Genomic DNA, 576,716 nt, shown 5'->3' with positions numbered 1-576,716 from the left:
AAGTCCCTCTCTGCTCTAGAGTGCAGTGCACCATCAAGAGAGCGATCAGCGCCCAGCATAGCAGGCATGTTAGATACAGAAGGAGTGGAGACTAGCCAACAGCTCACCAGGTCCCTCACCTCGCTCCCAGAAGGTTTGCAGAGAATAAAAGAAGTCTTTCTCTGCTCTACAGTGCAGCGCACCATCAAGAGAGTGCTCAGCACCCAGCATAGCAGGCATGTTAGATACAGAAGGAGAACGGACTAGCCAATAGTGCAGCAGGTCCCTCACCTCGCTCACAGAAGGCTTGCAGAGTATAAAAGAAGTCCCTCTCTGCTCTAGAATGCCTCTCTGCTCTAGAGTGCAGCGCACCATCAAGAGAGCGTTCAGCGCCCAGTATAGCAGGCATGTTAGATACAGAAGGAGAAGGGACTAGGGACCAGCGCACCAGGTCCCTTACCTCGCTCCCAGAAGGCTTGCAAAGTATAAAAGAAGTCCCTCTCTGCTCTTGAGTGCAGCGCACCATCAAGAGATCACTCAGCACCCAGCATAGCAGGCATCTTAGATACAGAAGGAGAAGGGACTAGCCACCAGTGCACCAGTTCCCTTACTGCGCTCCCAGAAGGCTGCAGATTATAAAAGAAGACCCTCTCTGCTGTAGAGTGCAGCGCACCATCAAGAGAGGGCTCAGCACCTAGCATAGCAGGCATGTTAGCTACAGAAGGAGAAGGGACTAGCCACCAGTGCACCAGGTCCCTCACTTCACTCCCAGAAGGCTTGCAGATTATTAAAGAAGTCCCTCTCTGCTCTAGAGTGCAGCACACCATGAAGAGATCGCTCAGCGCCCAGCATAGCATGCATATTAGATACAGAAGGTGAGGGGACTAGCCAACAGCGCACCAGGTCCCTCACCTCGCTCCCAGAAGGCTTGCAGAGAATAAAAGAAGTCCCTCTCTGCTCTAGAGTGCAGCGCACCATCAAGAGAGCGCTCAGCGCCGAGCATAGCAGGCATGTTAGATACAGAAGGAGAAGGGACTAGCCAACAGCGCACCAGATCCCTCAACTCACTCCCAAAAGGATTGCAGAGTATAAAACAAGTCCCTCTCTGCTCTAGAATGCAGCGCACCATCAGGAGAGCGCTCAGCACTCAGCATAGCAGGCATATTAGATACAGAAGGAGAGAGGACTAGCCAACAGCACACCAGGTCCCTCACCTCGCTCCCAGAAGGCTTGCAGAGTATAAAATAAGTCCCTCTCTGCTCTACAGTGCAGCTCACCATCAAGAGAGTGCTCAGCACCCAGCATAGCAGGTATGTTAGATACAGAAGGAGAAAGAACTAGCCAACAGCGCAACAGATCCCTCTGCTCACTCCTTAGAGGCTTGCAGAGTATAAAAGAAGTCCCTCTCTTCTCTAGGGTGCAGGGCACAATCAAGAGAGCGCTCAGCACTAAGCGCCCAGCATAGCAGGCATGTTAGATACAGAAGGAGAAGGGACTAGCCAACAGCGCACCAGGTCCCTCACCGCTCTCCCAGAAGGCTTGCAGAGTATAAAACAAGTCCCTCTCTGCTCTAGAGTGCAGCACACCATCAAGAGAGTGCTCAGCACCCAGCATAGCAGGCATGTTAGATACAGAAGGAGAAGGGACTAGCCAATAGTGCAGCAGGTCCCTCACCTCGCTCCCAGAAGGCTTGCAGAGTATAAAAGAAGTCCCTCTCTGCTCTAGAATGCCTCTCTGATCTAGAGTGCAGCACACCATCAAGAGAGCGTTCAGCCCCAATATAGCAGGCATGTTAGATACAGAAGGAGAAGGGACTAGCCACCAGCGCACCAGGTCCCTTACCTCGCTCCCAGAAGGCTTGCAGAGTGTAAAACAAGCCCATCTCTGCTATAGAGTGCAGCGCACCATCAGGAGAGCGTTCAGCGCACAGCATAGCAGGCATGTTAGATACAGAACGAGAAGGGACTAGCCCCCAGCGCACCAGTTCCCTCACCTCGCTCCCAGAAGGCTTGCAGATTAGAAAAGAAGACCCTCTCTGCTCTAGAGTTCAGGCCACCATCAAGAGAGGGCTCAGCACCTAGCATAGCAGGCATGTTAGATACAGAAGGAGATGGGACTAGCCAACAGCGCACCAGATCCCTCAACTCACTCCCAAAAGGATTGCAGAGTATAAAACAAGTCCCTCTCTGCTCTAGAATGCAGCGCACCATCAGGAGAGCGCTCAGCACCCAGCATAGCAGGCAAATTAGATACAGAAGGAGAGAGCACTAGCCAACAGCGCACCAGGTCCCTCACCTCGCTACCAGACGGCTTGCAGAGTATAAAAGAAGTCCTTCTCTGCTCTAGAGTGCAGTGCACCATCAAGAGAGCGCTCAGTGCCCAGCATAGCAGGCATGTTAGATACAGAAGGAGCGGAGACTAGCCAACAGCTCACCAGGTCCCTCACCTCACTCCCAGAAGGTTTGCAGAGAATAAAAGAAGTCTCTCTATGCTCTACAGTGCAGCGCACCATCAAGAGAGTGCTCAGTACCCAGCATAGCAGGCATGTTAGATACAGAAGGAGAAGGGACAAGCCAATAGTGCAGCAGGTCCCTCACCTCGCTCCCAGAAGGCTTGCAAAGTATAAAAGAAGTCCCTCTCTGCTCTAGAATGCCTCTCTGCTCTAGAGTGCAGCGCACCATCAAGAGAGTGTTCAGCGCCCAGCATAGCAGGCATGTTAGATACAGAAGGAGAAGGGACTAGCCACCAGCGCACCAGGTCCCTTACCTCGCTCCCAGAAGGCTTGCAGAGTATAAAACAAGTCCCTCACTGCTCTGGAGTGCAGCGCACCATCAGGAGAGCGTTCAGCGCACAGCATAGCAGGCATGTTATATACAGGAGAAGGGACTAGCCACCAGCGCACCAGGTTCTTCACCTCGCTACCACCAGGCTTGCAGAGTATAAAAGAAGCCCCTCTCTGCTCTCGAGGGCAGCGCACCATCAAGAGAGCGCTCAGCACCCAGCATAGCAGGCATGTTAGATACAGAAGGAGAAGGGACTAGCCACCAGCACACCAGTTCCCGCACCTCGCTCCCAGAAGGCTTGCAGATTATGAAAGAAGACCCTCTCTGTTCTCGAGTGCAGCGCACCATCAAGAGAGCACTCAGCACCCAGCATAGCAGGAATGTTAGATACAGAAGGAGAAGGGACTAGCCAATAGTGCAGCAGGTCCCTCACCTCACTCCCAGAAGGCTTGCAGATTATAAAAGAAGTCCCTCTCTTCTCTAGGGTGCAGCACGCCATCAAGAGAGCGCTCAGCACTAAGCGCTCAGCATAGCCGGCATGTTAGATTCAGAAGGAGAAGGGACTAGCCAACAGCGCACCAGGTCCCTCACCGCTCTCCCAGAAGGCTTGCAGAGTATAAAACAAGTCCCTCTCTGCTCTAGAGGGCAGCGCACCATCAAGAGAGTGCTCAGCACCCAGCATAGCAAGCATGTTAGATACAGAAGGAGAAGGGACTAGCCAATAGTGCAGCAGGTCCCTCACCTCGCTCCCAGAAGGCTTGCAGAGTATAAAAGAAGTCCCTCTCTGCTCTAGAATGCCGCTCTGCTCTAGAGTGCAGCGCACCATCAAGAGAGCGTTCAGCGCCCAGTATAACAGGCATGTTAGATACAGAAGGAGAAGGGACTAGCCACCAGCGCACCAGGTCCCTCACCTCGCTCCCAGAAGGCTTGCAGAGTATAAAACAAGTCCGTCTCTGCTCTAGAGTGTAGCACACCATCAGGAGAGCGTTCAGCGCACAGCATAGCAGGCATGTTATATACAGAAGGAGAAGGGACTAGCGACCAGTGCACCTTGTTCTTCACCTCGCTACCAGCAGGCTTGCAGAGTATAAAAGAAGCCCCTCTCTGCTCTCGAGTGCAGTGCACCATCAAGAGAGCACTCAGCACCCAGCATAGCAGGCATGTTAGATACAGAAGGAGTAGGGACTAGCCACCAGCACACCAGTTCCCTCACCTCGCTCCCAGAAGGCTTGCAGATTATAAAAGAAGAACCTCTCTGCTCTAGAGTGCAGGCCAGCATCAAGAGAGGGCTCAGCACCTAGCATAGCAGGCATGTTAGATACAGAAGGAGCGTAGACTAGCCAATAGCTCACCAGGTCCCTCACCTCGCTCCCAGAAGGTTTGCAGAGAATAACAGAAGTCCCTCTCTGCTCTACAGTGCAACGCACCATCAAGAGAGCGCTCAGCACCCAGCATAGCAGGTATGTTAGATACAGAAGGAGAAAGAACTAGCCAACAGCTCAACAGATCCCTCTGCTCACTCCCAAAAGGCTTGCAGAGTATAAAAGAAGTCCCTCTCTTCTCTAGGGTGCAGCGCGCCATCAAGAGAGCGCTCAGCACTAAGCGCCCAGCATAGCCGGCATGTTAGATACAGAAGGAGAAGGGACTAGCCAACAGCGCACCAGGTCCCTCACCGCTCTCCCAGAAGGCTTGCAGAGTATAAAACAAGTCCCTCTCTGCTCTAGAGTGCAGCACACCATCAAGAGAGTGCTCAGCACCCAGCATAGCAGGCATGTTAGATACAGAAGGAGAAGGGACTAGCCAATAGTGCAGCAGGTCCCTCACCTCGCTCCCAGAAGGCTTGCAGAGTATAAAAGAAGTCCCTCTCTGCTCTAGAATGCCTCTCTGATCTAGAGTGCAGCACACCATCAAGAGAGCGTTCAGCGCCCAATATAGCAGGCATGTTAGATACAGAAGGAGAAGGGACTAGCCACCAGTGCACCAGGTCCCTTACCTCGCTCCCAGAAGGCTTGCAGAGTGTAAAACAAGTCCATCTCTGCTATAGAGTGCAGCGCACCATCAGGAGAGTGTTCAGCGCACAGCATAGCAGGCATGTTAGATACAGAACGAGAAGGGACTAGCCCCCAGCGCACCAGTTCCCTCACCTCGCTCCCAGAAGGCTTGCAGATTATAAAAGAAGACCCTCTCTGCTCTAGAGTTCAGGCCACCATCAAGAGAGGGCTCAGCACCTAGCATAGCAGGCATGTTAGATACAGAAGGAGATGGGACTAGCCAACAGCGCACCAGATCCCTCAACTCACTCCCAAAAGGATTGCAGAGTATAAAACAAGTCCCTCTCTGCTCTAGAATGCAGCGCACCATCAGGAGAGCGCTCAGCACCCAGCATAGCAGGCAAATTAGATACAGAAGGAGAGAGCACTAGCCAACAGCGCACCAGGTCCCTCACCTCGCTACCAGACGGCTTGCAGAGTATAAAAGAAGTCCTTCTCTGCTCTAGAGTGCAGTGCACCATCAAGAGAGCGCTCAGTGCCCAGCATAGCAGGCATGTTAGATACAGAAGGAGCGGAGACTAGCCAACAGCTCACCAGGTCCCTCACCTCACTCCCAGAAGGTTTGCAGAGAATAAAAGAAGTCCCTCTATGCTCTACAGTGCAGCGCACCATCAAGAGAGTGCTCAGCACCCAGCATAGCAGGCATGTTAGATACAGAAGGAGAAGGGACAAGCCAATAGTGCAGCAGGTCCCTCACCTCGCTCCCAGAAGGCTTGCAAAGTATAAAAGAAGTCCCTCTCTGCTCTAGAATGCCTCTCTGCTCTAGAGTGCAGCGCACCATCAAGAGAGTGTTCAGCGCCCAGCATAGCAGGCATGTTAGATACAGAAGGAGAAGGGACTAGCCACCAGCGCACCAGGTCCCTTACCTCGCTCCCAGAAGGCTTGCAGAGTATAAAACAAGTCCCACTCTGCTCTGGAGTGCAGCGCACCATCAGGAGAGCGTTCAGCGCACAGCATAGCAGGCATGTTATATACAGGAGAAGGGACTAGCCACCAGCGCACCAGGTTCTTCACCTCGCTACCACCAGGCTTGCAGAGTATAAAAGAAGCCCCTCTCTGCTCTCGAGGGCAGCGCACCATCAAGAGAGCGCTCAGCACCCAGCATAGCAGGCATGTTAGATACAGAAGGAGAAGGGACTAGCCACCAGCACACCAGTTCCCGCACCTCGCTCCCAGAAGGCTTGCAGATTATGAAAGAAGACCCTCTCTGTTCTCGAGTGCAGCGCACCATCAAGAGAGCACTCAGCACCCAGCATAGCAGGAATGTTAGATACAGAAGGAGAAGGGACTAGCCAATAGTGCAGCAGGTCCCTCACCTCACTCCCAGAAGGCTTGCAGATTATAAAAGAAGTCCCTCTCTTCTCTAGGGTGCAGCACGCCATCAAGAGAGCGCTCAGCACTAAGTGCTCAGCATAGCCGGCATGCTAGATTCAGAAGGAGAAGGGACTAGCCAACAGCGCACCAGGTCCCTCACCGCTCTCCCAGAAGGCTTGCAGAGTATAAAACAAGTCCCTCTCTGCTCTAGAGGGCAGCGCACCATCAAGAGAGTGCTCAGCACCCAGCATAGCAAGCATGTTAGATACAGAAGAAGGGACTAGCCAATAGTGCAGCAGGTCCCTCACCTCGCTCCCAGAAGGCTTGCAGAGTATAAAAGAAGTCCCTCTCTGCTCTAGAATGCCGCTCTGCTCTAGAGTGCAGCGCACCATCAGGAGAGCGTTCAGCGCCCAGTATAACAGGCATGTTAGATACAGAAGGAGAAGGGACTAGCCACCAGCGCACCAGGTCCCTCACCTCGCTCCCAGAAGGCTTGCAGAGTATAAAACAAGTCCCTCTCTGCTCTAGAGTGTAGCACACTATCAGGAGAGCGTTCAGCGCACAGCATAGCAGGCATGTTATATACAGAAGGAGAAGGGACTAGCGACCAGTGCACCTTGTTCTTCACCTCGCTACCAGCAGGCTTGCAGAGTATAAAAGAAGCCCCTCTCTGCTCTCGAGTGCAGCGCACCATCAAGAGAGCACTCAGCACCCAGCATAGCAGGCATGTTAGATACAGAAGGAGTAGGGACTAGCCACCAGCACACCAGTTCCCTCACCTCGCTCCCAGAAGGCTTGCAGATTATAAAAGAAGAACCTCTCTGCTCTAGAGTGCAGGCCAGCATCAAGAGAGGGCTCAGCACCTAGCATAGCAGGCATGTTAGATACAGAAGGAGCGGAGACTAGCCAACAGCTCACCAGGTCCCTCACCTCGCTCCCAGAAGGTTTGCAGAGAAAAAAAGAAATCCCTCTCTGCTCTACAGTGCAGCGCACCATCAAGAGAGCGCTCAGCACCCAGCATAGCAGGTATGTTAGATACAGAAGGAGAAAGAACTAGCCAACAGCTCAACAGATCCCTCTGCTCACTCCCAAAAGGCTTGCAGAGTATAAAAGAAGTCCCTCTCTTCTCTAGGGTGCAGCGCACCATCAAGAGAGCGCTCAGCACTAAGCGCCAAGCATAGCCGGCATGTTAGATACAGGAGAAGGGACTAGCCAACAGCGCACCAGGTCCCTCACCGCTCTCCCAGAAGGCTTGCAGAGTATAAAACAAGTCCCTCTCTGCTCTAGAGTGCAGCGCACCATCAAGAGAGTGCTCAGCACCCAGCATAGCAGGCATGTTAGATACAGAAGGAGAAGGGACTAGCCAATAGTGCAGCAGGTCCCTCACCTCGCTCCCAGAAGGCTTGCAGAGTATAAAAGAAGTCCCTCTCTGCTCTAGAATGCCTCTCTGCTCTAGAGTGCAGCGCACCATCAAGAGAGCGTTCAGCGCCCAGTATAGCAGGCGTGCTAGATACAGAAGGAGAAGGGACTAGCCAACAGCGCACCAGGTCCCTTACCTCGCTCCCAGAAGGCTTGCAGAGGATAAAACAAGTCCCTCTCTGCTCAAGAGTGCAGCGCACCATCATGAGAGCGTTCAGCGTACAGCATAGCAGGCATGTTATATACAGAAGGAGAAGGGACTAGCCATCAGCGCACCAGGTTCTTCACATCGCTACCAGCAGGCTTGCAGAGTATAAAAGAAGCCCCTCTCTGCTCTCGAGTGCAGCGCACCATCAAGAGAGCACTCAGCACCCAGCATAGCAGGCATGTTAGATACAGAAGGAGTAGGGACTAGCCACCAGCACACCAGTTCCCTCACCTCGCTCCCAGAAGGCTTGCAGATTATAAAAGAAGAACCTCTCTGCTCTAGAGTGCAGGCCAGCATCAAGAGAGGGCTCAGCACCTAGCATAGCAGGCATGTTAGATACAGAAGGAGATGGGACTAGCCAACAGAGCACTAGGTCCCTCCCCGCTCTCCCAGAAGGCTTGCAGAGTATAAAACAAGTCCCTCTCTGCTCTAGAGTGCAGCACACCATCAAGAGAGTGCTCAGCACCCAGCATAGCAGGCATGTTAGATACAGAAGGAGAAGGGACTAGCCAATAGTGCAGCAGGTCCCTTACCTCGCTCCCAGAAGGCTTGCAGAGTATAAAAGAAGTCCCTCTCTGCTCTAGAATGCCTCTCTGATCTAGAGTGCAGCGCACCATCAAGAGAGCGCTCAGTGCCCAGTATAGCAGGCATGTTAGATACAGAAGGAGAAGGGACTAGCCACCAGCGTACCAGGTCCCTTACCTCGCTCCCAGAAGGCTTGCAGAGTGTTAAACAAGTCCCTCTCTGCTCTAGAGTGCAGCGCAACATCAGGAGAGCGTTCAGCGCACAGCATAGCAGGCATGTTAGATACAGAACGAGAAGGGACTAGCCTCCAGCGCACCAGTTCCCTCACCTCGCTCCCAGAAGGCTTGCAGATTATAAAAGAAGACCCTCTCTGCTCTAGAGTGCAGGCTACCATCAAGAGAGGGCTCAGCACCTACCATAGGAGGCATGTTAGATACAGAAGGAGATGGGACTAGCCAACAGCACACCAGATCCCTCAACTCACTCCCAAAAGGATTGCAGAGTATAGATCAAGTCCCTCTCTGCTCTAGAATGCAGCGCACCATCAGGAGAGCGCTCAGCACCCAGCATAGCAGGCAAATTAGATACAGAAGGAGAGAGCACTAGCCAACAGCGCACCAGGTCCCTCACCTCGCTTCCAGAAGGCTTGCAGAGTATAAAAGAAGTCCCTCTCTGCTCTAGAGTGCAGTGCACCATCAAGAGAGCGATCAGCGCCCAGCATAGCAGGCATGTTAGATACAGAAGGAGTGGAGACTAGCCAACAGCTCACCAGGTCCCTCACCTCGCTCCCAGAAGGTTTGCAGAGAATAAAAGAAGTCTTTCTCTGCTCTAGAGTGCAGCGCACCATCAAGAAAGGGCTCAGCACCTAGCATAGCAGGCATGTTAAATACAGAAGGAGCAGAGACTAGCCAACAGCTCACCAGGTCCCTCACCTCGCTCCCAGAAGGTTTGCAGAGAATAAAAGAAGTCCCTCTCTGCTCTAGAATGCAGCGCACCATCAGGAGAGCGCTCAGCACCCAGCATAGCAGGCAAATTAGATACAGAAGGAGAGAGCACTAGCCAACAGCGCACCAGGTCCCTCACCTCGCTACCAGACGGCTTGCAGAGTATAAGAAGTCCTTCTCTGCTCTAGAGTGCAGTGCACCATCAAGAGAGCGCTCAGTGCCCAGCATAGCAGGCATGTTAGATACAGAAGGAGCGGAGACTAGCCAACAGCTCACCAGGTCCCTCACCTCACTCCCAGAAGGTTTGCAGAGAATAAAAGAAGTCCCTCTATGCTCTACAGTGCAGCGCACCATCAAGAGAGTGCTCAGCACCCAGCATAGCAGGCATGTTAGATACAGAAGGAGAAGGGACAAGCCAATAGTGCAGCAGGTCCCTCACCTCGCTCCCAGAAGGCTTGCAAAGTATAAAAGAAGTCCCTCTCTGCTCTAGAATGCCTCTCTGCTCTAGAGTGCAGCGCACCATCAAGAGAGTGTTCAGCGCCCAGCATAGCAGGCATGTTAGATACAGAAGGAGAAGGGACTAGCCACCAGCGCACCAGGTCCCTTACCTCGCTCCCAGAAGGCTTGCAGAGTATAAAACAAGTCCCACTCTGCTCTGGAGTGCAGCGCACCATCAGGAGAGCGTTCAGCGCACAGCATAGCAGGCATGTTATATACAGGAGAAGGGACTAGCCACCAGCGCACCAGGTTCTTCACCTCGCTACCACCAGGCTTGCAGAGTATAAAAGAAGCCCCTCTCTGCTCTCGAGGGCAGCGCACCATCAAGAGAGCGCTCAGCACCCAGCATAGCAGGCATGTTAGATACAGAAGGAGAAGGGACTAGCCACCAGCACACCAGTTCCCGCACCTCGCTCCCAGAAGGCTTGCAGATTATGAAAGAAGACCCTCTCTGTTCTCGAGTGCAGCGCACCATCAAGAGAGCACTCAGCACCCAGCATAGCAGGAATGTTAGATACAGAAGGAGAAGGGACTAGCCAATAGTGCAGCAGGTCCCTCACCTCACTCCCAGAAGGCTTGCAGATTATAAAAGAAGTCCCTCTCTTCTCTAGGGTGCAGCACGCCATCAAGAGAGCGCTCAGCACTAAGCGCTCAGCATAGCCGGCATGCTAGATTCAGAAGGAGAAGGGACTAGCCAACAGCGCACCAGGTCCCTCACCGCTCTCCCAGAAGGCTTGCAGAGTATAAAACAAGTCCCTCTCTGCTCTAGAGGGCAGCGCACCATCAAGAGAGTGCTCAGCACCCAGCATAGCAAGCATGTTAGATACAGAAGGAGAAGGGACTAGCCAATAGTGCAGCAGGTCCCTCACCTCGCTCCCAGAAGGCTTGCAGAGTATAAAAGAAGTCCCTCTCTGCTCTAGAATGCCGCTCTGCTCTAGAGTGCAGCGCACCATCAGGAGAGCGTTCAGCGCCCAGTATAACAGGCATGTTAGATACAGAAGGAGAAGGGACTAGCCACCAGCGCACCAGGTCCCTCACCTCGCTCCCAGAAGGCTTGCAGAGTATAAAACAAGTCCCTCTCTGCTCTAGAGTGTAGCACACTATCAGGAGAGCGTTCAGCGCACAGCATAGCAGGCATGTTATATACAGAAGGAGAAGGGACTAGCGACCAGTGCACCTTGTTCTTCACCTCGCTACCAGCAGGCTTGCAGAGTATAAAAGAAGCCCCTCTCTGCTCTCGAGTGCAGCGCACCATCAAGAGAGCACTCAGCACCCAGCATAGCAGGCATGTTAGATACAGAAGGAGTAGGGACTAGCCACCAGCACACCAGTTCCCTCACCTCGCTCCCAGAAGGCTTGCAGATTATAAAAGAAGAACCTCTCTGCTCTAGAGTGCAGGCCAGCATCAAGAGAGGGCTCAGCACCTAGCATAGCAGGCATGTTAGATACAGAAGGAGCGGAGACTAGCCAACAGCTCACCAGGTCCCTCACCTCGCTCCCAGAAGGTTTGCAGAGAAAAAAAGAAATCCCTCTCTGCTCTACAGTGCAGCGCACCATCAAGAGAGCGCTCAGCACCCAGCATAGCAGGTATGTTAGATACAGAAGGAGAAAGAACTAGCCAACAGCTCAACAGATCCCTCTGCTCACTCCCAAAAGGCTTGCAGAGTATAAAAGAAGTCCCTCTCTTCTCTAGGGTGCAGCGCGCCATCAAGAGAGCGCTCAGCACTAAGCGCCAAGCATAGCCGGCATGTTAGATACAGGAGAAGGGACTAGCCAACAGCGCACCAGGTCCCTCACCGCTCTCCCAGAAGGCTTGCAGAGTATAAAACAAGTCCCTCTCTGCTCTAGAGTGCAGCGCACCATCAAGAGAGTGCTCAGCACCCAGCATAGCAGGCATGTTAGATACAGAAGAAGAAGGGACTAGCCAATAGTGCAGCAGGTCCCTCACCTCGCTCCCAGAAGGCTTGCAGAGTATAAAAGAAGTCCCTCTCTGCTCTAGAATGCCTCTCTGCTCTAGAGTGCAGCGCACCATCAAGAGAGCGTTCAGCGCCCAGTATAGCAGGCGTGTTAGATACAGAAGGAGAAGGGACTAGCCAACAGCGCACCAGGTCCCTTACCTCGCTCCCAGAAGGCTTGCAGAGGATAAAACAAGTCCCTCTCTGCTCAAGAGTGCAGCGCACCATCATGAGAGCGTTCAGCGTACAGCATAGCAGGCATGTTATATACAGAAGGAGAAGGGACTAGCCATCAGCGCACCAGGTTCTTCACATCGCTACCAGCAGGCTTGCAGAGTATAAAAGAAGCCCCTCTCTGCTCTCGAGTGCAGCGCACCATCAAGAGAGCACTCAGCACCCAGCATAGCAGGCATGTTAGATACAGAAGGAGTAGGGACTAGCCACCAGCACACCAGTTCCCTCACCTCGCTCCCAGAAGGCTTGCAGATTATAAAAGAAGAACCTCTCTGCTCTAGAGTGCAGGCCAGCATCAAGAGAGGGCTCAGCACCTAGCATAGCAGGCATGTTAGATACAGAAGGAGATGGGACTAGCCAACAGAGCACTAGGTCCCTCCCCGCTCTCCCAGAAGGCTTGCAGAGTATAAAACAAGTCCCTCTCTGCTCTAGAGTGCAGCACACCATCAAGAGAGTGCTCAGCACCCAGCATAGCAGGCATGTTAGATACAGAAGGAGAAGGGACTAGCCAATAGTGCAGCAGGTCCCTTACCTCGCTCCCAGAAGGCTTGCAGAGTATAAAAGAAGTCCCTCTCTGCTCTAGAATGCCTCTCTGATCTAGAGTGCAGCGCACCATCAAGAGAGCGCTCAGTGCCCAGTATAGCAGGCATGTTAGATACAGAAGGAGAAGGGACTAGCCACCAGCGTACCAGGTCCCTTACCTCGCTCCCAGAAGGCTTGCAGAGTGTTAAACAAGTCCCTCTCTGCTCTAGAGTGCAGCGCAACATCAGGAGAGCGTTCAGCGCACAGCATAGCAGGCATGTTAGATACAGAACGAGAAGGGACTAGCCTCCAGCGCACCAGTTCCCTCACCTCGCTCCCAGAAGGCTTGCAGATTATAAAAGAAGACCCTCTCTGCTCTAGAGTGCAGGCTACCATCAAGAGAGGGCTCAGCACCTACCATAGGAGGCATGTTAGATACAGAAGGAGATGGGACTAGCCAACAGCACACCAGATCCCTCAACTCACTCCCAAAAGGATTGCAGAGTATAGATCAAGTCCCTCTCTGCTCTAGAATGCAGCGCACCATCAGGAGAGCGCTCAGCACCCAGCATAGCAGGCAAATTAGATACAGAAGGAGAGAGCACTAGCCAACAGCGCACCAGGTCCCTCACCTCGCTTCCAGAAGGCTTGCAGAGTATAAAAGAAGTCCCTCTCTGCTCTAGAGTGCAGTGCACCATCAAGAGAGCGATCAGCGCCCAGCATAGCAGGCATGTTAGATACAGAAGGAGTGGAGACTAGCCAACAGCTCACCAGGTCCCTCACCTCGCTCTCAGAAGGTTTGCAGAGAATAAAAGAAGTCTTTCTCTGCTCTAGAGTGCAGCGCACCATCAAGAAAGGGCTCAGCACCTAGCATAGCAGGCATGTTAAATACAGAAGGAGCAGAGACTAGCCAACAGCTCACCAGGTCCCTCACCTCGCTCCCAGAAGGTTTGCAGAGAATAAAAGAAGTCCCTCTCTGCTCTACAGTGCAGCGCACCATCAAGAGAGCGCTCAGAACCCAGCATAGCAGATATGTTAGATAAAGAAGGAGAAATAACTAGCCAACAGCGCAACAGATCCCTCTGCTCACTCCCAAAAGGCTTGCAGAGTATAAAAGAAGTCCCTCTCTTCTCTAGGGTGCAGCGCGCCATCAAGAGCGCGCTCAGCACTAAGCGCTCAGCATAGCCGGCATGTTAGATTCAGAAGGAGAAGGGACTAGCCAACAGCACACCAGGTCCCTCACCGCTCTCCCAGAAGGCTTGCAGAGTATAAAACAAGTCCCTCTCTGCTCTGGAGTGCAGCGCACCATCAAGAGAGTGCTCAGCGCCCAGCATAGCAGGCATGTTAGATACAGAAGGAGAAGGGACTAGCCAATAGAGCAGCAGGTCCCTCACCTCGCTCCCAGAAGGCTTGCAGAGTATAAAAGAAGTCCCTCTCTGCTCTAAAATGCCTCTCTGCTCTAGAGTGCAGCGCACCATCAAGAGAGCGTTCAGCGCCCAGTATAGCAGGCATGTTAGATACAGAAGGAGAAGGGACTAGCCACCAGCGCACCAGGTCCCTTACCTCGCTCCCAGAAGGCTTGCAGAGTATAAAACAAGTCCCTCTCTGCTCTAGAGTGTAGCGCACCATCAGGAGAGCATTCAGCGCACAGCATAGCAGGCATGTTATATACAGAAGGAGAAGGGGCTAGCCACCAGTGCACCAGGTTCTTCACCTCGCTACCAGCAGGCTTGCAGAGTATAAAAGAAGCCCCTCTCTGCTCTTGAGTGCAGCGCACCATCAAGAGAGCACTCAGCACCCAGCATAGCAGGCAAATTAGATACAGAAGGAGAGAGCACTAGCCAACAGCGCACCAGGTTCCTCACCTCGCTCCCAGAAGGTTTGCAGAGAATAAAAGAAGTCCCACTCTGCTCTACAGTGCAGCGCACCATCAAGAGAGCGCTCAGCACCCAGCATAGCAGGTATGTTAGATACAGAAGGAGAAAAAACTAGCCAACAGCGCAACAGATCCCTCTGCTCACTCCCAAAAGGCTTGCAGAGTATAAAAGAAGTCCCTCTCTTCTCTAGGGTGCAGCACGCCATCAAGAGAGCGCTCAGCACTAAGCGCCCAGCATAGCCGGCATGTAAGACACAGAAGGAGAAGGGACTAGCCAACAGCGCACCAGGTCCCTCACCGCTCTCCCAGAAGGCTTGCAGAGTATAAAACAAGTCCCTCTCTGCTCTAGAGTGCAGCGCACCATCAAGAGAGTGCTCAGCACCCAGCATAGCAGGCATGTTAGATACAGAAGGAGAAGGGACTAGCCAATAGTGCAGCAGGTCCCTCACCTCGCTCCCAGAAGGCTTGCAGAGTATAAAAGAAGTCCCTCTCTGCTCTGGAATGCCTCTCTGCTCTAGAGTGCAGCGCACCATCAAGAGAGCGTTCGGCGCCCAGTATAGCAGGCATGTTAGATACAGAAGGAGAAGGGACTAGCCACCAGCGCACCAGGTCCCTTACCTCGCTGCCAGAAGGCTTGCAGAGTATAAAACAAGTCCCTCTCTGCTCTAGAGTGCAGCGCACCATCAGGAGAGCGTTCAGCACACCGCATAGCAGGCATGTTATATACAGAAGGAGAAGGGACTAGCCACCAGCGCACCAGGCTCTTCACCTCGCTACCAGCAGGCTTGTATAGTATAAAAGAAGCCCCTCTCTGCTCTCGAGTGCAGCGCACCATCAAGAGAGCACTCAGCACCCAGCATAGCAGGCATGTTAGATACAGAAGGAGAAGGGACTAGCCACCAGCACACCAGTTCCCTCACCTCGCTCCCAGAAGGCTTGCAGATTATAAAAGAAGACCCTCTCTGCTCTAGAGTGCAGGCCACCATCAAGAGAGGGCTCAGCACCTAGCATAGCAGGCATGTTAGATACAGAAGGAGATGGGACTAGCCATCAGTGCACCAGATCCCTCAACTCACTCCCAAAAGGATCACAGAATATAAAACAAGTCCCTCTCTGCTCTAGAATTCAGCGCACCATCAGGAGAGTGCTCAGCACCCAGCATAGCAGGCATGTTAGATACAGAACGAGAAGGGACTAGCCTCCAGCGCACCAGTTCCCTCACCTCGCTCCCAGAAGGCTTGCAGATTATAAAAGAAGACCCTCTCTGCTCTAGAGTGCAGGCTACCATCAAGAGAGGGCTCAGCACCTACCATAGGAGGCATGTTAGATACAGAAGGAGATGGGACTAGCCAACAGCACACCAGATCCCTCAACTCACTCCCAAAAGGATTGCAGAGTATAGATCAAGTCCCTCTCTGCTCTAGAATGCAGCGCACCATCAGGAGAGCGCTCAGCACCCAGCATAGCAGGCAAATTAGATACAGAAGGAGAGAGCACTAGCCAACAGCGCACCAGGTCCCTCACCTCGCTTCCAGAAGGCTTGCAGAGTATAAAAGAAGTCCCTCTCTGCTCTAGAGTGCAGTGCACCATCAAGAGAGCGATCAGCGCCCAGCATAGCAGGCATGTTAGATACAGAAGGAGTGGAGACTAGCCAACAGCTCACCAGGTCCCTCACCTCGCTCCCAGAAGGTTTGCAGAGAATAAAAGAAGTCTTTCTCTGCTCTAGAGTGCAGCGCACCATCAAGAAAGGGCTCAGCACCTAGCATAGCAGGCATGTTAAATACAGAAGGAGCAGAGACTAGCCAACAGCTCACCAGGTCCCTCACCTCGCTCCCAGAAGGTTTGCAGAGAATAAAAGAAGTCCCTCTCTGCTCTACAGTGCAGCGCACCATCAAGAGAGCGCTCAGAACCCAGCATAGCAGATATGTTAGATAAAGAAGGAGAAATAACTAGCCAACAGCGCAACAGATCCCTCTGCTCACTCCCAAAAGGCTTGCAGAGTATAAAAGAAGTCCCTCTCTTCTCTAGGGTGCAGCGCGCCATCAAGAGCGCGCTCAGCACTAAGCGCTCAGCATAGCCGGCATGTTAGATTCAGAAGGAGAAGGGACTAGCCAACAGCACACCAGGTCCCTCACCGCTCTCCCAGAAGGCTTGCAGAGTATAAAACAAGTCCCTCTCTGCTCTGGAGTGCAGCGCACCATCAAGAGAGTGCTCAGCACCCAGCATAGCAGGCATGTTAGATACAGAAGGAGAAGGGACTAGCCAATAGAGCAGCAGGTCCCTCACCTCGCTCCCAGAAGGCTTGCAGAGTATAAAAGAAGTCCCTCTCTGCTCTAAAATGCCTCTCTGCTCTAGAGTGCAGCGCACCATCAAGAGAGCGTTCAGCGCCCAGTATAGCAGGCATGTTAGATACAGAAGGAGAAGGGACTAGCCACCAGCGCACCAGGTCCCTTACCTCGCTCCCAGAAGGCTTGCAGAGTATAAAACAAGTCCCTCTCTGCTCTAGAGTGTAGCGCACCATCAGGAGAGCATTCAGCGCACAGCATAGCAGGCATGTTATATACAGAAGGAGAAGGGGCTAGCCACCAGTGCACCAGGTTCTTCACCTCGCTACCAGCAGGCTTGCAGAGTATAAAAGAAGCCCCTCTCTGCTCTTGAGTGCAGCGCACCATCAAGAGAGCACTCAGCACCCAGCATAGCAGGCAAATTAGATACAGAAGGAGAGAGCACTAGCCAACAGCGCACCAGGTTCCTCACCTCGCTCCCAGAAGGTTTGCAGAGAATAAAAGAAGTCCCACTCTGCTCTACAGTGCAGCGCACCATCAAGAGAGCACTCAGCACCCAGCATAGCAGGTATGTTAGATACAGAAGGAGAAAAAACTAGCCAACAGCGCAACAGATCCCTCTGCTCACTCCCAAAAGGCTTGCAGAGTATAAAAGAAGTCCCTCTCTTCTCTAGGGTGCAGCACGCCATCAAGAGAGCGCTCAGCACTAAGCGCCCAGCATAGCCGGCATGTAAGACACAGAAGGAGAAGGGACTAGCCAACAGCGCACCAGGTCCCTCACCGCTCTCCCAGAAGGCTTGCAGAGTATAAAACAAGTCCCTCTCTGCTCTAGAGTGCAGCGCACCATCAAGAGAGTGCTCAGCACCCAGCATAGCAGGCATGTTAGATACAGAAGGAGAAGGGACTAGCCAATAGTGCAGCAGGTCCCTCACCTCGCTCCCAGAAGGCTTGCAGAGTATAAAAGAAGTCCCTCTCTGCTCTGGAATGCCTCTCTGCTCTAGAGTGCAGCGCACCATCAAGAGAGCGTTCGGCACCCAGTATAGCAGGCATGTTAGATACAGAAGGAGAAGGGACTAGCCACCAGCGCACCAGGTCCCTTACCTCGCTGCCAGAAGGCTTGCAGAGTATAAAACAAGTCCCTCTCTGCTCTAGAGTGCAGCGCACCATCAGGAGAGCGTTCAGCACACCGCATAGCAGGCATGTTATATACAGAAGGAGAAGGGACTAGCCACCAGCGCACCAGGCTCTTCACCTCGCTACCAGCAGGCTTGTATAGTATAAAAGAAGCCCCTCTCTGCTCTCGAGTGCAGCGCACCATCAAGAGAGCACTCAGCACCCAGCATAGCAGGCATGTTAGATACAGAAGGAGAAGGGACTAGCCACCAGCGCACCAGTTCCCTCACCTCGCTCCCAGAAGGCTTGCAGATTATAAAAGAAGACCCTCTCTGCTCTAGAGTGCAGGCCACCATCAAGAGAGGGCTCAGCACCTAGCATAGCAGGCATGTTAGATACAGAAGGAGATGGGACTAGCCATCAGTGCACCAGATCCCTCAACTCACTCCCAAAAGGATCGCAGAATATAAAACAAGTCCCTCTCTGCTCTAGAATTCAGCGCACCATCAGGAGAGTGCTCAGGACCCAGCATAGCAGGCATGTTAGATACAGAAGGAGAAGGGACTAGCCAATAGTGCAGCAGGTCCCTCACCTCGCTCCCAGAAGGCTTGCAGAGTATAAAAGAAGTCCCTCTCTGCTCTAGAATGCCTCTCTGCTCTAGAGTGCAGCGCACCATCAAGAGAGCGTTCAGCGCCCAGTATAGCAGGCATGTTAGATACAGAAGGAGAAGGGACTAGCCACCAGCGCACCAGGTCCCTTACCTCGCTCCCAGAAGGCTTGCAGAGTATAAAACAAGTCCCTCTCTGCTCTAGAGTGCAGCGCACCATCAGGAGAGCACTCAGCACCCAGCATAGCAGGCATGTTAGATACAGAAGGAGAAGGGACTAGCCACCAGCGCACCAGTTCCCTCACCTCGCTCCCAGAAGGCTTGCAGATTATGAAAGAAGACCCTCTCTGCTCTAGAGTGCATCGCACCATCAAGAGAGGGCTCAGCACCTAGTATAGCAGGCATGTTAGATACAGAAGGAGAAGGGACTAGCCACCAGCGCACCAGGTCCCTTACCTCGCTCCCAGAAGGCTTGCAGAGTATAAAACAAGTCCCTCTCTGCTCTAGAGTGCAGCGCACCATCAGGAGAGCGTTCAGCACACAGCATAGCAGGCATGTTATATACAGAAGGAGAAGGGACTAGCCACCAGCGCACCAGGTTCTTCACCTCGCTACCAGCAGGCTTGCAGAGTATAAAAGAAGCCCCTCTCTGCTCTCGAGTGCAGCGCACCATCAAGAGAGCACTCAGCACCCAGCATAGCAGGCATGTTAGATACAGAAGGAGAAGGGACTAGCCACCAGCGCACCAGTTCCCTCACCTCGCTCCCAGAAGGCTTGCAGATTATGAAAGAAGACCCTCTCTCCTCTCGAGTGCAGCGCACCATCAAGAGAGCACTCAGCACCCAGCATAGCAGGCATGTTAGATACAGAAGGAGAAGGGACTAGCCACCAGCACGCCAGTTCCCTCACCTCGCTCCCAGAAGGCTTGCAGATTATAAAAGAAGACCCTCTCTGCTCTAGAGTGCAGGCCACCATCAAGAGAGGGCTCAGCACCTAGCATAGCAGGCATATTAGATACAGAAGGAGAGGGGACTAGCCAACAGCGCACCAGAACCCTCAACTCACTCCCAAAAGGATTGCAGAGTATAAAAGAAGCCCCTCTAAGCACTAAGCGCCCAGCATTGCAGGCATGTTAGATACAGAAGGAGAAGGGACTAGCCAAAAGCGCACCAGGTCCCTCACTGCTCTCCCAGAAGGCTTGCAGAGTATAAAACAAGTCCCTCTCTGCTCTAGAGTGCAGCGCACCATCAAGAGAGTGCTCAGCACCCAGCATAGCAGGCATGTTAGATACAGAAGGAGAAGGGACTAGCCAATAGTGCAGCAGGTCCCTCACCTCGCTCCCAGAAGGCTTGCAGAGTATCAAAGAAGTCCCTCTCTGCTCTAGAATGCCTCTCTGCTCTAGAGTGCAGCGCACCATCAAGAGAGTGTTCAGCGCCCACCATAGCAGGCATGTTAGATACAGAAGGGCAAGGGACTAGCCACCAGCACACCAGTTCCCTCACCTCGCTCCCAGAAGGCTTGCAGATTATGAAAGAAGACCCTCTCTCCTCTCGAGTGCAGCGCACCATCAAGAGAGCACTCAGCACCCAGCATAGCAGGCATGTTAGATACAGAAGGAGAAGGGACTAGCCACCAGCACACCAGTTCCCTCACCTCACTCCCAGAAGGCTTGCAGATTATAAAAGAAGACCCTCTCTGCTCTAGAATGCAGCACACCATCAAGAGAGTGTTCAGCGCCCAGCATAGCAGGCATGTTAGATACAGAAGGAGAAGGGACTAGCCTCCAGCACACCAGGTCGCTTACCTCGCTCCCAGAAGGCTTGCAGAGTATAAAACAAGTCCCTCTCTGCTCTAGAGTGCAGCGCACCATCAGGAGAGCGTTCTGCGCACAGCATAGTAGGCACGTTATATACAGAAGGAGAAGGGGCTAGCCACCAGCGCACCAGGTTCCTCACCTCGCTACCAGAAGGCTTGCATAGTATAAAAGAAGTCCCTCTCTGCTCTCAAGTGCAGCCCACCATCAAGAGAGCACTCAGCACCCAGCATAGCAGGCATGTTAGATACAGAAGGAGAGTGGACAAGCCAACAGTGCACAAGGTCCCTCACCTCGCTCCCAAAGGCTTGCAGAGAATAAAGGAACTTCCTCTCTGCTCTACAGTGCAGCGCACCATCAAGAGAGCGCTCAGCACCCAGCATAGCAGGTATGTTAGATACAGAAGGAGAAGGGACTAGCCAACAGCGAAACAGATCCCTCTGCTCAGTCCCAAAAGGCTTGTAGAGTATAAAAGAAGTCCCTCTCTGCTCTAGAGTGCAGCACACCATCAAGAGAGTGCTTAGCGCCCAGCATAGCAGGCATATTAGATACAGAAGGAGAGGGGACTAGCCAACAGCGCACCAGATCCCTCAACTCACTCCCAAAAGGATTGCAAAGTATAAAACAAGTCCCTCTCTGCTCTAGAATGCAGCGCACCTTCATGAGAGCGCTCAGCACCCAGCATAGCAGGCATATTAGATACAGAAGGAGATGGGACTAGCCACCAGCACACCAGGTCCCTCACCTCGCTGCCAGAAGGCTTGCAGAGTATAATAGAAGTCCCTCTCTGCTCTAGAGTGCAGCGCACCATGAAGAGAGCGCTCAGCACCCAGCATAGCAGGCATGTTAGATACAAAAGGAGAAGGGACTGGCTAACAGAACAGCAGATCTCTCCGCTCACTCCCAGAAGGCTTGCAGAGTATAAAATAAGTCCCTCTCTGCTCTAGAATGCAGCGCACCATCATGAGAGCGCTCAGCACCCAGCATAGCAGGCATATTAGATACAGAAGGAGATGGGACTAGCCACCAGCACACCAGGTCCCTCACCTCGCTGCCAGAAGGCCTGCAGAGTATAAAAGAAGTCCCTCTCTGCTCTAGAGTGCAGCGCACCATCAAGAGAGTGCTCAGCACCCAGCATAGCAGGCATGGTAGATACAGAAGGAGAGGAGACTAGCCAACAGCGCATCAGGTCCCTCACCTCACTCCCAGAAGGCTTGCAGAGATTAAAAGAAGTCCCTCTCTGCTCTAGAGTGCAGCGCACCATCAAGAGAGTGCTCAGCACCCAGCATAGCAGGCATGGTAGATACAGAAGGAGAGGAGACTAGCCAACAGCGCATCAGGTCCCTCACCTCACTCCCAGAAGGCTTGCAGAGAATAAAAGAAGTCCCTCTCTGCTCTAGAGTGCAGCGCACCATCAAGAGAGTGCTCAGCACCCAGCATAGCAGGCATGGTAGATACAGAAGGAGAGGAGACTAGCCAACAGCACATCAGGTCCCTCACCTCACTCCCAGAAGGCTTGCAGAGAATAAAAGAAGTCCCTCTCTGCTCTAGAGTGCAGCGCACCATGAAGAGAGTGCTCAGCACCCAGCATAGCAGGCATGTTAGATACAAAAGGAGAAGGGACTGGCTAACAGAACAGCAGATCTCTCCGCTCACTCCCAGAAGGCTTGCAGAGTATAAAAGAAGTCCCTCTCTGCTCTAGAATGCAGCGCACCATCATGAGAGCGCTCAGCACCCAGCATAGCAGGCATATTAGATACAGAAGGAGATGGGACTAGCCACCAGCACACCAGGTCCCTCACCTCGCTGCCAGAAGGCCTGCAGAGTATAAAAGAAGTCCCTCTCTGCTCTAGAGTGCAGCGCACCATCAAGAGAGTGCTCAGCACCCAGCATAGCAGGCATGGTAGATACAGAAGGAGAGGGGACTAGCCAACAGCGCATCAGGTCCCTCACCTCACTCCCAGAAGGCTTGCAGAGAATAAAAGAAGTCCCTCTCTGCTCTAGAGTGCAGCGCACCATCAAGAGAGTGCTCAGCACCCAGCATAGCAGGCATGGTAGATACAGAAGGAGAGGAGACTAGCCAACAGCGCATCAGGTCCCTCACCTCACTCCCAGAAGGCTTGCAGAGATTAAAAGAAGTCCCTCTCTGCTCTAGAGTGCAGCGCACCATCAAGAGAGTGCTCAGCACCCAGCATAGCAGGCATGGTAGATACAGAAGGAGAGGAGACTAGCCAACAGCGCATCAGGTCCCTCACCTCACTCCCAGAAGGCTTGCAGAGAATAAAAGAAGTCCCTCTCTGCTCTAGAGTGCAGCGCACCATCAAGAGAGTGCTCAGCACCCAGCATAGCAGGCATGGTAGATACAGAAGGAGAGGAGACTAGCCAACAGCACATCAGGTCCCTCACCTCACTCCCAGAAGGCTTGCAGAGAATAAAAGAAGTCCCTCTCTGCTCTAGAGTGCAGCGCACCATGAAGAGAGTGCTCAGCACCCAGCATAGCAGGCATGTTAGATACAAAAGGAGAAGGGACTGGCTAACAGAACAGCAGATCTCTCCGCTCACTCCCAGAAGGCTTGCAGAGTATAAAAGAAGTCCCTCTCTGCTCTAGAATGCAGCGCACCATCATGAGAGCGCTCAGCACCCAGCATAGCAGGCATATTAGATACAGAAGGAGATGGGACTAGCCACCAGCACACCAGGTCCCTCACCTCGCTGCCAGAAGGCCTGCAGAGTATAAAAGAAGTCCCTCTCTGCTCTAGAGTGCAGCGCACCATCAAGAGAGTGCTCAGCACCCAGCATAGCAGGCATGGTAGATACAGAAGGAGAGGGGACTAGCCAACAGCGCATCAGGTCCCTCACCTCACTCCCAGAAGGCTTGCAGAGAATAAAAGAAGTCCCTCTCTGCTCTAGAGTGCAGCGCACCATCAAGAGAGTGCTCAGCACCCAGCATAGCAGGCATGGTAGATACAGAAGGAGAGGAGACTAGCCAACAGCGCATCAGGTCCCTCACCTCACTCCCAGAAGGCTTGCAGAGAATAAAAGAAGTCCCTCTCTGCTCTAGAGTGCAGCGCACCATCAAGAGAGTGCTCAGCACCCAGCATAGCAGGCATGGTAGATACAGAAGGAGAGGAGACTAGCCAACAGCGCATCAGGTCCCTCACCTCACTCCCAGAAGGCTTGCAGAGAATAAAAGAAGTCCCTCTCTGCTCTAGAGTGCAGCGCACCATCAAGAGAGTGCTCAGCACCCAGCATAGCAGGCATGGTAGATACAGAAGGAGAGGAGACTAGCCAACAGCGCATCAGGTCCCTCACCTCACTCCCAGAAGGCTTGCAGAGAATAAAAGAAGTCCCTCTCTGCTCTAGAGTGCAGCGCACCATCAAGAGAGTGCTCAGCACCCAGCATAGCAGGCATGGTAGATACAGAAGGAGAGGAGACTAGCCAACAGCGCATCAGGTCCCTCACCGCACTCCCAGAAGGCTTGCAGAGAATAAAAGAAGTCCCTCTCTGCTCTAGAGTGCAGCGCACCATCAAGAGAGTGCTCAGCACCCAGCATAGCAGGCATGGTAGATACAGAAGGAGAGGAGACTAGCCAACAGCGCATCAGGTCCCTCACCTCACTCCCAGAAGGCTTGCAGAGAATAAAAGAAGTCCCTCTCTGCTCTAGAGTGCAGCGCACCATCAAGAGAGTGCTCAGCACCCAGCATAGCAGGCATGGTAGATACAGAAGGAGAGGAGACTAGCCAACAGCGCATCAGGTCCCTCACCTCACTCCCAGAAGGCTTGCAGAGAATAAAAGAAGTCCCTCTCTGCTCTAGAGTGCAGCGCACCATGAAGAGAGTGCTCAGCACCCAGCATAGCAGGCATGTTAGATACAAAAGGAGAAGGGACTGGCTAACAGAACAGCAGATCTCTCCGCTCACTCCCAGAAGGCTTGCAGAGTATAAAAGAAGTCCCTCTCTGCTCTAGAATGCAGCGCACCATCATGAGAGCGCTCAGCACCCAGCATAGCAGGCATATTAGATACAGAAGGAGATGGGACTAGCCACCAGCACACCAGGTCCCTCACCTCGCTGCCAGAAGGCCTGCAGAGTATAAAAGAAGTCCCTCTCTGCTCTAGAGTGCAGCGCACCATCAAGAGAGTGCTCAGCACCCAGCATAGCAGGCATGGTAGATACAGAAGGAGAGGAGACTAGCCAACAGCGCATCAGGTCCCTCACCTCACTCCCAGAAGGCTTGCAGAGAATAAAAGAAGTCCCTCTCTGCTCTAGAGTGCAGCGCACCATCAAGAGAGTGCTCAGCACCCAGCATAGCAGGCATGGTAGATACAGAAGGAGAGGAGACTAGCCAACAGCGCATCAGGTCCCTCACCTCACTCCCAGAAGGCTTGCAGAGAATAAAAGAAGTCCCTCTCTGCTCTAGAGTGCAGCGCACCATCAAGAGAGTGCTCAGCACCCAGCATAGCAGGCATGGTAGATACAGAAGGAGAGGAGACTAGCCAACAGCGCATCAGGTCCCTCACCGCACTCCCAGAAGGCTTGCAGAGAATAAAAGAAGTCCCTCTCTGCTCTAGAGTGCAGCGCACCATCAAGAGAGTGCTCAGCACCCAGCATAGCAGGCATGGTAGATACAGAAGGAGAGGAGACTAGCCAACAGCGCATCAGGTCCCTCACCTCACTCCCAGAAGGCTTGCAGAGAATAAAAGAAGTCCCTCTCTGCTCTAGAGTGCAGCGCACCATCAAGAGAGTGCTCAGCACCCAGCATAGCAGGCATGGTAGATACAGAAGGAGAGGAGACTAGCCAACAGCGCATCAGGTCCCTCACCTCACTCCCAGAAGGCTTGCAGAGAATAAAAGAAGTCCCTCTCTGCTCTAGAGTGCAGCGCACCATGAAGAGAGTGCTCAGCACCCAGCATAGCAGGCATGTTAGATACAAAAGGAGAAGGGACTGGCTAACAGAACAGCAGATCTCTCCGCTCACTCCCAGAAGGCTTGCAGAGTATAAAAGAAGTCCCTCTCTGCTCTAGAATGCAGCGCACCATCATGAGAGCGCTCAGCACCCAGCATAGCAGGCATATTAGATACAGAAGGAGATGGGACTAGCCACCAGCACACCAGGTCCCTCACCTCGCTGCCAGAAGGCCTGCAGAGTATAAAAGAAGTCCCTCTCTGCTCTAGAGTGCAGCGCACCATCAAGAGAGTGCTCAGCACCCAGCATAGCAGGCATGGTAGATACAGAAGGAGAGGAGACTAGCCAACAGCGCATCAGGTCCCTCACCTCACTCCCAGAAGGCTTGCAGAGAATAAAAGAAGTCCCTCTCTGCTCTAGAGTGCAGCGCACCATCAAGAGAGTGCTCAGCACCCAGCATAGCAGGCATGGTAGATACAGAAGGAGAGGAGACTAGCCAACAGCGCATCAGGTCCCTCACCTCACTCCCAGAAGGCTTGCAGAGAATAAAAGAAGTCCCTCTCTGCTCTAGAGTGCAGCGCACCATCAAGAGAGTGCTCAGCACCCAGCATAGCAGGCATGGTAGATACAGAAGGAGAGGAGACTAGCCAACAGCGCATCAGGTCCCTCACCTCACTCCCAGAAGGCTTGCAGAGAATAAAAGAAGTCCCTCTCTGCTCTAGAGTGCAGCGCACCATCAAGAGAGTGCTCAGCACCCAGCATAGCAGGCATGGTAGATACAGAAGGAGAGGAGACTAGCCAACAGCGCATCAGGTCCCTCACCTCACTCCCAGAAGGCTTGCAGAGAATAAAAGAAGTCCCTCTCTGCTCTAGAGTGCAGCGCACCATCAAGAGAGTGCTCAGCACCCAGCATAGCAGGCATGGTAGATACAGAAGGAGAGGAGACTAGCCAACAGCGCATCAGGTCCCTCACCTCACTCCCAGAAGGCTTGCAGAGAATAAAAGAAGTCCCTCTCTGCTCTAGAGTGCAGCGCACCATCAAGAGAGTGCTCAGCACCCAGCATAGCAGGCATGGTAGATACAGAAGGAGAGGAGACTAGCCAACAGCGCATCAGGTCCCTCACCTCACTCCCAGAAGGCTTGCAGAGAATAAAAGAAGTCCCTCTCTGCTCTAGAGTGTAGCACACTATCAGGAGAGCGTTCAGCGCACAGCATAGCAGGCATGTTATATACAGAAGGAGAAGGGACTAGCGACCAGTGCACCTTGTTCTTCACCTCGCTACCAGCAGGCTTGCAGAGTATAAAAGAAGCCCCTCTCTGCTCTCGAGTGCAGCGCACCATCAAGAGAGCACTCAGCACCCAGCATAGCAGGCATGTTAGATACAGAAGGAGTAGGGACTAGCCACCAGCACACCAGTTCCCTCACCTCGCTCCCAGAAGGCTTGCAGATTATAAAAGAAGAACCTCTCTGCTCTAGAGTGCAGGCCAGCATCAAGAGAGGGCTCAGCACCTAGCATAGCAGGCATGTTAGATACAGAAGGAGCGGAGACTAGCCAACAGCTCACCAGGTCCCTCACCTCGCTCCCAGAAGGTTTGCAGAGAATAAAAGAAGTCCCTCTCTGCTCTACAGTGCAGCGCACCATCAAGAGAGCGCTCAGCACCCAGCATAGCAGGTATGTTAGATACAGAAGGAGAAAGAACTAGCCAACAGCTCAACAGATCCCTCTGCTCACTCCCAAAAGGCTTGCAGAGTATAAAAGAAGTCCCTCTCTTCTCTAGGGTGCAGCGCGCCATCAAGAGAGCGCTCAGCACTAAGCGCCAAGCATAGCCGGCATGTTAGATACAGGAGAAGGGACTAGCCAACAGCGCACCAGGTCCCTCACCGCTCTCCCAGAAGGCTTGCAGAGTATAAAACAAGTCCCTCTCTGCTCTAGAGTGCAGCGCACCATCAAGAGAGTGCTCAGCACCCAGCATAGCAGGCATGTTAGATACAGAAGAAGAAGGGACTAGCCAATAGTGCAGCAGGTCCCTCACCTCGCTCCCAGAAGGCTTGCAGAGTATAAAAGAAGTCCCTCTCTGCTCTAGAATGCCTCTCTGCTCTAGAGTGCAGCGCACCATCAAGAGAGCGTTCAGCGCCCAGTATAGCAGGCGTGTTAGATACAGAAGGAGAAGGGACTAGCCAACAGCGCACCAGGTCCCTTACCTCGCTCCCAGAAGGCTTGCAGAGGATAAAACAAGTCCCTCTCTGCTCAAGAGTGCAGCGCACCATCATGAGAGCGTTCAGCGTACAGCATAGCAGGCATGTTATATACAGAAGGAGAAGGGACTAGCCATCAGCGCACCAGGTTCTTCACATCGCTACCAGCAGGCTTGCAGAGTATAAAAGAAGCCCCTCTCTGCTCTCGAGTGCAGCGCACCATCAAGAGAGCACTCAGCACCCAGCATAGCAGGCATGTTAGATACAGAAGGAGTAGGGACTAGCCACCAGCACACCAGTTCCCTCACCTCGCTCCCAGAAGGCTTGCAGATTATAAAAGAAGAACCTCTCTGCTCTAGAGTGCAGGCCAGCATCAAGAGAGGGCTCAGCACCTAGCATAGCAGGCATGTTAGATACAGAAGGAGATGGGACTAGCCAAGAGAGCACTAGGTCCCTCCCCGCTCTCCCAGAAGGCTTGCAGAGTATAAAACAAGTCCCTCTCTGCTCTAGAGTGCAGCACACCATCAAGAGAGTGCTGAGCACCCAGCATAGCAGGCATGTTAGATACAGAAGGAGAAGGGACTAGCCAATAGTGCAGCAGGTCCCTTACCTCGCTCCCAGAAGGCTTGCAGAGTATAAAAGAAGTCCCTCTCTGCTCTAGAATGCCTCTCTGATCTAGAGTGCAGCGCACCATCAAGAGAGCGCTCAGTGCCCAGTATAGCAGGCATGTTAGATACAGAAGGAGAAGGGACTAGCCACCAGCGTACCAGGTCCCTTACCTCGCTCCCAGAAGGCTTGCAGAGTGTTAAACAAGTCCCTCTCTGCTCTAGAGTGCAGCGCAACATCAGGAGAGCGTTCAGCGCACAGCATAGCAGGCATGTTAGATACAGAACGAGAAGGGACTAGCCTCCAGCGCACCAGTTCCCTCACCTCGCTCCCAGAAGGCTTGCAGATTATAAAAGAAGACCCTCTCTGCTCTAGAGTGCAGGCTACCATCAAGAGAGGGCTCAGCACCTACCATAGGAGGCATGTTAGATACAGAAGGAGATGGGACTAGCCAACAGCACACCAGATCCCTCAACTCACTCCCAAAAGGATTGCAGAGTATAGATCAAGTCCCTCTCTGCTCTAGAATGCAGCGCACCATCAGGAGAGCGCTCAGCACCCAGCATAGCAGGCAAATTAGATACAGAAGGAGAGAGCACTAGCCAACAGCGCACCAGGTCCCTCACCTCGCTTCCAGAAGGCTTGCAGAGTATAAAAGAAGTCCCTCTCTGCTCTAGAGTGCAGTGCACCATCAAGAGAGCGATCAGCGCCCAGCATAGCAGGCATGTTAGATACAGAAGGAGTGGAGACTAGCCAACAGCTCACCAGGTCCCTCACCTCGCTCCCAGAAGGTTTGCAGAGAATAAAAGAAGTCTTTCTCTGCTCTAGAGTGCTGCGCACCATCAAGAAAGGGCTCAGCACCTAGCATAGCAGGCATGTTAAATACAGAAGGAGCAGAGACTAGCCAACAGCTCACCAGGTCCCTCACCTCGCTCCCAGAAGGTTTGCAGAGAATAAAAGAAGTCCCTCTCTGCTCTACAGTGCAGCGCACCATCAAGAGAGCGCTCAGAACCCAGCATAGCAGATATGTTAGATAAAGAAGGAGAAATAACTAGCCAACAGCGCAACAGATCCCTCTGCTCACTCCCAAAAGGCTTGCAGAGTATAAAAGAAGTCCCTCTCTTCTCTAGGGTGCAGCGGGCCATCAAGAGCGCGCTCAGCACTAAGCGCTCAGCATAGCCGGCATGTTAGATTCAGAAGGAGAAGGGACTAGCCAACAGCACACCAGGTCCCTCACCGCTCTCCCAGAAGGCTTGCAGAGTATAAAACAAGTCCCTCTCTGCTCTGGAGTGCAGCGCACCATCAAGAGAGTGCTCAGCACCCAGCATAGCAGGCATGTTAGATACAGAAGGAGAAGGGACTAGCCAATAGAGCAGCAGGTCCCTCACCTCGCTCCCAGAAGGCTTGCAGAGTATAAAAGAAGTCCCTCTCTGCTCTAAAATGCCTCTCTGCTCTAGAGTGCAGCGCACCATCAAGAGAGCGTTCAGCGCCCAGTATAGCAGGCATGTTAGATACAGAAGGAGAAGGGACTAGCCACCAGCGCACCAGGTCCCTTACCTCGCTCCCAGAAGGCTTGCAGAGTATAAAACAAGTCCCTCTCTGCTCTAGAGTGTAGCGCACCATCAGGAGAGCATTCAGCGCACAGCATAGCAGGCATGTTATATACAGAAGGAGAAGGGGCTAGCCACCAGTGCACCAGGTTCTTCACCTCGCTACCAGCAGGCTTGCAGAGTATAAAAGAAGCCCCTCTCTGCTCTTGAGTGCAGCGCACCATCAAGAGAGCACTCAGCACCCAGCATAGCAGGCAAATTAGATACAGAAGGAGAGAGCACTAGCCAACAGCGCACCAGGTTCCTCACCTCGCTCCCAGAAGGTTTGCAGAGAATAAAAGAAGTCCCACTCTGCTCTACAGTGCAGCGCACCATCAAGAGAGCGCTCAGCACCCAGCATAGCAGGTATGTTAGATACAGAAGGAGAAAAAACTAGCCAACAGCGCAACAGATCCCTCTGCTCACTCCCAAAAGGCTTGCAGAGTATAAAAGAAGTCCCTCTCTTCTCTAGGGTGCAGCACGCCATCAAGAGAGCGCTCAGCACTAAGCGCCCAGCATAGCCGGCATGTAAGACACAGAAGGAGAAGGGACTAGCCAACAGCGCACCAGGTCCCTCACCGCTCTCCCAGAAGGCTTGCAGAGTATAAAACAAGTCCCTCTCTGCTCTAGAGTGCAGCGCACCATCAAGAGAGTGCTCAGCACCCAGCATAGCAGGCATGTTAGATACAGAAGGAGAAGGGACTAGCCAAAAGTGCAGCAGGTCCCTCACCTCGCTCCCAGAAGGCTTGCAGAGTATAAAAGAAGTCCCTCTCTGCTCTGGAATGCCTCTCTGCTCTAGAGTGCAGCGCACCATCAAGAGAGCGTTCGGCGCCCAGTATAGCAGGCATGTTAGATACAGAAGGAGAAGGGACTAGCCACCAGCGCACCAGGTCCCTTACCTCGCTGCCAGAAGGCTTGCAGAGTATAAAACAAGTCCCTCTCTGCTCTAGAGTGCAGCGCACCATCAGGAGAGCGTTCAGCACACAGCATAGCAGGCATGTTATATACAGAAGGAGAAGGGACTAGCCACCAGCGCACCAGGCTCTTCACCTCGCTACCAGCAGGCTTGTATAGTATAAAAGAAGCCCCTCTCTGCTCTCGAGTGCAGCGCACCATCAAGAGAGCACTCAGCACCCAGCATAGCAGGCATGTTAGATACAGAAGGAGAAGGGACTAGCCACCAGCGCACCAGTTCCCTCACCTCGCTCCCAGAAGGTTTGCAGATTATAAAAGAAGACCCTCTCTGCTCTAGAGTGCAGGCCACCATCAAGAGAGGGCTCAGCACCTAGCATAGCAGGCATGTTAGATACAGAAGGAGATGGGACTAGCCATCAGTGCACCAGATCCCTCAACTCACTCCCAAAAGGATCGCAGAATATAAAACAAGTCCCTCTCTGCTCTAGAATTCAGCGCACCATCAGGAGAGTGCTCAGCACCCAGCATAGCAGGCATGTTAGATACAGAAGGAGAAGGGACTAGCCAATAGTGCAGCAGGTCCCTCACCTCTCTCCCAGAAGGCTTGCAGAGTATAAAAGAAGTCCCTCTCTGCTCTAGAATGCCTCTCTGCTCTAGAGTGCAGCGCACCATCAAGAGAGCGTTCAGCGCCCAGTATAGCAGGCATGTTAGATACAGAAGGAGAAGGGACTAGCCACCAGCGCACCAGGTCCCTTACCTCGCTCCCAGAAGGCTTGCAGAGTATAAAACAAGTCCCTCTCTGCTCTAGAGTGCAGCGCACCATCAGGAGAGCACTCAGCACCCAGCATAGCAGGCATGTTAGATACAGAAGGAGAAGGGACTAGCCACCAGCGCACCAGTTCCCTCACCTCGCTCCCAGAAGGCTTGCAGATTATGAAAGAAGACCCTCTCTGCTCTAGAGTGCATCGCACCATCAAGAGAGGGCTCAGCACCTAGTATAGCAGGCATGTTAGATACAGAAGGAGAAGGGACTAGCCACCAGCGCACCAGGTCCCTTACCTCGCTCCCAGAAGGCTTGCAGAGTATAAAACAAGTCCCTCTCTGCTCTAGAGTGCAGCGCACCATCAGGAGAGCGTTCAGCACACAGCATAGCAGGCATGTTATATACAGAAGGAGAAGGGACTAGCCACCAGCGCACCAGGTTCTTCACCTCGCTACCAGCAGGCTTGCAGAGTATAAAAGAAGCCCCTCTCTGCTCTCGAGTGCAGCGCACCATCAAGAGAGCACTCAGCACCCAGCATAGCAGGCATGTTAGATACAGAAGGAGAAGGGACTAGCCACCAGCGCACCAGTTCCCTCACCTCGCTCCCAGAAGGCTTGCAGATTATGAAAGAAGACCCTCTCTCCTCTCGAGTGCAGCGCACCATCAAGAGAGCACTCAGCACCCAGCATCGCAGGCATGTTAGATACAGAAGGAGAAGGGACTAGCCACCAGCACGCCAGTTCCCTCACCTCGCTCCCAGAAGGCTTGCAGATTATAAAAGAAGACCCTCTCTGCTCTAGAGTGCAGGCCATCATCAAGAGAGGGCTCAGCACCTAGCATAGCAGGCATATTAGATACAGAAGGAGAGGGGACTAGCCAACAGCGCACCAGAACCCTCAACTCACTCCCAAAAGGATTGCAGAGTATAAAAGAAGCCCCTCTCTGCTCTCGAGTGCAGCGCACCATCAAGAGAGCACTCGGCACCCAGCATAGCAGGCATGTTAGATACAGAAGGAGAAGGGACTAGCCACCAGCGCACCAGTTCCCTCACCTCGCTCCCAGAAGGCTTGCAGATTATGAAAGAAGACCCTCTCTCCTCTCGAGTGCAGCGCACCATCAAGAGAGCACTCAGCACCCAGCATAGCAGGCATGTTAGATACAGAAGGAGAAGGGACTAGCCACCAGCACACCAGTTCCCTCACCTCGCTCCCAGAAGGCTTGCAGATTATAAAAGAAGACCCTCTCTGCTCTAGAGTGCAGGCCACCATCAAGAGAGGGCTCAGCACCTAGCATAGCAGGCATATTAGATACAGAAGGAGAGAGGACTAGCCAACAGCACACCAGGTCCCTCACCTCGCTCCCAGAAAGCTTGCAGAGTATAAAAGAAGTCCCTCTCTGCGTTACAGTGCAGCGCACCATCAAGAGAGCACTCAGCACCCAGCATAGCAGGTATGTTAGATACAGAAGGAGAAAGAGCTTGCCAACAGGGCAACAGATCCCTCTCCTCACTCCCAAAAGGCTTGCAGAGTATAAAAGAAGTCCCTCTCTTCTCTAGGGTGCAGCGCACCATCAAGAGAGCGCTCAGCACTAAGCGCCCAGCATTGCAGGCATGTTAGATACAGAAGGAGAAGGGACTAGCCAAAAGCGCACCAGGTCCCTCACTGCTCTCCCAGAAGGCTTGCAGAGTATAAAACAAGTCCCTCTCTGCTCTAGAGTGCAGCGCACCATCAAGAGAGTGCTCAGCACCCAGCATAGCAGGCATGTTAGATACAGAAGGAGAAGGGACTAGCCAATAGTGCAGCAGGTCCCTCACCTCGCTCCCAGAAGGCTTGCAGAGTATCAAAGAAGTCCCTCTCTGCTCTAGAATGCCTCTCTGCTCTAGAGTGCAGCGCACCATCAAGAGAGTGTTCAGCGCCCACCATAGCAGGCATGTTAGATACAGAAGGAGAAGGGACTAGCCTCCAGCACACCAGGTAGCTTACCTCGCTCCCAGAAGGCTTGCAGAGTATAAAACAAGTCCCTCTCTGCTCTAGAGTGCAGCGTACCATCAGGAGAGCGTTCTGCGCACAGCATAGCAGGCACGTTATATACAGAAGGAGAAGGGGCTAGCCACCAGCGCACCAGGTTCCTCACCTCGCTACCAGAAGGCTTGCATAGTATAAAAGAAGCCCCTCTCTGCTCTCGAGTGCAGCGCACCATCAAGAGAGCACTCAGCACCCAGCATAGCAGGCATGTTAGATACAGAAGGGGAAGGGACTAGCCACCAGCGCACCAGTTCCCTCACCTCGCTCCCAGAAGGCTTGCAGATTATGAAAGAAGACCCTCTCTCCTCTCGAGTGCAGCGCACCATCAAGAGAGCACTCAGCACCCAGCATAGCAGGCATGTTAGATACAGAAGGAGAAGGGACTAGCCACCAGCACACCAGTTCCCTCACCTCACTCCCAGAAGGCTTGCAGATTATAAAAGAAGACCCTCTCTGCTCTAGAATGCAGCACACCATCAAGAGAGTGTTCAGCGCCCAGCATAGCAGGCATGTTAGATACAGAAGGAGAAGGGACTAGCCTCCAGCACACCAGGTCGCTTACCTCGCTCCCAGAAGGCTTGCAGAGTATAAAACAAGTCCCTCTCTGCTCTAGAGTGCAGCGCACCATCAGGAGAGCGTTCTGCGCACAGCATAGTAGGCACGTTATATACAGAAGGAGAAGGGGCTAGCCACCAGCGCACCAGGTTCCTCACCTCGCTACCAGAAGGCTTGCATAGTATAAAAGAAGTCCCTCTCTGCTCTCAAGTGCAGCCCACCATCAAGAGAGCACTCAGCACCCAGCATAGCAGGCATGTTAGATACAGAAGGAGAGTGGACAAGCCAACAGTGCACAAGGTCCCTCACCTCGCTCCCAAAGGCTTGCAGAGAATAAAGGAACTTCCTCTCTGCTCTACAGTGCAGCGCACCATCAAGAGAGCGCTCAGCACCCAGCATAGCAGGTATGTTAGATACAGAAGGAGAAGGGACTAGCCAACAGCGAAACAGATCCCTCTGCTCACTCCCAAAAGGCTTGTAGAGTATAAAAGAAGTCCCTCTCTGCTCTAGAGTGCAGCACACCATCAAGAGAGTGCTTAGCGCCCAGCATAGCAGGCATATTAGATACAGAAGGAGAGGGGACTAGCCAACAGCGCACCAGATCCCTCAACTCACTCCCAAAAGGATTCCAAAGTATAAAACAAGTCCCTCTCTGCTCTAGAATGCAGCGCACCTTCATGAGAGCGCTCAGCACCCAGCATAGCAGGCATATTAGATACAGAAGGAGATGGGACTAGCCACCAGCACACCAGGTCCCTCACCTCGCTGCCAGAAGGCTTGCAGAGTATAATAGAAGTCCCTCTCTGCTCTAGAGTGCAGCGCACCATGAAGAGAGCGCTCAGCACCCAGCATAGCAGGCATGTTAGATACAAAAGGAGAAGGGACTGGCTAACAGAACAGCAGATCTCTCCGCTCACTCCCAGAAGGCTTGCAGAGTATAAAAGAAGTCCCTCTCTGCTCTAGAATGCAGCGCACCATCATGAGAGCGCTCAGCACCCAGCATAGCAGGCATATTAGATACAGAAGGAGATGGGACTAGCCACCAGCACACCAGGTCCCTCACCTCGCTGCCAGAAAGCCTGCAGAGTATAAAAGAAGTCCCTCTCTGCTCTAGAGTGCAGCGCACCATCAAGAGAGTGCTCAGCACCCAGCATAGCAGGCATGGTAGATACAGAAGGAGAGGAGACTAGCCAACAGCGCATCAGGTCCCTCACCTCACTCCCAGAAGGCTTGCAGAGAATAAAAGAAGTCCCTCTCTGCTCTAGAGTGCAGCGCACCATCAAGAGAGTGCTCAGCACCCAGCATAGCAGGCATGGTAGATACAGAAGGAGAGGAGACTAGCCAACAGCGCATCAGGTCCCTCACCTCACTCCCAGAAGGCTTGCAGAGAATAAAAGAAGTCCCTCTCTGCTCTAGAGTGCAGCGCACCATCAAGAGAGTGCTCAGCACCGAGCATAGCAGGCATGGTAGATACAGAAGGAGAGGAGACTAGCCAACAGCGCATCAGGTCCCTCACCTCACTCCCAGAAGGCTTGCAGAGAATAAAAGAAGTCCCTCTCTGCTCTAGAGTGCAGCGCACCATGAAGAGAGTGCTCAGCACCCAGCATAGCAGGCATGTTAGATACAAAAGGAGAAGGGACTGGCTAACAGAACAGCAGATCTCTCCGCTCACTCCCAGAAGGCTTGCAGAGTATAAAAGAAGTCCCTCTCTGCTCTAGAATGCAGCGCACCATCATGAGAGCGCTCAGCACCCAGCATAGCAGGCATATTAGATACAGAAGGAGATGGGACTAGCCACCAGCACACCAGGTCCCTCACCTCGCTGCCAGAAGGCCTGCAGAGTATAAAAGAAGTCCCTCTCTGCTCTAGAGTGCAGCGCACCATCAAGAGAGTGCTCAGCACCCAGCATAGCAGGCATGGTAGATACAGAAGGAGAGGAGACTAGCCAACAGCACATCAGGTCCCTCACCTCACTCCCAGAAGGCTTGCAGAGAATAAAAGAAGTCCCTCTCTGCTCTAGAGTGCAGCGCACCATCAAGAGAGTGCTCAGCACCCAGCATAGCAGGCATGGTAGATACAGAAGGAGAGGAGACTAGCCAACAGCGCATCAGGTCCCTCACCTCACTCCCAAAAGGCTTGCAGAGAATAAAAGAAGTCCCTCTCTGCTCTAGAGTGCAGCGCACCATCAAGAGAGTGCTCAGCACCCAGCATAGCAGGCATGGTAGATACAGAAGGAGAGGAGACTAGCCAACAGCGCATCAGGTCCCTCACCTCACTCCCAGAAGGTTTGCAGAGAATAAAAGAAGTCCCTCTCTGCTCTAGAGTGCAGCGCACCATCAAGAGAGTGCTCAGCACCCAGCATAGCAGGCATGGTAGATACAGAAGGAGAGGAGACTAGCCAACAGCGCATCAGGTCCCTCACCTCACTCCCAGAAGGCTTGCAGAGAATAAAAGAAGTCCCTCTCTGCTCTAGAGTGCAGCGCACCATCAAGAGAGTGCTCAGCACCCAGCATAGCAGGCATGGTAGATACAGAAGGAGAGGAGACTAGCCAACAGCGCATCAGGTCCCTCACCTCACTCCCAGAAGGCTTGCAGAGAATAAAAGAAGTCCCTCTCTGCTCTAGAGTGCAGCGCACCATCAAGAGAGTGCTCAGCACCCAGCATAGCAGGCATGGTAGATACAGAAGGAGAGGAGACTAGCCAACAGCGCATAAGGTCCCTCACCTCACTCCCAGAAGGCTTGCAGAGAATAAAAGAAGTCCCTCTCTGCTCTAGAGTGCAGCGCACCATCAAGAGAGTGCTCAGCACCCAGCATAGCAGGCATGGTAGATACAGAAGGAGAGGAGACTAGCCAACAGCGCATCAGGTCCCTCACCTCACTCCCAGAAGGCTTGCAGAGAATAAAAGAAGTCCCTCTCTGCTCTAGAGTGCAGCGCACCATGAAGAGAGTGCTCAGCACCCAGCATAGCAGGCATGTTAGATACAAAAGGAGAAGGGACTGGCTAACAGAACAGCAGATCTCTCCGCTCACTCCCAGAAGGCTTGCAGAGTATAAAAGAAGTCCCTCTCTGCTCTAGAATGCAGCGCACCATCATGAGAGCGCTCAGCACCCAGCATAGCAGGCATATTAGATACAGAAGGAGATGGGACTAGCCACCAGCACACCAGGTCCCTCACCTCGCTTCCAGAAGGCCTGCAGAGTATAAAAGAAGTCCCTCTCTGCTCTAGAGTGCAGCGCACCATCAAGAGAGTGCTCAGCACCCAGCATAGCAGGCATGGTAGATACAGAAGGAGAGGAGACTAGCCAACAGCGCATCAGGTCCCTCACCTCACTCCCAGAAGGCTTGCAGAGAATAAAAGAAGTCCCTCTCTGCTCTAGAGTGCAGCGCACCATCAAGAGAGTGCTCAGCACCCAGCATAGCAGGCATGGTAGATACAGAAGGAGAGGAGACTAGCCAACAGCGCATCAGGTCCCTCACCTCACTCCCAGAAGGCTTGCAGAGAATAAAAGAAGTCCCTCTCTGCTCTAGAGTGCAGCGCACCATCAAGAGAGTGCTCAGCACCCAGCATAGCAGGCATGGTAGATACAGAAGGAGAGGAGACTAGCCAACAGCGCATCAGGTCCCTCACCTCACTCCCAGAAGGCTTGCAGAGAATAAAAGAAGTCCCTCTCTGCTCTAGAGTGCAGCGCACCATGAAGAGAGTGCTCAGCACCCAGCATAGCAGGCATGTTAGATACAAAAGGAGAAGGGACTGGCTAACAGAACAGCAGATCTCTCCGCTCACTCCCAGAAGGCTTGCAGAGTATAAAAGAAGTCCCTCTCTGCTCTAGAATGCAGCGCACCATCATGAGAGCGCTCAGCACCCAGCATAGCAGGCATATTAGATACAGAAGGAGATGGGACTAGCCACCAGCACACCAGGTCCCTCACCTCGCTGCCAGAAGGCCTGCAGAGTATAAAAGAAGTCCCTCTCTGCTCTAGAGTGCAGCGCACCATCAAGAGAGTGCTCAGCACCCAGCATAGCAGGCATGGTAGATACAGAAGGAGAGGAGACTAGCCAACAGCGCATCAGGTCCCTCACCTCACTCCCAGAAGGCTTGCAGAGAATAAAAGAAGTCCCTCTCTGCTCTAGAGTGCAGCGCACCATCAAGAGAGTGCTCAGCACCCAGCATAGCAGGCATGGTAGATACAGAAGGAGAGGAGACTAGCCAACAGCGCATCAGGTCCCTCACCTCACTCCCAGAAGGCTTGCAGAGAATAAAAGAAGTCCCTCTCTGCTCTAGAGTGCAGCGCACCATCAAGAGAGTGCTCAGCACCCAGCATAGCAGGCATGGTAGATACAGAAGGAGAGGAGACTAGCCAACAGCGCATCAGGTCCCTCACCTCACTCCCAGAAGGCTTGCAGAGAATAAAAGAAGTCCCTCTCTGCTCTAGAGTGCAGCGCACCATCAAGAGAGTGCTCAGCACCCAGCATAGCAGGCATGGTAGATACAGAAGGAGAGGAGACTAGCCAACAGCGCATCAGGTCCCTCACCTCACTCCCAGAAGGCTTGCAGAGAATAAAAGAAGTCCCTCTCTGCTCTAGAGTGCAGCGCACCATCAAGAGAGTGCTCAGCACCCAGCATAGCAGGCATGGTAGATACAGAAGGAGAGGAGACTAGCCAACAGCGCATCAGGTCCCTCACCTCACTCCCAGAAGGCTTGCAGAGAATAAAAGAAGTCCCTCTCTGCTCTAGAGTGCAGCGCACCATCAAGAGAGTGCTCAGCACCCAGCATAGCAGGCATGGTAGATACAGAAGGAGAGGAGACTAGCCAACAGCGCATCAGGTCCCTCACCTCACTCCCAGAAGGCTTGCAGAGAATAAAAGAAGTCCCTCTCTGCTCTAGAGTGCAGCGCACCATCAAGAGAGTGCTCAGCACCCAGCATAGCAGGCATGGTAGATACAGAAGGAGAGGAGACTAGCCAACAGCGCATCAGGTCCCTCACCTCACTCCCAGAAGGCTTGCAGAGAATAAAAGAAGTCCCTCTCTGCTCTAGAGTGCAGCGCACCATGAAGAGAGTGCTCAGCACCCAGCATAGCAGGCATGTTAGATACAAAAGGAGAAGGGACTGGCTAACAGAACAGCAGATCTCTCCGCTCACTCCCAGAAGGCTTGCAGAGTATAAAAGAAGTCCCTCTCTGCTCTAGAATGCAGCGCACCATCATGAGAGCGCTCAGCACCCAGCATAGCAGGCATATTAGATACAGAAGGAGATGGGACTAGCCACCAGCACACCAGGTCCCTCACCTCGCTGCCAGAAGGCCTGCAGAGTATAAAAGAAGTCCCTCTCTGCTCTAGAGTGCAGCGCACCATCAAGAGAGTGCTCAGCACCCAGCATAGCAGGCATGGTAGATACAGAAGGAGAGGAGACTAGCCAACAGCGCATCAGGTCCCTCACCTCACTCCCAGAAGGCTTGCAGAGAATAAAAGAAGTCCCTCTCTGCTCTAGAGTGCAGCGCACCATCAAGAGAGTGCTCAGCACCCAGCATAGCAGGCATGGTAGATACAGAAGGAGAGGAGACTAGCCAACAGCGCATCAGGTCCCTCACCTCACTCCCAGAAGGCTTGCAGAGAATAAAAGAAGTCCCTCTCTGCTCTAGAGTGCAGCGCACCATCAAGAGACTGCTCAGCACCCAGCATAGCAGGCATGGTAGATACAGAAGGAGAGGAGACTAGCCAACAGCGCATCAGGTCCCTCACCTCACTCCCAGAAGGCTTGCAGAGAATAAAAGAAGTCCCTCTCTGCTCTAGAGTGCAGCGCACCATCAAGAGAGTGCTCAGCACCCAGCATAGCAGGCATGGTAGATACAGAAGGAGAGGAGACTAGCCAACAGCGCATCAGGTCCCTCACCTCACTCCCAGAAGGCTTGCAGAGAGTAAAAGAAGTCCCTCTCTGCTCTAGAGTGCAGCGCACCATCAAGAGAGTGCTCAGCACCCAGCATAGCAGGCATGGTAGATACAGAAGGAGAGGAGACTAGCCAACAGCGCATCAGGTCCCTCACCTCACTCCCAGAAGGCTTGCAGAGAATAAAAGAAGTCCCTCTCTGCTCTAGAGTGCAGCGCACCATCAGGAGAGCGTTCTGTGCACAGCATAGCAGGCATGTTAGATACAGAAGGAGAGGAGACTAGCCAACAGCGCATCAGGTCTCTCACCTCACTCCCAGAAGGCTTGCAGAGAATAAAAGAAGTCCCTCTCTGCTCTAGAGTGCAGCGCACCATCAAGAGAGTGCTCAGCACCCAGCATAGCAGGCATGGTAGATACAGAAGGAGAGGAGACTAGCCAACAGCGCATCAGGTCCCTCACCTCACTCCCAGAAGGCTTGCAGAGAATAAAAGAAGTCCCTCTCTGCTCTAGAGTGCAGCGCACCATCAAGAGAGTGCTCAGCACCCAGCATAGCAGGCATGGTAGATACAGAAGGAGAGGAGACTAGCCAACAGCGCATCAGGTCCCTCACCTCACTCCCAGAAGGCTTGCAGAGAATAAAAGAAGTCCCTCTCTGCTCTAGAGTGCAGCGCACCATCAGGAGAGCGTTCTGTGCACAGCATAGCAGGCATGTTAGATACATAAGGAGAACAAATATATTGTTCCTCCGCTAATTTGCAAGCGCATTTCATCAAATGCACAACCTCAGCCTCGACATTTTTCCTTTTTTTGCATGCAAAACTAATAATGTTACCCCTCAATAAAGCTTTCAAAGAATCCCAGACAATGGATAACCTTTCAGCAGAGCCCAATTTCTCCTGGAAAATATAGAGATCTCAAAATCAAATTTCTTCTTTTTTTATTATTATTTATTGTGCAATAGCCAACAATTGACTTTTAACACATTCACAACAATACAAAAGGTAAATAGAAAAAATAATAAAATAAAATTCTTCAAGCAATTTACAAAATCCACATCAATAAAATCTTCATCTTAAAAGAAAAATGGAATAACAGACAGAACACAAACTAGAAAACAAAGGCAGACTGTTCTCTCAGAGAAATCAATCAATCTGTAGATCCAAGTTTCACAGAAGAGAGTTCTCCCCTATAAAAAGCAAGTTAATTACACAGAATCCATTAAGGACCCTCCATAACAGATTTGGCCAGAGTGACCCTAGTTACTAGCATCTTAGTCCATACGTAGGCGAGACTGGATCACCAATTAGATTAATTTCTCCTAGAGCTCTAACAAGTTCCCTGGAAAGAGCAGATTCATGGTAGGAGGATAGTCTCCCCCAAAAAGCATCAGAATCAAACCAAGATAACTGATGGACAAACCTGCTAAATATTCTGACCCTCATATTCCAAGTACCCTGACAATAGATGCTTTAAGGAATGTAAGACCTTGATTGAGCATTTATCACAATAAGGGTCAGTGTTTCCTTCTCTATCTCTAGAGGCCAGAATCTCTTGGGTAGGAAGTAAATTTAGGCAAAATCTAAGAAGAGATCATCCAAAACTCAGATCGGGTGATATTTTTAGATAAGCGGGAACAAAGGAAAGAGGCTTATCGACCATAGAGAATGAGGCAGATCTTTTCGTTCTCTTCATACTGTCAATCGTATCAATCCAGTCTCTTTGTTTCAATTTTCGTTTTACTCTGTCTGGATTTTGGAGCAATAAGGTCGAATCACAATTCGCTCTCTCTTAGATTTCCAGGCATCTTTGCTTGAAATTAGCCAAAAATTGATTTTTACCTTGATTTAATTCACCTGCAATTTCCTTAAAAAGTGAATTTTTAGGAGCATCTAAAACTGATCTATATAGGGTTAGCCACTTCCATTGAATCCATGATCTAAGAGACAGCAGGCCCAATTCATACTGAAGAGAGACTATTGGAACGCACTCCGGGAGTCCCAGGGTATGTTTCCATAACCTGGCTTCCCAGGAATCCCACTCAAGGTCCATTGCTAAGATGTTATAGTCAAGACCAAACAGAAGAATCGGGATAACTTTCCCTATATAGAATTTCACCAGGGGGAGAATAGAAAATTTGCAAAACTGGGATTTGATTTTTCTCATTTGTGCTCCCAATTTTACAACTTTCAGATCCAACAGGCGCACCAAGATGCCTTTCGTTGGAAAGGAGCTGATTGAAGCTCCCAAGTACGTTAACTCCGAGACTACCTCAATTGGAAGTTGACCCAGGGTCCAGACATACTGCTTAATTATCTTTTTCAGATGTTTAAATCTAATTATCTTGGACTTAAGTGGACTAATAATGAGGTTATTATTTCGGGTATAGTTTTCTAAGGCAAGCAAGAGACGCTGGAGTCCTACTTGGGAATGATCAAGAACTACAACATCATCCACGTATGCCAACCAATTAATTTTTGTTTTTCCTAGTAGCAGAGAAATTAGACCTATTCCCTTCATTGCCAAATCTGCCATAAACAAGATAAACAAAAGGGGAGCTAGAATACAGCCTTGGCGGACCCCTCTCACACCAATCAGATTTGTCAAAAGGCCTGATCTACCAAGCCTCACCTGCATGGCATTGTTGTGATGTAGTTCTCTCAGTGTTGACAGGAGACTAGGAGGCAGACCCCACTCATCTAATTTTTTCCAAAGAAGATCCCTGTCTATCGTATCAAAGGCTTGGGAGAGGTCTAACCAAGCACCAAAAAGTGGTGAGCCCCCTCCTTGGACAGACGGGGAAATCAGGGTACTCAAGACCAGTCCATTTAGAGAAGTAGATAAACCCTTCCTAAAACTCGATTGTTGTCATGGGATGGCACCCCTTTTTTTTGCCCATGATTCCAATTCCCCTAAGATGAGCCCTGTAAAAATGTTACTGTCTGCGTAGAGAAGGGAAATTGGACGATAGTTGGCAGCTAGCAATCTATCCCCCTTTTTATAGATTGGTATAATTAGGGAATTTTTCCATGAGTCCGGGAAGCTCTTCTGGTAAATTATATTATCAAAGAGTTTCTTTAGGATCTCAGCCCATAGGGAGCGGTCCTTTGTAAGGATTGAGTTACTCAGTCCATTCGGTCCCCCCGCTCTGGAAGTTGATGATTTCCTTATCAACATTTCCAGATCCATGGCTGTAAAGTCAAGGGACCACTTAATCAATTTATTGCTCTCCCCAGTTATGAGGTGAGTCATAAAGATTGGCAAAATGCTCACACCAAGCTTGTTCTTGAATAATGACATCCATTTTTTTACTCCTGTTTACCTCGCCTCCCCATACCGTTGTCCAAAAAATGTCTTGAATTTCCCCTCGAGAGAGCAGATAGCATTCTTTCTCCATCTTGTTGCCATATAAGGTACCTATGAGCCCTGTACCAATTTCTATAGTTGTTCTTAAGAATTCTCATAACCTCCTTAAATTGAACCAAATCTATACAGGAACTCTTTAGCTTTGTTCTTTGCTGCCTAATCTCCTTCTTCCTTTTCACAATTTCAGCATTAGGAGTATGCTTGTGAATCCTATGAGGTCTCTGCAAGTTGGAGTTGACAGGAGCCAAATTAGAAAGAAGCGAGAAAAATCATCCGGATTACAGAGGTTTGACAGTTGTTGATCTGATGATTGATTGACCCAGCCCCGCAATTCAGAATTCAGATCACCCACCCCAACCATGAAACCTCCTAACAACATTTCATACTCTATTCATTGCAAGGGCCTGCACACAGAATAGTACCTCCCAAACCCCTTCAGACAATAAAAGTGCTCTCAGGATTTGATGGTCATCTATATTCCCTTCCCCCACTTGAAAACTTGAGCAAGACTCAAAAATACATTGCGAGGCAAAGAGATAATCGATGGTCGAGAAAGCAGAACCTCTGTTCCATGACGGGGCACTGGGGATGTCCCCCCTTACATTACCATTAATCATTTCGAGGCCACATTCATGCATAAAGTCTGTCCAGATCTTCCTATTTGAGGTCTTCTGGTGGATTTTTCCTGAAATAGGGTCGGTTGTGGAGACCCAATATCGCCAGCAATAATAAGGTCATCTGAAGGATATTGCTGCAAACAATCTACCAAAGCATTCGAGAGATTAAGCAGAAAATCTGGGAGAGGGATAGCATTGGGGTTCCAGTAAACATTCCCCTTGATAACCCCTCTCCTCTTCACTCTTACCACAAGGATGCCATCTCCATTATTCCAAACAATCTTTGAATTCTCGAAAATCTCATTGCTACATGCCACAAGCAAACCCCCAATAGGCCTACCCCCTTCTGACCCTCGAGCCAGTTGCTGAAATAAAATTGCTTCATGAAGTCTGCTTCCGACAACAAATATGTGTTACACCCCACGGCCCCCCATTGACATATCCACTGCCAACACCACCTAAGCATGATCTGAAAGCTCAACACAGCCTACACTAACATCACACACATCATTGCAAAGGACCCTACTAACCAAGACAAAATCAATACAAGAAGTAGTCCCAGGAAGAAGCGTATGGAAGGTATCCTGCCTGCTCTTCTGATTCAGGTGTCACCAGACATCGTGCAGGTCCCACATACGCATAAAGCTCTGGCCTCAGCGAAAGAATGAGAAAACTCAGGCTTCTCCAAATTCTCATCCAATATAGACTTATAATCCCCCCCAGTAACAAAATCCGCCTCACCCATGTTTGTCAAGGTACCCGCCAGCTGTTTGAAAACATCAGCCGGTGCCACATTTGGGACATGAACATTTAAAAGAATGAAACACCTATTCTCAACCTGCAATTTAACAACACTATGGGCCTCATTACGACCCTGGCGGTAATCGCCCGTCATTACCGCCATGGCGTAATGAGCGTTTACGCCGTGGGACGATGGCGTAAAGAGCGCCACATTACGACCCATCGCGCACGAGCATTACGCCATGGCGGTAATGCAATTAACGCCATGGCGGAAAAGGCCCCTACCGGCATCGTTAAGCGAGCAAGGTGCACTTACGCCACCGTAAGTAGCGGCCACCGTAAGTAGCGGCCACCGTAATTAGCGGCGGCCGTAAAAAGTCGAACCGGAAATAGCGTCATCGCGCCGGAACGGGAAACAGCCCGTCGGCCATCTTGAAAAACACAATCCATCGCCATCCTACCAAACAACACCAGACCCAACCCTGACACCTGTCCCAACCAATCACCCACCCTACCAAGTACCCGAAAATGCCTAAATGTGTGAAAAAGGCATGTGACCGCCAGCGCCAGGAGAGATTCAGCCGGGAGGAACTCTGCATGCTTGCGGAGACCCTGCAAGACAACGCAGGTGTCGTTTTCTCCCCGGACATGACCAGGACAGCGATCGGGAAAAAGAAGGCCATCTGGGCCCTGGTGGCTGAGCGCGCCAGCGCGGTGGGGACCGTACCCCGCACCCCACAGCAGTGCAGGAAGCGCTGGGATGACCTACGCATACGGGTCAGAGCCGTCATCTCAGCAAACCGCAACCTTGCCCTGGGTACCGGTGGAGGGTCGGAATCCCCCCTGAAACTCCAACCGTGGGAGGAGATCTGTGCAACCACGATTGGCATGGAGTCCATTGAAGGCGTCGGAGGGATGGAAAGGGGAGCTCCGACATCAGGCGATGAAGGTAGGTGCCTCAAACAAGACATGCCATAGTCACAGCAGTCCAATCATGTGTAGCACAAAGTTGCCCTAGAGTGTAAATGCAACACATATCAACACTGCCCATAGCCACATGCGAGCACCACCCTGCATACACTGCTGGCACCCGCATACCTGCATCCACATTCCACACTAAAAGGAGACAACCTGCATGGCACTGCCTGAAATCTTCCTCATCCACTGACCACAATAATGTCAAACATTTCATTCCAAAGTCCGCAGACCCATCAATAACGCCCTCCCTCCTTTGCTCCACCACAGGCACAGATTCACACCCAGAGGACCAGGACACCCCTGCGCCAAAGAGGGCCAAGAAGGCCATCAACAACGTCCCTGCACCCTCAACCTCAGCTGCAGTGAGGCAGACCCCACAACAAGCAGGTCCCACTGCAGGCATACCGGAGGTCCCACCGGCAAGCACCCCTGTCGGCAGCAGGCCAGCAGCAGCTGCTCCATCTCCACCGACATTGCCTGCCACAGGAGGCAGGGGGGTCAGCGGCCAGCAGCAACATCGGGGAGACAGCTGCAACAGCTGCATGTTCAGACTCGGACATGGAGCACGAGGTCAGAAGCCCCACTGACCTGCTACATTCCCCCTGTTTCTCAGATGCCAGCCCCCATGAGGGTCACTCACAGGGGCACACAGAGGTAGAGGAGTGGCCATACACCCCATGCCCTGTCCACACTCCACAGGAGGGGAGCAGCCCCTCCATCACTCCACCAGCACTGGCCATGGGCCAGCACGGCCAGCAGTCCCTCCAGGACATCACTCAACGGCAGCATCAACTGTCCGCAATGCTGGATGAGCATGCCGCGGAATGTGTGGGGGCTAGGTCTAGCATTGAACAGGCCACAGAGACCCTAAGGGCCGAAGTGGCGCAGAGCACTGCCACCCTGAGGGATGCCATGCAGGCCATGTCCAGGGACATCTGTGCAGAACTTGCGGCCTTGCGTCGTGCGGTCACTGGCCTCACCCACACACAACAGGACGTGCATGCACAGGGGCAGCCAGGGACATCCTCCACTGCCAGTTCTGCGCAGAGCAGCCCGTGCGACTTTCCTGTCGTAACCTGCGCTCCACAGCCAGGGGTGCCCCGGGGGCCGGGAGAGGGGGCTTGTGACGGCCTGTGGCCACTGTCACAGGCATCTGTTGACACCTGCATGGGGTGTGTTGGGGTGTGCAGGGGGGAGGTGGGAGGGGGTGTGTTGGGGTGTGCAGGGGGGAGGTGGGAGGGGGTGTGTTGGGGTGTGCAGGGGGGAGGTGGGAGGGGGTGTGTTGGGGTGTGCAGGGGGGAGGTGGGAGGGGGTGTGTTGGGGTGTGCAGGGGGGAGGTGGGAGGGGGTGTGTTGGGGTGTGCAGGGGGGAGGTGGGAGGGGGTGTGACACGACAGTTCATAGTTTCAATACACTTTTTTCTTTCCAAAAAAGAAATGTGTGGACATTTTCATTGCATATGTGTGCTTTATTGGTGTACAGTCCACAGTGTGCATGTCCCAGGGACACACAGTGCCCCAAGTGCAGTCTCCATGCGATAAACACCAGCCGTGTGTGCTAGAAGCAGTGGTCGATGATACTTTGGCGCATGGCACGCCCCTCCTGTACTTCGCCTCCTCCATGGGGTGCCGCCCCATCTGCACCCTCCTCATCCTCATCGTCAGGTGGTTGCAGTTCTGCGTCAGGGGGCAGGGGCACATTCCGTCTGACGCACATATTGTGTAGCATGACACATGCCATGACGATCTTTGCCACCTTCTCATGGCCATACAGGAGTGCCCCACCAGACCTGCTGAGGCTTCGGAACCGTGCCTTCAAGAGGCCGAATGTCTGCTCTATGACCACACGAGTACGTGTATGTGCACGGTTGAAGTCCTCCTCGTGCTGGTTCTGCGGGTTCCGGACTGGTGTGAGGAGCCACCTCTTCAGGGGATAGGCTGCATCACCTGTATGTAGGCGAGAATGTATGTGTCAGTCATGTTGTCTGATCAGGAACATGATGTTCCACCATGGCTCGCATCCAACTGTTACTTTGGCTCACTTCTACATGCACTAATTGATTCACACAATGCAACCAGTATGTGCTCATGGCTCCCATGGCCTGTTTTGCATGCCATCACCCAATGTATGCAGAGGGGTTGTGTGCATTGTGAGTGCCCTTTCTCTGTCTCCGTTCCCTGTGTTACTCACAGCCAGGTGGAGTATGCATCATCCCCCCCTTTCTGCCAGGTGGAGTATGCATCATCCCCCCCCCCTTTCTGCCAGGTGTAGTATGCATCATCCCCCCCCTTTCTGCCAGGTGGAGTATGCATCACCCCCCCCCCCCCTTTCTGCCAGGTGGAGTATGCATCATCCCCCCCCTTTCTGCCAGGTGTAGTATGCATCACCCCCCCTTTCTGCCAGGTGGAGTATGCATCATCCCCCCCCTTTCTGCCAGGTGGAGTATGCATCACCCCCCCCCCCCTGGTACGTCATTCACCTGCCCACTTCCATGACATTGCATTCACCGAGTAGCCAGGATCTTGGCCCTGCATGTCGCTCCATGTAGCGTGGTATTGTGGAGTTCCTCAGGACCATGGAATCATGGGTTGATCCGGGGAATCGGGCACAACAATGTGTGATGATCTTGTTGGAGTCACAGACCATTTGCACGTTGATTGAGTGGAACTGTTTCCGGTTGCGGTACGGTACCTCCATGGCACGTGGAACCACCAATTCCACATGGGTGCAGTCGATGGCACCAATGCAACCGGGTATGCTGGCTAGTGCATGGAAACCCACTTTGGTGTTTGCAATCTCCTGGGCAGTCCGTGGTAATGAGATGTGGTCGTCTGTGTGCTTGAGGAGGGCATCGAGCACTTGGATGAGTGTTCGTGAGAATAATGGTTGTGAGATGCCATGCAGGTGCCCCACTGTGTGCTGGTAGGTGCCTGTGGCCAGGAAGTGGAGTACGGCCACTACCTTCAGTAGGGGGGGATGGCGGTTGGACTTTCTATCATGCTGACGATGTCGTTGTGTGTCATGTCTACGATGGCGGTGATGGTGTCCCGGTCCAAACGGTACAGGGTGTGGATCTGCTCAGCAGTGAGGTTGAATGGATTGGCTCTGATGCGTGGGATTGGGGGCTGCCTGCGTGGTGGCACTGGCTGTGCTGGTGGGGCTTGCTGGGCCTGCCTTGCCCTCCTTCTCCTCCTGCGTCTCCTCTGTGCTGCATGTTGTTGTTGTTGCTGTTGTAGCACATGCATTGCTATCAGGTCCTCCAGCCCCAACATTGCTAGTCGTATTGGTATCATTGTGGAGTGTGACTGGGTGTGGGAAGGGGTGGGGTGTGCTCTTTTTGTACTCCCCTGAGTCTGTATTGCCTTCACCTGTGCTGTTTCTGTGCACCTGTGGCAGCTGCATTCACTTAACATGGCCCTTTACGGTTGGTTCGCGATGGCGTTATTTGCACCATGGCGGTAAGGTACTTAACGGCCTGGGTGATGGCGTTAGGTGCATGTCCGCTTGGGTCGGCATTTGCGTACCTTTCCGCCATGGCACTAAGTACGGTGTGGGCGGTCGCGTGCGCGCACCCTTAGCGCAGTTAGCGGCAGCGTTAACTACGATGCCGCTATTGGCTTCGTAGTTAACGGTCACGGGTCATGATCGGACCTGGTGGAAAACGATGGCGGTAACCATTTACCGCCATCGTTTTTCACTTAGCGCCAGGGTCGTAATGAGGCCCTATATCTGCCACCATCATCAAGTTCTGCCCTCTACACGGTGAACTTTTTTAAGCAGAATGCCCCTCCCCTTGAATTGCTGGCTAACTTGCTGGAGAATTCTCTTAAAAATACCTTATTCAAAATATAATCCGCCCTCTCATAGTGTACACGCGTCTCCTGATGCAAAACAATATCAGGCTTTTTCTTACTCAGAAGCTAAGTATTGTCCTCCTCTTAACTGACTTATTCCCACCCTTTGCATCCCAGCTTAAACAATTGGAGCAGTTGGGCACCAGGCTAAACACAGAGCCCCTTCCCCTATTTCAAGTACACAAACAATGGCCAACATGGATACCCAGGCCATACTAACACCCAGCAAAGCACCAGTCCACTGCAAGCCGAATACTCAGAGCATTCAGGCAAACAACAACCCCCAAATAAACAAGAAAAAGGGAAGAAATAAACAAGCAACAAAAAACAAAAGTAGGAACAAACAAAGGAAGAAAGAAAAGGAGGCACAGCTGGTCAAAAACCGGAACCATAGCCAAAGAGTAATCGATAGCTGCCCCATCTCTACACCAGGTATGACAAAGACGTGAACCCACACACAAGCAGTCCAATAAACCCCTAAACAGCACCCATAAATATCCCAACATTCCTCAGGCTGCCCACATGCCCTTGGTAAGTAGTCTGAGTGTGCACAGCCAGGCCTGAAGACTCACCACAGGCCAGGCCGCCCAGAAGCCCTTGATAAGCAGTCTGAGTGTTCACAGCCAGGCCTGAAGACACACCACAGGCCAGGCTGCCCACACACCCTTGGTAAGTAGTCTGATAGGCAGAATCATATGCAGTACCCTTTAGGAACACCACACACAATTAAGACTGAAAGTGACAATACACATTTCTTTAAGTGCTTTTTGGTGTTGTCCCTACAGATGTGAATCCGTCCCAGTTTGTTGGTGTTGAGGGTGAGGCCAATTGTCTTTGCCTAAAATCTGTTCATCTTTCATTGCAATCAGGATGTGGCTTAGTTGGTATTGAACCCTTCCACGGGAAGAGGATTGAGGATGCATTCTCCTAGCAGTCAGAGAGTAGCTCTTGTATCCCTTCGTAGAGTGGATGATGTATTACTTTGGTAAAGATAGATGTGGATTCAAGTCGTCTGGCTCATCTTTTATTCATAGAATCAGGATGACCATCATTAAAGTTACATGATTTCTCAGGTGCAGTCGCCTCCAGTCATTCAATGGAGTTCAGTCTGTCAGGGAAGTGGCAGCTCCTTGGGCAGTAGGATATCTTTCCAGAATTCCAGCGCGTTATAAGGTTCACCTGGACATGAGGGGGAATGCAAGGTTGGATCTGCTCTCCTGAGAGTGGGTTATCCACAGTAATGGGGATGGTGGAGTAGATTATCCGCTTTCATGGGAGTGATTTATCCACATTGATGGGGATGGTGGAATACATTATCCACTCACCTGGGAGTGGTTTATCCACAGTGATAGGGATAGTGGAATCCATTATCTGCTCTCCTGGGAGTGGTTTGTCATGGTGGAGTACATTATCTGCTCTCCTGGGGGTGATTTCTCCTCAGTGATGAGGATGATGGAGTACATTATCCGCTCACTTGGGAGTGATTTATCCGCAGTGATGAGGATGGTGGAGTACATTATCCACTCACTTGGGAGTAGTTTATCTACAGTGATGGGGATGGTGGAATTCATTATCTGCTCTCCTGGGAGTGGTTTATCGACAGTGATGGGGATGGTGGAGTACATTATCCGCTCTCCTGGGAGTGATTTATCTGCAGTGATGAGGATGGTGGAGTACATTATCCACTCACCTGCGAGTGGTTTATCCACAGTGATAGGGATAGTGGAATCCATTATCTGCTCTCCTGGGAGTTGTTTATCCACATTGATGGGGATGGTTGAGTACATTTTCTGCTCTTCTGGGAGTGATTTATCCCCATTGATGGGGATGGTGGAGTACATTATCCGATCTCCTGTGAGTGATTTATCCGCAGTGATGAGGATGGTGGGGTACATTATCCGCTCACCTGAGAGTGATTTGTCTGCAGTGATGGGGATGGTGAAATCCATTCTCTGCTCTCCTGGGAGTGGTTTATCCACAGTGATGAGGATGGTGGAGTAAATTATCCACTCTCCTGGGTGTGGTTTATCCACAGTGATGGAGATGGTGGACTACATTATCTGCTCTCCTGGGAGTGATTTATCCGCAGTGATGAGGATGGTGGAGTACATTAATCACTCACCTGGGAGTGGTTTATCCACAGTTATGGGGATGGTCGAATTCATTATCCGCTCTCCTGGGAGTGGTTTATCCACAGTGATGGGGATGGTGGAGTACATTATCCACTGTCGAGTGTATGGTTTATCCACAGTGATGGAGATGGTGGAGTACATTATCCACCCTCCTGGTGTGATTTATCCGTAGTGATGGGGATGGTGGAATCTATTTCCCAATCTCCTGAGAGTGGTTTATACGCACTTATGGGGTTGGTGGAATCCATTTTCTGCTCTCATGGGAGTGGTTTATCCACAGTGTTGAGGATGGTGGAGTACATGTTCCACTCTCCTGGGAGAGATTTATCCATAGTGATGGGGATGGTGGAGTACATTATCCACTCTAATGGGAGTGGTTTATCCACAGTTATGGGGCTGGTGGGATCCATTATCCACTCTACTCAGAGTGGTTAATCCACAGTGATAGGGATGGTGGAATCCACTATCTGCTCTCCTGGGTGTGGTTTATCCACAGTGATGGGGATGGTGGAGTACATTATCTGCTCTCCTGGAAGTGGTTTATTCACTTTGACGTGGATGGTGAAGTACATTTTCCGCTCTCCTGGGAGTGATTTATCCACAGTGATGAGGATGGTGGAGTACATTATCCGCTTGCCTGGGAATGATTTGTCTGCAGCGATGGGGATGGTGGAATCCATTATCCGCTCTCATGGGAGTGGTTTATCCACAGTGATGGGGATCGTGGAGTACATTAATCACTCACCTGGGAGTGGTTTATCCACAGTTATGGGGATGGTCGAATTAATTATCCGCTCTCCTGGGAGTGGTTTATCCACAGTGATGGGGATGGTGGAGTACATTATCCACTGTCCAGTGTATGGTTTATCCACAGTGATGGAGATGGTGGAGTACATTATCCACCCTCCTGGTGTGATTTATCCGTAGTGATGGGGATGGTGGAATCTATTTCCCACTCTCCTGGGAGTGGTTTATACGCACTTATGGGGTTGGTGGAATCCATTTTCTGCTCTCCTGGGAGTGGTTTATCCACAGTGTTGAGGATGGTGGAGTACATGTTCCACTCTCCTGGGAGAGATTTATCCATAGTGATGGGGATGGTGGAGTACATTATCCACTCTCCTGGGAGTGGTTTATCCACAGTTATGGGGCTGGTGGGATCCATTATCCGCTCTACTCAGAGTGGTTAATCCACAGTGATAGGGATGGTGGAATCCACTATCTGCTCTCCTGGGTGTGGTTTATCCACAGTGATGGGGATGGTGGAGTACATTATCTGCTCTTCTGGGAGTGGTTTATTCACTTTGATGTGGATGGTGAAGTACATTTTCCGCTCTCCTGGGAGTGATTTATCCCCATTGATGGGGATGGTGGTGTACATTATCCGCTCTCCTGGGAGTGATTTATCCACAGTGATGAGGATGGTGGAGTACATTATCCGCTTGCCTGGGAATGATTTGTCTGCAGCGATGGGGATGGTGGAATCCATTATCCGCTCTCATGGGAGTGGTTTATCCACAGTGATGGGGATCGTGGAGGACATTATCCACTCTCCTGGGTGTGGCTTATCCACAGTGATAGAGATGGCGGAATACATTATCCGCTCTCCTGGGAGTGATTTATCCACATTGATGAAGATGGTGGAGTACATTATCCGCTTACCTGGGAGTGATTTGTCTGCAGTGATGGGGATGGTGGAATCCATCATCCGCTCTCCTGGGAGTGGTTTATCCACAGTGATGGGGATGGTGGAGTACATTATCTACTCTCATGGGAGTGGTTTATCCACAGTGATGGGGATGGTGCAGTACAATATCCGCTCTCCTGGGAGTGATTTATCCGCAGTGATGAGGATGGTGGAGTACATTATCCATTCACCTGGGAGTGGTTTATCCACAGTGATGGGGATGGTGGAATTCATTATCCACTCTCCTGGGAGTGGTTTATCCACAGTGATGGAGATGGTGGAATCCATTATCCGCTCTACTCAGAGTCATTAATCCATAGTAATAGGGATGATGGAATCCATCATCTGCTCTCCTGGGAGAGGTTTATCCACAGTGATGGGGATAGTGGAGTACATTATCTGCTCTCCTGGGAGTGGTGTATACACGGAGTGGTTTATACACAGTGATGGAGATGGTGGAGTACATTATCCGCTCTCCTGGTGTAATTTATCCACAGTGATGGGGATGGTGGAATCCATTATCCACTCTCATGGGAGTGGTTTACCACAGTGATGAGGATGGTGTAGTACATGTTCCACTCTCCTGGGAATGATTTATCCATAGTGAAGGGGATTGTGGAGTAAATTAGCTACTCTCATGGGGGTGGTTTATCCACAGTGATGGGGATGGTGGAGTACATTATCTGCTCTTCTGGGAGTGGTTTATCCACATTGTTGGGGATGGTAGAGTACATTTTCCGCTCTCCTGGGAGTGATTTATCCACAGTGTTGAGGATGGTGAAGTACATTATCCGCTTACCTGGGAGTGATTTGTCTGCAGTGATGGGGATGGTGGAATCCATTATCCGCTCACCTGGGAGTGGTTTATCCACAGTTATGGAGATGGTGGAGTACATTATCCGCTCTCCTGGGAGTGATTTATCCGCAGTGATGAGGATGGTGGAATACATTATCCATTCGCCTGGGAGTGGTTTATCCACAGTGATGGGGATGGTGGACTACATTATCCGCTTACCTGGGAGTGATTTGTCTGCAGTGATGGGGATGGTCCAATTCATTATCCGCTCTCCTGGGAGTGGTTTATCCACAGTGATGGAGATGGTGGAGTACATTATCCACCCTCCTGGCATGATTTATCCGCATTGATGGGGATGGTGGAATCCATTTTCCTCTCTCCTGGGAGTGATTTATCCATAGTGATGGGGATGGTGGAGTACATTAGACACTCTCCTGTGAGTGGTTTATCCACAGTGATGGGGCTGGTGGGATAATTATCCGCTCTACTCAGAGGGGTTAATCCACAGTGATAGGGATGGTGGAATCCACTATCTGCTTTCCTGGGAGTGGTTTATCCACAGTGATGGGGATGGTGGAGTACATTATCCACTTACCTGGGAGTGATTTGTCTGCAGTGATAGGGATGGTGGAATCCATTATCCGCTCTCCTGGGAGTGGTGTATCCACAGTGATGAGGATGGTGGATTACATTATCCGCACTCCTGGGAGTGGTTTATCCACAGTGACGGGGACGGTGGAATTCATTATCCACTCTCCTGGTAGTGGTTTATCCACAGGGATGGAGATGGTGGAGTACATTATCCGCTCTCCTGGAGTGATTTATCCGTAGTGATGCGGATCGTGGAATCCATTATCTACTCTCATGGGAGTGGTTTATCCACAGTGCTAAGAAGGGTGGAGTGTGTGTTCCACTTTCCTAGGAGTGATTTATCCACAGTGATGGGGCTGGTGGAATCCATTATCCGCTCTACTCAGAGTGATTAATCCACAGTAATAGGGATGGTGGAATCCATCATCTGCTCTCTTGGGAGAGGTTTATCCACAGTGATGGGGATAGTGGAATTCATTATCTGCTCTCCTGGGAGAGTTTAATCCACAGTGATGGAGATGGTGGAGTACATTACCCACTCTCCTGGAGTGATTGATCCACAGTGATGGGGATGGTGGAATCCATTATCCTCTCTCAGGGGTGTGGTTTACCACAGTGATGAGGATGGTGGAGTACATGTTCCACTCTCCTGGGAGTGATTTATCAATAGTGAAGGGGATTGTGGAGTACATTATCTACTCTCATGGGAGTGGTTTATCCACAGTGATGGGGATGGTGCAGAACATTATCTGCTTTCCTGGGAGTGGTTTGTCCACATTGTTGGGGATGGTGTAGTACATTTTCTGCTCTCCTGGGAGTGATTTATCCACAGTGATGACGATGGTGGAGTACGTTATCTGCTTACCTGGGAGTGATATGTCTGCAGTGATGGGGATGGTGCAATCCATTATCCGCTGTCCTAGGAGTGATTTATCCACAGTGATGGGGATGGTGGAATCCATTATCTGCTCTCATGGGAGTGGTTTACCACAGTGATGAGGATGGTGGAGTACATGTTCCACTCTCCTGGGAGTGATTTATCCATAGTGAAGGAAATGGTGGAGTACATTATCTACTCTCATGAGAGTGGTTTATCCACAGTGATGGGGATGGTGGAGTACATTATCTGCTCTCCTCGGAGTGGTTTATCCACATTGATGGGGATGAGGGAGTACATTTTCCACTCTCCTGGGAGTGATTTATCCACAGTGATGAGGATGGTGGAGTACATTATCCGCTTACCTGGGAGTGATTTGTCTGCAGTGATGGGGATGGTGGAATCCGTTATCTGCTCTCTTGGGAGAGGTTTATCCACAGTGATGGGGATGGTGGAGTACATTATCCACTCTCCTGAGTGTGGTTTATCTGCAGTGATGAGGATGGTGGAGTCCATTATCCACTCACCTGGGAGTGGTTTATCCACAGTGATGGGGATGGTGGAGTACATTATCCACTCTCCTGAGTGTGGTTTATCCGCAGTGATGAGGATGGTGGAGTCCATTATCCACTCACCTGGGAGTGGTTAATCCACAGTACTAGGGATGGTGGAATTCATCATCTGCTCTACTGGGAGAGGTTTATTCACAGTGATGGGGATAGTGGAGTACATTATCTGCTCTCCTGGGAGTGGTTTATACACATTGATGGAGATGGTGGAGTACATTATCCGCTCTCCTGGAGTGATTTATCCACAGTGATGGGGATGGTGGAATCCATTATCTGCTCTCTTGGGAGTGGTTTACCACAGTGATGAGGATGGTGGAGTACATGTTTCACTCTCCTGGGAGTGATTTATCCATAGTGAAGGGGATTGTGGAGTACGTTATCTACTCTCATGAGAGTGGTTTATCCACAGTTATGGAGATGGTGGAGTACATTAGCTGCTCTCCTGGGAGTGGTTTGCCCACATTGTTGGGGATGGTGGAGTACATTTTCTGCTCTCCTGGGAGTGATTTATCCACAGTGATAAGGATAGTGGAGTACATTATCCACTTACCTGGGAGGAATTTGTCTGCAGTGATGGGGATGGTGGAATCCATTATCCGCCCTCCTGGGAGTGGTTTATCCACAGTGATTGATATGGTGGAGTACATTATCTGCGTTCCTGGGAGTGATTTATCTGCAGTGATGAGGATGGTGGACTACATTATCCACTCACCTGGGAGTGGTTTATCCACAGTGATGGAGATGGTGGACTACATTATCCGCTTTACTGGAAGTGATTTATCCGCATTGATGAGGATGGTGGAGTACCTTATCCACTCACCTGGGAATGGTTTATCCACAGTGATGGGAATGGTCGTATTCAGTATCCGCTCTCCTGGGATTGATTTATCCACAGTGATGGGGATGGTGGAGTACATTATCCACTGTCCAGCGTGTGGTATATCCACAGTGATGGGGCTGGTGGAATCCATTATCCGCTCTACTCAGAGTGGTTAATCCACAGTAATAGGGATGGTGGAATCCATCATCTGCTCTCTTGGGAGAGGTTTATCCACAGTGATGGGGATAGTGGAATTCATTATCTGCTCTCCTGGGAGAGTTTAATCCACAGTGATGGAGATGGTGGAGTACATTATCCACTCTCCTGGAGTGATTTATCCACAGTGATGGGGATTGTGGAATCCATTATCCTCTCTCAGGGGTGTGGTTTACCACAGTGATGAGAATGGTGGAGTACATTTTCCACTCTCCTGGGAGTGATTTATCCATAGTGAAGGGGATTGTGGAGTACATTATCTAGTCTCATGGGAGTGGTTTATCCACAATGATGGGGATGGTGGAGAACATTATCTGCTCTCCTGGGAGTGGTTTATCCACATTGTTGGGGATGGTGTAGTACATTTTCTGATCTCCTGGGAATGATTTATCCACAGTGATGAGGATGGTGGAGTACGTTATCTGATTACCTGGGAGTGATATGTCTGCAGTGATGGGGATGGTGCAATCCATTATCCGCTGTCCTAGGAGTGGTTTATCCACAGTGATGGAGATGGTGGAGTAAATTATCCGCTCTCCTGGAGTGATTTATCCACAGTGATGGGGATGGTGGAATCCATTATCTGCTCTCATGGGAGTGGTTTACCACAGTGATGAGGATGGTGGAGTACATGTTCCACTCTCCTGGGAGTGATTTATCCATAGTGAAGGAAATGGTGGAGTACATTATCTACTCTCATGGGAGTGGTTTATCCACAGTGATGGGGTTGGTGGAGTACATTATCTGGTCTCCTCGGAGTGGTTTATCCATATTGATGGGGATGGTGGAGTACATTTTCCACTCTCCTGGGAGTGATTTATCCACAGTGATGAGGATGGTGGAGTACATTATCCGCTTACCTGGGAGTGATTTGTCTGCAGTGATGGGGATTGTGGAATCCATTATCTGCTCTCTTGGGAGGGGTTTATCCACAGTGATGGGGATGGTGGAGTACATTATCCACTCTCCTGAGTGTGGTTTATCCGCAGTGATGAGGATGGTGGAGTCCATTATCCACTCACCTGGGAGTGGTGCATCCACAGTGATGGGGATGGTGGAATTCATTATCCACTCTCCTGGGAGTGGTTTATCCACAGTGATGGGGATGGTGGAATTCATTATCCACTCTCCTGGGAGTGGTTTATCCACAGTGATGGAGATGAGGAGTACATTATCCGTTCTCCTCAAGTGATTTATCTGCAGTGATGGAGATGGTGGAATCCATTACCTGCTCTCATGGGAGTGGTTTATCCACAGTGCTAAGGATGGTGGAGTACGTGTTCCACTCTCCAGAGTGGTTAATCCACAGTAATAGGGATGGTGGAATTCATCATCTGCTCTACTGGGAGAGGTTTATCCACAGTGATGGGGATAGTGGAGTACATTATCTGCTCTCCTGGGAGTGGTTTATACACAGTGATGGAGATGGTGGAGTACATTATCCGCTCTCCTGGAGTGATTTATCCACAGTGATGGGGATGGTGGAATCCATGATCTGCTCTCTTGGGAGTGGTTTACCAGTGATGAGGATGGTGGAGTACATGTTTCACTCTCCTGGGAGTGATTTATCCATAGTGAAGGGGATTGTGGAGTACGTTATCTACTCTCATGAGAGTGCTTTATCCACAGTGATGGAGATGGTGGAGTACATTAGCTGCTCTCCTGGGAGTGGTTTGTCCACATTGTTGGGGATGGTGGAGTACATTTTCTGCTCTCCTGGGAGTGATTTATCCACAGTGATGAGGATAGTGGAGTACATTATCCACTTACCTGGGAGGAATTTGTCTGCAGTGATGGGGATGGTGGAATCCATTATCCGCTCTCCTGGAAGTGATTTATCCGCAGTGATGAGGATGGTGGAGTACCTTATCCACTCACCTGGGAGTGGTTTATCCACAGTGATGGGAATGGTCGTATTCAGTATCCGCTCTCCTGAGAGTGATTTATCCACAGTGATGGGGATGGTGGGTTCATTATCCACTGTCCAGCGTGTGGTATATCCACAGTGATGGAGATGGTGGAGTACATTATCCACCCTCCTGGCGTGATTTATCTGCAGTGATGGGGATGGTGGAATCTATTTTCCGCTCTCCTGGGAGTGGTTTATACGCAGTGATGGGGTTTGTCGAATCCATTTTCTGCTCTTCTGGGAGTGGCTTATCCACAATGGCGAGGATGGTGGAGTACATGTTCCACTCTCCTGGGAGTGATTTATCCATAATGATGGGGCTGGTGGAATCCATTATCTGCTCTACTCAGAGTGGTTAATCCACAGTAATAGGTATGGTGGAATCCATTATCTGCTCTCCTGGGAGTGGTTTATCCACAGTGATGGGGATAGTGGAGTACATTATCTGCTCTCCTGGGAGTGGTTTATCCACAGTGATGGGGATGGTGGAATCCATTATCTGCTCTCCTGGGAATGGTTTATCCACAGTGATGAGTATGGTGGTGTACATTATCTGCTCCCCTGGGAGTGGTTGATCCACAGTGATGGGGATGGTGGAGTACATTATCTGCTCTCCTGGGAGTGGTTTATCCACAGTGATGGGGATGGTGGAGTACATTATCTGCTCTCCTGGGAGTGGTTTATCCACAGTGATGGGGATGGTGGAGTACATTATTTGCTCTCCTGGCAGTGGTTTATCCATAGTGATGGGGATGGTGGAATCCATTATCTGCTCTTATGGGAGTGGTTTATCCACAGTGCTAAGGATGGTGGAGTACGTGTTCCACTCTCCAGAGTGGTTAATCCACAGTAATAGGGATGGTGGAATTCATCATCTGCTCTACTGGGAGAGGTCTATCCACAGTGATGGGGATAGTGGAGTACATTATCTGCTCTTCTGGGAGTGGTTTATACACAGTGATGGAGATGGTGGAGTACATTATCCGCTCTCCTGGAGTGATTTATCCACAGTGATGGGGATGGTGGAATCCATTATCTGCTCTCTTGGGAGTGGTTTACCACAGTGATGAGGATGGTGGAGTACATGTTTCACTCTCCTGGGAGTGATTAATCCATAGTGAAGGGGATTGTGGAGTACGTTATCTACTCTCATGAGAGTGGTTTATCCACAGTGATGGAGATGGTGGAGTACATTAGCTGCTCTCCTGGGAGTGATTTATCCACAGTGATGAGGATAGTGGAGTACATTATCCACTTACCTGGGAGGAATTTGTCTGCAGTGATGGGGATGGTGGAATCCATTATCCGCTCTCCTGGAAGTGATTTATCCGCAGTGATGAGGATGGTGGAGTACCTTATCCACTCACCTGGGAGTGGTTTATCCACAGTGATGGGAATGGTCGTATTCAGTATCCGCTCTCCTGAGAGTGATTTATCCACAGTGATGGGGATGGTGGGTTCATTATCCACTGTCCAGCGTGTGGTATATCCACAGTGATGGAGATGGTGGAGTACATTATCCACCCTCCTGGCGTGATTTATCTGCAGTGATGGGGATGGTGGAATCTATTTTCCGCTCTCCTGGGAGTGGTTTATACGCAGTGATGGGGTTTGTCGAATCCATTTTCTGCTCTTCTGGGAGTGGTTTATCCACAATGGCGAGGATGGTGGAGTACATGTTCCACTCTCCTGGGAGTGATTTATCCATAATGATGGGGCTGGTGGAATCCATTATCTGCTCTACTCAGAGTGGTTAATCCACAGTAATAGGTATGGTGGAATCCATTATCTGCTCTCCTGGAAGTGGTTTATCCACAGTGATGGGGATAGTGGAGTACATTATCTGCTCTCCTGGGAGTGGTTTATCCACAGTGATGGGGATGGTGGAATCCATTATCTGCTCTCCTGGGAATGGTTTATCCACAGTGATGAGTATGGTGGTGTACATTATCTGCTCCCCTGGGAGTGGTTGATCCACAGTGATGGGGATGGTGGAGTACATTATCTGCTCTCCTGGGAGTGGTTTATCCACAGAGATGGGGATGGTGGAGTACATTATCTGCTCTCCTGGGAGTTGTTTATCCACAGTGATGGGGATGGTGGAGTACATTACTTGCTCTCCTGGCAGTGGTTTATCCACAGTGATGGGGATGGTGGAATCCATTATCTGCTCTTATGGGAGTGGTTTATCCACAGTGCTAAGGATGGTGGAGTACGTGTTCCACTCTCCAGAGTGGTTAATCCACAGTAATAGGGATGGTGGAATTCATCATCTGCTCTACTGGGAGAGGTCTATCCACAGTGATGGGGATAGTGGAGTACATTATCTGCTCTTCTGGGAGTGGTTTATACACAGTGATGGAGATGGTGGAGTACATTATCCGCTCTCCTGGAGTGATTTATCCACAGTGATGGGGATGGTGGAATCCATTATCTGCTCTCTTGGGAGTGGTTTACCACAGTGATGAGGATGGTGGAGTACATGTTTCACTCTCCTGGGAGTGATTAATCCATAGTGAAGGGGATTGTGGAGTACGTTATCTACTCTCATGAGAGTGGTTTATCCACAGTGATGGAGATGGTGGAGTACATTAGCTGCTCTCCTGGGAGTGATTTATCCACAGTGATGAGGATAGTGGAGTACATTATCCACTTACCTGGGAGGAATTTGTCTGCAGTGATGGGGATGGTGGAATCCATTATCCGCTCTCCTGGGAGTGGTTTATCCACAGTGATATATATGGTGGAGTACATTATCTGCTCTCCTGGGAGTGATTTATCTGCAGTGATGAGGATGGTGGACTACATTATCCACTCACCTGGGAGTGGTTTATCCACAGTGATGGGAATGGTCGTATTCAGTATCCGCTCTCCTGGGAGTGATTTATCCACAGTGATGGGGATGGTGGGTACATTATCCACTGTCCAGCGTGTGGTATATCCACAGTGATGGGGATGGTGGAATCTATTTTCCGCTCTCCTGGGAGTGGTTTATACGCAGTGATGGGGTTGGTCGAATCCATTTTCTGCTCTCCTGGGAGTGGTTTATCCACAGTGGTGAGGATGGTGGAGTACATGTTCCACTCTCCTGGGAGTGATTTATCCATAATGATGGGGCTGGTGGAATCCATTATCTGCTCTCCTGGGAGTGGTTTATCCACAGTGATGGGGATAGTGGACTACATTATCTGCTCTCCTGGGAGTGGTTTATCCACAGTGATGGGATGGTGGAATCCATTATCTGCTCTCCTGGGAATGGTTTATCCACAGTGATGAGTATGGTGGTGTACATTATCTGCTCCCCTGGGAGTGGTTTATGCACAGTTATGGGGATGGTGGAGTACATTATCTGCTCTCCTGGGAGTGGTTTATCCACAGTGATGGGGATGGTGGAGTACATTATCTGCTCTCCTGGGAGTGGTTTATCCACAGTGATGGAGATGGTGGAGTACATTATTTGCTCTCCTGGCAGTGGTTTATCCACAGTGATGGGGATGGTGGAATCCTTTATCTGCTGCTCTTGTGGGAATATTTTATCCACAGTGATGAGGATGGTGGACTACATTGTCCGCTCTCCTGGGAGTGATTTATCCACAGTGATGAGGATGGTGGAGTACCTTATCCACTCACCTGGAAGTGGTTTATCCACAGTGATGGGGATGGTTGAATTCATTATCTGCTCTCCTGGAGTGATTTATCCACAGTGAAGGAGATGGTGGAGTACATTATCCACTCTCCTGGCATGATTTATCAGCAGTGATGGGGATGGTCGAATCCATTTTCCGCTCTCCTGGGAGTGGTTTATCCACAGTGGTGAGGATGGTGGAGTACATGTTCCACTCTCCTGGGAGTGATTTATCCATAGTGATGGAGATGGTGGAGTACATTATCCACCCTCCTGGCGTGATTTATCTGCAGTGATGGGGATGGTGGAATCTATTTTCCGCTCTCCTGGGAGTGGTTTATACGCAGTGATGGGGTTTGTCGAATCCATTTTCTGCTCTTCTGGGAGTGGCTTATCCACAATGGCGAGGATGGTGGAGTACATGTTCCACTCTCCTGGGAGTGATTTATCCATAATGATGGGGCTGGTGGAATCCATTATCTGCTCTACTCAGAGTGGTTAATCCACAGTAATAGGTATGGTGGAATCCATTATCTGCTCTCCTGGGAGTGGTTTATCCACAGTGATGGGGATAGTGGAGTACATTATCTGCTCTCCTGGGAGTGGTTTATCCACAGTGATGGGGATGGTGGAATCCATTATCTGCTCTCCTGGGAATGGTTTATCCACAGTGATGAGTATGGTGGTGTACATTATCTGCTCCCCTGGGAGTGGTTGATCCACAGTGATGGGGATGGTGGAGTACATTATCTGCTCTCCTGGGAGTGGTTTATCCACAGTGATGGGGATGGTGGAGTACATTATCTGCTCTCCTGGGAGTGGTTTATCCACAGTGATGGGGATGGTGGAGTACATTATTTGCTCTCCTGGCAGTGGTTTATCCATAGTGATGGGGATGGTGGAATCCATTATCTGCTCTTATGGGAGTGGTTTATCCACAGTGCTAAGGATGGTGGAGTACGTGTTCCACTCTCCAGAGTGGTTAATCCACAGTAATAGGGATGGTGGAATTCATCATCTGCTCTACTGGGAGAGGTCTATCCACAGTGATGGGGATAGTGGAGTACATTATCTGCTCTTCTGGGAGTGGTTTATACACAGTGATGGAGATGGTGGAGTACATTATCCGCTCTCCTGGAGTGATTTATCCACAGTGATGGGGATGGTGGAATCCATTATCTGCTCTCTTGGGAGTGGTTTACCACAGTGATGAGGATGGTGGAGTACATGTTTCACTCTCCTGGGAGTGATTAATCCATAGTGAAGGGGATTGTGGAGTACGTTATCTACTCTCATGAGAGTGGTTTATCCACAGTGATGGAGATGGTGGAGTACATTAGCTGCTCTCCTGGGAGTGATTTATCCACAGTGATGAGGATAGTGGAGTACATTATCCACTTACCTGGGAGGAATTTGTCTGCAGTGATGGGGATGGTGGAATCCATTATCCGCTCTCCTGGAAGTGATTTATCCGCAGTGATGAGGATGGTGGAGTACCTTATCCACTCACCTGGGAGTGGTTTATCCACAGTGATGGGAATGGTCGTATTCAGTATCCGCTCTCCTGAGAGTGATTTATCCACAGTGATGGGGATGGTGGGTTCATTATCCACTGTCCAGCGTGTGGTATATCCACAGTGATGGAGATGGTGGAGTACATTATCCACCCTCCTGGCGTGATTTATCTGCAGTGATGGGGATGGTGGAATCTATTTTCCGCTCTCCTGGGAGTGGTTTATACGCAGTGATGGGGTTTGTCGAATCCATTTTCTGCTCTTCTGGGAGTGGTTTATCCACAATGGCGAGGATGGTGGAGTACATGTTCCACTCTCCTGGGAGTGATTTATCCATAATGATGGGGCTGGTGGAATCCATTATCTGCTCTACTCAGAGTGGTTAATCCACAGTAATAGGTATGGTGGAATCCATTATCTGCTCTCCTGGAAGTGGTTTATCCACAGTGATGGGGATAGTGGAGTACATTATCTGCTCTCCTGGGAGTGGTTTATCCACAGTGATGGGGATGGTGGAATCCATTATCTGCTCTCCTGGGAATGGTTTATCCACAGTGATGAGTATGGTGGTGTACATTATCTGCTCCCCTGGGAGTGGTTGATCCACAGTGATGGGGATGGTGGAGTACATTATCTGCTCTCCTGGGAGTGGTTTATCCACAGAGATGGGGATGGTGGAGTACATTATCTGCTCTCCTGGGAGTTGTTTATCCACAGTGATGGGGATGGTGGAGTACATTACTTGCTCTCCTGGCAGTGGTTTATCCACAGTGATGGGGATGGTGGAATCCATTATCTGCTCTTATGGGAGTGGTTTATCCACAGTGCTAAGGATGGTGGAGTACGTGTTCCACTCTCCAGAGTGGTTAATCCACAGTAATAGGGATGGTGGAATTCATCATCTGCTCTACTGGGAGAGGTCTATCCACAGTGATGGGGATAGTGGAGTACATTATCTGATCTTCTGGGAGTGGTTTATACACAGTGATGGAGATGGTGGAGTACATTATCCGCTCTCCTGGAGTGATTTATCCACAGTGATGGGGATGGTGGAATCCATTATCTGCTCTCTTGGGAGTGGTTTACCACAGTGATGAGGATGGTGGAGTACATGTTTCACTCTCCTGGGAGTGATTAATCCATAGTGAAGGGGATTGTGGAGTACGTTATCTACTCTCATGAGAGTGGTTTATCCACAGTGATGGAGATGGTGGAGTACATTAGCTGCTCTCCTGGGAGTGATTTATCCACAGTGATGAGGATAGTGGAGTACATTATCCACTTACCTGGGAGGAATTTGTCTGCAGTGATGGGGATGGTGGAATCCATTATCCGCTCTCCTGGGAGTGGTTTATCCACAGTGATATATATGGTGGAGTACATTATATGCTCTCCTGGGAGTGATTTATCTGCAGTGATGAGGATGGTGGACTACATTATCCACTCACCTGGGAGTGGTTTATCCACAGTGATGGGAATGGTCGTATTCAGTATCCGCTCTCCTGGGAGTGATTTATCCACAGTGATGGGGATGGTGGGTACATTATCCACTGTCCAGCGTGTGGTATATCCACAGTGATGGGGATGGTGGAATCTATTTTCCGCTCTCCTGGGAGTGGTTTATACGCAGTGATGGGGTTGGTCGAATCCATTTTCTGCTCTCCTGGGAGTGGTTTATCCACAGTGGTGAGGATGGTGGAGTACATGTTCCACTCTCCTGGGAGTGATTTATCCATAATGATGGGGCTGGTGGAATCCATTATCTGCTCTCCTGGGAGTGGTTTATCCACAGTGATGGGGATAGTGGACTACATTATCTGCTCTCCTGGGAGTGGTTTATCCACAGTGATGGGATGGTGGAATCCATTATCTGCTCTCCTGGGAATGGTTTATCCACAGTGATGAGTATGGTGGTGTACATTATCTGCTCCCCTGGGAGTGGTTTATCCACAGTTATGGGGATGGTGGAGTACATTATCTGCTCTCCTGGGAGTGGTTTATCCACAGTGATGGGGATGGTGGAGTACATTATCTGCTCTCCTGGGAGTGGTTTATCCACAGTGATGGAGATGGTGGAGTACATTATTTGCTCTCCTGGCAGTGGTTTATCCACAGTGATGGGGATGGTGGAATCCTTTATCTGCTGCTCTTGTGGGAATATTTTATCCACAGTGATGAGGATGGTGGACTACATTATCCGCTCTCCTGGGAGTGATTTATCCACAGTGATGAGGATGGTGGAGTACCTTATCCACTCACCTGGAAGTGGTTTATCCACAGTGATGGGGATGGTTGAATTCATTATCTGCTCTCCTGGAGTGATTTATCCACAGTGAAGGAGATGGTGGAGTACATTATCCACTCTCCTGGCATGATTTATCAGCAGTGATGGGGATGGTCGAATCCATTTTCCGCTCTCCTGGGAGTGGTTTATCCACAGTGGTGAGGATGGTGGAGTACATGTTCCACTCTCCTGGGAGTGATTTATCCATAGTGATGGGGATGGTGGAGTACATTATACACTCTCCTGGGAGTGGTTTATCCACAGTGATGGGGCTGGTGGGATCCATTATCCACTCTACTTAGAGTGGTTAATCCACAGTAATAGTTATGGTGGAATCCATTATCTGCTCTCCTGGGAGTGGTTTATCCACAGTGATGGGGATAGTGGAGTACATTATCTGCTCTCCTGGGAGTGGTTTATCCACAGTGATGGGGATGGTGGAATACATTATCTGCTCTCCTGGGAGTGGTTTATCCACAGTGATGGGGATGGTGGAGTACATTATCTGCTCTCCTGGGAGTGGTTTATCCACCGTGATGGGGATGGTGGAATCCATTATCTGCTCTTGTGGGAATGTTTTTTCCACAGTGATGAGAATGGTGGAGTACAGTCTATTAACAGGTTTAATGCATTAAGAAGATAAGGTGTTTTTGTAGTTCATGTGTGTTCTGTGTCCAATGCACCATTTTTTTTCACGTATGTGTTTATGTGCATATTAGGAAGGTGACGAGGGTTGGCCACTTGGGGTAGTGGAAATATTAAATAATCCTCCTTACCCTATTGGTCTTTCTTTGTGAATGTCATTGCTTCCTCTCCAGACGACACAGGGTTGGCACCTTGAGGAGGTCTTTGATATGCTTACAGGTAGAAGTGACATGCCATGCACATTCTGGTGCAATGCAGGACAGCGTAGAGAGAGGGTGGGGGCACTTAGCTAAAGAAGCCTTGCATATGGTCTGGATGGTGGAGGGAAACCTCAGGTTTGTGTAGGAAAGGCGATGAGGGGGGCACGAGAGTAACAATTATTACAATTCATAATGTAGGCTTTCACCTCTGCCATCTCCCCGCATCCATGGCTCTGAGTCTGCTCTTTAAGTTCCCCAAAAAAGAAAACAATGTTCATATGTATGTACTTCTTCCAGATCGTAATCCATTAGCATGTTTAATACATAGAATACATGTTAATCAACACTTCAGTTGTTTTAATCATTTGTTCTTGTGATGAAGTCGCATTAAGATGATCACCTCCAGAGATTTGGGGTCTCTAGGACCCAGTGAGTACTACAAGTGTCATGATGTGCTACCTGAAGGAGTTTTCAATGGGAGCACAGGGAACACAGGGAGGATTTAGGAGGTCACACTTAGCATACAGCAAATGCAGGGTTCACCCAGGTTGGTTTATGTTGGGATAGATAGCCAAAGGAACTGACGGAGCAGAAGGTTGGCTGTAAGCACAATAGACATAGAGAAACAGGAAAGGCAAGCAAATATACTGGGTAATAAGGATTGATCAGACTATGGGGTGAGCTGCAATACAAGAGTTCTACACTGGCACGCTGCAAATGGGTACAGAGCTGAAGCACAAGAGTGGACTAATTTGCAAACAAGGTGGAGAAAACTGAGTGAATTAGAAATAAACAAGTACAGAAGAGAGAAAACAGTGAAACGTACACACTGAAAACAGAGGCTAAAGACAGGACAAGTATTGACTCATAGGACAGATAGGAATGCCAGTAGAGAAGACTCACCAGCCAAGAATCAGAACAGATATCACCAACCAGTAAAGGAACAGGCACTGCCTACTCAGCGAAAACCTGGAATTAGAAGGAACGCAGAGCACTAAAAGAAGACACACACGTCTGGGGACTGCTAGCTAGAGGAGAAGCAAGAAGGGAAGAACCAGGAAAGCTCAATGAACAATGTCACAGATGGAGAGTTCAAGGGTAAGAGCAAGAAGGAAAGAACCAGGAAAGCTCAACGCACAATGTCACAGATGAAGAGTTCAAGGATAAGAGCAAGAAGGGAAGAACCAGGAAAGCTCAATGCACAATGTCACAGATGAAGAGCAAGAAGGGAAGAACCAGGAAAGCTCAACGCACAATGTCACAGATGGAGAGTTCAAGGATAAGAGCAAGAAGGGAAGAACCAGGAACCTCAATGCACAATGTCACAGATGGAGAGTTCAAGGAAACGAGCAAGAAGGGAAGAACCAGGAAAGCTCAATGCACAATGTCACAGATGGAGAGTTCAGGGATAAGAGCAAGAAGGGAAGAACTAGGAAAGCTAAATGCACAATGTCACAGATGGAGAGTTCAAGGATAAGAGCAAGAAGGGAAGAACCAGGAAAGCTCAATGCAAAATGTCACAGATGAAGAGTTGAAGGATAAGAGCAAGAAGGGAAGAAGCAGGACAGCTAAATGCACAATGTCACAGATGGAGATGTCAAGGATAAGAGCAAAAAGGGAAGAACCAGGAAATCTCAATGCACAATGTCACAGATGAAGAGCAAGAAGGGAAGAACCAGGAAAGCTCAATGCACAATGTCACAGATGGAGAGTTCAAGGATAAGAGCAAGAAGGGAAGAGCCAGGAAAGCTCAATGCACAATGTCACAGATGGAGAGTTCAAGGATAAGAGCAAGAAGGGAAGAACCAGGAAAGCTAAATGCACAATGTCACAGATGGAGAGTTAAAAGATAGGAGCAAGAAGGGAAGAACCAGGAAAGCTAAACGCACAATGTCACAGATGAAGAGTTCAAGATAAGAGCAAGAAGGGAAGAACCAGGAAATCTCAATGCACAATGTCACAGATGGAGAGTTCAAGGATAAGAGCAAAAAGGGAGGAACCAGGAAAGCTCAATGCACAATGTCACAGATGGAGAGTTCAAGGATAAGAGCAAGAAGGGAAGAACCAGGAAAGCTCAATGCACAATGTCACAGATGGAGAGTTCAAGGATAAGAGCAAGAAGGGAAGAACCAGGAAAGCTCAATGCAAAATGTCACAGATGAAGAGTTCAAGGATAAGAGCAAGAAGGGAAGAAGCAGGACAGCTAAATGCACAATGTCACAGATGGAGGTGTCAAGGATAAGAGCAAAAAGGGAAGAACCAGGAAAGCTCAATGCACAATGTCACAGATGAAGAGCAAGAAGGGAAGAACCAGGAAAGCTCAATGCACAATGTCACAGATAGAGAGTTCAAGGATAAGAGCAAGAAGGGAAGAACCATGAAAGCTAAATGCACAATGTCACAGATGGAGAGTTCAAGGATAAGAGCAAGAAGGGAAGAACCATGAAAGCTAAATGCACAATGTCACAGATGGAGAGTTAAAAGATAAGAGCAAGAAGGGAAGAACCAGGAAAGCTAAACGCACAATGTCACAGATGAAGAGTTCAAGGATAAGAGCAAGAAGGGAAGAACCAGGAAACCTCAATGCACAATGTCACAGAGGGAGAGTTAAAGGATAAGAACAAGAAGGGAAGAACCAGGAAAGCTCAATGCACAATGTCACAGATGGAGAGTTCAAGGATAAGAGCAAGAAGGGAAGAACTAGGAAACCTCAATGCACAATGTCACAGATGGAGAGTTAAAGGATAAGAGCAAGAAGGGAAGAACCAGGAAAGCTCAATGCACAATGTCACAGATGGAGAGTTCAAGGATAAGAGCAAGAAGGGAAGAACCAGGAAAGCCCAATGCACAATGTCACAGATGGAGAGTTCAAGGATAAGAGCAAGAAGGGAAGAACCAGGAAACCTCAATGCACAATGTCACAGATGGAGAGTTAAAAGATAAGAGCAAGAAGGGAAGAAGCAGGACAGCTAAATGCACAATGTCACAGATGGAGATGTCAAGGATAAGAGCAAAAAGGGAAGAACCAGGAAAGCTCAATGCACACTGTCACAGATGAAGAGCAAGAAGGGAAGAACCAGGAAAGCTCAATGCACAATGTCACAGATAGAGAGTTCAAGGATAAGAGCAAGAAGGGAAGAACCAGGAAAGCACATGTCACAGATGGAGAGTTCAAGGATAAGAGCAAGAAGGGAAGAACCATGAAAGCTAAATGCACAATGTCACAGATGGAGAGTTAAAAGATAAGAGCAAGAAGGGAAGAACCAGGAAAGCTAAACGCACAATGTCACAGATGAAGAGTTCAAGGATAAGAGCAAGAAGGGAAGAACCAGGAAACCTCAATGCACAATGTCACAGATGGAGAGTTAAAGGATAAGAGCAAGAAGGGAAGAACCAGGAAAGCTCAATGCACAATGTCACAGATGGCGAGTTCAAGGATAAGAGCAAGAAGGGAAGAACCAGGAAAGCTCAATGCACAATGTCACAGATGAAGAGTTCAAGGATAAGAGCAAAAAGGGAAGAACCAGGAAAGCTCAATGCACAATGTCACAGATGAAGAGCAAGAAGGGAAGAACCAGGAAAGCTCAATGCACAATGTCACAGATGGAGAGTTCAAGGTTAAGAGCAAGAAGGGAAGAACCAGGAAAGCCCAATGCACAATGTCACAGATGGAGAGTTCAAGGATAAGAGCAAGAAGGGAAGAACCAGTAAAGCTCAATGCACAATGTCACAGATGGAGAGTTAAAAGATAAGAGCAAGAAGGGAAGAACCAGAAAAGCTAAACGCACAATGTCACAGATGAAGAGTTCAAGGATAAGAGCAAAAAGGAAAGAACCAGGAAAGCTCAATGCACAATGTCACAGATGAAGAGCAAGAAGGGAAGAACCAGGAAAGATCAATGCACAATGTCACAGATGGAGAGTTCAAGGCTAAGAGCAAGAAGGGAAGAACCAGGAAAGCTCAATGCACAATGTCACAGATGGAGAGTTCAAGGATAAGAGCAAGAAGGGAAGAACCAGGAAAGCTAAATTCACAATGTCACAGATAGAGAGTTAAAAGATAAGAGCAAGAAGGGAAGAACCAGGAAAACTGAAACGCACAATGTCACAGATGAAGAGTTCAAGGATAAGAGCAAGAAGGGAAGAAGCAGGACAGCTAAATGCACAATGTCACAGATGGAGATGTCAAGGATAAGAGCAAAAAGGGAGGAACCAGGAAAGCTCAATGCACAATGTCACAGATGGAGAGTTCAAGGATAAGAGCAAGAAGGGAAGAACCAGGAAAGCTCAATGCACAATGTCACAGATGGAGAGTTCAAGGATAAGAGCAAGAAGGGAAGAACCAGGAAAGCTCAATGCAAAATGTCACAGATGAAGAGTTCAAGGATAAGAGCAAGAAGGGAAGAAGCAGGACAGCTAAATGCACAATGTCACAGATGGAGATGTCAAGTATAAGAGCAAGAAGGGAAGAACCAGGAAAGCTCAATGCACAATGTCACAGATGGAGAGTTCAAGGATAAGAGCAAGAAGGGAAGAAACAGGAAAGCCCAATGCACAATGTCACAGATGGAGAGTTCAAGGATAAGAGCAAGAAGGGAAGAACCAGGAAACCTCAATGCACAATGTCACAGATGGAGAGTTAAAAGATAAGAGCAAGAAGGGAAGAAGCAGGACAGCTAAATGCACAATGTCACAGATGGAGATGTCAAGGATAAGAGCAAAAAGGGAAGAACCAGGAAAGCTCAATGCACACTGTCACAGATGAAGAGCAAGAAGGGAAGAACCAGGAAAGCTCAATGCACAATGTCACAGATAGAGAGTTCAAGGATAAGAGCAAGAAGGGAAGAACCAGGAAAGCACATGTCACAGATGGAGAGTTCAAGGATAAGAGCAAGAAGGGAAGAACCATGAAAGCTAAATGCACAATGTCACAGATGGAGAGTTAAAAGATAAGAGCAAGAAGGGAAGAACCAGGAAAGCTAAACGCACAATGTCACAGATGAAGAGTTCAAGGATAAGAGCAAGAAGGGAAGAACCAGGAAACCTCAATGCACAATGTCACAGATGGAGAGTTAAAGGATAAGAGCAAGAAGGGAAGAACCAGGAAAGCTCAATGCACAATGTCACAGATGGCGAGTTCAAGGATAAGAGCAAGAAGGGAAGAACCAGGAAAGCTCAATGCACAATGTCACAGATGAAGAGTTCAAGGATAAGAGCAAGAAGGGAAGAACCAGGAAAGCTAAATGCACAATGTCACAGATGGAGAGTTAAAAGATAGGAGCAAGAAGGGAAGAACCAGGAAAGCTAAACGCACAATGTCACAGATGAAGAGTTCAAGATAAGAGCAAGAAGGGAAGAACCAGGAAATCTCAATGCACAATGTCACAGATGGAGAGTTCAAGGATAAGAGCAAAAAGGGAGGAACCAGGAAAGCTCAATGCACAATGTCACAGATGGAGAGTTCAAGGATAAGAGCAAGAAGGGAAGAACCAGGAAAGCTCAATGCACAATGTCACAGATGGAGAGTTCAAGGATAAGAGCAAGAAGGGAAGAACCAGGAAAGCTCAATGCAAAATGTCACAGATGAAGAGTTCAAGGATAAGAGCAAGAAGGGAAGAAGCAGGACAGCTAAATGCACAATGTCACAGATGGAGGTGTCAAGGATAAGAGCAAAAAGGGAAGAACCAGGAAAGCTCAATGCACAATGTCACAGATGAAGAGCAAGAAGGGAAGAACCAGGAAAGCTCAATGCACAATGTCACAGATAGAGAGTTCAAGGATAAGAGCAAGAAGGGAAGAACCATGAAAGCTAAATGCACAATGTCACAGATGGAGAGTTCAAGGATAAGAGCAAGAAGGGAAGAACCATGAAAGCTAAATGCACAATGTCACAGATGGAGAGTTAAAAGATAAGAGCAAGAAGGGAAGAACCAGGAAAGCTAAACGCACAATGTCACAGATGAAGAGTTCAAGGATAAGAGCAAGAAGGGAAGAACCAGGAAACCTCAATGCACAATGTCACAGATGGAGAGTTAAAGGATAAGAGCAAGAAGGGAAGAACCAGGAAAGCTCAATGCACAATGTCACAGATGGAGAGTTCAAGGATAAGAGCAAGAAGGGAAGAACTAGGAAACCTCAATGCACAATGTCACAGATGGAGAGTTAAAGGATAAGAGCAAGAAGGGAAGAACCAGGAAAGCTCAATGCACAATGTCACAGATGGAGAGTTCAAGGATAAGAGCAAGAAGGGAAGAACCAGGAAAGCCCAATGCACAATGTCACAGATGGAGAGTTCAAGGATAAGAGCAAGAAGGGAAGAACCAGGAAACCTCAATGCACAATGTCACAGATGGAGAGTTAAAAGATAAGAGCAAGAAGGGAAGAAGCAGGACAGCTAAATGCACAATGTCACAGATGGAGATGTCAAGGATAAGAGCAAAAAGGGAAGAACCAGGAAAGCTCAATGCACACTGTCACAGATGAAGAGCAAGAAGGGAAGAACCAGGAAAGCTCAATGCACAATGTCACAGATAGAGAGTTCAAGGATAAGAGCAAGAAGGGAAGAACCAGGAAAGCACATGTCACAGATGGAGAGTTCAAGGATAAGAGCAAGAAGGGAAGAACCATGAAAGCTAAATGCACAATGTCACAGATGGAGAGTTAAAAGATAAGAGCAAGAAGGGAAGAACCAGGAAAGCTAAACGCACAATGTCACAGATGAAGAGTTCAAGGATAAGAGCAAGAAGGGAAGAACCAGGAAACCTCAATGCACAATGTCACAGATGGAGAGTTAAAGGATAAGAGCAAGAAGGGAAGAACCAGGAAAGCTCAATGCACAATGTCACAGATGGCGAGTTCAAGGATAAGAGCAAGAAGGGAAGAACCAGGAAAGCTCAATGCACAATGTCACAGATGAAGAGTTCAAGGATAAGAGCAAAAAGGGAAGAACCAGGAAAGCTCAATGCACAATGTCACAGATGAAGAGCAAGAAGGGAAGAACCAGGAAAGCTCAATGCACAATGTCACAGATGGAGAGTTCAAGGTTAAGAGCAAGAAGGGAAGAACCAGGAAAGCCCAATGCACAATGTCACAGATGGAGAGTTCAAGGATAAGAGCAAGAAGGGAAGAACCAGTAAAGCTCAATGCACAATGTCACAGATGGAGAGTTAAAAGATAAGAGCAAGAAGGGAAGAACCAGAAAAGCTAAACGCACAATGTCACAGATGAAGAGTTCAAGGATAAGAGCAAAAAGGAAAGAACCAGGAAAGCTCAATGCACAATGTCACAGATGAAGAGCAAGAATGGAAGAACCAGGAAAGCTCAATGCACAATGTCACAGATGGAGAGTTCAAGGCTAAGAGCAAGAAGGGAAGAACCAGGAAAGCTCAATGCACAATGTCACAGATGGAGAGTTCAAGGATAAGAGCAAGAAGGGAAGAACCAGGAAAGCTAAATTCACAATGTCACAGATAGAGAGTTAAAAGATAAGAGCAAGAAGGGAAGAACCAGGAAAACTGAAACGCACAATGTCACAGATGAAGAGTTCAAGGATAAGAGCAAGAAGGGAAGAAGCAGGACAGCTAAATGCACAATGTCACAGATGGAGATGTCAAGGATAAGAGCAAAAAGGGAGGAACCAGGAAAGCTCAATGCACAATGTCACAGATGGAGAGTTCAAGGATAAGAGCAAGAAGGGAAGAACCAGGAAAGCTCAATGCACAATGTCACAGATGGAGAGTTCAAGGATAAGAGCAAGAAGGGAAGAACCAGGAAAGCTCAATGCAAAATGTCACAGATGAAGAGTTCAAGGATAAGAGCAAGAAGGGAAGAAGCAGGACAGCTAAATGCACAATGTCACAGATGGAGATGTCAAGTATAAGAGCAAAAAGGGAAGAACCAGGAAAGCTCAATGCACAATGTCACAGATGAAGAGCAAGAAGGGAAGAACCAGGAAAGCTCAATGCACAATGTCACAGATGGAGAGTTCAAGGATAAGAGCAAGAAGGGAAGAACCAGGAAAGCTCAATGCAAAATGTCACAGATGAAGAGTTCAAGGATAAGAGCAAGAAGGGAAGAAGCAGGACAGCTAAATGCACAATGTCACAGATGGAGATGTCAAGTATAAGAGCAAAAAGGGAAGAACCAGGAAAGCTCAATGCACAATGTCACAGATGAAGAGCAAGAAGGGAAGAACCAGGAAAGCTCAATGCACAATGTCACAGATAGAGAGTTCAAGGATAAGAGCAAGAAGGGAAGAACCATGAAAGCTAAATGCACAATGTCACAGATGGAGAGTTCAAGGATAAGAGCAAGAAGGGAAGAACCATGAAAGCTAAATGCACAATGTCACAGATGGAGAGTTAAAAGATAAGAGCAAGAAGGGAAGAACCAGGAAAGCTAAACGCACAATGTCACAGATGAAGAGTTCAAGGATAAGAGCAAGAAGGGAAGAACCAGGAAACCTCAATGCACAATGTCACAGATGGAGAGTTAAAGGATAAGAACAAGAAGGGAAGAACCAGGAAAGCTCAATGCACAATGTCACAGAAGGAGAGTTCAAGGATAAGAGCAAGAAGGGAAGAACCAGGAAACCTCAATGCACAATGTCACAGATGGAGAGTTAAAGGATAAGAGCAAGAAGGGAAGAACCAGGAAAGCTCAATGCACAATGTCACAGATGGAGAGTTCAAGGATAAGAGCAAGAAGGGAAGAAACAGGAAAGCCCAATGCACAATGTCACAGATGGAGAGTTCAAGGATAAGAGCAAGAAGGGAAGAACCAGGAAACCTCAATGCACAATGTCACAGATGGAGAGTTAAAAGATAAGAGCAAGAAGGGAAGAAGCAGGACAGCTAAATGCACAATGTCACAGATGGAGATGTCAAGGATAAGAGCAAAAAGGGAAGAACCAGGAAAGCTCAATGCACACTGTCACAGATGAAGAGCAAGAAGGGAAGAACCAGGAAAGCTCAATGCACAATGTCACAGATAGAGAGTTCAAGGATAAGGGCAAGAAGGGAAGAACCAGGAAAGCACATGTCACAGATGGAGAGTTCAAGGATAAGAGCAAGAAGGGAAGAACCATGAAAGCTAAATGCACAATGTCACAGATGGAGAGTTAAAAGATAAGAGCAAGAAGGGAAGAACCAGGAAAGCTAAACGCACAATGTCACAGATGAAGAGTTCAAGGATAAGAGCAAGAAGGGAAGAACCAGGAAACCTCAATGCACAATGTCACAGATGGAGAGTTAAAGGATAAGAGCAAGAAGGGAAGAACCAGGAAAGCTCAATGCACAATGTCACAGATGGCGAGTTCAAGGATAAGAGCAAGAAGGGAAGAACCAGGAAAGCTCAATGCACAATGTCACAGATGAAGAGTTCAAGGATAAGAGCAAAAAGGGAAGAACCAGGAAAGCTCAATGCACAATGTCACAGATGAAGAGCAAGAAGAGAAGAACCAGGAAAGCTCAATGCACAATGTCACAGATGGAGAGTTCAAGGATAAGAGCAAAAAGGGAAGAACCAGGAAAGCCCAATGCACAATGTCACAGATGGAGAGTTCAAGGATAAGAGCAAGAAGGGAAGAACCAGTAAAGCTCAATGCACAATGTCACAGATGGAGAGTTAAAAGATAAGAGCAAGAAGGGAAGAACCAGGAAAGCTAAACGCACAATGTCACAGATGAAGAGTTCAAGGATAAGAGCAAAAAGGAAAGAACCAGGAAAGCTCAATGCACAATGTCACAGATGAAGAGCAAGAAGGGAAGAACCAGGAAAGCTCAATGCACAATGTCACAGATGGAGAGTTCAAGGATAAGAGCAAGAAGGGAAGAACCAGGAAAGCTCAATGCACAATGTCACAGATGGAGAGTTCAAGGATAAGAGCAAGAAGGGAAGAACCAGGAAAGCTAAATTCACAATGTCACAGATAGAGAGTTAAAAGATAAGAGCAAGAAGGGAAGAACCAGGAAAGCTAAATGCACAATGTCACAGATGAAGAGTTCAAGGATAAGAGCAAGAAGGGAAGAAGCAGGACAGCTAAATGCACAATGTCACAGATGGAGATGTCAAGGATAAGAGCAAAAAGGGAGGAACCAGGAAAGCTCAATGCACAATGTCACAGATGGAGAGTTCAAGGATAAGAGCAAGAAGGGAAGAACCAGGAAAGCTCAATGCACAATGTCACAGATGGAGAGTTCAAGGATAAGAGCAAGAAGGGAAGAACCAGGAAAGCTCAATGCAAAATGTCACAGATGAAGAGTTCAAGGATAAGAGCAAGAAGGGAAGAAGCAGGACAGCTAAATGCACAATGTCACAGATGGAGATGTCAAGGATAAGAGCAAAAAGGGAAGAACCAGGAAAGCTCAATGCACAATGTCACAGATGAAGAGCAAGAAGGGAAGAACCAGGAAAGCTCAATGCACAATGTCACAGATAGAGAGTTCAAGGATAAGAGCAAGAAGGGAAGAACCAGGAAAGCACATGTCACGGATGGAGAGTTCAAGGATAAGAGCAAGAAGGGAAGAACCATGAAAGCTAAATGCACAATGTCACAGATGGAGAGTTAAAAGATAAGAGCAAGAAGGGAAGAACCAGGAAAGCTAAACGCACAATGTCATAGATGAAGAGTTCAAGGATAAGAGCAAGAAGGGAAGAACCAGGAAACCTCAATGCACAATGTCACAGATGGAGAGTTAAAGGATAAGAGCAAGAAGGGAAGAACCAGGAAAGCTCAATGCACAATGTCACAGATCGAGAGTTCAAGGATAAGAGCAAGAAGGGAAGAACCAGGAAAGCTCAATGCACAATGTCACAGATGAAGAGCAAGAAGGGAAGAACCAGGAAAGCTCAATGCACAATGTCACAGATGGAGAGTTCAAGGATAAGAGCAAGAAGGGAAGAACCAGGAAAGCCCAATGCACAATGTCACAGATGAAGAGTTCAAGGATAAGAGCAAGAAGGGAAGAACCAGGAAACCTCAATGCACAATGTCACAGATGGAGAGTTAAAGGATAAGAACAAGAAGGGAAGAACCAGGAAAGCTCAATGCACAATGTCACAGATGGAGAGTTCAAGGATAAGAGCAAGAAGGGAAGAACCAGGAAACCTCAATGCACAATGTCACAGATGGAGAGTTAAAGGATAAGAGCAAGAAGGGAAGAACCAGGAAAGCTCAATGCACAATGTCACAGATGGAGAGTTCAAGGATAAGAGCAAGAAGGGAAGAACCAGGAAAGCCCAATGCACAATGTCACAGATGGAGAGTTCAAGGATAAGAGCAAGAAGGGAAGAACCAGGAAACCTCAATGCACAATGTCACAGATGGAGAGTTAAAAGATAAGAGCAAGAAGGGAAGAAGCAGGACAGCTAAATGCACAATGTCACAGATGGAGATGTCAAGGATAAGAGCAAAAAGGGAAGAACCAGGAAAGCTCAATGCACACTGTCACAGATGAAGAGCAAGAAGGGAAGAACCAGGAAAGCTCAATGCACAATGTCACAGATAGAGAGTTCAAGGATAAGAGCAAAAAGGGAAGAACCAGGAAAGCTAAATGCACAATGTCACAGATGGAGAGTTAAAAGATAAGAGCAAGAAGGGAAGAACCAGGAAAGCTAAACGCACAATGTCACAGATGAAGAGTTCAAGGATAAGAGCAAGAAGGGAAGAACCAGGAAACCTCAATGCACAATGTCACAGATGGAGAGTTAAAGGATAAGAGCAAGAAGGGAAGATACCAGGAAAGCTCAATGCACAATGTCACAGATGGCGAGTTCAAGGATAAGAGCAAGAAGGGAAGAACCAGGAAAGCTCAATGCACAATGTCACAGATGGAGAGTTCAAGGATAAGAGCAAGAAGGGAAGAACCAGGAAAGCTCAATGCAAAATGTCACAGATGAAGAGTTCAAGGATAAGAGCAAGAAGGGAAGAACCAGGACAGCTAAATGCACAATGTCACAGATGGAGAGTTCAAGGATAAGAGCAAGAAGGGAAGAACCAGGAAAGCTCAATGCACAATGTCACAGATGAAGAGTTCAAGGATAAGAGCAAAAAGGGAAGAACCAGGAAAGCTCAATGCACAATGTCACAGATGAAGAGCAAGAAGGGAAGAACCAGGAAAGCTCAATGCACAATGTCACAGATGGAGAGTTCAAGGATAAGAGCAAGAAGGGAAGAACCAGGAAAGCCCAATGCACAATGCCACAGATGGAGAGTTCAAGGATAAGAGCAAGAAGGGAAGAACCAGTAAAGCTTAATGCACAATGTCACAGATGGAGAGTTAAAAGATAAGAGCAAGAAGGGAAGAACCAGGAAAGCTAAACGCACAATGTCACAGATGAAGAGTTCAAGGATAAGAGCAAAAAGGAAAGAACCAGGAAAGCTCAATGCACAATGTCACAGATGAAGAGCAAGAAGGGAAGAACCAGGAAAGCTCAATGCACAATGTCACAGATGGAGAGTTCAAGGATAAGAGCAAGAAGGGAAGAACCAGGAAAGCTCAATGCACAATATCACAGATGGAGAGTTCAAGGATAAGAGCAAGAAGGGAAGAACCAGGAAAGCTCAATGCACAATGTCACAGATGAAGAGCAAGAAGGGAAGAACCAGGAAAGCTCAATGCACAATGTCACAGATGGAGAGTTCAAGGATAAGAGCCAGAAGGGAAGAACCAGGAAAGCCCAATGCACAATGTCACAGATGGAGAGTTCAAGGATAAGAGCAAGAAGGGAAGAACCAGTAAAGCTCAATGCACAATGTCACAGATGGAGAGTTAAAAGATAAGAGCAAGAAGGGAAGAACCAGGAAAGCTAAACGCACAATGTCACAGATGAAGAGTTCAAGGATAAGAGCAAAAAGGAAAGAACCAGGAAAGCTCAATGCACAATGTCACAGATGAAGAGCAAGAAGAGAAGAACCAGGAAAGCTCAATGCACAATGTCACAGATGGAGAGTTCAAGGATAAGAGCAAGAAGGGAAGAACCAGGAAAGCTCAATGCACAATGTCACAGATGGAGAGTTCAAGGATAAGAGCAAGAAGGGAAGAACCAGGAAAGCTAAATTCACAATGTCACAGATAGAGAGTTAAAAGATAAGAGCAAGAAGGGAAGAACCAGGAAAGCTAAATGCACAATGTCACAGATGAAGAGTTCAAGGATAAGAGCAAGAAGGGAAGAAGCAGGACAGCTAAATGCACAATGTCACAGATGGAGATGTCAAGGATAAGAGCAAAAAGGGAGGAACCAGGAAAGCTCAATGCACAATGTCACAGATGGAGAGTTCAAGGATAAGAGCAAGAAGGGAAGAACCAGGAAAGCTCAATGCACAATGTCACAGATGGAGAGTTCAAGGATAAGAGCAAGAAGGGAAGAACCAGGAAAGCTCAATGCAAAATGTCACAGATGAAGAGTTCAAGGATAAGAGCAAGAAGGGAAGAAGCAGGACAGCTAAATGCACAATGTCACAGATGGAGATGTCAAGGATAAGAGCAAAAAGGGAAGAACCAGGAAAGCTCAATGCACAATGTCACAGATGAAGAGCAAGAAGGGAAGAACCAGGAAAGCTCAATGCACAATGTCACAGATAGAGAGTTCAAGGATAAGAGCAAGAAGGGAAGAACCAGGAAAGCACATGTCACGGATGGAGAGTTCAAGGATAAGAGCAAGAAGGGAAGAACCATGAAAGCTAAATGCACAATGTCACAGATGGAGAGTTAAAAGATAAGAGCAAGAAGGGAAGAACCAGGAAAGCTAAACGCACAATGTCATAGATGAAGAGTTCAAGGATAAGAGCAAGAAGGGAAGAACCAGGAAACCTCAATGCACAATGTCACAGATGGAGAGTTAAAGGATAAGAGCAAGAAGGGAAGAACCAGGAAAGCTCAATGCACAATGTCACAGATCGAGAGTTCAAGGATAAGAGCAAGAAGGGAAGAACCAGGAAAGCTCAATGCACAATGTCACAGATGAAGAGTTCAAGGATAAGAGCAAAAAGGGAAGAACCAGGAAAGCTCAATGCACAATGTCACAGATGAAGAGCAAGAAGGGAAGAACCAGGAAAGCTCAATGCACAATGTCACAGATGGAGAGTTCAAGGATAAGAGCAAGAAGGGAAGAACCAGGAAAGCCCAATGCACAATGTCACAGATGGAGAGTTCAAGGATAAGAGCAAGAAGGGAAGAACCAGTAAAGCTTAATGCACAATGTCACAGATGGAGAGTTAAAAGATAAGAGCAAGAAGGGAAGTACCAGGAAAGCTAAACCCACAATGTCACAGATGAAGAGTTCAAGGATAAGAGCAAGAAGGGAAGAACCAGGAAAGCTCAATGCACAATGTCACAGATGGAGAGTTCAAGGATAAGAGCAAGAAGGGAAGAACCAGGAAAGCTCAATGCACAATGTCACAGATGGAGAGTTCAAGGATAAGAGCAAGAAGGGAAGAACCAGGAAAGCTCAATGCACAATGTCACAGATGAAGAGTTCAAGGATAAGAGCAAAAAGGGAAGAACCAGGAAAGCTCAATGCACAATGTCACAGATGAAGAGCAAGAAGGGAAGAACCAGGAAAGCTCAATGCACAATGTCACAGATGGAGAGTTCAAGGATAAGAGCAAGAAGGGAAGAACCAGGAAAGCCCAATGCACAATGCCACAGATGGAGAGTTCAAGGATAAGAGCAAGAAGGGAAGAACCAGTAAAGCTTAATGCACAATGTCACAGATGGAGAGTTAAAAGATAAGAGCAAGAAGGGAAGAACCAGGAAAGCTAAACGCACAATGTCACAGATGAAGAGTTCAAGGATAAGAGCAAAAAGGAAAGAACCAGGAAAGCTCAATGCACAATGTCACAGATGAAGAGCAAGAAGGGAAGAACCAGGAAAGCTCAATGCACAATGTCACAGATGGAGAGTTCAAGGATAAGAGCAAGAAGGGAAGAACCAGGAAAGCTCAATGCACAATATCACAGATGGAGAGTTCAAGGATAAGAGCAAGAAGGGAAGAACCAGGAAAGCTCAATGCACAATGTCACAGATGAAGAGCAAGAAGGGAAGAACCAGGAAAGCTCAATGCACAATGTCACAGATGGAGAGTTCAAGGATAAGAGCCAGAAGGGAAGAACCAGGAAAGCCCAATGCACAATGTCACAGATGGAGAGTTCAAGGATAAGAGCAAGAAGGGAAGAACCAGTAAAGCTCAATGCACAATGTCACAGATGGAGAGTTAAAAGATAAGAGCAAGAAGGGAAGAACCAGGAAAGCTAAACGCACAATGTCACAGATGAAGAGTTCAAGGATAAGAGCAAAAAGGAAAGAACCAGGAAAGCTCAATGCACAATGTCACAGATGAAGAGCAAGAAGAGAAGAACCAGGAAAGCTCAATGCACAATGTCACAGATGGAGAGTTCAAGGATAAGAGCAAGAAGGGAAGAACCAGGAAAGCTCAATGCACAATGTCACAGATGGAGAGTTCAAGGATAAGAGCAAGAAGGGAAGAACCAGGAAAGCTAAATTCACAATGTCACAGATAGAGAGTTAAAAGATAAGAGCAAGAAGGGAAGAACCAGGAAAGCTAAATGCACAATGTCACAGATGAAGAGTTCAAGGATAAGAGCAAGAAGGGAAGAAGCAGGACAGCTAAATGCACAATGTCACAGATGGAGATGTCAAGGATAAGAGCAAAAAGGGAGGAACCAGGAAAGCTCAATGCACAATGTTACAGATGGAGAGTTCAAGGATAAGAGCAAGAAGGGAAGAACCAGGAAAGCTCAATGCACAATGTCACAGATGGAGAGTTCAAGGATAAGAGCAAGAAGGGAAGAACCAGGAAAGCTCAATGCAAAATGTCACAGATGAAGAGTTCAAGGATAAGAGCAAGAAGGGAAGAAGCAGGACAGCTAAATGCACAATGTCACAGATGGAGATGTCAAGGATAAGAGCAAAAAGGGAAGAACCAGGAAAGCTCAATGCACAATGTCACAGATGAAGAGCAAGAAGGGAAGAACCAGGAAAGCTCAATGCACAATGTCACAGATAGAGAGTTCAAGGATAAGAGCAAGAAGGGAAGAACCAGGAAAGCACATGTCACGGATGGAGAGTTCAAGGATAAGAGCAAGAAGGGAAGAACCATGAAAGCTAAATGCACAATGTCACAGATGGAGAGTTAAAAGATAAGAGCAAGAAGGGAAGAACCAGGAAAGCTAAACGCACAATGTCATAGATGAAGAGTTCAAGGATAAGAGCAAGAAGGGAAGAACCAGGAAACCTCAATGCACAATGTCACAGATGGAGAGTTAAAGGATAAGAGCAAGAAGGGAAGAACCAGGAAAGCTCAATGCACAATGTCACAGATCGAGAGTTCAAGGATAAGAGCAAGAAGGGAAGAACCAGGAAAGCTCAATGCACAATGTCACAGATGAAGAGTTCAAGGATAAGAGCAAAAAGGGAAGAACCAGGAAAGCTCAATGCACAATGTCACAGATGAAGAGCAAGAAGGGAAGAACCAGGAAAGCTCAATGCACAATGTCACAGATGGAGAGTTCAAGGATAAGAGCAAGAAGGGAAGAACCAGGAAAGCCCAATGCACAATGTCACAGATGGAGAGTTCAAGGATAAGAGCAAGAAGGGAAGAACCAGTAAAGCTTAATGCACAATGTCACAGATGGAGAGTTAAAAGATAAGAGCAAGAAGGGAAGTACCAGGAAAGCTAAACCCACAATATCACAGATGAAGAGTTCAAGGATAAGAGCAAAAAGGAAAGAACCAGGAAAGCTCAATGCACAATGTCACAGATGAAGAGCAAGAAGGGAAGAACCAGGAAAGCTCAATGCACAATGTCACAGATGGAGAGTTCAAGGATAAGAGCAAGAAGGGAAGAACCAGGAAAGCTCAATGCACAATGTCACAGATGGAGAGTTCAAGGATAAGAGCAAGAAGGGAAGAACCAGGAAAGCTAAATTCACAATGTCACAGATAGAGAGTTAAAAGATAAGAGCAAGAAGGGAAGAACCAGGAAAGCTAAACGCACAATGTCACAGATGAAGAGTTCAAGGAAAAGAGCAAGAAGGGAAGAACCAGGAAAGCTCAACGCACAATGTCACAGATGGAGAGTTCAAGGATAAGAGGAAGAAGGGAAGAACCAGGAAAGCTGAACGCACCATGACACAGATGGAGAGTTCAAGCATACGAGCAAGAAGGGAAGAACCAGGAAAGCTCAACACACCATGACATAGATGGAGAGTTCAAGGATAAGAGCAGGAAGGGAAGAACCAGGAAAGCTCAACGCACAATGTCACAGATGAAGAGTTCAAGGATAAGAGCAAGAAGGGAAGAACCAGGAAAGCTCATTGCACAATGTCACAGATGGAGATTTCAAGGGTAAGATCAAGAAGGGAAGAAACGGAAGGTCACAGCACAATGTCACAGATGGAGAGTTCAAGGACAAGAGCAAGAAGGGAAGAACCAGGAAAGCTAAACACACCATGACACAGATGAAGAGTTCAAGGATAAGAGCAAGAAGGGAAGAACCAGGAAATCTCAATGCACAATGTCACATATGGAGAGTTCAAGGATAAGAGCAAGAAGGGAAGAACCAGGAAAGCTAAACACACAATGGGCCTCATTACACGGTAGGCGCTAAAAAATGTGATTTACCGTCATGGCGCCATTAGCGTGTCCGCCATCGTAGGAGACCGCTAATAGCGTCACATTACGAGTTAGCGGACACGCGCATAGGGCCATGACGGTAAATGACCCCACCGCCATGGCGGAAAAGCACCTTACCGGCTCCGACCAAAGTGCTGATAGCACCTCCGCCCTCATGCTGCACGCTATTAGCGGCCACCGCTGTTAGCGGTCACTGCTATTAGCGGTCACTGCTATTAGCGGTCACCGTAAAACACAGGAACCGGAAATAGCGTCATCGCACCGGAACGGGAAAGAGCCCGGCGGCCATCTTTAAAAACACAATCCATTGCCATCCCCTGCACTCAGGACCTGCAGCAACACCACGACTGGCAAAACCACATCCCAGAAGAACAAACAATGCCCAAGGCCCTAAAGAAAGCCGATGCGCGCCAGCGCAAAGAACGCTTCTCAAACGAGGAATTGAAAATGCTGGCAGACACCCTGGCTGCAAATGCAGAGGTAGTGTTCGCTAGCGACATGCGGCGCCCGGCACTCCTGAGAAAAAAGGAAATCTGGGCTGAGGTGGCGCAGAAAGTCAGTGCGGTGGGCTCCACCCCCCGCACCGTAAAGGACGTGCGCAAGCGGTGGGATGATCTGCGCCTCCGTGTACGCAGCATTTTATCGGCCAACAGGAATCTGGCCATGGGCACAGGAGGCGGAGGTGGATCCCCGATGAAGATGCAGGAGTGGGAGGAGACATGTGCCAGCACCATTGGCATAGAATCCATCGAGGGAGTGGGCCAAATGGAGTGTGGTGTGGCAACAACGTCAGACGGAGGTGAGTGACCACGCAAGACACAGCAATGCCAAGCATGAGTCCCTCCCCTAAATGTGAATTGGGAATCAGCTAATGGATGGGGTCATCACACACACATGTACACAACCCTGCATATATGCCCTGCACATCCCCACACAACCACATGCATGCAGCACCTCACACACGTGTCACCCTGACACATGTCCGGATGACCCACCCATCTGGCCAACAACCTGCAGGCCCAAAGTAGATGTCCAAATCCAAAGAACTGCAGCAACAACAACATATGCATGATGCACGTTGACCCATCACTGATGTTATCCCTGTCTTGCTCCCCCACAGGGTCACAATCTGACAGTGAGGAGCTGGACGCTGCAACGCAGGCCCCACCACCCAAAAAGCAGGCCAAGGGAAAGGATGCAGGCACCAGGCCCAGTACATCGAGGGGCACTGGGATATCTGGAGTGGCCCAGCGTACAAAAGCCACCCACGCAACGACCACACCAAGGGTCGAAATGCCATCCGACACTGTGGCAGCACCCCCACCACCCACCCCCACCACTCAGGAGCCAGTGCCAGAAGGCACGCCGTCCGCAGCCAATAGCTCCGTTGGGGAAGCAGCAGCCACGGCACCTATGAGTGATGTGGACGACCCATGTCCGACACCGGAAGGGCAGTGTACACCCAGCCCCCAGCTGTCCCCACTCCACAGCCCATGCAACACATCCAATGGCAACATCCATGAGGTGCATGCCGGAGATGCAATGGATGGGTCATTCAGTCCCGTGGCGAGCTCACCTGATGTCGGCCACATGCAGCAAGCTGCGCCGAGGAGTAACAGGGGCAGGGCCGCAGACGACACCATGAGCCTGATACGCCAGCGCCAGGAGGAGCTCAATGCCCTGGTTGCCCGGCAAGTGAGCGAGGCTGCCTCGACCAGGGAGGAGATCCGGGTGTTGTCAAGGGACATGAAAGCTGCCATGGACAGCAACACGACGCGCCTATGTGAGGAGATGGCCGCTGTGAGGCAGGTCCTAACGCGCATTGCTGAGGCGATGGAGAGCATGCGTCACTCACAGGGAGCAGATCAACCAGCCACGCCCTCGTCTACTAGCTCCGACCAGACAACCATCCTGCGCAGGTCCAGCCGGTCCTTGCGGCGGTCAGACTCACAACCCCCCAATGGTGGTAGTGGAGGAGGGAAGTAGGGCCAGCCTGTCCCTGTTGACACTTGGGAACTAATGCAGCACTGATGTGCACACCATGTTTGGTGGAGTTGTGGGGGAAGGGGGGTGAGGGTGTTTGTGGGAGTTGTGGGGGGAGGGGGGTGAGGGTGTTTGGGGGAGTTGTGGGGGGAGGGGGTGAGGGTGTTTGTGGGAGTTGTGGGGGGAGGGGGGTGAGGGTGTTTGGGGGAGTTGTGGGGGGAGGGGGGTGAGGGTGTTTGGGGGAGTTGTGGGGGGAGGGGGGTGAGGGTGTTTGGGGGAGTTGTGGGGGGAGGGGGGTGAGGGTGTTTTGGGTGGAGGGTACATGCACGTTTGAATGTCATAATGCTCAATACAGACGTAATGGCATGGATAATCACATGACTGGACATTGATAATTGTGTATGTGTGTTTTATTGTTGAAGGGTGCACTGTGATTATGTCCTCCATACACCCCGTGCCCTGAGCTGAACACCAATTGCACCCTCCAAATCCATGTGCATCAGAAACAATGGTCTATCAGGTGCTGCCGCACAGCACGTCCCTCATGGGCATCGCCACCTGCATGACCTGCAGCCCCCTCTCCTCCATCCTCATCCCCGTCATCATCCTCAGACGGTGGTCGCAGTTCTATGTCAGGGGGCATTGGCACATTCCGTCTGATACACATATTGTGAAGCATGACACATGCCATGGTGATCTTGGCCACCTTCTCATGCCCGTACAGGAGTGCCCCGCCCGACCTGCTGAGGCACCGGAAGCGTTCCTTCAATAGGCCGAATGTCTGCTCGATCACCACGCGGGTACGGGTGTGTGCATGATTGTAGTCCTCTTCGTGCCTGTTCTGTGGGTTCCGCACAGGGGTAAGGAGCCACCTCTTCAGGGGATAACCTGCATCACCTGCATGGGTGCAACAATGGGTATGTGTAAGTGTCTACATAATGTGGAGCGTGCACATGTCACACAAACAAACATTGCATATTCAACGACATCCACTGATCCAAGCACGCATGGCAATCAGGGTAACTGCAATGTGGGAAGGTGAGGTGGTCCTTGCAAGTGGACATGCACCATGCATGCATACAGCAGGGATTGCCATGTCCCGCCAGAGTTTAAGTGATTTGTGTTTCCTGGCCCTGGCAACGTTAGTGCCACACTGCTAGTACACTGCCATTCCTTAGTTGATGTCCCCATGCTGTTTGATGGCAATTCTGTGGTGGGGTACGGGTGTGCCTCACCACAATGGCTACAGGGGATCCATTTGTATGCACTCATGTGCGCGGACCATTTCTGATGTAGTTCAGCGTACATTTCAGTTGTGATTTTGATATGCATGTTGCTGATTTGTGTAATGGGGGAATGGTGTGTTGTGCGGTGTGCATGTTGTTTGGAATGGCCTGTTTGGCGTAATGGATTGATATGTTTGCCGTGGCACTCACTTCCGGCATGTGGTTTTGTCTCTGGTCCATTGTGGGCTGCCTCACTGTACAGTGATGCAAATATGTATGTCCATTCTTCTCATGACACAAGTTCACGCCCAGTTGGAGTATGCATCTCCCCCCCCCCATTCACGCCCAGTTGGAGTATGCATCTCCCCCCCCCCCATTCACGCCCAGTTGGAGTATGCATCTCCCCCCCCCATTCACGCCCAGTTGGAGTATGCATCTCCCCCCCCACTCACAATCCACATCACACTGACATGTGGTCGGCCTGCTACTCACCAAGTAGCCACGAACGTTGTCCAGCATGTCGCTCCATGTATCGTGGTATTGTCGAGTTCCGCAGGACCATTGCATCATGGGTTGAACCGGGATATCGGGCACAGCAATGTGTGATGATCTTATTGGAGTCACATACCATTTGGACGTTGATGGAGTGGTATTGCTTTCTGTTACGGTACACTACCTCATTGGCATGTGGGACCACCAGTTCTACATGGGTACAGTCGATGGCCCCAATGCAACTTGGGATGCCTGCCAGTGTATGGAAGCCTACTTTGGTGTTGGAGATCTCCTGGGCAGTCCGTGGCATGTATATGTGTTGACTTGTGTGCTGCAGGAGGGCATCGAGCACCTGGTTCAGTGTGCGTGAGAATACTGGTTGTGATATGCCATGCATCTGACCTACCGTATGCTGGTAGGTGCCTGTGGCCAAGAAGTGGAGCACTGTTACTACCTTCAGTAGAGGGGGGATGGCAGTACGGATGTCAATGAGACTCACAATGTCGTTGTATATCATGTCTACTATGGTGGTGATGGTATCCCAGTCCAGACGGTACAGGGTGTGTATCTGCTCAGGGGTTAGGTTGACTGGACTGGCTCTGATCCTGGGAATTGGTGGCTGCCTCTGTGGTATCACTAGGTGCACTGGTGGTGCTTGCTGCGCCTGTCTTGCCCTCCTCCTCCTCCTCCTGCGTCTCCTCTGTGCTGCCTGTTGTTGTAGCTGCTGCACAGCAATCATGTCCTCTAGCCCATGTAATGCTGCTAGTATTGCATCCATCTTGGTGTGGGAATGGGTGTGGGGAGGGGTGTGGTGTGCTCTTTTGTGCTGCCAGTCTCCATTGCCTCCACCTGTGCTGATTTTGTCCACCTGTGGCAGGTTGGAACTCTGCTGTGCTCTTTTAACGTGTGGTTCGCGATGCCGGTATTAGCGCCTTGCCGGTAAGGGTTCTTTGGGTCTAGTACATGCCGGTATTGCCATGTACGCATGGCTCGTGATGCCGTGATATTAGCGCTATGCCGCTATTTCCGGTCTGAGGGGCCGCGCGCTCACGGACTTGCCGCTAATAGTGCCACCGTACTTTGCGGTGCCGCTAATAGCGGTATGTCCGGGTCGTGATTGGGGTGGGGATTTACCGATATCGGTAATCCCTTACCGGTAACGGTATGTCCCTACCGCCTACCGTGTAATGAGGCCCAATGTCACAGATGGAGAGTTCAAGGGTAGTTGTTTGATTTGTAGTCAAGGGTCTCTCTACTGACAACCCCTCTTCATCTAAACTAAGGATGGGCAGTCCCTCCCTAACCCCAGACTTCCCTTGATCCGTGTCTCTAGAGATCGGTAAAGCCTTTTATCTAATAACTGTCTGACTTATTGGGATAGCGTTGTTTATGTTTTGGGGTGTGCTGGATGCTCTTTTTTCTTATCGGGGGGCCTGTGTCATGAGGGTAAATTGACAGTAAATATATATAAAGGACTCAGGCTACCCCTCCCTTCTGACACTGATAGATGATATGGTCCCAGGATTGAACCGTTAGTATTTTGCTGCCTATAATGGTATATCATATATTTACATGCATGTCACACAAGTTTTGAAAAAAACCCACTGTGAAGGGGTTAGTATTTTTTGTGACTTAGTACAGCAATAATGTCCATACGCCTATCTAGTCGACACCTATAGTTTTTCAAGCACGAACAAGTATTCACTAGAACGTCTGTAGTTGGTGTTCTGGTGCTTTCCTCAGGACTGTTGGAGGATGAGGGTGGGGATGTGCTGTAATCCTCTACACTGTTGCTCTGGTAGTGAGTCTAAAGTAGGCGAAAAATAAAAATAGTGTTAAAACGTGGTGTATCTATGTGGCCGTTTTTAAGAAGCTGGGAGTGTGTGGCAGAATCGTACCTATCTCAAGTCGTTTCTGTGCCTTGGATCTACGTTATTTTCTTCCTTGGTCCGCCTTCAACGCGGTGTGTAGGGCACTAAGGTCACCTCTGATGTAGTGGACGCCAGATCTCTCTAGTCTGTAAAAGATGGTACCACTGGCCGGTCAGCTTTGGTTGCATTGCTGCTGCATTATATTATTTTCTTTCATTTCACCTGTGCGCGTGAATGGTGCTAGGATTTGTGCCCGGGAGGTGCGAGGGGAACTAATCCGGGTGGTGGTCTGCCCGTGGCTGACTGTGCACTGTGTGCTCCGCGTCCCGTGTGCTACGAGTCATCTAGAGGGGCTCTGAGTGGTCCGTAATCTGTGACTCTATTGTTTTCAACAATTCCAAATAATCATTGTGCTATAAGCGGTGGGCGCACCAGAAGAGGACCCACATTTGGCTGTTTCGCTTACCTGTGTGGGCACGAGGGGCTGCAGGAGCTGTGCTGCCGAGGGGACGTGTAGCTGTCTGCGCGCATGTGCAGAGTCAGAGACACTATTTGTCCACTAGAGATGAATGGTTGTTTAGGTCACATCGGTCACTACGCAACCGCGGCTCGTGATCTGGTTGGTAGGGGCGACGTGGCCGCTTTTGATAGGCGGTTCCGCTGGGCGTGTACATTTCTGCGCTGTTTTGTGCAGGATCCGGAGACCTAATTGTAATTTTGTTCTGATCACGGACAACATATGCCCTGATATGTGTGTACGCCTCACAACGAGTGTGTCAATCTGTCATGGATATTATTATGTGACGAATTTTGTGGAGCAGACACGGGTACGTTGCACCCTACGGGTCTAGTATACTCTTATCCGTGCACTAATCACTCTAGATGGCCATCTAGAATGTCGTTGAACGGTCCTTCCTTGCTGCATATGGTGCATTGGCAAGTTGAACAGTGTTCAACAAATGATGCTCATCTGAGGGTGCATTTGTGGATGAAGCCCTATTTGTCTTGACAGATCTTTACAGTGAACCAAACAAAAGACATTTGTGTAGCACATAAAAATGAATAAATAAAATAGACACGCAGGTCTATATTGCAATTTCGGGCCAGTCATGTTTGCATATTCGTTGTGAGAGAAAATCTGTTATGGCATATATCACCAAGTTAACATATTAGCACCGTTTAACTAATAGTTGGCTCATGTATCCCTTATGTTACATGCTGTAAACCTATAGTTATCCCACCTAGAGATTCCTATGTGTGACCCCGGGGTGGTCCCTTGATGGTTAGGAGAGAGCTGCCTATTGTGTAGGCTGGCTATGTGGCTGGTCTCGGTGGGTGGGTGTGGTATGATGTTCGGTATGTTCGAAGAAAATGTTCCACTCGATGGAAACATTGAGTCCATTCTTGACTTTGTCCTGCCGATGGATCCATTTCTGTTCTAATTTCCTTAGATCTAGATCGCGGTCTCCTCCTCTTGCTGTAGCGCTGACTGTTTGGATAATGAACCATCGGAAGTCTGTATGCTTGTGTTTTAGCTTCACAAAATGTGCTACCATGGGTTTGTCCACTATTGAGTTTTTTAGGCACGATCTATGTTCGCAAATGCGCTGTCTGATCTCCCGTTTGCTTTTGCCTATGTACAGTAGGATGCACGGGAGTTTGATGGCATAAATACTCCATTTGGTGAGGCAGTTGGTGAAGGTTTTGTGTTTCCAAAGTGTCCCGTTGAGTGCGACTTCTTTTTGGTCCTGAGTCAGGCTGCATACCGAACATCTCCCGCATTTATAGTGTCCAAAAACCAGTGGAAGGTGGCATAGATTGGTTTGGTTATCGCTTTGGTTTTTGATGATGGGGTATGTGTGGACTAGTCGGTCTCTGAGGTTTTCACTCCTCTTGAAGGCGAACCTTGGTTTTTCTGCTGAGACCGAATCTGTATTCAGAACGATCCAGTTTTTTTAAAATGACTTTTCTGATATCATTGCTGACTCGTGTGAAAGTGGTCACGCATGTCATTTTCTCTCTGTGTTCTTCTCTTTGCTATTTTGTACGGCAGTTTTCTCTGTTAGTATGTCGTGCCGTCCTGCGTCCTTTGTGGATTATGGGTGGTGGGTAACCTCTGGCCTTCAGGCGGGTCTCCAGATGTTTACTATGTGTGTCATATTCAGGTAGTGTCGTGCAATTTCTCCTTATTCTCAGGAATTGGGCGAAAGGGAGATTTTCTCTGAGTGCTTGTGGATGAAAGCTCTTAAAGTTCAACAGTGCGTTCTTATCAGTTGGTTTGTGATATGGAGTTGTAGCTATGGTGCCCTGGTCTGTGATCTGGACGTCTAAGTCCAGAAAGGGGATGTGGGTGTTGTCGTGATGCATCGTAAATTGGATGCAGGAATCTAGACTGTTGAGCCATTTGTGGAATTCCTGGAGTATGGTGGATGTTCCTCTCTATATTGTGAAAATATAATCTATATATCGACCCACCCAATGAGTTGGGTCACTGTAGATGAATGTAGTTTCAAGATTGTCCATATGTAAGTTTGCCATGTCGGGTGCAAAAGTAGATCCCATGCTGGTCCCTCGTATCTGTTGGTAATATTGCCCTTGGATGAATGATGTAGGGGTGGACTGATCTGTTCTTTTGTCCAAGTAGTTTTTTAGTAAGTCTATACATTTTTTTGTGGGATGCTTGTGTATAAAGCTTCCACATCGAAAGTCACCAGAATATCATTCGGTTGAGGTATGATGTTGTCGAGGTGGTGGATCATTGCTGTGGTATCTTGGATGTGTGACTTCATTTGTTTCATGCTGGGGTGGACAAACATGTCCGTATATATGGACAGGGGTTCTAGGAGAGAGCTTATGGCTGATACTATAGGTCTTCCTGGAGGTGTAGTCTCATTTTTATGTATCTTAGGGATGCAGTAAAAGGCTGGCGTCACCGGGTGTTCTTTTATGAGGAAAGATTTTTCATCCTCATCTATCCATCCTGGGGTGGCTGCATATGCCATCAAACTTTATATCTCTTCTGCCACGCGTGTTGTTGGGTTGTAGTCTAGTTTTTTGTAGAAGCGTGGGTCTCCCAGTTGTTTTTGTACTTCTGCTTCGTATAGTTCTTTTCCCCACAGGACTATTCCTACTCCCTTGTCGGCTGGTTTCAATAGGAATTCGTCATGATTTTCCAGATTCCACAGGGTCGTTCTTTCTTGTCTTGACAGATTATCTCTGTAATGGTTCTTGGTTTTAAAAATGGAATCCATTTCTCTTAGGATTTTATTTTCGAATAATAAGATTTCTGGATAGACCATGGATGTCAGGTGGATTTTGGTTTTAGTCCAGTAGTGGTCGGGTCTGTTTCTTTTTCTTTGGTCGAGTTTCAGAAGAAGTAGCGGAGATGTATAGTCCTGAAGAACTTTCTAAGTTCTACTTCTGTAGAAAAGCGGTCTGCCTTGTTTATAGGTACGAATCTAAGTCCCTTGCTCAGTATGCTGATGTCTTCCGGTGTTAAGTTGTAGCTGCTGAGATTGAAAATTGGAATGACCAGGTTTGTTGGGGGTGTGGTGTCCACTGTCGTGTTCGCATCCCGTGATATCCCTGTTGGCGGGACCTGCCTTGTTTGCCCCATCCTTGAAAAAACTGTCCTCTTGGTTGACCTCTTCCTGTTGTTGTTGAGCCGCTGCTTGTAGAGCTGGAATCACTACCGTAGGAGGAGTTTGAGAATGTGACATATTTCTTTTGAAATTTTTGTTGATTATGGGCGCCTCCTCTGTTGGTGTTGTTGATGTTTTGTTGTTGGTAGAAGCCAGGAACTAAGTAGGGTTATGTTTTTCTTCTTTTTAGTTTTGGATATCTTTTTTTAGTTTCCAAATTTTCTTGTCCAAGGTGAGGTCTTTAAATTTCCTGATTTCTTCTTCTATTTTCTCTAATTGGCTCTTTATGTCTGGTATGACTGATTCCGTGTTGATTTTTCCCTCCAAGGTTCTTCTGCTTATTTTTTTGGCTTCTTCTTCCGCTGTTTCGATTATTAGAATGACCCAATCTCTTGAACATTTATTTCCTACTCTGCTGAATTTGGTCTGGAATTTGGGGTTATCAAGAAAGACTTGTGGTATATTTTTTACTTGTAACCCTTCGGTGATAACTCCTGCCTTTAGATATTCTAGCATTAACATCCCATGTGATTCTGTGCATACTATTTTTTTCTTTTTTTTTGTAATAGAGTATCTGTCTCTGTTGTGGAGGAGATTTTGACCTCTGCCGCCGTGGGTGACGTTTGCCCGAAAAGTGACAGTTTTTCTAGAAATTTGCGATAAAGATCATCTGAGAATGATAGAATGTTTACATTCTCCATGAGTGGAATTGAGTGGATTAACACCCACCAACCATACGGTTGTCCTAAAGCTATGTGTATGTTTTGGGGTGAGCTGGACCTTGTTTTTTGTTATCAGGGGCCTGTGTCATTAGGGTAAATTGACAGCACATATATAAAAAGGACTCAGGCTACCCCTCCCTTCTGACACTGAGAGATGATATGGTCCCAGGATTGAACCGTTAGTTTTTTGCTGCCTATGTGACTTGGAGTACAGCAATAATGTCCATACGCCTATCTAGTCGACACCTATAGTGTTTCAAGCACAAACAAGTATTCACTAGAACTTCTGTAGTTGGTGTTCTGGTGCTTTCCTCAGGACTGTTGGAGGGTGAGGGTGGGGGATGTGCTGTAATCCTCTACACTGTTGCTCTGGTAGTGAGTCTAAAGTAGACGAAAAATAAAAATAGTGTTAAAACGTGGTGTATCTATGTGGACGTCAGATGAGCATCATTTGTTGAACACTGTTCAACTTGCCAATGCACCATATGCAGCAAGGAAGGACTGTTCAACGATATTATTCTAGATGGCCATCTAGAGTGATTAGTGCACAGATTGGAGTAGACTAGGCTCATTGGGTGCAACGCACCCGTGTCTGCTCCACAAAATTCGTCACATAGTAATATCCATGACAGATTGACACACTCGTTGTGAGGCGTACACACATATCAGGGCATATGTTGTCCGTGATCAGAACAAAATTACAATTAGGTCTCCGGATCCTGCACAAAACAGCGCGGAAATGTACACGCCCAGCGGAACCGCCTATCAAAAGCGGCCACGTCGCCCCTACCAACCAGATCACGAGCCGCGGTTGCGTAGTGACCGATGTGACCTAAACAACCATTCATCTACAGAGGACAAATAGTGTCTCTGCCTCTGCACATGCGCGCAGACAGCTACACGTCCCCTCGGCAGCACAGCTCCTGCAGCCCCTCGTGCCCACACAGGTAAGCGAAACAGCCAAATGTGGGTCCTCCTCTGGTGCGCCCACCACTTATAGCACAATGATTGTTTGGAATCGTTGAAAACAATAGAGTCACAGATTACGGACCACTCAGAGCCCCTCTAGATGACTCGTAGCACACGGGACGCGGAGCACACAGTGCACAGTCAGCCACGGGCAGACCACCACCCGGATTAGTTCCCCTCGCACCTCCCGGGCACAAATCCTAGCACCATTCACGCGCACAGGTGAAATGAAAGAAAATAATATAATGCAGCAGCAATGCAACCAAAGCTGACCGGCCAGTGGTACCATCTTTTACAGACTAGAGAGATCTGGCGTCCACTACATCAGAGGTGACCTTAGTGCCCTACACACCGCGTTGAAGGCGGACCAAGGAAGAAAATAACGTAGATCCAAGGCACAGAAACGACTTGAGATAGGTACGATTCTGCCACACACTCCCAGCTTCTTAAAAACGGCCACATAGATACACCACGTTTTAACACTATTTTTATTTTTCGCCTACTTTAGACTCACTACCAGAGCAACAGTGTAGAGGATTACAGCACATCCCCCACCCTCATCCTCCAACAGTCCTGAGGAAAGCACCAGAACACCAACTACAGACGTTCTAGTGAATACTTGTTCGTGCTTGAAAAACTATAGGTGTCGACTAGATAGGCGTATGGACATTATTGCTGTACTAAGTCACAAAAAATACTAACCCCTTCACAGTGGTTTTTTTTCAAAACTTGTGTGACATGCATGTAAATATATGATATACCATTATAGGCAGCAAAATACTAACGGTTCAATCCTGGGACCATATCACCTATCAGTGTCAGAAGGGAGGGGTAGCCTGAGTCCTTTATATATATGTTATTGGGATTGCCTAAAGCATATGCCTTATATCTCTAACTCCCTAGGTGGTGGCGGACCTAGAGATCCCAGAGATTGTTTGTAATGTCAGGCGCCTTTCAGATACACTGGCCCCCACACCCTCCTATTCCTTGCCCTATGTCTTCTTGTCTCTCGGCTTATGCCCCTTCTTCTCTGCACCCTCTTCATCTATCTAGACTCTCCTTTCTTTCCCTTGAACATCCTACTCTCTCCCTCCTCTACCCTCTCATAGTACTTCCTACTATCATGCTCCACCTAACTACTTCTCTCTCCTTCCAACACGCCTACCACCACCCCTCTACTACTACTCCCCTCCGCACTCTTCTACTACTCTCCACTCCACACTACTACTCCCCACTCCACACTACTACTCCCCGCTCCACACTTCTACTACCTCTCGCTCCACACTGCTACTACCACTCTCTCCACAGAACTACTACACTTCTCTGCACACTTTATTTCCCAGCCGCTATCCTTTCACCCTTTCACTCACCTTATCATGCACTTCCTACTCCATCCGTCTCGCCCTTTTCACAAACACTCACAACAAAGTACCACCTTCTCTCACCAACCTTGCACACTATTTCCACAACTGTCCTCCACGCTCTTCGTCACCGTCCTTCCTCTACCTGGTCTCTTAATCCTCCTCCTTCTCCTTCTTTGGCCTCAATCAGATAACTCCCACCTTCTTGCTTCCTGCCCTCCCTTGTATTCTGACCCTCCCCTTCCTTTGCTACCTCCCTCACCTGGCTTCCTGGGCCCCCTGGGATGTGTTCCATGTCAGTAAAAGCATACATGGGGGTTTAAACCTTACCCCTTTATCAGGCGTGGGTCTGCTTGGTTTTAATAATGGCAGGCCGCTATAGCAACACACACTTTTAGTGTCACAGGTCATGTGAGGACTCCCTAGCATACACAGGATGCTGGATTCATAATCGGAGCACTCTGTGGCCCGGTAGTAGGTAACCGCTCAGTCCTTGTGGATGTCTGCATTGCTCTGTGGTACGCAGCGCTACACGCTCTGCTATTGGCTGTGGTCCTTGGTGCCACTCTGATCATGTAGGTAGTTTAGTTGCCGGTCCGGTTGCTGAGGTTTTCCGCACCTGGGGGTCTCTTGTTATTTCTCTCCTGTTCAGGATGGCTGCTCCTTTTTTCCCCCAGGGCCTTCTATGACTTGGCATTTTGAAAAGGACATCCTGGTCTCCAACCCAGGCCTCCCTATCGCTGACACCTACACTAGTGCCTCCTCCAAGGAAACTCTCACCGACATCTTCTTTTTCGTGCCTTCACCTGACCTATGGACCCTTCATACGGTCTCTGCGCTCTCTCCTTTCTCCTCTTCTCCCATTAATGGTGGCACCCGTTGGGATGTCCTCTTGGCCTCCTTCCACTCCTCTAAGGCCATCGTTAATGTCTACTCTAATGGGACCGTCTTGGTCCAAGGCCCTCAGGACAACCTTCACCTCTTTGATAGACGCTTCCCACGCCTCATCAACTTCCTTTCCTCTCCTGCTGCACCCCTCCTCTGTCCTCGGCTACCTTGCCTTCCCCCTCCCTCCCTGCCCCCGTTCGTGCTCCTTCTTTACCTCCGCAGGGCGTACCTCTGATCTGTACCCCTCCCCGGAAGTCCTTCAAGGATGGCAACCTTCTCCACATTGTCACCCTTAACTCTCGCTCTGCCATCAAACATTCCTCTGATATCTGACGCCTTCTTGAGGAACTGGACCTTGATGTCCTCGGTCTCACTGAGACATGGTAGACGGCCAGCTCTGTTGAAAGGGGCCCCTAGGGGTCCCTCGCGATCTGGAAACAAGGCAATAACCATACACGAAAAGATGCGCCGGACACGAGGTTCAAATTCCCAATGCTAGGGTTTATTGCAAGCAAAAATAGTCCCAATTGGCCAACTGTGGTCTCACGCCCCGTGGCGTGAGTTTCCTAGACCTCGAGGGACGCAAGAGAGCGAGTTACGTACATCAGTTACATATATACAAAATGCATATCATACAATCAGCTATGTCATGTTTAACACCCTCCTTTATTAAGTTTCTTTGAACTCGGGATGACGATGGACATTTCCGATGGGTATGACAATTATGACACTTTCGATGTCTATTCTAGTAACAATGTGCAATTAGAAAGTGCAGAGGCATCTTCTAGTTGTTGAACAGAACACGGTGGTTCTGTTCTTTGAAGCAAGCTGCACACGGAGGAAGAGCCACATTCCAAGCTTTGCTATCTATGAGGTACTATTCGTGTCCTGCTCTAAAGGGTTTTGCGAAGGGGGCCATATGAAGAGCATAATTCAAGCCTTTAGCTGCTTTATTCTAACATATTCTACCACAGTACGAGACTGGCTGGCAGCTGTGAAGTGATTAAATGCCCTGCAGCTCTCCCTCAAGGCTACAGAGAGGGAGCGTGGGCATTCCTTTCTGGGCTACTCATGAGGAATTTCAACAAAATCCTCAGTCCCGCGACCTTGCCCTTTCATATTCAGACAACAATGTTAACAGTTGAGCAGAGTAAGCAGAATCCGCAAGAATTGCAAGCTGCAAAGCAGTTTTTAGACAAAAAGCAATGAGCAATGGTTAACAAGGAAAATGGCGATTCTTGCTACATTTAAAATGGGCGCTTGTTGGTCAAGCATAGCAGTTTATATTTCTATAATTCGGTGCATAAGACGGTTGGCCTACGGCCATCAAGTTACGCCTGTCATTCAAATTAAAGGTATTCACTTTTCCAGATTGACAAACCCTCCTTTTGGCCGTATGCCAAACGTCTTATTCATTCATTGTATCCTCCTCTGATGAGGATAAGTCTGGGGTATCTATGTCTGAACCTTTCATGTTATCATAAGCATCATCTTCATCATTAATGTCTATAGCCATAAATTGTTTTATTGTTTTTGTTTCATCAGTGTCTCTGTTATTCCGGCCATGCGTTTGTTTTCCTCTCGACACCATGTGCATACATCCCTTAGTACATCCATCAGTTATTTCAGTGCAAACTATTGGTAAGCATTGTATGCAACAGCAACAGGTCATGAATATACCAAGCACCACCATTAGTATTGAAATTAATTCCATCCCCAGGATCGCAACAGTCCCCACAACCAGGATCCTATCCCCCAACCCCCTTCTTCAGTAGAGAGTGTGGAACTTAGGACATGCAATTTCCAGATTGCTTTAAATATCGTAGGGGAGTAATCGTCTATATACACACAGCATGCAGTTTTTACGAGTTTGCAAACTCCTCCACGATCAACTAATATTATATCGAGAGCCATCCTGTTTTGTAGTGCCATTAGTCTTATTACTTTTTCTTCTAACGTCATATTCAATAAAATATCCGTTGTTGAATCTATTGTATTTTTTAATATTCTAGACAGTTTTCTTATATTGTAGTAATTTTCTATTTGGGCCAAGAATGGTATAAATGATTTGGCTATATCTATTGCTATCATTCCATCCTCGCTACTCCTTTGAGTTCTACCTTTTGTTCGTCTGGCTACTTCTGCTGTCTCCAAGAGGAACACTCCTGGAAACAGTAGACCTAGGTAGCATGTACCTCCCCAGTTCCTAGGTAACCATGGATATGCTTTTTCCCCACATATAAAGTAAACAGGGTCCCCTACGTACACGGGTTCTATTTCGTGCTTTAAAACCACTGTGTTCAGGCAGTTGCTAAACGTTCCTACTTTATAGGAACCCTTTTTCTGTAAACATAGGGGAGCAGTTTCGGGGCTGTGATCCACTGTATAGGCAGGGGGCACAGCATCTTTATTCCATTCATCCCTCATTCGAAATGTCTTTACTGATGTTTCTTCTGCTGGCGGGGTCGGTCTATTCTGCCTATGTAATCTATCTAGTCTTGTTGTCTTTCGTGTATTCTTCCTCATGGGATCTGGTGAGAACACGCAAGCTTTGTTGAATATGGAACAACCCACAGGTCTCATGATCACTTCCTCAAATTCATTCATATTGGTCTCATCTAGCTGACCCGTATTACTCTTGTTCCATTTCCCAAAGAACATTGCACTCAACGATACTTCACATGAATAAACCAATGGTAACGGTTGTACATACCAGCCTATCCCTTTCCCACCGTGCTGTGGTAAATGGGCACAAACCCAGCAATCTTTTTTCTTTAAAACCGCATGGGTCATGTTCATGATGAGCAACAATGTATTGTTGCCATATCCTTCTCTATGTCTTTCTTCCATTGGGGACAAAGTACCAGTGATTACATGAACCGGGCTTTCAGTAGCTGCTTTTGGCAAAAGTGTTTCTAATAGGTGCGCGGACTCCAGGAACCACAGTGTAATAGCTGTTATTGTTGGTACTACCATACTTAAGAAACACAGGACCAATGTCCAAATCAGTACCTTATTCCTTTTACCATGCTTTTTCCCTAAATTAACAGTCTCTATATCTATCATCTTTTCAGCAGGGGTGCAGGAGGAGGCTGAAATCGGTCTTGATTTGTTCTTCATCGTCCTTCTTCTTGCTGGCAAAGTTCGTCGCAAATGTCTCTCGTTCTTGATGCCAGAAAAGTTCAACGAAAATGTCACAGTTCAATTCTGCCAGCCCTTTCACAGCCTAGATCACCTATCCACTCCGACCAAGATTAGTTGTTCTTTCTCCCACTGCTCAGACGATTTCTAAACAGTTCTTTATTGATAGAGTACTATGTGCATCCAGCTTGTCCCGCTCTGGCTTAGGACACATGTACTCTATCAGCCTTAGTACTTATGTGCATCCAGCTTGTCCCACTCTGGCTTAGGACACATGTACTCTGTCAGCCTTAGTACTATGTGCATCCAGCTTGTCCCGCTCTGGCTTAGGACACATGTACTCTATCAGCCTTAGTACTTATGTGCGTCCAGCTTGTCCTGCTCGGGCTCCTGACAAATGTACTTTTTATAAGCGCACCGAGGAGCCATGAGTCTTGAATTGTCCGACTTGCACAACTCTCACACTTCTCTCCTCTACGCCCCTGGCTCCTACTCCGTCCGTGAGTGGAACCAAAGGCAAAAGAAAAGCACCAAAGATCTGTGGATTACTTTGCCTGTCGAGGCCGCAAATTATACCGTTTCACTCCTGGTATTGTATGATCCGTGAATAGTGCCGTTGCACTTCCAGTATCAGGCTCAGTGTCAGCCTGCGGCACAATGATGGGTAGCGATGAGCGCCGTGGCAATGATGTAGTTTCTTTCTTTGGCTTTGGTGCGTTTGCAGAAACTGGTGGGCGCCAAAGGGGCACACGCGTTGTTTCTGCTCGTGTTTGCAATGCAGGTTTTGTGTCGCTCGGCAGTGATGTTGTTTCTGCTGAGCAACGTTGGGGCACTTTTCGCCCTTTCCCCTTACTGGCAGCCTCCTCAGGCTCTGTTTCGAGTTTCACTTCTCGCTCAGGCTTTGTTTCAAGTTTCACTTCTCGCTCAGGCTGATGCTGTGGCAATGGATTGGCAACAGTTTCTTTCGTTTCCGAGACCGTCTCCTTTCTCCAGTCGTCGGAAGTTGTCAGCAGTTCTGGGAATCTTTTGGCATGTGTCGCATGGATCCATGCCTTGCGTCCCTCCACTCGAATGGCCGTTTGCGTCACCAAAAGTACTTGGTAAAGGGCCGCGCCACCTGGGTGCTAATGCTGTCTTCCGCTCAAAGTTCTTTATCAAGACCCAGCTTCCAGGCTTCAGCGAGTGCCCCGGTCCGGTGTATCGCACTGGTAACACCTCCTGCACCTGCTGATTAATTAAACGCAACTTCTGCATTAAAAGGCCACAATACGTGCTTAACATAGGATGCTCGACCTCACATAATCTTTTGGACTGCGGTGTGCACCATACATTTGCCGGTCTCCCCATTATAATTTCATAGGGGGTGAGCCCAGTTTTAGCCTGCACAGACGTGCGCATGCACAATAGCGCTAGGGGTAATGCATCCACCCAACTCAACTTGCTCCCAGCACAGATTTTAGCTATCTTTGACTTTAAGATACCGTTATGTCTCTCAACAAGCCCGGCAGAACTGGGATGCCTGGAACTGTGGAATCGTTTCTCTATCTGCAGATCTGCACAGATCTGTAGTACTACTGCACCCACAAAGTGTGGGCCGCTGTCTGACCACAGGACACGGGGCAACCCAAACTGGGAGAAATACTCTTTCAACATTACTTTTGCCTTTGACATGGCAGTGCAGTCTTTTAAAGGATATGCCTCCACCCACTTGCTAAATGCACAAATCAACACTAACACATATTTGTAGTTCTGGCACCTTTCCATTTCTATGAAATCAAAATGGATCACCTCAAATGGCATAGAGGGTGGGCCAAAACTACCTACTGGAGTCACGGTTCCCTTCCCTACATTGTGTTGTAGGCACGTAATACAATTCTGCACTAGCCTTTCTGCATTCTTTTTTATGTGCTCATTTTTCCATACTGTGGATAAATGCTGTACCATCTTCTTCGCGCAAATGTGGGTAGGGCCATGCGCCATTGTAACCATTGCGGTTACGTAACAATTTGGCAACATCCAGTTCTTTGTTTCCTTGTCCACCCAACATCCTTCCAAATCTAACTCAGCAGAGCCCTCAGCCCACCCCTGAATCTCTTTGGTCATGGCCTCAGCCTGCATTTCTTTGACTGTGGCAACTCCATTCTCTATCATACAAGGTACTTCCTCAGTCTGTACTGTCATCATTTTATTTCCCGAATCTGTGGCTGTTTGCTTCGCAATCCTGTCTGCAAATGCGTTTCCCTCTCCCACTTTACATGTTACTTTTTTATGCGCCTTGCATTTCACCATAGCTAAGCGCTTTGGAAACATGAGTGCAGACAACAATCGCACAATCAAAGGCCCATGCTGAATCCTGGCCCCATGTGATGTCAAGAAACCCCTCTCAGCCCAGAGTCGGCCAAAGTTATGAACCACGCCAAAGGCGTACTGGCTGTCAGTATTAATATTCACGTTCAAATTCTCAGAGAGTTCACAGGCTCGGGTCAGTGCTATTTTTTCTGCGGCTTGTGCCGAATTGTAGGGGATCCTTCTGGTTTCTACAACTCTCTTTAGGGTAGTAATTGCATATGCGGCCGTTGATGTGCCATCAGGTAATTTAAAACAAGAGCTGTCACAAAACAACTCTCCATCTGGCTCTTTCTATGGGATGTCGCTCAAGTCAACTCTTCCCTTCGTTTCTTCTTCAGTGACCATTAAACAATCATGGGGTGGTGATTCGTTGTCACCAATTTATGCTAAGGGCAGTGGCATTAATTCTGCAGGATTCAATGCGCTACACCTCATAATTTGGATGCGGGGTGCAAACAAGATGAGCTCATATCTTGTTAGTCTAGCAGAGGTGAGGTGTTGCGTCTGTGTTCTATTTAATTGAACGTCTATAGCATGTGGCACCATCAGAATTAAAGTGTGCCCCAATACATTCCTTCCGTTTGTTTCACTGACGCAGCAGCCGCTGCGACGGATCGCAAACATCGCATGGTAGTGCGCGCGCTACAGGGTCCAGCACAGAAGAATAATAGCCGCACGGCCTATTTCTTCCACCTTGTTCCTGTGTCAAAACCGCCAATGCACATCCTTCACTCTCACTCACAAATAGTCTAAAGATCTTTTTATAGTTAGGAGTGCTTAAAACTGGCGCAGTACACAATGCAGCTTTCAATTGCTCAAACGCTTTCTGACATTCCTCATCCCACTGCAAAGGCATCTCTGCATCCTTTTTAGTCAATTTTATCATCGGCTTCACAATCAATGCAAAATTAATGATCCACTGCCGACAATAAGAGGCCATGCCTATTACAGCCCTCACTCCTTTTTGAGTTTTTGGAATAGGCATACTAGAAATACTTTCTATGCGTTCTGGTGTTAATCTTCTCCCTTCTTTCGAAAGTAGGTAACCCAAATAAGACACCTCCTTCTGATTATACTGGAATTTCTTCAAACTTGCCTTGTGACCATGGGTCGCTAGGTGTGTCAATAGTAATCGAGTACTTTCTTTTCAGATCTCTTTTGTGTCAGCAGCTAGTAACAAGTCATCTATGTACTGCAAGAGTACGCAACCTTCGGGTAATTCTAGCATGTCTAGCTGCTCTTTTAGCGCTCTGCTGTAAATGCTCGGGCTTTCTGTGTATCCTTGTGGAATGCGTGTGAATGTGAATGATCGACCTCCTAGAGTGAACGCGAACAAATATCTACTGCTTTTATCCACTGGGATGCTAAAGAACGCGTTCTTCAAATCAACTACACTAAAGTATTCTGCAGTGGCCGGTATCATTGTCAGTATTGTTGTGACATCTGGGACCAAAGGGAATTGTGGGTCTACCACTTTGTTCAATGCACGCAGATCAATTATGAAATTATATGGTACTTCATTGCCTCCTTTCTTGTAAACTGGAAGAATCGGGCTGTTGCACGTGCTACCTGCAATTTCTTCAACCACCCCCAATCTCACCAGGTCAGTAACAATACTTTTTAATCCCTTCTCACCTTCAACAGAAATTTTATACTGGGGAATTGGTGGTAATGTAACACCTTCTTTCAAAGTTATTTTTGCTGGCTCTATTTTCAAGCATCCTACATCGTTATCATGCATTGCCCACAGACAGGTTGGTACTCTACTTAGCTCTTCTAGTAATGCTTTTGACATAAATTCCGTCACCGGTGCATCGTGAGGCCACATCGTGAGGAACACCCCATCTGCCGTACAATGTATAATTGCCCCCAATTTTCTCAACAAATTTAATCCTAGCAAGTTCTCCCCACAATTTTCTGTCAGAAGAAATGGACATTGTTCCGTAAATGGTCCTATTGTAATTGGGACAGCTTCGGACATGGGGTTAATTACTGGTGTACCTGCTTACCCTACAGAAACATTCTTTTGCCCCGACAGTGGGATCTCCGGAACCAAGTGGTTGTCTATCGAACACTTCTGCGCTGCTGTATCTACAAGGAAACGGTGCTCCTTATTCCCAACTCTCATTTCTACGTAGGGTCCTCTCTGATTCACGGGAATAGACACTGGTTCCGACCCCTGCCGTGGGCTGTCCTATTGCGAAAATAACACATCGTCCGATGTGTAGTCATCGCTGCTACTATAATAAGTGTTTGTCTGTGTATCAAAAATATTCCCATTTCCCCCTCGGTGTCCTCCACTCTGATCATTTCTCTGTTGGCCTTGCGCCCGCCCTGATTTTGGTTCGGAACACTTTGGTTCAATGCCTGGTTCTGTTGCGCTTGGTTTTGACCATAGGATTGGTTTTGAGTACCTCCATTGGTATATCCCTGCTGCTGCTGCATGCTATTTCTGCTTGGGCCATTTGGCCCCGGATGTCCTCTATGAGGCCTTCTCTGGCCAAACCCACCTCTATTCTGTAGATGCGGGCATTGCGCTCGCCAGTGTCCTTCCTCCTTACAGTACGCACATTGATTTACTCCCAATGACACCCCGTGCATATTATTCAAATTTCCCCTGCCTTGTGCATTTCCTCTACCTCTATTGTATCCAATGACCTGCTGCAGTAACACTCCTACTATCGTTTGCATCGCTTCTTTTCTCATCTCCAATGGGTACCCATTACATATCTCACTTACTTCCTTTACTGACGTTCTTTTGTTCGACATCCATCGCATTGTTTCCCCCACCCATGCCTGCAATCTTTGTTTATCACCTATTTGTCCCGGTACCGGCAAATGCTTTGCACCACCTGAAAAAACTCTCGGCCACGATTTTTGCATATACAACCTCAACGCCTCCTTCCTACCTTTCTTAATACACTCACTACTCTATTCAGGTGTAGCAAACATTTCAGCATATCTATCTTCCATTTCATTTTTCAGTTCAATGAGTTTGTACACATGTTTTCTTACATCCTCATCTCTTTGCTCACTGCATGCTAACTTATTCAAATCTAACAATCGCTGTGGCGGTAAATTTCCAAGTATCTTTTTCCATTCTCCCACCAAAATTTCCCCCATGCATTCCAACACTACCTGTCTCTCGTTGCTTCTTCGGTACCCATACAATGAGGCAAATGCTGCCGTCCCATAGTTTCCTTCTATGTACCTTTCTGCCTCTCGCTGTAATTCAATCTTTCTTTCTTTGCTGATCGCGCTTCGAGTTACCCGTCCAAATCCTGTTCCTTCAGCCCCGCCTCTCGCCTCCCCGGTCTCAATTTCGACTTCGGGAGGGGCGGATGGTGCTGAATCTGTCTTTGGAGCGGGAGGTGCGGATGGGACAAGTGACACAGGTGGCATCTGTGAAGGGCCTTCCTGGGTGCTGGGAAATTGTGCGTCTGCGGTCTGCGCTTGTGGGAGGGCTCGAGCTGTGGGTGGGGCTTGGGTTAATGCTTGCGTGAGGGGAAGTGCTTAGGCTACGGGAGGGGGTATGAGAGCTACTGGTTGGGCCTGAGCAGTCACTACTGGCGTGTTTGGTTTCGATCCTGGTTTTGGGCCTCGACCCGTATTAGTTAACACATGTTCCATTAATTCGTCTGCTATGTGTAGTTCCCGCTGCGGGTATACTCCTTCTATGTTCATTTGCTCACGTCTCCCTTCCCGTCTTAGACTTGCCGTCCACTCCTCCTCCTCCTTTTCTTCTGCTACGTCAAGCTTCGATTTGTGCTTATGCGCATGCTTCTCTCTACTCCTAAGTCGGAGCATTGCTTCCCTCCTCCAATCTTTGACAGTCTCAAAAGCTGCGGGTCGCGCTTTTTTTTCTAATCAGCACCCTTTCTAGGTTATCTATCCTCGCAATCTCAAAACTACCATTAATCGGCCACTGATGGTCCTGTTGCTTTCTAGTTTGCCTATGCCAAATTTCACAAAATATTATCGCACCCACACCATATTTTGCATACATGTCATAAGCCGGCGTTCCCCCAGGCGGTGCACTTTGGCCATATTCCAAGGACTGTCTACTGCAGCTGAAAAGCCCCGCTAAAGTGGACAGTAGTCCAGGCATATTTTTAACCGTCCCCTTTGGTTAGCTAACCTTTACCTGGACGTTTGAATTTGCAAAATCAACACTACCAAAAATCAGGTTTTTGTTTGAATCGGGGAATGGCTCACCTGATAAAACAAGTCGCCTGTCCTAACGCAACCTCTCCCAACATCGTGTCTGCGCTTCTCTGGCTTCTGCTTCGTCTCGGGACCCTCGCCTCCTTTGCCCTCTGGCCCGGTACGTCGATCAGGGATCAGATGTGTGCAGATCTGCGAAGGAATCTCTCCTCACTTCTACAGGGCGCCCCATACACCTCTTGATCCCAGCTCGATCGTCCCGTCCTCGCCGTTCTTCCACCTTTACTCCGTTACAGCGTATACGATGGGACAAGTGGTGGAGGGTCCCTATTCGGGTGCCATCTTGAAAGGGGCCCCTAGGGGTCCCTCGTGATATGGAAACAAGGCAATAACCATACACGAAAAGATGCGCCAGACACGAGGTTCGAATTCCCAATGCTAGGGTTTATTGCAAGCAAAAATAGTCCCAATTGGCCAACTGTGGTCTCACCCCCGCAACGTGAGTTTCCTAGACCTCGAGGGACGCAAGAGAGCGAGTTACGTACATCAGTTACATATATACAAAATGCATATCATACAATCAGCTATGTCATGTTTAACACCCTCCTTTATTAAGTTTCTTTGAACTCGGGATGACAATGGACATTTCCGATGGGTATGACAACTATGACACTTTCGATGTCTATTCTAGTAACAATGTGCAATTAGAAAGTGCGGAGGCATCTTCTAGTTGTTGAACAGAACACGGTGGTTCTGTTCTTTGAAGCAAGCTGCACACGGGGGAAGAGCCACATTCCAAGCTTTGCTATCTATGAGGTACTATTTGTGTCCTTGGAGCCGACATGCTCTAAAGGGATTTGCGAAGGGGGGCCATATGAAGAGCATAATTCAAGCCTTTAGCTGCTTTATTCTAACATATTCTACCACAGTACGAGACTGGCTGGCAGCTGTGAAATGATTAAATGCCCTGCAGCTCTCCCTCAAGGCTACAGAGAGGGAGCGTGGGCATTCCTTTCTGGGCTGCTCATGAGGAGTTTCAACGAACTCCTCAGTCCCGCGACCTTGCCCTTTCATATTCAGACAACAATGTTAACAGTTGAGCAGAGTAAGCAGAATCCGCAAGAATTGCAAGCTGCAAATCAGTTTTAGACAGAAAGCAATGAGCAATGGTTAACAAGCAATATGGCCATTCTTGCTACGTATAAAATGGCCGCTTGTTGGTCAAGCATAGGAGTCTGATTTTCTATAATTCGGTGCATAAAACGGTTGGCCTACGGCCATCAAGTTACGTCTGTCATTCAAATGAAGGGTATTCACTTTTCCAGATTGACACTGTCACCAGCTTTGACACACTCCTACCTGACGGCTACAATATCCTCTCCATGCCCAGGCCCAACCGTGCTGGTGGGGGTGTTGCCCTTATCTTCCCTGAGTGGATTCCTGCCACTGTCACTTCTACGCAGACCTACTCCTCTTTTGAATGCCTTGTCTGCTGACTCTCTCTCTCTCCTAGCCATTCCCTTACTGTGGCTACTATCTATCGGCCACCCGGTCAAATTTCCTCCTTCTTCTCTGAGTGGGCGGACCTCTCCTCCTCACTCTTGTCCTCAACCACTCAACTCCTCTTTCTTGTAGACTTCAACATCCACCTGGATGCCTCCTGTCCCACCTCTGGACACTTGTCCGACCTGTGCGACTCTCTCTCACTCTCTATTCTCCCGTCTGGGCCGACTCATTCTGCAGGGCACACTCTTGATGCTCTGATCTCTTATGACCTTCCCCTCTCTGTCCCTCTCTCCACTCCTCTCTCCTGGACTGATCACTTTCTCCTATCCTCCCACCTCACCCTCCCTACCCCTCAGGCAAAGCCACCTTCATCACTGCCACCCTCCTTCTCGGTCATACGACCCATGAAGCGCGTGTCAGTTGAGGCTTTCGCCGCCACCTTCTCATCCCCCCGTCCCCCTTCGGCTGACTCCCACCCTAACACAGCCCTCTCCACTCTGCTATATCTGATACTCTTGATATCCTTGCCCCTGTCATGAGAATCCGCCTGAAGCCCAAAGCCAAATGTAACTCCTGGTATGACTCGGATCTCGTCACCCTAAAACGCAAGTGCAGGGTGCCAGAGAGGAAATGGCGTGCTTCATGTTCATCCTCTGACAAACTGGCCTGCCGCCTGCTCCAAAGGCAATACCGGCTCTCCGTTCTCACCAAGAAGAGAGCCCTTATCCAAGCCCGCATCTCTGTGGCATCTAACAACTCAGCTGAACTCTTTAAAATCTGCAAGGAACTGGCCAACCCTGCTGCTGTCTCTACCTCTCCTGTCCCCTCCCAGGCCCTCTGCACGGCACTGGCTTCTCACTTCATTTAAAAAACTCAGGACATCCTGTCCTCACTTGCCTCCTATCAAGGCCCTCCCTCTATTCCCTGCTCTTCCTCTGGCCCTTCTGCAGCCACGCCTCCTCCCTCATTCTCTGCCTTTCCACTTTTCTCTGATGACGAGGTTTCTAGACAAGTCCGATCTATGAAAGTCTCGTCAAAACAGGTTCACCCCTGTTCCTCCAAAACTGTCAAGGACCACATCGACTCCCTGGCTCCTGCCCTGGCTGACTTCTGCAATCACTCCTTCGCCTCTGGAGTCTTCCCATCCCCCTTAAGCACTCCCTTGTGCACCCTCTTCTTAAGAAACCCTCTTTCAACCCCTCCTGCCCGGCTAAATATCGCCTAATCTCCATCACTCCCTTTCTGGGCAAGCTCCTGGAGAAACTGGCCATCTCCCAGCTTAATCTCCATGCTGAATCTGTTGGTTGTCTTCATGACCATCAGTCTGGCTTCAGAGCTGCCAGAAGCACGGAAACTGCTTTCCTGAACATCCATGAAGACCTGCTCTCCAACCTTGACTCTAACAGTCTGTGTGTTCTCATTTTGCTTGATCTCTCCTCTGCCTTTGATACTGTCAACCATGTCATCCTGCTCAACCGTCTCCGTGATAACCTGGGTATCACTGGTCAGGCCCTGGCGTGGCTTACTTCTTTCCTCTCTGACCGACCCTCCCAGGTCCAACTGGGGTCCTTTCTCTCTGACATCTTTTCCTCTACCTGTGGTGTCCCCCAGGGATCTAACCTCTCTCCCTGGCTGTTCAACCAATATCTGGCACTCCTTGCCCACCGCATCGTCGCTCTCTGCCCCAACTTTCAGTGCTATGAGGATGATACCCAGCTCATTTTCAGGCTACCCTCGGCCTCCTCTTCTCCTTCCCTCATCTCTGACTGTCTTTCTGCTATCCAGGAATGGTGTGCCACCAATGACCTCTGCCTTAATGCCAGTAAGACTGAGATTCTACTCATCGGCACACCCACTCCCTCCTTCCCTGCAGCTCTTTGGCCGGCGTCTCTTGGAGCTCTTCCTGCTCCTACCTGCAGGCAAAAAACCTTGGGGTCATCTTCGACTCCACACTCTCTTTCTCTCCTCACATTTCGGACGTCTCTAAGAAGTCTCACTACCAGCTACACCTCCTCAGAGGCATCCTTCCTTTCCTCTCCTTCCCCTAGAAGCTCAGTGTCTCTAGAGCCTCTATCTAAATCTGCCTGCCTCTACTCTCCGCCCTTTGCAACTCATCCAGAACAGGACAGCAAGACTTCTCCTTGGTCTCAAGCCCAGGGACCGTATCTCTCCAGGACGAAAATCTCTGCACTGGCTCCCAGTGGGTGCGAGGATTAAGTTCAAAACCCTCTGCATTGTCCCCAAGGCCTTTTGGGGTAAGGGGCCAAAATACCTTCAACTCTGTCTCCCTAAATATCTTCCTACTCGAGCTCTTCGCTCATCTGCCTCCAACTCCCTCAGGGTCAGCCGCTTCTCCAAGCAACGAGTTGGGGGTAGATCTCTCTCCGCGGCAGGGGCCTCCCTCTGGAACAGCCTTCCTGCCTCCCCGAAACTTGAGGAGAATCATCTCTGGTTCCAGAAGCACCTCAAAACCTTCCTCGTTGCTTTTGCTTTCTCTCCCCCTCTCCCCTGCTAAATTCCTGACTGAAACTGCACTGAATCTGTGACTGGGCCACTCTCACCGATCTCGGTTCCTGGCCCAGCCACTCTCCCCCTTGCACTGCCTCCCTGGCAACCTCTGCACTGCGGGACTGTCTCTGTATCCCTACAGCCCCTCTCCCCCAGCACTTGTCTGCACTTACCTTGCACTTGCACCAGCTGGCCCTTATTATTTATCCTGTTTATTCTACTGCCCCTGTACTGCACTTTCCCTTCTCCCTTTCCCCTTGCACTTTCCCTTCCCCTCTACCCATGCACTTGCGCAATCTGAATGACACCTGGCCTAGTAAGATCGTTGTCTGTCTTCCCTTTGTGCCCCCCTCCCTGCCTCGTCGCGCCTTGAAACACTTGTGTATAGGCGCGTTACAAATGCCATATCATAACATATCATATCAAACACATTGTGTCCTTAGGTCAAATTGAGACAAATAATGAAAGATTGACACAGAACAGATAAAATGTGCTACGGTTATTTCAAGTAATACCGCAACCAGAAAAAATAAGATCCAGAGACATTCATTTAATAACATTTGTGGATGATGACTTTCTTGACAAAGTTGAGATCGAGGTGCGTGAGAAGCAAACACTGAACTCAATCTTACTGGCACAGCCTTACTTCCAGCGTCCAGGATTTCGCTGTGTGGAAGCTAAATTAAGCCCCATGAAAGACCTAGAGAATAAACAGCCGAGTAATCGACAACCTAAGGAGGGATCCGCCGAGATGACGACGAATGAAGATCTAGAGAGATGCTCAATATCATCCTATGAAGAACTCCACGAATCAGCAGTAATTGATCAAAGTAACTGGTGTAAACCAAAGTTGGCAAGAGCCAGTTTTACTAAACACTACATATGGAGAGATATGGATGATACTATAGAAACAAGGTCAACGAAGAAGCGAAACTACTCGTAGCCATCAACCACCCCAAGAACAAGAGAGTGGCACATTTCCTCATGGAATACTAGAGGACATAGGCATCAGACTCGCCAACCCAATTCTGAACTTGTGAAATCCCATATTATCTGTCTCCAGGAAACATGGATAGTTTCCCAACCTATATGTGAAGGTTATATAACTCTTCTGAATCCTGCCATCCAACAAACACAAGGAAGACCAGCATTGGGCTTGCTGACGATGGTCAAAATTGATTCAAACTGGAGTATACTTGATATGATATGATATGGTATTTGTAACGCGCCTATACACAAGTGTTTCAAGGCGCGACGAGGCAGGGAGGGAGGGAAACAAGGGGAAGACAGACAAACGATCCTACTAGGCCAGGTGTCATTCAGATCGGGCAAGTGCAGAGGTAAGGGGAAAAGGAGAAAGTGCAGGGGGGGAGGTGGGGGGGAGGTGCAGTACACGGTAAGTAGCGTAATAAAATAATAAATAATAAATAAAAGGGCCAGCTGGTGGCAAGTGCGAGGTAAGTGCAGAGCAAGTGCTAGGAAGGGGGCTGTAGGGATACAGTGCCAGTCCCACAGTGCAGGGGGAGCCAGGGAGGCAGTGCAAGTGGAGAGTGGCTGGGCCCTGGTCCGAGGTCGCTGAGAGTGGCCAAGATGCAGGTTTAGTGCAGAATTTCAGTGGGGAGTTAAGCAGGTTTACCACCAATAATCCGAATTCATGGGTCCAGTACACTATAATACAAGGCCCCGTTGCTGAATCAGAGAACTAAGCGAGACAGAAGGGAAATCAACCTAAAAACTTTCTAGGAGTGCTAAATTTGTATTGGAACCCCATAGCTATAAATGATGCAACTTTCATTGACTGTGTTTTTAATATTATCAACGAAGCTAGCGTGAAATATCGCAACATTGAATTCATAATCTGTTGTGATCTGAACATGCATCTTTATGATAAGAAGGGCTGCATACTAGAACAAGACAATTTGACCAAAAGAGCAAGAAGCTGGACCAGAGAAATTGCAATGCGTAACCTCACTTTAACAGGTAAAAGTAAAAATGAGAACAACAAAATGATAGCGACGTGGAAGCGGGGCCCATCCCAAGCAATAATTGACTACATATATGTATCGTCAGGTATACTGAAGATGTTAAAAAAAACTGAAACAATCAAAACAGAAGAAAGTGACCATCAGAAAATGATACATGGTCAGGATTTGGGCTCCCAAAAGATAAACACCTAATGCATGAAGTGGAAGTAAACACAGCGATGAATAGACTGCCTCAAACCAAACCAAACTCATAACCTGGTCAACTGGTTTCACCAGACAGATAAACAAGGAATTGACAAACTTAACTACGAATGGCTTCTTTGCCCATTCCAAAAGAAAACCAATGCAAAAGAAAGGACCAATACATTACACAAACATCAATACAATATACAAATGCTGGAAAAAAAGAAACAACTAAGGAAGACCATACGTAATCTGTTGAAAACAGAGAATGAGGATCGTTTCAGACTAATAAAACAAGAAAAACAACGCCATAAGAACTGGTGCAAAATGATTAAACTTTCGATCCTATAAGCTGATGCAGAAGCTATACTGGACATTTTAAAGAATAAAAATACAAGACAGCTATGGAGTCTACTAAATCCTACAAAAAGGCACAAGAATCCCTAATCGCAAACATGGTAGAATCAAAATGAATAGAACATTTCACTTTCCGATATAAAAAGAGGAATCTGATCACTGCTGACATGACACAGAAGGCACTAAATAAGAAATGGAATATAATTTGGGATCAATGGGAAATCCTAAAGACAATAAACAACTTAAACATGTTGCGAGCACCTGGCCCAGATGGATTGTCCAACGCAATCATCAGGCAAATTCCTGAATTATGGGGAAAGATTGCAACACACCTATCTTCTCTAATTTCAGAACTGAATCAGATACCGAACTCGTGGAGGACAGCCATTCTCATCCCGATATACAAGCAGGGAGCTCAGAAAGATCTGATAAATTATAGACTTATTGCCCTGCTCGACCAGCTGAGAACATTTTTTGCCATGAACCTGCTAAATAAACTGACTGCTTGGGCGGAAACCCACGGAAGATTTGCGGAGAGACAAATAGGGTCTATTCGGAAAGTGGGAACTAATCTGAACCTGCTTCTGCTAAATGTGGTTAAACATGAAGCCATAAGGACAAAAACATCAGTCCTCACCGCATTTGTCGATTTACACCTTGCTTTCGACAAAGTAAACAGGCAACTATTATGGAAAAATCGGAGGGGTGGGAATGTCCAAGAGAGATCATGGAACCCATAAAGCTGCTATATTCCAACACGAAGATAAAAGTCAGGATGACGAAAGAGGGTATCCTTACAGCGGCCATAGAAATGTGGAACGGTCTTAAACAAGGCTGCCCCTTAGCAGCCACTCAATTTAATATGTTTACTTCTGATATAGAAGAAGAAAGGAACTCAGTCTAAACCCACCTAGACTCAACTCTGTTTCCCTCTCCATGATGATGTATGAAGATGACATTGTTCTGCTAGACAAAATGCCTAGTGGGTTACAACAAAATTTGACAATGCTGGAACTTTATATGAGAAGAAAACGAACTAAAAGTCAATACAGCGAAAACCAAAATAATGTCACTCGCGAAAGTACGAACCAAAAAAGCAACTTGATTAAATCTAACCCTAGAAAGGAAAGTCTTGACAACTGTTACCACATTTAAATATCTAGGAGTTCTAGTAAATCAATCGAAATCTGAAACAGAGTGGATCGAACACTTAATTACAAAAGCACAATCATTGGCACGACAAGGTAAATATTTATATTCAAAATTTGGTCAATATTCCTATAAACCTATAGTCACCTTCTACAAACAGAAAGTAACACTGAGCATGACATATGGAAGTGAAGCCATGATAAACCTCCCTATGACCATTTGGCAAAAACTGTTCTGGAGGAAGATTTTAAGCCTGTCAGCATCTTTCCCTATGCCAATAATTAGGTTTGAAGTAGTGACCCAATCCATGACTTCGATAGTGGTGTGGAAACAAATAGACCTATATCGAAAAGTGCTGAATGACGAGGTAATTCCAAAAATTGAAATTGTAAGGAAAAAAACAGAATGCAATGTTTACCACAACATTAGAGAAATGGAAATCCGAAATGGAAAAAAAAACTAAAAAATGAAGAAATATCATATGAAATGCTGCTCACTTGGCCACAGCATGCTAAAAGTAAGATACAACTTTACGATTGGATGAAGACGTCGACGGAAAAATCAAAGTACTACTGAAATCTGCAATGTGATCTGGAGATAAGACGTCTAAACCAGCTTCCATCATATCTCCTACTATTCCCTGACTCTAAGATCGGAGACATGTAACTCAGACTACGTCTTAACATTCTTCCGACAAGAGCTAGACTAGCAAAAACGAAACAAATTCAACTTTCCTTACAGCATTGTAGGTTCTGCAACAGGACTGAATGTATGGAAACCCTGTACCACATTATCATGGAATGCACAGCATTGGCTGCCAAAAGTTCACTCTTTGGAGATTACTTCAAGATTGCTACAATACAAATGGAGGCACAAGAGAGATGGAATCAGATCCTCTTAGGAAACAACAAAAATCTTATATTTACTATAATTCAGTTCTGGACTTATTTAGTGAAAGAACATGATGAACAAAGAGAATGAATTGGCTCCCTTGTAAAAATGCAAGATAGGTGAATGCATCATCGTTGAGAACTCTGTAAAGAAACTAATGTGTAAAAATGTAATGAAAAGTGTATTAATTAAACTATATCATTTTAATAAAAAAAGATGTTTTTTCTCCAGATGGAAAGTAAATAATGTGTTTATTGTCGAAACTGCTGGAGACAGGAATACAAAGGAGATGAAGCATAATGCGGGCCTCCGTCTTGACATAGAATTGAAGATCTCTTGAGAAGGTGGATCTCAAACCAGAGCCTAGAACTAATATTACAACTATTCACCTTAGAACAATTCACCAACTCTCTTCCTCCCTACTTCTGGTAAGACAGTTATATGACCCGACTTTAGCGAAAGCCATAAGAACAGCAGCAGTGTACCACTCCCAAATATCTTATAGACTTTCAGGCGAAGAGACCTTTTCCACATCCACCAACCCTAAAGCATGAAAGGAAGCCTGTGAGTTCAAAAAGCAAGATCACCCAAGCACTTTATTTAAAAGAGAGGGAACTCTCTCTTTCCATGGAACCCACTTAATCTGAATTGCCCCTGGACCAATGAAACAATACCAGGAAATGCTCAGGCTATGGTTGGTGGCTGTTTCCTATGAAGGAAAAGTGGACATCTGTCTTGGTTCTGCCCATACAACAATAGAGAAAAAGCTATGGATTTAAATGGAAGCGTAATGGGGATGCCATAGAAAAGAACATCTAATGACGGCCCAAGACTGTAAAGGGTTATACAACCCCCCTATTCAAATAAATCTGGTTCCCTCCACATCCCTGTTAGATTCAGGCAACAGACAAACAGGGGCCAAAATCCAGCTATTGGAGCCCACCAAATTGCCAGTTGGGAATGGACTGAGAACTACCTGTGTGCATGGAGACACCAAGTTCTTTACCAGAGCATACATCCAACTTGAGACATTCAACAACTCTGCGTCTTTTAAACGAGTCATACAGCCAGCCCTCCTAGATGCTTTGATAATAGGAACCGATTTTTAAACCCTAAGCAAGCCTCTTGTGTGAAAATGAAGCCTACGCCCTTTGATCCATAGGAAAAGTAATGGAGGGCCCGAAAAAATAGCTAAGGGAAATGTGGCAAGTCCTATATTGTGGGAGAGCCGAGTTCTAGGGGCTTAGGGTGGTTCAGACGCTATCCAAAGTACCCTGAAGAGGGTCACAGTAGAAGTACTCCCTGAAACCATTCCCCCATCAACCCTCCATGAACTGGGTTCCAAGCCCTCGTTTAGTTCAACCCAAGGAACCCACCGTATATTTCCATGTCCTAAAAGTTAATAAAATCTTATAACATTTCATCAAAAATACAGCAGAATATTCCTTAATTCATCCGTGGGCCAAAGGAAAGTTAAAATCTTTCTATTTTCCGCAAAAAAAACAGAAGAAAGCATACAACACCAGAATCCATTTCACCGAATTTCCCCACATGAGCCCGAGCCAGAACATGTCAGTCAATAGCGCTGCACCCAAGTAGCGCAGCCGCGGTTTCCAGAACCCAGGGCGGGCCAGGATAATGTGTTTGAGGGTTTCTACTGTAGTGGTCTTACACAATCTGCAGTTGGTGTTTGTTACTGACTTGCCCCACTTTAACCTCCTTTCCAAAGTCGCAAATTGATTCAAGCGAAAGCGCAAGTATACGCCCCAAATCTTTGGACGGGAAAATAGGCACATATACATCAGGCACTCCCCTCGCTTCCTTCTAAACCTTGAATATTCCCCGTAAAGAGAAACATTTCCCAGTAGATCAGAGGTTTCCGACCAAACAGCTGTAAATCATTTTCGCTTTACAACCCCAGGCACCGCCCCAACTCCTCAGAAGAGGACCCGATTTGACTGACTATCTCGCACATAGTTGTCTTGAACTGGGTCAGAGTAGAAGCTGATTGTGTTGAAGCCCTTGTGTATAGGTGCGTTATAAATACCATATCATATCATATATCATATCACACCCAATGGTTGGTACGAAGGGTTGTTCGGGGGATTTAGCATTTTGGTGTATTCGGCCAGCTTTCTCCGTAAGGCTCTGGCCGCCAGAAAAATGAGTCCCAACTTGTGCCTGACGACCGCATTGGGCACAGAGTTGCTCATGCTCAGAGCTCTCTTTCAGCCAATCCCCTGGAGGGTATTGAGTGGTGCCCCCAGATTGAAGGGGACTATAGCAAGGCTGTTTAAAAATACAGGCTCAATGTTCTACAGGTAGAACCTGATCAGGGGTACCAGGGAATAGCCACATAGTTATGAGTATATTCACTTCATTTTGGCCAATAAGGTAGTGAAACCCTCTCTAGAAAGGGTTATCCAAGCCCCCCTAGAGAGGTTATTAGCAAGGCTAAATCCCAGATACCTCATTGATGATACTCTTTCCAAAGGCTGGTCTCCCACCTTCTAGCTGTACGTTTTAGGACATTTCTTGGTGGAAAAGATGACGGCCTTGGATTTTTGCCCGTTCATTTTTGTAGCAAAGTGATAAAATAAGGTCAATTTCCTATAGAGGCCGATTGGAGTCTTATCAAAAAGGATGATATCATCGGCAAAGGCCAACCAGTTTAGAATTAGTTTGCCCATCTTTACCGGATTTGTGTTTCCTGCCTCCCACAGGACCGCTATATGCGAAACTTAAAGGTTGAAGAGGGTTGGCGCAACCACTCAGCCCTGCCAATGTCCCACAAAGGTAAGGACTAGGGCAGAAAATGCCCCCTCCCTCATCAAGCTGACCCTTAAAGATGATTCCCTGTGCACCACTCCCAAAATCTGTCCGATTTTGAGTGGAACCTTCCACTCCAGGAGCTTACTCCAAAGGGTCTCTCGACTGACCACGTCGAAGGCACTGGACATGTCTATGGAGAGCATATAGACAGGGCCCACCACACCCTTGTTTACAGCTGCAGAGAGATGTGAGATGATTGTGCCGTTTAGACAGGTCCCATTCACAAGCAACATCTTGCCTGGTTGGCTGCTAGATGGGCTTGTCTTCTGCAGTGGGTGATCGTAGCGTTGGAACAGGCTTCGATTCATTTCTTAGTGGCCACGTATTGTGATGTAAATAGAGGAACTGATCGAAGGGATCGCAAATCCTTTCTCTTGAGGCCCCTCAATCTCATGCCTTAAGCAGAATAATTTCTATGCATGACATCAAAGTCCTTTTTACATCCTCTGTTCAGTCCTCTAACAGAACAGTCAACCAGCCATCTCAGCAACCTCAAAGCGGCTTCATCAAACAGCCAGGGACTACTTAGAGCAAGGGCACTACCAGTTCCAGAATGCTCGCACAAGCTCCCTGTCTCTTGCAGAAGGACATATCTTCCATAGCACTGTTAAAACCACACACTGTCTGAAGGCACCCTTACCTACAGCCTAGGTGCCCCACTTACTTGGTGAAGGCCGGACAAAACCTTCCCTCAGAAGCAAATGTCCACTTTGCCGTCTCTGCATGCTATAGTACCATTCTGTATGCTTCCAAGATGGAGGCTATGCTGCATCACTGTAATATAATACTTTGACAAGAATTGTTGAATCCTTCTGGTGCAGATTAGGGTCAGCCCAGGGACCGAAGGATTTATAAGATTGGGTTTTCAGACTTTTCTGTTGCCACCAATTGGAGTTATTTTGTAGCGAGGGTGTCTGGAAAAAAGACATGGGGCCTCATTATAACCCTGGCGGTAGCCATGCCGGTGAAACCGGCACGGCTGCCACCGGAGTTGCATCCGGGCCCGGCACCCACGAATGGGCAATTACCGGGTCATGCCGAGTTCGGAGGACCCGGTAATTGCCCTTTTGCGGGTGCCGCTACCGGTAGATCCCCATTCCCATTTGAACCCCATAGGGCTCAATGGGAATGGGGAGCTTGGATGCACCTGCACCGTCAATCACGGTACCGGTGCACCCGACGAGCTGTTCTCACGGGTGCCGCACGGCTGACAGGCGCCCGCGAGCACAGATCATAGTATGGCGGCACGGTAGCAATGGTGCTGGTAGCTTACTGGCACCGTTGTTACCGTACCGCCACACTTATAGTGAGGCTCATGTACTTGTCAAGTTAGACGGTCCCTCACTTATGATGAAGGGGTTCAGGGGCACCAATTTCCCTTCACCCTATTGGCTAGCCTACTAGTGCTCACTTTATTCTAGCAATCCCCTTATAGTTCTAGTTGAACCCCTATGCAATATGCATTATCCTAATCCAAATCATGATTACAATTATGATAAAACATTTTGAACATGTTCCTTTTGGGGGTATCACTTTGTCAGACCACATATGCAATGCTACTCTGTCACCACCAGTAGAATGTGCAGAGTGTGGGTATTGAAGGTGATGGCTTTGTCTAGGGGGAGGACAAAGTAGAGAGGAACAACATGGAGCAGTAGCTGAGTTTGCTGAGCATGCGGTTGAAAATTTGAATTTTCATAGAGTGGTATATAAGAAGCTGATGAATTTTCTGAAAATTGAGACGGTTAATAGGATCAGCATCAGTGGCCATAGTGAAGAAGTGTTGCAGCGAGAGGTCACTATCAATAAGGATCCCAGGTTTGTAAGCCTTGGCTGAGGGAGCAGGAAGTTCAAGCAGGAAGGAGATCTTAGAGCAGAGGGTAGGAATGGCACGTGAATCCAGGAGGCAAATGAAGAGCTCAACATGAGGTGGCAGAGCACCATCCAGTGACCGACTGCAGAGAGACCGTTGGTAATCCATTACGAGATGGCCAGGGTCAAGGAAAGGAGAAAAAGGATTGATCTTTAAAATTAACAAAGAGATAATAGTGCAGGTAAAAAGACGAGGTAAGTCTTCATAGGACAGTGGTATGGAGGCTGAAGAACAGAGGTTCAATGACTGATTGATGGGGGACGCCGACATGGAGAGGGTTGGGGTTCAGGGGCTTCCAGGAGATTTTAAAGCTGCAACTTTCTAAGTATAAGGCAGCACCTGTAGTGAGAGGAGGAGAGAGGAGTGGTCGACTGTGTCAAAAGCTGCAGTGAAGTGAGAATAGAAGAGGGCTTGGAGTGGTGGGCATCAGACAGACAATTGGAGAGATGCATGGGTGAAGTCTCAGTGGAGTGTTTACTACGGAATCCAGATTGAGGTGGATCTCCAAGGCCATTACCCTCAAGGTACTTAGTGATCCACTTGAGGACCTCCCTCTCAATGACCTTTGAATAATGGGGAAGGGGGAGACTGGTGATACTTCACTCTAGAGTTTAGGTCACCAGAGGGATTCTTCAAAAGGAGCAGAACAGTTGAACATTTGAAGGAAGCAGGGAAACATCCAATGCGGGGCGGGGGGGTGGCGAGAGCGAGAGAGAGAGAGAGAGAGAGAGAGAGAGAGGTTAACAGCTTAGAGAGAAGGTGGATGATTGAATCTTTGGACATTGGGATAGCAAAAGGGTCGATTGGACCGCAGGATGGGTTGGTGCTGCGAAGGATGGTTTTTATTTTGTTAGGAGAGGTAGGGGAGAAGTAGTTCACAGTAGAAGGAGGAGGGCAAGAGCTAATGGACTGTTGGAGAGTTTGGGAGTGAGAGGAGGGCAGAAAGAGTGCCACGACATTTATATATTTCGTAGGAAAGGTAGTGAGCAGAGAAGAAGGAGGTAATGGATATGGGCTTGGGAGGAATGAGCAAAGGTTGGAGGGTAGGTGAAAGTTTTCAGGTGTGAATGGGGGAAATTAGGTTTGTGTCCACTACAGAGGTGAGGGCAGCAAGTGAATTGTTGTGGGCTAGGTATAGGATGGAGGTTGGTGATGTGCACTAGCATCCTGGGTACAATATATGTCTGTTTTGAGGGTCTGAATCTCAGAGGTGATCCGGGGCTGGGCGAGGAGACAGGAAGCTTTGAATGGGCAAGCAGGATAATGTTGGTCAAAGGAAGTCAAGAGTGCATAGTGCAAGTCAGAAAAAGCATGGTCAATAAAAGAGGCAGGAATAGGGGAAGGGGACAGGAGAGAGGTCCTCACTTCATCAAGGGCAGGAGCAATAGATTCCTGATAGCATTTCATGCTGGTTATTTAAGAGGTGAGAGAAGGAGCAGAGGGTGCAGGAACCAAGTCAGAAGGAGAACCATCAACAGAGAGGTATGTGGAGGAGAATGAAGTAGCTAGAAAGACATTGGGCCTCATTACACGGATGGCGGAGAACCATGGCGCTATTAGCGCCATGGTTCATGCCGGTAAATTACCGGCACCGCCTTGGCGGAAAGGGGAATTACCGCCCCATTCCAAGGTTGGCGGGCGGTAATTCCCCCTTCCACCATTGCCCTTCCCCATTCCCATTTTTGCCCCATAGGGCTCAATGGGAATGGGGAAGGCGCTAATTACGGTACCGCAAATTGCGGTACCGTAATTAGCTCCTTGAGTCCCTTTGCGAGTTGGTTTTTAACGCCTGCAAAAAGCAGGCATTAAATTCCCCAACCCGCAAAGGGACCTCGTAGTAAGGCGGTAAGGATTTACCGGTACCAGTATTTTATCGGTACCGGTAAATCCTTACCGCCATCCGTGTAATGAGGCCCATAGGCTAGTTGTGGAGGGAGTGGTTAGATAGGAGGGAGTTAAGTTCAAGGTGGGTGGCTGTGAAGGGCCCGGGGAGGGTAAAGTTTCCTAGCATGAGAATGGGTGTGTCCATGCGACGTAACTCAAGGAGAAGGTTCAGGTCAAGGTAGAAGGAGTTGTGAGTACCAGGAGGTCAATAGAGAGCAGGAACCATTGGAGAAGTAGGAGGGAGGGCATGAATAGTGGCACATCCAAAAGACGGGGAATAATGCCCCCGACGGTTAGAATGTCAGTAGTGAGGGCTCCATTGATAAGGACCCCCACTCCACCAACCTTCCCAACAGGGCCTAGTGGGAAATGCAGGCTTCTATGAGAGCAAGAAGTGAACATTGAGAGTGATAAGAGTCAAAGTGGTCACTGATGCAGGAAGGCTTGTTGGTTCTTTCCCAAAATCCTACTCTCTAACTCCATAGGGTTAATGCATACAAAGACTTTAGCACCCCCCCCCCATGAGTAATTGAGTAATTGAGGAGCTACATATCTCCCATTGGCTCTCCATTCTGAACTGAATGCTTGAGCAATAACACCCATAAAAACTGATTTTTAGGAGCATTTGAAATATTTGAGATGACAGGATCGTTCTCAAATTCCTACCCCCTCCTTTAATACAGAAGAGACTGCATGTTCTTTTTTAGCCCTCCTCTCAGTAAAACGATATCACCAAGAGGACAATTCTGAAGTTACTTAATGCCCATTTTCAAAAACCTTGAACAACAACATAAGTGGCCTTTTCAAAGTGGAATGTTTCCTGACATACACGTTCAATTTGTATGGCGAAGTCAGTGCTAAGTCGCAGTTGTGCAGTGAACAGTGCGGGAGGGTCTTTATCTACGCTCCACAATCTGCTGCTCAAATCTACTTTGCTGACTGATACCTGCAACAGCATTGCAACATCCAAGCTGGTGAAGGCCCTTCCAGATCACGAAAGCTACTCCTTAAATAGATCATGGAGCACGGCGGCACAAGAACTCGAAGGGGATGCGGTGCAGGCAAGTGGACCCCAGATATCTATGGAATCATCTTTCAAACTAAATGTGATCTTGGCCGTGCTTGAGGTATCAAAAATGGTCACGGGTCAGCAAATTGAGGGAAGAGGTGGTCACACCCCCCCTAATCCATCGGTCCACACAGACCTCTCAGCCCATGGGAGAGACAATACCAACATTGACAGCACAACATTTTGTATTAAGCTCACTGGTGAAAGTGTTTGAAGCTTTGAAATTTGAAGAGTACCAGCACTCAGGTCTGCAGATGGAGGTCAACAAAGACTTAGAAATCAGTGAGTCCTTGTGGGTGGCGCTGAGTTCAGTGATTAATGGCCCAGTGGGAGGTGCTCTGGAGGAGTTTCGTCTTGAAACAAAAAAGAAATCTGAAAAATGGGATCTCCTACAAGGGCTTTGGGAGGGGTTGAAGGAGGGCCTTGGCCGGCTGATGAAAGGAGGCCTAAACATGATGTGATAAGTCAAGCCTGTTTAGGTAGACAAGAAGATGTGTCACAAGAGCAGCAAATTACTTTGATGGATGATTCTCCTCTATCGGCCTCAGCTCTGGAAGAATTTGTTCGCTTAGCACAGTTGGCTGACGATTTGCAGTCTGGTTCATTCGGGAAAATCTCCAGTGCTCCAAAGGAAGTCAGAGAGGAGAAGCAATGAGGTAGCAAACCAGCTAAGGTAAATGGCAAAACAAAACAACAAAAGGAAAAACCTCTTTTGGATTCTAACTTGGAGCTACAAGAATTGCCAGGGGTATCTAAGAAAACAAAACATCAAAAACTTTAAAAGATTAGAAATAGGGACACAAATGAGTTCCTTAAAAAGCTGAAGCTAGCTGAGTCGATGTCTGTTGGAAACCCGAAGTTGAAGGCTCAGAAGACCCCTCCGGCTATGGAGAAAAGAAAGCAAAAGTCAGCCTCACTTCCCTCAATTGAAAACTGCAGGACTAATAAAAGAACAGTCAGGAGTCGGACTGAGTTGCCATGTGAGCCTTTGAAGATTGCTCCAATCTTCTTATGAGGCAAACAACAGAAGGATAATCCAAAAGCATCTGGAAGCGTGGTCCCACCACCTCCCAATGTGTAACATATATCAACTACCCTTAATGGCCAGGCACAATTTCCACAAGCTACACAGTCCTTAATGGCCAGTATGCCTGCAGACATGAGGCAAACTCAGGAAGCTCAGTGTGATAGTGTGAAATGCTAGGAATCCGGAGGGTGGGCCAAGCTTGTAAATGCTGAGGTCGTGCGTGGACGTATTGCACCTCTATGCAAGCTGATTTGGGCCACTCAATACGGGCGGAATCAAAAAGACTGCAGGGACCGACCCATAAGAAATCATTGAAGGTTTACATTTCTAGAACAGATGTGACTAATCCAAGGCGCAGCCACCTGAATAGATCCACAATCTTATCAATCATGAATGAAATCCTGGACCTGCGCTTCTTTACTACAGCAGACATTGATTATATTAGATTTCCCTTTATACATTCGTCTGATGTGGTGAGGTTGGGCCTGAAGTCCAGACTGGGGGGTGATGCAGGTGGGAGAGCTGGCCTGGAATGGAGAAAGAGGAGTCTTCAAGTTTACATGGATTTGCCACAAAGTGGCATAACTGCTCTGAATGTGGCTCTGAAGCGGCGGGATGGCCAGTCCAGGTCTTTGATCCCCCCAAAAAAGTGGAATTATCCCCTGATGTGTGGTCAATGGTCCCAGAAATCGTTTCTCAAGTATTCCTCAAGTTGGGTTTGCCTGGGGAGCAGCTCTAGTCAAAGGCTCTATTGGCTTATTGATCTGGAACACAAGGGGCCATAAATCCTTAAGAGTGGAAAGTAGAGGAGCATATATTTTTAAGTCTTTTAATTTGGTTGTTCTGTAGGAAACGTGGCTTCAAGCAACGTCTGGGGTGGATGTCTACACAGTTTTCCAACAACTGGCAGTGGGTGAGGGCCTTGGCCGTCTATCCAGAGGTATTGCGCCTTGAAACACTTGTGTATAGGGGCATTATAAATGCCATATCATAACACATCAAATGTGTATTGCCTGCAGGAATTAGTGTTTTCTCACTCTGTTCTTCTGTCTAATGAGGAGTTCGCTATCTTGGCTGTTAGGGTCAATTCCATAATTGAAAAGGTTAATTTAAAATGGATTGTTGTAAACATCTACTGGAACCCCATGACGGCTGATCTTTAGAGCTTCCATCGATCTCTGTCCAACCTATTCCTTCTATGGTTGGAGCAATTCCCAGATTATGGGTGACTTTAATGCACAGTGTCTAAAGTCCTTCGCACCAGGGGCACTGAATCTCAAATTACCATCGAGCAATGGGGACATGTGGAAGAATTTCCTTCTGGGCTGGGACCTCTGGATGGCCAATGGTTCCATTGAGGGGCATTCCCCCTCTGCGCTAACCTGGCAAAGGGAGACCAGCTTTTCAACAATATCTGTTTTTGTCCAGGCCTTTGTTTAGGAGTTGTTCTAACTTTATTATTACAGATGGGTCTCTCAGTGATCATGCTATTCTGGAAGCAGTTTTCAGGATCAAATCATAGGGGGTGGCCCATCAATGTGGAGAATCTGACTGTGAACATGGGGGGAATAGAGCCTCGAGATTTAAGAACAATGGTTGGGTCTTGACAGATTGACGAGGAATTGCCAACCCCATGCATTCATGGATTTCCCTGGGATATTTATCCCCAGATAAGTCGGCCTTGCTTGTACAGGTGAAACATCCTCATCAATTTGATACACAAACCTGGGAGAACAAAAGAGAGATGAGACGAGCAATTAGAAAGTCTAAGCATGGGGGAGGGGCTCCACGAAAAGTGATTAGTGGGATTAAAGCCATAAAAAATACCTATCGGAATTGGTTCAGATGTTATCGGATACATCGATCGCAACTAGAAGGGGAAACTATGCTGAGGGACATCTGGCAAAATAATTCCCAGAGTTTCTGGTCTATAGTTGAATCCTTTGATAAGCTGGATAACACTGAGCAGGATGGTATTATTCAAGGACATGTGTGGGTCGCGCATTTCTGTGGGCTCTATGATTCTGTCCCATCAGCGAGTTGACCATCGAGAACGATATAAAGTGGTCCCTGCTCTATTGGGAAGAGGAAATAAAAGGTCTAATGACTACATCTTCCTCTTCCAGAGCCCCGGGACCCAATGGCCTGAGCAATACGATACGTAAGGCAGACACTTGGCCAGATTCAGACACTTGGGCAGATTCAGACACTTGGGCAGATTCAGACACTTGGGCCCGGGTGCTGGCTGCCCTATTTAAAGGCATTATAGACTCTAAGCAAATCCCGGGCATCTGGAAGAGGGCGATTGTAATTCCTATCTTTAAGAAAGGGCATCGAACAGACCCCACAAAGTATCGTCCTATATTGTTACTAGACGCTGATGGGAACATTTTTGCGGGGTTAGTCCTTTCCTTAGAGAGCTAGAATCCTGGGCTGATTCCTAGGGGATTATCTCTAGACACCAAACAAGATTTAGGGGAGGGATATCAACATCTCTAAATGGCCTCGTCCTAAATACTGTTAGCAGTGAAGCAAAGTCCAGGGGCAGGCAACCCTTGTTTGGGGCATGGATTGACCTGTCCCAGGCATTTGATACCATCAATTGCGACTGCCTCTGGGTGAAGCAGAGAGAGTGGGGCCTGCCAGAAAACTTACTGGCAATTCTGATTGAATTACATAAAAACACTGACATGCAGGTCAGACTTGATGGATCTGGGCTCCTCTCCAAACCGATAGTAATAACTAGGGATGTTCGGCAGGACTGTCTATTAGCTCCTTTTTTGTTTAACTTGTTCTTGGCCAACCTGGTGAAATGGTTACTGGACTCGGAATTGACCAGCCCGAAACTAGGTACAATTACTGGCCTATGCCGATGACATTGTGGGTGTCCAGTTAAAATGTCGAATCCATAATGTCAAATGACAAAAATGTAGAAGTAAATTGGCTGAAATTTTATTTCTTAGAATATGTCATTTTTTAATTTACATGTTTTTTTTGCTTTCGTGCATTAAAAAAAGGGTTAAAAAAAGGTGTTTTGGAGGGGAACCCCTCATTCCGAACAGAAAATAAAAAAAAGTCTCAAAATGTTTTTGTTCTGCCATTTTCTTTCGACATTTTGACTTTCCACATTATGTTATTCAAAATGATCACTATAAACCAACATTGTGTTATTGGACAGGACCCCTATTGGACTGCAGAGGCTGCTTGCAGCGTTTCAGACATATGCTGAGGTGAATAGTTTGACGACCAACCCGGATAAATCAAGAATTTTGGTTTTAAAACATCAGTGGAAGGCAAATAAGACCTTTAACTGGTGTTTGGATAACCAAAAAATCTCATTGGTGAAAGAGATTACCTACCTGGGTTCTGTGGTTAGAGCTTATGCAAATAAGGGGTTGGTTACAGCCAGTCTAAGCTCAAAGATATTGCAGTCAGGATCCCAGATGAAAAGAATCTTAAGTAAATGCTGTAAATGTACTATGTCTCCACTGATCAAATATTACATTGGTAAGATTGTTCCAGCCTTGAAATATGGTCTAGAAACTAACCCCCAATCATACAACATCGATTGGGAGAAGCTGGAGGGTAATTTCTGGTGGCATGTGTTTCCATAGCAAGCCTGAGGTATGAGTTAGGTCTGAAGTCATTAAGGGCTTGCCTTGAATGGAGTTGGATTTCTCAATACAGGTTGATCCTGATCCCCCCTCCTAGCTCCTTATATGAAGATCTTTTAGTAACACTGAGGGGCTCATCCAATCAATAACTGAATAATTTGAAAAATACCTGCGTTAACATCTTAGCTGAAGCAGAATGCATGAAAGCTACCCTGATTCAAAACCCAGACAAGGCGGAAGAGCCCATGAAAAGAATGGACTGGACTAAAACAATTGCACAAATAAGAAAATCCAGGTTCTCTGCCTTTTTAACACTGACTAATAAATAGACGTCTACGATGCCCACATACTTGACTAAATTTCCAGATCCAGTCATTCGAGCAGATAATCTTTTACCATCTTTGGAAATTAAGCATAATAGACACTCTGCAGGGACACCATTATTTGAGCTGTCAAAACTGTGGCGTTTTAGTTATTCAGACCCTGAGGCATCAGCTGATTGACTGTCCCGAGACCTTGGGGATGAGGATTCCAAGACTGGCTAGATTTGCTCCTCGGAGCTGGTAGTTGTAAACTGACTGTTTTTGGAACAGATTGGCCTTGGACAATGAAGTCTTTTTAATGGCCAAAGTAGTAAAACTTCTGAGGGAGTGTAATCTATTGACACCACCTGATCAATAATGAGTAATTTTGCTGCATGATATGTGATAGTCTTTCTTTACTCATAATGAACTGATTGGAGGTGCTTTTTGTATTTACTGATCCTGTGTACACTTATTTTATTTGGTTTATTTCTTTCTTTTTTTCTTTTTTTGGTTGCATTGCTTGTATTGTTTCCTTTTAAATGGAAAAATGGATAACAGTGTGAAAATGTCTAAACATTGAAGATTGTGTTCGTTTTTTTGGGTATATGTGCCGTCTGGTTGTGGTTATTTTCTCTCTTTCTTAACTTTATGACGTTTTGTCAAAAGGCAAATTGTAATCAAGTTTGTTTTGACTATATCACAATAAAAAAAATAAAAAGAAATAAAATGGTCTGGGCTGAACAAAAGTGGAGTTATCAAATTGCTTTTCATATGTTACAATGTGCATACATTGATATCAGTCAAATATATTTTAAAAAGTAGTCCTTCTAGGGAGTACAGTCAGATCTTTGTTTTTTCTCTTGAAGAAGACATGAGAATTCCCTACTCTTGAAATAACATGACATTTTTTGAACTTTTAAGCTGGAATGCATTCTTAAAAACACAGGTTATATGTCATCTGTTTCTTTGAAGATAATAATGATTCATTTTCCTGGCACCCCTCAATCTGAAGACCTTATCGTGTGTAGAATGCCTGCTTCCTCAAACTTCAAGGATGGAAATAAAATGCTCACAATCTGGCAGTGTGAAATATACCATTATCTTCCCATCTCATAATGTGCCAGACTCTAAACATTGCAACTTTGGAATGATTTGTCACTTGAGGAGATCAGGCTAGATTCTTATCAATTATGTGGCCATATTTTGGAATTAATTAACTCCACTAGAACCCACGCACACCCTCCTGCTCACTGCAAGTAACTCAGTGTGCGTGGGTTCTAGTGGAGTTACTTGCAGTGAGTAGGAGGGTGTGCACAGGTTCTAGTGGAGTTACTTGCAGTGAGTAGGAGGGTGTACATGGGTTCTAGTGGAGTTACTTGCAGTGAGTAGGAGGGTGTGCCTGGGTTCCAGTGTAGTTACTTGCAGTGAATCAGAGGGTGTGTGTGGGTTCTAGTGGAGTTACCTGCAGTGAGTAGGGAGTAGGAGGGTGTACATGGGTTCCAGTGTAGTTACTTGCAGTGAGTAGGAGGGTGTCCAGGGGTTCCAGTGTAGTTACTTGCAGTGAGTAGGAGGGTGCGCGTGGGTTCCAGTGGAGTTACTTGCATTGCGTAGGAGGGTGTACATGGGTTCTAGTGGATTTACTTGCATTGAGTAGGAGGGTGTACATGGGTTCTAGTGGAGTTACTTGCAGTGAGTAGGAGGGTGTACATGGGTTCTAGTGGAGTTACTTGCAATGAGTAGGAGGGTGTGCCTGGGTTCTAGTGGAGTTACTTGCAGTGAGTAGGAGGGTGTGCGTGGGTTCCAGTGGAGTTACTTGCAGTGAGTAGGAGGGTGTACATGGGTTCTAGTGGAGTTACTTGCAGTGAGTAGGAGGGTGTACATGGGTTCTAGTGGAGTTACTTGCAGTGAGTAGGAGGGTGTGCGTGGGTTCCAGTGGAGTTACTTGCAGTGAGTAGGAGGGTGTGTGTGGGTTCCAGTGGAGTTACTTGCATTGAGTAGGAGGGTATACATGGGTTCTAGTGGAGTTACTTGCATTGAGTAGGAGGGTGTGCGTGGTTTCCAGTGGAGTTACTTGCAGTGAGTAGGAGGGTGTGCGTGGGTTCCAGTGGAGTTACTTGCATTGAGTAGGAGGGTATACATGGGTTCTAGTGGAGTTACTTGCAGTGAGTAGGAGGGTGTGCATGGGTCCCAGTGTAGTTACTTTCAGTGAGTAGGAGGGTGTACATGGGTTCTAGTGGAGTTACTTGCAGTGAGTAGGAGGATGTGCCTGGGTTCTAGTGGAGTTACTTGCAGTGAGTAGGAGGGTGTACATGGGTTCTAGTGGAGTTACTTGCAGTGAGTAGGAGGGTGTACATGGGTTCCAGTGTAGTTACTTGCATTGAGTTAGGAGGCTTTTTGTGGAGCTTTTGCCACAAGTGCCAATTCATCTCATACAAAGTCGCTGTTTAATTACATGGGGAGGTGGCTGAGGGTGGGAGAGACAGAGAAGTGGTGAGTTCTCCCAAGCTGCCTCAGACTTGCGCAGCCTTGGATCCATACATGGCATTTAAATACTGAAGCGCTTCTCTGTGGTTGCAAGCCTCCGCCTGCCTGACTGCATGTCTACGGTGGGTAAAAGTCTCAAAAACATGCAATCTAGCGCTGGTGTTGTTCTGTTGTCACCCTTTCTGCTCACCCCTGCCGGCACAGTCATTCTGCGAGGCACTACCTTACACCTGTGTGCCCGCACATTGATGGGGTAGGCGGGCGGTATGCTGTGCAGCGGGCACCCCATTCTAGCTTCAGACCGAAGCATAGGAATAGACTCTGCAGCGCGGAGAGATGACACAAACATTCTGGAATCTGTGTGAAAAAACGCAGTTCCATATGAAAATCCACACACGACCTGTGCAAATATTTCCATTTGGCAGTCTAAGCAAAGTGGAAAAAAATCACAGAAACACAGACTGTAAAAAGATGCTAAATCGTTTCACAAGGCCAAGCATGTTTACGTTTTCATGCTGAAAAATGCTCTGCCCTCCAGCAGCAATAAGCAAAATCTCCCAGTAGGCGGCTTTTGCTTGAGTGCTGCCACGGGAGCAGAGCATGAACTCTCACACATGAAACTGGGTAAACTTACAAAATGGCTGCATCCAAGTGCTTGGAAATGAAGGCTTTAAAAGTAATTTAAAAAATGTTTTCCATGGGAACTTTTTTTTAAACCAATGCCAATATATCTTTTTTATTATGGCCACCATTTTTAAAGCATAATATTTTTGACCGAAATACCCCTTTAACTAATGGCTTGGCCAGACTTTCATTAGTTACATTTAACAGAAAACTCCTTTCTTAAAAGGTGAACTCTGGGTATGTAAACAATGCTATACTTTTCAATGCATGTATTGCATTAATAGCCGCTCAAACCAAGACACTTTTCCCAAGGGACAAAACAGATGCTGAAATTCAGCCGGGCATACATTGCTTGCTTGTTTATTGTGAAAGAACACTTGGATTCCACGGAAGAAGCTTCTTGCTGCTTGAAGGATGCTGTACATTCATGATCCATGAAATAAAAGACACATTAAGATTAGCCACTGCAGAGATAACAATAGAGACATACAGCTATAGCGAGAGAGAGAGAATGGACAAAAACAGATCAAGTCCAGAAGCATGAAGGGCCAACGGAGAACGGCAATCACCTCACAACTCCTTGTCCACATTGAACTTAGCACACAATGCATGAGTTCCTTCAGAAGTAATATCCCTGATAGGATAGACACACCAAACCTTGGAGGAGGAGACTCCAGGCATAAGGCAATCACTGTTCCCTACTCCCCATAAGAGCCCCAAATATATTTATTTGTTAAAATCCCAAAGCATTCTTGAGTCATTGCGGAGAGCTGACCAGTTAGTCCTTGGTCAGGTGTTGTTGAAGCAGCCATGTTTTGCGAGATTTGTGAAATTGGAGAATTGTGGGGGCATTCTAAGCTGACACCGGTATTGGGTTCCAGAGGGTGGGTGCGTATCGAGAGAAGGATTGTTTGTGGGTCCTCTCTTTGCTGGTCCTCTTTTTGTAGTAGAAAACTGATGTTTTAAGAAAATGAACAAACTAAGGAGGGTGTACATGCAAGTAACTCCACTAGAACCCACGTAAACACCCTCTGACTCACTGCAAGTAACTACACTGGAACCCATGTACACCCTCCTACTCACTGCAAGTAACTCCACTGGAACCCATGTACACCCTCCTACTCACTGCAAGTAACTCCACTGGAACCCATGTACACCCTCCTACTCACTGCAAGTAACTCCACTGGAACCCATGTACACCCTCCTACTCACTGAAAAAACATACAGGAACCCACATACACCCTTCTACTCACTGCAGGCACAGACTGGAAGCCACATACACTCTCCTACTCACTGCAAGTAACTCCACTAGAACCTAGGCACACCCTCCTACTCACTGCAAGTAACTCCACTAGAACCCACGCACACCCTCTGACTCACTGCAAGTAACTACACTGGATCCCATGTACACCCTCCTACTCACTGCAAGTAACTCCACTAGAACCCACGCACACCCTCCTACTCACTGCAAGTAACTCCACTAGAACGCACGCAGACCCTCTGACTCTCTGCAAGTAACTACACTGGAACCCATGTACACCCTCTGCCTCATTCCAAGTAAGTACACTGGAACCCATGTACACCCTCCTACTCACTGCAAAAACATACAGGAACCCACATACACCCTTCTACTCACTGGAGGCACAGACTGGAAGCCACATACACTCTCCCACTCACTGCAAGTAACTCCACTAGAACCCACGCACACCCTCTGACTCACTGCAAGTAACTACACTGGAACCCAGGCACACCCTCCTACTCACTGCAAAAACATGCAGGAACCCACATACACCCTTCTACTCACTGCAAGTAACTACACTGGAACCCAGGCACACCCTGTGACTCACTGCAAGTAACTTCACTGGAACCCTTGACTCACTGCAAGTAACTACACTGGAACCCAGCCACACCCTTCGACTAACTGCAAGTAACTACACTGGAACCCAGGCACACCCTGTGACTCACTGCAAGTAACTATACTGGAACCCAGGCACACCCTTCGACTCACTGCAAGTAACTACACTGGAACCCATGTACACCCTCCTACTCAATGCAAGTAACTCCACTAGAACCCAAGCACACCCTCCTACTCACTGCAAGTAACTCCACTAGAACCCATGTACACCCTCCTACTCACTGCAAGTAACTCCACTAGAACCCATGCACACCCTCTGACTCACTGCAAGTAACTCCACTAGAACCCATGCACACCCTCTGACTCACTGCAAGTAACTCCACTAGAACCCATGTACACCCTCCTACTCACTGCAAAAACATACAGGAACCCACATACACCCTTCTACTCACTGCAAGCAACTACACTGGAACCCAGACACACCCTGTGACTCACTGCAAGTAACTACACTGCAACCCAGACACACCCTGTGACTCACTGCAAGTAACTATACTGGAACCCAGGCACACCCTTCGACTCACTGCAAGTAACTACACTGGAACCCATGTACACCCTCCTACTCAATGCAAGTAACTCCACTAGAACCCAAGCACACCCTCCTACTCACTGCAAGTAACTCCACTAGAACCCATGTACACCCTCCTACTCACTGCAAGTAACTCCACTAGAACCCATGTACACCCTCCTACTCACTGCAAGTAACTCCACTAGAACCCATCTACACCCTCCTACTCAATGCAAGTAACTCCACTGGAACCCAAACACACCCTCCTACTCACTGCAAGTAACTCCACTAGAACCCACATACACCCTCCTACTCACTGCAAGTAACTCCACTGGAACCCAGGCACACCCTCCTACACACTGCAAGTAACTCCACTCGAACCCATGTACACCCTCCTAGTCACTGCAAGTAACTCCACTAGAACCCATGTACACCCTCCGCCTCACTCAAGTAACTCCACTAGAACCCAGGCACACCCTCCTACTCACTGCAAGTAACTCCACTAGAACCCATGTACACCCTCCTACTCACTGCAAGTGACTCCACTAGAACCCATGTACACCCTCCTACTCACTGCAAGTAACTCCACTAGAACCCATGTACACCCTCCTACTCAATGCAAGTAACTCCACTGGAACCCACACACACCCTCCTACTCACTGCAAGTAACTCCACTAGAACCCATGTACACCCTCCTACTCACTGCAAGTAACTCCACTAGAACCCATGTACACCCTCCTACTCAATGCAAGTAACTCCACTGGAACCCACGCACACCCTCCTACTCACTGCAAGTAACTCCACTGGAACCCACGCACACCCTCCTACTCACTGCAAGTAACTCCACTAGAACCCATGTACAACCTCCTATTCACTGCAAGTAACTCCACTGGAACCCACGCACACCCTCCTACTCACTGCAAGTAACTCCACTTGAACCCATGTACACCCTCCTAATCACTGCAAGTAACTCCACTAGAACCCATGTACACCCTCCTACTCACTGCAAGTAACTACACTGGAACCCATGTACACCCTCCTACTCACTGTAAGTAACTACACTGGAACCCATGTGCACCCTTCGACTCACTGCAAGTAACTCCACTAGAACCCATGCACACCCTCTGACTCACTGCAAAAACGTACAGGAACCCACATACACCCTTCTACTCACTGCAAGTAACTACACTGGAACCCAGACACACCCTGTGACTCACTGCAAGTAACTACACTGCAACCCAGACACACCCTGTGACTCACTGCAAGTAACTATACTGGAACCCAGGCACACCCTCCGCCTCACTCAAGTAACTCCACTAGAACTCAGGCACACCCTCCTACTCACTGCAAGTAACTCCACTAGAACCCATGTACACCCTCCTACTCACTGCAAGTAACTCCACTAGAACCCATGTACACCCTCCTAATCACTGCAAGTAACTCCACTAGAACCCATGTACACCCTCCTACTCACTGCAAGTAACTACACTGGAACCCATGTACACCCTTCGACTCACTGCAAGTAACTCCACTAGAACCCATGCACACCCTCTGACTCACTGCAAGTAACTCCACTAGAACCCATGTACACCCTCCTACTCACTGCAAAAACATACAGGAACCCACATACACCCTTCTACTCACTGCAAGTAACTACACTGGAACCCAGACACACCCTGTGACTCACTGCAAGTAACTACACTGCAACCCAGACACACCCTGTGACTCACTGCAAGTAACTACACTGGAACCCATGTGCACCCTCCTACTCACTGCAAGTAACTCCACTTGAACCCAGGCACACCCTGTGACTCACTGCAAGTACCTACACTGGAACCCAGGCATACCCTCCTACTCACTGCAAAAACATACAGGAACCCACATACACCCTTCTACTCACTGCAAGTAACTACACTGGAACCCAGGCACACCTTCCTACTCACTGCAAAAACATACAGGAACCCACATACACCCTTCTACTCACTGCAAGTAACTACACTGCAACCCAGGCACAGCCTGTGACTCACTGCAAGTAACTACACTGGAACCCAGGCACACCCTTCGACTCACTGCAAGTAACTACACTGGAACCCAGGCACACCCTCTGACTCACTGCAAGTAACTACACTGGAACCCATGTGCACCCTCCTACTCACTGCAAGTAACTCCACTTGAACCCAGGCATACCCTCCTACTCACTGCAAAAACATACAGGAACCCACATACACCCTTCTACTCACTGCAAGTAACTACACTGGAACCCAGGCACACCCTCCTACTCACTGCAAAAACATACAGGAACCCACATACACCCTTCTACTCACTGCAAGTAACAACACTGGAACCCAGGCACACCCTCCTACTCACTGCAAAAACATACAGGAACCCACATACACCCTTCGACTCACTGCAAGTAACTACACTGCAACCCAGGCACACCCTGTGACTCACTGCAAGTAACTACACTGGAACCCAGGCACACCCTTCGACTCACTGCAAGTAACTACACTGGAACCCAGGCACACCCTCTGACTCACTGCAAGTAACTACACTGGAACCCATGTGCACCCTCCTACTCACTGCAAGTAACTACACTTGAACCCAGGCAAACCCTCCTACTCACTGCAAAAACATACAGGAACCCACATACACCCTTCTACTCACTGCAAGTAACTACACTGGAACCCAGGCACACCCTGTGACTCACTGCAAGTAACTTCACTGGAACCCTTGACTCACTGCAAGTAACTACACTGGAACCCAGCCACACCCTTCGACTAACTGCAAGTAACTACACTGGAACCCAGGCACACCCTGTGACTCACTGCAAGTAACTACACTGGAACCCAGGCACACCATCCTACTCACTGCAAAAACATCCAGGAACCGACATACACCCTTCTACTCACTGCAGGTAACTACACTGGAACCCAGGCACACCCTCCTACTCACTGCAAAAACATACAGGAACCCACATACACCCTTCTACTCACTGCAAGTAACTACACTGGAACCCAGGCACACCCTCCTACTCACTGCAAAAACATACAGGAACCCACATACACCCTTCTACTCACTGCAAGTAACTACACTGCAACCCAGGCACACCCTGTGACTCACTGCAAGTAACTACACTGGAACCCAGGCACACCCTTCGACTCACTGCAAGTAACTACACTGGAACCCAGGCACACCCTCTGACTCACTGCAAGTAACTACACTGGAACCCATGTGCACCCTCCTACTCACTGCAAGTAAGTCCACCAGAACCCATGCACACCCTCTGACTCACTGAAAGTAACTCCACTAGAACCCATGTACACCCTCCTACTCACTGCAAAAACATACAGGAACCCACATACACCCTTCTACTCACTGCAAGTAACTACACTGGAACCCAGACACACCCTGTGACTCACTGCAGGTAACTACACTGGAACCCAGGCACACCCTTCAACTCACTGCAAGTAACTACACTGGAACCCTGGCACACCCTCTGACTCACTGCAAGTAACTACACTGGAACCCAGGCACACCCTTCAACACACTGCAAGTAACTACACAGGAACCCAGGCACACCATTCGACTCACTGCAAGTAACTACACTGGAACCCAGGCACACCCTCTGACTCACTGCAAGTAACTACACTGGAACCCAGGCACACCCTCCTACTCACTGCAAAAACATACAGGAACCCACATACACCCTTCTACTCACTGCAAGTAACTACACTGGAACTCAGGCACACCCTGTGACTCAATGCAACTAACTACACTGGAATCCATGCACACCCTCCTACTCACTGCAAAAACATACAGGAACCCACATACACCCTTCTACTCACTGCAAGTAACTACACTGCAACCCAGGCACACCCTGTGACTCACTGCAAGTAACTACACTGGAACCCAGGAACACCCTTCGACTCACTGCAAGTAACTACACTGGAACGCAGGTACACCCTCTGACTCACTGCAAGTAACTACACTGGAACCCAGGCACACCCTTCGACTCACTGCAAGTAACTACACTGGAACCCAGGCACACCCCTCTACTCACTGCAAGTAACTACACTAGAACCCATGCAAACCTTCTCACTCACTGCAAGTAACTCCACTAGAACCCATGTACACCCTCCATCTCACTGCAAAAACATACAGGAACCCACATACACCCTTCTACTCACTGCAAGTAACTACACTGGAACCCAGGCACACCCTGTGACTCACTCCAAGTAACTACACTGCAACCCAGGCACACCCTCTGACTCACTGCAAGTAACTACACTAGAACCCATTCACACCCTCTGACTCACTGCAAGTAACTCCACTAGAACCCATGTACATCCTCCTACTCACTGCAAAAACATACAGGAACCCACATACACCCTTCTACTCACTGCAAGTAACTACACTGGAACCCAGGCACACCCTGTGACTCACTGCAAGAAACTACACTGCAACCCAGGCACACCCTTCGACTCACTGAAAGTAACTACACTGGAACCCAGGCACACCCTGCGACTCACTGCAAGTAACTACACCACTGGAACCCAGGCACACCCTTCGACTCACTGAAAGTAACTACACTGGAACACATGTACACCCTCCGCCTCACTGCCAGTAGCTACACTGGAACACATGTACAACCTCCACCTCACTGCAAGTAACTACACTGGAACCCAGGCACACCCTTCAACTCACTTCAAGTAACTCCACTGGAACCCAGGCACACCCTGCGACTCACTGCAAGTAACTACACCACTGGAACCCAGGCACACCCTTCGACTCACTGAAAGTAACTACACTGGAACACATGTACACCCTCCGCCTCACTGCCAGTAGCTACACTGGAACACATGTACAACCTCCACCTCACTGCAAGTAACTACACTGGAACCCAGGCACACCCTTCAACTCACTGCAAGTAACTCCACTGGAACCCAGGCACACCCTCTGACTCACTGCAAGTAACTCCACTGGAACACAGGCACACCCTTCAACTGACTGTACGTAACTCCACTGGAACCCAGGCACACCCTCTGACTCACTGCAAGTAACTACACTGGAACCCAGGCACACCCAGTGACTCACTCAAGTAACTACACTGGAACCCAGGCACACCCTTCGACTCACTGCAAGTAACTCCACTGGAACCCAGGCACACCCTTCAACTCACTGCAAGTAACTCCACTGGAACCCACGCACACCCTCTGACTCACTGCAAGTAACTCCACTGGAACACAGGCACACCCTCTGACTCACTGCAAGTAACTCCACTGGAATCCACGCACACCCTCTGACTCACTGCAAGTATCTCCACTGGAACCCACGCACACCCTCTGACTCACTGCAAGTAACTACACCACTGGAACCCAGGCACACCCTTCGACTCACTGAAAGTAACTACACTGGAACACATGTACACCCTCCGCCTCACTGCCAGTAGCTACACTGGAACACATGTACAACCTCCACCTCACTGCAAGTAACTACACTGGAACCCAGGCACACCCTTCAACTCACTGCAAGTAACTCCACTGGAACCCAGGCACACCCTGCAACTCACTGCAAGTAACTACACCACTGGAACCCAGGCACACCCTTCGACTCACTGAAAGTAACTACACTGGAACACATGTACACCCTCCGCCTCACTGCCAGTAGCTACACTGGAACACATGTACAACCTCCACCTCACTGCAAGTAACTACACTGGAACCCAGGCACACCCTTCAACTCACTGCAAGTAACTCCACTGGAACCCAGGCACACCCTCTGACTCACTGCAAGGAACTCCACTGGAACACAGGCACACCCTTCAACTGACTGTACGTAACTCCACTGGAACCCAGGCACACCCTCTGACTCACTGCAAGTAACTACACTGGAACCCAGGCACACCCAGTGACTCACTCAAGTAACTACACTGGAACCCAGGCACACCCTTCGACTCACTGCAAGTAACTCCACTGGAACCCAGGCACACCCTTCAACTCACTGCAAGTAACTCCACTGGAACCCACGCACACCCTCTGACTCACTGCAAGTAACTCCACTGGAACACAGGCACACCCTCTGACTCACTGCAAGTAACTCCACTGGAATCCACGCACACCCTCTGACTCACTGCAAGTATCTCCACTGGAACCCACGCACACCCTCTGACTCACTGCAAGTAACTCCACTGGAACACAGGCACACCCTCCCTCCGGATACTCTTGCAGCTCCTTGGTCTGCTACCTAGAGGTTTCCGAACGCTTACGTCTCCCGCAGATCTCTTTGCAGCACTTTGCCAACAGCTGATGTCCACATAACGCCTTTCTAATTATTTGTGTCACTTCAGCACCTTACCCAATGCAGAAAAACTCACTTATCTGTCATGTGATCAGAGCGATGTCACCAGCTGCCTACATCCTCAAAGCAACTACTTACTTACTCCTGGTGCACACATAGCACCTTATCTACTACTGTGATCCTCACATTACCATATCATAGCCTGGAATACCCCCACCTCCAGGGGCACTTGGTGCAGTGTTACTGAGTACCCCAGTGCTGATATCCTCATAGAAGCTTACCCCCACTCCACAAAAGTCTTCATGTAGATTGCTGCTGTGTTGGTGGTCTCGCGCTACGTTACTCAACCACCTCTGGGTTTCTAGGTGCATTTCCACACTACCGGGTACTTGTTGGTAGCTTATCCTGCTCTTTCACGTCTGATTTCTTCCGCTTCACCTCCCTCATGCCTCTCATAGTATTATATGGCATCATGAAGCAAAACAGACAACAGATTCAATATTTACATAAAAAAAACTTTTATTGACTTAAATGTTAGGATGTAAAAAAGGCCTAACTTGCCCTATGCTGAGGTGCAATTTCCCAACCTAAATGAAACTAAGGATAGTCTGAGTCAAAGAGTTCAACTGAAGAATCTGTGTCCAAAACCCATACTTGCCTTCATAACTAATCTATACAATGTTTCGGGATGTCAGCAACCAAAAGAAACAGTGTCCAACATAGAGTTATGAGCTCCTTCCAGCTCACAGCTTCCTTTCAGCTCCCTGCCCTAATTAATAAGCAGTTCCAACAAAAAGTCTCAAAGATACCTCTCTTCAGTTCAGAATAATACAGTTTGTGCCAGTACTCGAGGTTCCCTTCCCCAAGTTCCAGGTAACACAGTTCCAAGCACAAAAGTACCTTGGTCTCAAGTCAATAAATGGTACAAGTCTCAGGGTTCCCTTCCCCAAGACTTAATTCCAGCAGCAAGTCTCAGGGCTCCCTTCCCCAAGACCTAATTCCAGCAGCAAGTCTCAGGGCTCCCTTCCCCAAGACTTAATTTCAGCAGCAAGTCTCAGGGCTCCCTTCCCCAAGACTTAATTCCAGCAGCAAGTCTCAGGGCTCCCTTCCCCAAGACTTAATTCCAGCACCAAAAATATCCTTTGTCTCTTTAAAGTTTGTTGTCACTCTTGTGCCTTCTTTATATGTAGAAATTGTGACTCTGTTGAAATAATCTTCAAGCTTTGTTTCAATGTTTAAAGCTCCTTTCACTTTGGGATACAGCACAATTGTTTTCACTTGTATGTTTGTTTGTTTGTTTTATTTGCTTATATAGTGCACCAAACCCAAGGGTATCTGGGCACTTTATCTTAGGATACAACAGTTGTTGCAAAGGTAGCAAAATATATACAGTCATAGATAAAGTAATTTACAGTTATATACAAGATAGGAAAGTATACAATATATACAGGGTCATGACACGGCTCAAGGGCAGACTTAGCAGAAGGCCATAGAAGGCTAACTGGAAGGTTACTCTTGAGCAAAGGGCAGAGTCAATAAGGCAGTGAGGTTATAGAGTCACAAAGGTACAGGAGGTAGTTAGTTAGTTTGATAAAACAACCAAGCTTTTATTTTGTTCCAGAATGTGAGGGATATTGAGTCGGTCCTTAATGCAGGCATAGTTTATTCCAGGACTTGGCCGCCATCACTGAAAAACCACAACTTCCAGCTTTGCTGAGTTTGAAATTAAGTATGTTGAGGCAGTGGGCATAGTTGGCTCTAGTGGACTCTTTCCTAGAGAATTTGTCTGTCAGATACTTGGGGGCAGAGTTGTTTAGGCACTTGTGGGTGATCATAAGCGTTCTGAAGGTGATCCAATCTTGGATTGGGAGCCACTTAGTGTTCTGTCGGATTTGTGAAATGTGGCAAGAGCGAGGAATGTTTAAGGCAGTTTTGAGTGCGTTGTTTTGCAAGACTTGTAACTTGAGGAGGTTCCTCTGACTAGTGCCAAGGTATAGCGTGTTACAATAGTCCAGTTTGGACAGTATGAGGGCTCTTGCGAAGGTAATACAGCTGTTTGTGAACAGGAATGATTTACAGGCGTTTATAGGTTTACCTGTGTAAGCTGCTGAGGATGAGGTGCAATGAATCTGTCTTTGTAAGGTAAGGGCGGAATCTAGATAGAAGCCTAAAGGTTTGGCTTCCTTATCAACTTTCATGAGGTTGCTGTCAATATTGAAGGTAGAGTATTTAGGGCCTAGCTTGTAAAGTCTTAACTTAGATCCAATGAGTAGAAGCTCAGTTTTATCGTCGTTGAGACATAAACCATGCTTGGCCATCCAGACCTGGATTTACTGTAGATGTCATTTAGGAGTGGGGAATCTAGTTGATAGTCGCCTGAGAGCGTGATGAGTATTTGCGCATCATCTGAGTAGTTGGTATATGATGTGCCAAGGTCATCTAGATGATCAAATAGGAGCTTCGTAAATATGTTGTAGAGAGTAGGGGAGACACATGAGCCTTGTGGGACTCCACATGTAATGGGGGAGGGAACGGCTGAAGCAGTGGGGGAGAAAACCCTCATTGATCTGCGAGAGAGGAAGGAATTGACCCAGGCTGCAGCTTTGGTTGAGAACGAGGCAGCTGAAATAAGGTGGTTAGTTAAGATATTATGATCGACTAAATCGAACGTTGCCGACAAGTCCAGTAGGAGGAGTAATGCAGGCTTTCCCCTGGACTCATCCATTTGGATGTTCAGGTCCAAGAGGGCTGTGTCAGTTCCATGTCTTGGTCTGAAACCAGATTTTCTGAGGCCTAAGAGGTTATTGGTCTCGAGATGATTTTGAATCTGGACATATGCTGCCCGTCTAGAATTTTTAAAAGAAAAGGCACTGTGGTGATTGGTCTGAAGTTAGTAGGAATATTGGGGTCAAGGTTCGGTTTTTTGATAAGGGGCATAACCCAAGCATCTTTAAGGTTTTTGGGAAACGAGCAAGAGGCAAAAGAGGAGTTTATAAAGGATGTGATAAAAGGGGCGCATTCTTTGGCCCCTTCTTTAATGATTGAAGCTGGGCAGATGTCTCCTTGGCATCTTGACGGCTTGAGAGTTTTGATGATAGACTCTACCTCTGATGTAGTGACAGGAGTAAATTCAAAAGCTTTGATTTGCTTAGGGGGCGTGGGTGCTGGCGACAAGGAATAGGCACTATATTGTCTGAGTTACCAGTTTTGGCAGTGGTCGCCAAGCTGGATCTTTTTACTTAAATTTTTGAATGAAGTAGTGCAATTTAGTTAATTAGTGTCTTTTGGAAGTTTGAACACCAAAGGGCATTCTTATTGCAGGAGTCTGCAAGGGATATGGCAGTTTCCAGTTCTTTGAGGATGTTGAACAGCTCCTTAGTACTGGATTTGGCATTGATGATTCTATTGTTATAATTTTCACTTTTAGTTTCTAAGATGGCAGTTTTGTATGCCGTGGAGGTCGTTATGAACTTGTTCTTGTTCTGTGTGGAGGTTTCTTCTTTCCAAGATGTCTCTGCGTCTCTTTTAGCTTTACGTAGAATTTTCAACTGAGAGGAGAACCATTTCTTGAGGTGCCAGTGGCTTGGCTTTCCTTAGTTTAGGGCCTTAAGTAGATTCTGATTGAAGAGGTCTACCATTTCGGGGGGTAAAGGTCGGATGCAACTGCTGATGGGGGATGGTTTTGAGTAGAGGGAGTATGCCTTCCAATGGGATTAGACAGTTATTTCAAGTTAATGCTGGTGGGGTTTGGAGATCCTGAGGTGATAGTTGCTCAGAGTCGTGGATTTCGATGGAGATAACGGTGTGATCTGACCATGCGCACAGCAAATTGGAGAGGATTTTAGTATTACAGTTGAAATCTTCTATCCAGTCTAGAATTCTGCATTTACAGTGAGTATGGTCAGAAATGCGCAGTGAGAAGCTTAGTTCTGATATCTTGTTTCAGATGTCTAGGGTCTTGGTATCGGTGTTGTCAAGTAGGCCACTATTCAAATCACCCAAAAGCAAGATTTGTGATCCAGGTTTGGTGTTTTGTGTGCGGAGGCATCTAATGTCTTCCTCAAAGGAGGATAGCTGACCCGGGCGGCAGAAATGAAGAGGCACACTTCAGGTTCCTCCTCTGACAAACTGGCCTGTCACCCAATCCAGAGACACTACATATTATCCATCTGTGCAAACAAAAGAGCTAACATTCAGGCACAAGTATCTGGCATATCCAACAACACGGCTGAACTCTTCAAAATCTGCAGGGAACTTGCCCACCCGTCTGCAGTATCTTCTGCCCCTACTTCTTCTCGGGCCCTCTGCATTGCACTTGCCACTCATTTCACTTCCAAAACCCAGGACTTACTGATCAGCTTTGTCACGCACACTCCCAACCTTTCAAACCACCCCCCCCAGCCACCCCAGATCACTCACCCTCCTCCTTCCCCCTTCTCCTCCTTCGCCCCCGTCTCTATGGCAAGAAGTCACCAGAGTAGTCAACTCGATGAAGGTCTCTTCCAAACAAGTTGTCTCTTGCTCATTCAGAACCATCAAGGATAACATTTCCTCTCTCGCCCCTGCTCTTGCCGATCTCTGAAATCACTCCTTTGCCACTGGTACTTCTCCGTCCCCCCTCAAGCACTCCCTTGTGTGTCCCTCCTTAAAAAAACCTACAGCAGATCCTTCCTGCCCGGCCAACCATCGCCCCATCTCCATCACCCCCTTCCTGCGGAAACTGCTGGAGAAGTTGACTCTCCCCCAACTTAACTCCCACACTGAGCCTGTTGATGGTCTTCACGACCACCAGTCTAGATTCTGAGCATCCAGAGGCACGGAAACCGCTCTCCTGAACATCCGTGAAGAGCTGCTTGCATCCCATGACTGCAACTCCCCAGTTGTCCTCATCCTCCTAGATCTCTCTTCTGCAGTTGACAAAGTGAACCACTCCATCCTTATTAAAAGGCTCCATGATACCCTTGGTATCTCGGAATGGGCACTGGAATGGCTTACCTCCTTCCTAACCGACAGCTTTTCAAAAGTCATACTGGGTTCCTTCTCCTCCCCTACTTCCTACTCTACCTATGGCGTTCCCCATAGCTCCATGCTTTCAACTTTGCTCTTTAACATCTACCATACTCTGCCTGCATGCCTCATTTCCTTCTTCTCCCCCAACTTGCAGTGCTATGCTGACGATGCACAACTCTTCTTCAAACTTCCTACAGATGCTCTTGCACCCTCCATCATCCCTGACTGACTCTCTGCCATCCAGACCTGGTGCACTTCTAATGATCTCTGTTCAATGTCAGCAAAACAGAGATCCTCCCTATTGGGACCCTGGAACCCTACTTCTTCCCTTCACTGTGGCCTAGTTCTATGGGCTCTCCCCCTGCTCCCTCCTCGGAAGCCAGGACTCTTAGAGTCATCTTCGACTCCTCTCTTTCCTTCCTCCCTCATACTCGGGACATTGTCAAGATATCCCACTTTCAGCTCTTCCTTCTGAAAGGAATTCTACCTTTCCTTGCCTTCCACTGAAGATTCAGTGCTCCATGGGCTCTGGTTCTCTCTAGGCTTGACTGTTGCAACAGCTTCCTCCTTAATCTACCTTCGTCCACTCTGCGACCCTTCCACCTAATCCAGCAGAGAGCAGCAAGACTTATCCTTGGCCTCAATCCCAGGGACTGCATCTATCCTGCCCTACAAAGTCTCCACTGGCTCCCGATCGCTGCGCGGATTAAATTAAAATCCCTCTGCATCACCCACAAGGCTGTCTGGGGCATGGGACCACTTTAACTGCAACTCTTTCTGACGGAATAGTCCCCCCTGTAGACACTTGCATTCCGCTGGCCAACTCCTTGCGTGTGAAGAGGTTTGCTATATAGAGAGCAGGTGGTCGATCGCTTTCCTCAGTGGGCTGCCTTCTTTGGAATAACCTCCCTCTCCCTCTTTGTCTTGAGCAGGACCTCCTTAGTTTTCGGAAAAGCCTCAAGACCTTCCTCCTCACCTCCTCCTTCACTCCCTCTCTTCCCTGCTAATCGTACAGTAGCTTGCCTGAAGTGCAGGGCCCTTATGCACCAGTGGGGCCCTGATCTCCCGCTTCTTATCATCTCAGCTGCTGTCCAGCCTCTGCACTTGCTTTGGCTCACCCTCCCCATGGGGGTTGCACTTACCCTTTCTTCATAGCACTTCACCTGCTGCCCACCATGAGCTCCACAGCACCTATCCCATACCCCTCTCCCCTCTCTACTTGCACGTTCTGAACACTCACAAGGCGTAGTAGGTTTGTCTTCCCCTCCCCAATGTCTCTTCTTATATTCTTGTATTTAATCATTTAACATTGTCAATCATCCCCTGTGCCCTCCCTGGTGCCCTGTGGGCGCTTTGAAATAGTATTTGCTTCCTGTATAAGCGCCTAACAAGTGACCAATAAACAATTTATAAGAAGAGCGAGCGCAAGGCAAGAGAATGTGAGTGTGAGGGAAGCTGTAGATTCAATGAGAGAAGGGTAGGCTGAGGGGGGCGGGGATGGGAAAGCAGCCACAGGAGGATAGCTCAGGGGCAACAGCAACACAGGTTCGATCCTTGGGTCCGTGCATAGAAACGTCTGGGTATTAAGTGCGTTAACATTAACCAATTAGAATTACAAAGCAAGAGAGAGGAAGAGGCATAGAGTAGGACGGATAGCTAGAGAGGAAGTGAGAGAGAAAGAGGGAACGAGAGACAGACACAGAGTTATAGCATTCTCCAATAAACCTGCAATGACACACTCCTCCCAGGCACCTGTAATGAAACACCCCTCCCATCCACCTGCAATGACACACTCCTCCCACCCACCTGCAATGACACACTCCTCCCACCCACCTGCAATGACACACTCCTCCCAGGCACCTGTAATGACACACTCCTCCCATCCACCTGCAATGAAACACTCCTCCCATCCACCTGCAATGAAACACTCCTCCCATCTACCTGCAATGACACACTCCTCCCAGGCACCTGTAATGAAACACCCCTCCCATCCACCTGCAAAGACACACTCCTCCCACCCACCTGCAATGGCACACTCCTCCCACCCACCTGCAATGGCACACTCCTCCCACCCACCTGCAAAGACACACTCCTCCCACCCACCTGCAATGACACACTCCTCCCAGGCACCTGTAATGAAACACCCCTCCCATCCACCTGCAATGACACACTCCTCCCACCCACCTGCAATGACACACTCCTCCCACCCACCTGCAATGACACACTCCTCCCAGGCACCTGTAATGACACACTCCTCCCATCCACCTGCATTGAAACACTCCTCCCATCCACCTGCAATGAAACACTCCTCCCACCCACCTGCAAAGACACACTCCTCCCACCCACCTGCAATGACACACTCCTCCCACCCACCTGCAATGGCACACTCCTCCCACCCACCTGCAAAGACACACTCCTCCCACCCACCTGCAATGACACACTCCTCCCAGGCACCTGTAATGAAACACCCCTCCCATCCACCTGCAATGACACACTCCTCCCACCCACCTGCAATGACACACTCCTCCCACCCACCTGCAATGACACACTCCTCCCAGGCACCTGTAATGACACACTCCTCCCATCCACCTGCAATGAAACACTCCTCCCATCCACCTGCAATGAAACACTCCTCCCACCCACCTGCAATGACACACTCCTCCCAGGCACCTGCAATGACACACTCCTCCCATCCACCTGCAATGAAACACCTCTCCCATCCACCTGCAATGAAACACTCCTCCCACCCACCTGCAATGACACACTCCTCCCACCCACCTGCAATGACACACTCCTCCCAGGCACCTGTAATGACACACTCCTCCCATCCACCTGCAATGCCACACTCCTCCCAGGCACCTGCAATGCCACACTCCTCCCAGGCACCTGTAATGACACACACCTCCCATCCACCTGCAATGCCACACTCCTCCCAGGCACCTGTAATGACACACTCCTCCCATCCACCTGCAATGCCACACTCCTCCCAGGCACCTGCAATGCCACACTCCTCCCAGGCACCTGCAATGAAACACTCCTCCCACCCACTGGAATGACAGACTCCTCACAGGCACCTGTAATGACACACTCCTCCCATCCACCTGCAATGCCACACTCCTCCCAGGCACCTGCAATGCCACACTCCTCCCAGGCACCTGTAATGACACACTCCTCCCATCCACCTGCAATGCCACACTCCTCCCAGGCACCTGCTTTGCCACACTCCTCCCATCCACCTGCAATGAAACACCTCTCCCATCCACCTGCAATGAAACACTCCTCCCACCCACCTGCAATGACACACTCCTCCCACCCACCTGCAATGACACACTCCTCCCAGGCACCTGTAATGACACACTCCTCCCATCCACCTGCAATGCCATACTCCTCCCAGGCACCTGTAATGCCACACTCCTCCCAGGCACCTGTAATGACACACACCTCCCATCCACCTGCAATGCCACACTCCTCCCAGGCACCTGTAATGACACACTCCTCCCATCCACCTGCAATGACACACTCCTCCCAGGCACCTGCAATGCCACACTCCTCCCAGGCACCTGCAATGAAACACTCCTCCCACCCACCTGCAATGACACACTCCTCACAGGCACCTGTAATGACACACTCCTCCCATCCACCTGCAATGCCACACTCCTCCCAGGCACCTGCAATGCCACACTCCTCCCAGGCACCTGTAATGACACACTCCTCCCATCCACCTGCAATGCCACACTCCTCCCAGGCACCTGCAATGCCACACTCCTCCAATCCACCTGCAATGCCACACTCCTCCCAGGCACCTGCAATGCCACACTCCTCCCAGGCACCTGCAATGACACACTCCTCCCAGGCACCTGCAATGACACACTCCTCCCACCCACCTGCAATGACACACTCCTCCCAGGCACCTGTAATGAAACACTCTTCCCAGGCACCTGCAATGACACGCATCTCCCACCCACCTGCAATGACACACTCCTCCCAGGCACCTGTAATGAAACACTCCTCCCAGGCACCTGTAATGAAACACTCCTCCCACCCACCTGCAATGACACACTCCTCCCATCCACCTGCAATGAAACACTCCTCCCACCCACCTTCAATGGCATACTCCTCCCAAGCACCTGTAATGACACACTCCTCCCATCCACCTGCAATGAAACACTCCTCCCATCCACCTGCAATGAAACACTCCTCCCACCCACCTGCAAAGACACACTCCTCCCACCCACCTGCAATGACACACTCCTCCCACCCACCTGCAATGGCACACTCCTCCCACCCACCTGCAAAGACACACTCCTCCCACCCACCTGCAATGACACACTCCTCCCAGGCACCTGTAATGAAACACACCTCCCATCCACCTGCAATGACACACTCCTCCCATCCACCTGCAATGACACACTCCTCCCACCCACCTGCAATGACACACTCCTCCCAGGCACCTGTAATGACACACTCCTCCCATCCACCTGCAATGAAACACTCCTCCCATCCACCTGCAATGAAACACTCCTCCCACCCACCTGCAATGACACACTCCTCCCAGGCACCTGCAATGACACACTCCTCCCATCCACCTGCAATGAAACACCTCTCCCATCCACCTGAAATGAAACACTCCTCCCACCCACCTGCAATGACACACTCCTCCCACCCACCTGCAATGACACACTCCTCCCAGGCACCTGTAATGACACACTCCTCCCATTCACCTGCAATGCCACACTCCTCCCAGGCACCTGCAATGCCACACTCCTCCCAGGCACCTGTAATGACACACACCTCCCATCCACCTGCAATGCCACACTCCTCCCAGGCACCTGTAATGACACACTCCTCCCATCCACCTGCAATGCCACACTCCTCCCAGGCACCTGCAATGCCACACTCCTCCCAGGCACCTGCAATGAAACACTCCTCCCACCCACTGGAATGACGCACTCCTCACAGACACCTGTAATGACACACTCCTCCATTCCACCTGCAATGCCACACTCCTCCCAGGCACCTGCAATGCCACACTCCTCCCAGGCACCTGTAATGACACACTCCTCCCATCCACCTGCAATGCCACACTCCTCCCAGGCACCTGCAATGCCACACTCCTCCCATCCACCTGCAATGAAACACCTCTCCCATCCACCTGCAATGAAACACTCCTCCCACCCACCTGCAATGACACACTCCTCCCACCCACCTGCAATGACACACTCCTCCCAGGCACCTGTAATGACACACTCCTCCCATCCACCTGCAATGCCATACTCCTCCCAGGCACCTGCAATGCCACACTCCTCCCAGGCACCTGTAATGACACACACCTCCCATCCACCTGCAATGCCACACTCCTCCCAGGCACCTGTAATGACACACTCCTCCCATCCACCTGCAATGACACACTCCTCCCAGGCACCTGCAATGCCACACTCCTCCCAGGCACCTGCAATGAAACACTCCTCCCACCCATCTGCAATGACACACTCCTCACAGGCACCTGTAATGACACACTCCTCCCATCCACCTGCAATGCCACACCCCTCCCAGGCACCTGCAATGCCACACTCCTCCCAGGCACCTGTAATGACACACTCCTCCCATCCACCTGCAATGCCACACTCCTCCCAGGCATCTGCAATGCCACACTCCTCCAATCCACCTGCAATGCCACACTCCTCCCAGGCACCTGCAATGCCACACTCCTCCCAGGCACCTGCAATGACACACTCCTCCCAGGCACCTGCAATGACACACTCCTCCCACCCACCTGCAATGACACACTCCTCCCAGGCACCTGTAATGAAACACTCTTCCCAGGCACCTGCAATGACACACATCTCCCACCCACCTGCAATGACACACTCCTCCCAGGCACCTGTAATGAAACACTCCTCCCAGGCACCTGTAATGAAACACTCCTCCCACCCACCTGCAATGACACACTCCTCCCATCCACCTGCAATGAAACACTCCTCCCACCCACCTGCAATGGCACACTCCTCCCAGGCACCTGTAATGAAACACCCCTCCCATCCACCTGCAATGAAACACCCCTCCCATCCACCTGCAATGACACACTCCTCCCATCCACCTGCAATGGCACACTCCTCCCAGGCACCTGTAATGAAACACCACTCCCAGGCACCTGTAATGAAACACCCCTCCCATCCACCTGCAATGAAACACCCCTCCCATCCACCTGCAATGACACACTCCTCCCAGGCACCTGTAATGAAACACCCCTCCCATCCACCTGCAATGACACACTCCTCCCATCCACCTGCAATGACACACTCCGTCCAGGCACCTGCAATGAAACACCCCTCCCATCCACCTGCAATGAAACACCCCTCCCATCCACCTGCAATGACACACTCCTCCCAGGCACCTGTAATGAAACACCCCTCCCATCCACCTGCAATGACACACTCCTCCCATCCACCTGCAATGACACACTCCTCCCATCCACCTGCAATGACACACTCCTCCCAGGCACCTGTAATGAAACACCCTTCCCATCCACCTGCAATGAAACACTCCTCCCATCCACCTGCAATGACACACTCCTCCCAGGCACCTGTAATGAAACACCCCTTCCATGCACCTGCAATGACACACTCCTCCCAGGCACCTGCAACGCCACACTCCTCCCAGGCACCTGCAACGAAACACTCCTCCCAGGCACCTGTAATGAAACACTCCTCACAGGCACCTGTAATGACACACTCCTCCCACCCACCTGCAATGACACACTCCTCCCAGGCACCTGTAATGAAACACTCCTCCCAGGCACCTGTAATGAAACACTCCTCCCACCCACCTGCAATGACACACTCCTCCCACCCACCTGCAATGACACACTCCTCCCAGGCACCTGTAATGAAACACCCCTCCCATGCACCTGCAATGACACACTCCTCCCAGGCACCTGCAACGCCACACTCCTCCCAGGCACCTGCAACGAAACACTCCTCCCAGGCACCTGTAATGAAACACTCCTCCCAGGCACCTGTAATGACACACTCCTCCCACCCACCTGCAATGACACACTCCTCCCAGGCACCTGTAATGAAACACTCCTCCCAGACACCTGTAATGAAACACTCCTCCCACCCACCTGCAATGACACACTCCTCCCACCCACCTGCAATGACACACTCCTCCCACCCACCTGCAATGGCACACTCCTCCCAGGCACCTGTAATGAAACACCCCTCCCATCCACCTGCAATGACACACTCCTCCCAGGCACCTGTAATGAAACTCCCCTCCCATCCACCTGCAATGACACACCCCTCCCATCCACCTGCAATGACACACTCCTCCCAGGCACCTGTAATGAAACACCCCTCCCATCCACCTGCAATGAAACACTCCTCCCATCCACTTGCAATGACACACTCCTCCCAGGCACCTGTAATGAAACACCCCTCCCATCCACCTGCAATGTCACACTCCTCCCAGGCACCTGCAATGACACACTCCTCCCAGGCACCTGTAATGAAACACCCCTCCTAACCACCTGCAATGACACACTCCTCCCACCCACCTGCAATGACACACACCTCCCAGGCACCTGTAATGAAACACTCCTCACAGGCACCTGTAATGAAACACTCCTCCCACCCACCTGCAATGACACACTCCTCCCACCCACCTGCAATGACACACTCCTCCCACCCACCTGCAATGACACACTCCTCCCACCCACCTGCAATGGCACACTCCTCCCAGGCACCTATAATGAAACACCCCTCCCATCCACCTGCAATGACACACTCCTCCCAGGCACCTGTAATGAAACACCCCTCCCATCCACCTGCAATGAAACACTCCTCCCATCCACCTGCAATGACACACTCCTCCCAGGCACCTGTAATGAAACACCCCTCCGAGCCACCTGCAATGAAACACTCCTCCCATCCACCTGCAATGACACACTCCTCCTAGGCACCTGTAATGAAACACCCTTCCTAACCACCTGCAATGACACACTCCTCCCACCCACCTGCAATGACACACTCCTCCCAGGCACCTGTAATGAAACACCCCTCCCATGCACCTGCAATGACACACTCCTCCCAGGCACCTGCAATGCCACACTCCTCCCAGGCACCTGCAATGAAACACTCCTCCCAGGCACCTGTAATGGCACACTCCTCCCACCCACCTGCAATGACACACTCCTCCCAGGCACCTGTAATGAAACACTCCTCCCAGGCACCGGTAATGAAACACTTCTCCCACCCACCTGCAATGACACACTCCTCCCATCCACCTGCAATGACACAGTCCTCCCACCCACCTGCAATGGCACACTCCTCCCAGGCACCTGTAATGAAACACCCCTCCCATCCACCAGCAATGAAACACCCCTCCTATCCACCTGCAATGACACACTCCTCCCAGGCACCTGTAATGAAACACCCCTCCCATCCACCTGCAATGACACACTCCTCCCATCCACCTGCAATGACACACTCCTCCCAGGCACCTGTAATGAAACACCCCTCCCATCCACCTGCAATGAAACACACCTCCCATCCACCTGCAATGACACACTCCTCCCAGGCACCTGTAATGAAACACCCCTCCCATCCACCTGCAATGACACACTCCTCCCAGGCACATGTAATGAAACACCCATTCTATCCACCTGCAATGAAACACTCCTCCCAGGCACCTGTAATGAAACACCCATCCTATCCACCTGCAATGACACACTCCTCCCAGGCACCTGTAATGAAACACCCCTCCCATCCACCAGCAATGAAACACTCCTCCCATCCACCTGCAATGACACACTCCTCCCAGGCACCTGTAATGAAACACCCCTCCGAACCACCTGCAATGAAACACTCCTCCCATCCAGATGCAATGACACACTCCTCCCAGGCACCTGCAATGAAACACCCTTCCTAACCACCTGCAATGACACACTCCTCCCACCCACCTGCAATGACACACTCCTCCCAGGCACCTGTAATGAAACGCCCCTCCCATGCACCTGCAATGACACACTCCTCCCAGGCACCTGCAATGCCACACTCCTCCCAGGCACCTGCAATGAAACACTCCTCCCAGGCACCTGTAATGGCACACTCCTCCCACCCACCTGCAATGACACACTCCTCCCAGGCACCTGTAATGAAACACTCCTCCCAGGCACCGGTAATGAAACACTCCTCCCACCCACCTGCAATGACACACTCCTCCCATCCACCTGCAATGACACAGTCCTCCCACCCACCTGCAATGGCACACTCCTCCCAGGCACCGGTAATGAAACACCCCTCCCATCCACCTGCAATGACACACTCCTCCCATCCACCTGCAATGACACACTCCTCCCAGGCACCTGTAATGAAACACTCCTCCCATCCACCTGCAATGAAACACACCTCCCATCCACCTGCAATGACACACTCCTCCCAGGCACCTGTAATGAAACACCCCTCCCATCCACCTGCAATGAAACACTCCTCCCATCCACTGCAATGACACACTCCTCCCAGGCACCTGTAATGAAACACCCCTCCGAACCACCTGCAATGAAACACTCCTCCCATCCAGCTGCAATGACAAACTCCTCCCAGGCACCTGTAATGAAACACCCTTCCTAACCACCTGCAATGACACACTCCTCCCACCCACCTGCAATGACACACTCCTCCCAGGCACCTGTAATGAAACACCCCTTCCATGCACCTGCAATGACACACTCCTCCCAGGCACCTGCAATGCCACACTCCTCCCAGGCACCTGCAATGAAACACTCCTCCCAGGCACCTGTAATGGCACACTCCTCCCACCCACCTGCAATGACACACTCCTCCCAGGCACCTGTAATGAAACACTCCTCCCAGGCACCGGTAATGAAACACTCCTTCCACCCACCTGAAATGACACACTCCTCCCATCCACCTGCAATGACACAGTCCTCCCACCCACCTGCAATGGCACACTCCTCCCAGGCACCTGTAATGAAACACCCCTCCCGTCCACCAGCAATGAAACACCCCTCCCATCCACCTGCAATGACACACTCCTCCCAGGCACCTGTAATGAAACACCCCTCCCATCCACCAGCAATGACACACTCCTCCCATCCACCTGCAATGACACACTCCTCCCAGGCACCTGTAATGAAACACCCCTCCCATCCACCTGCAATGAAACACACCTCCCATCCACCTGCAATGACACACTCCTCCCAGGCACCTGTAATGAAACACCCCTCCCATCCACCTGCAATGACACACTCCTCCCAGGCACATGTAATGAAACACCCATTCTATCCACCTGCAATGAAACACTCCTCCCAGGCACCTGTAATGAAACACCCACCCTATCCACCTGCAATGACACACTCCTCCCAGGCACCTGTAATGAAACACCCCTCCCATCCACCTGCAATGAAACACTCCTCCCATCCACCTGCAATGACACACTCCTCCCAGGCACCTGTAATGAAACACCCCTCCGAACCACCTGCAATGAAACACTCCTCCCATCCAGCTGCAATGACACACTCCTCCCAGGCACCTGTAATGAAACACCCTTCCTAACCACCTGCAATGACACACTCCTCCCACCCACCTGCAATGACACACTCCTCCCAGGCACCTGTAATGAAACACCCCTCCCATGCACCTCCAATGACACATTCCTCCCAGGCACCTGCAATGCCACACTCCTCCCAGGCACCTGCAATGAAACACTCCTCCCAGGCACCTGTAATGGCACACTCCTCCCACCCACCTGCAATGACACACTCCTCTCAGGCACCTGTAATGAAACACTCCTCCCAGGCACCGGTAATGAAACACTCCTCCCACCCACCTGCAATGACACACTCCTCCCATCCACCTGCAATGACACAGTCCTCCCACCCACCTGCAATGGCACACTCCTCCCAGGCACGTGTAATGAAACACCCCTCCCATCCACCAGCAATGAAACACCCCTCCTATCCACCTGCAATGACACACTCCTCCCAGGCACCTGTAATGAAACACCCCTCCCATCCACCTGCAATGACACACTCCTCCCATCCACCTGCAATGACACACTCCTCCCAGGCACCTGTAATGAAACACCCCTCCCATCCACCTGCAATGAAACACACCTCCCATCCACCTGCAATGACACACTCCTCCCAGGCACCTGTAATGAAACACCCCTCCCATCCACCTGCAATGACACACTCCTCCCAGGCACATGTAATGAAACACCCATTCTATCCACCTGCAATGAAACACTCCTCCCAGGCACCTGTAATGAAACACCCATCCTATCCACCTGCAATGACACACTCCTCCCAGGCACCTGTAATGAAACACCCCTCCCATCCACCTGCAATGAAACACTCCTCCCATCCACCTGCAATGACACACTCCTCCCAGGCACCTGTAATGAAACACCCCTCCGAACCACCTGCAATGAAACACTCCTCCCATCCAGATGCAATGACACACTCCTCCCAGGCACCTGTAATGAAACACCCTTCCTAACCACCTGCAATGACACACTCCTCCCACCCACCTGCAATGACACACTCCTCCCAGGCACCTGTAATGAAACGCCCCTCCCATGCACCTGCAATGACACACTCCTCCCAGGCACCTGCAATGCCACACTCCTCCCAGGCACCTGCAATGAAACACTCCTCCCAGGCACCTGTAATGGCACACTCCTCCCACCCACCTGCAATGACACACTCCTCCCAGGCACCTGTAATGAAACACTCCTCCCAGGCACCGGTAATGAAACACTCCTCCCACCCACCTGCAATGACACACTCCTCCCATCCACCTGCAATGACACAGTCCTCCCACCTGCAATGGCACACTCCTCCCAGGCACCCGTAATGAAACACCCCTCCCATCCACCAGCAATGAAACACCCCTCCCATCCACCTGCAATGACACACTCCTCCCATCCACCTGCAATGACACACTCCTCCCAGGCACCTGTAATGAAACACTCCTCCCATCCACCTGCAATGAAACACACCTCCCATCCACCTGCAATGACACACTCCTCCCAGGCACCTGTAATGAAACACCCCTCCCATCCACCTGCAATGAAACACTCCTCCCATCCACCTGCAATGACACACTCCTCCCAGGCACCTGTAATGAAACACCCCTCCGAACCACCTGCAATGAAACACTCCTCCCATCCAGCTGCAATGACACACTCCTCCCAGGCACCTGTAATGAAACACCCTTCCTAACCACCTGCAATGACACACTCCTCCCACCCACCTGCAATGACACACTCCTCCCAGGCGCCTGTAATGAAACACCCCTCCCATGCACCTGCAATGACACACTCCTCCCAGGCACCTGCAATGCCACACTCCTCCCAGGTACCTGCAATGAAACACTCCTCCCAGGCACCTGTAATGGCACACTCCTCCCACCCACCTGCAATGACACACTCCTCCCAGGCACCTGTAATGAAACACTCCTCCCAGGCACCGGTAATGAAACACTCCTCCCACCCACCTGCAATGACACACTCCTCCCATCCACCTGCAATGACACAGTCCTCCCACCCACCTGCAATGGCACACTCCTCCCAGGCACCTGTAATGAAACACCCCTCCCATCCACCAGCAATGAAACACCCCTCCCATCCACCTGCAATGACACACTCCTCCCAGGCACCTGTAATGAAACACCCCTCCCATCCACCTGCAATGACACACTCCTCCCATCCACCTGCAATGACACACTCCTCCCAGGCACCTGTAATGAAACACCCCTCCCATCCAGCTGCAATGAAACAGACCTCCCATCCACCTGCAATGACACACTCCTCCCAGGCACCTGTAATGAAACACCCCTCCCATCCACCTGCAATGACACACTCCTCCCAGGCACATGTAATGAAACACCCATTCTATCCACCTGCAATGAAACACTCCTCCCAGGCACCTGTAATGAAACACCCATCCTATCCACCTGCAATGACACACTCCTCCCAGGCACCTGTAATGAAACATCCCTCCCATCCACCTGCAATGAAACACTCCTCCCATCCACCTGCAATGACACACTCCTCCCAGGCACCTGTAATGAAACACCCCTCCGAACCACCTGCAATGAAACACTCCTCCCATCCAGCTGCAATGACACACTCCTCCCAGGCACCTGTAATGAAACACCCTTCCTAACCACCTGCAATGACACACTCCTCCCACCCACCTGCAATGACACACTCCTCCCAGGCACCTGTAATGAAACACCCCTCCCATGCACCTGCAATGACATATTCCTCCCAGGCACCTGCAATGCCACACTCCTCCCAGGCACCTGCAATGAAACACTCCTCCCAGGCACCTGTAATGGCACACTCCTCCCACCCACCTGCAATGACACACTCCTCTCAGGCACCTGTAATGAAACACCCCTCCCATCCACCTGTAATGAAACACCCCTCCCATCCAGCTGCAATGAAACACACCTCCCATCCACCTGCAATGACACACTCCTCCCAGGCACCTGTAATGAAACACCCCTCCCATCCACCTGCAATGACACACTCCTCCCAGGCACATGTAATGAAACACCCATTCTATCCACCTGCAATGAAACACTCCTCCCAGGCACCTGTAATGAAACACCCATCCTATCCACCTGCAATGACACACTCCTCCCAGGCACCTGTAATGAAACACCCCTCCCATCCACCTGCAATGAAACACTCCTCCCATCCACCTGCAATGACACACTCCTCCCAGGCACCTGTAATGAAACACCCCTCCGAACCACCTGCAATGAAACACTCCTCCCATCCAGCTGCAATGACACACTCCTCCCAGGCACCTGTAATGAAACACCCTTCCTAACCACCTGCAATGACACACTCCTCCCACCCACCTGCAATGACACACTCCTCCCAGGCACCTGTAATGAAACACCCCTCCCATGCACCTGCAATGACATATTCCTCCCAGGCACCTGCAATGCCACACTCCTCCCAGGCACCTGCAATGAAACACTCCTCCCAGGCACCTGTAATGGCACACTCCTCCCACCCACCTGCAATGACACACTCCTCTCAGGCACCTGTAATGAAACACCCCTCCCATCCACCTGCAATGACACACTCCTCCCATCCACCTGCAATGACACACTTCGCCCAGGCACCTGCAATGAAACACCCCTCCCATCCACCTGCAATGAAACACCCCTCCCATCCACCTGCAATGACACACTCCTCCCAGGCACCTGTAATGAAACACCCCTCCCATCCACCTGCAATGACACACTCCTCCCATCCACCTGCAATGACACACTCCTCCCAGGCACCTGTAATGAAACACCCTTCCCATCCACCTGCAATGAAACACTCCTCCCATCCACCTGCAATGACACACTCCTCCCAGGCACCTGTAATGAAACTCCCCTCCCATGCACCTGCAATGACACACTCCTCCCAGGCACCTGCAACGCCACACTCCTCCCAGGCACCTGCAACGAAACACTCCTCCTCCCACCCACCTGCAATGACACACTCCTCCCAGGCACCTGTAATGAAACACTCCTCCCAGGCACCTGTAATGAAACACTCCTCCCACCCACCTGCAATGACACACTCCTCCCACCCACCTGCAATGACACACTCCTCCCAGGCACCTGTAATGAAACACCCCTCCCATGCACCTGCAATGACACACTCCTCCCAGGCACCTGCAACGCCACACTCCTCCCAGGCACCTGCAACGAAACACTCCTCCCAGGCACCTGTAATGAAACACTCCTCCCAGGCACCTGTAATGACACACTCCTCCCACCCACCTGCAATGACACACTCCTCCCAGGCACCTGGAATGAAACACTCCTCCCAGACACCTGTAATGAAACACTCCTCCCACCCACCTGCAATGACACACTCCTCCCACCCACCTGCAATGACACACTCCTCCCACCCACCTGCAATGGCACACTCCTCCCAGGCACCTGTAATGAAACACCCCTCCCATCCACCTGCAATGACACACTCCTCCCAGGCACCTGTAATGAAACTCCCCTCCCATCCACCTGCAATGACACACCCCTCCCATCCACCTGCAATGACACACTCCTCCCAGGCACCTGTAATGAAACACCCCTCCCATCCACCTGCAATGAAACACTCCTCCCATCCACTTGCAATGACACACTCCTCCCAGGCACCTGTAATGAAACACCCCTCCCATCCACCTGCAATGTCACACTCCTCCCAGGCACCTGCAATGACACACTCCTCCCAGGCACCTGTAATGAAACACCCCTCCTAACCACCTGCAATGACACACTCCTCCCACCCACCTGCAATGACACACACCTCCCAGGCACCTGTAATGAAACACTCCTCCCAGGCACCTGTAATGAAACACTCCTCCCACCCACCTGCAATGACACACTCCTCCCACCCACCTGCAATGACACACTCCTCCCACCCACCTGCAATGACACACTCCTCCCACCCACCTGCAATGGCACACTCCTCCCAGGCACCTATAATGAAACACCCCTCCCATCCACCTGCAATGACACACTCCTCCCAGGCACCTGTAATGAAACACCCCTCCCATCCACCTGCAATGAAACACTCCTCCCATCCACCTGCAATGACACACTCCTCCCAGGCACCTGTAATGAAACACCCCTCCGAACCACCTGCAATGAAACACTCCTCCCATCCAGCTGCAATGACACACTCCTCCCAGGCACCTGTAATGAAACACCCTTCCTAACCACCTGCAATGACACACTCCTCCCACCCACCTGCAATGACACACTCCTCCCAGGCACCTGTAATGAAACACCCCTCCCATGCACCTGCAATGACACACTCCTCCCAGGCACCTGCAATGCCACACTCCTCCCAGGCACCTGCAATGAAACACTCCTCCCAGGCACCTGTAATGGCACACTCCTCCCACCCACCTGCAATGACACACTCCTCCCAGGCACCTGTAATGAAACACTCCTCCCAGGCACCGGTAATGAAACACTCCTCCCACCCACCTGCAATGACACACTCCTCCCATCCACCTGCAATGACACAGTCCTCCCACCCACCTGCAATGGCACACTCCTCCCAGGCACCTGTAATGAAACACCCCTCCCATCCACCATCAATGAAACACCCCTCCTATCCACCTGCAATGACGCACTCCTCCCAGGCACCTGTAATGAAACACCCCTCCCATCCACCTGCAATGACACATTCCTCCCATCCACCTGCAGTGACACACTCCTCCCAGGCACCTGTAATGAAACACCCCTCCCATCCACCTGCAATGAAACACACCTCCCATCCACCTGCAATGACACACTCCTCCCAGGCACCTGTAATGAAACACCCCTCCCATCCACCTGCAATGACACACTCCTCCCAGGCACATGTAATGAAACACCCATTCTATCCACCTGCAATGAAACACTCCTCCCAGGCACCTGTAATGAAACACCCATCCTATCCACCTGCAATGACACACTCATCCCAGGCACCTGTAATGAAACACCCCTCCCATCCACCTGCAATGAAACACTCCTCCCATCCACCTGCAATGACACACTCCTCCCAGGCACCTGTAATGAAACACCCCTCCGAACCACCTGCAATGAAACACTCCTCCCATCCAGATGCAATGACACACTCCTCCCAGGCACCTGTAATGAAACACCCTTCCTAACCACCTGCAATGACACACTCCTCCCACCCACCTGCAAAGACACACTCCTCCCACCCACCTGCAATGACACACTCCTCCCAGGCACCTGTAATGAAACACCCCTCCCATCCACCTGCAATGACACACTCCTCCCACCCACCTGCAATGACACACTCCTCCCACCCACCTGCAATGACACACTCCTCCCAGGCACCTGTAATGACACACTCCTCCCATCCAACTGCATTGAAACACTCCTCCCATCCACCTGCAATGAAACACTCCTCCCACCCACCTGCAAAGACACACTCCTCCCACCCACCTGCAATGACACACTCCTCCCACCCACCTGCAATGGCACACTCCTCCCACCCACCTGCAAAGACACACTCCTCCCACCCACCTGCAATGACACACTCCTCCCAGGCACCTGTAATGAAACACCCCTCCCATCCACCTGCAATGACACACTCCTCCCACCCACCTGCAATGACACACTCCTCCCACCCACCTGCAATGACACACTCCTCCCAGGCACCTGTAATGACACACTCCTCCCATCCACCTGCAATGAAACACTCCTCCCATCCACCTGCAATGAAACACTCCTCCCACCCACCTGCAATGACACACTCCTCCCAGGCACCTGCAATGACACACTCCTCCCATCCACCTGCAATGAAACACCTCTCCCATCCACCTGCAATGAAACACTCCTCCCACCCACCTGCAATGACACACTCCTCCCACCCACCTGCAATGACACACTCCTCCCAGGCACCTGTAATGACACACTCCTCCCATCCACCTGCAATGCCACACTCCTCCCAGGCACCTGCAATGCCACACTCCTCCCAGGCACCTGTAATGACACACACCTCCCATCCACCTGCAATGCCACACTCCTCCCAGGCACCTGTAATGACACACTCCTCCCATCCACCTGCAATGCCACACTCCTCCCAGGCACCTGCAATGCCACACTCCTCCCAGGCACCTGCAATGAAACACTCCTCCCACCCACTGGAATGACAGACTCCTCACAGGCACCTGTAATGACACACTCCTCCCATCCACCTGCAATGCCACACTCCTCCCAGGCACCTGCAATGCCACACTCCTCCCAGGCACCTGTAATGACACACTCCTCCCATCCACCTGCAATGCCACACTCCTCCCAGGCACCTGCTTTGCCACACTCCTCCCATCCACCTGCAATGAAACACCTCTCCCATCCACCTGCAATGAAACACTCCTCCCACCCACCTGCAATGACACACTCCTCCCACCCACCTGCAATGACACACTCCTCCCAGGCACCTGTAATGACACACTCCTCCCATCCACCTGCAATGCCATACTCCTCCCAGGCACCTGTAATGCCACACTCCTCCCAGGCACCTGTAATGACACACACCTCCCATCCACCTGCAATGCCACACTCCTCCCAGGCACCTGTAATGACACACTCCTCCCATCCACCTGCAATGACACACTCCTCCCAGGCACCTGCAATGCCACACTCCTCCCAGGCACCTGCAATGAAACACTCCTCCCACCCACCTGCAATGACACACTCCTCACAGGCACCTGTAATGACACACTCCTCCCATCCACCTGCAATGCCACACTCCTCCCAGGCACCTGCAATGCCACACTCCTCCCAGGCACCTGTAATGACACACTCCTCCCATCCACCTGCAATGCCACACTCCTCCCAGGCACCTGCAATGCCACACTCCTCCAATCCACCTGCAATGCCACACTCCTCCCAGGCACCTGCAATGCCACACTCCTCCCAGGCACCTGCAATGACACACTCCTCCCAGGCACCTGCAATGACACACTCCTCCCACCCACCTGCAATGACACACTCCTCCCAGGCACCTGTAATGAAACACTCTTCCCAGGCACCTGCAATGACACGCATCTCCCACCCACCTGCAATGACACACTCCTCCCAGGCACCTGTAATGAAACACTCCTCCCAGGCACCTGTAATGAAACACTCCTCCCACCCACCTGCAATGACACACTCCTCCCATCCACCTGCAATGAAACACTCCTCCCACCCACCTTCAATGGCATACTCCTCCCAAGCACCTGTAATGACACACTCCTCCCATCCACCTGCAATGAAACACTCCTCCCATCCACCTGCAATGAAACACTCCTCCCACCCACCTGCAAAGACACACTCCTCCCACCCACCTGCAATGACACACTCCTCCCACCCACCTGCAATGGCACACTCCTCCCACCCACCTGCAAAGACACACTCCTCCCACCCACCTGCAATGACACACTCCTCCCAGGCACCTGTAATGAAACACACCTCCCATCCACCTGCAATGACACACTCCTCCCATCCACCTGCAATGACACACTCCTCCCACCCACCTGCAATGACACACTCCTCCCAGGCACCTGTAATGACACACTCCTCCCATCCACCTGCAATGAAACACTCCTCCCATCCACCTGCAATGAAACACTCCTCCCACCCACCTGCAATGACACACTCCTCCCAGGCACCTGCAATGACACACTCCTCCCATCCACCTGCAATGAAACACCTCTCCCATCCACCTGAAATGAAACACTCCTCCCACCCACCTGCAATGACACACTCCTCCCACCCACCTGCAATGACACACTCCTCCCAGGCACCTGTAATGACACACTCCTCCCATTCACCTGCAATGCCACACTCCTCCCAGGCACCTGCAATGCCACACTCCTCCCAGGCACCTGTAATGACACACACCTCCCATCCACCTGCAATGCCACACTCCTCCCAGGCACCTGTAATGACACACTCCTCCCATCCACCTGCAATGCCACACTCCTCCCAGGCACCTGCAATGCCACACTCCTCCCAGGCACCTGCAATGAAACACTCCTCCCACCCACTGGAATGACGCACTCCTCACAGACACCTGTAATGACACACTCCTCCATTCCACCTGCAATGCCACACTCCTCCCAGGCACCTGCAATGCCACACTCCTCCCAGGCACCTGTAATGACACACTCCTCCCATCCACCTGCAATGCCACACTCCTCCCAGGCACCTGCAATGCCACACTCCTCCCATCCACCTGCAATGAAACACCTCTCCCATCCACCTGCAATGAAACACTCCTCCCACCCACCTGCAATGACACACTCCTCCCACCCACCTGCAATGACACACTCCTCCCAGGCACCTGTAATGACACACTCCTCCCATCCACCTGCAATGCCATACTCCTCCCAGGCACCTGCAATGCCACACTCCTCCCAGGCACCTGTAATGACACACACCTCCCATCCACCTGCAATGCCACACTCCTCCCAGGCACCTGTAATGACACACTCCTCCCATCCACCTGCAATGACACACTCCTCCCAGGCACCTGCAATGCCACACTCCTCCCAGGCACCTGCAATGAAACACTCCTCCCACCCATCTGCAATGACACACTCCTCACAGGCACCTGTAATGACACACTCCTCCCATCCACCTGCAATGCCACACCCCTCCCAGGCACCTGCAATGCCACACTCCTCCCAGGCACCTGTAATGACACACTCCTCCCATCCACCTGCAATGCCACACTCCTCCCAGGCATCTGCAATGCCACACTCCTCCAATCCACCTGCAATGCCACACTCCTCCCAGGCACCTGCAATGCCACACTCCTCCCAGGCACCTGCAATGACACACTCCTCCCAGGCACCTGCAATGACACACTCCTCCCACCCACCTGCAATGACACACTCCTCCCAGGCACCTGTAATGAAACACTCTTCCCAGGCACCTGCAATGACACACATCTCCCACCCACCTGCAATGACACACTCCTCCCAGGCACCTGTAATGAAACACTCCTCCCAGGCACCTGTAATGAAACACTCCTCCCACCCACCTGCAATGACACACTCCTCCCATCCACCTGCAATGAAACACTCCTCCCACCCACCTGCAATGGCACACTCCTCCCAGGCACCTGTAATGAAACACCCCTCCCATCCACCTGCAATGAAACACCCCTCCCATCCACCTGCAATGACACACTCCTCCCATCCACCTGCAATGGCACACTCCTCCCAGGCACCTGTAATGAAACACCACTCCCAGGCACCTGTAATGAAACACCCCTCCCATCCACCTGCAATGAAACACCCCTCCCATCCACCTGCAATGACACACTCCTCCCAGGCACCTGTAATGAAACACCCCTCCCATCCACCTGCAATGACACACTCCTCCCATCCACCTGCAATGACACACTCCGTCCAGGCACCTGCAATGAAACACCCCTCCCATCCACCTGCAATGAAACACCCCTCCCATCCACCTGCAATGACACACTCCTCCCAGGCACCTGTAATGAAACACCCCTCCCATCCACCTGCAATGACACACTCCTCCCATCCACCTGCAATGACACACTCCTCCCATCCACCTGCAATGACACACTCCTCCCAGGCACCTGTAATGAAACACCCTTCCCATCCACCTGCAATGAAACACTCCTCCCATCCACCTGCAATGACACACCCCTCCCAGGCACCTGTAATGAAACACCCCTTCCATGCACCTGCAATGACACACTCCTCCCAGGCACCTGCAACGCCACACTCCTCCCAGGCACCTGCAACGAAACACTCCTCCCAGGCACCTGTAATGAAACACTCCTCACAGGCACCTGTAATGACACACTCCTCCCACCCACCTGCAATGACACACTCCTCCCAGGCACCTGTAATGAAACACTCCTCCCAGGCACCTGTAATGAAACACTCCTCCCACCCACCTGCAATGACACACTCCTCCCACCCACCTGCAATGACACACTCCTCCCAGGCACCTGTAATGAAACACCCCTCCCATGCACCTGCAATGACACACTCCTCCCAGGCACCTGCAACGCCACACTCCTCCCAGGCACCTGCAACGAAACACTCCTCCCAGGCACCTGTAATGAAACACTCCTCCCAGGCACCTGTAATGACACACTCCTCCCACCCACCTGCAATGACACACTCCTCCCAGGCACCTGTAATGAAACACTCCTCCCAGACACCTGTAATGAAACACTCCTCCCACCCACCTGCAATGACACACTCCTCCCACCCACCTGCAATGACACACTCCTCCCACCCACCTGCAATGGCACACTCCTCCCAGGCACCTGTAATGAAACACCCCTCCCATCCACCTGCAATGACACACTCCTCCCAGGCACCTGTAATGAAACTCCCCTCCCATCCACCTGCAATGACACACCCCTCCCATCCACCTGCAATGACACACTCCTCCCAGGCACCTGTAATGAAACACCCCTCCCATCCACCTGCAATGAAACACTCCTCCCATCCACTTGCAATGACACACTCCTCCCAGGCACCTGTAATGAAACACCCCTCCCATCCACCTGCAATGTCACACTCCTCCCAGGCACCTGCAATGACACACTCCTCCCAGGCACCTGTAATGAAACACCCCTCCTAACCACCTGCAATGACACACTCCTCCCACCCACCTGCAATGACACACACCTCCCAGGCACCTGTAATGAAACACTCCTCACAGGCACCTGTAATGAAACACTCCTCCCACCCACCTGCAATGACACACTCCTCCCACCCACCTGCAATGACACACTCCTCCCACCCACCTGCAATGACACACTCCTCCCACCCACCTGCAATGGCACACTCCTCCCAGGCACCTATAATGAAACACCCCTCCCATCCACCTGCAATGACACACTCCTCCCAGGCACCTGTAATGAAACACCCCTCCCATCCACCTGCAATGAAACACTCCTCCCATCCACCTGCAATGACACACTCCTCCCAGGCACCTGTAATGAAACACCCCTCCGAGCCACCTGCAATGAAACACTCCTCCCATCCACCTGCAATGACACACTCCTCCTAGGCACCTGTAATGAAACACCCTTCCTAACCACCTGCAATGACACACTCCTCCCACCCACCTGCAATGACACACTCCTCCCAGGCACCTGTAATGAAACACCCCTCCCATGCACCTGCAATGACACACTCCTCCCAGGCACCTGCAATGCCACACTCCTCCCAGGCACCTGCAATGAAACACTCCTCCCAGGCACCTGTAATGGCACACTCCTCCCACCCACCTGCAATGACACACTCCTCCCAGGCACCTGTAATGAAACACTCCTCCCAGGCACCGGTAATGAAACACTTCTCCCACCCACCTGCAATGACACACTCCTCCCATCCACCTGCAATGACACAGTCCTCCCACCCACCTGCAATGGCACACTCCTCCCAGGCACCTGTAATGAAACACCCCTCCCATCCACCAGCAATGAAACACCCCTCCTATCCACCTGCAATGACACACTCCTCCCAGGCACCTGTAATGAAACACCCCTCCCATCCACCTGCAATGACACACTCCTCCCATCCACCTGCAATGACACACTCCTCCCAGGCACCTGTAATGAAACACCCCTCCCATCCACCTGCAATGAAACACACCTCCCATCCACCTGCAATGACACACTCCTCCCAGGCACCTGTAATGAAACACCCCTCCCATCCACCTGCAATGACACACTCCTCCCAGGCACATGTAATGAAACACCCATTCTATCCACCTGCAATGAAACACTCCTCCCAGGCACCTGTAATGAAACACCCATCCTATCCACCTGCAATGACACACTCCTCCCAGGCACCTGTAATGAAACACCCCTCCCATCCACCAGCAATGAAACACTCCTCCCATCCACCTGCAATGACACACTCCTCCCAGGCACCTGTAATGAAACACCCCTCCGAACCACCTGCAATGAAACACTCCTCCCATCCAGATGCAATGACACACTCCTCCCAGGCACCTGCAATGAAACACCCTTCCTAACCACCTGCAATGACACACTCCTCCCACCCACCTGCAATGACACACTCCTCCCAGGCACCTGTAATGAAACGCCCCTCCCATGCACCTGCAATGACACACTCCTCCCAGGCACCTGCAATGCCACACTCCTCCCAGGCACCTGCAATGAAACACTCCTCCCAGGCACCTGTAATGGCACACTCCTCCCACCCACCTGCAATGACACACTCCTCCCAGGCACCTGTAATGAAACACTCCTCCCAGGCACCGGTAATGAAACACTCCTCCCACCCACCTGCAATGACACACTCCTCCCATCCACCTGCAATGACACAGTCCTCCCACCCACCTGCAATGGCACACTCCTCCCAGGCACCGGTAATGAAACACCCCTCCCATCCACCTGCAATGACACACTCCTCCCATCCACCTGCAATGACACACTCCTCCCAGGCACCTGTAATGAAACACTCCTCCCATCCACCTGCAATGAAACACACCTCCCATCCACCTGCAATGACACACTCCTCCCAGGCACCTGTAATGAAACACCCCTCCCATCCACCTGCAATGAAACACTCCTCCCATCCACTGCAATGACACACTCCTCCCAGGCACCTGTAATGAAACACCCCTCCGAACCACCTGCAATGAAACACTCCTCCCATCCAGCTGCAATGACAAACTCCTCCCAGGCACCTGTAATGAAACACCCTTCCTAACCACCTGCAATGACACACTCCTCCCACCCACCTGCAATGACACACTCCTCCCAGGCACCTGTAATGAAACACCCCTTCCATGCACCTGCAATGACACACTCCTCCCAGGCACCTGCAATGCCACACTCCTCCCAGGCACCTGCAATGAAACACTCCTCCCAGGCACCTGTAATGGCACACTCCTCCCACCCACCTGCAATGACACACTCCTCCCAGGCACCTGTAATGAAACACTCCTCCCAGGCACCGGTAATGAAACACTCCTTCCACCCACCTGAAATGACACACTCCTCCCATCCACCTGCAATGACACAGTCCTCCCACCCACCTGCAATGGCACACTCCTCCCAGGCACCTGTAATGAAACACCCCTCCCATCCACCAGCAATGAAACACCCCTCCCATCCACCTGCAATGACACACTCCTCCCAGGCACCTGTAATGAAACACCCCTCCCATCCACCAGCAATGACACACTCCTCCCATCCACCTGCAATGACACACTCCTCCCAGGCACCTGTAATGAAACACCCCTCCCATCCACCTGCAATGAAACACACCTCCCATCCACCTGCAATGACACACTCCTCCCAGGCACCTGTAATGAAACACCCCTCCCATCCACCTGCAATGACACACTCCTCCCAGGCACATGTAATGAAACACCCATTCTATCCACCTGCAATGAAACACTCCTCCCAGGCACCTGTAATGAAACACCCACCCTATCCACCTGCAATGACACACTCCTCCCAGGCACCTGTAATGAAACACCCCTCCCATCCACCTGCAATGAAACACTCCTCCCATCCACCTGCAATGACACACTCCTCCCAGGCACCTGTAATGAAACACCCCTCCGAACCACCTGCAATGAAACACTCCTCCCATCCAGCTGCAATGACACACTCCTCCCAGGCACCTGTAATGAAACACCCTTCCTAACCACCTGCAATGACACACTCCTCCCACCCACCTGCAATGACACACTCCTCCCAGGCACCTGTAATGAAACACCCCTCCCATGCACCTCCAATGACACATTCCTCCCAGGCACCTGCAATGCCACACTCCTCCCAGGCACCTGCAATGAAACACTCCTCCCAGGCACCTGTAATGGCACACTCCTCCCACCCACCTGCAATGACACACTCCTCTCAGGCACCTGTAATGAAACACTCCTCCCAGGCACCGGTAATGAAACACTCCTCCCACCCACCTGCAATGACACACTCCTCCCATCCACCTGCAATGACACAGTCCTCCCACCCACCTGCAATGGCACACTCCTCCCAGGCACGTGTAATGAAACACCCCTCCCATCCACCAGCAATGAAACACCCCTCCTATCCACCTGCAATGACACACTCCTCCCAGGCACCTGTAATGAAACACCCCTCCCATCCACCTGCAATGACACACTCCTCCCATCCACCTGCAATGACACACTCCTCCCAGGCACCTGTAATGAAACACCCCTCCCATCCACCTGCAATGAAACACACCTCCCATCCACCTGCAATGACACACTCCTCCCAGGCACCTGTAATGAAACACCCCTCCCATCCACCTGCAATGACACACTCCTCCCAGGCACATGTAATGAAACACCCATTCTATCCACCTGCAATGAAACACTCCTCCCAGGCACCTGTAATGAAACACCCATCCTATCCACCTGCAATGACACACTCCTCCCAGGCACCTGTAATGAAACACCCCTCCCATCCACCTGCAATGAAACACTCCTCCCATCCACCTGCAATGACACACTCCTCCCAGGCACCTGTAATGAAACACCCCTCCGAACCACCTGCAATGAAACACTCCTCCCATCCAGATGCAATGACACACTCCTCCCAGGCACCTGTAATGAAACACCCTTCCTAACCACCTGCAATGACACACTCCTCCCACCCACCTGCAATGACACACTCCTCCCAGGCACCTGTAATGAAACGCCCCTCCCATGCACCTGCAATGACACACTCCTCCCAGGCACCTGCAATGCCACACTCCTCCCAGGCACCTGCAATGAAACACTCCTCCCAGGCACCTGTAATGGCACACTCCTCCCACCCACCTGCAATGACACACTCCTCCCAGGCACCTGTAATGAAACACTCCTCCCAGGCACCGGTAATGAAACACTCCTCCCACCCACCTGCAATGACACACTCCTCCCATCCACCTGCAATGACACAGTCCTCCCACCTGCAATGGCACACTCCTCCCAGGCACCCGTAATGAAACACCCCTCCCATCCACCAGCAATGAAACACCCCTCCCATCCACCTGCAATGACACACTCCTCCCATCCACCTGCAATGACACACTCCTCCCAGGCACCTGTAATGAAACACTCCTCCCATCCACCTGCAATGAAACACACCTCCCATCCACCTGCAATGACACACTCCTCCCAGGCACCTGTAATGAAACACCCCTCCCATCCACCTGCAATGAAACACTCCTCCCATCCACCTGCAATGACACACTCCTCCCAGGCACCTGTAATGAAACACCCCTCCGAACCACCTGCAATGAAACACTCCTCCCATCCAGCTGCAATGACACACTCCTCCCAGGCACCTGTAATGAAACACCCTTCCTAACCACCTGCAATGACACACTCCTCCCACCCACCTGCAATGACACACTCCTCCCAGGCGCCTGTAATGAAACACCCCTCCCATGCACCTGCAATGACACACTCCTCCCAGGCACCTGCAATGCCACACTCCTCCCAGGTACCTGCAATGAAACACTCCTCCCAGGCACCTGTAATGGCACACTCCTCCCACCCACCTGCAATGACACACTCCTCCCAGGCACCTGTAATGAAACACTCCTCCCAGGCACCGGTAATGAAACACTCCTCCCACCCACCTGCAATGACACACTCCTCCCATCCACCTGCAATGACACAGTCCTCCCACCCACCTGCAATGGCACACTCCTCCCAGGCACCTGTAATGAAACACCCCTCCCATCCACCAGCAATGAAACACCCCTCCCATCCACCTGCAATGACACACTCCTCCCAGGCACCTGTAATGAAACACCCCTCCCATCCACCTGCAATGACACACTCCTCCCATCCACCTGCAATGACACACTCCTCCCAGGCACCTGTAATGAAACACCCCTCCCATCCAGCTGCAATGAAACAGACCTCCCATCCACCTGCAATGACACACTCCTCCCAGGCACCTGTAATGAAACACCCCTCCCATCCACCTGCAATGACACACTCCTCCCAGGCACATGTAATGAAACACCCATTCTATCCACCTGCAATGAAACACTCCTCCCAGGCACCTGTAATGAAACACCCATCCTATCCACCTGCAATGACACACTCCTCCCAGGCACCTGTAATGAAACACCCCTCCCATCCACCTGCAATGAAACACTCCTCCCATCCACCTGCAATGACACACTCCTCCCAGGCACCTGTAATGAAACACCCCTCCGAACCACCTGCAATGAAACACTCCTCCCATCCAGCTGCAATGACACACTCCTCCCAGGCACCTGTAATGAAACACCCTTCCTAACCACCTGCAATGACACACTCCTCCCACCCACCTGCAATGACACACTCCTCCCAGGCACCTGTAATGAAACACCCCTCCCATGCACCTGCAATGACATATTCCTCCCAGGCACCTGCAATGCCACACTCCTCCCAGGCACCTGCAATGAAACACTCCTCCCAGGCACCTGTAATGGCACACTCCTCCCACCCACCTGCAATGACACACTCCTCTCAGGCACCTGTAATGAAACACCCCTCCCATCCACCTGTAATGAAACACCCCTCCCATCCAGCTGCAATGAAACACACCTCCCATCCACCTGCAATGACACACTCCTCCCAGGCACCTGTAATGAAACACCCCTCCCATCCACCTGCAATGACACACTCCTCCCAGGCACATGTAATGAAACACCCATTCTATCCACCTGCAATGAAACACTCCTCCCAGGCACCTGTAATGAAACACCCATCCTATCCACCTGCAATGACACACTCCTCCCAGGCACCTGTAATGAAACACCCCTCCCATCCACCTGCAATGAAACACTCCTCCCATCCACCTGCAATGACACACTCCTCCCAGGCACCTGTAATGAAACACCCCTCCGAACCACCTGCAATGAAACACTCCTCCCATCCAGCTGCAATGACACACTCCTCCCAGGCACCTGTAATGAAACACCCTTCCTAACCACCTGCAATGACACACTCCTCCCACCCACCTGCAATGACACACTCCTCCCAGGCACCTGTAATGAAACACCCCTCCCATGCACCTGCAATGACATATTCCTCCCAGGCACCTGCAATGCCACACTCCTCCCAGGCACCTGCAATGAAACACTCCTCCCAGGCACCTGTAATGGCACACTCCTCCCACCCACCTGCAATGACACACTCCTCTCAGGCACCTGTAATGAAACACCCCTCCCATCCACCTGCAATGACACACTCCTCCCATCCACCTGCAATGACACACTTCGCCCAGGCACCTGCAATGAAACACCCCTCCCATCCACCTGCAATGAAACACCCCTCCCATCCACCTGCAATGACACACTCCTCCCAGGCACCTGTAATGAAACACCCCTCCCATCCACCTGCAATGACACACTCCTCCCATCCACCTGCAATGACACACTCCTCCCAGGCACCTGTAATGAAACACCCTTCCCATCCACCTGCAATGAAACACTCCTCCCATCCACCTGCAATGACACACTCCTCCCAGGCACCTGTAATGAAACTCCCCTCCCATGCACCTGCAATGACACACTCCTCCCAGGCACCTGCAACGCCACACTCCTCCCAGGCACCTGCAACGAAACACTCCTCCTCCCACCCACCTGCAATGACACACTCCTCCCAGGCACCTGTAATGAAACACTCCTCCCAGGCACCTGTAATGAAACACTCCTCCCACCCACCTGCAATGACACACTCCTCCCACCCACCTGCAATGACACACTCCTCCCAGGCACCTGTAATGAAACACCCCTCCCATGCACCTGCAATGACACACTCCTCCCAGGCACCTGCAACGCCACACTCCTCCCAGGCACCTGCAACGAAACACTCCTCCCAGGCACCTGTAATGAAACACTCCTCCCAGGCACCTGTAATGACACACTCCTCCCACCCACCTGCAATGACACACTCCTCCCAGGCACCTGGAATGAAACACTCCTCCCAGACACCTGTAATGAAACACTCCTCCCACCCACCTGCAATGACACACTCCTCCCACCCACCTGCAATGACACACTCCTCCCACCCACCTGCAATGGCACACTCCTCCCAGGCACCTGTAATGAAACACCCCTCCCATCCACCTGCAATGACACACTCCTCCCAGGCACCTGTAATGAAACTCCCCTCCCATCCACCTGCAATGACACACCCCTCCCATCCACCTGCAATGACACACTCCTCCCAGGCACCTGTAATGAAACACCCCTCCCATCCACCTGCAATGAAACACTCCTCCCATCCACTTGCAATGACACACTCCTCCCAGGCACCTGTAATGAAACACCCCTCCCATCCACCTGCAATGTCACACTCCTCCCAGGCACCTGCAATGACACACTCCTCCCAGGCACCTGTAATGAAACACCCCTCCTAACCACCTGCAATGACACACTCCTCCCACCCACCTGCAATGACACACACCTCCCAGGCACCTGTAATGAAACACTCCTCCCAGGCACCTGTAATGAAACACTCCTCCCACCCACCTGCAATGACACACTCCTCCCACCCACCTGCAATGACACACTCCTCCCACCCACCTGCAATGACACACTCCTCCCACCCACCTGCAATGGCACACTCCTCCCAGGCACCTATAATGAAACACCCCTCCCATCCACCTGCAATGACACACTCCTCCCAGGCACCTGTAATGAAACACCCCTCCCATCCACCTGCAATGAAACACTCCTCCCATCCACCTGCAATGACACACTCCTCCCAGGCACCTGTAATGAAACACCCCTCCGAACCACCTGCAATGAAACACTCCTCCCATCCAGCTGCAATGACACACTCCTCCCAGGCACCTGTAATGAAACACCCTTCCTAACCACCTGCAATGACACACTCCTCCCACCCACCTGCAATGACACACTCCTCCCAGGCACCTGTAATGAAACACCCCTCCCATGCACCTGCAATGACACACTCCTCCCAGGCACCTGCAATGCCACACTCCTCCCAGGCACCTGCAATGAAACACTCCTCCCAGGCACCTGTAATGGCACACTCCTCCCACCCACCTGCAATGACACACTCCTCCCAGGCACCTGTAATGAAACACTCCTCCCAGGCACCGGTAATGAAACACTCCTCCCACCCAACTGCAATGACACACTCCTCCCATCCACCTGCAATGACACAGTCCTCCCACCCACCTGCAATGGCACACTCCTCCCAGGCACCTGTAATGAAACACCCCTCCCATCCACCATCAATGAAACACCCCTCCTATCCACCTGCAATGACGCACTCCTCCCAGGCACCTGTAATGAAACACCCCTCCCATCCACCTGCAATGACACATTCCTCCCATCCACCTGCAGTGACACACTCCTCCCAGGCACCTGTAATGAAACACCCCTCCCATCCACCTGCAATGAAACACACCTCCCATCCACCTGCAATGACACACTCCTCCCAGGCACCTGTAATGAAACACCCCTCCCATCCACCTGCAATGACACACTCCTCCCAGGCACATGTAATGAAACACCCATTCTATCCACCTGCAATGAAACACTCCTCCCAGGCACCTGTAATGAAACACCCATCCTATCCACCTGCAATGACACACTCATCCCAGGCACCTGTAATGAAACACCCCTCCCATCCACCTGCAATGAAACACTCCTCCCATCCACCTGCAATGACACACTCCTCCCAGGCACCTGTAATGAAACACCCCTCCGAACCACCTGCAATGAAACACTCCTCCCATCCAGATGCAATGACACACTCCTCCCAGGCACCTGTAATGAAACACCCTTCCTAACCACCTGCAATGACACACTCCTCCCACCCACCTGCAATGACACACTCCTCCCAGGCACCTGTAATGAAACGCCCCTCCCATGCACCTGCAATGACTCACTCCTCCCAGGCACCTGCAATGCCACACTCCTCCCAGGCACCTGCAATGAAACACTCCTCCCAGGCACCTGTAATGGCACACTCCTCCCACCCACCTGCAATGACACACTCCTCCCAGGCACCTGTAATGAAACACTCCTCCCAGGCACCGGTAATGAAACACTCCTCCCACCCACCTGCAATGACACACTCCTCCCATCCACCTGCAATGACACAGTCCTCCCACCCACCTGCAATGGCACACTCCTCCCAGGCACCCGTAATGAAACACCCCTCCCATCCACCAGCAATGAAACACCCCTCCCATCCACCTGCAATGACACACCCCTCCCATCCACCTGCAATGACACACTCCTCCCATCCACCTGCAATGACACACTCCTCCCAGGCACCTGTAATGAAACACTCCTCCCATCCACCTGCAATGAAACACACCTCCCATCCACCTGCAATGACACACTCCTCCCAGGCACCTGTAATGAAACACCCCTCCCATCCACCTGCAATGAAACACTCCTCCCATCCACCTGCAATGACACACTCCTCCCAGGCACCTGTAATGAAACACCCCTCCGAACCACCTGCAATGAAACACTCCTCCCATCCAGCTGCAATGACACACTCCTCCCAGGCACCTGTAATGAAACACCCTTCCTAACCACCTGCAATGACACACTCCTCCCACCCACCTGCAATGACACACTCCTCCCAGGCACCTGTAATGAAACACCCCTCCCATGCACCTGCAATGACACACTCCTCCCAGGCACCTGCAATGCCACACTCCTCCCAGGCACCTGCAATGAAACACTCCTCCCAGGCACCTGTAATGGCACACTCCTCCCACCCACCTGCAATGACACACTCCTCCCAGGCACCTGTAATGAAACACTCCTCCCAGGCACCGGTAATGAAACACTCCTCCCACCCACCTGCAATGACACACTCCTCCCATCCACCTGCAATGACACAGTCCTCCCACCCACCTGCAATGGCACACTCCTCCCAGGCACCTGTAATGAAACACCCCTCCCATCCACCAGCAATGAAACACCCCTCCCATCCACCTGCAATGACACACTCCTCCCAGGCACCTGTAATGAAACACCCCTCCCATCCACCTGCAATGACACACTCCTCCCATCCACCTGCAATGACACACTCCTACCAGGCACCTGTAATGAAACACCCCTCCCATCCACCTGCAATGAAACACACCTCCCATCCACCTGCAATGACACACTCCTCCCAGGCACCTGTAATGAAACACCCCTCCCATCCACCTGCAATGACACACTCCTCCCAGGCACATGTAATGAAACACCCATTCTATCCACCTGCAATGAAACACTCCTCCCAGGCACCTGTAATAAAACACCCATCCTATCCACCTGCAATGACACACTCCTCCCAGGCACCTGTAATGAAACACCCCTCCCATCCACCTGCAATGAAACACTCCTCCCATCCACCTGCAATGACACACTCCTCCCAGGCACCTGTAATGAAACACCCCTCCGAACCACCTGCAATGAAACACTCCTCCCATCCAGCTGCAATGACACACTCCTCCCAGGCCCCTGTAATGAAACACCCTTCCTAACCACCTGCAATGACACACTCCTCCCACCCACCTGCAATGACACACTCCTCCCAGGCACCTGTAATGAAACACCCCTCCCATGCACCTGCAATGACACATTCCTCCCAGGCACCTGCAATGCCACACTCCTCCCAGGCACCTGCAATGAAACACTCCTCCCAGGCACCTGTAATGGCACACTCCTCCCACCCACCTGCAATGACACACTCCTCTCAGGCACCTGTAATGAAACACTCCTCCCAGGCACCGGTAATGAAACACTCCTCTCACCCACCTGCAATGACACACTCCTCCCATCCACCTGCAATGACACAGTCCTCCCACCCACCTGCAATGGCACACTCCTCCCAGGCACCTGTAATGAAACACCCCTCCCATCCACCAGCAATGAAACACCCCTCCTATCCACCTGCAATGTCACACTCCTCCCAGGCACCTGTAATGAAACACCCCTCCCATCCACCTGCAATGACACACTCCTCCCAGGCACCTGTAATGAAACACCCCTCCCATCCACCTGCAATGAAACACACCTCCCATCCACCTGCAATGACACACTCCTCCCAGGCACCTGTAATGAAACACCCCTCCCATCCACCTGCAATGACACACTCCTCCCAGGCACATGTAATGAAACACCCATTCTATCCACCTGCAATGAAACACTCCTCCCAGGCACCTGTAATGAAACACCCATCCTATCCACCTGCAATGACACACTCCTCCCAGGCACCTGTAATGAAACACCCCTCCCATCCACCTGCAATGAAACACTCCTCCCATCCACCTGCAATGACACACTCCTCCCAGGCACCTGTAATGAAACACCCCTCCGAACCACCTGCAATGAAACACTCTTCCCATCCAGATGCAATGACACACTCCTCCCAGGCACCTGTAATGAAACACCCTTCCTAACCACCTGCAATGACACACTCCTCCCACCCACCTGCAATGACACACTCCTCCCAGGCACCTGTATTGAAACGCCCCTCCCATGCACCTGCAATGACACACTCCTCCCAGGCACCTGCAATGCCACACTCCTCCCAGGCACCTGCAATGAAACACTCCTCCCAGGCACCTGTAATGGCACACTCCTCCCACCCACCTGCAATGACACACTCCTCCCAGGCACCTGTAATGAAACACTCCTCCCAGGCACCGGTAATGAAACACTCCTCCCACCCACCTGCAATGACACACTCCTCCCATCCACCTGCAATGACACAGTCCTCCCACCCACCTGCAATGGCACACTCCTCCCAGGCACCCGTAATGAAACACCCCTCCCATCCACCAGCAATGAAACACCCCTCCCATCCACCTGCAATGACACACTCCTCCCATCCACCTGCAATGACACACTCCTCCCAGGCACCTGTAATGAAACACTCCTCCCATCCACCTGCAATGAAACACACCTCCCATCCACCTGCAATGACACACTCCTCCCAGGCACCTGTAATGAAACACCCCTCCCATCCACCTGCAATGAAACACTCCTCCCATCCACCTGCAATGACACACTCCTCCCAGGCACCTGTAATGAAACACCCCTCCGAACCACCTGCAATGAAACACTCCTCCCATCCAGCTGCAATGACACACTCCTCCCAGGCACCTGTAATGAAACACCCTTCCTAACCACCTGCAATGACACACTCCTCCCACCCACCTGCAATGACACACTCCTCCCAGGCACCTTTAATGAAACACCCCTCCCATGCACCTGCAATGACACACTCCTCCCAGGCACCTGCAATGCCACACTCCTCCCAGGCACCTGCAATGAAACACTCCTCCCAGGCACCTGTAATGGCACACTCCTCCCACCCACCTGCAATGACACACTCCTCCCAGGCACCTGTAATGAAACACTCCTCCCAGGCACCGGTAATGAAACACTCCTCCCACACACCTGCAATGACACACTCCTCCCATCCACCTGCAATGACACAGTCCTCCCACCCACCTGCAATGGCACACTCCTCCCAGGCACCTGTAATGAAACACCCCTCCCATCCACCAGCAATGAAACACCCCTCCCATCCACCTGCAATGACACACTCCTCCCAGGCACCTGTAATGAAACACCCCTCCCATCCACCTGCAATGACACACTCCTCCCATCCACCTGCAATGACACACTCCTCCCAGGCACCTGTAATGAAACACCCCTCCCATCCAGCTGCAATGAAACACACCTCCCATCCACCTGCAATGACACACTCCTCCCAGGCACCTGTAATGAAACACCCCTCCCATCCACCTGCAATGACACACTCCTCCCAGGCACATGTAATGAAACACCCATTCTATCCACCTGCAATGAAACACTCCTCCCAGGCACCTGTAATGAAACACCCATCCTATCCACCTGCAATGACACACTCCTCCCAGGCACCTGTAATGAAACACCCCTCCCATCCACCTGCAATGAAACACTCCTCCCATCCACCTGCAATGACACACTCCTCCCAGGCACCTGTAATGAAACACCCCTCCGAACCACCTGCAATGAAACACTCCTCCCATCCAGCTGCAATGACACACTCCTCCCAGGCACCTGTAATGAAACACCCTTCCTACCCACCTGCAATGACACACTCCTCCCACCCACCTGCAATGACACACTCCTCTCAGGCACCTGTAATGAAACACTCCTCCCAGGCACCGGTAATGAAACACTCCTCCCACCCACCTGCAATGACACACTCCTCCCATCCACCTGCAATGACACAGTCCTCCCACCCACCTGCAATGGCACACTCCTCCCAGGCACCTGTAATGAAACACCCCTCCCATCCACCAGCAATGAAACACCCCTCCCATCCACCTGCAATGACACACTCCTCCCAGGCACCTGTAATGAAACACCCCTCCCATCCACCTGCAATGACACCCTCCTCCCATCCACCTGCAATGACACACTCCTCCCAGGCACCTGTAATGAAACACCCCTCCCATCCACCTGCAATGAAACACACCTCCCATCCACCTGCAATGACACACTCCTCCCAGGCACCTGTAATGAAACACCCCTCCCATCCACCTGCAATGACACACTCCTCCCAGGCACATGTAATGAAACACCCATTCTATCCACCTGCAATGAAACACTCCTCCCAGGCACCTGTAATGAAACACCCATCCTATCCACCTGCAATGACACACTCCTCCCAGGCACCTGTAATGAAACACCCCTCCCATCAACCTGCAATGAAACACTCCTCCCAACCACCTGCAATGAAACACCCCTCCCAGACACCTGTAATGAAACACCCCTCCTATCCACCTGCAATGAAACACTCCTCCCATCCACCTGCAATGACACACTCCTCCCACCCACCTGCAATGACACACTCCTCCCAGGCACCTGTAATGACACACTCCTCCCAGGCACCTGCAATGAGACACTCCTCCCACTCACCTGCAATGACACACTCCTCACACCCACCTGCAATTATACACTCCTCCCACCCACCTGCAATGAAAAACTCCATCCAGGCACCTGTAATGACACACTCCTCCCAGGCACCTGTAATGAAACACTTCTCCCACCCACCCGCAATGACACACCCCTCCCAGGCACCTGTAATGAAACACCCCTCCTATCCACCTACAATGAAACACTCCTCCCATCCACCTGCAATGACACACTCCTCCCAGGCACCTGCAATGAAACACCCCTCCCATCCACCTGCAATGATACACTCCTCCCACCCCCCTGCAATGAAACACTCCATCCAGGCACCTGTAATGACACACTCCTCCCAGGCACCGGTAATGAAACACTCCTCTCACCCACCTGCAATGACACACTCCTCCCATCCACCTGCAATGACACAGTCCTCCCACCCACCTGCAATGGCACACTCCTCCCAGGCACCTGTAATGAAACACCCCTCCCATCCACCAGCAATGAAACACCCCTCCTATCCACCTGCAATGACACACTCCTCCCAGGCACCTGTAATGAAACACCCCTCCCATCCACCTGCAATGACACACTCCTCCCAGGCACCTGTAATGAAACACCCCTCCCATCCACCTGCAATGAAACACACCTCCCATCCACCTGCAATGACACACTCCTCCCAGGCACCTGTAATGAAACACCCCTCCCATCCACCTGCAATGACACACTCCTCCCAGGCAGATGTAATGAAACACCCATTCTATCCACCTGCAATGAAACACTCCTCCCAGGCACCTGTAATGAAACACCCATCCTATCCACCTGCAATGACACACTCCTCCCAGGCACCTGTAATGAAACACCCCTCCCATCCACCTGCAATGAAACACTCCTCCCATCCACCTGCAATGACACACTCCTCCCAGGCACCTGTAATGAAACACCCCTCCGAACCACCTGCAATGAAACACTCTTCCCATCCAGATGCAATGACACACTCCTCCCAGGCACCTGTAATGAAACACCCTTCCTAACCACCTGCAATGACACACTCCTCCCACCCACCTGCAATGACACACTCCTCCCAGGCACCTGTATTGAAACGCCCCTCCCATGCACCTGCAATGACACACTCCTCCCAGGCACCTGCAATGCCACACTCCTCCCAGGCACCTGCAATGAAACACTCCTCCCAGGCACCTGTAATGGCACACTCCTCCCACCCACCTGCAATGACACACTCCTCCCAGGCACCTGTAATGAAACACTCCTCCCAGGCACCGGTAATGAAACACTCCTCCCACCCACCTGCAATGACACACTCCTCCCATCCACCTGCAATGACACAGTCCTCCCACCCACCTGCAATGGCACACTCCTCCCAGGCACCCGTAATGAAACACCCCTCCCATCCACCAGCAATGAAACACCCCTCCCATCCACCTGCAATGACACACTCCTCCCATCCACCTGCAATGACACACTCCTCCCAGGCACCTGTAATGAAACACTCCTCCCATCCACCTGCAATGAAACACACCTCCCATCCACCTGCAATGACACACTCCTCCCAGGCACCTGTAATGAAACACCCCTCCCATCCACCTGCAATGAAACACTCCTCCCATCCACCTGCAATGACACACTCCTCCCAGGCACCTGTAATGAAACACCCCTCCGAACCACCTGCAATGAAACACTCCTCCCATCCAGCTGCAATGACACACTCCTCCCAGGCACCTGTAATGAAACACCCTTCCTAACCACCTGCAATGACACACTCCTCCCACCCACCTGCAATGACACACTCCTCCCAGGCACCTTTAATGAAACACCCCTCCCATGCACCTGCAATGACACACTCCTCCCAGGCACCTGCAATGCCACACTCCTCCCAGGCACCTGCAATGAAACACTCCTCCCAGGCACCTGTAATGGCACACTCCTCCCACCCACCTGCAATGACACACTCCTCCCAGGCACCTGTAATGAAACACTCCTCCCAGGCACCGGTAATGAAACACTCCTCCCACACACCTGCAATGACACACTCCTCCCATCCACCTGCAATGACACAGTCCTCCCACCCACCTGCAATGGCACACTCCTCCCAGGCACCTGTAATGAAACACCCCTCCCATCCACCAGCAATGAAACACCCCTCCCATCCACCTGCAATGACACACTCCTCCCAGGCACCTGTAATGAAACACCCCTCCCATCCACCTGCAATGACACACTCCTCCCATCCACCTGCAATGACACACTCCTCCCAGGCACCTGTAATGAAACACCCCTCCCATCCAGCTGCAATGAAACACACCTCCCATCCACCTGCAATGACACACTCCTCCCAGGCACCTGTAATGAAACACCCCTCCCATCCACCTGCAATGACACACTCCTCCCAGGCACATGTAATGAAACACCCATTCTATCCACCTGCAATGAAACACTCCTCCCAGGCACCTGTAATGAAACACCCATCCTATCCACCTGCAATGACACACTCCTCCCAGGCACCTGTAATGAAACACCCCTCCCATCCACCTGCAATGAAACAATCCTCCCATCCACCTGCAATGACACACTCCTCCCAGGCACCTGTAATGAAACACCCCTCCGAACCACCTGCAATGAAACACTCCTCCCATCCAGCTGCAATGACACACTCCTCCCAGGCACCTGTAATGAAACACCCTTCCTAACCACCTGCAATGACACACTCCTCCCACCCACCTGCAATGACACACTCCTCTCAGCCACCTGTAATGAAACACTCCTCCCAGGCACCGGTAATGAAACACTCCTCCCACCCACCTGCAATGACACACTCCTCCCATCCACCTGCAATGACACAGTCCTCCCACCCACCTGCAATGGCACACTCCTCCCAGGCACCTGTAATGAAACACCCCTCCCATCCACCAGCAATGAAACACCCCTCCCATCCACCTGCAATGACACACTCCTCCCAGGCACCTGTAATGAAACACCCCTCCCATCCACCTGCAATGACACACTCCTCCCATCCACCTGCAATGACACACTCCTCCCAGGCACCTGTAATGAAACACCCCTCCCATCCACCTGCAATGAAACACACCTCCCATCCACCTGCAATGACACACTCCTCCCAGGCACCTGTAATGAAACACCCCTCCCATCCACCTGCAATGACACACTCCTCCCAGGCACATGTAATGAAACACCCATTCTATCCACCTGCAATGAAACACTCCTCCCAGGCACCTGTAATGAAACACCCATCCTATCCACCTGCAATGACACACTCCTCCCAGGCACCTGTAATGAAACACCCCTCCCATCAACCTGCAATGAAACACTCCTCCCAACCACCTGCAATGAAACACCCCTCCCAGACACCTGTAATGAAACACCCCTCCTATCCACCTGCAATGAAACACTCCTCCCATCCACCTGCAATGACACACTCCTCCCACCCACCTGCAATGACACACTCCTCCCAGGCACCTGTAATGACACACTCCTCCCAGGCACCTGCAATGAGACACTCCTCCCACTCACCTGCAATGACACACTCCTCACACCCACCTGCAATTATACACTCCTCCCACCCACCTGCAATGAAAAACTCCATCCAGGCACCTGTAATGACACACTCCTCCCAGGCACCTGTAATGAAACACTTCTCCCACCCACCCGCAATGACACACCCCTCCCAGGCACCTGTAATGAAACACCCCTCCTATCCACCTACAATGAAACACTCCTCCCATCCACCTGCAATGACACACTCCTCCCAGGCACCTGCAATGAAACACCCCTCCCATCCACCTGCAATGATACACTCCTCCCACCCCCCTGCAATGAAACACTCCATCCAGGCACCTGTAATGACACACTCCTCCCAGGCACCTGTAATGAAACACTTCTCCCACCCACCCGCAATGACACACCCCTCCCAGGCACCTGTAATGAAACACCCCTCCTATCCACCTGCAATGAAACACTCCTCCCATCCACCTGCAATGACACACTCCTCCCAGGCACCTGTAATGAAACACTCCTCCGATCCACCTGCAATGAAACACTCCTCCCACCCACCTGCAATGACACACTCCTCCCAGGCACCTGTAATGAAACACCCCTCCCCTGCACCTGCAATGACACTCTCCTCCCAGGCACCAGCAATGACACACTCCTCCCACCCACCTGCAAAGACACACTCCTCCCAGGCACCTGTAATGACACACTCCTCCCAGGCACCTGCAATGAGACACTCCTCCCACTCACCTGCAATGACACACTCCTCCCACCCACCTGCAATGACACACTCCTCCCACCCACCTGCAATGACACCCTCCTCCCAGGCACCTGTAATGACACACTCCTCCCAGGCACCTGCAAAGAGACACTCCTCCCACTCACCTGCAATGACACACTCCTCCCACCCACCTGCAATGACACACTCCTCCCACCCACCTGCAATGGCACACTCCTCCCAGGCACCTATAATGAAACACCCCTCCCATCCACCTGCAATGACACACTCCTCCCAGGCACCTGTAATGAAACACCCCTCCCATCCACCTGCAATGAAACACTCCTCCCATCCACCTGCAATGACACACTCCTCCCAGGCACCTGTAATGAAACACCCCTCCGAACCACCTGCAATGAAACACTCCTCCCATCCAGCTGCAATGACACACTCCTCCCAGGCACCTGTAATGAAACACCCTTCCTAACCACCTGCAATGACACACTCCTCCCACCCACCTGCAATGACACACTCCTCCCAGGCACCTGTAATGAAACACCCCTCCCATGCACCTGCAATGACACACTCCTCCCAGGCACCTGCAATGCCACACTCCTCCCAGGCACCTGCAATGAAACACTCCTCCCAGGCACCTGTAATGGCACACTCCTCCCACCCACCTGCAATGACACACTCCTCCCAGGCACCTGTAATGAAACACTCCTCCCAGGCACCGGTAATGAAACACTCCTCCCACCCACCTGCAATGACACACTCCTCCCATCCACCTGCAATGACACAGTCCTCCCACCCACCTGCAATGGCACACTCCTCCCAGGCACCTGTAATGAAACACCCCTCCCATCCACCAGCAATGAAACACCCCTCCTATCCACCTGCAATGACACACTCCTCCCAGGCACCTGTAATGAAACACCCCTCCCATCCACCTGCAATGACACACTCCTCTCATCCACCTGCAATGACACACTCCTCCCAGGCACCTGTAATGAAACACCCCTCCCATCCACCTGCAATGAAACACACCTCCCATCCACCTGCAATGACACACTCCTCCCAGGCACCTGTAATGAAACACCCCTCCCATCCACCTGCAATGACACACTCCTCCCAGGCACATGTAACGAAACACCCATTCTATCCACCTGCAATGAAACACTCCTCCCAGGCACCTGTTGTCATGATCCCTGCTTCCAAGGGGTCAGGACTTGCCCCACGACCTTGGAAGCAGGCCCATGACTCTGATCCCAGGAACCAGCCAGTCCCTATAGGGCCCCTCTGGACCTTGTCCTGGCGCCAGTGGCGCCAGGCTCATGAGGGTGACTGGTCCCGGCACAGGAAGCGCCGGGCTCATATTAGATAAGAGTGCTTGGTGGACCTACCTGTAGCAGACCATGCTGCTTACTTACCAGCTAACTGGTCTCCTGATCCTTCTCTGCCTGGAACTAATTTTTCTGTCTGGGTGGAGCAAGAGCCACTCCCTGGAAGCAGAACACAGGAACTCTTCTAGAAATCTGGAACTCTTTTCTTACCAGGGTGGGGCCGTGGAAGGAGACGCCTAAGCACTACAGAAGGCTATTTAAACCACACCCGATTGGTTTCACGTGCTTCGCGTTATTCTGCATCTGCAGCAGGACGCTCACTGTGTCAGCTCCAGGAAACCTCCAGCTCCAGATCCTGTGAACACGAAATAACCTGCTGGAATCCAATCTTCAGTCTTCTTCAGTCTTCTGCAGCTCCTGCAAAACAAAGGCACAGGTTAGGCTAAAGTAAAGGCAGCAAATCTACTTACCTAATCCAACGGCAGCATCCAAGGCGCCTTTTTCTGCCTTTCTCTTCCGGCATCCGACATCTGCAAAGAGAAAGAACATCGGTCAGTAATATTCAACTACAAGTTCTGCTTACCTGTGTTACGCCTTTTCCAACTCAGCTCGCGCTGCATTCCGGCACCTGCAAGGCAAGATACATCGGTTAGTAACGCTTAGTTACAAGACTTCTTACCCGTCGCTCGCCAATCTGTTCGCGCTGCACATCAGCACCTGCAAAGACAAAAGAGACATTACGGAGCATTCTCCAGCGCTAGTGCAGTCTTTCTACTTACGTGCCATTAGAAGGATAATCTTCATCGTCACAGCATCTGAAAAAGGAAAGACATAGACTTTACAGACTTAAGACTTTTGAAGGAGAAGAGAACAATGCAAAAGGAACTTTAATACTTACAAGGCACGCTCGTGCATTAACGGCGTCTCCGCTCTCAGCAAATCCTCTGCTATCAAGAGGCAGAGCTCGCATCCAGTGAAGCAACTGGATCCAGCGCCCCTGCACAAGACGCAGGATGGAGAGCCCGGCATTTACCTATATAAGGTAAGCGCAATATCAACCCAGTTCCACGGGGAAAGAAAGGGCGAGAGGGGCTAGGAACTTTCCGAATCTTCCAAACACTAATACCTTGGTTTACCCTTGCAGACATCTCACTCTTTAGCTTAAACTGTCGGTGGGAAGGGGGCCCAGTCCGGGAGCAAAACGAACCCTGCGCCTAACACTGAAGACAGTATCCACACCAGATCAAGACCGGCGCCTCCGGGGGAACCAGGTGAGCGTTACAGAACGCGAAGCCTTACCACAAAATTCCCGCCCAGGCGCAATGGAAACCTCAGACACAGACCAGTTGGCCCAATTACTCGGGGAGTTGAGGGCGGAAGTACACGCTGCACGTCAGGAAACAAATGCCCTAAGGAGGGAGTTAGTGGTCTCCAAAGAGCGAACAGACGATTTGGCTAGACAATTGCTGCAAGCCCAAGCAGGACAAATTCCTCTACCAACCCCAAGTGGGGGCCACGCTCCTCCAGCTTCCTCGAATCCAGTACAAATCAATCTACCAGGAAATATACCTTTGGCTCCGCCCGAACGCTTTTCAGGTGATTCAAAAAGGTTTGCTGTGTTCTTCAATCAATGTCGCTTGCACTTTTTGTGCAGATCCGCCGCTTTTCCAACGGACCAGGCTAAAGTGGCCTTCGTGCTCTCTTATCTCACTGGCAGTGCCGCAGATTGGTCTGTTCCTTTAGTGTCTCAAGATGACCCCATTCTCCATAACTTCCAGGACTTTCAAGCCAGTATGGAGAAACTGTTCGCAAGGCACTATCAGGGACAGGCCTTGGCCAATGAACTTCTTTCGCTACGACAGGGCAATCAAGATCTTCTGACTTATATTGCATCATTTAACAGACTAGTGGTGGAAACCAGATGGCCGGAGGATAAGAGGATCACACTGTTTTACAGAGGTCTGCGTGGGGAATTAAAAGACGTTCTGGCTCAAGTGGTAAATCCTCCACAAGACTGTTCCGAATATATCGATCTGGTAGTGCAATTGGATCATCGACTTCAGAATCGGAAAGCCGATCGATCCAGATTTGAAACCCGACTTTTTTCAAGGCCACAAAGTTCTACGAAAGGAACTGATTCCGTGGAACCCATGCAAATAGGGGGTGTAAAAGGACCTTTAACCCAAAAGGAGAGGAAAAGGAGGGAGACTTAAGAACGTGTATAGACTACCGTGCCCTGAACCAGATTACAATTAAGAACAGGTATCCATTGCCATTGATCCCAGAACTACTTGATCAAGTCAAAAACGCCTGCATATATACTAAGTTAGACCTCAGAGGAGCCTACCATTTGGTGCGAATAAAGGAGGGCGATGAATGGAAGACGGCCTTTCGTACCAAGTATGGACTGTTCGAGTATCAAGTGATGCCCTTCGGGTTGTGTAACGCACCGGCCGCATTCCAGTTCTTTATGAATGACGTGCTCCGTGAACTCATTGATGTGTGTGTAGTTGTATACATTGACGACATTCTGGTTTATTCGTCCTCTGAGGCAGAACACTCAAAACATGTAACCGCAGTACTGGAGAGGCTCCGCAAACACAAACTTTTTGCAAAATTAGAGAAGTGCGTCTTTCATGTTACGGAGGTCGAATTTCTGGGATTTATTTTGTCACCTAACAGAGTTCACATGGACTCGAGGAAAGTAGATGCAATAATCAAGTGGCCCTCACCATCATCTGTAAAAGGGGTTCAAAGTATGTTGGGCTTCGCCAACTTCTATCGCAGGTTTATTCCAGACTTTTCTCGGGTAGTCCAACCCATTACAGCTCTCCTCAGAAAAAACAAACGTTTTGAATGGTCTACCGAGGCAGAACAAGCCTTTCAGGAGCTAAAGACTAAATTTACCTCAGCCCCGATTTTAAAACATCCCCGCCCGGAACTACCTTACATCGTCGAGACCGATGCCTCCAGCCTTGCTATGGGAGCAGTGCTTTCACAAAGAGATCCAGAAACCAACCAGTTGCACCCCGTGGCGTTTTGGTCTCGTAAATTATCAGCCCCAGAAATCAATTACACCATTACCGACAAGGAACTGTTGGCTATTAAGTCCGCCTTTAAGGCCTGGCGGCATTATCTCTTAGGAGCCCGACACACAGTCACTGTCATTACTGACCATCGTAATCTACAGTATCTTAAATCAGCCAAAGCTCAATCCTCCAGACAACTTGGCTGGGCATTATTTTTTGCCGAATTTGATTTTATAATCACCTACCGACCAGGCAATAAGAATGGTAAAGCGGATGCCCTCTCTCGAATCAGAGTAGAGGAACACATGGTTAACCCTGAGCTCGTACCTATTATTCCTGAACAAAGAATCCTGGGTTTGATCAGCATGCAATCCATTGAAGAAATTGAAAACCAGGTTAAACAACTTGTAACTCCAACGGACATACAAAAATGGCAGCTTCGGGGGGAAGACTTCACAGTAAAGAACGACTTATTATACTTCAAGGAACGACTTTATCTACCCTGTACCAGCTTACAAAATCAAGTCATCTCTTGTTATCACGACTCCTTAATGGAAGGACACCCGGGTATGGCCAAGACCTCGGAAAAGGTCAAGCGTCACTTTTGGTGGCCATCTTGGAGAAAAAACATCAGAAACTTTGTCATGTCCTGTGGAGTGTGCGCCCAGAACAAGAGTCCTAAGGAAAAACCAGCAGGCCTCTTACAACCACTTGAAATCCCACCTCATCCCTGGCATACCCTTTCCATGGACTTTATCACCGATTTACCTCCCTGTTCCGGATACAATACAATCCTGGTAATCGTAGACTTATTTTCAAAAATGGCACATTTCATCCCACTAAAGGGGTTACCGTCAGCAGCAATCCTGGCTCGAGAATTTCTTGAAAACATTGTTCGGTTGCACGGCTTTCCTTCAGTTTTAATCTCAGACAGAGGAAGTCAATTCATCTCCCACTTCTGGCGGAGTTGCTGTCGGTTAGCTCAAATTGATGTGAGGCTTTCCACCAGTCACCACCCACAAACCGATGGTCAGACCGAAAGGACCAATCAGACTTTGGAACAGTACCTACGCTGCATGCTGCAACAGACAGGAGGAACTTGGAAGGACATCCTTTGGATAGCCGAGTACGCTTACAATAACTCAGTCCACTCTGGAACCGGAAAGACCCCGTTTTTTCTTTTGTATGGTAATCATCCTTGAACCTCTAACCTGGATCCACCTCAGGATCTTGGAACACCAGCAGTTGACCACCTACATTCAACCATCACCCAAGCCTTCAAGGAAGCTACTAGCCACCTTCAAAGGGCCAAGGAACAATACAAGAAAGGGGCAGATCAACATCGAAAGGAAGCCCCTCAATACCAAATTGGAGATCAAGTCTGGTTATCTACCAAATATTTACCCCTAAAGGGACCACGCACCTTTAACCCAAGATACCTGGGACCCTACTCTGTTACTGCCATAATAAATCCAGTAGCGGTCAAGTTGGATTTACCCCCTCGCATGAAAATGCACCCAGTCTTCCATGTCTCACTACTAAAACCAGTTCAACCGGAAACCCGATTGACTAAATCTCCTGAACCTATCCTAGTTGACGGAGAACTTGAGTTTGAAATCAAAAATATCCTGGATTCCAAGATCTCCAAATCAAAACTACACTACCTGATTGACTGGAAAGGCTACGGCCCCCAAGAAAGATCTTGGGAACCTGCAGAACATGTACACGCACCCCGACTAATCAAGAAATTTCATCGGACATTTCCTAACAGACCAAGACCTCCGGAGAAGTCAACCTTGGGAGGGGCCTTGAGGGGGGGTGCTGTCATGATCCCTGCTTCCAAGGGGTCAGGACTTGCCCCACGACCTTGGAAGCAGGCCCATGACTCTGATCCCAGGAACCAGCCAGTCCCTATAGGGACCCTCTGGACCTTGTCCTGGCGCCAGTGGCGCCAGGCTCATGAGGGTGACTGGTCCCGGCACAGGAAGCGCCGGGCTCATATTAGATAAGAGTGCTTGGTGGACCTACCTGTAGCAGACCATGCTGCTTACTTACCAGCTAACTGGTCTCCTGATCCTTCTCTGCCTGGAACTACTTTTTCTGTCTGGGTGGAGCAAGAGCCACTCCCTGGAAGCAGAACACAGGAACTCTTCTAGAAATCTGGAACTCTTTTCTTACCTGGGTGGGGCCGTGGAAGGAGACGCCTAAGCACTACAGAAGGCTATTTAAACCACACCCGATTGGTTTCACGTGCTTCGCGTTATTCTGCATCTGCAGCAGGACGCTCACCGTGTCAGCTCCAGGAAACCTCCAGCTCCAGATCCTGTGAACACGAAATAACCTGCTGGAATCCAATCTTCAGTCTTCTTCAGTCTCTGCAGCTCCTGCAAAACAAAGGCACAGGTTAGGCTAAAGTAAAGGCAGCAAATCTACTTACCTAATCCAACGGCAGCATCCAAGGCGCCTTTTTCTGCCTTTCTCTTCCGGCATCCGACATCTGCAAAGAGAAAGAACATCGGTCAGTAATATTCAACTACAAGTTCTGCTTACCTGTGTTACACCTTTTCCAACTCAGCTCGCGCTGCATTCCGGCACCTGCAAGGCAAGATACATCGGTTAGTAACGCTTAGTTACAAGACTTCTTACCCGTCGCTCGCCAATCTGTTCGCGCTGCACATCAGCACCTGCAAAGACAAAAGAGACATTACGGAGCATTCTCCAGCGCTAGTGCAGTCTTTCTACTTACGTGCCATTAGAAGGATAATCTTCATCGTCACAGCATCTGAAAAAGGAAAGACATAGACTTTACAGACTTAAGACTTTTGAAGGAGAAGAGAACAATGCAAAAGGAACTTTAATACTTACAAGGCACGCTCGTGCATTAACGGCGTCTTCGCTCTCAGCAAATCCTCTGCTATCAAGAGGCAGAGCTCGCATCCAGTGAAGCAACTGGATCCAGCGCCCCTGCACAAGACGCAGGATGGAGAGCCCGGCATTTACCTATATAAGGTAAGCGCAATATCAACCCAGTTCCACGGGGAAAGAAAGGGCGAGAGGGGCTAGGAACTTTCCGAATCTTCCAAACACTAATACCTTGGTTTACCCTTGCAGACATCTCACTCTTCAGCTTAAACTGTCGGTGGGAAGGGGGCCCAGTCCGGGAGCAAAACGAACCCTGCGCCTAACACTGAAGACAGTATCCACGCCAGAACAAGACCGGCGCCTCCGGGGGAACCAGGTGAGCGTTACACCTGTAATGAAACACCCATCCTATCCACCTGCAATGACACACTCCACCCAGGCACCTGTAATGAAACACCCCTCCCATCCACCTGCAATGAAACACTCCTCCCATCCACCTGCAATGACACACTCCTCCCAGGCACCTGTAATGAAACACCCCTCCGAACCACCTGCAATGAAACACTCCTCCCATCCAGATGCAATGACACACTCCTCCCAGGCACCTGTAATGAAACACCCTTCCTAACCACCTGCAATGACACACTCCTCCCACCCACCTGCAATGACACACTCCTCCCAGGCACCTGTAATGAAACGCCCCTCCCATGCACCTGCAATGACACACTCCTCCCAGGCACCTGCAATGCCAAACTCCTCCCAGGCACCTGCAATGAAACACTCCTCCCAGGCACCTGTAATGGCACACTCCTCCCACCCACGTGCAATGACACACTCCTCCCAGGCACCTGTAATGAAACACTCCTCCCAGGCACCGGTAATGAAACACTCCTCCCACCCACCTGCAATGACACACTCCTCCCATCCACCTGCAATGACACAGTCCTCCCACCCACCTGCAATGGCACACTCCTCCCAGTCACCCGTAATGAAACACCCCTCCAATCCACCAGCAATGAAACACCCCTCCCATCCACCTGCAATGACACACTCCTCCCATCCACCTGCAATGACACACTCCTCCCAGGCACCTGTAATGAAACACTCCTCCCATCCACCTGCAATGAAACACACCTCCCATCCACCTGCAATGACACACTCCTCCCAGGCACCTGTAATGAAACACCCCTCCCATCCACCTGCAATGAAACACTCCTCCCATCCACCTGCAATGACACACTCCTCCCAGGCACCTGTAATGAAACACCCCTCCGAACCACCTGCAATGAAACACTCCTCCCATCCAGCTGCAATGACACACTCCTCCCAGGCACCTGTAATGAAACACCCTTCCTAACCACCTGCAATGACACACTCCTCCCACCCACCTGCAATGACACACTCCTCCCAGGCACCTGTAATGAAACACCCCTCCCATGCACCTGCAATGACACACTCCTCCCAGGCACCTGCAATGCCACACTCCTCCCAGGCACCTGCAATGAAACACTCCTCCCAGGCACCTGTAATGGCACACTCCTCCCACCCACCTGCAATGACACACTCCTCCCAGGCACCTGTAATGAAACACTCCTCCCAGGCACCGGTAATGAAACACTCCTCCCACCCACCTGCAATGACACACTCCTCCCATCCACCTGCAATGACACAGTCCTCCCACCCACCTGCAATGGCACACTCCTCCCAGGCACCTGTAATGAAACACCCCTCCCATCCACCAGCAATGAAACACCCCTCCCATCCACCTGCAATGACACACTCCTCCCAGGCACCTGTAATGAAACACCCCTCCCATCCACCTGCAATGACACACTCCTCCCATCCACCTGCAATGACACACTCCTCCCAGGCACCTGTCATGAAACACCCCTCCCATCCACCTGCAATGAAACACACCTCCCATCCACCTGCAATGACACACTCCTCCCAGGCACCTGTAACGAAACACCCCTCCCATCCACCTGCAATGACACACTCCTCCCAGGCACATGTAATGAAACACCCATTCTATCCACCTGCAATGAAACACTCCTCCCAGGCACCTGTAATGAAACACCCATCCTATCCACCTGCAATGACACACTCCTCCCTGGCACCTGTAATGAAACACCCCTCCCATCCACCTGCAATGAAACACTCCTCCCATCCACCTGCAATGACACACTCCTCCCAGGCACCTGTAATGAAACACCGCTCCGAACCACCTGCAATGAAACACTCCTCCCATCCAGCTGCAATGACACACTCCTCCCAGGCACCTGTAATGAAACACCCTTCCTAACCACCTGCAATGACACACTCCTCCCACCCACCTGCAATGACACACTCCTCCCAGGCACCTGTAATGAAACACCCCTCCCATGCACCTGCAATGACACATTCCTCCCAGGCACCTGCAATGAAACACTCCTCCCAGGCACCTGTAATGGCACACTCCTCCCACCCACCTGCAATGACACACTCCTCTCAGGCACCTGTAATGAAACACTCCTCCCAGGCACCGGTAATGAAACACTCCTCCCACCCACCTGCAATGACACACTCCTCCCATCCACCTGCAATGACACAGTCCTCCCACCCACCTGCAATGGCACACTCCTCCCAGGCACCTGTAATGAAACACCCCTCCCATCCACCAGCAATGAAACACCCCTCCTATCCACCTGCAATGACACACTCCTCCCAGGCACCTGTAATGAAACACCCCTCCCATCCACCTGCAATGACACACTCCTCCCAGGCACCTGTAATGAAACACCCCTCCCATCCACCTGCAATGAAACACACCTCCCATCCACCTGCAATGACACACTCCTCCCAGGCACCTGTAATGAAACACCCCTCCCATCCACCTGCAATGACAAACTCCTCCCAGGCACATGTAATGAAACACCCATTCTATCCACCTGCAATGAAACACTCCTCCCAGGCACCTGTAATGAAACACCCATCCTATCCACCTGCAATGACACACTCCTCCCAGGCACCTGTAATGAAACACCCCTCCCATCCACCTGCAATAAAACACTCCTCCCATCCACCTGCAATGACACACTCCTCCCAGGCACCTGTAATGAAACACCCCTCCGAACCACCTGCAATGAAACACTCCTCCCATCCAGATGCAATGACACACTCCTCCCAGGCACCTGTAATGAAACACCCTTCCTAACCACCTGCAATGACACACTCCTCCGACCCACCTGCAATGACACACTCCTCCCAGGCACCTGTAATGAAACGCCCCTCCCATGCACCTGCAATGACACACTCCTCCCAGGCACCTGCAATGCCACACTCCTCCCAGGCACATGCAATGAAACACTCCTCCCAGGCACCTGAAATGGCACACTCCTCCCACCCACCTGCAATGACACACTCCTCCCAGGCACCTGTAATGAAACAATCCTCCCAGGCACCGGTAATGAAACACTCCTCCCACCCACCTGCAATGACACACTCCTCCCATCCACCTGCAATGACACAGTCCTCCCACCCACCTGCAATGGCACACTCCTCCCAGGCACCCGTAATGAAACACCCCTCCCATCCACCAGCAATGAAACACCCCTCCCATCCACCTGCAATGACACACTCCTCCCATCCACCTGCAATGACACACTCCTCCCAGGCACCTGTAATGAAACACTCCTCCCATCCACCTGCAATGAAACACACCTCCCATCCACCTGCAATGACACACTCCTCCCAGGCACCTGTAATGAAACACCCCTCCCATCCACCTGCAATGAAACACTCCTCCCATCCACCTGCAATGACACACTCCTCCCAGGCACCTGTAATGAAACACCCCTCCGAACCACCTGCAATGAAACACTCCTCCCATCCAGCTGCAATGACACACTCCTCCCAGGCACCTGTAATGAAACACCCTTCCTAACCACCTGCAATGACACACTCCTCCCACCCACCTGCAATGACACACTCCTCCCAGGCACCTGTAATGAAACACCCCTCCCATGCACCTGCAATGACACACTCCTCCCAGGCACCTTCAATGCCACACTCCTCCCAGGCACCTGTAATGGCACACTCCTCCCACCCACCTGCAATGACACACTCCTCCCAGGCACCTGTAATGAAACACTCCTCCCAGGCACCGGTAATGAAACACTCCTCCCACACACCTGCAATGACACACTCCTCCCATCCACCTGCAATGACACAGTCCTCCCACCCACCTGCAATGGCATACTCCTCCCAGGCACCTGTAATGAAACACCCCTCCCATCCACCAGCAATGAAACACCCCTCCCATCCACCTGCAATGACACACTCCTCCCAGGCACCTGTAATGAAACACCCCTCCCATCCACCTGCAATGACACACTCCTCCCATCCACCTGCAATGACACACTCCTCCCAGGCACCTGTAATGAAACACCCCTCCCATCCAGCTGCAATGAAACACACCTCCCATCCACCTGCAATGACACACTCCTCCCAGGCACCTGTAATGAAACACCCCTCCCATCCACCTGCAATGACACACTCCTCCCAGGCACATGTAATGAAACACCCATTCTATCCACCTGCAATGAAACACTCCTCCCAGGCACCTGTAATGAAACACCCATCCTATCCACCTGCAATGACACACTCCTCCCAGGCACCTGTAATGAAACACCCCTCCCATCCACCTGCAATGAAACACTCCTCCCATCCACCTGCAATGACACACTCCTCCCAGGCACCTGTAATGAAACACCCCTCCGAACCACCTGCAATGAAACACTCTTCCCATCCAGCTGCAATGACACACTCCTCCCAGGCACCTGTAATGAAACACCCTTCCTAACCACCTGCAATGACACACTCCTCCCACCCACCTGCAATGACACACTCCTCTCAGGCACCTGTAATGAAACACTCCTCCCAGGCACCGGTAATGAAACACTCCTCCCACCCACCTGCAATGACACACTCCTCCCATCCACCTGCAATGACACAGTCCTCCCACCCACCTGCAATGGCACACTCCTCCCAGGCACCCGTAATGAAACACCCCTCCCATCCACCAGCAATGAAACACCCCTCCCATCCACCTGCAATGACACACTCCTCCCAGGCACCTGTAATGAAACACCCCTCCCATCCACCTGCAATGACACACTCCTCCCATCCACCTGCAATGACACACTCCTCCCAGGCACCTGTAATGAAACACCCCTCCCATCCACCTGCAATGAAACACACCTCCCATCCACCTGCAATGACACACTCCTCCCAGGCACCTGTAATGAAACACCCCTCATATCCACCTGCAATGACACACTCCTCCCAGGCACATGTAATGAAACACCCATTCTATCCACCTGCAATGAAACACTCCTCCCAGGCACCTGTAATGAAACACCCATCCTATCCACCTGCAATGACACACTCCTCCCAGGCACCTGTAATGAAACACCCCTCCCATCAACCTGCAATGAAACACTCCTCCCAACCACCTGCAATGAAACACCCCTCCCAGACACCTGTAATGAAACACCCCTCCTATCCACCTGCAATGAAACACTCCTCCCATCCACCTGCAATGACACACTCCTCCCACCCACCTGCAATGACACACTCCTCCCAGGCACCTGTAATGACACACTCCTCCCAGGCACCTGCAATGAGACACTCCTCTCACTCACCTGCAATGACACACTCCTCACACCCACCTGCAATTATACACTCCTCCCACCCACCTGCAATGAAAAACTCCATCCAGGCACCTTTAATGACACACTCCTCCCAGGCACCTGTAATGAAACACTTCTCCCACCCACCCGCAATGACACACCCCTCCCAGGCACCTGTAATGAAACACCCCTCCTATCCACCTGCAATGAAACACTCCTCCCATCCACCTGCAATGACACACTCCTCCCAGGCACCTGCAATGAAACACCCCTCCCATCCACCTGCAATGATACACTCCTCCCACCCACCTGCAATGACACACTCCATGCAGGCACCTGTAATGACACACTCCTCCCAGGCACCTGTAATGAAACACTTCTCCCACCCACCCGCAATGACACACCCCTCCCAGGCACCTGTAATGAAACACCCCTCATATCCACCGGCAATGAAACACTCCTCCCATCCACCTGCAATGACACACTCCTCCCAGGAACCTGTAATGAAACACTCCTCCGATCCACCTGCAATGAAACACTCCTCCCACCCACCTGCAATGACACACTCCTCCCAGGCACCTGTAATGAAACACCCCTCCCATGCACCTGCAATGACACTCTCCTCCCAGGCACCAGCAATGACACACTCCTCCCACCCACCTGCAAAGACACACTCCTCCCAGGCACCTGTAATGACACACTCCTCCCAGGCACCTGCAATGAGACACTCCTCACACTCACCTGCAATGACACACTTCTCCCACCCACCTGCAATGACACACTCCTCCCACCCACCTGCAATGACACCCTCCTCCCAGGCACCTGTAATGACACACTCCTCCCAGGCACCTGCAAAGAGACACTCCTCCCACTCACCTGCAATGACACACTCCTCCCACCCACCTGCAATGACACACTCCTCCCACCCACCTGCAATGAAACACTCCTCCCAGGCACCTGCAATGAAACGCTCCTCCCACTCACCTGCAATGAAACACTCCTCCAAGGCACCTGTAATGACACACTCCTCCCATCCACCTGCAATGACACACTCCTCCCACCCACCTGCAATGACACACTCCTCCCAGGAACCTGTAATGACACACTCCTCCCAGGCACCTGCAATGAGACACTCCTCCCACCCACCTGCAATGAAACACTCCTCCCAGGCACCTGCAATGAAACGCTCCTCCCACTCACCTGCAATGAAACACTCCTCCCAGGCACCTGCAATGAAACGCTCCTCCCACTCACCTGCAATGACACACTCCTCCCACCCACCTGCAATGAAACACTCCATCAATCACCTGTAATGGCACACTCCTCCCAGGCACCTGTAATGCAACACTTCTCCCACCCACCTGCAATGACACACACCTCCCAGGCACCTGTAATGAAACACCCCTCCCATCCACCTGCAATGACACACTCCTCCCATCCACCTGCAATGACACACTCCTCCCAGGCACCTGTAATGAAACACTTCTCCCACCCACCTGCAATGACACACACCTCCCAGGCACCTGTAATGAAACACCCCTCCCATCCACCTGCAATGACACACTCCTCCCATCCACCTGCAATGACACACTCCTCCCAGGCACCTGTAATGAAACACCCCTCCCATCCACCTGCAATGACACACTCCTCCCATCCACCTGCAATGACACACTCCTCCCAGGCACCTGTAATGAAACACCCCTCCCATCCACCTGCAATGAAACACCCCTCCCATCCACCTGCAATGACACACTCCTCCCAGGCACCTGTAATGAAACACCCCTCCCATGCACCTGCATTGACACACTCCTCCCAGGCACCTGCAATGACACACTCCTCCCACCCACCTGCAATGACACACTCCTCCCAGGCACCTGTAATGACACACTCCTCCCAGGGACCTGCAATGAGACACTCCTCCCACTCACCTGCAATGACACACTCCTCCCACCCACCTGCAATGACACACTCCTCCCACCCACCTGCAATGACACACTCCTCCCAGGCACCTGTAATGACACACTCCTCCCATCCGCCTGCAATGACACACTCCTCCCACCCACCTGCAATGACACACTCCTCCCACCCACCTGCAATGACACACTCCTCCCATCCACCTGCAATGACACACACCTCCCAGGCACCTGTAATGAAACACTCCTCCCATCCACCTGCAATGACACACTCCTCCCATCCACCTGCAATGACACACTCCTCCCAGGCACCTGTAATGAAACACTTCTCCCACCCACCTGCAATGAAACACTCCTCCCAGGCACCTGCAATGAAACGCTCCTCCCACTCACCTGCAATGAAACACTCCTCCCAGGCACCTGCAATGAAACGCTCCTCCCACTCACCTGCAATGACACACTCCTCCCACCCACCTGCAATGAAACACTCCATCAATCACCTGTAATGACACACTCCTCCCAGGCACCTGTAATGAAACACTTCTCCCACCCACCTGCAATGACACACACCTCCCAGGCACCTGTAATGAAACACAACTCCCATCCACCTGCAATGACACACTCCTCCCATCCACCTGCAATGACACACACCTCCCAGGCACCTGTAATGAAACACTCCTCCCATCCACCTGCAATGAGACACTCCTCCCACTCACCTGCAATGACACACTCCTCCCACCCACCTGCAATGACACACTCCTCCCACCCACCTGCAATGAAACACTCCTCCCAGGCACCTGCAATGAAACGCTCCTCCCACTCACCTGCAATGAAACACTCCTCCCAGGCACCTGCAATGAAACGCTCCTCCCACTCACCTGCAATGAAACACTCCATCAATCACCTGTAATGACACACTCCTCCCAGGCACCTGTAATGAAACACTTCTCCCACCCACCTGCAATGACACACACCTCCCAGGCACCTGTAATGAAACACCCCTCCCATCCACCTGCAATGACACACTCCTCCCATCCACCTGCAATGACACACTCCTCCCAGGCACCTGTAATGAAACACTTCTCCCACCCACCTGCAATGACACACACCTCCCAGGCACCTGTAATGAAACACCCCTCCCATCCACCTGCAATGAAACACTCCTCCCATCCACCTGCAATGACACACTCCTCCCAGGCACCTGTAATGAAACACCCCTCCCATCCACCTGCAATGGCACACTCCTCCCATCCACCTGCAATGACACACTCCTCCCAGGCACCTGTAATGAAACACCCCTCCCATCCACCTGCAATGAAACACCCCTCCTATCCACCTGCAATGACACACTCCTCCCAGGCACCTGTAATGAAACACCCCTCCCATGCACCTGCAATGACACACTCCTCCCAGGCACCTGCAATGACACACTCCTCCCACCCACCTGCAATGACACACTCCTCCCAGGCACCTGCAATGACACACTCCTCCCAGGCACCTGCAATGAGACACTCCTCCCACTCACCTGCAATGACACACTCCTCCCACCCACCTGCAATGACACACTCCTCCCACCCACCTGCAATGACACACTCCTCCCAGGCACCTGTAATGACACACTCCTCCCACCCACCTGCAATGACACACTCCTCCCACCCACCTGCAATGACACACTCCTCCCATCCACCTGCAATGACACACACCTCCCAGGCACCTGCAATGAAACACTCCTCCCATCCACCTGCAATGACACACTCCTCCCATCCACCTGCAATGAAACACTCCTCCCACCCACCTGCAATGACACACTCCTCCCACCCACCTGCAATGACACACTCCTCCCAGGCACCTGTAATGACACACTCCTCCCATCCACCTGCAATGCCATACTCCTCCCAGGCACCTGCAATGCCACACTCCTCCCAGGCACCTGTAATGACACACACCTCCCATCCACCTGCAATGCCACACTCCTCCCAGGCACCTGTAATGACACACTCCTCCCATCCACCTGCAATGACACACTCCTCTCAGGCACCTGCAATGCCACACTCCTCCCAGGCACCTGCAATGAAACACTCCTCCCACCCACCTGCAATGACACACTCCTCACAGGCACCTGTAATGACACACTCCTCCCATCCACCTGCAATGCCACACTCCTCCCAGGCACCTGCAATGCCACACTCCTCCCAGGCACCTGTAATGACACACTCCTCCCATCCACCTGCAATGCCACACTCCTCCCAGGCACCTGCAATGCCACACTCCTCCAATCCACCTGCAATGCCACACTCCTCCCAGGCACCTGCAATGCCACACTCCTCCCAGGCACCTGCAATGACACACTCCTCCCAGGCACCTGCAATGACACACTCCTCCCACCCACCTGCAATGACACACTCCTCCCAGGCACCTGTAATGAAACACTCTTCCCAGGCACCTGCAATGACACACATCTCCCACCCACCTGCAATGACACACTCCTCCCAGGCACCTGTAATGAAACACTCCTCCCAGGCACCTGTAATGAAACACTCCTCCGACCCACCTGCAATGACACACTCCTCCCATCCACCTGCAATGAAACACTCCTCCCACCCACCTGCAATGGCACACTCCTCCCAGGCACCTGTAATGAAACACCCCTCCCATCCACCTGCAATGAAACACCCCTCCCATCCACCTGCAATGACACACTCCTCCCATCCACCTGCAATGGCACACTCCTCCCAGGCACCTGTAATGAAACACCCCTCCCAGGCACCTGTAATGAAACACCCCTCCCATCCACCTGCAATGAAACACCCCTCCCATCCACCTGCAATGACACACTCCTCCCAGGCACCTGTAATGAAACACCCTCCCATCCACCTGCAATGACACACTCCTCCCATCCACCTGCAATGACACACTCCGCCCAGGCACCTGCAATGAAACACCCCTCCCATCCACCTGCAATGCAAAACCCCTCCCATCCACCTGCAATGACACACTCCTCCCAGGCACCTGTAATGAAACACCCCTCCCATCCACCTGCAATGACACACTCCTCCCATCCACCTGCAATGACACACTCCTCCCAGGCACCTGTAATGAAACACCCTTCCCATCCACCTGCAATGAAACACTCCTCCCATCCACCTGCAATGACACACTCCTCCCAGGCACCTGTAATGAAACACCCCTCCCATGCACCTGCAATGACACACTCCTCCCAGGCACCTGCAACGCCACACTCCTCCCAGGCACCTGCAACGAAACACTCCTCCCAGGCACCTGTAATGAAACACTCCTCCCAGGCACCTGTAATGACACACTCCTCCCACCCACCTGCAATGACACACTCCTCCCAGGCACCTGTAATGAAACACTCCTCCCAGGCACCTGTAATGAAACACTCCTCCCACCCACCTGCAATGACACACTCCTCCCACCCACCTGCAATGACACACTCCTCCCAGGCACCTGTAATGAAACACCCCTCCCATGCACCTGCAATGACACACTCCTCCCAGGCACCTGCAACGTCACACTCCTCCCAGGCACCTGCAACGAAACACTCCTCCCAGGCACCTGTAATGAAACACTCCTCCCAGGCACCTGTAATGACACACTCCTCCCACCCACCTGCAATGACACACTCCTCCCAGGCACCTGTAATGAAACACTCCTCCCAGACACCTGTAATGAAACACTCCTCCAACCCACCTGCAATGACACACTCCTCCCACCCACCTGCAATGACACACTCCTCCCACCCACCTGCAATGGCACACTCCTCCCAGGCACCTGTAATGAAACACCCCTCCCATCCACCTGCAATGACACACTCCTCCCAGGCACCTGTAATGAAACTCCCCTCCCATCCACCTGCAATGACACACCCCTCCCATCCACCTGCAATGACACACTCCTCCCAGGCACCTGTAATGAAACACCCCTCCCATCCACCTGCAATGAAACACTCCTCCCATCCACTTGCAATGACACACTCCTCCCAGGCACCGGTAATGAAACACCCCTCCCATCCACCTGCAATGTCACACTCCTCCCAGGCACCTGCACTGACACACTCCTCCCAGGCACCTGTAATGAAACACCCCTCCTAACCACCTGCAATGACACACTCCTCCCAACCACCTGCAATGACACACACCTCCCAGGCACCTGTAATGAAACACTCCTCCCAGGCACCTGTAATGAAACGCTCCTCCCACCCACCTGCAATGACACACTCCTCCCACCCACCTGCAATGACACACTCCTCCCACCCACCTGCAATGACACACTCCTCCCACCCACCTGCAATGGCACACTCCTCCCAGGCACCTATAATGAAACACCCCTCCCATCCACCTGCAATGACACACTCCTCCCAGGCACCTGTAATGAAACACCCCTCCCATCCACCTGCAATGAAACACTCCTCCCATCCACCTGCAATGACACACTCCTCCCAGGCACCTGTAATGAAACACCCCTCCGAACCACCTGCAATGAAACACTCCTCCCATCCAGCTGCAATGACACACTCCTCCCAGGCACCTGTAATGAAACACCCTTCCTAACCACCTGCAATGACACACTCCTCCCACCCACCTGCAATGACACACTCCTCCCAGGCACCTGTAATGAAACACCCCTCCCATGCACCTGCAATGACACACTCCTCCCAGGCACCTGCAATGCCACACTCCTCCCAGGCACCTGCAATGAAACACTCCTCCCAGGCACCTGTAATGGCACACTCCTCCCACCCACCTGCAATGACACACTCCTCCCAGGCACCGGTAATGAAACACTCCTCCCACCCACCTGCAATGACACACTCCTCCCATCCACCTGCAATGACACAGTCCTCCCACCCACCTGCAATGGCACACTCCTCCCAGGCACCTGTAATGAAACACCCCTCCCATCCACCTGCAATGAAACACCCCTGCTATCCACCTGCAATGACACACTCCTCCCAGGCACCTGTAATGAAACACCCCTCCCATCCACCTGCAATGACACACTCCTCCCATCCACCTGCAATGACACACTCCTCCCAGGCACCTGTAATGAAACACCCCTCCCATCCACCTGCAATGAAACACACCTCCCATCCACCTGCAATGACACACTCCTCCCAGGCACCTGTAATGAAACATCTCCCATCCACCTGCAATGACACACTCCTCCCAGGCACATGTAATGAAACACCCATTCTATCCACCTGCAATGAAACACTCCTCCCAGGCACCTGTAATGAAACACCCATCCTATCCACCTGCAATGACACACTCCTCCCAGGCACCTGTAATGAAACACCCCTCCCATCCACCTGCAGTGAAACACTCCTCCCATCCACCTGCAATGACACACTCCTCCCAGGCACCTGTAATGAAACACCCCTCCGAACCACCTGCAATGAAACACTCCTCCCATCCAGATGCAATGACACACTCCTCCCAGGCACCTGTAATGAAACACCCTTCCTAACCACCTGCAATGACACACTCCTCCCACCCACCTGCAATGACACACTCCTCCCAGGCACCTGTAATGAAACACTCCTCCCAGGCACCGGTAATGAAACACTCCTCCCACCCACCTGCAATGACACACTCCTCCCATCCACCTGCAATGACACAGTCCTCCCACCCACCTGCAATGGCACACTCCTCCCAGGCACCCGTAATGAAACACCCCTCCCATCCACCAGCAATGAAACACCCCTCCCATCCACCTGCAATGACACACTCCTCCCAGGCACCTGTAATGAAACACCCCTCCCATCCACCTGCAATGACACACTCCTCCCATCCACCTGCAATGACACACTCCTCCCAGGCACCTGTAATGAAACACTCCTCCCATCCACCTGCAATGAAACACACCTCCCATCCACCTGCAATGACACACTCCTCCCAGGCACCTGTAATGAAACACCCCTCCCATCCACCTGCAATGAAACACTCCTCCCATCCACCTGCAATGACACACTCCTCCCAGGCACCTGTAATGAAACACCCCTCCGAACCACCTGCAATGAAACACTCCTCCCATCCAGCTGCAATGACACACTCCTCCCAGGCACCTGTAATGAAACACCCTTCCTAACCACCTGCAATGACACACTCCTCCCACCCACCTGCAATGACACACTCCTCCCAGGCACCTGTAATGAAACACCCCTCCCATGCACCTGCACTGACACACTCCTCCCAGGCACCTGCAATGCCACACTCCTCCCAGGCACCTGCAATGAAACACTCCTCCCAGGCACCTGTAATGGCACACTCCTCCCACCCACCTGCAATGACACACTCCTCCCAGGCACCTGTAATGAAACACTCCTCCCAGGCACCGGTAATGAAACACTCCTCCCACCCACCTGCAATGACACACTCCTCCCATCCACCTGCAATGACACAGTCCTCCCACCCACCTGCAATGGCACACTCCTCCCAGGCACCTGTAATGAAACAACCCTCCCATCCACCAGCAATGAAACACCCCTCCCATCCACCTGCAATGACACACTCCTCCCAGGCACCTGTAATGAAACACCCCTCCCATCCACCTGCAATGACACACTCCTCCCATCCACCTGCAATGACACACTCCTCCCAGGCACCTGTAATGAAACACCCCTCCCATCCACCTGCAATGAAACACACCTCCCATCCACCTGCAATGACACACTCCTCCCAGGCACCTGTAATGAAACACCCCTCCCATCCACCTGCAATGACACACTCCTCCCAGGCACATGTAATGAAACACCCATTCTATCCACCTGCAATGAAACACTCCTCCCAGGCACCTGTAATGAAACACCCATCCTATCCACCTGCAATGACACACTCCTCCCAGGCACCTGTAATGAAACACCCCTCCCATCCACCTGCAATGAAACACTCCTCCCATCCACCTGCAATGACACACTCCTCCCAGGCACCTGTAATGAAACACCCCTCCGAACCACCTGCAATGAAACACTCCTCCCATCCAGCTGCAATGACACACTCCTCCCAGGCACCTGTAATGAAACACCCTTCCTAACCACCTGCAATGACACACTCCTCCCACCCACCTGCAATGACACACTCCTCCCAGGCACCTGTAATGAAACACCCCTCCCATGCACCTGCAATGACACATTCCTCCCAGGCACCTGCAATGCCACACTCCTCCCAGGCACCTGCAATGAAACACTCCTCCCAGGCACCTGTAATGGCACTCTCCTCCCACCCACCTGCAATGACACACTCCTCCCAGGCACCTGTAATGAAACACTCCTCCCAGGCACCGGTAATGAAACACTCCTCCCACCCACCTGCAATGACACACTCCTCCCATCCACCTGCAATGACACAGTCCTCCCACCCACCTGCAATGGCACACTCCTCCCAGGCACCTGTAATGAAACACCCCTCCCATCCACCAGCAATGAAACACCCCTCCCATCCACCTGCAATGACACACTCCTCCCAGGCACCTGTAATGAAACACCCCTCCCATCCACCTGCAATGACATACTCCTCCCAGGCACCTGTAATGAAACACCCCTCCCATCCACCTGCAATGACACACTCCTCCCATCCACCTGCAATGACACACTCCGCCCAGGCACCTGCAATGAAACACCCCTCCCATCCACCTGCAATGAAAAACCCCTCCCATCCACCTGCAATGACACACTCCTCCCAGGCACCTGTAATGAAACACCCCTCACATCCACCTGCAATGACACACTCCTCCCATCCACCTGCAATGACACACTCCTCCCAGGCACCTGTAATGAAACACCCTTCCCATCCACCTGCAATGAAACACTCCTCCCATCCACCTGCAATGACACACTCCTCCCAGGCACCTGTAATGAAACACCCCTCCCATGCACCTGCAATGACACACTCCTCCCAGGCAACTGCAACGCCACACTTCTCCCAGGCACCTGCAACGAAACACTCCTCCCAGGCACCTGTAATGAAACACTCCTCCCAGGCACCTGTAATGACACACTCCTCCCACCCACCTGCAATGACACACTCCTCCCAGGCACCTGTAATGAAACACTCCTCCCAGGCACCTGTAATGAAACACTCCTCCCACCCACCTGCAATGACACACTCCTCCCACCCACCTGCAATGACACACTCCTCCCAGGCACCTGTAATGAAACACCCCTCCCATGCACCTGCAATGACACACTCCTCCCAGGCACCTGCAACGTCACACTCCTCCCAGGCACCTGCAACGAAACACTCCTCCCAGGCACCTGTAATGAAACACTCCTCCCAGGCACCTGTAATGACACACTCCTCCCACCCACCTGCAATGACACACTCCTCCCAGGCACCTGTAATGAAACACTCCTCCCAGACACCTGTAATGAAACACTCCTCCAACCCACCTGCAATGACACACTCCTCCCACCCACCTGCAATGACACACTCCTCCCACCCACCTGCAATGGCAAACTCCTCCCAGGCACCTGTAATGAAACACCCCTCCCATCCACCTGCAATGACACACTCCTCCCAGGCACCTGTAATGAAACTCCCCTCCCATCCACCTGCAATGACACACCCCTCCCATCCACCTGCAATGACACACTCCTCCCAGGCACCTGTAATGAAACACCCCTCCCATCCACCTGCAATGAAACACTCCTCCCATCCACTTGCAATGACACACTCCTCCCAGGCACCTGTAATGAAACACCCCTCCCATCCACCTGCAATGTCACACTCCTCCCAGGCACCTGCACTGACACACTCCTCCCAGGCACCTGTAATGAAACACCCCTCCTAACCACCTGCAATGACACACTCCTCCCAACCACCTGCAATGACACACACCTCCCAGGCACCTGTAATGAAACACTCCTCCCAGGCACCTGTAATGAAACGCTCCTCCCACCCACCTGCAATGACACACTCCTCCCACCCACCTGCAATGACACACTCCTCCCACCCACCTGCAATGACACACTCCTCCCACCCACCTGCAATGGCACACTCCTCCCAGGCACCTATAATGAAACACCACTCCCATCCACCTGCAATGACACACTCCTCCCAGGCACCTGTAATGAAACACCCCTCCCATCCACCTGCAATGAAACACTCCTCCCATCCACCTGCAATGACACACTCCTCCCAGGCACCTGTAATGAAACACCCCTCCGAACCACCTGCAATGAAACACTCCTCCCATCCAGCTGCAATGACACACTCCTCCCAGGCACCTGTAATGAAACACCCTTCCTAACCACCTGCAATGACACACTCCTCCCACCCACCTGCAATGACACACTCCTCCCAGGCACCTGTAATGAAACACCCCTCCCATGCACCTGCAATGACACACTCCTCCCAGGCACCTGCAATGCCACACTCCTCCCAGGCACCTGCAATGAAACACTCCTCCCAGGCACCTGTAATGGCACACTCCTCCCACCCACCTGCAATGACACACTCCTCCCAGGCACCTGTAATGAAATACTCCTCCCAGGCACCGGTAATGAAACACTCCTCCCACCCACCTGCAATGACACACTCCTCCCATCCACCTGCAATGACACAGTGCTCCCACCCACCTGCAATGGCACACTCCTCCCAGGCACCTGTAATGAAACACCCCTCCCATCCACCAGCAATGAAACACCCCTGCTATCCACCTGCAATGACACACTCCTCCCAGGCACCTGTAATGAAACACCCCTCCCATCCACCTGCAATGACACACTCCTCCCATCCACCTGCAATGACACACTCCTCCCAGGCACCTGTAATGAAACACCCCTCCCATCCACCTGCAATGAAACACACCTCCCATCCACCTGCAATGACACACTCCTCCCAGGCACCTGTAATGAAACACCCCTCCCATCCACCTGCAATGACACACTCCTCCCAGGCACATGTAATGAAACACCCATTCTATCCACCTGCAATGAAACACTCCTCCTAGGCACCTGTAATGAAACACCCATCCTATCCACCTGCAATGACACACTCCTCCCAGGCACCTGTAATGAAACACCCCTCCCATCCACCTGCAGTGAAACACTCCTCCCATCCACCTGCAATGACACACTCCTCCCAGGCACCTGTAATGAAACACCCCTCCGAACCACCTGCAATGAAACACTCCTCCCATCCAGATGCAATGACACACTCCTCCCAGGCACCTGTAATGAAACACCCTTCCTAACCACCTGCAATGACACACTCCTCCCACCCACCTGCAATGACACACTCCTCCCAGGCACCTGTAATGAAACACTCCTCCCAGGCACCGGTAATGAAACACTCCTCCCACCCACCTGCAATGACACACTCCTCCCATCCACCTGCAATGACACAGTCCTCCCACCCACCTGCAATGGCACACTCCTCCCAGGCACCCGTAATGAAACACCCCTCCCATCCACCAGCAATGAAACACCCCTCCCATCCACCTGCAATGACACACTCCTCCCAGGCACCTGTAATGAAACACCCCTCCCATCCACCTGCAATGACACACTCCTCCCATCCACCTGCAATGACACACTCCTCCCAGGCACCTGTAATGAAACACTCCTCCCATCCACCTGCAATGAAACACACCTCCCATCCACCTGCAATGACACACTCCTCCCAGGCACCTGTAATGAAACACCCCTCCCATCCACCTGCAATGAAACACTCCTCCCATCCACCTGCAATGACACACTCCTCCCAGGCACCTGTAATGAAACACCCCTCCGAACCACCTGCAATGAAACACTCCTCCCATCCAGCTGCAATGACGCACTCCTCCCAGGCACCTGTAATGAAACACCCTTCCTAAACACCTGCAATGACACACTCCTCCCACCCACCTGCAATGACACACTCCTCCCAGGCACCTGTAATGAAACACCCCTCCCATGCACCTGCACTGACACACTCCTCCCAGGCACCTGCAATGCCACACTCCTCCCAGGCACCTGCAATGAAACACTCCTCCCAGGCACCTGTAATGGCACACTCCTCCCACCCACCTGCAATGACACACTCCTCCCAGGCACCTGTAATGAAACACTCCTCCCAGGCACCGGTAATAAAACACTCCTCCCAGGCACCTGTAATGAAACACCCCTCCCATCCACCTGCAATGACACACTCCTCCCATCCACCTGCAATGACACACTCCTCCCAGGCACCTGTAATGAAACACCCCTCCAATCCACCTGCAATGAAACACACCTCCCATCCACCTGCAATGACACACTCCTCCCAGGCACCTGTAATGAAACACCCCTCCCATCCACCTGCAATGACACACTCCTCCCAGGCACATGTAATGAAACACCCATTCTATCCACCTGCAATGAAACACTCCTCCCAGGCACCTGTAATGAAACACCCATCCTATCCACCTGCAATGACACACTCCTCCCAGGCACCTGTAATGAAACACCCCTCCCATCCACCTGCAATGAAACACTCCTCCCATCCACCTGCAATGACACACTCCTCCCAGGCACCTGTAATGAAACACCCCTCCAAACCACCTGCAATGAAACACTCCTCCCATCCAGCTGCAATGACACGCTCCTCCCAGGCACCTGTAATGAAACACCCTTCCTAACCACCTGCAATGACACACTCCTCCCATCCACCTGCAATGACACAGTCCTCCCACCCACCTGCAATGGCACACTCCTCCCAGGCACCTGTAATGAAACACCCCTCCCATCCACCAGCAATGAAACACCCCTCCCATCCACCTGCAATGACACACTCCTCCCAGGCACCTGTAATGAAACACCCCTCCCATCCACCTGCAATGACACACTCCTCCCATCCACCTGCAATGACACACTCCTCCCAGGCACCTGTAATGAAACACCCCTCCAATCCACCTGCAATGAAACACACCTCCCATCCACCTGCAATGACACACTCCTCCCAGGCACCTGTAATGAAACACCCCTCCCATCCACCTGCAATGACACACTCCTCCCAGGCACATGTAATGAAACACCCATTCTATCCACCTGCAATGAAACACTCCTCCCAGGCACCTGTAATGAAACACCCATCCTATCCACCTGCAATGACACACTCCTCCCAGGCACCTGTAATGAAACACCCCTCCCATCCACCTGCAATGAAACACTCCTCCCATCCACCTGCAATGACACACTCCTCCCAGGCACCTGTAATGAAACACCCCTCCAAACCACCTGCAATGAAACACTCCTCCCATCCAGCTGCAATGACACGCTCCTCCCAGGCACCTGTAATGAAACACCCTTCCTAACCACCTGCAATGACACACTCCTCCCACCCACCTGCAATGACACACTCCTCCCAGGCACCTGTAATGAAACACCCCTCCCATGCACCTGCAATGACACATTCCTCCCAGGCACCTGCAATGCCACACTCCTCCCAGGCACCTGCAATGAAACACTCCTCCCAGGCACCTGTAATGGCACACTCCTCCCACCCACCTGCAATGACACACTCCTCCCAGGCACCGGTAATGAAACACTCCTCCCACCCACCTGCAATGACACACTCCTCCCATCCACCTGCAATGACACAGTCCTCCCACCCACCTGCAATGGCACACTCCTCCCAGGCACCTGTAATGAAACACCCCTCCCATCCACCAGCAATGAAACACCCCTCCCATCCACCTGCAATGACACACTCCTCCCAGGCACCTGTAATGAAACACCCCTCCCATCCACCTGCAATGACACACTCCTCCCATCCACCTGCAATGACACACTCCTCCCAGGCACCTGTAATGAAACACCCCTCCCATCCACCTGCAATGACACACTCCTCCCAGGCACATGTAATGAAACACCATTTCTATCCACCTGCAATGAAACACTCCTCCCAGGCACCTGTAATGAAACACCCATCCTATCCACCTGCAATGACACACTCCTCCCAGGCACCTGTAATGAAACACCCCTCCCATCAACCTGCAATGAAACACTCCTCCCAACCACCTGCAATGAAACACCCCTCCCAGACACCTGTAATGAAACACCCCTCCTATCCACCTGCAATGAAACACTCCTCCCATCCACCTGCAATGACACACTCCTCCCACCCACCTGCAATGACACACTCCTCCCAGGCACCTGTAATGACACACTCCTCCCAGGCACCTGCAATGAGACACTCCTCCCACTCACCTGCAATGACACACTCCTCACACCCACCTGCAATTATACACTCCTCCCACCCACCTGCAATGAAAAACTCCATCCAGGCACCTGTAATGACACACTCCTCCCAGGCACCTGTAATGAAACACTTCTCCCACCCACCCGCAATGACACACCCCTCCCAGGCACCTGTAATGAAACACCCCTCCTATCCACCTGCAATGAAACACTCCTCCCATCCACCTGCAATGACACACTCCTCCCAGGCACCTGCAATGAAACACCCCTCCCATCCACCTGCAATGATACACTCCTCCCACCCACCTGCAATGAAACACTCCATCCAGGCACCTGTAATGACACACTCCTCCCAGGCACCTGTAATGAAACACTTCTCCCACCCACCCGCAATGACACACCCCTCCCAGGCACCTGTAATGAAACACCCCTCCTATCCACCTGCAATGAAACACTCCTCCCATCCACCTGCAATGACACACTCCTCCCAGGCACCTGTAATGAAACACTCCTCCGATCCACCTGCAATGAAACACTCCTCCCACCCACCTGCAATGACACACTCCTCCCAGGCACCTGTAATGAAACACCCCTCCCATGCACCTGCAATGACACTCTCCTCCCAGGCACCAGCAATGACACACTCCTCCCACCCACCTGCAATGACACACTCCTCCCAGGCACCTGTAATGACACACTCCTCCCAGGCACCTGCAATGAGACACTCCTCCCACTCACCTGCAATGACACACTCCTCCCACCCACCTGCAATGACACACTCCTCCCACCCACCTGCAATGACACCCTCCTCCCAGGCACCTGCAATGACACACTCCTCCCAGGCACCTGCAAAGAGACACTCCTCCCACTCACCTGCAATGACACACTCCTCCCACCCACCTGCAATGACACACTCCTCCCACCCACCTGCAATGAAACACTCCTCCCAGGCACCTGCAATGAAACGCTCCTCCCACTCACCTGCAATGAAACACTCCTCCCAGGCACCTGTAATGACACACTCCTCCCATCCACCTGCAATGACACACTCCTCCCACCCACCTGCAATGACACACTCCTCCCAGGCACCTGTAATGACACACTCCTCCCAGGCACCTGCAATGAGACACTCCTCCCACCCACCTGCAATGAAACACTCCTCCCAGGCACCTGCAATGAAACGCTCCTCCCACTCACCTGCAATGAAACACTCCTCCCAGGCACCTGCAATGAAACGCTCCTCCCACTCACCTGCAATGACACACTCCTCCCACCCACCTGCAATGAAACACTCCATCAATCACCTGTAATGGCACACTCCTCCCAGGCACCTGTAATGCAACACTTCTCCCACCCACCTGCAATGACACACACCTCCCAGGCACCTGTAATGAAACACCCCTCCCATCCACCTGCAATGACACACTCCTCCCATCCACCTGCAATGACACACTCCTCCCAGGCACCTGTAATGAAACACTTCTCCCACCCACCTGCAATGACACACACCTCCCAGGCACCTGTAATGAAACACCCCTCCCATCCACCTGCAATGACACACTCCTCCCAGGCACCTGTAATGAAACACCCCTCCCATCCACCTGCAATGACACACTCCTCCCATCCACCTGCAATGACACACTCCTCCCAGGCACCTGTAATGAAACACCCCTCCCATCCACCTGCAATGAAACACCCCTCCCATCCACCTGCAATGACACACTCCTCCCAGGCACCTGCAATGACACACTCCTCCCAACCACCTGCAATGACACACTCCTCCCAGGCACCTGTAATGACACACTCCTCCCAGGCACCTGCAATGAGACACTCCTCCCACTCACCTGCAATGACACACTCCTCCCACCCACCTGCAATGACACACTCCTCCCACCCACCTGCAATGACACACTCCTCCCAGGCACCTGTAATGACACACTCCTCCCACCCGCCTGCAATGACACACTCCTCCCACCCACCTGCAATGACACACTCCTCCTACCCACCTGCAATGACACACTCCTCCCATCCACCTGCAATGACACACACCTCCCAGGCACCTGTAATGAAACACTCCTCCCATCCACCTGCAATGACACACTCCTCCCATCCACCTGCAATGACACACTCCTCCCAGGCACCTGTAATGAAACACTTCTCCCACCCACCTGCAATGAAACACTCCTCCCAGGCACATGCAATGAAACGCTCCTCCCACTCACCTGCAATGAAACACTCCTCCCAGGCACCTGCAATGAAACGCTCCTCCCACTCACCTGCAATGACACACTCCTCCCACCCACCTGCAATGAAACACTCCATCAATCACCTGTAATGACACACTCCTCCCAGGCACCTGTAATGAAACACTTCTCCCACCCACCTGCAATGACACACACCTCCCAGGCACCTGTAATGAAACACCCCTCCCATCCACCTGCAATGACACACTCCTCCCATCCACCTGCAATGACACACACCTCCCAGGCACCTGTAATGAAACACTCCTCCCATCCACCTGCAATGAGACACTCCTCCCACTCACCTGCAATGACACACTCCTCCCACCCACTTGCAATGACACACTCCTCCCACCCACCTGCAATGAAACACTCCTCCCAGGCACCTGCAATGAAACGCTCCTCCCACTCACCTGCAATGAAACACTCCTCCCAGGCACCTGCAATGAAACGCTCCTCCCACTCACCTGCAATGACACACTCCTCCCACCCACCTGCAATGAAACACTCCATCAATCACCTGTAATGACACACTCCTCCCAGGCACCTGTAATGAAACACTTCTCCCACCCACCTGCAATGACACACACCTCCCAGGCACCTGTAATGAAACACCCCTCCCATCCTCCTGCAATGACACACTCCTCCCATCCACCTGCAATGACACACTCCTCCCAGGCACCTGTAATGAAACACTTCTCCCACCCACCTGCAATGACACACACCTCCCAGGCACCTGTAATGAAACACCCCTCCCATCCACCTGCAATGACACACTCCTCCCATCCACCTGCAATGACACACTCCTCCCAGGCACCTGTAATGAAACACCCCTCCCATCCACCTGCAATGACACACTCCTCCCATCCACCTGCAATGACACACTCCTCCCAGGCACCTGTAATGAAACACCCCTCCCATCCACCTGCAATGAAACACCCCTCCTATCCACCTGCAATGACACACTCCTCCCAGGCACCTGTAATGAAACACCCTTCCCATGCACCTGCAATGACACATTCCTCCCAGGCACCTGCAATGACACACTCCTCCCACCCACCTGCAATGACACACTCCTCCCAGGCACCTGTAATGACACACTCCTCCCAGGCACCTGCAATGAGACACTCCTCCCACTCACCTGCAATGACACACTCCTCCCACCCACCTGCAATGACACACTCCTCCCAGGCACCTGTAATGACACACTCCTCCCACCCACCTGCAATGACACACTCCTCCCACCCACCTGCAATGACACACTCCTCCCATCCACCTGCAATGACACACACCTCCCAGGCACCTGTAATGAAACACTCCTCCCATCCACCTGCAATGACACACTCCTCCCATCCACCTGCAAAGGCACACTCCTCCCAGGCACCTGTAATGAAACACTTCTCCCACCCACCTGCAATGACACACACCTCCCAGGCACCTGTAATGACACACCCCTCCCATCCACCTGCAATGAAACACTCCATCAATCACCTGTAATGACACACTCCTCCCAGGCACCTGTAATGAAACACTTCTCCCACCCACCTGCAATGACACACACCTCCCATCTACCTGCAATGACACACTCCTCCCACCCACGTGCAATGACACACTCCTCCCAGGCACCTGTAATGAAACACTTCTCCCACCCACCTGCAATGACACACTCCTCCCATCCACCTGTAATGAAACACTTCTCCCACCCACCTGCAATGACACACACCTCCCAGGCACCTGTAATGACACACTCCTCCCATCCACCTGTAATGAAACACTTCTCCACCCACCTGCAATGACACACCCCTCCCATCCACCTGCAATGACACACTCCTCCCAGGCACCTGTAATGACACACTCCTCCCAGGCACCTGTAATGAAACACTCCTCCCATCCACCTGCAATGACACACTCCTCCCAGGCACCTGTAATGAAACACCCCTCCCATCCACCTGCAATGAAACACCCCTCCCATCCACCTGCAATGACACACTCCTCCCAGGCACCTGTAATGAAACACCCCTCCCATGCACCTGCAATGACACACTCCTCCCAGGCACCTGCAATGACACACTCCTCCCACCCACCTGCAATGACACACTCCTCCCAGGCACCTGTAATGACACACTCCTCCCAGGCACCTGCAATGAGACACTCCTCCCACTCACCTGCAATGACACACTCCTCCCACCCACCTGCAATGACACACTCCTCCCACCCACCTGCAATGACACACTCCTCCCAGGCACCTGTAATGACACACTCCTCCCACCCACCTGCAATGACACACTCCTCCCACCCACCTGCAATGACACACTCCTCCCACCCACCTGCAATGACACACTCCTCCCATCCACCTGCAATGACACACACCTCCCAAGTACCTGTAATGAAACACTCCTCCCACCCACCTGCAATGACACACTCCTCCCAGGCACCTGTAATGACACACTCCTCCCATCCACCTGTGATGAAACACTTCTCCACCCACCTGCAATGACACACCCCTCCCATCCACCTGCAATGACACACTCCTCCCAGGCACCTGTAATGACACACTCCTCCCAGGCACCTGTAATGAAACACTCCTCCCATCCACCTGCAATGACACACTCCTCCCAGGCACCTATAATGAAACACCCCTCCCATCCACCTGCAATGAAACACCCCTCCCATCCACCTGCAATGACACACTCCTCCCAGGCACCTATAATGAAACACCCCTCCCATGCACCTGCAATGACACACTCCTCCCAGGCACCTGCAATGACACACTCCTCCCACCCACCTGCAATGACACACTCCTCCCAGGCACCTGTAATGACACACTCCTCCCAGGCACCTGCAATGAGACACTCCTCCCACTCACCTGCAATGACACACTCCTCCCACCCACCTGCAATGACACACTCCTCCCACCCACCTGCAATGACACACTCCTCCCAGGCACCTGTAATGACACACTCCTCCCACCCACCTGCAATGACACACTCCTCCCACCCACCTGCAATGACACACTCCTCCCACCCACCTGCAATGACACACTCCTCCCATCCACCTGCAATGACACACACCTCCCAGGCACCTGTAATGAAACACTCCTCCCATCCACCTGCAATGACACACTCCTCCCATCCACCTGCAATGACACACTCCTCCCAGGCACCTGTAATGAAACACTTCTCCCACCCACCTGCAATGACACACACCTCCCAGGCACCTGTAATGACACACTCCTCCCATCCACCTGCAATGAAACACTCCATCAATCACCTGTAATGACACACTCCTCCCAGGCACCTGTAATGAAACACTTCTCCCACCCACCTGCAATGACACACTCCTCCCACTCACCTGCAATGACACACTCCTCCCACCCACCTGCAATGACACACTCCTCCCACCCACCTGCAATGACACACTCCTCCCAGGCACCTGTAATGACACACTCCTCCCACCCACCTGCAATGACACACTCCTCCCACCCACCTGCAATGACACACTCCTCCCACCCACCTGCAATGACACACTCCTCCCATCCACCTGCAATGACACACACCTCCCAGGCACCTGTAATGAAACACTCCTCCCATCCACCTGCAATGACACACTCCTCCCATCCACCTGCAATGACACACTCCTCCCAGGCACCTGTAATGAAACACTTCTCCCACCCACCTGCAATGACACACACCTCCCAGGCACCTGTAATGACACACTCCTCCCATCCACCTGCAATGAAACACTCCATCAATCACCTGTAATGACACACTCCTCCCAGGCACCTGTAATGAAACACTTCTCCCACCCACCTGCAATGACACACACCTCCCATCCACCTGCAATGACACACTCCTCCCACCCACGTGCAATGACACACTCCTCCCAGGCACCTGTAATGAAACACTTCTCCCACCCACCTGCAATGACACACTCCTCCCATCCACCTGTAATGAAACACTTCTCCCACCCACCCGCAATGACACACACCTCCCAGGCACCTGTAATGACACACTCCTCCCATCCACCTGTAATGAAACACTTCTCCACCCACCTGCAATGACACACCCCTCCCATCCACCTGCAATGACACACTCCTCCCAGGCACCTGTAATGACACACTCCTCCCAGGCACCTGTAATGAAACACTCCTCCCATCCACCTGCAATGACACACTCCTCCCATCCACCTGCAATGACACACTCCTCCCATCCACCTGCAATGACACACTCCTCCCAGGCACCTGTAATGACACACTCCTCCCAGGCACCTGTAATGAAACACCCCTCCCATCCACCTGCAATGACACACTCCTCCCATCCACCTACAATGACACACTCCTCCCAGGCACCTGTAATGACACACTCCTCCCAGGCACCTGTAATGAAACACCCCTCCCATCCACCTGCAATGACACACTCCTCCCATCCACCTGCAATGACACACTCCTCCCAGGCACCTGTAATGAAACACCCCTCCCATCCACCTGCAATGACACACTCCTCCCATCCACCTGCAATGACACACTCCTCCCATCCACCTGCAATGACACACTCCTCCCATCCACCTGCAATGACACACTCCTCCCAGGCACCTGTAATGACACACTCCTCCCAGGCACCTGTAATGAAACACTCCTCCCATCCACCTGCAATGACACACCCCCCCATCCACCTGCAATGACACACTCATCCCATCCACCTGCAATGACACACTCCTCCCAGGCACCTGTAATGACACACTCCTCCCAGGCACCTGTAATGAAACACTCCTCCCAGGCACCTGCAATGACACACTCCTCCCGGGCACCTGTAATGAAACACCCCTCCTATCTACCTGCAATGAAACACTCCATCCAGGCACCTGTAATGACACACTCCTCCCGGGCACCTGTAATGAAACAATCTGAGACAATTGGTTCCATGATCTGGCTTCGACCCCCCTTCATTCCTCCTGCTGCAAAAGCCAACTATTAAATTCTCATGGAGTTTTTCTCCTTGGTATGCCTTTTCATCCTCCTATCCAACCAAATAATTTCATTTTGACTACAATAGGATACCCCTCAAAAGCATCCACGGTTGGGGTCCCCGTAAAGACTGAATAGGTTTAGTAGTATGCATTAGAGTGGGTGAAGGTGGACTCTTGGCATGCTGTCACGCACAGCTGGCCCCTGGGTAAGGGGTTGCTCAGCATACCATGAGGCTCCCTTTGCACATGCCAGCTAACCCCATGGCCACACCTCTCATGACTGGCCTCTTTCTTAAAATACATGGCTTCTGAATTGTGGTGAAAGGTGGATGCAATGGGCCAAAGGAAGTTGAAATTGCTATTCAGCCTCCAGGGGTCAAAGGAAGTGGGGGTCAACATCGCAATTGGTTTAATGGCCCCACTAACTACCAGCTTTCTAAACTGCCATCCAGTCCCCCTCTGTCCGAAAATGCTGAGTCTGGCTCTGTCCCTGGCTGTTGGCTTTGCATATCACTGCGCACCCTCTGCACCCAGGAATGTGGGACTGTTTTCCTGACACCCTGCAATCTCTCTTGTGTATTCAGGTGGCATTCCCACTCAATTCCTTGCACTTTTTACCACTTGGTGGTGGGGTCCGGAGGCTTCAATCAAATACCACCTCCATGCAGTTTGGCAGTGCGCGGTTCAGCAGCGGCAGGGAGTGCAGGGGTGCTGGTGTTAAAGAAGACAAAGACCCAGCGTTCCAATGTCATGTGTGCGGCATGGCAGCTGACCCAGTGCACAGAGAGAAGAGTGTGAGGTCCAAAAGATTTATTTGCTGGGGTCATGCTGAACCCACTGTAGTCAATGGAAGTTTGCATTTCTCTGGAGATGGTAAAGAGTTGCCAGCAGAGGGCTTTCACTGAATGGCATGGTGCTGGTCGTGAGAGAACTAAGGAGTCTAGCGCAGGTCAGTCCCTCAGAAGAGATAGTGACCTGCGGAGCCTGGGTCACCATGGTCCTGGAGGGATAGGACAAGGCTCACACTGGGTGAAGGCAACATACAGTGCAGAGGACTCACAGTAAACCTCTCGCCCCCCACTCTCCGCCCCCTCCAAGGTCATAGAATGGGTTCTGATTCAGAACTGAGGAAGAGGCTCAAAACATAGAGATCCTGGCGACGACGAGGACTGCGCTTGGCTTTCGAGGCCCTGAAACGTTCTTGACCTTTGGGGGGTTCTTCCTATTCAGGTCTTTTTCCATCACTTCACTTCACATCCCAGCAATGGTCCATGGAGGAGCTCCAGAGGTTTCCGTAGGAAGGCCCCCCAAAGGAAGAACCTCCTGTTCCCCATTTAGAGCTTGGCCTTGTCAATGGACCTTTTCTTCCTCATTCATTTCCTGAGACTTGAACCTGAGGTGGGGGCGGCTCTTGGAATCTCTCAATCACTTTTATGGCCACCCAGTGCCACTGTCACCTTGGCAGGTGGCCTGTCTTAAGCATGTTCCTGCTGCAGGAGGCATTATGGGCTCAATCAAGGTTTTAGACGGTGTGAGATGGGAAGGGGAGTGTGCGAGGTGGGAAGGGGAGGTGTGAGGTGGGAAGGGCAGGTGTGAGGTGGGAAGGGCACGTGTGAGGTGGGAAGGGCAGGTGTGAGGTGGGAAGGGTGGGTGTGAGGTGGGAAGGGGAGGTATGAGGAGGGAAGGGCAGGTGTGAGGTAGGAAGGGTGGGTGTGAGGTGGGAAGGGGTGTGAGGTGGGAAGGGCGGGTGCGAGGTGGGAAGGGCAGGTGTGAGGTGAGATGGGGTGTGAGGTGGGAAGGGGAGGTGTGAGGTGGGAAGGAGAGGTGTGAGGTGGGAAGGGCGGGTGTGAGGTGGGAAGGGCGGATGTGAGGTGGGAAGGGTGGGTGTGAGGTGGGAAGAGGAGATGTGAGGTGGGAAGGGCGGTGTGAGGTGGGAAGGGCACGTGTGAGGTGGGAAGGGCAGGTGTGAGGTGGGAAGGGTGGGTGTGAGGTGGGAAGGGGAGGTATGAGGTGGGAAGGGCAGGTGTGAGGTAGGAAGGGTGGGTGTGAGGTGGGAAGGGGTGTGAGGTGGGAAGGGCGGGTGCGAGGTGGGAAGGGCAGGTGTGAGGTGAGATGGGGTGTGAGGTGGGAAGGGGAGGTGTGAGGTGGGAAGGAGAGGTGTGAGGTGGGAAGGGCGGGTGTGAGGTGGGAAGGGCGGATGTGAGGTGGGAAGGGTGGGTGTGAGGTGGTAAGAGGAGATGTGAGATGGGAAAGGTGGGTGTGAGGTGGGAAGGGCGGGTGTGAGGTGGGAAGGGCACGTGTGAGGTGGGAAGGGGGTGTGAGGTGGGAAGGGCAGGTGTGAGGTGGGAAGGGCAGGTGTGAGGTGGGAATGGGAGGTGTGAGGTGGGAATGGGAGGTGTGAGGTGGGAAGGGCGGGTGTGAGGTGGGAAGGAGGGTGAGGAAGGGGGGTGAGGTGGGAAGGACAGGTGTGAGGTGGAAAGGGAGGGTGTGAGGTGGGAAGGGCGGGTGTGAGGTGGGAAGGGAGGTGTGGGGTGGAAATGGCAGGTGTGAGATGGGAAGGGTGGGTGTGAGGTGGGAAGGGCGGGTGTGAGGTTGGATGGGCAGGTGTGAAGTGGGAATGGTGGGTGTGAGGTGAGAAGGAAGGTGTGAGGTGGGAAGGGTAGGTGTGAGATGGGAAGGGCAGTTGTGAGGTGGGAAGGGGGTGTGATGTGGGAACGGGAGGTGTGAGGTGGGAAGGGGAGGTGTGAGGTGGGAAGGGCAGGTGTGAGGTGGGAAGGGGTGTGTGAGATGGGAAGGGCAGGTGTGAGGTGGGAAGGGGAGGTGTGATGTGGGAACAGAGGTGTGAGGTGTGAATGGGATGTGAGGTGGGAAGGGCGGGGGTGAAGTGGGAAGGGGGTATGATGTGGGAAGAGGAGGTGTGATGTGGGAAGGGGAGGTGTGAGGTGGGAACAGGAGGTGTGAGGTGGGAAGGGGAGGGTGAAGTGTGAAGGGCAGGTGTGAGGTGGGAAAGGGGTATGAGGTGGGAAGGGCAGGTGTGAGGTGGGAAGGGCAGGTGTGAGGTGAGAAGGGGAGGTGTGAGGTGGGAAGGGGAGGTGTGAGGTGGGAAGGGCAGGTGTGAGGTGGGAAGGGGAGATGTGAGGTGGAAAGGGCAGTTGTGAAGTGGGAAGGGTGGGTGTGAGGTGGGAAGGGGAGGTGTGAGGTGGGAAGGGGGTGTGAGGTGGGAAGGGCAGGTGTGAGGTGGGAAGGGGGGTGATGTGGGAAGGGTAGGTGTGAGATGGGAAGGGGAGGTGTGAGGTGGAAAGGGCAGGTGTGAAGTGGGAAGGGTGGGTGTGAGGTGGGAAGGGGAGGTGTGAGGTAGGAAGGGCAGATGTGAGGTGGAAAGGGCAGGTGTGAGGTGGGAAGGGCGGATGTGAGGTGGGAATGGAAGGTGTGAGGTGGGAAGGGCAGGTGTGATGTGGGAAGGGGAGGTGTGAGGTGGGAAGGGCAGGTGTGATGTGGGAAGGGCAGGTGTGAGGTGGGAAGGGCAGGTGTGAGGTGGGAAGGAGGGTGTGAAGTGGGAAGGGAGGGCAGGTGTGAGGTGGGAAGGCAGGTGTGAGATGGGAAGGGCAGGTGTGAGGTGGGAAGGGGAGGGGAGGTGTGATGTGGGCACGGGAGGTGTGAGGTGGGAAGGGGAGGTGTGGGGTCGGAAGGGCAGGTGTGAGGTTGGAAGGGGGGTGTGAGGTGGGAAGGGCAGGTGTGAGGTGGAAAGGGGAGGTGTGAGGTGGGAAGGGCAGGTGTGAGGTGGGAAGGGTGGGTGTGAGGTAGGAAGGGCAGGTGTGAGGTGGGAAGGGGAGGTCTGAAGTGGGAAGGGGGTGATGTGGGAAGGGCAGTTGTGAGGTGGGAAGGGGAGGTGTGAGGTGGAAAGGGCAGCTGTAAGGTGGGAAGGGGAGGTGTGAGGTGGGAAGGGCCGTTGTGAGGTGGAAAGGGCAGGTGTGAGGTGGGAAGGGCGGATGTGAGGTGGGAGGGCAGGTGTGATGTGGGAAGGGCAGGTGTGATGTGGGAAGGGTGGGTGTGAGGTGGGAAGGGGATGTGTGAGGTGGGAAGGGCCGTTGTGAGGTGGAAAGGGCAGGTGTGAGGTGGGAAGGGCAGTTGTGAGGTGGGAAGGGGTGTGTGATGTGGGAACGGGAGGTGTGAGGTGGGAAGGGCAGGTGTGAGGTGGGAAGGGGTGTGTGAATGGGAAGGGCAGGTGTGAGGTGGGAAGGGGAGGTGTGATGTGGGAACGGAGGTGTGAGTTGGGAAGGCAGGTGTGAAGGGTGAAGGGGGGTGTGAGGTGGGAAGGGCAGGGGTGAAGTGGGAAGGGGAGGTGTGATGTGGGAAGGGGAGGTATGATGTGGGAAGGGGAGGTGTGAGGTGGGAAGGGGAGGTGTGAGGTGCGTAGGGCAGGTGTGAGGTGGGAAGGGGGTGTGAGGTGCGAAGGGGAGGTGTGAGGTGGGAAGGGCAGGTGTGAGGTGGGAAGGGGTGTGTGCGGTGGGCAGGGCTGGTGTGAGGTGGGAAGGGGAGGTGTGAGGTGGGAAGGGGAGGTGTGAGGTGGGAAGGGCCGTTGTGAGGTGGAAAGGGCAGGTGTGAGGTGGGAAGGGCAGATGTGAGGTGGGAGGGCAGGTGTGATGTGGGACGGGCAGGTGTGATGTGGGAAGGGTGGGTGTGAGGTGGGAAGGGGATGTGTGAGGAGGGAAGGGCCGTTGTGAGGTGGAAAGGGCAGGTGTGAGGTGGGAAGGGCAGTTGTGAGGTGGGAAGGGGTGTGTGATGTAGGAACGGGAGGTGTGAGGTGGGAATCGGAGGTGTGAGGTGGGAAGGGCAGGTGTGAGGTGGGAAGGGGTGTGTGAGATGGGAAGGGCAGGTGTGAGGTGGGAAGGGGAGGTGTGATGTGGGAACGGAGGTGTGAGGTGGGAAGGACAGGTGTGAAGTGTGAAGGGGGGTGTGAGGTGGGAAGGGCAGGGGTGAAGTGGGAAGGGGAGGTGTGATGTGGGAAGGGAGGTGTGATGTGGGAAGGGGAGGTGTGAGGTGGGAAGGGGCGGTGTGAGGTGCGTAGGCCAGGTGTGAGGTGGGAAGGGGGTGTGAGGTGGGAAGGGGAGGTGTGAGGTGCGTGGGCCAGGTGTGAGGTGGGAAGGGGGTGTGAGGTGCGAAGGGGAGATGTGAGGTGTGAAGGGCAGGTGTGAAGTGGGAAAGGTGGGTGTGAGGTGGGAAGGGGAGGTGTGAGGTAGGAAGGGGGGTGAGGTGGGAAGGGCAGGTGTGAGGTGGGAAGGGGAGGTGTGAAGTGGGAAGGGGGGTGATGTGGGGAGGGCAGGTGTGATGTGGGAGGGGTGGGTTTGAGGTGGGAAGGAGGTGTGAGGTGGGCAGGGGAGGTGTGAGGTGCGAAGGGCAGGTGTGAGGTGGGAAGGGGGTGTGAGGTGGGAAGGGGAGGTGTGAGGTGGGAAGGGCAGGTGTGAGGTGGGAAGGGGGGTGTGCGGTGGGCTGGGCAGGTGTTAGGTGAGAAGGGGAGGTGTGAGGTGGGAAGGGGAGGTGTGAGGTGGGAAGGGCAGGTGTGAGGTGGGAAGGGAAGATGTGAGGTGGAAAGTGCAGGTGTGAGGTGGGATGGGTGGGTGTGAGGTGGGAAGGGGAGGTGTGAGGTGGGAAGGTCCGTTTTGAGGTGGAAAGGGCAGGTGTGAGGTGGGAAGGGCGGATGTGAGGTGGGAGGGCAGGTGTGAGGTGGGAAGTGCAGGTGTGATGTGGGAAGGGTGGGTGTGAGATGGGAAGGGGAGGTGTGAGGTGGGAAGGGCTGTTGTGAGGTGGAAATGGCAGGTGTGAGGTGGGAAGGGCGGATGTGAGGTGGGAGGGCAGGTGTGAGGTGGGAAGGGCAGGTGTGATGTGGGAAGGGTGGGTGTGAGGTGGGAAGGGGAGGTGTGAGGTGGGAAGGGCCGTTGTGAGGTGGAAAGGGCAGGTGTGAGGTGGGAAGGGCGGATGTGAGGTGGGAGGGCAGGTGTGATGTGGGAAGGGCAGGTGTGATGTGGGAAGGGTGGGTGTGAGGTGGGAAGGGGATGTGTGAGGTGGGAAGGGCCGTTGTGAGGTGGAAAGGGCAGGTGTGAGGTGGGAAGGGCAGTTGTGAGGTGGGAAGGGGTGTGTGATGTGGGAACGGGAGGTGTGAGGTGGGAAGGGCAGGTGTGAGGTGGGAAGGGGTGTGTGAATGGGAAGGGCAGGTGTGAGGTGGGAAGGGGAGGTGTGATGTGGGAACGGAGGTGTGAGTTGGGAAGGCAGGTGTGAAGGGTGAAGGGGGGTGTGAGGTGGGAAGGGCAGGGGTGAAGTGGGAAGGGGAGGTGTGATGTGGGAAGGGGAGGTATGATGTGGGAAGGGGAGGTGTGAGGTGGGAAGGGGAGGTGTGAGGTGCGTAGGGCAGGTGTGAGGTGGGAAGGGGGTGTGAGGTGCGAAGGGGAGGTGTGAGGTGGGAAGGGCAGGTGTGAGGTGGGAAGGGGTGTGTGCGGTGGGCAGGGCTGGTGTGAGGTGGGAAGGGGAGGTGTGAGGTGGGAAGGGGAGGTGTGAGGTGGGAAGGGCCGTTGTGAGGTGGAAAGGGCAGGTGTGAGGTGGGAAGGGCAGATGTGAGGTGGGAGGGCAGGTGTGATGTGGGACGGGCAGGTGTGATGTGGGAAGGGTGGGTGTGAGGTGGGAAGGGGATGTGTGAGGAGGGAAGGGCCGTTGTGAGGTGGAAAGGGCAGGTGTGAGGTGGGAAGGGCAGTTGTGAGGTGGGAAGGGGTGTGTGATGTAGGAACGGGAGGTGTGAGGTGGGAATCGGAGGTGTGAGGTGGGAAGGGCAGGTGTGAGGTGGGAAGGGGTGTGTGAGATGGGAAGGGCAGGTGTGAGGTGGGAAGGGGAGGTGTGATGTGGGAACGGAGGTGTGAGGTGGGAAGGGCAGGTGTGAAGTGTGAAGGGGGGTGTGAGGTGGGAAGGGCATGGGTGAAGTGGGAAGGGGAGGTGTGATGTGGGAAGGGGAGGTGTGATGTGGGAAGGGGAGGTGTGAGGTGGGAAGGGGCGGTGTGAGGTGCGTAGGCCAGGTGTGAGGTGGGAAGGGGGTGTGAGGTGGGAAGGGGAGGTGTGAGGTGCGTGGGCCAGGTGTGAGGTGGGAAGGGGGTGTGAGGTGCGAAGGGGAGATGTGAGGTGTGAAGGGCAGGTGTGAAGTGGGAAAGGTGGGTGTGAGGTGGGAAGGGGAGGTGTGAGGTAGGAAGGGGGGTGAGGTGGGAAGGGCAGGTGTGAGGTGGGAAGGGGAGGTGTGAAGTGGGAAGGGGGGTGATGTGGGGAGGGCAGGTGTGATGTGGGAAGGGTGGGTTTGAGGTGGGAAGGAGGTGTGAGGTGGGCAGGGGAGGTGTGAGGTGCGAAGGGCAGGTGTGAGGTGGGAAGGGGGTGTGAGGTGGGAAGGGGAGGTGTGAGGTGGGAAGGGCAGGTGTGAGGTGGGAAGGGGGGTGTGCGGTGGGCTGGGCAGGTGTTAGGTGAGAAGGGGAGGTGTGAGGTGGGAAGGGGAGGTGTGAGGTGGGAAGGGCAGGTGTGAGGTGGGAAGGGAAGATGTGAGGTGGAAAGTGCAGGTGTGAGGTGGGATGGGTGGGTGTGAGGTGGGAAGGGGAGGTGTGAGGTGGGAAGGTCCGTTTTGAGGTGGAAAGGGCAGGTGTGAGGTGGGAAGGGCGGATGTGAGGTGGGAGGGCAGGTGTGAGGTGGGAAGTGCAGGTGTGATGTGGGAAGGGTGGGTGTGAGATGGGAAGGGGAGGTGTGAGGTGGGAAGGGCTGTTGTGAGGTGGAAATGGCAGGTGTGAGGTGGGAAGGGCGGATGTGAGGTGGGAGGGCAGGTGTGAGGTGGGAAGGGCAGGTGTGATGTGGGAAGGGTGGGTGTGAGGTGGGAAGGGGAGGTGTGAGGTGGGAAGGGCCGTTGTGAGGTGGAAAGGGCAGGTGTGAGGTGGGAAGGGTGGGTGTGAGGTTTGAAGGGGAGGTGTGAGGTGGGAAGGGCCGTTGTGAGGTGGAAAGGGCATGTGTGAGGTGGGAAGGGCGGATGTGAGGTGGGAGGGCAGGTATGAGGTGGGAAGGGCAGGTGTGATGTGGTAAGGGTGGGTGTGAGGTTGGAAGGGGAGGTGTGAGGTGGGAAGGGCCATTGTGAGGTGGAAAGGGCAGGTGTGAGGTGGGAAGGGCAGGTGTGATGTGGGAAGGGTGGGTGTGAGGTTGGAAGGGGAGGTGTGAGGTGGGAAGGGCAGGTGTGAGGTGGAAAGGGCAGGTGTGAGGTGGGAAGGGTGGGTGTGAGGTGTGAAGGGGAGGTGTGAGGTGGGAAGGGCCGTTGTGAGGTGGAAAGGGCAGGTGTGAGGTGGGAAGGGCGGATGTGAGGTGGGAGGGCAGGTATGAGGTGGGAAGGGCAGGTGTGATGTGGGAAGGGTGGGGGGTGTGAGGTGGGAAGGGGAGGTGTGAGGTGGGAAAGGCAGATGTGAGGTGGGAAGGGCAGGTGTGAGGTGGGAAGGGCAGATGTGAGGTGGGAAGGGCAGGTGTGAGGTGGGAAGGGCAGATGTGAGGTGGGAGGGCAGGTGTGAGGTGGGAAGGGCAGGTGTGATGTGGGAAGGGCAGGTGTGAGGTGGGAAGGGCGGATGTGAGGTGGGAGGGCAGGTATGAGGTGGGAAGGGCAGGTGTGATGTGGTAAGGGCAGGTGTGATGTGGGAAGGGTGGGGGGTGTGAGGTGGAAAGGGCAGGTGTGATGTGGAAAGGGCATGTGTGAGGTGGGAAGGGCAGGTGTGAGGTGGGAGGGCAGGTATGAGGTGGGAAGGGCAGGTGTGATGTGGGAAGGGTGGGTGTGAGGTAGGAAGGGGAGGTGTGAGGTGGGAAGGGCCATTGTGAGGTGGAAAGGGCAGGTGTGAGGTGGTAAGGGCAGATGTGATGTGGGAAGGGGAGGTGTGAGGTGGGAAGGGGAGGTGTGAGGTGGGAAGGGGAGGTGTGAGGTGGGAAGGTGTGATGAATTGCCAGCTGGCAAGACTTTGAAAGAAAGCCCTGTTTTGTATGTAATAATATGATGCAGGTAATCCCACCTCTGAAAGGACATCTGCTGATCAGAATCCCCTGTCACAAACTCCACGCCCAAAGCTTAGTATCGGAGGTCCATCTCTCACTGTGCCTGCTTTGCCCCTATGATTGTGTTGGCTCTTGGTGTGTAGACGTGTGAGGGCTTAGTGGGCATTTTAGCCTCTACCCATCCTTGTACTCCTGCAGGACAGAAGTCAGTTTGTCACAGGAGGAGCTTAGGCTGAGCAGTGATGTGTACTGAAGGAAGGGAGTATGCCAGTTCTGTACCCTACTATTGCTGTCGGGGCATCTGTGCCTGTGGGTGTCCATGGGGCAAACCTTCAAAGGTTGATTTACTAAATAGAAAGGGGTGGCAAGACATTTGTATTGATAGTGAATTAATCACAGCGCCAATATTTACCTGTTCCATAAAGAGCATTGGTCGTCTACAGGGGGTTGAACTTGGTACTGGGAACATGTATGTGTTTGGGTCTCCCCAGCTCTCCATGACCACTGATGTCCTGCTGGTAACTGCGGGTCAGATTTTAAGGTGATAAAGGCTGTATAGGGTTTATACTCAAACACATGAATGCACAGTACTCCATTGCAATGTAGCACTCATTTCATAGCTTGTTGAATGACTAAACGAGAAAACCGAATGGTGTCATGCGAATTATTCTTTTTTTGTTGGCGTTGGCAGCATTCTGGGGGTGTTCTCCGATTGTCTTGACCTAGCAAATCCAGGAACATTGTGGGTTCGTGAAGCAACTTGCAGGAAAGGATTGCTATATGTATGAATGCAGGGAGCGCAGTGACACCTGTGAGATCAGTGATGGGGAGGGTCCAACCCACAGATCGTCCAATGATCTGCTTCCGAGGCTTGAGCTTTGACCCCCACTCTGGGATTGGGGTGTGCCTGAGCTCATACAGTGCTTCTCTCACCCCAAGCTGCCCAGGTGCATTTTGGGAAGAGCATGACAGTTCAAGGAAGATGAATGTGCTGCTGGCAGAATGACAGACGGTGCTTCAGGTGTCTGATTGGGCACAGGGCAGAGGTATGTTGGCAAGAACAAACTGGCAAATATGTGCATGAAATGGCGCCTTTCATCAGGAAATAGAGCAATGGGTGCTAATCACACCCTCAAGTCCAACACTTGCCCTTTTAGTTACTAGTTCTCCTCTCGGGGCCCTTTCTGTGTATTAGAGGTAAGTGGGCACTGGCTGTTAAAAAACACAATGGGCCTGTACACCGTAGCACGGGGCACAAGACAACACAAGTCAGAGCAAGTCCTGTGGTGAAGCATAGGTGGCAGTGGCTGAGCTTCCCCCAAAGAGGAATAGACAGGCCGACGCAACTTACAACATCATCGAGAATTTAATGAAAGAGCAGGACCTGGTAAGGTGGATGACTCAGGCATGTTACACATAATGGCAATGACAAGGCAAGCACACAGCAGTGCACATGCAATGGCAAGGCAAGCACACAGCAGTGCACGTGCAATGACAAGGCAAGCACACAGCAGTCCACGTGCAATGACAAGGCAAGCACACAGCAGTGCATGTGCAATGACAAGGCAAGCACTCAGCAGTCCACGTGCAATGACAAGTCAAGCACACCGCAGTCCACGTGCAATGACAAGGCAAACACACAGCAGTGCACGTGCAATGACAAGGCAAGCACACAGCAGTCCACGTGAAATGACAAGGCAAGCACACAGCAGTCCACGTGCAATGGCAAGGCAAGCACACAGCAGTCCACTTGCAATGACAAGGCAAGCACACAGTAGTGCACGTGAAATGACAAGGCAAGCACACAGCAGTGCACGTGCAATGACATAGGCAAGCACACAGCAGTCCACGTGCAATGACAAGGATAGCACACAGCAGTCCACGTGCAATGACAAGGCAAGCACACAGCAGTCCACGTGCAATGACAAGGCAAGCACACCGGAGTCCACGTGCAATGACAAGGCAAGCACACAGCAGTGCACGTGCAATGACAAGGCAAGCACACAGCAGTCCACGTGAAAGTGACAAGGCAAGCACACAGTGGTCCACGTGCAATGACAAGGCAAGCACACAGCAGTCCACTTACAATGACAAGGCAAGCACACAGCAGTGCACGTGAAATGACAAGGCAAGCACACAGCAGTGCACGTGCAATGACATAGGCAAGCACACAGCAGTCCACTTGCAATGACAAGGCAAGCACACAGCAGTCCACGTGCAATGACAAGGCAAGCACACAGCAGTCCACGTGCAATGACAAGGCAAGCACACAGCAGTCCACTTGAAATGACAAGGCAAGCACACAGCAGTCCACGTGCAATGACAAGGCAAGCACACAGCAGTGCACGTGCAATGACAAGGCAAGCACACAGCAGTCCACGTGCAATGACAAGGCAAGCACACAGCAGTGCACGTGCAATGACAAGGCAAGCACACAGCAGTCCACGTGCAATGACAAGCCAAGCACACAGCAGTCCATGTGCAATGTCAAGGCAAGCACACAGCAGTCCAGTTGCAATGACAAGGCAAGCACACAGCAGTCCACTTGCAATGACAAGGCAAGCACACAGCAGTGCACGTGAAATGACAAGGCAAGCACACAGCAGTCCACGTGCAATGACGAGGCAAGCACACAGCTGTCCACATGCAATGACAAGGCAAGCACACCGCAGTCCACTTGCAATGACGAGGCAAGCACACAGCAATCCACGTGCAATGACAAGGCAAGCACACAGCAGTCCACGTGCAATGATGAGGCAAGCACACAGCAGTGCACGTGAGATGACAAGGCAAGCACACAGCAGTCCACGTGCGATGACAAGGCAAGCACACAGCAGTCCACGTGCGATGACAAGGCAAGCACACAGCAGTGCACGTGCGATGACAAGGCAAGCACACAGCAGTCCACGTTCAATGACAAGGCAAGCACACAGCAGTCCACTTGCAATGACAAGGCAAGCACACAGCAGTCCACTTGTAATGACAAGGCAAGCAGACAGCAGTGCACGTGAAATGACAAGGCAAGCACACAGCAGTCCACGTGCAATGACAAGGCAAGCACACAGCAGTGCACGTGAAATGACAAGGCAAGCACACAGCAGTCCACATGCAATGACAAGGCAAGCACACAGCAGTCCACTTGCAATGACAAGGGAAGCACACAGCAGTCCACTTGCAATGACAAGGCAAGCACACAGCAGTGCACGTGAAATGACAAGGCAAGCACACAGCAGTCCACGTGCAATGACAAGGCAAGCACACAGCAGTCCACGTGCAATGACAAGGCAAGCACACCGCAGTCCACTTGCAATGACAAGGCAAGCACACAGCAGTCCACGTGCAATGACGAGGCAAGCACACAGCAGTGCACGTGAAATGATGAGGCAAGCACACAGCAGTCCACGTGCAATGACGAGGCAAGCACACAGCAGTCCACGTGCGATGACAAGTCAAGCACACAGCAGTCCACTTGCAATGACAAGGCAAGCACACAGCAGTCCACGTGCAATGACAAGGCAAGCACACAGCAGTCCACGTGCAATGACAAGGCAAGCACACAGCAGTCCACGTGAAATGACAAGGCAAGCACACAGCATTCCGCGTGCAATGACAAGGCAAGCACACAGCAGTCCACGTGAAATGACAAGGCAAGCACACAGCAGTCCACTTGCAATGACAAGGCAAGCACACAGCAGTCCACGTGCAATGACAAGGCAAGCACACAGCAGTCCGCTTGCAATGACAAGGCAAGCACACAGCAGTCCACGTGCAATGACAAGGCAAGCACACAGCAGTCCACTTGCAATAACAAGGCAAGCACACAGCAGTCCCCTTGCAATGACAAGGCAAGCACACAGCAGTCCACTTGCAATGACAAGGCAAGCACACAGCAGTGCACGTGAAACGACAAGGCAAGCACACAGCAGTCCACGTGCAATGACAAGGCAAGCACACAGCAGTCCACTTGCAATGACAAGGCAAGCACACAGCAGTCCCCTTGCAATGACAAGGCAAGCACACAGCAGTCCACTTGCAATGACAAGGCAAGCACACAGCAGTGCACATGAAATGACAAGGCAAGCACACAGCAGTCCACGTGCAATGACAAGGCAAGCACACAGCAGTCCACGTGCAATGACAAGGCAAGCACACAGCAGTCCACGTGCAATGACAAGGCAAGCACACAGCAGTTCACGTGAAATGACAAGGCAAGCATGCAGCAGTCCACTTGCAATGACAAGGCAAGCACGCAGCAGTCCACTTGCAATCACAAGGCAAGCACACAGCAGTGTACGTGAAATGACAAGGCAAGCACACAGCAGTCCACTTGCAATGACAAGGCAAGCACACAGCAGTGCACGTGAAATGAAAAGGCAAGCAAACAACAGTCCACTTGCAATGACAAGGCAAGCACACAGCAGTTCACGTGAAATGACAAGGCAAGCACACAGCAGTCCACTTGCAATGACAAGGCAAGCACACAGCAGTCCACGTGAAATGACAAATCAAGCACACAGCAGTCCACTTGCAATGCCAATGACAAGGCAAGCACACAGCAGTCCACGTGCAATGACAAGGCAAGCACAAAGCAGTCCACGTGCAATGACAAATCAAGCACACAGCAGTCCACGTGAAATGACAAAGCAAGCACACAGCAGTCCACTTGCAATGACAAGGCAAGCACACAGCAGTCCACGTGCAATGACAAGGCAAGCACACAGCAGTCCACGTGCAATGACAAGGCAAGCACACAGCAGTCCACGTGCAGTTATGTCCCAAGCACAGTCTGAGCTTCACTCCATTATTCCTACTAGCATTATTAGAACAGATATTTTGATGTTATGTGCAATTTGAAGAAAGCGACTCGGCTACTTGCTAAGACAGGGAGCCTGCCAAGGCATTTGCAATAAGCATGACTGACGTCTAGGGGGGTGCCCCGGTTCTTTAGATAATGCCGAGGGCTTGTCTGTGGCTCTGGCGTCAGTCGTTGCAGCACAAGAAGCGGACGTCATTGACACCAGTGTCGTCTCTAAACCCTTGGGGGGGCTGTGCCCGGGTCTGGATGCCACAGATGCCCTTCTTGCAGGACTCGCTCCAGCCCCCATAATCTCCCAAACTCCCCCCTCGACCTTCAATGGCCGATCCATCAGAGCAGCGGAAGCGGATGTTATTGGCTCCGGTGCTGTCGCCAAACACTCCCTGCCAGGGCTGCACCCTCAGGGAAAAGGATCGCAGCACCCCCGCAGGGCACCAGGAGTCTGCCGTCCACGCGCCCCACCTGAGGAGAAACAGAGCAGAGGATGAGTGAATCTGTCCCCCTCACCTAACCTGATCAAGACATGAGGAGGAGCTCAACCCTGGACAACACACAGCCACGCGCCCATCACCCCCAAGCAGAGCAAAGGTAAGGGCCGACGCCATGTGTGACCGCCAGCATTCCTGGTCCATCCCATGCTAAGCAGCGAGAAAGGCTGGCACGAGGTCATGCCGCTGAAACCACATGGCCCTTCTCCCTTCCACACCTCCATCACTCCCTCCACACCTCCATCACTCCTTCCACACCTCCATCACTCCCTCCACACCTCCATCACTCCTTCCACACCTCCATCACTCCCTCCACACCTCCATCACCCCTTCCACACCTCCATCACTCCCTCCACACCTCCATCACTCTCTCCACACCTCCATCACTCCCTCCACACCTCCATCACTCCCTCCACACCTCCATCACTCCCTCCACATCTCCATCACTCCTTCCACACCTCCATCTCCCCTTCCACACCTCCATCACTCCTTCCACACCTCCATCACCCCTTCCACACCTCCATCACTCCCTCAACACCTCCATCACTCCCTCCACACCTCCATCACTCCCTCCACACCTCCATCACTCCCTCCACACCTCCATAACTCCCTCCACACCTCCATCACTCCCTCCACACCTCCGTCACTCCCTCCACACCTCCATCACTCTCTCCACAACTCCATCACTCTCTCCACACCTCCATCACTCCCTCCACACCTCCATCACTCCTTCCACACCTCCATCACTCCCTCCACACCTCCATCACCCCTTCCAAACCTCCATCACTCCCTCCAAACCTCCATCACTCCCTCCACACATCCATCACTCCCTGCACACCTTCATCACTCCCTCCACACCTCCATCACTCCTTCCACACCTCCATCACTCCCCTCCATCACTCCCCTCCATCACTCCTTCCACACCTCCATCACTCCCTCCACACCTCCATCACCCCTTCCAAGCCTCCATCACTCCCTCCACACCTCCATCACCCCTTCCAAACCTCCATCACTCCCTCCACACCTCCATCACTCCCTCCACACCTCCATCACTCCCTCCACACCTTCATCACTCCCTCCACAACTCCATCACTCCTTCCAAACCTCCATCACTCCCTCCACACCTCCATCACTCCCTCCACACCTCCATCACTCCCTCCACACCTACATCACTCTCTCCACACCTCCATCGCTCCCTCCACACCTCCAGCACTCCCTCCACACCTCCATCACTCCCTCCACACCTCCATCACCCCTTCCAAACCTCCATCACTCCCTCCACACCTCCATCACTCCCTCCACACCTCCATCACTCCCTCCACACCTCCATCACTTTCTCCACACCTCCATCACTCCCTCCACACCTCCATCACTCCCTCCACACCTCCACACACCTTCCACACCTCCATAACCCCTTCCACACCTCCATCACTCTCTCCACACCTCTACCACTCCCTCCACACCTCCATCACTCCCTCCACACCTCCATCACTACCTCCACACCTCCATCACTCCTTCCACACCTCCATCACTCCCTCCACACCTCCATCACTCCCTCCACACCTCCATCACTCCTTCCACACCTCCATCACTCCTTCCACACCTCCATCACTCCCTCCACACCTCCATCACTCCCCTCCATCACTCCCCTCCTTCACTCCCTCCACACCTCCATCACTCCCTCCACACCTCTATCACTCCCTCCACACCTCCATCACTCTCTCCACATCTCCATCACTCTCTCCACACCTCCATCACTCCCTCCACACCTCCATCACTCCCTCCACACCTCCATCACACTTCCACACCTCCATCACCCCTTCCACACCCCCATCACTCCTTCCACACCTCCATCACTCTCTCCACACCTCCATTACTCCTTCCACACCTCCATCACTCCCTCCACACCTCCATCGCTCCCTCCCCACCTCCACCGCTCCCTCCACACCTCCATCGCTCCCTCCACACCTCCATCGCTCCCTCCACATCTCCATCACTCCCTCCACACCTCCATCAATCCTTCCACACCTCCATCACTCCCTCCACACCTCCATCACTCCCTCCACACCTCCATCACTCCTTCCACACCTCCATCACTCCCTCCACACCTCCATCACTCCCTCCACACCTCCATCACTCCCTCCACACCTCCATCACTCCCTCCCCACCTCCATAACTCCCTCCACACCTCCATCACCCCTTCCACACCTCCATCACCCTTTCCACACCACCTTCACTCCTTCCACACCTCCATCACTCCCTCCCCACCTCCATCACTCCTTCCCCACCTCCATCACCCCTTCCACACCGCCATCACTCCTTCCACACCTCATCACTCCCTCCACACCTCCATCACTCCCTCCACACCTCCATCACTCCTTCCACACCATCAGCCCTTTCACACCTCCATCACTCCTTCCACACCTTCATCACCCCTTCCACACCTCCATCACTCCTTCCACACCTCCATAACCTCTTCCACACCTCCATCACTCCCTCCACACCTCCATTACTCCTTCCACACATGCATCACTCCCTCCACACCTCCATCACTCCCTCCACACCTCCATCACTCCCTCCACACCTTCATCACTCCCTCCACACCTCCATCACTCCTTCCAAACCTCCATCGCTCCCTCCACACCTCCATCACTCCCTCCACACCTCCATCACTCCCTCCACACCTCCATCACCCCTTCCAAACCTCCATCACTCCCTCCACACCTCCATCACTCCCTCCACACCTCCATCACTCCCTCCACACCTCCATCACTTTCTCCACACCTCCATCACTCCCTCCACACCTCCATCACTCCCTCCACACCTCCACACTCCTTCCACACCTCCATAACCCCTTCCACACCTCCATCACTCTCTCCACACCTCTACCACTCCCTCCACACCTCCATCACTCCCTCCACACCTCCATCACTACCTCCACACCTCCATCACTCCTTCCACACCTCCATCACTCCCTCCACACCTCCATCACTCCCTCCACACCTCCATCACTCCTTCCACACCTCCATCACTCCTTCCACACCTCCATCACTCCCTCCACACCTCCATAACTCCCCTCCATCACTCCCCTCCATCACTCCCTCCACACCTCCATCACTCCCTCCACACCTCTATCACTCCCTCCACACCTCCATCACTCTCTCCACATCTCCATCACTCTCTCCACACCTCCATCACTCCCTCCACACCTCCATCACTCCCTCCACACCTCCATCACCCCTTCCACACCTCCATCACCCCTTCCACACCCCCATCACTTCTTCCACACCTCCATCACTCTCTCCACACCTCCATCACTCCTTCCACACCTCCATCACTCCCTCCACACCTCCATCGCTCCCCCCCACCTCCACCGCTCCCTCCACACCTCCATCGCTCCCTCCACACCTCCATCGCACCCTCCACATCTCCATCACTCCCTCCACACCTCCATCAATCCTTCCACACCTCCATCACTCCCTCCACACCTCCATCACTCCCTCCACACCTCCATCACTCCCTCCACACTCCCATCACTCCCTCCCAACCTCCATAACTCCCTCCACACCTCCATCACCCCTTCCACACCTCCATCACCCTTTCCACACCACCTTCACTCCTTCCACACCTCCATCACTCCCTCCCCACCTCCATCACTCCTTCCCCACCTCCATCACCCCTTCCACACCTCCATCACTCCTTCCACACCTCATCACTCCCTCCACACCTCCATCACTCCCTCCACACCTCCATAAATCCTTCACACCACAGCCATTCACACTCCATCACACCTTCCACACCTCATCACCCCTTCCACACCTCATCCCCTCCACACCTCCATTACCTCCTTCCACACCTCCCACCCTCCACCTCCACACCTCCACATCATCACCCCCCCACACCCCAATTCAACAACTTCCCACACATCACTCTCTCCTCTCTTCCATCCTCCGTTCCACACCTCCATCACCCCTCCACACCTCCATCACCTCCTTCCCCCCCCCACACCCCCCACCCCCTCCCCCTTCCTTCCTTCCTTCCTTCCTTCCTTCCTTCCTTCCTTCCTTCCTTCCTTCCTTCCCTTCTTCCTTCCTTCCTTCCTTCCATCCTTCCTTCCTTCCTCCTCATCCCCACCCTTCCTTCCTTCCTCCCACACTCCTTCCTTCCTTCCTTCCTTCCTCCTTCCTTCCTTCCTTCCTTCCTTCCTTCCTTCCTTCCTTCCTTCCTTCCTTCCTTCCTTCCTTCCTTCCTTCCTTCCTTCCTTCCTTCCTTCCTCCTTCCTTCCTTCCTCCCATCCCTCCTTCCTTCCTCCCTCCTTCTTCCCTCCCTCTCTCCTTCCCTCCCTCCCTTCCTTCCTTCCTTCCTTCCTTCCTTCCTTCCTTCCTTCCTTCCTTCCTTCCTTCCTTCCTTCCTTCCTTCCTTCCTTCCTCCCTCCCTCCCTTCCTTCCTCCCCCCTCCCTCATTCCTTCCCTCCCTCCCTTCCTTCCTTCCTTCCTTCCTTCCTTCCTTCCTTCCTTCCTTCCTTCCTTCCTTCCTTCCTTCCTTCCTTCCTTCCTTCCTTCCTTCCTTCCTTCCTCCCCTTCCTTCCTTCCTCCCCCCTCCCTCATTCCTTTCTCCCTCCCTTCCCTCCCTCCCTCCCTCCCTCCCTCCCTTCCTTCTTCCCTCCCTTCCTCCCTTCCTCCCTTCCTCCCTCCCTTCCTCCCTTCCTCCCTTCCTCCCTTCCTCCCTCCCTTCCTCCCTTCCTCCCTTCCTCCCTTCCTCCCTTCCTCCCTTCCTCCCTTCCTTCCTTCCTTCCTTCCTTCCTTCCTTCCTTCCTTCCTTCCTTCCTTCCTTCCTTCCTTCCTTCCTTCCTTCCTTCCTTCCTTCCTTCCTTCCTTCCTTCCTTCCTTCCTTCCTTCCTTCCTTCCTTCCTTCCTTCCTTCCTTCCTTCCTTCCTTCCTTCCTTCCTTCCTTCCTTCCTTCCTTCCTTCCTCCCTTTCTTCTCTCTGGGGCTTTGAGACACTTGCTTTCTGTGAGTAAGCACTCCACACTCTGTGCTGTGGCACTAGACGGACACTGGTGATGCGCCCAGCCGTCTTAAAGGGCACAGTGTTCTGATTGTTTGCCTGATACGTTATGTCATGTTGCAAGACTTCTAGACCGCACTGAGTGCCCAGCCTAGTGGCCTCGGGGTGCCTCCCCACTTTAGTCTGCAGAGGAGGAGTGAAGGGGAGAGGGCACCCCTAGGACTGGAGAATAAGATGGACCATGGGCCAGGTGTGCAGAAAGCAAGGTGTATTCGAGAGGTGCTTGGAACCAAACTGACTGTCACTGGGAAGCAGTTTATAAGAGCATACAGCATGTAAACGTGCAGTGTGTGGCTGCACTATTGTGGTGGGAACTCCGGATTAGTAATTCAGGGCCGCTGGATGCCAGGTGTGGCCGACTCTACACTAGACTGCAGAAGAGAGGGGGCAGGGCCAGCTGCTATACACCCACACAGTGTAGAATGTGGACTAACCCTAGCACCAGTGACAGAAGGGGCCATCAGTTCAATGATAAACTTTCTGAGTGAAAGGTGCTGTGTGTCTCACATGACTGTTATCACGTAACGATATTGCACTCGTGTTGCTTTCATAGCGCTTCATGGCCCAGCAAGGTCACCTCACAGCACTGAGGGGAGGGGAAGGATTCTTTCCAGCACTGGTCTGACCCAAGATCTGCACTCCAGGGGGCCTCAAGCATAAATGGTCACACACAGTCAGCTTCATAAGAGGGGCGAATGGGGGACTTTGCAGACACTTCCAGTTAGCAAGAGGGCGCCAGGTAGCTTCGGCAAAATAGCTTTTAAGTGCAAGGCAGCAAGTGTATGGCAGTCTGAGGCAGTCCTGCTGTGTCTCTGAGAAGCAAGGTCGTTGCCCTCCAGTTCGAGTCGTGGGATCCTACCCCTTCAACGCGGAAGAAAGAAGAGTGCTTAAAAGCTTGAAGTGGTGGCAAAGTGTAGCAGTCTGCGGTTCATGGTCGAAGGAGCAGGGCGCCAGCAACCACAAGCACTGAACAAACTAGGAATGAGTATTGGGCTTTACTGGATTATATTGGGAGCTGCACATTGGTAAATAACAATTTACTACATCTGTCCCATTGATTATTGACCTTGGTTGAAAATGGCCCCAACCTAAAATATCACTACGAAGACAACGAGTGGTAGTGGTAGCAGGGGGCAGGGGACTGCCGCTCAATTCAAACTGAATAGTCACCCTCTTTTGCCCGGACGATCCGGTCTGAGGAGTCCGGCTAATTCCAGGTCTCCTCCAGTAACGAACACCAAGGACCCATCTGAAGGCCCACTTGGAGGATTAGCAGCAACCCAACAGAGAGGAACGACTTGCTTCAACAACTTTGTGTCCTTTGAGGAGGACGCAATAGTAGCAGAGCGCACATCTGATTTCGCCTGCCTGTGTGCAGCAACAAACAGGGAGGACTGTATTTACACAGAGAGCCGTGTTACTGCCCCAAGATGATGTGTTACTTCGCAGTTGCCATAAACCTTTAAGGGGTAACTTGGGCTCTCCAATAAAGGGGCAATCCATGAGTGACTTTTTCCAAAAATCAGTCTCAAGTACAGAGGCCAGACTTATGGCAAGATCAAAGGCCACGGCAGTAGTGGATCACTCTAATGTGAACGATTTCAGTTTAATTGACTTTACAAATTCAATGACGTTAGATTCTGCTCTTGTCCCTCCTCAAGTCAGCGTGATACAGCAATCCTGTGATGCGCAGTCTTCGGTTCTCCCACAGATTTGGTAAATCTCTTGGATAAGTCTACTTCCGGCCAGCATTTGTTAAAACAACTACTCGACTAGTGACCGCTAGGGCTACACCACACATTGCTGGAAGCGGACGAGTGAATACGCCTTCCATCACCAACGATCTCAGCTCTAAATATGGTGTTAAGCTCGTTTGTGGCCGGATACGACACTCTGTATGAGAAGGTGAAGGGTCACTCATTGCCTGGAAGTTGGACATGATGGGAGGAATGAATTGCCCCTCTCCAAGAGCTATACCATTGCCACATCCAGAAGTGTGGCACAATCTTCTGCAGCCATTACCATAGAGTCCAGGGAACATTCTGCAGTCGGGGGCAACTCCCCAACAGGAAGTTAATGCGTCAGCAGAACAGTTGGAAAACAGTGTCTGGACCTACATAGGGAGGATCTCAGGTCACTTGCAATCGGGAAAGAAAATGTGAAGACTCAAAAGCGATCAACAAGGAATGAAGCTTCCGCAAGGAAATACCTGAGAACGGCGTCCATTGCGGAGCTGCTCTTCGGTCATCCGTCGCAGAAAAACCAAAAGAGCCCGGTACAAACAAGTGGAGAAACGGAGGCGGAGGGGCAACATTTGGGAGTTTCTGTACCGGAAAACAAAAACATTCAGGGAAGATGGGACTGTATGCAATCGACGGAAAGCCAGGGCAAAAGTGCCAAGAGGGACGTGGGGTTACAGTTTGACATACACGTCTCCTTAAGCACCCAAACTGATATAGCTACAGCCCACAAACAAAAGGAAACGTTGCTTTGTGATCTAGTTGGAACAATACTGGCGACTAGGAGACAAAGTGAGGAGGTGACTAGTAGAAGGAACGGAAGCACCGGCAATGAAAACCCAGCAAGAATGATTACAGAAATAGGACCGGGAGTCTTCACGGCTCCGGTATTCAATGGTGAGGCAGTTCCTCCTGGAAGCATAATTGCCGACCAATGGGAAGAGCAACAACACATGGAAGGGAAGAAACCTCTCTTAGTCTTAACAACTGTAAGTAACATGTAGACTTGGATCGATTGTTTCAGAAATTGTATTGACCAGTAAATCAAAGAGGGCCCCCGAGTAGAAATTGGACCGCAGAGGTCCCTTTCAATGAAGAGGCAGATGGGGAGAAGAGAAATTCTGATTAGGTTTCCAGTAGGCCCCCTGCAAGTCATTCCTGGTCAACAGGACGGCCCCAACGGGCTTAATCCTAAGCACAATGCCCACACATTTCCGCAAGAGAGTTTTCCTGCAGGCCGCTACTGCGGGTGTCCTCCTTGGAACTCGAATTCAGACTAAATAAAAGTAGACATGTCCTGACATTTGAACTGTGGGGGGATTCTTGTTTAAACATTTCAAATGTGTTGATTATTTTTGCTGAAATCCCGACACTAATCACAATCTCCTCACAGGACATAGAAAGGACTCCTTTTCCCAACCAATCCCAGTCAAAAGGATGCCTGATCTACTTGCACTCCTGTCTGGTCATGGGGCTGATACTAGCAGAAGCCGCCAAATTCAATGGCTTGGGGTTTAAATTGGAAAATCCAGGTAGATTGAATGCCTGTAAGAATGTGAGAGATGTTCCCCCTATATCAAATGATTGGCGCAGGGCTGGCCCAATTAATTGCCTGGAAGGCGGGTCTGGTCGGGTTCAGAGCAGATGACCCCGACCAGACTCTGCATCTTTAACACACGGACAATGGTACTGGGGAAATCATTGGCCAAAGTAACCGGGAAGGGCTATTAGAGATGGGGCTGAAACTGGTATCCTGGAACTCTCTGGGCTTTTTACACCTGGAGGGCAACAACGAAGCTTGTGCAATCTTGAAAGCGAATGGCTGCATATTTCAACAGGAAACATGGTTAGTCACTTGCTCATTGATAGATGGCTTTGAAGTCTGTTTCCAGGCAGCCAGGCCAGGCGCGGTGGGTGGACCTTCAGGAGGCCTGCTGGTACCAATCCGTGCAGGCCATGGTCTCTTAGTGAATCTATCCCTAATAAGCCATTTGGGATTTTGGCCGTAGAATTGGATGATAAAGCTTCTGTTGATGAACATCTACTGGCATGGTGGGGGGGGGAATTGGGCCCTTTTTTGGAGTCAAATTCAGGAGTATATAACCGCCTGGAGGGATGTAAATGTGGGGGTATGGTTCTGGTTGCGGGGGATCTTAATGCAGACTGCCCAGCTTGCTTTCCAGGGGATGAAATAAGTGATATAATTTTGGACACTCTTCCACAAACTTTTAAGACTCTGACGGGGCTAAAATGGGTGGCAACGATGACATCTCTTGGCTTGAACATGATTACTGTGCCGATGGCAAGTCGGATAAAAGAGCACATACTTGGCAAAGGGGAACCAGCATATCCCTGCTAGACAACGTCTTCACGGATTACAAGTTGTTCGAGGCCTGCTCAGAACTAGCAGTGGTCGGCAACAATTGGAGTGACCACAGCATGATCGGCGCAACCTTTGAAATTTGCGACGCAATGGTGGGGTGCAGCGATATAAAAGATCTTGTTTTGGTCAATGAGGGAAAAGACCGAAATGAACAAGGAACGCGTCCAATTTTAACCAAGCTTTACAGAGTATTTTTCAATCCACATCATACGAAAGGAAAGTTGCGTGTGTTGGAGTGTACAATTACTTGGAAACTTTGGCAAAGTGAACAGAGAAAATATCGGCTGGTGGGGAAAGACAAGAGAAGGAGAGACATTCTGCCCATGTAAATAAATATAACGAGACACTGGTCTTTGGAAGGAGAGAGCTGAGAAAGGTTTTGAGGTCTACAAAGAGCAGCTTAGATGATCTTGGGAGAAAAAGTGTAAATCTTGAGCCCTAAAACAGAAATACATGAACTAGTGCAAAAGGCATGAAGCGATAATGTGGCTGGGTGATGCGGACATATACTCAAAATCTTAATACAAAAAGACACCAAGGCATGTTGGGCCACAGTGAATTCACTAACCAATGGTAGGAACAGGGTCAACTGAACGTAGTTCTGGAGAATGTGTGGGTGAAACAATTTGGGGGACTGTATTCCATGTGCCTGTCACACCCACAGGCCAATCGTATCAATCAGGGGGTAGTAGAACCGTTTGACTATGCGCTCAGGCTAGATACAGAGACTATCAGTCTATTCATTAAAAGGGCTAAAACATCTCAGGCACCAGGCCCAAGTGGGATTACCAATGATGTCCTAAAAAGCGACCCAAACACCTGGTCGATTGTCCTCTCCTTTCTGTTCACGTGTATAATGGACAGTGGGTTGTTCCCTGAGACATGGAAGTCCGCCTACGCTGTCCCAATCTATAAGAAGGGGCAACAATGGGACCTGAAGAATTATAGGTCAATATCTCTGTTGGACATAGAAAGTATGCTTTTTGTAGGAGTGTTGTTACGTCACCTTCAGGATTGGTCAGGTTCAACAGGGAGGTTGGATCGTTTCCAAACGGGTTTTGGTCAGGGACACTCCACCAACATTAGCAGTGCCATAATTAGGGAGCTACAGGAGAGAACAAGAGGAACGCAATATCTTCCCATTTATGTGGCTTTGATAGACCTGTCTGCAGCGTTTGAACGGGTCGCCTGCCACAGATTATGGGCTAAATTACAACAATGGGGTGTGCCACCAGGGCTTTTGAGGTTGATTGTAGCTCTACATGAGAGGTCAGGTATATATGTTTGTTTGAACCAAGCGGGGGACCTCTCGCGTAGAGTAAGTACTGATATAGGATTGAGGCTGGGGTGTGCTTTGGCTCCCTGCCTCTTTGATCTATATGTTTCGGAAATAGGGGAGACCCTAAACATAGCAGCCTCAATACCACCTCGACTGTGATCCGTAAAAACCACCTGGGTGTCATATGCAGATGATTTCCTGCTATTCGATTGCTCGAGGATTGGAATGAGTAGGCTCCCGGGCGCCTTCTCAAAATATGCTATAGAGAATGGACTTAATAAATCCTGCTAAGACTAAAATCCTGGCCCTATCGAGAGGCAGGAAACACGGACCAAGGCAGTGGAAGTGTGATGAACATCTGGTGGGAGGCGTAGGGAACTTAACATTTTTGGACTTTCCCTTCTCCGCAAAAGCCTTATTGAGGGACACACATGTACTATTGATCCTTAAAGCACAGAACTTAACAAACCAGCTAGTTCAAGTTGACAAGAGATACGGAAGACGTTCTATAGGGACAGGTATTTCATTTTCCGAACGTAAGGTGCTACCAAAGTGTTACATGGTCTAGTACTTTGGCCAGATAAGACTTATGCTTGTTCAAAGGGTTAGGAGATTTGTGTTGGGACAGCCAGTCCCCTGCACACAGTTTCCGTCTTTGATTCAATTATTGCCGGCAGCCTGGCACATGGTTTGTCAAGGAACCAAACCTCCAGGGTTCCTGAGAGGTTAGATACTAGGTTGGGTGACAAACCTTGTTGGGTGTGGACGCTGGCAGATGGCGGTTGTCCAGTTTCTGTGAGGTTATCTTGGTACTCAATTTTGATAGGTTGTTGAAAAATCGAGACACATCAGTCCTGAGTTGTTTCTGTACATGTTATTTAATGTACTAAAGAACACATAATAAATTCTGGCAACATGAGCCACGTGAGGTGTAGTAAGACTCATGATTGGTTAGACACAATAGAGGGGGGAGATGTGGCGACGAGTACTGGGGGTGCCCAATGGCCTCCCGGTGGCAGCCATGAGATACAAGCTGGGTCTCCTTTCTTTAAAGGTCTGGATTCAATGGCAGAGTTTATCTTTATACAAGAAAATGCAATCGTCAAATTCTGACGATTTGTCTATGCATCAAGATTGGCTCTAAAAGGGAGCGGGGATACATCTCTCAAACTGATACGTACTTGGGAAAGCAGAGAGCCAACTGCGAATACCTGTTAAAAGATCTGGGATTGGACACCGAAACTCTGCCAACAAATCTGGTAAAAGTAAAGAAGGCTCTGTATAAGCAGGACCGGGCGAACACTGTAGCGTTATTTCACGGTTACTCTTCCTCGAAACATCTTCTGCACGAGCATAAGCCAAGGGGCATGATTGCACCATATCTATCACTCTTTCCGAACAAATACTATCGTAACTTTATAATGCGCCTTAGATGGAATTTGCTTCCACAAAAGATGTCCAGATAAGGTGAGGGCTTAAAGATCCACCAGAGCCGAGTTATAGGCTTTGCAAGAGCAAGGAGTCTGTAGAGTCAGATGGGCACCTGTTTTTGGAATGCTCAGCCTTGCATTTGGAAAGAATGACATATTTTTAAAATGGAAGCTGGAACAGAAGAACCTCAGGCTTGAAAGAAGACTAGAAGAGACTCCTGATTCCTCTGTCAAGGCCGTAGAGCTTGGTGGTAGCAGCATTTGTGAATTCTTGGGCATTTTTAAATAGTGAAGTTGGGAATGAACAAGACTGAATTATGTTTTAACGGTATTATGCAACTTAGTGTATTTTTTTGTTGTTGGTATAACTATGTAAAAGATAGAAATGTGCAAGATGGGTTTTATTGGGGCTCACCTTTTTTTATACACTGTTTCATTTTATTTTGAATTGTAAAGGTTAAAGAAGATAAAAGCGGCACGCGCGGCGCAAAGCGCCGGCATGTAAGTGCCGGGCAGCAACTGTGCGGCAGTATTCCAGAAGGCGGAATGAAGAAGGACTATAAAGGCGACAGTGAGGTAGTTGCTTTATGGAGCTTCTCGTAAATTGGTGCTTAGAGAGCAAAATGGGGTACGTCTATGCCTTAAGGAGCAAGGCTCTGCTGGAGATTCAGGAAGGAGAAACATCTCTGAGTGCAGCTCTGGCGGATAACAGAGAAAGTTTAATAGCGCTTCTTTCGACTTTTCAGGCCAAGGCTACCACTAAACCTGTCTCCGTGGCTGCACATTTGTTTGTGTCCGACCAGCAGTGGCAGGTGACTTTGTGGACTTACTCTACCCATTGCACTCCTAAGCCTTCAGCACTTAAGATCACGTCATATTTCAAAAGGTGGTGCCTCTGGCACCCTCTAAGTCACTGACTGATTGTGTCGCTCCAGAGGTTCCTGATGCAGGAGGGCAAGCCCTAGAATCTAATACCCAGAAGCAGCCACGAGCTGAAACAGCGCCTAGAGGAAGCTGTACTGGACTTACTCCATACCTGCGCTACGGATCACACGGCCATATTACCTCTGTATCTGCATTCACAATGGCTGTTAAATAACACCTTAAAGTGATCGGCCCAGCAGGAAGGGGAGCAGGTATCCCGGCTGTGCAGGGGGATAACTCTAGACCTTACTACTCTGCTAGATCTCTTACAGCTCACTGCCTGCTTCTCAATCTGGACCACCACAAGTTTATCTTATGACCTGTCTTGTCTTGTATTGTTGTTTCTTTGGGCCCTTAAGCCTTCGGGTCCCGGGAGTGCGGTACAAATTAACAAACATAAACATAACATAACAGCACAGAACCACAGAAGTAATACAGCAAAATGACGGCTGTCATTTGGGAGAGAGGGGGGAGGGTTTGTTATGAGCCTCCCCAGTTCCGTGCAAAGATTCTTTCCCCGGCTCTTCAGACTCCACGTCGTATTTGTCAAGAGCTGCGCCATCACAGAATTATGACCCTCCTCCCACAGACTCTCGGCTTGCTACAACCACGATTCCAACGTTGAATTTATCCCTAACTACTTCAGTGAAGCTGTATGAAATGCTGAATGCTAACATGCAAGAAGCCCATGTGAATCTTAACCATGCACAACTCTAAAGTCTCACTGATTGGCAGGTAATGCACTAACTTCACAGTTAAATGTGGAGTGTAAAAATATGAGGTGTAAAGCAGACATGGGGGTGTCATTTGTTGCAATCTCTGACGTGTAATCCTATCCCGAATGGATCATCTAACATCTTGGGCCATGCACCGCTAGAAATCGCGGCACAGACAACTTAGCCGCTGGTCATGCAGGGTAGTGGTAGAAGTGTACCAAAAAAAACAGTGGTACTGTGGTCTCGGCAGGTTAGAGGGTAGGTGGAAGCCGAGTGCAACATGTGATAAGGTGTTGCAGCCGGGGCATTCCAATGGTTTAAGTGACTTGTTAAGGCTCCAATTACAACTTTACACTTGCACGAGAACATGAATAGAGAAATGATCTGTAAAGAATGATTATGGTAGTAAAAAGTACAGGAGTGGTAAATAGAAAAGAATTAAAGTAGTGGAACACCGCTCCCAACCGTTCCCGCTCACTTTGAAGACTGAGTCTGGATGATTTGTGCCTTGAGCAAGATATAACTCCCCCCTGGTAGAAACCTGACCAGCAACACAGGCCAATTACCCTAGAGCTCATCAGCACAAGAAGGCCCGAGAGTGGGGAAAAAAGGGCACGCAGTCAAGGGAATCGGAGAATCAGAAGGCTCTGCCCAAATCCCGCAATTCAGTTTTAAGAAGATTCATGCGGACATTTACGATTCCGGTTTAATCCACCTCCAGGGAGGGAGTGGCAGGCAAAAAAAGAAATGAGAGACAAATCCCAGGATGGGCCAACTCGGGGGAAAGGCTCCCAGGGTGGAGGACCTAGATCATTAGAGGAACGTGGAGATGGAGGATGACTTAGAAGAAAATATGAACTTTGCCACCTATTATATGGGCAGCGCCTTGGATCAAGTCACTTTGGTTAATGATTCACATTTAAGAAAGACGGGTTTGTCCTCAGGGCCAAATTTGGGTAAAGTTGGCCGTAGTAATCAAGACTCTGAATCCAAGAACCCCACCGTGTGGGCGACCGAGCTTGATGTTGATTTGTAGTCCCTGGGGCAAAGCAGAGCTCATATAATGCGAGGGTGGGGGGGACTGGAGAGCGCTTCTGACCTGCAGGAGTATCCTCAACAGCCACAGAGAAGCCTTCTAGATGTTTCCTCCTGGAACAACTTCCTTTTTCCACTGAATTGGTGATTTTAAATGATTCTAAAGTATTGACACTATTTCACTCTCTGCCGCAGTTGAGATCCACCCACTCCAGGAACATTGAACAAATGGAGTTTTGTGTACATGGGCCATTTAAATAAGGTCTTTTTGCACATAATTTGAGACTGGTTACGAATACTTTCCTGGAAGCTTCTAATCAGATTCTTCCGATGGGCTTGGACCTGTCAGAGCAGAGGTTTGTAGAGTGGAATGTTTGGTCCCCGCGTTTTGGACAAGACCTAAGCCTGTATATGAGGATGCTTAACTGAGGGGCCTCAACGGGGGGGCAGCCAACCGCCTCTCACTGTATGAGTAGGAATCATATGTCTGTTGTCCCATAATGCATCGCTGGCTTTGTCTGCTTGTGTTTGTGGTCTTCACTATGTTAGCATCATTACTATTTGGTGAAAAGACACAACTCGCTCGCTGGGCTCCATCTTTGTGTTGCCCTTCTCCCACCTGTGGCGCCCTGCACTGGTAGCGGCTTTGTTCTGGAGCCTTCTCCTTGTTATAAGCCCACCGCCTCTTCCACAACTCTTCTTCAGGGCCCACTAGTCTTTCTAGGAAACATGTATTTGCTTATTTTGCACCTGAAGCGTCCCTCTGCCACCACACTTGCTCTGCAAATATTTAAGTGACACTTTCCCTCTCATCTCCGTGGTCAATGTCTTGTAGTCGTCGTTTATAGAGCCCTCTTTTCCATTTGTATGGCCACTACGCGCTTTCGGGTAGGAATGCCCTTGGGGACTGAAGTACATGTATGGGAACATTCTCAGAAGAGGCTTAAAGTGCGTGTGTTCAATGGCCAAGATTAGGAATTAGGTGGGCTGACTGGGCTCCAGTTAGCAACCCAAGAGGTCAGGCATGTGGGTGGGAGCTGCGGGAGGTCACAACAGAGCACTAGAGCAGGAGACTCAATATTTTTATAGCTAGACCAAAAATTGTCGTAGGTTTTACTGTATTCTAATGGCAGAGGTTTTGAGGCAAGTCTGGTCTAAGGGGTGAAGCAGTTATGTGTCCAGCTAGACCGAATTTGTCATCGACGTAGCTGCATTCTAAAGTGTGTGGATGGATAGACATGTCTGCGGCAGATGTCCACGCAAGTGGCGCATGTATCATAACACATTTTTCTTTCTGCCAAATAGTATTACAAAAGTCAAAAAATCAACTGAGAATTTCACTACAGGATAGTGGTTTTTGGGATCTGGATCCCACACATTTCCTGTTCATAGTCCTATAAAATGTCTCAGGGTCCGGTTGGGTTTTGTTGGACTACTTGTGACAAAAGCATAGGCTCTGGATGGAGATGACTTAATAAATACAGTATACCTTCAACACAAAGACCACCATGGCACTGCCACATGCCACCTCACTAGGGTACCCCTCAATTGCAGTCTCCAGATGCCTGTCCTGGGTTTTCCGTTATCTGCCAGATAGCCATTAACCAAAACAGTGGACTTTAGGAGGGCGGTTCCTATATCTCCAAGGTCCCCTGAAAGCCTGCCCGTGGAGCTCCGTCACCTGAACTCTTAGCTGTGCTCTGAAGAGCGGACAGGAAAGAAATAAGGAAATAAAATCCACTTGCCTGAGAGTAGCCGAGTGAATAGTTTTACTTTTTTTCCGTTTGGGTCCAGTGCAGATCAGTCGGATCCCGTTCAAGCCGGTGTCATCTCCAATGCCTTGAGGAGTGTCCACCTGTTGTGAAGAAAACAACTTGAGAAGAAAGCCGTCATTGGCAGAGAAATTAGACAGTGGGTTAAGGAGATGTTTCAGTGCTTCACTTCACCTGCATTGCTCCTAGAATGTGGCTCTGGTAAATTTAGCAGCCCACATTTTCAAGATATGTTTTGAAAAGAAGATATGTTCAATGCCTCAATTAAAAGTGTAATTATTCATGCTAATATGTGACAGTGTTGTTCAACAATTGCAATAACCACTTGCCTTTAAATAATGCTTTGTGCCATATCCTATTTTTATTTCTATTAATTTATATACCAACCTCATATTCGCCATGTTTGGCATCTTGGATCTTTAACAGTTCTACCTGGAGGCATAGTGCACGAGGGGCATCACTAAGTGAATAACCAGGACTTACTACTTTGTGAAATTACATGAGGTCGTTGATCCCCGTCATTCTTGGCGCAAGGTGGGGCATTTCCCAGAGTGATGACCTGGAAGAAGGGCGGGGCCTGGAAAGCAAGGTCCACAGACCCTGAGTCCAAGTCTAATATAAAGTTCAACCACGTTTCTAATGAACCGCGTCAAGGCTGTATAGGGATAAGGGAGGTTCATAAAGCAAAACATGGTAGCCGTCTCTGGGTATTTCTCCAGCCTTTCGGGGTGGACATTTCGTTGGATTGGTCTGAAAGAGCAGATGGAGTTGAGATGTTTTTGGATTTGTCTGAAGGAGCAGACAGGGTTGAAATGTTGTTGGATTTGTCTGAAGGAGCAGATGGGGCGGAGATGCTTTTGGATTTGTCTGAAGGAGCAAACAGGATTGAGATGTTGGATTTGTCTGAAGGAGCAGATGGGGGTGGAGCTGTTGTTGGATTTGTTTTAAGGAACAGATTGTCACGATCCGCTCCCTTCACTCCCATTCCCACCACTCGGGGGCATGATTTGGGGTTTATTCCCTACTGGACCTTCTTCCAAACCTTATGCTACAGTGCTGTGGTGAAATGGGAGTGGTAAATCCTTATTTTCCATGTTACTGCCCTTCTGGATCCATTCCAGGTTTTTGGCAGCCAGCATGCTGCTTTAATCAAAATACTATGCTTTCCAGAATGCCTGGCCCACTGCTTCACCTCCACCCTTCAGAAAAAGGTTGCCTGGAGGATAAGAAACACCTGCGGCTGGCAGTTGCAGCAAGCAGCACACCTGAGGTCTGTGCTCGTTAAGCAGCTTTAAAAGCCTCAGTTTGCTTCAGTCCAGCGCTGGTCATTGATGCAGTGTTCCTGTTTGTGACTGGTCCGTTGTTCCTAGTTCTTAGCTTAGTGTCTAGCTCCTAGTTTTTATCCTCTTGTTCGTTTTCCCGGGATTTTGAATTTAAGGTGCTGCTCGCCTTCCTCTCTCTGCTTGCTACGTTTGGTCTGCTACTACTGGGACACGCAGCATTGATGAGTCGCTAAGAGGAAGTGGAGCTTCCCGCAACTTGGACAACGCGCGTACTACAGTTCAACAACCCACGCTCGATTGAGTGACTGCCACTGCCCCGGCCACCCCTACTGCCACGCCCCCAGCCTAAGCTGGAAACAAGCCTCATAAGCACTGGCTACGCGCATCTTGCATGCGTCGTAAGTGTCTTCAGAAGTGACTACGCTGCTGGGCTGCCTTGTTGCTCGCCGTCCTCTCTCTGCTTGCTACGTTTGGTCTGCTACTACTGGGACACGCAGACAGGCGGCATTGATGAGCAGGGGTGGACTGGCCCTTAGGGAACTCTGGAGATTTCCCGGTGGGCCTCTGCACCCTGGGCCTCTTTTCTGTGGTATTTCCAAATTTTCTCATAGGAAAAGCATTGGGCTTGCTGAAAATGTGTCATATAGGGCCACTTTCAACTTTATTTCCAGGGCCTCCTTCACTCCCAGTAATTATTTCCAGGGCCTCTTTTAGTTCCCAGTCCAGCCCTGTTGATGAGTCGCTAAGAGGAAGTGGAGCTTCCCGCAACTTGGACAAAGCGTGTGCTACAGTTCAACAAGTAAATCAATTGGACTGTGCTCGCGCACATTTATGTTTGTGCTCACTTACATTGTTTGTGTTTGTGCTTCTCCTTTACATCAAGGGGATCGTAGGTAACATACTTCCTGTTTCTGATTGTTTTCAGCCTGTGCTTGATTGAGCGACTGCCACACCCCCAGCCTAAGCTGGAAACAAGCCTCATAAGCACAGGGTACGCGCATCGCGCATGCATCGTACGTGTCTTCAGAAGTGACTAGGCTGTTGGGCTGTTAGGGTGAGGTGTGAGTGGTGAGTTTCTATTTACTTAATTGTATTAGTAGAGGCCTTAAGGCTTGAGATTGGAGCACGCCATCATTCTGTAAATTCTTTCTTTGCTTGCATACCCAGCACCAACATCATGGCTTCTGGATTGCTTAGTGGCCGCTTAACGGAATTGCCTGCTTTGACAATATTGAATGTGGGTGCATTAGTATGCTCTGGCAATACTGTTTACTCAGATCCTGCAGAGATCATGTTGCATACTAATTTAAGCACGGATCATAAGAATGAAACTATGATAGAAAGTGCTCCTGAAGATGCCACTGCTTCATTGAACGAGACTCAGGAAGATCTTCTTAATTATCGCACTAACTCTGACCTAAGCAACACCCAGAAATGTACTCTGAATCCAGAGGAGCTTGCTGCTCACAAGGTGGTGGGTGATGGTAAACCTTTTCATATGGAGGCAGTGTCTCCGGAGGTCCCTAACTCACTGACTTCATCTATGATGGACAGTGGTATTGAGAACGATATGTCTGGAGTGGGGTCCAAAGCAACCATTGAATTAAATAAGCGAATCACTGATTCAATTGGTGTATTAACTCCTCTGGTCCATCGTAAATTCCTTTTTGACCAGCCTATTTTTACACCAGTTCATGAGAGCACACGTCCCCGAGAGTTTCCACCCGAAGTAGTGGATTTCAAATCCTCAATTAACTTGAATGAGATACAGCGTGAAGAGTGGGATAACTCAAAGGTTCCATATGGGAATGTTTCAAAGATGAACTCCACAAATAAAAACTTTGAATCTGATATGCAGTGAGAGACTGTGCACATTGACCCACTCCAGAATTCTAACCCGCCAAGTCCTTATTAATTTCCTGTCATAATCAGAATTCTTGACTTACTTGACAAAGGACATGATTTTACCGAGTTAGAAATACGGGAGTTAAACGTGGTGTTCAATGTTATACTCCAAAATGTCTTGAAGGTTTTATGATGGCCATAAACACAAAACCCCCAGCAAACTGCCCTCATGCTCTTGTGGACCTTCCTTCAGGTACTTTAAATGAAAGAGTGACCCTTGTGGACAAGCAGACACAATACTCTGATTTGACGATACCTGATGAGGCTCCATTGGCGAAAGTGACTCTGCATGCCCACTAGACTTGCAACATAATCTTTCTTTTGAAAGTTTGCTAAAGGACCTCGATCTTATAAAAAACGATATTGGTGAAATTAAGCTAAATCTATCAGCAGGACAAGTAGCTTCCATGTCTCCTCCTCCAAGTCAGGAGGAAGCAACTCCTGATAGCCCCTCTGTTCTTGTCAAAATAATTGAACAGTCTGAACAGGAAGGGGACTCCGCTCACATAGCAAAAGAAAAGCCTGGGTTTCTATTGCGATGCGCAAAAGAAATCCATCTTGGAGCAGTTAACCGCGCAGAGAAACGCAGGAAGGATAACACGAATGTAGGCAAGAAGTCTGCAAAACTGAACCCTGTGCCCCATTATGACGATGTAATTGATGTTGAACAGGAGAGACGTGGACTTCTTTTACCTAATCATCCCTCTCAAATAGATGGGAAGGTGCCTTCTTGTGATACTAACAAAGGCAAACTTGCCAAGCAAATCCTCCCTTCTAAATTAGAGAATCTCGTAAGCATCGATGCTCAGATAGTTCATCCCCAATCTCCCCCTGATGTGAATGAGAAAATGCAGAGGAACATGAAACATTATTTTCCAAAGGTCGGTGTTAAGTGTAGCACCAAACACCCCATAAATTGGTGGATAAATTGGCAGCAACTAATGAGGCTGTTTTATTAGGTGTAAATCCTAAGGTGGAGTCCCCCATTCATGACCTAAGGGCGAATACTGGCGTTTCTTATGCGGAAGCAGGTAGTTTAACACATAGAACACCCAATAGTAAACATCCACTCACTAAAAACGATGATGTTAATATTCACGGGGCAGGTAAATGCTGAGTATTCCCCTGTTTAGAAGTAACTGACCCCAGGTTAGAGGGGATAAAAGCTCCAACAGCCTTGGAGGGCTCCAGAACTAGGTGAAGGCTCAATCATGCCCATTAATTGCAAATTCTACAGATCATCGCTTATGGGATGCCAATTCTATCAGGGCACCACATGGTCATATCCCAAACAATCCCGCAAATAGACCTTTGACCAATCCACCAACGTATGCAAATATTATTCAATCTTTAAATTCAGCGGTCGAATGTGGTTTACTATCATCATCACAAACACTAGCAAAGGAATTGAATTTACATGGGGTGAAACTATGTAATCTGGACGAAACCCACCCAACGTTCCCTCTGACATGGTGCTGGAAGCAGGTGGACATGCCCCTGTATTACATGAGAGGGAATTATCATTGAGGTCTGGTGGACATGCTGAGGGTGCAACTGCCTCATTGGGCCGCATTGTGCCTCCCGCTGATGCATCAAACCCGATGCATCACGCAGTACAGCCCAAATCTATAAATAAGGAACCAGATCAAGCGAATCATGAGTATAACATCATTGGATTAGAGGGTAATGCTGATGTTTAACGTGGTGAACGGATCAACCGCAGATACTTAATGGACGTAATTGCTTGTATTCCTTCACTGCGTATTCTCACGAGTGCAGATTTTGAAAGGATCTCCCTTGCACGTGTAAATAATTTCCGAATGCTATGCTACGTGTCTAATGTCAAGGTATTAAAATACATTTGGGGATTTAGAGCTGACCTATTGCAGATGAGCTTTTGCTTATATACATTTAATTGTGAAGTAGCAGCGGATGAGTTTCTGCAAATGCCCTGTCTTATATTGAAGAAGGTTGAGCCGACGACACATGGAGCATTATATGGCACTTCTGCTGAACAAAAATGTATAACACAGTTGCTTGCATTTGCGGCAGGGAAGCAAGAAGTGGCATGGGTGAAACCATTGTTGCACTCAATTTCTACCACAAATTGTGAAACCTCGACTTAGCTAGCGAGGAAACATTATTTCATGGAATTTATGTGGCAACCTGTCGCTCCATAGGTGGTTGGCTTCTTCCCTTAACAAAATCAAATTAGATATTGTCCTACTCCAAGAAACTATGAGCACACATGGAGTAACGCTTGAAGGATTCAATACATACTGCAGTCGTGCAACCGAGGGTTTATAAGGCTGCCCTGTGGGCGGACTCGCAATTGCGGTTAGTAGCCTCATTAAATTTAAAGATGATATTATGTATTCTTCCGTAAATGTTCTTGCAGTGGAAATAGATCTTTATGAGAAACCTGAAGAGCCGATAATCGTGCTAACATTATATTGGGATCCACTAAAACTATCACTGGAGGACATGCTCGGTGATCTCGATGCCTTGAGACTATCTCTATCCAAAGGCCGCTGTGTAAAATCATTTTTGGTGGTGATTTTAATTTGATGTGTATCGCGAGGAATGGGGAAGTGAGTCAGGATCAAAGTGTGGGAAACCGTTTAGCACAGACTCGAGGTATAGATGGATCTCATATTTTGACAACTGGGAAATGTCATTTGTAGAATGTTCAGAAGCATTTATTAATTATACATGGAGTCGAGAGAATTCGGTCTCGATGATCGATTTCTTTGCAATCTCCAACACTCTGATGCACTTAGTAGAACCAGTATTGATCCATCCGATTACTTCAGGTGACCATGCACCCATCCATCTACACATGGTAATGCCCCTATTCTGTCATAACATGATTAATTTACTAACACTAACAGAAACCGATCGTCCTAACATCTCGAGAAGGTGTAGAGTGAATTTGATAAGATTTCTGATACATTGACTGCGCGTTATTTAGATAAAAAAAACACAAGCGATATTGTTGCCCAAGTTATAAACTCTATACGGGCTAAAGCTGCAGCTTAACAAACGTTACCTCCATTGCAACATTCTGCTGAGATCCAACTATTAAAACACAACAAAAATAAAGAACTTTGTGTCATTCAATCTGTTGTAAGTAACCTTCCGGAGTATTTGTATGTAAAAAGGCGCATGGTCCTAATATACAAAAATAAATGGACCTTTTCACGAATCACCAAACAAAATAATCTTAACTAGGAGCTTATAAGAAAGATATGCAAACACGACTCTAAGGCCTTATGGTCTGTAATACGCAATCCCCATATGCCCTTAGTAGCAACTAACGAGAGCATCATACCCGCACAAACATGGGTAAATACATATCTGAAAAGTTCTCTTGCCCCTTGCGCTTTGGTTGTATTGAAACCCATCTGGATCCTTTCTTGAAGTGGGACATCATTTACGCAACAAAAAGGCCTTCCCGCTCTAAAGCTCCCGGCCCTGATGGGATCCCCCATGTGTATACAAAGCAGAGCCGCCTTATGGGCTTCCATTCTTCAGATCAAATTTGACCTAATCTTAAAGATAGGGAATACGCTCGAATAATGGGGGACATCCATAATTGTTCCCATGTACAAAAAAGGAAAGCTGAGCGACCCCCAAAACTATTGACCGATATCCTTAATTGATAGCAGCGCCAAAATATTTGTGATTTCAGTCCTCCATGATCTTGATAAATTTATATCACAGAATAACATCTTCTCTGAAGCTCAGATTGGAAATACATATTGTAGCTGGTACCAATAAGAAGGGAGCAAATCCTGTATACATTTCAAGCATTGATATGTCTTCTGCGTTTGACACTGTGATAAGGGAGCTGCTGTGGAGAAAAATGATAAAAGTTGGGATCACAGCTGTATTCATTTATTTTGATCATGAGGCTATATACCTTCACTGCATACAAGGTCAGACTCACCAGGGTTGAAGTAACAATTGAGTCCATTAAAACATCTATTGGACTAAAGCAAAGGTGTAACCTTGCAGCAACTCTCTTTAATTTATATGTATGTGACCTGGAGAATTTATGGATCGAGGTGGGAATGTATCCTGTAAGAATAGGCAGTCTCAGATTACACTGCCTTGCATTCGTCGATGATTTAATCATCATGGATTCCACGCCGCAGGGTTGCAAGCTAAGCTGCATGCGTTTGAGAAATACGCCTACGACCTGAACCTAGCGCCCAATGTAGGGAAAACAAGCATTCTGCTCCTTCACGCAGGAAGGAAACTGAAAAGATTCAAATGAAAATTAGGCGAGCTTGTGGTTCAGCAATTGCCCGAGATATGTTATCTGTGGTATCATCTGAGTAGTAAATCTTCGGTGCAACTATGGAAGGAAAGGTTGAACCAAAAAACACACCCCTTGGCGAGCCAACTTAAATTAATTTTCTCTAAATATTGTCGATTCTCTCTAATTCCGCTAAGGGATTTCCTAATAATGAAAGTTCAGGCGGTCTTAATTTACATATTAGATATGTGGCTGTTTGACTTGAGTCCATACCTGGATTCACTTCAGGGCCGGCTATTGAAAGGTGCCTTACATCTCTCATTATCAATACCAAACTGCATAATCCGGCATGAGCTGGGACTTATCTCACTCTCCTGTAGGGTTCTATGGCACTCTTCATGTAATTACGCAAGAATACTAAATCCTACTAATTGTTCATACAAAGATCCGCAAGCGGTAATGGAAGCGAAAACTGTGCAATCTGTTAATCAATACCAAAAACAAATGCAAGATGTATTAGATAGTTTATTAGTATCACAAGATGATCTGTGTTTCAGACCTGCTTTTGTCCAACAAAAAAAAACAGTTTGAAAAAGATTGGATTGACACTCTTGACCAAGTGAAACACTACGCTACCTTTGCGGAATGTTCCCAATACACGCAGAAGAGACTGCCCTGCCGCCAGTATATCTGCATTTTCTCCTGTATGTCCACAAGAGCATATGACATCCGCTTCAAACTGAACCAGTTCCGAACTAAGGAACGGTGCCGTCATTGGGCCGGTCTCTCACCGAGCATGCCACTTATGAACTGTAGATTTCCAGACTGTCACGAGCCTCATGAAACATTAAGGCCTCTAGTTCTTGAGTGCCCAAAGTTCAAAATAGCACGCACTAAGTGTATAATGAAATGTGTGAATGCTGACTGTGCAGACTGCCCTGGATTCTTATGGGAAAGGTTGATGAACGGGAATCAGAACCCATTCACCTTTGCACTGGGCCATCTTCTAAGGATTATAGACAATGATCTCGAATTGTATGAATAACCACTATGATGAAATTAGATTATGATGAACTTTGAATTTTAGATTTCTGGATGTTTTTTTTATTTTTTTTATGTGTTTAATCAACTAGAGATGTTTACAAAATGAAGAACAGTGAAGTAAGAGACATCAGGTGCAGTTCAGGTGTATCTTGTATTCAACATTTGTTACTTATTCGTAAATGTATCCAGGTCTAGGGTTCACAAAGCAATTTCCGTTGTAGCAGGTTGTTGACAATATACTGAAGAATCTTTGTTGTTGCGATCTGCCAGCTGGTTATGTCTCTGCCAATCAGCCTGTGCCACCAGTTTTCCTCATTTTATTGCATGTCTTTTTCCAGCAACTTGTTTAAGTATTGCAGTCTGATCGATTGAGTTCCTGTACATGAGAGTAACACATGCCGTATAGTTTCTTTTTGCTGAGACATTGCGTCTAGACAGAATCGGCAGTTCGCTGACAATGAAAGGCCTCTGATGTATAGAATCTTGTTTGTTTCGAGAAGGTTTAGCCTGGCTCTTAGAATCAGATCACGTGCTGCCCTATTTAGAAATTTCCTTTTGAGATTTTTTAGCTCATTTAGTTTTTTTGTATTATGCGGTAAGTGTAAGATCAGTTTGTTCCTTGCTGCCATTTCAGCGGTCTTTATCCAGTCTAGATATTTAATTTTTCATAACACCCTTACAGGGTTCGGTATAAGCTCTTCTTCATGGCTAACAATTGCATCTAGTAGAAGTTCATTTTCCTTTTTCCAGTTTGTTAATAACTCACATCGGTTTCCTTGCATTTCTTTGTTGATCATTTTGTAGATGGTGTTACAATCTGTCATTCTGCATTTGCTATATAACATTAAGGAATTGCAGCTTACCGTGCATTGAAGTGACTGAAGACTCAGCTCCCGTCTAATAGCTGCTCCTGATGTAGAGTTGGGTGCCCTTAAACAGATCTCCAAAAGGCAGCTTCAAGTTTAGGCCAGAAATCGCTCGGAATTGCTGGCATAGCCTCTGCTGCGAACGTCACAGAAGGCACAACCTTCATTTTATAAAAGTTGATAGTGGGAATTAATGAGTATCATCCACACTTTTGCCTGTGCCGCCAGCTTTTTGATTTTGCCTTGTAGAGTCATTTGCATTGCCTTATCACAGTTAGAGCTGCCCGGTGTGACTGCTAGATATTTAAAGCTCTGGACTGTCTCTATTTCGGTTTCAGCCAGGAACCATTTGTTTATTTTGTTTTTCTTTTTTCTGGTTAGTTTTTGGAGTAGCATAACCTTTGTTTTATCTTTGTTAATCTCAAGGTGATTTTCTTGCGTATAGAAAAGTAGGGAGTTCAGTTGCCGCTGTAAGCCGATAGGCATTTGATCAAATAATGTGAGATCAGTGGCATACAGTAGGCAAGAGATCCGCTCGTTTTGCCACTTCTGTGGTCTGGAACTCTCCTATGTAAGCTAGGAAGAGAGAGGCTGCAAGCGGGCATCCATGCTTGACCCCGTGTGAAGTCGGGATCTCGGCTGATAAATCTCCTTGTCGGTCCAGACAAACTCTCATTGTTGTTTTTGTATGGAGTGCTTGTATGGGTGCTAAAATTTCCTTTGGACAGTTCCAATCTAGAGGTTTCTGCCAGAGGCGGTGTCTTCGCACTCTGTCAAATGCCTGTGCAAAGTTGATGAATACAACACAAAGACGATGGCCATATTGTAGAGCTTTGCTCTTCAAGATGCTCAGCAAAAGAATGTTACCGGCCGTCCCAGCGTTTTTTAAAAATCCGGCTTGCAGAGGATCGTTACACTTTTCCGATGCTGCCCATGTTTGGAATTTCTTCATCAGTAAAGTTCCAAACACGTTCCCGATGACGTCGAGCAATGCAATGGGGCAACATTTATAGGGGTCACTCTTATTCCCTTTTTTATAGATTGGGATCACAATCGCAGATGTCCACGATGGTGGAAGTGTCTTCGTTTCTGCACATCTTTGAAAGATTATGCTGAGGGGGGCTGCCCATTCTGAAGGATGCATTTTTAGCTCGAAGTTTGTGATTCCATCGGGCCCCGGGGCCCTAGAGTTTTTGAGCTTCTTGATTACTTCTACAATATCTTCAGTGTCTCCAAGCTTAATCCACTCGGGACTGTTTTTTAGAACGGCCTCTTTACGCAGCTCGCAGATGGAGCGGAATACAGACTTGTAATGGGTTTCCCAAGTGCGTTGCCCGATGTTGTAGGGTATTGAGTCGGCCATTGGCGTACCGATGGATCTCAGCAGGGCCCAGAAGTCTCTTTTATTGTGTGTGCTCAAGGTTTTGGTAATTGCTTGCACATCTTGCTGATAGAGCTTCTCGCGATGGAATCTGACCCATGCCTTATATGCTTTTGTTAGTTCCTTGATTTTTATGGCGGCCTTTATCGTTGGTAGGTACATGGCGATTCTTTTGTCTTTTCTAAACTTCCATCTCTTTTCAACCAGTTCTTTGTTGTGGGCATGATTTTTAGGTGTTTGAGAGGACTTCCTGCTTGTTGCTTGCTGTTTGTGTGACCTCAGCAGTGGTTGATAGTCGACTGTCTTCTCTTCATCATTCTGCCCATTTGTCTTATATTTTGAGGTCAGCTCTTTAATTGCTTTTGCACTTAATTTGATTTGTGTGCCTTGTGTGTGTGCCTCGATTTGCATGGTCATCTTTTCCTTTTTCTTAAAGGGGATCGTCCACCACATTTCCAGCAGATTGTGATTGCTGGCGCTGGTTTGCAATACCTCAAAAGCTGTTCTCAGCTGCAAGAATGGTTTCCAGACGAAAATATAGTCGATAGTTGCGCTCACATCAGCACGTTCCCATGTCGGGAGCCTGTTATGTTGCCTGAAGACTGTGTCCAAATTATGAAGCTCTCTTGACTGTGTCATCACTAGCCATGCTTTCCCTCGGCACTCCGCCAGTGATATCATGGATTTTGCCTGCTTAGGCTTTTCCGCTTGACATGATGCATTTAAATCGCCCCAGATTAGTAGGTAGGGCGTCATGAGTGTTGCCAGTGTCTCATCAATGAGCTGGTCCAGTATTATGATGAATTCTGCTGCGTCAATGGCTGCAGGATTCCAATACGTGTTGATAATCACTAGTGTCTTTCTGGTGGTAATTTCAAATAGATCAGACTTTTGTTCCCAAGTTGCCGTAACGGCCAATACAGATGGATTGGCAATCAGGATTTTGTCCAAGGACAGACCACAGCTATTTCGACAAGCTGTCAAGATGCCTGAGGGGTGACCTAGGTGGCCTTTGACTGCTGGAGAAATCATGATTTCGTACCCCTCTAGGGTTGGTTGGTGTACAAGCCATATCTCCTGCAGACATGTGATGTTGTATGCTCCTAAATTTACATCACCTGGGACTGTTAGATGGGAATAACCTCTTGTGTTCCATGAGCATAGTTTTAAAGTTAACTGAAGACCATCCTCTTGCCGATCCATTGGGTGGGTGAGGACTTCAGCCTCGCATTGCTATTTATTCAAGTGAGAGGAGACCAAATGCTGTGTTTGCTTTCAGGTTTACTTACTGTTCCCACCAGTGACTGATTACTCTGTACTTCTTGAGTGATAGTTCTAGTTGTCGTGCATGCTTTTTCACTTGGTGTCTTCTGGTTCTTTTCTCTGTTGATTTGCATATTTTCAAGAGTCTCTGGGGCTGATTCATGGAATTTGTGCGCCAAAAAACATGGATTTGTGCGCCATTCTTCCCGCAAATCCCTGTTTAACAAATGGGATTTGCGGGCAGAATGGCACACAAATCCCCTTTTTTTTCGGCGCACAAATTCAAAGACTCAGCCCCAGAGACTCCCGCCTGTTGATAGACGAAGTGCTATTGTTTCTTGTGTGTTTTTGTTCATGCCGTGTTGAGCCTTTCTTCCCGATCTCTTCTGTTTGGTTCTACATACATGGATTTGTGCATTGACGATTTCTTTAGGTTCTTTGCACCATATTTCTCTTTTATACTAGGTGTACTTATACTAGGTGTACTTATACTAGGTGTACTTATACTAGGTGTACTTTTATCCATTTGTCAGGTAGATTTACATGCACTGCACGATAGATGGTCGTGCAAAGCTGTTTCAAATATGCCAAATCCCATTTTTGTAGTTCGGCTGTTCCATTATATAGGAGTTTTTGGACTGTCGATGAGCCGATATGCAAAAGTGTGCAGGCTCTGTGTTGATCATGCCATGGTTTGACAATGAGCAGATCGTCTGATTGTATTGCCCAAAGCTTTGTAGTGTGATGTAAAATCTCCAGGACAGCTCTTCTATTCAGGATTAAATCCTCCTTATTGCTCGATCTTTGCTCCATTTTGAAGGTCCATTTTACTTCCTGTGCTCTTAAGTTTCTTGAGTTGAAGACCTCTGTTCTGGATCTATAGTGACTTTTGTGTGTTTCCTTTGTCCTTAATTCTTTTGGGGAATGAGCTGTGTTTACCAAATTTTGTTTTGTTGAATCAATTGATTTTGTCTGATTTCTCGGCGTGGCTATTTTACCTGCTGTTGTTTTATTCGCCTCAGTATTCCTTTTGCTTTTTGAGCATGAGTCTCCATCAGAGATTTCATTTTGAGTGTGTTCCATCATTTTGAGTGTGTTCCATAATTTGCTGTTTGTGATATTCTTTTGCATCTCTGCTTCAGAGTTAAGAATTGACTTTCAAGGTGGTCGTCGGACGCACTCGATATAAGGTTAGATTTATCTTCCCATATCATCATATATTTGGATTTGCTTCATTTTCTAAGTCTTTGCTCTGCCGTTTCGGCAGTTGGTACTTCTTCTGAATGGGTATCATCCAGTTTGATAGACGGGAGAGGTGGGTCGCCTGTCAAATTCACACTTATATTCATCAATGGGTCGTTGTTTAGAAAATCTTCAATCAATGTTGGAGATACTGGTCTTTTATTGTCTTCTGGTGCTACTATTATTCTCTGTACGTTCTCAAAGTCTGAGTTTATTCGGCTGTGAATGGTGCCGCCATTTTTTTGCATTAGCTTAGATGCTGTTGGCCTGTTTTGAGAGCTCGTTGCATCTTGTAGGTGAGTAGTCATATCCTGATCCAACGCGTGGACATTTTCAAAGGTCACAATCGGTCTTTGCTTAGATTTGTCAAATATGGAGTATGTGACTTCAGGGTCAATAATAACTGCAGACGCAGTCACAGTTTCGGCAGTCAGTTTTTCTACAACCAACAGGACTGTGGCTTTTTTTGTTCCAGTGTCGAAGACATCACTTTTCATGGTTTGACTGAGACTCTCTTTGACTTTTTTCTCCTTGGCTTGTGTTATGTTCGTTTTAGTTGTTAGGTCAATGATGGTTTCTGTTTGTGCACTTGAGTCTTTGGTATAGCTTTCCTTCTTCTCAGGAGTATGTTTTGTTTCAAGATTCATAGAGACTGCTGTTATTTTTGCCATCAATTGGTTTACGAGTTGTTCAGTCGTTTTGACCTGGGTGTCTCGTGCCTCTCTGGCTGATATGTAACCCTCTAAGAAGGTTAGTTTGGAGAGCATCATTGCTTGAATCGATCAATGGTCTTGCAATACATCATTGATTGACTCATATAGTTTACAGAATGGGGCAAGAGCTATTGTGATTGCAGGCATAATCGATAACATATCGGGTTTCTTGGAGGGCGTCTCAGGGGTCGGTACCGGTGTTTGTGCAGTGACTCTTTTGTTTGGGGTTACAAACATGTCGCATGAAAAGTGAGTTTTGTGAGATGCCGCACTAGAGCGTGAATCCAATGAGCTTCTTCGTTGTGGACGTGTGTTCATGCAGTGCCCTAGTTCGCATAAAAGGGAGGTTGCTGGTTTGTCGCCAACCCGAGGCCGTCTATGAGCTGGTGATGATATGCCTTCGGCTGGTGTCAACGCTGGCGATTCTTCTCTAAGGACCGAGTCCGGCCTTTTCTTGCCGGTAACAAGGTCTCGTTCTAGTCGTATCGGAGATATTTCAGTCTGCAGCTCTTGCCTACTCTTCTCAAGTGTGGATTCTTGCCGCCGTCCACTTGTTTCTGCATGCCTTTTAGCTTCTGGAGTCAATTGTTCTTCTGTTGTGTCTTTGGTTCCACTTTCACTAACCTTTTCAGAATATACTCTAGCCGTCACTTCCGCTGACATAATTATTTTCTGCGGGGTGTGTTGGATCATCGCTGGAGGCATAGGAGTAGATTCAATCAGTGGCTCTTCACTGACTGGATTGTCTTTCATCTGGTATGGACTGTGGCTTTCATTCCTGCACTCTGAAGGCTGGGTGTAGATCTTATCAGTTAAGATTTCCGTATGTAATTGGTCGCTACTTGTAGGCCAATCCAACCTTTTTTGTTTTGCACAGGCAAATTTTCTTTCACTGTTGCCAGCAATTCGGCATCAGAGAGTTCCTTAAAGTCCTTATGCTTAGAAGACATTTGTGACTGAAAAAACTCAGTCAAAATACGCATTGTGGTCGGGTTTGCTGAACCTGATATTCTAGAGGTGCCATTGCCTCCTCATTTGCCTTTTGGGGCCATGACAGCTTTTCCTGCGCTGTCTTTCAAGTGTCCTTTAGGTTGTTTTGCATTAGGCTTTGTCTTGATCTTTTTTTCAAATTCAGTTCAGTTTTTTTTTGGAGGTATTGTGGTTGAGTCTTCTACCTCATCTGTTTCCAGCTGTGCCTTTTCATATAGGCACAGTTCCTGGGTCCATCGCTTTTCAGGTATTGCGTGGATTAATGCCTTGGTCACCTCTTGTGGTGGCCGTATCTCAGGGTCAGTACACCCTTTCTCAGCAGCATATGGCGTGCTGCTCACAGCCAGGTGACCAACAGCCGTCAGTAAGCAATTGCGAGCCAACACAGGGTCTGTGCCCTGCTCCACAGAACTTTGACACGGGTACCTCACTGCTGTCTCCAGGCTGTACTGCCTGTGATCCTCGCAGCCATCGCCCACCTCTGCTCACGGCTTCGCAGCAGTCTCCAGTTCAACGCTGCTCGTGCTGTCTGTCCGCGCCCTCCCTCCAGAGGCCGCCGGAAAGACAACCAAAGCTGCGCGGGTCATTGGGCTGCAGTCCTCCGCTCGTGGACTACGCGATTCCGCCGGGGCCGGGCTTCCTGGTCGCTGTACACCAAGGTGTCCATCACTAGAGGTAAGTTAGGTTTAGATGTTTTGAGGGCGCTTGAACCCTTGTTTACAGTATTGTGTGCCATATGTTGATCATCTTGAGACTGATCTTCGGTTGGCCCGACGTCTTGTTTACATGGTGTGGGGACATAATTTATTTTGATTTCCTCCGGAATGTCCGGCGGTGAGTGTACATGCATAATCTGCAGTTTCTCGCCTTCACTGCGCCAACGTGAGCTCCTTAAGCGGCGCGCTACATCCTCCTCTTGGGGTAGGTTGCCGGTGGTTACCCTGGAGACTTTCCCCACCAAATCTAGTGTACCAGGTGGTGGGGGGGCTGGGTTCTTTTGGCTCACTGACCCCGCAATGTTCAAGGGCGAACCAAGCTTCAGCCTGCTCTCAGACCTCCGTGCCTCTTACCTTAGTGAGTGTTCTTATGGCTCAACAGGTTTCAAGAATGTGTCCAGAGCTGGTCAGCAGGGTAGTGCTCCTTGCTCCGTCACCCGACAGACCATGACTGACCACTTTTGCACCCACTTCTCTGCACGCACGCTCCGCACTGGAAATGGGATTTTGTAGATGTGCTTCTCAGTGTGAGACTGAGACTCCGCCACTCAGAAAGGAAGTGGTGGACAGACGTTCCGCTCTGCTCTGCTGCTAGTGACCACGACTGACCACTTTTCCACCCACTTCTACGTGTGTGCTCTGTGCTGGAAATGGGATTTTTTTGTAGATGTGCTTTTCAGTGTGAGACTGAGACTCTGCCACTCAGAAAGGAAGTGGTGGACAGACGTTCCACTCTGCTCTGCTGGTAGTGACCACGACTGACCACTTTTCCACCCACTTCTCTGCATCTTTCTGGTTGTTTTTAAGAAAACTACTGTGATTTTTATCTGGATGTCCTTTTAAGAAAAAGTACTGTGATTTTTAAAAAATAATGTTTGTAACATTTTAAACAGTATATGCTACATGTGAAATATGTAAATGCGTTTTGTTTTAATGTTTCCTTCATAAAGTTTTGTAAAGGTTTTTTTACTAACCAAATACAAATAAAAAAATTTAAAAAAGTGTGCTTATTAGTGATTTTGCTGGATTCCCTTTCTGTCTGCCCCTGTTTTGCAGGCAGCACTTCCCAGTGTTTTCCCTTTTCTGTGCAGCCCAGTTTTCCTATGTTCTGTATTTCTTTGACTTTGCCCTATTCTGCTGTGAAACCTTGATCATTTAGTCTCTCATTGTGTATAGATTTAGCATTTAGCCTTTTTTTCCCTGTTTGGGGAGGAGGAGGTTTTGCCTTTGTAATTCCGTTTTCCCTGCTCCTTTACTTTCTCTTAGAATCCATTCCAGGTTTTCCCTTGCACTTCTGAATGTGTTTCCTATTGATTATTAGGTGTGACGTGCGGTTGTAGCTAGCTCCTGTGTGAATGCCTATGTTTTCCTCACTATTCTGTAATCACCATTCCTACTTGCCCGTGTCATGAGCCTTATGTATTAAGTTATCCCCCCATTGCTGTCATAGCCTTTCTGGGTCCCTGTTGGATCAACAGGGTTTGTGGTCTTTTCTGACATTTCAGGTGGTATGTGCCATTTTTGTGACTATTGTCTTTAAGTTACCTTATACAATACCATCAGGGGTGTTAGCTCAGAGATCCTGTGGTTGCTTGCCCTGTACGTGGGCTTAGTGCTGTCAGTACCTGTAACAGAAATTATGGGTAAGGAGCTTGCCGACTTTCTTTGTAATCATAAAGAGCTTCTAAGTGCTTACCGCACATCCCTTTGCATATATTTGTATTGTCATCCCGCTCTACTTGCACATCCTGGGTTTCAGTGTACATGTGTGTTGGTTCTTGTGTGTATGTTGTTTGACTCAAAGCTAGTCACTGTATGATCTTATGCACATTTCCCTTGCCATATTCACTGCCTTTGTCCTCTCGTGACACAGATGTAGTAGAGATGTTGCTGGATTTGTCTGAAGGAGCAGATGGGGTGGAGATGTTGTTGGATTTGTCTGAAGGAGCAGATTGGACAGAGATGTTATTTGTTTTGTTTGAAGAAGCAGATCGGGTGGAGATGTTGTTGAGCTTGTTTAAAGGAGCAGATGGGTGGAGATGTTGTTCGATTTGTCTGAAGGAGCAGATCAGGTGGAGATGTTGTTGGATTGGCCCAAAGGAGCAGACAAGGTGGACATGTTATTGGATTTGTCTGAAGGAGCAGGTGAGGATGGAGATGTTGTTGGATTTGTTAGAAGGGCCAGATCGGGGTGTAGATGTTGCTGGATTTATCTGAAGGAGTAGATCAGGTGGCGATGTTATTGGAATTGTCTGAAGGAGCAATTCAGGGTGGAGATGTTGTTGGATTTGTCTGAAGGTGCAGATCGGGGTGGAGATGGTGTTGGATTTGTCTGAAGGACCAGATCGGTGTGGAGATGTTGTTGGATTTGTCTGAAGGAGCAGATGGGGTGTAGATGTGGTTCGATTTGTCCGAAGAGGCAGACGAGATGAACATGTTGTTGGATTTGTCTGAAGGAGCAGATGGGGTGTAGATGTGGTTGGATTTGTCTGAAGGAGCAGACGAGGTGGGCATGTTGTTGGATTTGTCTGAAGGAGCAGACGTGGTGCAGATGTTTTTGGATTTGCCTGTGATAGATTATCGCCCGCCTCTCTTGCTGCTCTGCCTTTGATTCTTTATCACCCTTTTTAAAACATTGCCTTTAATTTCATATAATTTGTGTTCTCACCTTCTGGCATTCCTTTTTATTTGTTACAATGTATGAAGTGGCATCTAAGGGTCTCCATCTGCCATTTTGAAGCCAGGCAGAAGATGTAGTGCCAGTCTCTGTCTCCTCAGTGGGTCACACACAGATTTTCTTTCCCCTCCCAGAGGCAGGGTGCACGCTCAACTTCTCTTTTGGCTCTTTGGAATGTGGCTGTGTTCTCCGAACATTCTCCCTTAAAGACTACCGCGTGACATTTCTATATCTAGCCAAATTGTGAGAGGACGTAATAGGTGGATGGGGTGAAGGTGTTATGCTTGAGGTACGAGGCATTAACTTGAGGGTAGGGCAGGTAGACTTACTAGCTTTCTTCAACCTATACATGGGTTGGGGACGTTCGACAACTTCAACTCTTGAGAAGACCTGGAGCACACAGAGGGGCTCTGGGGAACCCCCAATGTACTGTCTCCCAGTTACACTGAGTCCTCCAAGCCCAGGAGGAGAAGTACCCCATTTACTTATTGGACTTTCATTTATTGGATACAACACAGGGCAAGAGTTGTCTTCTTTGTGTATTAGGCACAAAGGGTCTCATTACAAGTATGTAAGTGTGGTAAAAAAGTGGTGGTAATTATGTTACTGCCACTTTTTTGGTGGTAAAGGAATTACAAGTGTTTTCACTACACCTCTGAGTTGAGCATCATGCTGGAGGGAAATCCTGCACTTGCCTTCTTGGGTTGTGTTAGAAACGCACATGTGAGCCAATCATGAAGGATGCAGAGTATTCACAGGACTACCTTTCCACAAATCATGACGTATGCAGAGTGTTCACTGGACTACCTTCCACAAATCATGATGTATGCAGAGTGTTCACTGGACTACCTTTCCACCAATCATGACGTATGCAGAGTGTTCACTGGACTACCTTTCCACAAATCATGACGTATGCAGAGTGTTCACTGGACTACCTTTCCACAAATCATGACATATGCAGAGTGTTCACTGGACTACCTTTCCACCAATCATGAAGGATGCAGAGTATTCACTGGACTACCTTACCACCAATCATGAAGGATGCAGAGTATTCACTGGACTACCTTTCCACCAATCATGACGTATGCAGAGTGTTCACTGGACTACCTTTCCACCAATCATGAAGGATGCAGAGTATTCACTGGACTACCTTACCACCAATCATGAAGGATGCAGAGTATTCACTGGACTACCTTTCCACCAATCATGACGTATGCAGAGTGTTCACTGGACTACCTTTCCACCAATCATGAAGGATGCAGAGTATTCACTGGACTACCTTTCCACCAATCATGAAGGATGCAGAGTATTCACTGGACTACCTTTCCACCAATCATGACGTATGCAGAGTGTTCACTGGACTACCTTTCCACCAATCATGAAGGATGCAGAGTATTCACTGGACTACCTTTCCACCAATCATGACGTATGCAGAGTGTTCACTGGACTACCTTTCCACCAATCATGAAGGATGCAGAGTATTCATTGGACTACCTTTCCACCAATTATGAAGGATGCAGAGTATTCACTGCACTACCTTTCCACCAATCATGACGTATGCAGAGTGTTCACTGGACTACCTTTCCACCAATCATGACGTATGCAGAGTGTTCACTGGACTACCTTTCCACCAATCATGAAGGATGCTGTGTGTTCACTGCACTACCTTACCACCAGTTATGAAGGATGCAGAGTATTCACAGGACTACCTTTCCACCAATCATGAAGGATGCAGAGTATTCACTGGACTACCTTACCACCAATCATGAAGGATGCAGAGTATTCACTGGACTACCTTTCCACCAATCATGACGTATGCAGAGTGTTCACTGGACTACCTTTCCACCAATCATGAAGGATGCAGAGTATTCACTGGACTACCTTTCCACCAATCATGAAGGATGCAGAGTATTCACTGGACTACCTTTCCACCAATCATGACGTATGCAGAGTGTTCACTGGACTACCTTTCCACCAATCATGAAGGATGCAGAGTATTCACTGGACTACCTTTCCACCAATCATGATGTATGCAGAGTGTTCACTGGACTACCTTTCCACCAATCATGAAGGATGCAGAGTATTCATTGGACTACCTTTCCACCAGTTATGAAGGATGCAGAGTATTCACTGGACTACCTTTCCACCAATCATAACGTATGCAGAGTGTTCACTGGACTACCTTTCCACCAATCATGACGTATGCAGAGTGTTCACTGGACTACCTTTCCGCCAATCATGAAGTATGCAGAGTATTCACTGGACTACCTTACCACCAGTTATGAAGGATGCAGAGTATTCACTGGACTACCTTACCACCAGTTATGAAGGATGCAGAGTATTCACTGGACTACCTTACCACCAGTTATGAAGGATGCAGTGCATATTCACTAGACTACCTTTCCACCAATCATGAAGGATGCAGTGTATTCACTCGACTACCTTTCCACCAATCATGAAGGATGCAGTGTATTCACTCGACTACCCTTCCACCAATCATGAAGGATGCAGTGTATTCACTGCACTACCTTTCCACCAATCATGAAGGATGCAGTGTACTCACTGGACTACCTTTCCATCAATCATGAAGGATGCAGTGTATTCACTGCACTACCTTTCCACCAATCATGAAGGATGATGTGTATTCACTGGACAACCTTTCCATCAACCATGAAGGATGCAGTGTATTAACTGGACTACCTTTCCACCAATCATAAAGGATGCAGTGTATTCACTGCACTACCTTCCACCAATCATGTAGGATGCAGTGTATTTGCTGGACTACCTTTCCACCAATCATGAAGGATGCAGTGTATTCACTCGACTACCTTTGCACCAATCATGAAGGATGCAGTGTATTCACTGCACTACCTTTCCACCAATCATGAAGGATGCAGTGTATTCACTGGACTACCTTTCCACCAATCATGAAGGATGCAGTGTACTCACTCGACTACCTTTCCACAAATCATGAAGGATGATGCATATTCACTGGAATACCGTTCCACCAATCATGACTTATGCAGAGTATTCACTGCACTAACTTTCCATCAATCATGAAGGATGCAGTGTATTCACTGAACTACCTTTCCACCAGTTATGAAGGATGCAGAGTATTCACTGGACTACCTTTCCACCAATCATAACGTATGCAGAGTATTCACTGGACTACCTTTCCACCAATCATGACGTATGCAGAGTGTTCACTGGACTACCTTTCCGCCAATCATGAAGTATGCAGAGTATTCACTGGACTACCTTACCACCAGTTATGAAGGATGCAGAGTATTCACTGGACTACCTTACCACCAGTTATGAAGGATGCAGAGTATTCACTGGACTACCTTACCACCAGTTATGAAGGATGCAGTGCATATTCACTAGACTACCTTTCCACCAATCATGAAGGATGCAGTGTATTCACTCGACTACCTTTCCACCAATCATGAAGGATGCAGTGTATTCACTTGACTACCTTTCCACCAATCATGAAGGATGCAGTGTATTCACTGCACTACCTTTCCACCAATCATGAAGGATGATGTGTATTCACTGGACAACCTTTCCATCAACCATGAAGGATGCAGTGTATTAACTGGACTACCTTTCCACCAATCATGAAGGATGCAGTGTATTCACTGCACTACCTTTCCACCAATCATGAAGGATGATGTGTATTCACTGGACAACCTTTCCATCAACCATGAAGGATGCAGTGTATTTGCTGGACTACCTTTCCACCAATCATGAAGGATGCAGTGTATTCACTCGACTACCTTTGCACCAATCATGAAGGATGCAGTGTATTCACTGCACTACCTTTCCATCAATCATGAAGGATGCATTGTACTCACTCAACTACCTTTCCACCAATTATGAAGGATGCAGTGTATTCACTCGACTACCTTTGCACCAATCATGAAGGATGCAGTGTATTCACTGCACTACCTTTGCACCAATCATGAAGGATGCAGTGCATTTGCTGGACTACCTTTCCACCAATCATGAAGGATGCAGTGTATTAACTGGACTACCTTTCCACCAATCATAAAGGATGCAGTGCGTTCACTGCACTGCCTTCCACCAATCATGTAGGATGCAGTGTATTTGCTGGACTACCTTTCCACCAATCATGAAGGATGCAGTGCATTCACTCGACTACCTTTGCACCAATCATGAAGGATGCAGTGTATTCACTGCACTACCTTTCCATCAATCATGAAGGATGCATTGTACTCACTCAACTACCTTTCCACCAATCATGAAGGATGCAGTGTATTAACTGGACTACCTGTCCACCAATCATAAAGTATGCAGTGCATTCACTGCACTACCTTCCACCAATCAAGAAGGGTGCAGTGCATTCACTGCACTACCTTCCACCAATCAAAAAGGATGCAGTGCATTCACTGCACTACCTTCCACCAATCATGAAGGATGCAGAGTATTCACTGGACTAACTTTCAACCAATCATGAAGGGTGCAGTGCATATTCACTGGACTGCCTTTCCACCAATCATGAAGGATGCAGTGCATATTCACTGGACTACCCTTTCACTAATCATGAAGGATGCAGTGCATATTCACTGCACTACCTTTCCACCAATCATGAAGGATGCAGTGTATTCACTGGACTACCTTTCCACCAATCATGACGGATGCAGTGTATTCACTTGTCTACCTTTCCACCAATCATGAAGGATGCAGAGTATTCACTGGACTACCTTTCCACCAATCATGAAGGATGCAGTGTATTCACTGGACTACCTTTCCACCAATCATGAAGGATGCAGTGTATTCACTGGACTACCTTTCCACCAATCATGAGGGATGCAGTGTACTCACTCGACTCCCTTTCCACAAATCATGAAGGATGATGCATATTCACTGGAATACCGTTCCACCAATCATGACGTATGCAGAGTGTTCACTGGACTACCTTTCCACCAATCATGAAGGATGCAGAGTATTCACTGGACTACCTTTCCACCAATCATGAAGGATGCAGTGTATTCACTGGATTACCTTTCCACCAATCATGAAGGATGCAGCGTATTCACTGGACTACCTTTCCACCAATCATGAAGGATGCAGAGTATTCACTGGACTACCTTTCCACCAATCATGAAGTATGCAGTGTATTCACTGGACTACCTTTCCACCAATCATGAAGGATGCAGTGTATTCACTGGACTACCTTTCCACCAATCATAAAGGATGCAGTGCATTCACTGCACTACCTTCCACCAATCATGTAGGATGCAGTGTATTTGCTGGAATACCTTTCCACCAATCATGTAGGATGCAGTGTATTCACTGGACTACCTTTCCACCAATCATGAAGGATGATGTGTATTCACTGCACTACCTTCCACCAATCATGTAGGATGCAGTGTATTTGCTGGAATACCTTTCCACCAATCATGTAGGATGCAGTGTATTCACTGGACTACCTTTCCACCAATCATGAAGGATGATGTGTATTCACTGCACTACCTTTCCATCAATCATGAAGGATGCAGTGTACTCACTCGACTACCTTTCCACCAATCATGAAGGATGATGTGTATTCACTGGACAACCTTTCCATCAATCATGAAGGATGCAGTGTATTCACTGGACAACCTTTCAATCAATCATGAAGGATGCAGTGTATTCACTGGACTATATTTCCACCAATCATAAAGGATGCAGTGCATTCACTGTACTACCTTCCACCAATCAAGAAGGATGATGTGTATTCACTGGACAACCTTTCCATCAATCATGAAGGATGCAGTGCATTCACCGGACTACCTGTCCACCAATCATGAAGGATGCAGAGTATTCACTGGACTACCTTTCCACCAATCATGACGTATGCAGAGTGTTCACTGGACTACCTTTCCACCAATCATGAAGGATGCAGAGTATTCACTGGACTACCTTTCCACCAATCATGAAGGATGCAGAGTATTCACTGGACTACCTTTCCACCAATCATGACGTATGCAGAGTGTTCACTGGACTACCTTTCCACCAATCACGAAGGATGCACAGTATTCACTGGACTACCTTTCCACCAATCATGACGTATGCAGAGTGTTCACTGGACTACCTTTCCACCAATCATGAAGGATGCAGAGTATTCATTGGACTACCTTTCCACCAATTATGAAGGATGCAGAGTATTCACTGCATTACCTTTCCACCAATCATGACGTATGCAGAGTGTTCACTGGACTACCTTTCCACCAATCATGACGTATGCAGAGTGTTCACTGGACTACCTTTCCACCAATCATGAAGGATGCTGTGTGTTCACTGCACTACCTTACCACCAGTTATGAAGGATGCAGAGTATTCACAGGACTACCTTTCCACCAATCATGAAGGATGCAGAGTATTCACTGGACTACCTTACCACCAATCATGAAGGATGCAGAGTATTCACTGGACTACCTTTCCACCAATCATGACGTATGCAGAGTGTTCACTGGACTACCTTTCCACCAATCATGAAGGATGCAGAGTATTCACTGGACTACCTTTCCATCAATCATGAAGGATGCAGAGTATTCACTGGACTACCTTTCCACCAATCATGACGTATGCAGAGTGTTCACTGGACTACCTTTCCACCAATCATGAAGGATGCAGAGTATTCACTGGACTACCTTTCCACCAATCATGACGTATGCAGAGTGTTCACTGGACTACCTTTCCACCAATCATGAAGGATGCAGAGTATTCATTGGACTACCTTTCCACCAGTTATGAAGGATGCAGAGTATTCACTGGACTACCTTTCCACCAATCATAACGTATGCAGAGTGTTCACTGGACTACCTTTCCACCAATCATGACGTATGCAGAGTGTTCACTGGACTACCTTTCCGCCAATCATGAAGTATGCAGAGTATTCACTGGACTACCTTACCACCAGTTATGAAGGATGCAGAGTATTCACTGGACTACCTTACCACCAGTTATGAAGGATGCAGAGTATTCACTGGACTACCTTACCACCAGTTATGAAGGATGCAGTGCATATTCACTAGACTACCTTTCCACCAATCATGAAGGATGCAGTGTATTCACTCGACTACCTTTCCACCAATCATGAAGGATGCAGTGTATTCACTCGACTACCCTTCCACCAATCATGAAGGATGCAGTGTATTCACTGCACTACCTTTCCACCAATCATGAAGGATGCAGTGTACTCACTGGACTACCTTTCCATCAATCATGAAGGATGCAGTGTATTCACTGCACTACCTTTCCACCAATCATGAAGGATGATGTGTATTCACTGGACAACCTTTCCATCAACCATGAAGGATGCAGTGTATTAACTGGACTACCTTTCCACCAATCATAAAGGATGCAGTGTATTCACTGCACTACCTTCCACCAATCATGTAGGATGCAGTGTATTTGCTGGACTACCTTTCCACCAATCATGAAGGATGCAGTGTATTCACTCGACTACCTTTGCACCAATCATGAAGGATGCAGTGTATTCACTGCACTACCTTTCCACCAATCATGAAGGATGCAGTGTATTCACTGGACTACCTTTCCACCAATCATGAAGGATGCAGTGTACTCATTCGACTACCTTTCCACAAATCATGAAGGATGATGCATATTCACTGGAATACCGTTCCACCAATCATGACTTATGCAGAGTATTCACTGCACTAACTTTCCATCAATCATGAAGGATGCAGTGTATTCACTGAACTACCTTTCCACCAGTTATGAAGGATGCAGAGTATTCACTGGACTACCTTTCCACCAATCATAATGTATGCAGAGTATTCACTGGACTACCTTTCCACCAATCATAACGTATGCAGAGTATTCACTGGACTACCTTTCCACCAATCATGACGTATGCAGAGTGTTCACTGCACTACCTTTCCACCAATCATGAAGGATGCAGAGTGTTCACTGCACTACCTTTCCACCAGTTATGAAGGATGCAGAGTATTCACTGGACTACCTTTCCACCAATCATAATGTATGCAGAGTATTCACTGGACTACCTTTCCACCAATCATGACGTATGCAGAGTGTTCACTGGACTACCTTTCCACCAATCATGAAGTATGCAGAGTATTCACTGGACTACCTTACCACCAGTTATGAAGGATGCAGAGTATTCACTGGACTACCTTACCACCAGTTATGAAGGATGCAGAGTATTCACTGGACTACCTTACCACCAGTTATGAAGAATGCAGTGCATATTCACTAGACTACCTTTCCACCAATCATGAAGGATGCAGTGTATTCACTCGACTACCTTTCCACCAATCATGAAGGATGCAGTGTATTCACTTGACTACCTTTCCACCAATCATGAAGGATGCAGTGTATTCACTGCACTACCTTTCCACCAATCATGAAGGATGATGTGTATTCACTGGACAACCTTTCCATCAACCATGAAGGATGCAGTGTATTAACTGGACTACCTTTCCACCAATCATGAAGGATGCAGTGTATTCACTGCACTACCTTTCCACCAATCATGAAGGATGATGTGTATTCACTGGACAACCTTTCCATCAACCATGAAGGATGCAGTGTATTTGCTGGACTACCTTTCCACCAATCATGAAGGATGCAGTGTATTCACTCGACTACCTTTGCACCAATCATGAAGGATGCAGTGTATTCACTGCACTACCTTTCCATCAATCATGAAGGATGCATTGTACTCACTCAACTACCTTTCCACCAATCATGAAGGATGCAGTGTACTCACTGGACTACCTTTCCATCAATCATGAAGGATGCAGTGTATTCACTGCACTACCTTTCCACCAATCATGAAGGATGATGTGTATTCACTGGACAACCTTTCCATCAACCATGAAGGATGCAGTGTATTAACTGGACTACCTTTCCACCAATCATAAAGGATGCAGTGTATTCACTGCACTACCTTCCACCAATCATGTAGGATGCAGTGTATTTGCTGGACTACCTTTCCACCAATCATGAAGGATGCAGTGTATTCACTCGACTACCTTTGCACCAATCATGAAGGATGCAGTGTATTCACTGCACTACCTTTCCACCAATCATGAAGGATGCAGTGTATTCACTGGACTACCTTTCCACCAATCATGAAGGATGCAGTGTACTCACTCGACTACCTTTCCACAAATCATGAAGGATGATGCATATTCACTGGAATACCGTTCCACCAATCATGACTTATGCAGAGTATTCACTGCACTAACTTTCCATCAATCATGAAGGATGCAGTGTATTCACTGAACTACCTTTCCACCAGTTATGAAGGATGCAGAGTATTCACTGGACTACCTTTCCACCAATCATAATGTATGCAGAGTATTCACTGGACTACCTTTCCACCAATCATAACGTATGCAGAGTATTCACTGGACTACCTTTCCACCAATCATGACGTATGCAGAGTGTTCACTGCACTACCTTTCCACCAATCATGAAGGATGCAGTGTATTCACTGGACTACCTTTCCACCAATCATGAAGGATGCAGTGTACTCACTCGACTACCTTTCCACAAATCATGAAGGATGATGCATATTCACTGGAATACCGTTCCACCAATCATGACTTATGCAGAGTATTCACTGCACTAACTTTCCATCAATCATGAAGGATGCAGTGTATTCACTGGACTACCTTTCCACCAATCATGACGTATGCAGAGTGTTCACTGGACTACCTTTCCACCAATCATGAAGTATGCAGAGTATTCACTGGACTACCTTACCACCAGTTATGAAGGATGCAGAGTATTCACTGGACTACCTTACCACCAGTTATGAAGGATGCAGAGTATTCACTGGACTACCTTACCACCAGTTATGAAGAATGCAGTGCATATTCACTAGACTACCTTTCCACCAATCATGAAGGATGCAGTGTATTCACTCGACTACCTTTCCACCAATCATGAAGGATGCAGTGTATTCACTTGACTACCTTTCCACCAATCATGAAGGATGCAGTGTATTCACTGCACTACCTTTCCACCAATCATGAAGGATGATGTGTATTCACTGGACAACCTTTCCATCAACCATGAAGGATGCAGTGTATTAACTGGACTACCTTTCCACCAATCATGAAGGATGCAGTGTATTCACTGCACTACCTTTCCACCAATCATGAAGGATGATGTGTATTCACTGGACAACCTTTCCATCAACCATGAAGGATGCAGTGTATTTGCTGGACTACCTTTCCACCAATCATGAAGGATGCAGTGTATTCACTCGACTACCTTTGCACCAATCATGAAGGATGCAGTGTATTCACTGCACTACCTTTCCATCAATCATGAAGGATGCATTGTACTCACTCAACTACCTTTCCACCAATCATGAAGGATGCAGTGTATTCACTCGACTACCTTTGCACCAATCATGAAGGATGCAGTGTATTCACTGCACTACCTTTGCACCAATCATGAAGGATGCAGTGCATTTGCTGGACTACCTTTCCACCAATCATGAAGGATGCAGTGTATTAACTGGACTACCTTTCCACCAATCATAAAGGATGCAGTGCGTTCACTGCACTGCCTTCCACCAATCATGTAGGATGCAGTGTATTTGCTGGAATACCTTTCCACCAATCATGAAGGATGCAGTGCATTCACTCGACTACCTTTGCACCAATCATGAAGGATGCAGTGTATTCACTGCACTACCTTTCCATCAATCATGAAGGATGCATTGTACTCACTCAACTACCTTTCCACCAATCATGAAGGATGCAGTGTATTAACTGGACTACCTGTCCACCAATCATAAAGTATGCAGTGCATTCACTGCACTACCTTCCACCAATCAAGAAGGGTGCAGTGCATTCACTGCACTACCTTCCACCAATCAAAAAGGATGCAGTGCATTCACTGCACTACCTTCCACCAATCATGAAGGATGCAGAGTATTCACTGGACTACCTTTCAACCAATCATGAAGGGTGCAGTGCATATTCACTGGACTGCCTTTCCACCAATCATGAAGGATGCAGTGCATATTCACTGGACTGCCCTTTCACTAATCATGAAGGATGCAGTGCATATTCACTGCACTACCTTTCCACCAATCATGAAGGATGCAGTGTATTCACTGGACTACCTTTCCACCAATCATGACGGATGCAGTGTATTCACTTGTCTACCTTTCCACCAATCATGAAGGATGCAGAGTATTCACTGGACTACCTTTCCACCAATCATGAAGGATGCAGTGTATTCACTGGACTACCTTTCCACCAATCATGAAGGATGCAGTGTATTCACTGGACTACCTTTCCACCAATCATGAGGGATGCAGTGTACTCACTCGACTCCCTTTCCACAAATCATGAAGGATGATGCATATTCACTGGAATACCGTTCCACCAATCATGACTTATGCAGAGTATTCACTGCACTACCTTTCCATCAATCATGAAGGATGCAGTGTATTCACTGAACTACCTTTCCACCAGTTATGAAGGATGCAGAGTATTCACTGGACTACCTTTCCACCAATCATGACGTATGCAGAGTGGTCACTGGACTACCTTTCCACCAATCATGATGTATGCAGAGTGTTCACTGTACTACCTTTCCACCAATCATGAAGGATGCAGAGTATTCACTGGACTACCTTACCACCAGTTATGGAGGATGCAGAGTATTCACTGGACTACCTTACCACCAGTTATGAAGGATGCAGAGTATTCACTGGACTACCTTACCACCAGTTATGAAGGATGCAGTGCATATTCACTAGACTACCTTTCCACCAATCATGAAGGATGCAGTGTATTCACTCGACTACCTTTCCACCAATCATGAAGGATGCAGTGTATTCACTCGACTACCCTTCCACCAATCATGAAGGATGCAGTGTATTCACTGCACTACCTTTCCACCAATCATAAAGGATGCAGTGTACTCACTGGACTACCTTTCCACCAATCATGAAGGATGCAGTGTATTCGCTGCACTACCTTCCACCAATCATGTAGGATGCAGTGTATTTGCTGGACTACCTTTCCACCAATCATGAAGGATGCAGTGTATTCACTCGACTACCTTTGCACCAATCATGAAGGATGCAGTGTATTCACTGCACTACCTTTCCATCAATCATGAAGGATGCATTATACTCACTCAACTACCTTTCCACCAATCATGAAGGATGCAGTGTATTAACTGGACTACCTTTCCACCAATCATAAAGGATGCAGTGTACTCACTCGACTACCTTTCCACCAATCATGAAGGATGCAGTGTATTAACTGGACTACCTTTCCACCAATCATGAAGGATGCAGTGTATTCACTGGACTACCTTTCCACCAATCATGAAGGATGCAGTGTATTCACTGGACAACCTTTCAATCAATCATGAAGGATGCAGTGTATTCACTGGACTATCTTTGCACCAATCATAAAGGATGCAGTGCATTCACTGCACTACCTTTCCATCAATCATGAAGGATGCATTATACTCACTCAACTACCTTTCCACCAATCATGAAGCATGCAGTGTATTAACTGGACTACCTTTCCACCAATCATAAAGGATGCATTATACTCACTCAACTACCTTTACACCAATCATGAAGGATGCAGTGTATTAACTGGACTACCTTTCCACCAATCATGAAGGATGCAGTGTATTCACTGGACTACCTTTCCACCAATCATGAAGGATGCGGTGTATTCACTGGACTACCTTTCCACCAATCATGAAGGATGCAGTGTATTCACTGGACTACCTTTCCACCAATCATGAAGGATGCAGTGCATTAGCTGCACTACCTTTCCACCAATCATGAAGGATGCAGTGTATTTGCTGGACTACCTGTCCACTAATCATAAAGGATGCAGTGCATTCACTGCACTACCTGTCCACCAATCATAAAGGATGCAGTGCATTCACTGCACTACCTTCCACCAGTCAAAAAGGGTGCAGTGCATTCACTGCACTACCTTCCACCAATCAAAAAGGATGCAGTGCATTCACTGCACTACCTTCCACCAATCATGAAGGATGCAGAGTATTCACTGGACTACCTTTCAACCAATCATGAAGGGTGCAGTGCATATTCACTGGACTGCCTTTCCACCAACCATGAAGTATGCAGTGCATATTCACTGGACTACCCTTTCACTAATCATGAAGGATGCCGTGCATATTCACTGGACTACCTTTCCACCAATCATGAAGGATGCAGTGTATTCACTGGACTACCTTTCCACTAATCATGAAGGTTGCAGTGTATTCACTAGACTACCTTTCCACCAATCATGAAGGATGCAGTTTACTCACGCGACTACCTTTCCACAAATCATGAAGGATGATGCATATTCACTGGACAACCTTTCCATCAATCATGAAGGATGCAGTGCATATTCACTGGACTACCCTTTCACTAATCATGAAGGATGCAGTACATATTCACTGGACTACCTTTCCACCAATCATGAAGGATGCAGTGTATTCACTGGACTACCTTTCAACCAATCATGAAGGGTGCAGTGCATATTCACTGGACTGCCTTTCCACCAACCATGAAGGATGCAGTGCATATTCACTGGACTACCCTTTCACTAATCATGAAGGATGCCGTGCATATTCACTGCACTACCTTCCACCAATCATGAAGGATGATGTGTATTCACTGGACAACCTTTCCATCAATCATGAAGGATGCAGTGTATTCACTGGACTACCTTTCCACCAATCATGAAGGAGGCAGTGTACTCACTCGACTACCTTTCCACAAATCATGAAGGATGCAGTGTATTCACCGGACTGCCTTTCCACCAATCATGAAGGATGCAGTGCATATTCACTGGACTACCCTTTCACTAATCATGAAGGATGCAGTACATATTCACTGGACTACCTTTCCACCAATCATGAAGGATGCAGTGTATTCACTGGACTACCTTTCCACCAATCATGAAGGATGCAGTGTATTCACTGGACTCACTGGACTACCTTTCCACCAATCATGAAGGATGCAGTGTATTTGCTGGACTACCTGTCCACCAATCATAAAGAATGCAGTGCATTCACTGCACTACCTGTCCACCAATCATAAAGGATGCAGTGCATTCACTGCACTACCTTCCACCAATCAAAAAGGGTGCAGTGCATTCACTGCACTACCTTTCACCAATCAAAAAGGATGCAGTGCATTCACTGCACTACCTTCCACCAATCATGAAGGATGCAGAGTATTGACTGGACTACCTTTCAACCAATCATGAAGGGTGCAGTGCATTCACTGCACTACCTTTCACCAATCAAAAAGGATGCAGTGCATTCACTGCACTACCTGTCCACCAATCATAAAGGATGCAGTGCATTCACTGCACTACCTTCCACCAATCAAAAAGGGTGCAGTGCATTCACTGCACTACCTTTCACCAATCAAAAAGGATGCAGTGCATTCACTGCACTACCTTCCACCAATCATGAAGGATGCAGTGCATATTCACTGGACTACCCTTTCACTAATCATGAATGATGCAGGGCATATTCACTGGACTACCTTTCCACCAATCATGAAGGATGCAGTGTATTGACTGGACTACCTTTCCACCAATCATGAAGGATGCAGTGTATTCACTGGACTACCTTTCCACCAATCATGAAGGATGCAGTGTACTCACTCGACTACCTTTCCACAAATCATGAAGGATGATGCATATTCACTGGACAACCTTTCCATCAATCATGAAGGATGCAGTGTATTCACTGAACTACCTTTCCACCAATCATAAAGGATGCAGTGCATTCACTGCACTACCTTCCACCAATCATGTAGGATGCAGTGTATTTGCTGGAATACCTTTCCACCAATCATGAAGGATGCAGTGTATTCACAGGACTACCTTTCCACCAATCATGAAGGATGATGTGTATTCACTGCACTACATTTCCATCAATCATGAAGGATGCAGTGTACTCACTCGACTACCTTTCCACCAATCATAAAGGATGAGGTGCATTCACTGCACTACCTTCCACCAATCATGAAGGATGATGTGTATTCACTGGACAACCTTTCCATCAATCATGAAGGATGCAGTGCATTCACCGGACTACCTTTCCACCAATCATGAAGGATGATGTGTATTCACTGCACTACCTTTCCATCAATCATGAAGGATGCAGTGTACTCACTCGACTACCTTTCAACCAATCATGAAGGATGATGTGTATTCACTGGACAACCTTTCCATCAATCATGAAGGATGCAGTGTATTCACTGGACAACCTTTCAATCAATCATGAAGGATGCAGTGTATTCACTGGACTATCTTTCCACCAATCATAAAGGATGCAGTGCATTCACTGCACTACCTTCCACAAATCATGAAGGATGATGTGTATTCACTGGACAACCTTTCCATCAATCATGAAGGATGCAGTGTATTCACTGGACAACCTTTCAATCAATCATGAAGGATGCAGTGTATTCACTGGACTATCTTTCCACCAATCATAAAGGATGCAGTGCATTCACTGCACTACCTTCCACCAATCATGAAGGATGATGTGTATTCACTGGACAACCTTTCCATCAATCATGAAGGATGCAGTGCATATTCACTAGACTACCTTTCCACCAATCATGAAGGATGCAGTGCATATTCACTAGACTACCTTTCCACCAATCATAAAGGATGTAGTGTATTCACTTGACTACCTGTCCATCAATTATGAAGGATGCAGTGCATATTCACTGGACTACCTTTCCACCAATCATGAAGGATGCAGTGTATTCACTGGACTACCTTTCCACCAATCATAAAGGATGCAGAGTATTCACTGGACTACCTTTCCATCAATCATGAAGGATGCAGTGTATTCACTGGACAACCTTTCAATCAATCATGAAGGATGCAGTGTATTCACTGGACTACCTTTCCACCAATCATGAAGGATGCAGTGTACTCACTCGACTACCTTTCCACAAATCATGAAGGATGCAGTGTATTCACTGAACTACCTTTCCACCAATCATAAAGGATGCAGTGCATTCACTGCACTACCTTCCACCAATCATGTAGATGCAGTGTATTTGCTGGAATACCTTTCCATCAATCATGAAGGATGCAGTGTATTCACTGGACTACCTTTCCACCAATCATGAAGGATGCAGTGTATTCACTGCACTACCTTTCCACCAATTATGAAGGATGCAGTGTACTCACTCGACTACCTTTCCACAAATCATGAAGGATGATGCATATTCACTGGACAACCTCTCCATCAATCATGAAGGATGCAGTGTATTCACTGAACTACCTTTCCAGCAATCATAAAGGATGCAGTGCATTCACTGCACTACCTTGCACCAATCATGTAGGATGCAGTGTATTTGCTGGAATACCTTTCCACCAATCATGAAGGAATATGTGTATTCACTGGACAACCTTTCCATCAATCATGAAGGATGCAGTGTATTCACTGGACAACCTTTCAATCAATCATGAAGGATGCAGTGTATTCACTGGACTATCTTTCCACCAATCATAAAGGATGCAGTGCATTCACTGCACTACCTTCCACCAATCATGAAGGATGATGTGTATTCACTGGACAACCTTTCCATCAATCATGAAGGATGCAGTGCATTCACCGGACTACCTTTCCACCAATCATGAAGGATGCAGTGCATATTCACTAGACTACCTTTCCACCAATCATGAAGGATGCAATGCATATTCACTAGACTACCTTTCCACCAATCATAAAGGATGTAGTGTATTCACTGGACTACCTTTCTACCAATCATAAAGGATGTAGTGTATTCACTGGACTACCTGTCCACCAATCATGACGGATGCAGTGCATATTCACTTGACTACCTTTCCACCAATCATGAAGGATGCAGTGTATTCACTGGACTACCTTTCCACCAATCATGAAGGATGCAGAGTATTCACTGGACTACCTTTCCACCAATCATGAAAGATGCAGTGTATTCACTGGACTACCTTTCCACCAATCATGAAGGATGCAGCGTATTCACTGGACTACCTTTCCACCAATCATGAAGGATGCAGTGTATTCACTGGATTACCTTTCCACCAATCATGAAGGATGCAGCGTATTCACTGGACTACCTTTCCACCAATCATGAAGGATGCAGAGTATTCACTGGACTACCTTTCCACCAATCATGAAGGATGCAGTGTATTCACTGGACTACCTTTCCACCAATCATGAAGGATGCAGTGTATTCACTGGACTACCTTTCCACCAATCATAAAGGATGCAGTGCATTCACTGCACTACCTTCCACCAATCATGTAGGATGCAGTGTATTTGCTGGAATACCTTTCCACCAATCATGAAGGATGCAGTGTATTCACAGGACTACCTTTCCACCAATCATGAAGGATGCTGTGTATTCACTGCACTACATTTCCATCAATCATGAAGGATGCAGTGTACTCACTCGACTACCTTTCCACCAATCATTAAGGATGATGTGTATTCACTGGACAACCTTTCCATCAATCATGATGGATGCAGTGTATTCACTGGACAACCTTTCAATCAATCATGAAGGATGCAGTGTATTCACTGGTCTATCTTTCCACCAATCATAAAGGATGCAGTGCATTCACTGCACTACCTTCCACCAATCATGAAGGATGATGTGTATTCACTGGACAACCTTTCCATCAATCATGAAGGATGCAGTGCATTCACCGGACTACCTTTCCACCAATCATGAAGGATGATGTGTATTCACTGCACTACCTTTCCATCAATCTTGAAGGATGCAGTGTACTCACTCGACTACCTTTCAACCAATCATGAAGGATGATGTGTATTCACTGGACAACCTTTCCATCAATCATGAAGGATGCAGTGTATTCACTGGACAACCTTTCAATCAATCATGAAGGATACAGTGTATTCACTGGACTATCTTTTCACCAATCTTAAAGGATGCAGTGCATTCACTGCACTACCTTCCACCAATCATGAAGGATGATGTGTATTCACTGGACAACCTTTCCATCAATCATGAAGGATGCAGTGTATTCACTGGACTACCTTTCCACCAATCATGAAGGAGGCAGTGTACTCACTCGACTACCTTTCCACAAATCATGAAGGATGCAGTGTATTCACTGAACTACCTTTCCACCAATCATAAAGGATGCAGTGCATTCACTGCACTACCTTCCACCAATCATGTAGGATGCAGTGTATTTGCTGGAATACCTTTCCACCAATCACGAAGGATGCAGTGTATTCACTGGACTACCTTTCCACCAATCATGTAGGATGCAGTGTATTTGCTGGAATACCTTTCCACCAATCACGAAGGATGCAGTGTATTCACTGGAATACCTTTCCACCAATCACGAAGGATGCAGTGTATTCACTGCACTACCTTTCCATCAATCATGAAGGAAGCAGTGTACTCACTCAACTACCTTTCCACCAATCATGAAGGAATATGTGTATTCACTGGACAACCTTTCCATCAATCATGAAGGATGCAGTGTATTCACTGGACAACCTTTCAATCAATCATGAAGGATGCAGTGTATTCACTGGACTATCTTTCCTCCAATCATAAAGAATGCAGTGCATTCACTGCACTACCTTCCACCAATCAAAAAGGGTGCAGTGCATTCACTGCACTACCTTCCACCAATCAAAAAGGATGCAGTGCATTCACTGCACTACCTTCCACCAATCATGAAGGATGCAGAGTATTCACTCGACTACCTTTCAACCAATCATGAAGGATGCAGTGCATATTCACTGGACTGCCTTTCCACCAATCATGAAGGATGCAGTGCATATTCACTGGACTACCCTTTCACTAATCATGAAGGATGCAGTGCATATTCAGTGGACTACCTTTCCACCAATCATGAAGGATGCAGTGTATTCACTGGACTTCCTTTCCACCAATCATGAAGGATGCAGTGCATTCACTGCACTACCTTCCACCAATCAAAAAGGATGCAGTGCATTTACTGCACTACCTTCCACCAATCATGAAGGATGCAGAGTATTCACTGGACTACCTTTCAACCAATCATGAAGGGTGCAGTGCATATTCACCGGACTGCCTTTCCACCAATCATGAAGGATGCAGTGTATTCACTGGACTTCCTTTCCACCAATCATGAAGGATGCAGTGTATTCACTGGACTACCTTTCCACCAATCATGAAGAATGCAGTGCATTAACTGCACTACCTTTCCACCAATCATGAAGGATGCAGTGTATTTGCTGGACTACCTGTCCACCAATCATAAAGGATGCAGTGCATTCACTGCACTACCTGTCCACCAATCATAAAGGATGCAGTGCATTCACTGCACTACCTTCCACCAATCAAAAAGGGTGCAGTGCATTCACTGCACTACCTTTCACCAATCAAAAAGGATGCAGTGCATTCACTGCACTACCTTCCACCAATCATGAAGGATGCAGAGTATTGACTGGACTACCTTTCAACCAATCATGAAGGGTGCAGTGCATTCACTGCACTACCTTTCACCAATCAAAAAGGATGCAGTGCATTCACTGCATTACCTGTCCACCAATCATAAAGGATGCAGTGCATTCACTGCACTACCTTCCACCAATCAAAAAGGGTGCAGTGCATTCACTGCACTACCTTTCACCAATCAAAAAGGATGCAGTGCATTCACTGCACTACCTTCCACCAATCATGAAGGATGCAGTGCATATTCACTGGACTACCCTTTCACTAATCATGAATGATGCAGGGCATATTCACTGGACTACCTTTCCACCAATCATGAAGGATGCAGTGTATTGACTGGACTACCTTTCCACCAATCATGAAGGATGCAGTGTACTCACTTGACTACCTTTCCACAAATCATGAAGGATGATGCATATTCACTGGACAACCTTTCCATCAATCATGAAGGATGCAGTGTATTCACTGGACAACCTTTCAATCAATCATGAAGGATGCAGTGTATTCACTGGACTATCTTTCCACCAATCATAAAGGATGCAGTGCATTCACTGCACTACCTTCCACAAATCATGAAGGATGATGTGTATTCACTGGACAACCTTTCCATCAATCATGAAGGATGCAGTGTATTCACTGGACAACCTTTCAATCAATCATGAAGGATGCAGTGTATTCACTGGACTATCTTTCCACCAATCATAAAGGATGCAGTGCATTCACTGCACTACCTTCCACCAATCATGAAGGATGATGTGTATTCACTGGACAACCTTTCCATCAATCATGAAGGATGCAGTGCATATTCACTAGACTACCTTTCCACCAATCATGAAGGATGCAGTGCATATTCACTAGACTACCTTTCCACCAATCATAAAGGATGTAGTGTATTCACTTGACTACCTGTCCACCAATTATGAAGGATGCAGTGCATATTCACTGGACTACCTTTCCACCAATCATGAAGGATGCAGTGTATTCACTGGACTACCTTTCCACCAATCATAAAGGATGCAGAGTATTCACTGGACTACCTTTCCATCAATCATGAAGGATGCAGTGTATTCACTGGACAACCTTTCAATCAATCATGAAGGATGCAGTGTATTCACTGGACTACCTTTCCACCAATCATGAAGGATGCAGTGTACTCACTCGACTACCTTTCCACAAATCATGAAGGATGCAGTGTATTCACTGAACTACCTTTCCACCAATCATAAAGGATGCAGTGCATTCACTGCACTACCTTCCACCAATCATGTAGATGCAGTGTATTTGCTGGAATACCTTTCCATCAATCATGAAGGATGCAGTGTATTCACTGGACTACCTTTCCACCAATCATGAAGGATGCAGTGTATTCACTGCACTACCTTTCCACCAATTATGAAGGATGCAGTGTACTCACTCGACTACCTTTCCACAAATCATGAAGGATGATGCATATTCACTGGACAACCTCTCCATCAATCATGAAGGATGCAGTGTATTCACTGAACTACCTTTCCACCAATCATGAAGGAATATGTGTATTCACTGGACAACCTTTCCATCAATCATGAAGGATGCAGTGTATTCACTGGACAACCTTTCAATCAATCATGAAGGATGCAGTGTATTCACTGGACTATCTTTCCACCAATCATAAAGGATGCAGTGCATTCACTGCACTACCTTCCACCAATCATGAAGGATGATGTGTATTCACTGGACAACCTTTCCATCAATCATGAAGGATGCAGTGCATTCACCGGACTACCTTTCCACCAATCATGAAGGATGCAGTGCATATTCACTAGACTACCTTTCCACCAATCATGAAGGATGCAATGCATATTCACTAGACTACCTTTCCACCAATCATAAAGGATGTAGTGTATTCACTGGACTACCTTTCTACCAATCATAAAGGATGTAGTGTATTCACTGGACTACCTGTCCACCAATCATGACGGATGCAGTGCATATTCACTTGACTACCTTTCCACCAATCATGAAGGATGCAGTGTATTCACTGGACTACCTTTCCACCAATCATGAAGGATGCAGAGTATTCACTGGACTACCTTTCCACCAATCATGAAAGATGCAGTGTATTCACTGGACTACCTTTCCACCAATCATGAAGGATGCAGCGTATTCACTGGACTACCTTTCCACCAATCATGAAGGATGCAGTGTATTCACTGGATTACCTTTCCACCAATCATGAAGGATGCAGCGTATTCACTGGACTACCTTTCCACCAATCATGAAGGATGCAGAGTATTCACTGGACTACCTTTCCACCAATCATGAAGGATGCAGTGTATTCACTGGACTACCTTTCCACCAATCATGAAGGATGCAGTGTATTCACTGGACTACCTTTCCACCAATCATAAAGGATGCAGTGCATTCACTGCACTACCTTCCACCAATCATGTAGGATGCAGTGTATTTGCTGGAATACCTTTCCACCAATCATGAAGGATGCAGTGTATTCACAGGACTACCTTTCCACCAATCATGAAGGATGCTGTGTATTCACTGCACTACATTTCCATCAATCATGAAGGATGCAGTGTACTCACTCGACTACCTTTCCACCAATCATTAAGGATGATGTGTATTCACTGGACAACCTTTCCATCAATCATGAAGGATGCAGTGTATTCACTGGACAACCTTTCAATCAATCATGAAGGATGCAGTGTATTCACTGGTCTATCTTTCCACCAATCATAAAGGATGCAGTGCATTCACTGCACTACCTTCCACCAATCATGAAGGATGATGTGTATTCACTGGACAACCTTTCCATCAATCATGAAGGATGCAGTGCATTCACCGGACTACCTTTCCACCAATCATGAAGGATGATGTGTATTCACTGCACTACCTTTCCATCAATCTTGAAGGATGCAGTGTACTCACTCGACTACCTTTCAACCAATCATGAAGGATGATGTGTATTCACTGGACAACCTTTCCATCAATCATGAAGGATGCAGTGTATTCACTGGACAACCTTTCAATCAATCATGAAGGATACAGTGTATTCACTGGACTATCTTTTCACCAATCTTAAAGGATGCAGTGCATTCACTGCACTACCTTCCACCAATCATGAAGGATGATGTGTATTCACTGGACAACCTTTCCATCAATCATGAAGGATGCAGTGTATTCACTGGACTACCTTTCCACCAATCATGAAGGAGGCAGTGTACTCACTCGACTACCTTTCCACAAATCATGAAGGATGCAGTGTATTCACTGAACTACCTTTCCACCAATCATAAAGGATGCAGTGCATTCACTGCACTACCTTCCACCAATCATGTAGGATTCAGTGTATTTGCTGGAATACCTTTCCACCAATCACGAAGGATGCAGTGTATTCACTGGACTACCTTTCCACCAATCATGTAGGATGCAGTGTATTTGCTGGAATACCTTTCCACCAATCACGAAGGATGCAGTGTATTCACTGGAATACCTTTCCACCAATCACGAAGGATGCAGTGTATTCACTGCACTACCTTTCCATCAATCATGAAGGAAGCAGTGTACTCACTCAACTACCTTTCCACCAATCATGAAGGAATATGTGTATTCACTGGACAACCTTTCCATCAATCATGAAGGATGCAGTGTATTCACTGGACAACCTTTCAATCAATCATGAAGGATGCAGTGTATTCACTGGACTATCTTTCCTCCAATCATAAAGAATGCAGTGCATTCACTGCACTACCTTCCACCAATCAAAAAGGGTGCAGTGCATTCACTGCACTACCTTCCACCAATCAAAAAGGATGCAGTGCATTCACTGCACTACCTTCCACCAATCATGAAGGATGCAGAGTATTCACTCGACTACCTTTCAACCAATCATGAAGGATGCAGTGCATATTCACTGGACTGCCTTTCCACCAATCATGAAGGATGCAGTGCATATTCACTGGACTACCCTTTCACTAATCATGAAGGATGCAGTGCATATTCAGTGGACTACCTTTCCACCAATCATGAAGGATGCAGTGTATTCACTGGACTTCCTTTCCACCAATCATGAAGGATGCAGTGCATTCACTGCACTACCTTCCACCAATCAAAAAGGATGCAGTGCATTTACTGCACTACCTTCCACCAATCATGAAGGATGCAGAGTATTCACTGGACTACCTTTCAACCAATCATGAAGGGTGCAGTGCATATTCACCGGACTGCCTTTCCACCAATCATGAAGGATGCAGTGCATATTCACTGGACTACCCTTTCACTAATCATGAAGGATGCAGTACATATTCACTGGACTACCTTTCCACCAATCATGAAGGATGCAGTGTATTCACTGGACTACCTTTCCACCAATCATGAAGGATGCAGTGTATTCACTGGACTCACTGGACTACCTTTCCACCAATCATGAAGGATGCAGTGTATTCACTGGACTACCTTTCCACCAATCATGAAGGATGCAGTGTATTCACTGGACCACCTTTCTACCAATCATGAAGGATGCAGTGTATTCACTGGACTACCTTTCCACCAATCATGAAGAATGCAGTGCATTAACTGCACTACCTTTCCACCAATCATGAAGGATGCAGTGTATTTGCTGGACTACCTGTCCACCAATCATAAAGGATGCAGTGCATTCACTGCACTACCTGTCCACCAATCATAAAGGATGCAGTGCATTCACTGCACTACCTTCCACCAATCAAAAAGGGTGCAGTTCATTCACTGCACTACCTTTCACCAATCAAAAAGGATGCAGTGCATTCACTGCACTACCTTCCACCAATCATGAAGGATGCAGAGTATTGACTGGACTACCTTTCAACCAATCATGAAGGGTGCAGTGCATTCACTGCACTACCTTTCACCAATCAAAAAGGATGCAGTGCATTCACTGCACTACCTGTCCACCAATCATAAAGGATGCAGTGCATTCACTGCACTACCTTCCACCAATCAAAAAGGGTGCAGTGCATTCACTGCACTACCTTTCACCAATCAAAAAGGATGCAGTGCATTCACTGCACTACCTTCCACCAATCATGAAGGATGCAGTGCATATTCACTGCACTACCCTTTCACTAATCATGAATGATGCAGGGCATATTCACTGGACTACCTTTCCACCAATCATGAAGGATGCAGTGTATTGACTGGACTACCTTTCCACCAATCATGAAGGATGCAGTGTATTCACTGGACTACCTTTCCACCAATCATGAAGGATGCAGTGTACTCACTTGACTACCTTTCCACAAATCATGAAGGATGATGCATATTCACTGGACAACCTTTCCATCAATCATGAAGGATGCAGTGTATTCACTGAACTACCTTTCCACCAATCATAAAGGATGCAGTGCATTCACTGCACTACCTTCCACCAATCATGTAGGATGCAGTGTATTTGCTGGAATACCTTTCCACCAATCATGAAGGATGCAGTGTATTCACAGGACTACCTTTCCACCAATCATGAAGGATGATGTGTATTCACTGCACTACATTTCCATCAATCATGAAGGATGCAGTGTACTCACTCGACTACCTTTCCACCAATCATAAAGGATGAGGTGCATTCACTGCACTACCTTCCACCAATCATGAAGGATGATGTGTATTCACTGGACAACCTTTCCATCAATCATGAAGGATGCAGTGCATTCACCGGACTACCTTTCCACCAATCATGAAGGATGATGTGTATTCACTGCACTACCTTTCCATCAATCATGAAGGATGCAGTGTACTCACTCGACTACCTTTCAACCAATCATGAAGGATGATGTGTATTCACTGGACAACCTTTCCATCAATCATGAAGGATGCAGTGTATTCACTGGACAACCTTTCAATCAATCATGAAGGATGCAGTGTATTCACTGGACTATCTTTCCACCAATCATAAAGGATGCAGTGCATTCACTGCACTACCTTCCACAAATCATGAAGGATGATGTGTATTCACTGGACAACCTTTCCATCAATCATGAAGGATGCAGTGTATTCACTGGACAACCTTTCAATCAATCATGAAGGATGCAGTGTATTCACTGGACTATCTTTCCACCAATCATAAAGGATGCAGTGCATTCACTGCACTACCTTCCACCAATCATGAAGGATGATGTGTATTCACTGGACAACCTTTCCATCAATCATGAAGGATGCAGTGCATATTCACTAGACTACCTTTCCACCAATCATGAAGGATGCAGTGCATATTCACTAGACTACCTTTCCACCAATCATAAAGGATGTAGTGTATTCACTTGACTACCTGTCCACCAATTATGAAGGATGCAGTGCATATTCACTGGACTACCTTTCCACCAATCATGAAGGATGCAGTGTATTCACTGGACTACCTTTCCACCAATCATAAAGGATGCAGAGTATTCACTGGACTACCTTTCCATCAATCATGAAGGATGCAGTGTATTCACTGGACAACCTTTCAATCAATCATGAAGGATGCAGTGTATTCACTGGACTACCTTTCCACCAATCCTGAAGGATGCAGCGTACTCACTCGACTACCTTTCCACAAATCATGAAGGATGCAGTGTATTCACTGAACTACCTTTCCACCAATCATAAAGGATGCAGTGCATTCACTGCACTACCTTCCACCAATCATGTAGATGCAGTGTATTTGCTGGAATACCTTTCCATCAATCATGAAGGATGCAGTGTATTCACTGGACTACCTTTCCACCAATCATGAAGGATGCAGTGTATTCACTGCACTACCTTTCCACCAATTATGAAGGATGCAGTGTACTCACTCGACTACCTTTCCACAAATCATGAAGGATGATGCATATTCACTGGACAACCTCTCCATCAATCATGAAGGATGCAGTGTATTCACTGAACTACCTTTCCACCAATCATAAAGGATGCAGTGCATTGACTGGACTACCTTTCCACCAATCATGAAGGATGCAGTGTATTCACTGGACTACCTTTCCACCAATCATGAAGGATGCAGTGTACTCACTTGACTACCTTTCCACAAATCATGAAGGATGATGCATATTCACTGGACAACCTTTCCATCAATCATGAAGGATGCAGTGTATTCACTGAACTACCTTTCCACCAATCATAAAGGATGCAGTGCATTCACTGCACTACCTTCCACCAATCATGTAGGATGCAGTGTATTTGCTGGAATACCTTTCCACCAATCATGAAGGATGCAGTGTATTCACAGGACTACCTTTCCACCAATCATGAAGGATGATGTGTATTCACTGCACTACATTTCCATCAATCATGAAGGATGCAGTGTACTCACTCGACTACCTTTCCACCAATCATAAAGGATGAGGTGCATTCACTGCACTACCTTCCACCAATCATGAAGGATGATGTGTATTCACTGGACAACCTTTCCATCAATCATGAAGGATGCAGTGCATTCACCGGACTACCTTTCCACCAATCATGAAGGATGATGTGTATTCACTGCACTACCTTTCCATCAATCATGAAGGATGCAGTGTACTCACTCGACTACCTTTCAACCAATCATGAAGGATGATGTGTATTCACTGGACAACCTTTCCATCAATCATGAAGGATGCAGTGTATTCACTGGACAACCTTTCAATCAATCATGAAGGATGCAGTGTATTCACTGGACTATCTTTCCACCAATCATAAAGGATGCAGTGCATTCACTGCACTACCTTCCACAAATCATGAAGGATGATGTGTATTCACTGGACAACCTTTCCATCAATCATGAAGGATGCAGTGTATTCACTGGACAACCTTTCAATCAATCATGAAGGATGCAGTGTATTCACTGGACTATCTTTCCACCAATCATAAAGGATGCAGTGCATTCACTGCACTACCTTCCACCAATCATGAAGGATGATGTGTATTCACTGGACAACCTTTCCATCAATCATGAAGGATGCAGTGCATATTCACTAGACTACCTTTCCACCAATCATGAAGGATGCAGTGCATATTCACTAGACTACCTTTCCACCAATCATAAAGGATGTAGTGTATTCACTTGACTACCTGTCCACCAATTATGAAGGATGCAGTGCATATTCACTGGACTACCTTTCCACCAATCATGAAGGATGCAGTGTATTCACTGGACTACCTTTCCACCAATCATAAAGGATGCAGAGTATTCACTGGACTACCTTTCCATCAATCATGAAGGATGCAGTGTATTCACTGGACAACCTTTCAATCAATCATGAAGGATGCAGTGTATTCACTGGACTACCTTTCCACCAATCCTGAAGGATGCAGTGTACTCACTCGACTACCTTTCCACAAATCATGAAGGATGCAGTGTATTCACTGAACTACCTTTCCACCAATCATAAAGGATGCAGTGCATTCACTGCACTACCTTCCACCAATCATGTAGATGCAGTGTATTTGCTGGAATATCTTTCCATCAATCATGAAGGATGCAGTGTATTCACTGGACTACCTTTCCACCAATCATGAAGGATGCAGTGTATTCACTGGACTATCTTTCCACCAATCATAAAGGATGCAGTGCATTCACTGCACTACCTTCCACCAATCATGTAGATGCAGTGTATTTGCTGGAATATCTTTCCATCAATCATGAAGGATGCAGTGTATTCACTGGACAACCTTTCAATCAATCATGAAGGATGCAGTGTATTCACTGGACTATCTTTCCACCAATCATAAAGGATGCAGTGGATTCACTGCACTACCTTCCACAAATCATGAAGGATGATGTGTATTCACTGGACAACCTTTCCATCAATCATGAAGGATGCAGTGTATTCACTGGACAACCTTTCAATCAATCATGAAGGATGCAGTGTATTCACTGGACTATCTTTCCACCAATCATAAAGGATGCAGTGCATTCACTGCACTACCTTCCACCAATCATGAAGGATGATGTGTATTCACTGGACAACCTTTCCATCAATCATGAAGGATGCAGTGCATATTCACTAGACTACCTTTCCACCAATCATGAAGGATGCAGTGCATATTCACTAGACTACCTTTCCACCAATCATAAAGGATGTAGTGTATTCACTTGACTACCTGTCCACCAATTATGAAGGATGCAGTGCATATTCACTGGACTACCTTTCCACCAATCATGAAGGATGCAGTGTATTCACTGGACTACCTTTCCACCAATCATAAAGGATGCAGAGTATTCACTGGACTACCTTTCCATCAATCATGAAGGATGCAGTGTATTCACTGGACAACCTTTCAATCAATCATGAAGGATGCAGTGTATTCACTGGACTACTTTTCCACCAATCCTGAAGGATGCAGTGTACTCACTCGACTACCTTTCCACAAATCATGAAGGATGCAGTGTATTCACTGAACTACCTTTCCACCAATCATAAAGGATGCAGTGCATTCACTGCACTACCTTCCACCAATCATGTAGATGCAGTGTATTTGCTGGAATATCTTTCCATCAATCATGAAGGATGCAGTGTATTCACTGGACTACCTTTCCACCAATCATGAAGGATGCAGTGTATTCACTGCACTACCTTTCCACCAATTATGAAGGATGCAGTGTACTCACTCGACTACCTTTCCACAAATCATGAAGGATGATGCATATTCACTGGACAACCTCTCCATCAATCATGAAGGATGCAGTGTATTCACTGAACTACCTTTCCACCAATCATAAAGGATGCAGTGCATTCACTGCACTACCTTGCACCAATCATGTAGGATGCAGTGTATTTGCTGGAATACCTTTCCACCAATCATGAAGGAATATGTGTATTCACTGGACAACCTTTCCATCAATCATGAAGGATGCAGTGTATTCACTGGACAACCTTTCAATCAATCATGAAGGATGCAGTGTATTCACTGGACTATCTTTCCACCAATCATAAAGGATGCAGTGCATTCACTGCACTACCTTCCACCAATCATGAAGGATGATGTGTATTCACTGGACAACCTTTCCATCAATCATGAAGGATGCAGTGCATTCACCGGACTACCTTTCCACCAATCATGAAGGATGCAGTGCATATTCACTAGACTACCTTTCCACCAATCATGAAGGATGCAATGCATATTCACTAGACTACCTTTCCACCAATCATAAAGGATGTAGTGTATTCACTGGACTACCTTTCTACCAATCATAAAGGATGTAGTGTATTCACTGGACTACCTGTCCACCAATCATGAAGGATGCAGTGCATATTCACTGGACTACCTTTCCACCAATCATGAAGGATGCAGTGTATTCACTGGACTACCTTTCCACCAATCATGAAGGATGCAGAGTATTCACTGGACTACCTTTCCACCAATCATGAAAGATGCAGTGTATTCACTGGACTACCTTTCCACCAATCATGAAGGATGCAGCGTATTCACTGGACTACCTTTCCACCAATCATGAAGGATGCAGTGTATTCACTGGATTACCTTTCCACCAATCATGAAGGATGCAGCGTATTCACTGGACTACCTTTCCACCAATCATGAAGGATGCAGAGTATTCACTGGACTACCTTTCCACCAATCATGAAGGATGCAGTGTATTCACTGGACTACCTTTCCACCAATCATGAAGGATGCAGTGTATTCACTGGACTACCTTTCCACCAATCATAAAGGATGCAGTGCATTCACTGCACTACCTTCCACCAATCATGTAGGATGCAGTGTATTTGCTGTAATACCTTTCCACCAATCATGTAGGATGCAGTGTATTCACTGGACTACCTTTCCACCAATCATGAAGGATGATGTGTATTCACTGCACTACCTTTCCATCAATCATGAAGGATGCAGTGTACTCACTCGACTACCTTTCCACCAATCATGAAGGATGATGTGTATTCACTGGACAACCTTTCCATCAATCATGAAGGATGCAGTGTATTCACTGGACAACCTTTCAATCAATCATGAAGGATGCAGTGTATTCACTGGACTATCTTTCCACCAATCATAAAGGATGCAGTGCATTCACTGTACTACCTTCCACCAATCAAGAAGGATGATGTGTATTCACTGGACAACCTTTCCATCAATCATGAAGGATGCAGTGCATTCACCGGACTACCTGTCCACCAATCATGAAGGATGCAGTGCATATTCACTGCACTACCTTTCCACCAATCATGAAGGATGCAGTGCACATTCACTAGACTACCTTTCCACCAATCATAAAGGATGTAGCGTATTCACTGGACTACCTTTCTACCAATCATAAAGGATGTAGTGTATTCACTGGACTACCTGTCCACCAATCATGAAGGATGCAGTGCATATTCACTGGACTACCTTTCCACCAATCATGAAGGATGCCATGTACTAACTGGACTACCTTTCCACCAATCATGAAGGATGCAGAGTATTCACTGGACTACCTTTCCACCAATCATGAAGGATGCAGTGTATTCACTGCACTACCTTTCCACCAATCATGAAGGATGTAGTGTATTCACTGGAATACCTTTCCACCAATCATGAAGGATGGAGTGTACTCACTGGACTACCTTTCCACCAATCATGAAGGATGGAGTGTATTCACTGGACTACCTTTCCACCAATGCCCTTACTTCAAGGTGACTGAGGGACAGCAGATGGTTGATGGTTTCGAGAGCCGAGGATGGGTGTAATAGGATCAGGATAGGCACACTGCTGCCAAGAGCCACTCTTCCTAGGTCCTTCAGAGATCTGAACAATATGGTTTGCCATTCATGCGTGTTATGGACCCTGCTTGTTGCAAATCAAAGAAATCCTGTATCAGCAAATCTTTTTCAATTTTGGCATTTGTGAGACCTGTGAGAAACGTGAGGGCATTCTCACTGATAGACCCAAGGGATGCCCTGGTCAGCTGGCCAGGGGAGGGCCATTGCGCTTGGATCCCAACCCTGGGGGTGGACAAGCGGGGGGAATCACCTGGGCAGGGGGTCCTTTGGAAATGCGGGAGAAATGCCCTTGGGAGAGACGCGGTATTCCCCCCTTTCTGGTATACTTCTACCCGACACCCCCAAAGTGTTCTTGGGATATTCTAAACAAGAGCCCACCTATCCACAACCATGCACCTACCTTCCCCGATGAGACAACATTACACCGAATTGGCACGTAATTACCCGGGAACACAACTCCCATAATCCCCCATCACTTCTCTTTTCAAAAAACACTGAGACAAAGTAGAGAGGGACTGAGAGGATTAACATTTCTCAAAACCACACTGAGAGACAGAAGACAGACTGCCCCAGGCTAAGACTGGACCGCCCTACTAATAGAGACAGGCAAGGTCAGGCCTCTCTTGATAATCAGTCTCATTTGAGACCTATTAGGCCTCCCCCTCAGTATAAAAGGCAAGGCACGCAGACGCATTCTGAGCGAGCTAGGGAAGCTAGACGACGTATGGAGACCAGGAAGGAAAAAGCCAGAGCAGATACAACCCTAAAGGACCCGGAGGGAGAAGGACTACCCCAACCCTGCGCCTGTGAGTACAGGGAAGGCGGCAGCATGGCGACGGAGCTCTGAATCCCAGAAGCCAAACCAGGGGCAGCAGAGGCTACCTGGAAGTGCTCAAGCCAGGGCTCCTCCCCATGGCCAGACAATCAAGCCCAGGCCTCTGAGGGGTAGATGGGAAGAGCCCGACCTCAGAAAGATATCCTCTTTAAAACCCTGCAGCTCCCAAAACCACCTGCAGGCCATTTGGGGAAGTTGGCGAAACGGAAGCAACACTCAGACTGTTGCATTCTGGCACTTGAAGTCCAAAGACATTACTTTTTGTAAATCAAGAGGGGTCCAAGCACTACTGAGAGAAGCCCCTGAGAAGTCATGAGAGCAAGGCTGGGTACGGGAAAGGACAGCCCTTTCTGAATGGCTGCAAACTGAATTCAGGAAAGCTACGGGGAGCCACAGAGCAGAGAGCAGAACCACAGATCCTTCGTAACCCAGGCCGACTGGTGGGGAGACGGATGTAGAGCAAAGCAGAAACTCCCAACAAGGTCTGCTAGGCAGTGGAGGTGGAGACAAACCCCCCCCCCACACACATTGAACTGTGTTTGTTCTCCCACCACAAGTGCCTGGAGGCTGCCTGGGTTCCTCCCGGGTGAACAACAGTGTTGGGGAGGATCAAGACCAGCACTGGAGGCCCCGACCTAATCAAGGCAAAAACTGATGGGAAAGAAGGTGAAGACAACCTGTGAGTACACTTGCACAATGGAAGAGACCCTGGTTTGTGACATTTCAAGTGATAACTGTGGCAAGTGACTGTTGCATTGTGGAACTTGTAGTTCTAGGAAACTGTAACAGAGAAAAGCTGATGAACCCTCCAGGGTTAACAAATGTGTTGGGGATGAGCAAAGGAGGCATAATTCCTCTGCGGGGAACAAAGGTGGCCAGTTACCTTCCGGGTTGAAAGAGAGTGTTGGGGAGGAAGAGTCCAATATATACAGTGATACAATATAACTGAGTGGTCCGGCATAGCGAAAGTGCCCAATCAAAGGTCTCCGTTTAAAGTATACCATAACGAGGCAAATCAAAGAACTGTGATAATCGAAGTGGTTCTGAGAAGGTCTTTTGTAAATCCCATGCACAGTTGAAAGCCTTCGATTTACCTAAAGTTAAGGAACATTGTGAGTGCAAGGTCCGAGCCCAATCTAGGGAGACCTGTGGCAAACTTGTGATGAGCTGAGAGAAATTGAGTTTGGCAGATCCGAGCCCGACCGAGGGAAGCCAATTGTGAAGTTGTGTGTGAAGGGGTCCGAGCCCGGTTGAGGGAGAGGTCATTTTGAACTGTGAACCTGCATGCTGGTGAACTTTAAATCCTGGAAAGAAGGAACTTTCTTTTTAACCCAGGCACCCTGCGACCAAAAGACTTTGGGGAGCAGAGACTTTGCCGTGGAAGGGCCTGGCTTGCGTCCTGAGCTGCACCCAGTGTGCCAAAGAAGCCAGAGTATTTTCAATAGCCTGAGTTTGCCACCTTGTCCTAGGTTGAAATGTGTGGAAGGGAACTACAGTGCTCAATCACCCTGACATGTTCTTTTGTGAACACTGTTATGTTTGCATATACATTTTCCCTACACATATTTCTTACATTAGAGTAAGGACTGGCTTAGGTTTTGTTAGCATAGGCCATTTAGTTTTGCCAAACTCCACTGGGACTGTGTTATTTATTATTTGATGGTCGAGCGCGCTCCCATCCTAGACGCAGTGCAAGATAGGCACTCCTCCAACCCCTCTTCAAGAACAATAAAGGTTTTGCAACTTCATCTTTTGTGTCTGTCTTGCTTTTGATACCATGGGGGAAGTGTCTAGGGCGGGACTGGCATCTGTTTGAGGCAGAGATATGTTTAAGTGGTTAATTTTGCAAGACGCAGCTTGTAGAGGGGGCCTGAGACATCAAATCTTCTCAGTGAGGGCCCTTGGCCTTGTCATTGAGGATCACATGACAGGCTTCAGGAGCTGCTGGGGCCCTTTCCTAGGGTTCTCCCTAAGTTTGTCCATTTTATAATGCTAGGATTGTACAATTTCAACTTAAGTAGTCACCTCAGAGTCAATGGTCTTTGCAAGTATCATACATGTAGGAGAGGGGACACCCAAAGCACTTAACTGCTGTTCACTGGCATATATAAATGGGGTCCTCTTTAAGCACCTGGAGGAAAGGTATATATATATATAAGTCCAGGAGGGACAGCAGAGTGCACCTGCCAGGACAATGTTTTATTTTGTGTTTTAACCTGTCATTAGATAGGCTGACTCTAAACAGAGATGAGGAGGATGAGAGAAGTTGCACGAGTTGGGCACAGACAATATCAGACACAGAAAGAGAAGAACGTGAAGAAAGAGAAGACTAGAGAAGACGCAAAAAATGCTTCTCTAGGGAAAAGGGAATAAGATGGTCGGATTCTAGTGGGTCTGCACCCAAGATATCGGAACTAGCCATACAATCAGATCGGCATGAAGGAGTACCATACAGTCAGAGGGGGGCGTCTCCACCACCCTACGTGAGCAGATTAATGACATTGCCAGGTAGACGGCGATGCGGGTATATTACCCCTGCGGTAGACAGAAAAATGATGAGAGAAGAAAAGGAGTCTCATGTGTCACAGTTCCCTTTACTAGAAAAAGGAGGAACGAGGCCACAATATATACCTTGGCCTTACATGGATAGAGAAAACCTGAAAAATAAGCTTGCAATGTTGACATCGGGAGCTGGAAAATGGATCCATGAGTTAGAAAAAATGACGGGAGGGAACACGTTAGCTATAGGTGATATTACGGGTGTTTAAATCACCATACCTGGTGATAGAGCTGGCTATATGTGGATACGTGCAGGCTACCCTGGGATGACCACAGTTAATACCGTGCATAACGGAGTGCCGTTTAACAATTGCAGAACTGTGGTATGGAAAGCACTTCGAATGCTATATCTGGATACTTCAGACATGGGAACCATAATGACAAATAAGATGAAGGTGTCAGGTGATCTGTTGCTTTACATTCAGAATTTCCAAGACGCCTGGGTATTGGAAACTCGTGAACCTTGGGAGAAATTTATACCTATGTTTTACCATATATTATGCCAAGGGCTGCCAGAACAGGTACAGAAGCAGCTCAAGAAATTGATAGGAATGGATGCTAAGCCATGGTCTGAAATACAGCTGACCATCGCGCACTATTGCAAATTACGGCAATAGAAGAATTGCAAAAAAGGATGAAGAAGGTGAAGAAGCTAAATTGGTGCAGAAAAAATTATCAAAGTATGCCATTATGGGGGCAATGATAACTAACACAGATGGATCTAACACACAGCAGATCAATAATCAAAGGCAGTTTGATCAAAGCAATAACAGGCTTTACCCAAGGGGAAGAGGCTTTCGAGGTAGAGGATGGCAGAGTAATTAGGGAGGTTTTTAAAACAATCAAGGAGGTTTTCAAAATATGCAAAATGGAAACCAGGGTATGCAAAATGGGCAAATAATCAGACCACTGCCAACATGTTGGATGTGTGGAATGACAGGGCATCTAGAACGCACATGCCAACGTCAAGGCATGGTGCAAAATGACCAACTCACAAGAGGAGGGATGGTGAATCCATCTGCATTCTCGCAGCAGGGTGGAAATGGGTTTGCACAGAATCACACGGTGCAGCAGCAAGCGCTGGGAGTACAACAAGGCTTGCAACCTCAGCAGAAGGTGACACATTTTCCACAGGGACAGTCTCAGTCGCCAATGCAACTGTTACAAACACCAGGTACAGGTCAGGTACTGAATTTGGGAATAAGAGATGCCACGAGTGACGGGAGAAATCCATTCACTCAGAATGGGACAAGATTATATATGGACTAGGACAGTTCACTGGGAGACCTGATGTGATCTGTCCTATCAGTGGCACTGAACCCTCATGAGGAACCAAGGGTAGATGTCTGTGTAGGGGATAAAGAATATTCTTTCTTAGTTGACATGGGAGCGATATGCTCGTGTATATGTGAAGGCAAGTTTCCATTGTCCGGCGATGCCATAAATACTCAGGGCTTCACAGGAGCAACAATTTGTGCTCCTTTAACGAAAGAACTTCCAGTTCCCATAGGAGAATGCGACATGAACATGCCACTGCTATATTCAAGACAGACACCGGTGAATATATTGGGACGAGACCTAATGACAAAGTTAAACATGACAATCTCGTTCACAGAAAAGGGCACAGTATGTTCAACTCCAGGAATGCATTATTTGAACGTGTGGGAAATGATTACAGTATACGCAGGACAAATGGCTGAGAGCTATTCCATTAGAACCCGGAATATGGAGCGCGTATATTAATGTCATGGCTACCAGGCCTTCCAGACAAAACAATGAGAACCCCAGATGAGTTTCTGTTCAGACCAAGAATACCTATGTATGAGGAAAAGGGACAAGTGTTTCCCTTAACAATACAAGCAGCCATAGTGCAAGGAGATATGGCATTGCTTGATGGTTGTGATGCTGAAGGCAGACATGGTGTGCAGTAATCACCATTGAGGAAGGTTACAGATTGACTGACATCACTGGTGACGATCTGTTTGAAGAAGAACTAGGTGAAGATAAGATGACATTTGAGGTTAATCTCATTTATTGGGTGCAAATTATCAAAAGAGAGGTGCCTCAGAGGATGATGCTGGCACAAAAACTTTCTGAATATTTTGATGACGACATGGCAAAGGTGCCTGCCTCAGTATGGACTACAGGCCGTTATGACGTAGGCTTACTGAAAGGAGTCGGAGAAGTGAAGATTAAATTGAAACCGGGAGCAATATTACCAAAAGCACGACATTATCCCATGTCTAGGGAGTCAGATGAAGGGATTTTTCAGACAATTTCTGCCATGATGGAGCAGTGCATCTTAGTGACGTCAGATTTGTCATGCAGAACTTTGGTTTATCTGATCAAAAAATCAAAGGGAGGGTCTTTGGTTTAATCCAAGATCTTTGCCCAATAAGCCAGATAGCTCAGGCCAGGTTCCCTCTAGTCCCAAACCCGTCCACGATTCTATGTAATATACCTGTTGAAGAGAGATATTTCACGGTGATTGACTTTAAAAATGCATTTTTTTCAATCCCATTGCACAAAGACTCACATGATTTGACATTGTTTACGTTCAGACAAGTTCATCTGAAAAGTACAAGGCTGCCTCAAGGGTACTGTGAGTCTCCTTCGATTTTCAACAAAGTCCTACAGATGGACTTCAGCAATATTGCATTAGAGAGTGTTGTCTTGCAATAGGTGGATGACATTCTAATTTGCAGCACAACAGAAGAATAGTGCAGACACAATTTTATTCAGATATTAACTATACTGGCTGAGAAAGGATATAAAGTTGACAAAGAGAAGTTACAGTATTGTAAACAAGAAGTGCTGTACCTAGGCTAGTTTATCTCACATGAAGGCAAAAAGTTTACCCGGAAAGAGCTGAAGCCATTTCAAGAACAGCCAAACCATACACGATTAAACAATTGCAGAGTTTTCTAGGATTATGTAATTACGTCAGGGCATGGGTCTTGGACTACAGCACTTATACCAGGCCCTTGTTAGAAGCCTTAAAGAAAGCACAGACAACGAAAGAAAAAATCGTGTGGACCGAGACCATGGAAGAAGGGTTTGTTGAACTAAAAAAGGCCATTTTCATGGCACCAGTCTTAGGGATCCCCAATTATGCAGAGGCATTTTACCTATTTTCACACACGAATGGCAGTTTGATGACAGCAGTACTCACACAGAAAACCATGCTGGGGTACAAGCCCCTGGCATACTACAGTGGGAATCTAGACCCAGTGATGAGGGGTCACTTCCCGTGCGAACAAAGTTTGACTGCTGCAACGTTCGCCATAGAAAAAGCTACAACCATTGTGATGGGATGCACAATGACGTTGTTTGTCGAGCACGCATTATTTGCCATTTTAGAGAAACCAAAACACACATTGGAGGTCATTACGACCCAGGCGGTAAGGGTTAACGCCGTCGTTAACCCTTAACGCCTGATTCCAATTTTAATGGCTGCTTTTAGCAGCCGTTAAAATCCATGGCGCTAAACCGCCTTGGTGCTAATTATGGCACCGTAATTTACGGTGCCGTAATTAGCGCCTTCCCCACTCCCATTATGTCTTATGGGGCAAAAATGGGAATGGGGAAGGGTAAATGGGAAATGGAGATTTACCGCCCCACTCACCTTGGAATGGGGCAGTAAATCCGCCATCCACCATGGTGTAAACGTAGTTTACACCATGGTGGTAAAGTTGGTGTACTTACCGCCTGGGTCGTAATGACCTCCATTGACATCTCAGAGAGCTTCTGCTTATGAAGTGGTCATATCAAATCCAACGATTAAAATAGTTTGATGCAAAATAGTGAACACAGCCATGTTTATAGCAGAGTCACTGAAGGAGAGCCGATACATGATTGTGAGAACTATGAAGAATGTTATGATGAGATTCTCACGGTGAGAGAAAATGCATTAGCTGAAGGAGAAATCGTCTTCATTGATTAATCTTCGAGGATCGATCAAAATGATGGACAGAGATATACAGGCGCCACACTGGTAAAACACATGGCAAATGGAGAATTTTGAGTACTCATTAGTGCATGATTACCCTCACATTATTCAACACAAGTTGCAGAATTATTGGCATTGATACTCACACTCGAAAATCACACAGACAGGAAGTAACAGCGTACAGTGACTCTGCCTATATGACATCAACAGTACATACAGGCCTAGCACGTTGGAAAAGGAGGGGCTACCTCCGAGCGGACGGCACGCCAGTGCAACACGCAGCTTTATTGGACAGGCTCATTAAGGCACTACAACTCCCAATGGGCATAGCGGTAGTGAAATGCGCAGCCAACACGAAAGGGACAGATTTTATCTCAAAAGGAAATCAAGCAGAAGACACTGAAGCCAAGCATGTGGCAACCAAAGATGAAATAATAATGAATGTGTTAATAACTGTTGTGCATGAGCTAATGATTGTTGCACGGAGTGAGCCGGAAGGCTATAGCAATATGGGAAAAACTCAGTTAATGGAGCTCCAAGGAGAAGCACCACAGGAAGAGAAGAACCTATGGAAGCAACAAGGGTGTTCTTTAAACCCCTCTGAGAGCTTGTGGCGACAAGACAGCACTGGTAAACTGGTGATGCCTATAGCCTTATTGAAAATAGCACTGGAACAGTTACACTATCCAGCACACATGACAAAGGAGAATCTAGCAGCAATGATTGCTGAAGACTGGTTCATACCGAACTTGGCAGAACACGTTGCATTTTTTATGGTAAACTGTATGATCTGTCAGCAGTTAACAGCTGGGCATACACTGCATGTGATTAATGGGCCTTTTCAGCAATTGCATATTGATTATGTTGAAATGATTCAAGTATGTAACGGGTACAGGTATCTAGTTGTTGTGGTGTGTCCATTCTCTAGATGGATAGAAGCAGGTCCATGTACACACCTAGACTCTACCTGTGCGGCCAAATTCCTGGTGAGGGAGGTGTTTTCCTTATTAGGAGTGTGTGAAGTCATGAGGTCAGACAATGGTCCTCATTTTATTAATGCAGTATTTGAACAGATTAGCTTGTTGCTTGGTATAAATCACACGTTTTCTTCGGCATATCATCCTCAAGGGAATGGCAAACACCTCACAATAGAGCTAGATATGATGCTCAGCCAACATGAGAAGGGTTAGGATTGGAAAGGCAAAATTACTTGAATTGCATGACATCTTGTCTTACTGTAATTTCAGGACAGCTGCAGCGATGACAAGATGGGTGTACGGCAGTACAGAACACAGAAGGAGATGCTGCAATTGACCAAGTTTCAGAATTACGTGTTCCTCCAATATTCCCTCCGGACAAGGTCCCGGTGAGAAATCACATGAGAAAAAAGTGGGACGAGCCAAGGTTCAATGGCCCCTTAAGAGTGAAGGAGGTCACACCCTCTGCAGTGAAGCTACATGAAAGAAGAGCTTGGATATTTTTGGGTGACATCAAGCCATACATCGGAGAAGACCCTCTGCTTGCACCCCAATGCAAAGAGACTACAGACAACAGGGAAGAACCACAGCACGTGCAGATGAGATCCATGACGAGGAAGAAGGACGCATGACCAGCTAAGCAAGGACAAAGAACTTTTGTGCAAAGTTGTGGCTTAGTTTTGGGTGCTTCCTTTGAGCAAAATAAGGGAAAAAGGACATAAAAACACAGACACTCTGTGCATCCTAGTTTCAGGGTGAAGAAGAAGAATTGTGAGTATAAGCCACAAAATATCTTGTTGACTTTTAACTTTGGACTGAGGCACACTGAAGTCTTGATAAGAAAAGAGATGCCAAATGTTAATTGAGGATACATAAATTGGAAGAGAATACAGTATCCTGATTCTTTCAACACAATATCCCTGTTTGGACTTACTTATGGTGTCACACAATAGTGACCTCACCCAGGACCTTATGTTCTACTTCGAGTTAGTATTGAGGTCATACCTGTTATTAGTGGGAAGGCTCACAAACATAACAGAGTTTCTTCAAGATCCTGAAAACGAAAAGACAATAAAGCGGCCGCTTACGGTGATCGCAGAGCTGTTTCTTTTGCTCCTGTAGTACAGCGAGGACAAGACAAATGTCCCTGCCATCAGAGAATAGCAGACTAGCCAGTAATGTATTTTTTCGTGTGATTGAAGACTTTCCAGAACTTGTGGGGAGACATACCAATGTCGATGTCCTCACATTCATCAGAGACCCAGCGAACACTACACATCTGAGTATGCTCCTGCATGGTTTCGTAATGCAGGTCAAACTTTCTAGTCAGCATCAGAATCACAGGAGTAGGGTGTAAACTTTCCTTTGACGGACAGATCGTAAAGGTGTTGCCAAGAACTTTACTTTCGTTTATGCTGACAAAGAACAAACATGTCGTCTGGAGTGAAACAGATTAGAGCCATAGACTGGGAATTGGTTTACATGGAACATGCAAATTAGGATTTACTGGACTCATTGCCTCATTTGGATCTTTTGGTAATGGAAAAATAACTGTTTCCAGAGACAATCTATTATTTGGACAAAGAGGATAATCAGTTCAGCACTCGTGACCTGCAAGCAAAGACAGCAGAATCCAGATAAAGTGGCAATACTTAGAATGTATTAAAAACCTATTTTTCCTTCCATAGATGATCGAGATGGGAAACCAGAATAGCAGCGTTGTCCTTCCACAGGAGGAAAGACGTTCATATTGGCCAAGGAACAAATTTTGCAAGCTTACTTATAAATGTATAACTTACACATGCATTGTGTTTATTATCACATTACTGTCATTAACGATTAGACCTGTGTTTTTCATTGGTGCACAAAGTGTTCAGGTTCCCGTGCATCTGCCTACTTATATACGCATGAAACCTATGAAGCTACCCAGACCTTATATAGTCATTCCAGTTCCTAGAAAGAATGATAGAGAGACTAGAGAGACTGAACTTGAGATGGATGTGACAAACAATGACACACACGCAACACTAATTAATTAAAACGCCGGAGACAGAGTCCGCAAAGTAAACCTGAGAAGGGGTTGATGAAAGGTACAAGTACACAAATAATGAGTACATACACACCTGGTCTAGTGTCACTAAGTTCAGAATCACATTCCATAGAATAGGGGAAGCTTGGACAAACAATTATGGGAAGTCCCACACCAAGAAAAGATGAGAGACAAATGTAGAAAGCTGAACTTTTAAAGAGACAAAAGGCTTTAGAGAATAAGCAAACAGAGACAACACCTGCAAGTAAACATGATCCTGTGAGACATGATATCAGGGCAGTGTCTGGAGAGAAGACATGAACAGAAATTATAAGGGACATTTTCATGCCTGATTGGTATATTGAAAGGATGAAACAAATTGCGCAAACTCTTACAAGAATAATGCATGAGGACACACCCAGATCATTGATGGAGATACCTGAGAATCCTCCAGCAAGAAGAAGCTATATGGATGTGTTTAAGGATGTGGTTATAGCAAAGTACAGGAAGACCTTAAGAATTAGAAGAAGCACACAAGAAGACAATAATGAATTGAACGATTACCTGGACAGCACAGCACACTTGGGAAACAACATATGGTACCAAAATATGAAGGAAGTTGGAAGACGACCTTCAGAGGAAGAATGCTTTGTGTGTGCACTACTACCTTACAGCATGGGGAAGTCAAGAATCTTTGTAGCTGTTGAAATAGATGTGCAGACAGCACACTGCCTATCACATTTAGCAATGTGCACGACCAGAGGCCAGTTCATGGGAAGTGATGCTTCACTCAAATGGGCAACTGAAGCAACTGACCCAGATGAAGATGATAATGTCCAAGACATAAAGACGAGAAACAATGGCAAAACAAAGAACATCGTGATCAGATATGAGAAGCCTGGAGTTAAAGGAGCGGAGATCAGAAGAGAAATGAACAAAAAGCTGAACGTCAAAGGGAAATCTCCAGAAGTAGCTTGAAGATGGAAGGACAGAGGTCAAATGCAAATTTGGGGAACAGTGCTTTCTCCAGAAGGATGGGAGAAAGGAGTAGTGATCTGCAGAACATGGATGATCATTGGATACTATAAGGAAACAATTGAAAATGCACAGATGATATGCAAACCATTATGGCCAAGACTTGCAAGACTGCTAACATTGGTCGAAGATAGAGGAGGACCCCTACAGATAGTGCCATTGGAGAATTCCAAACTGTGCTTCAGAAACAATGGTACAAGGAAAATGGGAGAAAATAAGAACTGTGGACGCATCTTCGATGCTACAGGAATGATGCACGGAACAGCAATGATCATGGATCATTATTGTGCATGTGGATCCAAAGCATATATCAGATTGCCGAAGAATTGGGGAGCTATATGAACATTAGTAAACTTCCATGTTCCAGCATTGGTGAATCCAAGAAGTGACCTGAATATTGACAGTTTCCTGAAAGCAGATGTTCACCTGAGGAAGAAGAGATCAGTGGAACTGATAACCAGGATGAAGAGAGAAAACTACTTCTCTGCCAAATCTATAGAAGCCTTTGATGCAATTCCATATGAACATAGGTTGTTCAGTTTAACCTCATCAGTGTTCATGACAATCCTGATGCCGAGAGTTCAGGTTGGAGCAAATACTAAATGGTTGCAGATTCCCAGATAGGAGTTACTGCAGACCATCAACACAACCGTAAAGGGATTTAATGCAATCAAAGAAGGGTTAAGAGTAATTCGACAAATGACACTCCAGAACAGATATGTCCTAGACATGATCACAGCTATGGATGGAGGTGTTTGTGCAAAAATCAGAGAAAGATGTTGCACATTTATACCGTCACAAGATGACGAAAATGGAACCTTAACAGAAGCCATAGGTATGCTGACAAAACTACAGAACCAGATGATAGATGAAGTTGATGAAGTTGATGATGATAGTTGGTTTGGAGCACTGTTTTCATGGGTTCCACAATGGATGGCAGATGCATTCAAAATCCTAGGAGCCCTGTTGGTGATGATATTACTTGGATTCTGTGTTATCAAGCTAATAATCGCTCAGTGCCAGAACACTGCAAAAAAGACCATAGGGATAAAAATCATGATTGATGCTGTGTCAGGTTGGAAGCCCAAAGACCTGACTGATGAAGAAGTAAGAGACGTTGTGAAATCCAGCATTTATGCACCAGAAGGAACTAAGTTTTGGTATCCGAAGAAACATTGAAAATATGTGGGAAAATGGATCTATTGCAAACCAAGTGAAGAATATCAACTAATGACATGGAAAAAAGAAGAGCACACAAGAACAGCAGGATTCTTGAAGGGAGTCATAAACATATGGACCCCCAAAGGAACATTTCTGCAGACCTAGATGTCTAGATCCAGAGGATGACAAAAAGTGAGTGCTAAGAAAGAAGTGAGAGTGGTCAATGAATTGCCCAGAGGGGGGAATGAAGAGGAAGTGCCAAGTGTCATCCGCACTCCAGCCACCCCCTTTGAAGTGCCAGGTACGTTCACACCGAAATATATGACATATGACGAACAGATAAACCAGCAGAGAGCCGCAGTTGGGCTCTACCCAGTGCCTATAACAGTGACAGCATCTATTGATGTACCAACACCTAAGAAAACCTGGACAGTAAGGTACCCATTGAGAAAGCCATATCTACAGGCAAGACAAAATGACATTTGTCAGAATGAAATACCCGAAGAAGCCAAGAAGATATTGAAGGAAGATGAATGGTGGCATCATAAGAAATCGGACAGACACACATATAGAAGATATAATGACCTGAGAATACTGATAAAGAGACAAGATACCATGGATAAGTGACATATTGAGCCTAAGATGAAGAAATTGATGTCAAGATGCAGAAACTTATGTCATATGCACGATGAAGATATTAAGTTAGTTTAAACGTGTATAGATGCAAGAAACCGCAAGAAGCAAAGAAATTGCGAAGCTTGCTTATGCTTAGTGGTAAAAGAGATTGCGGCAAGCACCACCTATACATATATATACCTCAAAAACACTTTATAGATGAGTGTAAATCCACTACGCACCTGAGCAGAATTGAACAAAGTTTACAAAAGGTTTCAAGACCAGAGTGCTGCAGCAAACAAACCGAGAATTAAGACGGAGAGAAACCCAGCTGAAAGTAACCATGCCAAGAAGCCAAGGTCGTATCGGGCTGCAATAGGCCAACAGTGGATAGAAATAAAAAGAAAATGAACAGAGTATCCTGTTCAGAAAGGTCAAGATAAGCCACAGATGGTCGACGACTGGCAGAATTAAATCAAATACACTTAATAGCATGAAGAAGAGGTCAATTTCACGGTGTCCTGATAACGTGACAAGACGGACAGGAAGGGATGAGACTTTCACACCTATGCATGGAGCCTTGCCGTACCAATACTCCTTAACTTTCTCAGACCAAGAGCAGACTCGAGGCCAAACTACAAAGAAATAATTGACACATGACCACTGAGGTGATGAATGATTGTAACATAATTGGATGGAAGCTGGGGTGCAGACTAACTCTCTGCACCTGGCTGGTTATTCTGCATGCTTCTAGATGCTAGTGGAAAAGTATGAGTGGGGTTGATGGCAACCCAATCATAGTGGACCGTGTAATCTAGGGTCCTATAGTTAGTAGAACCCATGAGACATCGTACTTTTAGTGACGTTTATAGTGGCCATTTTGAAGGAAGGGCTTAGTTGCCCAACTGACATTGATTATCCAATCCCCTCTCCCCGTTACCACATACAGTTATAGTACCTATGTTAAAGTTACCTTCCTAGAACCAATCACGATGCATGTTAGGTTTTTAAGATTGCAAGTCAGTGATGAGGAGTTTTTGATATAAATATTCTGTTTTTTTCTGAAATTATTTGGAGTTGAAGCGAGAAGGAGCGGTTGCTGATGTTCATTGAACTCCCTGTTTTTTGTACTTGTCATTAAACGGACTCCCTTTGCCAAACTATTGAGTTGTCATTATTATTTGATGCAAGAGTATGAATCTGCATCCCCATCTATCTCGAGGGGGCTGCTACTCATCTTAAAGGGCTGTTTGGAGACCCCCAGTCTTATGGGCCAGCTGGGGTCCATCCAGTTCTGAGCGACTCACCTGGTGGGGGTGCATTAAGGCAATCATTTCTCCATTTAAAGAACTTGAGACATTTGGTTTCTCTAAAGACTCGCATTTTTTCCTTGAGGAACCCAAGGAAAGCCTGGGATTGTGACACAGTCAGGACGAAATCCTGAAACACCTGATGAAGGGCCTGATTCACAGGACATTTTCCTATGGGATAACACCATCATGAAACACTTCTGTGAATCAGGCCCTACGACTGGTCTATAGAAGCCTGGGTGGAAGGCATAGTGCTATGGTGTGTACTTATGTGGTTTCTTAAAGTAGTAGTGCCAGGTATGTACAGGATGGGAAAGCCCTCGCATGAATGGGGACAGAGGGGCATGTTTTATTCTAAGTGAAATAAACACCCGTGACGTAATGCGCTTGAGTCTGACTCCTCCTTCTGTTTCGCTGCACCTGCTTTTCTCTACAACCATTTTTAAACCCATGTTTTAATTGGCTTTTTAGGAACTACTTATTGTATTCATGCGCACTAATGGTGCCAGTTGAAGGAGCACATGGCTCTGTAGCTTATATCTTTACAGTTCTTTCTTCTAATAATTACATTTATTACAAGGTAAAACACTTTCTAAGCGCTTAAAAGGGGTATGTCTGTATACAGTCATCACAAGTGTCAGCACTGTTGTATGTTCTCATTCTTCTAGTGATCAGCCATGACCTACACTTCTATCCAGTAAATACCCCCTTCTTGCAGACTCACCTCAGCTCTGTAGAGGGGTGACACATGCCTGGTGCAGTGAGGTATGTGGCTCTGCATGTATGTTCAGAATCACCTCACAACTTTCTTCTTTCGAGCTAGCAGGACTAGACATGTCCCGTGCTCCCTACAGCAGCTGCCTCGCCACGTGTGACCCCTATACAGCCTCTGTCCATAGGCGCTGAAGATACCAACAGCCCGAGCTTGAAGACAGACAGATGTGTGTGTCCTGTGCTGGTGATAAGATCATGGCTGCCCCACATGTTCTCTGGCACACGACATCATTGACTGTGTCACCCGGCACCCAAGGTGGTGAACCCATTGCCATGCTGTGGCAGGAGACGTGTTGGGGACGGTCTGGGGGAAGGAGCACTACTGCACAAGGTACGGAAGTGGGGGTGGGGGACGGGGGCGTCGGGCTGATGCAGGAGAACCAGCACCCAGGCAAATGAATGGTAGCATCGGGTCCATTCCGTGGAACCCGCTGACCTGGCCACCAAGAGATGAGGACATCCGCATAAAACACGCCTGTGGCAAGCACAGTCAGGGAGTACTTACCAAGAGATGTGTCCAAAGGGTCTACACCTTTCCATCATCATGTACCATGTCTTTTCAAAAGGAAAACGTGCCCCCCAATATCTTCAAATCTATTACCAACATGTTTTAAATTAAGAATGGACTACACACTCGCCAGTTCATTGTTGTACATGCGATCTAACTTGTAATGAAAAAGTGTTAAATTGACCAAAAACACCCAAACTACTTTCCAGCCATGACAAAATTACTAAAAAGGGATATTGTCAAGAGAAACATTATAAAGACATTAACACCCCATAACATGTATAATAAAGAATTCTAAAGAAAGCCCAAATTAGCAAAGCAAATAACCTGTTTTTGACCAGCAGCAAAGCACACGTAAATGTGGGCAGAAGTCATAGATGGAGGTGACAGAGATGTTGTTTTAACGGTTGCCAGTCATTTGGTCGAAATCAATTGGTCGACTGGACAACTGGTCGAATCAATTTGGTCGAAAACCAAATGGTCGAATTTTTTTTTTTTTTTTTTTTTACCCCTTTTTTTTTTTTTTTGGGGGGGGTCCCCCCCCCAACCCCCTTTTTTTTCTTTCTTTTTTTTTTTTTAACACGAAAACCCACAAAACACATATATAAATAAAAAAAAAAAAATTCGACCATTTGGTTTTCGACCAAATGACGTCGACCAAATTGCAGTCGACCAGTTTGTAGTCGACCAAATGACTGGACACCCTGAGAACACATCCTGTTACTTTTCTACTATTTGCATATCTTTAAGAACAGGGTGTGATTGAGAACAGAACCTACTTGCATAGCAGACAGCCACAGATAGCACACAGAGTCCCAGGATAAGGTGCCTTTTTCATAAGCACGTTGTCGTATTGAATGACGTATATTCAAATGTAAACCTTCTGCCACTCCCCCCTTTCTCTCTGACCTACAGTTCTCACTCTCCTCCTTCACACTTGATGCCTCTTCCTCCAACACTGCCTCTCCAGCTTCCAATCCCTACTATATGACTCATTCTCCTCTTCACCTCTAAGTCTCAGTAGCCTCAACCATGGGTCTCCCCGTTCATACGTTCTCTCTGAAGAGGCATGCATTGGCGGATGTGCAAATGGAGGTGTACCCACTCGCATGACGACCTGCAACTCTACCTCTTTGCCTTAAACTCTCTGAAATCCTCTCTTGACAGATGGAAAAGGGCACTCGAAACTCACTCCTGGCTCCTCCTAAACCTCGGGCTATCATCTCCACTCTCACAGCTAATTACCTCGCTGAACACTTTGCAGCACACATTTCCAAAATGAGAGACTCTCTCCTGACCTTCCTCACACTCCCTCCTCCTACATTATACACTACCTACTCTACCATGATCCTCTGCCTCAGTCACTCACTTTAGTCACACTAATACTGAAGAAGTCCTATCTCTACTGATGAAGGCTAACCCCTCGTATGCCCCATCACCCCCCCCCCCCACCTAGTCAAGCCTATAGCCCCTTTAGTGGCCTCCCACCTCGCTCACCTCTCTAACCTGTCCTCGGACTGCACTGCAATTGCTTTCCCTCTATTTTCAAAACAGCCACAGTCATCCCTCTCCTAAAAAAGCTAGAGGCTGACCTTTGCCCTGTGCCTCTCCTTCTGCACTACTTCAAAGTGCTCAAAAGGGTGTCATCCGTCTTACCAATTTCTTAGACATCCACAACCTTCGAGACCCCCTACAAACAGGTTTTCAATCCTGTCACTCCACAGAAACTTCTCTCATGAATGTGTCCAACTTTGCTGCCTCTGCTAAGCACGCCAACCTATCCTCTATCCTAATTCTCCTAGGCTTGTCTGCTGCCTATGACACTGTCAATCACTCTGATCTCCTTAATACTCCCTTTCTTCTTTGGATTCACGATCAAGTCCTTCCCTGGATTGAATCCTGCCTAGCACCTTGCAAATTGCCTGTCTCCTGGAGCAATAACACCTCTCAAATCACTCCTCTAACTGTTGGTGTTCCACAAAGCTACGTCTTGGTTCCGCTCCCCTTTACACTCTAAACCTCTACTCTTGGGGCACTAATCTCCTCCTTTAGGTCCTCGTACTAACTATTGGCAGATGACAACCAAATCTTCTTCTCTTTCCCTTTACTCTCCTCTGATCTCTCTATCAAAATTCCCAACATCATTTATTTAATTTATTTGTAAAGCGCTGAGACAACGACCATAGGCATAGAAGCACTAATACAGAGACCAACAACACACAACTGTTAGGTCAACCAACTGAAAAGAACAATCATTGTGAGCCAAGGAGAACTGTCTCTCTAACATTAAATATTGCATGGCTTCGCACTCTCTGATGTTAAACTCTCCCAAAACAGAGGTTCTCTTGTTCCCTGCCAAATGCTCTCTGTCATCTCTTCCTCTGCCTATCCAGTTCTCACCTGACACTCTCCCCACTCTTTTGCAGCTAGAAACCTCAGCATCATCTATGACCCATCTCACACCTTCTCTACTTTAATCTCCAAAACTGCAACAGCAGCTCCCCTCAACCTCCTAAATATTAGGAAAATCAGGCACTTCCTTTCAACGTCGCCAAGCATCTCTTAACCCCTTGCCTTCTCTCAGCTGGACTACTGGGCCAGTGTCCTCTTTGGTCTCCCAAGTATGCTCTCTGTCCTCTCGATAGGATCATTGACTTCGCTACCAGGACTCTCTTTGAATGTATTTATTTATTTATTTATTTACATTTATATAGCGCGCAAGCAGCCCAGGGGCATTGAGGCGCTGTTACTTGCATTAAACTTAGTTACATGCTACAGGCATGGTAGAAGTTGTTGACACATTGTGAATGCTCTCACTTCACACATACTTCCTCGTACTGTCACCAGACTGAATGGCTGGCAACGCAAAACAGGGTCAGATTGAAATGTCTTCTCCTGGTTCACAAATCTACCCATGGTAAGGCACCACTGTATCTGTTCTCCTCGATCCAACTCTACAAGCCTTTTTGCGTAATCTCCGCTCTGACTCCTCAACTACCCTCATGGGTCCTCATCCTTGCTGATCTTCCTCTTGCTTCCGCTCTTTCTCTCTTCTTGCTCCACTTGCATGGTATTCTCTTCCCCCAGACAGCTGAGAAACAGTCCACATGGATTTGTTCAAAACCAAACTAAAATCCTACTGCCTCGCCTTTGAGGTACCCTCTTACCTACCTCTCAACTCCATGTTAGCTAACATGTTTCCCTCACCTGCAACCTGCCTGTGTCCCTCACTCCTCTGCCTCCACTCTAGCACTTCACCCATCATGGTCACATCCCGAGCACAGATGGCCGTACCGGCACTTAAAAATGTCCAATGTTGGTTGTTGTTAATCTATGTATGTCTACTTATGAATTGTCTCCCCTCCAGAACCTGCTCAGAATGTTCCTCAAACTCACCCCACAGTAAGAAGGTCGCTGTTTCCCGTCAAATCTGATGTTTCATCTTCAGGTATGCTGTTGATGAACATTTCACGGTCTTGCGTGGGATGGTCCAGAGCGCAGCCTTCCTTACTGAGTGCCATACAATGGGCCGCCACTGGAATCATGGTCCTCTTGTCATTCTGGTCTCTCCTTGCCTCGCAGACAACTTACGCTTACTTCTCTTCTTTGAAACATTGACACCTTTTATCCTGGCCTGGCGTAGATGCCTCCAATAGAGCCATCACCATCTACTTCCCGCAAGTAGCGCTTACTACAGGACACCAAAGGGCGGCAAGAAGGAGCAGGAACAGAGCTTGAGGCAGTGACTGTGGAGACTGATGGCCTCACAGTATGCGCCCTCTATAAGTTCCAATCAACGGTATGCCACAGATGGGCTGGAGCAGGTAGCGGTGTCCACTATGGTTGGCCCTTGCCTGCTTCAGCCGAAGCACAGCACAGGTGACTTCCAGAGACCTGCCCGCCAAAGGAACTGCTTAGGCACCGGAATCATTTCTTCTGCCCGGGGTGAATTATTAACACCAGGTCAGACACACTTCTGCAAATTGGTGGTGGGAAGATGGGGCCATTTCTAATGATAAGAAATTCAACTCTGAATTTGCGCACTAACCTGTTGTTTCACCCACTGACTCAAAGCCTTGTCACCCATGGCTGCCTAAATTCCATGGGCTGGTTAGTCCCAGGTGGTTGCTGCCACTTGCTGTCCCTTGTAGTCCCTATTTTCTTTAAATTAATTCTTTTTCTGTGAGGGTACAGCTCCTGCAGCCATCATGAAAGGGTCTACCTCAGAACCCAAACAGAATAAAACTCCTTCTCTCACCCTCTTGGCAATCAGAGCAAAAGTGCTGGGAATATGACAGGCGAAGCCCGTGTAGAAATGTGCAACGCCCTTGAACACTTGAGCTTCCTCCCCTGTGGATCATGATGGGCACTCCAAGATGGCCTCCATGTATATGCCTTCAGCCAATCGGATGAACCGAGCAACGACTGCCATTCAGGCCATGGTGTGGAAAGCCGGGCAACACCAATCACAAACGCCAAATGGCATCACCTGATATTCAGAAGGCCCCACCGATTTTCAGAAGCTGTTTCCCACGCGTCTCGTTCTCTGGTGTGCACCGATGACAGGTACCGTACAGGTCCAACGTTGTGTCGCTCGATCAGTGCTGGAGTAGCCTAAGCAGACATGGGGTTCTGCGCTGGAGCCCAAGGCACGGAAAGACGGCTGTGAGGCAGCTGGAGACTGTGCACAGACAACCTAGCCATTTGTTATAAATATTTTAATACACAGGAAATTGCGATTGTGTGATAGGCACAAAACGAATTCCTTTGAAAAAAAAAAGACATTGTACCAGATTCTCAAAAAATAGTCCATTTGAAAGGAGTGCAGAGAATGTGCTTGTTTCATTTGCACTATTTTCACAAATGCTGAGGTCAGCTTATTCACAAAGGTGACCTGAGAATTTCAGGAGGAGCTGGACAATGGCGCAAACCAGCACCCTTGCATCCTTGCCTACCTGTCAACCTTTAGCAATGAAAATGCAGGTGAAACTAGAAGATTTTCATTTAGCGGGTCTGCTCTCCATTGGCATCTATTGGTCGGTAAGGGGATTGGTGGGTGAGGGTGTTGACTCTAATGTGGGTGTCACCAATCAGAAGCGGGTGAGTTGGCAGGTATGTACATGTTGTGCATGCTCGCCCGACACTCATGTATTGCAGGCGTCCAGCAACATTTCATCAAAATGGGCCGTTAAAGGGCCCATCTCTGTGGATAGAAGGAAAGATCATTTGCTATGATGTGCGCTTCCCACTGTGGGGGTGACTCGCATTTCTGTGCATTTAAAAGTGCTTTCCATTTGTGATTTCGGGGTGCGCTTTTAAATGGAAAGGAACTCCCCCATATTTGTGCAACTATGCCACAAGGGGATAAAGAGCATCTGAATGAGCGTTTCAAAGATGTGCTCGTTCAGAAGCCCGCTGTGCATTGGGTTTCTCCTCTTTGTGGTGCAAGTGAGGAGGTGCGCAGAGTTGAGATGCACTACTGTCTCCCTGGGCATACAAAGTTACCATTGACTTTGCTAGTCAATAGTTATGAACAAAACCAGTACACACAATCTTACCATGGAGGTACTGGGAAGGGTTAATAGTTTTTCCCTGGTGTTCATTTTCGAGAGGGTACTGTCCAGTCCCTCTCTCCAAAGTTTCTGGCTGGTGGCAGTGGTTACTACCATTAGTATTCAACCGCAAATATTTTCCTATGGGATTTTCCCATTGTTCGAGGCTACCACTTTTTATGATAGCCTTTAACATACCGCCGGTTTATCTTTTTATTAACTTTACTCCAGTTTTTTTACCAGATTTTTGATATTTCTTTGTCGTGTCTCGCTCTATAATCCAAACCCAGGTCGGGCCTCTTTGTTTGTCCTTTTGGCGGGCTTCTGGACAGAAGCCCTCCTTAAGGCGCCAGTGAGTCTGGGGTAGACAGGCTGTGTGGGAGGGGGAGTAGGCAACACAAGTCGCACTCTGCCCTGATAGGCTGCGGGGTTATCCTGCCAGGATAACCACCCCGCTGTGTGAGTGACAGCTAGGCTGTATGAATGGGTTTTGTTCTGCATAAAAGCAGGGATCTGAGAACTGGAGGACAAGACGTCGCCACTGGTCCTAAGAAATCCAAAGAGGAGAGAAGCCGAAGACATCTGCAACGACTGAGCCACCAACGACTTCAGATCCTCACCACTTTTCTCCAACGAAAAGAGAAGATCTTCACCTGCAAGAGCCTCCTTCCCTTGAGCTGGAGGGGCCAACCAGTTCGCCAATCGCCTTCCAGGACCTGCCTTGGTCGAATTGCCAGTGCCAAGCACTAGGATACAGGATAGCCAGGCACCCGTCCACCACGACCGCGATTTAAAGGAGCGTACCTTTTATTCTGTTTTGGCATCACCGCGGCTGGCTCCTTCCCTGGGCAGTGCAGTGACTCGAACCTTCCTCCACGACGAGAGCCTCTCTTCCTCTGCTGGATCTCCTGAACTGCAGGAACTGCCAGGAACTACCGCCACCGCCAGAGCCTCTTCCACTTTTAAGGTACATTTTTCCACCAGGCCTACCGTTCCGTTGGGTGCCGCTAAAGCTGTTTTAAATCCTTTCCTTACCTTCTGGGCTGGCCGCCCCTATCATCTAACATTGTCTTTTTAACTTCTGCACCCTCCTTCTCAACCGTTAAACAAAGACTTGACTGCAGCTACGAGAATCGTTTGATCCTGGGCAATTTGCCTTGTACCACTGACTCTGGCTAATTCTGTTACAACTGCCTTCTCTAGATTGCTTTTCATCAAGAACTGTGTTGGTGCACCCAAACTCTTATAACCACCTTTCCTTCCCCTTTATATATTGTTGAAGTGCCATTGTGCTCGGTTTTCACCTAGGTATTGCTTATGCTAAAGTATTACATTGCCTAACTTGTTCACAATCTGAGGAGGAAGTGTTGCTGGTGTGTTTAGGAGTCTAACCCTGTATAACTTGATGTTTCCCTCCCTCTGAAGAAATTGTTAGAGTGCCATTTCTGCTTGGTTTACATTGTGCCATTTTGCTCAGTTTTCAGTCTTGCTCAAACTTGTCTACAATTTAATTAGGGAGTTGTGTATACTTTTCTTGACTGTTCTAACTTGCTTTAATGATAGTGACTTGTGTGTTGAACTAGAAGTGTGTAAAATAAATATATATATTCTTTTTAATACAAACCTTTGGTCAGTGTTTCCTTGTACCATAGTATTGTAGTCCTATTGTGTAAACCCTGAATACTGTTCATCTCCCTCTTGAGATAAGTCTAACTGCTTAGCCACAGCTACCAACTAAATCTGTGTGGTACAGACTGATACCAAAGGGGATTTATTGCATATACCTGTAGTCCTAATCTTCTATAGTGCTCCCTAAGGGAACTGCATAGGATTATGCCTAACACTAGTGTACAGCGGTGAGGATACATTATTGAGTTTACATTTTAGAGTGCTGCTAGCACCTTGGTTCAACTGACCACAAGGCTTAACAATCACTAAAAGTGTATTTTAAAAATCAAGTCAAATATGGAAAGCTATAGCCAGGAAACCCTCCTTGTAAATACTGCTGATTATTTAAGGGGTCTGTGTAGACAGAAAAGTCTTCCTGTCAAAGGCAAGAAATCAGAGTTGATAGAAAGATTGTTAGAGAAACAAAGTCTGGAGAGTGGGGCTGTAGCGCCTGCCCCTCCAGCAAATGTAGCAAACCTTGAGGATGATAATATTGAAGATGTTATTGTTGAGACAGATGAGGAAGAGGGGGCTGACAATGTAGCCCCCACTGGCCCTCTACCTGCTCAAAGGCCACAAGCCTTGGCTACTGGACCTTTGTAAGGTCCCACATTAGGTCCTGAGTTTATCTCACTAGAACAAAATGATGCTTGAACTTGAATTCAAAAGAATTAGTGCCCAAACTGAACAGAAACACCAAGAACTAAGGCTCAGAGAAATGGAGCTCTATCATGAGTTAGAGATGAAGAAATTTTCTGTGGAAAATTCTTCTCTCCCGGATCCTTTAGGTCTTCCAGTCCAAAGAGACCCCAGATGCCTAAAGATATTGTGGGTATGTATGAACCTAAGTTGGATGTGTTGGCTATGTTTGAATACAATCATGGGCTCCAGGAAATATCAGGGATCAGTTGCTTCCCTGGTTATTGTCTAGACTCCCCCCTGTTGCATCTGATGTGGTAATGGAGTTGGGGGAGGTGGATAGGATGGATTATGAATGTGTGAAGCTAGCTTTAATTGCTAGAATTGGGAAGACCCCTTCCCAGTACCTTAAGAGGTTTAGGACCCTCAAAAAGCATGATGGTACCCATTGGGCTACCTGGGTGAGTGAGTGTTTGAAAAGCTTAGAGGGGTGGATTAAGGGTTATAGAGTGAACACTTATGAAGGAATGAAAAATCTTGTCATGTTGTAGTCTATCTATGATGTCTGCTCTCCTGAGCTCAGACAGCACTTGGCTGACTCAAAGGAAATAGACACCAAGAAACTAGCTAAGGCTGCTGACTTGTGGGTTGCCAACCGGGCTACTCAAAAGGATTCTGGGGTCACTCAGAAAAGGGATGAGGGAAAACAGCCTAAGAAAGACAACAAAGAGAATTCAAATAATTCCAATTCCAAAGAGGGCCACAAACAAAACTCTAAGGGTAAGCCACAAGGGAAACCGAATCAGGCTAGTGTACCTTCTGGTACCAGACCAGAAGGAGGTCAGAACAGGCCACCATTCATAAAGACATTTGGGAAATGTTATGTTTGTGGTTCAACTGACCATGTGAAAGGGGATCCCAGATGTAAGGGTAAACCTTCAGGTGTCCACACTGTCACCTTAGCCTTCGCTCCTAAGGAGGAAGTACCAATGGCCAGTGGAAACTTTCAACTACTAGCTGAAGACCCCATCCAAGTCTCAGCTAGTGTATCTTTAGTATCCTTGGGGTTGTGGGAACATCAGAATTTAGATGTCTATAATTCTATCCCAAATAATACTAAAGAGTATAATAAGGACAGTGTCCTTGTGAATGGTCAGGGGACCCCTGCCATTAGAGATACTGGAGCCAGCATAGCTGTGGTGGCTGAATCTTTTTTCAAGGTGGAGGATGTTGCTAAGGCACCCAAACGCCTCACCAAGTTAGCTGGAGGGCCTGCGCAGATGCTTCCCCAGTTACCAGCTCACATCCAGTGCAATGACATGACTGTGAGGATACCTGTTAGTGTGCAATCTGAAGTACCTGGAAGGGTTCTGTTAGGAAATGACCTAAAAGATCTTGGAGTAGTGTCAAGTACTCCCAGACCTCCCAGCAAAAGACTGCAGGAGCTCACCAGACCTGCAAGGGAGAGGACCTTGAGGGGCTATCTTGGGGAGATGATAGAAAAATAAATCACTCCTACTCCACTGGAGTTACTAACTGCAATTTCTGAGCAACCAGAAGCAAAGGGGAAACCCAAGACTTCTAAGAAGAAACCAGCAGGAAACACTCCTGTGCTTCCAAAAAGGACATCCCCTAGGTTGTCCAAAGTCACACCTGTGACTCCTCCTCCAGCTGAGGCTGAGGGTGATGTACAAACCTGTGTGGTTGAACTAGAAACTGAGGATTCAGATCTAGTAGAAGGCCGGGAACCTATTGTAGATCTGGACCCTTTGGACCATCCTGAGCTGCAGTCTTTACTGGCAGAAGATGGACCCAACAGGGCAGACTTCAATAGGGGGCAAAGAGAATGTCCAACTCTGGAAGGTCTTCGCCACCAGGCAGCTTCTCAGCTTGAAGGGCAAGAGCCTGGGAAGTATAGGTTGCATTGCAAAGATGGCCTCTTCTACAGTGAATGTCACGCTCACCTGATTCCCACGGAGGCGCAGGTCTGGCTTCGAGTGCTGATGCTTCTTCAGTGGTGAAGCGCAGGACTCTGAAGATGGACTGGAAGGGCCCCTCTACTCTGGTCTTTTCTGGCTTGCAGGAATATTCCCCTGTGCGTGAAAAGGGAGTATTACCTACTGATGGAATAATGCTCAAACCTCCCACTCCCTTCCAGCACTCCACAATACCCTTCCACGATTCCCCGTGAAGTCTCACCTTAGGGTCTGGAAGGATGAGTTCTCCATCCTGCTTCTGATGCAGGGGCGCGTTGAAACCCAGTTACTTCACTGGATTGAGGTTTGATGGGAGTTCAAAATAAGCTTGACTATTCAGGTGAGGCGCTGTAAGAGTTCTGTAGCAAGTTCAAAAGTTCAAGGTTAATAATAATGTTCGTTGTCTAATTGCAGCAAGCGCTAATGCTTATGTCTTTTTCCCCTTAGGGGCCGGGGTTCGGAATGCCGGAGATATGGCGCCGACCCGACGAGAAACGTGCAGTTCCAGTAAATGACAGGTAAGTTCTGGATGAGCGTTCAGGTAATGTCTTTGCATTCGCTCATTCAATGTCCTTGTCTTTTTTCCCCATAGGGGCCGGGGTCCGGAATGCCAGGAAGCGGCAGGACCCGAAATGAAATGGGAATGACTCAACAGGTAAGTCTTAGAAGGAAACTGAGCTTTTCCTATTCCCTTCCTTCTCTCACCTTGTGTTTTCTTGTCTTTTCTCTCTAGGCTCTGGGAAGTGGGTGCAGGTCCGGATGATCGCTGCTGAAGATGGAGGCGCCCAGGAAAGGTGAGTGAAATGCAGCGCTGCAGCGATCGAAGCGAAATGCTTTTAAAATGATGTCTTCCCTTTCAGGATCGTCGGTGTGATGTCTCCGTGATGCAGCTTTAGCCGGTAAGATCTTCTTTCTCTTTCCAATTCTCTCTTATCTCCCTTTGCAGGCGACCCAGGATGCTGACAGGTGTGGCTGAGGTCCAGATGCAGGAGCTGACACGGTGAGCGTCCAGCTGCGAGGAGCAGAACAACGCGAAGCGTGAGTTGCTGATCGGGCGTGGTTTAAATAGCTTTGGAAGAAGTTCCAGGTATGTATCCTTCCACCGATCAGGTATGTATCCTTCCCCGACCACACCCAGGTGGAAAGTAGTCCCACAGGTAAAGTAGTTCCATTCAGGCCTCAAGAGGGCCTGGATGTAGCAGCATGGTCTGCATCAGGTAAGTGCACATTAAAACACTTGAACACATGTCTAGCTTTATGAGCCTGGCGCCTAAGGCACCTGGACAGGGGTCTAACATGAGCTTGGCGCCTAAGGCGCCAGGACTGTGTCCAAAGGGCCCCAGCTTGGGCCCGCTGGCACTTCCGTGGGGGGAATGATGCCTGCCTCTGGGGTTGCTGGGTTGGACCTGGCATCATGACAGTACCCCCCTCAAGGCCCCTCCCAAGGTTGTTCCCTCCAGGGGTTTTGGCTTGTTCGGAAATCTCCGGTGGAACCTTTGTATTAATCGAGGTGCGTGAACATGGTTACTAGGCTCCCACAATCTCTCCTGAGGCCATATCCCTTCCAGTCAACAAGATAGAAGAGTTTTGACTTTAACACCTTGGAGTCTAAAATGTCTTTAACTTCGAATTCTAATTCCCCTTCAATTTGAACTGGTCTGGAGGCTTGGACAGTCGGCTCCCTGGTTGTACTGGCTTCAAAAGTGATGCATGAAAAACTGGATGAATACGAATGTTAGATGGTAAATCCAGTTTAAAGGCCACGGGATTGATTATAGCCTTGATGGGATAAGGTCCTATGAATCTGGGATTGAAGGTTCGCGGGCCCTTGCGGGGTAAATGTTTTGTTGCTAGCCATACCTGGTCTCCTACTTGGTAAGGAGGAGTTTTACTTCGGTGCAAATCAGCGTTTTCTTTATACTTTTTCTTGGCTTGCTGTAAATGAGTTGCAGCTTCTTTGAAGGCTCGGGTTATTGTGGAATGCAGATGATTTACTGCGGGCATTTCCAGGGTCAGAGGTGGGTCTAGGTCAGAGGTCCGAGGATGGTGACCATACAAAGTATAAAAAGGAGTTTGTCCGGTTCCAGAATGCACTGAATTGTTGTATGCATATTCTGCGATCCAAAGGATGTCTTTCCAATTTGACTCGGATTAGTGTAACATGCACCGAAGATATTGCTCGAGAGTCTGATTGGTTCTCTCGGTTTGTCCGTCGGTCTGGGGGTGGTGGCTGGTGGATAACCGCACATCTATTTGTGCTAGTTGGCAACACTTCTTCCAAAAATGGGAGATAAATTGACTTCCACGATCCGAGACTAATATGGAAGGGAAACCATGTATGCAAACTATATTCTCCAGAAATTCCTTAGCCAAGGTGGAAGCTGAAGGCAAGCCTTTTAAAGGGATAAAGTGGGCCATTTTGGAGAATAGATCCACAATTACAAGGATAGTGTTGTAACCAGCACAAGGAGGCAGGTCAGTTATAAAGTCCATTGACAAGGTGTGCCATGGTGCCGGTGGAATATCCAAGGGTTGAAGTAGGCCGGCTGGCCTTTTCTTTTGACCCTTGTTTTGGGCGCAAATTCCACAAGACAATACAAAAGACTGTATGTCTTTTCTCCAAGAAGGCCACCAGAAGTGGCGTTTGATTTTTTCCTCCGTTTTAGCGATACCAGGGTGTCCTTCCATTAATGATTCATGATGATGGGCAATAACAAGTTCTTGCAATTCTTTACTTGGAAGAAACAACCGCTCCTGGAAGTAGGGTAAATCATCCTTAACGGTGTAATGAGGACCCTTTTGACTCCATTCCAGTAAGGCTGAAGAGTCTAGAAGTTGTTTTACTTGCGTTTGGATGTCCTCAATAGTTTGCAATGAAGTTAGGCCTAAGATTCTTTGTTCAGGTATGATTGGCACAGGTTCTAAACTCGAATTGGGTTCTTCCATGCCAATCCGGGATAAGGCGTCCGCTTTACCATTCTTGCAGCCAGGGCGATAGGTAATTACAAAATCAAATTCCGCAAAGAATAGAGCCCATCGGAGTTGTCGTGTAGATTGAGCTTTGGCCGTCTTTAAATACTGTAAATTTCTGTGGTCCGTAATTACGGTGATGGTGTGTCTTGCCCCGAGAAGGTAGTGACGCCAAGCCTTGAAAGCAGATTTAATAGCCAGTAACTCTTTGTCGGTAATTGTGTAGTTAATTTCAGGAGGAGAAAATTTCCTGGACCAAAAGGCCACAGGGTGTAGTTGGTTAGTTTCTGGGTCTGTTTGCGACAGGACAGCTCCCATGGCCGAACTGGATGCGTCGGTTTCCACAATGTAAGGGAGATCTGGGTGCGGGTGCTTCAATACAGGTGCAGAGGTGAATTTGGTTTTCAGGTCCTGAAAGGCTTGTTCGGCCTCAAGAGACTATTCAAAGCGTTTGTTTTTCTTTAGGAGAGCTGTGATGGGTTGGACTGTTCGGGAAAATTCCGGGATGAATCTTCGATAGAAATTGGCAAAGCCGAGCATGCTCTGAACTCCCTTCACCGAGCTAGGAGATGGCCATTTGAGGATGGCGTCCACCTTTCGCTAGTCCATTCGGACTCCTTGAGGTGTCAGGATGAATCCGAGAAACTCAACTTCTGTGGTATGAAAAACACATTTTTCGAGCTTTGCAAATAGTCTGTGCTGGCGCAATTTCTCAAGAACTGCCCTAACATGTTTTCTGTGATCGGATTCTGAAGAAGAGTACACCAGGATGTCGCCAATATAAACAATGACACAGACATCGATAAGTTCCCAAAGAACATCATTCATAAAGTACTGAAAGGCGGCAGGTGCATTGCACAAACCGAAGGGCATCACCTGATATTCGAAGAGCCCAAATTTGGTGCGGAATGCAGTCTTCCATTCGTCGCCTTCTTTTATACGCACCAGGTGATAAGATCCTCGGAGATTTAACTTGGTGTACACACAAGCGTCTTTCACCTGGTCGATAAGCTCAGGTATCAGGGGCAGAGGATAACGATTCTTAATCGTTATTTGATTTAGGGCGCGATAGTCTATACATGTTCTAAGGTCGCCCTCTTTTTTCGGCACGAAGAACAGAGCTGAGGAGACAGGAGACTTGGACGGGCAAATAAAACCATTGGCTAGGTACTGATCTGAATACTGACGCAGATGCAGGTTCTCAGGTTCCGTAAGAGCATAAATCCTACTACAAGGTAGTTGAGCATTGGGTACCAGATCGATTTGGCAATCATAAGACCGATGGGGAGGTAACGTGTTAGCCTGTTCCTTCTGAAAAACGTCTTGGAATTCTTGGTATTCTGACGGTAGCTGTACAGGGGTGGAATTTGCTGAGGCTAGACCCATAACTGGATTTCTTGGATAACAAGTTGGTTCACAATCAGGAAAACTTATTTTCTTTGCTCGCCAGTCAATTCTGGGATTATGTGTTTCTAACCAAGGAATTCCAAGGATTACTTGAAATTGTGGGGCCTTGATCACATCAAACACGATTGCTTCCCGATGTCCATCCTGACCCACCAGTGTCACTTCAACAGTGGAATGCGTTACAGGCCCTGAGGCTATTTCGGTTCCATCTACTGTAGTAATGACATCTTGGGTTACTTTTGGGCGGAGAGGGAGCTTAATCCTAGAAGCCAATTCACGGTCTATGTAATTTCCAATAGCTCCACTGTCGATGTACGCTTTTATAGCATGCAACTGCTGAGGCTGTTTTGGGTCCACGAGCACCATTGGCATGACAAAATGCGAGGTCAAAGAGTTTGTTTTCAAGCTCGGCAAGCGGACCCCTACGCTTGTCGGGCTAGGTCGTTTCCCGAATCAGGTGTCAATAAATCGTTATCAGTGGCTCCAACCACCTTCTTAGGTGGTTTAACCGGACAATTTCGAAGAAAGTGACCGGAAGTCCCGCAATACAGACAAAGTTGCATTTGCCGCCTTCTCTCTCATTCCTTCTGCGTTAATGGTCCTTTAACACCGCCGATTTGCATAGGTTCGGATACGTTGGGACTCTTGGAGTTAGCGTGGGTTTTGATCGGTACTCGGGTTTCGTACTTGAACCGATCTGCTTTTCTATTTTGAAGTCTGTGATCAAGTTGAACCACCAGGTCTATGTAGTCTGCGCAGACCTGGGGTAGATTTACAATCTGAGCTAGAACATCCTTAAGCTCTCCGCGCAGGCCTCGATGAAACAATGTGATCCTTTTGTTTTCTGGCCATCCAGTTTCCACAACCAGTCTATTAAAGGTGGCAACGTAGGACAGGAGAACCTGATTACCTTGTCGTAAGGATAGCAGTTCGTTATCAAGGGCCTGTCCGTGAGAGTGTCGAGCAAACAATCTTTCCATGCTGGGCTGGAAGCCCTGAAAATTCTGGAGAATGGGATCATCCTGATTTACCAATGGAACAGACCAATCGGCAGCACTGCCACTGAGGTAAGATAGTATAAAGGCTACCTTGGTCTGGTCGTTAGGGAAGGCCCCAGGTCTGCATAGAAAGTGTAAACGACATTGGTTCATAAAGACGGCATATTTCTTGGGATCCCCCGCAAAACGTTCAGGCGGGGCCAAAGGCATGTGTCCAGGTAGATTGATTTGTACCGGGTTATTCAAACCCATTGATGTGGAAGTACCTCCGGAATTAGGTAAAGGAGTGTGCCCTGCCTGGGCCTGCAATAACCTTTTGGCCAGGTCATCTGTTCTTTCCTTGGATAGGATCAGTTCTCTTTTGAGAGCGTTAGTCTCCTGGCGGGCTGAGTGCACTTCTGCCTGTAATTCCCCCAAAAGCTGGGCCAGCTGATCTGTCTCGGAAGTCTCCATAGCGCCCGGGTGGGAAATTGTGGGTAGGCTTCGCGTTCTGTCACGCTCACCTGATTCCCACGGAGGCGCAGGTCTGGCTTCCAGTGCTGATGCTTCTTCAGTGGTGAAGCGCAGGACACTGAAGATGGACTGGAAGGGCCCCTCTACTCTGGTCTTTTCTGGCTCGCAGGAATATTCCCCTGTGCGTGAAAATTGAGTATTACCTACTGACGGGCTAATGCTCAAGCCTCCCACTCCCTTCCAACCCTCCACGATACCCTTCCTCGATTCCCCGTGAAGTCTCACCCTAGGGTCTGGAAGGATGAGTTCTCCATCCTGCTTCTGATGCAGGGGCGCGTTGAAACCCAGTTACTTCACTGGATTGAGGTTTGATGGGAGTTCAAAATAAGCTTGACTATTCAGGTAAGGCGCTGTAAGAGTTCTGTAGCAAGTTCAAAAGTTCAAGCTTAATAATAATGTTCATTGTCTTATTGCAGCAAGCGCTAATGCTTATGTCTTTTTCCCCTTAGTGGCCGGGGTTCGGAATGCCGGAGATATGGCGTCGACCCGAAGTGAAACGTGCAGTTCCAGTAACTGACAGGTAAGTTCTGGATGAGCGTTCGGGTAATGTCTTTGCATTCGCTCATTCAATGTCCTTGTCTTTTTTCCCCATAGGGGCCGGGGTCCGGAATGCCAGGAAGCGGCAGGACCCGAAATGAAATGGGAATGACCCAACAGGTAAGTCTTAGAAGGAAACTGAGCTTTTCCTATTCCCTTCCTTCTCTCACCTTGTGTTCTTGTCTTTTTCTCTCTAGGCTCTGGGAAGTGGCTGCGGATCCGGATGATCGCTGCTGAAGATGGAGGTGCCCAGGAAAGGTGAGTGAAATGCAGCGCTGCAGCGATCGAAGCGAAATGCTTTTAAAATGATGTCTTCCCTTTCAGGATTGTCGGAGTGATGTCTCTGTGATGCAGCTTTAGCAGGTAAGGTCTTCTTTCTCTCCAATTCTCTCTTAGCAGGTGACCCAGGATGCTGACAGGCGTGGCTGAAGTCCAGATGCAGGAGCTGACACGGTGAGCGTCCAGCTGCGAGGAGCAGAACAACGCGAAGCGTGAGTTGCTGATCGGGCATGGTTTAAATAGCTTTGGAAGAAGTTCCAGGTATGTATCCTTCCACCGATCAGGTATGTATCCTTCCCCGACCACACCCAGGTGGAAAGTAGTCCCACAGGTAAAGTAGTTCCATTCAGGCCTCAAGAGGGCCTGGATGTAGCAGCATGGTCTGCATCAGGTAAGTGCACATTAAAACACTTGAACACATGTCTAGCTTTATGAGCCTGGCGCCTAAGGCACCAGGACAGGGGTCTAACATGAGCTTGGCGCCTAAGGCGCCAGGACTGTGTCCAAAGGGCTCCAGCCTGGGCCCGCTGGCACTTCCGTGGGGGGAATGATGCCTGCCTCTGGGGTTGCTGGGTCGGACCTGGCTCCTTGGAGGTAGGCATCATGACAGTGAACTGACTGAGTGAACCCCTGGAGACTACAATAGACTTGTAGTGCTCCAAGAGAACAGACTCCAATTCTTGCAACTAGCCCATGAGATACCTTTGGCTGGTCACTTGAGTTTCAAGAACATCAAGGAAAGGCTCTCTCTCTACTTTTATTGGCCTAAAATGGGGGCTGAGGTAGATAAGTATTGTAAGAGTTGCCACACCTGCCACACTTCTGGTAAGAGTGGCTCCATGAATGTGGCACCTTTAGTGCCTCTACCTGTGGTGGGAGTACCATTTGAGAGGATGGGAATCGACATTGTCGGTCCTCTTGACCCTCCAACCTCTTCAGGAAACGGGTTTATACTTGTTGTAGTAGACCATGCTACTAGGTACCCTGAAGCTACTCCCATGAGGACTGTTACAGCCCAGGCTGTGGCTAAGGCCCTCCTTGGTATTTGTACCAGGGTTGGGTTTCCTACGGAGGTAATATCCGACAGGGGGTCACATTTTATGTCCACTACATGAAGGCCATGTGGAAAAACTGTGGAGTTACCCACAAGTTCTCTAACACATACCACCCTCAAAAAAATGGGTTGGTAGAAAGGTTCAACAGAACCATGAAGAGCATGATAGGAGCTTTAGAAGACCCCCTTAAGAGAAAGTGGGATCTCCTACTGCCATGCCTTCTCTTTGCATATAGAGAAGTCCCTGAGGAGGGAATGGGTGACAGTCCCTTCTCCAGTCAGAGGTCCACTGGCCCTGATTAAGGAGGGGTTGGAGAGTGCTCCTTCCCCAAGCCAGTCAGAGTGACTGATTATGTGATAGGACTCCGGAGGAAAATGTCACACATGATGGCTGAAGCAAGTGACAACTTGAAAGCAGGTCAGGCTCTGGTTAAGCATTGGCATGACCAGAAGGCCAACATGGTTGAGTTCGCTCAAGACCAGCTAGTTCTTGTTATGGTAGCAACAAGGCAGAGGGCCTTGCAGGACAAGTGGATAGGACCCTTCAAGATTGTGGGAAAACTTGGAGAGGTGAACTATCTGGTGGACTTAGGCAATCCTAAGGAGGCTCCCAGAGACTTTCACTCCAACCATTTGAAGGCTTACGTCTCAAGACCAGAAGTGGGAGCTTTGCTTATGGCTTCAGCTCAAGAGGAGGAGGAGAGTGAACCTCTGCCTGACCTTCTCAGAAGCAAACCTTTAGATGAGTACATAGAAGGAGTTAATCTCTCTTCTAATATGATTTCTGAATGACAGGAAGAGTGCAAAGTTTTGTTGAATCAATTTGCCCCCCTGTTTTCACTTTCACCAGGCTTGACCCCTTGGGGCCAGCATGATATCAACACTGGTGACTGTTTACCTGTCAAAATCAGGGGTTACAGAATGTCAGACAATGTAAGAACCCACATCAAAGGAGAGGTCAACAAGATGCTTGATCTCGGGGTAATAGAGCCCTCTACTAGTCCATGGTCTAGCCCAGTTGTGTTAGTACCAAAGGCAGGATCCAAGGAGTTGAGATTCTGTGTGGACTATACAGCTCTAAATGCAGTCACTAAGATGGATGCCCATCCTTTGCCAAGGACAGATGAGCTGGTGGATAGACTTGGTTCAGCCAAGTTCCTCAGCACATTTGACCTCACGTCAGGCTATTGGCAAATAGCCTTGACAGACCATGCCAAGGAGAAAACTGCATTCTCTACCCCAGCTGGCTTATACCAATTTAAGGTTATGCCTTTTGGATTAAAGAATGCACCTGCTACATTCCAAAGGATGGTTAATCAGGTTCTGAATGTGATGGAGGACTACTGCATGGCATACTTGGATGACATTGCAGTGTTCAGCCGTACTTGGAAAGAACATGTTGACCACCTAGGATATGTTTTGCAGGCTCTTGAGCAGGCCCAGCTGACCATAAAGGCAAGCAAATGTCAAATTGGTAAAAGTAAAGTGGTCTACCTTGGTCATGAGGTAGGAGGTGGTGAAATAAGGCCATTGCCCAGCAAGTTAGAAGCTGTGCAAAGTTGGACAACCCCTTCTACTCAAACCCAGGAATTTCACAGAGAACTATGGGACCATAGCTTCTCCACTGAATGTAATCCCCTCTCCAAAATTCCTTAAAAAGGTTAAATGGAATCAGGAGTGCAATCAGGCCTTTGAAAACCTGAAAAGAGGTCTTTGTCAAGTTCCAGTTCTAAGAGCTCCTGACTATCACCAACCCTGTATTGTGCAAACAGATGTTACCAATACAGGTATAGATGCAGTCCTTAGTCAACTGGATGAGAAAGGTAGGGAGCACCCCATTTGCTTCATCGGTAGGAAACTGAAGGAACCGGAAACAAGGTGGGCAACTATTGAGAGAGAGTGTTTTGCCATTGTGTGGTCTCTGAAGAAGTTTAGGCCATACTTGTATGGATCTACTTTTATTATTCAGACTGACCACCAACCCTTGAGATGGTTAATGCAAATGAAAGGGGAGAACCCAAAGCTATTAAGATGGTCAATCTGCCTCCAAGGGTTTGATTGTACCATTGAGCACAGGTCAGGATGTCACCACCAAAATGCTGATGGTCTCTCTAGGTTGTTTTTAACCAACTAGAGGTAAGAGACTCATCCAGGAGTGGATTAGATCCTCCAGTCCCTTAGTCTGGGGGGTGGGGGTCGAGTGTTAGGGAGAATTCTTTTTAAAGGCTAATTTCCCTTACCTATAGAGTCCCCCAGCAGCTTTGCTGGATTTCCAGGGTTGATGTTTTTCTCCTGCTAAGAGGGAGACTCTTTTTCCCACTCTTAGGCATATTTTTGATGTGTGTTTGAGGCTATTTTTGTGCTTATGGTCTAGGGGTTTTTTCTCACCCCCATAGTGATCATCTTCTTCATGTGTGTTACACAGCACCCTCAGTGTAGTAACACAGGGGTGTCATAGTAATCCCCAAACATAGACTCCATACTCCCCCATATTTGTGCAACTATGCCACAAGGGGATAAAGAGCATCTGAATGAGCGTTTCAAAGATGTGCTCGTTCAGAAGCCCGCTGTGCATTGGGTTTCTCCTCTTTGTGGCGCAAGTGAGGAGATGCGCAGAGTTGAGATGCACTACTGTCTCCCAGGGCATGCAAAGTTACCATTGACTTTGCAAGTCAATAGTTATGAATAAAACCAGTACACACAATCTTACCATGGAATTACTGGGAAGGGTTAATAGTTTTTCCCTGGTGTTCATTTTCGAGAGGGTACTGTCGAGTCCCTCCCTCCAAAGTTTCTGGCTGGTGGCAGTGGTTACTACCATTAATATTCAACCGCAAATATTTTCCTATGGGATTTTCCCATTGTTCAAGGCTACCACTTTTTATGATAGTCTTTAACATACTGCCGGATTATCTTTTTATTAACTTTACTCCGGTGTTTTCTTTTTTGCCAGATCTTTGATAATATTTCTTTCTCGTGTCTCACTCTATAATACAAACCTAGGTCGGGCCCCTTTGTTTGTCCTTTTGGCGGGCTTCTGGACAGAAGCCCATCTTAAGGCGCCAGGGAGTCTGGGTTAGACAGGATGTGTGGGAGGGGGAGTGGGCACTAAAGCAACCCAAGTCGCACTCTGCCCTGATAGGCTGCGGGGTTATCCTACCAGGATAACCACCCCGCTGTGTGAGTGACAGCTAGGCTGTATGAATGGGTTTTTTTCTGCATAAAAGCAGGGATCTGAGAACTGGAGAACAAGACATCGCCACTGGACCTAAGAAATCCGAAGAGGAGAGAAGCTGAAGACATCTGCAACGACCGAGCCACCGGCGAAGCCCTGCTGCAGATCCTCACCACTTTTTTCCAATGAAAAGAGAAGATCTTCACCTGCAAGAGCCTCCTTCCCTTGAGCTGGTGGGGCCAACCAGTTCGCCAATAACCTTCCAGGACCTGGCTTGGTCGAATTGCCAGTGCCAAGCACTAGGAGACCGGATAGCCACGCACCCGTCCACCACGGCCACGATTTAAAGGAGCTTACCTTTTATTCCGTTTTGTCATCACCGCGGCCGGCTTCTTCCCTGGGCAGTGCAGTGACTCGAACCTTCCTCCAGAACGAGAGCCTCTCTTCCTCTGCTGGATCTCCTGAACTGCAGGATCTGCCAGGAACTACTGCCACCGCCGGAGCCTCTTCCACTTTTAAGGTACATTGTTCCTCCAGGCCTCCCGTTTCGTTGGGTACCGCTAAAGGTGTTTTAAATCCTTTACTTACCTTCTGGGCTGGCTGCCCCTATCGTCTAACATTGTCTTTTTACCTTCTGCACCCTCCTTTTCAACCGTTAAACAAAGACTTGACTGTAGCTACTAGAACTGTTTGATCCTGTGCACTTTGCCTCATATCACTGACTCTGGCACAGGCCTATTGACTCTGACTAATTCTTTTACAACTGCCTTCTCTAGATTTCTTTTCATCAAGAAATGTGTTGGTGCACCTACACTCTTATAACCACCTTTCCATCCCCTTTATATATAGTTGAAGTGCCATTTTGCTCGGTTCTCACCTAAGTATTGCTTATGCTAAAGTATTACCTTGCCTAACCTGTTTACAATCCAAGGAGGAAGTGTTGCTGGTGTGTTTAGGAGTCTAACCCTGTATAACTTGACGTTTCCCTCCCTCTGAAGAAATTGTTAGAGTGCCATTTCTGCTTGGTTTACACTGTGCCATTTTGCTCTGTTTTCACTCTTGCTCAAACTTGTCTACAATTTTATTAGGGAGTTGTGTATACTTTTCTTGACTGGTTTAACATGCTTTAATGATAGTGACTTGTGTGTTGAACTAAGAGTGTGTAAAATAAATATATATATTCTTTTTGATACAAAGCTTTGGTCAGTGTTTCCTTGTCCCATAGTACTGAAGGCCTACTGTGTAAACCCTGAATACTGCTCATATCCCTCTTGAGATAAATCTGACTGCTCAGCCACAGCTATCAACTAAATCTGCGTGGTACAGACTGATACCAAAGGGGATTTATTGCATATACCTATAGTCCTAATCTTCTGTAGTGCTCCCCAAGGGAACTGCATAGGATTCTGCCTAGCACAGAGGCACCCCAAAGCCTTCTCTGCAGGGGACCACCCAGACAAGGAGGTGCTTAGCTGTGAGTCTGTGAGGTAGAAAAGTAGACTATGCTTCCTAGAGGCAACACAAGGTGATCTGCTAGCGATGGGTAAAGCAAGCTTGCTGGCGAGTGGAGCGGTTGTGTGCACATACAGCCAGGAAAGGGCTGCTTAAGGGAGAGGGGCAAAGTCTCACCTGGGCATGCATTTGAATCACAGATTACAATACCTTCACAGAAAATCCTCGGGCATAGATCCGATCCGGGCACAGCTGGATGGCATACCATTTTCCAGAAGCGCCGCCATTGGCAACAGAGATCATCGAGGTGTACGCTCTGCCGTCTGCCCATCCAGACACCAGCACCAGGACAGCGAAGCCGAGCACCTGCACCATGCCGGGGATCTGCCACTTCCTGCAAAATGGCCGACAGAGAAAATGTTGGCTCGAAATAGACACAGTGCATCACAGTAGAAGACCAGTCATTACATTCCTGTCAAAGGCATCTCAATCCATGCACAATATAGCATGGGACTGTCGAACGGGAAATTATATTGTGCCTCCTATTGTGATGAATATATGTGTATTGGCCTACGCCAAGCTGCTTATAAGCCACTTGCGAAGAAATCCGCGTTAAAAGGTCTTGACCTTAGAGTTAATGTAAACCGCCATTTTAGGTCTATCCACCATTTTAGGTTCTCTCCGGAAAGTCACCCTGTGATCTAAAATGGCGGACAGTGTCATTCCGAATGTAACATGGCCGTCTTGACCTCTGTGTACAAACTAATGTGTAACTTGCCTGCAGGCTACATGTTGGGGTCATGGACCGAGACCTTGTCCTTCCTTGACCTGTGTGTAGAGGATTACTTGTGCCAATGAATCTAATCCGTGAGCACATGTTGAACATAATACATTCAAATACTGAAATGTGAACACCTGTTTGACTACATTGTATAAAACTGTTTGAGAAGGTTTAACATGAAATCCTAAGAAATACTGTTGCCATTGAGGCTTGTTGGGGAATGTATTAATGGTAAACCCTAAATGTACAGATGCATGAACTCGGCACGAACCCTAGATCCGTAATGTATTAACCAATATTACCTTACAGAAGGGTTGAACATCATGTTTTCGAAGGTATATAAAGTGCGACTATTCTAATGTACAGTCGAACTCACTGAGCACACCGAACCACGCTGGAGTTTGCTGTGTTGTACTGAGCGCCGATAGCTATCTGATGCCTTGTCCTTTGAAACTGTTCAGTATAAAATAAAGATCTTTGGGCCTCATTACACAGAAGGCGGTGAACCATGGCGCTATTGGCGCCATGGTTCATGCCGGTAAAATACCGGCACTGCCTTGGTGGAAAGGGGAATTACCGCCCCATTCCAAGGTTGGCGGGGCGGTAATTCCCCCTTCCACCATTGCCCTTCCCCATTCCCATTTTTGCCCCATAGGGCTCTATGGGAATGGGGAAGGCGCTAATTACGGTACCGCAAATTGCGGTACCGTAATTAGCTCCACTGGTCCCTTTACGGGTTGGTTTTTAACGCCTGCAAAAAGCAGGCGTTAAATTCCCCAACCCGCAAAGGGACCTCGTAGTAAGGCGGTAAGGATTTACCGGTACCGGTAAAATACTGGTACCGGTAAACCCTTACCGCCTACCGTGTAATGAGGCCCTTTGTATGTTCCTTTGTAACCCGTGTTCAGTGTATTTCCAGTTGGCGCCCGAATAGGGACCCTCAAGATTGATGCCGGATTGTCGAAGGTTGACACACGGTATCGGACAGGGATCGGAGGGGGTGACAAACTAAAGGGGCCCCTTTTTGAATGAGACGCGACACCTCAGCAGCGCTGCATGGCCCGATCCCTGGACGATGAGCTTGTGGTCCAAGACGGCATCTTGACGAGGGTCCACTTATCGAGGCGGGCAGATTTGCCGAAATCACCAAACACGAAGTAAGAATAGTTAGAAAAGAATCTTTGAAATCCGATGAGACCTCCTTAGGATTGATCAGGTGAGTCGTGACCCGATTCTTAAGTATCCTGATAATTTGTTTTGGCGCATTGTATCTGCAAATACAATTACTGACCAGGTAACACCAATATTTTGATATGCCTGGGAAATTGTCTACCTGCTTCAGGGCGTTGTTCCGCAGTGATAGGCAATCTTTGGAATTTAGCCGCCCGGCACCACTGGAGGGGCCGCCGGCTTGTACTATGTACTGTAAGCATGGCATTGGTAGTATAATGTTCAATGATATTTGGAACAGACAAACCAGACATGCTTCCAAACTTCAGTGGCCAATCAATGGTAGTTTTGAAATCCCTCGTATTGAGTATTTAGAGTCAATTTTGTTAAAGAAAAAGGCTAGACCTGCAGCATTTGATGTTTTGCTGAATTGGAAAAAAGAAGCTTTACAGCAGCTTAAGGGTAGGGAAAAAAATGTGCGCCGTCATAAAACGAACGCCGAAAAAACGTTGTTATATGACCAAGATAAACAGTCTGAGTCGGCTAGGAATATGGATAGGGCTTTCTCACTTGGTATTCCGAAAATCTATCCTTCTAAAGACTTTCATAATTCCGACAAATTTATTGACAAATTATTAAATGAACGAAGGCCTGATGCGACTGCGCCACCTCCGTATGGTCCTCTTCCTGCTGCTTTGCCTCTTCCTGCTGTTATTCCTGCTCTTCCTGCTCCGTCTGTTGCTCTTGCTTCTCCTGTTGTTCCTCCACCTACTCCTCCGCCTCTTCCTATTGCACCAGTAGCAGTACCTCCATTGAACCTGCCTACCCTTCCTCTTCCAAGTGGTCCTGCACCGCTTGTAGTCGATCAGGGAACGGGATCAAGGGTAGTCACTCGCAATACTGTACCTTCAGAAAAGAAACGTGACTTGATTGCATGGGCTAAACATTGTATAGAGAGAGATTATCGAGCTAATGTTTTTGCCACACTTTCTAATATAGACAATTTTCCTGAGAAAAATGTTTTTATTGAAGGATTAGGGATTCATTTATGTGTAAGGTGGGGCAAATTAAATAATGCAGATCTCCCGCAAGGGTTGAGGGATCCAAACACTTTAGCGTTTTCAAGAGACACTGGGCCTCATTCCGACCCTGGCGTTAACCAAGGCGCTATTAGCGCCTTGGTTGACACCGTTATTTTTCCGACTCCGCCATGGTGAATGGTGGAATTACCGCCCCATTCCAAGGTTGGCGGGGGCGGTAATTCCCCATTCACCATGGGCCCTTCCCCATTCCCATTTTTGGCCCATAGGGCTCAATGGGAATGGGGAAGGCACTAATTATGGCACCGTAAATTACAGTGCCGTAATTAGCTCCTAGGTCCCTTTGCGGGTTGGTTTTTTAACACCTGGAAAAAGCAGGCGTTAAGTGCCAACCCGCAAAGGGAACTCGGAATAGGGTGGTAAGGGTTTAACGGCACCGGTCTCGTTACGTTGATCGTTAACCCTTACCGCCCTACTCGGAATGACCCCCACTGTGGAGAAAGTACATGAGCATGTCGAGAGGATATTTGAGTATAGAAAGGAGTTGGAAATTTTACAGAATGAGGATGAAGATGAGGATAGTATGTATGGACAGAAACGGTTCCTCCCTTGTCGTAAACCCGATGAAACACGAATTTGTACAAAGGACGCGATTAGATGGATCACAGATATATCGATAACTCCAGTTGAAGTATATGATACTTATAGTCAGTATACCCCAGAAATGCAGAGGAAAGTAATACAGGTAATGGTAGAGTACCTGCAGGATGAATGTGTAAAAAGAAAGATTTGTTGTTCCACAGAATTATTGAGTATTTATAAGAGAGCTTTTTCATTTGAAACTTCTTCGGCTGCTTTAGCGCTCGATTTGGCTCTGTTGCTTAGTAAGCATTCGGAGTTGCCTACTTCTCAGTTGCCTTTTAGAGAGGTTCCTCCGACATTTTCCCGAAAGTTGAGATTCCCGCTAATGCTGTAACGAGTTCAGCTGCTGTAGATATTCCTGCACATTATGTGTGATAGTTCTTTCACGTCCTGTTCTCAAGACAGAAAGTGAATACCATTAGACAATCTATTCCTGACATTAGGAAAAATCTGACAGGATTCTATAAAGAAATAGAGTCTGTCTTGCAATCCTCAGTATTCACCTTGGATGATATTGATCTGTTATTTCCTCTACTCCTACCTGTAGATTTGTGAAAACAGGTTAGGATTATAGAAGACGTACAGGGTTAGGAGACACATGGGCTAACATAATCAGACTCGATGGGGAAAGGCCAGCTGGTGAGAAACCACCTCAGGTGATACTAACTTTACCGGATAGAATCATTGCAAAATTGAAAACTATAATTCCTGAAAAGAGAATTCTTTGGGACAAGCTTACGGCCTGTGTCCAAGGGAAGTCTGAGGGTGCTACTGAGTTCTTCAATCGGTTCAAACAGGTGTTCTCGGATTTCAGTGGACAAGACTTAGACACAGAGTCTGGGAAAAGATTATTCGTAGACAAATTTGTGCGTGGATTACTGCCTAACATCCAGTCACAAATTATGTCTTCTGAGAGCGCTTGGCAAGCGAAGTCTCAATCAGAAGTACTGCACATGGCTCAGTACTATGATAATCGTGTCAATAATGAAAAGGAAAGAGTCGAAAAGAGAAAAGGTGATTTGAAGACAAAAGTATTATTACAACAAATTGTTAGAGGCCGTAGAGGGGGTAATTCGCAATTTAAAGGTCAGTATGTTCCACAAGGAAATGTGCCCTTGGGTCCTGTAAACATTAACCAGTGTGCCTATTGTAGGCAGAAGGGTCATTGGCGTGCACAATGCCCGATCCTACGACAAAGGTCAAATAACACATTTGGGAATATGGGGTGATGATCCAGAGGTCGACCGGGTGTAGGGGGCCCTGGTAGAGTTCATTTTGCACAGGATCCACAGCAACCTTTTTCGCAGGATAATCAGGTACCAAGTGTGGATACTAGAAACATATTTTATCATCCTTCTGACGCTTACCTCTCTGAAGAACTTCCTTTTGACGATATTCTGTTTCGCTAGGATTGCCCGAAGCAGGGTTTGGAACCAACGCCTATTCCCGTTAATCAGAAAGGTCCCTACGTTGAAATGATAGTGGGAAATAGGAAACATCTATTCTTGATAGATACTGGGGCACAGAAGTGTTCCATTGATCATTCTCGGGTTCCAAACATTCCACTGTCAGGGCAAACCAATGTTTCTGTAGGGTTTTCTGGCACACCAGTTGTCTGCCCAGTTTCTTCACCAGTACCTATTTCTTTGGGTCCCTTTATGGACCACTGTCCATTCCTTTTGTCTTCGAATTGTGGAGAGAATTTGCTGGGGTTGAATCTGTTGAAAGAATTAAATGCGGTAGTTCATTGTTCTTCTGATGGAGTGCATTTGACGATTTCACCACAGCAACTTTCTGTCTCACAATTCTTAACCAGACCTTTGCCGCCAGAATTCAGTGATGTACCAGAGTGTTTATGGGCAATTGACGACAATGACATTGGCGTTTTACAAATTGAGACTGTTAAACTAGTTCTGAAACATGGAGTAAAGCTGCCAAGTATTCCACAATATGAGATTTCAGTTGAGGGCGAACATGCCTTGAAATGCATTGTTTCCAATTTTGTGCATCGAGGGGTGATTGAGGAAATTGCAGGTAGTTTGTGCAATAGTCCAATTTTGCCCGTGTACAAAAAAGGCGATAATGTAATTCCATTTCATTTCATAATTGATTTGCGTGCCATTAATAAGGTCGTCACTCCGCAATTTCCAATTGTGCCTGATGTGACGACAATATTAACCATGATCCCGGCTCAGCTACTTACTTTAGTGTTTTGGATCTGAAGAATGCTTTCTTTATTATTCCTACACACAAGGACAGTAGATACTCTTGAATTGCCCTCTACTTGTACACTGCTTCAGTATGTTGATGACTTGCTTTTAGCTGCAGACTCTGAGAGCGCTTGTAAGGAGGGCACTGTATTATTGCTTATTCACTTGGCTAAACATGGTCACAAAGCTTTGCTTAAAAAGTTTCAATATTGTTGTCAGGAGGTCGCCTATTTTGGCTATCTCCTGTCAAAGGAGGGAAGAAGATTGACACCTGAAAGGATAAAACTAATTTCTGGCATGTCTGTCCCAAATACACAGAAGGAAGTTAGAGCCTTGATAGGAATGGCTTCTTACTGTAGGTTGTGGATCCCGAACTTCTCACTAGTGATTAAGCCAATGATGGCTTTGACTAAGAAGAAGGGAATTTCTCTACCATTGCCGTGGAACACGGAACACCAGCAATCATTTGATCTGCTCAAGACTGTATTGTGCTCGGCACCGGTTTTGGGCACACTAAACTATGAAAAGGCCTTTGTGTTGTTTGTGCATGAATGTGATGGATGTGCTTTGGCTGTATTAACGCAGGAACATGGAGGGAAGAATAGGCCATGCGGTTACTTTTCTTCCGCCCTTGATCCTGTAGCATGCGCTTTGTCAAGATGTTTGCAAGCTGTCGCTGCTGCTGCTGCGTCTGTAAAACAGAGTGAGGGAATGGCCCTAGGCCATGATCTAACCCTGATGGTGCCTCACTCTGTAGCTGTTCTATTGAACAGAATCCAAACGCAACACCTCACTTCTGCACGGTTGACGAGATATGAATTGATCTTGTTTGCTCCCCACATACAAATTAAGAGGTGTTGTGTTCTTAATCCAGCTGAACTCTTACCTTTCCCGCAAGGTACTGCTTGCAGTGATGAAGAGTCACATGATTGTCTGTATACTACCGAACAAGAGACAAAGGGTAGAATTGATCTAAAAGACACCCCTTTGAACAATCCACAAGGGGAGCTATTTCGTGATGACTCCTGCGTCAATCTCCCGGATGGTACATCCACAGCTGCTTATGCAATCACTACATTGAGCACGGTCGCGGAAACCAAGAGAATCACGCATAACTCTGTGCAGGCCGCAGAGATTATAGCATTGACCCGAGCTTGTGAACTTTCTGAAGGGCTTACAGTAAACATATATACTGACAGTCAGTATGCCTTTGGGGTGGTTCACAACTTTGGGAGACTTTGGTCAGAAAGAGGGTTCTTAATTTCACATGGCACAAAGATTCAGCATGGCTCCCTAATAGTACAACTGCTCTCAGTGCTTGTGCTCCCTACTCAGTTAGCTGTCGAGAAATGTGCAGCACATCGGAAGATTATAGATGATATAGGAAAAGGGAATGCTTTCGCTGATCAGATAGCTAAACAGACTGCCACCAATGTCTTTACGGATATGTATGTTTCAAGGGAGACTGTAAATGCCTATGCAATGGATGAGGGTGTTGATTCCGTAAGGGATAACCAAGCCAATGCCACATTAGAAGAGTCCAAGAAATGGGCTGAAGGCTTGGGGAAACTTGATGATGATGGGTGTTGGGAGGACATAGTCGAAGGGAAATGGCTACTTCCTGACACATACGTGATGATGATGGTCGTCATGGCTCATGGCCCTACACATATATGATATGATATGATATGGCATTTGTAACGCGCCTATACACAAGTGTTTCAAGGCGCGACGAGGCAGGGAGGGGGGAACAAGGGGAGACAGACAACGATCCTACTAGGCCAAGTGTCATTCAGATTGCCCAAGTGCATGGGTAGGGGGGACGGGAAAAGCGCAAAGGGGAAAGGGAGAGGGGAAAGTGCAGTACAGGGTTATTAATGAACAAGATCAATAATAAGGGCCAGCTGGTGGCAAGTGCAAGATAAGTGCAGAAAAGTGCTGGGAAGGGGGGCTGTAGGGATACAGAGACAGTCCCGCAGTGCAGGGGTTGCCAGGAAGGCAGTGCAGGGGAGAGTGGCTGGGACAAGGACCGAGATTGGTGAGTGGCCCAGTTGCTGATTCAGTACAGTTTCAGTGATTTAGCAGGGGAGAGGGAGAGAGAAAGCAGAAGCAAAGAGGAAGGTTTTGAGGTGCTTCTGGAACTGGAGATGGTTCTCCTCAAGTTTCAGGGATGGAGGAAGGCTGTTCCAGAGGGAGGCCCCTGCTGCGGAGAGAGATCTCCCCTCAACTCGTTGCTTGGAGAAGCGGCTGACCCTGAGGGAGTTGGAGGCGGAAGAGTGAAGTGCTCGAGAAGGAAGATATTTAGGAAGGGAGAGTTGAAGGTAATTTGGCCCCAGGCCCCAGAATGCCTTGTGGACAATGCAGAGGGTTTTGAACTTAATCCTCGCAGCCACAGGGAGCCAGTGTAGCAATTTCAGTCCTGGAGAGATACGGTCCCTGGGCTTGAGGCCAAGGACAAGTCTTGCAGTCCTATTCTGGATGAGTTGCAGAGGGCGGAGAGTAGAGGCAGGCAGATTTAGATAGAGGCTGTTACAGTAGTCCAGCTTTGAGAGAACCAGGGCTCTGGAGACAGTGAGCTTCTGGGGGAAGGAGAGGAAAGGAAGGATACCTCTGAGGAGGTGCAGCTCATAGTGTGACTTCTTAGAAATGTCAGAAATGTGAGGAGAGAAGGAGAGTGTGGAGTCGAAGATGACCCTGAGGTTTTTTGCCTTGCAGGTAGGAGCAGGAAGATGGCTAAGAGAGGCCGGCCAGAGAGCTGCAGGAAAGGAGGGAGTGGGTGTGCCAATGAGTAGAATCTCGGTGTTACTGGCATTAAGGCAGAGGTCGTTGGCGGCACACCATTCCTGGATAGCAGAAAGACAGTCAGGGATGAGGGAAGGAGAAGAGCCCAGAAGCTTACAAAAATGTTGGAGAAAGTTTGGGCGAATGACAACATCTCTAAAATAGCTCAGCGCTATGTTCAGGACTGCATGATCTGTTTACAGCACAATGTGGGAAAGGGAACATCAACTCCAAGGGGAAGTTTAGTTTTGGACCACCTTCTGTCCCCTTTCAGTTCATTCATTTTAATTTTATTGAAATGGAACGGTGTAATAACCTGAAATATGTGTTAGTTGTCATCTGTGCTTTCAGCAAATGGGTCGAGGCTTTCCCTGTCAAAGACGCTACAGCCATGACCACTGCAAAAACCATGTTAAAGGATTATTTTCCCAGGTTCGGGCTACCTAGAGTCATCTGGTCAGACAATGGTCCACATTTTGTCGCTGCTGTAATTCTGCAGATATGTGCGGCATTACAGATCGACAAACGGTTCCATTCGGCCAGACACGCTCAAAGTGCCGGACTAGTAGAAACACACAATGGTATCATCAAGAACAAACTCGATAAGACGTGTGCTGGCACCAAACTAAAATGGCCGGACACCTTACCGATCGTGTTACTAGCCATGCGTACAGCCCCTCAAACTAAGACTGGGCTCTCTCCATTTGAGGTGGTAACGGGGAGACCTGCCAATATCTGGAACCTTCCAAAATGTCGGTCTTTAAGGAATGTTGAAAATGTACTTCTTTCAGACTACTGTAGCCAGTTGACTATAAAAACCTGTATTTAATTTATCACCAGGTGCGAGATGATTTACCTGTTTGGTACGAGAGCCCGGGCCATAGCATTCGGCCTTGTGACTGGGTGTTAACAAAGGCATTTGAGCGATCTTCTTGCCTTACACCCCGGTGGAGGGGCCCATTCCAGGTCCTGCTGGTCACACAGATGATGGTGCGCGTTGCAGGCAGAAAGAACTGGATCCACGCTACGCATGTCAAGAGACTTCCACGCCCGGTGCCATACGATACAGAAGAAACAGAACCCCTCATTGATACTGCAACCAATGATCCCAAAGCAGTAAACAGCATTGAGAGTGCATCAGAGATTCTCTCTGAGCCCGTGAGGCCTGGGGAAACAACCATTCTGTCTCCACACTCTCCAACAGTTTTGTTTCTGGAAACTGTCGTTCCGGATCTTGCATCTTCACTTGCTCTCGATACGCTGCTTCCGACGGGAAGTGATGACACATTGTTCTCGGATCAATCAGTACCGGGGACAACGAGGTACAATTTACGTCCAAGGAAATAGACTTACGGCACGGTTCGGTTGTGCATCTGAAGAAGGAAGGAAAATCATCAAGGGCTTGCTTTTTGGCCCAAATAATTGTTTGAAAAAGGGGATTCTGTTGGCTAGGGTTGTGGAAGGAGGAAGAAGTCGCTTGGCCTGAAGGTCGCCAGCAAAAAAAATTGGGGTTTCCGTTTGAAGACTGAAATGCCTGCAACCGCTACCGCTCCTACTGGACTGTTAAATGATCATGTGACCGCCTGGGAAAATGGACAAAACGTATTGCTGTCTTTTTATAATGATAATTGGTTTTATAATAGTCACTGTCTTAGGCTTTTGGCATCTCGAGGAAGTACATCCATTAGAGACCTTGTTACTGACTGAAAATGTACCCACTGTCCCTACTTCTTCCGTGCATCTACACATTTTATCTCCAAAGACTCCCAGACATTGTTACTTATCATGAATGCTACACATGCCATTTTTAATAAGTCCAACTGTTGGGTCTGTTCGCATTTACCGCAACACGGGGATAAGAGGCTAGGTTGGAATATTAATCCTATACCTTTGACAACTGCTTGTTATGCTTCTCTTAGAGCACTATTCTTTGGCCGATGGAACAATAGCATCTCGGGGAACTTTGATGGTACTAATTTGAATAGTTTTGAGAAACGTGTTCTTACGCCCCTGGGATGCTCGTTCTTTGCAAATAGGAATAAGCTCAATGTTGCTTCTATTAGGCCTTCTGATAGATTGTCTCGTCCCTTTCAATATTTGATTTCCTTTAAAATGGTTCTGATAGGCAATAAGGACGCCATGCCTCCTTCTCACACTGTTAACCATAGCCACGATTCAGTTTCTTTCTGCATACAGAGGAATGGTACTCAGTCAATGGGAGATTTTAAAGGTTGCGCCAACATTGCTAATTTGACTGGGGAAGACAGACCTTTGTATGTAGGCAAACCTGTCTACTTTGTTTGCGGTAATGTAGCATTTCCATGTTTACCCGGGGATTGGCAGGGAACTTGTTATTTAGGGATCCTGTTACCCGGGGTATTCATAGCCAGTACTGGAGGTAGAGGTTTCAAAGGCTCGTCCACGGCGGGACGAGAATGGTGACACTCCAGCACAGGTTCTGGGGGGTAAAGCAAAATCATTTGTGCCATTTTGGGGACAGATCGCGAATGCCAAACACATCAGAAGACTAGCGAGACTACTGGAGAGAAACATCAACCGGACCACGGACATACTCTATAATATGACATTAGAGCAAAAAGCAATAAGATTAGTAGCACTTCAGAACCGGGTGGCATTAGATGTCATTTGGGCTGAACGTGGTGCAGTGTGTAAATTAGTGGGGTCAGCTTGCTGTGTTTTCGTGCCAGATTCCTCACCAACTATCTTCAAAGCAATACAGAATCAGCACATCCTTAGCTCAGAAGTGCATGTTCCCGAGGGAAACTAGGATCTTAGCGCTTGGTTCTGGGACTTCTTATGATTTTGGGTTTGGAAGGTGCTTTCGGTCTTGCTGATCATTCTGGGAATCCTATTGTTTCTTTGCTGTTGTATCCAGTGTTTACTTAGTATATGTTCGATGATAGGGGGATGTTGCGCACAGGCGATAGGTACAATAGGACATAAGGTATATGTCCCAGACAAGAACTCCAAAGAATATGTGTCCTAGTAACTGATCTAATGGCAATAGATATTTCCGACAGTGATTCAGGGTGCATAGACGATGGTACGTGGAGTTGTTCATAAAGTGATCAGAAGTAGTTTCAGCACTTGGCATATGCCAAAAGGAGGGTTTGTCGAACGGGAAATTATATTGTGCCTCCTTTTGTGATGAATATATGTGTATTGGCCTACGCCAAGCTGCTTATAAGCCACTTGCGAAGAAATCCGCGTTACAAGGTCTTGACCATAGAATGAATGTAAACTGCAGTTTTAGGTCTATCCGCCATTTTAGGTTCTCTCCGTAAAGTCACCTTGTGAGCTAAAATGGTGGACAGTGTCATTCCGAATGTAACATGGTCGTCTTGACCTCTGTGTAGAAACTAATGTGTAACTTGCCTGCAGTCTACATGTTGGGGTCATGGACCGAGACCTTGTCCTTCCTTGACCTGCGTGTAAAGGATTACTTGTGCCAATGAAGCTAATCCGTGAGCATATGTTGAACATAATACATTCAAATACTGAAATGTGAACACCTGTTTGACTACATTGTACAAAACTGTTTGAGAAGGTTTAACATGAAATCCTAAGATATACTGTTGCCATTGAGGCGTTTTGGCGAATGTATTAAAGGCAAACCCTAAATGTACAGATGCATGAACTCGGCACAAATCCTAGATCCGTAATGTATTAACCAATATTAACTTACAGAAGGGTTGACCATCATGTTTTCGAAGGTATATAAAGTGTGACTATTCTAATGTACAGTCGCACTCACTGAGCACACCGAACCACGCTGGAGTCTGCCTGCCTCGATATATGGACCCTCGTCAAGATGCCACCTCGGACCGCGGGCTCAACGTCCAGGGATCGGGTTGTGCAGCGCTGTTGAGGTGTCACGTCACATCCAAGAAAGGGGCCCCCTTTGTCACCGCCCTATCCCGGTCCGTTACGCAAATCAAACTTCAACGAGATGGCATCAATCTTGAGGGTCCCTATTCGGGCGCCATCTGTAAAAGCAAGAGGAAATTTCAAGGGTAAGTACCCCAAAAGGAAATACACCAAACACGGGCTTATTAAGATTCACAGATCTTTATTCTAAGACTGTACAGTTTACAAAGAAACAAAGTATCAGATAGCTATCTGGCCCTCAGTAAATCACAGCGAATACCAGCCCTTTCGGTGTGAGAAGTGAGTGGTACAGGACGTCTAAACAGTTACACATTTTATACATTTCCAATTATAATGTCCAGCCCTCTACAGGTTAATGATACTCGGTCTAGGGTTCGTGCCAAGTTCACTTCTAGTTTGTCCAACTATATGCATATGGATCATCCTAAATTCACATACAAACAAGTCAGATTGGCAACAGTGTATTCACAGGATTAACAATAAGCCTTAACACATGTCCTATACAATGCAATTCAGCTAGTGTCCACGTTCACTATTGGCACTACATTGTAGTTGATGTATGTCCGCAGATCGGATTTGTTGGCGCAGATGATCCTCTGTCTATAAGTCAGACATGGGACAAGGTCTCTTTACTCAACCCAAACATTCGGCCAACGGATAGTTTACACAGTAACTAACGTACAAAGTGCAAGATGGCTCAGTTACAAGCGGGAAAACACTGTCCACCATTTTAGACACAGAATTACTTTAGAATAGAAATCAAAATGGCGGACGGACCTAAAATGGCGGCTAAGTTGATCTAAGATCGAAACTTTGCAATGCGGTTTTCTTCACAGAGCGACTGGGTTTAGGCCAATATATACAATAAAGGAGGCACGATATGATATCCCATTTAACACCTCCATCAAACCAAAGGAATTAAAGGATCAAGAATATTGGTTGCGCCCCATAACCCCCACCCATCACGCTCAAAGCCTATAGGTTGATATGCTGTCTTGCAGCATAATAAGCCCTTTTACTCCCTTTAAGTCCCTGTGGCCTCTTAATTCTTGCTCTACTCCGAATGATAAACAAGTAGCATTTGAAGACCGACATTGGCAGTCTACGAAGGGGTTACTGTTCTAGTACAAACAGGATACTTTTTATCAATAACATCCAGGAAGGTAGATGTAGTATTAATGCAGGACCGTATGTAAAAGGTACATGTAACTCATAACAGACAGAGAACTCACATTAGCTGCCTCACAGAATGCAAAAGTGCTCATGCATGGATAGAGATCACCAATTGGAAGGAAGGAGAACGCTACACATACCGTAGCATGGATAGTGGAGGCAGATTAGAAGCTACCAGGAAGGTGTCTGTATCCAGACAGACTGAGATTAGAAGTGGGATATGGTTTTCAAATAGGTGTTGCCATTAGATATCAAAGGAACAAAAGCCTGTGGTGTGCGATATAAATATGCTCACTATTAACACAGTAAAACCAAGAATAAAGGAAATCACTCTGAAGGGCTGACAATTTTGAAAGGTTTAGGGACTGCCAATACAAGATTAAATGAGATGCTCAGGATCACTTATTGGTTAAGGGGTGAAGGGGTGAGGCTGGGATTTGTGCCAACTCTGCAATGTCTGCATTTGAACACTTTGTTTTAGTTCGAAAACAATCTCATTTTATAAAGAAACAGACTTGGAAAGTACACAAATCACATTACCAAACATGACCATTTTTAAACAAAATATTATAGAAGGGTGTTATGAAAAATGGGAATGATTCTAGCTTCATTCTCTCCATCATCAAGGGAAGTATATAAGTACCAACATATCAATCCATGTCATTTAACAGATTTAATCTGGGTTTGTGTTTTGTATTTTAAAGCTTTAAATAATTCCAAAACAATGGCTTGTGACATTTTCATTTATAAATGTGCATAAAAACCTTTAACCTTCACCAAAAAGCAAACCGTGTTTTGTGTCAAACAAGCAGACCTTGAAATATGCTTTCCGAGGCCTGCAGCATAAGGACCGCTCTCTTCTGTCTACCAACCCTTCCACCCAAATGGCCTACATAAGAGGAAAGATCAAGTAATGGGTTAAACGATGCCACCAGCATGCAGGGAGGCAAACCTCACAGAAGACAGCACAGTAATGTAGGATATATTAGATGATTTGACCCGGATCACTGTATCGTTTGCTGGCCAATCCAGGATACAAGCATGAATGCTGTTGTTCCATAGTCTTGAATTTGGAAACGTATTCACCTCTAGGACCAACAGTTTATGCCATCTTTGGAGGCGATTGCCTAGGTTTTACAACATCCCATCTGAACAAACCAATGTCTAGACCTTCACCATACGGATGATATGTTAGTGTTTATAGCAACCCCAATCTGGTGCAGGTGCATTGCTGATAATAGCAGATGTTGTTCTGCAAAGCCAAGTACATATGCAGGCAGGTTTATAAACTTCAGACATAGGAAAGTCTCAGCCAGCCGTGCTGGAATGCAATATTCTAATTTTGCATATAAATACATACCTCTGCCATGGATGCTTCACACACTGAGGTAACTTCTGAACTATTGTGGCACTCCGTTTGTCAATATGCATTTCCCCATTGCCAATTGCACATGATCGGATAAGCCTTCAGGAACCCTGCTAGCTCAGGGACAGGAACACTTAGGATGCCTGGACCCGGGCAAGAGATCAGGAAAACCTGAGCGCGAGATATTCACGTGGAGCATTGGGCTTGGCCCCAGGACTGGCGCCCATGCTAAACTCTAGGGCCACTCTGATTAAAGCAGCTGTCTGGAACTGCAAAGGAGCGGGCATATGAGCTCTGCCAGGTAACATTGGGGTATTCGCCAAACAGGCAGAGCAGGTGTAATGTAGTTCTAAGACTGTGATCAAAGGGGACCACCTCTTAAAGTAAAACCAAACACACCTGATAGGAGCAGTTGGGCCTAGGGTGCTTTGGGTCCAGTTTAGGATAGGAGTAGTGGGGCCTAGGGTGCTTTGTGTGCAGTTTAGGATAGGAGTATTGGGGCCTAGGGTGCTTTGTGTGCAGTTTAGGATAGGAGTAGTGAGGCCTAGGGTGCTTTGTGTCCAGTTTAGGATAGGAGTAGTGGGGCCTCGGGTGCTTTGTGTCCAGTTTAGGATAGGAGTAGTGGGGCCTAGGGTGCTTTGTGTGCAGTTTAGGATTGGAGTAGTGGGACCTAGGGTGCTTTGTGTTACATATAGGATAGGGGTAGTGGTGCCTAGGGTGCTTTGTGCCCAGTTGAGGCTAGGGGTAGTGGGGCCTAGGGTGCTTTGTGTCCAGTTTAGGATAGGAGCAGTGGGGTCTATGGAGCATGATGTGCAGTTTAGGATAGGAGTAGTCGGGCCTAGGGTGCTTTGTGTGCAGTTTAGGATAGGAGTAGTGGGGCCTAGGTTGCTTTTTGTGCAGTTTAGGATAGGAGTATTTGGGGCCTGGGTGCTGTGTGTTGAGTTTAGGATAGAAGAAGTGGGGCCTAGGCTGATTTGTGTGCAGTTTAGGATAGGAGAAGTGGGGCCTAGGGTGCTTTTTGTGCAGTTTAGGATAGGAGTAGTGGGGCATAGGGTGCTTTGTGTGTAGTTTAGGATAGGAGTAGTGGGGCCTAGGGTGCTTTGTGTCCAGTTTAGGATAGGAGTAGTGGGGCCTCGGGTGCTTTGTGTCCAGTTTAGGATAGGAGTAGTGGGGCCTAGGGTGCTTTGTGTCCAGTTTAGGATAGGAGCAGTGGGGTCTATGGAGCATGATGTGCAGTTTAGGATAGGAGTAGTCGGGCCTAGGGTGCTTTGTGTGCAGTTTAGGATAGGAGTAGTGGGGCCTAGGTTGCTTTTTGTGCAGTTTAGGATAGGAGTATTTGGGGCCTGGGTGCTGTGTGTTGAGTTTAGGATAGAAGAAGTGGGGCCTAGGCTGATTTGTGTGCAGTTTAGGATAGGAGAAGTGGGGCCTAGGGTGCTTTTTGTGCAGTTTAGGATAGGAGTAGTGGGGCATAGGGTGCTTTGTGTGTAGTTTAGGATAGGAGTAGTGGGGCCTAGGGTGCTTTGTGTCCAGTTTAGGATAGGAGTAGTGGGGCCTCGGGTGCTTTGTGTCCAGTTTAGGATAGGAGTAGTGGGGCCTAGGGTGCTTTGTGTCCAGTTTAGGATAGGAGGAGTGGGGCATGGGGTGGTTTGTGTCTAGTTTAGGATGGGAGTAGTGGGGCCTAGGGTGCTTTGTGTGCAGTTTAGGATAGAGTAGTCTGGCCTCGGGTGCTTTGTGTGCAGTTTAGGATAGGAGTAGTGGGGCCTAGGGTGCTTTGTGTCCAGTTTAGGATAGGAGTAGTGGGGCCTAGGGCGGTTTGTGTCCAGTTTAGGATAGGAGGAGTGGGGCCTGGGGTGCTTTGTGTCCAGTTTATGATGGGAGTAGTGGGGCCTAGGGTGCTTTGTGTGCAGTTTAGGATAGGAGTATTGGCACCTAGGGTGCTTTGTGTCCAGTTTAGGATAGGAATCTTGGGGCCTAGGGTGTTTTGTGTCTAGTTTAGGGTAGATGTAGTGGGGCCTAGGGTGCTTTGTGTCTAGTTAAGGATAGGAGTAGTGGGACCTAGGGTCCTTTGTTTGCATTTCAGGATAGGAGTAGTGGGGCCTAAGGTGCTTTATGTCCTGTTTCGGATAGGAGTAGTGGGGCTTAGGGTGGTTTGGGTCCAGTATAGGATAGGAGTAGTGGGGCCTAGGGTGCTTAGTGTGCAGTTTAGGATAGGAGTAGTGGGGCCTAGGGTGCTTTGTGTCCAGTTTACGATAGGGCATTTGAGTACTGGGGCCTAGGGTGCTTTGTGTCTAGTTCAGGATAGGAGTAGTAGGGCCTAGGGTGCTTGGTGTGCAGTTTAGGATATGAGTAGTGAGGCCTAGGGTGCTTTGTGTCCAGTTTAAGATGGGCATAGTGGGGCCTAGGGTGCTTTGCATGCAGTTTAGGATAGGAGTAGTGGGGCCTAGGGTGCTTTGGGTCCAGTTTAGGATAGGAGTAGTGGGGCCTAGTGAGCTTGGTGTGCAGTTTAGGATAGGAGTAGTGGGACCTAGGGTGCTTTGTGTCTAGTTTAGGATAGGAGAGTGGGGCATAGGGTGCTTTGTGTCCAGTTTAGGATAGGAGATAGGAGTAGTGGGGCATAGTGTGCTTTGTGTCTAGTTTAGGATAGGAGTAGTGGGGTCTGTGGTGTTTTGTGTCCAGTTTAGGATAGGAGGAGTGGGGCCTAGAGTGCTTTGTGTGCAGTTCAGGATAGGAGTAGTGGGGCTTCAGATGGTTTGTGTCCAGTTTAGGATAGGAGTAGTGGGGCCTCGGGTGCTTTGTGTCCAGTTTTGGATAGGAGTAGTGGGGCCTAGGGTGCTTTGTGTGCAGTTTAGGATTTGAGTATTGGGACCTAGGGTGCTTTGTGTGACATTTAGGATAGGGGTAGTGGTGCCTAGGGTGCTTTGTGCCCAGTTGAGGCTAGGGGTAGTGGGGCCTAGGGTGCTTTGTGTCCAGTTTAGGATAGGAGTAGTGGGGTCTAGGGAGCATGGTGTGCAGTTTAGGATAGGAGTAGTGGGGCCTAGGGTGCTTTGTGTCCAGTTTAGGATAGGAGTAGTGGGGCCTAGGTTGCTTATTGTGCAGTTTAGGATAGGAGTATTTGGGGCCAGGGTGCTGTGTGTGGAGATTAGGATAGGAGAAGTGGGGCCTAGGCTGATTTGTGTGCAGTTTAGGATAGGAGAAGTGGAGTCTAGGGTGCTTTGTGTGCAGTTAGGATAGGAGTAGTGGGGCATAGGATGCTTTGTGTGCAGTTTAGGATAGGAGTAGTGGGGCCTCGGGTGCTTTGTGTCCAGTTTAGGATAGGAGTAGTGGGGCCTAGGGTGATAGGTGTCCAGTTTAGGATAGGAGGAGTGGGGCCTGGGGTGCTTTGTGTCCAGTTTAGGATGGGAATAGTGGGGCCTAGGGTGCTTTGTTTGCAGTATTGGATAAGAGTAGTCTGGCCTAGGGTGCTTTGTGTGCAGTTTAGGATAGGAGTAGTGGGGCCTATGGTGCTTTGTGTCCAGTTTAGGATAGGAGTAGGGGGGCCTAGGGCGGTTTGTGTCCAGTTTAGGATAGGAGGAGTGGGGCCTAGGGTGCTTTGTGTGCAGTTTAGGATAGGAGTAGTGGCACCTAGGGTGCTTTGTGTCCAGTTTAGGATAGGAGTCTTGGGGCCTAGGGTGTTTTGTGTCTAGTTTAGGGTAGAAGTAGTGGGGCCTAGCGTGCTTTGTGTCTAGTTAAGGATAAGAGTAGTGGGGCCTAGGGTGATTGGTGTGCAGTTTAAGATAGGAGTAGTGGGGCCTAGGTTGTTTTGTGTGCAGTTTAGGATAGGAGTAGTGGGGCCTAGGGTCCTTTGTTTGCATTTAAGGATAGGAGTAGTGGGTCCTAGGGTGCTTGGTGTGCAGTTTAGGATAGGAGTAGTCTGGCCTAGAGTGATTTGTATGCAGTTTAGGATAGGAGTAGTGGGGCCTAGGGTGCTTTGGGTCCAGTTTAGGATACGAGAAGTGGGGCCTAGGGTGCTTTGTGTGCAGTTTAGGATAGGAGTAGTGGGGCCTAGGATCCTTTGTGTCTAGTTTAGGATATGAGTAGTGGGGCCTAGGGTGCTTTGTGTCAGGTTTAGAATAGGGGATAAGAGTAGTTGGGCCTAGGGTGATTGGTGTGCAGTTTAGGATAGGAGTAGTCTGGCCTAGGGTGATTTGTATGCAGTTTAGGATAGGAGTAGTGGGGCCTAGGCTGCTTTGTGTCTAGTTTAGGATAGGAGTAGTGGGGGCTAGGGTGCTTGGTGTGCAGTTTAGGATAGGAGTAGTGGGGCATAGGATGCTTTGTGTGCAGTTTAGGATAGGAGTAGTGGGGCCTTGTGTGCATTTTGTCCAGTTTAGGATTGGAGTAGTGGGGCCTAGGGTGCTTTGTGTCCAGTTTCGGACAGGAGTAGTGGGGCCTGGGGTGCTTTGTGTCTAGTTTAGGATGGGAGTAGTAGGGCCTAGGGTGCTTTGTGTGCAGTTTAGGATAGGAGTAGTCTGGCCTAGGGTGCTTTGTGTGCAGTTTGGGATAGGAGTAGTGGCAGCTAGGTTGCTTTGTGTCCAGTTTAGGATAGGAGTCTTGGGGCATAGGGTGTTTTGTGTCTAGTTTAGGGTAGAAGTAGTGGGGCCTAGGGTGCTTTGTGTGCAGTTTAGGATACGAGTAGTGGGGCCTAGGGTCCTTTGTTTGCATTTCAGGATAGGAGTAGTGGGGCCTAGGGTGCTTTATGTCTTGTTTCGGATAGGAGTAGTGGGGCTTAGGGTGGTTTCGGTCCAGTATAGGATAGGAGCAGTGGGGCCTAGGGTGCTTTGTGTCCAGTTTACGATAGGGCATATGGGTAGTGGGGCCTGGGGTGCTTTGTGTCTAGTTTAGGATAGGAGTAGTAGGGCCTAGGGTGCTTGGTGTGCAGATTAGGATAGGAGTAGTGAGGCCTAGGGTGCTTTGTGTCCAGTTTAAGATGGGAGTAGTGGGGCCTAGGGTGCTTTGCATGCAGTTTAGGATAGGAGTAGTGGGGCCTAGGGTGCTTTGGGTCCAGTTTAGGATAGGAGTAGTGGGGCCTAGGGTGCTTGGTGTGCAGTTTAGGATAAGAGTAGTGGGGCCTAGGGAGCTTTGGGTCCAGTTTAGGATAGGAGTAGTGGGCCCTAGGGTGCTTGATGTGCAGTTTACGATAGGAGTAGTGGGGCCTAGGGTGATTTGTGTCTAGTTTAGGATAGGAGTAGTGGGGCCTAGGGTGCTTTGTGTCCAGTTTAGGATAGGAGTAGTGGGGCCTAGGGGTATTTGTGTGCAGTTTAGGATAGGAGTAGTTTGGCCTAGGGTGATTTATGTCTAGTTTAGGATAGGAGTAGGGGGACCTAGGGTGCTTTGTGTCTAGTTTAGGATAGGAGTAGTAGGGCCTAGGGTGCTTTGTGTCCAGTTTAGGATAGGGGATAGAAGTAGTGGGGCATGGTGTGCTTTGTGTCTAGTTTAGGATAGGAGTAGTGGGGTCTCTGGTGTTTTGTGTCCAGTTTAGGATATGAGCAGTGGGGCCTAGAGTGCTTTGTGTGCAGTTCAGGATAGGAGTAGTGGGGCTTCAGGTGGTTTGTGTCCAGTTTAGGATAGGAGTAGTGGGGCCTAGTGTGCTTGGTGTGCAGTGTAGGATAGGAGTAGTGGGGTCTTTGGTGCTTTGTGTCCAGTTTAGAATAGGAGGAGGGGGGCCTAGGGTGCTTTTTGTCCAGTTTAGGATAGGAGTAATTGGGCCTAGTGTGTTTTGTGTGTAGTTTAGGATAGGAGTAGTGGGGCCCAGGGTGCTTTGTGTCCTTTTTAGGATAGGAGTAGTGGGGCCTAGGGTGCTCTGTGTGCAGTTTAGGATAGGAGTAGTGGGGCCTAGGGTTATTTGTGTGCAGTTTAGGATGGGTGTAGTGGGTCCTAGGGTGCTTTATGTCTAGTTTAGGAAAGGAGTAGTGGGGCCTACGGTGTTTGGTGTGCAGTTTAGTATGGGAGTCGTGGGTCCTAGGGTAATTTGTGTCTAGCTTACGATAGGAGTAGTGGGTCCTAGGGTGCTTGGTGTGCAGTTTAGGATAGGAGTAGTCTGCCTAGGGTGATTTGTATGCAGTTTAGGATAGGAGTAGTGGGGCCTAGGGTGCTTTGGGTCCAGTTTAGGATAGGAGTATTGGGGACTAGGGTGCTTGGTGTGCAGGTTAGGATAGGAGTAGTGGGGCCTAGGATGCTTTGTGTCTAATTTAGGATATGAGTAGTGGGACCTAGGGTGCTTTGTGTCCAGATTAGGATAGGAGTAGTGGGGCCTTGGGTGCTTTGTGTCCAGTTTAGGATAGGAGTAGTGGACCTAGGGTTATTTGTGTCCAGTTTAGGATAGGAGGAGTGGGGCCTGGGTGCTTTGTGTCTAGTTTAGGATGGGAGTAGTGGGGCATAGGGTGCTTTGTTTGCAGTTTAGGATAGGAGTAGTCGGGCCTAGGGTGCTTTGTGTGCAGTTTAGCATAGGAGTAGTGGGGCCTAGGGTGCTTTGTGTCCAGTTTAGGATAGGAGTCGTGGGGCCTAGGGCGGTTTGTGTCCAGTTTAGGATAGGAGGAGTGGGGCCTGTGGTGCTTTGTGTCCAGTTTATGATGGGAGTAGTGGGGCCTAGGGTGCTTTGTGTCCAGTTTAGGATAGGAGTAGTGGCACCTAGGGTGCTTTGTGTCCAGTTTAGGATAGGAGTCAGGGGGGCTAGGGTGTTTTGTGTCTAGTTTGGGGTAGAAGTAGTGGGGCCTAGGGTGCTTTGTGTCTAGTTAAGGATAGGAGTAGTGGGGTCTAGGGTTCTCTGTGTGCAGTTTAGGATAGGAGTAGTGGGGCCCAGGGTTATTTGTGTGCAGTTTAGGATGGGTGTAGTGGGTCCTAGGGTCCTTTGTTTGCATTTAAGAATAGGAGTAGTGGGGTCTAGGGTGCTTTGGGTCTAGTTTAGGATAGGAGTAGTGGGGCCTAGGGAGCTTGGTGTGCAGTTTAGGATAGGAGTAGTGGGACCTAGGGTGCTTTGTGTCTAGTTTAGGGTAGGAGTAGTGGAGCCTAGGGTGCTTTGTGTCCAGTTTCGGACAGGAGTAGTGGGGCCTAGGGTGCTTTGTGTCTAGTTTAGGATGGGAGTAGTAGGGCCTAGGGTGCTTTGTGTCTAGTTTAGGATAGGAGTAGTGGGGGCTAGGGTGCTTGGTGTGCAGTTTAGGATAGGAGTAGTGGGGCATAGGATGCTTTGTGTGCAGTTTAGGATAGGAGTAGTGGGGCCTTGTGTGCATTTTGTCCAGTTTAGGATTGGAGTAGTGGGGCCTAGGGTGCTTTGTGTCCAGTTTCGGACAGGAGTAGTGGGGCCTGGGGTGCTTTGTGTCTAGTTTAGGATGGGAGTAGTAGGGCCTAGGGTGCTTTGTGTGCAGTTTAGGATAGGAGTAGTCTGGCCTAGGGTGCTTTGTGTGCAGTTTGGGATAGGAGTAGTGGCAGCTAGGTTGCTTTGTGTCCAGTTTAGGATAGGAGTCTTGGGGCATAGGGTGTTTTGTGTCTAGTTTAGGGTAGAAGTAGTGGGGCCTAGGGTGCTTTGTGTGCAGTTTAGGATACGAGTAGTGGGGCCTAGGGTCCTTTGTTTGCATTTCAGGATAGGAGTAGTGGGGCCTAGGGTGCTTTATGTCTTGTTTCGGATAGGAGTAGTGGGGCTTAGGGTGGTTTCGGTCCAGTATAGGATAGGAGCAGTGGGGCCTAGGGTGCTTTGTGTCCAGTTTACGATAGGGCATATGGGTAGTGGGGCCTGGGGTGCTTTGTGTCTAGTTTAGGATAGGAGTAGTAGGGCCTAGGGTGCTTGGTGTGCAGATTAGGATAGGAGTAGTGAGGCCTAGGGTGCTTTGTGTCCAGTTTAAGATGGGAGTAGTGGGGCCTAGGGTGCTTTGCATGCAGTTTAGGATAGGAGTAGTGGGGCCTAGGGTGCTTTGGGTCCAGTTTAGGATAGGAGTAGTGGGGCCTAGGGTGCTTGGTGTGCAGTTTAGGATAAGAGTAGTGGGGCCTAGGGAGCTTTGGGTCCAGTTTAGGATAGGAGTAGTGGGCCCTAGGGTGCTTGATGTGCAGTTTACGATAGGAGTAGTGGGGCCTAGGGTGATTTGTGTCTAGTTTAGGATAGGAGTAGTGGGGCCTAGGGTGCTTTGTGTCCAGTTTAGGATAGGAGTAGTGGGGCCTAGGGGTATTTGTGTGCAGTTTAGGATAGGAGTAGTTTGGCCTAGGGTGATTTATGTCTAGTTTAGGATAGGAGTAGGGGGACCTAGGGTGCTTTGTGTCTAGTTTAGGATAGGAGTAGTAGGGCCTAGGGTGCTTTGTGTCCAGTTTAGGATAGGGGATAGAAGTAGTGGGGCATGGTGTGCTTTGTGTCTAGTTTAGGATAGGAGTAGTGGGGTCTCTGGTGTTTTGTGTCCAGTTTAGGATATGAGCAGTGGGGCCTAGAGTGCTTTGTGTGCAGTTCAGGATAGGAGTAGTGGGGCTTCAGGTGGTTTGTGTCCAGTTTAGGATAGGAGTAGTGGGGCCTAGTGTGCTTGGTGTGCAGTGTAGGATAGGAGTAGTGGGGTCTCTGGTGCTTTGTGTCCAGTTTAGAATAGGAGGAGTGGGGCCTAGGGTGCTTTTTGTCCAGTTTAGGATAGGAGTAATTGGGCCTAGTGTGTTTTGTGTGTAGTTTAGGATAGGAGTAGTGGGGCCCAGGGTGCTTTGTGTCCTTTTTAGGATAGGAGTAGTGGGGCCTAGGGTGCTCTGTGTGCAGTTTAGGATAGGAGTAGTGGGGCCTAGGGTTATTTGTGTGCAGTTTAGGATGGGTGTAGTGGGTCCTAGGGTGCTTTATGTCTAGTTTAGGAAAGGAGTAGTGGGGCCTACGGTGTTTGGTGTGCAGTTTAGTATGGGAGTCGTGGGTCCTAGGGTAATTTGTGTCTAGCTTACGATAGGAGTAGTGGGTCCTAGGGTGCTTGGTGTGCAGTTTAGGATAGGAGTAGTCTGCCTAGGGTGATTTGTATGCAGTTTAGGATAGGAGTAGTGGGGCCTAGGGTGCTTTGGGTCCAGTTTAGGATAGGAGTATTGGGGACTAGGGTGCTTGGTGTGCAGGTTAGGATAGGAGTAGTGGGGCCTAGGATGCTTTGTGTCTAATTTAGGATATGAGTAGTGGGACCTAGGGTGCTTTGTGTCCAGATTAGGATAGGAGTAGTGGGGCCTTGGGTGCTTTGTGTCCAGTTTAGGATAGGAGTAGTGGACCTAGGGTTATTTGTGTCCAGTTTAGGATAGGAGGAGTGGGGCCTGGGTGCTTTGTGTCTAGTTTAGGATGGGAGTAGTGGGGCATAGGGTGCTTTGTTTGCAGTTTAGGATAGGAGTAGTCGGGCCTAGGGTGCTTTGTGTGCAGTTTAGCATAGGAGTAGTGGGGCCTAGGGTGCTTTGTGTCCAGTTTAGGATAGGAGTCGTGGGGCCTAGGGCGGTTTGTGTCCAGTTTAGGATAGGAGGAGTGGGGCCAGTGGTGCTTTGTGTCCAGTTTATGATGGGAGTAGTGGGGCCTAGGGTGCTTTGTGTCCAGTTTAGGATAGGAGTAGTGGCACCTAGGGTGCTTTGTGTCCAGTTTAGGATAGGAGTCAGGGGGGCTAGGGTGTTTTGTGTCTAGTTTGGGGTAGAAGTAGTGGGGCCTAGGGTGCTTTGTGTCTAGTTAAGGATAGGAGTAGTGGGGTCTAGGGTTCTCTGTGTGCAGTTTAGGATAGGAGTAGTGGGGCCCAGGGTTATTTGTGTGCAGTTTAGGATGGGTGTAGTGGGTCCTAGGGTCCTTTGTTTGCATTTAAGAATAGGAGTAGTGGGGTCTAGGGTGCTTTGGGTCTAGTTTAGGATAGGAGTAGTGGGGCCTAGGGAGCTTGGTGTGCAGTTTAGGATAGGAGTAGTGGGACCTAGGGTGCTTTGTGTCTAGTTTAGGGTAGGAGTAGTGGAGCCTAGGGTGCTTTGTGTCCAGTTTCGGACAGGAGTAGTGGGGCCTAGGGTGCTTTGTGTCTAGTTTAGGATGGGAGTAGTAGGGCCTAGGGTGCTTTGTGTGCAGTTTAGGATAGGAGTGGTCTGGCCTAGGGTGCTTTGTGTGCAGTTTAGGATAGGAGTAGTGGCAGCTAGGGTGCTTTGTGTCCAGTTTAGGATAGGAGTCTTGGGGCATAGGGTGTTTTGTGTCTAGTTTAGGGTAGAAGTAGTGGGGCCTAGGGTGCTTTGTGTGCAGTTTAGGATACGAGTAGTGGGGCCTAGGGTCCTTTGTTTGCATTTCAGGATAGGAGTAGTGGGGCCTAGGGTGCTTTATGTCTTGTTTCGGATAGGAGTAGTGGGGCTTAGGGTGGTTTCGGTCCAGTATAGGATAGGAGCAGTGGGGCCTAGGGTGCTTTGTGTCCAGTTTACGATAGGGCATATGGGTAGTGGGGCCTGGGGTGCTTTGTGTCTAGTTTAGGATAGGAGTAGTAGGGCCTAGGGTGCTTGGTGTGCAGATTAGGATAGGAGTAGTGAGGCCTAGGGTGCTTTGTGTCCAGTTTAAGATGGGAGTAGTGGGGCCTAGGGTGCTTTGCATGCAGTTTAGGATAGGAGTAGTGGGGCCTAGGGTCCTTTGGGTCCAGTTTAGGATAGGAGTAGTGGGGCCTAGGGTGCTTGGTGTGCAGTTTAGGATAAGAGTAGTGGGGCCTAGGGAGCTTTGGGTCCAGTTTAGGATAGGAGTAGTGGGCCCTAGGGTGCTTGATGTGCAGTTTACGATAGGAGTAGTGGGGCCTAGGGTGATTTGTGTCCAGTTTAGGATAGGAGTAGTGGACCTAGGGTTATTTGTGTCCAGTTTAGGATAGGAGGAGTGGGGCCTGGGTGCTTTGTGTCTAGTTTAGGATGGGAGTAGTGGGGCATAGGGTGCTTTGTTTGCAGTTTAGGATAGGAGTAGTCGGGCCTAGGGTGCTTTGTGTGCAGTTTAGCATAGGAGTAGTGGGGCCTAGGGTGCTTTGTGTCCAGTTTAGGATAGGAGTCGTGGGGCCTAGGGCGGTTTGTGTCCAGTTTAGGATAGGAGGAGTGGGGCCTGTGGTGCTTTGTGTCCAGTTTATGATGGGAGTAGTGGGGCCTAGGGTGCTTTGTGTCCAGTTTAGGATAGGAGTAGTGGCACCTAGGGTGCTTTGTGTCCAGTTTAGGATAGGAGTCAGGGGGGCTAGGGTGTTTTGTGTCTAGTTTGGGGTAGAAGTAGTGGGGCCTAGGGTGCTTTGTGTCTAGTTAAGGATAGGAGTAGTGGGGTCTAGGGTTCTCTGTGTGCAGTTTAGGATAGGAGTAGTGGGGCCCAGGGTTATTTGTGTGCAGTTTAGGATGGGTGTAGTGGGTCCTAGGGTCCTTTGTTTGCATTTAAGAATAGGAGTAGTGGGGTCTAGGGTGCTTTGGGTCTAGTTTAGGATAGGAGTAGTGGGGCCTAGGGAGCTTGGTGTGCAGTTTAGGATAGGAGTAGTGGGACCTAGGGTGCTTTGTGTCTAGTTTAGGGTAGGAGTAGTGGAGCCTAGGGTGCTTTGTCTCCAGTTTCGGACAGGAGTAGTGGGGCCTAGGGTGCTTTGTGTCTAGTTTAGGATGGGAGTAGTAGGGCCTAGGGTGCTTTGTGTGCAGTTTAGGATAGGAGTAGTCTGGCCTAGGGTGCTTTGTGTGCAGTTTAGGATAGGAGTAGTGGCAGCTAGGGTGCTTTGTGTCCAGTTTAGGATAGGAGTCTTGGGGCATAGGGTGTTTTGTGTCTAGTTTAGGGTAGAAGTAGTGGGGCCTAGGGTGCTTTGTGTGCAGTTTAGGATACGAGTAGTGGGGCCTAGGGTCCTTTGTTTGCATTTCAGGATAGGAGTAGTGGGGCCTAGGGTGCTTTATGTCTTGTTTCGGATAGGAGTAGTGGGGCTTAGGGTGGTTTCGGTCCAGTATAGGATAGGAGCAGTGGGGCCTAGGGTGCTTTGTGTCCAGTTTACGATAGGGCATATGGGTAGTGGGGCCTGGGGTGCTTTGTGTCTAGTTTAGGATAGGAGTAGTAGGGCCTAGGGTGCTTGGTGTGCAGATTAGGATAGGAGTAGTGAGGCCTAGGGTGCTTTGTGTCCAGTTTAAGATGGGAGTAGTGGGGCCTAGGGTGCTTTGCATGCAGTTTAGGATAGGAGTAATGGGGCCTAGGGTCCTTTGGGTCCAGTTTAGGATAGGAGTAGTGGGGCCTAGGGTGCTTGGTGTGCAGTTTAGGATAAGAGTAGTGGGGCCTAGGGAGCTTTGGGTCCAGTTTAGGATAGGAGTAGTGGGCCCTAGGGTGCTTGATGTGCAGTTTACGATAGGAGTAGTGGGGCCTAGGGTGATTTGTGTCTAGTTTAGGATAGGAGTAGTTGGGCCTAGGGTGCTTTGTGTCCAGTTTAGGATAGGAGTAGTGGGGCCTAGGGGTATTTGTGTGCAGTTTAGGATAGGAGTAGTGGGGCCTAGGGTGCTTTATGTCTAGTTTAGGATAGGAGTAGGGGGACCTAGGGTGCTTTGTGTCTAGTTTAGGATTGGAGTAGTAGGGCCTAGAGTGCTTTGTGTCCAGTTTAGAAGTAGTGGGGCATGGTGTGCTTTGTGTCTAGTTTAGGATAGGAGTAGTGGGGTCTCTGGTGTTTTGTGTCCAGTTTAGGATATGAGCAGTGGGGCCTAGAGTGCTTTGTGTGCAGTTCAGGATAGGAGTAGTGGGGCTTCAGGTGGTTTGTGTCCAGTTTAGGATAGGAGTAGTGGGGCCTAGTGTGCTTGGTGTGCAGTGTAGGATAGGGGTAGTGGGGTCTCTGGTGCTTTGTGTCCAGTTTAGAATAGGAGGAGTGGGGCCTAGGGTGCTTTTTGTCCAGTTTAGGATAGGAGTAATGGGGCCTAGTGTGTTTTGTGTGTAGTTTAGGATAGGAGTAGTGGGGCCCAGGGTGCTTTGTGTCTTTTTTAGGATAGGAGTAGTGGAGCCTAGGGTGCTCTGTGTGCAGTTTAGGATAGGAGTAGTGGGGCCTAGGGTTATTTGTGTGCAGTTTAGGATGGGTGTAGTGGGTCCTAGGGTGCTTTATGTCTAGTTTAGGAAAGGAGTAGTGGGGCCTACGGTGTTTGGTGTGCAGTTTAGTATGGGAGTCGTGGGTCCTAGGGTAATTTGTGTCTAGCTTACGATAGGAGTAGTGGGTCCTAGGGTGCTTGGTGTGCAGTTTAGGATAGGAGTAGTCTGCCTAGGGTGATTTGTATGCAGTTTAGGATCGGAGTAGTGGGGCCTAGGGTGCTTTGGGTCCAGTTTAGGATAGGAGTATTGGGGACTAGGGTGCTTGGTGTGCAGTTTAGGATAGGAGTAGTGGGGCCTAGGATGCTTTGTGTCTAATTTAGGATATGAGTAGTGGGACCTAGGGTGCTTTGTGTCCAGATTAGGATAGGAGTAGTGGGGCCTTGGGTGCTTTGTGTCCAGTTTAGGATAGGAGTAGTGGACCTAGGGTTATTTGTGTCCAGTTTAGGATAGGAGGAGTGGGGCCTGGGTGCTTTGTGTCTAGTTTAGGATGGGAGTATTGGGGCATAGGGTGCTTTGTTTGCAGTTTAGGATAGGAGTAGTCGGGCCTAGGGTGCTTTGTGTGCAGTTTAGGATAGGAGTAGTGGGGCCTAGGGTGCATTGTGTCCAGTTTAGGATAGGAGTCGTGGGGCCTAGGGCGGTTTGTGTCCAGTTTAGGATAGGAGGAGTGGGGCCTGTGGTGCTTTGTGTCCAGTTTATGATGGGAGTAGTGGGGCCTAGGGTGCTTTGTGTCCAGTTTAGGATAGGAGTAGTGGCACCTAGGGTGCTTTGTGTCCAGTTTAGGATAGGAGTCAGGGGGCCTAGGGTGTTTTGTGTCTAGTTTGGGGTAGAAGTAGTGGGGCCTAGGGTGCTTTGTGTCTAGTTAAGGATAGGAGTAGTGGGGTCTAGGGTTCTCTGTGTGCAGTTTAGGATAGGAGTAGTGGGGCCCAGGGTTATTTGTGTGCAGTTTAGGATGGGTGTAGTGGGTCCTAGGGTCCTTTGTTTGCATTTAAGAATAGGAGTAGTGGGGTCTAGGGTGCTTTGGGTCTAGTTTAGGATAGGAGTAGTGGGGCCTAGGGAGCTTGGTGTGCAGTTTAGGATAGGAGTAGTGGGACCTAGGGAGCTTTGTGTCTAGTTTAGGGTAGGAGTAGTGGAGCCTAGGGTGCTTTGTGTCCAGTTTCGGACAGGAGTAGTGGGGCCTGGGGTGCTTTGTGTCTAGTTTAGGATGAGAATAGTAGGGCCTAGGGTGCTTTGTGTGCAGTTTAGGATAGGAGTAGTCTGGCCTAGGGTGCTTTGTGTGCAGTTTAGGATAGGAGTAGTGGCAGCTAGGGTGCTTTGTGTCCAGTTTAGGATAGGAGTCTTGGGGCATAGGGTGTTTTGTGTCTAGTTTAGGGTAGAAGTAGTGGGGCCTAGGGTGCTTTGTGTGCAGTTTAGGATACGAGTAGTGGGGCCTAGGGTCCTTTGTCAGCATTTCAGGATAGGAGTAGTGGGGCCTAGGGTGCTTTATGTCTTGTTTCGGATAGGAGTAGTGGGGCTTAGGGTGGTTTCGGTCCAGTATAGGATAGGAGCAGTGGGGCCTAGGGTGCTTTGTGTCCAGTTTACGATAGGGCATATGGGTAGTGGGGCCTGGGGTGCTTTGTGTCTAGTTTAGGATAGGAGTAGTAGGGCCTAGGGTGCTTGGTGTGCAGATTAGGATAGGAGTAGTGAGGCCTAGGGTGCTTTGTGTCCCGTTTAAGATGGGAGTAGTGGGGCCTAGGGTGCTTTGCATGCAGTTTAGGATAGGAGTAGTGGGGCCTAGGGTGCTTTGGGTCCAGTTTAGGATAGGAGTAGTGGGGCCTAGGGTGCTTGGTGTGCAGTTTAGGATAAGAGTAGTGGGGCCTAGGGAGCTTTGGGTCCAGTTCAGGATAGGAGTAGTGGGCCCTAGGGTGCTTGATGTGCAGTTTACGATAGGAGTAGTGGGGCCTAGGGTGATTTGTGTCTAGTTTAGGATAGGAGTAGTGGGGCCTAGGGTGCTTTGTGTCCAGTTTAGGATAGGAGTAGTGGGGCCTAGGGGTATTTGTGTGCAGTTTAGGATAGGAGTAGTGGGGCCTAGGGTGCTTTGTGTCTAGTTTAGGATAGGAGTAGTAGGGCCTAGGGTGCTTTGTGTCCAGTTTAGGATAAGGGATAGAAGTAGTGGGGCATGGTGTGCTTTGTGTCTAGTTTAGGATAGGAGTAGTGGGGTCTCTGGTGTTTTGTGTCCAGTTTAGGATATGAGCAGTGGGGCCTAGAGTGCTTTGTGTGCAGTTCAGGATAGGAGTAGTGGGGCTTCAGGTGGTTTGTGTCCAGTTTAGGATAGGAGTAGTGGGGCCTAGTGTGCTTGGTGTGCAGTGTAGGATAGGAGTAGTGGGGTCTCTGGTGCTTTGTGTCCAGTTTAGAATAGGAGGAGTGGGGCCTAGGGTGCTTTTTGTCCAGTTTAGGATAGGAGTAATGGGGCCTAGTGTGTTTTGTGTGTAGTTTAGGATAGGAGTAGTGGGGCCCAGGGTGCTTTGTGTCCTTTTTAGGATAGGAGTAGTGGGGCCTAGGGTGCTCTGTGTGCAGTTTAGGATAGGAGTAGTGGGGCCTAGGGTTATTTGTGTGCAGTTTAGGATGGGTGTAGTGGGTCCTAGGGTGCTTTATGTCTAGTTTAGGAAAGGAGTAGTGGGGCCTAGGGTGTTTGGTGTGCAGTTTAGTATGGGAGTCGTGGGTCCTAGGGTAATTTGTGTCTAGCTTACGATAGGAGTAGTGGGTCCTAGGGTGCTTGGTGTGCAGTTTAGGATAGGAGTAGTCTGCCTAGGGTGATTTGTATGCAGTTTAGGATAGGAGTAGTGGGGCCTAGGGTGCTTTGGGTCCAGTTTAGGATAGGAGTATTGGGGACTAGGGTGCTTGGTGTGCAGTTTAGGATAGGAGTAGTGGGGCCTAGGATGCTTTGTGTCTAATTTAGGATATGAGTAGTGGGACCTAGGGTGCTTTGTGTCCAGATTAGGATAGGAGTAGTGGACCTAGGGTTATTTGTGTCCAGTTTAGGATAGGAGGAGTGGGGCCTGGGTGCTTTGTGTCTAGTTTAGGATGGGAGTAGTGGGGCATAGGGTGCTTTGTTTGCAGTTTAGGATAGGAGTAGTCGGGCCTAGGGTGCTTTGTGTGCAGTTTAGGATAGGAGTAGTAGGGCCTAGGGTGCTTTGTGTCCAGTTTAGGATAGGAGTCGTGGGGCCTAGGGCGGTTTGTGTCCAGTTTAGGATAGGAGGAGTGGGGCCTGTGGTGCTTTGTGTCCAGTTTATGATGGGAGTAGTGGGGCCTAGGGTGCTTTGTGTCCAGTTTAGGATAGGAGTAGTGGCACCTAGGGTGCTTTGTGTCCAGTTTAGGATAGGAGTCAGGGGGCCTAGGGTGTTTTGTGTCTAGTTTGGGGTAGAAGTAGTGGGGCCTAGGGTGCTTTGTGTCTAGTTAAGGATAGGAGTAGTGGGGTCTAGGGTTCTCTGTGTGCAGTTTAGGATAGGAGTAGTGGGGCCCAGGGTTATTTGTGTGCAGTTTAGGATGGGTGTAGTGGGTCCTAGGGTCCTTTGTTTGCATTTAAGAATAGGAGTAGTGGGGTCTAGGGTGCTTTGGGTCTAGTTTAGGATAGGAGTAGTGGGGCCTAGGGAGCTTGGTGTGCAGTTTAGGATAGGAGTAGTGGGACCTAGGGTGCTTTGTGTCTAGTTTAGGGTAGGAGTAGTGGAGCCTAGGGTGCTTTGTGTCCAGTTTCGGACAGGAGTAGTGGGGCCTGGGGTGCTTTTTGTCTAGTTTAGGATGGGAGTAGTAGGGCCTAGGGTGCTTTGTGTGCAGTTTAGGATAGGAGTAGTCTGGCCTAGGGTGCTTTGTGTGCAGTTTGGGATAGGAGTAGTGGCAGCTAGGGTGCTTTGTGTCCAGTTTAGGATAGGAGTCTTGGGGCATAGGGTGTTTTGTGTCTAGTTTAGGGTAGAAGTAGTGGGGCCTAGGGTGCTTTGTGTGCAGTTTAGGATACGAGTAGTGGGGCCTAGGGTCCTTTGTTTGCATTTCAGGATAGGAGTAGTGGGGCCTAGGGTGCTTTATGTCTTGTTTCGGATAGGAGTAGTGGGGCTTAGGGTGGTTTCGGTCCAGTATAGGATAGGAGCAGTGGGGCCTAGGGTGCTTTGTGTCCAGTTTACGATAGGGCATATGGGTAGTGGGGCCTGGGGTGCTTTGTGTCTAGTTTAGGATAGGAGTAGTAGGGCCTAGGGTGCTTGGTGTGCAGATTAGGATAGGAGTAGTGAGGCCTAGGGTGCTTTGTGTCCAGTTTAAGATGGGAGTAGTGGGGCCTAGGGTGCTTTGCATGTAGTTTAGGATAGGAGTAGTGGGGCCTAGGGTGCTTTGGGTCCAGTTTAGGATAGGAGTAGTGGGGCCTAGGGTGCTTGGTGTGCAGTTTAGGATAAGAGTAGTGGGGCCTAGGGAGCTTTGGGTCCAGTTTAGGATAGGATTAGTGGGCCCTAGGGTGCTTGCTGTGCAGTTTACGATAGGAGTAGTGGGGCCTAGGGTGATTTGTGTCTAGTTTAGGATAGGAGTAGTGGGGCCTAGGGTGCTTTGTGTCCAGTTTAGGATAGGAGTAGTGGGGCCTAGGGGTATTTGTGTGCAGTTTATGATAGGAGTAGTGGGGCCTAGGGTGCTTTATGTCTAGTTTAGGATAGGAGTAGTAGGGCCTAGGGTGCTTTGTGTCCAGTTTAGGATAGGGGATAGAAGTAGTGGGGCATGGTGTGCTTTGTGTCTAGTTTAGGATAGGAGTAGTGGGGTCTCTGGTGTTTTGTGTCCAGTTTAGGATATGAGCAGTGGGGCCTAGAGTGCTTTGTGTGCAGTTCAGGATAGGAGTAGTGGGGCTTCAGGTGGTTTGTGTCCAGTTTAGGATAGGAGTAGTGGGGCCTAGTGTGCTTGGTGTGCAGTGTAGGATAGGAGTAGTGGGGTCTCTGGTGCTTTGTGTCCAGTTTAGAATAGGAGGAGTGGGGCCTAGGGTGCTTTTTGTCCAGTTTAGGATAGGAGTAATGGGGCCTAGTGTGTTTTGTGTGTAGCTTAGGATAGGAGTAGTGGGGCCCAGGGTGTTTTGTGTCCTTTTTAGGATAGGAATAGTGGGGCCTAGGGTGCTCTGTGTGCAGTTTAGGATAGGAGTAGTGGGGCCTAGGGTTATTTGTGTGCAGTTTAGGATGGGTGTAGTGGGTCCTAGGGTGCTTTATGTCTAGTTTAGGAAAGGAGCAGTGGGGCCTAGGGTATTTGGTGTGCAGTTTAGTATGGGAGTCGTGAGTCCTAGGGTAATTTTTGTCTAGCTTACGATAGGAGTAGTGGGTCCTAGGGTGCTTGGTGTGCAGTTTAGGATAGGAGTAGTCTGCCTAGGGTGATTTGTATGCAGTTTAGGATAGGAGTAGTGGGGCCTAGGGTGCTTTGGGTCCAGTTTAGGATAGGAGTATTGGGGACTAGGGTGCTTGGTGTGCAGTTTAGGATAGGAGTAGTGGGGCCTAGGATGCTTTGTGTCTAATTTAGGATATGAGTAGTGGGACCTAGGGTGCTTTGTGTCCAGATTAGGATAGGAGTAGTGGGGCCTTGGGTGCTTTGTGTCCAGTTTAGGATAGGAGTAGTGGACCTAGGGTTATTTGTGTCCAGTTTAGGATAGGAGGAGTGGGGCCTGGGTGCTTTGTGTCTAGTTTAGGATGGGAGTAGTGGGGCATAGGGTGCTTTGTTTGCAGTTTAGGATAGGAGTAGTCGGGCCTAGGGTGCTTTGTGTGCAGTTTAGGATAGGAGTAGTGGGGCCTAGGGTGCTTTGTGTCCAGTTTAGGATAGGAGTCGTGGGGCCTAGGGCGGTTTGTGTCCAGTTTAGGATAGGAGGAGTGGGGCCTGTGGTGCTTTGTGTCCAGTTTATGATGGGAGTAGTGGGGCCTAGGGTGCTATGTGTCCAGTTTAGGATAGGAGTAGTGGCACCTAGGGTGCTTTGTGTCCAGTTTAGGATAGGAGTCAGGGGGCCTAGGGTGTTTTGTGTCTAGTTTGGGGTAGAAGTAGTGGGGCCTAGGGTGCTTTGTGTCTAGTTAAGGATAGGAGTAGTGGGGTCTAGGGTTCTCTGTGTGCAGTTTAGGATAGGAGTAGTGGGGCCCAGGGTTATTTCTGTGCAGTTTAGGATGGGTGTAGTGGGTCCTAGGGTCCTTTGTTTGCATTTAAGAATAGGAGTAGTGGGGTCTAGGGTGCTTTGGGTCTAGTTTAGGATAGGAGTAGTGGGGCCTAGGGAGCTTGGTGTGCAGTTTAGGATAGGAGTAGTGGGACCTAGGGTGCTTTGTGTCTAGTTTAGGGTAGGAGTAGTGGAGCCTAGGGTGCTTTGTGTCCAGTTTCGGACAGGAGTAGTGGGGCCTGGGGTGCTTTGTGTCTAGTTTAGGATGGGAGTAGTAGGGCCTAGGGTGCTTTGTGTGCAGTTTAGGATAGGAGTAGTCTGGCCTAGGGTGCTTTGTGTGCAGTTTAGGATAGGAGTAGTGGCAGCTAGGGTGCTTTGTGTCCAGTTTAGGATAGGAGTCTTGGGGCATAGGGTGTTTTGTGTCTAGTTTAGGGTAGAAGTAGTGGGGCCTAGGGTGCTTTGTGTGCAGTTTAGGATATGAGTAGTGGGGCCTAGGGTCCTTTGTTTGCATTTCAGGATAGGAGTAGTGGGGCCTAGGGTGCTTTATGTCTTGTTTCGGATAGGAGTAGTGGAGTTTAGGGTGGTTTCGGTCCAGTATAGGATAGGAGCAGTGGGGCCTAGGGTGCTTTGTGTCCAGTTTACGATAGGGCATATGGGTAGTGGGGCCTGGGGTGCTTTGTGTCTAGTTTAGGATAGGAGTAGTAGGGCCTAGGGTGCTTGGTGTGCAGATTAGGATAGGAGTAGTGAAGCCTAGGGTGCTTTGTGTCCAGTTTAAGATGGGAGTAGTGGGGCCTAGGGTGCTTTGCATGCAGTTTAGGATAGGAGTAGTGGGGCCTAGGGAGCTATGGGTCCAGTTTAGGATAGGAGTAGTGGGCCCTAGGGTGCTTGATGTGCAGTTTACGATAGGAGTAGTGGGGCCTAGGGTGATTTGTGTCTAGTTTAGGATAGGAGTAGTGGGGCCTAGGGTGCTTTGTGTCCAGTTTAGGATAGGAGTAGTGGGGCCTAGGGGTATTTGTGTGCAGTTTAGGATAGGAGTAGTGGGGCCTAGGGTGCTTTATGTCTAGTTTAGGATAGGAGTAGGGGGACCTAGGGTGCTTTGTGTCTAGTTTAGGATAGGAGTAGTGGGGCCTAGGGTGCTTTGTGTCCAGTTTAGGATAGGGGATAGAAGTAGTGGGGCATGGTGTGCTTTGTGTCTAGTTTAGGATAGGAGTAGTGGGGTCTCTGGTGTTTTGTGTCCAGTTTAGGATATGAGCAGTGGGGCCTAGAGTGCTTTGTGTGCAGTTCAGGATAGGAGTAGTGGGGCTTCAGGTGGTTTGTGTCCAGTTTAGGATAGGAGTAGTGGGGCCTAGTGTGCTTGGTGTGCAGTGTAGGATAGGAGTAGTGGGGTCTCTGGTGCTTTGTGTCCAGTTTAGAATAGGAGGAGTGGGGCCTAGGGTGCTTTTTGTTCAGTTTAGGATAGGAGTAATGGGGCCTAGTGTGTTTTGTGTGTAGTTTAGGATAGGAGTAGTGGGGCCCAGGGTGCTTTGTGTCCTTTTTAGGATAGGAGTAGTGGGGCCTAGGGTGCTCTGTGTGCAGTTTAGGGTAGGAGTAGTGGGGCCTAGGGTTATTTGTGTGCAGTTTAGGATGGGTGTAGTGGGTCCTAGGGTGCTTTATGTCTAGTTTAGGAAAGGAGTAGTGGGGCCTAGGGTGTTTGGTGTGCAGTTTAGTATGGGAGTCGTGGGTCCTAGGGTAATTTGTGTCTAGCTTACGATAGGAGTAGTGGGTCCTAGGGTGCTTGGTGTGCAGTTTAGGATAGGAGTAGTCTGCCTAGGGTGATTTGTATGCAGTTTAGGATAGGAGTAGTGGGGCCTAGGGTGCTTTGGGTCCAGTTTAGGATAGGAGTATTGGGGACTAGGGTGCTTGGTGTGCAGTTTAGGATAGGAGTTGTGGGGCCTAGGATGCTTTGTGTCTAATTTAGGATATGAGTAGTGGGACCTAGGGTGCTTTGTGTCCAGATTAGGATAGGAGTAGTGGGGCCTTGGGTGCTTTGTGTCCAGTTTAGGATAGGAGTAGTGGACCTAGGGTTATTTGTGTCCAGTTTAGGATAGGAGGAGTGGGGCCTGGGTGCTTTGTGTCTAGTTTAGGATGGGAGTAGTGGGGCGTAGGGTGCTTTGTTTGCAGTTTAGGATAGGAGTAGTCGGGCCTAGGGTGCTTTGTGTGCAGTTTAGGATAGGAGTAGTGGGGCCTAGGGTGCTTTGTGTCCAGTTTAGGATAGGAGTCGTGGGGCCTAGGGCGGTTTGTGTCCAGTTTAGGATAGGAGGAGTGGGGCCTGTGGTGCTTTGTGTCCAGTTTACAATGGGAGTAGTGGAGCCTAGGGTGCTTTGTGTCCAGTTTAGGATAGGAGTAGTGGGGCGTAGGGTGGTTTGTGTCCAGTTTAGGATAGGAGTAGTGGGGCCTAGTGTGCTTGTTGTGCAGTGTAGGATAGGAGTAGTGGGGTCTCTGGTGCTTTGTGTCCAGTTTAGAATAGGAGGAGTGGGGCCTAGGGTGCTTTTTGTCCAGTTTAGGATAGGAGTAATGGGGCCTAGTGTGTTTTGTGTGCAGTTTAGGATAGGAGTAGTGGGTCCCAGGGTGCTTTGTGTCCTTTTTAGGGTAGGAGTAGTGGGGTCTAGGGTGCTCTGTATGCAGTTTAGGATAGGAGTAGTGGGGCCTAGGGTTATTTGTGGGCAGTTTAGGATTGGAGTAGTGGGGCCTAGGGTGCTTTATGTCTAGTTTAGGATAGGAGTAGTGGGGCCTAGGGTGTTTGGTGTGCAGTTTAGTATGGGAGTCGTGGGGCCTAGGGTGATTTGTGTCTAGCCTAGGATAGGAGTAGTGGGTCCTAGGGGGCTTGGTGTGCAGTTTAGGATAGGAGTAGTGGGGCCTAGGGTGCTTTGTGTCCTTTTTAGGGTAGGAGTAGTGGGGTCTAGGGTGCTCTGTATGCAGTTTAGGATAGGAGTAGTGGGGCCTAGGGTTATTTGTGGGCAGTTTAGGATTGGAGTAGTGGGGTCTAGGGTGCTTTATGTCTAGTTTAGGATAGGAGTAGTGGGGCCTAGGGTGTTTGGTGTGCAGTTTAGTATGGGAGTCGTGGGGCCTAGGGTGATTTGTGTCTAGCCTAGGATAGGAGTAGTGGGTCCTAGGGGGCTTGTTGTGCAGTTTAGGATAGGAGTATTCTGGCCTAGAGTGATTTGTATGTAGTTTAGGATAGGAGTAGTGGGGCCTAGTGTGCTTTGGGTCCAGTTTAGGATAGGAGTAGTGGGGCCTAGGGTGCTTGATGTGCAGTTTAGGATAGGAGTAGTGGGGCCTAGGATGCTTTGTGTCTAGTTTAGGATATGAGTAGTGGGGCCTAGGGTGCTTTGTGTCAGGTTTAGAATAGGGGATAGGAGTAGTTGGGCCTAGGGTGATTGGTGTGCAGTTTAGAATATGAGTAGTCTGGCCTAGGGTGATTTGTATGCAGTTTAGGATAGGAGTAGTGGGGCATAGGGTGCTTTGTGTCCAGTTTAGGATAGGAGTAGTGGGGCCTAGGGTGCTTTGTGTCCTTTTTAGGGTAGGAGTAGTGGGGTCTAGGGTGCTCTGTATGCAGTTTAGGATAGGAGTAGTGGGGCCTAGGGTTATTTGTGGGCAGTTTAGGATTGGAGTAGTGGGGCCTAGGGTGCTTTATGTCTAGTTTAGGATAGGAGTAGTGGGGCCTAGGGTGTTTGGTGTGCAGTTTAGTATGGGAGTCGTGGGGCCTAGGGTGATTTGTGTCTAGCCTAGGATAGGAGTAGTGGGTCCTAGGGGGCTTGGTGTGCAGTTTAGGATAGGAGTATTCTGGCCTAGAGTGATTTGTATGTAGTTTAGGATAGGAGTAGTGGGGCCTAGGGTGCTTTGGGTCCAGTTTAGGATAGGAGTAGTGGGGCCTAGGGTGCTTGATGTGCAGTTTAGGATAGGAGTAGTGGGGCCTAGGATGCTTTGTGTCTAGTTTAGGATATGAGTAGTGGGGCCTAGGGTGCTTTGTGTCAGGTTTAGAATAGGGGATAGGAGTAGTTGGGCCTAGGGTGATTGGTGTGCAGTTTAGAATATGAGTAGTCTGTCCTAGGGTGATTTGTATGCAGTTTAGGATAGGAGTAGTGGGCCATAGGGTGCTTTGTGTCCAGTTTAGGATAGGAGTAGTGGGGCCCTAGGGTGCTTGGTGTGCAGTTTAGGATAGGAGTAGTGGGGCCTAGGATGCTTTTTGTGCAGTTTAGAATAGGAGTAGTGGGGGCTAGTGTGCATTGTGTCCAGTTTAGGATAGGAGTAGTGGGTCCTTGGGTGCTTTGTGTCCAGTTTTGGATAGGAGTAGTGGGGCCTAGGGTGCTTTGTGTCCAGTTTAGGATAGGAGGAGTGGGGCCTGGGGTGCTTTGTGTCTAGTTTTGGATGGGAGTAGTAGGGCCTAGGGTGCTTTGTGTGCAGTTTAGGATAGGAGTAGTCTGGCCTAGGGTGCTTTGTGTGTAGTTTAGGATAGGAGTAGTGGCAGCTAGGGTGTTTTGTGTTCAGTTTAGGATAGGAGTAGTGGGGCCTAGGGTCCTTTTTTTGCATTTCAGGATAGGAATAGTGGGGCCTAGGGTGCTTTATGTCCTGTTTCGGATAGGAGTAGTGGGGCTTAGGGTGGTTTGTGTCCAGTAAAGGATAGGAGTAGTGGGGCCTAGGGTGCTTTGTGTCCAGTTTACGATAGGGCATATGGGTAGTGGGGCCTAGGGTGCTTTGTGTATAGTTTAGGATAGCAGTAGTAGGGCCTAGGGTGCTTGGTGTGCAGATTAGGATAGGAGTAGTGAGGCGTAGGGTGGTTTGTGTCCAGTTTAATATGGGAGTAGTGGGGCCTAGGGTGCTTTGCATGCAGTTTAGGATAGGAGTAGTGGGGCCTAGGGTGCTTTGGGTCCAGTTTAGGATAGGAGTAGTGGGGCCTAGGGTGCTTGGTGTGCATTTTAGGATAGGAGTAGTGGGACCTAGGGTGCTTTGTGTCTAGTTTAGGATAGGAGTAGTGGGGCCTAGGGTGCTTTGTGTCAAGTTTAGGATAGGGGATAGGAGTAGTGGGGCATAGCGTGCTTTGTGTCTAGTTTAGGATAGGAGTAGTGGGGTCTCTGGTGTTTTGTGTCCAGTTTAGGATATGAGCAGTGGGGCCTAGAGTGCTTTGTGTGCAGTTCAGAATAGGAGTAGTGGGGCTTCGGGTGGTTTGTGTTCAGTTTAGGATAGGAGTAGTGGGGCCTAGTGTGCTTTGTGTCCAGTTTAGGATAGGAGGAGTGGGGCCTAGGGTGCTTTGTGTCCAGTTTAGGGTAGGAGTAATGGGGCCTAGGGTGCTTTGTGTGCAGTTTAGGATAGGAGTAGTGGGGCCCAGGGTGCTTTGTGTCCTTTTTAGGATAGGAGTAGTGGGGCCTAGGGTGCTCTGTGTGCCGTTTAGGATAGGAGTAGTGGGGCCTAGGGTTATTTGTGTGCAGTTTAGGATAGAAGTAGTGGGGCCTAGGGTGCTTTATGTCTGGTTTAGGATAGGAGTAGTGGGGCCTAGGGTGTTTGGTGTGCAGTTTAGTATGGGAGTCGTGGGGCCTAGGGTGATTTGTGTCTAGCTTAGGATAGGAGTAGTGGGTCCTAGGGTGCTTGGTGTGCAGTTTAGGATAGGAGTAGTCTGGCCTAGGGTGATTTGTATGCAGTTTAGGATAGGAGTAGTGGGGCCTAGGGTGCTTTGGGTCCAGTTTAAGACAGTAGTATTGGGGACTAGGGTGCTTGGTGTGCAATTTAGGATAGGAGTAGTGGGGCCTGGGATGCTTTGTGTCTAATTTAGGATATGAGTAGTGGGGCCTAGGGTGCTTGTGTCTAGTTTAGGATAGGGGATAGGAGTAGTGGGGCCTAGGCTGTTTGGTGTGCAGTCTAGGATAGGAGTAGTGGGGCCTAGGGTGTTTTTTGTGCAGTTTAGGATAGGAGTAGTGGGGCCTAGGGTCCTTTGTGTGCAGTTTAGGATAGGAGTAGTGGGGCCTAGGGTGCTTTGTGTCCAGTTTCGGATAGGAGTAGTGGGGCCTAGGGTGCTTTGTGTCTAGTTTAGGATAGGAGTAGTAGGGCCTAGGGTGCTTGGTGTGCAGTTTAGGATAGGAGTAGTGGGGCCTAGGGTGCTTTGTGTCCAGTTTAAGATGGGAGTAGTGGGGCCTAGGATGCTTTGTATGCAGTTTAGGATAGGAGTAGTGGGGCCTAGGGTGCTTTGGGTCCAGTTTAGGATAGGAGTAGTGGGCCCTAGGGTACTTGGTGTGCAGTTTACGATAGGAGAAGTGGGGCCTAGGGTGCTTTGTGTCCAGTTTAGGATAGGAGTCTTGGGCATAGGGTGTTTTGTGTCTAGTTTAGGGTAGAAGTAGTGGGGCCTAGGGTGCTTTGTGTGCAGTTTAGGATACGAGTAGTGGGGCCTAGGGTCCTTTGTTTGCATTTCAGGATAGGAGTAGTGGGGCCTAGGGTGCTTTATGTCTTGTTTCGGATAGGAGTAGTGGGGCTTAGGGTGGTTTCGGTCCAGTATAGGATAGGAGCAGTGGGGCCTAGGGTGCTTTGTGTCCAGTTAACGATAGGGCATATGGGTAGTGGGGCCTGGGGTGCTTTGTGTCTAGTTTAGGATAGGAGTAGTAGGGCCTAGGGTGCTTGGTGTGCAGATTAGGATAGGAGTAGTGAGGCCTAGGGTGCTTTGTGTCCAGTTTAAGATGGGAGTAGTGGGGCCTAGGGTGCTTTGCATGCAGTTTAGGATAGGAGTAGTGGGGCCTAGGGTGCTTTGGGTCCAGTTTAGGATAGGAGTAGTGGGGCCTAGGGTGCTTGGTCTGCAGTTTAGGATAAGAGTAGTGGGGCCTAGGGAGCTTTGGGTCCAGTTTAGGATAGGAGTAGTGGGCCCTAGGGTGCTTGATGTGCAGTTTACGATAGGAGTAGTGGGGCCTAGGGTGATTTGTGTCTAGTTTAGGATAGGAGTAGTGGGGCCTAGGGTGCTTTGTGTCCAGTTTAGGATAGGAGTAGTGGGGCCTAGGGGTATTTGTGTGCAGTTTAGGATAGGAGTAGTGGGGCCTAGGGTGCTTTATGTCTAGTTTAGGATAGGAGTAGGGGGACCTAGGGTGCTTTGTGTCTAGTTTAGGATAGGAGTAGTAGGGCCTAGGGTTCTTTGTGTCCAGTTTAGGATACGGGATAGAAGTAGTGGGGCATGGTGTGCTTTGTGTCTAGTTTAGGATAGGAGTAGTGGGGTCTCTGGTGTTTTGTGTCCAGTTTAGGATATGAGCAGTGGGGCCTAGAGTGCTTTGTGTGCAGTTCAGGATAGGAGTAGTGGGGCTTCAGGTGGTTTGTGTCCAGTTTAGGATAGGAGTAGTGGGGCCTAGTGTGCTTGGTGTGCAGTGTAGGATAGGAGTAGTGGGGTCTCTGGTGCTTTGTGTCCAGTTTAGAATAGGAGGAGTGGGGCCTAGGGTGCTTTTTGTCCAGTTTAGGATAGGAGTAATGGGACCTAGTGTGTTTTGTGTGTAGTTTAGGATAGGAGTAGTGGGGCCCAGGGTGCTTTGTGTCCTTTTTAGGATAGGAGTAGTGGGGCCTAGGGTGCTCTGTGTGCAGTTTAGGATAGGAGTAGTGGGGCCTAGGGTTATTTGTGTGCAGTTTAGGATGGGTGTAGTGGGTCCTAGGGTGCTTTATGTCTAGTTTAGGAAAGGAGTAGTGGGGCCTAGGGTGTTTGGTGTGCAGTTTAGTATGGGAGTCGTGGGTCCTAGGGTAATTTATGTCTAGCTTACGATAGGAGTAGTGGGTCCTAGGGTGCTTGGTGTGCAGTTTAGGATAGGAGTAGTCTGCCTAGGGTGATTTGTATGCAGTTTAGGATAGGAGTAGTGGGGCCTAGGGTGCTTTGGGTCCAGTTTAGGATAGGAGTATTGGGGACTAGGGTGCTTGGTGTGCAGTTTAGGATAGGAGTAGTGGGGCCTAGGATGCTTTGTGTCTAATTTAGGATATGAGTAGTGGGACCTAGGGTGCTTTGTGTCCAGATTAGGATAGGAGTAGTGGGGCCTTGGGTGCTTTGTGTCCAGTTTAGGATAGGAGTAGTGGACCTAGGGTTATTTGTGTCCAGTTTAGGATAGGAGGAGTGGGGCCTGGGTGCTTTGTGTCTAGTTTAGGATGGGAGTAGTGGGGCATAGGGTGCTTTGTTTGCAGTTTAGGATAGGAGTAGTCGGGCCTAGGGTGCTTTGTGTGCAGTTTAGGATAGGAGTAGTGGGGCCTAGGGTGCTTTGTGTCCAGTTTAGGATAGGAGTCGTGGGGCCTAGGGCGGTTTGTGTCCAGTTTAGGATAGGAGGAGTGGGGCCTGTGGTGCTTTGTGTCCAGTTTATGATGGGAGTAGTGGGGCCTAGGGTGCTTTGTGTCCAGTTTAGGATAGGAGTAGTGGCACCTAGGGTGCTTTGTGTCCAGTTTAGGATAGGAGTCAGGGGGCCTAGGGTGTTTTGTGTCTAGTTTGGGGTAGAAGTAGTGGGGCCTAGGGTGCTTTGTGTCTAGTTAAGGATAGGAGTAGTGGGGTCTAGGGTTCTCTGTGTGCAGTTTAGGATAGGAGTAGTGGGGCCCAGGGTTATTTGTGTGCAGTTTAGGATGGGTGTAGTGGGTCCTAGGGTCCTTTGTTTGCATTTAAGAATAGGAGTAGTGGGGTCTAGGGTGCTTTGGGTCTAGTTTAGGATAGGAGTAGTGGGGCCTAGGGAGCTTGGTGTGCAGTTTAGGATAGGAGTAGTGGGACCTAGGGTGCTTTGTGTCTAGTTTAGGGTAGGAGTAGTGGAGCCTAGGGTGCTTTCTGTCCAGTTTCGGACAGGAGTAGTGGGGCCTGGGGTGCTTTGTGTCTAGTTTAGGATGGGAGTAGTAGGGCCTAGGGTGCTTTGTGTGCAGTTTAGGATAGGAGTAGTCTGGCCTAGGGTGCTTTGTGTGCAGTTTGGGATAGGAGTAGTGGCAGCTAGGGTGCTTTGTGTCCAGTTTAGGATAGGAGTCAGGGGGCCTAGGGTGTTTTGTGTCTAGTTTGGGGTAGAAGTAGTGGGGCCTAGGGTGCTTTGTGTCTAGTTAAGGATAGGAGTAGTGGGGTCTAGGGTTCTCTGTGTGCAGTTTAGGATAGGAGTAGTGGGGCCCAGGGTTATTTGTGTGCAGTTTAGGATGGGTGTAGTGGGTCCTAGGGTCCTTTGTTTGCATTTAAGAATAGGAGTAGTGGGGTCTAGGGTGCTTTGGGTCTAGTTTAGGATAGGAGTAGTGGGGCCTAGGGAGCTTGGTGTGCAGTTTAGGATAGGAGTAGTGGGACCTAGGGTGCTTTGTGTCTAGTTTAGGATAGGAGTAGTGGGGTCTCTGGTGTTTTGTGTCCAGTTTAGGATATGAGCAGTGGGGCCTAGAGTGCTTTGTGTGCAGTTCAGGATAGGAGTAGTGGGGCTTCAGGTGGTTTGTGTCCAGTTTAGGATAGGAGTAGTGGGGCCTAGTGTGCTTGGTGTGCAGTGTAGGATAGGAGTAGTGGGGTCTCTGGTGCTTTGTGTCCAGTTTAGAATAGGAGGAGTGGGGCCTAGGGTGCTTTTTGTCCAGTTTAGGATAGGAGTAATGGGACCTAGTGTGTTTTGTGTGTAGTTTAGGATAGGAGTAGTGGGGCCCAGGGTGCTTTGTGTCCTTTTTAGGATAGGAGTAGTGGGGCCTAGGGTGCTCTGTGTGCAGTTTAGGATAGGAGTAGTGGGGCCTAGGGTTATTTGTGTGCAGTTTAGGATGGGTGTAGTGGGTCCTAGGGTGCTTTATGTCTAGTTTAGGAAAGGAGTAGTGGGGCCTAGGGTGTTTGGTGTGCAGTTTAGTATGGGAGTCGTGGGTCCTAGGGTAATTTATGTCTAGCTTACGATAGGAGTAGTGGGTCCTAGGGTGCTTGGTGTGCAGTTTAGGATAGGAGTAGTCTGCCTAGGGTGATTTGTATGCAGTTTAGGATAGGAGTAGTGGGGCCTAGGGTGCTTTGGGTCCAGTTTAGGATAGGAGTATTGGGGACTAGGGTGCTTGGTGTGCAGTTTAGGATAGGAGTAGTGGGGCCTAGGATGCTTTGTGTCTAATTTAGGATATGAGTAGTGGGACCTAGGGTGCTTTGTGTCCAGATTAGGATAGGAGTAGTGGGGCCTTGGGTGCTTTGTGTCCAGTTTAGGATAGGAGTAGTGGACCTAGGGTTATTTGTGTCCAGTTTAGGATAGGAGGAGTGGGGCCTGGGTGCTTTGTGTCTAGTTTAGGATGGGAGTAGTGGGGCATAGGGTGCTTTGTTTGCAGTTTAGGATAGGAGTAGTCGGGCCTAGGGTGCTTTGTGTGCAGTTTAGGATAGGAGTAGTGGGGCCTAGGGTGCTTTGTGTCCAGTTTAGGATAGGAGTCGTGGGGCCTAGGGCGGTTTGTGTCCAGTTTAGGATAGGAGGAGTGGGGCCTGTGGTGCTTTGTGTCCAGTTTATGATGGGAGTAGTGGGGCCTAGGGTGCTTTGTGTCCAGTTTAGGATAGGAGTAGTGGCACCTAGGGTGCTTTGTGTCCAGTTTAGGATAGGAGTCAGGGGGCCTAGGGTGTTTTGTGTCTAGTTTGGGGTAGAAGTAGTGGGGCCTAGGGTGCTTTGTGTCTAGTTAAGGATAGGAGTAGTGGGGTCTAGGGTTCTCTGTGTGCAGTTTAGGATAGGAGTAGTGGGGCCCAGGGTTATTTGTGTGCAGTTTAGGATGGGTGTAGTGGGTCCTAGGGTCCTTTGTTTGCATTTAAGAATAGGAGTAGTGGGGTCTAGGGTGCTTTGGGTCTAGTTTAGGATAGGAGTAGTGGGGCCTAGGGAGCTTGGTGTGCAGTTTAGGATAGGAGTAGTGGGACCTAGGGTGCTTTGTGTCTAGTTTAGGGTAGGAGTAGTGGAGCCTAGGGTGCTTTCTGTCCAGTTTCGGACAGGAGTAGTGGGGCCTGGGGTGCTTTGTGTCTAGTTTAGGATGGGAGTAGTAGGGCCTAGGGTGCTTTGTGTGCAGTTTAGGATAGGAGTAGTCTGGCCTAGGGTGCTTTGTGTGCAGTTTGGGATAGGAGTAGTGGCAGCTAGGGTGCTTTGTGTCCAGTTTAGGATAGGAGTCAGGGGGCCTAGGGTGTTTTGTGTCTAGTTTGGGGTAGAAGTAGTGGGGCCTAGGGTGCTTTGTGTCTAGTTAAGGATAGGAGTAGTGGGGTCTAGGGTTCTCTGTGTGCAGTTTAGGATAGGAGTAGTGGGGCCCAGGGTTATTTGTGTGCAGTTTAGGATGGGTGTAGTGGGTCCTAGGGTCCTTTGTTTGCATTTAAGAATAGGAGTAGTGGGGTCTAGGGTGCTTTGGGTCTAGTTTAGGATAGGAGTAGTGGGGCCTAGGGAGCTTGGTGTGCAGTTTAGGATAGGAGTAGTGGGACCTAGGGTGCTTTGTGTCTAGTTTAGGGTAGGAGTAGTGGAGCCTAGGGTGCTTTCTGTCCAGTTTCGGACAGGAGTAGTGGGGCCTGGGGTGCTTTGTGTCTAGTTTAGGATGGGAGTAGTAGGGCCTAGGGTGCTTTGTGTGCAGTTTAGGATAGGAGTAGTCTGGCCTAGGGTGCTTTGTGTGCAGTTTGGGATAGGAGTAGTGGCAGCTAGGGTGCTTTGTGTCCATTTTAGAATAGGAGTCAGGGGGCCTAGGGTGTTTTGTGTCTAGTTTGGGGTAGAAGTAGTGGGGCCTAGGGTGCTTTGTGTCTAGTTAAGGATAGGAGTAGTGGGGTCTAGGGTTCTCTGTGTGCAGTTTAGGATAGGAGTAGTGGGGCCCAGGGTTATTTGTGTGCAGTTTAGGATGGGTGTAGTGGGTCCTAGGGTCCTTTGTTTGCATTTAAGAATAGGAGTAGTGGGGTCTAGGGTGCTTTGGGTCTAGTTTATGATGGGAGTAGTGGGGCCTAGGGTGCTTTGTGTCCCGTTTAGGATAGGAGTAGTGGCACCTAGGGTGCTTTGTGTCCAGTTTAGGATAGGAGTCAGGGGGCCTAGGGTGTTTTGTGTCTAGTTTGGGGTAGAAGTAGTGGGGCCTAGGGTGCTTTGTGTCTAGTTAAGGATAGGAGTAGTGGGGTCTAGGGTTCTCTGTGTGCAGTTTAGGATAGGAGTAGTGGGGCCCAGGGTTATTTGTGTGCAGTTTAGGATGGGTGTAGTGGGTCCTAGGGTCCTTTGTTTGCATTTAAGAATAGGAGTAGTGGGGTCTAGGGTGCTTTGGGTCTAGTTTAGGATAGGAGTAGTGGGGCCTAGGGAGCTTGGTGTGCAGTTTAGGATAGGAGTAGTGGGACCTAGGGTGATTTGTGTCTAGTTTAGGGTAGGAGTAGTGGAGCCTAGGGTGCTTTGTGTCCAGTTTCGGACAGGAGTAGTGGGGCCTGGGGTGCTTTGTGTCTAGTTTAGGATGGGAGTAGTAGGGCCTAGGGTGCTTTGTGTGCAGTTTAGGATAGGAGTAGTCTGGCCTAGGGTGCTTTGTGTGCAGTTTAGGATAGGAGTAGTGGCAGCTAGGGTGCTTTGTGTCCAGTTTAGGATAGGAGTCTTGGGGCATAGGGTGTTTTGTGTCTAGTTTAGGGTAGAAGTAGTGGGGCCTAGGGTGCTTTGTGTGCAGGTTAGGATACAAGTAGTGGGGCCTAGGGTCCTTTGTTTGCATTTCAGGATAGGAGTAGTGGGGCCTAGGGTGCTTTATGTCTTGTTTCGGATAGGAGTAGTGGGGCTTAGGGTGGTTTCGGTCCAGTATAGGATAGGAGCAGTGGGGCCTAGGGTGCTTTGTGTCCAGTTTACGATAGGGCATATGGGTAGTGGGGCCTGGGGTGCTTTGTGTCTAGTTTAGGATAGGAGTAGTAGGGCCTAGGGTGCTTGGTGTGCAGATTAGGATAGGAGTAGTGAGGCCTAGGGTGCTTTGTGTCCAGTTTAAGATGGGAGTAGTGGGGCCTAGGGTGCTTTGCATGCAGTTTAGGATAGGAGTAGTGGGGCCTAGGGTGCTTTGGGTCCAGTTTAGGATAGGAGTAGTGGGGCCTAGGGTGCTTGGTGTGCAGTTTAGGATAAGAGTAGTGGGGCCTAGGGAGCTTTGGGTCCAGTTTAGGATAGGAGTAGTGGGCCCTAGGGTGCTTGATGTGCAGTTTACGATAGGAGTAGTGGGGCCTAGGGTGATTTGTGTCTAGTTTAGGATAGGAGTAGTGGGGCCTAGGGTGCTTTGTGTCCAGTTTAGGATAGGAGTAGTGGGGCCTAGGGGTATTTGTGTGCAGTTTAGGATAGGAGTAGTGGGGCCTAGGGTACTTTATGTCTAGTTTAGGATAGGAGTAGGGGGACCTAGGGTGCTTTGTGTCTAGTTTAGGATAGGAGTAGTAGGGCCTAGGGTGCTTTGTGTCCAGTTTAGGATAGGGGATAGAAGTAGTGGGGCATGGTGTGCTTTGTGTCTAGTTTAGGATAGGAGTAGTGGAGTCTCTGGTGTTTTGTGTCCAGTTTAGGATATGAGCAGTGGGGCTTCAGGTGGTTTGTGTCCAGTTTAGGATAGGAGTAGTGGGGCCTAGTGTGCTTGGTGTGCAGTGTAGGATAGGAGTAGTGGGGTCTCTGGTGCTTTGTGTCCAGTTTAGAATAGGAGGAGTGGGGCCTAGGGTGCTTTTTGTCCAGTTTAGGATAGGAGTAATTGGGCCTAGTGTGTTTTGTGTGTAGTTTAGGATAGGAGTAGTGGGGCCCAGGGTGCTTTGTGTCCTTTTTAGGATAGGAGTAGTGGGGCCTAGGGTGCTCTGTGTGCAGTTTAGGATAGGAGTAGTGGGGCCTAGGGTTATTTGTGTGCAGTTTAGGATGGGTGTAGTGGGTCCTAGGGTGCTTTATGTCTAGTTTAGGAAAGGAGTAGTGGGGCCTACGGTGTTTGGTGTGCAGTTTAGTATGGGAGTCGTGGGTCCTAGGGTAATTTGTGTCTAGCTTACGATAGGAGTAGTGGGTCCTAGGGTGCTTGGTGTGCAGTTTAGGATAGGAGTAGTCTGCCTAGGGTGATTTGTATGCAGTTTAGGATAGGAGTAGTGGGGCCCAGGGTGCTTTGTGTCCTTTTTAGGATAGGAGTAGTGGGGCCTAGGGTGCTCTGTGTGCAGTTTAGGATAGGAGTAGTGGGGCCTAGGGTTATTTGTGTGCAGTTTAGGATGGGTGTAGTGGGTCCTAGGGTGCTTTATGTCTAGTTTAGGAAAGGAGTAGTGGGGCCTAGGGTGTTTGGTGTGCAGTTTAGTATGGGAGTCGTGGGTCCTAGGGTAATTTGTGTCTATCTTACGATAGGAGTAGTGGGTCCTAGGGTGCTTGGTGTGCAGTTTAGGATAGGAGTAGTTTGCCTAGGGTGATTTGTATGCAGTTTAGGATAGGAGTAGTGGGGCCTAGGGTTCTTTGGGTCCAGTTTAGGATAGGAGTATTGGGGACTAGGGTGCTTGGTGTGCAGTTTAGGATAGGAGTAGTGGGGCCTAGGATGCTTTGTGTCTAATTTAGGATATGAGTAGTGGGACCTAGGGTGCTTTGTGTCCAGATTAGGATAGGAGTAGTGGGGCCTTGGGTGCTTTGTGTCCAGTTTAGGATAGGAGTAGTGGACCTAGGGTTATTTGTGTCCAGTTTAGGATAGGAGGAGTGGGGCCTGGGTGCTTTGTGTCTAGTTTAGGATGGGAGTAGTGGGGCATAGGGTGCTTTGTTTGCAGTTTAGGATAGGAGTAGTCGGGCCTAGGGTGCTTTGTGTGCAGTTTAGGATAGGAGTAGTGGGGCCTAGGGTGCTTTGTGTCCAGTTTAGGATAGGAGTCGTGGGGCCTAGGGCGGTTTGTGTCCAGTTTAGGATAGGAGTAGTGGGGCTTCAGGTGGTTTGTGCCCAGTTTAGGATAGGAGTAGTGGACCTAGGGTTATTTGTGTCCAGTTTAGGATAGGAGGAGTGGGGCCTGGGTGCTTTGTGTCTAGTTTAGGATGGGAGTAGTGGGGCATAGGGTGCTTTGTTTGCAGTTTAGGATAGGAGTAGTGGGGCCTAGTGTGCTTGGTGTGCAGTGTAGGATAGGAGGAGTGGGGCCTGTGGTGCTTTGTGTCCAGTTTACAATGGGAGTAGTGGAGCCTAGGGTGCTTTGTGTCCAGTTTAGGATAGGAGTAGTGGGGCTTCAGGTGGTTTGTGTCCAGTTTAGGATAGGAGTAGTGGGGCCTAGTGTGCTTGGTGTGCAGTGTAGGATAGGAGTTGTGGGGTCTCTGGTGCTTTGTGTCCAGTTTAGAATAGGACGAGTGGGGCCTAGGGTGCTTTTTGTCCAGTTTAGGATAGGAGTAATGGGGCCTAGTGTGTTTTGTGTGCAGTTTAGGATAGGAGTAGTGGGTCCCAGGATGCTTTGTGTCCTTTTTAGGGTAGGAGTAGTGGGGTCTAGGGTGCTCTGTATGCAGTTTAGGATAGGAGTAGTGGGGCCTAGGGTTATTTGTGGGCAGTTTAGGATTGGCGTAGTGGGGCCTAGGGTGCTTTATGTCTAGTTTAGGATAGGAGTAGTGGGGCCTAGGGTGTTTGGTGTGCAGTTTAGTATGGGAGTCGTGGGGCCTAGGGTGATTTGTGTCTAGCCTAGGATAGGAGTAGTGGGTCCTAGGGGGCTTGGTGTGCAGTTTAGGATAGAAGTATTCTGGCCTAGAGTGATTTGTATGTAGTTTAGGATAGGAGTAGTGGGGCCTAGGGTGCTTTGGGTCCAGTTTAGGATAGGAGTAGTGGGGCCTAGGGTGCTTTGTGTCCTTTTTAGGGTAGGAGTAGTGGGGTCTAGGGTGCTTTGTGTGCAGTTTAGGATACGAGTAGTGGGGCCTAGGGTCCTTTGTTTGCATTTCAGGATAGGAGTAGTGGGGCCTAGGGTGCTTTATGTCTTGTTTCGGATAGGAGTAGTGGGGCTTAGGGTGGTTTCGGTCCAGTATAGGATAGGAGCAGTGGGGCCTAGGGTGCTTTGTGTCCAGTTTACGATAGGGCATATGGGTAGTGGGGCCTGGGGTGCTTTGTGTCTAGTTTAGGATAGGAGTAGTAGGGCCTAGGGTGCTTGGTGTGCAGTGTAGGATAGGAGTAGTGGGGTCTCTGGTGCTTTGTGTCCAGTTTAGAATAGGAGGAGTGGGGCCTAGTGTGCTTTTTGTCCAGTTTAGGATAGGAGTAATGGGGCCTAGTGTGTTTTGTGTGTAGTTTAGGATAGGAGTAGTGGGGCCCAGGGTGCTTTGTGTCCTTTTTAGGATAGGAGTAGTGGGGCTTCAGGTGGTTTGTGTCCAGTTTAGGATAGGAGTAGTGGGGCCTAGTGTGCTTGGTGTGCAGTGTAGGATAGGAGTAGTGGGGTCTCTGGTGCTTTGTGTCCAGTTTAGAATAGGAGGAGTGGGGCCTAGGGTGCTTTTTGTCCAGTTTAGGATAGGAGTAATGGGGCCTAGTGTGTTTTGTGTGTAGTTTAGGATAGGAGTAGTGGGGCCCAGGGTGCTTTGTGTCCTTTTTAGGATAGGAGTAGTGGGGCCTAGGGTGCTCTGTGTGCAGTTTAGGATAGGAGTAGTGGGGCCTAGGGTTATTTGTGTGCAGTTTAGGATGGGTGTAGTGGGTCCTAGGGTGCTTTATGTCTAGTTTAGGAAAGGAGTAGTGGTGCCTAGGGTGTTTGGTGTGCAGTTTAGTATGGGAGTCGTGGGTCCTAGGGTAATTTGTGTCTAGCTTACGATAGGAGTAGTGGGTCCTAGGGTGCTTGGTGTGCAGTTTAGGATAGGAGTAGTCTGCCTAGGGTGATTTGTATGCAGTTTAGGATAGGAGTAGTGGGGCCTAGGGTTCTTTGGGTCCAGTTTAGGATAGGAGTATTGGGGACTAGGGTGCTTGGTGTGCAGTTTAGGATAGGAGTAGTGGGGCCTAGGATGCTTTGTGTCTAATTTAGGATATGAGTAGTGGGACCTAGGGTGCTTTGTGTCCAGATTAGGATAGGAGTAGTGGGGCCTTGGGTGCTTTGTGTCCAGTTTAGGATAGGAGTAGTGGATCTAGGGTTATTTGTGTCCAGTTTAGGATAGGAGGAGTGGGGCCTGGGTGCTTTGTGTCTAGTTTAGGATGGCAGTAGTGGGGCATAGGGTGCTTTGTTTGCAGTTTAGGATAGGAGTAGTCGGGCCTAGGGTGCTTTGTGTGCAGTTTAGGATAGGAGTAGTGGGGCCTAGGGTGCTTTGTGTCCAGTTTAGGATAGGAGTCGTGGGGCCTAGGGCGGTTTGTGTCCAGTTTAGGATAGGAGGAGTGGGGCCTGTGGTGCTTTGTGTCCAGTTTATGATGGGAGTAGTGGGGCCTAGGGTGCTTTGTGTCCAGTTTAGGATAGGAGTAGTGGGGCTTCAGGTGGTTTGTGTCCAGTTTAGGATAGGAGTAGTGGGGCCTAGTGTGCTTGGTGTGCAGTGTAGGATAGGAGTAGTGGGGTCTCTGGTGCTTTGTGTCCAGTTTAGAATAGGAGGAGTGGGGCCTAGGGTGCTTTTTGTCCAGTTTAGGATAGGAGTAATGGGGCCTAGTGTGTTTTGTGTGCAGTTTAGGATAGGAGTAATGGGGCCTAGGATGCTTTGTGTCTAGTTTAGGATATGAGTAGTGGGGCCTAGGGTGCTTTGTGTCAGGTTTCGAATAGGGGATAGGAGTAGTTGGGCCTAGGGTGATTGGTGTGCAGTTTAGAATATGAGTAGTCTGGCCTAGGGTGATTTGTATGCAGTTTAGGATAGGAGTAGTGGGGCATAGGGTGCTTTGTGTCCAGTTTAGGATAGGAGTAGTGGGGCCTAGGGTGCTTTGTGTCCTTTTTAGGGTAGGAGTAGTGGGGTCTAGGGTGCTCTGTATGCAGTTTAGGATAGGAGTAGTGGGGCCTAGGGTTATTTGTGGGCAGTTTAGGATTGGAGTAGTGGGGCCTAGGGTGCTTTATGTCTAGTTTAGGATAGGAGTAGTGGGGCCTAGGGTGTTTGGTGTGCAGTTTAGTATGGGAGTCGTGGGGCCTAGGGTGATTTGTGTCTAGCCTAGGATAGGAGTAGTGGGTCCTAGGGGGCTTGGTGTGCAGTTTAGGATAGGAGTATTCTGGCCTAGAGTGATTTGTATGTAGTTTAGGATAGGAGTAGTGGGGCCTAGGGTGCTTTGGGTCCAGTTTAGGATAGGAGTAGTGGGGCCTAGGGTGCTTGATGTGCAGTTTAGGATAGGAGTAGTGGGGCCTGGGATGCTTTGTGTCTAGTTTAGGATATGAGTAGTGGGGCCTAGGGTGCTTTGTGTCAGGTTTAGAATAGGGGATAGGAGTAGTTGGGCCTAGGGTGATTGGTGTGCAGTTTAGAATATGAGTAGTCTGGCCTAGGGTGATTTGTATGCAGTTTAGGATAGGAGTAGTGGGGCATAGGGTGCTTTGTGTCCAGTTTAGGATAGGAGTAGTGGGGCCTAGGGTGCTTGGTGTGCAGTTTAGGATAGGAGTAGTGGGGCCTAGGATGCTTTTTGTGCAGTTTAGGATAGGAGTAGTGGGGGCTAGTGTGCATTGTGTCCAGTTTAGGATAGGAGTAGTGGGTCCTTGGGTGCTTTGTGTCCAGTTTTGGATAGGAGTAGTGGGGCCTAGGGTGCTTTGTGTCCAGTTTAGGATAGGAGGAGTGGGGCCTGGGGTGCTTTGTGTCTAGTTTTGGATGGGAGTAGTAGGGCCTAGGGTGCTTTGTGTGCAGTTTAGGATAGGAGTAGTCTGGCCTAGGGTGCTTTGTGTGCAGTTTAGGATAGGAGTAGTGGCAGCTAGGGTGTTTTGTGTTCAGTTTAGGATAGGAGTAGTGGAGCCTAGGGTCCTTTTTTTGCATTTCAGGTTAGGAATAGTGGGGCCTAGGGTGCTTTATGTCCTGTTTCAGATAGGAGTAGTGGGGCTTAGGGTGGTTTGGGTCCAGTAAAGGATAGGAGTAGTGGGGCCTAGGGTGCTTTGTGTCCAGTTTACGATAGGGCATATGGGTAGTGGGGCCTAGGGTGCTTTGTGTATAGTTTAGGATAGCAGTAGTAGGGCCTAGGGTGCTTGGTGTGCAGATTAGGATAGGAGTAGTGAGGCGTAGGGTGGTTTGTGTCCAGTTTAATATGGGAGTAGTGGGGCCTAGGGTGCTTTGCATGCAGTTTAGGATAGGAGTAGTGGGGCCTAGGGTGCTTTGGGTCCAGTTTAGGATAGGAGTAGTGGGGCCTAGGGTGCTTGGTGTGCATTTTAGGATAGGAGTAGTGGGACCTAGGGTGCTTTGTGTCTAGTTTAGGATAGGAGTAGTGGGGCCTAGGGTGCTTTGTGTCCAGTTTAGGATAGGGGATAGGAGCAGTGTGGCCTAGGGTGCTTGGTGTGCAGTTTAGAATAGGAGTAGTGGGGACTAGGGTGCTTTGTGTCCATTTTAGGATAGGAGTAGTGCGGCCTAGGGTGTTCTGTGTGCAGTTCAGGATAGGAGTAGTGGGGCCTAGGGGTATTTGTGTGCAGTTTAGGATAGGAGTAGTGGGGCCTAGGGTGCTTTATGTCTAGTTTAGGATAGGAGTAGTGGGGCCTAGGGTGCTTTGTGTCCAGTTTAGGAGCAGAGTAGCGGGACTAGGGTGCTTGGTGTGCAGTTTAGGATAGAAGTAGTGGGGCCTAGGATGCTTTGTGTCGAATTTAGGATAGGAGTAGTGGGGCCTAGGGTGCTTTGTGTCTAGTTTAGGATAGGGGATAGGAGTAGTGGGGCCTAGGGTGTTTTTTGTGCAGTTTAGGATAGGAGTAGTGGGGCCTAGGGTGCTTTGTGTCCAGTTTTGGATAGGAGTAGTGGGGCTTTGTGTTGCTTGTGTCCAGTTTAGGATAGGAGTAGTGGGGCTTAGAGTGCTTAGTGTACAGTTTAGGATGTGAGTAGTGGGGCCTAGGGTGATTTGTGTCCAGTTTAGGATAGGGCATAGGAGTAGTGGAGCCTAGGGTGCTTTGTGTCTAGTTTAGGATAGGAGTATTAGGGCCTAGGGTGCTTGGTGTGCAGTTAAGGATAGGAGTAGTGAGGCCTGGGGTGCTTTGTGTCCAGTTTAAGATAGGAGTAGTGGGGCCTAGGGTGCTTTGTATGCAGTTTAGGATAGGAGTAGTGGGGCCTAGGGTGTTTTGGGACAAGTTTAGGATAGGAGTAGTGGGCCCTAGGGTGCTTGGTGTGCAGTTTACGATAGGAGTAGTGGGGCCTAGGGTGCTTTGTGTCCATTTTAGGATAGGGGATAGGAGTAGTGGTGCCTAGGGTGATTTGTCTCTAGTTTGGGATAGGAGTAGTGGGGTTTCCTGTTTACGATAGGAGCAGTGGGGCCTAGGGTGCTTGGTGTGCAGTTTAGGATAGGAGTAGTGGGGTCTCTGGTGCTTTGTGTCCAGTTTAGGATAGGAGGAGTGGGGACTAGGGTGCTTTGTATCCAGTTTAGGATAGGAGGAGTGGGGCCTAAGGTGCTTTGTATGCAGTTTAGGATAGGAATAGTGGGGCCTAGGGTGCTTTGTGTCCAGTTTAGAAGCAGAGTAGCGGGACTAGGGTGCTTGGTGTGCAGTTTAGGATAGAAGTAGTGGGGCCTAGGATGCTTTGTGTCGAATTTAGGATAGGAGTAGTGGGGCCTAGGGTGCTTTGTGTCTAGTTTAGGATAGGGGATAGGAGTAGTGGGGCCTAGGGTGTTTTTGTGCAGTTTAGGATAGGAGTAGTGGGGCCTAGGGTGCTTTGTGTCCAGTTTTGGATAGGAGTAGTGGGGCTTTGTGTTGCTTGTGTCCAGTTTAGGATAGGAGTAGTGGGGCTTAGAGTGCTTAGTGTACAGTTTAAGATGTGAGTAGTGGGGCCTAGGGTGATTTGTGTCCAGTTTAGGATAGGGCATAGGAGTAGTGGAGCCTAGGGTGCTTTGTGTCTAGTTTAGGATAGGAGTATTAGGGCCTAGGGTGCTTGGTGTGCAGTTAAGGATAGGAGTAGTGAGGCCTAGGGTGCTTTGTGTCCAGTTTAAGATAGGAGTAGTGGGGCCTAGGGTGCTTTGTATGCAGTTTAGGATAGGAGTAGTGGGGCCTAGGGTGTTTTGGGACAAGTTTAGGATAGGAGTAGTGGGCCCTAGGGTGCTTGGTGTGCAGTTTACGATAGGAGTAGTGGGGCCTAGGGTGCTTTGTGTCCATTTTAGGATAGGGGATAGGAGTAGTGGTGCCTAGGGTGATTTGTCTCTAGTTTGGGATAGGAGTAGTGGGGTTTCCTGTTTACGATAGGAGCAGTGGGGCCTAGGGTGCTTGGTGTGCAGTTTAGGATAGGAGTAGTGGGGTCTCTGGTGCTTTGTGTCCAGTTTAGGATAGGAGGAGTGGGGACTAGGGTGCTTTGTATCCAGTTTAGGATAGGAGGAGTGGGGCCTAAGGTGCTTTGGGTCCAGTTTAGGATAGGAGTAGTGGGGCCTAGGGTGCTTGGTGTGCAGTTTTGGATAGGAGCAGTGGTAACTAGGGTGATTTGTGTCCAGTTTAGAATACGAGTAGTGGGACCTAGGGTGCTTTGTGTGCAGTTTAGGATAGGAGTAGTGGTGCCTAGGGTGCTTTGTGTGCAGTTTTGGATAGGAGTAGTGGGGCCTAGGGTGCTTGTGTGCTGTTTAGGGTGGGAGTAGTGGGGCCTAGGGTGCTTTGTGTCTCGTTTAGGATAGGAGTAGTGGGGCCTAGGTTGCTTGGTGTGCAGTTTAGGATAGGAGTAGTGGGGCCTAGGGTGCTTTGTGTGCAGTTTAGGATCAGAGTAGTGGGGCCTAGGTTGCTAGGTGTGCAGTTTAGGACATGAGTAGTGGAGCCTAGGGTGCTTGGTGTGCAGTTTAGGATAGGAGTAGTCGGGTCTAGGGTGCTTTGTGTGCAGTTTAGGATAGGAGTAGTGGGGCAAATGGTGCTTTGTGTGCAGTTTAGGATAGGAGTAGTGGGGCCTAGGGTGCTTTGTGTGCAGTTTTGGATAGGAGCAGTGGTGCCTAGGGTGCTTTGTGTGCAGTTTAAGATAGGAGTATTGGGGCCTAGGGTGCTTTGTGTGCAGTTTAGGATAGGAGCATTGGGGCCTAGGGTGTTTTGTATGCAGTTTAGGATATGAGTAGTGGGGCCTAGGGTACTTGGTGTGCAGGTTAGGATATGAGTAGTGGGGCCTAGGGTGCTTGGTGTGCAGTTTAGGATATGAGTAGTCGGTCCTAGGGTGCTTGGTGTGCAGTTTAGGATAGGAGTAGTGGGGCCTAGGGTGCTTGGTGTGCAGTTTAGGATATGAGAAGTGGGGCCTAGGGTACTTGGTGTGCAGTTTAGGATGGGAGTAGTGGGGCCTAGGGTGCTTGGTGTGCAGTTTAGGATATGAGTAGTGGGGTCTCTGGTGCTTTGTGTCCAGTTTAGGATAGGAGGAGTGGGGACTAGGGTGCTTTGTATCCAGTTTAGGATAGGAGGAGTGGGGCCTAGGGTGCTTTGGGTCCAGTTTAGGGTAGGAGTAGTGGGGCCTAGGGTGCTTGTTGTGCAGTTTAGGATAGGAGTAGTCGGGTCTCTGGTGCTTTGTGTCCAGTTTAGGATAGGAGGAGTGGGGACTAGGGTGCTTTGTATCCCGTTTAGGATAGGAGGAGTGGGGCCTAGGGTGCTTTGGGTCCAGTTTAGGATAGGAGTAGTGGGGCCTAGGGTGCTTGGTGTGCAGTTTTGGATAGGAGCAGTGGTAACTAGGGTGCTTTGTGTCCAGTTTAGAATACGAGTAGTGGGACCTAGGGTGCTTTGTGTGCAGTTTAGGATAGGAGTAGTGGTGCCTAGGGTGCTTTGTGTGCAGTTTAGGATAGGAGTAGTGGGGCCTAGGGTGCTTGTGTGCAGTTTAGGGTGGGAGTAGTGGGGCCTAGGGTGCTTTGTGTCTTGTTTAGGATAGTTGTAGTGGGGCCTAGGTTGCTTGGTGTGCAGTTTAGGATAGGAGTAGTGGGGCCTAGGGTGCTTTGTGTGCAGTTTAGGATCAGAGTACTGGGGCCTAGGTTGCTAGGTGTGCAGTTTAGGATATGAGTAGTGGAGCCTAGGGTGCTTGGTGTGCAGTTTAGGATAGGAGTAGTGGGGTCTAGGGTGCGTTGTGTGCAGTTTAGGATAGGAGTAGTGGGGCCTAGGGTGCTTTGTGTGCAGTTTTGGATAGGAGCAGTGGTGCCTAGGGTGCTTTGTGTGCAGTTTAGGATAGGAGTATTGGGGCCTAGGGTCCTTTGTGTGCAGTTTAGGATAGGAGCATTGGGGCCTAGGGTGTTTTGTATGCAGTTTAGGATATGAGTAGTGGGGCCTAGGGTACTTGGTGTGCAGGTTAGGATATGAGTAGTGAGGCCTAGGGTGCTTGATGTGCAGTTTAGGATATGAGTAGTCGGGTCTAGGGTGCTTGGTGTGCAGTTTAGGATAGGAGTAGTGGGGCCTAGGGTGCTTGGTGTGCAGTTTAGGATATGAGAAGTGGGGCCTAGGGTGCTTGGTGTGCAGTTTAGGATGGGAGTAGTGGGGCCTAGGGTGCTTGGTGTGCAGTTTAGGATATGAGTAGTGGGGCCTAGGGTGCTTGGTTTGCAGTTTATGATATGAGTAGTGGGGCCTAGGGTGCTTGGTGTGCAGTTTAGGGTAGGAGTAGTGGGGCCTAGGGTGCTTGGTGTGCAGTTTAGGATAGGAGTAGTGGGGCCTAGGGTTCTTGGTGTTCTGTTTAGGATATGAGTTGTGGGGCCTAGGGTGCATGGTGTGCAGTTTAGGATATGATTAATGGGGCCTAGGGTGCTTTGTGTGCAGTTTAGGATAGGAGTAGTGGGGCCTAGGGTGCTTTGTGTGCAGTTTAGGATAGGAGTAGTGGGGCGTAGGGTGCTTTGTGTGAAGTTTAGGATAGGAGTAGTGGGGCCTAGGGTGCTTGGTGTGCAGTTTAGGATAGGAGTAGTGGGGCCTAGGGTGCATTGTGTGCAGTTTAGGATAGGAGTAGTGGGGCCTAGGGTGCTTGGTGTCCAGTTTGGGATAGGAGTAGTGGGGCTTAGGGTGCATTGTGTGCAGTTTAGGATAGGAGTAGTGGGGCCTAGGGTGCTTGGTGTGCAGTTTAGGAAAGGAGTAGTGGGGCCTAGGGTGCTTTGTGTCCAGTTTAGGATAGGAGGTGTGGGGACTAGGGTGCTTTATGTTCAGTTTAGCATAGGAGTAGTGGGGCCTAGGGTGCTTTGGGTCCTGTTTAGGATAGGAGTAGTGGGGCCTAGGGTGCTTGGTGTGCAGTTTAGGATAGGAGTAGTGGGGCCTAGGGTGCTTTGTGTCTAGTTTAGGATAGGAGTATTAGGGCCTAGGGTGCTTGGTGTGCAGTTTAGGATAGGAGTAGTGAGGCCTAGGGTGCATTGTGTTCAGTTTAAGACAGGAGTAGTGGGGCCTAGGGTGCTTTGTATGCAGTTTAGGATAGGAGTAGTGGGGCCTAGGGTGCTTTGGGTCCAGTTTAGGATAGGAGTAGTGGGCCCTAGGGTGCTTGGTGTGTAGTTTACGATAGGAGTAGTGGGGCCTAGGGTGATTTGTGTCTAGTTTAGGATAGGAGTAGTGGGGCCTAGGGTGCTTTGTGTCCATTTTAGGATAGGGGATAGGAGTAGTGGTGCCTAGGGTGATTTGTCTCTAGTTTGGGATAGGAGTAGTGGGGTTTCCTGTTTACGATAGGAGCAGTGGGGCCTAGGGTGCTTGGTGTGCAGTTTAGGATAGGAGTAGTGGGGTCTCTGGTGCTTTGTGTCCATTTTAGGATAGGTGGAGTGAGGACTAGGGTGCTTGTTGTCCAGTTTAGGATAGGAGGAGTGGGGCCTAGGGTGCTTTGGGTCCAGTTTAGGATAGGAGTAGTGGGGCCTAGGGTGCTTGGTGTGCAGTTTCGGATAGTAGCAGTGGTAACTAGGGTGCTTTGTGTCCAGTTTAGAATACGAGTATTGGGACCAAGGGTGCTTTGTGTGCAGTTTAGGATAGGAGTAGTGGTGCCTAGGGTGCTTTGTGTGCAGTTTAGGATAGTAGTAGTGGGGCCTAGGGTGCTTGTGTGCAGTTTAGGGTGTAAGTAGTGGGGCCTAGGGTGCTTTGTGTCTAGTTTAGGATAGGAGTAGTGGGGCCTAGGGTGCTTGGTGTGCAGTTTATGATAGGAGTAGTGGGGCCTAGGGTGCTTTGTGTGCAGTTTAGGAAAGGAGTAGTGGGGCCTAGGGTGCTTGGTGTGCAGTTTAGGATATGAGTAGTGGAGCCTAGGGTGCTTGGTGTGCAGTTTAGGATAGGAGTAGTGGGGTCTAGGGTGCTTTGTGTGCAGTTTAGGATAGGAGTAGTGGGGCATAGGGTGCTTTGTTTGCAGTTTAGGATAGGTTTAGTGGGGCCTAGGGTGCTTTGTGTGCAGTTTTGGATAGGTGCAGTGGTGCCTAGGGTGCTTTGTGTGCAGTTTAGGATAGGAGTATTGGGGCCTAGGGTGCTTTGTGTGCAGTTTAGGATAGGAGCATTGGGGCCTAGGGTGCTTTGTGTGCATTTTAGGATATGAGTAGTGGGGCCTAGGGTACTTGGTGTGCAGGTTAGGATATGAGTAGTGGGGCCTAGGGTGCTTGGTGTGTAGTTTAGGATATGAGTAGTGGGGCCTATGGTGCTTGGTGTGCAGTTTAGGATAGGAGTAGTGGGGTCTAGGAATGCTTGGTGTGCAGTTTAGGATAGGAGTAGTGGGGCCTAGGGTGCTTGGTGTGCAGTTTAGGATAGGAGTAGTGGGGCCTAGGGTGCTTGGTGTGCAGTTTAGGATATGAGTAGTGGGGACTATGGTGCTTGGTTTGCAGTTTATGATATGAGTAGTGGGGCCTAGGGTGCTTGGTGTGCAGTTTAGGGTAGAAGTAGTGGGGCCTAGGGTGCTTGGTGTGCAGTTTAGGATAGAAGTAGTGGGGTCTAGGGTGCTTGGTGTGCAGTTTAGGATAGGAGTAGTGGGGCCTAGGGTGCTTGGTATGCAGGTTAGGATATGAGTAGTGGGGCCTAGGGTGCTTGGTGTGTAGTTTAGGATATGAGTAGTGGGGCCTATGGTGCTTGGTGTGCAGTTTAGGATAGGAGTAGTGGGGTCTAGGAATGCTTGGTGTGCAGTTTAGGATAGGAGTACTGGGGCCTAGGGTGCTTGGTGTGCAGTTTAGGATAGGAGTAGTGGGGCCTAGGGTGCTTGGTGTGCAGTTTAGGATATGAGTAGTGGGGACTATGGTGCTTGGTTTGCAGTTTATGATATGAGTAGTGGGGCCTAGGGTGCTTGGTGTTCAGTTTAGGATATGAGTAGTGGGGCCTAGGGTGCATGGTGTGCAGTTTAGGATATGAGTAATGGGGTCTAGGGTGCTTGGTGTGCAGTTTAGGATAGGAGTAGTGGGGCCTAGGGTGCTTGGTATGCAGTTTAGGATAGGAGTAGTGGGGCCTAGGGTGCTTTGTGTGCAGTTTAGGGTAGGAGTAGTGGGGCCTGGGGTGCTTGGTGTGCAGTTTAGGATAGGAGTAGTGGGGCCTAGGGTGCTTAGCGTGCAGTTTAGGATAGGAGTAGTGGGGCATAGGGTGCTTTGTGTGAAGTTTAGGATAGGAGTAGTGGGCGTAGGGTGCTTGGTGTGCAGTTTTGGATAGGAGTAGTGGGGTTTCCTGTTTACGATAGGAGCAGTGGGGCCTACGGTGCTTGTTGTGCAGTTTAGTATAGGAGTAGTGGGGTCTCTGGTGCTTTGTGTCCAGTTTAGGATTGGAGGAGTGGGGACTAGGGTGCTTTGTGTCCAGTTTAGGATAGGAGCAGTGGTAACTAGGGTGCTTTGTGTCCAGTTTAGGATAGGAGAAGTGGGGCCTAGGGCGTTTTGTGTGCAGTTTAGGATAGAAATAGTGGGGCTTAGGGTGGTTTGTGTCCAGTTTAGAATAGGAGTAGTGGGACCTAGGATGCTTTGTGTGCAGTTTAGGATAGGATTAGTGGTACCTAGAGTGCTTTGTGTCCAGTTTAGGATTGGAGTAGTGGGGCCTAAGGTGCTTGTGTGCAGTTTAGGGTGGGAGTAGTGGGGCCTAGGGTGCTTTGTGTCTCGTTTAGGATAGGAGTAGTGGGGCCTAGGGTGCTTGGTGTGCAGTTTAGGATAGGAGTAGTGGGGCCTAGGGTGCTTTGTGTGCAGTTTAGGATATGAGTAGTGGGGTCTAGGGTGCTTGGTGTGCAGTTTAGGATAGGAGTAGCGGGGCCTAGTGTGCTTGGTGTGCAGTTTAGGATAGGAGTAGCGGGGCCTAGGGTGCTTTGTGTGAAGTTTAGGGTAGGAGTAGTGGGGCCTAGGGTGCTTTGTGTCCAGTTTAGGATAGGAGGAGTGGGGACTAGGGTGCTTTGTGTCCAGTTTAGGATAGGAGTAGTGGGGCCTAGGGTGCTTAGTGTGCAGTTTAGAATAGGATTAGTGGGGCCTAGGGTGCTTTGTGTCCAGTTTAGGATAGGAGGAGTGGGGACTAGGGTGCTTTGTGTCCAGTTTAGGATAGGAGTAGTGGGGCCTAGGGTGCTTTGGGTCCTGTTTAGGATAGGAGTAGTGGGGCCTAGGGTGATTTGTATGCAGTTTAGGATAGGAGTAATGGGGCCTAGGGTGCTTTGGGTCCAGTTTAGGATAGGAGTAGTGGGCCCTAGGGTGCTTGGTGTGCAGTTTACGATAGGAGTAGTGGGGCCTAGGGTGCTTTGGGTCCAGTTTAGGATAGGAGTAGTGGGGCCTAGGGCGCTTTGTGTGCAGTTTAGGATAGAAATAGTGGGGCTTAGGGTGGTTTGTGTCCAGTTTAGAAAAGGAGTAGTGGGACCTAGGGTGCTTTGTGTGCAGTTTAGGATAGGATTAGTGGTACCTAGGGTGCTTTGTGTCCAGTTTAGGATTGGATTAGTGGGGCCTAAGGTGCTTGTGTGCAGTTTAGGGTGGGAGTAGTGGGGCCTAGGGTGCTTTGTGTCTTGTTTAGGATAGGAGTAGTGGGGCCTAGGGTGCTTGGTGTGCAGTTTAGGATAGGAGTAGTGGGGCCTAGGGTGCTTTGTGTGCAGTTTCGGATATGAGTAGTGGGGTCTAGGGTGCTTGGTGTGCAGTTTAGGATAGGAGTAGCGGGGCCTAGGGTGCTTGGTGTGCAGTTTAGGATAGGAGTAGCGGGGCCTAGGGTGCTTTGTGTGCAGTTTAGGGTAGGAGTAGTGGGGCATAGGGTGCTTGGTGTGCAGTTTGGGTTAGGAGTAGTGGGGCCTAGGGTGCTTTGTGTGCAGTTTAGGATAGGAGTAGTGGGGCCTAGGGTGCTTTGCGTGCAGTTTAGGATAGGAGTAGTGGGGCATAGGGTGCTTTGTGTGCAGTTTAGGATAGGAGTAGTGGGGCCCAAGGTGCTTTATGTCCTTTTTAGGATAGGAGTAGTGGGGCCTAGGGTGCTCTGTATGCAGTTTAGGATAGGAGTAGTGGGGCCTAGGGTTATTTTTGTCTAGTTTAGGATAGGAGTAGTGGGGCCTAGGGTGTTAGGTGTGCAGTTTAGTATGGGAGTCATGGGGCCTAGGGTGATTTGTGTCTAGCTTAGGATAGGAGTAGTGGGTCCTAGGGTGCTTGGTGTGCAGTTTAGGATAGGAGTAGTCTGGCCTAGAGTGATTTGTATGCAGTTTAGGATACGAGTAGTGGCGCCTAGGGTGCTTTGGGTCCAGATTAGGATAGGAGTAGTGGGGCCTAGGATGCTTTGTGTCTAGTTTAGGATATGAGTAGTGGGGCCTAGGGTGCTTTGTGTCAGGTTTAGGATAGGGGATAGGAGTAGTTGGGGCTAGGGTGATTGGTGCAGTTTAGGATAGGATTAGTCTGTCCTAGGGTGATTTGAATGCAGTTTAGGATAGGAGTAGTGGGGCCTAGGGTGCTTTGTGTCCAGTTTAGGATAGGAGTAGTGGGGCCTAGGGTGCTTGGTGTGCAGTTTAGGATAGGAGTAGTGGGGCCTAGGATGCTTTGTGTGCAGTTAAGGATAGGAGTAGTGGGGCCTAGTGTGCGTTGCGTTCAGTTTAGGATTGGAGTAGTGGGGCCTCGGGTGCTTTGTGTCCAGTTTCGGATAGGAGTAGTGGGGCCTAGGGTTATTTTTGTCTAGTTTAGGATAGGAGTAGTGGGGCCTAGGGTGTTAGGTGTGCAGTTTAGTATGGGAGTCATGGGGCCTAGGGTGATTTGTGTCTAGCTTAGGATAGGAGTAGTGGGTCCTAAGGTGCTTGGTGTGCAGTTTAGGATAGGAGTAGTCTGGCCTAGAGTGATTTGTATGCAGTTTAGGATAGGAGTAGTGGGGCCTATGGTGCTTTGGGTCCAGATTAGGATAGGAGTAGTGGGGCCTAGGGTGCTTGGTGTGCAGTTTAGGATAGGAGTAGTGGGGCCTAGGATGCTTTGTGTCTAGTTTAGGATATGAGTAGTGGGGTATAGGGTGCTTGGTGTGCAGTTTAGGATAGGAGTAGCGGGGCCTAGGGTGCTTGGTGTGCAGTTTAGGATAGGAGTAGCGGGGCTTAGGGTGCTTTTTGTGCAGTTTAGGGTAGGAGTAGTAGGGCCTAGGGTGCTTGGTGTGCAGTTTAGGTTAGGAGTAGTGGGGCCTAGGGTGCTTTGTGTGCAGTTTAGGATAGGAGTAGTGGGGCCTAGGGTGCTTTGCGTGCAGTTTAGGAAAGGAGTAGTGGGGCATAGGGTGATTGGTGTGTAATTTAGGATAGGATTAGTCTGTCCTAGGGTGATTTGAATGCAGTTTGGGATAGGAGTAGTGGGGCAAAGGGTGCCTTTTGTCCAGTTTAGGATAGGAGTAGTGGGGCCTATGGTGCTTGGTGTGCAGTTTAGGATAGGAGTAGTGGGGCCTAGGATGCTTTGTGTGCAATTTAGGATAGGAGTAGTGGGGCCTAGTGTGCGTTGCGTCCAGTTTAGGATTGGAGTAGTGGGGCCTCGGGTGCTTTGTGTCCAGTTTCGGATAGGAGTAGTGGGGCCTAGGGTGTTTTGTGTCCAGTTTAGGATAGGAGGAGTGGGGCCTGGGGTGCTTTGTGTCTAGTTTAGGAAGGGAGTAGTAGGGCCTAGGGTGCTTTGTGTGTAGTTTAGGATAGGAGTAGTCTGGCCTAGAGTGCTTTGTGTGCAGTTTAGGATAGGAGTAGTGGCAGCTAGGGTGCTTTGTGTCCAGTTTAGGATAGGAGTCTTGGGGCCTAGGGTGTTTTGTGTCTAGTTTAGGGTAGAAGTAGTGGGGCCTAGGGTGCTTTGTATCTAGTTTAGGATAGGATTAGTGGGGCCTAGGGTGATTGGTGTGCAGTTTAGGATAGGAGTAGTGGGGCCTATGGTGTTTTGTGTGCAGTTTAGGATAGGAGTAGTGGGGCCTATGGTCCTTTGTTTGCATTTCAGGATAGGAGTAGTGGGGCCTAGGGTGCTTTATGTCCTGTTTCAGATAGGAGTAGTGGGGCTTAGGGTGGTTTCGGTCCAGTATAGGATAGGAGTAGTGGGGCCTAGGGTGCTTTGTGTCCAGTTTACGATAGGGCATATGGGTAGTGGGGCCTAGGGTGCTTTTTGTCTAGTTTAGGATAGGAGTAGTAGGGCCTAGGGTGCTTGGTGTGCAGATTAGGATAGGAGTAGTGAGGCCTAGGGTGCTTTGTGTCCAGTTTAAGATGGGAGTAGTGGGGCCTAGGGTGCTTTGCATGCAGTTTAGGATAGGAGTAGTGGGGCCTAGGGTGCTTTGGGTCCAGTTTAGGATAGGAGTAGTGGGGCCTAGGGTGCTTGGTGTGCAGTTTACGATAGGAGTAGTGGGACCTAGGGTGCTTTGTGTCTAGCTTAGGATAGGTGTAATGGGGCCTAGGGTGCTTTGTGTCTAGTTTAGGATAGGGGATAGGAGTAGTGGGGCATAGTGTGCTTTGTGTCTAGTTTAGGATAGGAGTAGTGGGGTCTCTGGTGTTTTGTGTCCAGTTTAGGATATGAGCAGTGGTGCCTAGAGCGCTTTGTGTGCAGTTCAGGATAGGAGTAGCGGGGCCTCAGGTAGTTTGTGTCCAGTTTAGGATAGGAGTAGTGGGGCCTACTGTGCTTTGTGTCCAGTTAAGGATAGGAGTAATGAAGCCTAGGGTGTTTTGTGTGCAGTTTAGGATAGGAGTAGTGGGGCCCAGGGTGCTTTGTGTCCTTTTTAGGATAGGAGAAGTGGGTCCTAGGGTGCTTGGTGTGCAGTTTAGGATAGGAGTAGTCTGGCCTAGGGTGATTTGTATGCAGTTTAGGATAGGAGTATTGGGGCCTAGGGTGCTTTGGGTCCAGTTTAGGATAGGAGTATTGGGGACTAGGGTGCTTGGTGTGCAGTTTAGGATAGGAGTAGTGGGCCTAGGTTGCTTTGTGTCTAATTTAGGATATGAGTAGTGGGGCCTAGGGTGCTTTGTGTCCAGTTTAGGATAGGAGGTAGTGGGGCCTCGGGTGCTTTGTGTCCAGTTTAGGATAGGAGTAGTGGGGCCTAGGGTTATCTGTGTCCAGTTTAGGATAGGAGGAGTGGGGCCTGTGGTGCTTTGTGTCCAGTTTATGATGGGAGTAGTGGGGCCTAGGGTGCTTTGTGTGCAGTTTAGGATAGGAGTCGTGGCACCTAGGGTGCTTTGTGTCCAGTTTAGGATAGAGTCAGGGGGCATAGGGTGTTTTGTGTCTAGTTTAGGGTAGAAGTATTGGGGCCTAGGGTGCTTTGTGTCTAGTTAAGGATAGGAGTAGTGGGGCCTAGGGTGATTGGTGTGCAGTTTAGGATAGGAGTAGTGGGGCCTAGGGTGTTTTGTGTGCAGTTTAGGATAGGAGTAGTGGAGCCTAGGGTCCTTTGTTTGCATTTAAGGATAGGAGTAGTGGGGCCTAGGTTGCTTTGGGTCTAGTTTAGGATAGGAGTAGTGGGGCCTAGGGAGCTTGGTGTGCAGTTTAGGATAGGAGTAGTGGGACCTAGGGTGCTTTGTGTCTAGTTTAGGGTAGGAGTAGTGGGGCCTAGGGTGCTTTGTGTCCAGTTTAGGATAGGGGATAGGAGTAGTGGGGCATAGTGTGCTTTGTGTCTAGTTTAGGATAAGAGTAGTGGGGTCTGTTGTGTTTTGTGTCCAGTTTAGGATAGGAGCAGTGGGGCCTAGAGTGCTTTGTGTGCAGTTCAGGATAGGAGTAGTGGGGCTTCCGGTGGTTTGTGTCCAGTTTAGGATAGGAGCAGTGGGGCCTAGGGTGCTTTGTGTGCAGTTTAGGATAGGAATAGTGGGGCCCAGGGTGCTTTGTGTCCTTTTTAGGATAGGAGTAGTGGGGCCTAGGGTGCTCTGTATTCAGTTTAGAATAGAAGTAGTGGGGTCTAGGGTTATTTGTGTGCAGTTTAGGATTGGAGTAGTGGGGCCTAGGGTGCTTTATGTCTAGTTTAGGATAGGAGTAGTGGGGCCTAGGGTGTTTGGTGTGCAGTTTAGTATGGGAGTCGTGGGACCTAGGGTGATTTGTGTCTAGCCTAGGATAGGAGCAGTGGGTCCTAAGGTGCTTTGTGTGCAGTTCAGGATAGGAGTAATGGGGCTTCAGGTGGTTTGTGTCCAGTTTAGGATAGGAGTAGTGGGGCCTAGGGTGCTTGGTGTGCAGTTTAGATAGGAGTAGTGGGGCCTAGGGTGCTTTGTGTGCAGTTTAGGATAGGAGTATTGGGGCCCAGGGTGCTTTGTGTCCTTTTTAGGATAGGAGTAGTGGGGCCTAGGGTGCTCTGTATGCAGTTTAGGATAGGAGTAGTGGGGCCTAGGGTTATTTCTGTGCAGCTTAGGATTGGAGTAGTGGGGCCTAGGGTGCTTTATGTTTAGTTTAGGATAGGAGTAGTGGGGCCTAGGGTGTTTGGTGTGCAGTTTAGTATGGGAGTCGTGGGGCCTAGGGTGATTTGTGTCTAGCCTAGGATAGGAGTAGTGGGTCCTAGGGTGCTTGGTGTGCAGTTTAGGATAGGAGTAGTCTGGCCTAGAGTGATTTGTATGCAGTTTAGGATAGGAGTAGTGGGGCCTAGGGTGCTTTGGGTCCAGTATAGGATAGGAGTAGTGGGGCCTAGTTTGCTTGGTGTGCAGTTTAGGATAGGAGTAGTGGGGCCTAGGATGCTTTGTGTCTAGTTGAGGATATGAGTAGTGGGGCCTAGGGTGCTTTGTGTCAGGTTTAGGATAGGGGATAGGAGTAGTTGGGCCTAGGGTGATTGGTGTGCTGTTTAGGATAGGATTAGTCTGGCCTAGGGTGATTTGTTTGCAGTTTAGGATGGGAGTAGTGGGGCCTAGGGTGCTTTGCGTCCAGTTTTGGATAGGAGTAGTGGGGCCTATGGTGCTTGGTGTGCAGTTTAGGATAGGAGTAGTGGGGCCTAGGATGCTTTGTGTGCAGATTAGGATAGGAGTAGTGGGGCCTAGGGTGCTTTGTGTCCAGTTTAGGATAGGAGGAGTGGGGCCTAGGTTGCTTTGGGTCCAGTTTAGGAGAAGAGTAGTGGGGACTATGGTGCTTGGTGTGCAGTTTAGGATAGGAGTAGTGGGGCCTAGGATGCTTTGTGTTGAATTTAGGATAGGAGTAGTGGGGCCTAGGGTGCTTTGTGTCTAGTTTAGGATAAGTGATAGGAGTAGTGGGGACTAGGGTGTTTGGTGTGCAGTTTAGTATGGGAGTCGTGGGACCTAGGGTGATTTGTGTCTAGCCTAGGATAGGAGCAGTGGGTCCTAAGGTGCTTTGTGTGCAGTTCAGGATAGGAGTAATGGGGCTTCAGGTGGTTTGTGTCCAGTTTAGGATAGGAGTAGTGGGGCCTAGGGTGCTTGGTGTGCAGTTTAGATAGGAGTAGTGGGGCCTAGGGTGCTTTGTGTGCAGTTTAGGATAGGAGTATTGGGGCCCAGGGTGCTTTGTGTCCTTTTTAGGATAGGAGTAGTGGGGCCTAGGGTGCTCTGTATGCAGTTTAGGATAGGAGTAGTGGGGCCTAGGGTTATTTCTGTGCAGCTTAGGATTGGAGTAGTGGGGCCTAGGGTGCTTTATGTTTAGTTTAGGATAGGAGTAGTGGGGCCTAGGGTGTTTGGTGTGCAGTTTAGTATGGGAGTCGTGGGGCCTAGGGTGATTTGTGTCTAGCCTAGGATAGGAGTAGTGGGTCCTAGGGTGCTTGGTGTGCAGTTTAGGATAGGAGTAGTCTGGCCTAGAGTTATTTGTATGCAGTTTAGGATACGAGTAGTGGCGCCTAGGGTGCTTTGGGTCCAGATTAGGATAGGAGTAGTGGGGCCTAGGATGCTTTGTGTCTAGTTTAGGATATGAGTAGTGGGGCCTAGGGTGCTTTGTGTCAGGTTTAGGATAGGGGATAGGAGTAGTTGGGGCTAGGGTGATTGGTGCAGTTTAGGATAGGATTAGTCTGTCCTAGGGTGATTTGAATGCAGTTTAGGATAGGAGTAGTGGGGCCTAGGGTGCTTTGTGTCCAGTTTAGGATAGGAGTAGTGGGGCCTAGGGTGCTTGGTGTGCAGTTTAGGATAGGAGTAGTGGGGCCTAGGATGCTTTGTGTGCAGTTAAGGATAGGAGTAGTGGGGCCTAGTGTGTGTTGCGTTCAGTTTAGGATTGGAGTAGTGGGGCCTCGGGTGCTTTGTGTCCAGTTTCGGATAGGAGTAGTGGGGCCTAGGGTGCGTTGCGTTCAGTTTAGGATTGGAGTAGTGGGGCCTTGGGTGCTTGGTGTGCAGTTTAGGATAGGAGTAGTGGGGCCTAGGATGCTTTGTGTGCAGTTAAGGATAGGAGTAGTGGGGCCTAGTGTGCGTTGCGTTCAGTTTAGGATTGGAGTAGTGGGGCCTCGGGTGCTTTGTGTCCAGTTTCGGATAGGAGTAGTGGGGCCTAGGGTTATTTTTGTCTAGTTTAGGATAGGAGTAGTGGGGCCTAGGGTGTTAGGTGTGCAGTTTAGTATGGGAGTCATGGGGCCTAGGGTGATTTGTGTCTAGCTTAGGATAGGAGTAGTGGGTCCTAAGGTGCTTGGTGTGCAGTTTAGGATAGGAGTAGTCTGGCCTAGAGTGATTTGTATGCAGTTTAGGATAGGAGTAGTGGGGCCTATGGTGCTTTGGGTCCAGATTAGGATAGGAGTAGTGGGGCCTAGGGTGCTTGGTGTGCAGTTTAGGATAGGAGTAGTGGGGCCTAGGATGCTTTGTGTCTAGTTTAGGATATGAGTAGTGGGGTATAGGGTGCTTGGTGTGCAGTTTAGGATAGGAGTAGCGGGGCCTAGGGTGCTTGGTGTGCAGTTTAGGATAGGAGTAGCGGGGCTTAAGGTGCTTTTTGTGCAGTTTAGGGTAGGAGTAGTAGGGCCTAGGGTGCTTGGTGTGCAGTTTAGGTTAGGAGTAGTGGGGCCTAGGGTGCTTTGTGTGCAGTTTAGGATAGGAGTAGTGGGGCCTAGGGTGCTTTGCGTGCAGTTTAGGAAAGGAGTAGTGGGGCATAGGGTGATTGGTGTGCAATTTAGGATAGGATTAGTCTGTCCTAGGGTGATTTGAATGCAGTTTGGGATAGGAGTAGTGGGGCAAAGGGTGCCTTTTGTCCAGTTTAGGATAGGAGTAGTGGGGCCTATGGTGCTTGGTGTGCAGTTTAGGATAGGAGTAGTGGGGCCTAGGATGCTTTGTGTGCAATTTAGGATAGGAGTAGTGGGGCCTAGTGTGCGTTGCGTCCAGTTTAGGATTGGAGTAGTGGGGCCTCGGGTGCTTTGTGTCCAGTTTCGGATAGGAGTAGTGGGGCCTAGGGTGTTTTGTGTCCAGTTTAGGATAGGAGGAGTGGGGCCTGGGGTGCTTTGTGTCTAGTTTAGGAAGGGAGTAGTAGGGCCTAGGGTGCTTTGTGTGTAGTTTAGGATAGGAGTAGTCTGGCCTAGAGTGCTTTGTGTGCAGTTTAGGATAGGAGTAGTGGCAGCTAGGGTGCTTTGTGTCCAGTTTAGGATAGGAGTCTTGGGGCCTAGGGTGTTTTGTGTCTAGTTTAGGGTAGAAGTAGTGGGGCCTAGGGTGCTTTGTATCTAGTTTAGGATAGGATTAGTGGGGCCTAGGGTGATTGGTGTGCAGTTTAGGATAGGAGTAGTGGGGCCTATGGTGTTTTGTGTGCAGTTTAGGATAGGAGTAGTGGGGCCTATGGTCCTTTGTTTGCATTTCAGGATAGGAGTAGTGGGGCCTAGGGTGCTTTATGTCCTGTTTCAGATAGGAGTAGTGGGGCTTAGGGTGGTTTCGGTCCAGTATAGGATAGGAGTAGTGGGGCCTAGGGTGCTTTGTGTCCAGTTTACGATAGGGCATATGGGTAGTGGGGCCTAGGGTGCTTTTTGTCTAGTTTAGGATAGGAGTAGTGGGGCCTAGGGTGCTTGGTGTGCAGATTAGGATAGGAGTAGTGAGGCCTAGGGTGCTTTGTGTCCAGTTTAAGATGGGAGTAGTGGGGCCTAGGGTGCTTTGCATGCAGTTTAGGATAGGAGTAGTGGGGCCTAGGGTGCTTTGGGTCCAGTTTAGGATAGGAGTAGTGGGGCCTAGGGTGCTTGGTGTGCAGTTTACGATAGGAGTAGTGGGACCTAGGGTGCTTTGTGTCTAGCTTAGGATAGGTGTAGTGGGGCCTAGGGTGCTTTGTGTCTAGTTTAGGATAGGGGATAGGAGTAGTGGGGCATAGTGTGCTTTGTGTCTAGTTTAGGATAGGAGTAGTGGGGTCTCTGGTGTTTTGTGTCCAGTTTAGGATATGAGCAGTGGTGCCTAGAGCGCTTTGTGTGCAGTTCAGGATAGGAGTAGCGGGGCCTCAGGTAGTTTGTGTCCAGTTTAGGATAGGAGTAGTGGGGCCTACTGTGCTTTGTGTCCAGTTAAGGATAGGAGTAATGAAGCCTAGGGTGTTTTGTGTGCAGTTTAGGATAGGAGTAGTGGGGCCCAGGGTGCTTTGTGTCCTTTTTAGGATAGGAGAAGTGGGTCCTAGGGTGCTTGGTGTGCAGTTTAGGATAGGAGTAGTCTGGCCTAGGGTGATTTGTATGCAGTTTAGGATAGGAGTATTGGGGCCTAGGGTGCTTTGGGTCCAGTTTAGGATAGGAGTATTGGGGACTAGGGTGCTTGGTGTGCAGTTTAGGATAGGAGTAGTGGGCCTAGGTTGCTTTGTGTCTAATTTAGGATATGAGTAGTGGGGCCTAGGGTGCTTTGTGTCCAGTTTAGGATAGGAGGTAGTGGGGCCTCGGGTGCTTTGTGTCCAGTTTAGGATAGGAGTAGTGGGGCCTAGGGTTATCTGTGTCCAGTTTAGGATAGGAGGAGTGGGGCCTGTGGTGCTTTGTGTCCAGTTTATGATGGGAGTAGTGGGGCCTAGGGTGCTTTGTGTGCAGTTTAGGATAGGAGTCGTGGCACCTAGGGTGCTTTGTGTCCAGTTTAGGATAGAGTCAGGGGGCATAGGGTGTTTTGTGTCTAGTTTAGGGTAGAAGTATTGGGGCCTAGGGTGCTTTGTGTCTAGTTAAGGATAGGAGTAGTGGGGCCTAGGGTGATTGGTGTGCAGTTTAGGATAGGAGTAGTGGGGCCTAGGGTGTTTTGTGTGCAGTTTAGGATAGGAGTAGTGGAGCCTAGGGTCCTTTGTTTGCATTTAAGGATAGGAGTAGTGGGGCCTAGGTTGCTTTGGGTCTAGTTTAGGATAGGAGTAGTGGGGCCTAGGGAGCTTGGTGTGCAGTTTAGGATAGGAGTAGTGGGACCTAGGGTGCTTTGTGTCTAGTTTAGGGTAGGAGTAGTGGGGCCTAGGGTGCTTTGTGTCCAGTTTAGGATAGGGGATAGGAGTAGTGGGGCATAGTGTGCTTTGTGTCTAGTTTAGGATAAGAGTAGTGGGGTCTGTTGTGTTTTGTGTCCAGTTTAGGATAGGAGCAGTGGGGCCTAGAGTGCTTTGTGTGCAGTTCAGGATAGGAGTAGTGGGGCTTCCGGTGGTTTGTGTCCAGTTTAGGATAGGAGCAGTGGGGCCTAGGGTGCTTTGTGTGCAGTTTAGGATAGGAATAGTGGGGCCCAGGGTGCTTTGTGTCCTTTTTAGGATAGGAGTAGTGGGGCCTAGGGTGCTCTGTATTCAGTTTAGGATAGAAGTAGTGGGGTCTAGGGTTATTTGTGTGCAGTTTAGGATTGGAGTAGTGGGGCCTAGGGTGCTTTATGTCTAGTTTAGGATAGGAGTAGTGGGGCCTAGGGTGTTTGGTGTGCAGTTTAGTATGGGAGTCGTGGGACCTAGGGTGATTTGTGTCTAGCCTAGGATAGGAGCAGTGGGTCCTAAGGTGCTTTGTGTGCAGTTCAGGATAGGAGTAATGGGGCTTCAGGTGGTTTGTGTCCAGTTTAGGATAGGAGTAGTGGGGCCTAGGGTGCTTGGTGTGCAGTTTAGATAGGAGTAGTGGGGCCTAGGGTGCTTTGTGTGCAGTTTAGGATAGGAGTATTGGGGCCCAGGGTGCTTTGTGTCCTTTTTAGGATAGGAGTAGTGGGGCCTAGGGTGCTCTGTATGCAGTTTAGGATAGGAGTAGTGGGCCTAGGGTTATTTCTGTGCAGCTTAGGATTGGAGTAGTGGGGCCTAGGGTGCTTTATGTTTAGTTTAGGATAGGAGTAGTGGGGCCTAGGGTGTTTGGTGTGCAGTTTAGTATGGGAGTCGTGGGGCCTAGGGTGATTTGTGTCTAGCCTAGGATAGGAGTAGTGGGTCCTAGGGTGCTTGGTGTGCAGTTTAGGATAGGAGTAGTCTGGCCTAGAGTGATTTGTATGCAGTTTAGGATAGGAGTAGTGGGGCCTAGGGTGCTTTGGGTCCAGTATAGGATAGGAGTAGTGGGGCCTAGTTTGCTTGGTCTGCAGTTTAGGATAGGAGTAGTGGGGCCTAGGATGCTTTGTGTCTAGTTGAGGATATGAGTAGTGGGGCCTAGGGTGCTTTGTGTCAGGTTTAGGATAGGGGATAGGAGTAGTTGGGCCTAGGGTGATTGGTGTGCTGTTTAGGATAGGATTAGTCTGGCCTAGGGTGATTTGTTTGCAGTTTAGGATGGGAGTAGTGGGGCCTAGGGTGCTTTGCGTCCAGTTTTGGATAGGAGTAGTGGGGCCTATGGTACTTGGTGTGCAGTTTAGGATAGGAGTAGTGGGGCCTAGGATGCTTTGTGTGCAGATTAGGATAGGAGTAGTGGGGCCTAGGGTGCTTTGTGTCCAGTTTAGGATAGGAGGAGTGGGGCCTAGGTTGCTTTGGGTCCAGTTTAGGAGAAGAGTAGTGGGGACTATGGTGCTTGGTGTGCAGTTTAGGATAGGAGTAGTGGAGCCTAGGATGCTTTGTGTTGAATTTAGGATAGGAGTAGTGGGGCCTAGGGTGCTTTGTGTCTAGTTTAGGATAAGTGATAGGAGTAGTGGGGACTAGGGTGTTTGGTGTGCAGTTTAGTATGGGAGTCGTGGGACCTAGGGTGATTTGTGTCTAGCCTAGGATAGGAGCAGTGGGTCCTAAGGTGCTTTGTGTGAGGTTCAGGATAGGAGTAATGGGGCTTCAGGTGGTTTGTGTCCAGTTTAGGATAGGAGTAGTGGGGCCTAGGGTGCTTGGTGTGCAGTTTAGATAGGAGTAGTGGGGCCTAGGGTGCTTTGTGTGCAGTTTAGGATAGGAGTATTGGGGCCCAGGGTGCTTTGTGTCCTTTTTAGGATAGGAGTAGTGGGGCCTAGGGTGCTCTGTATGCAGTTTAGGATAGGAGTAGTGGGGCCTAGGGTTATTTCTGTGCAGCTTAGGATTGGAGTAGTGGGGCCTAGGGTGCTTTATGTTTAGTTTAGGATAGGAGTAGTGGGGCCTAGGGTGTTTGGTGTGCAGTTTAGTATGGGAGTCGTGGGGCCTAGGGTGATTTGTGTCTAGCCTAGGATAGGAGTAGTGGGTCCTAGGGTGCTTGGTGTGCAGTTTAGGATAGGAGTAGTCTGGCCTAGAGTGATTTGTATGCAGTTTAGGATAGGAGTAGTGGGGCCTAGGGTGCTTTGGGTCCAGTATAGGATAGGAGTAGTGGGGCCTAGTTTGCTTGGTGTGCAGTTTAGGATAGGAGTAGTGGGGCCTAGGATGCTTTGTGTCTAGTTGAGGATATGAGTAGTGGGGCCTAGGGTGCTTTGTGTCAGGTTTAGGATAGGGGATAGGAGTAGTTGGGCCTAGGGTGATTGGTGTGCTGTTTAGGATAGGATTAGTCTGGCCTAGGGTGATTTGTTTGCAGTTTAGGATGGGAGTAGTGGGGCCTAGGGTGCTTTGCGTCCAGTTTTGGATAGGAGTAGTGGGGCCTATGGTGCTTGGTGTGCAGTTTAGGATAGGAGTAGTGGGGCCTAGGATGCTTTGTGTGCAGATTAGGATAGGAGTAGTGGGGCCTAGGGTGCTTTGTGTCCAGTTTAGGATAGGAGGAGTGGGGCCTAGGTTGCTTTGGGTCCAGTTTAGGAGAAGAGTAGTGGGGACTAGGGTGCTTGGTGTGCAGTTTAGGATAGGAGTAGTGGGGCCTAGGATGCTTTGTGTTGAATTTAGGATAGGAGTAGTGGGGCCTAGGGTGCTTTGTGTCTAGTTTAGGATAAGTGATAGGAGTAGTGGGGCCTAGGCTGTTTGGTGTGCAGTTTAGGATAGGAGTAGTGGGGCCTAGGGTGTTTTTTGTGCAGTTTAGGATAGGAGTAGTGGGGCCTAGGGTCCTTTGTGTGCAGTTTAGGATAGGAGTAGTGGGGCCTAGGGTGCTTTGTGTCCAGTTTCGGATAGGAGTAGTGGGGCTTAGTGTGGTTTGTGTCCAGTTTAGGATAGGAGTAGTGGGGCTTAGAGTGCTTAGTGTGCAGTTTAGGATATGAGTAGTGGGGCCTAGGGTGCTTTGTGTCCAGTTTAGGATAGGGCATAGGAGTAGTGGGGCCTAGGGTGCTTTGTGTCTAGTTTAGGATAGGAGTATTATGGCCTAGTGTGCTGGTGTGCAGTTTAGGATAGGAGTAGTGGGGCCTAGGGTGCTTTGTGTCCAGTTTAAGATAGGAGTACTGGGGCCTAGGGTGCTTTGTATGCAGTTTAGGATAGGAGTAGTGGGGCCTAGGGTGCTTTGGGTCCAGTTTAGGATAGGAGTAGTGGGCCCTAGGGTGCTTGGTGTGCAGTTTACGATAGGAGTAGTGGGGCCTAGGGTGATTTGTGTCTAGTTTAGGATAGGAGTAGTGGGGCCTAGGGTGCTTTGTGTCCAGTTTAGGATAGGAGTAGTGGGGCCAAGGGGTATTTGTGTGCAGTTTAGGATAGGAGTAGTGGGGCCTAGGGTGCTTTATGTCTAGTTTAGGATAGGAGTAGTGGGGCCTAGGGTGTTTGGTGTGCAGTTTAGTATGAGAGTCGTGGGGCCTAGAATGATTTGTGTCTAGCTTAGGATAGGAGTAGTGGGTCCTTGGGTGCTTGGTGTGCAGTTTAGGATAGGAGTAGTTTGGCCTAGGGTGATTTGTATGCAATTTAGGATAGGAGTAGTGGGGCCTAGGGTGCTTTGGGTCCAGTTTAGGAGAAGAGTAGTGGGGACTAGGGTGCTTGGTGTGCAGTTTAGGATAGGAGTAGTGGGGCCTAGGATGCTTTGTGTCGAATTCAGGATAGGAGTAGTGGGGCCTAGGGTGCTTTGTGTCTAGTTTAGGATAGGGGATGGGAGTAGTGGGGCCTAGGGTGTTTGGTGTGCAGTTTAGGATAGGAGTAGTGGGGCCTAGGGTGTTTTTGTGCAGTTTAGGATAGGAGTAGTGGGGTCTAGGGTGCTTTGTGTCCAGTTTCGGATAGGAGTAGTGGGGCTTAGTGTGGTTTCTGTCCAGTTTAGGATAGGAGTAGTGGGGCTTAGAGTGCTTAGTGTGCAGTTTAGGATATGAGTAGTGGGGCCTAGGGTGCTTTGTGTCCAGTTTAGGATAGGGCATAGAGTAGTGGGGCTTAGGGTCCTTTGTGTCTAGTTTAGGATAGGAGTATTAGGGCCTAGGGTGCTTGGTGTGCAGTTTAGGATAGGAGTAGTCTGGCCTAGGGTGATTTGTATGCAGTTTAGGATAGGAGTAGTGGGGCCTAGGGTGCTTGGTGTGCAGTTTAGGATAGCAGTAGTGGGGAATAGGATGCTTTGTGTCTAATTTAGGATATGAGTACTGGGGCCTAGGGTGCTTGTGTCTAGGTTAGGATAGGGTATAGGAGTAGTGGGGCCTAGGGTGTTTGGTGTGCAGTTTAGGATAGGAGTAGTGGGGCCTAGGGTGTTTTTGTGTAGTTTAGGATAGGAGTAGTGAGGCCTAGGGTGCTTTGTGTCCAGTTTTGGATAGGAGTAGTGGGGCTTAGTGTGGTTTGTGTCCAGTTTAGGATATGAGTAGTGGGGCCTAGGGTGCTTTTTGTATAGTTTAGCATAGGAGTAGTGGGGCCTAGGGTGCTTTGTGTCCAGTTTAGGATAGGGGATAGGAGTAGTGGGGCCTAGAGTGATTTGTCTCTAGTTTGGGATAGGAGTAGTGGGGTTTCCTGTTTATGATAGGAGCAGTGGGGCCTAGGGTGCTTGGTGTGCAGTTTAGGATAGGAGTAGTGGGGTCTCTGGTGCTTTGTGTCCAGTATAGGATAGGAGGAGTGTGGACTAGCGTGCTTTGTGTCCATTTTAGGATAGGAGTAGTGGGGCCTAGGGTGTTCTGTGTGCAGTTTAGGATAGGAGTAGTGGGTCCTAGGGGTATTTGTGTGCAGTTTAGGATAGGAGTAGTGGGGCCTAGGGTGCTTTCTGTCTATTTTAGGATGTGAGTAGTGGGGCCTAGGGTGTTTGGTGTGCAGTTTAGTATGGGAGTCGTGGGGCCTAGGATGATTTGTGTCTATCTTTGGATAGGAGTAGTGGGTCCTAGGGTGCTTGGTGTGCAGTTTAGGATAGGAGTAGTCTGGCCTACGGTGATTTGTATGCAGTTTAGGATAGGAGTAGTGGGGCCTAGGGTGCTTTGTGTCCAGTTTAGGAGAAGAGTAGCGGGGACTAGGGTGCTGGGTGTGCAGTTTAGGATAGGAGTAGTGGGGCCTAGGATGCTTTGTGTCGAATTTAGGATAGGGGTAGTGGGGCCTAGGGTGCTTTGTGTCTATTTTAGGATAGGGGATATGCGTAGTGGGGTCTAGGGTGTTTGGTGTGCAGTTTAGGATAGGAGTAGTGGGGCCTAGGGTGTTTTTGTGTAGTTTAGGGTAGGAGTAGTGGGCCTAGGGTCCTTTGTGTGCAGTTTAGAATAGGAGTAGTGGGGCCTAGGGTGCTTGTGTGGAGTTTAGGGTGGGAGCAGTGTGGCCTAGGATGCTTTGCGTCTCGTTTAGGATATGAGTAGTGGGGCCTAGGGTGCTTGGTGTGCAGTTTAGGATAGGAGTAGTGGAGCCTAGGGTGCTTGGTGTGCAGTTTAGGATAGGAGTAGTGGGTTCTAGGGTGCTTTGTGTGCAGTTTAGGATAGGAGTAGTGGGGCCTAGGGTGCTTTGTGTGCAGTTTAGGAAAGGAGTAGTGGGGCCTAGGGTGCTTTGTGTGCAGTTTTGGATAGGAGCAGTGGTGCCTAGGGTGCTTTGTGTGCAGTTTGGGATAGGAGTATTGAGGCCTAGGGTGCTTTGTGTGCAGTTTAGGATAGGAGTAGTGGGGCCTAGGGTGCTTTGTGTGCAGTTTAGGATAGGAGTAGTGGTGCTTAGGGTACTTGGTGTGCAGTTTAGGATATGGGTAGTGGGGCCTAGGGTGCTTGGTGTGCAGTTTAGGATATGAGTAGTGGGGCCTAGGGTGCTTGGTGTGCAGTTTAGGATATGAGTAGTGGGGCCTAGGGTGCTTGGTGTGCAGTTTAGGATAGGAGTAGTGAGACCTAGGGTGCTTGGCGTGCAGTTTAGGATATGAGTAGTGGGGCCTAGGGTGCTTGGTGTGCAGTTTATGATAGGAGTAGTGGGGCTTAGGGTGCTTGGTGTGCAGTTTAGGATAGGAGTAGTGGGGCCTAGGGTGCTTGGTTTGCAGTTTATGATATGAGTAGTGGGACCTAGGGTGCTTGGTGTGCAGTTTAGGGTAGGAGCAGTGGGGCCTAGGGTGCTTGGTATGCAGTTTAGGATAGGAGTAGTGGGGCCTAGGGTGCTTGGTGTTCTGTTTAGGATATGAGTAGTGGGGCCTAGGGTGCATGGTGTGCAGTTTAGGATATGAGTATTGGGGTCTAGGGTGCTTGGTGTGCAATTTAGGATAGGAGTAGTGGGGCCTAGGGTGCTTGGTGTGAAGTTTAGGATAGGAGTAGTGGGGCCTAGGGTGCTTTATGTGCAGTTTAGGATAGGAGTAGTGGGGCCTAGGGTGCTTGGTGTGCAGTTTAGGATAGGAGTAGTGGGGCCTAGGGTGCTTGGTGTGCAGTTTATGATGGAAGTAGTGGGGCGTAGGGTGCTTTGTGTGAAGTTTAGGATAGGAGAAGTGGGGCATAGGGTACTTGGTGTGCAGTTTGGGATAGGAGTAGTGGGGCCTAGGGTGCTTTGTGTCCAGTTTAGGATAGGAGGAGTGGGGACTAGGGTGCTTTGTGTCCAGTTTAGGATAGGAATAGTGGGGCCTAGGGTGCTTTGGGTCCTGGTTAGGATAGGAGTAGCGGGGCCTAGCATGCTTTGTATGCAGTTTAGGATAGGAGTAGTGGGGCCTAGGGTGCTTTGGGTCCAGTTTAGGATAGGAATAGTCGGCCCTAGGGTGCTTGGTGTGCAGTTTAGGATAGGAGTAGTGGGGTCTCTGGTGCTTTGTGTCCAGTTTAGGATAGGAGGAGTGGGGACTAGCGTGCTTTCTGTCCATTTTAGGATAGGAGTAGTGGGGCCTAGGGTGTTCTGTGTGCAGTTTAGGATAGGAGTAGTGGGTCCTAGGGGTATTTGTGTGCAGTTTAGGATAGGAGTAGTGGGGCCTAGGGTGTTCGGTGTGCAGTTTAGTATGGGAGTAGTGGGGCCTAGGATGATTTGTGTCTAGCTTAGGATAGGAGTAGTGGGTCCTAGGGTGCTTGGTGTGCAGTTTAGGATAGGAGTAGTCTGGCCTAGGGTGATTTGTATGCAGTTTAGGATAGGAGTAGTGGGGCCTAGGGTGCTTTGTGTCCAGTTTAGGAGAAGAGTAGCGGGGATAGGGTGCTTGGTGTGCAGTTTAGGATAGGAGTAGTGGGGCCTAGGGTGCTTTGTGTGCATTTTAGGAAAGGAGTAGTGGGGCCTAGGGTGCTTTGTGTGCAGTTTAGGATAGGAGTAGTGGGGCCTAGGGTGCTTTGTGTGCAGTTTAGGATAGGAGTAGTGGTGCCTAGGGTACTTGGTGTGCAGTTTAGGATATGGGTAGTGGGGCCTAGGGTGCTTGGTGTGCAGTTTAGGATATGAGTAGTGGGGCCTAGGGTGCTTGGTGTGCAGTTTAGGATATGAGTAGTGGGGCCTAGGGTGCTTGGTGTGCAGTTTAGGATAGGAGTAGTGGGACCTAGGGTGCTTGGTGTGCAGTTTAGGATATGAGTAGTGGGGCCTAGGGTGCTTGGTGTGCAGTTTATGATAGGAGTAGTGGGGCTTAGGGTGCTTGGTGTGCAGTTTAGGATAGGAGTAGTGGGGCCTAGGGTGCTTGGTTTGCAGTTTATGATATGAGTAGTGGGGCCTAGGGTGCTTGGTGTGCAGTTTAGGGTAGGAGCAGTGGGGCCTAGGGTGCTTGGTATGCAGTTTAGGATAGGAGTAGTGGGGCCTAGGGTGCTTGGTGTTCTGTTTAGGATATGAGTAGTGGGGCCTAGGGTGCATGGTGTGCAGTTGAGGATATGAGTATTGGGGTCTAGGGTGCTTGGTGTGCAATTTAGGATAGGAGTAGTGGGGCCTAGGGTGCTTGTTGTGAAGTTTAGGATAGGAGTAGTGGGGCCTAGGGTGCTTTATGTGCAGTTTAGGATAGGAGTAGTGGGGCCTAGGGTGCTTGGTGTGCAGTTTAGGATAGGAGTAGTGGGGCCTACGGTGCTTGGTGTGCAGTTTATGATGGAAGTAGTGGGGCGTAGGGTGCTTTGTGTGAAGTTTAGGATAGGAGAAGTGGGGCATAGGGTACTTGGTGTGCAGTTTGGGATAGGAGTAGTGGGGCCTAGGGTGCTTTGTGTCCAGTTTAGGATAGGAGGAGTGGGGACTAGGGTGCTTTGTGTCCAGTTTAGGATAGGAGTAGTGGGGCCTAGGGTGCATTGGGTCCTGTTTAGGATAGGAGTAGCGGGGCCTAGGATGCTTTGTATGCAGTTTAGGATAGGAGTAGTGGGGCCTAGGGTGCTTTGGGTCAAGTTTAGGATAGGAATAGTCGGCCCTAGGGTGCTTGGTGTGCAGTTTAGGATAGGAGTAGTGGGGTCTCTGGTGCTTTGTGTCCAGTTTAGGATAGGAGGAGTGGGGACTAGCGTGCTTTCTGTCCATTTTAGGATAGGAGTAGTGGGGCCTAGGGTGTTCTGTGTGCAGTTTAGGATAGGAGTAGTGGGTCCTAGGGGTATTTGTGTGCAGTTTAGGATAGGAGTAGTGGGGCCTAGGGTGTTTGGTGTGCAGTTTAGTATGGGAGTAGTGGGGCCTAGGATGATTTGTGTCTAGATTAGGATAGGAGTAGTGGGTCCTAGGGTGCTTGTTGTGCAGTTTAGGATAGGAGTAGTCTGGCCTAGGGTGATTTGTATGCAGATTAGGATAGGAGTAGTGGGGCCTAGGGTGCTTTGTGTCCAGTTTAGGAGAAGAGTAGCGGGGATAGGATGCTTGGTGTGCAGTTTAGGATAGGAGTAGTGGGGCCTAGGGTGCTTTGTGTGCATTTTAGGAAAGGAGTAGTGGGGCCTAGGGTGCTTTGTGTGCAGTTTTGGATAGGAGCAGTGGTGCCTAGGGTGCTTTGTGTGCAGTTTGGGATAGGAGTATTGAGGCCTAGGGTGCTTTGTGTGCAGTTTAGGATATGAGTAGTGGGGCCTAGAGTGCTTGGTGTGCAGTTTAGGATATGAGTAGTGGGGCCTAGGGTGCTTGGTGTGCAGTTTAGGATAGGAGTAGTGGGACCTAGGGTGCTTGGTGTGCAGTTTAGGATATGAGTAGTGGGGCCTAGGGTGCTTGGTGTGCAGTTTAGGATAGGAGTAGTGGGGCTTAGGGTGCTTGGTGTGCAGTTTAGGATAGGAGTAGTGGGGGCCTAGGGTGCTTGGTTTGCAGTTTATGATATGAGTAGTGGGGCCTAGGGTGCTTGGTGTGCAGTTTAGGGTAGGAGCAGTGGGGCCTAGGGTGCTTGGTATGTAGTTTAGGATAGGAGTAGTGGGACCTAGGGTGCTTGGTGTTCTGTTTAGGATATGAGTAGTGGGGCCTAGGGTGCATGGTGTGCAGTTTAGGATATGAGTATTGGGGTCTAGGGTGCTTGGTGTGCAGTTTAGGATAGGAGTAGTGGGGCCTAGGGTGCTTGGTGTGAAGTTTAGGATAGGAGTAGTGGGGCCTAGGGTGCTTTGTGTGCAGTTTAGGATAGGAGTAGTGGGGCCTAGGGTGCTTGGTGTGCAGTTTAGGATAGGAGTAGTGGGGCCTAGGGTGCTTGGTGTGCAGTTTATGATGGAAGTAGTGGGGCGTAGGGTGCTTTGTGTGAAGTTTAGGATAGGAGTAGTGGGGCATAGGGTGCTTGGTGTGCAGTTTGGGATAGGAGTAGTGGGGCCTAGGGTGCTTTGTGTCCAGTTTAGGATAGGAGGAGTGGGGACTAGGGAGCTTTGTGTCCAGTTTAGGATAGGAGTAGTGGGGCATAGGGTGCTTTGGGTCCTGTTTAGGATAGGAGTAGTGGGGCCTAGGGTGCTTTGTGTCCATTTTAGGATATGGGATAGGAGTAGTGGGGCCTAGGGTGATTTGTCTCTAGTTTGGGATAGGAGTAGTGGGGTTTCCTGTTTACGATAGGAGCAGTGGGGCCTAGGGTGCTTGGTGTGCAGTTTAGGATATGAGTAGTGGGGTCTCTGGTGCTTTGTGTCCAGTTTAGGATAGGAAGAGTGGGGACTAGGGTGCTTTGTGTCCAGTTTAGATAGGAGTAGTGGGGCCTAGGGTGCTTTGGGTCCAGTTTAGGATAGGAGTAGTGGGGCCTAGGGTCCTTGGTGTGCAGTTTCGGATAGGAGCAGTGGTAACTAGGGTGCTTTGTGTCCAGTTTAGGATAGGAGAAGTGGGGCCTAGGGTGCTTTGTGCGCAGTTTAGGATAGCAATAGTGGGGTTTAGGGTGGTTTGTGTCCAGTTTAGAATAGGAGTAGTGGGACCTAGGGTGCTTTGTGTGCATTTAGGATAGGAGTAGTGGTGCCTAGGGTGCTTTGTGTGCAGTTTAGGATAGGAGTAGTGGGGCCTAGGGTGCTTGTGTGCAGTTTAGGATAGGAGTAGTGGGGCCTAGGGTGCTTTGTGTCCAGTTTAGGATAGGAGGAGTGGGGACTAGGGTGCTTTGTGTCCAGTTTAGGATAGGAGTAGTGGGGCCTAGGGTGCATTGGGTCCTGTTTAGGATAGGAGTAGCGGGGCCTAGGATGCTTTGTATGCAGTTTAGGATAGGAGTAGTGGGGCCTAGGGTGCTTTGGGTCCAGTTTAGGATAGGAATAGTCGGCCCTAGGGTGCTTGGTGTGCAGTTTAGGATAGGAGTAGTGGGGTCTCTGGTGCTTTGTGTCCAGTTTAGGATAGGAGGAGTGGGGACTAGCGTGCTTTCTGTCCATTTTAGGATAGGAGTAGTGGGGCCTAGGGTGTTCTGTGTGCAGTTTAGGATAGGAGTAGTGGGTCCTAGGGGTATTTGTGTGCAGTTTAGGATAGGAGTAGTGGGGCCTAGGGTGTTTGGTGTGCAGTTTAGTATGGGAGTAGTGGGGCCTAGGATGATTTGTGTGTAGATTAGGATAGGAGTAGTGGGTCCTAGGGTGCTTGTTGTGCAGTTTAGGATAGGAGTAGTCTGGCCTAGGGTGATTTGTATGCAGTTTAGGATAGGAGTAGTGGGGCCTAGGGTGCTTTGTGTCCAGTTTAGGAGAAGAGTAGCGGGGATAGGATGCTTGGTGTGCAGTTTAGGATAGGAGTAGTGGGGCCTAGGGTGCTTTGTGTGCATTTTAGGAAAGGAGTAGTGGGGCCTAGGGTGCTTTGTGTGCAGTTTTGGATAGGAGCAGTGGTGCCTAGGGTGCTTTGTGTGCAGTTTGGGATAGGAGTATTGAGGCCTAGGGTGCTTTGTGTGCAGTTTAGGATATGAGTAGTGGGGCCTAGAGTGCTTGGTGTGCAGTTTAGGATAGGAGTAGTGGGACCTAGGGTGCTTGGTGTGCAGTTTAGGATATGAGTAGTGGGGCCTAGGGTGCTTGGTGTGCAGTTTAGGATAGGAGTAGTGGGGCTTAGGGTGCTTGGTGTGCAGTTTAGGATAGGAGTAGTGGGGGCCTAGGGTGCTTGGTTTGCAGTTTATGATATGAGTAGTGGGGCCTAGGGTGCTTGGTGTGCAGTTTAGGGTAGGAGCAGTGGGGCCTAGGGTGCTTGGTATGTAGTTTAGGATAGGAGTAGTGGGACCTAGGGTGCTTGGTGTTCTGTTTAGGATATGAGTAGTGGGGACTAGGGTGCATGGTGTGCAGTTTAGGATATGAGTATTGGGGTCTAGGGTGCTTGGTGTGCAGTTTAGGATAGGAGTAGTGGGGCCTAGGGTGCTTGGTGTGAAGTTTAGGATAGGAGTAGTGGGGCCTAGGGTGCTTTGTGTGCAGTTTAGGATAGGAGTAGTGGGGCCTAGGGTGCTTGGTGTGCAGTTTAGGATAGGAGTAGTGGGGCCTAGGGTGCTTGGTGTGCAGTTTATGATGGAAGTAGTGGGGCGTAGGGTGCTTTGTGTGAAGTTTAGGATAGGAGTAGTGGGGCATAGGGTGCTTGGTGTGCAGTTTGGGATAGGAGTAGTGGGGCCTAGGGTGCTTTGTGTCCAGTTTAGGATAGGAGGAGTGGGGACTAGGGAGCTTTGTGTCCAGTTTAGGATAGGAGTAGTGGGGCATAGGGTGCTTTGGGTCCTGTTTAGGATAGGAGTAGTGGGGCCTAGGGTGCTTTGTGTCCATTTTAGGATATGGGATAGGAGTAGTGGGGCCTAGGGTGATTTGTCTCTAGTTTGGGATAGGAGTAGTGGGGTTTCCTGTTTACGATAGGAGCAGTGGGGCCTAGGGTGCTTGGTGTGCAGTTTAGGATATGAGTAGTGGGGTCTCTGGTGCTTTGTGTCCAGTTTAGGATAGGAGGAGTGGGGACTAGGGTGCTTTGTGTCCAGTTTAGATAGGAGTAGTGGGGCCTAGGGTGCTTTGGGTCCAGTTTAGGATAGGAGTAGTGGGGCCTAGGGTCCTTGGTGTGCAGTTTCGGATAGGAGCAGTGGTAACTAGGGTGCTTTGTGTCCAGTTTAGGATAGGAGAAGTGGGGCCTAGGGTGCTTTGTGCGCAGTTTAGGATAGAAATAGTGGGGTTTAGGGTGGTTTGTGTCCAGTTTAGAATAGGAGTAGTGGGACCTAGGGTGCTTTGTGTGCATTTAGGATAGGAGTAGTGGTGCCTAGGGTGCTTTGCGTGCAGTTTAGGATAGGAGTAGTGGGGCCTAGGGTGCTTGTGTGCAGTTTAGGGTGGGAGTAGTGGGGCCTAGGGTGCTTTGTGTCTCGTTTAGGATATGAGTAGTGGGGCCTAGGGTGCTTGGTGTGCAGTTTAGGATAGGAGTAGTGGGGCCTAGGGTGCTTTGAGTGCAGTTTAGGATAGGAGTAGGTGGGCCTAGGGTGCTTGGTGTGCAGTTTAGGATATGAGTAGTGGAGCCTAGGGTGCTTAGTGTGCAGTTTAGGATAGGACTAGTGGGGTCTGGGGTGCTTTGTGTGCAGTTTAGGATAGGAGTAGTGGGGCCTAGGGTGCTTTGTGTGCAGTTTAGGATAGGAGTAGTGGGGACTAGAGTGCTTTGTGTGCAGTTTTGGATAGGAGCAGTGGTGCCTAGGGTGCTTTGTGTGCAGTTTAGGATAGGAGTATTGGGGCCTAGGGTGCTTAGTGTGCAGTTTAGGATAGGAGTAGTGGGGCCTAGGGTGCTTTGTGTGCAGTTTAGGATAGGAGTAGTGGTGCCTAGGGTGCTTTGTGTGCAGTTTAGGATAGGAGCATTTGGGCCTAGGGTGCTTTGTGTGCAGTTTAGGGTGGGAGTAGTGGGGCCTAGGGTGCTTTGTGTCTCGTTTAGGATATGATGTAGTGGGGCCTAGGGTGCTTGGTGTGCAGTTTAGGATATGAGTAGTGGGGCCTAGGGTGCTTGGTGTGCAGTTTAGGAAAGGAGTAGTGGGGCCTAGGGTGCTTGGTGTGAAGTTTAGGATATGAGTAGTGGGGCCTAGGGTGCTTGGTGTGCAGTTTAGGATAGGAGTAGTGGGGCCTAAGGTGCTTGGTTTGCAGTTTATGATATGAATAGTGGGGCCTAGGGTGCTTGGTGTGCAGTTTAGGGTAGGAGTAGTGGGGCCTAGGGTGCTTGGTGTGCATTTCAGGATAGGAGTAGTGGGGCCTAGGGTGCTTGGTGTTCTGTTTAGGATATGAGTAGTGGGGCCTAGGGTGCATGGTGTGCAGTTTAGGATATGAGTAGTGGGGTCTAGGGTGCTTGGTGTGCAGTTTAGGATAGGAGTAGTGGGGCCTAGGGTGCTTGGTGTGCAGTTTAGGATAGGAGTAGTGGGGCCTAGGGTGCTTGGTGTGCAGTTTAGGATAGGGGATAGGAGTAGTTGGGGCTAGGGTGATTGGTCTGCAGTTTAGGATAGGATTAGTCTGTTCTAGGGTGATTTGAATGCAGTTTAGGATAGGAGTAGTGGGGCCTAGGGTGCTTTGTGTCCAGTTTAGGATATGAGTAGTGGGGCCTAGGGTGCTTGGTGTGCAGTTTAGGATAGGAGTAGTGGGGCCTAGGATTCTTTGTGTGCAGTTTAGGATAGGAGTAGTGGGGCCTAGTGTGCGTTTCGTCCAGTTTAGGATTGGAGTAGTGGGGCCTCAGGTCCTTTGTGTCCAGTTTCGGATAGGAGTAGTGGGGCCTAGGGTGTTTTGTGTCCAGTTTAGGATAGGAGGAGTGGGACCTGGGGTGCTTTGTGTCTAGTTTAGGAAGGGAGTAGTAGGGCCTAGGGTGCTTTGTGTGTAGTTTAGGATAGGAGTAGTCTGGCCTAGAGTGCTTTGTGTGCAGTTTAGGATAGGAGTAGTGGCAGCTAGGGTGCTTTGTGTCCAGTTTAGGATAGGAGCCGTGGGGCCTAGGGTGTTTTGTGTCTAGTTTAGGGTAGAAGTAGTGGGGCCTAGGGTGCTTTGTATCTAGTTTAGGATAGGATTAGTGGGGCCTAGGGTGATTGGTGTGCAGTTTAGGATAGGAGTAGTGGGGCCTATGGTGTTTTGTGTGCAGTTTAGGATAGGAGTAGTGGGGCCTAGGGTCCTTTGTTTGCATTTCAGGATAGGAGTAGTGGGGCCTAGGGTGCTTTATGTCCTGTTTTGGATAGGAGTAGTGGGGCTTAGGGTGGTTTCGGTCCAGAATAGGATAAGAGTAGTGGGGCCTAGGGTGCTTTGTGTCCAGTTTACGATAGGGCATATGGGTAGTGGGGCCTAGGGTGCTTTGTGTCTAGTTTAGGATAGGAGTAGTAGGGCCTAGGGTGCTTGGTGTGCAGATTAGGATAGGAGTAGTGAGGCCTAGGGTGCTTTGTGTCCAGTTTAAGATGGGAGTAGTGGGGCCTAGGGTGCTTTGCATGCAGTTTAGGATAGGAGTAGTGGGGCCTAGGGTACGTTGGGTCCACTTTAGGATAGGAGTAGTGGGGCCTAGGGTGCTTGGTGTGCAGTTTACGATAGGAGTAGTGGGACCTAGGGTGCTTTGTGTCTAGTTTAGGATAGGTGTAGTGGGGCCTAGGGTGCTTTTTGTCCAGTTTAGGATAGGGGATAGGAGTAGTGGGGCATAGTTTGTTTTGTGTCTAGTTTAGGATAGGAGTAGTGGGGTCTCTGGTGTTTTGTGTCCAGTTTAGGATATGAGCAGTGGTGCCTAGAGTGCTTTGTGTGCAGTTCAGGATAGGAGTAGTGGGGCCTCAGGTGGTTTGTGTCCAGTTTAGGATAGGAGTAGTGGGGCCTACTGTGCTTTGTGTCCAGTTTAGGATAGGAGTAGTCTGGCCTAGGGTGATTTGTATGCAGTTTAGGATAGGAGTATTGGGGCCTAGGGTGCTTTGGGTCCAGTTTAGGATAGGAGTATTGGGGACTAGGGTGCTTGGTGTGCAGTTTAGGATAGGAGTAGTGGGGCCTAGGATGCTTTGTGTCTAATTTAGGATATGAGTCGTGGGGCCTAGGGTGCTTTGTGTACAGTTTAGGATAGGAGTAGTGGGGCCTTGGGTGATTTGTGTCCAGTTTAGGATAGGAGTAGTGAGGCCTAGGGTTATTTGTGTCCAGTTTATGATGGGAGTAGTGGGGCCTAGGGTGCTTTATGTGCAGTTTAGGATAGGAGTAGTGGCACCTACGGTGCTTTGTGTCCAGTTTAGGATAGAGTCAGGGGGCATAGGGTGTTTTGTGTCTAGTTTAGGGTAGAAGTATTGGGGCCTAGGGTGCTTTGTGTCTAGTTAAGGATAGGAGTAGTGGGGCCTATGGTGATTGGTGTGCAGTTTAGGATAGGAGTAGTGGGGCCTAGGGTGTTTTGTGTGCAGTTTAGGATAGGAGTAGTGGAGCCTAGGGTCCTTTGTTTGCATTTAAGGATAGGAGTAGTGGGGCCTAGGGTGCTTTGGGTCTAGTTTAGGATAGGAGTAGTGGGGCCTAGGGAGCTTGGTGTGCAGTTTAGGATAGGAGTAGTGGGGCCTAGGGTGTTTTGTGTGCAGTTTAGGATAGGAGTATTGGGGACTAGAGTGCATGGTGTGCAGTTTAGGATAGGAGTAGTGGGGCCTAGGATGCTTTGTGTCTAATTTAGGATATGAGTAGTGGGGCCTAGGGTGCTTTGTGTCCAGTTTAGGATAGGAGTAGTGGGTCCTAGGGTGCTTGGTGTGCCGTTTAGGATAGGAGTAGTCTGGCCTAGGGTGATTTGTATGCAGTTTAGGATAGGAGTATTGGGGCCTAGGGTGCTTTGGGTCCAGTTTAGGATAGGAGTATTGGGGACTAGGGTGCTTGGTGTGCAGTTTAGGATAGGAGTAGTGGGGCCTAGGATGCTTTGTGTCTAATTTAGGATATGAGTAGTGGGGCCTAGGGTGCTTTGTGTCCAGTTTAGGATAGGAGTAGTGGGGCCTCGGGTGATTTGTGTCCAGTTTAGGATAGGAGTAGTGGGGCCTAGGGTTATTTGTGTCCAGTTTATGATGGGAGTAGTGGCACCTATGGTGCTTTGTGTCCAGTTTAGGATAGAGTCAGGGGGCATAGGGTGTTTTGTGTCTAGTTTAGGGTAGAAGTATTGGGGCCTAGGGTGCTTTGTGTCTAGTTAAGGATAGGAGTAGTGGGGCCTAGGGTGATTGGTGTGCAGTTTAGGATAGGAGTAGTGGGGCCTAGGGTGTTTTGTGTGCAGTTTAGGATAGGAGTAGTGGAGCCTAGGGTCCTTTTTTGCATTTAAGGATAGGAGTAGTGGGGCCTAGGGTGCTTTGGGTCTAGTTTAGGATAGGAGTAGTGGGGCCTAGGGAGCTTGGTGTGCAGTTTAGGATAGGAGTAGTGGGACCTAGGGTGCTTTTTGTCTAGTTTAGGGTAGGAGTAGTGGGGCCTAGGGTGCTTTGTGTCCAGTTTAGGATAGGGGATAGGAGTAGTGGGGCATAGTGTGCTTTGTGTCTATTTTAGGATAGGAGTAGTGGGGTCTGTGGTGTTTTGTGTCCAGTTTAGGATAGGAGTAGTGGCACCTAGGGTGCTTTGTGTCCAGTTTAGGATAGAGTCAGGGGGCATAGGGTGTTTTGTGTCTAGTTTATGGTAGAAGTATTGGGGCCTAGGGTGCTTTGTGTCTAGTTAAGGATAGGAGTAGTGGGGCCTAGGGTGATTGGTGTGCAGTTTAGGATAGGAGTAGTGCGGCCTAGGGTTTTTTGTGTGCAGTTTAGGATAGGAGTATTGGGGACTAGGGTACATGGTGTGCAGTTTAGGATAGGAGTAGTGGGGCCTAGGATGATTTGTGTCTAATTTAGGATATGAGTAGTGGGGCCTAGGGTGCTTTGTGTCCAGTTTAGGATAGGAGTAGTGGGGCCTCGGGTGATTTGTGTCCAGTTTAGGATAGGAGTAGTGGGGCCTAGGGTTATTTGTGTCCAGTTTATGATGGGAGTGGTGGGGCCTAGGGTGCTTTGTGTGGAGTTTAGGATAGACGTAGTGGCACCTAGGGTGCTTTGTGTCCAGTTTAGGATAGAGTCAGGGGGCATAGGGTGTTTTGTGTCTAGTTTAGGGTAGAAGTATTGGGGCCTAGGGTGCTTTGTGTCTAGTTAAGGATAGGAGTAGTGGGGCCTAGGGTGATTGGTGTGCAGTTTAGGATAGGAGTAGTGGGGCCTAGGGTGTTTTGTGTGCAGTTTAGGATAGGAGTAGTGGAGCCTAGGGTCCTTTGTTTGCATTTAAGGATAGGAGTAGTGGGGCCTAGGGTGCTTTGGGTCTAGTTTAGGATAGGAGTAGTGGGGCCTAGGGAGCTTGGTGTGCAGTTCAGGATATGAGTAGTGGGACCTAGGGTGCTTTGTGTCTAGTTTAGGGTAGGAGTAGTGGGGCCTAGGGTGCTTTGTGTCCAGTTTAGGATAGGGGATAGGAGTAGTAGGGCATAGTGTGCTTTGTGTCTATTTTAGGATAGGAGTAGTGGGGTCTGTGGTGTTTTGTGTCTGTGCAGTTCAGGAAAGGAGTAGTGGGGCTTCAGGTGGTTTGTGTCCAGTTTAGGATAGGAGTTGTGGGGCCCAGGGTGCTTTGTGTCCTTTTTAGGATAGGAGTAGTGGGGCCTAGGGTGCTCTGTATGCAGTTTAGGATAGAAGTAGTGGGGCCTAGGGTTATTTGTGTGCAGTTTTGGATTGGAGTAGTGCAGCCTAGGGTGCTTTATGTCTAGTTTAGGATAGGAGTAGTGGGGCCTAGGGTGTTTGGTGTGCAGTTTAGTATGGGAGTCGTGGGGCCTAGGGTGATTTGTGTCTAGCCTAGGATAGGAGCAGTGGGTCCTAAGGTGCTTTGTGTGCAGTTCAGGATAGGAGTAATGGGGCTTCATGTGGTTTGTGTCCAGTTTAGGATAGGAGTAGTGGGGCCTAGGGTGCTTGGTGTGCAGTTTAGGATAGGAGTAGTGGGGCCTAGGGTGCTTTGTGTGCAGTTTAGGATAGGAGTAGTGGGGCCAGGGTGCTTTGTGTCCTTTTTAGGATAGGAGTAGGTGGGCCTATAGTGCTCTGTATGCAGTTTAGGATAGGAGTAGTGGGGCCTAGGGTTATTTCTGTGCAGTTTAGGATTGGAGTAGTGGGGCCTAGGGTTCTTTATGTTTAGTTTAGGATAGGAGTAGTGGGGCCTAGGGTGTTTGGTGTGCAGTTTAGTATGGGACTCATGGGGCCTAGGGTGATTTGTGTCTAGCCTAGGATAGGAGTAGTGGGTCCTAGGGTGCTTAGTGTGCAGTTTAGGATAGGAGTAGTCTGGCCTAGAGTGATTTGTATGCAGTTTAGGATAGGAGTAGTGGGGCCTAGGGTGCTTTGGGTCCAGTTTAGGATAAGAGTAGTGGGGCCTAGTTTGCTTGGTGTGCAGTTTAGGATAGGAGTAGTGGGGCCTAGGATGCTTTGTGTCTAGTTGAGGATATGAGTAGTGGGGCCTAGGGTGCTTTGTGTCAGGTTTAGGATAGGGGATAGGAGTAGTTGGGCCTAGGGTGATTGGTGTGCTGTTTAGGATAGGAGTAGTCTGGCCTAGGGTGATTTGTATGCAGTTTAGGAGAGGAGTAGTGGGGCCTAGGGTGCATGGTGTCCAGTTTAGGATACGAGTAGTGGGGCCTAGGGTGCTTGGTGTGCAGTTTAGGATAGGAGTAGTGGGGCCTAGGATGCTTTGTGTGCAGATTAGGATAGGAGTAGTGGGGCCTAGGGTGCTTTGTGTCCAGTATAGGATAGGAGGAGTGGGGCCTGGGGTCCTTTATGTCTAGTCTTGGATGGGAGTAGTAGGGCCTAGGGTGCTTTGTGTGCAGTTTAGGATATGAGTAGTCTGGCCTAGGGTGCCTTGTGTGCAGTTTAGGATAGGAGTAGTGGCAGCTAGGGTGCTTTGTGTCCAGTTTAGGATAGGAGTCTCGGGGCCTAGGATGTTTTGTGTCTAGTTTAGGGTAGAAGTAGTGGGGCCTAGGAGGCTTTGTATCTAGTTTAGGATAGGATTAGTGGAGCCTAGGGTGCTTGGTGTGCAGTTTAGGATAGTAGTAGTGGGGCCTAGGGTGTTTTGTGTGCAGTTTGGGATAGGAGTAGTGGGGCCTAGGGTCCTTTTTTGCATTTCAGGATAGGAGTAATGGGGCCTAGGGTGCTTTATGTCCTGTTTCAGATAGGAGTAGTGGGGCTTAGGGTGGTTTGGGTCCAGTATAGGATAGGAGTAGTGGGGCCTAGGGTGCTTTGTGTCTAGCCTAGGATAGGAGTAGTGGGTCCTAGGATGCTTGGTGTGCAGTTTAGGATAGGAGTAGTCTGGCCTAGAGTGATTTGTATGCAGTGTAGGATAGGAGTAGTGGGGCCGAGGGTGCTTTGGGTCCAGTTTAGGATAAGAGTAGTGGGGCCTAGTTTGCTTGGTGTGCAGTTTAGGATAGGAGTAGTGGGGCCTGGGATGCTTTGTGTCTAGTTGAGGATATGAGTAGTGGGGCCTAGGGTGCTTTGTGTCAGGTTTAGGATAGGGGATAGGAGTAGTTGGGCCTAGGGTGATTGGTGTGCTGTTTAGGATAGGAGTAGTCTGGCCTAGGGTGATTTGTATACAGTTTAGGATAGGAGTAGTGGGGCCTAGGGTGCTTTGTGTCCAGTTTAGGATAGGAGTAGTGGGGCCTAGGGTGCTTGGTGTACAGTTTAGGATAGGAGTAGTGGGGCCTAGGATGCTTTGTGTGCAGATTAGGATAGGAGTAGTGGGGCCTAGGGTGCTTTGTGTTCAGTTTAGGATAGGAGGAGTGGGGCCTGGGGTCCTTTGTGTCTAATCTTGGATGGGAATAGTAGGGCCTAGGGTGCTTTGTGTGCAGTTTAGGATATGAGTAGTCTGGCCTATGGTGCCTTGTGTGCAGTTTAGGATAGGAGTAGTGGCAGCTAGGGTGCTTTGTGTCCAGTTTAGGATAGGAGTCTCGGGGCCTAGGATGTTTTGTGTCTAGTTTAGGGTAGAAGTAGTGGGGTCTAGGAGGCTTTGTATCTAGTTTAGGATAGGATTAGTGGAGCCTAGGGTGCTTGGTGTGCAGTTTAGGATAGTAGTAGTGGGGCCTAGGGTGTTTTGTGTGCAATTTAGGATAGGGGTAGTGGGGCCTAGGGTCCTTTTTTGCATTTCAGGATAGGAGTAATGGGGCCTAGGGTGCTTTATGTCCTGTTTCGGATAGGAGTAGTGGGGCTTAGGGTGGTTTGGATCCAGTATAGGATAGGAGTAGTGGGGCCTAGGGTGCTTTGTGTCCAGTTTACGATAGGGCATATGGGTAGTGGGGCCTAGGGTGCTTTGTGTCTAGTTTAGGATAGGAGTAGTAGGGCCTAGGCTGCTTGGTGTGCAGATTAGGATAGGAGTAGTGAGGCCTAGGGTGCTTTGTGTCCAGTTTAAGATGGGAGTAGTGGGGCCTAGGGTGCTTTGCATGCAGTTTAGGATAGGAGTAGTGGTGCCTAGGGTGCTTTGGGTCCAGTTTAGGATAGGAGTAGTGGGGCCTAGGGTGCTTGTTGTGCAGTTTAGGATAGGAGTAGTGGGGCCTAGTTTGCTTGGTGTGCAGTTTAGAATAGGAGTAGTGGGGCCTAGGATGCTTTGTGTCTAGTTGGGGATATGAGTAGTGGGGCCTAGGGTGCTTTGTGTCAGGTTTAGGATAGGGGATAGGAGTAGTTGGGCCTAGGGTGATTGGTGTGCTGTTTAGGATAGGAGTAGTCTGGCCTAGGGTGATTTGTATGCAGTTTAGGATAGGAGTAGTGGGCCCTAGGGTGCTTTGTGTCCAGTTTAGGATAGGAGTAGTGGGGCCTAGGGTGCTTGGTGTGCAGTTTAGGATAGGAATAGTGGGGCCTAGGATGCTTTGTATGCAGATTAGGATAGGAGTAGTGGGGCTTAGTGTGGTTTGTGTCCAGTTTAGGATATGAGCAGTGGGGCCTACGGTGCTTTGTGTCCAGTTTAGGATAGGGCACATGAGTAGTGGGGCCTAGGGTGCTTTGTGTCTAGTTTAGGATAGGAGTAGTAGGGCCTAGGGTGCTTGGTGTGCAGTTTAGGATAGGAGTAGTGGTGCCTAGGGTGCTTTGTGTCCAGTTTAAGATGGGAGTAGTGGGGCCTATGGTGCTTTGTATGCAGTTTAGGATAGGAGTAGTGGGGCCTAGGGTGCTTTGGGTCCAGTTTAGGATTGGAGTAGTGGGCCCTAGAGTACTTGGTGTGCAGTTTACAATAGGAGAAGTGGGGCCTAGGGTGCTTTGTGTCTTGTTTAGGATAGGAGTAGTGGGGCCTAGGGTGCTTTGTGTCCAGTTTAGGATAGGGGATAGGAGTAGTGGGGCCTAGGGTGATTTGTCTCTGGTTTGGGATAGGAGTAGTGGGGTTTCCTGTTTATGATAGGAGCAGTGGGGCCTAGGGTGCTTGGTGTGCAGTTTAGGATAGGAGTAGTGGGGTCTCTGGTGCTTTGTGTCCAGTTTAGGATAGGAGGAGTGGGGACTAGGGTGCTTTGTGTCCATTTTAGGATAGGAGTAGTGGGGCCTAGGGTGTTCTGTGTGCAGTTTAGGATAGGAGTAGTGGGGCCTAGGGGTATTTGTGTGCAGATTAGGATAGGAGTAGTGGGACCTAGGGTGCTTTATGTCTAATTTAGGATAGTAGTAGTGGGGCCTAGGGTGTTTGGTGTGCAGTTTAGTATGGGAGTCGTGGGGCCTAGGATGATTTGTGTCTAGCTTAGGATAGGAGTAGTGGGTCCTAGAGTGCTTGGTGTGCAGTTTAGGATAGGAGTAGTCTGGCCTAGGGTGATTTGTATGCAGTTTAGGATAGGAGTAGTGGGGCCTAGGGTGCTTTGGGTCCAGTTTAGGAGAAGAGTAGTGGAGACTAGGGTGCTTGGTGTGCAGTTTAGGATAGGAGTAGTGGGGCCTAGGATGCTTTGTGTCTAGTTTAGGATAGGAGTATTGGGGCCTAGGGTGCTGGTGTGCAGTTTAGGATAGGAGTAGTGGGGCCTAGGGTGCTGGTGTGCAGTTTAGGATAGGAGTAGTGGGTCCTAGGGTGCTTTGTGTCCAGTTTACGATAGGAGTACTGGGGCCTATGGTGCTTTGTATGCAGTTTAGGATAGGAGTAGTGGGGCCTAGGGTGCTTTGGGTCCAGTTTAGGATAGGAGTAGTGGGCCCTATGGTGCTTGGTGTGCAGTTTATGATAGGAGTAGTGGGGCCTAGGGTGATTTGTGTCTAGTTTAGGATAGGAGTAGTGGGGCCTAGGGTGCTTTGTGTCCAGTTTAGGATAGGAGTAGTGGGGCCTAGGGTGTTCTGTGTGCAGTTTAGGATAGGAGTAGTGGGGCCAAGGGGTATTTGTGTGCAGTTTAGGATAGGAGTAGTGGGGCCTAGGGTGCTTTATGTCTAGTTTAGGATAGGAGTAGTGGTGCCTAGGGTTTTTGGTGTGCAGTTTAGTATGGGAGTCGTGGGGCCTAGGATGATTTGTGTCTAGCTTAGGATAGGAGTAGTGGGTCCTAGGGTGCTTGGTGTGCAGTTTAGGATAGGAGTAGTCTGGCCTAGGGTGATTTGTATGCAGCTTAGGATAGGAGTAGTGGGGCCTAGGGTGCTTTGGGTCCAGTTTAGGAGAAGAGTAGTGGGGACTAGCGTGCTTGGTGTGCAGTTTAGGATATGAGTAGTGGGGCCTAGGATGCTTTGTGTCGAATTTAGAATAGGAGTAGTGGGGCCTAGGGTGCTTTGTGGCTAGTTTAGGCTAGGGGATAGGAGTAGTGGGGCCTAGTGTGTTTGGTGTGCAGTTTAGGATAGGAGTAGTGGGGCCTAGGGTGTTTTTGTGCAGTTTAGGATAGGAGTAGTGGGCCTAGAGTCCTTTGTGTGCAGTTTAGGATAGGAGTAGTGGGGCCTAGGGTGCTTTGTGTCCAGTTTCGGAGAGGAGTAGTGGGGCTTAGTGTGGTTTGTGTCCAGTTTAGGATAGGAGTAGTGGGGCTTAGAGTGCTTAGTGTGCAGTTTAGGATATGAGTAGTGGGGCTTAGTTTGGTTTGTGTCCAGTTTAGGATAGGGCATATTAGTAGTGGAGCTTAGGGTGCTTTGTGTCTAGTTTAGGATAGGAGTAGTAGGGCCTAGGGTACTTGGTGTGCAGTTTAGGATAGGAGTAGTGGGGCCTAGGGTGCTTTGTGTCCAGTTTAAGATGGGAATATTGGGGCCTATGGTGCTTTGTATGCAGTATAGGATAGGAGTAGTGGGGCCTAGGGTGCTTTGGGTCCAGTTTAGGATAGGAGTAGTGGGCCCTAGGGTGCTTGCTGTGCAGTTTATGATAGGAGTAGTGGGGCCTAGGGTGATTTGTGTCTAGTTTAGGATAGGAGTAGTGGGGCCTAGGGTGCTTTGTGTCCAGTTTAGGATAGGAGGAGTGGGGACTAGGGTACTTTGTGTCCATTTTAGGATAGGAGTAGTGGGGCCTAGGGTGTTCTGTGTGCAGTTTAGGATAGGAGTAGTGGGGCCAAGGGGTATTTGTGTGCAGTTTAGGATAGGAGTAGTGGGGCCTAGGGTGCTTTATGTCTAGTTTAGGATAGGAGTAGTGGGGCCTTGGGTGTTTGGTGTGCAGTTTAGTATGGGAGTCGTGGGGCCTAGGATGATTTGTGTCTAGCTTAGGATAGGAGTAGTGGGGACTAGGGTGCTTGGTGTGCAGTTTAGGATAGGAGTAGTGGGGCTTAGTGTGGTTTGTGTCCAGTTTAGGATAGGAGTAGTGGGGCTTAGAGTGCTTAGTGTGCAGTTTAGGATATGAGAAGTGGGGCTTAGTGTGGTTTGTGTCCAGTTTAGGATAGGGCATATGAGTAGTGGAGCCTAGGGTGCTTTGTGTCTAGTTTAGGATAGGAGTAGTAGGGCCTAGGGTACTTGGTGTGCAGTTTAGGATAGGAGTAGTGGGGCCTAGGGTGCTTTGTGTCCAGTTTAAGATGGGAATATTGGGGCCTATGGTGCTTTGTATGCAGTATAGGATAGGAGTAGTGGGGCCTAGGGTGCTTTGGGTCCAGTTTAGGATAGGAGTAGTGGGCCCTAGGGTGCTTGGTGTGCAGTTTATGATAGGAGTAGTGGGGCCTAGGGTGATTTGTGTCTAGTTTAGGATAGGAGTAGTGGGGCCTAGGGTGCTTTGTGTCCAGTTTAGGATAGGAGGAGTGGGGACTAGGGTACTTTGTGTCCATTTTAGGATAGGAGTAGTGGGGCCTAGGGTGTTCTGTGTGCAGTTTAGGATAGGAGTAGTGGGGCCAAGGGGTATTTGTGTGCAGTTTAGGATAGGAGTAGTGGGGCCTAGGGTGCTTTATGTCTAGTTTAGGATAGGAGTAGTGGGGCCTAGGGTGCTTTGTGTCCAGTTTAGTATGGGAGTCGTGGGGCCTAGGATGATTTGTGTCTAGCTTAGGATAGGAGTAGTGGGTCCTAGGGTGCTTGGTATGCAGTTTAGGATAGGAGTAGTGGGCCCTAGTGTGCTTTGGGTCCAGTTTAGGAGAAGAGTAGTGGGGACTAGGGTGCTTGGTGTGCAGTTTAGGATAGGAGTAGTGGGGCCTAGGATGCTTTGTGTCGAATTTAGGATAGGAGTAGTGGGGCCTAGGGTGCTTTGTGGCTAGTTTAGGATAGTGGATAGGAGTAGTGGGGCCTAGGGTGTTTGGTGTGCAATTTAGGATAGGACTAATGGGGCCTAGGGTGTTTTTGTGCAGTTTAGGATAGGAGTAGTGGGCCTAGAGTCCTTTGTGTGCAGTTTAGGATAGGAGTAGTGGGGCCTAGGGTGCTTTGTGTCCAGTTTCGGATAGGAGTAGTGGGGCTTAGTGTGGTTTGTGTCCAGTTTAGGATAGGAGTAGTGGGGCTTAGAGTGCTTAGTGTGCAGTTTAGGATATGAGTAGTGGGGCTTAGTGTGGTTTGTGTCCAGTTTAGGATAGGGCATATGAGTAGTGGGGCCTAGGGTGCTTTGTGTCTAGTTTAGGATAGGAGTAGTAAGGCCTAGGGTACTTGGTGTGCAGTTTAGGATAGGAGTAGTGGGGCCTAGGGTGCTTTGTGTCCAGTTTAAGATGGGAATATTGGGGCCTATGGTGCTTTGTATGCAGTATAGGATAGGAGTAGCGGGGCCTAGGGTGCTTTGGGTCCAGTTTAGGATAGGAGTAGTGGGCCCTAGGGCACTTGGTGTACAGTTTACAATAGGAGAAGTGGGGCCTAGGGTGCTTTGTGTCTAGTTTAGGATAGGAGTAGTGGGGCCTAGGGTGCTTTGTGTCCAGTTTAGGATAGGGGATAGGAGTAGTGGGGCCTAGGGTGATTTGTCTCTGGTTTGGGATAGGAGTAGTGGGGTTTCCTGTTTATGATAGGAGCAGTGGGGCCTAGGGTGCTTTGTGTCTAGTTTAGGATAGGAGTAGTGGGGCCTAGGGTGTTTGGTGTGCAGTTTAGTATGGGAGTCGTGGGTCCTAGGATGATTTGTGTCTAGCTTAGGATAGGAGTAGTGGGTCCTAGGGTGCTTGGTGTGCAGTTTAGGATAGGAGTAGTCTGGCCTAGGGTCATTTGTATGCAGTTTAGGATAGGAGTAGTGGGGCCTAGGGTGCTTTGGGTCCAGTTTAGGAGAAGAGTAGTGGGGACTAGGGTGCTTGGTGTGCTGTTTAGGATAGGAGTAGTGGGGCCTAGGATGCTTTGTGTCGAATTTAGGATAGGAGTAGTGGGGCCTAGGGTGCTTTGTGGCTAGTTTAGGATAGGGGATAGGAGTAGTGGGGCCTAGGGTGTTTGGTGTGCAGTTTAGGATAGGAGTAGTGGGGCCTAGGGTGTTTTTGTGCAGTTTAGGATAGGAGTAGTGGGCCTAGAGTCCTTTGTGTGCAGTTTAGGATAGGAGTAGTGGGGCCTAGGGTGCTTTGTGTCCAGTTTCGGATAGGAGTAGTGGGGCTTAGTGTGGTTTGTGTGCAGTTTAGGATATGAGTAGTGGGGCTTAGTGTGGTTTGTGTCCAGTTTAGGATAGGGCATATGAGTAGTGGGGCCTAGGGTGCTTTGTGTCCAGTTTGAGATGGGAATATTGGGGCCTATGGTGCTTTGTATGCAGTATAGGATAGAAGTAGTGGGGCCTAGGGTGCTTTGGGTCCAGTTTAGGATAGGAGTAGTGGGCCCTAGGGTACTTGGTGTGCAGTTTACAATAGGAGAAGTGGGGCCTAGGGGGCTTTGTGTCTAGTTTAGGATAGGAGTAGTGGGGCCTAGGGTGCTTTGTGTCCAGTTTAGGATAGGGGATAGGAGTAGTGGGGCCTAGGGTGATTTGTCTCTGGTTTGGGATAGGAGTAGTGGGGTTTCCTGTTTATGATAGGAGCAGTGGGGCCTAGGGTGCTGTGTGTGCAGTTTGGGATAGTAGTAGTGGGATCTCTGGTGCTTTGTGTCCAGTTTAGGATAGGAGGAGTGGGGACTAGGGTTCTTTGTGTCCATTTTAGGATAGGAGTAGTGGGACCTAGGGTGCTTTATGTCGCGTTTAGGATAGGAGTAGTGGGGCCTAGGGTGTTTGGTGTGCAGTTTAGTATGGGAGTCGTGGGGCCTAGGATGATTTGTGTCTAGCTTAGGATAGGAGTAGTCTGGCCTAGGGTGATTTGTATGCAGTTTAGGATAGGAGTAGTGGGGCCTAGGGTGCTTTGGGTCCAGTTTAGGATAGGAGTAGTGGGACCTAGGATGCTTTGTGTTGAATTTAGGATAGGAGTAGTAGGGCCTATGGTGCTTTGTGTCTAGTTTAGGATAGGGGATAGGAGTAGTGGGGCCTAGGCTGTTTGGTGTGCAGTTTAGGATAGGAGTAGTGGGGCCTAGGGTGTTTTTTGTGCAGTTTAGGATAGGAGTAGTGGGGCCTAGGGTCCTTTGTGTGCAGTTTAGGATAGGAGTAGTGGGGCCTAGGGTGCTTTGTGTCCAGTTTCGGATAGGAGTAGTGGGGCTTAGTGTGGTTTGTGTCCAGTTTAGGATCGGAGTAGTGGGGCTTCGAGTGCTTAGTGTGCAGTTTAGGATATGAGTAGTGGGGCCTAGGGTGCTTTGTGTCCAGTTTAGGATAGGGCATAGGAGTAGTGGGGCCTACGGTGCTTTGTGTCTAGTTTAGGATAGGAGTATTAGGGCCTAGGGTGCTTTGTGTGCAGTTTAGGATAGAAGTAGTGGGGTCTCTGGTGCTTTGTGTCCAGTTTAGGATAGGAGGAGAGGGGACTAGTGTGCTTTGTGTCCATTTTAGGATAGGAGTAGTGGGGCCTAGGGTGTTCTGTGTGCAGTTTAGGATAGGAGTAGTGGGGCCTAGGGGTATTTGTGTGCAGTTTAGGATAGGAGTAGTGGGACCTAGGGTGCTTTATGTCTAGTTTAGGATAGGAGTAGTGGGGCCTAGGGTGTTTTTTGTGCAGTTTAGGATAGGAGTAGTGGGGCCTAGGGTCCTTTGTGTGCAGTTTAGGATAGGAGTAATGGGGCCTAGGGTGCTTTGTGTCCGGTTTCGGATAGGAGTAGTGGGGCTTAGTGTGGTTTGTGTCCAGTTTAGGATAGGAGTAGTGGGGCTTAGAGTGCTTAGTGTGCAGTTTAGGATATGAGTAGTGGGGCTTAGTGTGGTTTGTGTCCAGTTTAGGATAGGGCATATGAGTAGTTGAGCCTAGGGTGCTTTGTGTCTAGTTTAGGATAGGAGTAGTAGGGCCTAGGGTACTTGGTGTGCAGTTTAGGATAGGAGTAGTGGGGCCTAGGGTTCTTTGTGTCCAGTTTAAGATGGGAATATTGGGGCCTATGGTGCTTTGTATGCAGTATAGGATAGGAGTAGCGGGGCCTAGGGTGCTTTGGGTCCAGTTTAGGATAGGAGTAGTGGGCCCTAGGGCACTTGGTGTGCAGTTTACAATAGGAGAAGTGGGGCCTAGGGTGCTTTGTGTCTAGTTTAGGATAGGAGTAGTGGGGCCTAGGGTGCTTTGTGTCCAGTTTAGGATAGGGGATAGGAGTAGTGGGGCCTAGGGTGATTTGTCTCTGGTTTGGGATAGGAGTAGTGGGGTTTCCGGTTTATGATAGGAGCAGTGGGGCCTAGGGTGCTTTATGTCTAGTTTAGGATAGGAGTAGTGGGGCCTAGGGTGTTTGGTGTGCAGTTTAGTATGGGAGTCGTGGGTCCTAGGATGATTTGTGTCTAGCTTAGGATAGGAGTAGTGGGTCCTAGGGTGCTTGGTGTGCAGTTTAGGATAGGAGTAGTCTGGCCTAGGGTCATTTGTATGCAGTTTAGGATAGGAGTAGTGGGGCCTAGGGTGCTTTGGGTCCAGTTTAGGAGAAGAGTAGTGGGGACTAGGGTGCTTGGTGTGCTGTTTAGGATAGGAGTAGTGGGGCCTAGGATGCTTTGTGTCGAATTTAGGATAGGAGTAGTGGGGCCTAGGGTGCTTTGTGGCTAGTTTAGGATAGGGGATAGGAGTAGTGGGGCCTAGGGTGTTTGGTGTGCAGTTGAGGATAGGAGTAGTGGGGCCTAGGGTGTTTTTGTGCAGTTTAGGTTAGGAGTAGTGCGCCTAGAGTCCTTTGTGTGCAGTTTAGGATAGGAGTAGTGGGGCCTAGGGTGCTTTGTGTCCAGTTTCAGATAGGAGTAGTGGGGCTTAGTGTGGTTTCTGTGCAGTTTAGGATATGAGTAGTGGGGCTTAGTGTGGTTTGTGTCCAGTTTAGGATAGGGCATATGAGTAGTGGGGCCTAGGGTGCTTTGTGTCTAGTTTAGGATAGGAGTAGTAGGGCCTAGGGTACTTGGTTTGCAATTTAGGATAGGAGTAGTGGGGCCTAGGGTGCTTTGTGTCCAGTTTGAGATGGGAATATTGGGGCCTATGGTGCTTTGTATGCAGTATAGGATAGAAGTAGTGGGGCCTAGGGTGCTTTGGGTCCAGTTTAGGATAGGAGTAGTGGGCCCTAGGGCACTTGGTGTGCAGTTTACAATAGGAGAAGTGGGGCCTAGGGTGCTTTGTGTCTAGTTTAGGATAGAAGTAGTGGGGCCTAGGGTGCTTTGTGTCCAGTTTAGGATAGGGGATAGGAGTAGTGGGGCCTAGGGTGATTTGTCTCTGGTTTGGGATAGGAGTAGTGGGGTTTCCGGTTTATGATAGGAGCAGTGGGGCCTAGGGTGCTTTATGTCTAGTTTAGGATAGGAGTAGTGGGGCCTAGGGTGTTTGGTGTGCAGTTTAGTATGGGAGTCGTGGGTCCTAGGATGATTTGTGTCTAGCTTAGGATAGGAGTAGTGGGTCCTAGGGTGCTTGGTGTGCAGTTTAGGATAGGAGTAGTCTGGCCTAGGGTCATTTGTATGCAGTTTAGGATAGGAGTAGTGGAGCCTAGGGTGCTTTGGGTCCAGTTTAGGAGAAGAGTAGTGGGGACTAGGGTGCTTGGTGTGCTGTTTAGGATAGGAGTAGTGGGGCCTAGGATGCTTTGTGTCGAATTTAGGATAGGAGTAGTGGGGCCTAGGGTGCTTTGTGGCTAGTTTAGGATAGGGGATAGGAGTAGTGGGGCCTAGGGTGTTTGGTGTGCAGTTTAGGATAGGAGAAGTGGGGCCTAGGGTGTTTTTGTGCAGTTTAGGATAGGAGTAGTGGGCCTAGAGTCCTTTGTGTGCAGTTTAGGATAGGAGTAGTGGGGCCTAGGGTGCTTTGTGTCCAGTTTCGGATAGGAGTAGTGGGGCTTAGTGTGGTTTGTGTGCAGTTTAGGATATGAGTAGTGGGGCTTAGTGTGGTTTGTGTCCAGTTTAGGATAGGGCATATGAGTAGTGGGGCCTAGGGTGCTTTGTGTCTAGTTTAGGATAGGAGTAGTAGGGCCTAGGGTACTTGGTTTGCAATTTAGGATAGGAGTAGTGGGGCCTAGGGTGCTTTGTGTCCAGTTTGAGATGGGAATATTGGGGCCTATGGTGCTTTGTATGCAGTATAGGATAGAAGTAGTGGGGCCTAGGGTGCTTTGGGTCCAGTTTAGGATAGGAGTAGTGGGGCCTAGGGTGCTTTGTGTCCAGTTTAGGATAGGGGATAGGAGTAGTGGGGCCTAGGGTGATTTGTCTCTGGTTTGGGATAGGAGTAGTGGGGTTTCCTGTTTATGATAGGAGCAGTGGGGCCTAGGGTGCTGTGTGTGCAGTTTGGGATAGTAGTAGTGGGGTCTCTGGTGCTTTGTGTCCAGTTTAGGATAGGAGTAGTGGGACCTAGGGTGCTTTATGTCGCGTTTAGGATAGGAGTAGTGGGGCCTAGGGTGTTTGGCGTGCAGTTTAGTATGGGAGTCGTGGGGCCTAGGATGATTTGTGTCTAGCTTAGGATAGGAGTATTGGGTCCTAGGGTGCTTGGTGTGCAGTTTAGGATAGGAGTAGTCTGGCCTAGGGTGATTTGTATGCAGTTTAGGATAGGAGTAGTGGGGCCTAGGGTGCTTTGGGTCCAGTTTAGGATAGGAGTAGTGGGGCCTAGGATGCTTTGTGTTGAATTTAGGATAGGAGTAGTAGGGCCTATGGTGCTTTGTGTCTAGTTTAGGATAGGGGATAGGAGTAGTGGGGCCTAGGCTGTTTGGTGTGCAGTTTAGGATAGGAGTAGTGGGGCCTAGGGTGTTTTTTGTGCAGTTTAGGATAGGAGTAGTGGGGCCTAGGGTCCTTTGTGTGCAGTTTAGGATAGGAGTAGTGTGGCCTAGGGTGCTTTGTGTCCAGTTTCGGATAGGAGTAGTGGGGCTTAGTGTGGTTTGTGTCCAGTTTAGGATCGGAGTAATGGGGCTTCGAGTGCTTAGTGTGCAGTTTAGGATATGAGTAGTGGGGCCTAGGGTGCTTTGTGTCCAGTTTAGGATAGGGCATAGGAGTAGTGGGGCCTACGGTGCTTTGTGTCTAGTTTAGGATAGGAGTATTAGGGCCTAGGGTGCTTTGTGTGCAGTTTAGGATAGAAGTAGTGGGGTCTCTGGTGCTTTGTGTCCAGTTTAGGATAGGAGGAGTGGGGACTAGTGTGCTTTGTGTCCATTTTAGGATAGGAGTAGTGGGGCCTAGGGTGTTCTGTGTGCAGTTTAGGATAGGAGTAGTGGGGCCTAGAGGTATTTGTGTGCAGTTTAGGATAGGAGTAGTGGGACCTAGGGTGCTTTATGTCTAGTTTAGGTTAGGAGTAGTGGGGCCTAGGGTGTTTGGTGTGCAGTTTAGTATGGGAGTCGTGGGGCCTAGGATGATTTGTGTCTAGCTTAGGATAGGAGTAGTGGGTCCTAGGGTGCTTGGTGTGCAGTTTAGGATAGGAGTAGTCTGGCCTAGGGTGATTTGAATGCAGTTTAGGATAGGGGTAGTGGGGCCTAGGGTGCTTGGGGTCCAGTTTAGGAGAAGAGTAGTGGGGACTAGGGTGCTTGTTGTGCAGTTTAGGATAGGAGTAGTGGGGCCTAGGATGCTTTGTGTTGAATTTAGGATAGGAGTAGTGGGGCCTAGGGTGCTTTGTGTCTAGTTTAGGATAGGGGATAGGAGTAGTGGGGCCTAGGCTGTTTGGTGTGCAGTTTAGGATAGGAGTAGTGGGGCCTAGGGTGTTTTTTGTGCAGTTTAGGATAGGAGTAGTGGGGCCTAGGGTCCTTTGTGTGCAGTTTAGGATAGGAGTAATGGGGCCTAGGGTGTTTGTGTCCAGTTTCGGATAGGAGTAGTGGGGCTTAGTGTGGTTTGTGTCCAGTTTAGGATAGGAGTAGTGGGGCTTAGAGTGCTTAGTGTGCAGTTTAGGATATGAGTAGTGGGGACTAGGGTGCTTGGTGTGCAGTTTAGGATAGGAGTAGTGGGGCCTAGGATGCTTTGTGTTGAATTTAGGATAGGAGTAGTGGGGCCTAGGGTGCTTTGTGTCTAGTTTAGGATAGGGGATAGGAGTAGTGGGGCCTAGGCTGTTTGGTGTGCAGTTTAGGATAGGAGTAGTGGGGCCTAGGGTGTTCTGTGTGCAGTTTAGGATAGGAGTAGTGGGGCCTAGGGGTATTTGTGTGCAGTTTAGGATAGGAGTAGTGGGACCTAGGGTGCTTTATGTCTAGTTTAGGATAGGAGTAGTGGGGCCTAGGGTGTTTGGTGTGCAGTTTAGTATGGGAGTCGTGGGGCCTAGGATGATTTGTGTCTAGCTTAGGATAGGAGTAGTGGGTCCTAGGGTGCTTGGTGTGCAGTTTAGGATAGGAGTAGTCTGGCCTAGGGTGATTTGTATGCAGTTTAGGATAGGAGTAGTGGGGCCTAGGGTGCTTTGGGTCCAGTTTAGGAGAAGAGTAGTGGGGTCTCTGGTGCTTTGTGTCCAGTTTAGGATAGGAGGAGTGGGGACTAGTGTGCTTTGTTTCCATTTTAGGATAGGAGAAGTGGGGCCTAGGGTGTTCTGTGTGCAGTTTAGGATAGGAGTAGTGGGGCCTAGAGGTATTTGTGTGCAGTTTAGGATAGGAGTAGTGGGACCTAGGGTGCTTTATGTCTAGTTTAGGATAGGAGTAGTGGGGCCTAGGGTGTTTGGTGTGCAGTTTAGTATGGGAGTCATGGGGCCTAGGATGATTTGTGTCTAGCTTAGGATAGGAGTAGTGGGTCCTAGGGTGCTTGGTGTGCAGTTTAGGATAGGAGTAGTGGGGCCTAGGGTGCTTGGGGTCCAGTTTAGGAGAAGAGTAGTGGGGACTAGGGTGCTTGGTGTGCAGTTTAGGATAGGAGTAGTGGGGCCTAGGATGCTTTGTGTTGAATTTAGGATAGGAGTAGTGGGGCCTAGGGTGCTTTGTGTCTAGTTTAGGATAGGGGATAGGAGTAGTGGGGCCTAGGCTGTTTGGTGTGCAGTTTAGGATAGGAGTAGTGGGGCCTAGGGTGTTTTTTGTGCAGTTTAGGATAGGAGTAGTGGGGCCTAGGGTCCTTTGTGTGCAGTTTAGGATAGGAGTAATGGGGCCTAGTGTGCTTTGTGTCCAGTTTCGGATAGGAGTAGTGGGGCTTAGTGTGGTTTGTGTCCAGTTTAGGATAGGAGTAGTGGGGCTTAGAGTGCTTAGTGTGCAGTTTAGGATATGAGTAGTGGGGACTAGGGTGCTTGGTGTGCAGTTTAGGATAGGAGTAGTGGGGCCTAGGATGCTTTGTGTTGAATTTAGGATAGGAGTAGTGGGGCCTAGGGTGCTTTGTGTCTAGTTTAGGATAGAGGATAGGAGTAGTGGGGCCTAGGCTGTTTGGTGTGCAGTTTAGGATAGGAGTAGTGGGGCCTAGGGTGTTCTGTGTGCAGTTTAGGATAGGAGTAGTGGGGCCTAGGGTGTTTGGTGTGCAGTTTAGTATGGGAGTCGTGGGGCCTAGGATGATTTGTGTCTAGCTTCGGATAGGAGTAGTGGGTCCTAGGGTTCTTGGTGTGCAGTTTAGGATAGGAGTAGTCTGGCCTAAGGTGATTTGTATGCAGTTTAGGATAGGAGTAGTGGGGCCTAGGGTGCTTTGAGTCCAGTTTAGGAGAAGAGTAGTGGGGTCTCTGGTGCTTTGTGTCCAGTTTAGGATAGGAGGAGTGGGGACTAGTGTGCTTTGTGTCCATTTTAGGATAGGAGTAGTGGGGCCTAGGGTGTTCTGTGTGCAGTTTAGGATAGGAGTAGTGGGGCCTAGGGGTATTTGTGTGCAGTTTAGGATAGGAGTAGTGGGACCTAGGGTGCTTTATGTCTAGAGTAGTGGGGCCTAGGGTGTTTGGTGTGCAGTTTAGTATGGGAGTCGTGGGGCCTAGGATGATTTGTGTCTAGCTTAGGATAGGAGTAGTGGGTCCTAGGGTGCTTGGTGTGCAGTTTAGGATAGGAGTAGTCTGGCCTAGGGTGCTTGGTGTGCAGTTTAGGATAGGAGTAGTGGGGCCTAGGATGCTTTGTGTTGAATTTAGGATAGGAGTAGTGGGGCCTAGGGTGCTTTGTGTCTAGTTTAGGATAGGGGATAGGAGTAGTGGGGCCTAGGCTGTTTGGTGTGCAGTTTAGGATAGGAGTAGTGGGGCCTAGGGTGTTTTTTGTGCAGTTTAGGATAGGAGTAGTGGGGCCTAGGGTCCTTTGTGTGCATTTAGGATAGGAGTAATGGGGCCTAGGGTGCTTTGTGTCCAGTTTCGGATAGGAGTAGTGGGGCTTAGTGTGGTTTGTGTCCAGTTTAGGATAGGAGTAGTGGGGCTTAGAGTGCTTAGTGTGCAGTTTAGGATATGAGTAGTGGGGCCTAGGGTGCTTTGTGTCCAGTTTAGGATAGGGCATAGGAGTAGTGGGTCCTAGGGTGCTTTGTGTCTTGTTTAGGATAGGAGTATTAGGGCCTAGGGTGCTGGTCTGCAGTTTAGGATAGGAGTAGTGGGCCCTAGGGTGCTTTGTGTCCAGTTTAGGATAGGAGTACTGGGGCCTAGGGTGCTTTGTATGCAGTTTAGGATAGGAGTAGTGGGGCCTAGGGTGCTTTGGGTCCAGTTTAGGATAGGAGTAGTGGGCCCTAGGGTGCTTGGTGTGCAGTTTACGATAGGAGTAGTGGGGCCTAGGGTGATTTGTGTCTAGTTTAGGATAGGAGTAGTGGGGCCTAGGGTGCTTTGTGTCCAGTTTAGGATAGGAGTAGTGGAGCCAAGGGGTATTTGTGTGCAGTTTAGGATAGGAGTAGTGGGGCCTAGGGTGCTTTATGTCTAGTTTAGGATAGGAGTAGTGGGGCCTAGGGTGTTTGGTGTGCAGTTTAGTATGGGAGTCGTGGGGCCTAGGGTGATTTGTGTCTAGCTTAGGATAGGAGTAGTGGGTCCTAGGGTGCTTGGTGTGCAGTTTAGGGTAGGAGCAGTGGGGCCTAGGGTGCTTGGTATGCAGTTTAGGATAGGGGTAGTGGGGCCTAGGGTGCTTGGTGTTCTGTTTAGGATATGAGTAGTGGGGCCTAGGGTGCATGGTGTGCAGTTTAGGATATGAGTATTGGGGTCTAGGGTGCTTGGTGTGCAGTTTAGGATAGGAGTAGTGGGGCCTAGGGTGCTTGGTGTGAAGTTTAGGATAGGAGTAGTGGGGCCTAGGGTGCTTTGTGTGCAGTTTAGGATAGGAGTAGTGGGGCCTAGGGTGCTTGGTGTGCAGTTTAGGATAGGAGTAGTGGGGCCTAGGGTGCTTGGTGTGCAGTTTATGATAGGAGTAGTGGGGCCTAGGGTGCTTTGTGTCCATTTTTGGATAGGAGTAGTGGGGCCTAGGGTGCTTTGGGTCCTGTTTAGGATAGGAGTAGCGGGGCCTAGGGTGCTTTGTATGCAGTTTAGGATAGGAGTAGTGGGGCCTAGGGTGCTTTGGGTCCAGTTTAGGATAGGAATAGTGTGCCCTAGGGTGCTTGGTGTGCAGTTTAGGATAGGAGTAGTGGGGTCTCTGGTGCTTTGTGTCCAGTTTAGGATAGGAGGAGTGGGGACTAGCGTGCTTTGTGTCCATTTTAAGATAGGAGTAGTGGGGCCTAGGGTGTTCTGTGTGCAGTTTAGGATAGGAGTAGTGGGTCCTAGGGGTATTTGTGTGCAGTTTAGGATAGGAGTAGTGGGGCCTAGGGTGCTTTATGTCTAGTTTAGGATGTGAGTAGTGGGGCCTAGGGTGTTTGGTGTGCAGTTTAGTATGGGAGTCTTGGGGCCTAGGATGATTTGTGTCTAGCTTAGGATAGGAGTAGTGGGTCCTAGGGTCCTTGGTGTGCAGTTTAGGATAGGAGTAGTCTGGCCTAGGGTGTTTTTATGCAGTTTAGGATAGGAGTAGTGGGGCCTAGGGTGCTTTGTGTCCAGTTTAGGAGAAGAGTAGCGGGGACTAGGGTGCTTGGTGTGCAGTTTAGGATAGGAGTAGTGGGGCCTAGGATGCTTTGTGTCGAATTTAGGATAGGGGTAGTGGGGCCTAGGGTGCTTTGTGTCTATTTTAGGATAGGGGATATGAGTAGTGGGGTATAGGGTGTTTGGTGTGCAGATTAGGATAGGAGTAGTGGGGCCTAGGGTGTTTTTGTGCAGTTTAGGATTGGAGTAGTGGGCCTAGGGTCCTTTGTGTGCAGTTTAGAATAGGAGTAGTGGGGCCTAGGGCGCTTGTGTGAAGTTTAGGGTGGGAGCAGTGGGGCCTAGGATGCTTTGTGTCTCGTTTAGGATAGGAGTAGTGGGGCCTGGGGTGCTTGGTGTGCAGTTTAGGATAGGAGTAGTGGGGCCTAGGGTGCTTGGTGTGCAGTTTAGGATATGAGTAGTGGAGCCTAGGGTGCTTGGTGTGCAGTTTAGGATAGGAGTAGTGGGGTCTAGGGTGCTTTGTGTGCAGTTTAGGATAGGAGTAGTGGGGCCTAGGGTGCTTTGTGTGCAGTTTAGGAAAGGAGTAGTGGGGCCTAGGGTGCTTTGTGTGCAGTTTGGGATAGGAGTATTGAGGCCTAGGGTGCTTTGTGTGCAGTTTAGGATAGGAGTAGTGGGGCCTAGGGTGCTTTGTGTGCAGTTTAGGATAGGAGTAGTGGTGCCTAGGGTGCTTTGTGTGCAGTTTAGGATAGGAGCATTGGGGCCTAGGGTGCTTTGTGTGCAGTTTAGGATATGAGTAGTGGGGCCTAGGGTGCTTTGTGTGCAGTTTAGGATAGGAGTAGTGGTGCCTAGGGTGCTTTGTGTGCAGTTTAGGATAGGAGCATTGGGGCCTAGGGTGCTTTGTGTGCAGTTTAGGATATGAGTAGTGTGGCCAAGGGTGCTTTGTGTGCAGTTTAGGATAGGAGTAGTGGTGCCTAGGGTGCTTTGTGTGCAGTTTAGGATAGGAGCATTGGGGCCTAGGGTGCTTTGTGTGCAGTTTAGGATATGAGTAGTGGGGCCTAGGGTACTTGGTGTGCAGTTTAGGATATGAGTAGTGGGGCCTAGGGTGCTTGGTGTGCAGTTTAGGATATGAGTAGTGGGGCCTAGGGTGCTTGGTGTGCAGTTTAGGATAGGAGTAGTGGGACCTAGGGTGCTTGGTGTGCAGTTTAGGATATGAGTAGTGGGGTCTAGGGTGCTTGGTGTGCAGTTTAGGATAGGAGTAGTGGGGCTTAGGGTGCTTGGTGTGCAGTTTAGGATAGGAGTAGTGGGGCTTAGGGTGCTTGGTTTGCAGTTTATATGAGTTGTAGGGCCTAGGGTGCTTGGTGTGCAGTTTAGGGTAGGAGCAGTGGGGCCTGGGGTGCTTGGTATGCAGTTTAGGATAGGAGTAGTGGGACCTAGGGTGCTTTATGTCTAGTTTAGGATAGGAGTAGTGGGGCCTACGGTGTTTGGTGTGCAGTTTAGTATGGGAGTCTTGGGGCCTAGGATGATTTGTGTCTAGCTTAGGATAGGAGTAGTGGGTTCTAGGGTGCTTGGTGTGCAGTTTAGGATAGGAGTAGTCTGGCCTAGGGTGATTTGTATGCAGTTTAGGATAGGAGTAGTGGGGCCTAGGGTGCTTTGGGTGCAGTTTAGGATAGGAGTAGTGGGGTCTCTGGTGCTTTGTGTCCAGTTTAGGATAGGAGGAGTGGGGTCTAAGGTGCTTTGTGTCCAGTTTAGGATAGGAGTAATGGGGCCTAGGGTGCTTTGTGTGCAGTTTAGGATAGGAGTAGTGGGGCCCAGGGTGCTTTGCGTCCTTTTTAGGATAGGAGTAGTGGGGTCTAGGGTGCTCTGTGTGCAGTTTAGGATAGGAGTAGTGGAGCCTAGGGTTATTTGTGTGCAGTTTAGGATAGGAGTAGTGGGGCCTTGGATGCTTTGTGTCGAATTTAGGATAGGAGTAGTGGGGCCTAGGGTGCTTTGTGTCTAGTTTAGGATAGGGGATAGGAGTAGTGGGGCATGGGGTGTTTGGTGTGCAGTTTAGGATAGGAGTAGTGGGGCCTAGGGTGTATTTTGTGCAGTTTAGGAAGGAGTAGTGGGGCCTAGGGTCCTTTGTGTGCAGTTTAGGATAGGAGTAGTGGGGCCTAGGGTGCTTTGTGTCCAGTTTTGGATAGGAGTAGTGGGGCTTAGTGTGGTTTGTGTCCAGTTTAGGATATGAGCAGTGGGGCCTACGGTGCTTTGTGTCCAGTTTAGGATAGGGCACATGAGTAGTGGGGCCTAGGGTGCTTTGTGTCTAGTTTAGGATAGGAGTAGTAGGGCCTAGGGTGCTTGGTGTGCAGTTTAGGATAGGAGTAGTGGGGCCTAGGGTGCTTTGTGTCCAGTTTAAGATGGGAGTAGTGGGGCCTATGGTGCTTTGTATGCAGTTTAGGATAGGAGTAGTGGGGCCTAGGGTGCTTTGGGTCCAGTTTAGGATAGGAGTAGTGGGCCCTACGGTACTTGGTGTGCAGTTTACAATAGGAGAAGTGGGGCCTAGGGTGCTTTGTGTCTTGTTTAGGATAGGAGTAGTGGGGCCTAGGGTGCTTTGTGTCCAGTTTAGGATAGGGGATAGGAGTAGTGGGGCCTAGGGTGATTTGTCTCTGGTTTGGGATAGGAGTAGTGGGGTTTCCTGTTTATGATAGGAGCAGTGGGGCCTAGGGTGCTTGGTGTGCAGTTTAGGATAGGAGTAGTGGGGTCTCTGGTGCTTTGTGTCCAGTTTAGGATAGGAGGAGTGGGGACTAGGGTGCTTTGTGTCCATTTTAGGATAGGAGTAGTGGGGCCTAGGGTGTTCTGTGTGCAGTTTAGGATAGGAGTAGTGGGGCCTAGGGGTATTTGTGTGCAGTTTAGGATAGGAGTAGTGGGACCTAGGGTGCTTTATGTCTAATTTAGGATAGTAGTAGTGGGGCCTAGGGTGTTTGGTGTGCAGTTTAGTATGGGAGTCTTGGGGGGCCTAGGATGATTTGTGTCTAGCTTAGGATAGGAGTAGTGGGTCCTAGAGTGCTTGGTGTGCAGTTTAGGATAGGAGTAGTCTGGCCTAGGGTGATTTGTATGCAGTTTAGGATAGGAGTAGTGGGGCCTAGGGTGCTTTGGGTCCAGTTTAGGAGAAGAGTAGTGGAGACTAGGGTGCTTGGTGTGCAGTTTAGGATAGGAGTAGTGGGGCCTAGGATGCTTTGTGTCTAGTTTAGGATAGGAGTATTGGGGCCTAGGGTGCTGGTGTGCAGTTTAGGATAGGAGTAGTGGGGCCTAGGGTGCTGGTGTGCAGTTTAGGATAGGAGTAGTGGGGCCTAGGGTGCTTTGTGTCCAGTTTACGATAGGAGTACTGGGGCCTAGGGTGCTTTGTATGCAGTTTAGGATAGGAGTAGTGGGGCCTAGGGTGCTTTGGGTCCAGTTTAGGATAGGAGTAGTGGGCCCTAGGGTGCTTGGTGTGCAGTTTATGATAGGAGTAGTGGGGCCTAGGGTGATTTGTGTCTAGTTTAGGATAGGAGTAGTGGGGCCTAGGGTGCTTTGTGTCCAGTTTAGGATAGGAGGAGTGGGGACTAGGGTGCTTTGTGTCCATTTTAGGATAGGAGTAGTGGGGCCTAGGGTGTTCTGTGTGCAGTTTAGGATAGGAGTAGTGGGGCCAAGGGGTATTTGTGTGCAGTTTAGGATAGGAGTAGTGGGGCCTAGGGTGCTTTATGTCTAGTTTAGGATAGGAGTAGTGGGGCCTAGGGTGTTTGGTGTGCAGTTTAGTATGGGAGTCGTGGGGCCTAGGATGATTTGTGTCTAGCTTAGGATAGGAGTAGTGGGTCCTAGGGTGCTTGGTGTGCAGTTTAGGATAGGAGTAGTCTGGCCTAGGGTGATTTGTATGCAGTTTAGGATAGGAGTAGTGGGCCCTAGGGTGTTTTGGGTCCAGTTTAGGAGAAGAGTAGTGGGGACTAGGGTGCTTGGTGTGCAGTTTAGGATAGGAATAGTGGGGCCTAGGATGCTTTGTGTCGAATTTAGGATAGGAGTAGTGGGGCCTAGGGTGCTTTGTAGCTAGTTTAGGATAGGGGATAGGAGTAGTGGGGCCTAGGGTGTTTGGTGTGCAATTTAGGATAGGAGTAGTGGGGCCTAGGGTGTTTTTGTGCAGTTTAGGATAGGAGTAGTGGGCCTAGAGTCCTTTGTGTGCAGTTTAGGATAGGAGTAGTGGGGCCTAGGGTGCTTTGTGTCCAGTTTCGGATAGGAGTAGTGGGGCTTAGTGTGGTTTGTGTCCAGTTTAGGATTGGAGTAGTGGGCCTAGGGTCCTTTGTGTGCAGTTTAGAATAGGAGTAGTGGGGCCTAGGGTGCTTGTGTGAAGTTTAGGGTGGGAGCAGTGGGGCCTAGGATGCTTTGTGTGTCGTTTAGGATAGGAGTAGTGGGGCCTTAGGGTGCTTGGTGTGCAGTTTAGGATAGGAGTAGTGGGGCCTAGGGTGCTTGGTGTGCAGTTTAGGAAATGAGTAGTGGAGCCTAGGGTGCTTGGTGTGCAGTTTAGGATAGGAGTAGTGGGGTCTAGGGTGCTTTGTGTGCAGTTTAGGATAGGAGTAGTGGGGCCTAGGGTGCTTTGTGTGCAGTTTAGGAAAGGAGTAGTGGGGCCTAGGGTGCTTTGTGTGCAGTTTGGGATAGGAGTATTGAGGCCTAGGGTGCTTTGTGTGCAGTTTAGGATAGGAGTAGTGGGGCCTAGGGTGCTTTGTGTGCAGTTTAGGATAGGAGTAGTGGTGCCTAGGGTGCTTTGTGTGCAGTTTAGGATAGGAGCATTGGGGCCTAGGGTGCTTTGTGTGCAGTTTAGGATATGAGTAGTGGGGCCTAGGGTGCTTTGTGTGCAGTTTAGGATAGGAGTAGTGGTGCCTAGGGTGCTTTGTGTGCAGTTTAGGATAGGAGCATTGGGGCCTAGGGTGCTTTGTGTGCAGTTTAGGATATGAGTAGTGGGGCCTAGGGTACTTGGTGTGCAGTTTAGGATATGAGTAGTGGGGCCTAGGGTGCTTGGTGTGCAGTTTAGGATATGAGTAGTGGGGCCTAGGGTGCTTGGTGTGCAGTTTAGGATAGGAGTAGTGGGACCTAGGGTGCTTGGTGTGCAGTTTAGGATATGAGTAGTGGGGCCTAGGGTGCTTGGTGTGCAGTTTAGGATAGGAGTAGTGGGGCTTATGGTGCTTGGTGTGCAGTTTAGGATAGGAGTAGTGGGGCCTAGGGTGCTTGGTTTGCAGTTTATATGAGTTGTAGGGCCTAGGGTGCTTGGTGTGCAGTTTAGGGTAGGAGCAGTGGGGCCTAGGGTGCTTGGTATGCAGTTTAGGATAGGAGTAGTGGGACCTAGGGTGCTTTATGTCTAGTTTAGGATAGGAGTAGTGGGGCCTAGGGTGTTTGGTGTGCAGTTTAGTATGGGAGTCGTGGGGCCTAGGATGAGTTGTGTCTAGCTTAGAATAGGAGTATTTGGTCCTAGGGTGCTTGGTGTGCAGTTTAGGATAGGAGTAGTCTGGCCTAGGGTGATTTGTATGCAGTTTAGGATAGGAGTAGTGGGGCCTAGGGTGCTTTGGGTCCAGTTTAGGAGAAGAGTAGTGGGGTCTCTGGTGCTTTGTGTCCAGTTTAGGATAGGAGGAGTGGGGACTAGTGTGCTTTGTGTCCATTTTAGGATAGGAGTAGTGGGGCCTAGGGTGTTCTGTGTGCAGTTTAGTATGGGAGTCGTGGGGCCTAGGATGATTTGTGTCTAGCTTAGGATAGGAGTAGTGGGTCCTAGGGTGCTTGGTGTGCAGTTTAGGATAGGAGTAGTCTGGCCTAGGGTGATTTGTATGCAGTTTAGGATAGGAGTAGTGGGGCCTAGGGGTATTTGTGTGTCGTTTAGGATAGGAGTAGTGGGACCTAGGGTGCTTTATGTCTAGTTTAGGATAGGAGTAGTGGGGCCTAGGGTGTTTGGTGTGCAGTTTAGTATGGGAGTCGTGGGGCCTAGGATGATTTGTGTCTAGCTTAGGATAGGAGTAGTGGGTCCTAGGGTGCTTGGTGTGCAGTTTAGGATAGGAGTAGTCTGGCCTAGGGTGATTTGTATGCAGTTTAGGATAGGAGTAGTGGGGCCTAGGGTGCTTTGGGTCCAGTTTAGGAGAAGAGTAGTGGGGACTAGGGTGCTTGGTGTGCAGTTTAGGATAGGAGTAGTGGGGCCTAGGATGCTTTGTGTTGTATTTAGGATAGGAGTAGTGGGGCCTAGGGTGCTTTGTGTCTAGTTTAGGATAGGGGATAGGAGTAGTGGGGCCTAGGCTGTTTGGTGTGCAGTTTAGGATAGGAGTAGTGGGGCCTAGGGTGTTTTTTGTGCAGTTTAGGATAGGAGTAGTGGGGCCTAGGGTCCTTTGTGTGCAGTTTAGAATAGGAGTAATGGGGCCTAGGGTGCTATGTGTCCAGTTTCGGATAGGAGTAGTGGGGCTTAGTGTGGTTTGTGTCCAGTTTAGGATAGGAGTAGTGGGGCTTAGAGTGCTTAGTGTGCAGTTTAGGATATGAGTAGTGGGGCCTAGGGTGCTTTGTGTCCAGTTTAGGATAGGGCATAGGAGTAGTGGGTCCTAGGGTGCTTTGTGTCTAGTTTAGGATAGGAGTATTAGGGCCTAGGGTGCTGGTCTGCAGTTTAGGATAGGAGTAGTGGGGCCTAGGGTGCTTTGTGTCCAGTTTAAGATAGGAGTACTGGTGCCTAGGGTCCTTTGTATGCAGTTTAGGATAGGAGTAGTGGGGCCTAGGGTGCTTTGGGTCCAGTTTAGGATAGGAGTAGTGGCCCTAGGGTGCTTGGTGTGCAGTTTACGATAGGAGTAGTGGGGCCTAGGGTGATTTGTGTCTAGTTTACGATAGGAGTAGTGGGGCCTAGGGTGCTTTGTGTCCAGTTTAGGATAGGAGTAGTGAGGCCAAGGGGTATTTGTGTGCAGTTTAGGATAGGAGTAGTGGGGCCTAGGGTGCTTTATGTCTAGTTTAGGATAGGAGTAGTGGGGCCTAGGGTGTTTGGTGTGCAGTTTAGGATAGGGCATAGAGTAGTGGGGCTTAGGGTGCTTTGTGTCTAGTTTAGGATAGGAGTATTAGGGCCTAGGGTGCTTGGTGTGCAGTTTAGGATAGTAGTCTGGCCTAGGGTGATTTGTATGCAGTTTAGGATAGGAGTAGTGGGGCCTAGGATGCTCTGGGTCCAGTTTAGGATAGGAGTAGTGGAGCCTAGGGTGCTTGGTGTGCAGTTTAGGATAGGAGTAGTGGGGCCTAGGATGCTTTGTGTCTAATTTAGGATATGAGTAGTGGAGCCTAGGGTGCTTGTGTCTAGGTTATGACAGGGGATAGGAGTAGTGGGGCCTAGGGTGTTTGGTGTGCAGTTTAGGATAGGAGTAGTGGGGCCTAGGGTGTTTTTATGCAGTTTAGGATAGGAGTAGTGGGGCCTAGGGTGGTTTGTGTCCAGTTTTGGATAGGAGTAGTGGTGCCTAGGGTGCTTTGTGTATAGTTTAGCATAGGAGTAGTGGGGCCTAGGGTGCTTTGTGTCCAGTTTAGGATAGGGGATAGGAGTAGTGGGGCCTAGAGTGATTTGTCTCTAGTTTGGGATAGGAGTAGTGGGGTTTCCTGTTTATGATAGGAGCAGTGGGGCCTATGGTGCTTGGTGTGCAGTTTAGGATAGGAATAGTGGGGTCTCTGGTGCTTTGTGTCCAGTTTAGGATAGGAGGAGTGGGGACTAGCGTGCTTTGTGTCCATTTTAGGATAGGAGTAGTGGGGCCTAGGGTGTTCTGTGTGCAGTTTAGGATAGGAGTAGTGGGTCCTAGGGGTATTTGTGTGCAGTTTAGGATAGGAGTAGTGGGGCCTAGGGTGCTTTCTGTCTAGTTTAGGATGTGAGTAGTGGGGCCTAGGGTGTTTGGTGTGCAGTTTAGTATGGGAGTCGTGGGGCCTAGGATGATTTGTGTCTAGCTTAGGATAGGAGTAGTGGGTCCTAGGGTGCTTGGTGTGCAGTTTAGGATAGGAGTAGTCTGGCCTAGGGTGATTTGTATGCAGTTTAGGATAGGAGTAGTGGGGCCTAGGGTGCTTTGGGTCCAGTTTAGGAGAAGAGTAGCGGGGACTAGGGTGCTTGGTGTGCAGTTTAGGATAGGAGTAGTGGGGCCTAGGATGCTTTGTGTCGAATTTAGGATAGGAGTAGTGGGGCCTAGGGTGCTTTGTGTCTAGTTTAGGATAGGGGATGGGAGTAGTGGGGCCTAGGGTGTTTGGTGTGCAGTTTAGGATAGGAGTAGTGGGGCCTTGGGTGTTTTTGTGCAGATTAGGATAGGAGTAGTGGGGCCTAGGGTGCTTTGTGTCCAGTTTCGGATAGGAGTAGTGGGGCTTAGTGTGGTTTGTGTCCAGTTTAGGATAGGAGTAGTGGGGCTTAGAGTGCTTAGTGTGCAGTTTAGGATATGAGTAGTGGGGCCTAGGGTGATATGATATGATATGATATGATATGGTATTTGTAACGCGCCTATACACGAGTGTTTCAAGGTGCTTTGTGTCCAGTTTAGGATAGGGCATAGAGTAGTGGGGCTTAGGGTGCTTTGTGTCTAGTTTAGGATAGGAGTATTAGGGCCTAGGGTGCTTGGTGTGCAGTTTAGGATAGGAGTAGTGGGGCCTAGGATGCTTTGGGTCCAGTTTAAGATAGGAGTATTGGGGACTAGGGTGCTTGGTGTGCAGTTTAGGATAGGAGTAGTGGGGCCTAGGATGCTTTGTGTCTAATTTAGGATATGAGTAGTGGGGCCTAGGGTGTTTGGTGTGCAGTTTAGTATGGGAGTCTTGGGGCCTAGGATGATTTGTGTCTAGCTTAGGATAGGAGTAGTGGGTTCTAGGGTGCTTGGTGTGCAGTTTAGGATAGGAGTAGTCTGGCCTAGGGTGATTTGTATGCAGTTTAGGATAGGAGTAGTGGGGCCTAGGGTGCTTTGGGTGCAGTTTAGGATAGGAGTAGTGGGGTCTCTGGTGCTTTGTGTCCAGTTTAGGATAGGAGGAGTGGGGTCTAAGGTGCTTTGTGTCCAGTTTAGGATAGGAGTAATGGGGCCCAGGGTGCTTTGCGTCCTTTTTAGGATAGGAGTAGTGGGGTCTAGGGTGCTCTGTGTGCAGTTTAGGATAGGAGTAGTGGAGCCTAGGGTTATTTGTGTGCAGTTTAGGATAGGAGTAGTGGGGCCTTGGATGCTTTGTGTCGAATTTAGGATAGGAGAAGTGGGGCCTAGGGTGCTTTGTGTCTAGTTTAGGATAGGGGATAGGAGTAGTGGGGCATGGGGTGTTTGGTGTGCAGTTTAGGATAGGAGTAGTGGGGCCTAGGGTGTATTTTGTGCAGTTTAGGAAGGAGTAGTGGGGCCTAGGGTCCTTTGTGTGCAGTTTAGGATAGGAGTAGTGGGGCCTAGGGTGCTTTGTGTCCAGTTTTGGATAGGAGTAGTGGGGCTTAGTGTGGTTTGTGTCCAGTTTAGGATATGAGCAGTGGGGCCTACGGTGCTTTGTGTCCAGTTTAGGATAGGGCACATGAGTAGTGGGGCCTAGGGTGCTTTGTGTCTAGTTTAGGATAGGAGTAGTAGGGCCTAGGGTGCTTGGTGTGCAGTTTAGGATAGGAGTAGTGGGGCCTAGGGTGCTTTGTGTCCAGTTTAAGATGGGAGTAGTGGGGCCTATGGTGCTTTGTATGCAGTTTAGGATAGGAGTAGTGGGGCCTAGGGTGCTTTGGGTCCAGTTTAGGATAGGAGTAGTGGGCCCTAGGGTACTTGGTGTGCAGTTTACAATAGGAGAAGTGGGGCCTAGGGTGCTTTGTGTCTTGTTTAGGATAGGAGTAGTGGGGCCTAGGGTGCTTTGTGTCCAGTTTAGGATAGGGGATAGGAGTAGTGGGGCCTAGGGTGATTTGTCTCTGGTTTGGGATAGGAGTAGTGGGGTTTCCTGTTTATGATAGGAGCAGTGGGGCCTAGGGTGCTTGGTGTGCAGTTTAGGATAGGAGTAGTGGGGTCTCTGGTGCTTTGTGTCCAGTTTATGATAGGAGGAGTGGGGACTAGGGTGCTTTGTGTCCATTTTAGGATAGGAGTAGTGGGGCCTAGGGTGTTCTGTGTGCAGTTTAGGATAGGAGTAGTGGGGCCTAGGGGTATTTGTGTGCAGTTTAGGATAGGAGTAGTGGGACCTAGGGTGCTTTATGTCTAATTTAGGATAGTAGTAGTGGGGCCTAGGGTGTTTGGTGTGCAGTTTAGTATGGGAGTCGTGGGGCCTAGGATGATTTGTGTCTAGCTTAGGATAGGAGTAGTGGGTCCTAGAGTGCTTGGTGTGCAGTTTAGGATAGGAGTAGTCTGGCCTAGGGTGATTTGTATGCAGTTTAGGATAGGAGTAGTGGGGCCTAGGGTGCTTTGGGTCCAGTTTAGGAGAAGAGTAGTGGAGACTAGGGTGCTTGGTGTGCAGTTTAGGATAGGAGTAGTGGGGCCTAGGATGCTTTGTGTCTAGTTTAGGATAGGAGTATTGGGGCCTAGGGTGCTGGTGTGCAGTTTAGGATAGGAGTAGTGGGGCCTAGGGTGCTGGTGTGCAGTTTAGGATAGGAGTAGCGGGGCCTAGGGTGCTTTGTGTCCAGTTTACGATAGGAGTACTGGGGCCTAGGGTGCTTTGTATGCATTTTAGGATAGGAGTAGTGGGGCCTAGGGTGCTTTGGGTCCAGTTTAGGATAGGAGTAGTGGGCCCTAGGGTGCTTGGTGTGCAGTTTATGATAGGAGTAGTGGGGCCTAGGGTGATTTGTGTCTAGTTTAGGATAGGAGTAGTGGGGCCTAGGGTGCTTTGTGTCCAGTTTAGGATAGGAGGAGTGGGGACTAGGGTGCTTTGTGTCCATTTTAGGATAGGAGTAGTGGGGCCTAGGGTGTTCTGTGTGCAGTTTAGGATAGGAGTAGTGGGGCCAAGGGGTATTTGTGTGCAGTTTAGGATAGGAGTAGTGGGGCCTAGGGTGCTTTATGTCTAGTTTAGGATAGGAGTAGTGGGGCCTAGGGTGTTTGGTGTGCAGTTTAGTATGGGAGTCGTGGGGCCTAGGATGATTTGTGTCTAGCTTAGGATAGGAGTAGTGGGTCCTAGGGTGCTTGGTGTGCAGTTTAGGATAGGAGTAGTCTGGCCTAGGGTGATTTGTATGCAGTTTAGGATAGGAGTAGTGGGCCCTAGGGTGTTTTGGGTCCAGTTTAGGAGAAGAGTAGTGGGGACTAGGGTGCTTGGTGTGCAGTTTAGGATAGGAGTAGTGGGGCCTAGGATGCTTTGTGTCGAATTTAGGATAGGAGTAGTGGGGCCTAGGGTGCTTTGTAGCTAGTTTAGGATAGGGGATAGGAGTAGTGGGGCCTAGGGTGTTTGGTGTGCAATTTAGGATAGGAGTAGTGGGGCCTAGGGTGTTTTTGTGCAGTTTAGGATAGGAGTAGTGGGCCTAGAGTCCTTTGTGTGCAGTTTAGGATAGGAGTAGTGGGGCCTAGGGTGCTTTGTGTCCAGTTTCGGATAGGAGTAGTGGGGCTTAGTGTGGTTTGTGTCCAGTTTAGGATTGGAGTAGTGGGCCTAGGGTCCTTTGTGTGCAGTTTAGAATAGGAGTAGTGGGGCCTAGGGTGCTTGTGTGAAGTTTAGGGTGGGAGCAGTGGGGCCTAGGATGCTTTGTGTGTCGTTTAGGATAGGAGTAGTGGGGCCTAGGGTGCTTGGTGTGCAGTTTAGGATAGGAGTAGTGGGGCCTAGGGTGCTTGGTGTGCAGTTTAGGAAATGAGTAGTGGAGCCTAGGGTGCTTGGTGTGCAGTTTAGGATAGGAGTAGTGGGGTCTAGGGTGCTTTGTGTGCAGTTTAGGATAGGAGTAGTGGGGCCTAGGGTGCTTTGTGTGCAGTTTAGGAAAGGAGTAGTGGGGCCTAGGGTGCTTTGTGTGCAGTTTGGGATAGGAGTATTGAGGCCTAGGGTGCTTTGTGTGCAGTTTAGGATAGGAGTAGTGGGGCCTAGGGTGCTTTGTGTGCAGTTTAGGATAGGAGTAGTGGTGCCTAGGGTGCTTTGTGTGCAGTTTAGGATAGGAGCATTGGGGCCTAGGGTGCTTTGTGTGCAGTTTAGGATATGAGTAGTGGGGCCTAGGGTGCTTTGTGTGCAGTTTAGGATAGGAGTAGTGGTGCCTAGGGTGCTTTGTGTGCAGTTTAGGATAGGAGCATTGGGGCCTAGGGTGCTTTGTGTGCAGTTTGGGATATGAGTAGTGGGGCCTAGGGTACTTGGTGTGCAGTTTAGGATATGAGTAGTGGGGCCTAGGGTGCTTGGTGTGCAGTTTAGGATATGAGTAGTGGGGCCTAGGGTGCTTGGTGTGCAGTTTAGGATAGGAGTAGTGGGACCTAGGGTGCTTGGTGTGCAGTTTAGGATATGAGTAGTGGGGCCTAGGGTGCTTGGTGTGCAGTTTAGGATAGGAGTAGTGGGGCTTATGGTGCTTGGTGTGCAGTTTAGGATAGGAGTAGTGGGGCCTAGGGTGCTTGGTTTGCAGTTTATATGAGTTGTAGGGCCTAGGGTGCTTGGTGTGCAGTTTAGGGTAGGAGCAGTGGGGCCTAGGGTGCTTGGTATGCAGTTTAGGATAGGAGTAGTGGGACCTAGGGTGCTTTATGTCTAGTTTAGGATAGGAGTAGTGGGGCCTAGGGTGTTTGGTGTGCAGTTTAGTATGGGAGTCGTGGGGCCTAGGATGAGTTGTGTCTAGCTTAGAATAGGAGTATTTGGTCCTAGGGTGCTTGGTGTGCAGTTTAGGATAGGAGTAGTCTGGCCTAGGGTGATTTGTATGCAGTTTAGGATAGGAGTAGTGGGGCCTAGGGTGCTTTGGGTCCAGTTTAGGAGAAGAGTAGTGGGGTCTCTGGTGCTTTGTGTCCAGTTTAGGATAGGAGGAGTGGGGACTAGTGTGCTTTGTGTCCATTTTAGGATAGGAGTAGTGGGGCCTAGGGTGTTCTGTGTGCAGTTTAGGATAGGAGTAGTGGGGCCTAGGGGTATTTGTGTGTCGTTTAGGATAGGAGTAGTGGGACCTAGGGTGTTTGGTGTGCAGTTTAGTATGGGAGTCGTGGGGCCTAGGATGATTTGTGTCTAGCTTAGGATAGGAGTAGTGGGTCCTAGGGTGCTTGGTGTGCAGTTTAGGATAGGAGTAGTCTGGTCTAGGGTGATTTGTATGCAGTTTAGGATAGGAGTAGTGGGGCCTAGGGTGCTTTGGGTCCAGTTTAGGAGAAGAGTAGTGGGGACTAGGGTGCTTGGTGTGCAGTTTAGGATAGGAGTAGTGGGGCCTAGGATGCTTTGTGTTGAATTTAGGATAGGAGTAGTGGGGCCTAGGGTGCTTTGTGTCTAGTTTAGGATAGGGGATAGGAGTAGTGGGGCCTAGGCTGTTTGGTGTGCAGTTTAGGATAGGAGTAGTGGGGCCTAGGGTGTTTTTTGTGCAGTTTAGGATAGGAGTAGTGGGGCCTAGGGTCCTTTGTGTGCAGTTTAGAATAGGAGTAATGGGGCCTAGGGTGCTATGTGTCCAGTTTCGGATAGGAGTAGTGGGGCTTAGTGTGGTTTGTGTCCAGTTTAGGATAGGAGTAGTGGGGCTTAGAGTGCTTAGTGTGCAGTTTAGGATATGAGTAGTGGGGCCTAGGGTGCTTTGTGTCCAGTTTAGGATAGGGCATAGGAGTAGTGGGTCCTAGGGTGCTTTGTGTCTAGTTTAGGATAGGAGTATTAGGGCCTAGGGTGCTGGTCTGCAGTTTAGGATAGGAGTAGTGGGGCCTAGGGTGCTTTGTGTCCAGTTTAAGATAGGAGTACTGGTGCCTAGGGTCCTTTGTATGCAGTTTAGGATAGGAGTAGTGGGGCCTAGGGTGCTTTGGGTCCAGTTTAGGATAGGAGTAGTGGCCCTAGGGTGCTTGGTGTGCAGTTTACGATAGGAGTAGTGGGGCCTAGGGTGATTTGTGTCTAGTTTACGATAGGAGTAGTGGGGCCTAGGGTGCTTTGTGTCCAGTTTAGGATAGGAGTAGTGAGGCCAAGGGGTATTTGTGTGCAGTTTAGGATAGGAGTAGTGGGGCCTAGGGTGCTTTATGTCTAGTTTAGGATAGGAGTAGTGGGGCCTAGGGTGTTTGGTGTGCAGTTTAGGATAGGGATAGAGTAGTGGGGCTTAGGGTGCTTTGTGTCTAGTTTAGGATAGGAGTATTAGGGCCTAGGGTGCTTGGTGTGCAGTTTAGGATAGTAGTCTGGCCTAGGGTGATTTGTATGCAGTTTAAGATAGGAGTAGTGGGGCCTAGGATGCTCTGGGTAAAGTTTAGGATAGGAGTAGTGGAGCCTAGGGTGCTTGGTGTGCAGTTTAGGATAGGAGTAGTGGGGCCTAGGATGCTTTGTGTCTAATTTAGGATATGAGTAGTGGAGCCTAGGGTGCTTGTGTCTAGGTTAGGACAGGGGATAGGAGTAGTGGGGCCTAGGGTGTTTGGTGTGCAGTTTAGGATAGGAGTAGTGGGGCCTAGGGTGTTTTTGTGCAGTTTAGGATAGGAGTAGTGGGGCCTAGGGTGGTTTGTGTCCAGTTTTGGATAGGAGTAGTGGGGCTTAATGTGGTTTGTGTCCAGTTTAGGATATGAGTAGTGGGGCCTAGGGTGCTTTGTGTATAGTTTAGCATAGGAGTAGTGGGGCCTAGGGTGCTTTGTGTCCAGTTTAGGATAGGGGATAGGAGTAGTGGGGCCTAGAGTGATTTGTCTCTAGTTTGGGATAGGAGTAGTGGGGTTTCCTGTTTATGATAGGAGCAGTGGGGCCTATGGTGCTTGGTGTGCAGTTTAGGATAGGAATAGTGGGGTCTCTGGTGCTTTGTGTCCAGTTTAGGATAGGAGGAGTGGGGACTAGCGTGCTTTGTGTCCATTTTAGGATAGGAGTAGTGGGGCCTAGGGTGTTCTGTGTGCAGTTTAGGATAGGAGTAGTGGGTCCTAGGGGTATTTGTGTGCAGTTTAGGATAGGAGTAGTGGGGCCTAGGGTGCTTTCTGTCTAGTTTAGGATGTGAGTAGTGGGGCCTAGGGTGTTTGGTGTGCAGTTTAGTATGGGAGTCGTGGGGCCTAGGATGATTTGTGTCTAGCTTAGGATAGGAGTAGTGAGTCCTAGGGTGCTTGGTGTGCAGTTTAGAATAGGAGTAGTCTGGCCTAGGGTGATTTGTATGCAGTTTAGGATAGGAGTAGTGGGGCCTAGGGTGCTTTGGGTCCAGTTTAGGAGAAGAGTAGCGGGGACTAGGGTGCTTGGTGTGCAGTTTAGGATAGGAGTAGTGGGGCCTAGGATGCTTTGTGTCAAATTTAGGATAGGAGTAGTGGGGCCTAGGGTGCTTTGTGTCTAGTTTAGGATAGGGGATGGGAGTAGTGGGGCCTAGGGTGTTTGGTGTGCAGTTTAGGATAGGAGTAGTGGGGCCTTGGGTGTTTTTGTCCAGTTTAGGATAGGAGTAGTGGGGCTTAGAGTGCTTAGTGTGCAGTTTAGGATATGAGTAGTGGGGCCTAGGGTGCTTTGTGTCCAGTTTAGGATAGGGCATAGAGTAGTGGGGCTTAGGGTGCTTTGTGTCTAGTTTAGGATAGGAGTATTAGGGCCTAGGGTGCTTGGTGTGCAGTTTAGGATAGGAGTAGTCTGGCCTAGGGTGATTTGTATGCAGTTTAGGATAGGAGTAGTGGGGCCTAGGATGCTTTGGGTCCAGTTTAAGATAGGAGTATTGGGGACTAGGGTGCTTGGTGTGCAGTTTAGGATAGGAGTAGTGGGGCCTAGGATGCTTTGTGTCTAATTTAGGATATGAGTAGTGGAGCCTAGGGTGCTTGTGTCTAGGTTAGGACAGGGGATAGGAGTAGTGGGGCCTAGGGTGTTTGGTGTGCAGTTTAGGATAGGAGTAGTGGGGCCTAGGGTGTTTTTGTGCAGTTTAGGATAGGAGTAGTGGGGCCTAGGGTGCTTTGTATCCAGTTTTGGATAGGAGTAGTGGGGCTTAATGTGGTTTGTGTCCAGTTTAGGATATGAGTAGTGGGGCCTAGGGTGCTTTGTGTATAGTTTAGCATAGGAGTAGTGGGGCCTAGGGTGCTTTGTGTCCAGTTTAGGATAGGGGATAGGAGTAGTGGGGCCTAGAGTGATTTGTCTCTAGTTTGGGATAGGAGTAGTGGGGTTTCCTGTTTATGATAGGAGCAGTGGGGCCTAGGGTGCTTGGTGTGCAGTTTAGGATAGGAATAGTGGGGTCTCTGGTGCTTTGTGTCCAGTTTAGGATAGGAGGAGTGGGGACTAGCGTGCTTTGTGTCCATTTTAGGATAGGAGTAGTGGGGCCTAGGGTGTTCTGTGTGCAGTTTAGGATAGGAGTAGTGGGTCCTAGGGGTATTTGTGTGCAGTTTAGGATAGGAGTAGAGGGGCCTAGGGTGCTTTCTGTCTAGTTTAGGATGTGAGTAGTGGGGCCTAGGGTGTTTAGTGTGCAGTTTAGTATGGGAGTCGTGGGGCCTAGAATGATTTGTGTCTAGTTTAGGATAGGAGTCGTGGGTCCTAGGGTGCTTGGTGTGCAGTTTAGGATAGGAGTAGTCTGGCCTAGGGTGATTTGTATGCAGTTTAGGATAGGAGTAGTGGGGCCTAGGGTGCTTTGTGTCCAGTTTAGGAGAAGAGTAGCGGGGACTAGGGTGCTTGGTGTGCAGTTTAGGATAGGAGTAGTGGGGCCTAGGATGCTTTGTGTCAAATTTAGGATAGGAGTAGTGGGGCCTAGGGTGCTTTGTGTCTAGTTTAGGATAGGGGATGGGAGTAGTGGGGCCTAGGGTGTTTGGTGTGCAGTTTAGGATAGGAGTAGTGGGGCCTTGGGTGTTTTTGTGCAGTTTAGGATAGGAGTAGTGGGGCCTAGGGTGCTTTGTGTCCAGTTTCGGATAGGAGTAGTGGGGCTTAGTGTGGTTTGTGTCCAGTTTAGGATAGGAGTAGTGGGGCTTAGAGTGCTTAGTGTGCAGTTTAGGATATGAGTAGTGGGGCCTAGGGTGCTTTGTGTCCAGTTTAGGATAGGGCATAGAGTAGTGGGGCTTAGGGTGCTTTGTGTCTAGTTTAGGATAGGAGTATTAGGGCCTAGGGTGCTTGGTGTGCAGTTTAGGATAGGAGTAGTCTGGCCTAGGGTGATTTGTATGCAGTTTAGGATAGGAGTAGTGGGGCCTAGGATGCTTTGGGTCCAGTTTAAGATAGGAGTATTGGGGACTAGGGTGCTTGGTGTGCAGTTTAGGATAGGAGTAGTGGGGCCTAGGATGCTTTGTGTCTAATTTAGGATATGAGTAGTGGAGCCTAGGGTGCTTGTGTCTAGGTTAGGACAGGGGATAGGAGTAGTGGGGCCTAGGGTGTTTGGTGTGCAGTTTAGGATAGGAGTAGTGGGGCCTAGGGTGTTTTTGTGCAGTTTAGGATAGGAGTAGTGGGGCCTAGGGTGCTTTGTATCCAGTTTTGGATAGGAGTAGTGGGGCTTAATGTGGTTTGTGTCCAGTTTAGGATATGAGTAGTGGGGCCTAGGGTGCTTTGTGTATAGTTTAGCATAGGAGTAGTGGGGCCTAGGGTGCTTTGTGTCCAGTTTAGGATAGGGGATAGGAGTAGTGGGGCCTAGAGTGATTTGTCTCTAGTTTGGGATAGGAGTAGTGGGGTTTCCTGTTTATGATAGGAGCAGTGGGGCCTAGGGTGCTTGGTGTGCAGTTTAGGATAGGAATAGTGGGGTCTCTGGTGCTTTGTGTCCAGTTTAGGATAGGAGGAGTGGGGACTAGCGTGCTTTGTGTCCATTTTAGGATAGGAGTAGTGGGGCCTAGGGTGTTCTGTGTGCAGTTTAGGATAGGAGTAGTGGGTCCTAGGGGTATTTGTGTGCAGTTTAGGATAGGAGTAGTGGGGCCTAGGGTGCTTTCTGTCTAGTTTAGGATGTGAGTAGTGGGGCCTAGGGTGTTTGGTGTGCAGTTTAGTATGGGAGTCGTGGGGCCTAGAATGATTTGTGTCTAGTTTAGGATAGGAGTCGTGGGTCCTAGGGTGCTTGGTGTGCAGTTTAGGATAGGAGTAGTCTGGCCTAGGGTGATTTGTATGCAGTTTAGGATAGGAGTAGTGGGGCCTAGGGTGCTTTGTGTCCAGTTTAGGAGAAGAGTAGCGGGGACTAGGGTGCTTGGTGTGCAGTTTAGGATAGGAGTAGTGGGGCCTAGGATGCTTTGTGTCGAATTTAGGATAGGGGTAGAGGGGCCTAGGGTGGTTTGTGTCTATTTTAGGATAGGGGATATGAGTAGTGGGGTCTAGGGTGTTTGGTGTGCAGTTTAGGATAGGAGTAGTGTGGCCTAGGGTGTTTTTGTGCAGTTTAGGATAGGAGTAGTGGGCCTAGGGTCCTTTGTGTGCAGTTTAGAATAGGAGTAGTGGGGCCTAGGGTGCTTGTGTGCAGTTTAGGGTGGGAGCAGTGGGGCCTAGGATGCTTTGTGTGCAGTTTAGGATAGGAGTAGTGGGGCCTAGGGTGCTTTGTGTGCAGTTTAGGATAGGAGTAGTGGTGCCTAGGGTGCTTTGTGTGCAGTTTAGGATAGGAGCATTGGGGCCTAGGGTGCTTTGTGTGCAGTTTAGGATATGAGTAGTGGGGCCTAGGGTACTTGGTGTGCAGTTTAGGATATGAGTAGTGGGGCCTAGGGTGCTTGGTGTGCAGTTTAGGATATGAGTAGTGGGGCCTAGGGTGCTTGGTGTGCAGTTTAGGATAGGAGTAGTGGGACCTAGGGTGCTTGGTGTGCAGTTTAGGATATGAGTAGTGGGGCCTAGGGTGCTTGGTGTGCAGTTTAGGATAGGAGTAGTGGGGCTTAGGGTGCTTGGTGTGCAGTTTAGGATAGGAGTAGTGGGGCCTAGGGTGCTTGGTTTGCAGTTTATGATATGAGTAGTGGGGCCTACGGTGCTTGGTGTGCAGTTTAGGGTAGGAGCAGTGGGGCCTAGGGTGCTTGGTATGCAGTTTAGGATAGGAGTAGTGGGGCCTAGGGTGCTTGGTGTTCTGTTTAGGATATGAGTAATGGGGCCTAGGGTGCATGGTGTGCAGTTTAGGATATGAGTATTGGGGCCTAGGGTGCTTTATGTCTAGTTTAGGATGTGAGTAGTGGGGCCTAGGGTGTTTGGTGTGCAGTTTAGTATGGGGGTCGTGGGGCCTAGGATGATTTGTATCTAGCTTAGGATAGGTGTAGTGGGTCCTAGGGTCCTTGGTGTTCAGTTTAGGATAGGAGTAGTCTGGCCTAGGGTGATTTGTATGCAGTTTAGGATAGGAGTAGTGGGGCCTAGGGTGCTTTGTGTCCAGTTTAGGAGAAGAGTAGCGGGGACTAGGGTGCTTGGTGTGCAGTTTAGGATAGGAGTAGTGGGGCCTAGGATGCTTTGTGTCGAATTTAGGATAGGGGTAGTGGGGCCTAGGGTGCTTTGTGTCTATTTTAGGATAGGGGATATGAGTAGTGGGGTATAGGGTGTTTGGTGTGCAGTTTAGGATAGGAGTAGTGGGGCCTAGGGTGTTTTTTGTGCAGTTTAGGATTGGAGTAGTGGGCCTAGGGTCCTTTGTGTGCAGTTTAGAATAGGAGGAGTGGGGCCTAGGGCGCTTGTGTGAAGTTTAGGGTGGGAGCAGTGGGGCCTAGGATGCTTTGTGTCTCGTTTAGGATAGGAGTAGTGGGGCCTAGGGTGCTTGGTGTGCAGTTTAGGATAGGAGTAGTGGGGCCTAGGGTGCTTTGTGTGCAGTTTAGGATAGGAGTAGTGGGGCCTAGGGTGCTTGGTGTGCAGTTTAGGATATGAGTAGTGGGGTATAGGGTGTTTGGTGTGCAGTTTAGGATAGGAGTAGTGGGGCCTAGGGTGTTTTTTGTGCAGTTTAGGATTGGAGTAGTGGGCCTAGGGTCCTTTGTGTGCAGTTTAGAATAGGAGTAGTGGGGCCTAGGGCGCTTGTGTGAAGTTTAGGGTGGGAGCAGTGGGTCATAGGATGCTTTGTGTCTCGTTAAGGATAGGAGTAGTGGGGCCTAGGGTGCTTGGTGTGCAGTTTAGGATAGGAGTAGTGGGGCCTAGGGTGCTTTGTGTGCAGTTTAGGATAGGAGTAGTGGGGCCTAGGGTGCTTGGTGTGCAGTTTAGGATATGAGTAGTGGTGCCTATGGTGCTTGGTGTGCAGTTTAGGATAGGAGTAGTGGGGCCTAGGGTGCTTTGTGTGCAGTTTAGGAAAGGAGTAGTGGGGCCTAGGGTGCTTTGTGTGCAGTTTGGGATAGGAGTATTGAGGCCTAGGGTGCTTTGTGTGCAGTTTAGGATAGGAGTAGTGGGGCCTAGGGTGCTTTGTGTGCAGTTTAGGATAGGAGTAGTGGTGCCTAGGGTGCTTTGTGTGCAGTTTAGGATAGGAGCATTGGGGCCTAGGGTGCTTTGTGTGCAGTTTAGGATATGAGTAGTGGGGCCTAGGGTGCTTTGTGTGCAGTGTAGGATAGGAGTAGTGGTGCCTAGGGTGCTTTGTGTGCAGTTTAGGATAGGAGCATTGGGGCCTAGGGTGCTTTGTGTGCAGTTTAGGATATGAGTAGTGTGGCCTAGGGTGCTTTGTGTGCAGTTTAGGATAGGAGTAGTGGTGCCTAGGGTGCTTTGTGTGCAGTTTAGGATAGGAGCATTGGGGCCTAGGGTGCTTTGTGTGCAGTTTAGGATATGAGTAGTGGGGCCTAGGGTACTTGGTGTGCAGTTTAGGATATGAGTAGTGGGGCCTAGGGTGCTTGGTGTGCAGTTTAGGATATGAGTAGTGGGGCCTTGGGTGCTTGGTGTGCAGTTTAGGATAGGAGTAGTGGGGCTTAGGGTGCTTGGTGTGCAGTTTAGTATAGGAGTAGTGGGGCCTAGGGTGCTTGGTTTGCAGTTTATATGAGTAGTAGGGCCTAGGGTGCTTGGTGTGCAGTTTAGGGTAGGAGCAGTGGGGCCTAGGGTGCTTGGTATGCAGTTTAGGATAGGAGTAGTGGGACCTAGGGTGCTTGGTGTTCTGTTTAGGATATGAGTAGTGGGGCCTAGGGTGCATGGTGTGCAGTTTAGGATATGAGTATTGGGGTCTAGGGTGCTTGGTGTGCAGTTTAGGATAGGAGTAGTGGGGCCTAGGGTGCTTGGTGTGAAGTTTAAGATAGGAGTAGTGGGGCCTAGGGTGCTTTGTGTGCAGTTTAGGATAGGAGTAGTGGGGCCTAGGGTGCTTGGTGTGCAGTTTAGGATAGGAGTAGTGGGGCCTAGGGTGCTTGGTGTGCAGTTTATGATGGAAGTAGTGGGGCATAGGGTGCTTTGTGTGAAGTTTAGGATAGGAGTAGTGGGGCATAGGGTGCTTGGTGTGCAGTTTGGGAAAGGAGTAGTGGGGCCTAGGGTGCTTTGTGTCCAGTTTAGGATAGGAGGAGTGGGGACTAGGGTGCTTTGTGTCCAGTTTAGGATAGGAGTAGTGGGGCCTAGGGTGCTTTGGGTCCTGTTTAGGATAGGAGTAGCGGGGCCTAGGGTGCTTTGTATGCAGTTTAGGATAGGAGTAGTGGGGCCTAATGTGCTTTGGGTCCAGTTTAGGATAGGAATAGTGGGCCCTAGGGTGCTTGGTGTGCAGTTTACGATAGGAGTAGTGGGGCTGAGGGTGCTTTGTGTCCATTTTAGGATAGGGGATAGGAGTAGTGGGGCCTAGGGTGATTTGTCTCTAGTTTGGGATAGGAGTAGTGGGGTTTCCTGTTTACGAAAGGAGCAGTGGGGCCTAGGGTGCTTGGTGTGCAGTTTACGATAGGAGTAGTGGGGCCGAGGGTGATTTGTGTCTTGTTTAGGATAGGAGTAGTGGGGCCTAGGGTGCTTTGTGTCCATTTTAGGATAGGGGATAGGAGTAGTGGGGCCTAGGGTGATTTGTCTCTAGTTTGGGATAGGAGTAGTGGGGTTTCCTGTTTACGATAGGAGCAGTGGGGCCTAGGGTGCTTGGTGTGCAGTTTAGTATATGAGTAGTGGGGTCTCTGGTGCTTTGTGTCCAGTTTAGGATTGGAGGAGTGGGGACTAGGGTGCTTTGTGTCCAGTTTAGGATAGGAGTAGTGGGGCCTAGGGTGCTTTGGGTCCAGTTTAGGATAGGAGTAGTGGGGCCTAGGGTGCTTGGTGTGCAGTTTCGGATAGGAGCAGTGGTAACTGGGGTGCTTTGTGTCCAGTTTAGGATAGGAGAAGTGGGACCCAGGGTGCTTTGTGTGCAGTTTAGGATAGCAATAGTGGGGCTTAGGGTGGTTTGTGTCCAGTTTAGAATAGGAGTAGTGGGACCCAGGGTGCTTTGTGTGCAGTTTAGGATAGGAGTAGTGGTGCCTAGGGTGCTTTGTGTGCAGTTTAGGATAGGAGTAGTGGGGCCTATGGTGCTTGTGTGCAGTTTAGGGTGGGAGTAGTGGGGCCTAGGGTGCTTTGTGTCTCGTTTAGGATAGGAGTTGTGGGGCCTAGGGTGCTTGGTGTGCAGTTTAGGATAGGATTAGTGGGGCTTAGGGTGCTTTGTGTGCAGTTTAGGATAGGAGTAGGTGGGCCTAGGGTGCTTGCTGTGCAGTTTAGGATATGAGTAGTGGAGCCTAGGGTGCTTAGTGTGCAGTTTAGGATAGGACTAGTGGGGTCTGGGGTGCTTTGTGTGCAGTTTAGGATAGGAGTAGTGGGGCCTAGGGTGCTTTGTGTGCAGTTTAGGATAGGAGTAGTGGGGACTAGGGTGCTTTGTGTGCAATTTTGGATAGGAGCAGTAGTGCCTAGGGTGCTTTGTGTGCAGTTTAGGATAGGAGTATTGGGGCCTAGGATGCTTAGTGTGCAGTTTAGGATAGGAGTAGTGGGGCCTAGGGTGCTTTGTGTGCAGTTTAGGATAGGGGTAGTGGTGCCTAGGGTGCTTTGTGTGCAGTTTAGGATAGGAGCATTGGGGCCTAGGGTGCTTTGTGTGCAGTTTAGGATATGAGTAGTGGGGCCTAGGGTACTTGGTGTGCAGTTTAGGATATGAGTAGATGGGCCTAGGGTGCTTGGTGTGCAGTTTATGATATGAGTAGTGGGGCCTAGGGTGCTTGGTGTGTATTTTAGGAAAGGAGTAGTGGGGCCTAGGGTGCTTGGTGTGAAGTTTAGGATAGGAGTAGTGGGGACTAGGGTGCTTTGTGTGCAATTTTGGATAGGAGCAGTGGTGCCTAGGGTGCTTCGTGTGCAGTTTAGGATAGGAGTATTGGGGCCTAGGGTGCTTAGCGTGCAGTTTAGGATAGGAGTAGTGGGGCCTAGGGTGCTTTGTGTGCAGTTTAGGATAGGAGTAGTGGTGCCTAGGGTGCTTTGTGTGCAGTTTAGGATAGGAGCATTGGGGCCTAGGGTGCTTTGTGTGCAGTTTAGGATATGAGTAGTGGGGCCTAGGGTACTTGGTGTGCAGTTTAGGATATGAGTAGTGGGGTCTAGGGTGCTTGGTGTGCAGTTTAGTATGGGAGTCGTGGGGCCTAGGATGATTTGTATCTAGCTTAGGATAGGAGTAGTGGGTCCTAGGGTCCTTGGTGTTCAGTTTAGGATAGGAGTAGTCTGGCCTAGGGTGATTTGTATGCAGTTTAGGATAGGAGTAGTGGGGCCTAGGGTTCTTTGTGTCCAGTTTAGGAGAAGAGTAGTGGGGACTAGGGTGCTTGGTGTGCAGTTAAGGATAGGAGTAGTGGGGCCTAGGATGCTTTGTGTCGAATTTAGGATAGGGGTAGTGGGGCCTAGGGTGCTTTGTGTCTATTTTAGGATAGGGGATATGAGTAGTGGGGTATAGGGTGTTTGGTGTGCAGTTTAGGATAGGAGTAGTGGGGCCTAGGGTGTTTTTTGTGCAGTTTAGGATTGGAGTAGTGGGCCTAGGGTCCTTTGTGTGCAGTTTAGAATAGGAGGAGTGGGGCCTAGGGCGCTTGTGTGAAGTTTAGGGTGGGAGCAGTGGGGCCTAGGATGCTTTGTGTCTCGTTTAGGATAGGAGTAGTGGGGCCTAGGGTGCTTGGTGTGCAGTTTAGGATAGGAGTAGTGGGGCCTAGGGTGCTTTGTGTGCAGTTTAGGATAGGAGTAGTGGGGCCTAGGGTGCTTGGTGTGCAGTTTAGGATATGAGTAGTGGAGCCTAGGGTGCTTGGTGTGCAGTTTAGGATAGGAGTAGTGGGGCCTAGGGTGATTTGTGTGCAGTTTAGGAAAGGAGTAGTGGGGCCTAGGGTGCTTTGTGTGCAGTTTGGGATAGGAGTATTGAGGCCTAGGGTGCTTTGTGTGCAGTTTAGGATAGGAGTAGTGGGGCCTAGGGTGCTTTGTGTGCAGTTTAGGATAGGAGTAGTGGTGCCTAGGGTGCTTTGTGTGCAGTTTAGGATAGGAGCATTGGGGCCTAGGGTGCTTTGTGTGCAGTTTAGGATATGAGTAGTGGGGCCTAGGGTGCTTTGTGTGCAGTGTAGTATAGGAGTAGTGGTGCCTAGGGTGCTTTGTGTGCAGTTTAGGATAGGAGCATTGGGGCCTAGGGTGCTTTGTGTGCAGTTTAGGATATGAGTAGTGGTGCCTAGGGTGCTTTGTGTGCAGTTTAGGATAGGAGCATTGGGGCCTAGGGTGCTTTGTGTGCAGTTTAGGATATGAGTAGTAGGGCCTAGGGTGCTTGGTGTGCAGTTTAGGGTAGGAGCAGTGGGGCCTAGGGTGCTTGGTATGCAGTTTAGGATAGGAGTAGTGGGACCTAGGGTGCTTGGTGTTCTGTTTAGGATATGAGTAGTGGGGCCTAGGGTGCATGGTGTGCAGTTTAGGATATAAGTATTGGGGTCTAGGGTGCTTGGTGTGCAGTTTAGGATAGGAGTAGTGGGGCCTAGGGTGCTTGGTGTGAAGTTTAAGATAGGAGTAGTGGGGCCTAGGGTGCTTTGTGTGCAGTTTAGGATAGGAGTAGTGGGGCCTAGGGTGCTTGGTGTGCAGTTTAGGATAGGAGTAGTGGGGCCTAGGGTGCTTGGTGTGCAGTTTAGGATATGAGTAGTGGAGCCTAGGGTGCTTGGTGTGCAGTTTAGGATAGGAGTAGTGGGGCCTAGGGTGCTTTGTGTGCAGTTTAGGAAAGGAGTAGTGGGGCCTAGGGTGCTTTGTGTGCAGTTTGGGATAGGAGTATTGAGGCCTAGGGTGCTTTGTGTGCAGTTTAGGATAGGAGTAGTGGGGCCTAGGGTGCTTTGTGTGCAGCTTAGGATAGGAGTAGTGGTGCCTAGGGTGCTTTGTGTGCAGTTTAGGATAGGAGCATTGGGGCATAGCGTGCTTTGTGTGCAGTTTAGGATATGAGTAGTGGGGCCTATGGTGCTTTGTGTGCAGTGTAGGATAGGAGTAGTGGTGCCTAGGGTGCTTTGTGTGCAGTTTAGGATAGGAGCATTGGGGCCTAGGGTGCTTTGTGTGCAGTTTAGGATATGAGTAGTGTGGCCTAGGGTGCTTTGTGTGCAGTTTAGGATAGGAGTAGTGGTGCCTAGGGTGCTTTGTGTGCAGTTTAGGATAGGAGCATTGGGGCCTAGGGTGCTTTGTGTGCAGTTTAGGATATGAGTAGTGGGGCCTAGGGTACTTGGTATGCAGTTTAGGATAGGAGTAGTGGGACCTAGGGTGCTTGGTGTTCTGTTTAGGATATGAGTAGTGGGGCCTAGGGTGCATGGTGTGCAGTTTAGGATATGAGTATTGGGGTCTAGGGTGCTTGGTGTGCAGTTTAGGATAGGAGTAGTGGGGCCTAGGGTGCTTGGTGTGAAGTTTAAGATAGGAGTAGTGGGGCCTAGGGTGCTTTGTGTGCAGTTTAGGATAGGAGTAGTGGGGCCTAGGGTGCTTGGTGTGCAGTTTAGGATAGGAGTAGTGGGGCCTAGGGTGCTTGGGGTGCAATTTATGATGGAAGTAGTGGGGCGTAGGGTGCTTTGTGTGAAGTTTAGGATAGGAGTAGTGGGGCATAGGGTGCTTGGTGTGCAGTTTGGGAAAGGAGTAGTGGGGCCTAGGGTGCTTTGTGTCCAGTTTAGGATAGGAGGAGTGGGGACTAGGGTGCTTTGTGTCCAGTTTAGGATAGGAGTAGTGGGGCCTAGGGTGCTTTGGGTCCTGTTTAGGATAGGAGTAGCGGGGCCTAGGGTGCTTTGTATGCAGTTTAGGATAGGAGTAATGGGCCTAATGTGCTTTGGGTCCAGTTTAGGATAGGAATAGTGGGCCCTAGGGTGCTTGGTGTGCAGTTTACGATAGGAGTAGTTGGGCCGAGGGTGATTTGTGTCTTGTTTAGGATAGGAGTAGTGGGGCCTAGGGTGCTTTGTGTCCATTTTAGGATAGGGGATAGGAGTAGTGGGGCCTAGGGTGATTTGTCTCTAGTTTGGGATAGGAGTAGTGGGGTTTCCTGTTTACGATGGGAGCAGTGGGGCCTAGGGTGCTTGGTGTGCAGTTTAGTATATGAGTAGTGGGGTCTCTGGTGCTTTGTGTCCAGTTTAGGATTGGAGGAGTGGGGACTAGGGTGCTTTGTGTCCAGTTTAGGATAGGAGTAGTGGGGCCTAGGGTGCTTTGGGTCCAGTTTAGGATAGGAGTAGTGGGGCCTAGGGTGCTTGGTGTGCAGTTTCGGATAGGAGCAGTGGTAACTAGGGTGCTTTGTGTCCAGTTTAGGATAGGAGAAGTGGGACCCAGGGTGCTTTGTGTGCTGTTTAGGATAGCAATAGTGGGGCTTAGGGTGGTTTGTGTCCAGTTTAGAATAGGAGTAGTGGGACCCAGGGTGCTTTGTGTGCAGTTTAGGATAGGAGTAGTGGTGCCTAAGGTGCTTTGTGTGCAGTTTAGGATAGGAGTAGTGGGGCCTATGGTGCTTGTGTGCAGTTTAGGGTGGGAGTAGTGGGGCCTAGGGTGCTTTGTGTCTCGTTTAGGATAGGAGTAGTGGGGCCTAGGGTGCTTTGGGTCCAGTTTAGGATAGGAGTAGTGGGGCCTAGGGTGCTTGGTGTGCAGTTTCGGATAGGAGCAGTGGTAACTAGGGTGCTTTGTGTCCAGTTTAGGATAGGAGAAGTGGGACCCAGGGTGCTTTGTGTACTGTTTAGGATAGCAATAGTGGGGCTTAGGGTGGTTTGTGTCCAGTTTAGAATAGGAGTAGTGGGACCCAGGGTGCTTGGTGTGCAGTTTAGGATAGGATTAGTGGGGCTTAGGGTGCTTTGTGTGCAGTTTAGGATAGGAGTAGGTGGGCCTAGGGTGCTTGGTGTGCAGTTTAGGATATGAGTAGTGGAGCCTAGGGTGCTTAGTGTGCAGTTTAGGATAGGACTAGTGGGGTCTGGGGTGCTTTGTGTGCAGTTTAGGATAGGAGTAGTGGGGCCTAGGGTGCTTTGTGTGCAGTTTAGGATAGGAGTAGTGGGGACTAGGGTGCTTTGTGTGCAATTTTGGATAGGAGCAGTGGTGCCTAGGGTGCTTTGTGTGCAGTTTAGGATAGGAGTATTGGGGCCTAGGGTGCTTAGCGTGCAGTTTAGGATAGGAGTAGTGGGGCCTAGGGTGCTTTGTGTGCAGTTTAGGATAGGGGTAGTGGTGCCTAGGGTGCTTTGTGTGCAGTTTAGGATAGGAGCATTGGGGCCTAGGGTGCTTTGTGTGCAGTTTAGGATATGAGTAGTGGGGCCTAGGGTACTTGGTGTGCAGTTTAGGATATGAGTAGTGGGGCCTAGGGTGCTTGGTGTGCAGTTTAGGATATGAGTAGTGGGGCCTAGGGTGCTTGGTGTGTAGTTTAGGAAAGGAGTAGTGGGGCCTAGGGTGCTTGGTGTGAAGTTTAGGAAATGTGTAGTGGGGCCTAGGGTGCTTGGTGTGCAGTTTAGGATAGGAGTAGTGGGGCCTAGGGTGCTTGGTGTGCATTTTAGGATTGGAGTAGTGGGGCCTAAGGTGCTTGGTTTGCAGTTTATGATATGAATAGTGGGGCCTGGGGTGCTTGGTGTGCAGTTTAGGGTAGGAGTAGTGGGGCCTAGGGTGCTTGGTGTGCAGTTCAGGATAGGAGTAGTGGGGCCTAGGGTGCTTGGTGTTCTGTTTAGGATATGAGTAGTGGGGCCTAGGGTGCATGGTGTGCAGTTTAGGATATGAGTAGTGGGGTCTAGGGTGCTTGGTGTGCAGTTTAGGATAGGAGTAGTGGGGCCTAGGGTGCTTGGTGTGCAGTTTAGGATAGGAGTAGTGGGGCCTAGGGTGCTTGGTGTGCAGTTTAGGATAGGAGTAGTGGGGCCTAGGGTGCTTTGTGTGCAGTTTAGGATAGGAGTGGTGGGGCCTAGGGTGCTTTGCGTGCAGTTTAGGATAGGAGTAGTGGTGCATAGGGTACTTTGTGTGCAGTTTAGGATGGGAGTAGTGTGGCGTAGGGTGATTTTTGTGTGAAGTTTAGGATAGGAGTAGTGGGGCGTAGGGTGCTTGGTGTGCAGTTTTGGATAGGAATAGTGGGGCCTAGGGTGCATTGTGTGCAGTTTAGGATAGGAGTAGTGGGGCCTAGGGTGCTTGGTGTGCAGTTTAGGATAAGAGTAGTGGGGCCTAGGGTGCTTTGTGTCCAGTTTAGGATAGGAGGAGTGGGGACTAGGGTGCTTTGTGTCCAGTTTAGGATAGGAGTAGTGGGGCCTAGGGTGCTTTGGGTCCTGTTTAGGATAGGAGTAGTGGGGCCTAGAGTGCTTGCTGTGCAGTTTCGGATAGGAGCAGTGGTAACTAGGGTGCTTTGTGTCCAGTTTAGGATAGGAGAAGTGGGGCCTAGGGTGCTTTGTGTGCAGTTTAGGATAGGAGTAGTGGGGCTTACGGTGGTTTGTGTCCAGTTTAGGATAGGAGTAGTGGGTCCTAGGGTGCTTTGTGTGCAGTTTAGGATAGGAGTAGTGGTGCCTAGGGTGCTTTGTGTGCAGTTTAGGATAGGAGTAGTGGGGCCTAGGGTGCTTTGTGTGCAGTTTAGGGTGGGAGTAGTGAGGCCTAGGGTGCTTGGTGTGCAGTTTAGGATAGGAGTAGTGGGGCCTAGGGTGCTTGGTGTGCAGTTTAGGATAGGAGTATTGGTGCCTAGGGTGCTTTGTGTGCAGTTTAGGATAGGAGTAGTGGGGCCTAGGGTGCTTTGTGTGCAGTTTAGAATAGGAGTAGTGGGGCCTAGGGTGCTTGTTGTGCAGTTTAGGATAGGAGTAGTGGGGCCTAGGGTGCTTTGCGTGCAGTTTAGGATAGGAGTAGTGGGGCCTAGGTTGCTTTTTGCGTGCAGTTTAGGATAGGAGTAGTGGTGCCTAGGGTGCTTTGTGTGCAGTTTAGGATGGGAGTAGTGGGGCCTAGGGTGCCTTGTGTGCAATTTAGAATAGGAGTAGTGGGGCCTAGGGTGCTTGGTGTGCAGTTCAGAGTAGGATCAGTGGGGCCTAGGGTGCTTTGTGTGCAGTTTAGGATAGGAGTAGTGGGGCCTAGGGTGCTTTGTGTGCAGTTTTGGATAGGAGCAGTGGGGCCTAGGGTGCTTTGTGTGCAGTTTAGGATAGGAGTATTGGGGCCTAGGGTGCTTTGTGTGCAGTTTAGGATAGGATTAGTGTGGCCTATGGTGCTTTGTGTGCAGTTTAGGATAGGAGTAGTGGTGCCTAGGGTGCTTTGTGTGCAGTTTAGGATAGGAGCATTGGGGTCTGGGTGCTTTGTGTGCAGTTTAGGATATGAGTAGTGGGGCCTAAGGTACTTGGTGTGCAGTTTAGGATATGAGTAGTGGGGCCTAGGGTGCTTGGTGTGCAGTTTAGGATATGAGTAGTGGGGCCTAGGGTGCTTGGTGTGTAGTTTAGGATAGGAGTAGTGGGGCCTAGGGTGCTTGGTGTGCAGTTTAGGATATGAGTAGTGGAGCCCAGGGTGCTTGTTGTGCAGTTTAGGATAGGAGTAGTGGGGCCTAGGGTGCTTGGTGTGCAGTTTAGGATATGAGTAGTGGGGCCTAGAGTCCTTGGTTTGCAGTTTATGATATGAGCAGTGGGGCCTAGGATGCTTTGTGTGCAGTTTAGGGAAGGAGTAGTGGGGCCTAGGCTGCTTGGTATGCAGTTTAGGATAGGAGTAGTGGGGCCTAGGGTGCTTGGTGTACTGTTTAGGATATGAGTAGTGGGGCCTAGGGTGCTTGGTGTGCAGTGTAGGATATGAGTAGTGGGGCCTAGGGTGCTTGGTGTGCAGTTTAGGATAGGAGCAGTGGGGCCTAGGGTGCTTGGTGTGCAGTTTAGGATAGGAGTAGTGGGGCCTAGGGTGCTTTGTGTGCAGTTTAGGATAGGAGTAGTGGGGCCTAGGGTGCTTTGTGTCCAGTTTAGGATAATAGGAGTGGGGACTAGGGTGCTTTGTGTCCAGTTTAGGATAGGAGTAGTGGGGCCTAGGGTGCTTTGGGTCCTGTTTAGGATAGGAGTAGTGGGGCCTAGAGTGCTTGCTGTGCAGTTTCGGATAGGAGCAGTGGTAACTAGGGTGCTTTGTGTCCAGTTTAGGATAGGAGAAGTGGGGCCTAGGGTGCTTTGTGTGCAGTTTAGGATAGGAGTAGTGGGGCTTACGGTGGTTTGTGTCCAGTTTAGGATAGGAGTAGTGGGTCCTAGGGTGCTTTGTGTGCAGTTTAGGATAGGAGTAGTGGTGCCTAGGGTGCTTTGTGTGCAGTTTAGTATAGGAGTAGTGGTGCCTAGGGTGCTTTGTGTGCAGTTTAGGATAGGAGTAGTGGGGCCTAGGGTGCTTTGTGTGCAGTTTAGGGTGGGAGTAGTGGGGCCTAGGGTGCTTGGTGTGCAGTTTAGGATAGGAGTAGTGGGGCCTAGGGTGCTTGGTGTGCAGTTTAGGATAGGAGTAGTGGTGCCTAGGGTGCTTTGTGTGCAGTTTAGGATAGGAGTAGTGGGGCCTAGGGTGCTTTGTGTGCAGTTTAGAATAGGAGTAGTGGGGCCTAGGGTGCTTGTTGTGCAGTTTAGGATAGGAGTAGTGGGGCCTAGGGTGCTTTGCGTGCAGTTTAGGATAGGAGTAGTGGGGCCTTGGGTGCTTTGCGTGCAGTTTAGGATAGGAGTAGTGGTGCCTAGGGTGCTTTGTGTGCAGTTTAGGATGGGAGTAGTGGGGCCTAGGGTGCCTTGTGTGCAATTTAGAATAGGAGTAGTGGGGCCTAGGGTGCTTGGTGTGCAGTTCAGAGTAGGATCAGTGGGGCCTAGGGTGCTTTGTGTGCAGTTTAGGATAGGAGTAGTGGGGCCTAGGGTGCTTTGTGTGCAGTTTTGGATAGGAGCAGTGGGGCCTAGGGTGCTTTGTGTGCAGTTTAGGATAGGAGTATTGGGGCCTAGGGTGCTTTGTGTGCAGTTTAGGATAGGAGTAGTGTGGCCTATGGTGCTTTGTGTGCAGTGTAGGATAGGAGTAGTGGTGCCTAGGGTGCTTTGTGTGCAGTTTAGGATAGGAGCATTGGGGTCTGGGTGCTTTGTGTGCAGTTTAGGATATGAGTAGTGGGGCCTAAGGTACTTGGTGTGCAGTTTAGGATATGAGTAGTGGGGCCTAGGGTGCTTGGTGTGCAGTTTAGGATATGAGTAGTGGGGCCTAGGGTGCTTGGTGTGTAGTTTAGGATAGGAGTAGTGGGGCCTAGGGTGCTTGGTGTGCAGTTTAGGATATGAGTAGTGGGGCCCAGGGTGCTTGTTGTGCAGTTTAGGATAGGAGTAGTGGGGCCTAGGGTGCTTGGTGTGCAGTTTAGGATATGAGTAGTGGGGCCTAGAGTCCTTGGTTTGCAGTTTATGATATGAGCAGTGGGGCCTAGGATGCTTGGTGTGCAGTTTAGGGAAGGAGTAGTGGGGCCTAGGGTGCTTGGTATGCAGTTTAGGATAGGAGTAGTGGGGCCTAGGGTGCTTGGTGTTCTGTTTAGGATATGAGTAGTGGGGCCTAGGGTGCTTGGTGTGCAGTGTAGGATATGAGTAGTGGGGCCTAGGGTGCTTGGTGTGCAGTTTAGGATAGGAGCAGTGGGGCCTAGGGTGCTTGGTGTGCAGTTTAGGATAGGAGTAGTGGGGCCTAGGGTGCTTTGTGTGCAGTTTAGGATAGGAGTAGTGGGGCCTAGGGTGCTTGGTGTGCAGTTTAGGATAGGATTAGTGGGTTCTAGGGTGTTTTGTGTGCAGTTTAGGATAGGAGTAGTGGGGCCTAGGGTGCTTTGCGTGCAGTTTAGGATAGGAGTAGTGGTGCCTAGGGTGCTTTGTGTGCAGTTTAGGATGGGAGTAGTGGGGTGTAGGGTGCTTTGTGTGCAGTTTAGGATAGGAGTAGTGGGGCCTAGGGTGCTTGGTGTGCAGTTTGAGATAGGAGTAGTGGGGCCTAGGGTGCTTTGTGTGCAGTTTGGGATAGGAGTAGTGGGGCCTAGGGTGCTTGGTGTGCAGTTTAGGATAGGAGTAGTGGGGCCTAGGGTGCTTAGTGTGCAGTTTAGGATATGAGTAGTGGGGCCTAGGGTGCTTTGTGTGGAGTTTAGGATACGAGTAGTGGGGCCTAGGTTGCTTTGGGTGCATTTTAGAATAGGAGTAGTGGTGCCTAGGATGCTTTGTGTGCAGTTTAGGATAGGAGTAGTGGTGCCTAGGGTGCTTTGTGTGCAGTTTAGGATAGGAGCATTGGGGCCTAGGGTGCTTTGTGTGCAGTTTAGGATATGAGTAGTGGGGCCTAGGGTACTTGATGTGCAGTTTAGGATATGAGTAGTGGGGCCTAGGGTGCTTGGTGTGCAGTTTAGGATATGAGTAGTGGGGACTAGGGTGCTTGGTGTGCAGTTTAGGATAGGAGTAGTGGGACCTAGGGTGCTTGGTGTGCAGTTTAGGATATGAGTAGTGGGGCCTAGGGTGCTTGGTGTGCAGTTTAGGATAGGAGTAGTGGGGCTTAGGGTGCTTGGTGTGCAGTTTAGGATAGGAGTAGTGGGGCCTAGGGTGCTTGATTTGCAGTTTATGATATGAGTACTGGGGCCTAGGGTGCTTGGTGTGCAGTTTAGGGTAGGAGCAGTGGGGCCTAGGGTGCTTGGTATGCAGTTTAGGATAGGAGTAGTGGGGCCTAGGGTGCTTGGTGTTCTGTTTAGGATATGAGTAGTGGGGCCTAGGGTGCATGGTGTGCAGTTTAGGATATGAGTATTGGGGTCTAGGGTGCTTGGTGTGAAGTTTAGGATAGGAGTAGTGGGGCCTAGGGTGCTTGGTGTGAAGTTTAGGATAGGAGTAGTGGGGCCTAGGGTGCTTTGTGTGCAGTTTAGGATAGGAGTAGTGGGGCCTAGGGTGCTTGGTGTGCAGTTTAGGATAGGAGTAGTGGGGCCTAGGGTGCTTTGTGTCCAGTTTAGGATAGGAGGAGTGGGGACTAGGGTGCTTTGTGTCCAGTTTAGGATAGGAGTAGTGGGGCCTAGGGTGCTTTGGGTCCTGTTTAGGATAGGAGTAGCGGGGCCTAGGGTGCTTTGTATGCAGTTTAGGATAGGAGTAGTGGGGCCTAGGGTGCTTTGGGTCCAGTTTAGGATAGGAATAGTGGGCCCTAGGGTGCTTGGTGTGCAGTTTAGGATAGGAGTAGTGGGGTCTCTAGTGCTTTGTGTCCAGTTTAGGATAGGAGGAGTGGGGAATAGTGTGCTTTGTGTCCATTTTAGGATAGGAGTAGTGGGGCCTAGGGTGTTCTGTGTGCAGCTTAGGATAGGATTAGTGGGTCCTAGGGGTATTTGTGTGCAGTTTAGGATAGGAGTAGTGGGGCCTAGGGTGCTTTATGTCTAGTTTAGGATGTGAGTAGTGGGGCCTAGGGCGTTTGGTGTGCAGTTTAGTATGGGAGTCGTGGGGCCTAGGATGATTTGTGTCTAGCTTAGGATAGGAGTAGTGGGGCGTAGGGTGCTTGGTGTGCAGTTTTGGATAGGAATAGTGGGGCCTAGGGTGCATTGTGTGCAGTTTAGGATAGGAGTAGTGGGGCCTAGGGTGCTTGGTGTGCAGTTTAGGATAAGAGTAGTGGGGCCTAGGGTGCTTTGTGTCCAGTTTAGGATAGGAGGAGTGGGGACTAGGGTGCTTTGTGTCCAGTTTAGGATAGGAGTAGTGGGGCCTAGGGTGCTTTGGGTCCTGTTTAGGATAGGAGTAGTGGGGCCTAGAGTGCTTGCTGTGCAGTTTCGGATAGGAGCAGTGGTAACTAGGGTGCTTTGTGTCCAGTTTAGGATAGGAGAAGTGGGGCCTAGGGTGCTTTGTGTGCAGTTTAGGATAGGAGTAGTGGGGCTTACGGTGGTTTGTGTCCAGTTTAGGATAGGAGTAGTGGGTCCTAGGGTGCTTTGTGTGCAGTTTAGGATAGGAGTAGTGGTGCCTAGGGTGCTTTGTGTGCAGTTTAGGATAGGAGTAGTGGGGCCTAGGGTGCTTTGTGTGCAGTTTAGGGTGGGAGTAGTGGGGCCTAGGGTGCTTGGTGTGCAGTTAAGGATAGGAGTAGTGGGGCCTAGGGTGCTTGGTGTGCAGTTTAGGATAGGAGTAGTGGTGCCTAGGGTGCTTTGTGTGCAGTTTAGGATAGGAGTAGTGGGGCCTAGGGTGCTTTGTGTGCAGTTTAGAATAGGAGTAGTGGGGCCTAGGGTGCTTGTTGTGCAGTTTAGGATAGGAGTAGTGGGGCCTAGGGTGCTTTGCGTGCAGTTTAGGATAGGAGTAGTGGGGCCTAGGGTGCTTTGCGTGCAGTTTAGGATAGGAGTAGTGGTGCCTAGGGTGCTTTGTGTGCAGTTTAGGATGGGAGTAGTGGGGCCTAGGGTGCCTTGTGTGCAATTTAGAATAGGAGTAGTGGGGCCTAGGGTGCTTGGTGTGCAGTTCAGAGTAGGATCAGTGGGGCCTAGGGTGCTTTGTGTGCAGTTTAGGATAGGAGTAGTGGGGCCTAGGGTGCTTTGTGTGCAGTTTTGGATAGGAGCAGTGGGGCCTAGGGTGCTTTGTGTGCAGTTTAGGATAGGAGTATTGGGGCCTAGGGTGCTTTGTGTGCAGTTTAGGATAGGAGTAGTGTGGCCTATGGTGCTTTGTGTGCAGTTTAGGATAGGAGTAGTGGTGCCTAGGGTGCTTTGTGTGCAGTTTAGGATAGGAGCATTGGGGTCTGGGTGCTTTGTGTGCAGTTTAGGATATGAGTAGTGGGGCCTAAGGTACTTGGTGTGCAGTTTAGGATATGAGTAGTGGGGCCTAGGGTGCTTGGTGTGCAGTTTAGGATATGAGTAGTGGGGCCTAGGGTGCTTGGTGTGTAGTTTAGGATAGGAGTAGTGGGGCCTAGGGTGCTTGGTGTGCAGTTTAGGATATGAGTAGTGGGGCCCAGGGTGCTTGTTGTGCAGTTTAGGATAGGAGTAGTGGGGCCTAGGGTGCTTGGTGTGCAGTTTAGGATATGAGTAGTGGGGCCTAGAGTCCTTGGTTTGCAGTTTATGATATGAGCAGTGGGGCCTAGGATGCTTGGTGTGCAGTTTAGGGAAGGAGTAGTGGGGCCTAGGCTGCTTGGTATGCAGTTTAGGATAGGAGTAGTGGGGCCTAGGGTGCTTGGTGTACTGTTTAGGATATGAGTAGTGGGGCCTAGGGTGCTTGGTGTCCAGTGTAGGATATGAGTAGTGGGGCCTAGGGTTCTTGGTGTGCAGTTTAGTATAGGAGCAGTGGGGCCTAGGGTGCTTGGTGTGCAGTTTAGGATAGGAGTAGTGGGGCCTAGGGTGCTTTGTGTGCAGTTTAGGATAGGAGTAGTGGGGCCTAGGGTGCTTTGTGTCCAGTTTAGGATAATAGGAGTGGGGACTAGGGTGCTTTGTGTCCAGTTTAGGATAGGAGTAGTGGGGCCTAGGGTGCTTTGGGTCCTGTTTAGGATAGGAGTAGTGGGGCCTAGAGTGCTTGCTGTGCCGTTTCGGATAGGAGCAGTGGTAACTAGGGTGCTTTGTGTCCAGTTTAGGATAGGAGAAGTGGGGCCTAGGGTGCTTTGTGTGCAGTTTAGGATAGGAGTAGTGGGGCTTACGGTGGTTTGTGTCCAGTTTAGGATAGGAGTAGTGGGTCCTAGGGTGCTTTGTGTGCAGTTTAGGATAGGAGTAGTGGTGCCTAGGGTGCTTTGTGTGCAGTTTAGGATAGGAGTAGTGGTGCCTAGGGTGCTTTGTGTGCAGTTTAGGATAGGAGTAGTGGGGCCTAGGGTGCTTTGTGTGCAGTTTAGGGTGGGAGTAGTGGGGCCTAGGGTGCTTGGTGTGCAGTTTAGGATAGGAGTAGTGGGGCCTAGGGTGCTTGGTGTGCAGTTTAGGATAGGAGTAGTGGTGCCTAGGGTGCTTTGTGTGCAGTTTAGGATAGGAGTAGTGGGGCCTAGGGTGCTTTGTGTGCAGTTTAGAATAGGAGTAGTGGGGCCTAGGGTGCTTGTTGTGCAGTTTAGGATAGGAGTAGTGGGGCCTAGGGTGCTTTGCGTGCAGTTTAGGATAGGAGTAGTGGGGCCTTGGGTGCTTTGCGTGCAGTTTAGGATAGGAGTAGTGGTGCCTAGGGTGCTTTGTGTGCAGTTTAGGATGGGAGTAGTGGGGCCTAGGGTGCCTTGTGTGCAATTTAGAATAGGAGTAGTGGGGCCTAGGGTGCTTGGTGTGCAGTTCAGAGTAGGATCAGTGGGGCCTAGGGTGCTTTGTGTGCAGTTTAGGATAGGAGTAGTGGGGCCTAGGGTGCTTTGTGTGCAGTTTTGGATAGGAGCAGTGGGGCCTAGGGTGCTTTTTGTGCAGTTTAGGATAGGAGTATTGGGGCCTAGGGTGCTTTGTGTGCAGTTTAGGATAGGAGTAGTGTGGCCTATGGTGCTTTGTGTGCAGTGTAGGATAGGAGTAGTGGTGCCTAGGGTGCTTTGTGTGCAGTTTAGGATAGGAGCATTGGGGTCTGGGTGCTTTGTGTGCAGTTTAGGATATGAGTAGTGGGGCCTAAGGTACTTGGTGTGCAGTTTAGGATATGAGTAGTGGGGCCTAGGGTGCTTGGTGTGCAGTTTAGGATATGAGTAGTGGGGCCTAGGGTGCTTGGTGTGTAGTTTAGGATAGGAGTAGTGGGGCCTAGGGTGCTTGGTGTGCAGTTTAGGATATGAGTAGTGGGGCCCAGGGTGCTTGTTGTGCAGTTTAGGATAGGAGTAGTGGGGCCTAGGGTGCTTGGTGTGCAGTTTAGGATATGAGTAGTGGGGCCTAGAGTCCTTGGTTTGCAGTTTATGATATGAGCAGTGGGGCCTACGATGCTTGGTGTGCAGTTTAGGATAGGAGTAGTGGGGCCTAGGGTGCTTGGTGTTCTGTTTATGATATGAGTAGTGGGGCCTAGGGTGCTTGGTGTGCAGTGTAGGATATGAGTAGTGGGGCCTAGGGTGCTTGGTGTGCAGTTTAGGATAGGAGCAGTGGGGCCTAGGGTGCTTGGTGTGCAGTTTAGGATAGGAGTAGTGGGGCCTAGGGTGCTTTGTGTGCAGTTTAGGATAGGAGTAGTGGGGCCTAGGGTGCTTGGTGTGCAGTTTAGGATAGGATTAGTGGGTTCTAGGGTGTTTTGTGTGCAGTTTAGGATAGGAGTAGTGGGGCCTAGGGTGCTTTGCGTGCAGTTTAGGATAGGAGTAGTGGTGCCTAGGGTGCTTTGTGTGCAGTTTAGGATGGGAGTAGTGGGGTGTAGGGTGCTTTGTGTGCAGTTTAGGATAGGAGTAGTGGGGCCTAGGGTGCTTGGTGTGCAGTTTGAGATAGGAGTAGTGGGGCCTAGGGTGCTTTGTGTGCAGTTTGGGATAGGAGTAGTGGGGCCTAGGGTGCTTGGTGTGCAGTTTAGGATAGGAGTAGTGGGGCCTAGGGTGCTTAGTGTGCAGTTTAGGATATGAGTAGTGGGGCCTAGGGTGCTTTGTGTGGAGTTTAGGATACGAGTAGTGGGGCCTAGGTTGCTTTGGGTGCATTTTAGAATAGGAGTAGTGGTGCCTAGGGTGCTTTGTGTGCAGTTTAGGATAGGAGTAGTGGTGCCTAGGGTGCTTTGTGTGCAGTTTAGGATAGGAGCATTGGGGCCTAGGGTGCTTTGTGTGCAGTTTAGGATATGAGTAGTGGGGCCTAGGGTACTTGATGTGCAGTTTAGGATATGAGTAGTGGGGCCTAGGGTGCTTGGTGTGCAGTTTAGGATAGGAGTAGTGGGGCCTAGGGTGCTTTGTGTGCAGTTTAGGGTGGGAGTAGTGGGGCCTAGGGTGCTTGGTGTGCAGTTAAGGATAGGAGTAGTGGGGCCTAGGGTGCTTGGTGTGCAGTTTAGGATAGGAGTAGTGGTGCCTAGGGTGCTTTGTGTGCAGTTTAGGATAGGAGTAGTGGGGCCTAGGGTGCTTTGTGTGCAGTTTAGAATAGGAGTAGTGGGGCCTAGGGTGCTTGTTGTGCAGTTTAGGATAGGAGTAGTGGGGCCTAGGGTGCTTTGCGTGCAGTTTAGGATAGGAGTAGTGGGGCCTAGGGTGCTTTGCGTGCAGTTTAGGATAGGAGTAGTGGTGCCTAGGGTGCTTTGTGTGCAGTTTAGGATGGGAGTAGTGGGGCCTAGGGTGCCTTGTGTGCAATTTAGAATAGGAGTAGTGGGGCCTAGGGTGCTTGGTGTGCAGTTCAGAGTAGGATCAGTGGGGCCTAGGGTGCTTTGTGTGCAGTTTAGGATAGGAGTAGTGGGGCCTAGGGTGCTTTGTGTGCAGTTTTGGATAGGAGCAGTGGGGCCTAGGGTGCTTTGTGTGCAGTTTAGGATAGGAGTATTGGGGCCTAGGGTGCTTTGTGTGCAGTTTAGGATAGGAGTAGTGTGGCCTATGGTGCTTTGTGTGCAGTTTAGGATAGGAGTAGTGGTGCCTAGGGTGCTTTGTGTGCAGTTTAGGATAGGAGCATTGGGGTCTGGGTGCTTTGTGTGCAGTTTAGGATATGAGTAGTGGGGCCTAAGGTACTTGGTGTGCAGTTTAGGATATGAGTAGTGGGGCCTAGGGTGCTTGGTGTGCAGTTTAGGATATGAGTAGTGGGGCCTAGGGTGCTTGGTGTGTAGTTTAGGATAGGAGTAGTGGGGCCTAGGGTGCTTGGTGTGCAGTTTAGGATATGAGTAGTGGGGCCCAGGGTGCTTGTTGTGCAGTTTAGGATAGGAGTAGTGGGGCCTAGGGTGCTTGGTGTGCAGTTTAGGATATGAGTAGTGGGGCCTAGAGTCCTTGGTTTGCAGTTTATGATATGAGCAGTGGGGCCTAGGATGCTTGGTGTGCAGTTTAGGGAAGGAGTAGTGGGGCCTAGGCTGCTTGGTATGCAGTTTAGGATAGGAGTAGTGGGGCCTAGGGTGCTTGGTGTACTGTTTAGGATATGAGTAGTGGGGCCTAGGGTGCTTGGTGTGCAGTGTAGGATATGAGTAGTGGGGCCTAGGGTGCTTGGTGTGCAGTTTAGGATAGGAGCAGTGGGGCCTAGGGTGCTTGGTGTGCAGTTTAGGATAGGAGTAGTGGGGCCTAGGGTACTTTGTGTGCAGTTTAGGATAGGAGTAGTGGGGCTTAGGGTGCTTTGTGTCCAGTTTAGGATAATAGGAGTGGGGACTAGGGTGCTTTGTGTCCAGTTTAGGATAGGAGTAGTGGGGCCTAGGGTGCTTTGGGTCCTGTTTAGGATAGGAGTAGTGGGGCCTAGAGTGCTTGCTGTGCCGTTTCGGATAGGAGCAGTGGTAACTAGGGTGCTTTGTGTCCAGTTTAGGATAGGAGAAGTGGGGCCTAGGGTGCTTTGTGTGCAGTTTAGGATAGGAGTAGTGGGGCTTACGGTGGTTTGTGTCCAGTTTAGGATAGGAGTAGTGGGTCCTAGAGTGCTTTGTGTGCAGTTTAGGATAGGAGTAGTGGTGCCTAGGGTGCTTTGTGTGCAGTTTAGGATAGGAGTAGTGGTGCCTAGGGTGCTTTGTGTGCAGTTTAGGATAGGAGTAGTGGGGCCTAGGGTGCTTTGTGTGCAGTTTAGGGTGGGAGTAGTGGGGCCTAGGGTGCTTGGTGTGCAGTTTAGGATAGGAGTAGTGGGGCCTAGGGTGCTTGGTGTGCAGTTTAGGATAGGAGTAGTGGTGCCTAGGGTGCTTTGTGTGCAGTTTAGGATAGGAGTAGTGGGGCCTAGGGTGCTTTGTGTGCAGTTTAGAATAGGAGTAGTGGGGCCTAGGGTGCTTGTTGTGCAGTTTAGGATAGGAGTAGTGGGGCCTAGGGTGCTTTGCGTGCAGTTTAGGATAGGAGTAGTGGGGCCTTGGGTGCTTTGCGTGCAGTTTAGGATAGGAGTAGTGGTGCCTAGGGTGCTTTGTGTGCAGTTTAGGATGGGAGTAGTGGGGCCTAGGGTGCCTTGTGTGCAATTTAGAATAGGAGTAGTGGGGCCTAGGGTGCTTTGTGTGCAGTTTAGGATAGGAGTAGTGGGGCCTAGGGTGCTTTGTGTGCAGTTTTGGATAGGAGCAGTGGGGCCTAGGGTGCTTTGTGTGCAGTTTAGGATAGGAGTATTGGGGCCTAGGGTGCTTTGTGTGCAGTTTAGGATAGGAGTAGTGTGGCCTATGGTGCTTTGTGTGCAGTGTAGGATAGGAGTAGTGGTGCCTAGGGTGCTTTGTGTGCAGTTTAGGATAGGAGCATTGGGGTCTGGGTGCTTTGTGTGCAGTTTAGGATATGAGTAGTGGGGCCTAAGGTACTTGGTGTGCAGTTTAGGATATGACTAGTGGGGCCTAGGGTGCTTGGTGTGCAGTTTAGGATATGAGTAGTGGGGCCTAGGGTGCTTGGTGTGTAGTTTAGGATAGGAGTAGTGGGGCCTAGGGTGCTTGGTGTGCAGTTTAGGATATGAGTAGTGGGGCCCAGGGTGCTTGTTGTGCAGTTTAGGATAGGAGTAGTGGGGCCTAGGGTGCTTGATGTGCAGTTTAGGATATGAGTAGTGGGGCCTAGAGTCCTTGGTTTGCAGTTTATGATATGAGCAGTGGGGCCTAGGATGCTTGGTGTGCAGTTTAGGATAGGAGTAGTGGGGCCTAGGGTGCTTGGTGTTCTGTTTATGATATGAGTAGTGGGGCCTAGGGTGCTTGGTGTGCAGTGTAGGATATGAGTAGTGGGGCCTAGGGTGCTTGGTCTGCAGTTTAGGATAGGAGCAGTGGGGCCTAGGGTGCTTGGTGTGCAGTTTAGGATAGGAGTAGCGGGGCCTAGGGTGCTTTGTGTGCAGTTTAGGATAGGAGTAGTGGGGCCTAGGGTGCTTGGTGTGCAGTTTAGGATAGGATTAGTGGGTTCTAGGGTGTTTTGTGTGCAGTTTAGGATAGGAGTAGTGGGGCCTAGGGTGCTTTGCGTGCAGTTTAGGATAGGAGTAGTGGTGCCTAGGGTGCTTTGTGTGCAGTTTAGGATGGGAGTAGTGGGGTGTAGGGTGCTTTGTGTGCAGTTTAGGATAGGAGTAGTGGGGCCTAGGGTGCTTGGTGTGCAGTTTGAGATAGGAGTAGTGGGGCCTAGGGTGCTTTGTGTGCAGTTTGGGATAGGAGTAGTGGGGCCTAGGGTGCTTGGTGTGCAGTTTAGGATAGGAGTAGTGGGGCCTAGGGTGCTTAGTGTGCAGTTTAGGATATGAGTAGTGGGGCCTAGGGTGCTTTGTGTGGAGTTTAGGATACGAGTAGTGGGGCCTAGGTTGCTTTGGGTGCATTTTAGAATAGGAGTAGTGGTGCCTAGGGTGCTTTGTGTGCAGTTTAGGATAGGAGTAGTGGTGCCTAGGGTGCTTTGTGTGCAGTTTAGGATAGGAGCATTGGGGCCTAGGGTGCTTTGTGTGCAGTTTAGGATATGAGTAGTGGGGCCTAGGGTACTTGATGTGCAGTTTAGGATATGAGTAGTGGGGCCTAGGGTGCTTGGTGTGCAGTTTAGGATATGAGTAGTGGGGACTAGGGTGCTTGGTGTGCAGTTTAGGATAGGAGTAGTGGGACCTAGGGTGCTTGGTGTGCAGTTTAGGATATGAGTAGTGGGGCCTAGGGTGCTTGGTGTGCAGTTTAGGATAGGAGTAGTGGGGCTTAGGGTGCTTGGTGTGCAGTTTAGGATAGGAGTAGTGGGGCCTAGGGTGCTTGATTTGCAGTTTATGATATGAGTACTGGGGCCTAGGGTGCTTGGTGTGCAGTTTAGGGTAGGAGCAGTGGGGCCTAGGGTGCTTGGTATGCAGTTTAGGATAGAAGTAGTGGGGCCTAGGGTGCTTGGTGTTCTGTTTAGGATATGAGTAGTGGGGCCTAGGGTGCATGGTGTGCAGTTTAGGATATGAGTATTGGGGTCTAGGGTGCTTGGTGTGAAGTTTAGGATAGGAGTAGTGGGGCCTAGGGTGCTTGGTGTGAAGTTTAGGATAGGAGTAGTGGGGCCTAGGGTGCTTTGTGTGCAGTTTAGGATAGGAGTAGTGGGGCCTAGGGTGCTTGGTGTGCAGTTTAGGATAGGAGTAGTGGGGCCTAGGGTGCTTTGTTTCCAGTTTAGGATAGGAGGAGTGGGGACTAGGGTGCTTTGTGTCCAGTTTAGGATAGGAGTAGTGGGGCCTAGGGTGCTTTGGGTCCTGTTTAGGATAGGAGTAGCGGGGCCTAGGGTGCTTTGTATGCAGTTTAGGATAGGAGTAGTGGGGCCTAGGGTGCTTTGGGTCCAGTTTAGGATAGGAATAGTGGGCCCTAGGGTGCTTGGTGTGCAGTTTAGGATAGGAGTAGTGGGGTCTCTGGTGCTTTGTGTCCAGTTTAGGATAGGAGGAGTGGGGAATAGTGTGCTTTGTGTCCATTTTAGGATAGGAGTAGTGGGGCCTAGGGTGTTCTGTGTGCAGCTTAGGATAGGATTAGTGGGTCCTAGGGTGCTTTGCGTGCAGTTTAGGATAGGAGTAGTGGTGCCTAGGGTGCTTTGTGTGCAGTTTAGGATGGGAGTAGTGGGGCCTAGGGTGCCTTGTGTGCAATTTAGAATAGGAGTAGTGGGGCCTAGGGTGCTTGGTGTGCAGTTCAGAGTAGGATCAGTGGGGCCAAGGGTGCTTTGTGTGCAGTTTAGGATAGGAGTAGTGGGGCCTAGGGTGCTTTGTGTGCAGTTTTGGATAGGAGCAGTGGGGCCTAGGGTGCTTTGTGTGCAGTTTAAGATAGGAGTATTGGGGCCTAGGGTGCTTTGTGTGCAGTTTAGGATAGGAGTAGTGTGGCCTATGGTGCTTTGTGTGCAGTGTAGGATAGGAGTAGTGGTGCCTAGGGTGCTTTGTGTGCAGTTTAGGATAGGAGCATTGGGGTCTGGGTGCTTTGTGTGCAGTTTAGGATATGAGTAGTGGGGCCTAAGGTACTTGGTGTGCAGTTTAGGATATGAGTAGTGGGGCCTAGGGTGCTTGGTGTGCAGTTTAGGATATGAGTAGTGGGGCCTAGGGTGCTTGGTGTGTAGTTTAGGATAGGAGTAGTGGGGCCTAGGGTGCTTGGTGTGCAGTTTAGGATATGAGTAGTGGGGCCCAGGGTGCTTGTTGTGCAGTTTAGGATAGGAGTAGTGGGGCCTAGGGTGCTTGATGTGCAGTTTAGGATATGAGTAGTGGGGCCTAGAGTCCTTGGTTTGCAGTTTATGATATGAGCAGTGGGGCCTAGGATGCTTGGTGTGCAGTTTAGGATAGGAGTAGTGGGGCCTAGGGTGCTTGGTGTTCTGTTTATGATATGAGTAGTGGGGCCTAGGGTGCTTGGTGTGCAGTGTAGGATATGAGTAGTGGGGCCTAGGGTGCTTGGTGTGCAGTTTAGGATAGGAGCAGTGGGGCCTAGGGTGCTTGGTGTGCAGTTTAGGATAGGAGTAGCGGGGCCTAGGGTGCTTTGTGTGCAGTTTAGGATAGGAGTAGTGGGGCCTAGGGTGCTTGGTGTGCAGTTTAGGATAGGATTAGTGGGTTCTAGGGTGTTTTGTGTGCAGTTTAGGATAGGAGTAGTGGGGCCTAGGGTGCTTTGCGTGCAGTTTAGGATAGGAGTAGTGGTGCCTAGGGTGCTTTGTGTGCAGTTTAGGATGGGAGTAGTGGGGTGTAGGGTGCTTTGTGTGCAGTTTAGGATAGGAGTAGTGGGGCCTAGGGTGCTTGGTGTGCAGTTTGAGATAGGAGTAGTGGGGCCTAGGGTGCTTTGTGTGCAGTTTGGGATAGGAGTAGTGGGGCCTAGGGTGCTTGGTGTGCAGTTTAGGATAGGAGTAGTGGGGCCTAGGGTGCTTAGTGTGCAGTTTAGGATATGAGTAGTGGGGCCTAGGGTGCTTTGTGTGGAGTTTAGGATACGAGTAGTGGGGCCTAGGTTGCTTTGGGTGCATTTTAGAATAGGAGTAGTGGTGCCTAGGGTGCTTTGTGTGCAGTTTAGGATAGGAGTAGTGGTGCCTAGGGTGCTTTGTGTGCAGTTTAGGATAGGAGCATTGGGGCCTAGGGTGCTTTGTGTGCAGTTTAGGATATGAGTAGTGGGGCCTAGGGTACTTGATGTGCAGTTTAGGATATGAGTAGTGGGGCCTAGGGTGCTTGGTGTGCAGTTTAGGATATGAGTAGTGGGGACTAGGGTGCTTGGTGTGCAGTTTAGGATAGGAGTAGTGGGACCTAGGGTGCTTGGTGTGCAGTTTAGGATATGAGTAGTGGGGCCTAGGGTGCTTGGTGTGCAGTTTAGGATAGGAGTAGTGGGGCTTAGGGTGCTTGGTGTGCAGTTTAGGATAGGAGTAGTGGGGCCTAGGGTGCTTGATTTGCAGTTTATGATATGAGTACTGGGGCCTAGGGTGCTTGGTGTGCAGTTTAGGGTAGGAGCAGTGGGGCCTAGGGTGCTTGGTATGCAGTTTAGGATAGAAGTAGTGGGGCCTAGGGTGCTTGGTGTTCTGTTTAGGATATGAGTAGTGGGGCCTAGGGTGCATGGTGTGCAGTTTAGGATATGAGTATTGGGGTCTAGGGTGCTTGGTGTGAAGTTTAGGATAGGAGTAGTGGGGCCTAGGGTGCTTGGTGTGAAGTTTAGGATAGGAGTAGTGGGGCCTAGGGTGCTTTGTGTGCAGTTTAGGATAGGAGTAGTGGGGCCTAGGGTGCTTGGTGTGCAGTTTAGGATAGGAGTAGTGGGGCCTAGGGTGCTTTGTTTCCAGTTTAGGATAGGAGGAGTGGGGACTAGGGTGCTTTGTGTCCAGTTTAGGATAGGAGTAGTGGGGCCTAGGGTGCTTTGGGTCCTGTTTAGGATAGGAGTAGCGGGGCCTAGGGTGCTTTGTATGCAGTTTAGGATAGGAGTAGTGGGGCCTAGGGTGCTTTGGGTCCAGTTTAGGATAGGAATAGTGGGCCCTAGGGTGCTTGGTGTGCAGTTTAGGATAGGAGTAGTGGGGTCTCTGGTGCTTTGTGTCCAGTTTAGGATAGGAGGAGTGGGGAATAGTGTGCTTTGTGTCCATTTTAGGATAGGAGTAGTGGGGCCTAGGGTGTTCTGTGTGCAGCTTAGGATAGGATTAGTGGGTCCTAGGGGTATTTGTGTGCAGTTTAGGATAGGAGTAGTGGGGCCTAGGGTGCTTTATGTCTAGTTTAGGATGTGAGTAGTGGGGCCTAGGGCGTTTGGTGTGCAGTTTAGTATGGGAGTCGTGGGGCCTAGGATGATTTGTGTCTAGCTTAGGATAGGAGTAGTGGGTCCTAGGGTCCTTGGTGTGCAGTTTAGGATAGGAGTAGTCTGGCCTAGGGTGATTTGTATGCAGTTTAGGATAGGAGTAGTGGGGCCTAGGGTGCTTTGTGTCCAGTTTAGGAGAAGAGTAGCGGGGACTAGGGTGCTTGGTGTGCAGTTTAGGATAGGAGTAGTGGGGCCTAGGATGCTTTGTGTCAAATTTAGGATAGGGGTAGTGGGGCATAGGGTGCTTTGTGTCTATTTTAGGATAGGGGATATGAGTAGTGGGGTATAGGGTGTTTGGTGTGCAGTTTAGGATAGGAGTAGTGGGGCCTAGGGTGTTTTTTGTGCAGTTTAGGATTGGAGTAGTGGGCCTAGGGTCCTTTGTGTGCAGTTTAGAATAGGAGTAGTGGGGCCTAGGGCGCTTGTGTGAAGTTTAGGGTGGGAGCAATGGGGCCTAGGATGCTTTGTGTCTCGTTTAGGATAGGAGTAGTGGGGCCTAGGGTGCTTGGTGTGCAGTTTAGGATATGAGTAGTGGAGCCTAGGGTGCTTGGTGTGCAGTTTAGGATAGGAGTAGTGGGGTCTAGGGTGCTTTGTGTGCAGTTTAGGATAGGAGTAGTGGGGCCCAGGGTGCTTTGTGTGCAGTTTAGGAAAGGAGTAGTGGGGCCTAGGGTGCTTTGTGTGCAGTTTGGGATAGGAGTATTGAGGCCTAGGGTGCTTTGTGTGCAGTTTAGGATAGGAGTAGTGGGGCCTAGGGTGCTTTGTGTGCAGTTTAGGATAGGAGTAGTGGTGCCTAGGGTGCTTTGTGTGCAGTTTAGGATAGGAGCATTGGGGCCTAGTGTGCTTTGTGTGCAGTTTAGGATATGAGTAGTGGGGCCTAGGGTGCTTTGTGTGCAGTTTAGGATAGGAGTAGTGGTGCCTAGGGTGCTTTGTGTGCAGTTTAGGATAGGAGCATTGGGGCCTAGGGTGCTTTGTGTGCAGTTTAGGATATGAGTAGTGTGGCCTAGGGTGCTTTGTGTGCAGTTTAGGATAGGAGTAGTGGTGCCTAGGGTGCTTTGTGTGCAGTTTAGGATAGGAGCATTGGGGCCTAGGGTGCTTTGTGTGCAGTTTAGGATATGAGTAGTGGGGCCTAGGGTACTTGGTGTGCAGTTTAGGATATGAGTAGTGGGGCCTAAGGTGCTTGGTGTGCAGTTTAGGATATGAGTAGTGGGGCCTAGGGTGCTTGGTGTGCAGTTTAGGATAGGAGTAGTGGGACCTAGGGCGCTTGGTGTGCAGTTTAGGATATGGGTAGTGGGGCCTAGGGTGCTTGGTGTGCAGTTTAGGATAGGAGTAGTGGGGCCTAGTGTGCTTTGTGTGCAGTTTAGAATAGGAGTAGTGGGACCTAGGGTGCTTGGTGTGCAGTTTAGGATATGAGTAGTGGGGCCTAGGGTGCTTCGTGTGCAGTTTAGGATAGGAGTAGTGGGGCTTAGGGTGCTTGGTGTGCAGTTTAGGATAGGAGTAGTGAGGCCTAGGGTGCTTGGTTTGCAGTTTATGATATGAGTAGTAGGGCCTAGGGTGCTTGGTGTGCAGTTTAGGGTAGGAGCAGTGGGGCCTAGGGTGCTTGGTGTTCTGTTTAGGATATGAGTAGTGGGGCCTAGGGTGCATGGTGTGCAGTTTAGGATGTGAGTATTGGGGTCTAGGGTGCTTGGTGTGCAGTTTAGGATAGGAGTAGTGGGGCCTAGGGTGCTTGGTGTGAAGTTTAAGATAGGAGTAGTGGGGCCTAGGGTGCTTTGTGTGCAGTTTAGGTTAGGAGAAGTGGGGCCTAGGGTGCTTGGTGTGCAGTTTAGGATAGGAGTAGTGGGGCCTAGGGTGCTTGGTGTGCAGTTTATGATGGAAGTAGTGGGGCATAGGGTGCTTTGTGTGAAGTTTAGGATAGGAGTAGTGGGGCATAGGGTGCTTGGTGTGCAGTTTGGGAAAGGAGTAGTGGGGCCTAGGGTGCTTTGTGTCCAGTTTAGGATAGGAGGAGTGGGGACTAGGGTGCTTTGTGTCCAGTTTAGGATAGGAGTAGTGGGGCCTAGGGTGCTTTGGGTCCTGTTTAGGATAGGAGTAGCGGGGCCTAGGGTGCTTTGTATGCAGTTTAGGATAGGAGTAGTGGGGCCTAATGTGCTTTGGGTCCAGTTTAGGATAGGAATAGTGGGCCCTAGGGTGCTTGGTGTGCAGTTTACGATAGGAGTAGTGGGGCCGAGGGTGATTTGTGTCTTGTTTAGGATAGGAGTAGTGGGGCCTAGGGTGCTTTTTGTCCATTTTAGGATAGGGGATAGGAGTAGTGGGGCCTAGGGTGATTTGTCTCTAGTTTGGGATAGGAGTAGTGGGGTTTCCTGTTTACGATAGGAGCAGTGGGGCCTAGGGTGCTTGGTGTGCAGTTTAGTATATGAGTAGTGGGGTCTCTGGTGCTTTGTGTCCAGTTTAGGATTGGAGGAGTGGGGACTAGGGTGCTTTGTGTCCAGTTTAGGATAGGAGTAGTGGGGCCTAGGGTGCTTTGGGTCCAGTTTAGAATAGGAGTAGTGGGGCCTAGGGTGCTTGGTGTGCAGTTTCGGATAGGAGCAGTGGTAACTAGGGTGCTTTGTGTCCAGTTTAGGATAGGAGAAGTGGGGCCTAGGGTGCTTTGTGTGCAGTTTAGGATAGCAATAATGGGGCTTAGGGTGGTTTGTGTCCAGTTTAGAATAGGAGTAGTGGGACCCAGGGTGCTTTGTGTGCAGTTTAGGATAGGAGTAGTGGTGCCTAGGGTGCTTTGTGTGCCGTTTAGGATAGGAGTAGTGGGGCCTAGGGTGCTTTGTGTGCAGTTTAGGATAGGAGTAGTGGGGCCTAGGGTGCTTGTGTGCAGTTTAGGGTGGGAGTAGTGGGGCCTAGGGTGCTTTGTGTCTCGTTTAGGATGGGAGTTTTGGGGCCTAGGGTGCTTGGTGTGCAGTTTCGGATAGGAGTAGTGGGGCTTAGGGTGCTTTGTGTGCAGTTTAGGATAGGAGTAGGTGGGCCTAGGGTTCTTGGTGTGCAGTTTAGGATATGAGTAGTGGAGCCTAGGGTGCTTAGTGTGCAGTTTAGGATAGGACTAGTGGGGTCTGGGGTGCTTTGTGTGCAGTTTAGGATAGGAGTAGTGGGGCCTAGGGTGCTTTGCGTGCAGTTTAGTATAGGAGTAGTGGGGACTAGGGTGCTTTGTGTGCAATTTTGGATAGGAGCAGTGGTGCCTAGGGTGCTTTGTGTGCAGTTTAGGATAGGAGTATTGGGGCCTAGGGTGCTTAGCGTGCAGTTTAGGATAGGAGTAGTGGGGCCTAGGGTGCTTTGTGTGCAGTTTAAGATATGAGTAGTGGGGCCTAGGGTACTTGGTGTGCAGTTTAGTATATGAGTAGTGGGGCCTAGGGTGCTTGGTGTGCAGTTTAGAATAGGAGTAGTGGGGCCTAGGGTGCTTGGTGTGCAGTTTCGGATAGGAGCAGTGGTAACTAGGGTGCTTTGTGTCCAGTTTAGGATAGGAGAAGTGGGGCCTAGGGTGCTTTGTGTGCAGTTTAGGATAGCAATAATGGGGCTTAGGGTGGTTTGAGTCCAGTTTAGAATAGGAGTAGTGGGACCCAGGGTGCTTTGTGTGCAGTTTAGGATAGGAGTAGTGGTGCCTAGGGTGCTTTGTGTGCAGTTTAGGATAGGAGTAGTGGGGCCTAGGGTGCTTGTGTGCAGTTTAGGGTGGGAGTAGTGGGGCCTAGGGTGCTTTGTGTCTCGTTTAGGATGGGAGTTTTGGGGCCTAGGGTGCTTGGTGTGCAGTTTCGGATAGGAGTAGTGGGGCTTAGGGTGCTTTGTGTGCAGTTTAGGATAGGAGTAGGTGGGCCTAGGGTGCTTGGTGTGCAGTTTAGGATATGAGTAGTGGAGCCTAGGGTGCTTAGTGTGCAGTTTAGGATAGGACTAGTGGGGTCTGGGGTGCTTTGTGTGCATTTTAGGATAGGAGTAGTGGGGCCTAGGGTGCTTTGTGTGCAGTTTAGTATAGGAGTAGTGGGGACTAGGGTGCTTTGTGTGCAATTTTGGATAGGAGCAGTGGTGCCTAGGGTGCTTTGTGTGCAGTTTAGGATAGGAGTATTGGGGCCTAGGGTGCTTAGCGTGCAGTTTAGGATAGGAGTAGTGGGGCCTAGGGTGCTTTGTGTGCAGTTTAAGATATGAGTAGTGGGGCCTAGGGTACTTGGTGTGCAGTTTAGTATATGAGTAGTGGGGCCTAGGGTGCTTGGTGTGCAGTTTAGGATATGAGTAGTGGATCCTAGGGTGCTTTGTGTCCAGTTTAGGATAGGAGAAGTGGGGACTAGGGTGCTTTGTGTCCAGTTTAGGATAGGAGTAGTGGGGCCTAGGGTGCTTTGTGTCCAGTTTAGGATAGGAGAAGTGGGGACTAGGGTGCTTTGTGTCCAGTTTAGGATAGGAGTAGTGGGGCCTAGGGTGCTTTGTGTCCAGTTTAGGATAGTAGTAGTGGGGCCTAGGGTGCTTTGTGTGCAGGCTGTGACAGGCGTTACCATGGGTGTCTGGCATTCTCATGCAGTGTTAGCACATGTCAAGGATGGCCCCTTCGGTGCTGCCGGAGAGGTGAAGGCCCACCTGGCTGTCATGATGGGAGTGGTCTCCACTGTCAGTAGAGTAGTGGAGTTGCTGCACGGATACTCTGCCAGGAAGGGGACGTGGGAGATCTAAACTGCTGCTGGAGCACTGTGGCCTTTCCCCATTCGTTTTTTTTTATTTTATTTTTTTTTAATACGTTTGGTGAAAATAATTAGGTTTTTTCATAACATTCAATTAAAATAAAACGTTCACGCAGTAAACACATATGTACACATCTCTCACATGAAATAACTTAAAACAAACATGAGTTCATCCCAATTGTGAGTCAAATACCAGTGCAAAATGAAATACATGGCATTGAAACTCATCAAAAACCCATGCCTTTTGCAATAAGAGTCAGCGGTATTAATGTGGAAACGATCTCTGCGGGGCCGAGGGTGAGAGACAGAGGGTGATATGATATGATATGGCATTTATAACGCGCCTATACACAAGCGTTTTGAGGCGCGACGAGGCAAGCGGGGGCAGGGGGGGGAAGTGGAAGACAGACAACATCCCACTAGGCCAGGTGGCACTCAGATCGCGCAAGTGCAGGGGAGGGGGAAAGGGGATAAGTACAGGGGAGGGGGGAAGGGGACAAGTGCAGGGGAGGGGGAAGGGGATAAGTGCAGGGGATGGGGAAGGGGACAAGTGCAGGGGAGCGGGAAGGGGACAAGTGCAGGGGATGGGGAAGGGGACAAGTGCAGGGGAGCGGGAAGGGGACAAGTGCAGGGGAGGGGGAAGGGGACAAGTGCTGGGGAGGGGGAAGGGGACACGTGCAGGGGAGGGGAAGGGGACAAGTGCAGGGCAGGGGATGGGAAGGGGACAAGTGCAGGGGAGGGGGAAGGGGATAAGTGCAGGGGATGGGGGAAGGGGACAAGTGCAGGGGAGGGGGGAAGGGAACAAGTGCAGGGGAGGGAAGGGGACAATTCAATTGCCGGGGAGGGGGAAGGGGACAAGTGCAGGGGAGGGGGAAGGGGATAAGTGCAGGGGAGGGGGAAGGGGATAAGTGCAGGGGAGGGGGAAGGGGACAAGTGCAGGGGAGGGGGGAAGGGGACAAGTACAGGGGAGGGGGAAGGGGACAAGTGCAGGGAATGGGGGAAGGGGATAAGTGCAGGGGAGCGGGAAGGGGACAAGTGCAGGGGAGGGGGAAGGGGACAAGTACAGGGGAAGGGGGAACGGGACAAGTGCAGGGGAGGGGAAAGGGGACAAGTGCAGGGGAGGGGGGAAGGGGATAAGTGCAGGGGAGGGGGGAAGGGAACAAGTGCAGGGGAGGGGAAGGGGACAATTCAATTGCCGGGGAGGGGGAAGGGGACAAGTGCAGGGGAGGGGGGAGGGGACAAGTGCAGGGGAGGGGGAAAGGGACAAATGCAGGGGAGGGGGAAGGGGACAAGTACAGGGGAGAAAGGGTGGCGCGCAATTTGGGACAGTTGGGCTTGTAGGGCAGCCAAAGACCCGGCAATGTATTTGGAGAGCGGAACTTGTAAATCTTTCAGCAACCAGTCGGGACATGGTGTAAAGCGCCGGTGGCGAAATGGCCTTCAATGCACGCTTTGATTTTATATTTTTAAAATGACTTTGTTGCCTTATTTGAACTTATCTGTATTTTATATTCACGTGTTTCTTTTCGATTATTGTATGAAGATGTTATATTAATGCATTTATTTTAAGTGGTATAAAAGTTTCATGGTAAACTGTAAAACAGCAATAAAAATAAATAAAAAAACGAACGTGAATAGTGTAATCTTTCTTCAGCCAACAATGCGATGCGCCGCACAAATGACCCGGGCCTCAGCCGAGAAGATGGCAGAGCAAGAGTGACCTGGAAGCAGACTTCCCGCAGTGGCAAACACATACATGCCAACATTCTGTGACCAAAAATCTGTAGGAATCTTAAAGTTTCCAAAATATTGAAAAAAATCAGTATTTGTTGCCACTAAATCGGTAGGCGGTAGGACTGCTTAAAAAGCAGTAGCCTACCGCCTAAATCGGTAGGTTTGGCAAGTAGTAGCAGGTGCTGGAGAGAGAGGCGCTGCGTTGTGCAGCTCCGCTGAAGAACTAGCATATTACACTTGCAGGCGGGTGGAAGTGGCGCGACTCGTGGAGGGCGGGGCTGAAACGTGCGGTTTCCCCCAGCTCCTGGCGCAAGCTCATACCTGCCAGAACTCATTAGGAGGAGTGGCTTGCCATTGCTTCAGTGGCTCATGCCAGCATGTAGATGGCTGGCACCGGGGAGCTGAGGTACGGTAAACTTTGTGGCTGTTGATATCCAGAAGTGCTGGAGCGGATCTCACGAGCGCCTCTGACAGTCTGGGGAGGCTGCACTGGCGCACTGCTCTGATAACTGCTGCCAGTAAGAACACACCATTATAAAAGCAGCAGCTTGGACACATCCCCACTGAAGAACGTTCCTCAGATTCTGTGTACTTGCGCACCCTGCAACCATGGCTGCACAGGCTGCTAAATCTTTTTAAACAAAAATATCGGTATTTGTTGCCACTAAATCGGTAGGCAGTAGGACTGCTTAAAAAGCGGTATCCTACCGCCTAAATCAGTAGGGGTGGCAAGTATGCAAACATGCCAACAGCTGTTTAGGTCATTTTCCTGCAGAGTTAGAGAACTGCCAATATATGCCTCCTGGCTTCTGTCTGAAGAGGTCCTGGGCCGGGCCCCCCAACCCACGCCCCAGTGTGCGCCAGGCCCGGGGGGAGGTTCAAGCGTCTCAGGGGCTGGGGGCCTGGGCGGCTCTCGTGCAGGGCGCCCTGTGATGTGAATTCTGAGTAAGTCGCCAAGTGTTCGTGGACCTGGCACGAGTCAGTCTATGTGGGAAATAACGAGGACTTTCCATGTCAATGAGGATGAGTCCAATGGCACCGGAATGACTTTCCATAGCATGGATGAAGTCAGAATGAGCAATAATGCCCGGTCAATAATGCAAATGCTCATCACATTGGGTTAATATCCTGTCAGAAGACGAGGACTGGCCAGAGTGTATTATCTTCATCCAACACTGACACCAGTCCAACCTCCAGATTCTAACCTAAGGGCCACCTCTTAATGTCTTGCCCTCCAATATATCTAACCCGCTCAGACCCCCGGGCTGCGGTCCAGCAGGACTGTAGCCTCCACATATGAGACCCAGCATGCAGCAACACCACCAATGCAGGGAATGCGACTGCAGCATTCACTCACAGCAGCACCAGGGGAAACCAGAGGGGCACGAGAAGGCCCCCCCTGCTTGAGGCCTTGGCTGGTGGCCATGGGTGCAGAAACATCACCTCCTGCCAAGGTCTCAATGAGGCAAAGTGTTTTTGTGCTAATTCCCTTCAACCTTAGAGACCCCAGCCCTTTTGCTGGACTTTAGGACATTTTAATTTTAACCCTGGAGTGAGTGAGCCTGTTTTCTCACTCTCGTGTGATTCGACCTAATTTGGACTCTGTGTTTCTTTGTTTTTGGAGTCTGAAACTCTGTAGGCATCTGCTTTTTGTATGGTGACGCATAGCACCTTCAGTGCAATGTCACAGAGAAATCCTTTAGATTTCGCATAAGGTTTAAATACCTTCTATTGGGTGAACTACTGTTCCGAAGAATAGTAACGTGAAATTGAGTTTACTACCTTTTTCCTATGTAGGTCCAGCACACCCCATCCCATGTGGAGTGCTGGGCGGTTACTTAGTAGCCCCTTTTCCTACTTACTCATGTAACATTTTTTATGTCACTCTCGCAACTTTAGATGGCTGGTGGCAGTGCTTTAAATTTCCTACCATTGTGCTTTTCTACAGTGCGTTTGACTCCCCAGCTACAGTAAAGCACCCATAGATGACCATTGTGCCAAAAATAGCCCCGATCTTCTTTTTTCACCATTTCTTGTTTGTGAGGTCTTTCTTGGGTTTTACTCTGCGCCACAAACCAGGTTTGAGCCCTTTGTTCATTTTGCCTTTGGCGGGCTTCAGTACTGAAACCCGCCTCTGGCTCCAGTGTGTCTGGAACGGCAGGAATTGAGGAAGGTGCCCGAAACTCCCCTGTCCTTTGTCTCCTTAGTTACTGTGAGGGACCGGAGGAGGGGTCTGTACTTCCGCTCTCTATTTGGTAGAGGAGAGGCACAGAGGACATCTGCCAAGATTCTCAATATTGATACCTGGTCGAGCAATCAAGGCCTAGCTTCTCAGGAGGTGATGCAGGCTGGTTCTTAAGTACAGTGTAGTCCCCAAGCACCCACAAAGGAATGTCTGCACACTGTATCGGTTAAAACACAGTCTTTATATAATTAATAGTCAAGGTTATATACAATATTACGATAACGCACTTTGTACTCGGTTATCTATAATGGCAAATATACAGTTGTACGTGGTACCACAATTACTATTAGTGTTACTCACCACTCCGAAATAGGCCGAAGATGTGGAGGAGTGACCTTGGAGATGATGGTGGTACAAGAATCGATATTCAGCCTTCCATCCCAGCTCCCCTGAGTACAAGACTCAGGCTTCCTCAATGAGGGGCTCTTTTCTACAATGTACCTCTCTGCTGTTTCAGTTGGGACAGACAGAGGTGTCAATTGAATAAAAGAGCGGGGAGAACACACACCGCAAATACCAATGCTGCAAAAGAATACCAAGATATTAGACAGTGTTGAAAATAAACCAAGTAATCAGAACAGTTGAATTCAATGGGAAACTACCTAGGTAAGTATTGGAGTGGATCTTCCCCGGGGTGGATCTACAAAAAATATAATACAATGAGTGGGAATATTCTAAAGAGCCTTTTAAAGTATCAATCCCAACTAATATATCGAACTGGTAACAACTAACCTGAATAAGGATATTTTGAGGAAAGGAATCCAGGAAACAGGAGACAAATGAAAGGAAAAAATAACAAACAGGAATGTTAGTATAGGGAAGTAGCCCCGAACGGCACGAGGGTCGCACTAGTGCCAGGTTGGTGCAGGTTCAGCAGAGCGTTTATATGCACTTGAAGACAAGTTCACAAGATAGTCACTCAATGTCCCAGAATCCAACAGAAGACAAATATCCATACAAAGTCGTGGAGAGAAAATAGTAGCAGAGACGGGATTTGCCAATTATAAGTATGTACCTGAGCACACATGCATCCAGAGTAGGTGTAGAAAAGTTCTGGATGGTTGACAGCAAGTCCTCTGCGAGTAAGGCTTTGGTTCCGTGTCCAGAAGTGGTCACCTGGAATGAAGTACTGCAAGAGACAGCAGGGAGCCGGATCCAATAACGTTCCAAGTCAAAAGCCAGATGAGCACGACAGCAATAAAGGAGGAGGTAAGCCAGTCCAGTAGTCAGGCAAGGGTCAGAACCAGGAAATCAGATGAGGAATCGTGTGGAGAAGACACAAAGTAGTAACGGACGTAACCGCTTGTAGCTTGTAACGCTAATTAGCAGCAACGAGCCCCTTGAAAGACGGTGGTTTTATAGCCGTATGGGGGCGTGTCTTGCCATACGTCTTCCACGTACAGGACGTGTCAGCTGACCCGGAGTCTGTCGTAGTTTGTACAGGCGCCATGGCAACCTGTATCCGGTCCACAGAGGAGCTTGTAAAGAAGTCGTATTGTGCAAGGAGGCCCGCAGGGAAGCCCGAAGTGTAACAATTAGATCTCTTTAAAGTGCATCAACTGTACGGTTAAATGGCACACAAATCAGTTTGTAACGGAAACCAACAATAGAGGTAAGAGGAAAGCAGTTGGTTAGAACAAATGGCAGAATACTGGTCACTACCGTTAAACACAGGTCTATGTGGAGATCCCCCCACCTGTGCAACCTGTAGAATAAATATACAAGCCCAGTCCATATATTGTTCACAAGAGACTTTCCAATAGTTCTGCAACCCCAAAGTACCTGGCGTTGTAGCGTTCCTCATCGGGGAATCGACGGCCCTCCTTGAGTGTCCTCCCTTTAAGGCAGAAGTCACGGGTCGTTGAACGTCTGACGGAGAACAAGGTGAGCTACGATGGCGAAGTGGCAGCTTCGTTCCTAGCGGTGCTCGTTGATGGGGAAGCGTAAACGTCCTGCAAGGAAGAGGCGTGCGGGGCACCTCGGTGTCGATAGTTCTGGACCGCAAAGAGTTTGAAGAACTGTGGCCCAGCAAGGGCGTCGAGTGGTCGGCGTCTCTGTGGTCTTTGGATGGTGGGAACCCCACCGGTGGGTACTCCTCGGCGTGTTGACAATCAGGCCTTCGCCAGTGGGATAAGACAGGTGATGATGCAGACGAGAGCGTCCTTGGATCAAATGAAGTTCTTAATCAAACGGGAACGTGGCGGCTCCGGTCAGCGACGGCGGTCATCGACGGTGATGGACAACAGTCCGTGCGCTTCTCTTTGGGATTCCGCGGCAGTCCCCATCTCGGGCCGGCAGCCTGTGGAAGGTCTGTCTACTAGGGAGCTTTGGCAAAGATCAGCTGGTGCACGATGGTCCCTCGTAGCTCGGGAAGAGGGAGCCTTACCAGGTCCTCTCTTGGTCAGTCCTTGTAGACACAGCAGCTTTCAGATTGCGAAGGAGAGCAACAGCAATTCTTCTCGTCCAGCAGGGCTTCAAGGTCAAGCTTTCGTTTCACTCCAGTTACTCGTCGTAGTGGACTTCAGCTTCTGAACACGATTCCTGGCAGTGAGACGTCCCCAGGTATACTATTGATCTCCCATTCATTCCGCTGGGTCATACTCAAGCATCCAATCACAGCGAAGGGCATTCACGCAGGCAGGCAGGCAGCCAATCAGGTGCATATTGCATTCAGGCCATTCACTTCTCTCCAGACACTCACAACAAGTTATGTGTATTGGTACAAGTACCCAGCGATTCAACATTCCACACTGCATTCATACCAGTTTCGGGCAGGGCTTTCTCAGTCATAGTGTCAAACACAAGATACTAGACATCCACAACATAGAATGCGTATTCATCACACACTCCATTCACCCAGGTCCCACCCACAGGCGTATCCACAACATACGGTCATTGGGAATGCTCCAGCCAGTCTGGTCAGCACTTCCCCAAACTACCATATATGGAACTTCCACTCAACAGCCAGTCAGGTGGAAGGGACAGAGTCAGGGCTTCCCGGGACTTCAAGAAGATCAAGGTAACAGGCGATGGAAGGCAAGAGGCCACAGGGGCCATCTTGTCTCCATCAGGAATCTACTGATTCCAATAACAGGGCCTGGTCATCCCAAAATGGAGGACACTCAGGGCTCCAGTCAATTCAGCACGGAGCTGCCACCAGCCTGTACCCTGCTCTGTGGGCCACACACAGGTGCCCAAAAACATACACTAGGGGCACAGGGTTGTACCCCTACCCATGGGTGCCTTAAGGGTATCCCATGGGTCTGTTCACCAAAACCAAAGGAGAGAGCTGCACCGCCAGGAGTCCCACATGAACTCCTGCGCGGAAAACACGACAGAGCACACGATAAAAGGCAGTAAAGGACAAGGATACGGAGGCCCTGTCCCTCCGATGCATTTCTACCATCACAGTCACCTGAATGCACCCAGTCCTGATTGGCTGGCTGGCTGTCCTTGGAGGACAGCCACCCTGCTGCGTCAGTGACAGCTAAGATGTGCATGAATGGGAGAAACCTGCAAAGAAGGTGAGGGTTTTGGGACTGAAGACAGATTCGACCACCGGGAAGAACACCCAGACTAAGAAACCATGAACGAAGCTTGCTGCATCCTCCTGGACCGTTAAATTGCCCAGTGAAGCCCTGCTGCTGTGCTGAAGCTCCTTTTTCTGATCGACAAGAGAAGTTCCGGAGAGGACAATTTCTTCCCTTGGGTTAGTGGGACCAACTAACACCGAGACCTCCCCCAATTGGCTGCACTTCTTTACTGTTGCTGAAACCAAGTGCCAGGTGTCGAGAAATCTGTAGTTGAGTGCAATGTCTGTAAGTTGGACAAAAGCTCCAGGAGTGTCATGAGGACCCTCCAGAAGCAGGACGACCCAAGCTCGAGTCACCTCACCAGAGTGGTGGACTGAAGGCATGAAGGAAGCCCAGCCAGTGTCCAAGATCTGGGGTGGTGCTATTTACCGACAGGGCTGGACTGCCCCTCTGGGACACCGGGAAATCGCCCGGTGGGCCTCTGGCCTTAGGGCCTCTTTGGAGCGGAAGGATACACATCCACCTCTTCCTGGATGGTTTGCCTGGAATTGGCTGCCTGCAGTGCAGGGTGCCATCACCAGGCGCTGCACATTTTTTTTTCTTCCATGCAGGGCTGGGCCCACGCCTGCGCATATGGCCCTCCTGGGCTGGGCCCCGGAACCGCACGTGCCCTGCACAGTACACAGATTGCCAGCCAGGTCAGCAGGTCAAGCTGCAGTAGCTGGCCGGGCTGCATGAGGCCTTCGTCTGGTAGTGGCAACTTCCATCATGTCGACTAAGGTAAGCTGAACAACGATAATATCGTATGACGGAACTTTTGCTATGGCAATAAATTAATGCCTACTGACTGCGCCCTCCAAGTGTCTGTTGCATATCATTTTGATCATAAAAACTGCGCTCTTTGCTTCACTCGGAACATGTTAAGGAAGGAATATTAAAATTCAAAATTAGGAAATAAGACATGTAGACAGACACCTCTTTCGTAAAATAAATGCTTAGCGTTCATGTACCTGCAGGGTGAACTGCTTTTATTTCTTTAAATGCGCTTGACGATTTAAACAGAAGTCGCAATTTGCCCATGACGGGTCATTACAGCAGTGACGTACAGGCACATGAATTAGTATTTGTGTTTATTGTTTTACATAGCGCCTTAATCCAAGGCGCTTTACAATGAACAACAAAATATACATTAAACATGGAACAGTAGAAGCTATAACGGTACAGTGTAGTACAGTGCGGCGGAGAAATTGCAGCTTAAAAAGAGTGTGGCATAAAACATAGATCAGACTCTCAGGGTGCCAAGTGCTATGCAGGGAAGGGTCACAAAGACTCACTTCGAGAGCCCGTCCCTTGCGGTCCATGGCCCCTCCCCAAGCCCGCCAGTGCCAGTAATTGCAGTCGGTGCAGCTTTAACGTGCATGTCTTTTCGTCATGCCTGTAATTTGTGTCTGCGTGGGATTGGTCCACTTGCCAGGAGGACCGTCTCTTGCAATGTCCCAGTTTTACACGAGCCAAGACCGGCTTTATTCTCCATGGTAACCAATGCAATCCAGACTAGGAACCGGGGTGAGCCTTGGGCACTACAATGGATATCCTGGCTAATGGTGACCATAGCGATGGAGAACTCTGCACTCCTCTTTCATGAAACTGGGCTGGTTTTACAGAGCATGCATGCATAACAATAAACTTCTGAAGCAGCACAATTACAACTGTGTAATAACTGAAGGGGATTCATAAATTAAATATGGGTTGCAGTCTGGGTGCATGATTTACTTCCATTTTCCCAATGTAGGATGACACTTTAGAGAGGCGAAAACGACTAACCTAAGTTGATGAGCCGCCTTGCTGGTGAATTGCCCAATGCCTGTAGGAAAAGCATAGGGTCAGGGACAAGTCAGTAAAAGACAAAGCAAAGAAAAAGCAGTGATAAAGCCCAATGCCTGTAGGAAAAGCATAGGGTCAGGGACAAGTCAGTAAAAGACAAAGCAAAGAAAAAGCAGTGATAAAGCCCAATGCCTGTAGGAAAAGCATAGGGTCAGGGACAAGTCAGTAAAAGACAAAGCAAAGAAAAAGCAGTGATAAAGCCACTGTTTGGGCTTTTGGGTAGATAAAGGATCAGTATTTTTCAGGCACTGCTATAATGGTACTATCTAGTCATAATATGACAACAACTGGCAGGTGGTGTCAGTACCTGGGCATATCATGTCCGTGCATGGCAAACGCGTATACAAGAGACAGAACCGTTGGCTTTGCCAGTGCCTTTTATTGTAACCAGGATGTCAGTACAAGGAACAAATGGAAGGATACACATACTGCTCATAAATCAGGTGGCCGAAGGCACACTTGCTTAATGCAGTTTTATTACACCAGGGGCTGGTTTATAGCTTGAAATAACCCATTGCCCTTCATATGGCTGTGCAGAAAGCACAGTGTTAGCTCAAACAGGTCCCTGTGGGATGTGTTTTGGAAGGGCAAGAGCAGTTACAGGCTGGGAACAGCCACATAGATTACCATGGCCATGGACGAGCAATGAGTAGGTAAATAACTAAACTGAAACCAATAGGCAGTGTGGCCCCTACACGCACCGCATCTCCCTGTTCACTTCTCAGGACAACAATTTGGTTTATAGGCAGCACTTACAGCTCTGTCTAATAGCCCACACTAAAATCAAAACACGCATTGGCAGTGCCAACAGGTTGGGCTTTTATGTAGGCATGCAAAAGACACCTGTCGGGCACTGCCATAGTGGTATTAACTGGCCATTGATGGTAGCAGGTCCAAAATGGTGCGAGTACCTGGGCATCAAATAGCAGTGTCTGGCAAATGCCTAGTACCTTATATACAAGCCCAAATTGCTGGCTTTGCCAGTGCTTGTTTTTAATGGGTCTTCAGTGAAGGACATGCATAGTTCTTACACATCGAGTGGCAGAAGGCAGACTTGGTTAAGACATTTTAATTACAACAGTAGCAGGTTTACAATTCCAATTAAGTAATTGATTCTCAGAAGACGGCTTTGAAAAAAAATGGCAGGAACTTTGAACATGCTAAAGATTGATACAGTTAGCTGAAAGAGATCCCAGGAGGATGTGTTTTGGGCGGGGAGGTTCAGGAACTGGATGGGAATGACCATAGGATTAGCGTCGCCCTGTGCAGTCAATGGGTGGCCAAAGACCCAAACACCTGCAAGCTTTGTGTCCTTTCTCTTGTGCAATTTCTCCCCATCTGTAATGCAATGGTTTTTGGCTTATTGGTGGCGCAAGCACCACATAACAGTACACATTTTACATGAAGAGCCTCAATTTACACAAAGTGCTATAGTCCAACGTGTACTGAGGAGTTTTGTGGAAAGGCTGGCTGACAGCAGAGCCGTTTAGAGATGGTATTATAGGACATTAAAACACTCACTAGTTATGGATTCCTTTTTTATGAAGATATTTCCATTTTAATGCAGCCACCTCCCACATTATAACAGCAAACAGAGCAAAACTACGGGAAGCTCAGGGGCAACGTGCTCACCTTGGAAGCAATGTGTCACAGAGCAACACAGGTCCGATTTCCGGGTCCGTGCTTAGAAACCTCTGGGTATTAAGCGCGTTATAAATAACCAATTGTATCATATCATATCAAGGCATCTCTTCTAGTAGTATTTGGCCAGGGGAAGACTCGCCTATTGGGAACTCAGGAGATTTCCCAGTAGGCCTCGGCACCCTGGGCCTCTTTTGTGTTGCATTTCTAATTTTTGCCATAGGAAAGGGGCTGGTGTTGGCGAAAAGGTCGTATTTGGGGCCAATTTGAAAATGATTTCCAGGTCCTCTTTTGGTTCCCGGTCCACCCCTGTTTACCGAGCGCTGAAACCGCGAAATGCCGCTGATCCGAAGAACACCTGTAGCTGCTGCCGACCTTCAAATTGCTCTGCAGGAGTCCTCCAGACGTCCTCCCTCTGGTCCCCAAGACTGAGGCCCAGGGACACAGCTTCTGCATCGCTGAAATCAGACGGAAGTCAGCTGGATCCTCCTCGTCTGTGGCTTGTGTTTCTCATTTGAGACTTACAGCATCTGTTTTTATAGAGTTGATTGTAGCTCTTTCACAAGTGTAACAGCTTGTGACCCTACAGTGATTTTTCTTAAACAAACTCTCTAACTTTGTGCAAGACTTTTACTATCTAAAAAGTGCCTCAGCTCCATTGACTTTGCTCCAATTGACTGTGGCTGTCCTGGCTCCCTGCAGACTCTTCTGGCCCAATTGACATTGATTCTAACTGTCCCTCATAGGTGATACATTGGTTTTTAACTAATATTGCTGGGAAATGTTTTTATCTAGACTTCATTGGGAGATTTAAAGTGCTCACATGCTCCGAGAACCTGTTTAACCTGCTTCCTTCCTTTAACCTTTCCTTCCTAACAACCTCAGAATTTACAAGTGCAAACGTGATACATAAATGCCATTCCTGCTCTAGTTAGTGAAGTCACCTCAGGGGGTAGGAAGTGTCTATGAAGCATCTCTAGCTTTGACTTGATTCCGAGAAAGTATTTTGAAGTGTATTTTTATTGTTTCTCATTGTCCTTTTTAAAGAATACTTATTTAAAACTGACCAGTAAATAAATAAATAAATATTATAGTAGAAAACCTTGAGTGTAAGTGTTATTTGGAGACTTGTATTTGTGGATTTCGATGCTACAGCTCCACAGCTCACATTTACCCCACTTGAGATAAGTCTGACTGCTCAGTCACTCTACTAGCGTGTGTCGTGCAGACCAATAGGTGGGTTACCTCATAGCAAGAGGGCAAGACTGGTGTAGTCTCCCACAGGGTTACTACATCAATTCCTGCCTAACACAAATGTGTCCTCGTTAGCAGTGTGATGATAGGTTCCTTCAGTTGTATGTCAGGGGGGGAAATGAGGCAATTTTCATTCTGAAGGAGGTACAAATTCATAATTGGCCCCAAAAAACATGTCTAACTTTGTTTGATGTACAGAAGGGTGGCACTGCGATTTTACTTCAATATAGTAAAACAAGGTTTTAGAATCGGCCATGGTAAGGGGGTAAAACAGTGGGCATCTCTGTTCCCCCTCTCGCCACCTTAACCATTGAATGCACAAATAGATCACGCTGAAGGGGAACAAGGACATAGACAACATTATTTAAAAAAAGGATTCAGCTGATGCCATGGCACTAGGTGGCGTTTCTAGAATACCACCAAAGGTATTCGAGAAATACTACCACCAGCACTGGTAAATCCTGGAATGGTATTTAGTGTAATGTTATTGTAATGGGTTATTAAAAACATGATTAATACCCAGAGGTTTCTAAGCGCAGACCCTGTGATGCTCCGTGCCGTCTTGCTTCCAAGGCGAGCGTGTTGCCCCTGAGCTATCCTCCTGAGTTTCCACACAAAAAAGTAAGGACCCAGGGTAAACTTGATGTGTGCGAGAGGTTCGTTGAGATTTTGTTCCGGCAGTTTGGTTGTGATTCTGCAATTTGTTTTCATTTTCTTGTAGTGCTCCACTCTCTCCTATTTCCCCTTCTCCTGGGCACCTCACGTCCTTGCTCCCCCGCACCCTACCCACAACCTCCTCTTCACAGCCCTCTTGTTCTCCCTTCATGAGCCCAATGCATGTATAGCGCCCCCTGTCACAGTACTTGAGTGGGAGCACAGAGAGGCTGACACAAGGATGCAGTCATCAGAAGGCAAAGCAAAGGGTGGAGCTATGAAAGCTAGGAAACTCTCTGAGAAAGTCTTGTTAGCGCTTCCTTGCCACAGTCCAATGTCTGATTGGTTGCCCTAGTCTCTGTCTTCTGATTACTGGGTTTCAGAGACACGAGTCCACTTCTGTAGAGTGGTTAAACAACGTCAACGAGAAAGCTTTGTCAAAGTTTCAGGTTCTCATCCAGAATCTTAAGTTGCGCTCAGATCTTCTCCCCGAGGGTTGCACTCCCTCAGGAGTTGAAGGATGTACTTGGGTAGGTCCTTCCTGCCTGACCGTTTCCCTGCTCTTGGGCATGGGTCCCGTATACTCCCCGGCTTGCTATACCTGTCATAGCCTTTATGCCACTCGGTGAGGTGGCACCCTCTCGTTGATTCCATGGCCATAGTCTACCCTGGACCAACCTGCTCTGCTGTAACCTCTCTGACTTTCCAGGTTATGGACTGCTGGTTCTCCTTTCTCTGTCTCAAGCAGTAGAGCTCTGTCTCCCCTTGCAGTCACATCATTCACCTAAAACCTTCTTCTCTCAAGGTGAGGACACTGCTCACTCCTTCCCCCACCCACCTCAATATCAACCTCATTCTCCTCCATCCTCACTCTCTCCATCCAAAGGCCAACATCTCTCCCATCAGAGCATCTCTCCTGCAAAATCTCCCCCAGATGGTGCTGCCCGTCTCCCAACACAATTTCCTTTGGACCGCAATTCTTCTCCAGCACAGCTCCCAATTGATGATAATCTTCCTTGTCCAAAGCCACCTGCTTATTTCTACCTCCCGATAACTTCTTGGGGCTCCCAGGCTCTTTGGCACCCCTATGATTGTTTCCAGGATCAGGCAAAGGGCTTCGTCCGATGCAGACATACATTATGTTCACCTTCTTGGAGAGAGCTAAGTTTGTAGGTGTTTGACATTTTGAAATAGGATCATTTTGGTTTTGACTTGTTTGTGTTGGAGATTTGCTGGTTATTGTGAATATTTATCTGCCTTATCAGGAGCTTTGCCAATGGAATTAGCAGGGTATTCTCTTTTCATATGTTACATCGTGTGACGTAGCCCTTGGCATGACGTTTGCCTGCTCATGCATCGGTTTGTCTGGCTTCTGCCACTTATATTGCAGCTGTGTTCCTGTTGTTTTTAATCTAGCCATTTTTCCTCTCAATCACTCCTTTGATTGTTTCAATTGGGGATTAGCTGTTTGCTTATCACAGAAGCCTGTGGAATCTTTGTTTCGGTGAGATCCTTGCTGTGTTCAGGGCCTTTGTAGGGCGGGAGTCTATAGTGGCTATAGTAAGTAGCTGTTCAAAGATGGTTGTGAAATCGGGTGTTAAATCGGGTGTTAAAGCTTTTTTGTCCATCAGCAGACCAACAATTTACAAACAAATTGAAGCAATGGAGCATTACGTCCAACAGTGAGTTCTATGGAAAATTGTTTCAAATATTCTAGATCCTCTTATGATTTCATATCTCAAATCCTCTTTTTTATTTTTAAAATCCTGCAAACACAAAGCAACTTTTAGTACCATTTCCTAAAATGAGATTTGAAAAATCATAGCATACCAACTCATGACCACCCTTGGACAACAAACAAGAAGCTACTATCATTGAGAGGCGTCAAACTAGGATTCTAAACTATGAACCTCCCTGATGGGCCAAATAAATAGCAAAGCACGTGTTGGGGGTTCAAAGATTTGATAAATAAAAAGAGAATTTGAGATTTAAAAACCTAAGAGGATCTAAGAAGGGGTTTTGAAAGGTTTTGAGGAAAGGTAATCAAAAAGGATTTAAAAAGTGGATTTGAGAAAGGCAGATTTAAAAGGATTTGAAACATACCAATTGGACTAGAAGCGACAGTTTAAGAAACGTATTGAATGAGATGATTGAAGACATGAAAATGTCTATCAACAAACATGTAATTGATTACATTGGATATTTTGAAACATATACAATAAATTGAACATGTGGGAGATTTCAATCAGTAAATTAATGTATGAAAGACATGGATTAAGTTTAACATTTGGGCCATTTTAATTAGTAAACAAATGAAGAAAATATTTCGGAACAATAAGTGATATACATGATACATGTGACTGTTTTAAGTTTGTTGTTTTACCAATTGAGAAATCTAAGTACTGATAAACAAATCGGCACTTGGTTTGGGATAAGGTGGTCAGTCATAATATCGAAAACAAATGTCGAAAGACAATCATTTTGAAAAAAAATGTCGAAAAAAAAATCGAATTCTTAATTTTTTTATTTATATATTTTTTGGGGGTTTCGCGAGTAAAAAAAAGGTAAAAAATATAAAAGGGGGGGGGGGTTGGAGGGGGAACCCCCCCATTTCGAATAAAAAACGTAGTGAAAAAGAAATTCGATTTTTTTTTCGACATGTCGAAAAAATGACTTTCGACATTTTTGTATTCGATATTATCACTATGAACCTTGGGATAAGTATCCACATTAAACTGCCCACTTTCTCTGAACATGGTGATGTGGTGGTGTGGTGATGTGGTGATGTGGTGATGTGGTGTGGTGATGTGGTGATGTGGTGATGTGGTGGTGTGGTGATGTGGTGATGTGGTGGTGTGGTGATGTGGTGGTGTGGTGATGTAGTGATGTGGTGATGTGGTGGTGTGGTGGTGTGGTGATGTGGTGATGTGGTGGTGTGGTGATGTGGTGGTGTGGTGATGTGGTGTGGTGATGCATGGTGGTGTGGTGATGTGGTGATGTGGTGTTGTGGTGATGTGGTGGTGTGGTGATGTGGTGGTGTGGTGATGTGGTGATGTGGTGGTGTGGTGATGTGGTGGTGTGGTGGTGTGGTGATGTGGTGATGTGGTGGTGTGGTGGTGTGGTGATGTGGTGTGGTGATGCGTGGTGGTGTGGTGATGTGGTGATGTGGTGTTGTGGTGGTGTGGTGATGTGGTGGTGTGGTGATGTGGTGGTGTGGTGATGTGGTGATGTGGTGGTGTGGTGATGTGGTGGTGTGGTGATGTGGTGATGGCCTTTATGAGCAGCAACACAAGGGTAATTGCAAAGGTCCCAACTTTGAGAAAATGTCTTTCCTGAGCAGGATGCAGGCCTGGCGATTCCCCTTTAGCAGGTCTATTTCATTTTGCTCCACACCAACAGGATATATTCGAGAGAAGCATCCGACAGTGCTGTTACCAGTGCGACAGAGTCTCTTGTCGGTGTCTATGGACTGTGTGACAGGGTCATGTGCATAACCATGTCAAGGGGGGTCAAGGACCCCTCTAACCATAGGGTAGGCAGCCTACAAGGGCAACGTCAGAGCCACACCTACTCCAGAGATGGTGTGGGGGAGCTCAGCGGGAACACTGTCCCAGGATCCCGGTACGTAAGAATCTTATTTGGGTTTTGGTGCCTCTTTTTATGGCCTGATGCCTATCACCCCCTGTCCTGACCAGGTCACGTTTTCTTCTCTTTCAGGTGGTTCCTGAGAAGCTACAACTCCCAGTGTGTACCAGACTCCTCAGACCCCTGTGATGGATAATGGTGTTGGGAGGCAGCACCACACTGAATACTACAAGTACCACAATTCTCCTCGGACCAACTGAGAAGACCCAGCCAGGAACAGGAGGAACAGACCGGTTACCCAAATGGGAACGGGATAGGCTTCCCCCTGCAGGAGTCACATGCGAAGCTGAGCGCCCACTACAGTCTTCCCAGACATGCTACTGGAAATCCGGGGGGCAGCAGTGGAGATGGGATAGTCCTATCAGAGTCCAGAGAACCCTGCCCAGAAAGCCTTTGTGGGCACAGACTTACAAGGCACAGGTGAGAACCCGAAATGACCACAGTGACCGCAAGCCTGGGTGGAAGGAAGGCAATGGGGACTGAAAGGGGGCAGAGCTAAGGGCCATTAGAAAGATGTTCTGGGGAAATCCCAGCCCACAAGCAGACAGAGCTCGGCCCTGGGCAGCATCCAACTCAGGGGCCCAATGGGAGCACAGAGAACATTCTAGACTAGAAGGGAAGGGCTATAAAAAGCCAACAGAGTCAGGCTACAATGATGGTTGTTCGGGTGAGGACAGAGGAGGAACACGAGGACCACGAAACCAGAGAGGAGTATGCAGAAGAAAGAGGAGACTGTAGAAGCTACTTTTGCCTTGTTTGGGGAGAGTCACAGTAAGGAGTTGGGGTTGAGAGAGCAGAACAAATGTTTGCTGAATGAGTGGGAGTTAGTAAGAGACTGACTGAGAATACTTTAGCAAGGTGATTAGGAGACCGAGACACGAGGGAGAGATTAGAGTGGTCGAGAGAGAGAAAAAGAAAGAAAGAAAGAAAGAAAGAAAGAAAGAAAGAAAGAAAGAAAGAAAGAAAGAAAGAAAGAAAGAAAGAAAGAAAGAAAGAAAGAAAGAAAGAAAGAAAGAAAGAAAGAAAGAAAGAAAGAAAAAGAGAAAACATTGCCCCAGAGCTCTGCAGACCCATGTGTTATGTCAGACACATGAAGAAAAGTCAGTCGGTTCAGGACCCCAGGAATAGCCAGGAAAAGACCCCTCGCCTCCTAACCCCATTGCGTACTAGCCTGGCCAATGTGACAATGCAGGCTTCTCCTGGGCACAGTGAGCTCCCCTCCCACGCCGACTCTGTAAACTCACACAGAAACATTGCAAAATGGCCCTCAGGTTCGGAAAGACTTAGTTTGTGCGTCTCAGCCTCGAGCCATGAGAGGACCAATCTCAGGACCACATTGGCCCAGGGGCGCAGTTGGCAATGCCATGTAGGGCACAGGGCAGTCCTCCCTAAAGATGTAGGGTCGCTCATTTTGGCAGTGAGCGATACAGGAGGCTCGTGTTTGGTGAAGGGTGGAAACTAGAGAGAGGAGACAGCATTCGCTGGAGAGACATAGGAGGACAGTGATAAAAAGTGGAGATCGAGATGACTGGAGAGGCATGGCGAGCTGCAGCGGTGGACGCGGCCGGGTCAGGCTCTAGGCAAGTCTCAAAGAGCCGGTACAGGCTCTAGGCAAGTCTCAAAGAGCCGGTACAGGCTCTAGGCAAGTCTCAAAGAGCCGGGACAGGCTCTAGGCAAGTCTCAAAGAGCCGGGACAGGCTCTAGGCAAGTCTTAAAGGGCCGGATCAGGCTCTAGGCAAGTCTCAAAGAGCCGGGACAGGCTCTAGACAAGTCTTAAAGAGCCGGGACAGGCTCTAGGCAAATCTTAAACAGCCGGGTCAGGCTCTAGGCAAGTCTTAAAGGGCCGGATCAGGCTCTGTCAAGTCTTAAACAGCTGAATCAGGCTCTAGGCAAGTCTCAAAGAGCCGGGACAGACTCTAGGCAAGTCTCAAAGAGCCGGGTCAGGCTCTAGGCAAGTCTCACAGAGCTGGGTCAGCCTCTAGGCAAGTTTCAAAGAGCCGGGACAGGCTCTAGGCAAGTCTCAAAGAGCCGGGTCAGGCTCTTGGCAAGTCTCAAAGAGCCCGGTCAGGCTCTAGGCAAGTGTCAAAGAGCTGGGTCAGCCTCTAGGCAAGTCTCAAAGAGCCGAGACAGGCTCTAGGCAAGTCTTAAAGGGCCAGGTGAGGATCTAGGCAAGTCTTAAAGGGCCAGGCCAGGCTCTAGCAAGTCTCAAAGAGCCGGGTCAGGCTCTGGTGAGTCTTAAAGAGCCGGGTCAGGCTCTAGGCAAGTCTTAAAGAGCCGGGTCAGGCTCTAGGCAAGTCTCAAAGAGCCGAGTCAGGCTCTAGGCACATCTTGAAGGGCCGGGTCAGGCTCTGGCCAGTCTCAAAGGGCCAGGCCAGGCTCTAGGCAAGTCTCAAAGAGCCGAGTCAGGTTCTAGGCACATCTTAAAGAGCCGGGTTAGGCTCTGGGCAAGTCTTTAAGGGACAGGTCTGGCTCTGGCAAGTCTTAAAGGGCCGGGTCAGGCTCTGGCAAGTATTAAGGGGCCAGGTCTGGCTTTGGCAAGTCTTAAAGGGCCAGGCCAGGCTATGGCAAGCCTTAAGGGTCGGGTCTGGCTCTGGCAAGTCTTAAAGGGCCGGGTCAGGCTCTGGCAAGTATTAAGGGACCAGGTCTGGCTTTGGCAAGTCTTAAAGGGCCAGGCCAGGCAATGGCAAGCCTTAAGGGCCGGGTCAGGCTCTAGGCAAGTCTCAAAGGGCCAGGTCAGGCTATGGCAAGCCTTAAGGGCCGGGTCTGGCTCTGGCAAGTCTTAAAGGGCCGGGTCAGGCTCTGGCAAGTATTAAGGGGCCAGGTCTGGCTTTGGCAAGTCTTAAAGGGCCGGGTAAGGCTCTGGCACATCTTAAAGAGCCGGGTCAGGCTCTTGGCAAGTCTTAAAGGGCCACTTTACTCTGTTCCGAAACTTAAAACCTCCATGACCGGAACAAAGGCGTGGAGGAGGGACAGGTGGTGGGACCCAAATCTTTGGACAATTTTGTCAGAACCGATGGAGATCCAGAAATCATTGGGAAGGATGGCGTAAATAAATCATTTCCAATATGTGCATGAGGTTGGGTTTCCCTCTAGACCCCCCCATTGGCTTATCTTATCCCAAGCTCTGGAGTGACGTGAACTGTGCGAGAGATCTCGGCAGTGGCTCTGTTGTGAGGTTCCATTGAAGAACAGCCCTGATCAGACCTGCACCTCACACAGAAACAAGCAGGGTGAGCAAGGGGGGGCGTCTAGTAGAAAATGGACCGACCTGCCCAAAGTCCCCCTATGGGGGGCGTTCAAGCTTTCCATAATAACATCAACGTTTGTAATGTATAAGGAGCGTGTTTGCTGAAGAGAGACAGAGAAAACATGGCACCAGCAAAACTGTGGCTGGATGCATTCCACTCACAGTCATTTAAAATACTTCCAAACAGTCCAACATGGCCCCAAAGAGGAGAAGCCAGCTCTGAAGGAAAGAGCTCACCAGTACCTGCTCCCGCACGGTGTGGAGGGCCGCTGCGTCTCCAAGGAAGGAATGGGGCTGCTGAGGGGTGTGAAGAGCTCGCCCTGTTTATAAACGAGGAACAGGGGGAGGATCCGCACACACTTTGGGGCTGCGATGTTCTCTTGTGTCAATGTGCACACATGGAAGGAGGCCAAAGCAGGCCTTGCTGCCTGCATGCTGGGCAAGGTGTCCTTTCAGGCTGTTTACTCTGGAGATGAGGAGAGGCCCCCCAGATCATGCGCAGAGTGGGTTGCCAATCTCCTGAGACATAGCAGAATACAGGTGCTCGAAGCTGGAACCACACACGCCCGGGTCACACGGGGTTCATTGTCGGCCAATGAAGGGGCGCCAAAGCCGTCACATGCTTTGAGGTGGGCCAATCAAAGACACTGAGTTTGCCAGGCAAATTGGCTCACTCTGTTAGGTTTTGCAGCTCTATAAAACTATAAAAGGAACTAAGCACGTTCACTTTGTTTTTTTTAGGGGTAGAGGCAGGAGTGTACAGTGCAAGACAGCAACGTGTGTTAATGCGCCCCATTGTGTCTGTTTGTGTGTTTAAACGGCTGTATTTCCCTTTGTTTTACCCTCATAAAAAACACCCCAGAAAAGTTTGGAAAAACAACAATACCCTGTTCCCTTTTGTGCACCTTCTCCCATGTGGCTGCGGTGATTTACCCATTATCACACATGTTGGCCAAGACAGCATTCCACGACTTGTGTCAGAGTCCTCAATTTACACAGTAGACCACAACTCCTTCCATCCTCTCAAGTTCTACACCAACATACTAAGATTTCTGCATTGTGTTCTTTCATGAAGAGAACCAGTTGTTTGTGCAAAGGAAATGTATAAGTAGAAATACCAAACCACATTACAAATCGATCTTGAAATATATTTAAGTCTTTGTCGAAACATGCTGGGTTTATTCTATTGTGATGGGATCCAAGATAAGCATGCCTACACACACAAACACATACAGTACCATTTCTGAACATGCCATGGCAAGTTCTGTTGCGCAACATGTGTAGTGTCCTCATGCAAGTGGACAATGTGTGCACTCCTTCAGGGGTTACGTGTGCTGTTGTTCAAGCAGACAGTTTAAAAAGGTAAATGGTGTGTGGCAAGGTCAATAATTGGGCTTTGTAAAAGGGGGGCAGGAGTCCCTCTCAACCGGGGTGCGAGGCCTAGCAGGGTTAATGCCAGAGTCCATCCTTTCTATAAGGTGACCGGTGGCAGCAGAGAGGCACCAGGTTCCCGTGCCACTCCTTTGCCCACTCCTGTGCCCATTTGTTTCTGTGCAGAACACGTCTCCAGCCTTGTCTCTCAGCCCATTCTCGCCATCTTCTCTTTCCATTTCAGGAGCGGAATCCAGAGAAGGAGAAGGGCAGCTGGCAAACCCAAACAGATGAAGATCAGAGAAGGCTTCCTACAAGGTTCCACCACTACAGAAACCCGGTCACTGTGGCGGAGCGGCGAGAGAGAAAGGGATGCCTGCTCCAGCCACATGGAGACCTGGAGTGGCCGAACAGAGCTTCGGCGCAGCCGTGCAACAGCCCCGAGTGGCAACAGAGAATAGGGAACCACCCAAGCTCGCTGGTAATCCCGATCCACTAAACCACCATGGACTTCAAAGGGAAAATGCCCTCTGACTTACTAGTAAGACCCAGGATGTTACGGATCAGGAAACAAACTTTGAACTCCATTTCCCAACATTGGCGGATCCCCTGGTAGCAGGAATGTGCAGAGAAAGTGGGCGGGGCTAAGACAAACCTTTAAGCATGTTCTTAAACACACATGGCCAGGGAGCCAGCGAGCAGTTTGGGCATGCTCAGCTAACCAACCCTCAGAAAGAGAGGAATATACAGGAAGTGTGGGTGAATCTGGTGAGGTCAGAGCAGGAGGACGATGACCAACACACAACTAGGGGGAGGGAGCGAGCCGCAGATTGGGAGAAACAGCTTTGGAGCAGGTGAGGCATTGGCTTAAGAGGGATAGTGCCTCTGTAGTGTGAGTCTGTGCGTGTACGATGCATGGTAAGAAAATGCAGGGAAGCTGAGAGTGAGAAGACTGATACAGAGTGAACGGAGGGTGACTGAATACTGGACTCAGAGGAGTAGTAGTGGAGGAGGAGTGGTAGTGGAGGAGGAGTAGTAGTGGAGGAGGAGTGGTAGTGGAGGAGGACTAGAGGTATGACGAAGAGTAGCAGTAGCTGGAGGGGCTGCAGTTGAAGAAGGAGTGGCAGTAGTTGGAGAGCAGTGGTAGTAGTAGGAGGGAGAGTAGTGGTAGGAGGAGTTGTAGTAGGAGGAGCAGTTGTAGTAGTAAGGAGGGAGTAGTAGTAGGATGGAGTAGTGGAGCAGTAGAAGAACAAACAGTTGACATAAAAAGGGTGGCTGAAGGATAGGGGAGGGGCAAAACAACAGAGGGACAAGAAGTTGGGGGAGGATATATGGGAAGAGCAGATAGAGTTGGAGGAAGGGATACCTGTGAATGTGAGTGGAGCAAGTTGAATCTTACAGAGTAGCTGAAAGACACAATCCATAACTTTCTCAGTAGGATCACTAACATCTGGTGAGAGTAAGGAAAGTTAGGAAGTCCCTGAGGGAGATACAGAGCCTGCTTTCAGGCACAACTTAATTAGATCAAGGCAGATAATAGACAGTAGGGGTCAATAGTCTCTAGCACTAACCAGGAGTTAAGGATGCCTAGGTTAGGGCAGAGGTTTGTGGGAAGGCTAGAGGGAGAGGGGGATGGTCAGAGCACAAAAAACGATTAAAAAGAGCCCTAGAACCGTCCTTGAGACTTGAACTGTTTTCTGTGCCATCTGTGACACATGATGTGAGAAGTGGGATGCAACTAGACCCAGACACAGAGGTCACCCTTGACCCCAAGAGCATGTCCATGTGCCCACAGTACCAACATGGCTGCTGGGTGTGGCCTCTATGCAGATAAACAGATGACTATTTGACTTCAGGCTCAAGCCATGGTTCCGACCGGGTTAAAATGTGGAGGTACTGGAGGTGACTTATGGAAGAACATCTCCACCAAAGTCTGGGCTTTTATTGGAGGTTGAAGCAGGAGTGATTGACCAAGACTTTCCAGGATAGGTTAACGTGCGCTTGCTCAACCTAGAAAGATGGTCATTCATCCTAAACCAAGGCCAAGTGATGGCTCAACTAAGATGTGAAAAGATCATGATACCGACGGAGGAAGAGGTAGACACTGAATTCGACAGGCAGAGGTGTGAAGGGTTTTGAAGTGATGACAGAAGTTCATGGAGTAGAGGAAGCTCCAGCTAAACCCCAAACCCAGAGTCCATGGTATTTCTGACAGCCCAGAGATCCAGTCCTCTTTTGGCTAAAGCCAGAAATTATTTGTGTTATTGGGAATAGAGCAAGACATTAAAGGTTCCCAACTTCATAGAAAAGGGAGCTCTACTGGGTAGAATCAGTGTCAACTCAAGAGGCGATGGGGTTGACTACCGGCAGCTACTGGTGCCCAAGCAGTTTAGGAAGGTAGTGTTGGAACTCGCCTACTCATACCTGCTGCCAAACATTTGGGCCTCGAGAAGACATAGAAAACCTTATGGACCCAATTCTATTGGTCGGTCCAGTGTATATGCGTAAGTGAAGGACTTCTGTGCCTGCTTGCCATCTGCGAGAAGGCATCTTCAGATGAGGTGCTCTAGGCCCCTCTGCAGCCCTACACATTATTATGAGAATTGCTTGTTCCTGATATTCTATGTGCAAGGGGCCACCTTTCAGTGAGATGGGAAAAGTTACGACAGATTAGCTAAAAGGATGACATGGTGTGTTCGGTTTGTTTGGTGCTAGGCAGATATGGAAAGTCCAATCAGTTATGCGTTGGGGGTGTGGACGTATACCATGAGGTACACAATTATTGCAGGGACACTCCAATAGGTTAAGGTCTGTATTCAATGGTATGCAAAGCCTGTATGTGTTTGTTACGTAGGCACAACTTAAAAGTAAAGCAGTTATGTACTTGGTATATAGGCAGCAGTAATACGTCTGCAGTTACTGTGTAGGCTGACACACACCAATGCAACCTCCCTAAATGCTAGGGATGCAGGCAGACACACCAATGCAACCTCCCTAAATGCTACCGATGCAGGCACACAGACCAATGCAACCTCCCTAAATGCTAGCGATGCAGGCACACAGACCAATGCAACCTCATTAAATGCTAGGGATGCAGGCACACACACCAATGCAACCTCCCTAAATGCTAGGGATGCAGGAACACACACCAATGCAACCTCATTAAATGCTAGGGATGCAGGCACACACACCAATGCAACCTCCCTAAATTCTAGGGATGCAGGCACACAGACCAATGCAACCTCATTAAATGCTAGGTATGCAGGCACATACACCAATGCAACCTCCCTAAATGCTAGGGATGCAGGCACACACACCAATGCAACCTCCCTAAATGCTAGGGATGCAGGCACACACACCAATGCAACCTCCCTAAATTCTAGGGATGCAGGCACACAGACCAATGCAACCTCCCTAAATGCTAGCGATGCAGACACACACACCAATGCAACCTCCCTAAATACTAGGGATGCAGGCACACACACCAATGCAACCTCCCTTAATGCTAGGGATGCAGGCAGACACACCAATGCAACCTCCCTAAATGCTACCGATGCAGGCACACAGACCAATGCAACCTCCCTAAATGCTAGCGATGCAGGCACACAGACCAATGCAACCTCATTAAATGCTAGGGATGCAGGCACACACACCAATGCAACCTCCCTAAATGCTAGGGATGCAGGAACACACACCAATGCAACCTCATTAAATGCTAGGGATGCAGGCACACACACCAATGCAACCTCCCTAAATTCTAGGGATGCAGGCACACAGACCAATGCAACCTCATTAAATGCTAGGTATGCAGGCACATACACCAATGCAACCTCCCTAAATGCTAGGGATGCAGGCACACACACCAATGCAACCTCCCTAAATGCTAGGGATGCAGGCACACACACCAATGCAACCTCCCTAAATTCTAGGGATGCAGGCACACAGACCAATGCAACCTCCCTAAATGCTAGCGATGCAGACACACACACCAATGCAACCTCCCTAAATACTAGGGATGCAGGCACACACACCAATGCAACCTCCCTAAATGCTAGGGATGCAGGCATACACACCAATGCAACCTCCCTAAATGGTAGCGATGCAGGAACACACACCAATGCAACCTCCCTAAATGCTAGCGATGCAGGCACACAGACCAATGCAACCTCCCTAAATGCTAGCGATGCAGACACACACACCAATGCAACCTCCCTAAATGCTAGGGATGCAGGAACACACACCAATGCAACCTCATTAAATGCTAGGGATGCAGGCACGCACACCAATGCAACCTCCCTAAATTCTAGGGATGCAGGCACACACACCAATGCAACCTCCCTAAATGCTAGGGATGCAGGCACACACACCAATGCAACCTCCCTTAATGCTAGGGATGCAAGCACACACACCAATGCAACCTCCCTTAATGCTATGGATGCAGGCACACACCAATGCAACCTCATTAAATGCTAGGGATGCAGGAACACACACTAATGCAACCTCCCTTAATGCTAGGGATCCAGGTACACACACCAATGCAACCTCCCTAAATGCTAGGGATGCAGGCACACACACCAATGCAACCTCCCTTAATGCTAGGGATGCAGGCACACACACGAATGCAACCTCCCTAAATGCTAGCGATGCAGGCACACACACCAATGCAACCTCCCTTAATGCTAGGGATGCAGGCACACACACCAATGCAACCTCCCTTAATGCTAGGGATGCAGGCACACACCAATGCAACCTCCCTAAATGCTAGGGATGCAGGCACAGACACCAATACAACCTCCCTAAATGCTAAAATGCTAGGGATGCATGAACACACACCAATGCACCTCCTTAACTGTTAGGGATGCAGGAACACACACCAATGCAACCATCCTAAATGCTAGGGATGCAGGAACACACACCAATGCAACCTCCCTTAATGATAGGGATGCAGGCACACACACCAATGCAACCTCCCTAAATGCTAGGGATACAGGAACACACCAATGCAACCTCCCTAAATGCTAAGGATGCAGGCACACACACCAATGCAACCTCCCTTAATGATAGGGATGCAGGCACACACCAATGCAACCTCCCTAAATGCTAAGGATGCAGGCAAACACACCAATGCAACCTCCCTAAATGCTAGGGATGCAGGAACACACACCAATGCAACCTCCCTAAATGCTAGGGATGAAGTCACACACACCAATGCAACCTCCCTTAATGCTAGGGCTGCAGGCACACACCAATGCAACCTCCCTAAATGCTAGGGATGCAGGAACACACACCAATGCAACCCTCCTAAATGCTAGGGATGCAGGAACACACACCAATGCAACCTCCCTTAATGATAGGGATGCAGGCACACACACCAATGCAACCTGCCTAAATGCTAGGGATGCAGGAACACACACCTATGCAACCTCCCTTAATGATAGGGATGCAGGCACACACCAATGCAACCTCATTAAATGCTAGGGATGCAGGCACGCACACCAATGCAACCTCCCTAAATTCTAGGGATGCAGGCACACACACCAATGCAACCTCCCTAAATGCTAGGGATGCAGGCACACACACCAATGCAACCTCCCTAAATGCTAGGGATGCAGGCACACACACCAATGCAACCTCCCTAAATACTAGGGATGCAGGCACACACACCAATGCAACCTCCCTAAATGCTAGGGATGCAGGCACACACACCAATGCAACCTCCCTAAATGCTAGGCATGCAGGCACACACCAATGCAACCTCCCTAAATACTAGGGATGCAGGCACAAACACCAATGCAACCTCCCTAAATGCTAGGGATGCAGGCACACACACCAATGCAACCTCCCTAAATTCTAGGGATGCAGGCACACAGACCAATTGAACCTCCCTAAATGCTAGCGATGCAGACACACACACCAATGCAACCTCCCTAAATGCTAGGGATGCAGGAACACACACCAATGCAACCTCATTAAATGCTAGGGATGCAGGCACACACACCAATGCAACCTCCCTAAATTCTAGGGATGCAGGCACACAGACCAATGCAACCTCATTAAATGCTAGGTATGCAGGCACATACACCAATGCAACCTCCCTAAATACTAGGAATGCAGGCACACACACCAATGCAACCTCCCTAAATGCTAGGGATGCAGGCACACACACCAATGCAACCTCCCTAAATGCTAGGGATGCAAGCACACACACCAATGCAACCTCCCTAAATGCTAGGGATGCAGGCACACACACCCATGCAACCTCTCTAAATGCTAGCGATGCAGGCACACAGACCAATGTAACCTCCCTAAATGCTAGGGATGCAGGCACACACACCAATGCAACCTCCCTAAATGCTAGGGATGCAGGCACACAGACCAATGCAACCTCCCTAAATGCTAGCGATGCAGGCACACACACCAATGCAACCTCCCTAAATGCTAGGGATGCAGGAACACACACCAATGCAACCTCATTAAATGCTAGGGATGCAGGCACACACACCAATGCAACCTCCCTAAATTCTAGGGAAGCAGGCACACACACCAATGCAACCTCCCTAAATGATAGGTATGCAGGCACACACCAATGCAACCTCCCTAAATGCTAGGGATGCAGGCACACAGACCAATGCAACCTCATTAAATGCTAGGTATGCAGGCACATACACCAATGCAACCCCCCTAAATGCTAGGGATGCAGGCACACACACCAATGCAACCTCCCTAAATGCTAGGGATGCAGGCACACACACCAATGCAACCTCCCTAAATGCTAGGGATGCAGGCACACACACCAATGCAACCTCCCTAAATGCTAGGGATGCAGGTACACACACCAATGCAACCTCCCTAAATGCTAGGGATGCAGGCCCACACACACCAATGCAACCTCCTTAAATGCTAGGTATGCAGGTACATACACCAATGCAACCTCCCTAAATGCTAGGGATGCAGGCACACACACCGATGCAACCTCCCTAAATTCTAGGGATGCAGGCACACAGACCAATGCAACCTCATCAAATGCTAGGTATGCAGGCACACACACCGATGCAACCTCCCTAAATGCTAGGGATGCAGGAACACACACCAATGCAACCTCATTAAATGCTATGGATGCAGGCACACACACCAATGCAACCTCCCTAAATGCTAGCGATGCTGGCACACACACCAATGCAACCTCATGAAATGCTAGGGATGCAGGCACACACACCAATGCAACCTCCCTAAATGCTAGCGATGCAGGCACACACACCAATGCAACCTCCCTAAATGCTAGGGATGAAGTCACACACACCATTGCAACCTCCCTAAATGCTAGGGATGCAGGCACACACACCAATGCAACCTCCCTAAATGCTAGGGATGCAGGCACACACACCAATTCAACCTCCCTAAAGGCTAGGGATGCAGGCACACACACCAATGCAACCTCCCTAAAGGCTAGTGTTACGAAGTTCGTTGGTCGTGTAGAGTATGAACAACCCCTCTGTCCCCAAGAAACACCCTGACAACACCAGAAATACTGTCAGCGTGATTATTAAGGCCACAGGTGGAAGTCCCCAAACCAGGACGTGGGACAGCCGGAAGAATCCCTTGAGCGCTGTAAGGCAAGGTACAATGGTTATGTAAGTATGAAAACAAGACACAATTTACTTGTATGTAAATATCAAACACTGGAATACCGGTGAGGACTTGGAAGAGGTGGGAACCTCCAGACTGTGGCGAGACAAGGCTGAAAGGTATAGCAGGCAACCACCTATTGTAGGACCGAGGTCCAACTGAAAGCACGTGATCCGTAGGAGAACTCCAGGCAATCCGAGGTCAGAAACTGGATGAGCAAATGTTCCAGCGTCGGTGAAGGGTTAAGCAAAAACAATCCGTGTAGCAAGCGTAGGTCGGCAACAGGTAAATCCAAAGTTCCAAAGTTCCAGAGTCAGAGAAGGGCTAAGCAGAGACAATCCGTGGAGCAAGCGTAGGTCGATAATAGGCAATCCAAAGTTCCAAAGTTCAAGAATCAGAGAAGGGCTAAGCAGAGACAATCCGTGGAGCAAGCGTAGGTCGACAATGAAACAGGTCCGTAGAGCGAGGAGAGTGCGTCACGTGATCCTGATTGAAACAGCTGTGAAGCAACGCCTTCGGTTTCCGAACTCATTTTATCCCTGGAAGGGACGCACGTGACAACGTCACGTGGGAGTGAACCGAAAGCGTTGTAGCGTTGCTAGGAAACTAAGGGTCACAAAGTCCGTGACGCGCCGGGCAGCACTGATCTCCGCGAGGGATACGAGTTCCTGGATTGAAGGAGTCTCCACTTGGTTTGCCACCGCCGTGAAGGGCGATAAACGCCTGCTCCGCCAAACATGCCACGCTGTGCCCTGCCGTGTGAAACGTGAGTGGGAAATGCTGTGCAGGAATCTAAGCGTGTGTGCTGGGAAGCGCTGATAGTGGTGGAAGCGGAGGGGCGTGTCTTTGGCTTAGTAGGAAGCGGTGTGACAGAATCCCCCCTCAAGGGCCCACGACCACGTGGGCTAGCAGGATTGTCTCTATGAAACCGCGACACCAGAAGCGGGGCCCGGACATCCCGTGAGGGAACCCAGGAGCAATCCTCGGGACCATAGCCCAGCCAGTCCACCAGATATTGAAGGCGACCCCGATGGTAACGGGAACCAAGGATAGCACTAACCTCAAACACATCCTGGGAAGACACAGAGACCGGGGCAGGCGGGACGAGGACACGAGTGGGAGCAAGGTACGGTTTGATGAGAGAGGTATGGAACACCGGGTGGATCCGCCAGGAAAGGGGAACAGAGAGCTTGAGAGCCACGGGATTCAAGATCTTGGCAATCCGGTAAGGGCCCACAAAACGGGGCAGCAGCTTGCGGCAACCAGGGATCCGCAAATGTCTGGTCGACAGCCACACCCGGTCGCCCACCTGATACTCCGGAGCCTTCGCCCGCTTGCGGTCAGCCTTGGCCTTCATTATCGCTTGAGCTTCACGGAGATGAACCAATGTCTGAGTATGCACAGCTGCAAGATCGCGCACACAGGCATTAGCAGCAGGAGTGGCAGAGGGGAAATCAGGCAGCGGCAGGGTGCGCGGATGCTGCCCATACAGAGCATAAAAGGGGGAGAAACCAGTGGCCGAATGACGGGAGTTGTTGTACGTGAATTCGGCGATATACAATAATTTGGACCAGGAGTCTTGGAACTGAAGGGACAGGCACCGCAAGTACTGCTCTAGAGCCTGATTCACCCTCTCGGTCTGCCCGTCGCTTTCAGGGTGATAGGCCGAAGAGAAGCGGGCATCTATACCCAGGAGTTTAGTTAGAGAGCGCCAGAAACAGGACGTGAACTGTGATCCACGATCAGAGACGATGACCTGTGGCAAACCAAAGAGACAGAAGACAGCTCTAAAGAACATGCGAGCCAGGGTTGGGGCAGACGGTATACCTGTGCAGGGAATAAAGCGGGCCATTTTTGTATATGAATCGATGATAACCCATATGGTATCGTAGCCTTGTCTGCGGGGCAGGTCAGTGATGAGATCCATAGAGATGGTGTGCCAAGGCCTGGGAGGTACCGGCAACGGTAAGAGTAGCCCTAAAGGCCGTCCCCTGCGTGTCTTGCATTGGGCACATATGGAGCATGTGTTGACATAATGTTCAATGTCTTTCCTCATGGAGGGCCACCAGCACCAACGTTGTAACAAGTCTAATGTGCGTTGTTGTCCTGGATGGCCGTTTATTGCCGCATCATGTGACCAGGCGAGTGCCTGGTTGCGTACATCGCATGTAGGGAGGAACAATTTGCCCTGGATGAACGGTAACCCTTCGTGAAGGACAACGTCCCATTCGGTGAGTGCATGGGGATTTTGGGAAACCCATTGTTTGATGTCGGTAAGCATGGTGGGAGATGGCGTACACATACAGATAACATGGCCTTTTCCCAGTAGTGTGTCAGGGAACAGAGGTAACGACTCCCCGCCAGGAGAACGGGATAACGCATCAGCCTTACCATGGATGCGACCTGGTCTGTGTTTAACTACAAAATCAAAGGCGGCAAAAAACAAATGCCAACGCACCTGCCTGCTGTTTGCACATTTCAGGGAGGCTAAGTCTTGTAAGTTTTTGTGGTCTGTATATACCACCGTCTGGTGTTTTGCCCCCATCAGATGATGTCTCCACGCTTGTAGAGCGTCCTTGATGGCCAATAACTCTTTCTCGGTTACGGTATAGTGTGATTCGGCTGCCGAGAATTTACGTGAGTGATAGGCCACCGGATGCAAACAACCCGTGGTTGGGCAAGGCTGGGACAGTACTGCTCCTAGGGCAAACGAGGAGGCGTCTGCTTCCAGAATATAGGGAAGGTCGGGGTCGGGGTGTTGCGACACCGGGGCAGAAACGAACCTGGCCTTGAGTGCTTCAAAGGCCTTCTGATGTGTAGGGGTCCAAGAGAACGGGACAAGAGGACTGGTCAAAGCGGTCAGAGGAGAAACGATAGAAGAGAAGCCGGCGATGAATCGCCGGTAAAAATTAGCGAAGCCGAGAAAGGACTGGAGTTGTTTGATGTTAACGGGAGTTGGCCATTCAGTGACAGCACAAACCTTAGACAGATTCATGGACAAGCCTCCAGGGGAGATGTGAAAACCCAGAAACTCCACTTCCCTTGAATGGAATAGACACTTTTCCGGTTTAGCAAACAAGGCATTTGCCTTGAGGCGAGAGAGTACCTCTCTAACATGACCGACATGTTCCTCCAGGGAGGATGAGTAGATCAAAATATCATCCAGATACACCACCACGAACGTATCCAGGATGTCCGAGAATACGTCGTTGATGAATCGTTGGAACGTCGCAGGAGCATTACAAAGCCCAAAGGGCATTACTGTGTATTCGAATAATCCCTGTCGGGAGCAGAACGCCGTCTTCCACTCGTCCCCAAGCCGGATACGAATCAGGTTGTACGCTCCTTTTAAGTCCAGCTTGGTGAAGATAGAAGCCTTAGTCAACCTGTCCAACAGCGTGGAAATGAGCGGAAGCGGGTACCTGTTTTTTATGGTGATGGAATTTAACCGTCGGTAATCCACACATGGACGTAGATCGCCCTCTTTCTTTGGCACAAAGAAGATTGGACTGGCAGCTGGAGAACAAGAAGGCCGTATATGACCCAACTTCAAAGCCCGATGTATGTATTCTTTAAGGGCTTGCTCCTCTGACTGTGACAATGAGTAAACCCTACCCCTGGGAATGGGAGCCTCCGGAACCAGATCAATCGGACAATCGTATGGTCTATGTGGGGGTAGACCCTCAGCGGTGACTTTGTCAAAAACCATATGGAAATCATGATAGGCAGCGGGTATGTTAGCTGTAACGGCCCCCACCATGTGCGAAGACAAAGGATTTGGAACGATGTCGTCGATATGAGTGGCAGCCATGGCACCAAGGATCGTGGCAGGAGTGGACAGCGGATCAGCTTCGATGAGACAAAATTGTTGACACACCTCGGATTCAAACGTGACTTGTCCGTTTCCCCAATTGATCAAAGGGTTGTGTTGCCTTAACCAGGGTATTCCCATTATGATGCCGAACTGTGGTGTATTAATGAGGTCAAACGACATGGTTTCTCTATGGATGTTTTGTATCACTACTTCCATTGGGGCAGTCTGGAACCTGATTGGGCCGGAGGACAGGGAAGTGCCGTCCACGGCGTTTACCGGTTCCGGATGTTTTTTCCTGACCAGGGGCAGATTGAGACGATGGGCCAGGGGTATATCGATGAAACAACCAGTGGCCCCAGAATCAACTACAATATGAACTGTGTGAGTGATCTCCCTAGTGGGTTTTAGTAGAGCATGATTACCACTGGTCTGATAGGCCCGAAGGTGGGTTCAGAGGGGGTCATAGACAGGCTCGCCGGTACCCCCTGTATCATGGGCGAGCCTTCTGAAAACCCGAAGTTTTGTTCTTGGGGCGTCGGGGGCATTCCCTTACAAAGTGTCCGTTTAATCCGCAATAAAAACAGGCATTATTGGTTCTTCGCCGTTCTCGTTCGGATGAAGTTATCGGACTACGGATACCGCCTACTTGCATGGGTTCAGCAGGGGTGGTAGGAACGGAATGCCCACATTGACTAGTGAACGTAGTTTCGGCCCTTCTCTCGGATCTCCTTGCGTCAACCTGTAAAGCGAGATCCACCAGATCCGAAAATACAGAGGGAAGGGCAGGAACCACTGAGAGTGCATCCTTCATGGTGTTGCATAGGCCGCGATAGAATACGATTGCTTTCTTCTCCTCTGGCCAGGACGTTTCAGCAGCGAGTTGGTTATACCTAGTAATGTATTCTATCAATGATTGTTTACCTTGTGTTAGATCCAGGAGTTCGAGATCCCTTGATTGGGCCTTATAGCGCGTATCAAAGACTTTGGCCATTTCTGACACAAGAAGATCAAAATCATACAGAGCGGGATGATCACTCTCCAGGATTGGATTCGCCCAAGTGGCCGCAACCCCAGACAAATGGGACAGAAGAAACGCGGCTTTTGTAACAGAATCGGGAAACGCTAAGGGCCTGCACAAAAAACGTAATTTGCATTGATTAACGAATGTACGATACTTCCGGGGGTCCCCCTGGTAGCGTTCTGGTGCAGCAAGAGGGACGGGTGTAGGAAACCATACAGGAGTGGGTGCAGGGGCCGTGGCAGGTGTTGATTGGACTGGGGGAACCGGGTCCCCGAAATCGGCATCCGCGGGTAATGGGAAACGTGTGCTTTGTAAGGCGTCCAGACGGTGATGTATGGCCGTCGTGGCGGTAACCATGTCGGTCCTAAGGGCCGCCACTGCCTGCAACAAGGCGGTCACTGGATCCCCGGCGGAGGCATTCATACTCCGGACGACCAAAAAATGGCTTCACAGTCTGTTACGAAGTTCGTTGGTCGTGTAGAGTATGAACAACCCCTCTGTCCCCAAGAAACACCCTGACAACACCAGAAATACTGTCAGCGTGATTATTAAGGCCACAGGTGGAAGTCCCCAAACCAGGACGTGGGACAGCCGGAAGAATCCCTTGAGCGCTGTAAGGCAAGGTACAATGGTTATGTAAGTATGAAAACAAGACACAATTTACTTGTATGTAAATATCAAACACTGGAATACCTGTGAGGACTTGGAAGAGGTGGGAGCCTCCAGACTGTGGCGAGACAAGGCTGAAAGGTATAGCAGGCAACCACCTATTGTAGGACCGAGGTCCAACTGAAAGCACGTGATCCGTAGAAGAACTCCAGGCAATCCGAGGTCAGAAACTGGATGAGCAAATGTTCCAGCGTCGGTGAAGGGTTAAGCAAAAACAATCCGTGTAGCAAGCGTAGGTCGGCAACAGGTAAATCCAAAGTTCCAGAGTCAGAGAAGGGCTAAGCAGAGACAATCCGTGGAGCAAGCGTAGGTCGATAATAGGCAATCCAAAGTTCCAGAATCAGAGAAGGGCTAAGCAGAGACAATCCGTGGAGCAAGCGTAGGTCGACAATGAAACAGGTCCGTAGAGCGAGGAGAGTGCGTCACGTGATCCTGATTGAAACAGCTGTGAAGCAACGCCTTCGGTTTCCGAACTCATTTTATCCCTGGAAGGGACGCACGTGACAACGTCACGTGGGAGTGAACCGAAAGCGTTGTAGCGTTGCTAGGAAACTAAGGGTCACAAAGTCCGTGACGCGCCGGGCAGCACTGATCTCCGCGAGGGATACGAGTTCCTGGATTGAAGGAGTCTCCACTTGGTTTGCCACCGCCGTGAAGGGCGATAAACGCCTGCTCCGCCAAACATGCCACGCCGTGCCCTGCCGTGTGAAACGTGAGTGGGAAATGCTGTGCAGGAATCTAAGCGAGTGTGCTGGGAAGCGCTGATAGTGGTGGAAGCGGAGGGGCGTGTCTTTGGCTTAGTAGGAAGCGGTGTGACAGCTAGGGATGCAGGCACACACACCAATGCAACCTCCCTAAATGCTAGGGATGCAGGCACACACACCAATGCAACCTCCCTAAAGGCTAGGGATGCAGGCACACACACCAATGCAACCTCCCTAAAGGCTAGGGATGCAGGCACAAACACCCATGAAACCTCCCTAAATGCTAGGGATGCAGGCACACAGACCAATGCAACCTCCCTAAATGCTAGGGATGCAAGCACACACACCCATGCAACCTCCCTAAATGCTAGGGATGCAGGCACACACACCAATGCAACCTCCCTAAATGCTAGGGATGCAGGCACACACACCAATGCAACCTCCCTTAATGCTAGGGATGCAGGCACACACCCATGCAACCTCCCTAAATGCTAGCGATGCAGGCACACAGACCAATGCAACCTCCCTAAATGCTAGGGATGCAGGAACACACACCAATGCAACCTACCTAAATACTAGTGATGCAGGAACACACACCCATGCAACCTCCCTAAATGCTAGCGATGCAGGCACACAGACCAATGCAACCTCCCTAAATGCTAGGGATGCAGGCACACACACCAATGCAACCTACCTAAATACTAGTGATGCAGGAACACACACCAATGCAACCTCCCTTAATGCTAGGGATGCAGGCACTCACCAATGCAACCTCCCTAAATGCTAGGTATGCAGATACATACACCAATGCAACCTCCCTTAATGCTAGGGATGCAGGAACACACACCAATGCAACCTCCCTAAATGCTAGGTATGAAGTCACACACACCAATGCAACCTCCCTTAATGCTAGGGATGCAGGCACACGCCAATGCAACCTCCCTAAATGCTAGGTATGCAGGTACATACACCAATGCAACCTCCCTTAATGCTAGGGATGCAGGCACACACCAATGCAACCTCCCTAAATGCTAGGTATGCAGGTACATACACCAATGCAACCTCGTTAAATGCTAGGTATGCAGGCACATACACCAATGCAACCTCCCTAAATGCTAGGGATGCAGGCACACACCAATGCGACCTCCCTAAATGCTAGGTATGCAGGTACATACACCAATGCAACCTCCCTTAATGCTAGGGATGCAGGCACACACCAATGCAACCTCCCTAAATGCTAGGTATGCAGGTACATACACCAATGCAACCTCCCTAAATGCTAGGGATGCAGGCACACACACCAATGCAACCTCCCTAAAGGCTAGGTATGCAGGTACATACACCAATGCAACCTAATTAAATGCTAGGTATGCAGGCACATACACCAATGCAACCTCCCTAAATGCTAGGGATGCAGGCACACACACAATGCAACCTCCCTAAATGCTAGGGATGCAAGCACACACACCAATGCAACCTCCCTAAATGCTAGGGATGCAGGCACACAGAGCAATGCAACCTCCCTAAATGCTAGGGATGCAGGCACACACACCAATGCAACCTCCCTAAATGCTAGGGATGCAAGCACACACACCAATGCAACCTCCCTAAATGCTAGGGATGCAGGCACACAGAGCAATGCAACCTCCCTAAATGCTAGGGATGCAGGCACACACACCAATGCAACCTCCCTAAATGCTAGGGATACAGGCACACACACCAATGCAACCTCCCTAAATGCTAGGGATGCAGGCACACACACCAATGCAACCTCCCTAAATGCTAGGGATGCAGGCACACACACCAATGCAACCTCCCTAAATGCTAGGTATGCGGGTACATACACCAATGCAACCTCCCTAAATGCTAGGGATGCAGGAACACAGACCAATGCAACCTCATTAAATGCTAGGGATGCGGGCACACACACCAATGCAACCTCCCTAAATTCTAGGGCTGCAGGCACACAGACCAATGCAACCTCATTAAATGCTAGGTATGCGGGCACCCACACCAATGCAACCTCCCTAAATGCTAGGGATGCAGGAACACACACCAATGCAACCTCATTAAATGCTAGGGATGCAGGCACACACACCAATGCAACCTCCCTAAATGCTAGCGATGCAGGCACACACACCAATGCAACCTCCCTAAATGCTAGGGATGCAGGCACACACACCAATGCAACCCCCCTTAATGCTAGGGATGCAGGCACACACACCAATGCAACCTCCCTTAATGCTAGGGATGCAGGCACACACACCCATGCAACCTCCCTAAATGCTAGCGATGCAGGCACACAGACCAATGCAACCTCCCTAAATGCTAGGGATGCAGGCACACACACCAATGCAACCTCCCTAAATACTAGTGATGCAGGAACACACACCAATGCAACCTCCTTTAATGCTAGGGATGTAGGCACACACCAATGCAACCTCCCTAAATGCTAGGTATGCAGGTACATACACCAATGCAACCTCCCTAAATGCTAGGGATGCAGGCACACAGACCAATGCAACCTCCCTAAATGCTAGGGATGAAGTCACACACACCAATGCAACCTCATTAAATGCTAGGGATGCAGGCACACACACCAATGCAACCTCCCTAAATGCTAGGGATGCAGGCACACACACCAATGCAACCTCCCTAAATGCTAGGGATGCAGGCACACACACCAATGCAACCTCCCTAAAGGCTAGGGATGCAGGCATAAACACCAATGCAACCTCCCTAAATGCTAGGGATGCAGGCACACACACCAATGCAACCTCCCTAAATGCTAGCGATGCAGGCACACAGACCAATGCAACCTCCCTAAATGCTAGGGATGCAGGCCCACACACACCAATGCAACCTCCCTAAATGCTAGGGATCCAGGCACACACACCAATGCAACCTCCCTAAATGCTAGGGATGAAGTAACACACACCAATGCAACCTCCCTAATGGCTATGGATGCAGGAACACACACCAATGCAACCCTCCTAAATGCTAGGGATGCAGGAACACACACACCAATGCAACCTCCCTAAATGCTAGGTATGCAGGTACATACACTAATGCAACCTCCCTTAATGCTAGGGATGCATGCACACACACCAATGCAACCTCCCTAAATGCTAGGGATGCAGGCACACGGTGGAGCTATGCAGTAGTAAAGCAGGTGTAAAGTGGGCCAGTCTATCATGCAGATGTTATGAGCAAAGCACTTTGACGCAGACTTGTAATGTGTTTGGTATGCAGGGAAGTGCAAAGAATCAAATCTGGCTATGTGCTAGGTGATCAGATATCGATATTAAGTTAAACAGCTGTTTGAACACCTGTATGAATACAATCAAGTTAATCTAGCTATCTGCTAAGGAGCAGACACCACAGTGAGTCAGCTATGCAATTTTGGACATATATGTACGGGTGATCATGTCAATCTATTGGTGTGCTTGGTGTGCAGGTAACACAGTGAGTCAGCTATGCAATTGTGGTCATATATATACAGACGATCATATCAATCTATTGGTGTGCTTGATGTGCAGGTAACACAGTGAGTTAATTCACCTATACACTAGATATGCAGGTTGTGATATGAACAGCCATGACTAAATCTAGCCCTGTGTTTTGTGTATGTACTCACCAACGGAATCTATAGGGCTATTTGCTTGGTATGTCGGCACATACAATGAGTGATACTGGAATTGGCCAATTTGACCAAATATATTTTACTGTATGTCCTAGTTGAGGATTTCAGGCTGTATGAAATGATCGTACAACCAAAAATTCAGTCAACTAGGCCATACAGTTCCGTTTTAGCGAACAAGGCGTACGGGGTTGCGGGGGTGTCCCCCGCTTCTGGGACATTGGAAGCGGAGGACTTAAAAAAATAAAATAAAATGAAAACAGAGAAAGGAAACCTGTGGCGTCACTTCTGTCCCGTGTTGCAGGGACGGAATGAAAGCAGAGGCTGAAAGGTAAGTGGGGGGAGGGTGGGGATGTATTGGGGGTTGGAGGGGGATACGGATGTGTTGATTTTGGCTGCAGCAAAATTGTGACAATGGTCAATTCCGCTGCGAACAATAATACCATGGTCAAATCATACCAATCCGTGTAACCTGCTGTACATTAGGTATGCAGTGAGCAGCATGGTGAGAAGAGCAGCTGATGTGAGGACTGGCTCAATGATTGACAGCTTATGTTAGGTATGCATGCAGTAACATAGCTGTACAGCTGTAGAGGAGGCTGAACACTGAGCCTCATGCTAGCTTTGAAGACTAACCCAATGGGCAAATGTAGCTACGTGTCTGGTATGAATGCAGCAATATAGCTAGCTGTACTGATGTAGTGGATGTTAAACACAGATTGAGCCTTGATCATTGCTAGTCGTGAAGTTTAATACAAGTCAGTCTGAATTTTAGCCAGAATTTCAGACAAAACCGTGTGAATTTAGCTGTGTGTTATGGGGTCAGCAGTACAATGAGCTTTAGCAATTAAGTCACATTGATTTAATAGAATTCACTGTTAGGGGTGCAGGGACTGAGAGCGAGCTAGACAGTTGTGATTCACATATAACAGCAAAGTAGTCTACATGGCTATGTGTTTGGAAGGCAGACAATAACACAGAGGGGCTCATTACAATATTGCCAGTATTCTGGCAGTAAATCTGCCGAGTCCTATTGGACTGTATGGGGGATTTTGCCAGTATCACAGGTGCTGTATTGCCGGTGCCGGTAATACCGGGATATTTTGCTGGGAAAGTGGTGGAATGACCTCCAGCTAGACCTCCAGCTAAAACCCTTTAGCTAGAGGTCATTCTGCCACATCACTGGCAAACTTATAGTCGGCCGGTGTGGTAACATGCCAGTATACCTTACTGTAGGAAATCAAGAGAGTTCAGTGAACGAGGCCAATCAGATCCGCTTACACTCACCGGATCGGTATGCCCAAATTTAAGTGAGCCAAAGCTGGCGGCTCGAGCTTCCTAGCCTTGGTGGCCAGACTCTGGAATTTCCCTTCACCTACTCTCCGAGTGGAACAATCCTAATGGGTCTTCTGGAAGACACTAAAGACTTGGCTATTCAAATAGAGCCATCCATATGGTATGTCCCACCTCCCCCTACTACACAATAATATTATGCATGTAACTGGAAATCCTCTTACCGCCTTGAAGCCTTCGGGTTTAGTGCGTGGTACAAATGTAAAAATAAATAAAAAATACTGCCACCTTATTACTGCACTGGCCAACTTGTAATGAGCCCAGTGAGTCAGACCGGATTGTGTGCCAGATGTGTGCAGCAGTGTAATTAACAGATGTGGGGCTAGCATAATCATTCAATTTAGTTGTGTGATAAGGCGAGTAGGGATAGAAATCTTGGTTATGAGCTTGGAGTGCAGGGGGGAATTAAAGCGTAGATTCACGTTACCTGTACGACGTGTTTTCTGTGGTCAAATGGTGGTGGCACTTGAGACAGAGCTGGGCCGAAACTAATGTGCAGCACCCTTGCCACTGCCCTTCGCCTGGCTGCCCGGGCAGTGGCTGGCGTAGGAGCAGAGCCTAGGCGATGGAGAGTGTGAGAGGAAAGGAAAAGCTAGAAACCAACAAAGGACAAGGCCATAAACACAGTGTACTGCAGGAGTAGTCCAAAGAAAAAAAGGGGAAAAATAGCACAAGAAAGTACAAAATATCCCTTCAACAGAGCACAGAACAAGCACATAACTACTCACCAAGTGTCTGCAGTGCAGGATGGCACCAGATTGATTCTCGATAGCTTTGGATCATGTGCCCAAATCCTGGTTACGCACAAATACTGAACAATGCATAACGTGGATCCTGCATTTATTTATTTTATTTATTTCAATGTATAAAGCGCACAATGGCCCTCAGGCATCGTGGCGCGGTTACAGAATATTCACTTAGGTACAGGTTAGATAAAGACGACCCTCAAGGAGCGATACAGATGTTATAAGACAATTAAACAGTATGTGTGTTCCATGGTTACAGGGGAACAACTGTGAAGTACAGTGTAATTGAATAACTTAGTTTTCAGTGCTTTTCTGAAAGCCATAAGAGAGGTTTCCTTTCTGAGTTTGAGTGGTAGTGAGTTCCAGGATTTTGGTGCTAGCACTTCAAAGATGGACCCCCCGGCTTTGGCTCTGTTAAAGGCAGGGATTGTAAGCTGGTGTGTGTATTGGTCACGTGGGATATGCATCTGTGTGTGATGGTGAGGGCCTTGAACATTATGCGCTCTTTGATCGGGAGCCAGTGGGCATCTCATCTGGCCTGAGAGATATGCTATCTCCTATGTCTGAGAGCATTATTTTGCGTAATTTGCAGTTTGTTGAGGTTTTTGGATGAGGTAACTAAGAGGAGGACGTTGCAGTAATCCAATTTTGCGCCTATCATAGCCCTGGCAATATTGAGACCGTTTTTGGCTGAAAGGTGAGGTTTTACTGCATTAATAATTTTAGTTGTGAGTGCTGCTGATGATGAAATGGAACTGACTTGTCTTTCCATTGACAAAGTGGAGTCCAGGTATACTCCCAGGGTTTTTACTGCATCAGAGACTGTGATTACAGTGTTCTCTATGCTGAAGTTGCTGTATTTACTGTCTAGTTTGTTCAGGGTCTCTTTGGGGCCTACCAAAAGGATTTCTGTTTTTGTCCCCATTGAGACAAAGGCTATTGGCCGCCATCCACGCCTGGATGAGTGCATATGTCTTCTGTAGAGTTTTGAGGTCCTGCTCATAGTCACCAGATAACGGGAGAAGAATTTGTCTATCATCAGCATAATTGGTGAAAGTTATGCTGAATACTTCGATGTCATTAACTAAGGGTAAGGTGAAGAGATTATAGAGGGTAGGGGATGTCATGAGCCTTGTGGAACTCCACAGCTGATGGGGGATGGAGTGGCTGATGTCTGGTCTGTGAAGACTTTCATGGCTCGTCCCTCCAAGAAGGATGTTATCCAAGTGGTGGCTTCACAGGAGAAGTGAGCGGTGTCTGTGAGGTGTTTGCGTAGGATCTTGTGGTCAACGAATTTGAAGGCGGCCGACAAGTCGAGGAGAAGGAGAAGCGCAAACTTGCCCTTGTCCATGTTTTGTAGTAGCTGATTTTGCAGGTCACGCAGAGCTGACTCTGTGCCAGGGCTGAACCCAAGCTTTCTTGAGGGAGGAAGGTACCATGCCTGAAGCGAAGCATTAATAAAGGCTGTGACGAAGGGATCTAGTGCTACCGCACAGTCCTTGATTAAGCTTGCTGGGAAAATGTCACGCTTACATAGCAACGGTTTGATATGCTTTATGATCAGTAAGACCTCTGGTATGGCTACTTCCTTGAAAGCAAAGAGTATTGGAGCTTTTGAGTCAGGTGGGTCACGTGGAACAGGTTCAGAACCAATGAGTGTTGGGAGAGAGGGCGCGACCATAGGCAAGTTGTTGAAGTGAGACTTAAAGTAGGGGGGACAACCAATGCATTGAAGATGGCTAACAATTCCTTGGACTGGGATTTTGCTTTGTCGATCCTGAGGTTGTCTGCAGCGGTTTTAGCTGCAGAGATAGCCTTTTTATATTGCATAGCAACTGTGAGGTATGCGTCTCATGTGGAGACAGAGGGACAAGATTGCCATCTGGTCAATGCTTGCCTTTTAAGGACTGTTAAGTCGAGTAATTCCTGGGTGTACCAAGAGTAGGCATGTTTAATACATTTAGCTCTTTTTTTTCTAGTGGGGCAATGTCTACAAATTCTCTAAGAATGGCGCTGTAGAGCTCGATCAATTTGTGTATTTTATTTATTTATATAGTGCACCTGGCCCTGGGGCATCCGGGCGCATGACTTAAGTTACATGACAGTATAAGCATAACATACAGGGAAATAAACAGTAAAGGAAGCGGTAGAAAATGTACAGTCATATACAGTTTCTAATTATATAAAACAGCTATTTTACAGGTAGTAGGAAAAGGGCCAAGGTGGTGGCTATCGGGCGTGTTAATGCCGGGGCAGGTCTTTATGCAGACAACCATGCTTTATCCTTGCTCTTGAAAGCAGGGAACGAGCGTTCCGCTCGAAGAGTATTTGGAAGTGAGTTCCAGAGTTTCGCAGCCATAACTGGGAAGCTGACCCCACCTGATCTTTGTAGCTTAAAGCAAGGTTTTGAGAGGCAATTGGCCTGGGTACTTCTGAGTGCTCTGTTGCAGAGGTGTAGCCAGGATTGTCTAGCAAATGGGGCCTGAAGCTAATGTAGTTGGGCTCACTGCACTGACCAAAATATTGGTTAATGCCCAGACAGCGCTGCCGAGTGGGCATTTACAGATTTTGGGTGGGGCCTTGCTTAGTGTGGTAAGCAAATCTGCTGGCCAGATATCTGGTGCTTGGTTGGCAAGACATTTGTGTGTCAATGCAAGTGTTTTCGGAGAAACTCTTTGTGATACTGGGAGCCATCAGAGGCTCCGTCAGGTGTCAGAAATGTGATGGTTCTTGGGGATATTTAGTGCAGCTCTGATGGCATTATTTTGAATAATCTGTAGCTTGTTGAGGTTACATTGGTTAGTGCCTAAGTAAAGGGCATTGGAGTAGTCGATTTTAGACATGACCAGGGTCCTGGCTAAGGTTGTACAGTTGGCTGGTGATAGGAAGGGTCGGCACGCTGTAATGAGCTTGTACGTGTATGCTGCAGACGAGGATACTGCGTTAGTTTGTCTAGAGAGGGAAAGAGTGTAGTCAAGATATATGCCTAATGTTTTAGTGTAATTAGTAACTTTAATGATGTTACCATCAACGACAAAAGATTTAAAAGACGGGTCTAGTTTTTAAAGTCTCTGATGAGAGCCCAGGATGAGAAGCTCAGCCTTTTCGTCATTGAGACAGAGTTTGTGTTGAGCCATCCAGGCTTGAATGACTTGGTAGATAGTGTTTACTACTAGTGTGTCAGCTGTGTGGTCGCCTGTGATGGGGATGAGTATCTGGGTGTCATCCGCGTAATTCGTATAGGTGACACCCAGATGATCGAGGATATCGAACAGAGGGTTAGTAAACACGTTGTAGAGTGTAGGGGAGACACATGATCCTTGTGGTACCCCGCAGGTAACTGGTGAAGGTCCAGCGGCAGCAACAGGGAAAAAACCCTCATGGATCTGTTATCCAAGAATGTGCTGATCCAAGCAGTGGCTTTGTCAGAGAAGTGGGCAGCTAGTTTGAGGTGTCGATAGAGGATTTGGTGATTTACTAGGTTGAACACTGCTGATAAATCAAGAAGGAGTAGAAGGGCCAGCTTGCCCTTGTCTTTTAGGTCTTCAATCTGTGTTTTTAGATCAATAAGGGCCGTTTGAGTTCCGTGATGGGGACGGAAGACCGATTGTCTGAGGCCCAAAAGTTTATTAGTTTCCAGGTAGTCTTGGATCTGCAGGTAGGCTGCTCGATCCAAGATTTTTAACAAGAAAAGCACCGTAGTGATGGGCCTGTAGTAAGTAGGTATGTTAGCATCCAACAAGGGTTTTTTGAGTAGTGGGATGACCAACGCATCCTTCAGGTTGTCAGGGACAATACCTGAGCTAAACAAGGAATTTATGAAGGCGCTGATGAATGGGTCTAGATTATGTGAAGCCTCCTTGATAATGGGGGCTGGACATAAGTTGCCCTGGCAGTTAGATGGTTTGAGATTGTTAATAATATTTTCGACTTGAGTGGTAGAGAGGGGCAAAAAGCTGAATGGTTTCTGAGTGTGTATGCTAGATTTAGTTCTGTCATGTTGGGGCTTGTGTTGCGGGTCAATCTGGAGGCAGATTCTTTGATCGTTGATTTTGGCTTGGAGATTGGCTATTTTACCAAGGAGCGCCTTCTGGATATTGGCACACCAGGTACTATCTTTAGTACATGTATCCGGTGGGGTGACCAGGGATTCCAATTCTTTTAGAATCTTGAATAACTTTGGTGTTCGATTTGGCTTGTAAAATACGCTTGTTGAATGTGTCTTTTTTAGCCTGGAATATAGCCTCTTTGTTGTTCATGGTGACTAGGGCAAGGCTCGCTTTCTTCATTTCAGTAGGATTACTTTTCCATTGTGCTTCTAGGTTGTTTTTTCTTTGCGTAGAACTCCCAACTGCGGTTTGAACCAAGAGTTGAGGTTTGGATTTCCTGGATTTAATAGGAGCAATAAGGTTGAGCGCTTTCAGTATAGTATGATTAAACATATCTACCAAGACTGTAGGATCAGTGCAAGTGGAGGAGTGTTCGTTGAGAAGTGGGGGTTGTTAGCGAGTGGTTGGCTAGGGCTGATGCTTCTAGGAGCGGGAGAATTCTGTCTTTAGTGAGCAGTTCTTTTGATTTGGCCATAGTGACAGGCACAGGAGGGCTCTGTTTAACTATGATTCTGGAGGGTAAATGGAAGAGCAGAAGATGGTGATCGGTCCAAGGGCATCGTGTGTTGGAGCTGATGTTCACATCACAATTGTGATCAACTAACCAGTCCAATATGAGACCTTTGATGCGGGTCGGGTTCTCCCCTTTTTGAATAAAGCCTAGGTCTAGGAGAGCCTTGGCAAAGGCTTTGCCTTTTTTTTATCTTTAGGGTCTTTGAATTCGAGATTAAAACCTCCAAGAGAATGGCTCTGGTATTAGTTTTTAGGTTATTGCCCAGGAGGTGTAAGAGATCAGCTTGGAAGTCAAGGAGGGGGCCTGCATAGTTGCTTGTACGCTAGTCCCTGATAATTCATGGACTGAACAAATAAAGCATAATGTGTCTCATTGATAAATGCTGACTCAGTCGTGGTGCATAAACTTGTGCTACTTCTCTGCTCCCTCCTTCCATTTAGGGTGGGTGGGGCCTTGAGCGTTAGTTTAGGTTCCATCAGTAAAGAAATTCTAAAACCGAAGCACTCCTTCCAGACAGCTGAAAGCGCAGTTCCACATGGGAGTGTCCCCCTGGTTCCTGAGGCTTCTCCATGTGAAGACAGCTGAAAGCGCAGTTCCCCTGGGAGTGCCCCCTGGTTCATGAGACTTCTGCATGCAAAGACAGCAGAGAGGCAAGTTCCCCTGGGAGTGTCCCCCTGGTTCCTGAGGTTTCTTCATGAGAAGACAGCTGAAAGCGCAGTTTCCCTGGGAGCGTCCCCTGGTTCCTGTAACTTCTCCATGCGAAGACAGTGGAAAGTGCAGTTCTCCCGGGAGCATCCCTGGGTTCCTGAGGCTTCTCCATGCAAAGACCGATGAAAGCGCAGTTCCCCTGGGAGCTTTTCCTGGTTTATGAGGCTTCTCCATGCGAAGACAGCTGAAAGCGCAGTTCCCCTGGGAGTGCCCCCTGGTTCATGAGACTTCTGCATGCAAAGACAGCAGAGAGGCAAGTTCCCCTGGGAGTGTCCCCCTGGTTCCTGAGGTTTCTTCATGAGAAGACAGCTGAAAGCGCAGTTTCCCTGGGAGCGTCCCCTGGTTCCTGTAACTTCTCCATGCGAAGACAGTGGAAAGTGCAGTTCTCCCGGGAGCATCCCTGGGTTCCTGAGGCTTCTCCATGCAAAGACCGATGAAAGCGCAGTTCCCCTGGGAGCTTTTCCTGGTTCCTGAGGCTTCTCCATGCGAAGACAGCTGAAAGCGCAGTTCCCCTGGGAGTGCCCCCTGGTTCATGAGACTTCTGCATGCAAAGACAGCAGAGAGGCAAGTTCCCCTGGGAGTGTCCCCCTGGTTCCTGAGGTTTCTTCATGAGAAGACAGCTGAAAGCGCAGTTTCCCTGGGAGCGTCCCCTGGTTCCTGTAACTTCTCCATGCGAAGACAGTGGAAAGTGCAGTTCTCCCGGGAGCATCCCTGGGTTCCTGAGGCTTCTCCATGCAAAGACCGATGAAAGCGCAGTTCCCCTGGGAGCGTTTCCTGGTTCCTGAGGCTTCTCCATGCGAAGACAGCTGAAAGCGCAGTTCCCCTGGGAGCGTCCCCCTGGTTCTTGAGGCTTCTCCATGTGAAGACAGCTGAAAGCGCAGTTCCCCTGGGAGCGTCCCCCTGGTTCTTGAGGCTTCTCCATGCGAAGACAGCTGAAAGTGCAGTTCCCCTGGGAGCGTCCCCCTGTTTCCTGAAGATTCTCCATACGAAGACAGCTGAAAGCGCAGTTTCCCTGGGAGCATCCCCCTGGTTCCTGAGGCTTCTCCAGGCAAAGATAGCTGAAAGCGCAGTTCCCCTGAGAGCGTTCCCCTGGTTCCTGAGTTTTCTCCATGTGAAGACAGCTGAAAGCGCAGTTTCCCTGGGAGCGTCCCCCTGGTTCCTGAGGCTTCTCCATGCGAAGACAGCTGAAAGCGCAGTTTCCCTGGGAGCGTCCCCTGGTTCCTGAGGCTTTTTCATGAGAAGACAGATGAAAGCGCAGTTCCACATGGGCGCGTCCCCCTGTTTCCTGAAGATTCCTCATACGAAGACAGCTGAAAGCGCAGTTCCACATGGGAGCGCCCCCCTGATTCCTGAAGATTCTCCATACGAAGACAGCTGAAAGCGCAATTCCCCTGGGAGTGTCCCCTGGTTCCTGAGGCTTCTTCATGAGAAGACAGATGAAAGCGCAGTTCCCCTGAGAGCATCCCCCTGTTTCCTGAAGATTCGCCATACAAAGACAGCTGAAAGCGCAGTTTCCCTGGGAGCATCCCCCTGGTTCCTGAGGCTTCTCCATGCAAAGATAGCTGAAAGCGCAGTTCCCCTGAGAGCGTCCCCCTGGTTCCTGAGTTTTCTCCATGTGAAGACAGCTGAAAGCGCAGTTTCCCTGGGAGCGTCCCCCTGGTTCCTGAGGCTTCTCCATGCGAAGACAGCTGAAAGCGCAGTTTCCCTGGGAGCGTCCCGTGGTTCCTGTAACTTCTCCATGCGAAGACAGTGGAAAGCGCAATTCTCCCGGGAGCATCCCTGGGTTCCTGAGGCTTCTCCATGCAAAGACTGATGAAAGCGCAGTTCCCCTAGGAGCGTTCACTGGTTCCTGAGGATTCTCCATGCGAAGACAGCTGAAAGCGCAGTTCCCCTGGGAGCGTCCCCTGGTTCATGAGACTTCTGCATGCGCAGACAGCTGAAAGCGCAGTTCCCCTGGGAGCGTCCCCCTGGTTCTTGAGGCTTCTCCATGCGAAGACAGCTGAAAGCGCAGTTCCCCTGGGAGCGTCCCCCTGTTTCCTGAAGATTCTCCATACAAAGACAGCTGAAAGCGCAGTTTCCCTGGGAGCGTCCCCTGGTTCCTGTAACGTCTGCATGCGAAGACAGTGGAAAGTGCAGTTCTCCCGGGAGCATCCCTGGGTTCCTGAGGCTTCTCCATGCAAAGACTGATGAAAGCGCAGTTCCCCTGGGAGCGTTCCCTGGTTCCTGAGGCTTCTCCATGCGAAGACAGCTGAAAGCGCAGTTCCCCTGGGAGCGTCCCCCTGGTTCTTGAGGCTTCTCCATGTGAAGACAGCTGAAAGCGCAGTTCCCCTGGGAGCGTCCCCCTGGTTCTTGAGGCTTCTCCATGCGAAGACACCTGAAAGCGCAGTTCCCCTGGGAGCGGCCCCCTGTTTGCTGAAGATTCTCCATACGAAGACAGCTGAAAGCGCAGTTTCCCTGGGAGCATCCCCCTGGTTCCTGAGGCTTCTCCATGCAAAGATACCTGAAAGCGCAGTTCCCCTGAGAGCGTTCCCCTGGTTCCTGAGTTTTCTCCATGTGAAGACAGCTGAAAGCGCAGTTTCCCTGGGAGCGTCCCCCTGGTTCCTGAGGCTTCTCCATGCGAAGACAGCTGAAAGCACAGTTTCCCTGGGAGCGTCCCCTGGTTCCTGAGGCTTTTTCATGAGAAGACAGATGAAAGCGCAGTTCCACATGGGAGCGTCCCCCTGTTTCCTGAAGATTCCTCATACGAAGACAGCTGAAAGCGCAGTTCCACATGGGAGCGCCCCCCTGATTCCTGAAGATTCTCCATACGAAGACAGCTGAAAGCGCAATTCCCCTGGGAGTGTCCCCTGGTTCCTGAGGCTTCTTCATGAGAAGACAGCTGAAAGTGCAGTTTCCCTGGGAGCATCCGCGTGGTTGCTGAGGCTTCTCCATGCAAAGATAGCTGAAAGCGCAGTTCCCCTGAGAGCGTCCCCCTGGTTCCTGAGTTTTCTCCATGTGAAGACAGCTGAAAGCGCAGTTTCCCTGGGAGCGTCCCCTGGTTCCTGTAACTTCTCCATGCGAAGACAGTGGAAAGCGCAATTCTCCCGGGAGCATCCCTGGGTTCCTGAGGCTTCTCCATGCAAAGACTGATGAAAGTGCAGTTCCCCTGGGAGCGTTCCCTGGTTCCTGAGGCTTCTCCATGCGAAGACAGCTGAAAGCGCAGCTCCCCTGGGAGCGTCCCCTGGTTCATGAGACTTCTGCATACGAAGACAGCTGAAAGCGCAGTTTCCCTTGGAGCATCCGCGTGGTTACTGAGGCTTCTCCATGCAAAGATAGCTGAAAGCGCAGTTCCCCTGAGAGCGTCCCCCTGGTTCCTGAGGCTTCTTTATGAGAAGACAGCTGAAAGCGCAGTTTCCCTGGGAGCCTCCCCTGGTTCCTGTAACTTCTCCATGCGAAGACAGTGGAAAGCGCAATTCTCCCGGGAGCATCCCTGGGTTCCTGAGGCTTCTCCATGCAAAGACTGATGAAAGCGCAGTTCCCCTGGGAGCGTTCCCTGGTTCCTGAGGCTTCTCCATGCGAAGACAGCTGAAAGCGCAGCTCCCCTGGAAGCGTCCCCTGGTTCATGAGACTTCTGCATACGAAGACAGCTGAAAGCGCAGTTCCCCTGGGAGCGTCCCCCTGGTTCTTGAGGCTTCTCCATGCGAAGACAGCTGAAAGCACAGTTCCCCTGGGAGCGTCCCCCTGTTTCCTGAAGATTCTCCATACAAAGACAGCTGAAAGCGCAGTTTCCCTCGGAGCATCCCCCTGGTTCCTGAGGCTTCTTCATGAGAAGACAGATGAAAGCGCAGTTCCACATGAGAGCGCCCCCCTGATTCCTGAAGATTCTTCATACGAAGACAGCTGAAAGCGCAATTCCCCTGGGAGTGACCCCTGGTTCCTGAGGCTTCTTCATGAGAAGACAGCTGAAAGCGCAGTTCCCCTGGGAGCGTCCCCCTGTTTCCTGAAGATTCTCCATACAAAGACAGCTGAAAGCGCAGTTTCCCTCGGAGCATCCCCCTGGTTCCTGAGGCTTCTTCATGAGAAGACAGCTGAAAGCGCAGTTCCCCTGGGAGCGTCCCCCTGTTTCCTGAAGATTCTCCATACAAAGACAGCTGAAAGCGCAGTTTCCCTCGGAGCATCCCCCTGGTTCCTGAGGCTTCTTCATACGAAGACAGCTGAAAGCGCAATTCCCCTGGGAGTGTCCCCTGGTTCCTGAGGCTTTTTCATGAGAAGACAGCTGAAAGCCCAGTTTCCCTGGGAGCGTCCCCTGGTTCCTGAGGCTTCTCCATGCGAATACAGCTTAAAGGGAAGTTCCACTGGGAGCATCCCCTGGTTCCTGTAACTTCTCCAAGCGAAGACAGTGGAAAGCGCAGTTCCCCTGGGAGCGTTCCCTGGTTCCTGAGGCTTCTCCATGCGAAGACAGCTGAAAGCCCAGTTTCCCTGGGAGCGTCCCCTGGTTCCTGAGGCTTCTCCATGCGAATACAGCTTAAAGGGAAGTTCCACTGGGAGCATCCCCTGGTTCCTGTAACTTCTCCAAGCGAAGACAGTGGAAAGCGCAGTTCCCCTGGGAGCGTTCCCTGGTTCCTGAGGCTTCTCCATGTGAAGACAGATGAAAGCGCAGTTTCCCTGGGAGCGTCCCCTGTTTCCTGAGGCTTCTCCATGCAAATACAGCTTAAAGGGAAGTTCCACTGGGAGCGTCCCCTGATTTCTGTAACTTCTCCATGCAAAGACAGTGGAAAGCTCTAGCCCCCTGGAGCGTTCCCTGGTTCCTGAGGCTTCTCCATGCGAAGACAGCTGAAGGCGCAGTTCCCCTGGTAGCGTCCCCTGGTTCCTGAGGCTTCTGCATGTGAAGACAGCTGAAAGCACAGTTCCCCTGAGAGCGTCCTCCTGGTTCCTGAGGATTCTCCATGCAAAGACAGCTGAAAGCGCAGTTCCCCTGGGAGCGTCCCCCTGGTTCCTGAGGCTCCATGCAAAGAGAGCTGAAAGTGCAATTCCCCTGGGAGTGCCCTCTTGGTTCCGAAGCCTTCCTCATGCGAAGACAGCTGAAAGCGCAGTTCCCCTGGGAGCGTCCCCCTGGTTCCTGAGGCTCCATGCAAAGAGAGCTGAAAGTGCAATTCCCCTGGGAGTGCCCCCCTGGTTCCTGAGGCTTCTCCATGCGAAGACAGCTGAAAGTGCAGTTCCCCTGGGAGCGTCCTCCTTTTCCCTGGGGCTTCTCCAATGCGAAAGACAGATGAAATCGCAGTTCACCTGGGAGCGTCCCCCTGGTTCCTGAGGCTTGTCCAATGCGAAGATAGCTGAAAGCGCCCTTCGCCTGGGAGCGTCCTCCTGGTTCCTGAGGCTTCTCCAAGTGAAGACAGCGGAAAGAGCAGTTCCCCTTGGAGCATTCCCTGGTTCATGAGGCTCCTCCATGAGAAGACACCTGACAGCGCAGTTCCCCTGGGAGCGTCCCCCTGGTTACTGAGGCTTCTCCATGCAAAGACAGCTGAAAGCGCAGTTCCCCTCGGAGCGTCCTCCTGGTTCCTGGGGATTCTCCATGCGAAGACAGCTGAAAACGCAGTTTCTCTGGGACCGTCCCCTGGATACTGAGGATTCTCCATGAGGAGACAGCTTAACGGGCAGTTCCCCTGGAAGCGTCCCCCTGGTTCCTGAGGCTTCTCCATTTGAAGAAAGCTGAAAGCACATCACCCCTGGGAGGGTCCTCTTGGTTCCTGATGCTTCTCCATGTGAAGACAGCTGAAAGCGCAGTACCCCTGGGAGCGTCCCCTGGTTCCTAAGGGTTCTCCATGCCAAAACATCTGAAAACACAGTTCCCCTGGGAGCGTCCCCTGGTTCCTGATGCTTCTCCATGCGAACACAGCTGAAAGTGCAGTTCCCCTGGGAGTGTCTCCCTGGTTCATGAGGCTGCTCCATGTGAAGACAGCTGAAAGCGCAGTTCCCCTGGGAGTGTCCTCCTTGTTCCTAAGGCATCTCCATGCAGACACAGCAGAAAGCACAGTTGCCCTGAGAACTTACTCCTGGTTCCTGAAGCTTCTGCATGCGAAGACAGCTGAAAGGGCAGTACCCCTGGGAGCGTCCCACTGGTACCTGAAGCTTCGTATGCGTAGACAGCTGAAAGCGCACTTCTCAATGGGAGCGTCATCCTGGTTCCTGAGGCTTCTCCATGCGAACACAGGTGAAAGCGCAGTTCCTCTGGGAGCATCCTCCTGGTTCCGGAGGCTTCTCAATGTGAAGACAGCTGAAAACGAAGTTCCCCTGGGAGCGTCCTCCTGGTTCCTGAGGCTTCTCTCTACGAAGCGAGCTGAAAGCGCAGTTCCCCTGGGAGCGTCCTCCTGGTTCCTGGGGATTCTCCATGCGAAGACAGCTGAAAACGCAGTTTCCCCTGGGAGCGTCCCCTGGATCCTCAGGCTTCTCCATGAGGAGACAGCTGAAAGCGCATTTTGCCTGGGAGCGTCCCTCTGGTTCCTGAGCTTTCTCCATGCAAAGACAGCTTAAAGCGCAGTTCCCCTGGGACCGTCCCACTAGTTCCTGGTGGTTCTCCCTGCGTAGACAGTGGAAAGTGCAATTCTCCTGGGAGCATCCTCCTGGTTACTGATGCTTCTCCATGCGAAGACAGCTGCAAGCGCTGCTACCCTGGGTGCGTTCCCCTGGTTCCTGAGTTTTCTCCATGCGAAGACACCTGAAAGCGTAGCTCCCCTGGGAGCGTCTGTCTGGTTTGTGAGGCTGCTCCATGTGAAGACAGCTGAAAGCGCAGTTCCCCTTGGAGCGTACCCTGGTTCCTGAGGCTTCTCCATGCAAAGACAGTTGAAAGCACAGTTCCCCTGGGAGCGTCCTCCTGGTTCCTGAGGCATCTCCATGCAAAGACAGCTGAAGGCACAGTTGCCTTGAGAAGTTACTCCTGGTTCCTGAGGCTTCTCCATGCGAAGACAGCTGAAAGATCAGTTCCCCTGGGAGCGTCCCTGGTTCCTGAGGCTTCTCAATGTGAAGACAGCTGAAAGATCAGTTCCCCTGAAGCATCCCCCCCAGTTCCTGAGGCTTCTCCATGTGAAAGCGCTGTTCCCCTGGGAGCATCCTCCTGGTTCCTGAGGCTTCTCCATGCGAAGACAGCTGAAAGCGCAGTTCCCCTGGGAGCATTCCCTGGTTCATGAGGCTTCTCCATGAGAAGAGAGCTGAAAGGCAGTACCCCTGGGAGCGTCCCCCTGGTTTCCGAAGCTGTTCCATGCGAAGGCAGCTGAAAGCGCAGTTCCCCTGGAAGCGTCTCCTGGTTCCTGAGGCTTCTCCATGCGAAGACAGCTGAAAGCACAGTTGCCCTGAGAACTTCCTCCTAGTTCCTGAGGCTTCTCCATGTGAAGACAGCTGAAAGGGCAGTACCCTTGGGAGCGTCCCCCTGGTTTCTGAGGCTTCTCCATGCGAAGACAGCTGAAAGCGCAGTTCCCCAAGGGAGCGTCCTCCTGGTTCCTTAGGCTTCTCCATGTGAAGACAGCTGAAAGATCAGTTCCCCTGGGAGCATTCCCCTCGTTCCTGAGGCTTCACCATGCGAAGAGCGCTGAAATCGCTGTTCCCCTGGGAGTGTGTGCCTGGTTCCTGAGGCTTCTCCATGCAAAGATAGCTGACAACGCAGTTCCCCTTGGAGTGTTCGCCTGGTTCCTGAGGCTTCTCCATGCAATGACAGCTGAAAGTGCCATTCCCCTGGGAGTGTCCCCCTGGTTCCTGAGGCTTCTCCATGCGAAGACAGCTGAAAGCGCAGTTCCCCTTTGAGCGCCCCCCTGGTTCCTGAGGCTTCGCCATGTGAAGAGAGCGGAAAGCGCAGTTCCCTTTGGAGCGTCCCCCTGGTTCCTGAGGCTTCTCCCTGCAAAGACAGCTGAAAGTACAGTTCTCCTGAGAGCGTCCTCCTGGTTCCTGAGGCTTCTCCCTGCGAAGACAGCTGAAAGCGCAGTTTCCCTGGGAGCGTCCCCCTGGTTTCTGAGGCTTCTCCATGCAAAGAAAGCTGAAAGCGCAGTTCCCCAAGGGAGCGTCCTCCTGGTTCCTTAGGCTTCTCCATGTGAAGACAGCTGAAAGATCAGTTCCCCTGGGAGCATTCCCCTCGTTCCTGAGGCTTCACCATGCGAAGAGAGCTGAAATCGCTGTTCCCCTGGGAGTGTGTGCCTGGTTCCTGAGGCTTCTCCATGCAAAGATAGCTGACAACGCAGTTCCCCTTGGAGTGTTCGCCTGGTTCCTGAGGCTTCTCCATGCAATGACAGCTGAAAGTGCCATTCCCCTGGGAGTGTCCCCCTGGTTCCTGAGGCTTCTCCATGCGAAGACAGCTGAAAGCGCAGTTCCCCTTTGAGCGCCCCCCTGGTTCCTGAGGCTTCGCCATGCGAAGAGAGCGGAAAGCGCAGTTCCCTTTGAAGCGTCCCCCTGGTTCCTGAGGCTTCTCCCTGCAAAGACAGCTGAAAGTACAGTTCTCCTGAGAGCGTCCTCCTGGTTCCTGAGGCTTCTCCCTGCGAAGACAGCTGAAAGCGCAGTTTCCCTGGGAGCGTCCCCCTGGTTTCTGAGGCTTCTCCATGCAAAGAAAGCTGAAAGCGCAGTTCCCCAAGGGAGCGTCCTCCTGGTTCCTTAGGCTTCTCCATGTGAAGACAGCTGAAAGATCAGTTCCCCTGGGAGCATTCCCCTCGTTCCTGAGGCTTCACCATGCGAAGAGAGCTGAAATCGCTGTTCCCCTGGGAGTGTGTGCCTGGTTCCTGAGGCTTCTCCATGCAAAGATAGCTGACAACGCAGTTCCCCTTGGAGTGTTCGCCTGGTTCCTGAGGCTTCTCCATGCAATGACAGCTGAAAGTGCCATTCCCCTGGGAGTGTCCCCCTGGTTCCTGAGGCTTCTCCATGCGAAGACAGCTGAAAGCGCAGTTCCCCTTTGAGCGTCCCCCTGGTTCCTGAGGCTTCGCCATGCGAAGACAGCGGAAAGCGCAGTTCCCTTTGGAGCGTCCCCCTGGTTCCTGAGGCTTCTCCCTGCAAAGACAGCTGAAAGTACAGTTCTCCTGAGAGCGTCCTCCTGGTTCCTGAGGCTTCTCCCTGCGAAGACAGCTGAAAGAGCAGTTCCCCTGGAAGCGTCCCATGTTCCTGAGGCTTCTCCATGTGAAGACAGCGGAAAGAGCAGTTCCCCTGGGAGCGTCCCCCTGGTTCCTGAAGCTTCTCCAATGAAGCAACGGTTGCAAATCCATATCTATTTCGTATGGACAGACCTCTGTTGGCTTTCCAGACATGTGCTTATATGTGCGTGCTTGGTAGTCATGACACATGTAGATGTAGATTTGTCTCCCACCGCAAGAAATGAGTCATGAATCCTGATATGTCTCCAAAGACAAGAAATTAATTGTTCATGTGTCCTACTAAGAATTTAATATGTTCCAGGAAGTCCACCTCGTATATTACTCTCACCCTTGTGCACGTGTGTTGATTGAGTCAGCTGAGCAGGTCAGTCCTAGAGTTTGGTCAGATCCTCCCTGTTCAGCTTCTGCATATAAACAGCGTGATCTCTTGATCCCTCTCCACCGCCTCACACCTACAAGAGACGGAGCAGCCTTCCAGGCACTACGGACCAGAGATCAAAGGTGGAAAAGCTTTCTTCATCTCCGTCTTCTCGGAAATGGAATTATTTTAAACTGATTTGTAGTATTTTGAAGTAAGTTGTTGTTATTCACTGCTGGTATTTCTGGGAATGTAGCCACTCCTGTTTCCCAGCCTCAATCTCCTTACCAAGTCCATTTCTCGTCGGTGGCTAAGCTTGATGGTAATATATGAAGCGTGATCGTTGGTCCAGATAACAGCCTCGGCACACAGTGCGCATGGGTCGCTTCATGGCTGCGTGGAAGTGAACTCCCTTGCACAGCCGGAGAAGCAGAGGTGAGCCCGGCAGGGAAGTGTTCTGCCGCATGAAACAGGTGTACGGGGTTTGATCCAGATCCCTAGTAAAGTTTGCCCCATCAATACATTTCTGGTCCCCAGATCAAGGGGGTTTATGTGGTGGGCAATGTTTAACCAGTTGCTCTGTCCAGTGAAGTCCCTCTGCCCAGCCAGGGTCTTCTACTGTGGTAAGGTCCCTCAAGTAAACTCCATCCAGTCTGCTTAGATGTTCAGCGTTGAGGGTCACTGAGTGCCAGAGGCACTTTCTAATCATTCCTTGTTGAATTATAAGCACTTGCACGCCTTCCCAAAGCGTTTGAAGCAATACTGGGATTGAGGGCCAACTTGTGCTTTCTCAGACTGTACTGGCTGTATAATTCCAGTCTTTATGGCACTGTGTATACTATGGACTGTCTACAACCAGAAATCGCTGACATCATTACAACCAATCAGCTAGACTTTCTAGCTGTCACAGAGACTTGGCTCCACAAAGCAGCTTGCCTTGCCCTATCCCTAGCTGTCCCCGAAAATGTCACCATTATCAGAAGAGATAGAGAAACCTCTAAACTGGGAGGCATAACATTTATCTGTAAATCCAACCTTGACATGAGAGCAATTGAATGCACCCCTCTGCTCTCTGCTGAACTACTCTCAACCAAATTAGGACTAGTAGCCTCACGCACTGTCTCCATGAACCTTGTATACCGTGCCCCAGGCCCGCTAGGGAACTTTGAAGAAGACATAATGATCCTCCTTAACACCAACACTAAACCCGGCTCCCAAACTATTATACTCAGAGACTTCAACCTAGGCTTAAACGATCCCAGTGATACGGACGCCACCATCCTAGCTAATACTATCACAGAAGCTGGCCTCACTCTTAGGAACATTGGACCAACACACATAAAAGGTTGCACTCAGGACTGGATTGCAGACATCAACTGCATATCTTGCATTACAAATACTGAGCCGTGCGTGTGGACAGATCATCACCTGATCTCATTCACCATTCAAGATAGTCCTCAAACTAACTTGCCCAGATCCATGGCCCCACCTGCCCTAACAAGAAACAAAAACAATAACAGTCCCCAATCTCCTACCTCTGATCCAACCTATCACTAACTATGTGAACCTACCCCCTGACCCTAAGGAACCTACCCTCTGACCCTACGGAACCAACCCTCTGACCCAACGGACCAAGTTGATTTGTTTAACAATACCATTAACTTAGCTATAGACTCAATTGCACCACTTAAACTCAGCAAAGAGAAACCTGCGGCTCATTTGTACTCGTGGTTTACTCCCAGACTAAAAGCCTTGCGAAATGATAAAAGACATGCAGAAGCTAAGTGGAAAAACAACCCAACTGATCAGACCAAGAGCTGTCTCACCTCCCTGGCCGACAGGTACAAAGACACATTTAATGAAAGAATTAAAAAAGCCAACTCGAGCACCAGAGAAATCTTATCTATCCTAAGGGAATTGGAATCCCCGGTCACTCCCATGGACTCCTGCATCAAAAACAAATCTTGGTGCACAGATATCCAAGATGCCCTCTGCAACAAAATAACCACGCTCCAAGAAAGAATTAGAGCTAAGAAAACCACACTACATAAAATCGTCCTAGAAACATAAGATGCCATCTTGCAAGAAACTAATCACCAATTCAAATTCAATTCTATCTCAACTATTGAGGTTGAAAATATCATCACTTCCCTCAAACCATCCAAATGCCTAGGGGACACCTGTCCGGCACCTATTATTACATAAGCCCCCAAGGATCTAGCCCCCTTCATCAACAGAGTCATCAATTCCTCCTGAGAAGCATGCTCAGTTACCACCAATCGTAAAGATGCCAGGTGCTACCCATACTAAAAAAAAACAAATTCAGACCCCGCACTCCCACCAATTACAGGCCAATCACAACCGTACCTTTTCTTCTTAAAATCCTTGATAAAGCTGCCTATCTCCAGATACAAGCTTCTCTGGAGATTAACAACCTATTGGGCAATGGCCAATCAGGCTTCAAACCTAGACATGGGACAGAGACCGCCCTCATTGACCTAAAGAAACAACTTTCCGACCGGAGTGACAAAGGAGAAGCCTCCATTCTTCTGCTTCTAGACCTATACGCCGCATTCGACCTGGTCGTTCACAAAATCCTGTGCAACCACCTAAAAATAGCCGCCCACTTCTCCAAGGAAGCCACCACATGGATAAGCTTCATCCTGGATAACAGATCCATAACAGTCTTCTCACTCTCCTCCGCAGCAAACCCAGTACCTATTACATGGGAAGTACCACAGGGTTCCTGTGTCTCTCCAACCCTGTATAATATATTTGCCAAGTCCCTCTTCAACATACTCGACAATCCGGATGTCTCATATACCAACTATGCTGACGACACCCAGATTCTCATCCCCATCCAAGGAAACCATGACAAAGATGTAACCATGATCAATAAAATCTACTTAATTATATAAACATGGATGGCCACCCATGGCTTATGCCTCAACGACGAAAAGATGGAGCTCTTAATCGTTTGGTCCTCAAACAGATTGACTAAACTCTCTCCCCAATACAATTCTGTCATTATCGATGGAATTAAGATTAAATTCTCCAAAGAAATAAAGACATTAGGCTTCTACCTCGACTCTGCTCTCAACCTCAACTAACAAATCAACCCCACAGCCTCTGCCACACGCTACACGTGTAAACTAATTCACGCATGCAAACCTTTCCTGTCCACGGAAAGCTGCATCACGGGCTAGGGCTCTAATCCTCTCCAAGTTGGACTACTACAATGCCCTATACTTGAGTACCAGTAAACACAATACCAATAAACTCCAGACAAACCAAAACAATGGGCCTCATTACAACCCTGGCGTTGGACCATGGTGCTATTAGCGCCATGGTCCATGCCGGATTCCGCCATGGTGGATGGCGGATTTACCGCCCCATTCCAAGGTTGGCGGGGCGGTAAATCCCCATTCACCATGGCCCCTTCCCCATTCCCATTTTTGGCCCATAGGGCTCAATGGGAATGGGGAAGGCGCTAATTACGGCACCGTAAATTACGGTGCCGTAATTAGCACCAAGGTCGCTTAGCGCCTTGCACTTTAATGCCTGCAGAAAGCAGGCGTTAAAGTGGGAATCTGGCGTTAAGGGTTTAACGGCGCCGCAGCCTTTTACGACGCCGTTAACCCCTTAACGCCAGGGTTGTAATGAGGCCCAATGCCTTAAGATCTGCTCTTGGCATCCCCAAAACTCAGCATATCTCCCATGTGAGACGCTCTACCAACTGGCTTTCCATAAACGACAGAATCAAATTCAAGTACTCAACCATATTCACAAATGTCTTTCCAACAAGGTGCCACTATACCTCACCGACAGATTCACCAAACACACCTCAGAACAACCCATCAGAAAGGCTCAATCCGACAGCCTTAGAATTTCCAATTTCAAACTAAAAAAAACAGGAGGCTCTAGCTTTCCAGTCTTGGCAGCACAATTATGGTTTTCTGCCCCTGATTCCTTAAGAACCACATCTCCCTTCCATTCCTTTAAGACCAATGTTAAAAGATGGTTGCACTCCCGAGACCTGTGACCACCTGCGCGTGCACCCCTGTACCCAATTGTGTATATTACCTCAAAGTAAGTAACTGTAATTTACTGTAATTAATGTATCTATTGTAAACATGTACACTTCTCCTGCAAACATGTATTCGTATGTATATGTATTCTATGCCAATGTCATCTGTAACCATGAAAACTGATGCCCACGGGCCTGGTGCGCTCTATAAATTAATAAACAATACAATACATCTTGCACTCCCATTCATGTGGTTGTTATTTTATATGAATGATAAGTGTGATTGGGGTCACTCCTCAATATTCCTTTTAAAAGTTGCTGTGTTGGAGGTTGCTCTCTCTGAACATTGTGTCCAGAGTTTGGAGTGAGACCAATAATTGGGCCTGGAAGTAGTGGATCTCCAGCCTCAGACACATGTGGGGGCCAGTGGGTGAATACTTCCATTGGTCATCATTCAATTGACCATTGGATCTCCATTGAGTCCTGATTGACTCCTCGGACACTTGGGAGGCCGTCTTGAAACAGATGCCTAAGTCAACAGCCAATAATGCCAAACCTGGTTTGGGTGATGAAGTTGAGTTTTGGAAAGACACCGAATGGGCCAAGTCTGCCGGTTGCAGACACACAGCGTAATAATAGGCAACAACTGTGGGCTATCAAGCGCTGGTCAAGGACACGGCACTGCTATTGGGCTCAATTGGTGCAGACAATACACAGTAATTATAAGCAGCAGGGTTCCTGGGGACATGTATTCACTCAGCCTTTTGTGAGTGAGGCCCCAAAAATCTGGATTTCGGGGACCTTGTTCCTTGATAATGTCAACCAAACGAGTTTCGGTTAGTCCAAGATCCTGCAAACTTTCCCTAGACTCAGACAGAGATGTTTGACTTTTCCCCAGGGGTCATATTTAGAGCCCTGTGGAGGCGAGCATCTCCCGGTCCTTGCAGCACATGGACTGGGGTGGGGAAATGGGGGTGTTGTGCAGTTGAGGCCGTGGGGTAGAGGGGGTAGATGGTGGAATAGGGATGCATTCGGGGGTGGGGGGCAGGGAATGACTAGTTGGTCCCCCAAAAGTGACAAACAATTAATCAACATTGACCAAACCGTTTGCTGGCTGCTGACTTTTGTGGGCATTTGCCTGGTCTTACCAGAAAGTCTTTGAAACACGTACTCAAGAGAACGCCTTGGCCCTGATCCTGCCGCAGACAGCCATTTTCTTAAAAATGGGACCTTCTTGAGTTCCATGTTCTCGCTCGCATGGCCTCATTTTTTTCTTGGGTTCATGCTATCCTGAGTTTCTTTCCACTCCTGGAACATGTAGTTTCATTTAGGATCTGCCTATTCACTGCGGAGCTCATTCATATCCAGTGCTCCATTCATTAATCTCAAGGGCTCCATTCATTCATATCCAGCGCTCCATTCATTCATATCCAGCGCTCCATTCATTCATATCCAGTGCTCCATTTATTCATATCCAGTGCTCCATTTATTTATATCCAGGGCTCCATTCATTAATCTCCAGTGCTCCATTTATGCATATTCAGCGCTCCATTCATTGATCTCCAGTGCTCCATTCATTGATCTCCAGTGCTCCATTCATTCATATCCAGCGCTCCATTCATTCAATCTTTCTTCCCTTTCCTTTGTTTCTTCTGCAGTGCACCCGCCCACTTTTCTTACCAGCTACCATTACTTGCTTACTTTATTATCGCAAACTAAAACCCTTCCAACTGTACATAACTTAAAATTGATCCTCACAATATGGTGTTGTGCTGCAGCCCCCGCCCCCGCGATACCCCCCACAGCTTCCACGACACGAGCTCTCACCCAGTAAAGGCCTATTCCCCGGAACGACATGCGCTCTCACCCAGTAAAGGCCTCTACCCGGGAACGACACGCGCTCTCACCCAGTAAAGGCCTCTACCCGGGAACGACACGCGCTCTCACCCAGTAAAGGCCTCTACCTGGGAACGACACGAAATCTCACCCAGTAATGGCCTCTACCCGGGAACGACACGCGCTCTCACCCAGTAAAGGCCTCTACCCGGGAACGAAACCGTGCTCTCACCCAGTAAAGGCCTCTTGCCGGGAATGACACGCGCACTCACCAAGTAAAGGCCTCTACCCGGGGACGACACGCGCTCTCACCCAGTAAAGGCCTTGTTATGACCGGCTCTTGGTCATAGGGTTCACTCCAAGGGACACTCAGGATACACAGGCCAGGTACGCATAGTGGTTACTTTATTAGCTTCTTAGGTTACAGGATCAGATGTCAACAAGTCATTAGGAGATAAAGAGGAAAGGGACAGGAGCCCACTGGCTCCCACCACCCAGGCTCACATAATCTAACTGCCTGGGTTAGAACCCATTCAACCCCAAACATTCTAATCTCACACTCCAGACTCACAGCCTACATTCTGATGGTGACATCAATCCTGGCTCAGCACACATGCAAGTATAAGAGCCAACCCTAACACCTCCTTTCCTACAACAAACAAACACACCTCAAACACACACTTAGAGAAAGCAACCCTAACACCTCCTCCTCTTGTATAAAGAACAACACACACTTTCACAACAGCAAGACACACCTCACTCTCAGCAGAGTTCCGCTAACCCCAGAGATTGAACAAACAGGCGTAACTAACATCCTATGACAGTCCCAGCCGCCACAACTAACATTCCTAACCAATCAAAACATCACAAATCGCCTTCCGTTCCCGCCTGCCACAAAGGAACCTCGAACTGCCACTTTCGAGCACTAACCGCCCACCTCGGCAAACAAACCACAACACTACCAAGACCAACCAAACACAAAGCTCCTTCCGTTCCTCTCTGCCACAAAGGAAGCTCGGACTGCCACTTCCGAGTACTAACTCCCAAAACCGGGAAAAACCAGGTACTGTCATAACTGCGCAAGATACTTACTAACAACCCAACAATCTACCTGGGTCACCAAGAAACCAAAGTCACAACTCATGCCGCTGTCAAATCCATTCCAAAATTCAAGCAACACAGACACACCTAATCACCAGTCACTCACCTCATCACACCAATAAAGAAACGCAACCAGCTGTCACTAAACAACCACCACCAGCATAACGCTACAAATGTTGGCCAGACAAATGAGCCCTTCAAAACCAAATAAACACCCCAACGTGAACACAGCTGCAGATGAAACGTTGCCAGGCTTCTGAAATTAATCAAGAGCGGACTCAAGAACAATTCCAAAAGTCACCTAAAGTTAAAAGAAAACACTAAATGCAATGTAACTTGCATCTCCAGAATTCCAAGCAATCCCTGGACCTTAACAACAAAAGGGTCACCAAAAACATCAAAGCTTCACACAGCTTCAAGTAAACTCCGCAGAGCTAGACACCTTCAAAAACAACATAGAAGCTTCACACAGCTTCAGGCACTAGTCCCCTGCTAGATGCCTCTGGACTGCTCCACAGAGCCACAATCCAAAACAACATAAAAGCTTCACTAGGTTTCATGTGAACTCCTCAGAGCCACCAATCATCACAAAAACACAGCTTTGCAAAGCTTATGGTACTAGTCTCCTACTAGGTACCTCTGGACCCCTCAGAGTCACTAACCAATTAATCAAAGTTCCAACTAGCTTCTATACTAGCCTACCACTAGTAACATCACTAACCCCACAGGGCCTCAAAACACCAAACACCTCCAACTCCGCAGAGTCCCCTGACCAACCCTAGTCATGTACATCAATTAAAACATATTCCAAAAAACAATAAAAAAGATTTCAAAACCCAACACTGGTCATGCACCAACACTAAAACATTCACATACTGCTACAACACACACACAAACACAGGATGTTCAAAATACAGACAACTCCGGCATAGAATGTTAACTGCTAAGGAGCGCTGCAGTCACTCTGGCAGTCATCATGGGTTGCACATCCATACACGCACAAACAGAACATCACGCCTACAATGCCTCAAAAATGGTTATAGTAAGCATTGCAATGACATATCAATAATCACATTATAAATTGCAGATCTCATTTCCTAAAAGTCCATGTTGCCAAAGCATGGGCAACTCTAAATGCTGAAATGACTCAAAGATTGTGGTAACCATTAATGACCAACATCACTCTTATTGTGCTTTAAGATCACACCACACACACACAAGCAAAACATAGTGTTAGGATGATCAGAACATTGAAACATAGTACATCCAAGTCACATTTTCTAAAAGTCCATGTCGCCATTAAACAGGTAACCTAATATGCTAAAATGCCTCAAAACGTTATACTAAGCATAATAGGATCAACACCCTTTGATTGTCCACCTCAATCAACCTCATATGTTCCACTCACACACAACCCCTGTCACAACACAAATGTGGAAACCAACTTTAAATGAGACCTAAACGTCCATGTTGCCAACTGGGGCCAACTCTAAAACCAACCTGCAATGCCTCAAAATGGTTACATCTAAAATAAAATGCATCTCCTATTCTAAGTGCAACATCATTCTCACTAATACTTCTCATGGTAATTCACTACTAATGCACAACAGTACTCTTCAGTCACTGCTTGCCACATCGTTGCTCAATCCATTATGACATTTTACTTTTAAATGAAACTCCAAAATTTCTTCTGCAAGCATAAACTAATCATCCCCAAAAACGACTATCATACCCAAACCCAAACAGTAACCATTTTCTCATTGCATGGTCCCCACCTCAGACCAAATCAGCATAGCGTCTATTCTCATTAAAACCTTTAGCCTCCAGGTGCATAAAAGGCACAATTACGCTTACTTGGCATGGAAATTACACTTCCCCTTTTTAAATAATGCTGGCATAGTCACTCAGGAAATGGTGGCACACTTGGGCAGCCTCATGCAACCCTGCCAATGTCTCCTCATGTACCAGGGGGCCTGTTCCTGGCAGACTCCAACAGGCCATCCTTGCCCCAGGCTCCATGGGGCAGGATGCTTCTGACACCCCTGGGTGGTCGCCTGCAACAGCCCTGGGGGCTGACTAAAGCAGTACTTGGTGGCTGACTCAAACAGCCCTGGGTGCTTTCCATTTCTCCAGACTCTTGGACAGCCTCTAATGACTCCTGGCCTCAAACAGGGCACTCTCCCTTCTTCCCAGGGGTCTCCTCTGACAGGCTGTCCCTTCCAGCCCTGGGTGATTTCCATTTCTCCAGACTCTTGGACAGCCTCTAATGACTCCTGGCCTCAAAGAGGGCACTCTACCTTCTTCCCAGGGGTCTCCTCTGACAGGCTGTCCCTTCCAGCCCTGGGTGCTTTCCATTTCTCCAGACTCTTGGACAGCCTCTAATGACTCCTGGCCTCAAACAGGGCACTATCCCTTCTTCCCAGGGGTCTCCTCTGACAGGCTGTCCCTTCCAGCCCTGTGTGCTTTCCATTTCTCCAGACTCTTGGACAGCCTCTAATGACTGCTGGCCTCAAAGAGGGCACTCTACCTTCTTCCCAGGGGTCTCCTCTGACAGGCTGTCCCTTCCAGCCCTGGTGGACTGGCTCAAACAGCCCTGGGTGGTGGGCGCAAACAGTCTATGGGGGGCAGTGGGCTCTCCCTCTCTCCTTTCATTCACTTGTCCTCTTGCCTGCACCCCCCCGCAGCAGAGTCTCTTCTCCTCTCTCACATGACATCACACAGGTACCTGTATCTCCTTTTGCTTCACTTGGTGTCCACTCCAAGGTCCTCCTTCACCATACCTTGGACCATCCTCGTCGCCAATTGTTACATTTAAGGTTTAAGGGTTGTACAGATTACTCTGGAGCCTCAGGTGACACAGGTTGCTTTACTGGGTTCGTAAGTAACAGGTAAGTACATTAGGAGTAGGTAAGGTATATTCAAGACAAGTTCCTAATATAAGAGACATCCCTAACAATCCATTCATTCATCTCCAGCGCTCCATTCATTCATATCCAGTGGTCCATTCATTCATCTCCAGCGCTCCATTCATTCATATTCAGCGCTCCATTCATTCATCTCCAGGGCTCCATTCAGTAATCTCCAGGGCTTCATTCATTCATCTCCAGCGCTCCATTCATTCATATCCAGGGCTCCATTCATTCATATCCAGCGCTCCATTCATTCATATCCAGCGCTCCATTCATTCATCTCCAGCGCTCCATTTATTCATATCCATGGCTCCATTCATTCATCTCCAGTGCTCCACTCATTAATGTCCAGCGCTCCATTTATTCATCTCCAGTGCTCCATTCATTCATCTCCAGTGCTCCATTTATTCATATCCAGCGCTTCATTCATTCATATCCAGCGCTCCATTCATTAATCTCCAGTGCTCCATTCATTCATATCCAGTGCTCCATTCATTCATATCCAGTGCTCCATTCATTAATCTTCAGGGCTCCATTCATTCATTTCCAGCGCTCCATTTATTAATCCCCAGGGCTCCATTCATTCATATCCAGCACTCCATTCATTCATATCCAGTGCTCCATTCATTCATCTCCAGCGCTCCATTCATTCATCTCCAGCGCTCCATTCATTCATATTCAGTGCTCCATTCATTCATATCCAGTGCTCCATTCATTCATCTCCAGTGCTCCATTTATGCATATTCAGCGCTCCATTCATTGATCTCCAGTGCTCCATTCATTGATCTCCAGTGCTCCATTCATTCATATCCAGCGCTCCATTCATTCATCTCCAGCGCTCCATTCATTAATCTCCAGGGCTCCATTCATTCATATCCAGTGCTCCATTCATTCATATCCAGTGCTCCATTCATTCATATCCAGTGCTCCATTAATTCATTTCCAGCGCTCCATTCATTAATCCCCAGGGCTCCATTCATTCATATCCAGCACTCCATTCATTCATATACAGTGCTCCATTCATTCATATCCAGTGCTCCATTCATTCATCTCCAGTTCTCCATTAATTAATCTCCAGGGCTCCATTCAATCATATCCACGCTCCATTCATTCATATCCAGTGCTCCATTCATTCATATCCAGTGCTCCATTCATTCATCTCCAGTGCTCCATTCATTCATCTCCAGTGCTCCATTAATTAATCTCCAGTGCTCCATTCATTCATATCCAGTGCTCCATTCATTCATCTCCAGTGCTCCATTCATTCTTCTCCAGTGCTCCATTAATTAATCTCCAGGGCTCCATTCTATCATATCCACGCTCCATTCATTCATATCCAGTGCTCCATTCATTCATCTCCAGGGCTCCATTCATTCATATCCAGCGCTCCATTCATTCATATCCAGCGCTGCATTCATTCATATCCAGGGCTCCATTCATTCATCTCCAGCGCTCCATTCATTCATCTCCAGTGCTCCATTCATTCATATTCAGTGCTCCATTCATTCATATCCAGTGTTCCATTCATTCATATCCAGCGCTGCATTCATTCATATCCAGGGCTCCATTCATTCATCTCCAGCGCTCCATTCATTCATCTCCAGCGCTCCATTCATTCATATTCAGTGCTCCATTCATTCATATCCAGTGCTCCATTCATTCATCTCCAGTGCTCCATTTATGCATATTCAGCGCTCCATTCATTGATCTCCAGTGCTCCATTCATTGATCTCCAGTGCTCCATTCATTCATATCCAGCGCTCCATTCATTCATCTCCAGCGCTCCATTCATTCATCTCCAGTGCTCCATTCATTCATATCCAGGGCTCCATTCATTCATATCCAGTGCTCCATTCATTCATATCCAGTGCTCCATTAATTCATATCCAGGGCTCCATTCATTCATATCCAGCGCTCCATTCATTCATATTCAGCGCTCCATTCATTCATCTCCAGCTCTCCATTCATTCATATCCAGCGCTCCATTCATTCATCTCCAGTGCTCCATTCATTCATATTCAGCGCTCCATTCATTCATCTCCAGCTCTCCATTCATTCATCTCCAGTGCTCCATTCATTAATCTCCAGGGCTTCATTCATTCATATCCAGCGCTCCATTCATTCATCTCCAGTGCTCCGTTCATTAATCTCCAGGGCTCCATTCATTAATCTCCAGGGCTTCATTCATTCATCTCCAGTGCTCCATTCATTCATATCCAGGGCTCCATTCATTCATATCCAGTGCTCCATTCATTCATATCCAGTGCTCCATTCTTTCATCTTCAGCGCTCCATTTATTCATATCCATGGCTCCATTCATTCATCTCCAGTGCTCCATTCATTCATATCCAGGGCTCCATTCATTAATATCCAGCGCTCCATTTATTCATCTCCAGTGCTCCATTCATTCATCTCCAGTGCTCCATTTATTCATATCCAACGCTTCATTCATTCATTCATATCCAGTGCTTCATTCATTCATCTCCAGGGCTCCAATCATTCATATCCAGTGCTCCATTCATTCATATCCAGTGCTCCATTCATTAATCTCCAGGGCTCCATTCATTCATTTCCAGTGCTCCATTCATTCATATCCAGCGCTCCATTCATTCATATCAGTGATCCATTCATTCATCTCCAGTGCTCCACTCATTCATCTCCAGTGCTCCATTCATTCATATCCAGGGCTCCATTCATTCATCTCCAGTGCTCCATTCATTCATCTCCAGTGCTCCATTCATTCATATTCAGTGCTCCATTCATTCATATCCAGTGCTCCATTCATTCATATCCAGCGCTGCATTCATTCATATCCAGGGCTCCATTCATTCATCTCCAGCGCTCCATTCATTCATCTCCAGCGCTCCATTCATTCATATTCAGTGCTCCATTCATTCATATCCAGTGCTCCATTCATTCATCTCCAGTGCTCCATTTATGCATATTCAGCGCTCCATTCATTGATCTCCAGTGCTCCATTCATTGATCTCCAGTGCTCCATTCAATCATATCCAGCGCTCCATTCATTCATCTCCAGCGCTCCATTCATTCATCTCCAGTGCTCCATTCATTCATATCCAGGGCTCCATTCATTCATATCCAGTGCTCCATTCATTCATATCCAGTGCTCCATTAATTCATATCCAGGGCTCCATTCATTCATATCCAGCGCTCCATTCATTCATATTCAGCGCTCCATTCATTCATCTCCAGCTCTCCATTCATTCATATCCAGCGCTCCATTCATTCATCTGCAGTGCTCCATTCATTCATATTCAGCGCTCCATTCATTCATCTCCAGCTCTCCATTCATTCATCTCCAGTGCTCCATTCATTAATCTCCAGGGCTTCATTCATTCATATCCAGCGCTCCATTCATTCATCTCCAGTGCTCCGTTCATTAATCTCCAGGGCTCCATTCATTAATCTCCAGGGCTTCATTCATTCATCTCCAGTGCTCCATTCATTCATATCCAGGGCTCCATTCATTCATATCCAGTGCTCCATTCATTCATATCCAATGCTCCATTCTTTCATCTTCAGCGCTCCATTTATTCATATCCATGGCTCCATTCATTCATCTCCAGTGCTCCATTCATTCATATCCAGGGCTCCATTCATTAATATCCAGCGCTCCATTTATTCATCTCCAGTGCTCCATTCATTCATCTCCAGTGCTCCATTTATTCATATCCAACGCTTCATTCATTCATATCCAGTGCTTCATTCATTCATCTCCAGGGCTCCATTCATTCATATCCAGTGCTCCATTCATTCATATCCAGTGCTCCATTCATTAATCTCCAGTGCTCCATTCATTCATATCCAGGGCTCCATTCATTAATATCCAGCGCTCCATTTATTCATCTCCAGTGCTCCATTCATTCATCTCCAGTGCTCCATTTATTCATATCCAACGCTTCATTCATTCATATCCAGTGCTTCATTCATTCATCTCCAGGGCTCCATTCATTCATATCCAGTGCTCCATTCATTCATATCCAGTGCTCCATTCATTAATCTCCAGGGCTCCATTCATTCATTTCCAGTGCTCCATTCATTCATATCCAGCGCTCCATTCATTCATATCAGTGATCCATTCATTCATCTCCAGTGCTCCATTCATTCATCTCCAGTGCTCCATTCATTCATATCCAGGGCTCCATTCATTCATCTCCAGTGCTCCATTCATTCATCTCCAGTGCTCCATTCATTTATCTCCAGGGCTCCATTCAATCATATCCACGCTCCATTCATTCATATCCAGTGCTCCATTCATTCATATCCAGTGATCCATTCATTCATCTCCAGGGCTCCATTCATTCATATCCAGTGCTCCATTCATTCATTTCCAGTGCTCCATTAATTAATCTCCAGGGCTCCATTCAATCATATCCACGATCCATTCATTCATATCCAGTGCTCCATTCATTCATATCCAGTGCTCCATTCATTCATATCCAGCGCTCCATTCATTCATATCCAGTGCTCCATTCATTCATATCCAGTGATCCATTCATTCATCTCCAGGGCTCCATTCATTCATATCCAGTGCTCCATTCATTCATTTCCAGTGCTCCATTAATTAATCTCCAGGGCTCCATTCATTCATATCCAGTGCTCCATTCATTCATCTCCAGCGCTCCATTAATTCATATCCAGTGCTCCATTCATTCATATCCAGCGCTCCATTCATTCATATCCAGTGATCCATTCATTCATCTCCAGGGCTCCATTCATTCGTATCCAGTGCTCCATTCATTCATCTCCAGCGCTCCATTAATTCATATCCAGTGCTCCATTCATTCATATCCAGTGCTCCATTCATTCATCTCCAGCGCTCCATTAATTTATATCCAGTGCTCCATTCATTCATATCCAGCGCTCCATTAATTAATCTCCAGGGCTCCATTCAATCATATCCACGATCCATTTATTCATATCCAGTGCTCCATTCATTCATATCCAGTGCTCCATTCATTCATATCCAGGGCTCCATTCATTCATCTTCAGGGCTCCATTCATTCATATCCAGCGCTCCATTCATTCATTTACAGCGCTCCATTCATTCATCTCCAGTGCTCCATTCATTCATCTCCAGCGCTCCATTCATTCATCTCCAGCTCTCCATTCATTCATATCCAGCGCTCCATTCATTCATCTCCAGTGCTCCATTCATTCATATTCAGCGCTCCATTCATTAATCTCCAGCTCTCCATTCATTCATCTCCAGTGCTCCATTCATTAATCTCCAGGGCTTCATTCATTCATATCCAGCGCTCCATTCAATCATATCCACGCTCCATTCATTCATATCCAGTGCTCCATTCATTCATCTCCAGCGCTCCATTCATTCATCTCCAGTGCTCCATTCATTCATATCCAGCGCTCCATTCATTCATATCCAGCGCTGCATTCATTCATATCCAGGGCTCCATTCATTCATCTCCAGCGCTCCATTCATTCATTCATCTCCAGTGCTCCATTCATTCATATTCAGTGCTCCATTCATTCATATCCAGTGCTCCATTCATTCATATCCAGCGCTGCATTCATTCATATCCAGGGCTCCATTCATTCATCTCCAGCGCTCCATTCATTCATCTCCAGTGCTCCATTCATTCATATTCAGTGCTCCATTCATTCATAGCCAGTGCTCCATTCATTCATCTCCAGTGCTCCATTTATTCATATTCAGCGCTCCATTCATTCATCTCCAGTGCTCCATTCATTGATCTCCAGTGCTCCATTCATTCATATCCAGCGCTCCATTCATTCATCTCCAGCGCTCCATTCATTCATCTCCAGTGCTCCATTCATTCATATCCAGGGCTCCATTCATTCATATCCATGGCTCCATTCATTCATCTCCAGTGCTCCATTCATTAATATCCAGCGCTCCATTTATTCATCTCCAGTGCTCCATTCATTCATCTCCAGTGCTCCATTTATTCATATCCAACGCTTCATTCATTCATATCCAGTGCTCCATTCATTAATCTCCAGGGCTCCATTCATTCATATCCAGTGCTCCATTCATTCATATCCAGTGCTCCATTCATTAATCTCCAGGGCTCCATTCATTCATTTCCAGTGCTCCATTCATTCATATCCAGCGCTCCATTCATTCATATCCAGTGCTCCATTCATTCATCTCCAGCTCTCCATTCATTCATCTCCAGTGCTCCATTCATTCATTTCCAGTGCTCCATTCATTCATCTTCAGCGCTCCATTCATTCATCTCCAGTGCTCCATTCATTCATATAAATAATAATAATAATAATAATAATTTGGCACTTATATAGCGCTACAAACCCTCAGGTATCTGAGCGCTGCGTATTATTACCCACGGTGTGTGGTGCTCATTTATCGACCTCGGAAGGATGAAAGGCTGAGTTTGGCCCTGCCAGGATTCGAACCTGCGTTAGCAGGCCCTGCACAGGTGTCAAAGGGAGCGCTCTACTCGCTGTGCCACTTGACCGGCTTAACAGTCATATACAGTGATCCATTCATTCATATCCAGTGCTCCATTCGTTCATCTCCAGGGCTCCATTCATTCATCTCCAGTGCTCCAATCATTCATCTCCAGTGCTCCATTCATTCATATCCAGGGCTCCATTCATTCATCTCCAGTGCTCCATTCATTCATCTCCAGTGCTCCATTCATTCATCTCCAGGGCTCCATTCAATCATATCCACGGTCCATTCATTCATATCCAGTGCTCCATTCATTCATATCCAGTGATCCATTCATTCATCTCCAGGGCTCCATTCATTCATATCCAGTGCTCCATTCATTCATTTCCAGTGCTCCATTAATTAATCTCCAGGGCTCCATTCAATCATATCCACGATCCATTCATTCATATCCAGTGCTCCATTCATTCATATCCAGTGCTCCATTCATTCATATCCAGCGCTCCATTCATTCATATCCAGTGCTCCATTCATTCATATCCAGTGATCCATTCATTCATCTCCAGGGCTCCATTCATTCATATCCAGTGCTCCATTCATTCATCTCCAGCGCTCCATTAATTCATATCCAGTGCTCCATTCATTCATATCCAGCGCTCCATTCATTCATATCCAGTGATCCATTCATTCATCTCCAGGGCTCCATTCATATCCAGTGCTCCATTCATTCATCTCCAGCGCTCCATTAATTCATATCCAGTGCTCCATTCATTCATATCCAGCGCTCCATTCATTCATATCCAGTGCTCCATTCATTCATATCCAGTGCTCCATTCATTCATATCCAGTGCTCCATTCATTCATATCCAGTGATCCATTCATTCATCTCCAGGGCTCCATTCATTCATATCCAGTGCTCCATTCATTCATTTCCAGTGCTCCATTAATTAATCTCCAGGGCTCCATTCAATCATATCCACGATCCATTCATTCATATCCAGTGCTCCATTCATTCATATCCAGTGCTCCATTCATTCATATCCAGGGCTCCATTCATTCATCTTCAGGGCTCCATTCATTCATATCCAGCGCTCCATTCATTCATTTACAGCGCTCCATTCATTCATCTCCAGTGCTCCATTCATTCATCTCCAGCGCTCCATTCATTCATATCCAGCGCTCCATTCATTCATCTCCAGTGCTCCATTCATTCATATTCAGCGCTCCATTCATTCATCTCCAGCTCTCCATTCATTCATCTCCAGTGCTCCATTCATTAATCTCCAGGGCTTCATTCATTCATATCCAGCGCTCCATTCAATCATATCCACGCTCCATTCATTCATCTCCAGTGCTCCATTCAATGATCTCCAGTGCTCCATTCATTCATATCCAGCGCTCCATTCATTCATCTCCAGCGCTCCATTCATTCATCTCCAGTGCTCCATTCATTCATATCCAGGGCTCCATTCATTCATATCCAGTGCTCCATTCATACATATACAGTGCTCCATTAATTCATATCCAGGGCTCCATTCATTCATATCCAGCGCTCCATTCATTCATATTCAGCGCTCCATTCATTCATCTCCAGCTCTCCATTCATTCATATCCAGCGCTCCATTCATTCATCTACAGTGCTCCATTCATTCATATTCAGCTCTCCATTCATTCATCTCCAGCTCTCCATTCATTCATCTCCAGTGCTCCATTCATTAATCTCCAGGGCTTCATTCATTCATATCCAGCGCTCCATTCATTCATCTCCAGTGCTCCGTTCATTAATCTCCAGGGCTCCATTCATTAATCTCCAGGGCTTCATTCATTCATCTCCAGTGCTCCATTTATTCATATCCAGGGCTCCATTCATTCATCTCCAGGGCTCCATTCATTCATATCCAGTGCTCCATTCATTCATCTCCAGCGCTCCATTAATTCATATCCAGTGCTCCATTCATTCATATCCAGCGCTCCATTCATTCATATCCAGTGATCCATTCATTCATCTCCAGGGCTCCAATCATATCCAGTGCTCCATTCATTCATCTCCAGCGCTCCATTAATTCATATCCAGTGCTCCATTCATTCATATCCAGCGCTCCATTCATTCATATCCAGTGCTCCATTCATTCATATCCAGTGCTCCATTCATTCATATCCAGTGATCCATTCATTCATCTCCAGGGCTCCATTCATTCATATCCAGTGCTCCATTCATTCATTTCCAGTGCTCCATTAATTAATCTCCAGGGCTCCATTCAATCATATCCACGATCCATTCATTCATATCCAGTGCTCCATTCATTCATATCCAGTGCTCCATTCATTCATATCCAGGGCTCCATTCATTCATCTTCAGGGCTCCATTCATTCATATCCAGCGCTCCATTCATTCATTTACAGCGCTCCATTCATTCATCTCCAGTGCTCCATTCATTCATCTCCAGCGCTCCATTCATTCATATCCAGCGCTCCATTCATTCATCTCCAGTGCTCCATTCATTCATATTCAGCGCTCCATTCATTCATCTCCAGCTCTCCATTCATTCATCTCCAGTGCTCCATTCATTAATCTCCAGGGCTTCATTCATTCATATCCAGCGCTCCATTCAATCATATCCACGCTCCATTCATTCATATCCAGTGCTCCATTCATTCATCTCCAGGGCTCCATTCATTCATATCCAGCGCTCCATTCATTCATATCCAGCGCTGCATTCATTCATATCCAGGGCTCCATTCATTCATCTCCAGCGCTCCATTCATTCATCTCCAGTGCTCCATTCATTCATATTCAGTGCTCCATTCATTCATATCCAGTGCTCCATTCATTCATATCCAGCGCTGCATTCATTCATATCCAGGGCTCCATTCATTCATCTCCAGCGCTCCATTCATTCATCTCCAGTGCTCCATTCATTCATATTCAGTGCTCCATTCATTCATATCCAGTGCTCCATTCATTCATCTCCAGTGCTCCATTTATTCATATTCAGCGCTCCATTCATTCATCTCCAGTGCTCCATTCAATGATCTCCAGTGCTCCATTCATTCATATCCAGCGCTCCATTCATTCATCTCCAGCGCTCCATTCATTCATCTCCAGTGCTCCATTCATTCATATCCAGGGCTCCATTCATTCATATCCAGTGCTCCATTCATACATATACAGTGCTCCATTAATTCATATCCAGGGCTCCATTCATTCATATCCAGCGCTCCATTCATTCATATTCAGCGCTCCATTCATTCATCTCCAGCTCTCCATTCATTCATATCCAGCGCTCCATTCATTCATCTACAGTGCTCCATTCATTCATATTCAGCTCTCCATTCATTCATCTCCAGCTCTCCATTCATTCATCTCCAGTGCTCCATTCATTAATCTCCAGGGCTTCATTCATTCATATCCAGCGCTCCATTCATTCATCTCCAGTGCTCCGTTCATTAATCTCCAGGGCTCCATTCATTAATCTCCAGGGCTTCATTCATTCATCTCCAGTGCTCCATTTATTCATATCCAGGGCTCCATTCATTCATATCCAGTGCTCCATTCATTCATATCCAGTGCTCCATTCATTCATCTTCAGCGCTCCATTTATTCATATCCATGGCTCCATTCATTCATCTCCAGTGCTCCATTCATTAATATCCAGCGCTCCATTTATTCATCTCCAGTGCTCCATTCATTCATCTCCAGTGCTCCATTTATTCATATCCAACGCTTCATTCATTCATATCCAGTGCTCCATTCATTAATCTCCAGGGCTCCATTCATTCATATCCAGTGCTCCATTCATTCATATCCAGTGCTCCATTCATTAATCTCCAGGGCTCCATTCATTCATTTCCAGTGCTCCATTCATTCATCTTCAGCGCTCCATTTATTCATATCCATGGCTCCATTCATTCATCTCCAGTGCTCCATTCATTCATATCCAGCGCTCCATTCATTCATCTCCAGTGCTCCATTCATTCATCTCCAGTGCTCCATTTATTCATATCCAGCGCTTCATTCATTCATATCCAGCGCTCCATTCATTAATCTCCAGGGCTCCATTCATTCATATCCAGTGCTCCATTCATTCATATCCAGTGCTCCATTCATTAATCTCCAGGGCTCCATTCATTCATTTCCAGCGCTCCATTCATTAATCCCCAGGGCTCCATTCATTCATATCCAGCACTCCATTCATTCATATACAGTGCTCCATTCATTCATATCCAGTGCTCCATTCATTCATCTCCAGTTCTCCATTAATTAATCTCCAGGGCTCCATTCAATCATATCCACGCTCCATTCATTCATATCCAGTGCTCCATTCATTCATATCCAGTGCTCCATTCATTCATCTCCAGTGCTCCATTCATTCATCTCCAGTGCTCCATTAATTAATCTCCAGTGCTCCATTCATTCATATCCAGTGCTCCATTCATTCATCTCCAGTGCTCCATTCATTCTTCTCCAGTGCTCCATTAATTAATCTCCAGGGCTCCATTCTATCATATCCACGCTCCATTCATTCATATCCAGTGCTCCATTCATTCATCTCCAGGGCTCCATTCATTCATATCCAGCGCTCCATTCATTCATATCCAGCGCTGCATTCATTCATATCCAGGGCTCCATTCATTCATCTCCAGCGCTCCATTCATTCATCTCCAGTGCTCCATTCATTCATATTCAGTGCTCCATTCATTCATATCCAGTGCTCCATTAATTCATATCCAGCGCTGCATTCATTCATATCCAGGGCTCCATTCATTCATCTCCAGCGCTCCATTCATTCATCTCCAGCGCTCCATTCATTCATATTCAGTGCTCCATTCATTCATATCCAGTGCTCCATTCATTCATCTCCAGTGCTCCATTTATGCATATTCAGCGCTCCATTCATTGATCTCCAGTGCTCCATTCATTGATCTCCAGTGCTCCATTCATTCATATCCAGCGCTCCATTCATTCATCTCCAGCGCTCCATTCATTCATCTCCAGTGCTCCATTCATTCATATCCAGGGCTCCATTCATTCATATCCAGTGCTCCATTCATTCATATCCAGTGCTCCATTAATTCATATCCAGGGCTCCATTCATTCATATCCAGCGCTCCATTCATTCATATTCAGCGCTCCATTCATTCATCTCCAGCTCGCCATTCATTCATATCCAGCGCTCCATTCATTCATCTCCAGTGCTCCATTCATTCATATTCAGCGCTCCATTCATTCATCTCCAGCTCTCCATTCATTCATCTCCAGTGCTCCATTCATTAATCTCCAGGGCTTCATTCATTCATATCCAGCGCTCCATTCATTCATCTCCAGTGCTCCGTTCATTAATCTCCAGGGCTCCATTCATTAATCTCCAGGGCTTCATTCATTCATCTCCAGTGCTCCATTCATTCATATCCAGGGCTCCATTCATTCATATCCAGTGCTCCATTCATTCATATCCAGTGCTCCATTCTTTCATCTTCAGCGCTCCATTTATTCATATCCATGGCTCCATTCATTCATCTCCAGTGCTCCATTCATTCATATCCAGGGCTCCATTCATTAATATCCAGCGCTCCATTTATTCATCTCCAGTGCTCCATTCATTCATCTCCAGTGCTCCATTTATTCATATCCAACGCTTCATTCATTCATTCATATCCAGTGCTTCATTCATTCATCTCCAGGGCTCCATTCATTCATATCCATTGCTCCATTCATTCATATCCAGTGCTCCATTCATTAATCTCCAGGGCTCCATTCATTCATTTCCAGTGCTCCATTCATTCATATCCAGCGCTCCATTCATTCATATCAGTGATCCATTCATTCATCTCCAGTGCTCCATTCATTCATCTCCAGTGCTCCATTCATTCATATCCAGGGCTCCATTCATTCATCTCCAGTGCTCCATTCATTCATCTCCAGTGCTCCATTCATTCATATTCAGTGATCCATTCATTCATATCCAGTGCTCCATTCATTCATATCCAGCGCTGCATTCATTCATATCCAGGGCTCCATTCATTCATCTCCAGCGCTCCATTCATTCATCTCCAGCGCTCCATTCATTCATATTCAGTGCTCCATTCATTCATATCCAGTGCTCCATTCATTCATCTCCAGTGCTCCATTTATGCATATTCAGCGCTCCATTCATTGATCTCCAGTGCTCCATTCATTGATCTCCAGTGCTCCATTCATTCATATCCAGCGCTCCATTCATTCATCTCCAGCGCTCCATTCATTCATCTCCAGTGCTCCATTCATTCATATCCAGGGCTCCATTCATTCATATCCAGTGCTCCATTCATTCATATCCAGTGCTCCATTAATTCATATCCAGGGCTCCATTCATTCATATCCAGCGCTCCATTCATTCATATTCAGCGCTCCATTCATTCATCTCCAGCTCTCCATTCATTCATATCCAGCGCTCCATTCATTCATCTCCAGTGCTCCATTCATTCATATTCAGCGCTCCATTCATTCATCTCCAGCTCTCCATTCATTCATCTCCAGTGCTCCATTCATTAATCTCCAGGGCTTCATTCATTCATATCCAGCGCTCCATTCATTCATCTCCAGTGCTCCGTTCATTAATCTCCAGGGCTCCATTCATTAATCTGCAGGGCTTCATTCATTCATCTCCAGTGCTCCATTCATTCATATCCAGGGCTCCATTCATTCATATCCAGTGCTCCATTCATTCATATCCAGTGCTCCATTCTTTCATCTTCAGCGCTCCATTTATTCATATCCATGGCTCCATTCATTCATCTCCAGTGCTCCATTCATTCATATCCAGGGCTCCATTCATTAATATCCAGCGCTCCATTTATTCATCTCCAGTGCTCCATTCATTCATCTCCAGTGCTCCATTTATTCATATCCAACGCTTCATTCATTCATATCCAGTGCTTCATTCATTCATCTCCAGGGCTCCATTCATTCATATCCAGTGCTCCATTCATTCATATCCAGTGCTCCATTCATTAATCTCCAGGGCTCCATTCATTCATTTCCAGTGCTCCATTCATTCATATCCAGCGCTCCATTCATTCATATCAGTGATCCATTCATTCATCTCCAGTGCTCCATTCATTCATCTCCAGTGCTCCATTCATTCATATCCAGGGCTCCATTCATTCATCTCCAGTGCTCCATTCATTCATCTCCAGTGCTCCATTCATTTATCTCCAGGGCTCCATTCAATCATATCCACGCTCCATTCATTCATATCCAGTGCTCCATTCATTCATATCCAGTGATCCATTCATTCATCTCCAGGGCTCCATTCATTCATATCCAGTGCTCCATTCATTCATTTCCAGTGCTCCTTTAATTAATCTCCAGGGCTCCATTCAATCATATCCACGATCCATTCATTCATATCCAGTGCTCCATTCATTCATATCCAGTGCTCCATTCATTCATATCCAGCGCTCCATTCATTCATATCCAGTGCTCCATTCATTCATATCCAGTGATCCATTCATTCATCTCCAGGGCTCCATTCATTCATATCCAGTGCTCCATTCATTCATTTCCAGTGCTCCATTAATTAATCTCCAGGGCTCCATTCATTCATATCCAGTGCTCCATTCATTCATCTCCAGCGCTCCATTAATTCATATCCAGTGCTCCATTCATTCATATCCAGCGCTCCATTCATTCATATCCAGTGATCCATTCATTCATCTCCAGGGCTCCATTCATTCATATCCAGTGCTCCATTCATTCATCTCCAGAGCTCCATTAATTCATATCCAGTGCTCCATTCATTCATATCCAGTGCTCCATTCATTCATCTCC

At 49.3% G+C, this 576,716-nt stretch overlaps 1 protein-coding gene across 1 annotated transcript; it reads right to left on the bottom strand.

Moving 5' to 3' along the window:
• Positions 1 to 233,791: 233,791 nt before the first annotated feature.
• Positions 233,792 to 517,161, bottom strand: LOC138580066 (vitelline membrane outer layer protein 1 homolog). The gene is made up of 5 exons (XM_069650313.1): positions 517,125 to 517,161; positions 506,381 to 506,420; positions 339,806 to 339,989; positions 252,053 to 252,162; positions 233,792 to 235,709 (listed from the first exon to the last, which is right to left on the bottom strand). The coding sequence occupies exons 3-5, from the start codon at positions 339,968 to 339,970 to the stop codon at positions 235,412 to 235,414; spliced, it is 573 nt and encodes a 190-aa protein (XP_069506414.1). The 5' UTR covers positions 339,971 to 339,989; positions 506,381 to 506,420; positions 517,125 to 517,161; the 3' UTR covers positions 233,792 to 235,411.
• Positions 517,162 to 576,716: the final 59,555 nt, after the last annotated feature.

The sequence above is a fragment of the Ambystoma mexicanum genome, chromosome 3p (genome assembly GCF_040938575.1).
Source record: "Ambystoma mexicanum isolate Mex_15411 chromosome 3p, UKY_AmexF1_1, whole genome shotgun sequence".
NCBI classification, from domain to species: domain Eukaryota; kingdom Metazoa; phylum Chordata; class Amphibia; order Caudata; family Ambystomatidae; genus Ambystoma; species Ambystoma mexicanum.
The sequence above is the reverse complement of the archived record's forward strand: the minus strand, read 5'-3'. Positions and strand labels throughout refer to the sequence as shown.

Coding starts and splice junctions, on each gene's coding strand:
- LOC138580066 (XM_069650313.1), bottom strand. CDS start 339,970: ATGGTGCAGGTGCTCGGCTTCGCTGTCCTGGTGCTGGTGTCTGGATGG. Junction 252,163..339,805: donor CCCGAGGATTTTCTGTGAAG/GTATTGTAATCT, acceptor TCTTCACAACAG/GTGGACACTCCTCAAGGCAT. Junction 235,710..252,052: donor ATTCACTCGGCTACTCTCAG/GCAAGTGGATTT, acceptor GTTTCTCCTCAG/GTGGGGCGCGTGGACGGCAG.